The sequence below is a fragment of the Eschrichtius robustus genome, chromosome 19 (genome assembly GCF_028021215.1).
Source record: "Eschrichtius robustus isolate mEscRob2 chromosome 19, mEscRob2.pri, whole genome shotgun sequence".
Classification (NCBI taxonomy): domain Eukaryota; kingdom Metazoa; phylum Chordata; class Mammalia; order Artiodactyla; family Eschrichtiidae; genus Eschrichtius; species Eschrichtius robustus.
In genome coordinates, this window is record NC_090842.1 from 16039679 (window position 1) to 16616394 (window position 576716).

General features: G+C 43.7%; 1 protein-coding gene, 1 long non-coding RNA gene and 1 pseudogene across 4 annotated transcripts; 1 reads left to right on the forward strand and 2 right to left on the reverse strand.

Annotated features, from left to right (window-relative positions):
- Positions 1–170636: 170636 nt before the first annotated feature.
- LOC137752786 (uncharacterized) lies at positions 170637–177315 on the forward strand. The gene is made up of 4 exons (XR_011071287.1): positions 170637–170794; positions 172832–173019; positions 173338–173534; positions 177208–177315. It is a non-coding gene; the product is annotated as an uncharacterized lncRNA (long non-coding RNA).
- On the reverse strand, positions 172762–450659 carry ZFHX3 (zinc finger homeobox 3). Of its 3 annotated transcripts, none has more exons than XM_068527603.1 (10): positions 450600–450659; positions 336021–338800; positions 330134–330630; positions 275289–275520; positions 222021–222128; positions 195309–195442; positions 194957–195157; positions 185247–185349; positions 178540–183963; positions 172762–174469 (listed from the first exon to the last, which is right to left on the reverse strand). In XM_068527603.1, the coding sequence occupies exons 2-10, from the start codon at positions 338752–338754 to the stop codon at positions 172833–172835; spliced, it is 11070 nt and encodes a 3689-aa protein (XP_068383704.1). In that variant the 5' UTR covers positions 338755–338800; positions 450600–450659; the 3' UTR covers positions 172762–172832. The 3 variants fall into 3 exon arrangements, with proteins under 3 accessions (XP_068383704.1, XP_068383703.1, XP_068383705.1); XM_068527602.1 differs by lacking the exon at positions 450600–450659 and adding an exon at positions 425211–425273; XM_068527604.1 differs by lacking the exon at positions 450600–450659 and having other exon boundaries at positions 222021–222125; positions 336021–336360.
- Positions 450660–521678: 71019 nt separating this feature from the next.
- Positions 521679–521793, reverse strand: LOC137754020 (U6 spliceosomal RNA; annotated as a pseudogene).
- Positions 521794–576716: the final 54923 nt, after the last annotated feature.

The window sequence follows — 576716 nt, forward strand, 5'->3', positions numbered from 1 at the left end:
GAGAAAAAGAGAATGAAAAGTGCCTTACACAATGTCTGATCCATTGGAGATTAGCATTAATGGTAGTTGTTATTATTAATTAAATATTATTTGACTTTTCTACCTTTATGCAATTTTGTGAATATCACATGAGAAAACATGAAGTCTTTTGGAAATTTGCAAGGTGGTATATAGATATACGTTTGGCAACTGATTATAGATCCCTTCTCTTTTCTGAACTAATTTTCACTATCATATAAATAAAAGTTTGATGATAGATACTTCCTTGCATCTTTCTCTATTTTGTGGGGGTTAATCTCATCTCCCAAACAAGAATGTGTATACTGCTTTACGATAGCTAGTATTTCATAGCTCATGTTTCTCTTCTGTCTCCTACATCTAGCACAGTTCTGTGTTCTTTAGTAAAATACTCAGTAAACATTTGTTTACTTTTAGTAATCAGTGATTTCTAAGTAGGCCCTTAAGGATATCATGATTGCAATTAGAATTAAGTCACTTGGAACATGTGATTGCTGCTACACTCTTGAGAATTCCCATTAGTCAAAGGTGACCTTCCTATATATCCCAACAGATGCAGACCTGACAGAAGTGATTCATACCTCTCCAAACCACAACACAGATCTTTGCAGTCTGCCCTGCTTTCCAAGCCACTCTAAAACTAAAGCTACAGAAATAAATAAAGCATATTACTTATTTAGTGAGGCTGTTACTTACCAAATAGAAAACACTATTACCAGGCCTGTTGGTAGAGTTGGCTTAATATTTGTTCTCATGTACAATCTTAGATAATGCTTCCTAGAAAAAACTTTTTATCTGAATACAAATTTCAGGAGATTAGCACAGTACATACCCCAAAATATGTTGTCAGTAATTTTTTGTGGAATTATATTGATAAAAGAACGTTGAGTCAGTAGCTCAAGAGATACTGTATCTAAGAGTCTAACTTTGAAGTAAAAATGTTTTGAATTCTCAACTATGCCATTTATTAGCTATGTGACTGTGGGTAATGTGATTTAAGTATATGAGACAAAATTTCCTTTTCTGTTAAATGGGCATTACAATAGCTAGCTCATAGGTTTATTGTATTAAATGAGATAATCCAGGTATAGCACTTAGCATAATACTAGATACCTAGTAAGTACACATTTCAGAGTAATTTCAACTGCAATAAAAAAAATTTTAAACCTCAAAATTACTCAAAATTTTCTAAAATGTATTCTGAAGTAAGAAGTTTCAAGATAAGATAGCTCCCAGGTTGGTTATTTCAGCTCCTCAGTGGCATCATCAGGATCCAAATCTTCTCCATTGTTTCACTCTGGTATCCTCAAAGTGTTAGCCCTTGTCTACAGACTAGGTTTCCTCGTGGTCAGAAGATGACCACTGCAGCTTCTTTCTAATCAAGTCAAAACAGAGTTCGCCAAAAGAAAAAACACCATCTCTTCATCTGTGTTTCTTTTTAAAAACAACAAAATCTTTCTCCAAAACTTTCCAGCACACTTGCCTCCATGACTCATTGGCTGGGCTATATCCTCACCTCCTATGTGATCACTGGCAAGGAAAAAGGAATTATGAATTACCTAGGAACAGGCTTAGACAAATCAAGATTTATCCCCAAGTTTTTGATTCTGTCGCTTTTTTAAAGGGTGGATGCCTAAACAAAAATTGTTAACTAGGGGGAGATGGCTGTATACTATAGCTATTAGTCCGCATAATGGAATATTTGCCATTCTTTTTTTTAATCCTCACATGAAGGAGATTCGGGTATCTGAATCACTGCTCAGTTACTTGCCCTCATCATCCATCAGTTACATCACTCTCATCAGCATATTAGACAAACTAATGCCAATTTCATTCTTTTTTTAATCTTTTCATTCTGTTACATTGCTGCTGACAGAAGGTTACTGAAGTGTCACAGCTAAAAATGTCAAATGCCTAGGAATATCAGGTTTACCTGAAATAGATCATAAATATAAATTACATGCTAACTATAGCTACTTTCTTAGGGTGAATTTGATCTTAGGACAGAAGCAAATTTATGGCATTACTGTACGTGACTTATAAATACAAAATCTTGCTTTCCAAGCTAAGAAAAAAAAACGTTAAAAAGAATTTACTTCCCATTTATATTAGGTAATCTATTGTATTAGCACCAAGATGAGAACCAAATAAGAAATTATAACATGTTTGTGAAGGAAAACAAGGGATGGTCCACAAGCATTTTTCATTATACCAAGTGTTTATAAAAGGGAGGAGTATAATTACATAGAAGTATATACGGGAAATGCTTTAATTTCCATTTTCTTCCTCTATAACTTCACTTAAAAATCTGTTTGCTACTATGGACTTGGCTTGATATGTAAATAAATTTCAAAAGAAACAAGAAATTTACATAATCTGTCTTTTTACCCTCTATTTCCATAAAGTCTATAAATTGAAAAAATATAGCCCTTGGAAACAACTGGAGAAAAGAGTGAGACCTGATTTAGAAGACGAGGGTAAAAATTCATTAAGAAAAATCCCCCTACAAAACAAATCAATTATAAGAAATTTTCTTGGTTTTGTACCATCATCTTCCTTTTTTCATGGAGAAGTGCTACTGATAGTTTGTCTCATTGGAAGCATTTTTAAAACATCTGTAATATAGATAACTAATAGAACAGATATTAGTATGGATTTCTCTTGTATATAACCATGACATATGGTAAAATTAGAACTATCTGAAGAATGAGGCATCATATCTATAATGCAAATTTTCATATTAAAACCTTATATCTAGAAAGAGTTCTCCAGTGGGACGGTTAATATTTGTCAATATATTTTCTAAAAGCGGCAATTTAAAAAAATTTTTTATTGGAGTATAGTTGATTTACAATGTTGTGTTAGCTTCAGGTGTACAGCAAAGTCAATCTGTTATACATATATCTACTCTTTTTAAGATTCTTTTCCCATATAGGCCATTACAGAGTACTGAGTAGAGTTCCCTGTGCTATATAGTAGGTCCTTATCAGTTATCTGTTTTATATATAGTAATGTGTATATATCATTCCCAATCTTCCAGTTTATCCCTCTCCCACCCTTACCGCCTGGTAACCATAAGTTTGTTTTCTACATCTGTAACTATTTCTGTTTTGTAGATAAGTTCACTTGTACCCTTTTTTTAAATTCCGCATATAAGCCACATCCTATGATATTTGTCTTTGTCTGGCTTACTTCACTCAGTATGACAATGTCTAGGTCAGTCCATATTGCTGCAATGGCATTATTTCATTCTTTTTTATGGCTGAGTAGTAATATTCCATTGTGTATACGTACCACATCTTCTTTATCCATTCCTCTGTTGATGGATGTTTAGGTGGCTTCCATGTTCTGGCTATTGTAAATAGTGCTGCAATGAATATTGGGGTGCATGTATTTTTTCAAATTATGGTTTTCTCCGATATATGCCCAGGAGTGGGATTGCTGGATCATATAGTAGCTCTGTTTTTACTTTTTAAAGTAACCTCCATACTGTTCCTCATAGTAGCTGTACCAGTTTACATTCCCACCAACAGTGTAGGAGGGTTCCCTTTCCTCCACACCCTCTCCAGCATTTCTTGTTTGTAGATTTTTTGAAGATGGCCATTCTGACCTGTGTGAGGTGATACCTCATTGCAGTTTTGGTTTGCATTTCTCTAATAATTAGTGATGTTGACCATCTTTTCATGTGATTTTTGGCCATCTGTATGTCTTCTTTGGAAAAATGTCTATTTAGATCTTCTGCCCATTTTTTGATTGGGTTGTTTCTTTTTTTTGATATTGAGTTGCGTGAGGTGTTTGTGTATTTTGGAGATTAATTCCTTGTTGGTTGCTTCGTTTGCAAATATTTTCTCCCATTCTGAGGGTTGTCCTTTCATTTTATTTACGGTTTCCTCTGCTGTGCAAAAGCTTTTAAGTTTAATTAGGTCCCATTTGTTTATTTTTGTTTTTATTTCCAGTACTCTAGGAGGTGGATAAAAATATATCTTGCTGCAATTTATGTCAAAGAGTGTCCTGCCTATGTTTTCCTTTAAGAGTTTTATAGTATCTGGCCTTATATTTAGTTCTTTAATCTATTTTGAGTTTATTTTCTCCACACCCTCTCCAGCATTTGTTGTTTGTAGATTTTCTGATGATGCCCATTCTAACAGGAGTGAGGTGATACCTCATTTTAGTTTTGATTTGCATTTCTCTAATAATTAGTGATGTTGAGCATCTTTTCATGTGCTTCGTGGCCGTCTGTATGTCTTCTTTGGAGAAATGTCTATTTAGGTCTTCTGCCCATTTTTGGATTGGGGTGTTTGTTTCTTTAATATTGAGCTGAATGAGCTGTTTATATATTTTGGAGATTAATCTTTTGTCTGTTGATTCATTTGCAAATATTTTCTCCCATTCTGAGGGTTGTCTTTTGGTCTTCTTTATGGTTTCCTTTGCTGTGCAAAAGCTTTTAAGTTTCATTAGGTTCCATTTGTTTATTTTAGTTTTTATTTCCATTTCTCTAGGAGGTGGGTCAAAAAGGATCTTGCCGTCATTTATGTCACAGAGTGTTCTGCCTATGTTTTTCTCTAAGAGTTTTATAGTGTCTGGCCTTACATTTAGGTCTTTAATCCATTTTGAGTTTATTTTTGTGTATGGTGTTAGGGAGTGTTCTAATTTCATTCTTTAACATGTAGGTGTTCAGTTTTCCCAATACCACTTATTTAAGAGGCTGTCTTTTCTCCATTGGATATTCTTGCTTCCTTTGTCATAGATTAGGTGACATAGGTTTGTGGGTTCACCTCTGGACTTTCTTATCCTGTTCCATTGATCTATATTTCTGTTTTTGTGCCAGTACCCTACTGTTTTGGTGACTGTAACTTTGCAATATAGTCTGGAGTCGGGGAGCCTGATTCCTCCAGCTCCATTCTTCTTTCTCAAGATTGCTTTGGCTATTCAGGGTCTTTCGTGTTTCCATACAAATTGTAAATGTTTTTGTTCTAATTCTATGAAAAATGCCATTGGTAATTTGATAGGGATTGCATTGAATCTGTAGATTGCTTTGGGTAGTACAATCATTCTCTCAATACTGATTCTTCCAATCCAAGGATATGGTAGATCTCTCTCCATCTGTTTGTGTCACCTTTTATTTCTTTCGTAAGTATCTTATAGTTTTCTGAGTACAGGTCTTTTGCCTTTTTAGGTAGGTTTATTCCTAGGTATTTTATTCTTTTTGATGCGATGGTAAATGGGGTTGTTTCCTGGATTTCTCGTTCTGATCTTTCATTGTTAACGTATAGGAATGCAAGAAATTTCTGTGTATTAATTTTGTATCCTGCAACATTACCAAATTCATTGATGAGCTCTAGTAGTTTTTTCGGTAGCGTCTTTAGGATTCTCTATGTATAGTATCATGTCATGTGCCAACAGTGACAGTTTTACTTCTTCTTTTCCAATTTGTATTCCTTTTATTTCTTTTTCTTCTCTGATTGCCATGGCTAGGACTTCCAGGACTATGTTGAATAATAGTGGTGAGAGTGGACATTCTTGTCTCGTTCCTGATCTTAGAGGAAATGCTTTCAGTTTTTCACCATTGAGAATGATTTTTGCTGTGCATTTGTCATATATGGCCTTTATTATCTTAAGGTAGGTTCCCTCTTTGCCCACTTTCTGGAGAGTTTTTCTCATAAATGGGTGTTGAATTTTGTCAAAAGGTTTTTCTGCATCTATTGAGATGATCATATGGTTTTTCTTCTTCAATTTGTTGATGTGGTGTATTACAAAGATTGATTTGCGGATATTGAAGAATCCTTGCATCCCTGGGAAAAATCCCACTTGATCATGGTGTATGATCCTTTTAATGTGTTGTTGGATTTGGTTTGCTAGTATTTTGTTGAGGGTTTTTGCGTATTTGTTCATCAGTGATATTGGCATGGAATATTCTTTTTTTGTGTGATATCTTTGTCTGGTTTGGTATCAGGGTCATTGTGGCCTTGTAGAATGAGCTTTGGAGTGTTCCTTCATCTGCAAGTTTTGGGGATAGTTTCAGAAGGGAAGGTGTTAACTCTTGTCTAAATGTTTGGTAGATTTCGCCTGTGAAGCCATCTGGTCCTGGGCTTTTGTTTGTTGGAAGATTTTTAATCACAGTTTCAATTTCAGTACTTGTGGTTGGTCTGTTCACTTTTTTTTATTTCTTCCTGTTTCAGTCTTAGAAGGTTGTACCTTACCAAGAATTTGTCCATTTCTTCTAGGTTGTCCATTTTACTGGCATATAGTTGCTTGTAGCACTCTCTTATGATCCTGTGTATTTTTGTGTGCCCATTGTAACTTCTCCTTTTTCATTTCTAATTTCATCGATTTGAGTCCTCTCCTTTTTTTTTCTTGATGAGTCTGGCTAAAGGTTTATGAATTTTGTTTATCTTTTCAAAGAGCCAGCTTTTGGTTCCATTGATCTTTCCTATTGTTTTCTTCATCTCTATTTCATTTATTTGTGCTCTGATCTTTATGATTTCTTTCTTTCTACTAACTTTGGGTTTTGTTTATTCTTCTTTCTCTAGTTGCTTTAGGTGTAAGGATAGGTTGTTTATTTTAAATTTTTCTTGTTTCTTGAGGTAAGGTTGTATTGCTATGAACTTCCCTCTTAGAACTGCTTTTGCTACGTCCCATAGGTTTTGGATCATCGTGTTTTCCTTGTCCTTTGTCTCTAGGTGCTTTTTGATATCCTCTTTGATTTCGTCAGTGATCCATTGATTATTTAGTAACACATTGTTTAGCCTCCATGTGTTAGTGTTTTTAACAGTTTTTTTCCTGTAATTGATTTCTAATCTCAGCATTGTGGTCAGAAAAGATGCTTGATATGATTTCAATTTACTTAAATTTACCAAGGATTGATTTTTGGCTTAAGATGTCATCTATCCTGTAGAATGTTCTGTGTGCACTTGAGAAGAAAGTGTGTTTTGCTGCTTTTGGATGGAATGTCCACTAAATATCAATGAAGGCTGTCTGGTCTAATTTGTCATTTAAGGCTTGTGTTTCCTTATTAATTTTCTGTCTGAATGATCTGTCCTTTGGTGTAAGTGGGGTGTTAAAGTCCCCCACTATTATTGTGTTACTGTCGATTTCCCCTTTAATGGCTGTTAGCATTTGCCTTATGTATTGAGGTGTTCTTATGTTGGGTTCATATATATTTACAATTGTTATATCTTCTTCTTGGATTGATCCCTTGATCATTATATAGTGTCCTTCCTTGTCTCTTGTAACAGTCTTTATTTTAAAGTCTATTTTATCTGATATGAATATTGCTACTCCAGCCTTCTTTTGATTTCCATTTGCATGGAATATCTTTTTCCATCCCCACACTTTCAGTCTCTGTGGGTCACTAGGTCTGATTTGGGTCTCTAATAGATAGCATATATATGGGTCTTGTTTTTATATCCATTCAGCTGGCCTGTCTCTTGGTTGGAGCATTTAATCCATTTACATTTAAGGTAATTATCAATATGTATGTTCCTATTGCCATTTTTCTTAATGTTTTGGGTTCGTTTTTATAGGTCTTCTTTCTCCCTTTCTCTTTTGTTCTCTTTTCTTGTGTTTCCCACCTAGAGAAGTTCCTTTAGCATTTGTTGTAAAGCTGGTCTGGTGGTGCTGGATTCTTTTAGCTTGTGCTTGTCTGTAAAGCTTTTGATTTCTCCATCGAATCTGAATGAGAGCCTCGCTGTGTAGAGTATTCTTGGTTGTAGGTTCTTCCCCTTTGATCACTTTAAATATATCATTCCACTCCTTGCTGGCTTGCAGAGTTTTTGCTGAAAAGTCAGCTGAGATCCTTACGGGAGTTTTCTTGTATGTTATTTGTTGCTTTTCCCTTGCTGCTTTTAATATTATTTCTTTGTCTTTAATTTTTGTCATTTGATTTCTATGTGTCTTTGCTTGCTTTTTCTTGGGTTTATCCTGCCTGGGACTCTCTGCACTTCCTGGACTTGGGGGAATGTTTTCTTTCCCATGTTAGGGAAGTTGCCAGCTATTGTTTCTTCAAATATATTCTCAGTCCCTTTCTCTGTCTTTTCTCCTTCTGGGACCAGTAATGCAAATATTGGTGTGTTTAATGTTGTCCCAGAAGTCTCTTAGGCTGACCTCATTTCTTTTCATTCTTTTTTCTTTATTCTGTTCTGTGGCAGTGATTTCCACCACTGTATCTTCCAGCTCACTTATTCATTCTTTTGCCTCAGTTACTCTGCTATTGATTCCTTCTAGCGTATTATTTATTTCAGTTTTTCTATCGTTCATCTCTGTTCTTTCTTTAGTTCTTTTATGTCTTTGATAATCATTTCTTGTATCTTCTCAATCTGTTCCTCCATTGTTTTTCCAAGATCTTGGATCATCTTTACTATCATTACTGTGAATTCTTTTAAAGGTAGATTGCCTATTTCAACTTCACTTAGTTGTTCTTCTGTGGTTTTATCTTGTTCCTTCATCTTGGGTATATTCCTCTGCCATCTCATTTTGTCTAACTTTCTGTGATTGCGGTTTCTGTTCCTTAGGCTGCAGGGTTGTAGTTCCTCTTGCTTTTGCTGTCGGCGCCTTGGTGGATGACGTTGTCTAAGAGACTTGTGCAGGTTTTCTGGTGGGAGGGACTGTTACCTACCAACTGGTGGGTGGAGCTGGGGCTTGTCCTCTGGTGGACAGGGCTGTGTCAGGGGGTGTATTTGTCTGGCGGCTGTTTACTCAGGAAGACTTTACGCAGCTTTTCTGCTAATGGTTGGTGCTGTGCTCCTGCCCTGTTGATTGTTTGCCTTGAAGCATCTTAGCACTGGCGCCTACAGGCTGTTGGATGGTGCCAGGTCTTGGTAAGAAAATTGTGGTCTCCAAGAGGGCTCATGCCAGTGGGTACTCCCCAGAACTGCCACCACCAGTGTCCTTGTCTCTGCAGTGAGCCACAGCTGCCCCCCACCCCCTGCCTCTGCAGGAGACCTCTATTACTAGCAGTTTATTCTGGCCCAGTCTCTTATGATGTCACCACTTTTTTCCCCTGGGTCCTGGTGCACTTGAGACGCTTTGTGTGCCCTGCAAGCATCGAGTCGCTGTTTCCCTTGGTCCTGTGGAATTCCTACGATTAAACCCCACTGGCCTTCAAAGTCAGATTCTCTGGGGGCTCCTCCTCCAGTTGCCAGACCCTCAGGCTACCAAGCCTTATGTTGGGCTCAGAACTTTCACTCCTTTGGGAGAACTTCTGTGGTATAATTATTTTCCAGTTTGTGGGTTACCCACCCGGCATGCTTGGGATTTGCTTCTATCGCGATTATGCCCCTCCTACCATCTTGCTGTGGCCTCCTCTCCGTCCCTGAATGTAGTGTATCTTTTTTGGTAGGTTCCAGCATTTCTTCATTGGTGGTTGTTCAGCATTTAGTCGTGACCCTAGTATTTCCATCAGAAGAGGTAAGCTCATGTCCTTCTACTCCACAATCCTATCTCGATCCTCAGTCATACTTTCTTGTGTTGTTATTGTATTGGCCACTTTAGAGATTACAGTATATCAACACGTACAGGCATACCTTGTTTTATCACACTTAGTTTTATTGCACTTTACAGATACTGTGTTTTTTACAAATTGAAGTTTTTTGGCAACCCTGCATTGTCAGATGATGGTTAGCATTTTTTAGCAATAAAGTATTTTTAAATTAAGGTATGTATGTACATTTTTTTATACACAATGCTCTTACACAATTGGTGGACTACACTATAGTGTACAGTAAGTCCCCTACATACGAACCTTCAAGTTGCAAACTTTCAAAGATGCGAATGTGCATTCCATTGTTGTCAGGCGTGAGTGAAATTGCAGCTTGCCCTCCATCTCCCGTTGCTGATGATTCTTCAGCTCTACCATCTCCCACCTACTCTCCCTCCTCCAGTCAGTAACTCTTATTGCCTGTTCACTCGATGCCAGCCCTTGTATGCTAGCTATTGTACTGTCCTACTGTACTGTACTTTTTGAGGTACTGTACAGTAAAATTATAAATATTTTCTTTACTTTTTGTGTTTATTTTTTATGTATTATTTTTGTGAAAAGCATTATAAACCTATTACAGTACCATATAGTCGATTGTGTTAGTCAGCTAACTTTATTGGACTTACAAACAAATAGGACTTACGAATGCGCTCCAAGAATGGAACTCATTCGTATGTAGGGGACTTACTGTAAACATAACTTTTGTATGCACTGGGAAACAAAAAAATTCATGCGACTTGCTTTATTGCCATAGTCTCCTTATTTTTGGTGGTCTGGAACTGAACCTGTAATATCTCCAAAGTATGCCTGTACTTAAGTTGTAATAGCCTACCTCAAATTAATACACTACTTCACTCACAAGGTAAGAACCTTACAGGGGTGTAATACTATTTACTTCCCTCCCATCCTTTGTACTATTTTCTCTTGTATTTTACATCTACACATTATAAACTCCACAATATATTATTATTTTTGCTTTAAGCAGTTGCTCGACTTTAAAAGATTTTGGTAAAAGAACAGAAAATTTATCAACTTCACCATTTTTAAGTGTACAGATCAGCGTTAAGTACATTTGCATTGTTGTACAGCTATTCTCTAGAGCTCTTTTCATCTTGCAATAGTGGAACTCTATGCCTAGTAAATAACGACTTTCCAGTCCCTTTCCCTCAAGTCCCTGGCCACCACCATTCTGCTTTCTGTCTCTATGAATTTGATTGCTTTAAACACCTCATATAAGTGGAATCATAATTGTATTTGTCATTTTGTGACTGGCTTATATCATTTAGTATAATGTTCTCAAGGTTAATCCATGTTGTAATGTGTGTGAGGATTTCCTTTCTAGGACTGCTGTTTCTATTTGTTTGTTTTTGTCATAGTAGCTATCCTAGTGGATATGATGTGCCATCTCATTGTGGTTTTGATTTGTATGTCCCTAATGATAAGTGATGTTGAGCCTCTTTTCATGTGCTCATCGGCCATTTGTATATCTTCTTTGGAAAAATGTATTTTCAAGTACTTTGCCCATTTTTATTCAGGATATTTGGTTTTTGTTGTTAAGTTGTCGAAGTTTTTTTATATATTCTGAATATTAACTCTTTATTAGGTATATGATTTGCAAATATTTTCTTGGATTCCGTATATTGCCTTTTCAGTCACTTGATTGTGTCCTTTCGTGTGCGCATGTTTTAAATTTTGATATAATCCAATTTATCTGTTTTTACTTTTGTTATCTGTACTTTTGTGTCATACCAAAGAAATTGTTGTCAAATACAATATCGTGAAGGTTTCCACTGTGTTTTCTTCTAAAAGAGTTATAGTTTTAGCTCTTATGTTTAAGTCTTTGAGCCATTTTGAGCTAATTTTTATATGTAGTGTAAGGTAAGTGTCCAACTTCGGTCTTTTGCATGTGAATATACATTTTTTCCCAACACCATTTGTTAAAAGGTCAATTGACTTTTAAAGAATTTAAGAAAAGTAAGAAAGAGCGTTTTATATTTACCATGTATTTACTATTCTACTACTTTTTATTCTTCCTGTAGGTCTGAATTTTAATATAGTATTCCCTTTAGCATTTTTTGTCTGTTGACAATGTATTATCTCATTATTCATTTATCAGCAAATATCTATTTCACCTTCATTTTTGAAGGATATTTTCACTGACAATAGAATTTTAGGCTGATATTTTTTTTCTTCATCATTTTAAAGATGTGGTTCTATTGTCTTGTGTAATCTGTAATGAGAAGTCAATCACCATTTTTATCATTGTTACCCTGGATAGACTCCCCCATCCCACCCACCTCTGGCTACTAAAAATTTTTTTTTTCTTTATCTTTGGTTTTAAGCAGTTTGACTGTGATATGCCTAGTTGTGGTTTTATGTTTATGTATTCTGCCTGGGGTTTGCTGTGCATCTTGGATCTATAGGCTTATGTTTTAATCAGTTTTGGAAAGTTTGTCCAATATTTTATCAGATATTTTTTCTGCACTTTTCTCGTTCTCCTTTCCCTCTGGGACTCCAATTATAAGCATGCTAGATTGTTTAATTTTGAACACACACATTATTGATGATCTGCTATTTTTTTTCATACTTTTTTTCTCTCTGTGCTTCAGTTTAGATTATTTCTATTGAGTTGTCTTCAAGGTCATTGAGCCTTTCTTCTGCACTATCCAATCTGCCATTCCATTCAGTGATTTTCTTTAATCATTTCAGATATTATATTTTTCAGTTCTAGTATTTCCATTTGATTTTTATTTTTGGTTTTCCTATATCTACTGGAATTCTTCATGTTTTTACTTATTATATCCTGTTTTTCCAGTACATTCTTTAACATATATCATAACTACCTTAAAATATTTGTCTGTTAATCCCAATATCTGGGTTGTTAGTGAGTCCATTTCTGTTGACTTTTTTCTTTTGACTATGGGTTGTATTTTCCCAAGTTCTCTCTTAGCTTGTGATTTTTTTGATAGTATGTTACCATTGTGGGTAATACGTTTAACAACTTGATTATGTTATCTTCCTCTGAAGAGTGTTTTGAATATTGTTCTAGAAGGTGGTTAAATTACTGGTAGAATTTATTGATTCTGTGGAGGCTTGGTTTTAGACTTGGTTCAAATTTATCTATTTCAGTTTTTCTCCTAGTCTTAGGCATGGACCTTACTTTTAAATTCTGCCCCTTCTGGGGTTTCGAGAAAGTCTGAGGTGTTTACCAAGACCCTCTACCTTTAGGAATTCACTTTCCAAACTCTGACTCATCATCACTTGTAAACTGCTGAAATTTCTGCTTAGTTGTTTTAGTCTTTTAGCTGTTGCTTTCTTCTAGGTTTCTTGGCTATCACTTTGTACATGCATAGTTCAGGAGTCAGCCAAGCATTTGAGGAGAGGTATTATACAGATTTTGGAGCTACCCTTCCCCCTCACTCAATCCCCAGTGGCTTCCCTTTTTTGGAGACTTCCTCTTTCAACTTCCAGGTGCACCAGCAGCCTCAAACTCTAACTTCTTATTCCTCAGCCCCCCAAACTGCTGCTTTCTGATTAAGCTCTGTTCCACATGCACCATGCAGAGAAGGAAATAATCTTACCAGAAAAATCAGAAAAATGTAGATATTATTTTATTGGCTTCCTTTCTTTCAAGGGTCATATCCCCTTCAGCTTCTACCTGCTATTGATTGCTCCACAGTGCCTTCAAATAGTTGTTTTCTTTTAGTCGGAATTTATAATTGTCATTGTCAGGAGAGTTATCTAGTTTAAGATACTTAACTACTTATGAGTGCCAGAAATCATTAAAGCAGTATTTTTAAATGGAAAAACAAAAGTATGGTTTCTAAGAAATTGTTGGTTATTGTATTATATGCAGCTATATTTAGAGAAGTAAAAAGATACCTCCTAGAATGGGGAAGGAATTAGGTAATATTATTTCAAAAATAATTTCTGGTGTTTTAATAAGACTGTGTAAAATTATCGACTGCAGTGGCCATGAAAATGTACTACTTCGACCTCCTGCTGTAGGGAACATAATTGATTGATGGCTGCAGGTGCTGCTGTCTTTTAGAACCCATTCCCAAGTTCATGCCAAGGCCATGATTCCCAAGTGATCCTTCCAGGCCATGAGCCCATATGGTGGAGGTTGTAATCCAGGTTCTTTTCTATGAGATATAGGACTCCTTTAATGGAATATTTTTGCAAAGGACTCCCAATTGACTGGGCCAAAACCTTCTTAGAACTGTGTTGCAGTCTGAGATTCTTCCTACCCAGTCTTCCATCCTTCCATTTTTCCATCACAGGTATCCTAAGGCTTTCTTGCCTTCCCTTGCTCCCACTTTGTTGTCTTTCAAAAGTAAGTCTCCTGCATGTTTAATACCATCTTTGCATCTGCTTTTTGGGAAACCCAAACTAATACACAGACCCAAGCTATTGACAGAAAATAGACCAAAATTGACTTTTAAAAACAGAATATTTTTAGAGAAAAATTCCAAATAGCATATGTAGATACTCCCTTCTCTAGGAGGTAGAACTTAATTTCCCTCTGCTTGGATGTAGGCTGGGCTTAGTAACTTGATTCCAGTGAATAGAGAAGAATCTGATAGAGAAGAATCTGTTACTCCTTTTTTTTCTTCTTCTTTTTTTATCACCCCCCGCCATCAAACACACACACAGACACACACATGAGCCTTTTTAGACATTTTTGCTTAACACCCTCCCCCACACTCCTGATGAAATTTTTAATACCACAAATATACTTTATATCTGTTTATGTGTTATATGTATATCCATGTTTTATGCATGAAAAAGTAAATTTTCCCCCCCAAGAAGTTTTATTCCTTTGGGAGCATTATAATAACCCTCACAGAGAATGCATGGGACAGAGTGTGGATAGGGAAATTTTCTAACTTTGGAGGAAGCTGGCAGACACCACCTTAAACAAGTGATCAAAGTTAACATCACCAGTGATGATAAGTCATGTTAATGCCATATACCCCCAGTATGATGAAATGTAAAGGGTATTTAGCCTCTGTGATAGTCTACCCAAAAAGTTGTAACCCCAGTCTTATCGTGAGACAACATTAGACAAACCGAAAATGAGGGACATTCTATAAAATATCTGACCAGCACTCCTCAGAAGTGTCAAGGTAATGAAAAACAAGGAAAGACTGAGAAATTGTCACAGATCATTGAGACTAAGGAGACATGACCACTAATTGCAATGTGGTGTCCTAGATCGTATAAGGGAGCTCACTCTGCTATCTTTGTAACTTTTTTGTAAGTCTAAAATTATTCCAAAATTAAAAGTTAAAGAGTGTTAAAAAATTAAAAATCATTGTGTCATTTGTAGTCATTACATGAAAGTAATGGTGCAAATATTAAAAGAGAAATAAATATGTAGAGATTGCTAGAATATAAACATTGAGCTAGTAGTCTGAGAATGTGAGTTTTCTATATATAATATTAGTAAATGAAAAAATACCATAGATATAGTATTTATGAAATTTCATGAGCCTATGATGCAGTATCTCATGACATCTATGCACAATTAACTCAGATGGTCCTGGATATAAGCAGAGTCACATGTATTCAAAACTGGCTGGAGAACCATAAAAAATATTGATAAACCATAAGTGGAAAATGTATCAAATTGGGGAATATGTCTAGGTGCTGCAGAGATCAGTGTTTTGTCCTATCTTATATAGCTGCTGCATTAATGATGTAGAATAGGGAGTAAAATGAATGTTAATGGAATCCACAGATGATATTAAATTGGGAGGTGATGCAAACAACAGTAAGGGCAGCAAAGCAATATAAAGGTACCCAGAGAGCTTAGAAATATGGAATGAAAACAACAAAATGAGATTCTGCCTCTTCAAAATAGAAACTACAAGTGCTTTAGGAGAAGGACAATAAAAATAGGTATTCAAAGGGAGCGAAATCTGAAAGTCGTCAAATGGTCAAAAAGACCTAAGGGTGAAAATGAATAACAAAGTAGATATGAATTTATGACATAGTGATTTTGAAGATTATGACTGCATATACTGCATGCCACAGAGAAAGAATAAAATAGTCCGTTCTTCATACGTCCAGTAAAATGACATCAGGTAGACAGAACTCATTTTGTGTCAAGTTGGTACTTAACTGCTGTTGACAAAGTAGAAGTAGTAATAAAAATGATTAAGCCTTAGAACACTGCAGACAAGTATATTGATCTTCAGCAAATTGTACTGAGCTATTTTACTAGTCTTTCCATTGATAACTGCTGATCTACTTCATGTCCCATATAGGTGACACTTCCTTCCTCAGATATATAACTTACACTAAGCCTCAGAGCAGCTTCCCTAACTCTTTTTAATCTTCCTCCTTCTCTCCCAAATTAAATTTACAAATTGCTTCTTTCTAATATGTTCTTATTTTAATTTATATTAAATTATGTATAGGCTTCCTTGATTGCTTGTCAAAACTGACTTCTGCCTCGGTCACATCTACACCTCAATGCTGCAAGCCTTATTTGCAAATACATGCTTGTACCCCCACCAGCAGCCATAGAACAAAGAGCATAAGCAAGAGTAACATCTGAGGAGAGTATTGGAATTGATATCTGAGTAAATAACAACCAAAATAAATAAACTACAGATCAGAATTCCATTAGCAAGGCAATATTCTAATGGTCACTGCATAAATCAGGTAGCCCCAAGATGTTATCACCCATTGGCAAGGAGTCTTTCAGAATAATAAATAAAGAAATCTCTTTTTCAGGATGACTACATATGCTTATTAAGTGTTGTAAAATAGATGCTTTTATTAAAAAATGTGTTATCTTTTTAAAACATTTTTATTCGAGTATAGTTGATTTACAATGTTGTATTAGTTTCAGGTGTACAGCAAAGTGAATCAGTTACACATACACATATATATATATATATATATATATATATATATATATATATATATATATATATGTATGTATGTATCTATCTCCACTGTTTTTAAGATTCTTTTCCCATATAGGCCATTACAGAGTATTGAGTATAGTTCCCTGTGTTATGCAGTAGGTCCTTGTTGATTATCTGTTTTATATATAGTCGTGTGTATATGTTAATCCCAAACTCCTAATTTATCCCTCCCCACCCCCCACCTTTTCCCTTTGATAACCGTAAGTTTCTTTTTGAAGTCTCTGAGTCTGTTTCTGTTCTGTACATAAATTCATTTGTATCATTTTTTAAGATTCCACATATGAATGATATCATATGATATTTGTCTTTCTCTGTCTGACTTCACTTAGCATGATAATCTCTAGGTCCATCCATGTTGCTGCAAATGGCATTATTTCATTCTTTTTTAAGGCTGAGTAATATTCCCTTGTATACATTTACCACATCTTCTTTATCCATTCCTCTGTAGATGGACATTTAGGTTGCTTTCATGTCTTGTCTACTGTAAGCAGCACTGCAATGAACTTTGGGGTGTGTGTATCCTTTCGAACCATGTTTTTTTCCCAGATATATGCCCAGGAGTGGGTTTGCTGGGTCATGTGGTAGCTCTATTTTTAGGTTCTTAAGGAACCTCCATACTGTTCTGTATAGTGGCTGTACCAATTTACATTCCCACCAACAGTGTAGGAGGGTTCCCTTTTCTCCACACCCTCTCCAGCATTTATTTTTTGTAGACTTCTTGATGATGGCCATTCTGACCAATGTGAGGTGATACCTCATTGTAGTTTTGATTTGCATTTCTCTAATAATTAGTGATGTTGAGTATCTTTTCATGAGTCTCTTGGGCATCTGTATGTCTTCTTTGGGGAGATGTCTATTTAGATCTGCCCATTTTTTGATTGGGTCGTTTGGGTTTTTTTGAAATAGAGCTGCAGGAGCTGTTTGTATATTTTGGAGATTAATCCCTTGTCGGTCGCTTCATATGCAAATATTTTTCTCCCATTCTGTGGGTTGTCTTTCCATTTTCTTTATGGTATGCTTTGCTGTGCAGAAGCTTTTAAGTTTAATTAGATCCCATTTGTTTATTTTTGTTTTTATTTTCATTACCCAAGGAGGTGGATACAGAACGATATTGCTGTGATTTATGTCAAAGAGTGTTTTGCCTATGTTTTCCTCTAAGAATTTTATAGTATCCAGTCTTACATTTAGGTATTTAATCCATTTTGAGTTTATTTTTGTGTATGGTGTTAGAGAATGTTCTAATTTCTTTCATTTACATGTAGCTGTGCAGTTTTCCCAGCACCACTTACTGAAGAGACTGTCTCTTCTCCATTGTATATTCTTGCCTCCTTTGTTGTATGTTAATTGACTGTAGGTGTGTGGTTTTATTTCTGGGCTTTCTATCCCTTTCCATTGATCTATATTTCTGTTATTGTGCCAGCACCATACTGTTTTAATGACTAGCTTTGTAGTATAGTCTGAAGTCAGGGAGTCTGATTCCTCCATCTCCTTTTTTTCTTTCTCAGGATTGCTTTGGCTATTTGGGGTCTTTTGTGTTTCCACACAAACTGTAAAATTTTTTGTTCTAATTCTGTGAAAAATGCCACTGGTAATTTGATAGGGATTGCGTTCAATCTGTAGATTGCCTTGGGTAGTCATTTTCACAATATTGATTCTTCCAATCCAAGAACATGGTATACCTCCATCTGTTTGTGTTATCTTTTATTTCTTTCATCAGTGTCTTGTATTTTTCTGAGTCCACGTCTTTTGCCTTTTTAGCTAGGTTTATTCCTCAGTATTTTATTCCTTTTGATGTGATGGTAAATGGGATTTTTTTCTTAATTTCTTTTTCTGATCTTTTGTTCGTGTATAAGAATGCAAGAGATTTCTGTGTGTAAATTTTGTATCCTGCAACTTTACCAAATTCATTGATGAGCTCTAGTAGCTTTTTGGTAGCATCTTTAGGATTTTCTATGTATAGAATCATGTCAAGTGCCAACAGTGACAGTTTTACTTCTTCTTTTCCAATTTGGATACCCTTTATTTCTTTTTCTTCTCTGATTGCCATGGCTAGGACTTCCAAAACTATGTTGAATAATAGTGGCGAGTGTGGACATCCTTGTTCCTGATCTTAGAGGAAATGCTTTTAGTTTTTCACTATTGAGAATGATTTTTACTCTGTGTTTGTCATACGTGGCCTTTATTGAGGTAGGTTCCTTCTATGCCCACTTTCTGGAGAGTTTTTCTCATAAATGGGTGTTGAATTTTGTCAGAAGGTTTTTCTGCATCTATTGGGATGATCATATGGTTTTTCTTCTTCAATTTGTTGATGTGGTGTATCACACTGATTGATTGGCAGATATTGAAAAACCCTTGCATCCCTGGGATAAATCCCACTTGATCATAGTGTATGATCCTTTTAATGTGTTGTTCGATTTGGTTTGCTAGTCTTTTGTTGAGGATTTTTTTGTCTATGTTCATCAGTGATATTGGCCTGTAATTTTCTTTTTTTTGGTATCAGGGTGATGGTGACCTCCTAGAATGAGCTTTGGAGTGTCCCTTCCTGTGCAGTTTTTTGGAATAGTTTCAGAAGTGTAGGTGTTAACTCGTCTCTGAATGTTTGATAGATTTCACCTGTGAGGCCATCTGGTCCTGGGCTTTTGTTTGTTGGAAGACTTTTAATCACAGTTTCAATTTCAGTACTTGTGATTGGTCTGTTCACTTTTTTTATTTCTACCTGGTTCAGTCTTGGAAGGTTGTACCTTTCTAAGAATTTGTCCATTTCTTCTAGGTTGTCCATTTTATTGGCATATAGTTGCTTGTAGCAATCTCTTATGACCTTTTGTATTTTTGTTGTGTCCATTATAACTTCTTTTTCATTTCTAATTTTATTGATTTGAGTCCTCTCCCTTCTTTTCTTGATGAGTCTGGCTAAAGTTTTATCAATTTTGTTTATCTTTTCAAAGAACCAGCTTTTAGTTTGATTGATATTTGCTAGTGTCTTCTTTGTCTCTCTTTCATTTATTTCTGCTCTGATCTTTATGATTTCTTTCTTCCTACTAACTTTGTGTTTTGTTTGTTCTTCTTTGTGTAGTTGCTTTAGTTGTAAAGTTAGGTTGTTTATTTGAGGTTTTTCTTGTTTCCTGAGGTAAGATTGTATTGCTATAAACTTCCCTCTTAGAACTGCTTTTGCTGTGTCCCATAGGTTTTGGATTGTCATGTTTTTCTTGTCAGTTGTCTCTAGGTATTTTTTGATGTCTTCTTTGATTTCTTGAGTGAGCCATTGGTTATTTAGTAACATATTGTTTAGCTACCATGTGTTTGTGTTTTTTACAGTTTTTTTTTTTCTCTGTAATTGATTTCTAATCTCATACCGTTGTGGTCGGAAAAGATGCTTGATATGTTTTCAATTTTCTAAAATTTACCGAGGCTTGATTTTTGACCTAAGATGTGATCTATCCTGAAGAAAGTTCATTTGCACCTGAGTAAAAAGTATATTCTGTTGCTTTTGGATGGAGTGTCTTATAAATGTCAATGAAGTCTATCTGGTCTAATGTGTCATTTAAGGCTTGTGTTTCCTTTTTAATTTTCTGTTTGAATGATCTGTCCATTGATGAAAGTGGGGTGTTAAAGTCCCCCACTATTATTGTATTACTGTCAATTTCCCCTTTTATGACTGTTGGCATTTGCCTTATATATTGTGGTGCTTCTATATTGGGTGCATATGTATATACAATTGTTATATCTTCTTGGATTTATCCCTTGTGTAGTGTCCTTCCTTGTCTCTTGTAACAGTCTTTATTTTAAAGTCTGTTTTGTCTGATATGAGTATTGCTACTCTCGCTTTCTTTTGATTTCCATTTGCATGGAATATCTTTTTTCATCCCGTAACTTTTAGTCTGTATGTGTCCCTAGATCTTAAGTGGGTTTTTTGTAGACAGAATGTATATGAGTCTTGTTTTTGTATCCATTCAGCCATTCTATGTCTTTTGGTTGGAGCATTTAATGCATTTACATTTAAGGTAATTATCGATACGTATGTACCTATTGCCATTTACGTAATTGTTTTAGGCTTGTTTTTATAGGTCTTTTTTCTTCCCTTCCTCTTTTGTTCTCTTCTCTTGTGGTTTGATGACCATCTTTAGTTTTGTGTTTGGGTTGCTTTTTCTTTTTTTTGTGTGTATCTATTGTAGTTTTTTGGTTTGCATTTCCTATGAGGTTTTGATAAAGCAGTCTGTGTACAAGGTTGTTTTAAGTTGCTGGTCTCTTATTTTCAAATGCATTTTCCATTTCCTGCATTTGTTCTCTCCTCATCTCATGGTTGCTGGTTTTGTTATCATATTTGTGTATGGATGATTTCCTTCTTTTGCTATATCTTTGCCTTTATGCATGAGCTTTCCCACTTGTGATTTACTTGTTCCTAGTTGTGGCCTCCTTATGTTTTTTTCCCTTGCCTAGAGAAGTTCCTTTAGTATTTGTTGAAAAGCAGGTTTGGTGGTGCTGAGTTCTCTTAGCTTTTGCTTATCTGTAAAGCTTTTGATTTCTGCATCGAATATGAATGAGAGCCTTGCTGGGTAGGGTGTTCTTGGTTGTAGGTTTTTCCCTTTTATCACTTTAAATATATCATGCCACTCCTTTCTGGCATGCAGAGTTTCTGCTGAAAAATTAGCTAATGACTTTATGGGGATTCTCTTGTATGTTATTTGCTGCTTTTCCCTTGTTGCTTTTAATATATTTTTTTGTATTTAATTTTTGTTAGTTTGAGTAATATGTGTCTTGGCGTGTTCCTCCTTGGGTTTATCCTGTATGGGACTCTCTGCACTTCCTGGATTTAGGTGAATATTTTTTTCCCCATGTTAGGGAATTTTTTCACTATAATCTCTTCAAATATTTTCTCAGGCCCTTTCCCTTTTTCTTCTTCTTCTAGGACCTGTATAATTCGATTGTTTGTGCTTATAATGTTGTCCCAGAGATCTTTGAGAGTGTCCTCATTTCTTTCCATTCTTTTTTCTTTATTCAGTTCCACAGCAGTGATTTCCACCATGCTGTCTTCCAGCTCACTTATCCGTTCCTCTGCCTCAGTTATTCTGCTATTGATTCCTTCTAGTGTATTTTTCATTTCAGTTATTGTAGTGTTCATCTCTGTTTCTTTGTTCTTTAGTTTTTCTGTGTTTTTTTTTAAACACTTCTTGTATCTTCTCAATTCGTGCCTCTATTCTCTTTCTGAGACCTTGAATCATCTTTACTGTCATTACTCTGAATTCTTTTTCAGGTAGGTTGCCTATATCCTCTCTTTATTTTTAAATTTATTTATTTATTTATTTATTTTTGGTTGTGTTGGGTCTTTGTTGCTGTGCGCGGGCTTCCTCTAGTTGCAGCGAGCAGGGGTTACTATTCGTTGTGGTGCACAGGCTCCTCATTGCAGTGGCTTCTCTTGTTGCGGAGCATGGGCTTTAGGTGTGCGGGCTTCAGCAGTTGTGGCTCACGGACTGTAGAGTGCAGCTCAGTAGTTGTGGCACACCAGCTTAGTTGCTCCGTGGCATGTGGAATCTTCCCAGACCAGAGCTTGAACCCATGTCCCCTGCATTGGCAGGCGGATTCTTAACCACTGTGCCACCAGGGAAGCCCCCCATATCATCCTTAATTTAGTAATTCTTGAAGGTTTTTATCTTTTTCCTTTGTCTGCAACATATTGCTTTGTCATCTCATTTTGTTTAACTTACTGTGTTTTTGGTCTCCTTTCTACAGGCTGCAGGATTGTAGTTCCTCTTTCTTCTGGTGTCTGCACCCTGGTGGGTGAGGTTGGTCCAGAGGCTTGTGCCATTACACCTTTGATAGGGGGTTTGACTGATGTTTTGGTGACCAGAGCCTACCCTGGATATTGAGCAGGGCACACCCTTTGCTCTGTGGTTGTCACTGCCCTGTCAGGGGCAGGGTCTGTTCTCTAGTTGTTGGAGTAGAGGCCCCATATCTGTTTCTTAGCTTTCTTTCTTATCTGCAGTGCAAGGTAGGCGGGATTGGAGCACTCCCACTGGGAGAGAAACCACTGGGTATTCCTCCTTTGGAGCTCTTCACTTGTGAATGTGCTCTGTTGTGTCCCCTTTCACCCATTGTGTGGGCTTACAAAGTACACTGTTGTTGACAAAGCTCTCAGTCCCACCGTATCTGTGGGTATGCTGGCAGTTGGCCCTGGTGACTCTCAGGCATTGTTTTCACCAAGCCACCAGTGCATATCCACTGAGGTCAGGTCCCAGGACTGCAGTAGTTGTGCACCTGGACCCACAGTGGGAACTATGGAGACAGCTCAGACTCTGGCTTTCCCAAACCTCTGTGTGTTCATGCCCACAAAGCCCACAGCTGCTAAAGCCAGACCTGTCCCAGCTGCAGGAGCACTTGTTGTCCTTTTGGATGTTTCACAGGTGATGAATTTAGGCGACTGTCTGCGGAGGTGTAACTCTGTGGTTTGTGCAGCTGTAAGGAGAGATTTCAGCTCTTCTTCCTTAGTCACAGGGCCCCTGGGGCTCAGCTCTGATTTCAGCCCCACCTCTGCCTGTATTCCTTGCACTGGAGTCTGCTCCAGAGGTTGCCGGAGCACAGGAGCCCATCAGGCAGGAAACAGCCAAGGAAGCAATTGGGGTGAGTGGGCCACCCGGGCTGGAAGGTGCTAAGGTAGCGATTGGTAATGCATGAGCCCATCAGGCGGCAGTCGGGGTGAATGGACCGCCCAGGCAGGATGGTGCTGGGATAGCGAGCGGTGGGGGAGAGGGGGGGGTGCAGAGGAGGCGATGCCAGTGGCATGCGAGCCGACTACTGTGGGAGCCCTCCCTGGTTGCCCATGGAGGCAGGGGCCAGCATGTGAGGAGAGAAGCTGCAGTGGCCACCCCCCTCTTTGCACATCACTCAACAATGGCACTTCGCTTCTGTGGCCATCTGGGCTTCCTCCACGAGCATTTCCAGTTGCAGAACTCCTCACTCCCATCCCCTTAGGCTGTCTCCTCACAGCCAACAGTGGTCCCCTCCCTGGGTCTGCTCTCCAAGCCCCATGTTCCAGCACCCCGCCCCTGTGTGCACTGGCAGACACCCTTCTCAGGCTGGGGTGTGCAGGGCTGTGGCACTAACCATCTGTGTAAGTCTCAGTCTGTCCTGTCTGCCACAGGCCGGTTGCTGGTCTCCTCCGAGTCTCTGAAACTCCCCTTCTGTCCCCGCTGATCTCCCCGCCAGGGAGGGAGCTTCCTGAGATGCGGGAACCTCTGCTCACTTCCAGCTCCCCTCCAGGGGTGCAAGTCCTGTCCCGTTTCCTCTCCTCTTCCTCTTCTCTTCTTCTTTCTTTCATCCTACCCAGTTACGTGGGGATCTTTCTTGTCTTTTTAGGTTTCCTCTGCTGGCATTCAACAGGTGCTCTGTTAGAATTGTTCCGTGTGTAGATGTATTCTTGATGCGTTTGTGGGAAGAGATGAACTCCACGTCCTCCTCCTCCTCCACCATCTTGGAAAGTCTTGATGCTTTTTAAAAGTTTGCTCAACATGAAAAAGTCTGTATGAGCCTTCATTTTTTATGGTTTTAGAATAAGAATACTTCTTTAACTTTTTCACTTAAAAATATTCATAATCATGAGAGCACACATAATGTTTAAGCTCAGTAAGTTCCAGGTGGCAGCAAATATATGAGAATCAATGAGTGTAAAGGAATATTTGAGATCTTGTCTCAAACTCCTCCTTTTATACCTAACATCGTGGACAGCACAGAGTTGAAGGAAAGACCACCCCCACGTGGTTGGTGAAAGGGTGTTAGACCATAAAATAAATTGATTTTTTGGTTTTTGAGAAACTGAGGAGAATCCTACACTGGATGGAAGACTGGACCAAATCATTTCTAAGGTCCCTTCTCATGCTTTGAGGATATTTTGTGTTAATCGTTTGGCTACTTGAATACCTGTAAATACAAACACAATTTGGTTGTTCTGAAATCTTTACAAAACAAAATAGAATATCACCCATTCACTTCTTTCAATAAACCTCCCCACTGTTAGAGAACAGCTCTTCAAAATAAAATATAGCAAATATCACATATAATATACAGCAAGAATATATAAAGTACAATAAGAACTCCCTTAATTTGGGCTCTAGTTGCCTAGGTGGTATGCTTGGTATTACATTATTCATTATTAGAAAGCCTAATCTTAACTCTCATTAAATTCAGAACTCCAAATACCAGAAGGATGGAGAGGTTAAAAGGTTAGACATAAGCACCTTTATCATTAATTCTTTGAAAAACTTCATGATAAGAAATAAAAAAGGGGCATGATGCTTTTATACCTGAACAGTTCATACTGTTCATTATTGTCTTAGATAGTTTTATAGCAAACTCCAAGAACATACCTTCTTTATATTCCTGAGGTAACTCTATGATAATTTTATTCTCACCCATCTGTCAGAGGCATAGCTGTCATTTCTACAGTCACTTCAACAACAGAGAGTAAACTGATCATGTCCACCAATTTAAAGCATAGAAGAATCTGGTTTACTAATTTTGCTCATCTGGAATGTAATTAGTTTCTTTAGAAAGCTTCATATTCCTCAATATCCTTGTCATCCTAGATGCCATTAGTTACTATTTTAAAATTTTTATTTAGTCTTAACATCTGTATCGCTTCCTTAGAAACTAAGACTATTCCCTTGACCATGAGTTCTTTGCTGCCTAGCATGTCTTTTTATCTTGAAATCTTTCACCATGTTATAGTCAAAATATTAGGAGCCATTTTGACTACTTATTGTTGAGAAGGGCTCCTGATCTTAGGTAGGGTCAATTATCTTTCATTTTAATCATTTCCCTAATATTCTTCATTAAAATGACAGCTGTGAATTCCGGACTTTACCAGCTTCCTGTATTTCCATCAAATAATTTTTATGATGGATTGTAAAACAGAAAAACTGAGCAGCAAGATGTTTGTTACAATTGAAAGCAAACTTGGTTAAACAGTAGTGAAATTAAATTGTTGAACTGTTTCCTTTGCTTTTTACAGGAGCAAGAGTTTATTAGTCCATTTCATTTTGCAAATTTCCAGATTTCTCTGGATTTTCCTTTAATCTTTGTATCATGGTAGGTGATAGATTTCTCTTATTTGTCCCACCACCTGGAAGCACCTTTGAAAAGAAGTATTGAGTAGCCTTCCTGACTCTTCAGATTTCATCCTAAGACCCATTTAGCCTATGACTTTTGATCCTCTCCGTAATAAACCCATCAAAATCTATATCCACCCTCTAAGAAGTCTTAAGATTTCTCTGTGTGTTTCATTCACTCTGAAGCTTAGCTATCATTGTCCGTTTTCATCATCCTTCTTGCTTTACTCGAGCTGTCATCACCTGTGATGTATTGATCTTTATATAGGCATGGATTGAGATAATCTCATGTAACTCTGGCATCTTTAAATAAACTCTATATTGTTAAAATGTATTTTATATTTGTAAACTTCAAGATAGGTTTTGGTTAAATGTAGAATATGTTTATTTCCAACATCCTTACTACTGCCAAGTATAACACAAGCTCTGGATTCTTTATAATGTGTACAAAGATGAGAAATACTCTCTTTTTTGCTACTACAGTAATTCTGAAGTTGTAAAACTTCAGTCCTGACAACAGTTAAAATACACAAACACTTGTATGTACATCTCTGATTTAGAAATAAAGACCTAAGGGGAAAAGGAGTTGGTATGATATAGGTCAAGAAATTTGCTGCTAGACCTGGATTTTTTGCATTCTGATGTTGGTTTTTCATGTAGATTTTGGTAGAATATGTTCCAACATTCCATTCTGAATATAATCAATATAGTCATAATGTATAAACAGGCTTTATGATATAAGTATAACATGAGACTTGCCATACTTTGTCATACCTATAGCTGAACCAGCATGGTACTCAGTTTCCAGAAGTAATGCCAGAGTATATTTGTGGGAGTCACTAGTTGTTCACCACCCTTCAAATCTCAGAAAGTTAGAGATTTCTAGGAGCCCTAATAACTTACTATGGATCTGACGTTCATGATATGTGTAAATTTTTTTTCTAATTTATCAGGTTCTACTACTGCTTTTGGGTAATGAATTAAGTTTAGGAACCATAGTCATTACATAAACTTACATTACCTTACTATATGGGTTTGTCCTAGATTCTGAAAAGTATTTTTAGGGAACATTTGGAAGATGATGGGGGATATTTTCTTGCTACTTCTATGAAAATTAAGATTAGAATTACTGATTGCCTCATTTTGTCTAGTTATTTCAGAAATTCATCATTTTAAAGATATGATTACTATTTCACTTTAACAAATAGGTAATTTGTTTTTGAGTCTGGCTCTTCCATTTTTGTCTTCATCTTTTATGTTACTCAGTTGTTCTGTCTCTTCAGAGAATCTCCCTAAGAATTTTTTCCTAACTACAGTTTATTGCTGCTTATTTTTCATACTTTTATTTAGAGCCAAATATTAAAATAATTATGGAATTGTCCTAATTATGACATTAGATTTCCATTCTATTATTATTGTCATTCACATATTCTAATCGTGAAATGAGATCTCTACACTCTTTCTTGTATTATTGTAATCCACTTCCTATACTATGTAGAAAAAAAGCAAGCAAGTATTCCAAACTTTGAGTTACAAAGTGTAACACCATTTAGATCATTTGGAAAACTTCATCTAGTGTTTATCTTCTAATCTTTTCATCATAATTTGAATTCACTGAGTTATTGTTACTTTCCTTTGTAGGGATGTTGACATTTATTAAAGGTATTCACAATAGAATCTATAATATCTTTCAAATTGGTGTCCCCATTTAGATTTCTGAAGCATCCCTGAGTTCTACAAATATCTCTAAATGCCAGTTTAAAATGTTTTCTTTTTCCTTCCCTACTCATTTCCTCCCGTACTACTCTATCTTTTCCACAAAATTTTGATAAGAAATTTCAAAAGAGTCGCATCTTTTCCTTGTGCGTAAAATCTAGGAGTAGGATATGTGTTCCATTAACTTAAAAAAAAAGAGTCAATGCTTAGTTTAGACACTGATAAAAAGGGAAAGTAATGTAGGGTTTAACTCCATTTCTCATAGTTTTTCTATTATTATTCCTTTCACCGTAGATGACTATTCTTTATTCCTGGCTTATTAATCAAACTCTAACATACGGTATGATGAGCTTTTAGTTCACTTTCTTTTGCACTCAGTTCATTACAACTGCATGTAATCAGGCAATATGTGACCAAAATGAAATACTGGGACTTCAGTGTCACCTTTACAGACTCTGTCATATAGAAATGAGCCCATGATACTTTTATTTTCTTGGAATCTATTCATTATCACAAGTTTTTAAAATAAGTCAGTATTGCAAAATGCCTCATGATATCCAAATATTCTTGCTCTCTCCATTCTAAATTGTCATTAAGTAAATTCCAAGTTTTATGAAAATCCTATGTGGTTTATTTGATAAGGATTATTTAGGAAAAATTTGGGTTGCTAGTAATCAATTAGTCATCTTTCTCTTCACTCTTTACATATGAATTAGCAGTGAGTTTATAGTTTTCATGGAACTTATGCCAGGCTATGTAACACAAGGTTTCAAATTCTGTTATCTTGAGAATGTGGAAGTAGAATCTTTTTGTCTGTCTGTTTTTTGTTTGTCCTTTGATAATGGGTTTAACACTGGACTCCAAGATTAATTATGGGTGTCCCATAGTTTCATTCTTGAGACTACTTCATGCAAAACTGTAGATTTAAATATAATTACATAAATTGTTCTTTATAATCTCCTTATTAACCCTTTAGGTTTATAGTTTTTTTCAACTTTTGGGTGCAATTGCTGGTGTCTTGTATAATGTTCTTAATTTTCTTATTATTAACATTTTTACAGGAAGTTAAGCAAAAGAGCTATTTAACATTCCTGCCAGATCTCACTTTTTGTGCTTTGTAGTGTCCTATCCCACTCTCTTCTGAATCTATTTTTAATCCCTTTTGATTTCCTTTAACTGCCATATTGAGCATTATTTTGTTTTGGTTTTTTGTCTCCTATTTTAAGTCTGCTTTCCTTGATGATTAGCATATTATGTCCTTTCATTCTCCCCTTTTCTACTTCCTATACAGTTTTTAAAATTCATTTCTCATTTATTCATTTCATTTATAATATTCTTCATTTTAACTGTATGCTTTTCAAAAAGCATACAGTTGTAACTGCAACCCTCCTTTACATCATAAATTTGATTAATTTGTGACTACAACCCCCAAGTTTTTTCCTGCCTTTAAATACGCTTTCATTTATCTTTAGAGGTTAAAACTCAAGATTAAAGACAAGCCATGGGCAACTGATAAAAGGGAATTTATGCCAATTTGGGAGTGGCGGAAATTGGGCTAGCATTATGGTTCTTCCTAGAGCTGCTTGGTGGACTTCGTTAACCCAAACAGTTATTCAGTGTATCACTTATACTGGCACTTATATCTGTGTGTGCCTTTTATCACAACTCTCGCTCTTAAAACGGAGTTACTTTGACTTGGAGGCTCATTGTATATTCCTCCATAAGCATGTCTCAACTCCTAAAGATTGCTTAAAAGGAGGAAGGACTGGAGGTACCCTAGTCATGACAAGTAGTTCAGATCTGAAAGATACACACAATTTGAAATGCTTCACTTTCTTTCTGAAACACATTTATGATCTCATTAGAAGTGGTTTCACTGAAGCAAAAATGCTTAGGTTTGCATCCCTCCATTGTTTAAGGCTAACTCTATAGACTTGGTATCACATTATCAGTGTTCTGTCCTTGAACCATAGCAGATTGTGCTCCAGAGTCACCTAGCAATATGTTCAGCTTCTTAGCTGTTCACGTCTCCTCTTATCCTACAGTTTATTTTGGGTGGGCTATATCATTTAACAGGTCTTGTTTATTATTACTTTATAGGTTCACTTTCAATTTTCAATTACAAAATAAACATTTTTGTTTACAAAAAATGTATTTACCCAGATATTTAAAACCATACTGATAATTGGGGTTTATTTTTCCAAAGAGTAAGAATTCTTGAATAAAATCTTGAGAGAATGAAAACTGAAATTCTACAATTCTGTATTTATATAATACCACTCTCATGGACAAACAGAAAAGTGGAGAGAGAGAGAGAAAAAATAGCAGTTTTTAAAAGAATAAATGAGAAGAGTAAAGTCTGAAGAAAAGACAGAAATCAAGAACAGTGATTTCCATCACAGTTAATCTAAAGCCTTGTAAATAAAACTGAGGACAGTTGATAGATTAGAAGAATGAAGAACAGAAATAATATTTTACAGTAGGATTAGTTCACTTGGAGGGTACCTAGTGCTTGTGGAAAGTGTAAAGGAGGTGGAGGAGAGAAGGCATAGAGAAAACACTAAATTATCTTTCAGCATTTTAAATTATTTCTGCAGATCCTATTATAGTAGAGGGTTGAAAAAAGGCCACAGAACAAATCATAAGAATTCCTGTATCCAGCTGTCCACCAATCACTAAAGAAAACTGGGAGAGGCAATAAAAGATGTATTCATGTCCCAGTCATCACTATGTCACCATCAGATGCAGATGATGTTTAGCAACACTGCAGAGCTAAAATTTGATACAAATTAACATGTACTTCCGGATTTCTGATATTTTCCCTTCCACCAATTCAGAATAACTTAGCCTTTTCCTCTTATTTTCCTAAGGAAAACATCATCTGATTCATTTTCTTTCAGACAAATTTTCAAAATGTAGGAGTGAGTTTTTGTTCTTGCACCAGAGTTAATATTGAGTTTGTGGTATAATTTTTGAAAGGCAACACCTGTTCTTCTATTCCATTGCTTCCTCTAGCTTTAGTAATAAAATGTCACAACTTCTTGGACATGTTCTTTAAACTGCCCTACTTTCATTCTTAGTATTTTGGGGGGACCAAGCAGAAAACAATAAACTAATGGCAGAATTGAGTGTAAGCTTCAGTATAAAGTATGTAAGGTGTGTGTGTGTGTGTGTGTGTGTGTGTGTGTGTGTGTTTTGAACCAGAGACTGAACCATAAGCAGGAGTCATCAGATGATGAGTATAAATGTCAAAGTTGAATAAGAACCCCATACCCAAATAACAAGTTGAGTTACTAAGCAAGAGCTATTTGGGATAGTCTAATGGGTAAGGATAGAATTATCTATGTACCAATTTTCCCATTCAATTCAATAATCTTGCTTTCATATTTACAAAACTAAAATTTGAAATGACATTTTTGCTAAATGAATGCTTTTCCCTTATTATCCAAGGAATGCTCAAAGCAAAATTTTGAGAGAAGAGGTCAGAAGAATGTCATTGATATAGTCTCACTCATCACATGGTTAAGGCAACAATAACTTCATTGCTTGTACTTCAAAAACAGTTTTTATAGAGCCCTTGAATTACTTTATCAGTAAGTGGTTTCTCTCTCATTTTTGTAATAAGTTCTATTCCAAAAGCACAGAGTAGGAAAAATAATTTAAATATATTATACTAAAGAACATGCCATAAAATTAACATTTTCTGAAACATGTCCGTGATCTCCTGGAAGAAAACCTATGATAAGTGTATTAGTTCATCAATTTTTTTTTCTAATTTTATTCCTTGTTGGCTTCTTCCTTTTATCCCCATTTCAATCTTTATTCTGTCTGGTAGGAGTATGGATGCCTATCAAAACTTTAATTCTCAATCTTACCTTTTATCACTTTTTTTTATTATCTTTTGGTTAGTAATCTGTAGTGTCAAAGTATCTTATGCCACAAGGAGATTGTCATATCCAGTATTATGGCAGTAAGGAATATGGGAGTCACAAAGATCGAAGCATTAATTGTATTTATTGGTTGGTCATTGCTCCTATGGAAAAGCAGAAATGTTTAAAGGCTTGCAGATTTCTAAAATACATCTGTGAGCTCGTTAAATACAATGATTTCCGTATTTGGAATGCTCCATGTAAAATCCCTTTGAAAATACCATGCCAAGCTAAATGTTTACTATACCATGAAAATTCGATGATTTGATAATTTACATAAAATGGGCCACTTAAAGCAGATCTTGTATTTCAAGGATAGGAGGGATTGTTTTTATTACTATTGAGAAATAATTGACATATAACATTAGTTTTAGCTGTACAACATAATGATTTGACATTTGTATATATTGCAAAATGGTCACTATGATAAGTTTAGTTAACAACCATCACCACACATAGTATTTTTTTTGTGTGATGAAAAATCTTAAAATCTACTCTCTTAACAACTTTCAAATATACAATAGAATATTATTAGCTATAGTCACCATGCTGTATATTACATCCCCAGGACTTATTTATTTTATATCTGGAAATTTGTACCTTTTGACCTCCTTCACCCATTTTGCCCCCCACCCCATTTTCCCCAAATCTGGCGACTACCAATCTGTTCTCTGTATCTATGAGTTTTTTTTTTTTTAAAGATTCTTTGTATAAGTTGAAATACATTGTATTTGTCTTTCTCTGTCTGAATTACTTCACTTAGCTTAACGCCCTCAATGTCCATCCATATTGTTGTAAATGTCAATATTTCCTAATTTTTTATGGCTGAATAATGTCTATGTATATATTATATATGTATCACATTTTCTTTATCCTTTCATCTGATGATGAAACACTTAGGTTCTTTCCACATCTTTGCTATTGTAAATAATGCTTCAGTGAACACTGGGGTGCGCATATCCATTTGAGTTAGTGTTTTCATTTCCTTTAGATGTATACCCAGAAGAGTAATCACTAGATTATATCATATTTCTATTATTTGTTTTTTGAGGAATATCCACACTCTTTTCCAGAGTGGCTGCACCAATCTAAATTCCCACCAACAGTGAACAAGTGTTCCCTTGTCTCTGCATCCGTTCCAACACTTGTTATTTGTCGTTTTGATGATAGCTATTCTAATGGGTATGAGGTTATATCTCCTTGTGGTTTTGATTTGCATTTCCCTGATGGTTAGTGATGTTGAGCATCCTTTCATGTACCTGTTGGCCATCTGTATATCTTCTTTGGAAAAATGTCTATTCAGATCCTCTATCCATTTTTCAATCATATTGTTTATTTTTGTGATTGAGTTGTATGAGTTTTTTATATATTTTGAATATTAAACCGTTATCAGATATATGATTTAAATATTTTCTCCCATTCAGTAGGTTGCCTTGCATGGGAGGTTTAGAAAGTGCTGTATGCTTTCATTAGTGTGTCATTCTATATGCTGTCCCAAAATATTGAACACAATATCCAGGATATTTTAAAAAAGACTGAATAGAAGAAACATGCAACTGTGAGATATGTAGGCTAATGCAATAAATCAGGTTATTCACAAGTATAAAGTGAATAAAGTTGGTAGGACAAATTTTCTGAGCCTTGAGTTTCCTACCTGCTTCTACCTTATTTATTTATGTGAAAAGAGACATTTCTAAAACAAGATTCTGACTTCCAATCCTGACAATTTGGTGGATATGTTAACCTGAAAACTGCTATCAGATATTTCTGGGTAAACTATTTTAAAAATCCTTTTGAATGCATAAATGGGTTAATATGAAAGTAAGAAAAATTATATTCCAGGGACCCAAAACAAAGATTATAAAGAAATTGAGTAAGCGTGAGCCAACATGTAGCTGCCTGGAGCAGTTTGCCAGTCTCAGTACCCAAGGGTTTAAAGTTTTAAGTGCCATGTAGGACTTGGAGCTGTGAACGGCACAGAATTGTAGCTAAGAGTACCATATATAAAAGTGAAATCCTCTAAGACATCTCAGGCGAGAGGGAGAACATTAAAAAAAATCTTCTTTTGGGGACAGTAAGAGCCGAAGAAAAGTTGTCCAACTAGCCCTGGGCTCTGGATTAAGAGGATGGGGAGAGAGAGAAAGAAACAGAGAAAATAAATATCTAGTTTCTCCTTAGTATCCATTGCCACAGACCTACCCTCATTTTGATTTGGGATCAAATTTACATTGCTTGCATCGTTCAGGAATTCCCAGACTAAGAAACTGTCATAAGAAGTCAACCTAGGCTGGAAAGATCCCTGTAGCACCTATAAAAATCAAAAGCAAAAATTTTGGAGAGACATACGCTCATCCAGGGATTCCCAAAAACAGAACCCCACTAAAAATGAGCGCGTAACCCAAAATTAGAAAATAAAGAAAGTAGTCCATCTTAAGAATCAACAGACACAACATAGCAGTAGCAGATGCTCAAGAATTTCCAATAATAGCATTATTAGAGAATATAAAATAACTGTTCTAAATACTTAATAATGGAACTAATTCCAGAAATAATGGAAAACATGAGAAAAGAACAGATAGTATCAGGGCTTCCCGGGTGGCGCAGTAGTTGAAAATCTGCCTGCCAATGCAGGGGACACGGGTTCGAGCCCTGGTCTGGGAAGATCCCACATGCCGCGGAGCAACTAGGCCCGTGAGCCACAACTACTGAGCCTGCGCGTCTGGAGCCTGTGCCCCGCAACAGGAGAGGCCGGGACAGTGAAAGGCCCGCGCACCGCGATGAGAGTGGTCCCTGCTTGCCGCAACTAGAGAAAAGCCCTCGCACAGAAAAAAAACGAAGACCCAACACAGCCAAAAGTAAATAAATAAATAAATAAATAATAAATAAGGTCATATTATTAAAAAAAAAAAGATAGTATCAAATATCCAGGCAGATTTTTAAAAAAAGAACTTATAGAGATAAAAAATTAAACTGATTTTTTAAAAGATTAAGTTCATTGAAATCAAAAGATTTATGTTCAAATACAGAGTCTGAAACGTCCTAAGAGACAAAAATAACTTCCTTCTGTGTTGAACAGTGAGATTCCTTACAGACACTTTTTTTTTTACTCAAACCACATGCCATTTTGCCAATGACTTATGGATCTTATCTATGTGACTCTTATAACCTCTGAGAGCTAGCTTACTGAGTTCTAGCAAATCCCAAGCCGGCATGCCTTGTGTTAGTTACACTGAATAGCCTCTTCAAAGTAAACCACACAACAGTGACGTTGATCCTGTTAGATTAAGACAAATTAAAAATCTAATACATAGTTTTGCTGTCAGGTCCTAAAGGTCAGAGGTCAATATAGTATATTGCAATAAGGCTATAGGTTACCCATGCCCCAATATTGTATCATAATAAACCAAATAGGGATGAAACATCCAGCAGTAGCCCATAAATCTATTAGCAGTGAACTGTCAATGTCCTATATACCAGGGTAATTTGTTAATTCAGAGCTGGGTCTCTTTTTTCACTAGACCTTGTAAACTCCTTTCTGAAATATCAATAAACCATCTGCTTTGACTTGTTAATCAAATGACTTTATTCAGTCCAAAGCAATTTTTTCCTAATAAAAACAGAGTATTTATCTCCATGGCTATAAAAGAGGATTGTTTTCAACTGTTCACTTATAGTTAAGAAGCACATTTAGTTTGGATTGATTTCCAATGCTTCAGTCATATCTTGTCACTTTCCATTTCTTACACACAACATCTCAGTTTAGCCATTTAGGAAAGGAAAAACAGTCAAATTCTGAATGTGGTACAGGGCCAGTGCACAAAAACTGGGGAATAAGTTGAGAGAGAAAAGAATTCATCCGAAATAATTGTAGATCAACGTTTTAATATCACCATTTCCTTCTGTTTGCAAATTTCCTTATCATTCTAGATAGAGTATTTACACTAGCCACTGTTTCTGCCTTAACTGAGGTTCCAGATGTTTGCCTTTTAGTTAGTGTTGCTCTGTTCTGAGTCACAGGGCAGATAATGTTTATCTATAATAGAAACTTTTTATCCTCTCTTAAGCTTTATTGTGCTAGTGTAAAATAAAGTCAGTTTCAGTGAGATGGGATCATAGCATGTGAAGATCTGCAAAGCTACCCCAGAAAATTGACCCCCTTTTCTCCCAGCCCACCAAACTGAGATAAAATGAGTATTTCTGAGGTATCCGTGGGGATATTCTCAGTGCTCTGTGAATGAGCATCTTGAGGAATCGTCACGCTTCTTGCACCCTCTGTCCTTGGAGCTTACTGCCAGCTGGCAAATGGAGCAAAGTCTATGACCTCTGACCTTGAATCAGCTCCTCTTGGACTGTTAAAAATGATGTCTGGGGAGAGGTCTGGGTGCTTGAGTTATTACTGGATTCTGCCCTCTTAAAAAACAAAGAAGAAACTCAAAGGTGTTCTTAATGAGCAGAGGCCTCAAAGGTAGCACAAATCATGGTGCATACTGAGAATTCTTTCTCAGGGGCACAGCTTCCTTTCCCACTGCAAGTCCCTGAAAAAAGGAAAAAATATACAGCAAACAAAAAGTGCAATTAAAATGCCTCAAGTGTTTTACAGACTTGTTTTGATTCTTTTTATTTAAATATTCCTTGGTGAGCCACCATCTCGTTTTTTATGTTGGAGGTGGCATCATAGAGGCAAGGGAGGACACAGTCCTATTCCTCTCAACCTCCTTTATCTCCTCATTTTTACAGAGTGGAGAAAAGAAAAATATCTAAGCCCTTAATTCAAGTCTTAGGCTCTTTTCTGAGCCTAAGAAAGGAAATGTGAGGGACATATGAAATTTTATGGCCATAGCAATGGGTTTCTAACCTGGCAAGTTTTCTCAACATTTTAATTTCATTGATTTTGACATTATTCCCATGAGATTTTTCTCTTAATACTATTTCCATGAAAAATGTGAACCAAATCCATTAAAATTAACTTCCCCTCAGGCATGAAATTTTACCAAAGTAAATATTAACTAATTTTTACTTAATAATAATGATTTCATTTATTGTCTCCTAGCCTTCACCCCAGCATTGTCTTCTTACCTAATTCACATCGTAACTAGGAAAGATTATTCTGTTAATGTTCTCTGCACTGTAGTGTTCTCCCCACTGTAGGTTATTTTCATGAGGACAAGTAGAGACTATTACTGGAAATCTTGGTAAATACAGTCCTTCACGTATGGTTGAGTGACACAGTCTTTGTCTGTATGAGAGGAAATGATAGATTCCCTGACTTTAATATTGAGAAACATAAATTGGGCTGGAATGAGAATGGGAGTACCAGGAAGTACAAGAAAATTGAGCACATAAATTAAAATGTGTTAAGCAACACAATTTTTTTTTTAAACCCACATTGTAATTCTCAAACTCAATGTTGTAGATGCCCAGAAGCTTCTTATTGAGGATTAATTTATGGACTCAAGAGTAGTATTTGGGGGATAGAGAGCAGGTCATGCATGATACAATTATATGTAGAATTCAGAATCAAATAAACAGCCAATTCATACAATTCATCCCAAAGCAAAATACGCTTGGCCTGAATAACTTGAATTGACCATCAGGTAGTTGGGTTGTTCTCTTTTAATCTTATTGGCTTTCTGTTTTTCCCTAGTAACACAATAGTTTGGATTTAGTGTTTGTAAAATGTTTCATAGGAAGTTTTATAAAGAGGGCAGTTACAGAGCGGGAAGAAAAAACACATTGGTTTAAAGAGGCAGAATCCCATGAGGATTGGGCAGCGCAATTGAAAGTCATCTTTTTTTTTTTTTTTTACCAGAGATGAAGATTCTGAGAGGATGAATAGAGTGCTGGGAAGTGTTACGGTTAGACTGGGTTAAAAGATCAAAGACTGTGCAGAACTTTTATGAAAATGACTAAGTAATAGGTAGAAACAAATATTAGGGAAATAAAATTGATTAAAATGTTCCCTACCTGGTAAAGTAGTAATTATATGAAAAATTATATGGCATATAACTGGAAGGAATATAGTTATGTGCTTCTATTTCTTTCAGCATGACTATACAAGAAAACTGTTGCATTTTGAAGATTTTAATAAAGGAAATTAATGAAACTATATTTTCAGACATTGAAGAGTTAAAAGAAACTAATATTTCAGTCAGGTTTAATACAAGTTACTGTGTAAGGCTTGGCTAAGCAAAAGCTAAATGAGAACTGGCCATAAACATTTAAAATTTCAAGAAGAAATATAAGGTGTCTAACATGCCACTGGGGGTTATATATGTAAGAGAATAAAATTGTTTATCATTTCTTCCTAAACATTAAATTTTAAGCTCACCATTAGGAAATTTTAACTGAGATTCATTAGGCTAAGTTTTAAATATGTTCTATAATGTTTACCCTTACCATTTATCTTCATCTTATAATTCTTTGATCTCACAATTCACTGAATAAAAAGCCCTAATTAGTACAGAAAAGATAAAATGGTTTCTGTTATTGGATAGTTTCTCATTATAACATATCTTTATCTTATTAATGAGGTGAGATTGTCTTGATTTGTATCTTTACATTTCATATTTTACACATAGAGATACAGATCTCCTAATCATGTTTTAAAATAACAGTTTACATTTAAATAAAAGATCATAAAGGTAACATTTTTTTTATGTGCAAAGTTTGCCACTAAGAAAGATCATTTTGAAACTATGGAAGTTTGCTTCGTATTTCTCCTTACTTTTACCTAATAACATTTTAAAGATGCAAATTATACTGGTAACTTTTGTTTAGAAGACAAATACTTCCCTTAACTCTTCTGTTAAGTAGTAGTTACTTAATGACTAGCTGGTCAATTATCATTGTATAAATAAAGGTATCTCTCCAGTTATTCATTTTTAATATACATATATTCAGTAGGTACCCAGTGAACTGGGATGCTATTTAAAAGTGCATTTCTGACTCAGCTAAATTAGAGAGAGAATTCAGGAATTTACATTTTAAACCAGCATCATAGATGATACTTATATAAATGATCTGCAGACCAGTTTGTGAAAATTTACTTTGACAGTTAAATATGCTTTTAAAAAGTAAGGTATGGAGTTTGGCTTCTAGTAATAATGGTAGACCAAGTAGTTTGGACCATCTCCCCTACTGAGAACAATTAGAAAAGCTGGGTGAAATCGAAACAAAAAATCTGTTTGAGACCTTGTAATGCTAACAATATAGTGGAAACCTATGAGACCAACTCAGAGTTCATTCAGGAGAGATGAATCTGGCATTTAGAAGTGCTTTTCCCCCAGAGGTGTCTGCCATTTCCTGCAGACCCAAATATCTGTCATTTCTAATAAAGATGGCTAAAAGGCTGAGAAGCTAAGTAGAGATACTCAGAATCATGAAGCCTGTGGGAAAACCTGGAGTTCAAGCCTACATAGAGGGGATAATACCTGATTAGATCTAAGAGGAAGGATGAACCTGAAATAGCCCAGCCTACCCAGGGACTGAAAGCAGGCTTCACATTATTTCAAATCTTGATCTGATTTAGATGGCACAAAATTGCTAGTGCCCTTACCCACTCCAAGATATAAAGTTAAATCTTTTATAGTGGAAGATAAAATTATCCTAGTCTGCCAACTGTCTCTCTGCAATTGTTTATATACACTTATTGGTGCTCAGTCAACATAAAAAACAGGCACAGGAAAAGGTAAAACCACCTGATAGAAAATCAAGAGAAACAACACCTAATAGAAAGAGACTTATACAGATGAGTCAGATAATAGTTTTTAGACAGAGATTTCATAATGAATATGCTTAATAAGGAGCTTTCTATGTATTCCAATATTAATCCCTTATTAGATATGTGATTTCCAAATATTTTATCCTTTTCTGTAGGCTGCATTTTTACTCTGTTGATAGTATCCATTGATACACAAAAGTTTTAAATTTTCATGAAGTCCAGCTTGTTTATTTATAATTTTATTGCCTGTACCTGTTGTGTCATATACAAGAAATCAGTGCCAAATCCAGGGTCATAACACTTTTGTCCTATATTTCTTGTAAGAGTGTTATAGTTTTAGCTCTTATGTTTCAGTCTTTGATCCATTTTGAACTCAAAATTTTTGGATATGGTGTTAGGTAAGGGTCTAACTTCATTATTTTGCATGTGGATATACAGTTTTCCTAGCACTGTTTGTTGAAAAGATTGTCCTTTTCTCCCACTGAATGGTCTTGGCATCCTTGACCATTGTATTAGTGAGCTCGGGATGCCATGACAAAACACCATAGACTGAGTGGCTTAAACAACAGAAATTTTCTCAGAGTTCTGGGGGCTGGAAGTCCAAGATCAGGGTGTAGCCTGGTTGGGTTCTGGTGAGAGCTTTTTTCCAGGCTTGCAAGTGGCTATATTCTTGCTGTGTCCTCATATGATAGAGACTTGTAATGTTTCTTCTTATAAGGCACTAAGTCTGTCAGATCAGGGCTCTACCCTTACGGCTTCATTTAACCTAAGTCACTCCTTAAAGCCCTATGTCCAACACAGTCACATGAGAAGTTAGGGCTTCAACATATGAATTTCAGGGGCATACAGTTCAGTCCATAGCAAGCATATATGTGAGGGTTTACTTCTGTGCCCTCTACTTTATTCCGTTGGTCTATATGTCTGTCTTTTAGCCTGTACTACTCTGTTAGGATTACTGTAGCTTTAGTAAGTTTTGAAATCATTAGTGTGAGTCCTCCAACTTTGTTCTTTTTCAAGATTGTTTTGGATATTAGGGGTCCCATGAGATTCCATATGAATTTTAGCATGGATTTTTCTATTTCTACAGAAAACAGCATTGGAATTTTGATAGGTATTACATTGAATCTGTAGATCACTGTGGGTAGTGTTGACATCTTAATGATATTAAGTAGCCAGTCCATGAACATGGGATGCCTTTCTTTTTACTTATGTAGTTTTTGATTTCTTTCAGGAGTGTTTTGTGTTTTTGCTTTTACAAATCTTTCACCTCCTTGGTTAAAATTCATAAGCATTTTGGATGGTATTGCCAACGAAATTATCTTAAATCCCTTTTCAGGTTGTTCACCGTTAGTGTATAGAAGTGCCACTAATGTTTGTTTGTTGATTTTGTATCCGGCTATTTTGCTCAATTTGTTTATTCTATCTTTTTTTTTTGTGGAATCTCTAGGATTTTCTACATTTAAGAGCATATCTGCAAACAGATAAATTTACTTCTCTGTTTCCATTTCTTTATCTTGCCTAATTGCTTTGACTAGAACTTCCAGTATTATGTTGAATAGAACTGGCTAAAACAGGCATGCTAGCCTTGCTCCTGGTCTTAGAGGAAAAGCTAATAGTCTTTCACCATTGAGGATAAGGTTAGCTGTGGGTTTTTCATATATGGCTTTGATTACATTGAGGTAGTTTCCTTCTATTCCTAGTTTATTGAGTGTTTGTTTTTTTTTTTTTATCATGAAAGGATATTGAATTTTGTCAAATGCTTTTTTGGAATCAATCGAGATGGTCATGTGGGTTTTTTCCCCTTTATTCTGTTAACATCATATATCAATAGTATATTCTGTCAATTTTTTCCTTTGAATGGGCCATACTTTCCTATTTCTTTGTATTCCTTGTGATTTGTTGTTGCTGAAAACTGGACAAAAACTGAATCCTATAATGTAGTAACTCTGGAAGTTAAATTCCCCCTCTTCCCCAGGGTTTGCTGTTTGTTTTTTTTGTTGTTGTAGGCTGATTCTGTGTTGGGGTCAGACTGAGATGTAAACTTAAGGTCTTCTTCTTAGGGCTTTTCCCCTGCACCTTTCTCTGGGCCTATGCCATGACTTTCTAAATTCTGTATATATAGTTTGTTTTGAATTTCCTACTCCTTAAATATGTGGCTTCCAAAGGGAGAAAAATACAGAAATGAAGGGGGAGAAAAGTATGTGAGCCCTTTAAATCACTGGCAGTCAATTCACATGGAGGTAGAGGGGCTTACAGCAATGGCTGCCTGAATCTGCATCTGTCCTTCCACTGTCAAGAGCAGCAATCAGAGCCCATGTCCCCAGTATTTGGAGGACAGGTTCCTTATTGCCCACCATGACTCTCACAAACTACATACAAGCTGCTCTCTGGAACATGTGCAAGGCTGCTTGCCATGGGACTGGGGAGTGGGGGATGGGTACTGCAACTGTAATAAGACCTGGCCAAAATTAACTGCTGTTTATTGTTCAAGCATTCATTTGGAAGTTACAAGCCTTCAAATAGATTCCATAGTTCCAAAATAGTTACATCAGACATATTCTGTCACTGCAGTTGTTACCTAGGTGGAGAGAAAGATTCCTGGTAGAGTATTTTTAACTCACTATCTTCCCAGAATCCTCTTGCCACAGAAGTCTTTTTTTAAGACCTTATATATTTTAGAACAGTTTTAGGTTCCTAGCAAAATTGAGAGGAAGGTACAGAGATTTCTCATATGCCCCCCTCCCCACGTGTATAACCCTACCCCATTATCACTATCCCCTGCCAGAGTGGTACATTTGTTACATCTGATGAACCTACATTGCTACAGCATTATCACAAAGTCCATAGTTTACACTAGGGTTCACTCTTGCTGTTGTCTATTTTATGGGTTTGGTCAAAAGTATAATGATGTGTATCCACCATTATAGTGTCATACAGAGTATTTTCACTGCCCTAAAAATCCTCTGTGTTCCACCTATTCATTCCTCCCTCTCCTTCCCCTGGCAACCTCTGATCTTTTTACTGTCTCTGTAGTTTTGCCTCTTCTAGAATATCATATAATTGGAATCATGCAGCGTGTGGAAAGCCTTTTCAGATTGACTTCTTTCATTTAGTGATTATCCATTTGAGGTTCTCCATATCTTTTCATGGCTTGACAGCTCATTTCTTTTTAACACTGAATAATATTCCATTGTCTGGCTGTACCACACTTTATCTATTTGCCAGAGAATGGCTCTTGGTTACTCCAAGTTTTGGTAATTATGAATAAAGCTGCTATAAGCATCTGTATTACAAATTTTTCTGTAGACATGAGTTTTCAACTCCTTTGAGTAAATACCAGTGAATACAATTGAGGGGTTATATGATAAGAGTGTGTTTAGTTTTGTAAGAGTCTGCCAAACTGCCTTCCAAGGTGGCTGTACCATTTTGCATTCCCACTAGCAATTAATGAGAATTCCTGTTGCTCCACATTCTTCCCAGCATTTGGTGTTGTCACTATTCTGGATTTTTGTCATTCTAATAGGTGTGTAGTGGTATCCAGAAGTCTTTTTACACCTCAGTATATAGTAATTCCTTTTATTTCAGGATGGCAGCATTTCTACTGATTCATCTCTCTCAAAAACTGCCTGGGATTTCATATTAGATTCTGATCAACTCTATATTTGAAAAACAACACCCAATATTCTTTTTAAAAAAAATTTCTTGGATTATAGATGATTTACAATGTTGAGTTAGTTTCAGGCGTACAGCAAAGTGATTCAGTAATACATATATTCATTCTTTTTCAGATTCTTTTTTCATGTAGGTTATAACAGAATATTGAGTAGAGTTCCTTGTGCTATACAGTAGGTTATTGTTGGTTATCTATCTTGTATATAGTAGTGTGTGTACGTTAATCCCAAACTCCTGATTTATCCCTCCCTGCCACGTTTCTTCTTGATAACCATAAGTTAGTTTTCGATATCTGTGAGTCTGTTTCTCTTTTGAAAATAAGTCCATTTGTATCATTTTTTAACTTAGTTTCCACATATGAATGATATCATATGATATTTGTCTTTCTCTGTCTGACTTCACTTAGTATGATAATCTCTAGGTTCATCCATGTTGCTGCAAATGGCATTATTTCATCCTTTTTTTATGGCTGAGTAATATTCCATTGTATATAAGTACCACATCTTCTTTGTTCATTCCCCTGAAGATGGACATTTAGGTTGCTTTCATGTCTTGGCTATTATAAATAGTTCTGCACTGAACATTGGGGTGCATGTATCTTTTTGAATTATGCTTTTCTCTAGATATATGCCCTGGAGTGGGATTGCTGGATCATAAGGTAGTTCTACTTTAAATTTTTAAGGAGCCTCCATACTGTTCTCCATAGTGGTTGTATGAATTTACATTCCCACCAACAGTCTAGGAGGGTTCCCTTTTCTCCATGCCCTCTCCAGCATTTACTATTTGTAGACTTTTTGATGATAGCCATTTGGACCGGTGTGAGATGGTACCTCATTGTAGTTTTGATTTGCATATCTCTGATAATTAGTTATGTTGAGCATCTTTTCATCTGCTTTTTGGCCATCTGTATGTCTTCTTTGGGGAAATGTCTTTTTAGATCTTCTGCCCATTTTTTGATTGGGTTGTTTTTTTGACATAGAGCTGTATGAGCTGTTTGTATATTTTGGAGATTAATCCCTTGTTGGTTACTTCATTTGCAAATATTTTCTCCCATTCTGAGGTTGTCTTTCGTTTTGTTTATGGTTTCTTTAGCTGTGCAGAAGCTTTTAAGTTTAATTAGGTCACATTTGTTTATATTTGTTTTCATTTTCATTACTCTAAGAGGTGGATCAAAAAAGATGTTGCTGAATTTATGTCAATGAGTGTTCTGCCTGTGTTTTCCTGTAAGAGTTTTATAGTGTCTGGCCTTACATTCAGGTCTTTGGTCCGTTTTGAGTTTATTTTTGTGTATTGTGTTAGAGAATGTTCTAATTTCGTTCTTTTACATGTAGCTATTCAGTTTTCCCAGCACCACTTACTGAAGAGACTGTCTTTTCTCCATTGTATATTCTTGCCTCCTTTATCATAGATTAATTGACTGTAGGTGTGTGGGTTTATCTCTGGGCTTTCTATCCTGTTCCATTGATCTATATTTCTATTTTTGTGCTGGTAGCATACTGTTTTAATGACTGTAGCTTTGTAGTATAGTCTGAAGCCAGGGAGCCTGATTCCTCCAGCTCTGTTTTTTCTTTCTTTCTTTCTTTCTTTTAATATTTATATATTTATTTATTTGGCTGCTCTGGATCTTAGTTGCAGCACGTGGGATCTTCGTTGCCGCATGCAGCATCTTCATTGCGGTATGTGGGCTCTTTAGTTGTGGCATGCAGGACCTTTTAGTTGTGGCATGTGGGATCCTTTAGTTGCAGCACATGGTATCTTTAGTTGTGGCATGTGAACTCTTAGTTGCAGCATGTGGATCTAGTTCCCTGACCAGGGATTGAACCTGGGCCCCCTGCATTGTCTTAGCCCCTGGACACCAGGGAAGTCCCAACTCTGTTTTTCTTTCTCAGGATTGCTTTGGCTATTTAGGGTGTTCTGTGTTTCCATACAAATTTTAAAATTTTTTGTTCTAGTTCTGTGAAAAATGCCATTGGTAATTTGATAGGGATTGCATTCAATCTTTAGATTGCATTGGGTAGTATACTCATTTTGACAATATTGATTCTTCCCATCCAAGAACATGGTATATCTTTTCATCTGTTTGTGTCATCTTTGATTTCTTTCATCAGTGTCTTATACTCCTCAGAGTACAGGTCTTTTGCCTTTTTAGGTAAGTTTATTCCTAGGTATTTTATTCTTTTTGATGTGATGGCAAATGGGATTGTTTCCTTAATTTCTCTTTCTGATCTTTCGTTGTTAGTGTATAGGAATACAAGAGATTTCTGTATATTAATTTTGTATCCTGCAGCCTTCCCAAATTCTTTGATGAGCTCTAGTAGTTTTCTGGTAGCATCTTTAGGATTTTCTATGTATAGTATCATGTCATCTGCAGTCAGTGGTAGTTTTACTTCTTTTCCAATTTGGATTCCTTTTATTTCTTTTCTTCACTGATTGCCATGGCTAGGACTTCCAAAACTATGTTGAATAAAAGTACTGAGAGTGGACATCCTTGTCTTGTTTCTGACCTTAAAGGGAATGCTTTCAGCTTTTTACCTTTGAGAATGATGTTAGCTGTGAGTTTGTCATATATGGCCTTTACTTTTTGAGGTAGGTTCCCTCTTTGCCCACTTTCTGGAGAGTTTTTATGATAAATGGGTGTTGAATTTTGTCAAAAGCTTTTTCTGCATCTATTGAGATGGTCATATGGTTTTTCTTCTTCAGTTTGTTAACGTGGTATGTCACACTGATTGATTTGAGTATATTGAAGAATCCTTGCATCCCTGGGATAAATCCCACTTGATCATGGTGTATGATCCTTTTAATGTATTGTTGGATTTGGCTTGCTAATATTTTTTTGAGTATTTTTGCATCCATTTTCATCAGTGATATTGGCCTGTAATTTTCTTTTTTTGTGGTATCTTTGCCTGGTTTGGTATCAGAGTGTTGGTGGCCTCATAGAAAGAGCTTGGGAGTGTTCCTTCTTCTGCAGTTTTGGTGGTACTTTTTTTTTTTTTTTCTTTTTGGTAAGATTGTTTTGATGTGGACCATTTTTAAAGTCTTTATTGAATTTGTTACAATATTGCTTCTGTTTTACGTTTTGGTTTTTTGGCCCCGAGGCACGTGGGATCTTAGCTCCCCAAACAGGGATCAAACCCGCACCCCCTGCATTGGAAGGCGAAGTCTTAACCACTGGAACACCAGGGAAGGCCCTTCTTCTGCAATTTTTTGGAAACGTTTCTGAAGGATAGGTGTTAACTCTTCTCTAAATGTTTGATAGAATTCACCTGTGAAGTCATCTGGTCCTGGACTTCTGTTTGGTGGAAGTTTTTAAATCACTGTTTCAATTTCAGTAATTGTGAAATCGTTCACATTTTCTGTTTCTTCCTTGTTCAGTCTTGGAAGGTTGTACCTTTCTAGGAATTTGTCCATTTTTTTCTAGATTGTCCATTTTATTGGCATATAGTTGTTTGTAGTAGTCACTTATGATCCTTTGTATTTCTGTGGTGACCATTGTAACTTCTTTTTTATTTCTGATTTTACTGATTTGAGTCCTCTCCCTTTTTTTCTTGATTAGTCTGGCTAAAGGTTTATCAAGATTGTTTATCTTCTCAGAAAACTAGATTTTAGTTCCATTGATCTTTTCTAATGTTTTCTTCGTCTCTGTCTCATTTATTTCTGCTCTGATCTTTATGATTTCTTTCAAAGTGTTAGGGTTAGAGTTAGGGTTTTAGGGTTAGTTTTCTTTTAACTTTGGGTTTTGTTTGTTCTTTTTCCTCTAGTTGCTTTAAATGTAAGGTTAGGTTATTTGAGATTTTTCTTGTTTCCCGTGGTAAGATTGTATTGCTATAAACTTCCCTCTTAGAACTGCTTTTGCTGTGTCCCATAGGTTTCAGACCATCGTATTTTCATTGTCATTTGTCTCTAGGTGTTTTTTTATTTCCTCTTTGATTTCTTGAGTTATCCATCGGTTGTTTAGTAGCATGTTGTTTAGCCTCCAGGTGTCTGTGCTTTTTCCAGTTTTTTTCCTTGTAATTGATATCTAAATTCATGCAGTGTGGTCCGGAAAGATGCTTGATATGATTTCAGTTTTCTTAAATTTATCGAGGCTTGCTTTGTGGTGCAGCATGTGATCAGTCCTGGAGAATGTTCCATGTGCACTTGAGAAGAAAGTGTATTCTGCTTTTGAATGGAATGCTCTTATAAATATCAATTAAGTCCATCTGGTCTAATGTGTCACTTAAGGCCTGTGTTTTCTTATTGATTTTCTCTCTGGATGATCTCTCTGTTGATGAAAGTGGGGTGTTAATGTCCCCCACTATTACTGTGTTACTGTCGATTTCTCCCTTTATGGCTGTTAGTATTTGCCTTATATATTGAGGTGCTGCCATGTTGGGTGCATAAATATTTACAATTGTTATATCTTCTTCTTGGATTGATCCCTTGATCATTATGTAGTGTCCTTCTTTGTCTCTTATAACAGTCTTTATTTTAAAGTCTATTTTGTCTGATATGAGTATTGTTGCTCCAGGTTCTTTTGATTTCCATATGCATGGATTAATACCCTTTTCCATCTCCTCACTTTCATTCTGTATGTGTCCCTAGATCTGAAGTGGGTCTCTTATACATAGCATATATACAGGTCTTGTTTTTGTATCCATTCAGCCATTCTATATCTTTTGGTTGGAGAGTTTAATCCATTTACATTTAAGGTAATTATCGATATGAATATTCTTTTCTCAAATTTTTTATTCTTTTTCAAATTGTTTTCTTACTCACGTTATTATAGAATAATGAACAGAGTTCCCTGTGCTATACAGTAGGTCCTTGTTGGTTATGTGTTTTAAATATAGCAGTATGTACATGTCAATTGCAAGCTCCCAATCCTTCCCTGTCCCCCACCCTTCCCCCGTGGTAATCATAAGTCCATTACAAATATTCTTATTGCCATTTTGTTAATTGTTTTGGATTTGTTTTTGAAGGTCTTTTTTCTTCCTCTTTTGTTCTCTTCTCTTGTGATTTGATGTCTACCTTTAGTATTGTGTTTGGATTGCTTTTTCTTTTTTGCGTGTGTATCCAGTGTAGATTTTTAGTTTGTGATTTCCATGAGATTTTGATATAGCTGGCTATATATGTAAAGATTGTTTCAAGCTTCTGGTCTCCTATTTTCAAATGCGTTTCCAATATCTTGCATTTGTACTCTCCTCACGATCGCTGGTTTTGATATCATATTTGTGTGTCGATGATTTCCTACCTTTACTTTATGTTTGCCTTTACTGGTGTGCTTTCCCATTCATAATTTTCTTGATTCTAGTTGTGCCAAATCCCTTAGGATTTGAAGTAAAGGCGGTTTGGTGGTGCTGAATTTTCTTAGCTTTTGTTTGTCTATAAATCTTGTGATGTCTCCGTTGAATCTGAATGAAAGCTTTGCTAGGTAGAGTGTTGTAAGTTTTTCCCTTTCATCACTTTAAATATATTGTGCCACTCTCTTCTGGCCTGCATAGTTTTTGCTGAAAAATCAGCTGGTAACCTTATGGGGATTCCCTTGTATGTTATGTGTTGCTTTTCCCTTGCTCCTTTTTATATTTTTTCTGTGTCTTGGATTTTTGTCAGTTTGATTAATACATTTCTCAGCATGTTTATCCCTGGATTTATCTTGTTTGGGACTTCCTGGACTTGAGCAAGTGTTTCTTTTCTTATGTTAGGGAAGTTTTCCACTATAATCTCTTCAAATATTTTATCAGGATCTTTCTATCTCTCTTCTCCCCCTGGGACCTCTGTTATGTGAATGTTGGTGCATTTAATGTTGTCCCATAGGTCTCTTATACTGTTGTTATTTCTTTTCGTTCTTTTTTTCTTTATTCTGTTTTGCAGCTGTGATTTCCACGATTCTGTCTTCCAGCTCACTTATCTATTCTTCTGCCTCAGTCATTCTGCTATTAATTCATTCTAAAGTATTTTTCACAACAGTTGTTGTGAATTGTTCATCTCTGTTTGTTTGTTCTTTAAATCTTCTAGCTTTTTGTTAAACATCTCTTGTAATTCTCGATCTGTGCCTGTGTTCTTTTTCCAAGATCTTGGATCATCTTTACTATCATTACTCTGAACTCTTTTTCAGGTAGGTTGCCTATTTCCACTTCATTTAGTTGTTCTAGTGGGTTTTTATCTTGTTCCTTCGTCTGGAATATATTTCTCTGCTGTCTCATTTTGTCTCACTTTCTGTGTTGTGGTCTCCTTTCCACTGGCTCTTGGATCATCTCCCCTCTTGCTTCTGGTGTCTGCCCTCTGCTGGGTCAGGTAGTCCTGAGGCTTGTGAAGGCTTCCTGGTGGGAGGGACTGATGCCTGCCCACTTGTGGATAGAAATGGGGTTGTCCCTCTGGTGGGCAGGCCTGTGTCACGGGGTGTGTTTAGAGGTGGCTGTGAACTCCGTATGGCTTTAGGCACCCTGCCTGCTGGTGGGTGGGGCTGTGTTCCTATCCTGCTGGTTGTTTGGCCTGAGGCATTCTAGCACTGGAGTCTGTAGGCTCTTTGGTCTGGCAACATCTTGATGCCAAAATGATGACCTCTGGGAGAGCTCACACTGATCAATATTCTCTGGGGCCTCTGCCACCAGTGTTCTTGCCCCCACAGTGAGCCATGGCTGACCTCTGCCTCCCCAGGAGACCCTTCAAGATTCATAGGGAAGTCCAGCCCTGGCTCCTATGGAATTATTGGTTTGTGCTGAGTCCCAGTGTACATGAAACCTTGTGTGTGCCCTCCAAGAGTGGAGTCCCTGTTTTCCCCAGTCCTGTGGAGCTTCTACACTCAAGCCCTACTGGCCTTCAAATCCAATTGCTCTGTGGGTTCCTCCTCTCCATGCCAGATCCTCATGCTGAGGCCTGATGTGGGGCTCAGGACTCTCTCTTGTGGGATAATCTCTGCAATATAATTATTTCCTCGTTTGTGGGTCACCCACCTGGTGGTTTTAGGATTGATTATGTTGTGAAAGAACCCCTCTTACTCTCTCCCTGTGGCTTCTTTTTTGTCTTTGAATGTAAAATATGTTTTTTGGTAGGTTCCAGTCTTTTTTTTTTTTTTTTAATTTATTTATGGCTGTGTTGGGTCTTCGTTGCTGCGCGTGGGCTTTCTCTAGTTGCAACGAGCAGGGGCTACTCTTCGTTGCAGTGCACGGGCTTCTCATTGCGATGGCTTCTCTTGTTGCAGAGCACGGGCTCTAGGTGTGCGGGCTTCAGTAGTTGTGGCACACGGGCTCAGTAGTTGTGGCTCGCGGGCTCCAGAGCACAGGCTCAGTAGTTGTGGCTCATGGGCTTAGTTGCTCCTCAGCATGTGGGATCTTCCCAGACCAGGGCTTGAACCCGTGTCCCCTGCATTGGCAAGCAGATTCTTAACCACTGTGCCACGACGGAAGTCCAGTTCCAGTCTTTTTTGTTGATGGCTATTCAGCAGTTAGTTGTGATTTTGGTGTTTTTGTGAGAGGAGGTGAGCTCAAATCCTTCTGTTCAACCACGTCTTCTGGAATTGAGGGGCTCCTTTTAGTTTGGACACTTTCTGCCTCTTTCCTCAGTGTGTGCTGGCCGTTATCCCCTTGAGTGGTGCAGACATGCACGATGTACATAGTGGTGCGTGATAAAATGGATTGTTTTAATACTGACATAGTACTGTAATTTTGTGAATGTCTTATAATTTCAGGGAATAGTTTAAATAGAATTTCAGCTTTGGGTGCTAGCGGTGAAGTTTAGGGCTTCTTCCTTGAGTCTTAGGGAAGTGTGTCGTTCTCCTTTTTTGGTTTACAAGACCAGGGTAATGTGTTATATTACAAAGTCTCTTCATTTTGGGGACTTGTTTTCAATAATGCTAGTTACTGGCATTAGCACTAAAATTGAAAGAAAGTATAAAATAGATGCAGGTTGTCCGATGATGATGAACAAGTGTACGGGGCGCGCAGGTACAGTGGCCCTTGTGCACACCTGGGACAGCAGGGGCAGCGCTTGACACCTGCTCGTGGGTCTTGTAGCGGTGGCCTGTGCCTACTCCTGGAGCCCATGATGGTGGCAGCAAGTCACACCTGCCCCCGGTGCTGCTTTGGGTGGTATTGTTGCCTGAGAATGCTCACAGGGAAAGAAGCTCTTATGGTGGTCTCTCCTCTCCTCATGTGCCCCACAGTAATGGTGCCTTGCCTCTCTGGTGGGTACACCCTCAGTTGCCACAGTCCAGCCTCTTCAGGCTGTCTCTGTGCAGCCATCTCCAGTCCTCTCTGTGCACTGGGATAGGACCCAGCCCCTAACCCTACCGACAAACGAGTGTGTCAGGCTGGGGAGTGCAGGGCAGTGGTGCTGACCTTCTGTGCAGGTTACTCTCCATTTTTCCTTCCACAGACGAGTTGCTGCACTCTACTTCTAGGCTCCAAAGCACCCCTCCGTCCAGGTTGATCTTCCCGCAGATTAGGAGACTTCCCTGGGTGCGGGAACCATTCCTCCTTTACAGCTCCCTCCCTGGGGTGCAGGCCCTGTCCCAGTTCCTTCTTTTTCTTTTTCCTCTTGTTGTATCCAGTTATGTGGAGGTTTTTTTGCCTTTTTGGAAGTCTGAGGTCTTCCTTCAGTGTTCTGTAGATGTTCTGTGTGAACTGTTCCACTTGTAGATGTATTTTTTAAAATTTATTTATTTATTTATTTATTTATTTTTGGCTGTGTTGGGTCTTCATTGCTGCACACAGGCTTTCTCTAGTTGTGGTGAGCGGAGGCTACTCTTCGTTGTGGTGCACGAGCTTCTCATTGCAGTGACTTCTCTTGTTGCAGAACACGGGCTCTAGGTGCCCAGGCTTCAGTAGTTGTGGCTCGTGGGCTCTAGAGTGCAGGCTCAGTAGTTGTGGCACACGGGCTTAGTTGCTCCGCGGCATGTGGGATCTTCCCGGACCAGGGATCGAACCCGTGTCCCCGGCATTGGCAGGCAGAGTCTGATCCACTGCGCCACCAGGGAAGCCCTGTAGGTGTATTTTTAATGTTTTTGTGGGAGAATGTGAGCTCCATGTCCTACTGCTTTGCCATCTTGATCCTCTCCCACCCCCACAATTCTTTTTGAGACATGTTCTTCTCTCCACACTTGAATTACAGATACTTGGGTGTGCATCACATTCTTGTGAGACTATGCTTTTTATATTTCTGAAAGTCACCTTTTTCCTCCCATAGAGATGATTTGCAGGGCACCTCTTCAGTTCTTCCAGAGGTCTTAACAAAAAGTCTAATAGCCATGCCCTTGATTTACTCTTTACTTGATACCCTGGGTTTGGTATTCTCCCTGAAGCTGTTTCTTAATGGCTACAGCTTTTATTTGATAAGAAAGTTCTATTTTCCAATCCTGAAATGTCTGGGCAATTTGTAGTCTCTTTAATTCTGCTTGCAAACAGACCACTTTTTTTCTGAAGTAATCTCTTTCTTGTATAATCTGACCAGGTACAGCTAGAAACAAACATTTTGTACATTTAACATTTTCCCTCAAATTCTACTCCCCCAACCTTTTATTAGCTCCCCCAAGTTTATTAAATAATTTTTTGTCAGATAATCCCATGCAACAGTTTTACAAAATGTTTTGCCATTACATGAGTCATTATTTTCCTAGTCTTCCTTAATGATTTCCTTGCCGTTTTTACAGCGTCTTATTGCAGTTTCCTCACTACCTGCTTCCTGGTTCCAAATCTACTCGTATATATTTTAGGGTTTTACTACTGGAGCACCCCACTTATATCTTAACCATCTTCTATATCTGTTCACTTTTGCCACAATAATGTCCCTGATTCAGTGGCTTAAAACAAAAATAATTTATTTCTTCTCAGACATCTTGGGAGGAGTTGATAGGCTTAGCTTGGCTCCAAACTGGAATTTGAGTAAAGATCAGGTTTTCTTCCTTGGACCACCAGTATAGTCAGGGCATATTCTTAGGATGATGGTAGAAGCATGGGAAAGTTAAACTGAACAAGCACATTTTAAGTCTTTGTATGCAGTATAGCTACTAACATCTCAAGGCCAAAAAGAGTCCTATGACTGAGCCCAAAGGCAAAGTTCAGGGAGGTACTCTGCCTCTAGTGGAAGGAAGAGCAGTCACATGACAAAGGATGTAGATACTGGAAGGGGTGAAGAACTAGGGTCAGTAATACAGTGTACCAAATAATTTAAACACTAATCCAAAGAAATATGTGAATGCTATATTAAGATCATATAAAGTCATTTAAAAATATTGTTGTTAGTTATAAACAGTGACATTTGTTGACAAAATACTTAATTCACCTGGAAGCTAAAATAATTCTAAATAGGTATGTACCTAATAACATAGCCTCAAAATATAGAACACAAAAATTTATAAGACAGAAGGAGAAATATGGAAATTCATTATCACAGTGGGAGATTTTTTTTTTTTCTTTACAGTGGGAGATTTTAACACACCATTCTCAATGACTTTTAGAATACGCAGACAAAAATTAATAGAAGGAAAATTTGAACAACTCAGTTAACAAACTTGATTTATTTATCTTGTATGTAAAACTTCAGAATGCGTATGACAGCTACATAATACCCATTATTAAATATTTTTTTATTGAAGTATAGTTGATTCACAATGTTTTATTAGTTTCAGGTATATAGCAAAGTGACTCAGATATATATAGATATATATTCTTTTTCAGATACTTTTCTATCATAGGTTATTACAAGATACTGAATATTAGTTTCCTGTGCTATACAGTAGGTCCTTGTTGTTTATCTATTTTATGTATAGTAGTGTCTATCTGTTAATTCCAAACTCGTAATTTATCCCTCTCCCTCCCTTTCCCCTTTGGTAACCATAAGTTTGTTTTCTATTTCTGTGAGTCTATTTCTGTTTTGTAAATAAGTTCATTTGTATATTTTTTTAGATTCTACATATAAGTGATATCATATGATATTTGTATTCCTCTGTCTGACTTATAATACCCATTATTTTTAAGTGCACACAGAATAATTTGTAGTCCTGCCACACAGATATTATCAAAAAATGTCAAAATATTGAAACAGTACAGTATTTTCTCAGATCACTATGGAATTAGACTAGAAAAGAATATCATAAAGGTAATTAGAAAAATCTCATATATTTGGAGATTTTAAAATATACTGTTAAATATCCCATGTCTCAAGGGGAAAAAATCACAATGGAAAAATAGAGAATATTTTAAAATAAATAATAATGAAAATATTACATATCAAAACTTGTAAGAGTATAGCTAAAGCATTCTTAGAGGGAAAATTTTGGCTTTAGATGCATATATTAGAAAAGAAGAAAAACTGAAAACTCATGATCTAAGTATCCATCTGAAGAAGGTAAAAACAAGAACAAATTAAAACCAAAAGAAGCTAGAAGAAAAAAAATAATGAACAAACATTCAACAAATCAACAAAGGCAAAAGTTGTTTCTTGATATAATTAAAATTGATGTTTATTCCCAGGCAAGACTCATCATAAACTCATCGTTTTTTTTTAAAAAGGCATAACTAACCAAATTCAGGAATTAAAAAATGAGGAACCTTACTATATATCCTAATTCACTGTTTGGCAACCTATAGTAATATTAACAGTGTTCTGCTTGTGACATCACTTTTCATTGCATAAGTAATCTATAATGCTCATGTATATAATTTAGAAAAAAAGATACCAAAATAAAATATAGTCCACCACTTAGGAAAAAGTGTTTTCAATCCTAGATGCACACTGGAATCACCTAGAATGCATAATTTAAATATCAACACCTGGGCCCCTTAGAGGACCAATTAAATCAGAATTTCTAATTGTGTCCCTACATCAGTTTATTTTTTAAATTCCCCTGTTGATTTTAATATGCAGTCACATTTGTGAACAACTGATATAGAAAATGATAACATTTTGATGTTGTCCTCTCAGTCTTTTTGCTTACATAGACATACACTATGGAATTTTTATATAAATAGGTTCTTACTAAGCATGCAACTTTGAAACCTTTTAAAGTTTAAAATCTATATCATTTAGATTTACCAACATGTCATAAATTTCTTTCCATACCAGTGAATATATTTCTACCACTGCATTTTTAATAGTTACATAGTATTCCATTATATGGATTTATTATCACTTATGTAACTAAGCCACAATTATTGGGCACTTAAATATTCAATAGTATAAACACAGTGCTAAGAGAATATCCTTATAAAAGTACTTTTCACACATCTATAAAAAGCACTCATTAAAAAATCATTTATTCAAATACTTTCGTACCAGTATAATGCAAATAGTTTGTGACAGTTGGTAACTAAATTTTCATCTTAGATGCTCACCCAGGCATCATGTAGGTTATTTACGTTGAAAGAGATGTAGTAATATCTTTATCTAACTATATCATCCGTAACCCAGTGCCTGATATACAGGAGGCACACAAAAATATTTGTTGAACAATCTGAATAAATTTAATTGCTTGGAATTACCTTGAATTCCCAGAGTATGTGGACCGGTCACATTCAAAAGAAAGATAACTTGGGAGCAAATCCAGTATGCAATGCCAAACTTGGAATCTGTGACCTAAAATCTTTTACTTTCTAATTAATAATTAAGAAACAAAATAGTTATTGAGATCTTTGCTTAGTTAGCCATGACACTTTAAATACGGCCATTTCAGCATGTACATTTTAAGCTACCATTTATTGAATGTTTTATATCCATTATCTTATTAAATCTTCCCAACCACCCTGTATAGTGAATACTATTATGATCTTCATTTGAAAGGCGAGGTTCAGAGAGTTGAGATGATATGCTTAAGGTCACAGAACCAGCAAAATTCAGAATGAGGAATTCATCTCTGGTTTGTCTGGCAGGAAAAAAAAGTACTCTTCTTTTTAACCACTGTACCTCCTAGGTATTTTGGCTTTCTGATGCGTTGGAGTATAATAATTTTTGGTGTTGCAATAAAAAATAACGTCCTTACAACACTAATATGTGATGACGGAGAAATATTAGAAAACTCAGATAAGCAAAAAGAATACAAATTATACCTAAACTAATTCTGTTATCCTTTGGGGGAGCAGTACTTTTTATCAATCTGAAAGAAGTACTTCATACTTCTGAAATTATTACATTCCGCATCATTCATTTTTGTTCACTGTCTATACTCTTGCTTTGAAATTTGGGTACTTGACATGCATGGAAGAAGCAGGACAGCATATATATTTTAAACTGACCATTGGCTATTTCTTCCCCAAGCATTCATTCATTGATAATTCAATCATAGATTTTTATTACACTCCTGTTTTGTTCCATACATTCTGCTACCTTTTGAGAATACAACAGTGATCAAAAACAGACATGGTCCCTGCTCTCATGGAACTCTCAGTGGATATGAAGTGTGTGACGTGAATTAAAAATGACATAAATAAAAGTAAACCTGCAACTGTAATAAGCACTATGCAAGAGAAGGATGTGAGTTTGTAAGAAGAGAATTTGACCTAGTCAGAAAAGGCTTTCTTGATGAAATAAGTAAGCTGATATTTGAAGGAAAGGTAAAGTAAGGAAGGAGGAGCCTTCCAAGGAAAGGTAATAATATTTGCAAAGTCCTGAGATAAAGGAGACCTGGAAAATGAGGAATATAGAAAGAAAACTGGCATGGCTAAGGATACAGAAAGCAGCTGGAGACGGTTATATAAGATGTGGCTGGAGAGGAAGGTAGGACCTTCTAAGCTATGCAGAAGTCCTGAGGCAGGATCATACCTGGTATACTGAAGGATCAGCAAGGATTCCAGCAAGGCTAGGGTAGTGTAAACAAGGATGGTAGAAAATGAGACTAGAGAGTCAACAAGGTGCCACATAGTCTTGTAATGCTGCTCAATAGCAGTTTCTGCAGTGATAGAAATGTTCTGTATCTGCTGTCCACTGATAGCCACTATTCACTTGAAATTGAGCACTCAAAATATAGCTAGTACAATTGAGGAACTCAGTGCTTAGTTTAATTTAATTTTAATTTTAATAGCCTCTAGCTGCAATTGTGTCCAGTATAGTGGCTGTTGAACACTGGAAGTGTGGCTAATGTAGCTGGAGAACTTAATTTTAAATTAAATTAAATTAAATTAAATTGAAATAGTCATGTATGGCTACCATATTGTATAGTGCAGCTAAAGCCTTCTGGCCTTTGGCTCTTACTCTGAAATAAATTTAAATTGCCAGAGGCCTATAGCCAAATTTGTATTTTGTTTTACTTTTAAGCAAAGTAATGAAGTTTTCTTTTTTGATAGGATAAATGAGAAGTGAAGGTATATGAAAACCTAAAGAAATACATCATTTCCTTGACTCTCATTTTAAATTGATATCTTGAGATGTATTGTACCTCAGAAGGTGAAATGTACGAAATTAGAGCATATCTAACTTTTTCTTTCCTGCCTCAGCTTAAATGTCTCATTTTCATTAAAGCCATCCCTGACCCCCACCGATGAGGTAGGTCCTCCCAGTTAACATTCTCATAGAGCACTGCTCTTCCTCTTCATATCTTGCCATATGTTAATCTATGTAGATATTTATATAACTATTTAATATCTTTACCACAACCCCTAACCACATATAAGATTATTATTTAGGGCAGGAACCGTGTCTTACTCACACTGATTCCACAGCACATAGAATCATAGTAGGCCGTTAATGAATATTTGATAACTGAATAAATGAATAAAGAAATGGATAACTATTCAGCAGTCTCTTCTCTATTAAACTGATCCATCTGCTTATTTATCCATACTATCACCCCCCACCTCTGGCCGTGTAGTGTTAGGGACTCCCCTTAACTGTTTATTCATTCCATTTGCTTAAAACTATCAGTAAGTGTAAGTCTCAATACTATCCTAATCCATTAAGCAGTCTTTATTGAGAGACCTTTTCCTACCCAATAATAAGGAATTTAACCATCTTAGAGTAAGACCCAAAAGAATTTGTAAAAAGGTAGCTTGGTGACCTCTGTAGCTCAGAACTGAATTACTCTACAGTAATAACCCACTGTCTGTCCCTCAGCTTTCATATAAGTGATAAGAGTCTACTTTATTTTAAATGAATTGCCCATTTTGAGACAGAGTAGTAATGTATATGACGAATGGCATTTTGCTTAGCTAGCTTTACACAATTCCATCATCGTTAGGTTACTTAAGGATGTATATGCCCTTATGTTGAGTTTGTCTTTGGGATTCAGTCTTACCAAGAACCCTCAGTTCTAGTTCTGCAGCACCTGACACTGACTTTCAGTTACTTTGGTCCACAGTGGGACTGTTTTCTCTACTATATAAGAGAGTTGGAGGACTGTCGGAACATCTTAGTATAACTTCTGAATTGTACTAAGAAATAGAAACTTACCGCTGAGCTCATGAAACATACAGTGATACTTAGGCCTGAAGTGAGCATCCAGTGACCTGGGTTTCACTCTTAGCCTGCCTCCAGCTCAGTGTGTCACCTTCAATGTACTTAATCACTCTGTTCTTTAACCTAGAACCTGCAAAGAGAATCTGTCCTAATCCCTACCTTTTTCACAGTGATATTAGAAATAATAAAATAATTCACCTCTGTGAAGCACACTAAAATCCTACAAAACCAATTCTATGCAAAGATTGTTAAATGTGTATGTATAGGATTGCTGGTGTTTCGAGCCAGGAAAAACAGTAGCACCTACTCAGGTCACCACCACAGGAGGCCTCTTAAAAACAGGTTGACTCAGCTATGTGATGGCTTATGATTTTTATTGATACATAGTTCTCTTTTACTGCCAAAAGAAAAACTGTGAGTCTGGAAGGAAGAATTAAAAGTAGTAGCTTCTTAGGAAATTAGTGCTGCAATGAACTATGTCAGTTTGTTCTTTAAGCAGGTCTGGCAATTACCTTGGAATTCTAGGCCTTCATATTTTTTCCAAGTGTTTTTCTTTATGCTTCATCATTCCTGATGAAAGAAATGAAATAGTTAAGAGAAAAGCTACAGGTTGTTCTGAAAAGACACCAAGTTTCTCAGAGAAGTGGTTATCTTTGGTGATGCTCTGACCAACAGTGCTCAGAGCTACACTGGTCCAGTGAGTAAAGCATGGCTTTTTTGAGTCATAATACGCTGTACCTTTTCTATTCCCATTGCTGCTTCCAGGATTTCTTATCTCCTGTCCTGGCAAATCATAACACACACACACGCACACGCGCACACACACACGCGCACACACACACACACACACACACACACACCATCCCTGTCCAGTGCACCCAGTGGTGGGGGGAGGGGGCAAAAAAGACAAAGTCATTTATATAATGTGTCTCCCTGCTGAGCCCTTAATGGCCGAAGCTTTTGTTCTGCATTCAGTGGCTGCGTGTGATGGGCAGGAAGCTGCAGTCTCCCTTTGTTCCATGGCCTTATTCAGCAATTTAGATCCATCATAAAAATCAAATATGCATGTTGCAATCGCCTTGCCTACAGCAGCTTCAATTTTCACCTTTCTTTAATTTGAACTCCACAGGGGAAAAAAGAGGAGAAAGGGAGAATGGGGGGGGGGAATTGTTCTGTGTTTTTGCTTAGTGGACTGTGAAAATAGGCAGTAATGAAAAAATATATTTTTAATCTCATAGATGCATCCCATTCAAAACAGCACATACCACCAAACCAGACTGGTAGAATCCCTTCTGAAAATGCCCTCAAACCATACCAGTTAGCTAAGGCTCCAAAACTGGATGTGAAATGATGGGAAAAGAGAAAAGCATGAGAGTATTACAAAAGAGTAGAAACAGGCAGACTGTCTTTCAGGCTTGAGGAGTCATCCTTTTCAGAGAGGTGACACTACACCACTTCTAATTATGGCCAAAAAGAATGTTTTATGTTCAGCTGACAGTCATGAGTTTCTTTTGTAAAAGAAATGATTTGGGGAAAGGGTTCGTACAGGGAGTGAGAAAGAGATTACATTTAAAGATATTATTTCCTCTCCAAATAAAAATGAACACATTGACAGAGATGTTTTTGTCCACTTATTGATTTGCACACTATATTTAAAAATTTCCCAGAACTTCAAAGGATGTGCTCCCTGGGGTTCAAATAAATTTGCATCAGCAGCTTTGATATTGATTATTCAGAAAAATACAGAAACCCTTTACCTATTTCATTATTAGACTTAAGCAGTGGCTTTACAGAGGGGTTCGTGCCCTAATATAAACAATATGGCCAATATTTATTCGATTTATTAAAAAAATGAAAGATCTGAAGAACTGTGCCTCTTTATGCCTGGTTTCACTTACAATATAGATTTTGAAGGCTCAAGCTAAAGTTGAAGCCGACCAGTTTGAAGATTCTTTGCCTGTTCTTATAAATGGAGCTTTTTAAGGGTAATTCCAGGGAGATTTGCTGGAGGCAACATTACACAGACACTGAACATAATATAGCATGGATGCACACTAAAACAGTGATGTTGGGGATCATTCAAGGTTGAAAAGCCTTTGATTGTCTTGAGTGGAGCTTCTTCTGGAAGAGGTACTGAATGAGTCTGGGATCAAAACCAATTTCACAAGTTTGATCCAGTTGTAATATGGAAATCTACCAGATTCTGCTATGACTAATTAGAGATGTGTAAAGAGGGTTTCTCTTTCCCAACATTATTGATTTTCCTTTCAAACCCCCTAGTTTCACAGAGAAAACCTCTGGCATTTAAAAGTGTTCAATTTACTACAGTTCACTGATGCATGTAATCTTTGCTAACTGCATCCCATTTTCTCTGAACTTGGTTTTTCAGGCCCTCTTATGTTCTTGGTGTGTTTTAGATTTACTTTAGGTTTTGAGTGAAATCAAAGATGCACCCAGGACACATGAGCACTGAGAGGATAAATTTAATACTAAATTTTTTTTTAGTTGTAATTTTTCCCTTCCCTCCATTGGAAATATGGGGAATTATCCATGCCCATAAAAAAGTGTAATTTTAAAAAGTGGATTCTACACAATTTAAGCTTACGTATGAGTCAAGGGATTTATGTCTTCAATCTTATCTGTCCTGGAAAAAGTGAAAAAGTTAAGATGGCTAATAGTACTTGGAATTTAAAACATTGGAGAAAATCTGTGATTGAATAGCATAACTCAGGCAAAAGCTATGGCTCTATGCCACCTCAACTCCTCTCTCCCCACCCCATCTTTTAACACTGCCCCATATCTTTTAGAATACTGTGAACAGATATCATACCCTGTAACTTTTCATTGAAGTCCGGGTCATATGCTGGCATTTTATGTTTTCAACTTCTCTCATGAGGAAAGATGCTAGATAGATGTATCAGATGATAAACATTGCATATTGGAGAGTGAAGCCTTTTCTCTTTGAATTTAAGATAATTTAATATATAAGGTATATCTTTAATTGAACATTTTCCTCTCTTTCACATGGGAACTTTTTTTGGTCCTTAGCTCTCTCTCCTTAAGAAATAAATTGTAGAAGGCACAGAGGTAAAAATTGTTTGACTATTTTCTTGACCAGTCTTCCTTTTCAGGGCACCTGGTTTACATTTCAGTCATTCCAACTACGAACATTATTCTTACCTATGCTTTACACATAAATGTTAAATTTCTTTTCCCTCAAGATTTGAGAGTACTCAGAGTGCCTCTTTCCCCTCGGTATTAAATCCATGTTGAACTAATGACAAGTCTCAATATATACAGTCTGTATATATATATATATATATATATATATAGAGAGAGAGAGAGAGAGAGAGAGAGAGAGAGAGAGAGAGAGATTTTATATATATAGCCTGTATATAGAGCCTGTCTCTATATATACAGTCATGTAGAAGTTGAGGGTACAGCCTCCAGAATTATACATTCTCTGTTCCAATTCTTTTCCATCCTTGACCAGCTCTATGACCTTGGGAAATTTAGGCCTTAGTGTCTTCATTTGTAAAATGAGTATACGAAGATAATAGCACCTGATTCATAGGATGGTGAGAATTAAAAGAGATTCTGTAAAATGTTGTTTCAGGTTGGGTTCCTAGGGAAGCAAACTCTCAGGTCAAACTTAACATTCAGGATGTTTATTATTTATTAGGAAGTGCATTTTGGATCAACACCTGTGGGAAATGAGCTGTACTGCATCCCAACAAAGACCTCAGCCAACCCCACAGGTAAGTTTTTTCAGTGAGAGCTGACAGTTGAGGGCTGTCTTCTTTTAGGACTCCCATCAACTGGTGAAATAAGTCCTTCATTCCTGAGGGGGATCTGGGTGGCATGTTACAATGTCTACCAGAAGTATTTAGTAAGTGTTCAAGAAATATTAGTTATATAGTAGTAACAGTGTATATTTACCTACTAGACCATTCTTATTTTTCATGATCCCAAACAGTTGCTCCCATTATATATTTTAATTACAAGAGGCAGTATAATGTTGGGGGAAGAGCACAGCTCTGGGGCTGGACTTCTGGGTTTGAGTCCCATTTCCCCAACTCTTTGAATAGTGCCAGGCATGTGATATACTCTCTTGTGCTTATTGTTATTACTATTTTCTTTCTTCTCTTAAGTTAGACATGTAGGTACTTTGGAATCAGAGAATTCTTGGTAAAAAACCCAGCTCTATCACTTACCAGCTCTTTTGATCATGGGCATGTTATTTAATGTGATACTCAGTTTTCACATCTATAAAATAGAAATAATGATGTCCTTCATAGAACACACCAAGAATATGAAGGAATTATGAGCCTGTGTTTTAGTTCCTTATCTGAAATACGGGAATATCTTACCCTTGGGATATTGTGAAGATTATGTGAGCTCATATATGGAAAGCATGTAGAATGATGCCTGACACGAGGTACACATTCAGTTAAGTGTTAGCTATACGACAATTGTATAAAGCCCTCTACATAGTACCTTGCATATGATAAGCACTCAGATATTATTTTTGAAGTCTGTCAAGGATGTTTTCTTTCTTCTCTCCTTTTAGCCTTTATTTCCTATTTCATCTGGCCTGCTGTTCCTTTCTTTTTGATTATTCCTTTCCTCTTCCCTCACTTCCTTCAGGTTTTTGGATGTTATATGTGGGTCAACATTAAACCATATCCTCTAACAACTTTAAAAAAGTTAATTTTTTTTGGTTCTTGAGACAATAAAGCTGATGAGTGATTAAGCATTATCTTCAGGTACAGGAAGGCTCTTGTTACAGAAAGGATGGTTGCCCGTTCTTGTGCATCTTCAGGACAGAAAAAGAGAAATAGACTTAAATGTTGCATAAATACAATATGGATAACCAAAGAGAATGATAGAATCTCCAAGCCTAAGAGAGGCTAGACACAAAGAATATTCTTAATTTACCTAGAATAGCTGTGTACATGTGTTCCCAAAGAAAAGAGAAGATTCTTTGTTTTCCTATGCATAATGAAAAGGTTATTTTTTTAATTTTTAATTTAATTTTTATTTCTTATTGGAGTATAGTTGATTTCCAATGTTGTGTTAGTTACTGGTGTACAGCAAAGTGATTCAGTTATACATATACATATATACATTCTTTTTCAGATTCTTTTCCCATGTAAGTTATTACAGAATATTGAGTAGAGTTCCCTGTGCTATACAGTAGGTCCTTGTAGATGATCTGTTTTATATATAGTCGTGTGTATATGTTAATCCCAAGCTCCTAATTTATCCCTCCTCCCCCAACCTTTCCCCTTTGGTAACCATAAGTTTGTTTTTGAAGTCTGTGAGTCTGTTCTGTAAATTCCTTTGTATCATTTTTTAAGATTCCACATATAAGTGATATCATATGTTATTTGTCTTTCTCTGTCTGACTTCACTTAGTATGATAATCTCTAGGTCCATCCATGTTGCTGCAAATGGCATTATTTCATTCTTTTTTTATGGCTGAGTAATATTCCCTTGTATATATTTACCACATCTTCTTTATCCATTACTCTGTAGATGAACATTTAGGTTGCTTTCATGTCTTGGCTATTGTAAACAGCACTGCAGTGAACATTGGGGTGCATATATCCTTTTGAACCATGTTTTTTTTCCAAACATATGCCCAGGAGTGGGATTGCTGGGTCATATGGTAGCTCTATTCTTAGTTTCTTAAGGAACCTCCATACTGTTCTGCATAGTGGCTGTACCAGTTTACATTCCCACCAACAATGTAGGAGGGTTCCCTCTTCTCCACACCCTCTCAGTACACGTGAAATCTTGTGCGCACCCTGGAGTCTCTGTTTTCCCCAGTCCTATGCAGCTCTTGCACTCGAGCCCTACTGGCCTCAAAGGCAAATGCTCTGGGGACTCCTCTTCTCAATGCCAGACCCCCAGGCTGGGTAGCCTCACATGGGTCTCAGAACTCTCAGTCTTGTGGGAGATCCTCTGTGATATAATTATTTTCCAGTTTGTGGGTCGCCCAGCTGGCAGGTATGGGTTTTGATTATATTGTGAAAGCACCGCTCCTACCATCTTGTTGTGGCTTCTTCTTTGTCTTTAGATGTAGCATATGTTTTTATGGTAGGTTCCAGTCTTTTTTTGTCAATGGTTCTTCAGCAGGTAGTTGTGATTTTGGTGTTTTTGTGAGAGGAGGTGAGCTCAAGTCCTTGTACTCTGCCATCTTGTCTCTCACCCCTTGGGAAGATTCTAATGAATCCCCTTCTAGCCCCATGATCCTCTGATTCTGTTTTTCCCAAACATTTTAACTATAAATATTACCTGCTAGTGTGTACCTTGCTTGGGCTATATTCTTCTCTTGTCATACTGTCCTTCCTGGTTTCATAATAGCTGATGCCCTTTATAAACATGTCAGAAAGGATCTTAGTTTGGCACAGCCATCTGCTATTTCTAACAACTTATAAACGTTTTCTCTTTACAGTAGTGTGTGATAGTAAATAATAAGGTAGCCATAACTTTCTTTTGCACTCCAGCGGAAATAAATAGCCTGAATAAATTCACCTTATTCATACACAGAGTTTTTTTGTTTTTTTGTTTTTAATAGCTACTCTATTTATTTTTATTTATTTTTGGCTGTGTTGGGTCTTCGTTTCATGCGAGGGCTTTCTCTAGTTGCAGCAAACGGGGGCTACTCTTCATCGTGGTGCAGGGGCCGCTCTTCATCGTGGTGCGCGGGCCTTTCACTATCGCGGCCCCTCCCGTTGCGGGGCACAGGCTCCAGACGCGCAGGCTCAGCAGTTGTGGCTCACGGGACCAGTTGCTCCGCGGCATGTGGGATCTTCCCAGACCAGGGCTCGAACCCGTGTCCCCTGCATTAGCAGGCAGATTCTCAACCACTGCGCCACCAGGGAAGCCCCTAGAGTTTTCTTTTTTATTATTATGTTTTAGATTTAAACACTGCCAAGTGTTAACATTTTACATTAAATTGTTATTTTGACAGGAATTTGATAGTATAATTATGGCCTTTATAATCAATCATGTAGAAAATCATCTTAATTAAATAAATGAAAACTTAAGGAAAAGGATCATTTTGCTTGAGTTTATTCCGTAGGAATAAGAGGAAGAATGGCACAAAATAGAAGCAGACATCTGTGGAAATAAAGGAGACAAATCTGCAGTTCTCAATGTCCTAGACTTCTCTTTTGAGGATATTATCATGTAAAGATCTAGGAAATACACAGCTTCAAACATACCCATATATATATATATGGGTATATATATATATATAAAAGCTGTATTTTGATGGCAAAGCTATCATCTTCATCATACTTTGAACTACTGTAGCATCTCCTACCCAAGAATCTCAAATTCCCAGAAATTCTATACATAATAGTTATTACACGTTAAAATACATGAATCATAGACCTTTTCTTCATGCAAGTCCCTGGGAGTGTATGAATTATATCTCATTGTTTTTATAACTTTTTCTTTGGGTTCCTCCTGATTATCTCCACTGAAGAGAGACCTGTGCCCTGTTGGTAAGTTTTTTAGAGACTTCATGGCACAGGAATATTCTCAATTATATTTCGTCATTAAGACATCATTCCTCAAGAATTTGAGGAGGCTAGATGGATTGTGAATGTGAGTGTGTGTGTGTAACCCACTAGAAGTTTTTTTTTTTTGTATTTTCATATCTCTTGTGCTTGGCATGTAGTTGGTGCTCAATAAATAATAATAGTTGAGTGACTCCATAAAAATATGTTGTTTTTTTACAGTTATTCTTTTGGGATGCTGTATTTTTATTACATCAGTGTCCAAAACAGTTCTGGAATTGCCTTCAGAGCCTGCAGTACAGTCTTTTGAATACACTCATCTTTTCATATCAGTTAACATGTACTGACTGCCTATGGGGTGTGTGTGTGTGTGTGTGTGTGTGTGTGTGTGTGTGTGTGTGTGTGTGTGTTTATTTATTTATTTATTAATTTATTTATCATCATGATTTCACCCTTCAGTAGTTCATTTATTTTTAATTATAGCAATTGCCTGCCAATCTTCCATCTGTTAGTAACTGAGTGCTGAAAGGGGACAGTGAAAAATAAGAAATGGTTCCACTCCTCCAAGAGTTATAATTTAGCAATGTATGTACAAATTAAAATGTATGTACAAATTCTATTTGTAGAAGAAGTATCTGAGTGAGTTCCACGGAAGAGATAGCATCTCAGATGGAACTTGATGGATGTGGACAGCAGGCACAGAGAAAATTGTAACCAAGACCCAAAAGCAGAAAAGCATTTGGTTTGGTCAGAGAATGATGAATAGTAGTTAAGCTAGGAAAAAAAACAGGGAGATAGATCTCTGGAGCCAGAATCCCTGGGTAAAAATCTTTGTAGTGAAACATATTATCTGCGTTCTTTGACAGGTGATTTGAACTCTGTGTCTTGGTTCCTCATCTGTAAAATGGGGATAATACTTTTACCTACCTTACAGGGTTGATTTGAAGAATAATATGTGTAACCACCTAGAATAATGCTGGGCACATAGCAAGTACTATGTAAGTGTTAGAAGGTGAGAGAGTGGAGAATCTTCCCTGGAAGCCACTGAAAGTTTTTGAGCAAGAGGGCAAAAAGATAGGAGTTATGCTTTGAGAAGATGATCTTGGTGGTACTGTGCATAATTGATCATCAGAAAGACATTAGTTAAAAGAGAGAGGTCTTGGAAGGAGAAATGAGGGCTTGGACTGGGACATTGACTGAGGGAATGAAAAAGAAAAGATGGATGCAAGAGATATCATAAGGTCCCTAATGACACATGCATACTAACTTCTAAAGCTTTTGAATTGAGAGTATCTTTGTTTTTGAAACAATCAAGAGTCATTTGGAAATAAATCTAGTGACAAAGGTGGGAGATTTTTAGTTATATAACAAAAAAGATGAATTTTAATAGTAGTTAGGTGGATTTTGTCTGTGGCTTCTGAAACTGATACTCAAGGCAATTCCAGAAGAAATTTGCTAGAAAACAAAAAATGTATATAGTACATTTATCAGTGGAATAGATATGTAATTTTCCCCACTGTAAGGGAAAATCCTCACTTGGTTGTATGAATGTTAGTGTACTTATTTTAATCATCAGTAATATTGTACATACTAACTTTTTAATGAAAACATTTAATAAAGTTTAAAAATAAGTCATAATTTATAATGATAATTTCTTGCATACATTCTTATAGAATGAGGATAAAAATACTTAAAGGATAAGGACCATAATTTGGCCTTTTATTCATTTTACTTACCATTTTCTGCTAATATATGTACCTCTTGGATGTTACCACATCTTGTTGATATTCTTTCTTTCTGTTAATATTTGTTTTTATATTCTATTAAAAAAATACCAGCTACTTAAAACAAAAAGGAAGGGAGGGTGGCAAGCCAGGATTTGTCAACTTTAGTAACGACGGAAGCTGGAGATGAGACTTCTGTTACACTTGGGTGATCTGAAAGGCTTTGCATAGCTGTTCAAAGATGCATTCTTGTACTGCCATTTTCTATATTCTATTGCAGTCCTGATAACGTTGGGTTTATTAAGGGTCTCTTTACCATATTGTTTGCCTTTGTGTAGTTCACTAAATGTTGTCCTCTGTGCTGATTCTATCAGCTTTCTCACTTTACACCTGTCCTGGAATGATGATAAAGGACTGAAAGTTTCCCTGAAAGAATTTCATATGAAACATTGAACACTATGTTTTACTTAAGACATCCTTTTCAGGTAAATGAACCACAATGCAAGTTTTTAAAGTTAAATTGCTACAAATGTTTCCTAGATAAACATACAACTTATAAATCTTTAAAAATTATCAATTAATGAATACATAATGGGATATACATTTGCACAATAATCCACAAAATACAATGATTAGTAATGAGCAGTCAGTTAGGAAGGGCTCTTGTGACTGGAGACTACACCAAGAGCGGGGTTCTTTTCCACCAGATATGTCCAAGGAACTCGACATCTGTTTTCATTTCCCATAGTGAAAAAAGGTTTGAAACAATGTGTGATATCCTAAAAATGAAACAGAACTCCTTGATGAATTAAGAGCAGAAATCTGGATGGAAGTCATTGTGAACTGTAGTCTCTGCCTCTGGTTGAAAAGAAAAGACAGTAGGAAAATCCTTCAGTCATCAATTTAACCAAAAACGTCAAGACTGCCATTGGAGATACTGGAAGGAACTGGGTTCTCTTTGTCAATTCCAACATAGGACTTTCTTATTGATATTTGTTACCTAAGCCTTATTTTGTAAATGAAAACATACAAAAAAATCATTTGGCAGCAAAAATGCCAGTAATTATTTTTGAAACATAGTTGCTTCTCAGCTTAAGGTTAACCATTTGCTACCTGTATCTTCTGCCAAATCCAAAGATAATGGGTTTGCCAAGCCCAGTAGTGGGAGATTGAGCGGCAAGAGACAGATTCAGGCTGCTAATTCTTCAGTATAACATCAGGCCAGTGAAACTGGAATGGGATGGAACCCATGATGGGCACGTTCCAAATTCCTAGATAAATCAACAAAGGAAACATATGAACACCCAAGAGTGTGAGATTGAATTCTCAGCCCTGGATGCCATTCTCCCCTTGAGTACTCAGAAAATTCAAAATTAACTCTTGGTTATAAACAAAAAAAATTACCTGCTCTAACCGGCTGGTTTTCATTTGTTAGCTATGGTGTCTTAGTCTGTTTGGGCTGTTAAAACAAAACAGCATACACTAGGTGGCTTATAAACAACAGAAATTTATTTCTCACAGTTCTAGAGACTGGGAAGTCCAAGGTCAAGTTATCAGCAGATTTGGTGTCTGGTGAGAACCTGCTTCTTGGCTCAGATGGCTGTCTTTTCTCGGTCTTCACGTGGGCAAGAGGTGTGAGGGATTTTTCTGGGGTTTCCTTTATAAGGGTACTAATCCCATTCATGAGAGCTCTGCCCTCATGACCTAAACATCTCCCAAAGGCCCCAGCTTCTAACACTACCACATTGAGGGAATAGGTTTCAGCATACAAATTTTGGGGGAACACAAATATTCAGTCTCTAGCACATGATGTTATCTTGTAGCTATTCAGGGCAGCAAATTTGTACTAGTCCGAAAAGCAGAAATAAAAACTTCACTTTTTTCAGGGACATTTCTGGCAAATGAAAGCAAGAACTTTACTGTCTGTTGGAAATGGCAATAAAAACTCCAAAACTCTTTGAAATAACACATTTTGTTACTCTTCTACATTCTACTGACTGTCCTTCTTACCAGTGCTTTGAAAGGAATTTGAGCAGTAACTGGGCACACAACCATGCCAAGAATTTAAATTGAGCTGAGGGCCTTCAAGCAAATAAGACTTCTGATAGCAAACAGAATTCCCTGGTTTATAGGTTTTTTAATATAACTAGTTGTTATGCAGAATAACCTCCTGTGGGATATTGATTACTGAAGTATGTGTAAGCAGTTGCTACATTGTGAAGCATCACCAAACGTATCTCCTTTAGGATTGTCCCCTTCCCATTGATGGATATAGTGGTCATTCATTCACTCAACAAATGTTTACCAAGTGCACACTATGTGCCAACTACTTTTTATAAGTACTAGAAAAATAGTAATGACTAAAACATAAAATTTTATGCATAAATATGTAAATAAAACAAAAATGCATAACAAAAATGAATTAATAAAGAACTTCAGAAAGTGTTAAGTGCTGTGAAGAGAAAAAAGCAGGCTATTGAAATAGAGTGTGAGGAAGATTGTGAGTTGTGGGCAGGGAACAAGGAGAAACATTTTAAATAGGTTAGTCAGGAAAGGTCAATCTGAGGATCTGATAGCTGAACCAGAGCCATGCGTGTTGAGAAGTCTGCCATAAATTCCAGGTGGAGGGAACAAGCATTGTGAAGACTCTGTGACAGGAACACACTTGGCTTATTCAAGGAATGACAAGAAGGCCAAGTCATATAGTAAGTAAAGATCCTTGGAACTTGTAATCTTATAGCCACAGCATGACAAATGAATGAGAGAAGATAAGAAATGCTAAAATCTCTTTACTTATAAATTTTTATTTTTGCATGTGTCCTTTCATAGTTAAAAAGACAAGATGAACCATTTTAAAGAACAGAATTATCTTGACTGTTTTACCACTTTCTCTTAGTGTCCTTAGAAATGTTTACCTTCGAATACCATGCCTCCATTCCTCCTTCTTTGACTATTCAGAAATATTCTCCCCAATGCTTACTTTTTGATAAAATTTACAAAGGAAATAGAGATTATTTCTTTTATGCCTTTTCATTATAATCTTATCAAAGAAAATGGTGGAGAGGAAAATGCTGAAGAAATACATACTATAGTAATTATATCTTTTGAAACAAATTCTGCCTTTGTTATAATAGATTCAGGCCATTATGTTCCATTAGGTCAATGTCACATGTGAATTTGGGCAGGTTATGTAACCTCTCTTGAACCCCAGTTTCCTCATCTATAACGTGTGGAGGTTGATCTCAGGGTTGTAAGGATTACATGAGATCGTGCACACAGCGTGTTTAGCATAGTAGTAGGCACATAGAATAGATCATGTTTATGGAGCACTTACTGTTATCATGAACATCTTCATTCCTTCCAGTCACCTCCCAGTAAACCTTTTCTGCAAACTTTTCAAGGAGCCCCAATAAAGCTTTATGTTGGCTTTTCCCTCAGCTCATGCCACTGATCAAATATCTTTCTCTTCAGTGTCCAGCTGAAAGAAATTGTATATTTATGAGACCATCTTTTGGTAACAAAAATGCCAGGAGCCAGTGGTCTACTAAAAACCTAGTATTAATTCAGGCTCCTGTCAAGCTCCTGACAAAACCTATACACACGGTGTAGCTATGCCAAGGATTCCAGAGCATAGGTGAAAATGTGTGAGTATGTAGCCCTTGATCTCCTGAGCTGCATTTGGCAAGTCTCTGGTCATTCATTTCTGTCTAATTAATGACATTCCTGGCATATGGGGATCATATAACACAGAATGTGTTCATACTCTGCCTGCAGAAACCCACTTTGTTCTCTACCTGAAAAAAAAAAATTGGCAACCTCTGCTTTTTGTTTCTTTATTGTGTAATTTTGAGCACAGTTGCTCTCTCTTTCTCTTCTTTCCCTCCCTCTCCCTTTTTCTTTTTTCCCCCTCCCTCCTCTCTTCCCACCTCTTCCATCCTTCCCTGTCCTTTTCTCCCTTCCTCCCTCCCTCCCTTTTCTCTCTTTCTCTCTCTCTTGCTTTTCTAGTAAAGGGAGAATAGAAGAACCTTTGTGGGGTTGGAGGTGGTCATATAATAGGAGGAAACTAACATCATCATCTGAACTGATTCTAGAAGTTTTCTTGAAACTCAAGAATAAGTTTGTTTCAGTAATGCTAACGTTATCATGGTCCTCTGAGAAGACCATGATCATTCCCACTGTCACATTTTAGCATCTGCTATTTTCCTTGCCTAAATGCTTTTTTCTCTTCTTTCATCCTTCAAGACCAATCTTAAACCTCACCCCTTCCAGTAAATCTTACTAACTCTGGACTTGGTTGATCTTTGTTCTTCCCCCCACTATGCTGTTAGATACTTTTTGCTATTTAATTCATATTATTGAGCCTTGCATATAAGTTTAAAGGCTTGTTTTCCCAGTTTAAGTTTTTTTTAGAGCAGTGACCATATCATAGACATTTTTAGTTTCTCATTGTTTCCATTTCTCCCCACCCAACAGTGATCGTGCTTTTTTTTTTTTTTTTTTTTAGTTTATTTTTGGCTGTGTTGGGTCTTCATTGCTGCATGCGGGCTTTCTCTAGTTGCAGCGAGCGGGGGCTACTCTTCATTGCGGTGCGCGGCCTTTTCAGAGCAGTGGCTTCTCTCGTTTTGGAGCACGGGCTCCAGGCACTTGGGCTTCAGCAGCTGTGGCACGCAGGCTCAGTAGTTGTGGCGCACAGGCTTAGTTGCTCCGCAGCATGTAGGATCTTCCCAAACCAGGGCTCCAACCCATGTCCCCTGCATTGGCAGGTGGATTCTTAACTACTGCGCCACCAAGGAAGTGTCCCAATCATGCTTTTTAAAACACCTGAACATTCCTCCTTCCAAGGAAAAGGCCATGTTAGCAAAGTTTTAGACCTTTTGAACTGAATCAAAGACAACTGTATATTTTATAGCATCATAGATACTACACAAGGCAAAATTTAGCTGTTCTTGTAAGAAGCCTATCTATAATACAATAACAGACTGAGTTCAGTTAGAATGCCTCAGGGCATACCGCTATACCCTGTTTCACCGCAGATTTCCAAGTGAGTTTAGAACATCTGAGTCAGAGCATCTCCAGAGTCAGTCGTCTCTGGAGAAGTCATGCCAACCCCCAAATAAGTTAAAAATCCTTGAAGAAAAACTAGTTTTTCTTGTTTCTCCTATTATATGTGTTTGATCCATTTAGCTTCTCATTTATACCACCACCAGAAGCTAAAGAATGAACACCAGAAGCTAAAGAATGAACACCAGTCATTCACGTTTTAAATTTTTTGTTGATAGGTTTAGCGATTTGGCTAGAGAAGATAGGGAAAAGTCTGGAGTAAGAAGAAATTTAGAGACTTTGATTTTCATTTATCCACTCCTTCATTTCATCAGTTAATGACAAACCATAAAAACAGATTAACACTTAAAAGGAAGATCACTGTATATCTTCAGAAGGAAATAATACTTGTTGAAGTTAAAAAATATGGGAGATTTCAAAATAAAGAGGATGGTAGCTAGTAAGCTTTATTAGATAAACCAAAGAATATCATTGAAATCCTGAATAAACAGACCATCTAACAGAGGAAGATATCTCTACTTGGTAACTGCATCCTGCTGTGTAAGTTTAAAAAGGAAGAAGAGAAGACAGTGCTGAGTGAGGTGCCATGTATACCTGGATGTGCGCTATTAAAAGAGGTGCTTGATTGCTCAGTAATTGCAGGGCTAGGATCTTGGGGAGGCCTTTGTCATCCCTCCTTGGCTGACACCAGACGATAGTGTGGCTCTGTGATAAGAAACAGAAGACTAGTGTCTCCATGGTAACTAACTGAGCTCTATATATTACACCTCATTACAAATGAGGATGGATAGTAAAAAAAAATAATATATTAACACAAAGAGGGAATATATATGTGTGTGTGTGTGTGTGTGTGTGTGTATGCATGTATTCTGTCTTCTATCTAGAAAATGAATAAAATGAAATAAAAATGTGATCTTATTGAAGGGACAAGGTTGATAGGCCTTTTTCCCCATTGCTGCAGGTAAATATTTCGTTTTTCAGTTCCTCTGATGGTTTTGTTCTGAACCCACCAGCTGTAGCTTGAAAGATTAATGATGGGCAGCAAAAGAACCTGAGAAGAGGCAGAGAGTGAATAGAAACCAGCACCAGAGAAGAAAGAGTACTGCCTGGCCTTTGGGACAAATAAATAAGGATTTACTCAAGTCTGCTAGTTTCATCCCCATAGCAGGAAAACCTGGAACCCATTAGAATGGAAACCTGGAGACTTTTATAATATAATGGTTCTTAGAGTTCCAGCCTTGTACGGACTAGTGACAGGAAAAAAGAAAAACAAGAGGAAAGGAAAACCAGCAGTTTCTTTCTAATTTTCTCTTCTGTAGGTATTGATTTTACTTTAACACAACTAACTTTACTGTGTCTCTCCTCACATAAGACCATTACACCTATGTGTAGATCTTTATAAGGTTAAACACATCTCCTGAAAGCTCAGCCTGTCTGTGTCATGAAAAAGACCAAATTAAAGAAGTCATCAGTGAGTAAACCATTAACACGAGAAATTAAAAGTTTTGATTCAAGACACAGAATGCAAATATTTGATCAGAGAACAAAGACCCAGGAGCTTTTTGCAACTATTATATTAGCTTTGATGTATTAGTCCATCTGCCTTTAAATGAATGGCTTTAAACTCTGAAAGAAGGATCTTTGGTAGCCCAGCAGGGATTTTTGCTGATCCTTAAGGTTAGTTCCTTCCCTGCCTGTGTCTCTTTCTCAACCACTTTAATTTCTGAACAGGTATTTGGGTCATTGCTAGAAACGGAATAAATGTATTTTTGAAACAGAATAGCTATTTCATTTAATCTAAGTAACAGTTTTCTGCCTTTCAGTCCTTCCTACTGATTTCTTGCTCTTGTACAAGGCTTGTGAAAACTCTTCATTAGAGTCTTCCAAGATAGGGGTGACAAAAAAAGGGGGGTGGGGGTTGGTATATACCCGAGAGGAATCAAAATATATGTCCACACAAACACTTCTACACAAATGTTCATAGCCAAAAAGTGGAAACAGCCTAAACGTCTGTCAACTGATGAATAAATGACTATATGTGGTATATCCATACAGTGGAATATTATTCAGCACTGAGAAGGAATGAAGTACTGATACATGCTACAACATGGAACGTTGAAAACATTATACCAAGTGAAATAAGCAAGTCATAAAAGACCACCTATCATATGATTCCATTTCTAGAAAATTTCAAGAACAGGCAGATCTATAGAGACAGAAATGAGAAGAGTAGTTGCTTAGGGTTTGGGAAGGGGCATGGGGAGGTGAGAGTGACTGCTAAAGGTTACAGGGTTCCTTTCAGGGATGATGAAAATGTTCTAAAATTGTGATGGTCATAAAACTTTCTGAATATACTCTAAGAAAACATTGCACTGGACATTTAAAATAGGTGAATTGCATGATATATGAAATATGTCTCCATAAAATTGTTACAGAAATAAAGGATCTAGGTGGAGATGAAGATAGTGATCTATAACTAGGATGACCATGTGTCCTGATTTGCCCAGAATTGTCCCAGTTTTTGCCAGTTGGGCCAATGAATTATTAACAGCCCTGCTTTTCCTTTCAAAACTGTCCTGTTTAGATGGTAAATTATATGGTCATCCCATATATAAAACCAGAAGTACTATGACTTTCTTCAGTGTGTCCTAAAGTTACCTAATGAAAATATCACTTGGGGTTCCTATTAAAAGTAAAGATTCCTGGGTCCCTCTCATGGATTCTAATTCAGTAGGTCAGAGGTGGAAACTGATGTTTCTAATAATTATCTAGTGCTGCTTATAAATTTTTGGCATTCACTTTTCTACTTTTTATTAAAAAAAGAAAAAGAGCTGACCTAATTACCTTTGGGGGCAAATAGAATTCCAGGGAGGTATGAGAAGGCTCTGCAGGAAACTTGCCGGTCACAGAAGGGTAGAAATGAACTCTGACTGTGATGAAGATCAAGAGAGCAAAGGGAATAACATACAGCACAAGTGATACTTATAAGAAATATCCTTCTCCTCTTCCTTTTATTTTTAAAAGAAAATATATGTAACATCTATTATTCTGTAAGAATGAGTGAGGACAAAACTAGTAATGGTCCACCTGGAAGTTTGATCTCCAAAGTGGCCAAAGGTAGAGGAAGGTGGGTTCCAGGAAGGATATCCCTGGGTACTGCTGTCCTACCTCAGAACCTGATATCCACTGCCTTCAGTCAGACCCTTCTGGCTGGTTCCATTCTACAGCCCCTGACTCAGAATTGTATTGCTGTGAACGCTTTAGCACCAGGCTCAGAGGCAAAAAGAAGAACCCTCAGGAGAGGCAGAGGTCTCAGAAACATAGGAAAATGCAAGAAACTTGAGCTTCAGGACAATTGTTTTTAATTGCCATAGACTGAAGGTTTAGGGCCCCCCAAAATTCATGTGCTGGAACTTAATCCCCAGTGTGGTGGTATTTGGAGATGAGACCTTTGGGAGGTGATTAGTAATGAGGGTAGAGCCCTCATGAATGGGATTAGTGCTCTTATAATTGAGACCCCAGAGAGATTCCTTATCTCTTCTGCCACGTGAGGACATAGTAAAAAGACGGCTGTCTGTGAGTCAGGAATTGGGGTCCTCACCAGACACCAAATCTTCTGGTGCCTTCATCTTGGACTTCTCAGCCTTCAGAATTGTGAGAAATAAATTTCTGTTGTTTATAAGCCACCTTGTCTATGGTATTTTGTTATATCAGACTGTGCAAACTAAGACAACAAAGAGGAACAAAGGAAATTGGCAATAGTCTTTTTTGAATCAATATGAGCACTGGGGTATATAGCACAATATGAACCAAACTTTGATAAAAAGCAGTGTGATAATATGCATGTATATAAATGTATATTATTGAATATTTGAAATTATTTGTGATTTATCATAATACAGCATTAACTTCTGTTTAAAATATTTAGTCTTCATTGCATGTTCTTCATATGGAAGAACTCTTCACAGATTCAAATTCTGAAATGAAGATTGTGCTGAAGAAGCCAGTGTATTCCCACATGTGCGAAATAGTCATAAAATGTCTTAAGGAGGAGGAAAAAGTCATTATGAACCTGTTCTCTCATTTGGCCAGATTGCTTTAATTCTCAGCCGTTTTTGCTTCTTTAATCAATCAAGAAAAAGCTCTCCTGCAGATTCAGAACTTAGAGGAACACTCCTCCTTGCTCCTGTCCATGTCCAAGCCTCTTGATCTCCAGGGAAGAGGTTGACATCTGGGGAGATTTCTTTGTTTCACTTTGTTCCAGCAGACTGAAATATTCAGGCCTTTTACTGGAATTTGAGAGTCTTCTTTCTCTCTTAGGTGCTATCTAAAATTTTTCAGCAGTTTAAAAAGTATTCTTAAAATGTTTTAAAAGGGATTCCTAAGTAGTTGAGGGACCTCCAGGGTGAATATTACTATTATTAAATAACACAAAGTAAGCTTCTATAGTTTCTAAGCTACTGCTTTTTAATGGAACATTTCATGTGTGCCTTTTAGGCTCCAGTGTGACATTGATAAGATGTGTTAACTCATCAGATCAATGTGGCGATATTAATTATCACAGGAATATTTAGATGCCCAGGTTTGGTGCTTCTGTATGATTGGACATACATAGACTGGAAAGGAAAGCAGAAGTTTAACATTGTCCGAATGACAAATATTTGGAAAGTTTTAAGAAGTTTTGACCACAAGGATTACAAATTTTAGGATTTCAGTGATGCAGATTTCCTGGATCCTGATAAGCAACAGAAATGAATTAAAAATTTTTTTTATTTTATACTGGACTATAGTTGATTTACAATGTTGTGTTACTTTCAGGTGTATGGCAAAGGGATTCAGTCATACGTATACATATATCTATTTTTCTCAAATTCTTTTCCTATTTAGGTTATTACAGAATGTTGAGCAGAGTTCCCTGTGCTATACAGTAGGTCCTTATTAGTTATCTATTTTATATATAGTAATGTGTATATATCAATCCCAATCTCCCAATTTATCCTCCCCTCTCTCCCCCTGTAACCGTTAAGTTCGTTCTCTAAGTCTGTGAGTCTGTTTCTGTTTTGTAAATAAGTTCACTTGTATCATTTTTTTTTTTAGATTCCACATAAAAGCAGTATCATATGATATTTCTCTTTCACTGAAATACTTCACTTAGTATAGTAATCTCCAGGTCCATCCATGTTGCTGCAAATGGCATTATTTTATTCTTTTTAATGGCTGAGTAATATTCCATTGTATATATGTACCACATCTTCTTTATTCATTCCTCTGTAGATGGACATTTAGGTTTCTTCCATGTCTTGGCTATTGTAAACAGCGCAATGAACATTGGGGTGCATGTATCCTTTTGAAACATGTTTTCTTTGTATATATGCCCTAGAGGGGGATTGCTGGATCATATGGTAGCTCTATTTTTAGTTTTCTAAGGAACGTTCATACTTTTCTCCATTGTGGCTGTACCAATTTACATTGGCAAACCAACAGTGTAGGAAAGTTCCCTTTTCTCCACTCCCTCCAGCAATTATTGTTCGTAGACTTTTTGAAGATGGCCATTCTGACTGGTGTGAGGTGATACCTCATTGTAGTTTTGACTTGCATTTCTCTAATAATTAGTGATGTTGAGCATACTTTCATATGCCTCTTGGCCATCTGTATGTCTTCTTTGGAGTAATGTCTATTTAGATCTTCTGACCATTTTTTGACTGGGTTGTTTGTTCTTTTGATATTGAGGTGCATGAGCTGTTTGTAAATTTTGGAGATTAATTTCTTCTTGGTCGCTTCATTTACAAATATTTTCTCCCATTCTGTGGCTTCTCTTTTCATTTTGCTTATGGTTTCCTTTCCTGTGCAGAAATTTGAGTTAAGTTAGGTCCCATTTGTTTATTTTTGTTTGTATTTCCATTACTCTAGGAGATGGATCGAAAGAGATCTTTCTGCGATTTATGTCAAAGAGAGTTTTGCCTGTGTTTTCCTCAAAGAGTTTTATAGTATCCAGTTTTACATTTAGGTCTTTAATCCATCTTGATTTTATTTTTGTGTATGGTGTTAAAGAATGTTCTAATTATATTTTTTACATGTAGCTGTCCAGTTTTCCCAGCACCATATATTGAAGAGACTGTCTTTTCTCCGTTGCATTGTCCTGCCACCTTTGTCATTGATTAATTGACCATAGGTTTGTGGGTTTACTTCTGGCTTTCTATCCTGTTGCATTGATCTATATTTCTGTTTTTGAGCCAGTACCATACTGTTTTGATGACTGAAGCTTTGTAGTACAGTCTGAAGTCAGGGAGACTCATTCCTCCAGCTTTGTTTTTCTTTCTTAAGACTGCATTGGCTATTTAGTGTCTTTTGTGTTTCCATAGGAATTATAAAATTTTTTGTTCTAATTCTGTGAAAAATGCCACTGTTAATTTCATAGGTATTGGATTGAATCTGTAGATTGCTTTGGTTGTAGTCATTCTGACACTATTGATTCTTCCAATCCAAGAACACGGTGTATCTCTCCATCTGTTTGTGTCACCTTTGATTTCTTACATTGGCGTCTTATAGTGTTCTGAGTACAGGTCTTTTGCCTCCTTAGGAGGTTTATTCCTAGTATTTTATTCTTTTTGATGCAGTGGTAAATGGTATTGTTTCCTTGATTTCTTTTCTTGATCTTTCGTTGTTAGTTTATAGGAATGCAAGAGATTTCTGTGTATTAATTTTGTATCCTGCAACTTTAACAAATTCATTGATGAGCTGTAATAGTATTCTGGTAGCGTCTTATGACTTCCTATGTGTAGTATCATGCCATCTGCAAACAGTGATAATTTTACTTATACTTTTCCAATTTGGATTCCTTCTATTTCTTTTTCTTCTCTGAATGCCATGGCTAGAACTTCCAAAATTATATTGAATAAAAGTGCCGAGAGTGGGACTTCCCTGGTGGCGCAGTGGTTGAGAGTCTGCCTGCCAATGCAGGGGACACGGGTTCGAGCCCTGGTCTGGGAGGATCCCACATGCCACGGAGCAACTAGGCCCGTGAGCCACAATTACTGAGCCTGCGCGTCTGGAGCCTGTGCTCCGCAACAAGAGAGGCCGCGACAGTGAGAGGCCTGCGCACCGCGATGAAGAGTGGCCCCCGCTCGCCACAACTAGGGAAAGTCCTCGCACGGAAACGAAGACCCAACACAGCCAAAAATAAATAATAAATAAATAAATAATAAATATACTCTGATATAAAAAATAAATTAAAAAAAAAAAGTGCTGGGAGTGGACATACTTGTCTTGTTCCTGATCTTACAGGAAACGCTTTCAGTTTTTCACCATCGAGAATTATGTTAGCTGTGGTTTGTCGTATATGGCCTTTATTATGTTGAGGTAGGTTCCCTCTATCCCACTTTCTGGGAAGTTTTTTTTTTTTATCATAAATGGGTGTTAAATTTTGTCAAAAGCTTTTTCTGCATCTATTGAAATAATTATATGGTTTTTCTTCTTCAGTTTGTTAATGTAGTGTGTCACATTGATTGATTTGCAGATATTGAAGAATCCTTGCATCCCTGGGATAAATCTCACTTGATCATGGTGTATGATTCTTTTAATGTGTTGTTCGATTTGGTTGCTAGTATTTTGTTGAGGGTTTTTGCATATTTGTTCATCAGTGATATTGGCCTGTAATCTTTTTGTGATATTTTTGTCTGGTTTTGATATCAGGGTGATGGTGGCCTCACAGAGTGAGTTTGGGAGTGTTCCTTTCTCTGCAATTTTTTGGAAGAGTTTGAGAAGGATTGGTGTTAGCTCTTCTCTAAATGTTTGATGGAATTCGCCTGTGAAACCATCTGGTCCTGGACTTTTTGTTTGGTGGAAGTTTTTTAATCACTGCTTCAGTTTCAGTGCTTGTGATTGGTCTCTTCATATTTTCTATTTCTTCCGAGTTCAGTCTTGGGAGGTTGTATCTTTCTAAGAATTTGTCCATTTCTTCAATTTTCATTGATCTTTTCTATGTATTCTTCATCTCTATTTCATTTATTTTTTAAATTTTAATTGGGGTGTAGTTGTTTTACAATGTTATGTTAGTTTATACCGTACAGCAAAGTGCAGTTCCCTGTGCTATGCAGCAGGTTCTCATTAGTTATCTATTTTATACATATTAATATATACATGTCAATTGCAATCTCCCAATTCATCCCACCACCCCCTTCCCCACTTGGTGTCAATGTGTTTGTTCTCTACATCTGTGTCTCTATTTCTGCCTTGCAAACCAGTTCATCTGTACCATTTTTCTAGATTCCACAATATATGCATTAATATACAATATTTATTTTTCTCTTTCTGACTTACCTCACTCTGTATGACAGTGTCTAGGTACATCCATGTCTCTAAAAATGACCCAATTTCATTCCTTTTTCTGGCTGAGTAATACTCCATTGTATATATGTACCACATCTTCTTTATCAGTTCCTCTGTAGATGGACATTTAGGTTTCTTCCATGTCTTGGCTATTGTAAACAGTGCTGCAGAGAACATTGGGGTGCATGTGTCTTTTTGAATTATGGTTTTCTCTGGGTATATGCCCAGTAGTGGGATTACTGGGTCATTTGGTAGTTCTATTTTTAGTTTTTTAAGGAATCTCCATACTGTTCTCCATAGTGTCTGTATCAATTTACATTCCCAGAAACAGTGCAAAAGGGTTCCCTTTTCTCCACACCCTCTCCAGCATTTATTGTTTGTATATTTTTTAATGATGGCCATTTTGACCAGTGTGAGGTAAAACCTCATTGTAGTTTTGATTTGCATTTCTCTAATTATTAGTGATGTTGAGCATCTTTTCATGTGTCTCTTAGCCATCTGTATGTCTTCTGTGGAGAAATGTCTATTTAGGTCTTCTGCCCATTTTTTGATTGGTTTGTTTGTTTTTTTGATATTGAGCTCCATGAGCTGTTTGTGTATTTTGGAAATTAATCCTTTGTCCATTGATTTGTTTGCAGATATTTTCTCCCATTCTGAGGGTTGTCTTTTCGTCTTGTTTACGGTTTCTTTGCTGTGCAGAAGCTTTTAAGTTTAATTAAGTCCCACTTGTTTAGTTTTGTTTTTATTTCCATTACTTTGGGAGGTGGGTCAAAAAAGATCTTGCTGTGATTTATGTCAGAGAGTGTTTTGCCTACGATATCCTCTAAGAGTTTTATAGTGTCCAATCTTACATTTAGATCTTTAATCCATTTTGAGTGTATTTTGTTTATGGTGTTACGGAGTGTTCTAATTTCATTGTTTTACATGTAGCTGTCTATTTTTCCCAGCAGCACTTATTGAAGAGACTGTCTTTCCTCCATTGTATATCCTTGCCTCCTTTTTCATAGATTAGTTGACCGTAGGTGCGTGGATTTATTTCTGGGGTTTTTATCCTGTTCCATTGATCTGTATTTCTGTTTTTGTGCCAGTACCATACTGTCTTGATTACTGCAGCTTTGTAGTATAGTCTGAAGTCAGGGAGTCTGATTCCTCCAGCTCCACTTTTTTCTCTCAAGATTGCTTTGGCTCTTAGGCGTCTCTTGTGCCTCCATACAAGTTTTTAGATTTTTTGTTCTAGTTCTGTGAAAAATGCCATTGGTAATGTGATAGCGATTGCATTGAATCTGTAGATTGCTTTCGGTAGTATAGTCGTTTTCACAATATTGATTCTTCCAATCCAAGAACATGGTATATTTCTCCATCTATTTATGTCATCTTTGATTTCTTTCATCAGTGCTTTATAGTTTTCTGAGTACAGGTCTTTTACTTCCTTAGGTAGGTTTATTCCTAGGTATTTTATTCTTTTTGTTGCAATGGTGAATGGGATTGTTTCTTTAATTGCTCTTTCTGATCTTTTGTTGTTAGTGTATAGGAATGCAAGAGATTTCTGTGCATTAATTTTGTATCCTGTAACTTTACCAAGGTCATTCTTTTCCAATTTGTATTACTTTTATTTCTTTTTCTTCTCTCATTGCCATGGCTAGGACTTCCAAAACTATCTTGAATAATAGTGGCGAGAGTGGACATCCTGGTCTTATTCCTGATCTTAGAGGAAATGCTCTCATTTTTTCACCATTGAGTATGATGGTTGCTGTGGGTTTGTCATATATGGCCTTTATTATGTAGAGGTAGGTTCCCTTCCCTCTATGCCCCCTTTGTGGAGCGTTTTTTATCATAAATGGGTGTTGAATTTTGTCAAAATTTTTTCTGCATCTATTGAGATGATCATATGGTTTTTATTCATCAATTTATTAATATGGTGTATCACATTGGTTGATATGTGTATATTGAAGAATCCTTGCATCCCTGGGATAAATCCCACTTGATCATGGTATATGATCCTTTTAATGGGTTGTTGGATTCTGTTTGCTTGTATTTTGTTCAGGGTTTTTGAATCTATATTCATCAGTGATATTCGTCTGTAATTTTCTTTTTTTGTAATATCTTTGCCTGGTTTTGGTATCAGGGTGATGCTGGCCTCGTAGAATGAGTTTGAGAGTGTTCCTTCCTCTGCAATTTTGGAAGAGTTTGAGAAGGATAGGTGTTAGCTCTTCTCTAAATGTTTGATAGAATTCACCTGTGAAGCCATCTAGTCCTGGACTATTGTTGTTGCAAGATTTTTAATCATAGTTTCAATTTCATTACTTGTGATAGGTCTGTTCATATTTTCTATTTATTCTTGGTTCAGTCTTGGAAAGTTATACCTTTCTAAGAATTTGGCCATTTCTTTCAGGTTCTCCATTTTATTGGCATATTGTTGCATGTAGTAGTCTCTTAATGACACTTTGTATTTCTCAGGTGTCAGTTGTAACTTACAGGTTTTTCATTTCTAATTTTATTGCTTTGAGTCTTCTCCCTTTTTTTCTTGATAAGTCTGGCTAAAGGTTTATCAATTTTGTTTATCTTCTCAAAGAATCAGCTTTTAGTTTTATTGATCTATGCTGTTGTTTTCTTTGTTTCTATTTAATTTGCTTCTGCTCTGATCTTTATGATTTCTTTTCTTCTACTAACTTTGGGTTTTCTTTTTTCTTTTGCTAGTTGTTCTGAGTGTAAGGTTAGGTTGTTTATTTGAGATTTTTCTTGTTTCTTGAGGTAGGATTGTATTGGTATGAAATTCTGTCTTAAAACTGCTTTTGCTGCATCCCATAATTTTTGGGTCATTGTGTTTTTATTGTCATTTGTCTCTAGGTGTTTTTTGTTTCTTCTTTGGTTTCTTCAGTGATCTCTTGGTTATTTAGTAGCGTATTGTTTAGCCTCCATGTGTTTGTGTTTTTTACAGTTTTTTTCCTGTAATTGATTTCTAATCTCATAGAGTTGTGGTCAGAAAAGATGCTTGATACGATTTCAGTTTTCTTAAATTTTCCAAGGCTTGATTTGTGACCCAAGGTGTAATCTATCTTGGAGAATGTTTTGTGTGCACTTGAGAAGAAAGTGTAATCTGCTGTTTTCAGATAGAATTTCCTATAAATATAATTAAATCTATCTGGTCTGTTGTGTCATTTAAAGCTTGTATTTCATTATTAATTTTCTGTGTGGATGATCTGTTCTTTGGTGTAAGTGAGGTGTTAAAGTCCCCCACTATTATTGTGTCTGTCTATTTCCCCTTTTATAGCTGTTAGCATTTGCCTTATGTATTGTATCTGTTCTTTGGTGTAAGTGAGGTGTTAAAGTCCCCCACTATTATTGTGTCTGTCTATTTCCCCTTTTATAGCTGTTAGCATTTGCCTTATGTATTGAGGTGCTCTTATGTTTGGTGCATATATATATTTATAATTATTATATCTTCTTCTTGGATTGATCCCTTGATCATTATTTAGTGTCCTTCCTTGTCTCTTGTAACATTCTTTATTTCAAAGTCTATTTTACCTTATATGCCTATTGCTACTCCAGTTTTCTTTTGATTTCCACTTGCAGGGAATATCTTTTTCCATCCCCTCACCTTCAGTCTGTATGTGTCCCTAAGGCTGAAGTGGGTCTCTTGTAGACAGCATATGTATGGTCTTGTTTTTCTGTCTATTCAGCCAGTCTCTGTCTTTTGGTTGGAGCATTTAATCCAGTCACATTTAAGGTAATTCTTGATATGTATGCTCCTATTACCATTTTCTTAATTGTTTTTGGGTTTTTTTCTTGTATGTCCTTTTCTTCTCCTGTGTTTCCTACTAGAGAAGTTCCTTTAACATTTGTATTGAGCTGGTTTGGTGGTGCTGAATTCTCTTAGCTTTTGCTTGTCTGTAGAGTTTTTGATTTCTCTATCAAATCTGAATGAGATCCTTGCTGGGTAGAGTAATCTCGGTTGTAGGTTTTTTCCTTTCATCATTGTAAATATATCATGCCACTTGCTTCTGGCCTGCAGTGTTTCTGCTGAAGAATCAGCTAATAACCTTATGGGGATTCCCTTGAATGTCATTTGTTGCTTTTCCCTTGCTGCTTTTAATATTTTTTCTTTGAATTTAATTTTTAATAGTTTGATTAGTATGTGTCTCGGAGTATTTCTCCTTGGGTTTATCCTGTATGGGACTCTCTCCACTTCCCAAACTTGATTGACTCTTTCCTTTCCCGTGTTAGGGAAGTTATCAACTCTAATGTCTTCAAATATTTCCTCAGACCCTTTCTGTTTCTCTTCTTCTTCTGGGACCTCTATAATTCGAATGTTGGTGTGTTTAATGTGTCACAGAGGTCTCTGAGACTGTCCTCAATTTTTTTCATTCTCTTTTCTTTATTCTGCTCCTCAGCAGTTATTTCCACCATTCTATCTTCCAGCACACTTATCCATTCTTCTGCCTCAGTTATTCTGCTATTGATTCCTTCTAGAGTGTTCTTAATTTCAGTTATTGTGCTGTTCATCACTGTTTGTTTGCTCTTTAGTTCTTCTAGGTCCATGCTAAACGTTTCTTTTCTCCATTCTATTTCCGAGGTTTTGGATCATCCTTAGTATCATTACTCTGAATTCTTTTTCAGGTAGACTGCCTATTACCTGTTCATTTGTTTGGTGTTGTGGGTTTTTACCTTGCTCCTTCATCTGCAGCGTATTTCCCTGTCTTCTCATTTTGTTTAACTTACTGTGTTTGGGGTCTCCTTTCCGCAGGCTGTAGGTTCGTAGTCCCTCTTACTTCTGGTGTCTGCCCCTGATGGGTGAGGTTGGTCCACTGGCTTGTGTAGACTTCCTGGTGGGGGGAGTTCTGGTGGGTGGAGCTTGGTTTCATCCCTCTGGTGGGCAGGGCTGTGACAAGGGATGTGTTTTGGGGTCTCTGTGAGCTTAGTACGACCTTAGGCAGCCTGTCTGCTAATGGGTGGTGTTGTGTTCCTGTCTTGCTAGTTTTTTGGCATGAGGCGTCCAGCACTGGAGCTTGCTGGCCTTTGGGTGGAGCTGGGTGTTAGTGTTGAAATGGAGCCGTCTGGGACAGCTCTTGCTGATTAATATTCCCTGGGGCTGCGAGTTCTCTGGTGGTCCAATGTCCTGGACTCGGCTCTCCCACCTCAGAGGCTCAGGCCCAACCCCTGGCCAGAGCACCAAGACCCTGCAAGGTGCATGGCACAGCAGAAAACGAAAGTAAAGAAAAGAAAATGAACATACAAGATCCCAAGACAAATGATAAAAGCAAAACTAAACAGACAAAAACACAAAGAAACACACACACTCACAAAAAGAAAAGAAAAAAAATTGGAAAACAAGAAGAGAGCAACGAAACCAATAAACAAACCCCAAAATGAAAACAAACACTAAAAACTAGACTAACATAAACAAAAAAACAAAAACAAATCAAACAGAGAAAGCATACTAAAAAAAGGTAAAGAAAGCATACAAGAAACACACAAAAATGATTAAAAGTCAAAATGAAAGTTGAAAACCAAAGGGAAAAATACAAAACAAAGAAGTAAAGTAAAAATAGAAAAATGGAAAATATAGTTAAAAAGATAAAAATAAAGCAAAAGAAAGGAAAAGAACAAAAAGGAGAAAATGCAATATAAAAAAAGTACAGTACAGATAGAAAAAAATAAAATAAAAAATGTATTAAAAATAAAAGCATACAAAGAAAAGTAAATAAAAATAAAAGAATAATAGAAGAGCACACAGAAGATGGTGCTGCGGGAAGATGCTGAGTTCTCGTCTCCCCACAACTAGAGCGCCTGCAGGCCACTGGTGGGGACCCAGATGCCCAAGGAGACGGGAGGAACCCCCAGGTGAACCGCCGCCCCACGCCGCTTGAGGGATCTTGGTGCACAAGCTGGGGGTCGGGCCGAAGTTCTGGCCTTTGGAGCTCTGAGTCCGAACCACTAGACTAACAGAGAACCTCAGACCCCAGGGACTAGTCATTGGAGTGTGGTCTCATGGAGGTCCTCATCTCAGCACCAAGACCCAGCTTTACCCAGCAGCCTGCAAACTCCAGTGTTGTAAACCTTGGGCCAACAACCAGTAAGACAGGAACACAATCCCACTCATAAAAAAAGAAAAAAAAATGACACTGCAAAAACATATGTCACAGATGAAGGAGCAAGGTAAAAACCTACAAAACCATATAAATGAAGAGGAAATAGGCAATCTACCTGAAAAATAATTCAGAGTAATGATAGTAAAGATGATCCAGAGTCTCGGAAATACAATGGAGGCATGGATTGAGAAAATACAAGAAATGTTTAACAGAGATCTAGAAGAAATAAAGAACGAACAGAGATGAACAGCACAATAACTAAAATGAAAAATACACTAGAAGGAATCAATAACAGAATAACTGAGGCAGAAGAATTAATAAGTGAGCTGGAAGACAAAATGGTGGAAAAAACTGCCAAGGAGCAGAATAAAGAAAGAACAATGAAAAAAATTGAGGACAGCCTCAGAGTCCTCTGGGACAACACTAAACGCAGCAACATTCGAATTATAGGGGTCCCAGAAGAAGAAGAGAAACAGAAAGGGTCTGAGAAAATATTTGAAGAGATTACATTCGAAAACTTACCTCACATGGGAAAGGAAAGAGTCAATCAAGTCCAGGAAGCAGAGAGAGTCCCATACAGGATAAACCCAAGGAGAAACACTCTGAGACACATATTAATCAAACTATTAAAAATTAAATACAAAGAAACAGTATTAAAAGCAGCAATGGAAAAGCAACAAATGACATACAAGGGAATCACCATAAGGTTATTAGCTGATTCTTCAGCAGAAATTCTGCAGGCAAGAAGAGAGTGGCAGGATATACTTAAAGTGATGAAAGAGAAAAACCTACAACCAAGATTACTCTACCCAGCAAGGATCTCATTCAGATTCGACAGAGAAATCAAAAGCTTTTCAGACAAGAAAAAGCTAAGAGAATTCAGCACCACCAAACCAGCTTTACAACAAATGCAAAAGAATCTTCGCTCGGTGGGAAACACAAGAAAAGAAAAAGATCCACGAGAACAATTAAGAAAATGGTAATAGGAACATACATGTCGATTTTAACCTTGAATGTAAATGGATTAAATGCCCCAACCAAAAGACACAGACTGGCTGAATGTATACAAAAACAAGACCCATATATATGCTGTCTACAAGACCTAGGAACATGTACAAACTGAAAGTGAAGGGATGGAAAAAGATATTCCTTGCAAAGGGAAATCAAAAGAAAGCTGGATTAGCAGTTCTCGTATCAGATAAAATAGACTTTAAAGTGGGACAGGGCTTCCCTGGTGGCGCAGTGGTTGAGAATCCGCCTGCCAATGCAGGGGACACGGGATCAAGCCCTGGTCTGGGAAGATCCCACATGCCGCGGAGCAACTGGGCCCGTGAGCCACGATTACTGAGCCTGCGCGTCGGAAGCCTGTGCTCCGCAACAAGAGAGACCGCGACAGTGAGAGGCCCGCGCACCGCGATGAAGAGTGGCCCCCGCTTGCCGCAACTAGAGAAAGCCCTCGCACAGAAACGAAGACCCAACACAGCCATAAATAAATAAATAAATAAATAAATAATTTTAAAAAAATAAATAAATAAAGTGGGACAGTACATAATGATCAAAGGATCAATCCAAAAAGAAGATATAACAATTATAAATATTTATGCACCCACCATAGGAGCACCTCAGTGCATAAGGCAGATGCTAACAACCATGAAAGGAGAAATTGACAGTAACACAATAATAGTAGGGGACTTTAACACCCCACTTACACCAGTGGACAGATTATCCAAAATGAAAATAAATAAGGAAAAACAAGATTTAAATGAGACAATAGACCATATAGATATAATTGTTATTTATAAAACATCCCACCCAAAAGTGGCAGAATACAGTTTCTTCTGAAGTGCACATGGAACATTCTTCAGGATAGATCTCATCTTGGGTCACAAATGAAGCCTCGGAAAATTTTAGAAAATTGAAATCGTATCAAGCATCTTTTCTGTCCACAACGCTATGAGATTGGAAATCAATTACAGGAAGAAAAAACTGCGAAAAATACAAATACATGGAGGCTAAACAGTGCACTACTAAATAACCAAGAGAACACTAAGGAAATCATAGAAGAAATTAAAAAATACATAGAAACAAATGACAATGAAAGCACGACGATCCAAAACCTATGGGACACAGCAAAAGCAGTTCTAAGAGGGAAGTTTACAGCAATTCAATCTCACTTCAAGAAACAAGAAAAATCTCAAACAATCTATCCCTACACTTAGAACAACTATCGAAAGAACAAAGAAAACCCAAAGTCAGTAGAAGGAAAGAAATCATAAATATCAGAGCAGAAATAAATGAAATAGAAACAAAGAAAACAATAGCAAAGATCAATAAAACTAAAAGCTGGTTCTTTGAGAAGATAAACAAAATTGATAAACCCTTAGCCAGACTCTTCAAGAAAAAAAGAGAGAGGACACAAATCAATAAAATTAGAAATGAAAAAGGAGAAATCACAACTGACACTGCAGAAATGCAAAGGATTATAAGAGACTACTACAAACAACTATATGCCAATAAAATGGACAACCACGAAGAAATGGACAAATTCTTGGAAAGGTACAATTTTCCAAGACTGAACCAGGAAGAATTAGCAAATATAAACAGACCCATCACAAGTAATGAAATTGAAACCGTAATTAAAAATCTTCCAACAAACAAATCCAGGACCAGATGGCTTCACAGGCAAATTCTATCAAACATTTAGAGAAGAGATAACACCGGTCCTTCTCAAACTCTTCCAAAAACTTGCAGAGGGAGAAACACTCCCAAATTTATTCTACGAAGCCACCATCACCCTGATACCAAAATCTGCAAAAGACATCACAAAAAAAGAAAATTATAGACCAATATCAGTGATGAACATAGATGCAAAAGTCCTGAACAAAATACTAGCAAACACAATCTGACAACACATTAAAAGCATCATACACCATGATTAAGTGGGATTTATCCTAGGGATGCAAGGATTCTTCAATATATGCAAATCAATCAATGTGATACACCACATTAAGAAATTAAGGAATAAAAACCATGATCATCTGCATAGATGCAGAAAAAGCTTTTGACAAAATTCAACACCCATTTATGATAAAAACTCTCCAGAAAGTGGGCACAGAGGGAACTTACCTCAACATAATAAAGGCCATATATGACAAACCCACAGCAAGCATCATACACAATGGTGAAAAATTGAAAGCATTTCCACTAAGATCAGAATAAAGACAAGAATGTCCACTCTCTCCACTATTATTTGACATAGTGTTGGAAGTCCTAGCCACAGCAGTCAGAGAAGAAAAAGAAATAAAAAGAATACAAATTGGAAAAGAAGAAGTAAAACTGTCACTGTTTGCAGATGACATGATACTATACATAGAAAATCCTAAAGATGCCACCAGAAAACTACTAGAGCTAAACAGTGACTTTGCTAAAGTTACAGGGTACAAAATTAATGCACAGAAATCTCTTGCATTCCTATACACTAACAACAAAAGATCAGAAAGAGCAATTAACAAAACAATCCCATTTACCATTACAACAAAAAGAATAAAATACCTAGCAATAAACCTACCTAAGGAAGTAAAAGACCTGTACTCAGAAAACTATAAAACACCGATGAAAGAAATCAAAGATGACATAAATAGATGGAGAAATATACCACATTCTTGGATTGGAAGAATCAATACTGTGAAAATGACTATAATACCGAAAGCAGTCTGCAGATTCGGTGCAATCCCTATCAAATTACCAATGGCATATTCCACAGAACTAGAACAAAAAATCTTAAAACTTGTATGGAGACACAAAAGACCCTGAATAGCCAAAGCAATCTTGAGAAAGAAAAGCGGAGTTGGAGGAATCAGTCTCCTCAACTTCAAACTCTACCAGAAAGCTGCAGTATTCAAAACAGTATGGTACTGGCACAAAAGCAGAAATGTAGATCAGTGGTACAGGATAGAATGCCCAGAGATAAACCCATGCACATATGGTCACCTAATTTACAACAGAGGAGGCAAGAACATACAATGGAGAATAGACAGCCTCTTCAATAAATGGTGCTGGGAAAACTGGACAGGTACATGTAAAAGAATGAAATTAGAACACTACCTAACACCGTACACAAAAATAAACTCCAAATGCATTAAAGACCTAAATATAAGACTGGACACTATAAAACTCTTAGAGGATAACATAGGGAAAACACTCTTTGACATAAACCACAGCAGGAGCTTTTTTGACCCACCTCCTAGAGTAACGGAAATAGAAAAATAAACAAATCGGACTTAATTAAACTTAAAAGCTTTTGCACAACAAAGTAAACCATAAAGAAGACAAAAAAGACAAAACTCAAAATGGGAGAAAATATTTGCAAATGAAACAACAGATAAAGGATTAGTCTCTAAAATATACAAACAGCTCTTGGAGCTCAATGTCAAAAAAAGCAACAATCTAATTAAAAAATAGGTGGAAGACCTAAATAGACATTTCACCAAGGAAGACATACAGATGGCCAAGAGGCACATGAAAAGATGCTCAACATCACTGATTATTAGAGAAATGCAAATCAGAACTACAATGAGGTATAACCTCACGCCTGTCAGAATGGCCATATCAAAAAATCTAGAAACAAAAAATGCTGGAAAGGGTGTGGTGAAAAGGGAACCCTCCTGCACTGTTGGTGGGAATGTAAATTGATACAACCACTATGGAAAACAGTATGGAGGTTTCTTAAAAAACTAAAAATAGAACTACCGTATGACCCAACAATCCCACTACTGGGCATATACCCTGAGAAAACCATAATTCAAAAAGAGACGTGTACCACAATGTTCATTGCAGCACTATTCACAATAGCCAGGGCATGGAACCAACCTAAATGTCCATCGACAGATGAATGGACAATGAAGATGTTGCACATATATACAATGGAATATTACTCAGCCATAAAAAGAAATGAAATTGAGTTATTTGTAGTGAGATGGATGGGCCTAGAGTGTGTCATACAGAGTGAAGTAAGTCAGAAAGAGAAAAACGAATACCGTATGCTAACACATATATATGGAATCTAAAAAAAAAAAAAAATGATACTGATGAACCTAGCTGCAGGGCAGGGATAAAGATGTAGACATAGAGAATGGACTTGAGGACACGGGGTGGGAAGGGGAAGCTGGCGTGAAGTGAGAGTATCATGAACATAAATACACTACTGAATGTAAAATAGGTAGTGGGAAGCAGCATCATAGTACAGGGAGATCAGCTCGGTGCTTTTCGATGACCTAGAGGGGTGGGATAGGGAGGATGGGAGGGAGGCTCAAGAGGGAGGGGATATGAGGACATATGTATACATATGGCTGATTCACTTTGGTGTACAAGAGAAACTAATACAGTATTCTGAAGCAATTATACTCCAATAAAGATGTATTAAAAAGAAAGAATAATAAAAAAAAGACAGCAACAGAAAAAAATGAAAAAAGAATAGTAGTAGTAATAATGTTTTCCTGTGGCCTCAGCTGTCAGTGTCCTTGCCCCCACAGGGAGCCACAGCCAATCCCTGCCTCGCCAGGAAATCCTCCAGTACTTCTCGGCAAGTCCCTGGAGCTGCTGTGGGCAGTCTGCGGCCAGCTCAGACTCTGACCTGGCCTTACTGCAGCATGTACTTGCCTCCAAAGTCCACAGCCTCAGTTGTGGGAACACTCATTGTCCATTCAGATATTTCACAGATGCAGGGTTTACCAAGCCGATTGTAGATTTAATAGGCTGCTCCTGAGGCTCCACAGAGAGATTTCTCTTTCTCCTCTTTGTTTGCACTGCCCCTGGAGCTCAGCTTCGGTTTTGGCCCCGCTTCTGTGCTTTAGGTGGAAGGTTACGTTGTTTATTTGAGATTTTTCTTGGTTCCCGAGGTAGGATTGTATTGCTGTCAATGTGCCTCTTAGAACTGCTTTTGCTGTCTCCCATAGGTTTTGGACCATTGTGTTTTTGTTGTCACTTGTATCTAGGTATTTTTCAATTTCCTCTTTGATTTCTTCAGCGATCCATTGACTATTTAGTAACATACTGTTTAGCCTGTACGTGTTTGTGTTTTTTACAGTTTGTTTTCTTGTAGTTGATTTCTAATCTAGTAGCGTTGATGTTGGAAAAGATGCTTGATATGATTTCAATTTTCTTACATTTACCGAGGCTTGTTTTGAGACCCCAGATGTAATCTGTCCTGGGGAATGTTCCATGTGCACTTGAGAAGAAAGTGTATTCTGCTGCTTTCGGATGGAATGCCCTATAAATATCAAGTCCATCTCTTCTAATGTGTCATTTAAGGCCTGTGTTTCCTTATTGATTTTCTGTCTGGATGACCTGTCCATTGGTGTAAGTGGGGTGTTAAAATCCCCCACCGTTATTGTCCCCCCACTGTCGATTTCCCCTCTTATGGCTGTTAGCATTTGCCTTATATATTGAAGTGCTCTTATGTTGGGTGCATATATATTTACAATTGTTATATCTTCTTCTTGGATTGATCCAAGTGTCCTTCCTCATCTCTTGTTACAGTCTTTATTTTAAAGTCTATCTTGTCTGATATAAGTATTGCTACTCTAGCTTTCTTTTGATTTCCATTTGCATGGAATATCTTTTTCTCTCCCCTCACTTTCAGTCTGTATGTGTCCCTGAGTCTGAAGTGGGTCTCTTGTAGATAACATATATACAGGTCTTGTTTTTGTATTCATGCACTCAGTCTCTGGCTTTTGTTTGGAGCATTTAATTCATTTACATTCTAGGTAAGTATTGATATGTATGTTCCTGTTGCCATTTTCTTAATTGTTTTGGATGAGTTTTTTCCGGTCTTTTTTTTTCTTCCCTTCTTCTTTTGTTCTGTTATGGTTTGACTCTCTTTAGGGTTGTGTCTGAGTTGCTTTTTCTTTTTTGTTTGTGTATCTATTTAAGTTTTTGGTTTGCAGTTCCCTTGAGTTTAGATATAGCAGTCTGTATATGTACAATGTTGTTTTAAGTTGCTGTTCTTTTAAGTTCAAATGCAGTTGCCATTTCCTGCATTTGTACTCTCCTATTCTTATGGTTGCCTCTTTTGATATCATATTTGTGTGTGGATTATTTCCTCCTTTTACTGTATGTTTGCCTCTACCAGTGAGCTTTCCCCACCTAGAGAAGTTCCTTTAACATTTGTTGTAAGACTGGTTTGGTGGTGCTGAAGTCTCTTAGCTTTTGCTTGTCTGTAAAGCTTCTGATTTCTTCTTCAAATCTGAATGATAGCCTTGCTGGGTAGAGTAGTCTTGGTTGTAGGTTTTTCCCTTTCACACTTTAAATATATTGTGTCACTCCCTTCTGGCTTGCAGAGTTTCTGCTCAAAAATCAGCTGATAACCTTATGGGGATTCCTCTATATATTATTTGTTGCTTTTCCCTTGTTGCTTTTAATATTTTTTTTTGTATTAATTTTTTTAGTTATGTGTCTCAGCATGTTCCTCCTTGGGTTTATCGTGTATGGGACTCCCTGTGCTTCCTGGACTTGGATGACTCTTTCCTTTCCCATGTTAGGGAAGTTTTTGGCTTAATCTCTTCAAATAGTTTCTCAGGCCCTTTCCCTTTCTCTTCTTCTTCCGCGACCCCTATGATGCGAATGCTGGTGCGTTTAATGTCCCTAAGATCTCTTAAACTGTCCTCATTTCCTTTCATTCTTTTTTCTTTTTTCTGCTCTGTGGGGATGATTTCCACAAATATGTCTTCCAGCTCACTTATTCGTTCTTCTAGCTCAGTTATTGTTATTGATTCCTTCTAGTGTGTTTTTCATTTCGGTTATTTTGTTGGTCATCTCTGTTTGTTTGTTATTTAAATCTTCTAGCTCTTTGTTAAACATCTCTTATATCTTCTCGGTCTATTCCTCCATTCCTTTTCTGAGATCTTGGATCATCTTTACTATTATTACTCTGAATTGTTTTTCAGGTAGATTGCTTATCTCCTCTTCATTTAGTTGTTCTTGTGTGTTTTTATCTTGTTTCTTCATCTGTAACATATTTCTCTGTCCTCTCATTTTATCTAACTTTCTGTGTTTGTGGTCTCCTTTCCACAGGCTGCAGGATCATAGTTCCTCTTGCTTCTAGTGTCTCCCTCTTGGTGGGTGAGGTTGGTCCAGGGGATTGTGCAGTCTTCCTGGCGGGAGGCACTGGTGCTTGCCCTCTGGTGGGTGGAGCTGGGTCTTGTGCCTCTGGTGGGCAGGGCTGTGCCAAGGGGTGTGTTTTGAGGTGACTGTGAGCTCAGTATGACTTTTGGCAGCCTGTCTGCTGTTGGATGGGACTGCACTCCTATCATGTTGGTTGTTTGGCCTGAAGCGTTCCAGCACTAGAACCTGCAGGCTGTTGGGTGGGTCTGGGTCTTGGTGCCAAAATTAGGACCTATGGGAGAGCTGATGCCAATCAGTATTCCCTGGAGCCTCTCCTACCAGTGTCCTTGCCCCCACAGTGAGCTGTAACTGACCCTCGCTTCCCCAGGAAACCCTCCAAGACCCCTAGGTAGGTCTAGCCCAGTTTCCTATGGAGATACTGCTTTGTGGTGGGTCTTTGTGCACATGAGACCTTGTGTGCGTCCTTCAAGAGTGGAGTCTCTGTTTCCCCAAGCCCTGTGGAGCTCCTGCACTCCAGCCCTGCTGGCCTTCAAGGCTAAATGCTATGGAGGTTCTTCCTCTCAATGCCAGACACTCAGACTGTCTTGGAGGGCTATTTTTATTTGAGAACATTCCTGTGTAGCTTGCATGGGTTTAATATTTTTTGGTGCAAGGGCTGTTTTTAGTATGGATATCTGCCACTTCTTTTCTCAGTGTATGCTGGCCATTATCCCCTTGATAGGGGGTGTGACATGTTGTGGTGTCCAGAGCCTGCACTGGATATTGAGCAGTGCCTCCCATTTGCTCTGTGGTTGTCACTGACCTGTCAGGGGCAGGGTGTGCTCCCTAGTTGTTGGAGTAGAAGCCCCCAGATCTGTTTCTTAGTTGTGTTTCTGATCTGCAGTACAAGGTAGGTGGGATTGGAGCCCTCCCACTGGGAGAGAAGCCACTGAGTATTCTTCCTCTGGAGGTATTTACCTGTAAGTGTGCTCTGTTGTGTCATCTTTCACCCATTGTTTGAGCTCTCAGATTACACTGTTGTTGGTGCTGCTGTCAGCCCCATCTTAACTGTGAATATGCCTGCAGTTGGCCGTGGCGTCTCTCCGGCATAGTTTTCAACAGTCTACCAGCGTAGATCCACTGAAGTCAGGTCCCAGGATTGCAATAATCATGGATCTGGACCTGCTATGGGCACTTTGGAGGCAGCTCAGACTCTGGCCTGGCCCAACCCCCACGTGTACATGCCCACAAAGTCCACAGCTGCTAAAGCTAGATCCGTCTCGGCCGTGGGAGCACTCGTCCATTCAGATGTTCTGTAGACGCTGAGTTTACAAAGCCAGTCTTGGGGGTGTAAATCTGCAGTTCACTCAGGCACAAGAGAGATTTCAGTCCTTCTTTCTTAGTTGCACTGCCCCTGGGGCTCAGCTGTGGCTTCAGTCCCACATGTGCTTGTGGGCCAGCCACAGGCGTCTGCTCCCGAGGGTGCTCCAGAGTGCATGAGCCTGCCTGAACAGGAGTGGGCAGAGTAGGTGGTGGCTGGGGGCACGCAAGCCTGCCCTCGCAGGGTGGGGGTGGAGAAGGCGGTAGCTGGGGGCTTGTGAGTGCCCCTGCCCCGACGGAAGCCCTTCCTAATGCCCACATAGGCAGGGGCTGGCACGTGGGGAGAGAGGCTGCAGTGGTGGCCTCGCCCTTTGCGCGTCTCTCAACAATGGTGCTTCACTTCTATGGCAGTCCAGGCTTCCTCCACGAGCATTCCCAGTTGTGGAGCTCCTCAGTCCTGTCCTGTCATGCTGTCTCTTTGCAGCCAACAGCAGTCCTCTCCCTGAGACTGCTGTCCAAATCCCACGTTCCAGCACCTAGCTCCCATCTGCGATGGTGGACACACGTCTCAGACTGGGGCATGCAGAGCTGTGGCACAGACCCTCTGTGTGGGTCTCACTCTGTCCTGCTTGCCACAGACTGGTTGCTGTACTCTCGTCTGAGCCCCTGAAGCTCCCATTTTCCCCCAGCTGATCTCCCTGCTGGTGATGGGACTCCCCTGGGTGTGGGAACCTCTCCTTCAGCTCCCCGCCAGGGGCACAGATCCTGTCCTGCTTCCTGTCTCTCTTTTCCCTTCTTTCTTTCATCCTACCCAGTTACACGGGGATCTTTCTTGTCCTTTTAGGTGTCTGAGGTCCTCTGTTAGTGTTCAGCAGGTACTCTGTGAGAATTGTTCCATTTGTAGATGTATTCCTGATGCATTTGTGGGGAGAAGTGAATTCCGTGTCCTCCTACACCTCCACCATCTTGACTCTAGAAATGAATTTTCTAGAAGAAAAAAACTATGATGAATTCCAGGTAACTGATTTCAGATGAGATCCTTAAGTAATAAAATACCGTTAGGTTTAGTAGACTCACAAATATGAGACTACAAAGGACTCTGAGATAATAGGCAGATGACATCAGAAACAGAAATACTAGGCAAGACCATGGCCTTGAATTTTGGTTAGGGGAAGAAGATGAGGACATTCTGGACACTGAGGGCTACAACCAAGACAAATAGTAGCAAGACAAAACAGTTTTAAAAAATAATTCTGATGTGTATTGGGAGGGACGATATTGAACTTATTAACATCAGGAAATAACAACTTCTAAGATCTTATTTGTTGCTTCTGATCTTGATCCAGTACTTGAGTTCTACGCTTCTGTTAAGGTGCTTATTAGTAAACCCCCACAATCAACCAAGGGCCAGGCTATGATAAGGGTTTCCATTTTAAACAGATTCAAGTAACATTGAACCAGAAAAAGAAATAAAGTTCATTTAAGGCACTGCTGTGTTTTTAGAAGGACCTGGGTTATGGTGGAAGAGCAGAGTAGCAGTAAAGAACAAAGGCTCAGATATCAAATAGACATCATTTCCTCCGCTTCCTTACTATGTGACTTTGGCTGGGGCTATGACTTCACCGATATGACCTTTGATAGGCCTACAGTTAGCTTTAGTAGATATCACCAGTTTTCGAAAGCCGTTTTACTATCCTCTACCCCCACCAGCAATGTCTTAGAGTTCCAGTTCCTCCACACCCTCACCAGCATTCTGGTGAGTCTGTTTTTTCCTTTATATTTAGCACTTTCTGTGTCCTCTTTAAGAAATCTTTTATAACTCAGTGGCTTCATTTTAAAGTTTTTATCTTTTATTCACCAAAAATTTATTTTAATAAGACATATGAGGTAAGGATCCGAGTCAGTTTTTTCCCAAATGCTCTTTCACTTGTCCAAAAATGTTTCTTAAAAGCTTCCTATTTTAAATGCCACCTTTAGGGAATTTCCAGTCACAATGACCTATTAAGTCTACGATATGAAACTCTCCAACACTTGGCGATGTTCAATAAAATATTAAAGCATCAAAAGACAGAGGTAAACTTCGAAACAAATCAATATCTCTGTGGACCAAACATAGAAAAGCAAAATGGTAAGTGGAGCTGAAGTCAGTGTCCTTCTGTGTTGTGGGTTTAAAAAACAAAAGAGCAGTATTTGCCATGAGTGTAGCTCCTGTGAGATAAGGAGCACTTCAGGTGCTCCATCTGAACCAGGGGTGTGAATCCCGGATCACAACATGAATTGAGGGGCTGGAGTAAGCGATCTTTGCATGAAAGAAGTCTGGGGGAAAAAGTTTCTGGTCACTATGTTGGGCTGTGCCTTTCAGGATAACTCAGGATACATTTGGGGGAAGATAAATTCTCATAACCAGAGCAGAACCAAGCTTCCTGTGAGCTTTGTGACAGCATCAGGGATATTCCCCATATCAACTTCCTGGGGCAGGAATCCTAATATGCCATTATCAGACACCATTCTCAACTGGGGGATCAGGATTTGGGTGGAGGTAAACATAAGCCTGCCTGATTAGGGATTGGATTGAACACTGAAGGAAGAGAGGTGGGGTGGAAATAAACCTCAAAATAGCTAAAAATTCCAAACAGAGGAACAAGTTTACTCATCTGAAAGAAACCAACCAAATTAACAATCACAATATGAATTCACTCTAAACAGAATTGATTTCTTAAGGTAAATATATTTAAGGTGCTCAAGGAGGTAAATAAGGAATAATTTCAATAAAAAACAAAAGATGAAGAATGAAGAAATCACTTCTAGAATGAAGACCACAAAGCATAAATGCAAGAATGCAGTGAAGTGATTGTGAAACAACAGAAGGAAATAAAATATTGGTTATAATTAAAGAAGTAGAAGAAAAGAACTGGATGAAGATAACATTGAAAGGAACACAGAGTGAGTTAGCATTCATAAAAGCAAATAGAAGATAGAAATGAGAAGATTGAACATTAAATAAAAATGAAGAATTAGTTTAAAAGAGTTTGAAGGAGAAAGAGAGAGATACAAGACAAAGGAGTTCTAACACATGTATGACTGTAGTCCCAGATAAGAAATCAAAAAGAAAATAGAACAAATATTTAAAGATATAATTTAAGAAACACTCCCAAAATGAAAGTTCTTAATCTAGTTCATATTGAAAGGGCCACACTCTTTATGTTGGACAAAATTGACCCAAAATGAATTTTATCCTAGTAAAGTTATAAGATTCCAAAAAATAATGAATGCATCCTTCAGATAGTTAGGCAAAAAATTTATGTCACTTATAAGGAGAAAAAAATATCAGGCTTACATCAATGACTTAGTTTGTGTTCCCTGAGAAGCAGTTGCTAAGATGGAGTTAGGAGTGCAAATAACACCTTTGAAAGGAAGAGGAAGAAGCTCAGCTGGGCAGGGAGAGAGAGGGCATTAGTCTATCATATTGACCTGACTGAGTCTTTGTCAGCCCTATGAGGGGCTCCAGAGCAAAGATCCCCTATTAGAGGAGTCCTGCATTTGTCAGGCGTTGGCTAGGCACTGGTACCACCACCTAGTCCAGTCATTGCTGGGAGTGCCCTGAGAAGAATATGCCTTCAGCTACTGCTGCTTTACTCAGTCATTCCCCAGGCACTGCACTGGGAAAAGCATGACCTTGATTCAAAAGCTGAAGCAGACCCTGCTGAAACTAACAGCTGGCAGTTGTCAGCTGACTTCACTGGGCAGCAGATTCTTTCATAAACAAGAATCTGAGCAGTGCATCTCCATGCCCGCCACGGTTCACCTTTTGTATTATGCCCATGAATAATACAAAGCAGCTCCTCCAGGGCTCCGGTGGGCCTCTATTCCTGAGGGGAAACTTCGAATAGGGAAATCAGCAGGATGAACTACAACCTCACTGTTGCAAGTTGGTCTCAGTTTTACAACGGGTACACATTGTCTCCAAATTCCACTTTCATTCTAAGTTCCTTTCACCATCAGCTACCAGCTCTGCTTGTCTCACTGACTTGCTTGGTAGGGTGACCTCAAACAAATCCTCATTGCTGAGGGGCCTGGGTCCTTGCTAACCATACTCATCTCAGGCTAAGGATTGCCCTTGACAATTAAGTCACATTTGGGCAAGAAAATATCAAGAGATGCCCAGTTGTGTCACCTGAATTTCACACATGTTCCTTTTTGCCCCACTGTTTAGCAGACACCCTATTTTCTTCTGTTGTTCAAGGGGTCATTATCCCCTGACAAGGTGGTGACTCCTCTTACAAGGAGCCTAAAGTACTCATGTTGCAGCTGTAGTCTGTAGCTCCAGAATACCAATTTGAAGGAATTCTTGCTATATCTCCTGGTGAGAGTGTTCCCTCTTTGAGGACCAGGACCTCTAACTCTGTGGAGCCCAGATTTGTGGAGCTGGGAAACACAAGATCCCCTGGATTCGTGAAAAGTGATGGTATGTGGGAGCCCCTCCTGCTTCCACTCTTTGTCTCCTGGATGCTGTGTCCTACTGAGGACACAGGCACCACATAAAGGTCTCTGATTCAGTGTGTATACCATGATCTAGAGGATGGCTCCACATCCTTGAAGGGTATTGCCTTTGAGGTGTTGCTTTAGCTTTACCATTCAGCAGTCTTTTCCAATGGTTATTAGGTTGGCAGCTTCTAGATGGTACAATGAATGATACAACAGGTGGATCCCAGGGACCTACTTCTACACTCCCTTTATTATAAAGTGGCTTCCCTGGTTGGATGCTATGTTGTGTGGGATTCCATGCCTATGGAATAAGTATTCCTTAAGCCCTTAGATAATAGTGCTGGCTGAGGCCCTGAGAGAAGGAAAGGCAAACCCACATGTGGAATAGGTATCATCAATTCCTATGAGAAAAAACAAAAACAAAAACCAGCTGGCCCTTCCAGGATGAAATGTAATCAACATTACATCCAGTGGCTGGTCACCATGTTGAAGGCTCAGTATTGGTGTCTGTTGCTGGAAACTTGCACATTTAGAGACAACAGTAGCTATATCAGTCTTGGTTAGAGTCTGGGATGCTGACCCCATGAATAGCCTCCATCTCTGCCACTCTGGTAACTTTATTCATAGGCCCATTGAACTGCATGGCCTATGACAAAAATGGAGTAATATTAACTCACCAAGTCATTTTGTTTACTTGGTGGTTTAATGCTCTTTCCATGATTGATGCTTCCTGGTGAATGCTACTGTGTGATACAAAGATCTTTACACTTCATGTCTACTCTCATAGGCCTATCCATATGCCTTGTCCTAGGGCTCCTTGTCTTTCAGTCTTAGCTTTCAGATCCCTGACCAATAGGCCAGGCCATTTGTCACTGCCCATTAGTCCATACATATTCTTACCACAAGCCACTTCTTCTGTACAGAGTGGATGACCACTGCCTGAAGCTCTGACCATTGGGAAGATTGTCTCTCTCCACTGTCTTTAAAGGTTGCCCTTGAATGAGGCTGTAATGCAACTACCATCCATTTTGGGCTTGAGTCTAACCATTAATTACCTCAAAGTTCAGGCTTTATCCACCTCCTTCACATGCTTTACATAGGTGTATTGTATATGGATGTATTGTACATGGGTTGTACATAGGCCATAGATGTGAGCAAGGGAGGGCTCTGGTGAACTATAGTGGATGATATGGGGGTCTGGTCTACCTGCTCATGCAACTTAAGTGTATCCTTTGGTACTGCTCGTGATTATCCTTTATGTCCTATTTATATCTTATAATGGATTACTGGTAGGCCAACTTAACTTTATGACTTGGGTTCAGCAGTTCTGGATATACAGTCACTAGGTATCCTGTGGTCAAATATTCGATCTGTCAGGTTCCAGTATCATGCCAGAAGGTGTTATTTAAAAATCATGTAATTTTATGCTACAGCAGTCATGGCTGCTCTAGGACCTCAGGGTCTACGTTGTGATTCTTCCCCTAGAGCTTGCTACAAACACACTGCAGCCTTTATCACAACTGATACCTATAACACCCTATGGTCTACTGGATTGTATGACTCAAGTGGCTGAGCCACTTGCACCACAGCCTGTACCTTCTACAGAGCTCTTTCGTGTTCCTGGACTCATTCAAACCTGGCAGCCTTCTTTATTACCTAATATGTGGGCCAGAGCACTATTTCTAGTCATGGAATATGTTACCTATAGAACCTGAAAAGGTCTAATAGGCATTGTACTTCCTACAAATAATGACAGCTTTTCCTTTTCCTTTCCTGCTTTTAAGACCTATTTCTTTCTCTCACCTAATTGCATCAGCTACTCTATAATACTGCAAAATAATAGTGGTGAAAAGTGAACTACTGAAAACTTCTTGGCTTGGTACATTTTGAGGGGGAAGAGTGGCTCTTTGATAATTAAAACAATGTTTTCTTTTCCTATGGTACTTAATCCACTTAGATTTGCTCTCTCCTCTGGAGGTACATTTTCATGATTTTTTCCTAAAAATTCATCCATTTCAATAATATTTTCAAATATATAGAGTTAAACAAGGTAATTTGTTGTAATTTGTTTTATATTTCCTCTGAATCTGTTTCCCCATTGTTGTTCTTTCAGTTTTATTGAGATACAATTGACATACAGTACTGCATATTTTAAGGTGTATAGCATAATGACTAGTATTTATTATAAAATGTTATTTCCCCATCCTAATTTTTATATTTATGATTTCTACCTTTTTTCTTGTTTAGACAACTTATTAGCTAAATGGTTTGTTGGTGCCCGCTAATTTCTTTTTTTTTTTTTTTTTTAAACATCTTTATTGAAGTATAATTGCCTTACAATGCTGTGTTAGCTTCTGCTTTATAACAAAGTGAATCAGTTATACATATACAATATGTTCCCATTTCTCTTCCCTCTTGCATCTCCCTCCCTCCCACCCTCCCCATCCCACCCCTCTAGGTGGTCACAAAGCACCGAGCTGATCTCCCTGTGCTATGCGGCTGCTTCCCACTAGTTATCTATTTTACATTTGGTAGTGTATATATGTCCATGACACTCTCTTACCCTGTCACATCTCACCCCACCCCCTCCCTATATCCTCAAGTCCATTCTCTAGTAGGTCTGTGTCTTTATTCCTGTCTTGCCACTAGGTTCTTCATGGCCTTTTTTTTTTTTTTTTTTTTTCCCCTTAGATTCCGTATATATGTGTTAGCATACTGTATTTGTTTTTCTCTTTCTGACTTACTTCACTCTGTATGACAGACTCTAACTCCATCCACCTCATTACAAATACCTCCATTTCATTTCTTTTTATGGCTGAGTAATATTCCATTGTATATATGTGCCACATCTTCTTTATCCATTCATCTGTCGATGGACATTTAGGTTGCTTCCATGTCCTGGCTATTGTAAATAGAGCTGCAATGAACATTTTGGTACATGACTCTTTTTGACCTATGGTTTTCTCAGGGTATATGCCCAGTATTGGGATTGCTGGGTCGTATGGTAGTTCTATTTGTAGTTTTTTAAGGAACCTCCATACTGTTCTCCATAGTGGCTGTATCAATTTACATTCCCACCAACAGTGCAAGAGTGTTCCCTTTCCTCCACACCCTCTCCAGCATTTATTGTTTCTAGATTTTTTGATGATGGCCATTCTGACTGGTGTGAGATGATATCTCATTGTAGTTTTGATTTGCATTTCTCTAATGATTAATGATGTTGAGCATTCTTTCATGTGTCTGTAGGCCATCTGTATATCTTCTTTGGAGAAATGTCTATTTAGGTCTTCTGCCCATTTTTGGATTGGGTTGTTGGTTTTTTTGTTATTGAGCTGCATGAGCTGCTTGTAAATCTTGGAGATTAATCCTTTGTCAGTTGCTTCATTTGCAAATATTTTCTCCCATTCTGATGGTTGTCTTTTGGTCTTGTTTATGGTTTCCTTTGCTGTGCAAAAGCTTTTAAGTTTCATTAGGTCCCATTTGTTTATTTGTGTTCTTATTTCCATTTCTCTGGGAGCTGGGTCAAAAAGAATCTTGCTGTGATGTATGTCATAGAGTGTTCTGCCTATGTTTTCCTCTAAGAGTTTGATAGTGTCTGCCCTTACACTTAGGTCTTTAATCCATTTTGAGTTTATTTTTGTGCATGGTGTCAGGGAGTGTTCTAATTTCATACTTTTACATGTACCTGTCCAATTTTCCCAGCACCACTTATTGAAGAGGCTGTCTTTTCTCCACTGTATATTCTTGCCTCCTTTATCAAAGATAAGGTGACCATATGTGTGTGGGTTTATCTCTGGGCTTTCTATCCTGTTCCGTTGATCTATATTTCTGTTTTTGTGCCAGTACCAAACTGTCTTGATTACTGAAGCTTTGTAATATAGTCTGAGGTCAGGAAGCCTGATTCCCCCAGCTCCATTTTTCGTTCTCAAGATTGCTTTGGCTATTCAGGGTCTTTTGTGTTTCCATACAAATTGTGAAATTTTTTGTTCTAGTTCTGTGAAAAATGCCAGTGGTAGTTTGATAGGGATTGCATTGAATCTGTAGATTGCTTTGGGTAGTAGAGTCATTTTCACAATGTTGATTCTTCCAATCCAGGAACATGGTATATCTCTCCATCTATTTGTATCATCTTTAATTTCTTTCATCAGTGTCTTATAATTTTCTGCATACAGGTCTTTTGTCTCCTTAGGTAGGTTTATTCCTAGATATTTTATTCTTTTTGTTGCAGTGGTAAATGGGAGTGTTTTCTTAATTTCACTTTCAGATTTTTCGTCATTAGTGTATAGAAATGCAAGAGATTTCTGTGCATTAATTTTGTATCCTGCTACTTTACCAAATTCATTGATTAGCTCTAGGAGTTTTCTGGTAGCATCTTTAGGATTCTCTATGTATAGTATCATGTCATCTGCAAATAGTGACAGCTTTACTTCTTCTTTTCCGATTTGGATTCCTTTTATTTCTTTGTCTTCTCTGATTGCTGTGGCTAACACTTCCAAAACTATGTTGAATAATAGTGGTGAGAGTGGGCAACCTTGTCTTGTTCCTGATCTTAGTGGAAATGGTTTCAGTTTTTCACCATTGAGGACAATGTTGGCTGTGGGTTTGTCATATATGGCCTTTATTATGTTGAGATAAGTTCCCTCTATGCCTACTTTCTGCAGGGCTTTTATCATAAATGGGTGTTGAATTTTGTCGAAAGCTTTCTCTGCATCTATTGAGATGATCATATGGTTTTTCTCCTTCAATTTGTTAATATGGTGTATCACATTGATTGATTTGCGTATATTGAAGAATCCTTGCATCCCTGGGATAAATCCCACTTGATCGTGGTGTATGATCCTTTTAATGTGTTGTTGGATTCTGTTTGCTAGTATTTTGTTGAGGATTTTTGCATCTATATTCATCAGTGATATTGGTCTGTAATTTTCTTTTTTTGTAGTGTCTTTGTCTGGTTTTGGTATCAGGGTGATGGTGGCCTCGTAGAATGAGTTTGGGAGTGTTCCTCCCTCTGCAATATTTTGGAAGAGTTTGAGAAGGATAGGTGTTAGCTCGTCTCTAAATGTTTGATAGAATTCACCTGTGAAGCCATCTGGTCCTGGGCTTTTGTTTGTTGGAAGGTTTTTAATCACAGTTTCAATTTCAGTGCTTGTGATTGGTCTGTTCATATTTTCTATTTCTTCCTGGTTCAGTCTCGGCAGTTTGTGCATTTCTAAGAATCTGTCCATTTCTTCCAGGTTGTCCATTTTATTGGCATAGAGTTGCTTGTAGTAATCTCTCATGATCTTTTGTATTTCTGCAGTGTCAGTGGTTACTTCTCCTTTTTCATTTCTAATTCTATTGATCTGAGTCTTCTCCCGTTTTCTCTTGATGAGTCTGGCTAATGGTTTATCAATTTTGTTTATCTTCTCAAAGAACCAGCTTTTAGTTTCATTGATTTTTGCTATTGTTTCCTTCATTTCTTTTTCATTTATTTCTGACCTGATCTTTATAATTTCTTTCCTTCTGCTGGCTTTGGGGTTTTTTTGTTCTTCTTTCTCTAATTGCTTCAGGTGCAAGGTTAGGTTGTTTATTCGAGATGTTTCCTGTTTCTTGAGGTAGGCTTGTATTGCTATAAACTTCCCTCTTAGCACTACTTTTGCTGCGTCCCATAGGTTTTGGGTCGTCGTATCTCCATTGTCATTTGTTTCTAGGTATTTTTTGATTTCCCCTTTGATTTCTTCAGTAATCACTTCGTTATTAAGTAGTGTATTGTGTAGCCTCCATGTGTTTGTATTTTTTACAGATCTTTTCCTGTAATTGATATCTAGTCTCATAGCGTTGTGGTCGGAAAAGATACTTGATATGATTTCAATTTTCTTAAATTTACCAAGGCTTGATTTATGACCCAAGATATGATCTATCCTGGAGAATGTTCCATGAGCACTTGAGAAAAATGTGTGTTCTGTTGTTTTTGGGTAGAATGTCCTATAAATATCAATTAAGTCCATCTTGTTTAATGTATCATTTAAAGCTTGTGTTTCCTTACTTATTTTCATTTTGGATGATCTGTCCATTGGTGAAAGTGGGGTGTTAAAGTCCCCTACTATGATTGTGTTGCTGTCGATTTCCCCTTTTATGGCTGTTAGTATTTGCCTTATGTATTGAGGTGCTCCTATGTTGGGTGCATAAATATTTACAATTGGTATAGCTTCCTCTTGGATCGATCCCTTGATCATTATATAGTGTCCTTCTTTGTCTCTTGTAATAGTCTTTATTTTAAAGTCTATTTTGTCTGATATGAGAATTGCTACTCCAGCTTTCTTTTGATTTCCATTTGCATGGAATATCTTTTTCCATCCCCTCACTTTCAGTCTGTATGTGTCTCTAGGTCTGAAGTGGGTCTCTTGTAGACAGCATATATATGGGTCTTGTTTTTGTATCCATTCAGCCAGCCTGTGTCTTTTGGTGGGAGCATTTAATCCATTTACATTCAAGGTAATTATCGATATGTATGTTCCTATTCCCATTTTCTTAAATGTTTTGGGTTTGTTATTGTAGGTGTTTTCCTTCTCTTGTGTTTCTTGCCTAGAGAAGTTCCTTTAGCATTTGTTGTAAAGCTGGTTTGGTGGTGCTGAACTCTCTCAGCTTTTGCTTGTCTGTAAAGGTTTTAATTTCTCCATCGAATCTGAATGAGATCCTTGCTGGGTAGAGTAATCTTGGTAGTAGGCTTTTCTCCTTCATCACTTTAAGTATATCCTGCCACTCCCTTCTGGCTTGCAGAGTTTCTGCTGAAAGATCAGCTGTTAACCTTATGGGGATTCCCTTGTGTGTTATTTGTTTTTTTTCCCTTGCTGCCTTTAATATGTTTTCCTTATATTTAATTTTTGACAGTTTGATTAATATGTGTCTTGGCGTGTTTCTCCTTGGGTTTATCCTGTATGGGACTCTCTGTGCTTCCAGGACTTGATTAACTATTTCCTTTCCCATATTAGGGAAGTTTTCAACTATAATCTCTTCAAATATTTTCTCAGTCCCTTTCTTTTTCTCTTCTTCTTCTGGGACCCCTATAATTCGAATGTTGGTGCGTTTAATGTTGTCCCAGAGGTCTCTGAGACTGTCCTCAGTTCTTTTCATTCTTTTTTCTTTATCCTGCTCTGTAGTAGTTATTTCCACCATTTTATCTTCCAGATCACTTATCCTTTCTTCTGCCTCAGTTATTCTGCTATTGATCCCATCTAGAGTATTTTTAATTTCATTTATTGTGTTTTTCATCATTGCTTGGTTCCTCTTTAGTTCTTCTAGGTCCTTGTTAAATGTTTCTTGCATTTTGTCTATTCTATTTCCAAGATTTTGGATCATCCTTACTATCATTATTCTGAATTCTTTTTCAGGTAGACTACCTATTTCCTCTTCATTTGTTAAGTCTGGTGTGTTTTGACCCTGCTCCTTCATCTGCTGTGTGTTTTTCTGTCGTCTCATTTTGCTTATCTTACTGTGTTTGGGGTCTCCTTTTCACAGACTGCAGGTTTGTAGTTCCCGTTGTTTTTGGTATCTGTCCCCAGTGGCTAAGGTTGGTTCAGTGGGTTGTGTAGGCTTCCTGGTGTAGGGAACTAGTGCCTGAGCTCTGGTGGATGAGGCTGGATCTTGTCTTTCTGGTGGGCACATCCACGTCTGGTGGTGTATTTTGGGGTGTCTGTGGCCTTATTATGATTTTAGGCAGCCTCTCTGCTAATGGATGGGGCTGTGTTCCTGTCTTGCTAGTTGTTTGGCATAGGGTGTTCAGCACTGTAGCTTGCTGGTCATTGAGTGATGCTGGGTCTTGATGTTGAGATGGAGATCTCTGAGAGATTTTTACCGTTTGATATTACGTGGAGCTGGGAGGTCTCTTGTGGACCAGCGTTCTGAAGTTGGCTCTCCCACCTCAGAGGCACGGCCCTGATGCCTGGCTGGAGCACCAAGAGCCTTTCGTCCACACGGCTCAGAGTAAAAGGGAGAAAAAATAGAAAGAAAGAAAGAAAGAAAGAAAGAGGCTATAATATAGTGAAGTAAAATAAAGCTATTGTAAAGCAAAGCTATACAGACAAAATCTCACCCAGAAGCATATACATATACACTCACAAAAAAAAGGAACAGGGGAAAAATTAATATATCCTGCTCCCAAAGTCCACCTCCTGAATTTGGGATGATTTGTTGTCTATTCAGGTATTCAACAGATGCAGGCACATCAAGTTGTTTGTGGAGTTTTAATCCGCTGCTTCTGAGGCTGCTGGGAGAGATTTCCCCTTCTCTTCCCTGTTCACACAGCTCCTGGGGTTCAGCTTTGGATTTGGACCCGCCTCTGCGTGTAGGTCGCCTGAGGGCGTCTATTCCCCGCCCAGACAGAACGGGGTTAAAGGAGCAGCTGCTTCGGGGGCGCTGGCTCACTCAGGCCGCGGGGAGGGAGGGGTACGGAGGAGGCGGGGCGAGCCTGCGGCAGCAGAGGCCGGCGTGACGTTGCACCAGCCTGAGGCGCGCAGTGCGTTCTCCCGGGGAATTTGTCCGGGGATCACGGGACCCTGGCAGTGGTGGGCTGCACCGGCTCCCGGGAGGGGCGGTGTGGAGAGTGACCTGTGCTCACACACAGGCTTTTTGGAGGCGGCAGCAGCAGCCCCAGCGTCTCACGCCCATCTCTGGGGTCCGCGCTGATCGCCGCGGCTCGCGCCCTTCTCTGGAGTTCGTTTAGGCGGCGCTCTGAATCCCCTCTCCTTGCGCGCAGCGAAACAAAGAGGCAAGAAGAAGTCTCTTGCCTCTTCGGCAGCTGCAGACCTTTTCCCGGTCTCCCTCCCAGCCAGCTGTGGTGCGCTAACCCCTTCAGGCTGTGTTCACGCCGCCAGCCCCAGTCCTCTCCCTGCGATCCGACCGAAGCCGAACCTCAGCTCCCAGCCCCGCCTGCCCCGGCGGGGGAGCAGTCAAGCCTCTCGGGCTGGTGAGCGCTGCTCGGCGCCGAGCCTCTGTGCAGGAGTCTCTCCGCTTTTTCCTCTGCGCCCCTGTTGCTGTGGGATCCGCGCTGTTAGCTGCGGCTCGCGCCCGTCTCTGAAGTTCGTTTAGGCGGCGCTCTGAATCCCCTCTCCTCGCACACCAGGAAACAAAGAGGGAAGAAAAAGTCTCTTGCCTCTTCGGCAGCTGCAGACTTTTTCTCGGACTCTCTCCTGGCTAGCTGTGGTGCGCTAACCCCTTCAGGCTGTGTTCACGCCGCCAATCCCAGTCCTCTCCTTGCGATCCGACCAAAGCCCGAGCCTCAGCTCCCAGCCCCCGCCCGCCCCGGCGGGGGAGCAGACAAGCCTCTAGGGCTGGTGAGTGCTGGTCGGCACCGCTCCTCCGTGCGGGAGCCTCTCCGCTTTGCCCTCCGCACCCCTGTGGCTGCGCTCTCCTCCGTGGCTCCGAAGCTTCCCCCCTCTGCCACCCGCAGTCTCTGCCCGCGAAGGGGCTTCCTAGTGCGTGGAAATCTTTCCTCCTTCACAGCTCCCTCCCACTGGTGCAGGTGCCGTCCCTATTCTTTTGTCTCTGTTATTTCTTTTTTCTTTTGCCCTACCCAAGTACGGGGGGAGTTTCTTGCCTTTTTGGAGGTCGGACGTTTTCTGCCAGCGTTCAGTGGGTGTTCTGTAGGAGCAGTTCCACGTGTAGATGTATTTCTACTTTATCTGTGGGAAGGAAGGTGATCTCCGCGTCTTACTCTTCCGCCATCTTCTCTCCTCCCCGCTAATTTCTTGAATTGGGAACTTAAATTTTATTCTTCTTTGAATAACTTATAAATTAACATAAATATTTAAGGTTACATATTTTTTTCTGAGCTCTGTGGTTATCTATCCTATATGAACTGATATGTGCTCTTTTGTTATTTTTAAGAAAGAAATTGTGTAATTTTGGTTTTGATTTCCTTTTTGTTCCAAGAGTTGTTAAGAAAGTTGTAAAAATATTCTAGGGTGTTTTTCCCCTTTTGATCAGAGAATTTTATCTGTATTATTTCTATAACTTGGGATTTGTTGATTTTTGTTTTTTTTTTGAGGGCTTAATAACTTTTGTGAATGTTCAAGATTCTTAAAAAGACAGTATAGTCACCTGAAACTTATATAATATTGTAAATAAACTATCCCTTAAGAAAAAAAGAAAAAAGACTTTATTATGTATGTATATATGTAGTATAAATATAATATGTATATTGAATACACATTGAACATAAATATTACTGATTGTTAGATCTTCATTATGGGTGTATTAGTTATCTATTGCTATATAACAAATTACCACCAAATTTAACAGTATTAAACAACAAACATTTATTATTTCACAGTTTCTCTGGATCAGGAATCTTGGCACAGTTTGAGTCCTCTGGGTCAGGGTCTCTCACAAGACTGCAGTTAAGGTGTCAACCAAGACTGCAGTGATCTTAAGTCTCAACTGTGAGAGATCAGCTTCCAGCCTTACTTACCTGGCTGTTATGAGAACTCAGGTCCTCACTGGCTATTGGCTAGAAATATCAGTGCCTTGCCACATGTGCCTCTCTACAGGACAAATTACAACATGGTAGTAGGTGTCCTTAGGGTGAGTGAGGGAAAAAGCAAGAGAGAGAATGACCAAGGTGGAAGCAAGAGTTCTTTTGTAGCTTAATCTCAGATGACATCATCACTTTGCCACATTCTTTTGGTTAGAAGAGGGTCACTAGCTACAGCCTACAATCAAAGGGAGGGGGATTACACAAGGGCATAAATATTACAAAGCAGGGATCATTGGGGACCATTTTAGAGGCTGTTTATTATAGTCTTCCTTATGTCCAGTGACTCCTGTCCTTCGCACATTCAAAATATATTCATCCCCACTCCCAGATCCCCCAAAGTCTCATCGAGTTACAGCATCAGCTCATAGTTCAGAACCTCATCATCAAGTCACACCCTGTTGTAGACGAGGCTCTTCAGGCATATTTCTTTCTTTTTTTTTTTTTAACATCTTTATTGGAGTATAATTGCTTTACAATGTTGTGTTAGTTTCTGCTGTATAACAAAGTGAATCAGCTATACATATACATATATCCCCATATCTCCTCCCTCTTGCGTCTCCCTCCCACCCTCCCTATCCCACCCCTCTAGGTGGTCACAAAGCACCGAGCTGATCTCCCTGTGCTATGCGGCTGCTTCCCACTAGCTATCTGTTTTACATTTGGTAGTGTATATATGTCCATGCCACTCTCTCACTTCGTCCCAGCTTACCCTTCCCCCTCCCCGTGTCCTCAAGTCCATTCTCTACATCTGCATCTTTATTCCTGTCCTGCCCCCTAGGTTCTTCAGAACCATTTTTTTTTTTAATCTTCCATATATATGTGTTAGCATATGGTATTTGTTTTTCTCTTTGTGACTTACTTCACTCTGTATGACACACTCTAGGTCCATCCACCTCACTACAAATAACTCAATTTTGTTTCTTTTTATGGCTGAGTGGTATCCCATTATATATATGTGCCACATCTTCTTTATCCATTTGTCTGTCGATGGACACTTCGGTTGCTTCCATGTCCTGGCTATTGTAAATAGAACTGCAATGAACATTGTGGTACATGACTCTTTTTGAATTATGGTTTTCTCAAGGTATATGCCCAGTAGTGGGATTGCTGGGTCATATGGTAGTTCTATTTTTAGTTTTCTAAGGAACCTCCATACTGTTCTCCATAGTGGCTGTATCAATTTACATTCCCACCAACAGTCAGGCATATTTCTTAAGTACAACTCTTACAGTTCCTCTCAATCTGTAAAGTTCCTTCCCATCCACATGACACAATAGTGAGGCAGGCATAGGAAAACCACTATGGACATTTTTTGTTCAAAAAAGAGGGATATGGGAGACACAGAAGAGTCTCTGGTCCATTGCAATTTTGAGATCCAGTTAGACCAATGTTGGAAGTTCCTTGATTAGGTCTCAAGACCTAATGATTCTCCATAGGTTTTGACTTTGCTCTCTGAGCTTCTTGGTTTCACCCTGAGAGTTATCCTTCCTTTTTCAAGAAAAGTACCACTGGTTACAGTAAAGAAGTTGTTTCAGTCTGCTTTTCATGCCAGTAGAGTTTGGTGGGGGGGGGGGGGGGGGGGAAGGGTGGGTCTAATGGTCTCTTTTTTATTTTTTACTGTACTTTTCATTTGGTCCCTTTCAGATCAAGCTGGCCGAGTTCTTGCTGGTAATAATTCTTGAAAAAAAGTGTGGGGCCCCTGTGAATGTCATTAGGGTTCACTTCATTAAACAAAAGTCACAACCAGAAAACTCTTCTAGATTAGCCCTTCTTTATCTCCTAGGAATCTGTAGGACAAAGCTCTTCAGCTTCCTAGAGATCCTATTGTTTGAGAGGATCCGTGAAGCACACCCTTAATCTTCTTAAAAAGGCCCTTTGTGTGACTCTTCATAGTCCTCTGAAGGTACCACCTTTTATCTTTCACAGCCTAACAAAGGTTTTTACATTCACACCTTGGTGTCACCTTTAGGCCAGGGCTCTCCTTGCAGTGCTACAGTATGAACTTTTCTTGGAGGCTATTTCTTAATGTTAGTTTCTTTTAAATCTGGGGAGGCTACAATTTTCAAAACCATCAAGTTCTGATTCCTTAAAAAAAGTTTTGTTTTTTTTTTTATGTGGGATCTTCCCGGACCAGGGCTCGAACCCGTGTCCCCTGCATTAGCAGGTGGGTTCTTAACCACTGCGCCACCAGGGAAGCCCAAAAAAAGTTTTTTTAATTGTGGTAAGACACACTTAACAAAATACTATAGACTTGGTGGCTTAAAAAATAGAGATTTATTTTCTCACAGTTTTGGAGGATGGAACTCCAAGATCAGGGTGCCCACATAGTCAGGTTCTGGTGAGAGCTCTCTTCCTGGCTTTCAGATCCCAGCCTTCTTGCTGTGCCCTCACGTGGAAGAGAGAGTGCTCTGGTATCTCTTCCTCTTCTTTTAAGGGTACCAGTTCTATCTGATTAGGACTCCACATTTATGACCTCATTTAACCTTAGTCACCCCTTTAGAGGCCCTATTTCCAATTCATTTATATGAAAGGGTAGGGCTTCAACATATGAATTTGGGAAGGGGACACAATCCAGTCTATGACAGCCATATATGTGAGGGTTTATTTCTGGGCTCTCTATTCTATTCCTTTGGTCTATATGTATGTCTTTATTTCTGTACCACAGTATTTTGATTACTACAGCTTTGCAGTAAATTTTGAAATCATAAGCGTGAGTCCTTCAACTTTATTGTACTGTTTCAAGACTTTTTTTAGCTAGTCTGAGTCCCATGAGATTCCATATGAATTTTAGGTTTCTTTTTCTCCAAAAAATCTTTGGGATTTTGATCAAATCTGTAAATCACTTTGACATCTTAACAACATTGTCTTCCAATCCATGAGCTTGGGATGTGTTTCCATTTATTTATGTCTTCTTTAATTTCTATTTTTTTCTAGATATAAGTGACATATAACATTGTGTAAATTCAAGGTATATACGCAATGACTTGATATATGTATATATTGCAAAGTGATTACCACAATAAGGTAGTTAACACACCCATCACCCCACCTAGTTACCACTGTGTGTATGCGTGTGTACTGAGAACTTCTAAGATTTACTCTCTTAGCAGTTTTCAAGTATATGGTATTGTGAACTATAGTCACCATGCCGTACTAGCTCCCCAGAACTTTTAAATGGAAGTTTGTACCTTTTACAACCTTCAATCATTTTCCCTGCCCCTGGAAACCACCAATCTGTTCTCTGTTTCTACAAGTTTGGTTCCTGTAGATTCTATACATGAGTGAGATCATGCAGTGTCTTTCTTTGTCTGACTTTTTTCACCTAGCATAATGCCCTCACATGGTAGGATTTCCTTCTTTTTTTTTTTTTTTTTAATAAATTTATTTATTTATTTATTTTTGGCTGCATTGGGTCATCGTTGCTGTGCGCGGGCTTTCTCTAGTTGTGGCGAGCGGGGGCTACTCTTCATTGTGGTGCATGGGCTTCTCATTGTGGTGGCTTCTCTTGTTGTGGAGCATGGGCTCTAGGTGAATAGGCTTCAGTAGTTGTGGCTCACGGGCTCTAGAGCACAGGCTCAGTAGTTGTGGTGCACAGGCTTAGTTGCTCCACAGTGTGTGGGATCTTCCTAGACCAGGGATTGAACCCGTGTACCCTGCATTGGCAGGCGGATTTTTAACCACTGCACCACCAGGGATGTCCCTCCTTCTTTTTTATGACTGAATAATATTCCATTGTGTGTGTGTATCACATTTTCTTTATCCATCCATCTGTTGATGGACACAGGTTATTTCCATATCTTGCCTATTGTAAAAAATACTGCAGTGAACATGGGGGTGCAAAATATCTCTTTGAAATAGTGATTATATTTCCTTCAGATAAATACCCAGAAGCAGAATTGCTGGATCATATAGTAGTCCTATTTTCAATTTTTTGAGCAACCTCCATACTTTTTTCCCATAGTTTCTGCACCAATTTACATTACCACCAACAGTGTACAAGGGTTCCCTTTTCTCCACATCCTCGCCAACACTTATTTCCTGTCTTTTTGATAGTAGCCATTTTAAAGGTGTGAGGTGATATCTCCTTGTGGTTTTGAGTTCCGTTTCCCTCATGATTAGTGATGCTGAGAATCTTTTGATGTACCTGTTGTCCACCTGTATATCTTCTTTTGAAAAATGTCTATTCAGGTTCTTTGCCCATTTTTAATCAGATTATTTGTTTCTTTGCTATTGAATTGTATGAGTTCTTTGTATATTTTGGATATTATCTTCTTATCAGATATATGGTTTGTAAATCTTTCCTCCCATTCTGTAGGTTTCCTTTTCATTTTGTTATTTCTTTTGCTGCACAAAGCCTTTTATTTTGATGTAGTCTCACTTGTTTAGTTTTGCTTTTGTTGCTTTTGCTTTTGGTGTTATGTCCAAAACGTGATTGCCAAGACCAATGCTGAGGAACTTTTCCTCTGTGTTTTCTTCCAGGTGTTTTATGGTTTCAGGTCTTACATTTATGTCTTTAATCCATTGTGAGTTAATTTTTGTGAGCTCTATAAGATATGAGTCAAAGTTCTTTTATGTGTGAATATTCAGTTTTCCCAATATATTTACTGAAGGGGTTATCCTTTCCCCATTGAATATTCTTGGTTCCCTTGTCAAACATTAGTTGACCATATATACATGGGTTTATTTCTGGGCTCTCAGTTCTGTCTCATTGGTCTATGTGTCTGTCTTTTTGCCAGTGCCATGCTGTTTTGATTGCTGTAGTTTTGTAATATAGTTGGAAATCAGGAAGTATGATGCCACCAGCTTTGTTCTTAAGATTGCTTCAGCTATTTAGGATCTTTTGTAGTTCTGTATGAGTTTTAGGATTGGTTTTTCTATTTCTATGAAAAATGTCATTAGAATTTTCATAGGGATTGCATTGAATCTATAAATGGCTTTGGGTAGTTTGGATATTTAAAAAATATTAATTCTTCCTCTTCATGAACATGGAGTATCTTTTCATTTATTTATGTCTACTTCAATTGCTTTCCGCAGTGTCTCATAGTTTTCAGGAAATTCTTTACTTTCAGCACCATTTTGTAGTTTTCATTGTACAAGTGTTTAACCTCCTTGGTTAAGTTAATTGCACGGTATTTTATTCTTTATGATGCTATTGTAAATGGAATTGTTTTCTTAATTTCCATTTCAAATTCTTCACTGTTAGACTGTGGAAACACAACTGGTTTTTGAGTATTGATTTTGTATCCTTCTATTTTGCTGAATTTGTTTATTACTTCTAACAGTTTTTTTGGTGGAATATTTTGGGCTTTCTACATATATGATTATGTCTCCTGTGAACAGAGATACTTTTACTTCTGCCTTTTAAATCTGGATAGCTCTTATTTCTTTTTCTTGTTTAATTGCTCTGGCTAGAACTTTCAGTACTATATTTAATAGAAGTGCCCAAAGCAAGCATTTTTGCTTTGTTCCCGATTTTAGAGGAAAATCTTTGTCTTCCATGATTGAGTATAATGTATGCTTTGGGTTTTTCATGTATGACTTTTATTATGTTGAGGTAGTTTCTTTCTATTGCTAGTTTGCTGAATTTTTTTTAACATTAAAAGGTGTTGAATTTTGTCAGATGTTTTTTCTGTATCAATTGAGATTATCATGTGGGTTTTTTCCCTTTATTCTGTTAATGTGGTATATTACATTAATCAGTTTTCATAGTAAATTAGATTCCAGGAATAATTTCCACTTGGTCATGGGGTATATGCTGAATTAATATGCTGAATTAGGTTTGCTGGTATTTTGTTGAGGATTTTGCATCAGTGTTCATAGGGAGCATTAGTTTTTAGTTTTCTTTAAGTGCCTTTGTTTGGCTTTGGTATCAGGGCAATGCTGGCCTCTTAGAATGTGTTAGGACATGTTCCTTCCTCTTCCATTTTTTGTAAAAGTTTGAGAAGGATTGTATTAGATCTTTTTTAAATGTGTGGATGAATTCACTGGTGAAGTAATCAGATACAGGGCTTTTCTTCCTCTGGAGGTTTTGATTACTGATTGAATCTCCTTAATAGTTATAGGTCTATTCAGATATTCTATTTATTCATGACTTATTCTTGATAGGTTGTGTGTTTTTAAGAATTTGTCCTTTTCATTTACGTTATCCAATATGTTGACATCCAGTTGTTCATAGTATTCTCTTATAATCCTTTTTCTTTCTGTAGAATAGGTAGTAATATCCCCACGTACATATCTGAGTTTAGTCATTTGAGTCTTCTCTCTCTCTTTATTACTCTGTCTAGCTAAAGGTTGGTCTATTTTGTTAGTCTCTTCAAAGGACCAACTTTTCAATGATTTTCTCTATTGTTTTTCTATTCTGTTTTGTTTATCTCTGTACTAATCTTTATTATTTCCCTCCTTCTGCTAGCTTTGGGTTTACTTTGTTCTTCTTTTTGTTCTCATTTAAGCTATAAAGTTAAGTTGTTGATCTGAGATCTTCTTTTTTAATTTAAGTATTTATAGCTATCAATTACCTCCTTTAGCATTGCTTTCACCGTGTGACATAAATTTTAGTATGTTGTATTTGGGTTTTCATTCATTTCTAAGTATTTTATAATTTCCCTTGTAATTTCTTTTTTGACCCATTGGTTGTTTAAGAGTGTGTTGTTTAGTTTCCACAAATTTGTGAATTTTCTAGTTTTCCTTTTCCTACTGATTTCTAAATCTTCCTGTTGTGGTTAGAGAAGATACTTTCTATGATATCCATCTTCTGTCATTTTGTTATCAGTATGCCTTACAGGTATGTCATTCTTCATTTCCTCCATTACTGTCTTCTTTTGTGTATTTTTTTAAGTAAAATTTCCTTCTCATTTCTTTCTGTATTCTATAGCTGTTTTCTTTGTGGTTACCGTGGGAGTTACATTTAACATCCTTAAGTTATAACACTCTAATTTGAATTTATACCAGCCTAACTTCAATAACATACAAAAACTGTAGTCCTGTACAGCTTTGTCCACACTCCCTTTCACTTCCCGGCATTACAGTATTATATGTTTATACATTCTTTGAAAACATAGGCTAATAATTTATCATGCATTAGTTTCTTAAGCTGTGTAGAAGACAAAAAGTGGAGTTACAAACCAAAATTACAATAATGCTAACTTTTAGACTAGTAACTGTTTTCTTAAAATAGGTGAACTATTTTTGTCCTTTGTTTGTTTTAAATTAATTGAATAAAAAATTTAAAAATTAATATAAAAAGTATCAGTCTCTTAAATTACATAGAAAATAAAAAAAGTGGAATTTCAAACCAAAGTTAAAATGATGCTAGATTTTGTAATTGCCTGTGTATTCACCATTATAGAGATATTTATTTCTTCATACTGCTTCATGTTTCTGTCTAGTGTCATTTCATTTAAAACTGAAAGAGTCCCTTTAGCATTTCTTGTAGGGCAGATTTAGTGGTAATAAACTCCCTATTGTTTATTTAGGAATGTCTTAATTTCTCTCTCACTTTTGAAGGACAGTTTTGCTGGACGTAGGGTTCTTGGTTGACAGTTTTTTTTCTTACAGACCTTTGAATATATCAGTCCTCTGGCCTCCAAAGTTTCTGATGATAAGTGTGCTTATAATCTTACTGAAGATCCTTTATGTGTGATGAGTTGCTTCTTTCTTGCTGCTTTCAAGATTTTCTCTTAGTCTTTGGATTTTAACAATTTGATTACATTGTGTCTTGTTCTGATCGTCTTTGAGTTTTTCCTACTTGGAGTTAGTTGAGCCTTTTGGATGTTTATATTCATTTCTTTCATCAAATTTGGGACATTTTCAACGATAAATTCTTCAAATACTCTCTCTGCCCCTTTCTCTGTCTTTTTTCCTTCTGGCACTCCTATCATGTGTATGTTTTTCCACTTAATGGTGTCCCACAGGTACCTTAAGCCATGTTCACTTTTCTTCAGCCATTTTTCTTTCTGTTCCTCATAGTCAATAATTTCAGCTGTCCTATCTTCAAGCTCACTGATTTCTGTGTTCTGCCTGTTCAGATCTGCTTTTGAATCCTTCTAGCGTATTCTTCATTTCAGTTATTGTACTTTGAAGCCCAGAGTTTCTTTTTCATTTCTTTTACATTTTCTTTCTCTTCGTTGATAGTTCCGCTTTGTTCATACATCATTTTCTTGACTTTAAAATCTTTGTCTGGTTAACCTGTCATTTGATCTTTGTCAGAGACAGTTTCTGTTGATTCAGTGGACAGTCTGTTGATTTAATTAAAAAGAGTCTTTCTGTTTCCCAGGGTTTGCTTTTTTTGTTTTTTAAATTATAGCCTACCTCTGTGTCAGCAGTCAGCCTGAATTATAAACTTCATAAAGTCCTCTCAAGGCTTTTCTGAGTCTGTACCTTTCCTTTGGTATGTACAGTGACTTTCTAAATTCCCCTTTATATGTGGTTGCTTCTGAATATTCTAGTCTTTAACTGTCTGGCTCCACAAGGCGGGGAGAGACAAAAATGAAAGGGGGGAAATGGACCCACCCTTTAAATCTCCTAGAAGCCACTTCAGCTGAAAGGGATGGGCTTGCAGCAGTGGTGGTGAGGGTTGCAACAATGGCTACCCATCTCTTTATCTATACCTTTGCAATCAGAAGCAGAAATCAGCAATCAGAGCATAGATCCTTGATACTGGAGGACAGGGTTTTTATTACCTACATTGGCTCTGGCAAGTTACCTGCAAGCTGTTCCTTGAACATGTACATGGCTGCCTGCCACTGGTTTAGGGGGTGGGCAATGGGTAGCTGCTACTGAGCTAAGAGTTGAAATTGGCCTAAATTATTGTAATTTACTGTCCAAGTCTTCCCATGGAAGCTGCAAGCCTTTTAATTGACTCCAGAGTTCCAAAAGTTATATCAAGCAGATTCTTCCAGGACAAATGTTGTCTAGGTATGGAGATGAATTCCTGGTGCTTCCTACTCCGCCATCTTACCATAACTCTCCAGTTCTGATTCATTTTTGTTTAACCATTCTTCTTTCCATATATCTTTCTGTTCTCTCATCTTTATTATAGACAGCAAGAAAAAATTAAGTAGTAATCTCAGCAGATTGTTTGGGAATCTCAGGTAGGTCACCCAGTTCACTCAACACATATCCTGCTTTCCATGTTAATGAAGACAACAGTGTTGCTAAGCTTTCTGCCACTCATTAACAAGGATCCCTCTTTTTCTATATAACCACTAACATGTTCTTCACTTCTTTTGTGCCCTTAATGGCAGCATCCTCAAAGTCCATATTTCTACTAAGAGTCTATTCAAGGCAATTTAAGCTTTCGCTAACATGCTCATCAAAATCTTTCCAGCCTCTGCCCACTGTCTGCTTCCAAAGCCAAGGAAGCACCCCAGTTCCACAGTTATGAAAATCTGTATTAGTTACCTATTACTATGTAACAGATTGTCCCAAAGCTGTATCTCTTTGACAATCATTTATCATCTTACAGTTTTTGTGGGTGAGTAATCTGGTGTGGCTGAGCTAACTCCTCAGGCTCAGAAACTCTCATAAGGCTGCAATCAAATTGTTGGCTGCTGCTGCAGTCATCTTAAGGCTCAAATGTGGGAAGATCCACTTCCAAACTCACTCACATGCTGTTGGCAGGCTTCAGGTTCTCTCACTGGCTATTGGCTAGAAATAATCAGCTCCTTGCCATGTGGGCCTCTGCAAAAAGCAGCTTACAATGCAGCAGTTGGTATCCCTCAGAGTGAGTGAGGGAGAAAGCAAGAGAGTGAATAAGATGGAAGTTAGAATTATTTGTAATTAGATCTTGGAAATAATATCTCATCACTTTTGCCATATTCTTTTGGTTAGAAGAGAGTCACTAGGTCCAGCACACACTTAAGTGGAGAGGACTACACAGGGACATCAATACCAGGAAGCAGGGATCATTGGGAGCTATTTTAATCCTTTAATCCTTTTTGCTCCGAGTGCTAACAAGACCCACGACCTTCACCAATAAGGTGTATAAGCAACTTTGGATGTAATATGTCAAGTTTTTATTTTAATTTCTTTTAGGAGAGGTTGTGCATATTTCCTGTAGCATACTACTAATGAATAAATTCCATTAGTAATTTATTTTTTCTGTTCATATCTTTGGGTAATTTTCTCTTGTGTTATTGTTTTTTAGATTGTTTTATTATTATTATTATTATTATTGTTATTATTGTTATTGTTATTATTATCATATGAGGAAATTAGCCCCTTGTCTGTCATACGTGTGGTTAATATCTTTCTCACTTTGTCATTCATCTTTTGATTTTGTTCATGATGTTGGTGCCAAGTAGATTTTTTTTAAAGTATAGTTGATTTACAATGTTGTGACAGTCTCTGTTGTACAGCACAGTGACTCAGTTATACACATATATACCTTTTTTTTTTAACATATTCTTTTCTATTATGGTTTATTTCAGGAGAATGGATATAGTTCCATGTGCTGTACAGTAGGACCTTGTTGTTTATCCATTCTAAACGTAATAGTTTGCATCTACTAACCCCAAACTCCCAGTCCATTCCTCTCCCTCTCCCACTCCCCCTTGGCAACCACAACTGTGTTCTCTATGTCTGTGAGTCTGTTTCTGTTTTGTAGATAGGTTCATTTGTGCCATATTTTAGATTCCGCATATAAGTGATATCATATGGTATTTGTTTTTCTCTTTCTGATTTACTTCACTTAATATGATAATCTCTAGTTGCATCCATGTTGCTGCAAATGGCATTATTTTGTTTTTTTTATGGCTGAGTAGTATTCCATTGTATATATGTACCATATCTTCTTTATCCATTCATCTGTCGATGGACATTTAGGTTGTTTCCATGTCTTGGCTATTGTGAATAGTGCTGCTATGAACATAGGGGTGCACATACCTTTTTGAATTATAGTTTGTCTAGGTATATGCCAAGGAATGGGATTGCTGGATCATATGGTAGTTCTATTTTTAGTTTTCTATACTGTTTTTCATAGTGGCTGCACCAACTTACATTCCCGCCAACAGTATAAGAGGGTTCCTTTTTCTCCACACCCTCTCCAGCATTTGTTATTTGTAGACTTTATAATGATGGCTATTCTGACCAGTGTGAGGTGGTACCTCATTGTAGTTTTGATTTGCATTTCTCTAATAATTAGTGTTGTTGAGCATCTTTTCATGTGGCTCCTGGCCATCTGTATGTCTTCTCTGGAGAAATGTCTATTTAGGTCTTCTGCCCATTTTTTGATTGGGTTGTTTGTGTTTTTTTTGTTGAGTTGTATGAGCTATTTGTATATTTTGGAGATTAAGCCCTTGTCTGTGACATCGTTTGCAAATACTTTCTCCCATCCTGTAGGTTGTATTTTCGGGGTTTTTTTTGTTTGTACATTTGGTTTGTTTTTTATGGTTTGCTTTGCTGTGCAAAAGCTTGTAAGTTTGATTAAGTCCCATTTGTTTATTTTTGTTTTTATTTCTATTGCCTTGGGAGACTGACCTAAGAAAACGTTGCTTCAATTTATGTCACAGAGAATGTTTTGCCTGTGTTCTCCTCTAGGAATTTTATGGTGTCATGTCTTATGTTTAAGTCTTTAAGCCATTTTGACTTTATTTTTGTGTATGGTGTGAGGGTGTGTTCTAACTTCACTGATTTACATGCAGCTGTCCAATTTTCCTAGCACCACTTGCTGAAGAGACTGTCTTTTTCCCATTTTATATTCTTACCTCCTTTGTTGAAGATTAATTGACCGTAGGTGTGTGGGGTTATTTCTGGGCTCTCTATTGTTTTCTGTTGATCTGTATGTCTGTTTTTGTGCCAATACCATAATGTTTTGATTACTGTAGCTTTGTAGTATTGTCTGAAGTCTGGGAGAGTTATGCCTCCTGCTTTGTTTTTTTCCCCCTCAGTATTGCTTTGGCAATTCTGGGTCTTTTATGGTTCCATATAAATTTTTGGATTATTTGTTCTAGTTTTGTGAAAAATGTCATGGGTAATTTGATAGGGATTGCATTAAACCTGTAGATCGCTTTGGGTAGTATTTCTATTTTAACAATATTAATTCTTCTAATCCAAGAGCATGGGATATCTTTCCATTTATTTGAATCCTCTTTAATTTCATGTATTAATGTTTTATAGTTCTCAATGTATAAGTCTTTCACCTCCTTGGTCAGGTTTATTCCTAAGTATTTTGTTGTTGTTGTTGCAATTTTAAAAGGTATGGTTTTTTTTACATTCGCTTTCTGATATTTCTTTGTTAGTGTAAAGAAATGCATCTGATTTCTGAATGTTAATCTTATATCCTGCTACTTTGATAAATTCATTTATTATATCTAGTAGTTTTTGTGTGGAGTCCTTAGGGTTTTCTGTATATAGTATTATGTCATTTGCATATAGTGACAGTTTTACCTCTTCTCTTCCAATTTGGATACCTTTTCCTGTCTAATTTCCTTTTCTTGCCTAATTGCTGTGGCTAGAACCTCCAATACTATGTTGAATAGACGTGGTGAGAGTGGGCATTCTTGTCTTGTTCCAGATTTTAGCGAGAAGGCTTTCAGCTTTTCACCATTGAGTATTATATTGGCTGTGGGTTTGTCATAAATGGCTTTTATTATATTGAGATATGTTCCCTCTATACCCACTTTGGTAAGAGTTTTTGTCATGAATGGATGTTGAATTTTGTCAAATGCTTTTTCTGCATCTATTAAGATGGTCATGTGATTTTTGACTTTTCTTTTGTTGATGTGGTGTATTACATTGATTGATTTGTGTACATTGAACCATCCTTATGAACTTGAGATGAATCCCACTTGGTCATGGTGTATGATCTTTTTAATGTGTTGTTGGATTTGGTTTGCTTATATTTTCTTGAGAATTTTTGCATCTATAGTCTTCAAAGATATTGGCCTGTAATTTTCTTTTTTGGTGGTATCTTTGTCTGGTTTTGGTATCAGGATGATAGTGGTTTTATAGAATGTCTTTGGGAGTGTTCCTTCCTCTTTGATCTTTTGGAAGAGGTTGAAAAGGATTGGTATAAGTTCTTCTTTGTATATTTGGTAGAATTTGCCTGTGAAGCCATCTGGTCCTGGATTTTTATTTGTAGGGAGTTATTTTTTTATTTTTTTAATTACAGATTCTATTTCATTTCTAGTGATTGATCTGTTCAAATTATCTATTTCTTCTTGATTCAATTTTGGTGGGCTTATGTTTATAGAAAGTTGTCCATTTCTTCAAGGTTATCAAATTTGTTGGCATATAATTGTTCATAGTATCCTCTTATGATTTTTTAAAATTTCTATGGTATCAGTTGAGATTTCTCCTTTTTCATTTCTTATTTTGTTTATTTGGGTTGTCTCTCTATTCTTGGTGACCTTGGCCAGAGGTTTGTCAAATTCATTTACCCTTTCAAAGAACCAGCTCTTGGTTTTATTGATTTTATTTCTATTTTTTAAAATCTCTTTGTAATTTTTTTCCTCCCTGATTTTTATTATTTCCTTCTTTCTGCTGACTTTAGGTTTTGTTTGTTCTTCTTTTTCTAATTCTTTTTAAAATATAATTCAATGGTTTTTACTTTATTTATAGAATTGGCCAAAAGCTAAATTTTATTTTATTTTTTTAAAGTTTTTACTTAATATTGGAGTATAGTTGATTAACAGTGTTGTATTAGTTTCAGACACACAGCAAAGTGATTCAGCCACACATACACATGTATCCACTCCTTTTCAAACTGCCCTCCCATTTAGGTCATCACAAAATATTGAGCAGAGTTCCCTGTGTTATACAGTAGGTCCCCATTGGTTATCCACCTTAAACATAGCAGTATGTACATGTCAATCCCAAACTCCCTGACTATCTAATTCTTTTAGGTGGTATGTTAGGTTGTTTATTTGAGATTTTTCTTGTTTTTTGAGGAAGGCCTGTATTGCTGTGAACTTCCCTCTTAAGAACTGCTTTTGCTGCATCCCATAGATTTTGTATGGTTGCGTTATCATTGTCTGTTGTTCCAAGGTATTTTAAAATTTCCTTTTTGATTTCCTTGTTGACTTACTGGGTTTTTTAGTAGCATGTTGTTTAGTCTCCATGTAATCGTTTTTTTTCTCATTTCTTTTTGTATGGTTGATTTCTACTTTCATGCCACTGTGGTCAGAGAAGATGCTTGAATAATTTCTACTCTGTTAAATTTGTTGAGGTTAGTTTTGTGCCCTAGGATGTGATCAATCCTAGAGAATGTTCCATGAAAAGAATGTGTATTCTGGTTTTTTTTTTTGGATGTAATGTCCTGAAAATATACAATTCTATTGTATCACTTAGGATCTCTGTTGCCTTATTGATTTTCAGTCTAGAAAATCTGTCGATTGATGTGAGTGGGGTGTTAATGTCTCCTACTATTATTGTATTCCCATCAGTTTCTCCCTTTATGTCTGTTAGTATTTGTTTTATGTATTTGGGTTCTCTAATGTTAGGTGCATATATGTTTACAAGTGTAAAATAGTCTTCTTGTATTGATTCTTTTACCATTATATAGTGTCCTTCTTTATCTTTCTTTAAGGCCTTTGTCTTATTTTATTTTTTTGATTCAGTATTTGTCATTTTTATTTTTTTAATTTTTAAATTTTTTAAAACTTTTTATTTTATATTGGAGTATAGCTGATTAACAATGTTGTGATAGTTTCAGGTGCACAGCAAAGTGACTCAGCCATACATATACATGTATCCATTCTCCCCCAGACTCCCCTTCCCATCCAGGCTGCCACATAACATTGATCAGAGTTCCCTGTGCTATACAGTAGTTCCTTGTTGGTTATCCTTTTTAACTCTAGCAGTGTGTACATGTCAATCCCAAACTCCCTAACTATCCCTTCCATTCACCCTTCCCCACCCCCGCCGGTAACCATAAGTTCATTCTCTAATTCTGTGTGTCCATTTCTGTTTTGTAAATACGTTCATTTGTATAATTTCTTTTTGGATTCTACATATAAGTGATGTCATACAACATGTCTCTTTCTCTGTCTGACTTACTTCACTCAGTATGACAATCTCTAGGTCCATCCATGTTGCTGCAAATGGCATTATTTCATTCTTTTTTATGGCTGAGTAATATTCCCTTGTATATATTTACCACATCTTTCTGCATTCCTCTGTAGATGGGCATTTAGGTTGCTTTCATGTCTTGGTTATTGTAAACAGCACTGCAATGAACTTTGGGGTGCATGTATCCTTTTGGACCATGTTTTTCTCTGGATATATGCCCAGGAGTGGGATTGTAGGGCCATATGATAGCTCTATTTTTAGTTTTTAAAGGAACCTCCATACTGTTCTCCATAGTGGCTGTACCAATTTACATTCCCACCAACAGTGTAGGAGGATTCCCTTCTCTCCACACCCTCTCCAGCATTTATTGTTTGTGGATTTTTTGATGATAGCTATTTTGACTGGTGTGACGTGTTATCTCACCGTAGTTTTGATTTGCATTTCACTAATCATTAGTGATGTTGAGCATCTTTTCATGAGCTTCTTGGCCATCTGTATGTCTTTGAAGAAATGTCTATTTAGGTCTTCTGCCAATTTTTCGATTGGGCTTTTTGTTTTGATGATATTAAGCCGCATGAGCTGTTTGTAAATTTTGGAGACTAATCCCTTGTTGGTCACATCATTTGCAAATATTTTCTCCCAATCTCTGGGTTGTCTTTTCCTTTTATTTATAGTTTCCTTTGCTGTGCAAAAGCTTTTGAGTTTAATTAGGTCCCATTTGTTTATTTTTGTTTTTATTTCCATTACTCTGGGAGATGGATCAGAAAAGATATGGCTGTGATTTATGTCAGAGAGTGTTCTGCCTATGTTTTCCTCTAGGAGTTTTATAGTGTCCAGTCTCTCATTTAGGTCTTTAACCCATCTTGACCTTATTTTTGTGTATGGTGTTAAAGATGGTCTAATTTCATTTTTTTTTTACATGTAGCTGTCCAGTTTCTGAGCACCATTTGTTGAAGAGACTGTCTTTTCACCATTGTATAGTCTTGCCTCCTTTGTCATAGATTAATTGACCGTAGGTGCGTGAGTTTATTTCTGGGCTTTCTATCCTTTTCCATTGATCTATAGTTCTCTTTTTGTGTGAGCACCATACGATTTTGATGACTGTAGCTTTGTAGTATAGTCTGAGGTCAGGGAGCCTGATTACTCCAGCTCCATTTTTCTTTCTCAAGATTGCTTTGGCTATTCGGGGTCTTTTGAGTCTCCATACAATTTTAAGATTTTTTGTTCTAGTTCTGTGAAAAATGCCATTGGTAATTTTATAGGGATTGCATTTAATCTGTAGATTGCCTTGGGTAGTATACTCAGTTTGACCATATTGATTCTTCCAGTCCAGGAACATGGTATATCTTTCCATCTGTTTGTGTCATCTTCAGTTTCTTCCATTAGCATCTTATACTTTTCTGAGTATAGTTCTTTTGTCTCCGTAGGTAGGTTTATTCCTAGGCATTTTAATCTTTTTTGATGCAGTGGTAAATGGGATTGTTTCTTTAACTTCTCTTTCTGATCTTTCATTGTTAGTGTATAGAAATGCAACAGATTTCTGTGTATTAATTTTGTAGCCTGAAACTTTACCAGATTCATTGATGAGCTCTAGTAGTTTTCTGGTAGCATCTTTAGGATTTTCTATGTATAGTATCATGTCATCTGCAAACAGTGACAGTTTAACTTCTTCTTTTCCAATTCCTTTTCATTCTTTTTCTCTTCTAATTGCCATAGCTAGGACTTCCAAAACTATGTTGAATAAAAGTGGTGATAGTGGGCATCCTTGTCTTATTCCTGATCTTAGAGGAAATGCTTTCAGCTTTTCACCATTGAATATGAAGCTAACTGTAGGTTTGTCATATATGGCCTTTATTATGTTGAGGTAGATTCCCTCTATGCCCACTTTCTGGAGAGTTTTTATTATAAATGGGTGTTGAATTTTGTCAAAAGCTTTTTCTGCATCTATTGAGATGATTATATGGTTTTTCTTCTTCAGTTTGTTCATGTGGTTTATCACACTGATTGATTTGAGGATACTGAAAAACCCTTGCATCCTTGGGATAAGCCCCACTTGATCATGGTGTATGATCCTTTTAATGTATTGTTGGATTCAAATTGCTAGTATCTTGTTGAGGACTTTTGCATCTATGTTCATCGGTGATATTGGTCTGTAATTTTCTTTTTTTGTAATATCTTTGTCTGTGGTGTCTGTGGTGTCTGTGGTGTCTATGGTATGGTATGATATCTATGGTACCAGGGTGATCATGGCCTCATAGAGTGAGTTTGGGAGTTTTCCTTCCTCTGCAATTTTTTGAAACAGTTTCAGAAGAATAGCTGTTAGCTCTTCTCTGTTTGATAGAATTCGCCTGTGAAGCCATCAGGTCCTGGAGTTTTGTTTGTTGGGAGTTTTTAAATTACAGTTTCAATTTCAGTGCTTGTGATTGGTCTATTCATATTTTCTAATTCTTCCTGGTTCAGTCTTGGGAGACTACTTTTCTAAGAATTTGTCCATTTCTTCCAGTTTGTCCATTTTATTGGCATATCGTTGCATATAGTAGTCTCTTATGATCCTTTGTATTTCTGTGGTGTCAGTTATAACTTCTCCTTTTTCATTTCTAATTTTATTGATTTGAGTCCCTTACCTTTTTTTCTTGTTGAGTCTGGCTAAAGGTTTATCAATTTCGTTTATCTTTTCAAAGAACCAGGTTTTAGTTTGATTGATCTTTGCCATTGTCTTCTTTGTCTCTATTTCATTTATTTCTGCCCTGATCTTTATGACTTCTTTCCTTTTACTAACTTTGGGTTTTGTTTGTTCTTCTTTCTCTAGTTGGTTTAGGTGTAAGGTTAGGTTGTTTATTTGAGATTTTTATTTCCTGGTGTAAAATTGTATTGCTGTAAACTTCCCTCTTAGAACTGCTTTTGTTGTATCCCATAGGTGCTTTCATTTTCATTTGTGTCTAGGAACTTTTTGATTTCCTCTTTGATTTCTTCAGTGATCCATTGGTTGTTTAGTAGCATATTGTTTAGCTTCCACTTCTTTGTATTTTTTATAGTTTTTTTTTCCTTGTAGTTTATTTCTAATCTCATCAAATTGTGTTTGGAAAAGATGCTTGATACTTCAATTTTCTTAAATTTACTGAGGCTCACTTTGTGGCCCAGGATGTGGTCAATCTTGGAGAATATTCCATGTGCTGTTGAGAAAAATGTGTATTCTTCTGCTTTTGGATGCAGTGCTCTATAAATATCAATTAAGTCCATCTGGTCGAATGTGTCATTTAAGGCCAGTGTTTCCTTACTGATTTTCTATCTGGATGGTCTGTCCATTGATGCAAATGGGGTGTTAAGGTCCGACACTATTATTGTGTTACTGTCGATTTCTCCCTTTATGGCTGTTAGTATTTGCCTTACATATTGAGGTGCTCCCAGTTTGGGTGCATATATGTTTACAATTGTTATATCGTCTTCTTGAATTGATCCTTTGATCATTATGTAGTATCCTTCTTAGTCTCTTGTAACAGTCTTTATTTTTAAGTCAATTTTGTCTGATATGAGTTTGCTACTCCAGCTTTCTTTTAATTTCCATTTGCATGGAATACCTTCTTCTGTCCCCTCACTTTCAGTCTGTATGTGTTCCTAGGTCTGTGGTGGGTCCCTTGTAGACAGCATATATACAGGTCTTGTTTTCGTGAACATTCAGCCATTCTATGTCTTCTGGTTGGTGCATTTAATCCATTTACATTTAAGGTAATTATTGATATGTGTGTTCCTATTACCATTTTCTTAATTGTTTTGGGTTTGTTTTTCTAGGTCTTTTTTCTTTCCTTCCTCTTTTGTTCTCTTGTGGTTTGATGACCATTGTTAGTGTTGTGTTTGGTTTGCTTTTTCTTTTTGTGTGTATCTATTGTAGTTTTTGGGTTTGCTGTTCCCATGAGGCTTTTATTTTTTAACATCTTTATTAGAGTATAATTGCTTTACAATGGTGTGTTAGTTTCTGCTGTATAACAAAGTGAATCAGCTATACATATACATATATCCCCATATCTCCTCCCTCTTGTATCTCCCTCGCATCCTCCCTATCCCACCCCTTTAGGAGGACAGTAACCACTGAGCTGACCTCCCTGTGCTATGCGGCTGCTTCCCACTAGCTGTTATACATTTGGTAGTGTATATATGTCCATGCCACTCTCTCACTTCGACCCAGCTTACCCTTCCCCCTCCCCATGTCCTCAAGTCCATTCTCCACATCTGCATCTTTATTCCTGTCCTGCCCCTAGGTCTTCAGAGCCATTTTTTTTTATTCCATAAATATGTGTTAGCATACGGTATTTGTTTTTCTCTTTCTGATATACTTCACTCTGTATAACAGTTTCTAGGTCCATCCACCTCACTACAAATAACTCAATTTTGTTTCTTTTCATGGCTGAGTAATATTCCATTGTATATATGTGCCACATCTTCTTTATCCATTCATCTGTCGATGGACACTTCGGTTGCTTCCATGTCCTGGTTATTGTAAATAGAGCTGCAGTGAACATTGTTGTACATGACTCTTTTTGAATTATGGTTTTCTCAGGGTATATGCCGGGTAGTGGGATTGCTGGGTCGTATGGTAGTTCTATTTATAGTTTTTTAAGGAACCTCCATACTGTTCTCCATAGTGGCTGTATCAATTTACATTCCCACCAACAGTGCAAGATGGTTCCCTTTTCTCCACACCCTTTCCAGGATTTCTTGTTTGTAGATTTTTTGATGATGGCCATTCTGACTGGTGTGAAGTGATACCTCATTGTACTTTTGATTTGCATTTCTCTAATGATTAATGATGTTGAACATTCTTTCATGTGTTTGTTGGCAATCTGTATATCTTCTTTGGAGAAATGTCTATTTAGGTCTTCTGCCCATTTTTGGATTGGGTTGTTTGTTTTTTTGATATTGAGCTGCATGAGCTGCTTGTATGTTTTGGAGATTAATCCTTTGTCAGTTGCTTCATTTGCAAATATTTTCTCCCATTCTGAGGGTTGTCTTTTTGTCTTGTTTATGGTTTCCTTTGCTGTTCAAAAGCTTTTGAGTTCGTTAGGTCCCATTTTTTAATTTTTGTTTTTATTTCCATTTCTCTAGGAGGTGGGTCAAAAAGGATCTTGCTGTGATTTATGTCACAGAGTGTTCTGCCTATGTTTTCCTCTGAGAGTTTGATAGTGTCTGGCCTTACATTTAAGTCTCTAATCCATTTCGAGTTTATTTTTGTGTATGGTGTTAGGCAGTGTTCTAATTGCATTCTTTTACATGTAGCTGTCCAGTTTTCACAGCACCACTTATGGAAGAGGCTGTCCTTTCTCCTTTGTGTATTCTTCCCTCCTTTATGAAGGATAAGGTGACTATATGTGTGTAGGTTTATCTCTGGGCTTTCTATCCTGTTCCATTTCATTAACCTATATTTCTGTTTTTGTGCCAGTACCATACTGTCTTGATGACTATAGCTTTGTATTATAGTCTGAAGTCCAGGAGCCTGATTCCTCCAGCTCCGTTTTTCTTTCTCAAGATTGCTTTGGCTATTCAGTGTCTTTTGTGTTTCCATACCAATTGTGAAATTTTTTGTTCTAGTTCTGTGAAAAATGCCACTGGTAGTTTGTTAGGGATTGCACTAAATCTGTAGATCACTTTGGATAGTACAGTCATTTTCACAATGTTGATTTTGCCAGTCCAAGAACATGGCATATCTCTCCATCTCTTCGTATCATCTTTAATTTCTTTCATCAGTGTCTTATAGTTTTCTGCATACAGGACTTTTGTCTTCTTAGGTAGATTTATTCCTAGGTATTTTATTCTTTTTGTTGCACTGGTAAATGAGAGTCTTTCCTTAATTTCTCTTTCAGATTGTTCATCATTAGCATATAGGAATGCAAGAGATTACTGTGCATTAATTTTGTTTCCTGCTACTTTACCAAATTCATTGACTAGCTCTAGTAGTTTTCTGGTAACATCTTTAGGATTCTCTATGTATAGTATCATGTCATCTGCAAATAGTGACAGCTTTACTTCTTCTTTTCCGATTTGGATTCCTTTTATTTCTTTGTCTTCTCTGATTGCTGTGGCTAAAACTTCCAAAACTATGTTGAATAATAGTGGTGAGAGTGGGCAAGCTTGTCTTGTTCCTGATCTTAGTGGAAATGGTTTCAGTTTTTCACCATTGAGAACGATGTTGGCTGTGGGTTTGTCATATATGGCCTTTATTATGTTGAAGTAAGTTTCCTCTATGCCTACTTCCTGGAGGTTTTTTATCATAAATGGATGTTGAATTTTTTCAAAAACTTTTTCTGCATCTGTTGACATGATCATATATATGGTTTTTATCCTTCAATTTGTTAATATGGTGTATCACATTGGTTGATTTGCATACATTAAGAATCCTTGCATTCCTGGGATAAAACCCACTTGATGATGGTGTATGATCCTTTTAATGTGCTGTTGGATTCTGTTGGCTATTATTTTGTTGAGGATTTTTGCATCTATGTTCATTAGTGATATTGGTCTGTAGTTTTCTTTTTTTGTGACATCTTTGTCTGGTTTCGGTATCAGGGTGATGGTGGCCTCGTAGAATGAGTTTGGCAGTGTTCCTCCCTCTGCTATATTTTGGAAGAGTTTGAGAAAGATAGGTGTTAGCTCTTCTCTAAATGTTTGATAGAATTCGCCTGTGAAGCCATCTGGTCCTGGGCTTTTGTGTGTTGGAAGATATTTAATCACAGTTTCAATTTCAGTGCTTGTGATTGGTCCGTTTATGTTTTCTATTTCTTCCTGGTCCAGTCTCGGAAGGTTATGCTTTTCTAAGAATTTGTCCATTTCTTCCAGCTTTTCCATTTTATTGGTATATAGTTGCTTGTAGTAATCTCTCATGATCCTTTGTATTTCTGCAATGTCAGTTGTTACTTCTCCTTTTTCATTTCTAATTCTACTGATTTGAGTCTTCTCTCTTTCTTTCTTGATGAGTCTGGCTAATGGTTTATCAATTTTGTTTATTGATCTTTGCTATCGTTTCCTTCATTTCTTTTTCATTTATTTCTGATCTTATCTGTATGATTTCTTTCCTTCTGCTAACTTTGTGGGTTTTTTGTTCTTCTTTCTCTAATTGCTTTAGGTGTAAGGTTAGGTTGTTTATTTGAGATGTTTTTGGTTTCTTGACATAGGATTTTATTGCTATAAACTTCCATCTTAGAACTGCTTTTGCTGCATCCCACAGGTTTTGGGTCATCATGTTTTCATTGTTATTTATTTCCAGATATATTTTGCTTTCCTGTTTGATTTTTTCAGTGATCTCTTGGTTATTTAGTAGTGTATTGTTTACCCTCCATGTTTTTGTATTGTTTATAGTTTTTTTCCTGTAATTGATATCTAGTCTCATAGCATTGTGGTCAGAAAAGATACTTGATACAAGTTCAATTTTCTTAAATTTACCAAGGTTTGATTTGTGACCCAAGATACGATCTATTCTGGAGAATGTTCCATGAGTACTTGAGAAGAAAGTGTATTCTGGTTTTTTTTGGATGGAATGTCCTATAAATATCAATTAAGTCCATCTTGTCTAATGTATCATTTAAAGCTTGTGTTTCCTTATTTCATTTTGGTTGATCTGTCCATTGGTGAAAGTGGTGTGTTAAAGTCCCCTACTATGATTGTGTTACTGTCGATTTCCCCTTTTATGGCTGTTAGCATTTTGCCTTATATACTGAGGTGTTCCTATGTTGGGTGCATAAATATTTACAATTGTTATATCTTCTTCTTGGATTGATCCCTTGATCATTATGTGGTGTCCTTCTTTGTCTCTTGTAATAGTCTTTATTTTAAAGTCTATTTTGTCTGATATGAGAAATGCTACTCCAGCTTTCTTTTGATTTCCATTTGCATGGAATATCTTTTTCCATCCCCTCACTTTCAGTCTGTATATGTCCGTAGGTTTGACGTGGGTCTGTTGTAGACAGCATAGATACGGGTCTTGTTTTTGTATCCATTCAGACAGTTTATGTCTTTTGGTTGGAGCATTTAATCCAGTTACATTTAAGGTAATTATTGATATATATGTTCCTATTACCATTTTCTTAATTGTTTTGGGTTTTTTATTGTAGGCCTTTTCCTTCTCTTGTGTTTCATGGCTAGTGAAGTTCCTTTGGCATTTGTTGAAAAGCTGGTTTGGTTGTGCTGAACTCTGTTAGCTTTTGCTTGTCTGTGAAGGTTTTAATTTCTCCATTAAATCTGAATGAGATCCTTGCTGGGTATCGTAATCTCGGTTGTAGATTTTTCCCTTTCATCACTTTAAAAATGTCCTGCCACACCCTTCTGGCTTGCAGAGTTTCTGCTGACAAATCAGCTGTTAATCTTATGGGGATTCCCTTGTATGTTATTTGTTGCTTTTCCCTTGCTGCTTTTAATATTTTTCTTTGTATTTAATTTTTGATAGTTTGATTAATATGTGTCTTGGCGTGTTTCTCCTTGTATTTATCTGGTATGGGATTCTCTGTGCTTCCTGCACTTGATTGACTATTTCCTTTCCCATAATAGGGAAGTTCTCAACTATAATCTCTTCAAGTATTTTCTCAGTCCCTTTCTTTTTCTCTTCTTCTTCTGGGAACCCTATAATTCGAATGTTGGTGCGTTTAATGTTGTCCCAGAGGTCTCTGAGACTGTCCTCAATTCTTTTTTTTTTTTTTTTTAACATCTTTAGTGGAGTATAATTGCTTTGAATGGTGCGTTAGTTTCTACTGTGTAACAAAGTGATTCAGCTATACATATACATATATCACTATATCTCCTCCCTCTAGCGTCTCCCTCCCACCCTCCCTATACCAACCCTCTATGTGGTCACAAAGCACCGAGCTGATATCTGTGTGCTATGTGGCTGCTTCCCCCTAACTATTTATTTTACATTTGGTAGTGTATATATGTCCATGCCACTCTCTCACTTAGTCCCAGCTTTCCCTTACCCCTCTCCGTATCCTCAAGTCCGTTCTCTACATCTGCATCTTTATTCCTGTCCTGCCCCTATGTTCTTCAGAACCATTTTTTTTTATTCCATATATATGTGTTAGCATATGGTATTAGTTTTTCTCTTTCTGAAACTGTGCCATTTACCATTGCAAAAAAAAGAATAAAATACCTAGGAATAAACCTACCTAAGGAGACTATAGACCTGTATGCAGAAAACTGTAAGACACTGATTAAAGAAACTAAAGATGATACAAACAAATGGAGAGATACAGCATGTTCTTGGATTGGAAGAATCAGCATTGTGAAAATGACTATACTACCCAAAGCAATCTACAGATTCACTGCAATCCCTATCAAAGTACCAATGGCATTTTTTACGGAACTAGGACAAAAAATTTCCACATTTGCATGGAAACTCAATTCTTTTCATTCTTTTTTCTTTATTCTGCTCTGCGGTATTATTTCCACTATTTTATCTTCCAGGTCACTTATCCGTTCTTCTGCCTCAGTTATTCTGCTATTGATTCCTTCTAGAAAATTTTAAATTTCATTTATTGTGTTGTTCATCATTGTTTGTTTACTCTTTAATTCTTCTAAGTCCTTGTTAAACGTTTCTTGTATTTTCTCCATTCTATTTCCAAGATTTTGGATCATCTTTACTATCATTACTCTGAATTCTTTTTCAGGTAGACTGCCTGTTTCCTCTTCATTTGTTTGGTCTGGTGGGTTTTTACCTTGCTCCTTCATCTGCTGTGTGTTTCCCTGTCTTATCATTTTGCTTAACTTACTGCATTTGGGGTCTCCTTTTCGCAGGCTGCAGTTTCGTAGTTCCCGTTATTTTTGGTGTCTGCCCCCAGGGGGTAAGGTTGGTTCAGTAGGTTGTGTAGGCTTCTTGGTGGAGGGGACTGATGTCTGTGTTCTGGTGGCTGAGGCTGGAACTTGTCTTTCTTGTGGGCCGGACCACTTCCAGTGGTGTGTTTTGGGGAGTCTGTGAACTTATTATGATTTTAGGCAGCCTCTCTGCTAATGGGCAGGGTTGTGTTCCTGTATTGCTTGTTGTTTGTTATGGGGTGTCCAGCACTGTAGCTCTCTGGTCGTTGAGTGGAGCTGGGTCTTAGCATTGAGATGGAGATCTCTGGGAGAGCTTTTGCCATTTGCTATTATGTCGGGCCGGGAGGTATCTGGTGGTCCAGTGTCCTGAACTCGGCTTTCCCACCTAAGAGGCTCAGGCCTGACACCCGGTTTGAGCACCAAGACCCTGTCAGCCACACGGCTGTGTTTTATGCCTGGATGGACATTGAGATTTTTACTGCTGTGGGTGTTGGGTTTCCTTTTTATTCCTAAACCTTTATGTCTTCTGGTCCCTTGCAGGCTGAAGCATAAGGAGGGGGTGAATTTCCTAAAGCAGAGGCTGGTGGAGGCTATTTGGGCTGAGCAGGAGCTGGAGCTGGAGGAGGAGCAGGAGTGGGAGCTGGAGCTGGAGCCCGGACGGGAGCTTTAGCCAGGGTCAGAATATCTGCTTCTGGTGTTGCGGCGGCCCCACAAGGTCACCGAATTTCCCAAGAGGTTTTGATATAGCAGTCTATATATGTACAAGGTTGTTTTAAGTTGCTAATCTCTTTCCTGCTTAGAGGAGTTCCTTTAGCATTTGTTGCAAAGCTGGTCTGGTGGTGGTGAATTCTCTTAGCTTTTGCTTGTCTGGAAAGCGTTTGATTTCTCTGTCAAATCCGAATGGGATTCTTGCTGGGTAGAGTATTGTTGGTTGTAAGTTCTTCCCTTTCATCACTTTAAATATATCGTGCCACTCCCTTCTGACTTACAGAGTTTCTGCTGAGAAATCAGCTCTTAACCTTATGGGAGTTCCCTTGTATGTTATTTGTCGTTTTTCCCTTGTCGCTTTTAATAATTTTTCTTTGTCTTTAATTTTTGTCAATTTGATTACTTTGTGTCTTGGCGTGTTTCTCCTTGGGTTTATCCTGCCTGGGACTCTGCACTTCCTGGACTTGGGTGGCTATTTCCTTTCCCATGTCAGGGAAGTTTTCGACTATAATGTCTTCAAATATTTTCTCAGGTCGGTCCTTTCTCTCTCTTCTCCTTCTGGGACCCCTATAATGCGAATGTTGGTGCGTTTAATGTTGTCCTAGAGGCCTCTTAGGCTGTCTTCATTTCTTTTCATTTTTTTTTCTTTATTCTGTTCCATGGCAGTGATTTCCACTATTCTGTCTTCCAGGTTACTTATCCGTTCTTCTGCCTCAGTTATTCTGGTATTGATTCCTTCTAGTGTATTTTTCATTGCAGTTATTGTATTGTTCATCTCTGTTTGTTCTTAATTCTTCGAGGTCTTTGTTAAACATTTCTTGCATCTTTTTGATCCTTGCCTCCATTCTTTTTCCAAGGTCCTGGATCATCTTCACTATCATTATTCTAAATTCTTTTTCTGGAAGGTTTCCTATTTCCACTTCATTTAGTTGGTTTTCTGCAGTTTTATCTTGTTACTTCATCTGGGACATAATCCTCTGCCTTTTCATTTTGTCTATCTTTCTGTGATTGTGGTTTTCGTTCTGCAGGCTGCAGGATTGTAGTTCTTCTTGCTTCTGCTGTCTGCCCTATGGTGGATGAGGCTAAATAAGAGGCTTGTGCAAGTTTCCTGATGGGAGTCACTGGTGGTGGGTAGAGCTGGGTGTTCCTTTGGTGGGCAGAGCTCAGTAAAACTTTAATCTGCTTGTCTGCTGATGGGTTGGGCCGTGTTCCCTCCCTGTTGGTTGTTTGGCCTGAGCCAACCCAGCACTGGAGCCTACAGGCTCTTTGGTGGGGCTAATTCCAGACTCCGGGAGGGCTCATGCCAATGAGTACTTCCCAGAACTTCTGCTGCCAGTGTGCTTGTCCTCACGGTGAGGCACAGCCATCCCCCGCCTCTGCAGGAGATCCTCCAACACTAGCAGATCCTCCAACACCCCATCTCCTATGGGGTCAGTGCTCTTTCCCACTGGATCCTTGTGCACACAAGACTTTTTGTGTGTCCTCTAAAAGTGAAGTCTCTGTTTCCCCCAGTCCTGTTGAAGTCCTGCAATCAAATCCCACTGGCCTTCAAAGTCCGATTTTCTGGGGATTCCTCCTCCTGTTGCTGGATCCCAGATTGGGAAGCCTGACGTGGGGCTCAGAACCTTCACTCCAGTGGGTGGACTTCTGTGGTATAGTTGCTCTCCAGTTTGTGAGTCGCCCACCCAGTGGTTATGGGATTTGATTTCATCATGATTGCGCCCCTCCTACCATCTCATTGTGGCTTCTCCTTTGTCTGTGGATGTGGGGTATCTTATTTGGTGAGTTCCAGGGTTTTCCTGTTGATGATTGTTCAGCAGTTCGTTGTGATTCCGGTGCCCTTGCAAGAAGGAGAAGCCCTTCATTTTAAAGTCTATTTTGTCTGATATGAGCATTGCAACTCCCACTTTCTTGTCATTTCCGTTTGCATGAGATATCTTTTTCCATCCCCTCACTTTGAATCTGTGTGTGTCCTAGGATTTTGTTTTTTAATCCAATCTGCCACTCTATGTCGTTTGACTGGAACATTCTGTCCATTGACATTTAAGGTAATTATTGATGCATCTGTATTTACTGCCATTTAAACGTTTTTCTAGTTGATTCTATGTTTCTTCTTTGTTCCTTTTCCTTTTTGCTTTTCTTTTTGTGGTTTGATGATTTTCTTTTATTTGATGCTTGTGTTGTCTTCTTTTTGGTTTTTGTGGATCTGTTGTATGTTTTTGATTTGTGGTTTCTCTGTTTTTCAAGTATATTAACCCCTTCCTATATCTGCTTGCTTTGGACTGATAGGGTCAAACACATTCTTAAAAAATAACAAAGGAATCTACAGTTTCTTACTCTCCTTCCCCATATTTTATGATTTTCATGTCCTTTCACATCTTCATGTTTATCCTTTTGCAGTTCTTTGTGTTCTTCATCGCTTTCACAAATAGGTTTTTTTTTTCTTTTTGATCTGTATACTGGCTAATTTAAGTGATTTACTTTCCAGTCGTGATTTCCTCCTTCCTATATCTTCTTGCTTCTTTTCTATTTATTTATTTATTTATTATTATTATTTTTAATATTTCTTTTTGGCTGTGTTGGGTCTTCGTTTCTGTGAGAGAGCTTCCTCCAGCTGCGGCAAGCGGGGGCCACTCTTCATCACGGTGCGCGGGCCTCTTCACTATCGCGGCCTCTCCCGTTGCGGAGCACAGGCTCCAGACGCGCAGGCTCAGTAGTTGTGGCTCACGGGCCCAGTTGCTCCGCGGCATGTGGGATCTTCCCATACCAGGGCTCGAACCCGTGTCCCCTGCATTAGCAGGCAGATTCTCAACCACTGTGCCACCAGGGAAGCCTGCTTCTTTTCTGTTTAGAGGAGACCTTTCAATATTTCTTTTAGGGTAGTTTAGTATTGCTGTATTCTTTTATTTTTTTCTTGTCTGAGAAATTCTTTATTTCTCCTTCTATTCTAAATGATAATCTTGCTTGGTAGAGTATTCTGTGTTGCAGATTTTTCCCTTTCAAGACTTAGAATACGTTTTGCCACTCCCTTCTGGCCTGCAGCACTTCTGTAGAGAAATCAGATGACAGCCTTATGGGGTGTTCCCTTGTAATTAACTCTTTGTTTTTCTCTTGCTGCTTTTAGAATCCTCTCTTTAACTTTTGCCATTTTTATTATAATATGTCTTGTTATAGTTCTGTTTGGCTTCACCTTGTTGGGGACACTCTGTGCTTCCTGTATCTGGATATCTGTTTCCTTCTTTAGGTTTGGGAAGTTTTCAGCCATAATTTCTTCAAATATATTTTCAATCCCCTTTTCTCTTTCTTCTCCTTCTGCAACCCCTATTATGTGTATATTGGCATGCTTTATATTACCCCATAGGTCTCTTACATTGGTTTCATTTTATTTTCTGTCTGCTTTTTTGATTGGGTAATTTCCATTATTGTATCTTCCATATCACTTATACTTTCTTCTGTATTATTCATTCTGCTATTTATTGCCTTTAGCTCAGCTTTCGTCTTGGCAAATGAATTTTCTAAGTTTTCTTGGCTCCTCATAGTTTCTAGTTCCTTTTTACACTAATCTGCATTTCTTTCAATAGCCTTTCTTAATTCCTTCAGTATCTTCATTACCTCCTTTTTGAACTTTGGTGTTTATTAGACTGAAGAGGTCTGTTTCACTGTTTGTTCTTTCAGTGGAATTCTCTTGGTCTTTTTTTTTTTTTTTTTTTTTGGCTGTGTTGGGTCTTTGTTGTTGCACGCAGTCTCTGTACTTGCAGTGAGCTGGGGCTTCCCTTCGTTGTGGTGCGCAGGCTTCTCCTTGCAGTGGCTTCTGTTGTTGCGGAGCACGGGCTCTAGGTGCACGGGCTTCAGTAGTTGTGGTGCGTGGGCTCAGTAGTTGTGGCGCACCAGCTTAGTTGCTCCACAGCATGTGGGATCTCCTGGACCAGGGCTTGAACCCATGTCCCCTGCATTGGCCGGCGGATTCTTAACCACTGCACCACCAGGGAAGTCCCTTTCTTGTTCTTTTAATTGGGAGTGCTTCCTTTGCTTCTTCATTTTGGTTTTATTTCTCTTACTCTGTGAGTTTAGGAGAAACAATTATCTACTGTAGTTTTGGAGGGCTATTTATACGTGAGAATGTCTCTGCGTAGCTTGTGTGGGTTTAGTATTTTTTTGGTTTGTGAGCTGTTTTTGGTTTGGATGCTTGCCATCTCTTTCCTCAGCTTATGCTGGCTGTTATCCTCTTGATAGGGGGTGAGCAGGTGCACGGCCCATGCATGCTCCTGGGGAGGCAGGGGCAGTGGTTGCCACCTGGTCACAGGACCCTTGGTGGTGGCGGCGTTCTGCACCCACCTGTGGAGTCTGAGATGGCATTAGTGCCTCATGACTGCCCCTGGGGCTCATGTAGGCGGTGCCCTGCTGCCTGAGAGAGGGCACAGAGAAAGAAGCTCCTATGGTGGTCCCGCTCCTCTCCTCCCACGACCCCCCACAGTGGCGCCTTGCCTCTCTGGTGGGCCCAGGCTCTTCCCTTACTCCCTCAGTTGTGCCGCACCTCACCCTTGCCCCCTCAGGCTGTCTCCAGGCAACCAACCCCAGTCCTCTCGCTGGGTCTGACCTCCGAATCCCGAGCCTCAGTACCCAGCCCCCGCCCGCGCCAGCCAAGGAGCGTCTCAGGCTGGGGAGTGCCAGGCAGCAGCACCAACCATCTGTGCAGGTCTTTCTCTGCTTTGCCCTCTGCAGACTGGTTGCTGTGCTCTCCTCTGAGGCTCCGAAGCTCCCCCTCTGTCCTGGTTGATTTCCCTGCCAGTGAGGGGACTTCCCAGGGTGTGGAAAGATTTCCTCTTTCATAGCTCCCTCCCAGGGGCGTAGGGGCGTAGGTCCCATCCCGATTCCTCTCTTTTTTTTACTTTTTTCTTTTGTCCTACCCAGTTACGTGGAGATTTCCTTACCCTTTTGGAAATCTGAGGTCTTGTGCCAGCGTTCAGTAGATGCTCCTTGAGAATCGATCCACGTGTCGATGTATTTTTGATGTATTTGTGGGAGAAGGTTAGCTCCACGTCTTACTCCTCTGCCATCTTGATCTGATCTATTCGCCAAGTAGATTTTTAAAAATTTTTTCATGTAATCAAATTGATAAAGTAACTCTTTTTTAGTAGAATCATACCCTTGAAAGTGAAATCTATTCATGTTATTTCTTGGTAATTTATCTTTGGTATTTCACTATCGTCTTTTACTGGATAAATTTGAATCTTCTTATTCTGACATATAAGATTTTTTAATTATCCCATTCCTACTTAACTTTTTTCCTTTTGTCTGCTGAACAAACTCCTTTTGAAAGTCCCCCTGAAGTTCCATGTTCATGCACATCGGCATTTTTGTCTGACTGCTTTACCTGGGAAGATACATAAAGGCAAGTCCTCTGTTAAAGGCAATTTTGTAAGCCCAGAGTCTTGTACAGTATCTGGCATGCTTACTTTGTTGATTGAATAAATGACTGAGGTGATCAGAGAACAGTAGTTCAAAAACAAGCAAAACATAACCATCATACTATTACCTGTTCTTTTCTTCTAATTTTCACGTTTTCCAAGAAGACAGCATAGTTGTGCTAGTACAGTTTATAACTTTCACAATTTCACAATGCCCATAGTTATCTGAAACAAAATGCTAAGCAGGTTTCTGTGGCAAAGAAAACCAACAGCTGAAGAATTCATGTCCCAATCTCCCTGGCAGCTAAGTGTGGCCAGGTGGTTAGGTTCTGGACAGTAGAATATAAGAAGTAGTAAGTACAACTTAATACTTTTAAAATGGAAGGAGCATGCCCTCCCCTCACTTTTCTCCTTTCCTGCTGTGAGGACAGGAACTGGAGAAGCAATCCTACACTATATGATGGAAGCTGTGTGTTGAGAATAAGAAAGCAACAGGAGAGAAGGAGTCAGGGTATCTGAGACAATGGCGCCACCTTTTCAGCCCCACTGCTGCTCATGCTTGGACTGTTACATGACACAAAAAGTAACTGCTACCTTGTTTAAACCATTGTTATTTTGGCCTTTTTTACAGACGTCATATTTGTATCCTAGGTAATACAGTGCCCTTGGGTATCACATCCCATCCCTGGGATCATTCCCTGCTAATCTTCTGTGACAAGTTGGTATCAGACGGTTAGGGAATTAGAAAGGTGGAAAATTTGGATCAAGGAAATGGTAAGGATATAATAAAATTGAAGGAGGAAGAGGAGGAGAGAGAGGGAACAATAGATGAATGTCAGCTGAGTTCATTTTTGAAAAGCCACTTGTGATGAGCTAAGCCTGCTCTCCATGACTATGGTATAGAGTCACTCAGGAACCTTTGGGGGACCAGACACGGATACTTGGCAAATGAACATCCCAGAAGAAGAAAATGAAATAATACAAGGAAACACACACTGAAAGAGCAGGCTGAGCTCTAGTCTGTGGCAGTAATTTAATGAGGCCGAAAGCCTATGATTGTTCAAATAAAACAGTCAAAAATACCAATGCAGGGGGGAAAGGGCAAAAGATACAGTCCTGGCAAAATGGGCCCTGGGCTCCCATTTCAGGCACCTGGTTCCCATTAATCTCTTATCCCAGCAGACTCTTACAGAGCCTCCTGCCTCTCCCTAACCTTGCCTGAGCCAGTATGTAAATTAAACCAACAGCTTTAATCTTTATAACATTATAGCAGAAGGAATGAAGATAGTAAAAGTCTAGGATGGAGCCAGAGTCCATAGGATCCAAATATGTAGTAGCAGAATGCCCCAAGTAGGGAACTGGGACGAAAGAAAGAACTACCATAAAACCAGATTTTATTTCTTCTTTGAACCCCTATCTTCCCTTTACCCCTTTCCAAAATATGCATACATAGGTCACGTTAAGAAAACCCTTTCCAGTTGGCCTTTTTCCAAGACAAGGGTACAGCTGGGCCGAAGGGCCACATGTTGAAGTTATTAATATGCCTATGCCCTTCTCCCCCACCGAGTTTACTGATCAAAGGCCCTGCCAGAGCAGCAATGGATAGCCTCGAATAATGGGAACTGAAATTCTGCTGAAGAAACCAGCTTTGCCAAAACACACTACCTTTTAAAGTGAAACATTCCATGCACATATTAACCTGATTACAGAAAGGAAGGGGGATCTTTTTTCCTTCTGTACCCTGCTAATAATTTTCTGTCAAGTCTGATTTGGCTTTAGCTGCACTCCAAGTTCTTGTGATGTGCCCCGATCACCAGTAAACTAAAAACAGAAGGTGCTGCACTAACTCTGAGACAGGATACTCTGTCCATGAATTCAGACGCTGCAGAATTCAGTTCCTTGCCAACAAGGAAGGCCAGTGACTTTTGCAGTCTCTGACAACCAGCAGCCTGCCTCTGATTCATACAGTCAGCAAAGGAAACACATGGAGAAAATGGTGGAAATAATTAAGGGTTCTTAGAGTTAACAGAAGCATCAACTCATTACATGGGGCCCCTGCCTCCAAAGGGAGTAAACCATTGTGCTTATTAGAAAAAACAACCAGTAACACAGCGTTTTAAAGTCTCAATCACTTCCACCTCCAGGTTAAAGAACTGGTTAGGTAACAGAAAAGGGAAACAAACCAGATTTTAACAAAGCAATATCATTTTTCTGCCCGATAGACAAAAAGAAATGTTTTATGTTTTATTTCACTGTATTCCAGGATAACCTGGTACCTGCACAGCTGAGAACATTTTGTCCCCAGACAGGGTATCAGAGATCTCGATATTATGCAGCTGTCCAAATAGAGAGCCAGTCCATGAAGAGTCTGCCCATGATGGTCACCTTTCTTTCAGACACATCAGAGGACAGTTCTTGTTGGAGGATAGTCAGATGCACTACATGGCTTCTTTGGGAGCCTTAAGTACTAGAATGTGGCAGATTGCAAACTCTGTTTCATGTTATACAATCTCTCAAATTCCAAGCTCCTTTGCATACAGTTATAAACATAAAGAAACACAGACTTCTCTGGGAAGAAATATGTCTTACAAGGAGAATCTCCTCTGTTGCTCTAGTCCTCATCTTTGCACAAACTAGAAGGTGTGGAGCAGTTGCTGTATCCTGGAGAGGGTCCAGAAATGCCCCAGGCAAATAAGAAGTAAATAAAGGGCAGCAATGGTCTAAGCTAGTCATTTTCCGTTTGTATTTGGCAACTATGAAAATTTTTTGCTAATAAAGACCAAGGAAGATCCTTTTCAGTGATGTCCTGCAAGATTTCAGGCAGGTGTCCTGTCAAAACACATTAAAAACTCAAGGAGGTTTTATCTGAAGGGGCCACTGGAGAAGCAAAGCTCTCCTGTAATTAGACATGATATTCCATTGTCCCTAGTATATCTGCTGGTTTCCTTTTCTTTTTCTTTTTCTGATATGTTCTCCTATTGTGAAAGCTAAGAGATTAACCCAGAGTGGATGTCCTAGATGTCTTGCCTGGGTTTGGTGCTCCTATTGACAGCCCTCTGGCTATTTCCTAGAGTCCTGAAAGATCTGTTGTTTTATAGATTAGAATATCATATTAGCACTGGGGTTTACATTTTCTTCTTCTTGGGCAATCAGAGGAGGCCATATTCTAGATTGACAATGTTCATAATTTCTTATGGTTAGGGTAGAAAAGACAAGAACATGGTGGTTACTTAAAAAATTTACACTTGACCTTTGAATCTCACTTGTATCTAAACAAGGAATGGCCTTTGATGGAATTCACAACCACATGAGTCAAGAATCTGCAGTGATTCACTTCTCGGCATTCAGTAAATAAGAACATGGCTTTAAAGTGCTGAGTCCAAACCTAAAACTGAATAAATTGGGATGCTTTGATCTTGAGTGCTTACCTTTATAAATTTTAGCTGTAATGGTTATAATTAGATACCAAAATGTAGGAAATCATTTGTAAATTCTTGCTAGAGAATCACAGTTGCTTCTATGTTAATATAGGCAGTCTTTATATCTAATGGACCTTTAAATTAAAAAAAAACAAACTAGGACATAAATTACTCTTTAAAAAGAAAGTTAAGAAGTGAAGTTTCAGAAAATATTTCATTTCCTTCAGTAGATTTATTTCATTTATCGTTATCACACTATGCTATGGTATGTTTTACCAAAAGAACGTCTACCAAAAGTCTTGAGCAGCATGACTACCTTACTTGAACTTTTAACTGTAAAAATATATAGAAGAAGAAAAGTGTATTCCTCAGTGTATTGTAAGGAAGGGTATTTATAACCAGTCACTGGAAATGGGATCCCAAACCACATACATGGAAGGAAGGGAGGAAGGAAAGAAGGAAGAAAGGGAGGGAGGGAGAGAAAGAGAAGATGGAGGGGGGCAGGGGAGAGAGGGAGGGGAGAGGAGAAGAAAAGAAAAAAACAAGCAAGCAAGCTGAGGAATGTGTACGTGTAGTCCTCATCATAAGAGGATTTGATACAGCAAGCTGAGGAGTAGGCAAGAGATTGGAACTGGATGAAAACAAAAGATATCATAATGGGCCTTTAGGAAAGAGGATTAAGTGAAGTATTCTCAGCTATATCGGTTTTAACTATTGTATAAAATTTTCTTTCCTTCATATTCCTAGCATTAAAACATTACTGAAATTATTAAGTTTTACTAAATTACTAAACATATTACTGAATAGGAGCTTCCTTCTTATTGTCTCAATTTTTCCTCCTATGAGTATTGCCATCCAGAAAAGTTTTTCTGAGTGTTTTTTAAAAAACACATTGTAAGTCACTTATAGCAATCTGAAAGAACAGAATACTTTAAGGAAACTCTTGGAACTGTTTTTAAGTTCTATAAGTGTGCCAGCCACCTCATAATTCTGGGCACTTGTTAGTGGATTTACTTTGCCATTATATCCAAGTGATATGGGTGGGAGTAAATTGTCAGGTTTACGGGAGAGAGATGCCTTCATCACCAATAAACATCAAGATCAAACCCAAAGTAGGTCAGTGACACACTTTTAAGCCTCATCAAGTCACCTGTTTAGGTTCTGTTTTTCCCAGAACCATAGTGACTTTTTCATCACTAGTTTGTGATGAAACTCATTATGGTGTCACTGTACCAAAATACTTAAAACCAGGGATGTGAGCTGGTACCAAGCATCCCAAAGAGGTAAACAGTGGCTACAAAAGAAGCAGCATTTGCATCTGAATCTCTTCTTCACTGGAGTAAACCTGAGATGAACCCACTTTCTTGGCCCACTGTAATATAAGGCTCATTTAGTATAAGATGTAATTTTTCTTTTGTTGTTTGTTATGTTTTAAATAACATTTAAAACACATTTTGTAAAAGTAATATACTTGGTATAAAATTCAAACAGTAAAAAGGAAATAAAATGAAAATTAAGTCTCTCCCATCTTTGACCCCCCAGTTCCTCAAAAGCAACCACTGTTTCTATTCTCTTTTGAATCCGTCAGAGATACTCATTGCGCACACACACACTCTTATACATTTATATGTATAAAATAAATATATTTGTTATTTATTTCTATATATAAACTCTAGTTTATTATGCAACCTGTATTGCATCTTATATATGTAAAAATCCATTTTACTGTGGAAAACATACACATATACAGAGAAGGGCTTAAAATACTTAAAAGCACAGTTTAACCGAATCATATAAAGGAAAAACTTATCACCCAGGTTAAGAAATAGAACCCCAGAACTCCAGAAACACCTTCCTGTTTCCACATGCCCCTTTCTCATCACCACCTTTAGAGTAGAGGTAACCACTGTCCTGGCTTTCATGGAAATTACATTCTTGCTTTTCTTTAAAGTTTTACTTTGTAAGTCTTGACCGATGAATAAAAGAGTTTCCGGTACGGGATCTTCACAAAAAGGGCTGCTAGAATAATGTTTTTGTACTGCAAGCAAGTACCTGTTGGTGAGTTTCTTTAGGGTATACAGATAGGAGTGGAATTGCTGTGTCATATGTCATGCATATCTCTGTCTTTACTCTATAATGCCAGAGTGTTGTCCAATTTACATGCCCACATTAGTTTTTAAGAGTTTTCAAAATCAATAGCAACACTTGGTATTGTCAGACTTTTAGCTAATTTTGTGGATATGTAATAGTATCACGTTGTGCTTTTAATCTGTATTCCCCTGATTACTGATGAGATTATCTTTTCAGATGTTAATCGGCCTTTTGAATTTCTTCTTTTGTGAAGTGCCTGTTGAGGTTTTTTGCCCATTTATCCACTTGTCTGTTGTTTTCTTAATGACTTTAGTAGGAGTTCTTTGTATATGGGAATACTAGTACTTTGTTTAGTTATACATGTTGCAAATGCCTTCTCCTCCTCTGTGGCTTACATTTCATATTCTATCTAGTGTCTTTTGATATGCTGAAGAAGTTCTTAATACAGTCAAATTTATCAGCATCTCCCTTTCTCATAAATGATTTTTTAAAAAGAAATCTCCACCCTACCCCAAGTTCATGAAAATATTCTTCTATATTATCCTCTAAAAATTTTGTATTGTTTTGCTGAAAGAGATTTTAGGTCTATAATCCATCTGTAGAAAATGATGCTACAGAGGGGTCCAGTTTCATATTTTTTCACCCATGGATACCCAGTTTTTCTAGTACCTTTTATTGAAAGGACCATTGTTACCCTACTGCTCTGAATGTTGTCATAAGTTAAGTATCCATATATGTGTGGGTCTATTTCTGGGCTCTCTGTTCTATGTTCTGTTTGTCCATCTATGCATCTATTCACACTGTTTTAATTACTATAGCTCTATTACAAGCCTTTATATCTGATAGAACAAGATATTCTACATGTTTATTCTTCAAGAGTGTTATGGTTCTTTTTGGTCTTTTGTATTTCCATGTCTTAGTCTGTTCAGACTGCTATAACAAAATACCACAGACTGGGTAGCTTACAAACAGAAATTTATTTCTCCCAGTTCTAGATGCTAGAAGTCCAAGATCAGGAGGCCACCACGGTCAGGTGAGGGCCCTCTTCCAGGTTGCAGACTTCTTGTTGTATCCACATGTGGCAAATGAGTGAACTAGCCCTCTGGGGCCTCTTTTATAAGGGTACTAATCCGATTCATGAGGGCTCTGCTCTTATGACCTAATCACTTCCCAAAGACCCCCACTGGCTACTACCACCACCTTGGACATTAGGTTTTCCACTTATGAATTTTGGGGGGAGACAAAGATTTAGACCATAACACAATATAAATTTTAGAATTAGGTTATTGAAATGACTACAATACAGCCTATTGAGTTTTTGATGGGTATGATACTGAATCATATACATCAAATTAGAGGGAATTGACAATTTTGAAAAAGAAGAACAAAGCTAGAGGACTTACAGTACCTGATCTCAAGACTTACTAAGACGCTATAGTAATCAAGACAATGCAGTGTCGATTTGGATAGACATAGAGATCAATGATACAGAATAGAGTCCAGAAATAGTACCACACATATATGGTCAATTGATTTTCAACAAAGATGCAAAGGTAATTCAATGGAGGAATGATAGTCTTTCCAACAAATGGTACTGGAACAATTAGACATCTATATGCAAAAAAAAAAAAAAATATAGAACCCCAAAACCCATGCTTCACATACTATACAAAAGTAATAACTCAGAATGAATCATAGATTTAAATGTAAAATCTAAAATTCTAAGACTTCTAGAAGAAGATGTAGGAGAAAGTCTTTAAAAGGCTAAAGTGACCTTAGATTAGCACAGATTTCTTGGATCACAGAAAGTACATACCACAGAAGAAAAACTGACAAATTGTCTTGAAATTTAAAGCTCTGGTCTTCAAAATACAATGTTAGTAAAATAAAAAGATGGATGGCAAATAAGCGCATGAATAGACAGTCCAAGTTATTAGTCATAAGGGAAGCACAAAATTGCAGTGAGATACCAGTTCACACATTTTAGAATGGTTGTAATTTAGAAAAACTGACACTACCAAGTACTAGTGGGTGTGCAAAGTAAGTGGAACTCCCATTGCTGATGGGAATGTAAATTGGTATTATCATTTTAGAAAACCGGCAGTGTATTAATTATCAATTGCCACATAAATTATGTACACTTAGCTGTTTAAAACAACACATGTGTGATATCAGAGTTTCTATGACTCAAGATTCTGGGCTGAGCTTTACTGAGTCCTCTGTTTAGGGTCTCTAACAAGACTGCAGTCAAGGTGTCATTCATGCTTGGAGTCTCATCTGAGGCTCAAATGGGGAAAGATCTGATTTCAAGCTCATGTGGTTGTTGGCAGGATTTTAGTTCCTTATGGGCCATCAGATTGAGAGCCTCAGTTCATTGTTGGCTGTTGGTTGCCCTCAGTTTCTTGCTAATGGGCTAATTCATATGACATCTTACTTCATCAGAACCAAGAAGAAAGAGAATAAATAGAGGAAGTCTGCTAGCAAGACGAAAGTTGAAATTTTATGTAATATAATCATGGAAGTGACATCCTATCACTTTTGCCGTATTCTATTGGTTAGAAGCAGGTCCCACCTACACTCAAGGGAATCGTATTACACAGGGCATAAATACTAGGAGGCTGGGATAATTGCGGGTATCTTAGAGTCTGTCTACCAGAGGTATCTTCTTATAAAGTTATATTTTACATTTATCATATAACCCAGCAATCCCATGCCTAGGTATTTACTCAAGAGAAAATAAAACATACGTCCATACAAAGATCTGCACATGAATGTTTATTGCAGCTTTATTAAAAATTGTCCCAAACTGGAAAAGACCCAAATATCCACCAGCTGGTGAATGGGTAACTAAATCATGGTATAGCCACAGAGTGGAACACTATTCCATGAAAAAAAAGGAACTGTTGACACATTTAACAACATAGATGGATCTCCAGAGCCTTATCCTTTAGTGAAAGAAACCAGACACAAAAGGCTACCTACTGTATACTTCTGTTTATATTATATTCTTCTATAAAAGGTAAAGCTATAGGGAAAGAAAACAGATCAGTGGTGCTTGAGATGGGGATTGGGAGAGGACTGACAACAAAGGAGGGAACTTTTCAGGGGTAATGGAAATATCCTATATGTTGATTTTGGTGGTGGTGATCCAACATATACATTTGTCAAAACTCATAAAACTGTACACCTAAAAAGGATGATTTTTACTGTGTGTAGATTATACCTCAGTAGATCTGACTTAAAAATAAGTCTGTAGTACTCAAGGATTTTTCTTTAGAAGACACTAGAGTTTGAGGTTTGGCTAGTGGGTGTATTTTATTTTGCTAACGAAGTTATGAAAATTAAAAACTTAAATGTTTGTTTCTCTTTCTGAATGCTGATTTCTCCTCTATGGCAAGAATGCCTTCTCAATTTATAGACTATTTATTGAACTGATTGAACATTCAGCTCTTCCTGTGCCATATTTTGAATATTGACTACAAATGCATAAATACATGAAACTTAAAAAAAGAAATTAAAACCGAGGGGGATTAACCAAGATGGCGGAGTAGAAGGACGTGCTCTCACTCCCTCTTGCGAGAACACCAGAATCACAACTGGCTGCTGGACAATCATCGACAGGAAGACACTGGACTTCACCAAGGAGGATACCCAACGTCCAAGGACAGAGGAGAAGCCACAGTGAGACGGTAGGAGGGGCGCAATCAGAAAAAAATCAAATCCCATAACTGCTGGGTGGGTGACTCACAGACTGGCGAACATTTATACCACAGAAGTCCACACACTGGAGTGAAGTTTCTGAGCCCCACGTCAGGCTTCCCAACCTGGGGATCCGGCAACGGGAGGAGGAATTCATAGAGAATCAGACTTTGAAGCCTAGTGGGAATTGATTGCAGGACTGCGACAAGACTGGGGGAAACAGAGACCCCACTCTTGGAGGGCGCACACGGAATAGTGTGCGCATCGGGACCCAGGGGAAGGAGCAGTAACCCCATAGGAGACTGAACCAGACCTACCTGCTAGTGTTGGAGGGTCTTCTGCAGAGGCGGGCTTCTGGCTCTGTTTCACCATGGGGACAAGGACACTGGCAGCGGAGGTTCTGGGAAGTACTCCTTGCCGTGAGCCCTCCCAGAGTCTGTCATTAGCCCCACCAAAGAGCCCAGGTAGGCTCCAGTGTTGGGTTGCCTCAGGCAAAACAACCAACAGGGAGGGAACCCAGCCCCACCCATCAACAGTCAAGTGGATTAAAGTTTTACGGAGCTCTGACCGCCACAGCAACAGTCAGCTCTACCCACCACCAGAGCCTCCCATCAAGCCTCTTAGATAGCCTCAACCACCAGAGGGCAGACAGCAGAAGCAAGAAAAACTACAACCCTGCAGCCTGTGGAACAAAAACCACATTTACAGAAAGATAGACAAGATGAAAAGGCAGAGGGCTATATACCAGATGGAGGAACAAGAAAAAACCCCAGAAAAACAACTAAATGAAGTGGAGATAGGCAACCTTCCAGAAAAAGAATTCAGAATAATGATAGTGAAGATGATCCAGGACCTCAGAATAAGAATGGAGGCAAAGATTGAGAAGATGCAAGTAAATGATTAACAAAGACCTAGAAGAATTAAAGAACAAACAAACAGAGATGACCAATACAATAATTGAAATGAAAACTACACTAGAAGGAATCAATAGCAGAATAACTTAGGCAGAAGAACGGATAAGTGACCTGGAAGACAGAATGGTGGAATTCACTGCTGCGGAACAGACTAAAGGAAAAAGAATGAAAAGAAATGAAGACAGCCTAAGAGACCTCTGGGACAATATTAAACGCAACAACATTCGCATTATAGGGGTCCCAGAAGGAGAAGAGAGAGAGAAAGGACCAGAGAAAATATTTGAAGAGATTATAGTCGAAAACTTCCCTAACATGGGAAAGGAAATAGGCAACCAAGTCCAGGAAGCGCAGAGAGTCCCATACAGGATAAACCCAAGGAGAAACGCCGAGACACATAGTAATCACATTGGCAAAAATTAAAGACAAAGAAAAATTATTGAAAGCAGCAAGGGGAAAACAACAAATAACATAAAAGGGAACTCCCATAAGGTTAATAGCTGATTTCTCAGCAGAAACTCTACAAGCCAGAAGGGAGTGGCATGATATACTTAAAGTGATGAAAGGGAAGAACCTACAACCAAGATTACTCTACCCGGCAAGGATCTCATTTAGATTTGATGGAGAAATCAAAAGCTTTACAGACAAGCAAAAGCTAAGAGAATTCAGCACCACCAAACCAGCTCTACAACAAATGCTAAAGGAACTTCTCTAAGTGGGAAACACAAGAGAAGAAAAGGAACTACAAAAACAAACCCAAAACAATTAAGAAAATGGTCATAGGAACATACATATTGATAATTACCTTAAACGTGAATGGATTAAATGCTCCAACCAAAAGACACAGGCTTGCTGAATGGATGCAAAAACAAGACCCATATATATGCTGTCTACAAGAGACCCACTTTAGACCTAGGGACACATACAGACTGAAAGTGAGGGGATGGAAAAAGATATTCCATGCAAATGGAAATCAAAAGAAAGCCGGAGTAGCTATACTCATATCAGATAAAATAGACTTTAAAATAAAGAATGTTACAAGAGAAAGGAAGGACACTACATAATGATCAAGGGATCAATCCAAGAAGAAGATACAACAATTATAAATATATATGCACCCAACATAGGAGCACCTCAATGCATAAGGCAACTGCTAACAGCTAAAAAAGAGGAAATCGACAGTAACACAATCATAGTGGGGGACTTTAACACCTCACTTACACCAATGGACAGATCATCCAAAATGAAAATAAATAAGGAAACAGAAGCTTTAAATGACACAATAGACCAGATAGATTTAATTGATATTTATAGGACATTCCATCCAAAAACAGCGGATTACACGTTCTTCTCAAGTGCGCACAGAACATTCTCCAGGATACATCACATCTTGGGTCACAAATCAAGCCTCAGTAAATTTAAGAAAATTGAAATCATATCAAGCATCTTTTCTGACCACAACGCAATGAGATTAGAAATGAATTACAGGGAAAAAAACGTAAAAAAGACAAACACATGGAGGCTAAACAATACGTTACTAAATAACCAAGAGATCACTGAAGAAATCAAAGAGGAAATCAAAAAACACCTAGAGACAAATGACAATGAAAACACGACGACCCCAAACCTATGGGATGCAGCAAAAGCAGTTCTAAGAGGGAAGTTTATAGCTATACAAGCCTACCTAAAGAGACAAGAAAAATCTCAAGTAAACAGTCTAACCTTACACCTAAAGAAACTAGAGAAAGAAGAACAAACAAAACGTAAAGTTAGCAGAAGGAAAGGAATCATAAAGATCAGAGCGGAAATAAATGAAATAGAAACAAAGAAAACAGTAGTAAAGATCAATAAAACTAAAAGCTGGTTCTTTGAGAAGATAAACAAAATTGATAAGCCATTAGCCAGACTCATCAAGAAAAAGAGGGAGAGGACTCAAATCAATAAAATCGGAAATGAAAAAGGAGAAGTTACAACAGACACCGCAGAAATACGAAGCATCCTAAGAGACTACTACAAGCAACTTTATGCCAATAAAATGGACAACCTGGAAGAAATGGACAAATTCTTAGAAAGGTATAACCTTCCAAGACTGAACCAGGAAGAAACAGAAAATATGAACAGACCAATCACAAGTAATGAAATTGAAACTGTGATTAAAAATCTTCCAACAAACAAAAGTCCAGGACCAGATGGCTTCACAGGTGAATTCTATCAAACATTTAGAGAAGAGCTAACACCTATCCTTCTCAAACTCTTCCAAAAAATTGCAGAGGAAGGAACACTCCCAAGCTTATTCTGTGAGGCCACCATCACCCTGATACCAAAACCAGACAAAGACACTACAAAAAAAGAAAATTACAGACCAATATCACTGATGAATATAGATGCAAAAATCCTCAACAAAATACTAGCAAACAGAATCCAACAACACATTAAAAGGATCATACACCACGATCAAGTGGGATTTGTCCCAGGGATGCAAGGATTCTTCAATATACACAAATCAATCAATGTGATACACCATGTTAACAAATTGAAGAATAAAAACCATATGATCATCTCAATAGATGCAGAAAAAGCTTTTGACAAAATTCAACACCCATTTATGATAAAAACTCTCCAGAAAGTGGGCATAGAGGGAACCTACCTCAACATAATAAAGGCCATATATGACAAACCCACAGCAAACATCATTCTCAATGGTGAAAAACTGAAAGCATTTCCTCTAAGATCAGGAACGAGACAAGAATGTCCACTCTCACCACTATTATTCAACATAGTCCTGGAAGTCCTAGCCATGGCAATCAGAGAAGAAAAAGAAATAAAAGGAATACAAATTGGAAAAGAAGAAGTAAAACTGTCACTGTTTGCAGATGACATGATACTCTACATAGAGAATCCTAAAACTGCCACCAGAAAACTGCTAGAGCTAATTAATGAATATGGTAAAGTTGCAGGATAATGCACAGAAAATTAATGCACAGAAATCTCTTGCATTCCTATACACTAATGATGAAAAATCTGAAAGAGAAATTATGGAAACACTCCCATTTACCATTTCAACAAAAAGAATAAAATACCTAGGAATAAACCTACCTAGGGAGACAAAAGACCTGTATGCAGAAAACTATAAGACACTGATGAAAGAAATTAAAGATGATACCAACAGATGGAGAGATATACCATGTTCTTGGATTGGAAGAATCAACATTGTGAAAATGACTGTACTACCCAAAGCAATCTACAGATTCAATGCATTCCCTATCAAATTACCAATGGCATTTTTTACGGAGCTAGAACAAATCATCTTAAAATTTGTATGGAGACACAAAAGACCCCGAATAGCCAAAGCAGTCTTGAGGGAAAGAAACGGAGCTGGAGGAATCAGACTCCCTGACTTCAGACTATACTACAAAGCTACAGTAATCAAGACAATATGGTACTGGCACAAAAACAGAAACATAGATCAATGGAACAAGATAGAAAGCCCAGAGATAAACCCACACACCTATGGTCAACTAATCTATGACAAAGGAGGCAAAGATATACAATGGAGAAAAGACAGTCTCTTCAATAAGTGGTGCTGGGAAAACTGGACAGCTACATGTAAAAGAATGAAATTAGAATACTCCCTAACACCATACACAAAAATAAACTCAAAATGGATTAGATACCTAAATGTAAGACTGGACACTATAAAACTCTTAGAGGAAAACATAGGAAGAACACTCTTTGACATAAATCACAGCAAGATCTTTTTTGATCCACCTCCTAGAGTAATGGAAATAAAAACAAAAATAAACAAATGGGACCTAATGAAACTTCAAAGCTTTTGCACAGCAAAGGAAACCATAAACAAGACGAAAAGCAACCCTCAGAATGGGAGAGAATATTTGCAAACGAATCAACGGACAAAGGATTAATCTCCAAAATATATAAACAGCTCATTCAGCTCAATATTAAAGAAACAAACACCCCAATCCAAAAATGGGCAGAAGATCTAAATAGACATTTTTCCAAAGAAGACATACAGATGGCCACGAAGCACATGAAAAGATGCTCAACATCACTAATTATTAGAGAAATGCAAATTAAAACTACAATGAGGTATCACCTCACACCAGTTAGAATGGGCATCATCAGAAAATCTACAAACAACAAATGCTGGAGAGGGTGTGGAGAAAAGGGGCCCCTCTTGCACTGTTGGTGGGAATGTAAATTGATACAGCTACTATGGAGAACAATATGGAGGTTCCTTAAAAAACTAAAAATAGAATTACCATATGACCCAGCAATCCCACTACTGGGCATATACTCAGAGAAAACCGTAATTCAAAAAGACACATGCGCCCGAATGTTCATTGCAGCACTATTTACAATAGCCAGGTCATGCAAGCGACCTAAATGCCCATCAACAGACGAATGGATAAAGAAGTTGTGGTACATATATACAATGGACTATTACTCAGCCATAAAAAGGAACAAAATTGAGTCATTTGTTGAGACGTGGATGGATCTAGAGACTGTCATACAGAGTGAAGTAAGTCAGAAAGAGAAAAACAAATATCGTATATTAACGCATGTATGTGGAACCTAGAGAAGTGGTACAGATGAGCCGGTTTGCAGGGCAGAAGTTGAGACACAGATGTAGAGAACAGACATATGGACACCAAGGGGGGAAAACTGCAGTGGGGTGGGGATGGTGGTGTGCTGAATTGGGCGATTGGGATTGACATGTATACACTGATGTGTATAAAATTGATGACTAATAAGAACCTGCAGTATAAACAAACAAACAAGCAAAACAACTAATACTAAACTTTCATTGGGTTATTTGTATGGAAATATGTTAATATAAATGTTTCAGACATTACATGAAATTTCTAAAAATCTTATATGTTCTGGTATAATGTTATAAGTCATAATCCTAGTTATTACTTTAAAATGTATATCTCAGAAATAACGAATTTTCTTGTCAACTGCATTATTATGAACTTTCATCAAATCTTCAACCATGGTCATTTTTAAGTCTTTTGTCATTTACAGACAGTTCTGGGTGTACTCTGATGCTTTTGCAAATATGTTCCTATAAAAGGGTTTCATCTTCAAGAAATTCATGGAAAAGACTGTGACAAGTACAGGTTTCAGGTAACTGACTGTACTGCTGAACTGAATGAATAAGCATTTTCAGAACTCTAATGAAAAACTGATGAACTCATAAAAGTGCTAACAAAAGATCAAGATAAAAAAAAAATTAATTACATGGGACTGAGTGAACTGATGAGGATGAGTATAATTTTTGTGACTTTCTGTTTGAATTAAAAAAAAAATCCCACAAGGACTCAGAGGCAAAGAATATACACATCAATTTTCACTGCAAAGTAAAGGAGCTGTTACAGTGGAGGATTACTGGACTGAATGTCAATATTATGACATAGTATGAGTGTGTTTCATGTTTGGTAATTGCAATCATTGTTGCTTTTGTTGTGGTCATCCATATACAATGCTTGGTGTCAGTCTATTTATCTCTTGTAAAAATAAAATACAGTGTGTGTGTGTGGGAAAAAAAAAAATTAAAACCATCATTCTTAACACACAAAAGCCTAATGGGGATCAGTACTTTCACTTGCTTCATGGGCAATACAAGAAGTATAAAGGATTTTAACTCCATTTACCCTCTTCTGACCTAAGTGCTACTGTTGTGTATTTAAATTCTATGTATTTTAAAAACCTACACAGCTATTTTTTATACGATCAGTATTCATTTATTTATTATTATTATTAAGAAGTAATTGACATGTAACATTGTTAGTTTTAGGTGTGCAACATAATGATTTCATATATGGGTATATTGCAGAATGACTGCCAAGGTAAGTTTAGTTAAAATCCATTACCACGCATTGTTACAGTTTTTTGTCTTGTGTAAGAACTTTTAAGATCTACTATCTTAGTAATTTTAAAATTTACAATACAGTATTGTTAACAGAACTATAGTCACCATGCTATACATTACACCCCTGGGACTTAATTGTCTTCTAACTGGAAGATTGTACCTTTTGACCACCTTCACTCATTCCACCCACTCCCCCAGCCTCTAGCAACCACCAATCTGTTTGCTATATCTTTAAGTTTGGTTTTTTGATTCCACATATAAGTAGGATCTTATGATATTTGTCCTTCTTTTACTTATTTTACTTAGTATAATGCCCTAAAGGTTACCATCCATGTTGTTGCAAATAGCAGGATTTCCTACTTTCTTATAGCTGAATAATATTCCATCATATATATACATAACATTTTCGCTATCCATTCATCCGTTGATGGACATTTAGATTGTTTTCATGTCTTGGCTATTGTAAATAATGTTGCAGTGAATATGGGGTGCAGATATCTTTTTGAGATAGTGATTTCACTTCCTTTGGATAAATACCTAGAACTGGAATTGCTGAATCATATGGTAGTTATATTTTTTATTTTTTGAGGAACTTCTATACTGTTTTCCATAGTGGCTGCACCAATTTTTAAAAAAATTTTATTGGAGTATAGTTGATTTACAATGTGTGTTAGTTTCAGGTGTAAGGCAAAGTGATTCAGTTATACATATACACATTCTTTTTCAGATTCTTTTCTCATATAGGTTATCACAGAATATTGAGTAGGGTTCCCTGTGATATACAGTAAGTCCTGTTGATTATCTGTCTTATATATAGTAGTGTGTGTGTGTTAATCCCAAACTCCTGATTTTACCCTCCACCCACATTTCCCCTTTGGTAACTTTGTTTTCGATATCTGAAAGTCTGTTTCTGTTTCGTAAATAAGTTCATTTGTATCATTTTTAAAAATTAGATTCCACATATGAGTGATGTCCTATGATATTTGTCTTTCTCTGTCTGACTTACTTAGCATGATAACCTCTAGGTCCAATCATGTTGCTACGAATGGCATTCTTTCATTCTTTTTTATGGCTGAGTAATATTCCATTGTATATATGTACCACATCTTCTTTATCCATTCCTCTGTCGATGGACATTTAGGTTGCTTCCATGTCTTGGCTATTGTAAATAATGCTGCAATAAGCATTGAGGTGCATATATCATTTCTACTTATAGTTTTCTCCAGATATATGCCCAGGAGTGGGATTGCTGGATCATATGGTAGTTCTATTTTTAGGTTTTTAAGGAACCTCCATACTTTTCTCCATAATGGTTGTACCAATTTACATTCTCACTAACAATATAGGAAGGTTCCCTTTTCTCCACACCCTCTCCAGCATTTATTGTTTGTAGACTTCTTGATGATGGCCACTCTGACCAGTGTGAGGTGATACCTCTTTGTAGTTTTGATTTGCATTTCTCTGATACTGATGTTGAGCATCTTTTCATGTGCTTTTTGGCCATCCGTATGTCTTCTTTGGAGAAATGTCTATTTAGAGCTTCTGCCCATTTTCTGTTTAGGTTGTTTGGTTTTTTGACATAGAGCTGTGTGAGCTATTTGTATATTTTGGAAATAAATCCCTTGTCAGTCACTTCATCTGCAAATATTTTCTAACATTCTGTGTCTTGTCTTCTCGTTTGCTTATGGCTTCTTTCACTGTGCAGAACCTTTTAAGTTTAATTAGGTCCCTTTTGTTTATTTTGGTTTTATTTTCATCACTCTAGGAAGTGGGTCAGAAAAGATCTTGCTGCGATTTATGTCAGAGTGTTCTACCTATGTTTTCCTCTAAGAGTTTTATAGTGTCCAATTTACATTTAGGTCTTTAATCCACTTTGAGTTTATTATTGTGTATGGTGTTAGAGAATGTTCTAGTTTCATTCTTTTACATGTAGCTGTCCAGTTTCCCCAGCACCACTTATTGAAGAGACTGTCTTTTCTCCATTGTACATTCTGGCCTCCTTTGTAATAGATTAATTGACCATAGGTGTGTGGTTTTATTTCTGGGCTTTTTATCCTGTTCCATTGATGTATATTTCTGTTTTTGTGCCAGTACCATACTGTTTTGATGACTGTAGCTTTGTAGTATAGTCTGAAGTCAGGGAGCCTGATTCCTCCAGCTGTATTTTTCTTTCTCAAGATTGCTTTGGCTATTCGAGATCTTTTGTGTTTCCATACAAATTTTAAAATTCTTTTGTTTGGTTCTGTGAAAAATGCCATTGGTAATTTAATAAAGATTGCATTGAATCTGTAGATTGCCTTGAGTAGTATAGTCATTTTGACAGTATTGATTCTTGCAATTCAAGAACATGGTATATCTCTTCATCTTTTGGTGTCATCCATTTCTTATCTTATAGTTTTCAGAGTACAGGTCTTTTGCCTCCTTAGGTAGGTTTATTCCTAGGTATTTTATTCTTTTTGATGAGATGGTAAATGGGATTGTTTCCTTAATTTGTCTTTATGATCTTTTGTTGTTGGTGTATAGTGAGGCAAGAGATATCTGTGTATTAATTTTGTATCCTGCAACCTTACCGAATTCATTGATGAGCTCTAGTAGTTTCTGGTAGCATCTTTAGGATTTTCTATATAGTATAGTGTTATGTCATCTGCCAACAATGACAGTTTTACTTCTTCTTTTCCAGTTTGGATTCCTTCTATTTCATTTTCTTCTCTGATTGCCATGGCAAGGACTTCCAAAACTATGTTGAATGAAAGTGGCAAGCGTGTGCATCCCTGTCTTGTTCCTCATCTTTGAGGAAATGCTTTCAGCTTTTCGCTGTTGAGTATGATATTAGCTGTGGGTTTGTCATATATGGCCTTTATTATGTTGAGGTAGATTCTCTCTATACCCGCTTTCTGGAGAGTTTTTATCATAAATTGGTGTTGAATTTTGTCAAAAGCTTTTTCTGCATCTACTAAGATGATCATGTGGTTTTTCTTCTTCATTTTGTTAACGTGGTGTATCACACTGATTTGCAGATATTGAGGAGTCCTTGCATCCCTTGGGTAAATCCCACTTGATCATGGTGTATGATCCTTTTAATGTATTGTTGGATTCGGTTTGCTAGTATTTTGTTGAGGACTTTTGTGTGTATGTTCATCAGTGATATTGGCCTATAATTTTCTTTCTTTTTTTTTTGTGGTATCTTTGGTTTTGGTTATCAGGGTGATGGTGGCCTCATAGATTCAGTTTGGGAGTGTTCCTTCCTCTGCAATTTTTGGAAGAGTTTCAGAAGGATAGGTGTTAACTCTTCTCTAAATGTTTGATAGAATTCACCTGTGAAGCCATCGGGTCCTGGACCTTTTGTTTGTTGGGAGTTTTTTAATCACAGTTTCAATTTCAGTGCTTGTGAATGGTTTGTTCATATTTTCTATTTCTTCCTGGTTCAATCTTGGAAGATTGTACCTTTCTAAGAATTTGTCCATTTCTTCTAGGTTGTCCATTTTATTGGCATATAGTTGCTTGTAGCAGTCTCTTATGATCCTGTGTATTTCTGTGGTGTCCATTGTAATTTCTCCTTTTCCATTCTAATCTTATTGATCTGAGTCCTCTCCCTTCTTTTCTTGATGAGCCTGGCTAAAGGTTTATGAATTTTGTTTATCTTCTTAAAGAACCAGCTTTTACTTTCATTGATCTTTTCAGAAAAGGGACTGGACAGATGTGATGAGATAGATGTCATCTAGTGAATGACATTAGTTAAGGCTTCAAGTATAGAGGGAAAAGTACAGGGTGTGTTTGGAAGGTAGACTGGTGTTAGTGGAGCAGATTTTCTGCAGATAAGCATAGTGGGAAGGGTACCCTGGAACAAATCTTGAGAGTTTTGAAAGCAGGTAATGAGTTAACACTTAAGTTTTTCACTTATCATGGAGGTATTATTATATTACCAATTTAAGTAGGATCAAATTTCTGCCAAAATAATAAACATAACAAACAAATATAAGTTGACTTTCACAAGAATGACTAGTGTCTGCTGAGGCCAGATTTTTAGCATTCTTCTGTGTTAGTTATAAGGTAAGCCCTTTGAGTGCAATGAATTCATCTCAGAGTAAGAACCACACTTCCAAGTTAATGGATTTCCTTGAGCCACATTTAGTTAGCCTGAAAAATGATCTGTGTGAAGGATGTCATTGAAATAAAAGTGTTTTTTTTTTACTTGAATTACCTTTATGAATAGTGATAACCCTTATATCAAGGGGGAAGAGCTGAAATAGTGTTTTACTGTCAGTCATACCTCTGCTTCATGGGCTGACAACTTGAAAACCTAACAACTGGTTTTTCCACTCTATGTGGCATTATGGCAAGGCAAAAAGTGGCCAGAATTATGCATTTACCTACATTTCTTTCACTGCTCATCACTGTGATTAAGCAAAAGGATGAAGCAGTTTCAAACTTTGATCCTAAGAGTGAGTCAGCATCCGTCATGTTCAGGGAAGTCTGTTGGGGAAATCAGAGTCCTAAGTTAATTCACACCTTTTGGGAAATTTCATAAGCATAGGTAGCAACTTAGAAAGGTATGCAGGACTCTTACCATATATATCTAAAAACTATATTTGACTTCTACTTTCAGCTGAGATGGAGCAATAGAGACCAGATGTACCTTTCCCAGCTGAAACAACTAAAAAGACAAGACAAAATATATTAAAGAATGGTTCTTGAGACACTGGACACCACACAGTGAAGAACAGTGATCCCTGAGAGATGAGAAGCAAATAAGGTAAGCCCTTTGATTATCCCACCCTACTGCCTTAAAGAGAGTTTCCAGGTTACAACTTAGGGTGAGGAACCTAGGTGGAATCCAGCAGACTCCCTGAGCTGAGGAGATAAAGGTGAGTCTGGGGAAAGCAAGGCAGCTAGAATTTGCAGGACAGAGTACCAGAGAAGAGAGACCTCTGGAGATCTTCACAGGGTCCTCCATGATTATTCACAAAAGTGCTGACCAGTGCATGCATGTTAGGAAACTACTTGAGGCTGAGAAAGAACCAGCCCAAAAGGTAAGAGGGAACAGCGCCTGATGCACATGCAGGGTCAGAAAAAGTTCATGGAACATTTGAGTAGAGTTCTCAGAAGTTTCCTTCTTCAGTAATGGGGAACAATTAGCCCTTGGTTAGTGTGCTGGTCCTGCCCAACAAAACTTAAAAATAAGATATGAAGGGGTCAAACTGTTTTTAAGTAGCTTAAGCACATCCCAGAATAAACTGGAAATTTATAGGAATACAAAAATATCCAGCACTCAACAAGGTAAAATGCACAATAACTGGTATCCAATCAAAGATTACTAGACTTCTAAAGAGGCAAGAAAACACAATTCATAATGAGGAAAATAATCAAACCAACTTAGAACTTACATAGATTAGCAGAGGATGACAGTAAAGCAGTTATTTTAACTGTATGTGATATGTTCAAAAATTAAGTAGAGACATGGAAGGTCAAAAATGAAGCACATTCATTCCCCGTATGGGCTACCAAAAAAAAAAAAAAAAAAAAAGAAGCACACAGAGTAAAGAGTGCCCTGCCTCCAAAAAAGAAACTTCACCAAACCAGAGCATCAGTAAGCTGTGAGTTAACTTAAAATGGTCTAATACATATATAACTGGAATCCCTGAAGGTGAAGGGGAGAAGGAGTGAAGCAGACAGAAAAAGAAAAAAAAAAAAGATTTGAGGAAATAATGGTTGAAGAATTTCTGATTTTGACAAAAAGTAGTACCTCACAGATCCATGAAGCTCCACAAATCCCAAACACAAGAAACATAAATGAAACTACACCAAGGCACATCATAACATGATGTGATAAAACTTGTGATAAAGAGAAAAAAATCTTAAAAGAGGAAAAAAGTACATTAAAAAATAAGGATGACAGCAGACTTCTTATTGGAAACAATTCGAATGAGAGAACAGTGCAGCAACATCTTTACCGTACTGAAAGAAACAAGTTTAGCTGAATACAAATCAGACTTTGAAAACTATTCAAACAACATCAAACTTAGAACCATATAACAAAGAAATCAAAGGCAGATGCTGTATGATAATATCCTATCTACAGGCAATATGCCAAAGCTTCATTTATATGTTATTATCCTCAGAGAAAAGGAAAAATGACTCACCAGTCATACTGCATAGCCTTTACCAGCCCTCTCATACCAGTATCAGCAATCTTATTGCCAGTACCATCACTGTTTCTGATTAAAAATGGAGAAAGTTCACAGAGCCATAGCTTCCTAAAGCCTGTGTCACTGATGGGTTCATACATGCAGAGGCTATACTCAAGCCTTTTCTCTGGGCTAATGTAGTTTTTACTCAGTTGTTCCCATGCCTCTTCCTGATGTTTATTTTGCAGGTTACTAGAATAATAGTATTTTTAAAAGCTCTTCCTGTGTTTTGGGGTAAAAAGATCCTCTTGCTGCATTCCTTTGGTGATTTCCTCTTTCAATTTTGTTTCATGTACAATTCATTCACTCTCACAGTCTCATTTTAGATACTGCTGCTCCCAACCTGTGTGTATTCAAACCACCTCAAAACAGGCAGTGGCAGTGAGCAGATTGTCACAAGCTATTCCATTTACTCTATTCTGTAAACCCAGACATTTAAGTGCTCACCTGCCAAGGCATGGTGAGGCAGGAATGTCTATTCTTGCAAACAAAAGCAAACTATAAGCCATCCTTTCCTCTGACCAAATTAATCACTAGAAGTTGGACATGAGAAGACTGAAGCACAGACTCAGTACAGTCCTCTTGTACAACTCATGAGCAGAAACACCCTGAAAAATCTCTACACCCTCTGAGATATGTACAGACAGGGAAACATCAGCTATAAACGTATTGCAAAGGCTTGATGGGACTGACTTATATAACTGCAGTCCCCAAACCCTCTGTGAAGTAAAGCAAGGGTTAGAAAGCTGTGATTCCTGGACTTCCCTGGTGGCGCAGTGGTTAAGAATCCGCCTACCAATGCAGGGGACACAGGTTTGAGCCCTGATCCGGGAAGATCCCACATGCTGCAGAGCAACTAAGCCCGTGCGCCACAACTACTGAGCCTGCACTCTGGAGCCCACAAGCCACAACTACTGAGCCCACGTGCCACAACTACTGAAGCCCGTGTGCCTAGAGCCCACGCTCCGTAACAAGAGAAGCCACTGCAATGAGAAGCCTGTGCACAACGAAGAGTAGCCCCCGCTCACCGCAACTAGAGAAAGCCCACGCGCAGCAACGAAGACCCAATGCAGCCAAAAAATAATTAATTAATTAAAAAGAAAAAAGCTGCAATTACAAGGGACCTACAGCAAAGAAGTGGAGAGTTAATACTGACAATAATAGGAGCAACAGGTATTCAGCACTCAGTATGTACCAGGCAGTGTTTGAAACATTTTACAGATATTAACTTATTTAATCTTTACAAGAAACCTATGAAGCAGGTACCCTTATCCTCATGTTACACTGGGAGTAATAATGCAATCCAAGTTACAGTGGTGGAGCCCCGTCAGTCTGACTCGAGCCCACTCTCTCGACCACTCTCCTAATGCTGTGTGGGGAGAAGGAACACTGGACAGAGGCTGAACGCATGGTCAGTGTCTTCTCCCCTCACTCATTACCTCACCCTCCTGACCACCTGGGATCAATGTCACCCACTCTGCCTACTTTATGGATCATTTTGAGCAGCAAGAAGTAATTTTACAAAACTTCACGAAATATTTTAAGTGTCAAGCCAATAGAAAGCATTACAGAGGGGGTCTATAAGACAGCAGCAATGCGTAAGGGGGCTTTTGGAAAGAGCAGTGTATTGAGCGTAGGAAGGCAAGGCAGAGTGAGTGTCCAAAGCAGCTCTTGGTGTTATGGAGGCAGAGAATGTCTGCTGATGCCTTTGTCACTTGCTACTCTTTGTTGTTTTCTTAGCACTCATTTCTCAGGCCAAGGGATCTTGCCCCAAGAGTAAAACAGTTCATCTGAAAGCTTTCATCCTTTTTTTTAAAAAATTTTATTTATTTATTTTATTTATGGCTGTGTTGGGTTTTCGTTTCTGTGCAAGGGCTTTCTCTAGTTGCGGCAGGCGGGGGCCACTCTTCATCGCGGTGCGCGGGCCTCTCACCATCGCAGCCTCTCTTGTTGCGGAGCACACGTTCCAGACGCGCAGGCTCAGTAGTTGTGGCTCACGGGCCTAGTTGCTCCGCGGCATGTGGGATCCTCCCAGACCAGGGCTCGAACCCGTGTCCCCTGCATTGGCAGGCAGATTCTCAACCACTGCGCCACCAGGGTAGCCCTTCATTCTTATATTAATAAGGGATCCCTAAATTGGATTAAACAGTCTCCTTGTTCCATATAGATAAGAAATTAAGCAATCATAAAGGATAAAGAACAAATTTATTTTTGCATCTGGAATTGCAAAACTCGAGAAGATAGCTTGAGAGGAATCTAAGCTAAATGATAAGACATTTAAAAAATATATGCCTCTAGTTAAGAAAAGAATGAAAGAGGGAAGGAAGAGAGGAAAGAAAGGAAGAAGGGAAGAAGGAAGGAAGGAAGGAAGGAAGGAAAGGAGGGAGGAGGGAATGGAGGGAGGAAGGGAAATACCCACCATCTTTGCTATGAAATAAAGGTAATGGAAAGCTTTGTCTATTTTAATGGCCCTGAGAGCACTAATTTTGCAAGTTTTGCTAGAGCCTTGGCTGGTCCACCCCCAGCAGAAACGTACAGAGACTGAGCAAGCACATCTGTCCTACTGTAATTAAGGCTGCAGAGCAGAGCAGCAGATGCAAACTTCTCATCCTTCAGCTTGACTCTTAAACTGCTTGTGCTCTTGTAACTTAAAGTCAAAACTTGTTAAAAGTGAGATTTGTAAGGTCATTAGTCTATAACAGGAGCTAGGCACTACAGACATTTCTTTAAATCGAAATTAGAAACAGCTACCCGACTAACACATATCAGCCAGCTGTACTAAGATGTTGCCGTTTCACATTTTCCAGGGGGGGAAGACTATTAATTCCAAGGAGACTAATATCCACATGAACATGGTATTGAAGCCAGACTGGAAGACTTCTTTCCCCTTTAGTATAAAGCTTTTTCAGTAACAGAAAGAGTCCCTTACCCAGCCCTCTCTCGATGTAATTTAGGTGCTTATTTTCTTGTTAAAAATTTACCTTAAGAAAAATTTGAATTGTAGTCACCTTCCTCCAAAGAGCTGAAGCAGCAAAACCTTGCTGCAAAACTAGTTCCATTTAAAACATTTCAGTGTGATCCTGCCAGACCCTAAAATAATTATAGCCTAGAAAGGCAGATGTGGCTTTGGGTCTGAACAATTTTTATCATACTGTACCTTTTCATGGGGTCAGAAGAAAGATCAGTGACATAACTGTGTGCCAAGAAAACACATTGAGGTAGAAGCCATCTGCTTCTGCAGGAACACCCAAAAGAAAGGTGCAATGCCTGGGGAAAGAGCAGGGTTTCATTAGGGACAGTGATATACTACTTGTTTGGCATAGAGGTTCCAGCTACCAGTGAGGGAACCAGCTTTTCCTTTCTGAGCTCTAGTAATGCCTGTACCAGTTGTAGAATTCTTTGAAATGTTGAGTTAATAGGGTCACTGCTGCTTCTTGAATGCCTGCTGCAGGAACTAAGAAAAAAGACTTGGTGGACAATGGCCGTCTAAGCCAATAGAAGAGGGTTTCAGAGCTCAACTCCTGGGGTAGAAAAGACCCCTGTTGGCTGAGGGCAGATGCTGCAGACCTCGCAAGAACACAGCTAGCTTGCAGTGCCATCCAGGCCTACTGCTAGAGTTGTGTAAATTATTTATGGGCTTTGGCTATAAATTAGAGATGAATGGAAGGCCTTTGGGCCTGATCTTGAATGTACTCCTATTAATGAATGTCATGCATTTTCTGCTGTAAGGGAGGGTTTTTGATAAGAGGACCAAGTTTCCTCTTGTATATAGGAATTACTAATGCTATTACTGTTTTGAAGACTGTTCTTATCTCAAATTCTGCTCTAACAGGGGTTTAAAAAATCCTTTGCTAGGAAAGGTAAATGTAGTCAATCATCCATTTAATTCAGCTCACCTTTCATATCCTTCCATCATAAACATTGGATCTAATTCCCATTTCAGAGAAGTTAAACTTACCTCTTTCCTCCTCATCAGCAAAACTTCCTTGCTTGTGGTTGTCCCAGGTATCTAAAATTCTCATATAAACATTTGAATTAAAAGTAGAAATGCTATTAGGGCTCTTTGGGGCCAAACATCATCCAAGCTCTCAGGCTTACCCTTCTCAAAGAAATAAGCTAGTCAGCACCATCACCAAAACTTCCTGCACTTTCATGAGTGCCAGGAGATACAAGGACACTTAGAATTACCAAAGAGCTTGTGTACCTCAGAATAAGTGTCCCTGGCCACACAACCTCAGGATACTGTTCAGACTTACACCTTGCCAGCCATCAACCTCTTTCTCACACATGCACAAACTCTGGTGACAGACAAGAACTTTTGCTCATATTTTTTTTAATGTATCACAATGAGCAGGAAACATACTTGATGAAATATTTTCAAAGGAGTATATTCAATTACCATCTACAATCAACTTAACTATGACAACAAAGTTTTTGTGACAAATTTTTTCAGTTTGAAAGTTCCATGTGGTTCTGTTAGTCTCCATGTATTTTGGTACAGTTCGAGATCAGCATTGTTACAGTAACAAAAAAGCTAACAAGACTACATTATAGAAAAACACCAAGAACATCATTTTTGGTTTCACTTGCTCTATTTTTTTTTTGTTTTTTTTTTTTTTTGTTGTTTTTTTGTTTTTTTGTACATTGCAAAGGCTGTTCATATACCTCTTCACCTCAGGGTCACGTTCATGTATGCTTCCTTTCCTACCCAAACTTGCCCCCCTCCCCTCCGAAGAAAGTAAACAAACAAACAAACTAGTCAAAGCTTTGTTTCACAGTGGGCAGTATCTCAGCGCCAACAAACAACCAACTCAATTTATGCTTCAATTTAAAATGTTTTAACTTAATTTATTATTTAAAAAAAAAATATGTCCATGAACATCAAGTGCACTGGCTTGGGTCTCTGCCTCTCTCTCCTGCAACTTCCTGCCATGCCTGATAAACTCAGGTTTAAACACGTGCTGTCTGTGTTACCTTATTTTCAATTGTGTAAAACTTTGGCCACATTCATCTCTTTAAATAGCTTTTAATTAAAAATAAAACTTCCTAGACTTAAACTTTTCCGTGTGTGTGTGTGCATGCATGTGTAGGTGTGTGTTATGTGTTTCCTTCTTAAGTTTCTTTTTGGAGGATGGAGGAAATAACTCCCATTCTGTGGGCCCATTTGGTGCTATGACTGAATGGTGTCTGGCACCAACCCACACTGGAGATTCAGAAAAAAAAACAACCAACCAAAAATATGAAGTATCAGTGGAGGTGAAGAACTAATTCAAAAAGTGATTTGAGATATCCTATTCAGCTGTGGACTATGCAGCAGACGGGGGTAAATTCTCCGAGCGGGACCGATCTAAACAGTTGAGCATTGTAGTGAATTCATGCTTTGTAAATGATACTGGTCACAGCCATGGTGGATGCCAGCCCACAGACATCTAACTAGCTCGTGTTTGACCTCTAAGCTTCACCATCACCGACTGCTTTGCTACTTCTAGGTTAATGCTGAGAAGAATTTTTTTTTTGAATGAACGTATATGTGGGCGGTATACTTGTAGAGGAAAGCATTAAGTGTGCAACCCACTCCAGGTTGAAACACTCACATAACCCCACTGAGGAACAGTGGTGGGTAGAAGCATGCTTAGTCAGTCTACCCAACCACCTTGCTATTGCCGAACACACCCACAGGTCGAGGCATGGCATAACAAAAACACTGACAGTCACTCTGCCTCACAGAGGGAGGATGGCATGGTAGCTCAAAAAAAAAAAAAAAGAAGGGAAAAAAGAAAAAAAACTTTGGGGAGGGGTGGCAAAATTACAAGGAAATGAACTTGAGGGGGGGAGGGAAAGGGATAGAAATTGCACTATTACCAAACAGTTACCATTTTTAAAAACAAAGTTTTCAGAAAAGACCTAGCAGAATTTGACAGGTAAAACTAGTGTTAAATTGTTAATTGATATCACATAGAGAACCAAAAACAAACAATTTTTTTCTATATGATACAGACACAGAGTAACATACAACAGTTAAATGGCAAAAAAATATATATATATATTTCATAGAGTTACAAACAAGATAAAATAATGGAAAACAAAAAACTGTACAACTTCAAAATTTAAAAATGTTCATCTCAAACACAGGGAGAAATACAAGAATTCTTGTTAAAAGAAATAGCTTGTTAAAACAGCAAATGTTTTGCGTACTTGTTTTTTGACACCTTATGCTACGACTGGATACTGGTATGAATAGTTAGATGGTATTCTTTAGTATTTCTACTTAAAAAAAAAAAAACAATTAAAAAAGGAATTTGCACTGTGCATCAGTCAGCCTAGTTAGAAATATATACAACAGTTCAGGATCTACTCTTTCATTAAACTGAAAACAAATTCATAAAAATAAAATAGTCCCGGCTAAAAAAGAAAAAGAGAAAAAAAAGAAATTCATTTTCAGATCTTGGAATGCTCCAGTCTTTTTGCAAAGTCGATGAGTGGCTTCAGCACTGGGGAAGAAGCCCGAAAGGTGACCAGATGGAACCTGCATTCACAGTCTTCAAAGTTCCCTTTTGAAACATAAGGAAGAGAATGAAGGGGAGAAGGATTTCACACTTCCGGGGTAAGGGGAGATTTTTTTCTGTTGATGTTTGGTTATGAAGGTGAAACAGCAAAGCATCTATTTGTCTCCAAAATCTATGTTATAGCAGCACAAAGGTTTCCTTTCAAAGTTCAGACCGCTTTTTTAGATGAGAAAGGGTGTATGTTGCGTTGTGTTGTGTGTTACAGGAATACGGATATTAACATAAACACAAGTGCCTCACACACAGTTCCTTTTTTGCTCTCTGTACGTACATTGCTATCTGCTTCTTTGTTGGCTGCGCTCTGGATCACTCGCTGCTCAGACTGCCTAACACAAGGACAAAACTTTGAAGTAAAAAGGTGTGTCTTTTGGTATATGGAATTGTCTTTAACAGCTGCCTCTCTGCTTGCAGAAGAAGCACATAACAACCTGGGAATCTTCTGTTTTACTCTTTTATTAAACTAAGTCTTGTTTATTTAAATCAGAAACAAATTCTCAAGTAACAAGAACCCTTTCCCTTTTTTCTGCCTCAGCAGTGAAAGGGTGTGTCTTTGGATTTTATTTAAAGCATGAAATTTCTTTTTCTGAGAGAGGAAAGAAAACAAAACAAAAACACAGAAACCAAACCCCTAACCAAAAACTTTTATAGAAGAGAAAAGCACACAGCCCAATTACACAAACCGAAACAAATGCTTTAGTTTAGGAAAAGAATATTTGAAGCATCTACCAAACAAGGAGGGGGAAAAAAAGGGTGAAAAGAAAAACCAAAGGAAGGATAAATAAAAAATAAATGTACAAGGCTAACAGACATAGGTAACTAGAATTATATGCCTTTAAAAAGTTTCAACTCCCCAACCAAAAATAATCTGTGAGGATCCTAATGACCCCTAGAACCCTTTGAAATTCTTTCTTTAGTTTTATAAAATAATTCTGCAGCTACCCTCTAAGAAACGAAGGCAGCTACCTTAAGTGGGAGATTATAGGGTGGGAGGAGGAAAGAGAAAGTGGAATTAAGGGACAAAGGGGGAGAAAAGCTTAGGTGAATCAACGGATTGCAATCTATCTGCTAGGAATGAACAAGACAACATCAAATGAGGAGCTGTCAGCTGGACCATACAAAAAGCTAAATGTACACAAAAGGTTTTTTTTTTTTTTCCTTTTAAATCTACCATACTGCTTCAGTTCATTTCCAATGCAACAATCTACTCAACACCAAAAATGGTCATATCTATCATAAATACAGAAAGTCAGTTTTTAAAACTTATTTTTTTAAGCTACAAGTCCTCAACACTCTGTGTGGGGTTTTTTTTTTTTTTTTTTCTGAAAGTGGGAGTGCTTAACTTTTCCCCTTGAAATTGGATTCAGCAGAAAAGCTATCCTTAAAATCCCCAGAAAGCTAAAGCAGTTCACATTGTTTTTCTCAAATACTTTCTGCCCGTTTTTAAATTAACAAAACAAAAAATCTTTTCTGGAACGAAAACAAAAACCAAAAAAAAAAAAACAAAAAAAAAAAAACCCAAAAAATAATATATATAAAACAATGATTCTGAAAACAGAACAAAGTGTGAGCCATTGACCTGAGAATAAAAAGACATTACATTTCTTTTTTTCTTTTAGCAAGCCATTGGTATCTGAATGCTAAGATAGCAAGAAATTTAAAACTGTAACAAGGTGGACTGCTTTCCCATACAGTGCATGCCGGGCTCCTCTGTGCTATCAACGTGGGGCATTTAGTGAAAAGGGGCAAATATACAAGGGGTTTAAGCTCCAAAGACATAGGGAGGCCCTGTGGACTTCTGTTTCCCAGACCAATAGTACCTTCAAAAGGACACAATGTAACAGGGTTAAGTTTTTTCTTTTTTTTTTAATATTAGAAAAGAAAAGACAAGAATGTAAAATCACCGGCATAGATAGGTATATGGGAAAACAACCCACGCTTTTTCTTTTTTTTCCTTTTTTTTTTTTTTTTTTTTTTTTGGTTAGAAGCTTTGGAATTGCAGTTAGTCTATTTTTGAAATTGGTTTGTTATTAATTTTTTTATTTAAATTCATTTGTTTGTATTGTTCATCTTCAAAGCTTACAATCTGAAGGTGTCCGTTCCTACACTGGTCAGACCACTGTCCTTGGGGCAGCTGGGGTCTTTGGGACCCTCCACCGGGCTCGCCGGTCCGTCGGACTTTTGGCTGAGATCCGTGTCAGACTCCTCCGAATAGTCGTCTGTTGGCATCGAGGGCTGAACCCCTGAGGTGCTGCATGAACTTGAGGTAACCGTTGAAGATGAGGAGAGAGGAGGAAAAGAAGGGGGCTTCGCGGCCGAAGCCCGGGAGACCACTTGCGGCCAAGACTTCCTGGAGGCGTGGGGGGAAGCGGAGGACGAGGAGGGGGCGGCGGCCGACAGGGGAGGGGGGCTGTCGTTTGAGTGAGCGGCAGACTGCGAGGTAGATGCGGTGCTAGGATCGGGGAAGCAGGCAGAGTGAGGTAATAAACTAGGGTGCTCTTTGGCGTTTCTTGCTGCTCTCGTGATTGTTCTGTGTTTGTGCAAGGCCGACTCGAGATGTTGACTCAGAGCTTCCTCCCCACAGAGCGCGCTCTCGCACGCCAGGCAGTGGTACGAGCCGCCGCCGCTGCCGCTGCCGCTGCCGCCGCCGCCCGTGGGGACGTGAAGCACCATCTCTTGCAGGTTCACCACAGACTGGCCGAAGAAGCAGAGGGACTTCAGGTGGCTCCTCGCCGCCTCCTCGTCACTGAAGCCCGCCTGGCACTTGCGGCAGACCAACTTGTACTGCACCTTTGGAACAATGAAGGGGTCGTAGAGGGAGTCCGCACTTTTGCTTTCTGCTTCTGGCTCTTCGGGGGGTTTCGGCAGGAGGGGGGACACCTCACGGGGTGCGTTTTTCTGCTCTTCTGGTCTGGGGGATTCTTTGGCAGGGTCTTTGTCTGGGGAAGCAGCCCCCTGGGGGACTGGGGTTTGGCTTGCTTTGGGCTGCTGCACTTTTTGCTGCTGCAGCTGCCGCTGCTGCTGCTGCTGGATGGCCTCCTGCAGACTCTGCTGGTATTGCTGGTACTGCTGCAGTAGGGAGCCCGGGGACAGCCCCATCAGGGCCTGCGACAGCGCAGGGCTGTAGGGGAACAGGCCTTCCATGCCGTACATAGGCTGCAGGTACCCGCTCTGCAGGGCGCCGGGGATCTGGGGGGCGTAATAAGGAGAGAAGCCTGGTACAAAGTAAGGGAGGAACTGGCTCGTGAGCAACGCTGTGGGGTCCGAAGTCAAGGCTGCCTGCAGGGCCTGCAGCTGCGCAGGGTCCACTGCATACTCCACGGCGGGCAGCGGTGCTGAGATCGTGGCTGTGGCCGCCGTGGGGGCCTCTCCTTTCTCCTTCTTGGGGACGGGCAGGGGTTCCCCTTTCCCTTTGTGTGCCTTTTCCTTCTCCTTTCCCTTCTCACCGTCTCTGTCCTTGCGTGGCTGTTGCTGCTGCTGCGGCGGGAGCTGCGGCGCGGGTGGCGGCTGGGCTGCTGGCGGCGGCGGCGGCTGCGCCTGCGGCGGCTGCGGTTGGGGGCTTGGCAGAGGGGCCGTCGCCGTGGGGGCCTGTGCTGGGGTGGGGGAGCTCAGCGACGCTGAGGGCGGTTTATTTGGTAATCCAGACGTGGGGAGGCCGGGGGAAGGAACTGTTGTGCTGGGCAGACCCATCAAGTTCGGTTTAGGAGACGTTAAAGCTGAAAGGAATGGAGACAGAGAAATCACGTGTCACTCTGGGGTGCTGAGGCTGGTGCCCAAGATGTTTCACCTGTGTCACTGGCACAGGGTCTAAGAGCTCAAGGTTTGAACTTGGAGGATCCTGTTGATCCAACGGCTTTCCCGCCAGGCCCAGGTTGGATAGCCGGTATTCTAATCCGGGCCCAGCCCTGGGTCAGCTCCCATACCTCCCATACCAGCTAAACAACTTCCAACACCTTCCTGCCCAACGTGCCACACCCATCCCACTCGGTCATGTTTTCTCTGCTGCGCTCCCAGCTGCCATTCACTCTGCCCAAGGCAATTAGTCTGGAGGCCCCCAGACTAGCTGCTGCCAGCCGGGACCCATCTGAACCAATGGCCTTCATCAAAAGCCCCACAGAGATAGTACGGTCAAGAGGCCCCACCAGAAGCTGTCTGGAGAAGAGAGCGAAAGCAAGAAACCCGGCCAGGCACCAAGACCACCTGAACAAACACAACAGGCTCTACACATGTGCCTCTCTGACCTCCACTGCTGCAGGTGAATGGATGTGTGAGGAGGGCACAGAGAGGAGGAGCAATGGGAAGAAATGAAAACAATCCATTCAAGGTCAACAGTGGCACTGCTTTGGCTCAGCTGATCTGCTTTAACAAATCTGCTGAAAAATGTAACCACCTAGGAATAGGGTTCTGGAGTCCACCGGAAAAATGAGCATTTTCTTCTCCTGCCCCTATTTGAATGACATACAGGAGGATTAGGACTGCAGATGCTCGAGAGAGCAGCCACAGGAAAAGGAGAAAAGCAATGTCAAAGTGCTGGCACCAGCAATTCCTAAGACATCACAGCCTACCCCAGGCACCACTGCTTGTGGGTGGCAGACCATGTCACCAGGCGCACGCAGGGCACAGCCCCATCCTCAGTCACACTCAGGCCTAATCTACCACTACCTGTAAAGCCTTCACCCAGTCCCAGAGCCTAACCTCCTCCCTGACCCATAACTATCTCCTGGGTTGAATCTTTTGTTTCAGGGTGATGGAGGGCTGCTGCTGGTTCATGAAGACTAACAAGGTGGCGGTGAAGGACAGCACTGACCACATCCAAGACCCTAGACGGTACGCATCCCTTCTCTTCAGAGGACACCAAAATGTAAAATCAGAAATCCCACAGCCCCTCACTACTTTATCTGGACCACCTTCGGCAAGAAAGCTGGGGTGGGGTTCCAAACAAGTCACTGTCTTCATGAGAAAAAACACTCTGAAGCCCAAGCCACGTGAAGACAATGTTGATTTCTGGCTCCAGTGGTGCGGTATTCCCTGGGCTATCACACTGCATTAAAAAACCCTCAGATTTTGGGTGAAGAGAACAAGGTTGCCTCAAGTTGCCAGTCCCAGAAAAAACAGGCATTAACTTTTGGATAGCCAAGTAGGATGCTTCCCTCAGCATCACATAACATCATTAATTTACTTACTCTTCCAAAATGGCAGAAAGGGACCACTGAAATTAAGTCATCCGATTTCCTGAATGCACTTAAGGGACTGAAATCGGAGGAGAAGATGTGTGTGACTTAGAAAAACTCAGTAAAGGCTTGTTGGTTAAAGTGGCACAAAGCAGATTATGAATTCCAACTTGGGACACGGCTTCGTCTATTTCTAGGCAACAGGCTTGCTCCAAGTTTTAGGTTGGAGCTGTAGCCAGAGCCAAATGATCAGTGGGGCAGAGAAGGAACCGCCTATTGATCTCCCCATCCCTCTGGCATCAGGCTTCCAGAGAAGAACTGACTTTCCCTATCTTGAACTGACAGTGCACAAAAGAGATTCAGTTTTAAGAAACATGTACTGAACCTCTGCTATTTACCAGGCTCTGCACTAGCCATGTGAGAGAAAGTAGCTCAATACATTCTCACAATAATTCTGTGGCTTTGGTTTTCTCATCCGTAAGATCAGAACCAAACAAGCCACTTCATCCCCCTGAGGCTGAGTCACGTACTCCTGGAGTCGGACTGACGAGGTATGGACCGTGGCTGACACACATCGCCGTGTGATATGGGGCCTATTAGTTGACTGCTTGGAACCTCAGCTTTCCACGGTAGATGGATGTAGGGATTAAATGGAAGCTCATATGGACAGAGCTTACCATTGGGCCTGACATATTAAACACAAGTTCTTTCCTTCCTAATTCCAGATGCAGTGCTCCTGGGAGCTGTGGTACAGTCAGACGGTGGTAACTGGGGCGTGCCTGGCTGCCTTGAATGATTAAGAGCATATCTATCCTCCTACCTGGAGTCCACTCTAAGTGGTCAGAACCTGAGTAGCACTAAACATATACCTGTTGACTGACTGGCTCATACTGGGTGCTGTGGAAGGAGTACAGAGCACTGGGAGCCCAGAGGCCTTCAAGGGAGTAATAGCACCGGGAGCCCGGCTCCTACCCTAGCTTGTTGAATGGTCTTGACCTCTCTGGGCCTCAGTTTTCTCATCTGTAAAACAAGGGGAATAGACCAGACATTTTGATTCTAATATTTTCACATTATTATGAAATGTTGTTGGGCCTTCCCAAGCCCCTCTTCCAAGGGTCCCGGGCTGCAAGGGAAGCTCAGTGCCCAGCCACCTTCCATAGTCGCTTTCTTGGCTTACGTCTAGCTGACTTTTACCATCATTCTGTGACATTACTTGCCAACACATGTAAGCAACGACTTCTAAATCTTAATGCTTTCTTTTCTTGTTCTTCTCTTTGGTTAAGAAACTGGGATCTGGAATGTGGTAGCCCCTCACGTTCTGTAAAACACTGCCAAAATTATAAAACTTGGATTTAACTCAACCAGAAACCAGGGCTGCTCTGGGAAGCAGCAGAACCACTTCAACCCCTGGGAACAGGGCCATGTTTTGAAGGTAAGGAGGCACTCTGAGGGGCTCTCCTTTGGTGAATGTGTACTGGTCAACACAGGCTGTGGAGGGACCCCGCTAACTTGTGCCTCAGTCTCACAGGATCCTGGAGGTGAAAGTCCAATTTAGGGAAGACAGCTGGATTCAGAGAAGACGGGTGAGGCCAGAGGAGGAGGAACAAGAGAGGTACACAGCAGGAAGGACCGCGGCACTCCCTACGGAGTGGAAAAAATAACTACCAGGTACGTGACTCTGAATTAGAAAGGGAAACGGGCAGAAGAAAACGAAGGTGTGTAATTACCATTAACATTTTTGTCTGTCTAGAGGACTATATAACATGTCATAATTCAGAACCACAGTGCCCAATACGAGTTCCTGGTCAGTGCATTCCAGTACAAAGGCAGTCTAATTAGAAACCAGGGACTACTTCCCTGACAGTCCAGGGGTTAGGACTCCGTGCTTCCACTGCAGGGGGCACAGGTTCGATCCCTGGTCGGAGGACTGAAATCCCACATGCCGCGTGGTGCAGCCCAAAATCAACCAACCAACAAACAAAAAACACTAACATAACACTCTATTTCTGACTGGAAGAGAACCCCAGGGGTAAGGCTGTACCGTATGAGAGCGTCTTCCTGGTAGCATCTCCCCTGCCAGAGCACGTCTCTGAAAAAGGAGGTGGGACCACAGAGGAAGGCAAAGAGTTGATTTAAATTCTCTTGAACCAATTTCCAGAAGGCACAATCCAGGATTAGCTAGACATTCAAATGTTTTATATTTTCAACAGACATCGAGATGGGATCTGCATTTCCACAAGGACTGAATGGAAGGGTCTATAATGGAAACTGCTGTCTTGAAAATACCCCAGGATCTAGTACGCCAGAACCCTGAAGTTCATGCCTATAACACACACCCTGGTGGTGTTACTGAACACCAGGCACGAGAATGGTTTCAGGAGCCTGTTCCGACCACAAGGTCCCCATCCTTGAACAGGCAAGTCAAAGAGTCACGTACACCATAGCTCTAGGGAGACTCAGTGGAAGGGACCTGAGGTTTTACACTGCCGTTAGAGAACTAGAAAAGGGAAGCTTCCTATCAGGCCAACGCTCGGAGGTTTTGTGTGGTAGCCATAGAACAAGCGCTAATTGGGCGGCTATTTAATACCGGGAGAGTCACCAAGAGCAGAACCCACCTGTGTTGGATGGAGTAAAGCCGGGCAAGGAGGGGCTGTTGAGGCCGGGGAGCAACACGGGCGGAATGCCCTGGATGGCCGGATATGCTGTCGGAAGGTTGAGAGCCTGAAGAGGGGCGTTGTCAAACATCCCTTGCTGCTGCGCTGCCAGTCCGAGGACCTCATTGGCCTTTTTGATCCGGTCCAACTCTTGTTGAGCCATCAGCTGACGTACAGTGGCTGGGTCAAAGTATTCTTTCTCCTTGTCCAACTGGCTTCCAATGGTGTCTTTAACTTTGGAGATATGCTGTTGGGAAAAGATATGGTCACGTACAGACAGCCGAGCGCTGTACTTGATGCCACACAAAGTGCACTCTGTTTTGGGTCCCTCGTAACTTGTTTGGTTTATACCAAAATGCTTGGCCATGCTTAACTTGGACTTCTTTTCTTTTGCCCGGGCATTCTGGAACCAGACCTGAACCACTCTCTTTGGCAGTCCAATGTCATTGCCCAGGACTTCACACTCTAGCATGGTGGGTGTCCTGTAGTCATTAAAGCATGACTTGAGGACCTTCAGCTGCAGATTGGTCATCTGAGTGCGAAAACGTTTCTGCCCGGGCCTATCCCCACTGTCTCCAGATTTGCCTGCTGACCCACTTGCACCAGGGCTTGGGGAGCAGGGGTCTGCAAGGCTCGAGGTTTCACTGTAGTCCACTGTACCTTCATTGTCATATTCCTTGCTGTAAAAGCTCGGGGCTGGGCTGACCAGACCGGATGACAACCGATCTTCATACTCGGACATTGCCATCATGGCCGCTTTGGTCAACCCTTCACTGGGCGCGGAAGAGGATTTGGTTTCAGTTGCTATTCCCGTCGCACTGTCGTTATCCGCATTGCCCTCGTCTCCAGTAGTGGTATCTGTGATCGCTGTGTTGACTGAGGAACAGTCGTCGTTGTCCAGCTTAGTTTGGTCAAAGTTTAGATTAACTGAGGACATGGAAGGGCTTTCAAAGTCTTCAATCCCTTCCACCTTGATGGAAGAAGGGCTAAGAAGAGTCCTAGGAGACAACTCCATGGTTTTGCTCACAGGTGAGAGGGGAACACCTTGGCCATCGCTACTGCTTGGGGGTAGGTGGGAAAAGCTAGTTCCATCAAAAATATCTCCTTTCATCTGGAGTCCCCCATCGCAGTCTAAGAGCATCGCAGACAGAGTTAGGTTGTAGCCAGCTCTCTTGGCTTCATGCCAATGACGGGACCGGATATGAGCCTCCAGGGCAGTCTTGGCTTTGAAGAGCGCTCTGCAAAAAGGGCATCTCCTGTGGGCCTGGGCTGGGCCCACAGCCCTGAACTGTCCTTTCCGTTCCCGGGCTCGGGTGTTCTGAAACCAGACTTGTACCACGCGTTTCTTCAAACCCACCTCATGCGCAATGTGATCCAACATCTTTCGAGTTGGATTGGAGTCCAAGAGATACTTTTGGTAGAGAATTTCTAGCTGTTCTGGTGTAATAGTTGTCCTCAAACGCTTGTCTCTCTGAGGTTCTTCTCCTCCCGTCCCACTGTCATTCTCTCCAGGGCTGGCACTGGCCTTTTCCTCCAGCTTCCTCTTCAGAGTGTTCATCGTGGAGGTGGGAGTTGAAGGGGAAGTGGCCGAGCTTGCCGGAATCTGAGGTATGGCCCCAGAGAGCAGCTGGCTTGCCAGCAGTGGGTTACTAGGGTCAAACAGCATGAAAGGCATATCCAGGGACCTGTCCAGAAACTGGGGGTGGAGGAACTGGTTCTGCGCGCTCAGGAAGTGAAGCTGCTGGTGCTCCTGCCAGTGCTCAAACGACGGAAACGCCAGCTTGCACTGCTCGCACTGGTAGGGGATTAGCTGAGGAGGTAGGCTGGCCAGCTGCTGAGGAGTTGACGTGTGGAGGGGCTTCAGGGGCAGGTGGGAGAGCTGGGAGGGACTGGGGCTCGACTGGGGTAAGGGGCACTGAGGGGGCGGCGCTTGCGGAGGAGGCTGGGGCAACGGAGCGGGGGACGTCAGCTGCGGGAGCTTTTGCTGGGCTGCATTTGTCTTCTGCTCGGGCTGCTCTTGCAGCTGCAGCTCTGCCTTTGGTTGTCCTTGCTTTTCTTGGGTCTGGTTTGGCTGGGCACTGGGAGGTTCAGCCTGCTTTGGTTTCTCATCACTCGCCTCTGGTTTTGAACTGAAGGTGGCCAGTTCGTCAGCCTCTGATGTAAGCTGCAAGAAAGCAGCGGAAGCTGTATTGGCCGTTGGTGCTGGGGTGCTGTAAGCCTGGGAGGGCATCGGGGTGCTGCACGAGGAGCTGGTGGGCGTCAGGATTTCCATGGCGTCCATGGAATCCTCGTTTTGGCTGTCATCCTGCCCCTCCTCATCCTCATCCTTGTAACACAGCTTCTTCTGGTGCTTGATGAGATCAAAGATGCGCTGAAACACCAGGCTACATTTTTTGCACTGGTAGTTCAAGTTGCTCGTTCGAATATACCTATCATTTGTAAGTTCCCGCCGCTCTCCGTCTTTGCCCTCTCCCTGATTCTCGTAATTTTTCCTGGCCTTCTGTCGGGCGTTTTGAAACCAGACCACTATGACTCGGGTTGGAAGGTTCAGTAAATTAGAGAGTTGCTCAAATTCATCGTCCTTGGGGTAAGCATTGGCATCAAAGAAGTCCTGCAGGACCCTCAGCTGGTAGTCAGTAAATCTTGTTCTTGAAGACCTCTTGCTCCCCCAGTACTCCTGCTTCTGAGGTTCTGGCGAAGGGGGCCGCGAGTCGATCTTGAGCTCCTCCAGGCTGGTGATGGGAGGGTTGCTGAAGTTGTAAGGGGAGTCCTTGTTACGCTGCCGCTCTTTGAAGAGAGTGTTTCTGAACCAGTGCTTGATCACTTTCTGGGGCAACCCGGACTTGTCTGCCATCTCTTTGATCTGCTCTTCACTGGGGGAGTTGTTAATGTCAAAATATTGCCGCAGGACTCGGAGCTGGTCATCCGTGATCCTGGTGCGAGGCCTCTTATTCTGCTGCTGGAGCAGACTTGGATTGAGCTGATGCTGGTAGAGCTGGGCCAGGTCCGCAGGCAGAGGCTCCACAGGTCCAAGCTGAGGGGGCAGCTGGGCCGGCAAGGTCTGCAGCGGCATCGTCTGCATCATCAGTGGCGAGAAGATGGGCAGCTCCATGGGCATGGAGAGCTGGGTGAGCGGCACGGACGGCTGGGCCGGCGCAATCGTGGGCGAGGTGATGGGTGGCGCTGACACGGGGATGGCTGGTGTGGAGGCCGGCTGGGGCGGCGCTGCCGGAAGCGGGGGTGGCGGCGGGGGCGGCGGCGGCGGCTCGGGGGTCTGAGGCCTCAAGGGGTACAGCTTGTCGTAGTGCTCTCGGTACTGTCTGGCAAACCTCTCCAGCTGTTTAAAGGGAAAGTAGTTCTGGTGAACATGCTCTTGATGACTCTTTAAAATCAAGATGTTCGAGAACAGCTTGCCACAGGAGTCGCACTCGAGCTTTTCCGGATTCTCCCCCTGCTCGGTCTTCCCGTTCTTCTTCTGTACCTTCTGCTTGTTCTCGTTGTACTGAATGACCAGCTCAAAGCCAAAGTTCTCCAGCAAGGCCTTGGTGGCGTTCCCTCTGGCGTCCGAGGCGATGCGTGGAGGGAGCATGGAAGGCTCACAACTACCCCCTGGGGCCAATTCTTTCTTCTCTTTGGCCTTCAAGGCATCTGGCAGTGATTCCTTTGGTCCCGAGTTGCCCTCTCCCCCCTCGGCACCGTCCCTCTCTCTCTGGCTTTCTTTTTCCTTTTCTTTGATGACCAACTTGTTTTTCTTCTCGATGTGCTGGCTGGGCTGTAGGAGGGCAGAGTGACTCTGGGGCAGAGAGAGCTGGCTCTGCTGCTGCTGCTGCTGCTGCTGCAGGACCTGCTGATGGCCCTGCTGCGGGACTTGCACCTGCGCCTTCAGCTCTTCCAGCAAGCCTGGGCCCGCCCCCGTCAGCGCCAGCGCCCCGCCCGTCACCGGCAGGCTCACCTCGGGGCTGAGCTGGAACTCGGCGCTGGGGATGTAGAAGGGGAAGAGGAGCTGCTGCTGCTGCTGCAGCTGCAGCAGGGTCTCCGTGGCCATGGGGAAGTGAGGAAGGAGGGTGGGGCTAAACAGCTGGGACTGGATCAGGGCCGCCTGCTGCTGCAGCTCCTGCTGCAGGTGAGCTTGAACTTGGGCCTGGGCCTGGGCCAGGGTCTGTGCTTGCTGCTGCTGCTGCTGCTGCTGCTGCCTGGATGTGATCATATCTGCCAGCTTCTTCCGATTGGCTTCCTTGGGCTCTGAAGGGGAAGCGGTGTTGGCACCGCTGGGATTCCCCAGGGGCGGCATTCCTCCGCTTTCAGTGGGCACTTGGCTCAGTAAGCTGGCGCTTGGAGCAATGCCAGCACTGCTTGGGTTGGTGGTGGTAAAGGTGTTACTGGTGCTCACAGGACTTGGGGCGGAGGAGCTCAGGGAGACGCTGCTGCTGTTCGCGGTGCCATTGCTGCTGCCACTTGCAGCCTCCAGCTTGGCTGCCCGGGCCTTGGTTTGATGCAACACAGACCTCATATGGATCTCCAGCGTGGAGCTCTGGCTATAGGCCACGTTACAAGTGTTACACTTGAAAGGTTTGTTGTCAGGGCTGCTGGTGGGTTCTGGCTGACCAGCTGCCGATTCCTGAAGGGCTCTCTTCAACTTATGCAGGTGGGAGACAGAATTGTAGTGCACTAGCAGGATGTTCTTCTGAGTGAAAGATTCCTTGCAGACGGTACACTTGTAAGGGCGAGAAGGGTCTAGAAATTTTTCCATGGTGAAGTTGGGGCCTTTTCTGAAAGGTAGAGCTCTCTTTGGCTCTGAACCCGAGTCTTCTTGTACCGACCCAGAGTCACTGCCCGTCGGGCTCTGTTTATCCTCCAAGTCACTCTCTTCTTCCTTGTCTTCCTCAACGATTATAGTATGGTCCTCGGCCAGGGTGGGGTCTCCCATTGCCAGGAGGTCTCCATTGGCCAGAAGGCCACCATAAAGCTGTTGGATGTCGGCCTCACTCAACTCCAGGTGGCTCGTCTCGAGGTGTTTTTTCAGAGCCTGGAAAGTTCGGAAACTGCGCTGACAGAGACAGCACATGGTGGCAGCTCTGATCACGTGGTACTGAGAGTGGAGCTGCAGCTTTTCCACGGTCTTGAAAGCCAGGCTGCACTGGTTGCAGCGGTACTTGTACACGTGGCGATCCGACACGGGCAGCTGAGGCCTCTTGGCGTGGACCTCACTGAAGTGCGCCTGGAGAGTGGCGGAAGTTTTGAAAACCTGGTTGCACCCCTTCTTCCAGCACAGGAAGCCTGAATCGTCTCTCACAGAGCCTGGGTCAGCAGGAGAGGGTTTCACATCGCCACTGTGTTCTGTGCCGGCAGAGGGCACGATGTTCTTTCCCAGATCATCTGAGGTTTCTGGAAAAAAAAAAAAAAATCAAGCCCAATGATAAAGAAGGCTTAGAGCTGTCTCCCCAGCAAGGCCTCATGAACACAGAGTCTCATGATGATGAGGGAAATACCCAGCCAACCTGCAGACACACACTCTCCACAGAGCCCCACACCGCTGAGAGCACGTGTTATATAAGCAGGTGCACAGGAATAGAGAAGAAGAAAAGGAAATACAAAAAGCCTCAACTGCTAGTAGGCCTATACCATAGCACAAATCTGTCTTTTAAACAATATTCATTTCAACTTCTCGAGAACTGGCTTGAAGGGATACCCCCTTTACATGGATCTGAATTATGGAATATGTGAATTAATGCTGTCCTAAGCTGTGGGGAATTTGCAAGAACCGCTATCCACTGTAATATAAGAAATTTGGGGACATGTATATATTTTTAGGCATTAAATAATTTCTTGTTATTACGTGACTTTTGACTGTCCTCTCTATTCAATAAGCAAAGAACATTCAAGTGGCCAATTATGAAAACACATTAAAACTTTTTTCTACAGTGAGATCATCACACCCATAAATATTCTGACCCTTTTTTGGGTCAGCTGTACACTGCCTAATATGGAAAAATCACAAGGGAGACACGGTGGGGCAGCAGTGTGGTGTAACTCTTCCCAACTTAAACCTTAGCTGCTGACAAGGTGTCAAGAGATGTAGGAGAGACTCATAAACAGAGGTCTAAGGCCCCGCCCAGCTAGGACCCACCGCGGGGCACCAGCAGCATCTATGCCTACAACAGTGTTCTTTCCAAATGCACCTCTCCGCTGCCCCCCATAAGGCACTCCTGGAAGTCTCAGAGAAGAGCTCTGTGCACAGATAGATAGCACCTAGAAAGACAACTAATCCAGTGCCCTGAGATCACCCATGTGCTCCACAGGTCCCTAATAATTAAGTCCTCGGAGAGGGAGTATTTGATGGCTTAGGGTGATAAGTCATGGGTCTACTGGCTGACTCTCTGGTTAGTCACTTCCTGGCTGTATAGGCTAAGGGGACACGTGTCCACCAAAACCCCACTGGTTCTCACCTGGTTTTTTTCTCACTTCAAACCATACGAAGTGTGTACACAAATACATGCCAAGAACCCGAGTATCAAGTAGCTGACAACGGTGCCCCTCATCCCTTGCAAAGTTACGTTCAGCTTTTAGGAGTATCGTAAAGAATTCTTGGCACTCTTGCTCCATGAAAATTTTGGCCCCAGGTTTCATTTTGTTTACTCTTCTCAGGGGTCAAGAATAATGACACTAACCAGGCTGCTTTCCTGCCTCCTCCAAACTGGAGTTCCCGTCCCGATCTGGAACAGCCGCTGGGAGGAACAGGCTGCTGGGCATCGCCATCTCGGGGGTAGTCACCTGAAGAGCAAGCGGTAGAGAAGCGAGGAGAGTCAAAGGGCGAGGAAAGAGACACAAAATAGGGAAATGTGTTAAAATTATTTAATAAGCAAAATTAGCCTTCACCAGTGTAAAGCTGGAGGTGTCACTTTTCATAGCTCACTGAAGATTCATGTTTATTAGACAAAGCTCACATCCGTCAAAAGCGCTTCTACGGTTACATTCTGGACATAATTAGCAGTGCACACTTGAAGAATCATCTTATTATTAATATTTTTCCTTTATGCAGAATTTTGACTTTGATCACTGACAATGTTTTGTCATGGGCTGTGAAACTTCTTGTGCAACCAATTAGGTAGATAAGTTGAAAGGCCCACCTTAAGCTGCTGAAAACATAATAAGGGCCCTAATTAAATCATACCTAGTAAAGTACACTGTAATCTTGAAGCAGGGAGCATTGTAGTACTGTTTTCAGAATGTATTCAGGCAAGAGGAGGAGGGGAATAAGAGCGAAGGAAAGGGTGAGAAGAAGAGAAGGGAACAAAGGGAAGGCTAAGGACACGCAGACACACTGGCAGGTTCTCCAGGAAACAACATTTTGTAACCCTTTACAAGCTGAGATCAAGTGCAGATGAGCATTTCTTATGACTCACTTCAGTCGGGATTTCTCCTGGGGTCTTTGCCTGAGGTACACAGCATCAGAGGGGACTTCTGGCCAGTGTCCCAGCCACAGAGGGTGCCCCGCACCCTACATTCTACAACAGGGCAGCCCCACCCTGGCCACGGCTGTTGTTTCCCAATACAGCGACTCCAGAATTAGCCTGGGTCAAAAGAGCTACAATTTAAGGTCAGATCTTTCGGCATTTATTTCTCCAGGCTTTCCTGCCATCTGGCCACAAGCTTGTCCAAACAAGTTATCATTTGCCCTCCATTAACGTGATAGGGGGCCCTCAATATCCAACGTAAGGCTAAAAGGTTCTTCATTTAAGAAGAAGCAATATCCCTTTGCCTACTATAGGATGGGAACGTAGTTGGCGATGATATTCCCAAATGAATTAGAAATCGTTCCCTGTTTGATGACAGCCTGAGAAGTAAACTGACCCTGAGGTTACAGGAACAGAAACTTACAGTCACCACTAACCTTTCTACATGGCGCCCAGCCCCACCTGGAGGCATTACTTTCCCATCGAACACAACTATTGAGATAGTATCTTCACTTGCTGTTACAAAGATTGGAACACCTAGATTACTGTTCAAAATTTAAAATATTTAAAATAAATGACTATTAATTTTTAATGGTTTGAGGATCCTGGCCTTGCTCAAAATCACTGCTGACATGTTCACTAGAATCATCCGTGGTAGGTTCCACTCCTAGAGGAAACTCAGACAGCTGTCCCCATAAATCCAAAAAGGTAACTCCTCAATACATTTCAGGGTATTAGGATAATCTCAGCAACCCGGATGCCCGTAGGTGCAAAAATTAAGCAACAGGCACTACGGAGAAGGGCTCTGAGAAACGCTGCGTTTACGAAGAGCAGGTGCATGGCAGGTGAATGTGACACAGAATCCCTGCTCTCACAGACATCTGCACCCTCACACAAAGCTCGCCAGCAGCTGCTTACGGCTAGCTGTGGATGAATCGTTAGGAATGGAGCGGAGATTGCCAAACTCATTCCGTCTATTTTCTTTTTAATAGAAAGCATTTCTGACCAGTGTGGTTGGGGAGTCCAGCGGGAATCCAAGAAGTGAAAGGTCACCGATTAATTTACAGTCCTCGACCGAGGGGGAGCACGAGGTTGGGGGCAAGAGGGGGAGAAAGGGAAAGGAAAAAAGACTCCCCCCACACCTCCTTTCTCGGCTGTAGCTGCGGGATCAGTCCTTTCCTGGGATCTTTAGGAATTATGAAAAATGAATCATGAGAAGTGGAAAAAAAAAAAAAAGCCCTACAGAGTAAAAAAGAATAAAATTATCTAACACCTCAGCTGCACATCATTATAGAAAACTGTGGGCTTTTTATACACATTACAGTAAGGCAGACATCCCCTCTAACAGACTCAGTACGATGGATCAGTAATTGTTTGCATACACTTTAATTAGAAAAACTCAGATGGCTATGAATAATAATGGAAAAGAGAGACTTTTGCACTTGAAAGGTTGAAGTCAATCAAGTGTGAATGACGGCAAAAAAGAAAGAAAAAAAAAAAGACACCAATTCATCAGCCCTCTGTTGTCTCGCCGCGACTTTAATCATAATTCCTGATTGGGATTCAAGAAGGCAGTAAGCAGCGGTTCTTTGTCTGCCTTCACCTTCCATCAATTAACTCTCCCCAAAATATAATCATCAACCTCACATGCTCCTCTGCATCTTAATCTGGGCCTCCAAACCTGTAAGTCTTGCCTCATACGTGTTTACATAATTACTTCTACCTACCTGCATCTTCTCATCTATAGTGTACCCAACCTCTCCTCTCCCTGAAAACAAACAAAAAAGGTTTGGTATATAAAATCTTAATGGGCAAGAAATTCCCAAAAGGCAAAGAAGAAGACCCCTAAAGAGGATCCTAAGGATCTAGAAATTCTGGTGGGGTCTGTCTGCGCATGGGTCTGAACAGAGAGGTTGCGATGGAAGCCTCTTGGCTGTGCAGGACGCTGGAGGGCCCCACGTCAGCTCTCGGACGCTAATGTTCCCGTGTCTGTGTCCACTCCTCCCTCTCCTACCAGCTTCTCAAGCTCATCACTCAAAGTTACCACGCTTTTTTGTAAAGAGCCAAAAATACGGTCCTGCCAATGGCTCACTGAGGAATTCTGCTCACGGAAGAAAATGAGAGTTGGCCAAAGGCTGAGTTCCTTCAATACTTGCCTTGGCACTCCTTGTTTCCCACTCATATCTGGCTGCCACACAGTGTGGAAGGTTGAGTCTATCCCAGCCAGCCTCTGATGGACGGCTGAAAGTCCGTGGGAAAGGCAGTCGCTCAACAGTGCTGGGCAGAGTTCTGTAAAGACCTTCCCTTTCACTAGGAGCGTCAGAGCATGCCAGTGTGTAAGAGGACAAAACCTGGCCACAGCGTCATAACCAAGCCACCGCAAACGTGCCCAAACCACAGAGACCCTCGGAGGACTAGATGCTGCCAGCAGCTCCCCTGCACAGACAGCGTACGCGGCATTACACATTCACTCTCTCTGCCCCAGCCCTCCCATCCACAGACTCAAAAGCCAAACAAAAAGTTTGAGGTTTGGCCAGACAATAGTACACAATCAGTCTAAACACCTATACTTCCTACACTGACATCCATGTAGATTGATTCTTCCAATAATCTTACACCCATAAACACTGAGTATGTTAGGTTACATTCCCCCATACTCTACTCATTAATGTATAGAGGGGACCTCAGACTATTAAAACAGACTTTTAACCAAAAGTCAAAGTTTTTCTGGTAAGAAAATTCAATTGCTTAGCGCCATTACTTCCTCAGAATGTGAGCCTCTCAAGATCGGTGGCCGTGACCACGCAAAGCAGCTCCGTGGTGATGATCTGGATACCACATGTGCTCCTCTCAGCCCTCTGAGCCAAGTCAAGCATGCAGAGTTGACGGGAACGTAGGAAGAAAATATCATCTGAACAGGCGCAGTACCTTCCTAACAAGTAAACAAGTCTCACATATAACTAGAGAAATGTGGAGTTCTGCTCTGATGCTGAAAATCTTCAAGTTCAAGCAATTCACACATATGACGATAGAAACAGAAGAGCTCCACACTGGTACTAAGAATCTTGACGCTTAAGCCATTCCAAAACAACTTAGTTGATGAGAAGGAAGGGCCTCAAATGACTCTGCTCATCCGTTCATTTGACCGTCATTCACTAAACTTTGTACAAGGTCCCCGTGCTGCACGCTTGTGAGACAGAGCAAGACCGGGTCCCTGTGTCCAAGAAGCTCCCGTCCAGAATAACTACCCTTCTAGAGATCATAAACTCATTAGAAAATCTGATGAAAGTTGCAGGCTCCTAGAGAAAATACTTTTAAAACAAACTACTGTAGATAATTTCAGGAAATCACAGGCTCCCTCGAGGGAAATTCCTGGATTCAAGTTAATTGCCCTTGAACTACTAGGAAAGGTGACGTGGGTTTGTAAATACCTAGTTCCTACCTCCTGTTCAGTTCACCATTATTTTGGATTATGACTTAACTAACGCCTTTCAAGTTTCTATGAGGTGAGTGGGCCTGAAAGCCCCAAGGACACACCTTATAAAACCCAGAGTCTTAGATGTGGGTCTGGTCCCCACTGTGACATCTGGGAGGGGCCACGGATGTTGACTCTTTTTCGACAGAAGAAGCTGGAATTATAAGGAGCCCTCCCCACTCCCTGCTTTCTCTGGGTCATGGATATGAAATGGCCAAATACCACAACTTGAGCAGCCAAGGGGTATATACACTTCGCTAAATTCTTAACGGGACTGTTCATGCAAATTGACCTCTCAAGGCCACCCTGTCTGAGGTTAGATCAATGCAACCAACAAGTTCCACATGCTGGAAAGCAAAGGTATTTTCTTAGAGCAAGTACTGAACTTGGTTTCTCTGAGACCCTCATCCCCACAGCCTTGGCACTGCTCGCCTGAGCAGAGCTTCTTTCTGAAAGACTCTCTATTCCAAGTGAAAGTATAGATTTGCCAAAACCTAGACTCCCAAGGAGACTCAAATCCTTCATATTTCAGTAAAAAAAAAATAGAATGAAGAACCTCAGATGGAGGGAAAGAAAGAGGGACAGCCTCAGACACAGGCCTTCCTGGCACAGACCTGGCCAGTCTCTACACCTTGTGAATGAGGCACTGGTCCTGTTTCAAAAAACTGAAGCATGGAGTTAAAAGCCAACCGCTTCCAGAACTGAGCGGTCTAGCTAGTGGGGGATCCAAAGTCGACGGCGCCAGGGAGGGTCTGGCTGCTCACTTCCTCCCCTGACCTCGATGGCTGCCAGCTGGTCTCTGCACATCTGCAGCCAGCAAGCCCAGCAACTCACGGCAGCAGAGAGAGCTGCAGAGGTTTCTCCCTCCTTTCCTTTACTACCTTCCAAATGTGCCAGGCTGGGCGCTGGACCACGGAGTCTAGAGGGCTGTTTCTCTCTTTGTCTTGTCTCCCTTCTAAAACGTCTTCTATGTCGTTGTCTATCTTTTTTTGTTTTTCTTAAACCTAAAACCCAAGAGGAAGAACTGTAGGGCCATATTAACAATTCATATGGGCCAGAAACAAATGCAGCCCTGAACCAGATTTTAAAATCTAAGAATGAGAAAGACTGAAAAAGGAGGTAGGTGGGAGAACAGGAAACATATGAACAGTTCACACACACATACACACACAGTGAGTGAGAGAGAAAAAAGAGCTGAGAAGGGGACTGAATTGGAGAGAAAAGCTTCATTAGACTCGGAGAGGCAAGCAGCGGCAGTATACCAAGGTCACTTTTAATTTAGACCATCTAATTGGCAAACAGGCTCCAAATGGCTATCATCTCACAGGGCTTGGAATTAATGAAGCCCGATTATTTTCATTACCTTCCTCTGAGATGGAGACAAAGTGAGAGCTGGTACCCAAGTGGGTGCCATAGCCTCAGGGCCGCTGGCCACCCGAGAGCCCCCAGTGCAGGGGGGCCAAGCAGCCAGCCTGATCTGGAGACTCGGATGCACAGGCACACGACGAGCAGAGATAGATGCTGACCGAAGACATCACAGGAGACAGACAGCTGGGGCGGGCTGGGGGTGGAGGGGACCTGCAGGCAGTGCAGGTCCAGGAGCAGCCAAGGGGAATCCGTGCATGTACAAAACGCACAGAATAAGTAAGGACTACCAGAGGGCGTGAAGACGAAGGGCTAGAGAAAAAGGTGTTCCTGGGCTGCTCCAGAGCCAACCCCCCTTTCTCTGCCATGAGGTCATACTTTGTTAAGTGATTGGGGAACAAAGACAGTTCCCCGGTATTAATGCTCCGGGATCCCAGTGGTGTGTCCTGCCACTCAGAAGGGCAGTGATCAATCAGAATAATTTAAGGCTACTGATATGCATTGTAGGTGGTCTCTCCCATTCTCATTTAGGGGCCAGAAACCTGTCCCCTATGCCCTCAACCCTCCTCCCCTAAAACCGTGAAAAAAAGGAGGGCACAAGCAGCAGCTCCCATATCCCCACCACCAATTTGGAATCTCGGACTTCTCTGTAAATAGGTGAGAATTCTCTATGGAACTGACACTGGGGGCGGGTCGCTCAGTTGGGTCTGGAGGGGCACCTGTCTCACCGCCTTAAGCTTTATAGATTTCCGTCTTACGTATGACGTGTGTTAAAGACACCCTTTGGAGCTCTGTTTCCAATAGGCCAAGCAGAATGAAGTGGTATGGGTGCAGTTTCCATAGCGGAGGGCCAGAGCTGCAATTGTTCCCAGTGGAGAGTATTTTTCAAGCCCCTTCATCGGTAAAAAGAAGGGGGCCCATGGAAGACACAGATATGAGATGCAGAGCATAAGCAAGCAGCTGTTACCATAGCAACAGACATATTAGACACTGCAGGTTCCTGAAAGCTGTCTGATAAGGTATTATTAAATGAAGCCTCCTCAAAACACTCTCCATTTACAACTGAACGGAAAGACATTGTATAGAAAGTAATCTATTTCCATTTATCAGGGTGGAATTTGCTTTTAGAGAGACTGAAACCCAATTCAAGCCAGATCCTGGGACCTTGGACCCAGACAGCAAAAAGTATTTACCAGAATTTATAGCTTTAGATACCTTGGACATACCCCATGTCTGCCAGGAGTTGTCTGTTTGGTGGATTTTGCCGGGCTTTCCTAGTTTGCAGCCAAAGGCAGTGAACTCAGTCAAACGATCTGGCAAGGAAGAAGATTCATTCCTCTCACTGCCATTCATCCTAGCCACTCAAGGATAAAGCAGACATAACTTTCTCCTCTTGGAGGATGAATGACTGAACACTGACCATTCCTTAATGATATGGTTTAGGAAATGGAGCTCTGATTTGAGGGGCATTTCTCAGAGTTTCCTGCTCTAGTTGGCCAGGAACAAACAGATATATCGTCAGAAAAGCCTAACCAATACTTTCCCTTGGCCAATTTTCTAATAAAATTGCTGTAAAATATCCTCCAGGGGCATGATTCTAACCACAGGTTCATTATAAACACTTAGTTGTAAAACAATTGCAAATTTCATATTAACACCAAACTTTTCAGAGGAAGGACAATGGCAACTATTTAATTTGTCAGGGTAGAGACCAAGATCAGCAGTCCAGTCCTCAAATAGGATGCTGGGTTCACCCCCATGGTATGGCCGCAAACTCCCCTCTAACCCTGGTTGCTCATCTTTTCCTGCTGATTCTGCTAAAGGATCGAGATGGAATTGCTTCATTTAGCTCAATGCAAACCATCCTCATGACTTGAGAAACCAATTCAATACTGACAGCCATGCAGTAACTACATCTTCTCATGCAAAGATAGGGTACCAAATCATCCTTATATACGCCTCTAAATCAAGTGTAAAACCCTTATGATTACATTTCCCACAACTTTCAACTTTATTTCTGAATCCATTAACTTTCTCTTGTTGCTAGCAAATGAACTTCCTATAGTCAGCACATTGCCCACAGTTTGCACGTTTTTTTCAGAAATATTTAGAAAACATCTCCATTGTCTGCTATGGGCAAATGAGGTAGGTACACAGGGGTTCCTGTACAAGGTGCCAAGCACAGCCCCTTTAGGGAGCGTGTTTCTCCTACATAATTATGTTCTTAGGGAGTCTTCTCAAATAGGGTTTATGAACCTGTTTCCATGGATGGATTTTAGGGTATCCTTATGCTCTCTGGCACTGTACACACAATTTTGTACGTGGAGAATATCTGAAAGAGTTCTTAATAGTAGTTGTCAAACTTTAGTGTGCACAGAATACCCAGTAAGGCTACTGAATCGTTTTCACCAGAGTCTCCAAAAAAAAAAGGTTGAGAATCACTGCTTGAGTGGGTAACACCCAAAAATATCTTAGGGGTTGGTACCCAAGCAGACACAGCAGTACCATCCTCCTCTCAAAGACTCTGCTGATTAATGAAGATTCATAATGACCACCAGACTTGCTACTTTGAATGTACCATACTGTTGCTGTTATAGAAGTAGGACACACAATGGATATTTGAAATATAATTTATATAGTAGTCCCTAGGGATGTATAAATGAAACTTACTGTCTAATGTAAACCAATCATACAGCTTACTACAGGCTCACATTTCCTAGACCAGACTGATATTAAACAGGAAAAATAATCACCAGAGCAGAAGAACGATGTATTGAAAATGCCACCCTCCCCACATCTCTTCCTGTTTCTTCCGGCTCCCATGGTTCCCGGCCATCTGTGGGAAGTATGATGAGGCCTGAGGAAAATCCCCCTTGTTATTTCCAAGGCTGGAGAGAATTCCAGGGAAACTTGTAACAGAAGCCCAGCCATCCACAAAAGGAAGTTTCCACTTACAGAGAACCTTTCAACACTGTTCACCAGCCTGTCTATTTGAAAATAGCCATGGGAAGTGAATTTAAACTTGACATGAAACGCGTGCTAGGTCACCTTAGCGCTTTGCCATTGGCTGCTAAGGTTCTCTTGGTGCGTCATCAAATGTATGCTCCTCACGACTGAACATCACTTACAATGTGATTAATCTTGCATAACCAAGTGGAATGGGAAATGCCTAGAGCTTATACGTCTGTGACCTGCACGGGAATCTTCACACGAGAAGGCAATCAAATTAACTTATTACTCCACTGTTGAAGGAAGTTAGAGGTGGGAATTTTTCTCTTTGCTGGTTTTTCCTCTAGTGATCAGGAAAAGGGCTTTCCAGCAGCCCAAGCATACACAGAATGCAGGATATTGGTATCGCCTGTAGAAGTTTGAAAAGTTTTCGCATCGCATTAGACTTAAATCCTTATACCAATCTTCTGGGCCATGTTTACAGTGGCCACTTAGAGCCATGCCCCGCAGGTGTAGCAACATCATGTTCAAAAAGCAAAGCCTTTGTTCATGACTCGCCATGTGCTACCCGACTGAGCATCTTCCTGCGTTGAGAATGAAAGCATCCACTTGAGAAACTCCCACGTCACAGGGCTACACTCTGTGAGTTGGAGAATGTGGGCTCACATCTCAACTTTGCCACTTGCAGGGGCATCAAGTCAGTTAACCTCTCTGAGCCTCAGTTTCCTCAGCCGTTAATGTAAACGTGTCAAACTTTTTAAATAAAACAGGGTGGCTGTGAGGATGAAATGAGACATAATGAATTTAAGAGCAACCTAGAAGATGACCTGCTCGGTAAAGGTTTGGAGAATCTGAATAACAACTTCTTCATGTAAATGGTTAGCTACTCTAGGCCTCTGCGTCCTGAGGGGAGAGAGGAATGATAAGGGACGTTGAGAAATGCATTATGTATTCAGCCCTTCGGGCCGCAGTCAGGCCAAGTCTAAGGTGAACAAAGGTCACAGGACTATCTTTGACATTTCCAACTCTGCACTGGCTCTCGCATCCAGCAACACAGTGTCCTGCCCATGTTGCTGCATCACCTTGGACCGCTGGGGAAAGAAAAGCCCCAAGGTCCTGCCCCCAGCTGCCTTACCGTCATGATGAGCTTCTCCACGCAGTCGGGCGCCACGCTGTGGAGGTGGGTGAGGTGCAACTGGAGGTGGATCTTGTTGTTGAGCATGTCCTGGCACAGGGGGCAGCGGAGCATGGGCTGCACCGAGTGCTGCGTCATGGCGTGCACCCGCAGCCGGTTGACATCGGCGTTGCTGTACTTGCAGTAGGGACACTGGTACATCTGTGGGGAACACACAGCCACCCCTCCGGCTGAATCTTCAGTTCCCACCGCAACTGTGTCCGCCCCAAGCCCGCCCACCCGAGACTCCACTCCCCCCTTCCCCCAGTTATCTGGAACGCTCCCCCACCAGCACAGCCGCTTCTGGCCTCACCTGCTCCGCTTTGGTCTCCTCTGATGTTTTTGGTCGCTTTGCAGAGAGAGGAGACTCTGAGCTACCTGGGAAGGAGATGCGTTTGGAGGTTGCAGGAGAATCTGTCAGCTCCTTCTCTGCTTGGCTTGATGATGCTGGAAGAAAAAGCAGAAGATGTAATACAGCAGCCAGACCAGGCCAGCTCCCAGAGGGTTTGCGTTGGGTGAAAATCAACATTCATTTATAGCACAGGATTTTCTTGAAACACCAAAATTAAAGTAGGATGAGCATCCGGACTGATTTATCAGGCATGCTAGAAAAGAAGCAAGCGTTTCTTTTTGTCCCCCATGAATTTCTGTCACTACACAACTTTAACAACTGAACACTAAGAAAAAAAGGTACAGAAATGGACTAAAAGGCTCTGAGTTGGATTAAGCTACATACAGTCTATTCTGACCTCCCCCAATCAAGGCACAATCTGCTGGCTTATGAGGGTGGGTGGGAAAGTCTCACCAATTGCTCTGCCAACCACGAGTCAACCCAAGTACCAGACACACTCTGCTTTCATGGATGTAATAAACGATGTGCTTCCAACTTTATTGTCACAGCTCTTGAAATCACAGCACAGCACAGCACAGCACAGCACAGCACAGCACAGGAGACATGATAAATGGGACGGACCCGAGAAAGGTTTACACGGATATCTGCATGCAAATACGTGCAAAAAAATCAAGTCTGGGTTCAGCTACTTGCTTCTGGGGAAGAAGTAACTGAAGAGTGGAACTAGATAGGGCGTGACTCCAACTTCTAATCGAGCCAGTGCTCCAGACATAAGAGTTTATTCAGAGTGGGTGGTTCAGAGGGAAAGTGTCCTCTCTGCTTGCCAGAAACATGCCCTCTGCACCCCACTCCACCAAAAAACACCAAAACACCAATGAGGAAGGAGAGTCGCATGAGACTGAAGCAGCAAACAGTGAGCATGGAAGTGTTGGCGGAAGGAGTTCTCTGAAGCATGGAAAGGGATCTGGAAGATTTTGATTAGAAAACAGCTGGGCTAAAAGGGTTTAACAAGGAAAAATAAGCAGGGCTCCTCCAGTATAAACACAAATCTCCAAATGGTCCAGATGTGGTCATTCCAAAACCTGGTCAATATCTTAAGGCTGGCTCTCTCACTTGTTTTGGACGGGAACTCCATTTTTCAGAATTTTGCTACAAGTGGTAAGAAGAAAAATCCTGAAAATGGTAGTGAGACAATACATACCCACTACCCTCCCTACCTCACTGAAAAAGCATTTGACTCAGCACTGAGGTCACTGGTTTAGAAAGCCTCATTTTTACTCTTTGGTCAAACTGCTTTCTGTCTCATCCAGCCTAGTTATCTAGCATGTGTTTCCAGCTTTGAAATCTGTTCTGACGTGGATACCCAAGATGCTGTCATTACAGATCAGTGCTTTAATAAACAGTTGTAAAAAATCAATTTTATTCATTAATATCATAAGGCCACACAATAATTTTGGGAAAAAAAACTGCGAGATGCAGGAAATATTCCAGGAAGTTGATGCTCTTCCCAGAATGCACATCTTCTGATCTTTAACCCCAGTATCTTGGTAACCTGGTCTACATAAGTTTGTAGAACATCTATTATTTAAAAAGTACAAGGACAAGCATATTACACACGGACCCCTCCTCCTCCCAACACACATTCATAACAGTACTTTAATCTGTCTCGAATCGACTTCAAACCCATTTTCTTCTTAATGGGAGTTATTCATTTTCACTTGAGAGGTAATACATGACGGCTGGATATTTAATGTGATGGACTGGCTGCCGATTAACTAGGTGCTGTAACATTCTAGTCTGGTTCCCCCATGGCCCACTTCCCGTCTCCCAGCCCCCGGCAGACCTGATCCCGCGAAACCTCGCGTGCAGGTTTTAGACCTCGGAGTGTGATGGGCCCCTGCCTGAACACTCCCACAATAGGAGTCTTTAATTAATGTTTTGGGGACGTAAGAGCTTCCAGCCCCCAGAAGGTTCCTTATTCTCCATCATTTTTCATTTCTGCTTACTGGTTTGTCTTCTATATGTTAGCTCTTCTATGGCTTTTCACAGGCATTCTAAAGATGGGGCGGGTGGAGACATTAGATGATACTTCAGATGCTTATTTGTTAGAGCCATCCTCCACCTTCCCCATTTCCACCTCCAATCTGTAGGATTAGGTTAGGTTCGGGGCTTACAGTTAGGAAAGAGCCGCTCTCCGCTCCTCCTTCCCCTAGGGGCAAGCCAAGATACAGATTCTATTCTAAACACCCATCCCCGTCTTTTTGTTAGTCTGCCTGACCTGAAACAACACTTGCTTTTACAGGACCATGACACTACCTTGTCAACGCCCTCAACCTGCCTGCTACACCACCCCCCCCCCCTTCTTCAGAATGATTTTCAGCCGTCCAGCTGCTCAGCAGTGTGGATGAACGAGCGCGGAGGCTGAGACCACCCGACTCATCCCGCTCCCTGCAAAGCAAACCCGGTGTAACCCAGTGCAGCATCAGCGTCCTCACAGGACCGGAGTCCACCCTCGTCCTTCAATGCTGAACGCGTGATCAATGGTGACGAGGTTGCAGAGGTGAGAATTCTCGTTTCAGAAGCCACTATTCTTTCCCCCTGCATGGAGAGGGGGACTTCTATTACCTTTTTTTTTTTTTTTTTTTTTCATACTCTCAAATTGCTCTGTAATTCTAAAGCTTCCTTTGTGAGCTCAAGCTAAGGAGCTGTTCTAAAGTGTTTTGAAAAATAAAATCAGCACTTGCTCACTCATTCCTCTTTCTCTGGAGTAACACAGCAGCTCTGCTATGATATGAAATACTGCATCCACTGGTGTAAAACCTTCCGGGGCTCATCTCCCTTCCATCTGGGGCAATCTGCATCTTTATTAGATCAGATCTGTCTAGAAGTGGACATTAGCCACCTGCAGCTCGCCAGGCTTCTTCTCTTTAAAGATAAGGCCGTGCCTTTCCTATATCGGAGTCTGTTAACACCCAGTTACAATCCCATTGTGCTTCCCTGGGTGATGTGAGGACTGCTCCAAAGAGTTTAGGTTAACGAGGCTGACAGGCCCCTCCTAGCTTGACCCCAGACATTAAAACGTCAATCCCCATCAAAACATGGTACCAGAGATTTTATAAAATTTCTGTAGATGGGTAAACAGTCGCACAAGTTCTCCATCAGCAGGCTGGAAGAGGGTTTACTACCGACAACGACGGTCTAGGGTTTTCTCAAGCTTCTTCTCTCTGAACAACTTCAAAAGGGCCAGAGTCCCAAAATCAATTTCTACTTTAGTTCTGTCACTGGCATACATTGTAGGCATAAGTAAATGAGGTTGTACGAATACCAAGAGGGAAAGTACTGTGGTTTTCTTTTTTGAAGACTTTTCGAAACTCTAACTTAAATTCCAAGAGTCATGTCACAGTGTAGAAAACATTATTACCTTTTAAAATTAATTACTGATCACTTTAAAGCCATTATGACGTCACAGTAGTGAAACACAAATAGATGCGCTCCAGGGACAAGCCATAGTTTAAACAGTGCCTGGAACCACTGGATTATACTGGTAACAACTTCAAGGGTAACTACCTGTAGTGGCTTTTACAGCAATGACAAAACGAGCTGGAAACAATCTAGATATTTTACAACAGGGCACGGTTAAGTAAACAATGGTACAGCCACTCTATTGAGTATTAGATGACATTACATATGATAGCAATGTGGAAAAATCCTTGAGAATGTTAATCAGAAAAAAAATAAGAATGTATGCATTATAACATGATACAGCTTTGTAAAAAATAGGTATTAGAAAAAAAGACTGGAAGAAAATGACTGCTATATTTAGGTGATGGCATCACGGACCATCTCCCCATTTTCTAAGTTTGTCATGTAGTTATATTACTTTTAATATCATAATTAAAGAGTTTAGCATTTAAATTCAACTGTCCATGAAAAGGTTGATATTTGGATCCATACTGTTCAAAACATCAGGTGGTTTTTTTACTTTGCTGGTTAAAGCAATCTTTCCTCATTTTGGCAGCTATGTCATATGAAAATATGTGTTAAATCGCAATGAATCTTCCACAGGCAACATGCTGGGCTCCTGGCACTTCAAAGGGTTTAAAAACGTGGCAAGGAATCATGCGAGTGCCATCGATTACACACCCTATAAAGCGAGGCAGGAGGGATACTGGGACAATATCGGGGAATGCAGGGTCAAACCCCAAGCACAGCCTGACAGGATGTTAGCTGCGGACTCCTCGCCACGCAAACTTTCTAAGGAGTGGACAAACACTTGCTCAACTTGTTAGAAGTTAAGGTTGCCCCACTGAACTCGCTGGTGAGGCAGGAAAAGGACTGGCATGTCCTGGTTATGGAGTACAGAAAATTCCAAGTCAACTTTCTGGGCCAAAAGCCACCATTCCACCTTAAACTGTGATGGGCTGGTCACTATATCTGACGAAGGCAAGTGCTGAGAGGCAGACCTGATTCATGACTCTCCATTTCATTCTCTTAGGTTCCTCTACATTCCAAGCAGAAGAATTCCATTTCAAAGGGAAAGACACAGTCGTCAGTGCATGGCTTCCTCAGGAAAAACAAAAATCACTTCTGTGACGTCAACTTCCAGATATCCTTTGTTTTTAACATATTTGCTTTGGGGTATTTAACCTCTAAAAATAATTGCTTAAAAATTTACCCCTCTTGTCATATTAATTAGAGGGAGTAGGGAAGAGAAGAGAGCCAATATGAATTCATGCAAGTTTTGTTTACAGTTTTCAAGAAGTGGTTTTATTATGTTCTAAGCATATAGAACAATTAAAACAAGCCTAGTAAGGTTTCAGGTAAGAGGTGACTAACTGTAAAGAATAGGTTAAGGGGGCTTCCCTGGTGGCGCAGTGGTTAAGAATCCGCCTGCCAGTGCAGGGGACACAGGTTCAATCCCTGGTCCAGGAAGATCCCACATGCCACAGATCAACTAAGCCCATGCGCCACAACTACTGAGCCTGCGCTCTACAGCCTGCGAGCCACAACTACTGAGCCCGCGTGCTGCAACTACTGAAGCCCGTGCGCCTAGAGACCGTGCTCCGCAACAAGAGAAGCCACCGCAATGAGAAGCCCGCGCACCACAACGAAGAGTAGCCCCCGCTCGCCGCAATTAGAGAAAGCCCGTGTGCAGCAACAGAGACCCAACACAGCCAAATATAAATAAATAAAAAGTAAATTAAAAAAGAGAAGAATAGGTAAGAAGAGTATAATTTAGGGGGCTTATCAAGTGGTCAAGTATGGTAGAAACACAGTCTCTTTAACTTCACCTGATAAAACCACTTTTCCTAGAACAAATTCTCACCCAGTCCTCATCCTCACTAATAAACTAAAATCTGAGTCACTGAAATTTTGCTGACAGAAAACTTGAGAGCTGTACTTGCAATACCATGTACTGCCAGCAGACTTAATGCCAACACGTGCCTCATTTCTCACCTAGTGATGCGGTCGTACAACTCTGAAGCACGGGAAGGCGGGGAGTTGCTGCCTCCTGAAAAAGAAACCTGAAGAAAAATTGGAAATGAAGTAGAAATGGAACCTTAAGGTACACAGTTTTTGGCTTTCCCTAATCATTTGCCAAGACGTCAACTTGCCCTCCATGGCAATCAAAAGTACTGGAAGTTTCAGTTCCATGAGCAAAACTGACCTTCTCATCAGTCAGCACACCACTGGTGCTGTTGGCATGGTGGACATTCTCTGCCACAGGCCCGCCTTTGGCCAGAGTCCTCCCGTGGGGAGATCCTGGGCATGCGCTGAGCTGCCCACGTTACTGGGGAAGTTTCTTCTGCGTTTCTTCTCTTCGTGGCATAGTGGCTCTCGGAAGTGGTGTTCACCAAGATGCTGACCCCCTTCCTTCTGGGGACCCCACGGTGAGCCCACTGAAGCCCTGGGATGCTGCCTGACATGTCATCCTTGTGGAGAGGCCAAAGGCAGCCTCCAGCCCCACTTCTCAACCATCAGACTCTGAGCTGAAGTACCACTGACAGCCCCTCCATCTAAACTTCCATCTCCCAAACCGGCAACATAATGGAGGAGCCAATTAAATGATTATTAATTCATGCTACTTTCCGTAAGCCAGAGGTTCTCATCGCCTTGTGTTCCGTAAACCAGCTTGCCACCTGCCCCAGAAATTTACAGCAATCTTTTATCTCCATTGACTAAGGAGAAAAAAAAAAAACATTCACACAGCTCCATACTCAGTGCTTGAGTTGGGACAACGACCCCAGCACGATAGTCACAGAAGCTTCACCAGATCGGAAAACGGTCCTTCAGCTCATAATGAAACGTTAATGAAAGGGGCAGTGAGCCCTCTCCATAGCCCCTTCCCCTCAGCTTCTCAGAGGCCCCCACACTCCCCTCTAGAAAGCAGACATGCCCAGTTTCCAGAGGGTCAATCTGTGCTTGGGACTTGTGATCCTCATACTGTCACTGAATGTGGAGCTGCTCTTGGCATCTGCTTGCAATTCCCTCCCCAGAGGAGAGGCTAGGATTTCGTACTCGCATCTCCTGCAGAGCTACTGCACTTGAGAGGTGACCAGAGAGCTGGCTAAATTCTCTCCCTCCCTAACACAGAGAGCAACAGTTCCTTTAAAGGGTCTGCTCGGCTGCCAACTTGGTCGCTAAACATGCACGGCTCTGCCTCCCACCAAGCACTTAAAGATGATTCAAAGAGGAATCGGGGAGTCTGTGCACGGCGAAGGCGCACCCATCGGGGTCTCTACACCCTTCCATGCCCAGAGTCCAGCCCCGTGAGGGTAAGAACCTTCTATTTAAAACACAGTCCTGGTTTCAGTTAAGTGCAGGCTAGACTGCTCCTGCGTGTCTCTTGAAAGCATTTTAGAGAAGTACTCAAAAAGGAGGAGAACATGCCTAGGTAGGGAGAGCGAGACACACAGGCCTCATCCACTTACCAGACATGTCTTCCTGTTTCCATGAAGGATTTCAAAGAAAACTTGAGTTATACTACAGATGGGTATTACTGCTACTCGGGGAATGGCTCATTATTTTTCTCCTCCAACTCAAAGATGAACCAGATAGGTCAGCACTTTGAAAAACCAGAAGCTCTTCGGTGTTGTTTCTGTTGTTGTTTTTAGTTTGCTTTTTATTTGGAAATACAGATTCACAGGAAATTGCAAGAATAGTACAGAGAGGTCCGTTTCCCCTTCACCCAGGTGTTTCTTTTTAACCAGGGTTCAGATAAAGAGTGCTGGGTTTCTCAGATGGAGAGATATGCCATGTTCTTGGATTGGAAGGATCAACATTGTGAAAATGACTATACTACCCAAAGCAATCTACAGATTCAATGCAATCCCTATCAAGCTACCAATGGCATTTTTCCCAGAACTAGAACAAAAAATTTCACAATTTGTATGGAAACACAAAAGACCCCGAATAGCCAAAGCTATCTCGAGAAAGAAAAACGGAGCCGGAGGAATCAGGCTCCTGGACTTCAGACCATACTACAAAGCTACAGTCATCAAGACAGTATGGCACTGGCACAAAAACAGAAATACAGATCAATGGAACAGGATAGAAAGCCCAGAGATAAACCCATGCACATATGGTCACCTTATTTTTGATAAAGGAGGCAAGAATATACAATGGAGAAAAGACAGCCTCTTCAATAAGTGATGCTGGGAAAACTGGACAGCTACATGTAAAAGAATGAAATTAGAACACTCCCTAACACCATACACAAAAAAACCCTCAAAATGGATTAAAGACCTAAATGTAAGGCCAAGACACACTACAAAACTCTTAGAGGAAAACATAGGCAGAACACTCTATGACATTAATCACAGCAAGATCTTTTTTGACCCACCTCCTAGAGAAATGGAAATGAAAACAAAAATAAACAAATGGAACCTAATGAAACTTAAAAGCTTTTGCACAGCAAAGGAAAACATAAACAAGACAAAAAGACAACCCTCAGAATGGGAGAAAATATTTGCAAACGAAGCAACAGACAAAGGATTAATCTCCAAAATATACAAGCAGCTCATGCAGCTCAATATCAAAAAAACAAACAGCCCAATCCAAAAATGGGCAGAAGACCTAAACAGACATTTCTCCAAAGAAGATATACAGACTGCCAACAAACACATGAAAGCATGCTCAACATCACTAATTATTAGAGAAATGCAAATCAAAACTACAATGAGGTATCACCTCACACCAGTCAGAATGGCCATCATCAAAAAATCTAGAAACAATAAATGCTGGAGAGGGTGTGGAGGAAAGGGAAACCTCTTGCACTGTCGGTGGGAATGTAAATTGATACAGCCACTATGGAGAACAGTATGGAGGCTCCTTAAAAAAACTAAAAATAGAACTACCATACGACCCAGCAATCCCACTACTGGGCCTATACCTTGAGAAAACCATAATTCAAAACGAGTCATGCACCACAATGTTCACTGCAGCTCTGTTTACAATAGCCAGGACATAGAAGCAACCTAAGCGTCCATCGACAGATGAATGGATAAAGAAGATGTGGCACATATATACAATGGAATATCACTCACCCGTGAAAAGAAACGAAACTGAGTTATCTGTAGTGAGGTGCATGGACCCAGACTCTGTCATACAGAGTGAAGTCAGTCACAAAGAGAAAAACAAATACCGTATGCTAACACATATATATGGAATCTAACAACAACCAAAAAATGGTTATGAAGGACCTAGGGGCAGGACAGGAATAGAGACGCAGATGTAGAGAATGGACTTGAGGACACGGGGAGGGGGAAGGGTAAGCTGGGACAAAGTGAGAGAGCGGCATGGACATATATACACTACCAAATGTAAAGCAGATAGCTAGTGGGAAGAAGCCACATAGCACAGGGAGATCAGTTTGGTGCTTTGTGACCATCTAGAGGGGTGGGATAGGGAGGATGGGAGGGAGATGCAAGAGGGAGGATATATGTATATGTATAGCTGATTCACTTTGTTATAAAGCAGAAACTAACACACCATTGTGAAGCAATTATACTCCAATAAAGATGTTTATAAAAAAAAAAAAAAAAAAAAGAATCCACCTTCCAATGCAGGAGATGCACGTTCGATCCCTGGTCAGGGAACTAAGATCCCACATGCCACAGGGCAACTAAGCCCGTGCGCTGCAACTAGAGAGAAGCCATCGCACCACAACTAGAGAGGAGCCTGCACGCCACAACAAAAGATCCCGCGTGCCGCAACTAAGACCCGATGCAGCCAAAAATAAATAAAATAAAATAAAATAAAATAAAATAAAATAAAATAAAACAGGGAGTTTCATACAAAGCAGAAGGACAAGGACCTCCAGAGAAGTGGAAAAATCTGGCAACAGGATCTCCATTCCTATGCAGTAGCCGTGGGCTGGAGCAGATGCCCCATGCCCTCTGGCTTGCCCCACCCTCCCCTGATACTGGGCATTCCTTCATTCCCTCTGCTAGCCTCTATGTGTGACACTTAATTTGGGAGATGGGACTTGAGGAGGAGACAGGAGCGAAAAGAAGAATCTTAGAAAGGGCAGACGGACTGAAAAGGAGGCTGAGGAAAAGGGAGTAGCGAGAAGGAGAGGGATCCACAGGGGGCCCCAGAGGCTGGAAGCTGATCCCAGGAAGGCTGCCCCAGGAGGAGGCAGGGGCTGTCATCCCAAGAAGCATCAGTAGCTGAACCTGGGAAAGGGAATCCTTGTTTCATTGCCTGAGTTCATTGTCTGCTCCCTGACACAGAGCCCCTAAATCCCTTGAAATTTCCTGGGTGACGGGAGTATCTTTTGTTCCAATGAGGTGACTCTGAGTGGGCTCCAGATAGCCTCAGGATGGGATTGGTCACCAGAAAAACCAAGCCATGATTAGAAGCTTGGGATCTTCAATCTCACCTCCCATCCTTCAGGAAGGGGAGGGGGTTGGAGACTGAGTTAATGATCCATCATCCCTACTTGATGAAGCCTCCATAAGAATCCCAAAAGTTTTAAAAATTCCAGGTTGGCACACCCGAGCTAAGTGGGGACAGAAACGCCTGCACTCAGGATCCTTCCAGACCTTGCCCTATGTATCTCTTCATCTGACTGTTCATCTGTATCTTTGATCATACCCTTCATTAAATCATAAGCTGGTAAAAAAAAAACAAAACAAAAAAAGATTGCTGGGTTTCTGATCACGCTTCATCATGACCACATGTCTCCTCCTCTCCCACTCCTGCGATCCGGGATTCCATCGGCCAAGACCAGGACTCGTGCCTTTTCTACACACTTCTGTCTTTTAGGAAAGCTCAGTTCCTTCCTCACGCGGCGGGGGCTCGTGGCCTTGCCATCCGGTTAAAGGAGACATAAGTCTCAAACTTCACGCATGTCACAGAGGTCAGAGCCCCAACATTCTCAAACTCAACTGTGAGTCAGAAATCCCCTGGAAGGCTTGCTAACACACAGAAGGCAGGCCCCACCCTCCTAGGATAGGTCTGATTCAGAGAATCTGCATTTCCAGTGAGTTCCCAGGTGATGCTGGTGGTCTGACCACACTTTGAGAACCGCTGTCAGAGCCAAAGCTTTCTGTAATTCGTAGGAACCATACCACCTTGTGACTGGACTAGAATTAAATAAGGGGGCCTGCAGGCGTGGGCGGATCTGGCCGTCCACTTTCAAATGACTCTTGCTGAAAATGCTATTCTCATCATCTACACTCGGGGACAAAAGCCAGGCCTGGTCTCAAAGCCCAATGTTTTCCCCCTCAGGCCAAAGGTGAAAGATTAAATATGGCTGTCCCTCAGGGAACCTGCCTGCTCTAAACCAACACAGACACATTTTCAAAGACAGAAATTCAGAAGGAATAACCTCTACGTGTTCTGTTAGCAGTGTAATCCAGAATAATGACAGACTGCCTTGCTTATGAAAGTCTCGGTCTTTCCACGTGTCCTGGAGAACCTCTGTGAAAAGGACAAACGCCTCTGGGCTCTTTCCACTTTGCAGGAAGAGGAAGCCTCTTTTTGGTGCTGGCTTCCCAGGTCTTGGCACCTGCAGGCCACACCAGCCCGAGGCCCCCTTTGCTTCAGCCCTGGGAAGGATGCAGAGACCCACACCGGCCCCTGTGTCCACGAGTCAGCACTCTGGGAATGGGGGGTGAGGCTATGCTTTCCCAGCGAGCGGCCAAGGTGCGACGGCGGGCCCGTGCTGCGTGCTGGCTGCTGCTGCTTGTCTGCATCTTCGGGGAAAAAAGTAGTGCTAAGTCCCACATCAGAGGCATCAATCTGTTGTACTAATTCCTTGTTGAAATATGCATAAGGCTGCTTAACTACACTGATTTGCGCTCCCAAAAGGCCATCCCGCAATTCAGTTTCAAGATACCTTACTCCCTCTGTGTCAGGTTTATGAATGAACCACCAGTCAAAACAGAGCCACCAGCCACCACTTCGTTTAGACCAACATCAGCTGTCGGAGTATTCATAACTTCTAAACGTTGGGCTGCCACCCTGAGCCCGGCTTGTGCCAGAAGCCAGGGACCAAAGGGGCCAAGACCCAATTCTTCACTTTGAGGTATCAAATCAGCCTGCCTGCCTGTGGCCTCTTATCAGCTTCCCCAGAGTGTCCTGTCTTCCCCTGCAGAGCCCCTGAGCTGTGCACAGATGCCATCTGCAGCTGTGGTCACAGTGCCCGGTGAGGATGGGGCACGGTCGGCGGGTACCTCGGGGTCTGCATTATCACTCTGCCCTCTGGCTTCATTACAGGATTGTGACAACCAAGGACTTGGAAAAAACTAGAACAGGGAGCACCTAAGAGACACCTGAACTAACAGAAGAAGTCCAGAGGTGCGAGATGTAGGTCAAAACGAGAGGTGATGTGGGTCCTGCTGGGACCAGGTCGCAGTTAATTAACAGAAGCTCATCCATCAAATCAAATATTAATTAGGTTAGTCAGAGCCTCTGAGCCCCAACACAGCACAGACTCCCAGAGACTAGACTAGAAGGATACTCTTCCAGTTTTTTTCTCCATTCCAAACCTATCTTCATAAGATACTTAACTAAATTTTAAGAGTGAAATGGAACTTGTGACAATAAAAACGTACAATCTGGGTCCAGCATGGTGACAGACACAAAGAGCCCTGCCCTTAACTTCTCCGCACCCTTACAAATCAACTTTTCCCCAGGACCCGCCGAGGATTTCTCTTCGCTCATTCAGGTTCAGCAGGAGCGTGAGAATCTGTAACGGGGGAGAAAAACGTCACTCAGGTCCCCAGAAGGGCTGGAAAACGGGAATGACTCTCCACTTTCCCCTGTAGGTTTCAAGTACCAAGCAGACTGGAAACGTCTCCTCTTGGAGTTCGGGAAGCACAGAGGGGGAGCCCCGCACCGAGTAACGTTTCCGTCAGCGTTTCTCTCACCACCACGCTCCGTTTGCTCACAGCCTCCAAAGGCCCAGGACTGCCGACGTGAGTGAAGGGGCGGGGGAGGCAGTTCGGGGGCACCACTCCTCCGTAACTCTTGTCTTTCCCTGGCCAAGTTCTCTTTACACAGAGGCATCGCACCCCCTCCCCCACGAAGGAACACAGCACATGGCTTGCAGGGCTGCCACAACCTGGCTCAAGTCCCGGCTGTGTGACCCTGAGCGTTTCAGTTGACTACACTGGACTTTCAGCTTCCATGTCTGTCAGCGGGAGGACCGCGTCTACTCACAGGGCTTCTGGGAGGCTGGCAAGAGAGATTACGCACATGAAGCCCACCAGAGTCAAGCACACAGTGAGAGCTCAAACATTTGTTGGCTATGGTTTAATATTTAGAAGTATCTCTGGGAAATAATACAGGTGCATGTGCGGCCACATAACCACAGAGTGAGGGGAGAGGCCTGGTTTCAAGGACACGCAAAGACACCCTGAATTCGCCTTTTCTGTAAGTCAACGTGGAAGAATTCTACTCACCCCATGGGTTTAATATCTAAAAAGCAGAAAGTTGAATAACTTGCACTTTGAAGTGTTTATGGTTATGCTATTTTACCGACTGATTGCTAATGAAACATCCAAACAGTATTAAGCACTTGCTAGATGCTAGCGATTACAAAAATGCATGAATGTGGGGTTGGGGAGAGATGCATCGGCAGAGCACAGAAGATTTTTAGGGCAATAAAAATACTCTGTATGATATTATAATGATGGTTCTATGTCATTATACATTTGTCCAGATCCACAGAATGTACATCAAGAGTGAATCGTAAGGTAAACTTTGGACTTTGGATGGTTAGGATGGACCAATGTAGGTTCATCATTGGTTTAAAAAAAAAAAAAAAGTACCATCCTGGTAAGTGATGTTGATAATGGGGGAGGCTATGCGTGTCGGGGGGTGGGGAGCAGGGCAGAGGGTGTACGGGAAATCCCTGTACCTCCCTCTCAAGTTCGTTGTAAACCTAAAACAGCTCTAAAAAAAACCAGTCTTTTAAAAAAACAAAAAACAAAAATGAATGAATGCCACATGGCCCTGACCATAAAGAGGTGACAATTCTGTTTGACAACTAGAGAAACAGGATTTTCAAGTCTTCTCCAATCTTCGTATAGTAAGAGAAAGCTACTAGGTTATGTGTTCTTCAGCTTTATAATCGGGGGAGTATATCCCTGAGCCAGAAGGCAAATTGCAGTTTGATCACAAATCTGACACCTAGGAGTTCCCCATCGATGAGTTTTAGTTCTCTAGAACTAAATAAAGATAATGCTGGACCCAGGAAGAATGTGAGAGCCTAAGAAAAGTGCTCTGATATCCCATGAGAAAGGCACCATGGTATTTTTTTTTAGAATCATGATCATGATTCTAATAACAGAGGTGCTTTCCCCAACAGCACAAAAGCTAAAACTGAAACAAAGCACGAAGATTAACATGGCCGTGTAGCAAGAATAATATGCAAATCTGTAAGTTATTTTCTACGATGAAAAATAATTTGCTCCTTAATCTACATTTTCACTGCTGTCTATCTATACCTTGATGATAATTCTCACTACACTGTTACCATAGTTATATGATTGCATATAACGTCCTTTCTAGAAAGTGAGTTCCAATTACTTTTTTTGTATTTCCCGTATCTGCATTAGGTATCTGCACAAAAAATATTTGCTCAACTGATGTGATGCCTATCTCTCTTGTGACTTAAATATAAATTCTCAAAGCCAAGACGGTTGAATTACTGGAATTCGGGCAAGTCCAGATACACGCCATACCCTGTATCTATTTTTGCTTCTCAACATAAAAATAGTTCAGATGGTTTGTTTTCAATTGTGAGACAGAATTCTGCCTGCAGTGACTTAAGCAGCCAAGTTATACTGAAAGTGGCCTGGAAAAAAAAAGAGCGTGGGGAGTGGAGGTGGGGGAAGGGAACAAGTGGACTCTGGAAAAGCCGACTTAGCCACACACTTCCCATCTGTGTGTGAAAACGTAAAACCAAAAATGGATTCCGTTGGCAAGAACGGGAACCACAAAGGGGACATGCAGGCCAGGCTCCCAGCATTCCCTCACACGTACCCTACTGCAAAGACAAATCTACTTTTGGGTGAGGTGAAGAGATGGAACCAAGTCCGAAAGGACACAGAATCAGGCCAAAATGATTTTCGTAGAGGCAGTGAGTGGCCTAGCTTCCAGCAAACGACGGGGCTGGGACATGGGGAGCCACTCAAAGACACCCTCGTGAGTCTCCAAAGAGTCTCCAAAGATTGATGTCCTCATCACCGGGCTCTGACAACTCAGTGAGATGGGCCCCAGTAACAGTGGACCAGGTGAGAGCTTCAGTGTTCTGATGCCCCACCAAGAAAGACCGTGTGGTACTATCTAACCTTCACGGAAGAAGGCTTGGGGGCCCATGGGAACTCTATCCAGGCTCCTGATCCACGCTCTCTCCACCAGCCAGAGACCAGGAAACATCCTTGCAAACTATGAGCGTTCTGACCTTAGAAATTAATGTTTTCCAAGATTCTACACTACTGTACAACTGTCCCTCCTCCAATCATATTTTTAATAAGTTCCAGAACTGCAAGAACCCATTTAGTCCAAACCTGCCACTTTACAGATTGTGAAACTGAGGTCCAGTGACCAAGTTCACGTGGCTTATCTCACTGGCAGGACTGGGCCCTGAGCCCTGGGCTTCTGCCTTCTCATAGTGCAGAGTGCTTCCTCTCAGCACATGCCTTGTCTTGTCTTTATGGACTCAGTCTTTTCAAAAAAGTATTGTTTCAGCCCCTTTCCTTTCTCTGCCACAGATTACATTTCAGGCACTTAGTTCCCCGTACAATGGCATCCCTATTTATACAAAGCTGTAAACAACAGGGAGAAGAGGGGGAGGGCTGGTAATAGATTTCCACCAGGATGTTCCTGACCTGCTTTTTTTCAACCTCAGTAATTAGAAAGGCAGTGGGTCTGCAGGAATTATTCATACGCAGCAAGAGCCATACACTATACATTTATGTTAAACATGTCAAATCCGATTGAAATCATGCCTGCCAGTACCATATTCCATAAACACACTTTTCCCTAACAGTCGCCCAGACCTTGCCAGCCCATTAAGGCCTCCTTTAATAGCAGTCTTCCAGAGACTCAAATCAGGGGTGCTCCGCTGCACTAATTGCTGTGTGTTAGGTGAGCATCATGGATTGAAAGAAATTAATAAAATAAAATCCCTTCAAGCTATTCCCCTTGAAAAGCAGTGCTCAAACTCCAATTCTAAACCAAAATTTTACAAAAATACAAACATGGACATCAGTTCGGGATTTCTGAAGCATTATCATGTTGTCATTTTAAGTTGGAGTGTTGCCCCATCTTTGTTTGTTTGTTTTTTAAAGTGCCAATATCCCCCAGGTCATCTTGTCTCAAATTAGCTTAACTAGACCCAGCCTAGTGCTCCGTGGCTAGAAACCATGGCGGCTACAGGATTTAAATAACCATCTTGCTATGATTATTTGCCAAGGGTTCAATTTTTTCCCCTAATTATTGGTGATAAAGCATTACATTAATTGTATATCACTTAATTTATAGCAATTAATGATTGATTGGATAATCACTGCATTAATTATTGTTCAGTTGCTGACACTGGGGGCTCTTCAATCTACAACACACACTTTCAAATCCACACTGCTAAAAGAGAACAAGCGACCGCCTTCACGTTTTAAAAGAGAAAACCACAAAGTTGGATGGTGGAAACGGCTGTGCATTAGGGAAGAGGCTTTGAATCAAAGACCCTTTCCGCACCCTCTGGTGGCCCACAGGAGCACTTTACACTTGCCTTGAGTAGACGTGACCCGAGGTGTCTACTAGGTACTTGTCCATGTGCCACCACGTCCCATCATGGAACCCAGGCTGCGGCTGGTGGGTGTCACTTGTCTGTGTTCCTAGGCTCCCAGAGGCCAAGGTCATGGGCTAAGTGGTGGGCTTCCTGACTCCAAATATAGAGAGTTCTTTCCACTTCACCAACCTGCTTTCAGACTGAGCACGACGCTGCCTTACTATGAGTCACGTTCGTGGCTGACAGCCCCACTCATTTCGAACATAAAGGTGGCAGTCGTGTTACTGTTTCCCACTGCACAACTTTAGGAGAGTGCTGTTCTCTACACTCAGAATGGGGGTGAAAACGGGATCAAATGATTAGACTGAAAAAGTCCATTCTTGGAGAGATGTATAACGAACTCCTAAGAGCTTGGGCTCTGTCCTAAGAGCACGTGGAAGAGCCAGTATGCAAAGCCGAACCTGCTCGTATGGCTTTCGGCAACTTGCTCGAGCTCTCCCGGGCTCCATTCACTGATCTGCAAAATGGTGGGAGGGGGGACAAGGGGGTGGTTCCTTCCAGTATCTACTTCACAGCATTGGGGGTGAGAATCAAATGAAATAATCGTATACAAAGCAGTGCTGCCCAACTCTTCTTCATATGGCAGCACACACAGAAAACCATAGCTAATTAGTATCAACAGATGAAGTTGCACTTGCCCCTGGCCTGAGCAGCCCCCGGCCTCCGCAGGCCAACCCAAGGGCTATGGAGATCGGTATCTGTGACCATTCATGGCACGTCGGCTGGGCAGGACAGGTGTAATCTGGCACGCAGTTACAGCTTAATGTAGCCTGAATAATAACTGGAAAGTACAATGAGAACTGCAGACACACTCTTTCAAAGTTGGTTTTGCTCCTTCTGAGTATCTCTACCTGCACTGGCCAATATGGTAGCTGCTAGCCACAGGCTACTGAAATTTAAATTCATTGAAATTTAAATTAAGTAAAATTAATTTTAAATTAAGTAAACTTTAAAATTGAGCTCCTCAGTGATGCTAGCTACATGGCAAGTACTGAATAGCCCTATGTGGCTCGTGGCTGCTGTACTGTACAGTGTAGATGCAGAACATTTTTATCGACACAGCACTGACCTATAGTAATACCGTTTGATGACTGTGGGTGTTCCTGAAATACCCAGTAGAGCTGTACGCTCCCTGAAGGCAAGGCCTGTAATCTCAAGGAACTTGTGATCAGTGGAACTCTGCCCACTGCCCCGCATGTGGCAGGGACCCAACCACTGACCGTGGGATTGATGCTCTCATGCATCAAATCACTATCCTGCTTGTCTTGCTGCCACTCAAGGTAAAAAGACCTGACTTCTAAATAAAAGAAGCCCAAAGAGGGTCCATTACAACAGACATAACAAAGGAAATCAGGATAACTAGGGCACCTGCCAGGCACCGGTGGGAGACCACGGACACCTAAGGGGATAGGAGGAATCCCCAGTGACCAGCTTGCGGGATCTTGGTTCCCAGGCTGGAGGTCGGGCCCGAGCTCCTGTGGTGGGAGCTCCGAGTCTAAACTGCTGGAATAACAGAGAACCTCAGACCCCAGGGAATATTAATCGGAGTGAGGGCTCCCAGCGGTCCTCATCTCAGCACCAAGACCCAGCTCTACCTAACTGCCTACAATCTCCAGTGCTGGACGCCTGAGGCCAACCAACCACTAAACAGGAATACAGCCCCACCCATCAAAAAATAAATAAATAAAACGACAAAAAAATATGTTACAGACAAAGGAGCAAGATAAAAACCTACAAGACCAAATAAATGAAGATGAAATAGACAAACTACCTGAAAAAGAATTCAGAGTAATGATAGTAAAGATGATCCAAAATCTTGGACAAAATGGAGAAAATACAAGAAATATTTAACAAGGATCTAGAAGAACTAAAGAGCAAACAAACAGTGATAAACAACACAATAACTAAAATTAAAAATACTCTAGAAGGAATCAATAGCAGAATAACTGAGGCAGAAGAAGGGATAAGTGAGCTGGAAGATAAAGTGGTAGAAATAACTGCCAGGGAGCAGAATAAAGAAAAAAAGACTGAAAAGAATTGAGGACAGTCTCAGAGCCCTCTGGGACAACATTAAACTCACCAACATTCGAATTACAGGTGTCCCAGAAAAAGAAGAGAAAAAGAAACGGCCTGAGAAAATATTTGAAGAGATTATAGCTGAAAACTTCCCTAACATGGGAAAGGAAATAGTCAAGTCTAGAGAGTCCCATACAGGATAAACCCAAAGAGAAACATGTCAAGACACATATTAATCAAACTATCAAAAATTAAATACTAAGAAAAAATATTAAAAGCAGCAAGGGAAAAGCAACAAGCAACATACAAGGGAATCCCCATAAAGTTAACAGCTGATCTTTCATCAGAAATTCAGCAAACCAGAAGGTAGTGACAGGACATATTTAAAGTGATGAAAGGGAGAAACCTACAACCAAGATTACTCTACCCAGCACGGATCTCACTCAGATTCGATGGATAAATTAAAACCTTTACAGACAAGCAAAAATTAAGAGAATTCAGCACCACCAAACCAGCTTTATAACAAATCCTAAAGGAACTTCTCTAGGCAGGAAACACAAGAGAAGGAAAGGACCTACAATAACAAACCCAAAACAATTAAGAAAACGGTAATAGGAACATACATATCAATAATTACCTTAAACGTAAATGGATTAAATGCTCCAACCCAAAGACATAGACTGGCTGGATGGATACAAAAACAAGACCCGTATACATGCTGTCTACAAGAGACCCACTTCGGACCTAGGGACACATACAGACTGAAAGTGAGGGGATGGAAAAAGATATACCATGCATATGGAAATCAGAAGAAAGTTGGAGTAGCAGTTTTCATATCAGACAAAGCAGGCTTTAAAATAAAGACTATTACAAGAGACAAAGAAGGACACTACAGAATGATCAAGGGATCAATCCAAGAAGAAGATATAACAATTGTAAATATATGTGCACCCAACATAGGTGTACCTCAATACATAAGGCAAATGCTAATAGCCATAAAAGGGGAAATCGACAGTAATACAATCATAGTAGGGGACTTTAACACCCCACTTTCACCAATGGACAGATCATCCAAAATGAAAATAAATAAGGAAACACAAGCTTTAAGTGACACATTAGACAAGATGGACATAATTGATATTTATAGGACATTCCATCCAAAAACAACAGAATACACTTTCTTCTCAAGTGCTCATGGAACATTCTCCAGGATAGACCATATCTTGGGTCACAAATCAAGCCTTGGTAAATTTAAGAAAACTGAAATCGTATCAAGTGTCTTTTCCGACCACAACACTGTAAGACTAGATAGCAATTACTGTAAAACATACAAACACATGGAGGCTAAACAATACACTACTAAATAACCAAGAGATCACTGAAGAAATCAAAGAGGAAATTAAACAATACCTAGAAACAAATGACAATGAAAACACGACAACCCAAAACCTATGGGATGCAGCAAAAGCAGTTCTAAGAGGGAAGTTTATAGCAATACAATCCTACCTCAAGAAACAAGAAACATCTCAAATAAACAACCTAACCTTACACCTAAAGCAATTAGAGAAAGAAGAAAAAAACCCCCAAGGTTAGCAGAACAAAAGAAATCATAAAGATCAGATCAGAAATAAATGAAATAGAAACCAAGAAAACAACAGCAAAGATCAATAAAACTAAAAGCTGGTTCTCTGAGAAGAGAAACAAAATGGATAGACCATTAGCCAGACTCATCAAGAAAAAAAGGGAGAAGACTCAAATCAATAGGATTAGAAATGAAAAAGGAGAAGTAACAACTGACACTGCAGAAATACAAAGGATCATGAGAGATTCCTACAAGCAACTATATGCCAATAAAATGGACAACCTGGAAGAAATGGACAAATTCTTAGAAAAGCACAACCTTCAAGACTGAACCAGGAAGAAATAGAAAATATAAACAGACCAACCACAAGCACTGAAATTGAAACTGTGATTAAAAATCTTGCAACAAACAAAAGCCCAGGACCAGATGGCTTCACAGGCGAATTCTATCAAACATTTAGAGACGAGCTAACACCTATCCTTCTCAGACTCTTCCAAAATACAGCAGACGGAGGTACACTCCCAAGCTCATTCTACGAGGCCACCATCACCCTGACACCGAAACCAGACAAAGATGTCACAAAAAGAGAAAACTACAGACCAATATCTCTGATGAACATAGATACAAAACTCCTCAACAAAATACTAGCAAACAGAATCCAACAGCACATTAAGAGGATAATACACCATGATCAAGTGGGGTTTATCCCAGGAATGTAAGGATTCTTCAATATACACAAATCAATCAATGTGATACACCATATTAACCAATTGAAAGATAAAAACCATATGATAATCTCAATAGATGCAGAAAAAGCTTTCGACAAAATTCAACACCCATTTATGATAAAAACTCCAGAAAGCAGGCATAGAGGGAACCTACCTCAACATAATCAAGGCCATATATGACAAACCCACAGCCAACATCGTTCTGAATGATGAAAACACTGGAACCATCTCCTCTAAGATCAGGAACAAGACAAGGTTGCCCACCCTCACCACTATTATTCAACATAGTTTTGGAAGTTTTAGCCACAGCAATCAGCGAAGAAAAAGAAATAAAAGGAATCCAGATCGGAAAAGAAGAAGTAACACTGTCACTGTTTGAGATGCCATGATACTAAACATGGAGAATCCTAAAGATGCTACCAGAAAACGACCAGAGCTAATCAGTGAATTTGGTAGAGTAGCAGGATACAAAATTAATGCAGAGATCTCTTGCATTCCTATACACTAATGATGAAAAATCTGAAAGAGAAATTAAGGAAACACTCCCATTTACCATTGCAACAAAAAGAATAAAATACCTAGGAGTAAACCTACCTAAGGAGACAAAAGACCTGTATGCAGAAAACTATAAGACACTGATGAAAGAAATTAAAGATGATACCAACAGATGGGGAGATATACCATGTTCTTGGATTGGAAGAATCAACATTGAGGAAATGACTAAACTACCCAAAGCAATCTACAGATTCAGTGCAATCCCTATCAAACTACCAATGGCATTTTTCGCAGAACTAGAACAAAAGAATTTCACAATTTGTATGGAAACACAAAAGACCCCGAATAGCCCAAGCAATCTTGAGAAAGAAAAACAGAGCTGGAGGAATCAGGCTCCCTAACTTCAGACTGTACTACAAAGCTACAGTCATCAAGACAGTATGGCACTGGCACAAAAACAGAAAATATAGGTCAATGGAACAGGATAGAAAGCCCAGAGATAAACCCATGCACATATGGTCACCTTATCTTTGATAAAGGAGGCAAGAGTATGCAATGGAGAAAAGACAGCCTCTTCAATAACTGGTGCATAGATGGACAGCTATATGTAAAAGAATGAAATTAGAACACTGCCTAACACCATACACAAAAATAAACTCAAAATGGATTAAAGACCTAAATGTAAGGCCAGACACTATAAAACTCTTAGAGGAAAACATAGGCAGAACACTCTGTGACATAAATGACGGCAAGATCCTTTTTGACCCACCTCCTAGAGAAATGGAAATAAAAACAAAAATAAACAAATGGAACCTAATGAAACTTAAAAGCTTTTGCACAGCAAAGGAAACCATAAAGAAGACCAAAAGACAACCCTCAGAATGGGAGAAAATATTTGCAAATGAAGCAACTGACAAAGGATTAATCTCCAAAATTTACAAGCAGCTCATGCAGCTCAATGTCAAAATAACAAACAGCCCAATCCAAAAATGGGCAGAAGACCTAAATAGACACTTCTCCAAAGAAGATATACAGATTGCCAACAAACACATGAAAGAATGCTCAACGTCATTAATCATTAGAGAAATGCAAATCAAAAGTACAATGAGATATCATCTCACACCAGTCAGAATGGCCATCATCAAAAAATCTACAAACAAGAAATGCTGGAGAGGGTGTGGAGAAAAGGGAACTCTCCCACACTGCCGGTGGGAATGTAAATTGATACAGCCACTATGGAGAATGGTATGAAGGTTGCTTAAAAAACTAAAAATAGAACTACCATATGACCCAGGAATCACACTACTGGGCATATACCCTGAGAAAACCATAATTCAAAAAGAGTCATGTACCACAGAGTTCACTGCAGCACTATTTACAATAGCCAGGACACGGAAGCAACCGAAGTGTCCATCGACAGAGGAATGGATAAAGAAGATGTGGCACATATGTACAATGGAATATTAGTCAGCCGTAAAAAGAAACGAAATTGAGTTATTTGTAGTGAGGTGGATGGACCTAGAGTCTGTCATACAGAGTGAAGGAAGTCACAAAGAGAAGAACAAATACCGTATGCTAACACATATATATGGAATCTAAAAAAAAATGGTTCTGATGAACCGAGGGGCAGGACAGGAATAAAGACGCAGACGTGCAGAATGGACTTGAGGACACGGGGAGGGGGAAGGGTAAGCTGGGAGGAAGTGAGAGAGAGCACTGACATATATACATTACCAAATGTAAAATAGATAGCTAGTGGGAAGCAGCCGCATAGCACAGGGAGATCAGCTCGGTGCTTTGTGACCACCTAGAGGGGTGAGATAGGGAGGGTGGGAGGGAGATGCAAGAGGGAGGGGATATGGGGATATATGTATGCATATAGCTGATTTACTTTGTTATACAGCAGAAACTAACATAACATTGTAAAGCAATTATACTCCAATAAAGATGTTAAAGAAAAGAATAAAATAAATGTTAGGAAGGAATGAATGAATGAATGAATAAATAAATAAATAAATAAATAAATAAATGGAAATCAGGAATCCCCTTCCAATGTAAAAATAAATAACAAAAAATATTTTAGTAAAGCTTATCCATTCCTGCACCAAACCCCAAACTACATAATCAATAGCTGAGAAAATGCCAATTATCCAGGTCCATTTGAAATATTATTAATCTGAATCCTGAGCAGCCACTAATCAACAGGACAAATTGTGAAATCACTATTTATTTATTTGCCGGGAGGAAGCACTCCCCAACACATTTAATCAGATAGGAACAGCTCAATTTAGGGAGTGAATGGAACAAACGCAGACATTTTTTATAAAATACTAAGGATCCCAAAGAAAGCTCAGGAGAGGTTGCTGGCACCTAAATCGATTCCAAGATCAAATCGGCCCAAGCACCTTAATAAAGCCCGTCATTACACACTCCAACAATATAGACAAAATTATGCTTCAGGTCAAAAGAGGATCGCTTGCGGAAGTCAGGGAAGAAATTTCCCCTCGCCCTTTACTACTGTGCAACTGGCAAGATGCATCCCTGAGTTATTCATTCCCCCTCTCTCTCTCATACGGATAAAGATTAAGTATGTTCCTTGAATGACTGAATGAGAAAGTGGAGCCTTATTAAAGACACTGGATTTTTTGGGTGCTCGTTTTAAGTCTTCATGTAGTCTCCTGACTGCCCAGCATGTCTGCCAGTGCTGTGAGGACACATCCCCACTGAATTATAAACACTTCGAATGAGATTTAATTGAACCACCCCCAACAAAGCTTGCTCTAACCTGGTGTAAGGATTAGAGTAACACATACAAAGTGCCCGGCACAGAGCCTGGCACACAGTAAGAGCTCTGCAGATGGCTGCTACTTCTTGTTGTTCTCTCAGTGTCCTTAGCACACAGAATGCAGGAAACATGCACCACATGGCATTTGCACCATCCCATGAAATCCTTCTATGTTGTTCCCCTCAGCTTCTCAAAAAACACTGCCTGGCAACAGTTTTGCATTCAAATGGGAGGACCTGAAGAGAAACTGCCATTAGGTTTCCTCATTTTATTTAACTAAACTGAAAATAAAACCAAAAACACCCTCCTGATACAGAGTTACTATATGCCAGGCACTGTTCCAAGCTTCCCATATTCAAATAACCCTCACAGCAATGCCATGGAAGTGGGGGCTTTTCTTAACGCCCATCTCATGGGAGAAAACTGAGGCACAGAAAGGTACCTGCAGTGAGGTCACAGAGCTAGTACATGGCAGGGGCAGGATTAGAAACCAGGCACCCGTGGGCTTCCCTGGTGGCGCAGTGGTTAAGAATCCGCCTGCCAGTGCAGGGGACACGGGTTCGAGCCCTGGTCCGGGAAGATCCCACATGCCGCGGAGCAACTAAGCCTGTGCGCCACAACTACTGAGCCTGCGCTCTAGAGCCTGTGAGCCACAACTACTGAGCCCTCATGCCACAATTACTGAAGCCTGCCCGCCTAGAGCCCGTGCTCCACAACAAGAGAAGCCACCGCAATGAGAAGCCCACGCACCACAACGAAGAGTAGCCCCCGCTCGCCACAACTAGAGAAAGCCCACGTGCAGCAACGAAGACCCAAAGCAGCCAAAAAATAAATAAATAAAATAAAAGGAAACCAGGCACCCAAATCGTGAAAACAAAGGACGGATTGGCCTGGAAGGTGACTCAGTCTTCAAACTGTGTCTGTGAAATCCTCTTCCCCAGCTCACTTCCTCCAGGCAGATGTGTATTAAACATTGCTGCCTGCAAAGTTTGTTTAGATCTCACCATCTTAATATTACAGCAAAGTCTGGGATCCTGATCCATGCAAAGCAACACAGGACAATCCTCCCCACACACTCAACGGCCTTCGAGCGCGGAAGGCCTCCATCCCCTACTCACTGGTCCCACCTTCCAGATCTTCCTAGGGAGCTGGCTCACTGTGGCCCTCAGTATTAGCTCAAGCAAAGGCCTCTGGACACCACAGAGCCCAGTTCAAATGGGGACCGTGAGCAGCAGCACAGATGGTAAAATTCGTCCAGTGTGCCCGTCCGGTCCCTCAGCTGCCAGGATGCCCAGGACATGCAGGACGGTGACACATCACCTGCGGGGCCGGGTCCCTACCAATACTTAGAAGCTGTTACACTCAAATTTCTCTTTTCTAGGCTGAACAGCCCCAATTTCTTTCAGCCTCTTCTTAGAGGCAATATTTCTCAGCCTTCAGTCACTTTCATTGCTCTCCCCTGGCCTCTCTCCAAGATTCTGTATCTTGTTTAAATAGTAAAGGCCAACAGTGAACATGATTTAAGAACAGTCATGCCTGGAAAAGTAACAAAGGCCCAACCAATCTGGACTCCAGAAGGTAAACATTTCCTCAAAAAAAAAAAAAAAAAAAGTATTACAATATTAATAATGGAAGGCAGTAAGAATTAGGTTGACCAAATAAAATAATTTCTGTTGCTTGTCATATCATTTCCTCTAATTATGGTGGTGGTTTCTGGGAGACTTCTCTGTCCCGATAAGTCTTCTCAGAAATGGCCTCGCTAGCACTGACATATATACACTACCAAATGTAAAATAGATAGCTAGTGGGAAGCAGCCGCATAGCACAGGGAGATCAGCTCAGTGCTTTGTGACCACCTAGAGCGGTGGGATAGGGAGGGTGGGAGGGAGACGCAAGAGGGAGGGGATATGGGGATATATGTATATGTATAGCTGATTCACTTTGTTATACAGCAGAAACTAACACACCATTGTAAAGCAATTATACTCCAATAAAGGTGTTAAAAAAAAAAAAAAAAGACTTTGCTCCTCCTCCAAAAAGACCTAAGCCCTTCTTCTCAGTCTCAGCAATTCTTTCCCTTGATACAGAAATCCTATCATCTTGCGAGAAGGTCATTCGCCCCTTCTCTCAACACCAGCTTTTCCAGAAATAGCACTTCCTTTCCTGACTTCTTCAATTTCTCCTGCTTTTGGTAAGACATCCTCCTGCCTTGGCTGTACTGCCTGCCTCCCCTCTGAGGCCCAGGTAGGACACCCTGAACGCGCAGAGCTGCCCAGGCCCCCACATGCAGGGTGAAGCCCACCCTGCACTGCTGACTCCTCCTTCGAGATTCAGGGGTGACACCGATCCAGTTCCACACAGCAAATCCCTCCACGGGGCTTGGGAGCAGGTGGGACAGGGCCCTGGACCCTCCACGGAGGAAGAATCACATCAAGGGCAAAACAACAACGGGGAGGAGGTGCCAAAGAAATGTGACCTCAAAGCAAAGCAGCCCCTAGGACAGGGCCAAACACCTGGCTGCTCGCTCGATAAACAAGCTGGTTTGGGGGCCATTTCAAACAACTTTAAGAATTCCTTAATATAACATAATAGGAGAAGGAAGGTGACTGCTGAAAAACAGCAAAAATAAAGTCCATGTCCCACCCACACAGAACCAGCCTCGCTGTTGTGGGTGGATCAAGGATGCGCCTGCCCCGGACCTGCTGGTCTCACTCGGCCAGGGGAGAAGCACCGGGGGCTGGAGGGCAGCCACACAGCCTACCTGCCCACTCGCTCTGGTCCTTCTCGCCTCCACTCTCCTGGTCTTTAGCAAGCTCCTCGGGGTCAGCAGCCGCTTCCCTGGGCCCTTCAACATCTTCAATGGCTTCTTCTGAAAGAGAAGAAAAACAAAATGTCAAGGATTAAAAGTAGACAGAAGATGAAGGACTCTTGCCTCCTACTGCAAAGAAGTGCCAACCACAAAACACAGGCAGCCAATGACTGTCCCGCCTCCCCTCCCAGTGGCCCCTGAGAGGCCGACCGCACTACGGACAATGCGAGGTCTGGGTAAGCGGCGGGGGCTTTCCTTCCCCACTCGTTGGCGTGAGACCACAACTTGCTCTAGACCTGCGGAAACTTGGTATTTCCAGATGGGTTCTGAATGCCTCATTTGAGCTTTTCTCATTGAAAAGCCAATCCTGTTGAGGAAATAACTCCATCTGATTATCTGAAATCGCATGCAAGTCTTTTACACTTGCAAACGCAAAAAAGGAGCCACAGGTTTGCTTCTTGCCTAGCTCCTACCACACTGCGAACTGGCATTGAACTAGACTAGACCCAATCTTTGATCCCTCATAAGGCCTCTCGGTGCCTGTGCACCTGCCAGACCGTGGCGGGACGTTTTTACAGTCATTCATATTCTGAAGAGTCACAGAATATCAGCGATATGATTTCATCAATGTGAAGAGGTCTAGAAAACAAACATCTGTGGGCACGCCAGGCATCCGTGGCGAGAAGCTAGAGTTGTAGAGAAAGAGAAAAAAGTTTATATCAGAATCGTACTCTTCCCTTTTGAAGTCATTCCATTCTTTACCCACCACTGGCTTAAAACGAACCAAGGAAATTCTCTCCAGCTCAACACACAATGCTTTAGTGAAGGGAGAAGAATGGTCATTTCCAACATTAGGTTACTCGTGAAGTAAAATGTCACTTACTTGCTGGACTGGGAATGAAGAGGATATGATTCTCTGGATGCTGAGGGAAAGGAAGTGAGACATTTCTCCCTTGATCTCCTGGCCCGCGGGATCATTATCTAAAACATTCATTAAGAATGGGCTGGGCTTCCCTGGTGGCCCAGTGGTTGAGAATCTGCCTGCCAATGCAGGGGACACGGGTTCGAGCCCTGGTCTGGGAAGATCCCACATGCCGCGGAGCAACTGGGCCCGTGAGCCACAACTACTGAGCCTGCGTGTCTGGAGCCTGTGCTCCGCAACAAGAGAGGCCGCGATAGTGAGAGGCCCGCGCACCGCGATGAAGAGTGGCCACCGCTCGCCGCAACCAGAGAAAGCCCTCGCACAGAAACGAAGACACGACACACCCAAAAAAATAAATAAATAAAAATTTTTTAGAAAGTTTAAAAAAAAAAAAAAAAAAGAAAGGGCTAAATGAATGAATAAGGCAGGCAAACCAAGGTGGGTTGATGATTAAATTATTAGGAGACTTTGAAGAGCACACCTTCCTGAGTGCGGAGACACTGAAACCCAGCCACCCACGTCTGTCACCCGAGGCCAGCGCTAGACCAGATCCACGGGACCAGAGGTGACGGTCCAATCTAGGTCCATGAACTTGGAGTTATTCCAACATCACCCTAGGTCCCTGTAGCCCCAACTCTACTTTTCAACATTTCAAGGTGTAGTACCCTCTGACCCTCCAGAAAACAGCTTCTAAATTTCATCTCACAAAGGAAGTAAAAAGAGTTCAAAATAAATTGACCTCAGAGGGTATATAAAACTCTTGAGGAAGAAAGTATCTATTTAGACCCAAATTTTCCTAACTCTTCCCAAAAAGACACTGGAAGACCAAGAGCTGGAAAATGGAACTAGGGATTAGGGAACATGTCTTCATTACCACCAAGAGGGGATGTATGAGGCAGTCATGGGGAACATGCGTGAGAGGAGATACTGCTTATTTTCCTCTCCAACTAAGAGGCTTGCACAAATAATTTCTATGTTGCCTTTCTGTCTCACTGCACAGTCAAGTTAACATCAAGTCTCCCCACGCCCACCCCTAGTTCAAACAGAGAAAAATCAGGCAACCTGGTTTGAAGTCAGTCAGATATACAGCACCATATTAACACGGTACATCCTTCAGTGGAGAAAAGAATACATACGAAGTGTTAGTTGAGCTATAATAAGCAAGTTACACAATGTGCTATATGTACCATCTTAATTATGTTCAGGCAGGATGTTCAATGCACATTTTTAGGCTTTTGTTAAAACTATTGAACACTGTAATTACAAAATCCATCTTTGAAAGGTTATACCAGCATTCAGTCAATCAATATCAAGTTGAGTCTACCCAAAGTAGCTAGCTCTCTTAAAACATACTCAACTGCCCCAATATATCCTACGATACAAAATATCTGTATTGTATCCATACATTAATCAAATGTGATTATACAAAGAGATGATTCAATAGGCCCTCCTCTCCAGGACACACACACATTATCACCCTAGATGGAGAGTCTGACACCTACAAAATAGGGAACACCCTGCTGTGATGAACAGTGTCTGAGGGCGCTGCTCTGCAGAGGAGGGAAAAAGCTTACCCACTGGGAGGCTAGCTCCAAGACCAGTGCCTCTCTCCTATGTATTATGTGGCTGCAGCCACCCAAGCAGAGAGTTAAGAACTCATGGTCATTCTGGCACTGACCTCAGTTCTTTGAACCTTCCTGAACAAATCTACCCAGAGACAGAGACTGAAGAATAAGCATATCATTCATGCAATGAGCAAGGAAACCGCATGGCCCTTTGTGACTATTCCCAGAGCCCTCGTTCTATGAGCCTAGTTGGGTCTTTGCTTTCTTCCCTCCCTGCCCTGCTGTAAGCAGAAAAGTGAAGGCAGCTGAGCTCCAGTGAGAGGGCAGATGATAGAGGTTAACTCAGGAACTTCTTTTGCTTCTTTTTCTCTTAAAGATTTAAAAACCAAGTCCTCTTCTCTTTAAGTTTTTAGATTTAATATTATCATTTCTGATATATTAAACACCAAAAAGCTGTTATATGCTTGGTGGAAGAAGAAATGATTAAGAAACTCCTGGACAAGCCAGCTTCCTTTACAAGCAGATCAGTATCCTCACCCCCAGCTAGAAAACCAGGTCCCATTCAGCCAAGCAGGTGCTCCCCTGCAGTTCCACATGTGACCTACAGGTGTCGCCCTCTGCATGGCGAGGCCTGGAAGGGCAGCTAGCTGCAGGAGGCAGACACCGTCTGGGCCGCCTAACCTGAGCATGCGGAAATAATACACGTCTTCAAGTGAACTGTCTGGTCCTGGGGAAATAAAATAGGACATTCATAAGCAGTTACACCATCTGTCTTGATACCATCATCATCAACAGCAAGAGGAAAAAATAGCTCTTTAAAACGCATGAAAGCCCAGGCTGACAGTAACCAGAAAACTGTGAGCTCTGAATACCAATAAAGGTAGAGATACGATTCAGAAACAGAGGTATAAACTATGAATTCGTCTGGACAGCTTGGGCCCACAGTGCTCTGTAGGTGGGGTATGTTTTATTGGTCCCCAAAGCCTCCAGCAACCTCACTAAGACCAGTGCCTTGGGCACCCATGGGCAGGGCCTGAGTCTCCCCACGCCAGAACACGTGGGAACCAGGGGCAGGATGACATCCAGCTCTGAAACACTCTGAGCTCCCGCGGCTGGTTAGGTGGCCCACGTTCCCTTTAGGAACATAGATTTGATACCCACTCGCTCGTAGAGCACAGAGCAGAGGGGAGGCTTTTTCCCCGCCGACCACAGAATGCATTTTCTCCCCCGTGAAGTCAGTGGCAACTGGCTGGGGTCATTACAGAAGTCTGGGGTTTTTTCCCCTATAATATCAGCTACCGACAGATGGTGGGAACAAGTGAAGACCTGATGGACGACAATCCGGTTTTATCTGGAAAATCCTGTCTTTCCCTCGGAAGACAAAGTTACTTTCCTTCCCCAAGACAGACAACAGCCACTGTGCCATTTTTAAGGCCAAAAAAAAAAAAAATCAAAACTCTCTTCTCCCCAAAGAATTGAACACTATTTCAGAACCCAACCGGAACACACCAGGAATGCTTTCTCAGGGGCGCAGCCAGGGCCAGGGTGAGGAGGTCATTTCGGATCCCCACGCCCGGCTGGGTCCAGCAGGAAGCAGCAGACCCCGCTCCGACCGAAGGTCTGTTCTTCAGGACACTCCAGACGAGGCGCCTCAAACCACCCCCACCACAGACGCCTGCTTCGTGGCTAAACCCCACAGTAGCCCTCAAACTCGGGCAGCCCTCCTGTTGGGCTATATTTTCATGTTAAAGGGTTAGGGAAATAGAAGCACATCTTGAATAATTGTGAAGTCTGGTGTCCCTCCTGCCTTCAACTTCCATGTAAAAGACCGGCTGAAGGCCTTTAAAAAATCTATTTCCATCACCACCTCTTTTTTACAACTGCTTCTCCCATACAGTGCTCACTAGCACTCACTCATGTCTCCTGGTTAAGGGCAGAGCCCTCAGGTGTAAGAATTTCAGCAGATAATACAATTCTAAAAGGGAAGGGTGCCTAGGACAGCTTAGGTTTTGGGGGTGATGATACCACAGCTCCAGAAAATGTCCCTTCAGTCAAGGTGGTTTTGCTTACCCCAAATGCAAACTGTTCTCTTCACATACCTTACACTTATCACGTTGGTGAAGGCGACTGCATGACTTCCCAATCTGTGGTGACGTCTGCTCCCGAAGGAGGTGTGTGTGCCAACTGGCAACCCCACGGGGATTTGCAACGATTTTATGAACAACCTGGAAATTGGTCTGTGGAAGGAGCACGAGGCAGAAGCAAAAACAGAGGTGGCATCAGCACAAAGTCAGCACCCGCCACCACCGCGCACACTCTGAGTGTGGCACCCAGGAAAAAAAGCACCAGTTGCTAAAAATGGATACTGTTCACCAAATAACTAGGGCTGAGGTCCGTGTCCGCTGGGCGTATTTCACAAGTCACTTAACAGACGCGAAGGAAGGGGAGTCCATCAATGACTGAGATTAGTCCTAACTGTTCCTAACTCTTAACAGGATAATGTGGACTAAGTCAAACCTCCCCCCAAACCTGACAAAGCCCCCCACCGGGCTTCCATGATAGAAATTTGGAAATTCTCCTAAGAACCAGGGTGTCCGTACCCAGGGCTCAGGCGACCGCGTTACTTAAATAATACGCTGGTCTGGGATCCCTGAAGAATGAAATTGTTCTTTCCCTTTTCTTTGCGGGGAGCAACGTTTGAGGGCGGGGGGGCGGTAAACTAAAGTGCGTTTGCCTGTTGGCAGGCTCAAGAGCTGAGAAACATTAGCTGTCATGAACCACAATCAAATCAGGTTTGAAATATTTAGCAGTGGCTTGGAAAATGCGGCAGTGCAGCTCTGACAGGCGAGATGTGCACAGACACCCACTTTCCATTATAATGGAAATATCAGGCCTGTTCTGAATATGTATAACCCAGAAAAATGTATTGATTTTTCATTCGGCATTAAAAAAAATGAAATAGCCTGCAGCTGTCAAAAGCCTTTTGTTAAAAGCTCATCTTTCCTGGAATGAGGTTTACCAGAAACAAGTTTTAATTGTGTATCGGACCTCTTCTTTGAAAAACAAAATAACCAATCTGCTTACTTTGAAGATAGGGTTAAAGCTCTTCCTTTCGCCATTTTCAACCTAATTAACCAAGGACAACCGCCGAAGTGGGCGGGAAAGGCCCGGCACACTCTGACCAGCAGGAGGGACACGAGGGTGGCGGCTACTTTTGCTGGAGCCTCCATGGTGGTGGCGGAGGGATTCCACGACCGTGTCTTGTCCCCTCGTTCCTGTAACTAGAGACTCACTGTAGGACACCTTGGCCTACATCGGCGGTCCTCTTGCAGCACCGACCGTAACAACTGGAGAATGAAGGCCGAGCCGTCCAGCTTGCCCAACCCTCTCGGCCTCTTGTTATCCACAGGAAACCTCTAATGGCCAGACGGACGTATTCTACAAAGTATGTACGCTTTACTTTGCAAATAGAGGTCAAATCAAATCCTACAATATGAAAGATGACAGCTAAGGTCTAGATCACTTATCTCGAATAAGATCCAGTGCATTAAAATTCTGCTACAAGAGTAACTTGTAACAGGATGTGATCTGCCATGGTGACAGAAGACGGCTCTGCTGCCCGCAGCTCGTCACCCTAGCTCTCCTTCCCTCTCCAGGCTGCAGAGGGAGAGGTGAATGGCCGCTAAGTGTGCTGGTCTCCCTCGTGACACTTTGGCAAGTGTGGTCTCACCGGATGGTGACCGCAGGTCCTATCAGTAGGTGACACTCCATGTGCTCTGGGCTATACCGCAAACACACAGTGACTCCCAGACTCAGGACGCAATCATCTACTCCGCAACATTCCCAAACACGCTTTCCAAATGTTAATGCCGTGGTTTTGCTCCACGGTGTCTTTCCAGCCCCGATGACGTGGCTGGAAACTGCCTGAGAGGTAGCTTCGAGCCATTAGGTTTTCTGAGTGACACTACCACAGCCCCAGAAATTCTCCCTTAAATCAAGGTACTTTTTGCCTACCACAAATGCAAACTGTTCTTTTAACACATCAGTCCTTAGACTTAGCATCTTGGTGGAGGTGACTGCATGTTCTCACCATGCACATAAAATAGGGAACTTATACACCTCCCTGGGAGTCCTTTACGGGTAATCCTCTGAATATTATTTTTAATTGCTGGCAAACACTGTCCATTCCGTTTCCTACCTCTTAACAGGGTATAGATTAATTGAAGAAAAAGTCAAATCACAAGATGAAGGGCCCAGGATCCGAGTCAACACTGGTGAGCGGAACACTATGAGATACAACTAACACAGTCCAGGCAGGAATCCTTGCAGGGGTGAAGGATGAGGGTAGGAAGGCGGAGCAGGCAGGGGCTCCAAGGCTGGGGCACTGCTTTATGCATCAGAAGTGTAATACTTTCCCACCTTCTCAGGATAAGATGCCATTTCTTCCCCAGCAGACATGAGAACTCCAGTGCACTAACAGAGTCCAAGGCATTCGGTGAACAGTATGCTCTCCAGGTGGATGACAGGCACTCTGACCTCCTGCACTCCCGCCTGCCCGGCCCCTCCAAACCCTCCCACAGGTCTGGGGCACAGAGCACGGGACAGGCAGAGGTGGGTCTCCCCCTCCAGGTCGCCCTTGTCTTCGGCGTTTCCCACTTCCTCACCCGTCTAAGCTCTCCACCAGGCCAGGCCGTCTTGCTGGGGACTCTTCTCCACCAGCTGGAGTGAAGGGTCAGGGGTCAGCCTGGTAGCCCCACAGGGATCTCCCCACCCCAGGGGATTTTTTTTTTGTTTTAAGTGTGACCAAAGTGCTAACCAGCTGTTTTAAACACAACTGCCCTCTCGAAGATGTCATGTATAAAGAATTTCAGTCCTCTGAGAGGCAAGAGGATGTGAGTGGGAGAGGAACAGGGGACTTGGAAAAGATCAGACCCACTCCCACCCTCCAGTGACATGTTCTTTTTTCACGTAGATCCCTTCAGTGACCATTTTACCACAAGAATTCTTTGCACCACTAGGTGTTCATTTACCGAATACACCTGGGGCCGCCGTGCCTGGAGTTTCTGGACAGAGCGTGCGAGGCGGTGGAGGGCCGCCAGCCTCGCTGGCACGGGGCCGAGGTGAAGCCTCTGCAGGCACACCGGGCAAAGCCAGGAAAGCCGGGGCGGTGCGGGGGTGGGGAAGCGGGCCCTCGCACCCGCCCTGCCCCTCTCTCCCGCCCCCATCCCACTGCCCCTGGCTTTGGCGCCAGGCTAAAAGAATCAACACTCTGAAGGCAAGGCCGGGTATTATTAAAATGACTAATTGGGGAATAGAGACCATTTACGCTTTTGTATATTTGAAGATCTTGGCCACTGTTGATAGAAACAAGAAAAATGGGGCTTGTGCAGCCTGAAGGGGCCTGGGAAACTGCAGCCGGTGTGCGCAGCCCTGCGGGAGAAAGAGAGGACCAGGAGGCACGCCTGGGAGAGCCTCTGCATCTGCCTGCCGCTCGGCCTCACCTCTAACATGAGCGTGGGCACGAGAGAGCGCTTTATGGGTCCACAGCGGCCTCGGCCCGCCTAGGCCTCCGGGAGAAAACCGCCCCACTCTGAGCTGTCCTCCCGTGTGCCGTTTCTCCTCTTCCGGGCAAAGCCACTGGGTCATTTGAACAGCTTGTCAAAACCGTGCTAGAATTAAGGGGGTGGGTGGGGTCACGAGAGGAGAAAAAGGGAGGAAACACCTAGAGCCGGTATTGCAACCGGTTCCATTTATCTGTGTTCTCAGCAAAAGCACCTGGGTTGCCCCCTGCAGAAGTGCAGAAAGGATGAAAGCCAATGTGCGGTGACAAAGCACAACGGAACGAAATATGTCGCTGACTCGCCTGGTGGCTATTCCCGGGAAGATTTTTTTTTTTTTTTTTAAATAACTGAAAGATGTGAGTTCCAGTTTGTAAAATACAAACCCAAGCCCTGAAATGGTTTCAGAATCCACACTAAACCAGAAATCCAGCTATGTCCCAGGAATCTGAAGAACACCGGGTTCAGGCGGGGATTAATTCCCTTGGATTTCTACAAAGCCGTGATTGCTGCTGCTACTTCCACACATGAAATGTAAAAAAGGCAAATTCCCCGAGCATGTTTGTAGCGGAGCGTGATGTGATTGTGTTGTCATTTATGGGAAATAATCGCAGGCCCATCTCTCCCCTTCCCCCCCCATTTTCCAGTCCAAATAACCATGAAAAATTACACTTCAATGTCAGGGCGACGACAAAGGAGGTGCGCTCTCTGGGAGCTCAGCGGATTTGCAGGGGTTTTTCCTTTCTTTGGACAAAAACTACCTTCAATTGTACTTCATTTAAAACGTGATCTAACAAATGCATTTTGACAAGTCCTTTTCTCTTTTTCTCCTTTCTTTCAAACAGTATTTTGCACAGTTTAACCTCACACCAAACTGGAATGTTCTGGAAAGAAGAGGCGAGCAAAATAGAAGGTCCTTGAAACCAAGAAGAGTGGCTCCCCACTCCCCCATCCGTTAAAAACAAAGTCATGGAGAAAAGTACTGATTCTAACTCGGCGTGCTACTGAGAAAGAGAGGCGGAGGGCAGAAAGTAAATGGTAACGTCTTAACGGCAGAATATCTGATGGGCAAAGGCGAGAAAAGCCAGGGTGAGCGAAGGAGGAGGGTCTCGATGGAGGAAGAATGGCCTCATAAGCCTGCTCATCAGAATAAACCATTTTGTGGATTTGAAAGCATCATCTAAGGTGTCTGGATGTATAGTCAGAACTAGGGGGTCATGACCACATGGGGGTGACGAAGGGAAGCCTCTCTGGTGGGGTACCACTTCGCCCCTCATCCCCCCTCCTCTACAGACAGGGACGTTTGTCAACCCAACAGATCTGCCTGAAAGCTTTTTAACATTCCAGGTGTGAGGACTGAGCAGTCCCTACAAGCAACCATCTTTCAATAACACCCGGTTTGAAATAAACACTGCCAGGCCTCCATGGTTAGAGGGGAGAAGACAAGAGACATAAACACACATGAGTGATAGAAAAAGTGTAAATTAAAAAAATTAACAGTTTCCATTAAAGAAGGCTGGTATCACCTTCTGAGTCAAAACTGACTGGGCTTGTCAGAGAGAGATCTTATGCTTAATGCAAAACAAAACAAAACAAAACCTATGAGGTGTTTCCTAATTTATTTATTTTTACTTGGAAAATGTTGGAAATACATAGATGAAAAAAAAAAGTCAAGGCAGGCCTATAAGTGTACTTAAGCATCTATACACAAATGAAGGTGTATGGGAAATGAACAGGATGTACCAGAAGTGATATTAGATGATGGTGATTAGAACCTAATGGGTATAAGTGAAACCTTGTGGGACGGCTCTGGTAACGGGAACGCCAATGCTGATGGACGCAGCCTATACGGGAATGATAGCAAGGAGGGGGGTAGGGGGTGGCCGTGCAGACCCGAGGTGTTACAATGCGGGGGAGACACGATATGACAGCGCCGGAGGGAAAGATGGAATATCTGGGGACAGGACATGCAAAAAAGCAAACTGAAAGAGAAACAGGTAAACATTTTGTAACAGGTAAACATTTCACCAAATGAATAGCACTCAACGGAGAAAGATAAAACCACGACACCAGGGGTTTGAGTCACATGACACACAAATGTGGGACTCGAGTTTCCAGTCCCTTTGTGGCCTCACTGAAGCCCACACCGTCCAAAGGGTCTCTAGCCTATTAAGAAAAGAGCTTTGCCCTGTGAAGCACAGGATGCATGCAGAAATATTAGTCTACTCCCATCCACGGACCGCAGTGTGACGGGCTGACTGTCAATGAGCTTCATTCTGCATGATCATAGGCCAGTTATATGCGCAGCTGGTAAAACCAGCTGATTCATAAAAACAAAGCACAAACAAAGGCTTACACTTTCCAAACCAAATCTGGGAAACAGACATCAGGCTGACTTCAGGCAATGCTGTACCCAGAAAAGCACTGGTTAACCCCTGCCCTCCCTTGGCCAGACCCAAGCTACACAAAGGTCACCGCAAACGTTAACAGCATCACACATCCCAGAATGCAGCGCTAGAAACGCACATGAACCTGGTGGTGGCCCAGAACAGTATTACACCTCCAAGCACGCTGGGGAGTCCTCAGGTGACTACCACGTGTTCACCACCTGGTACAAGCAGCAAAGAACCTGCCTCTGACTCGAGCTTTTACGGTCACACCCAAGACACTGAAGGATGCATCTTCACGTGGAGAGTCAAAAACTTGGCCAGTGCCCAAAACCATCAAGTCCCCAAATCGGCTTCAGTCTGAAACAACCGGGCAGCAGAAGCAACATGTTTTAGTTGACATTTCCTAGGAAACTGCAAAGAAAGTGAAGCAGGAAGCTGAGGTAAAGAGAAAATCCAAAGGCTCATGTTCAAGAGCTTTCCCGCATTAATGGGAGAAAAAGCAGATGGAACTGCTAAATTGTGGTCATTTTTAACATGCACCTTGTATAGCTCTTTTGTGCCCAAAGGGAGAAAGAAAATTCTTGGATCTTCTTCCTCCTTTTTAGAAACTTCCAAAGTTATGCCAATGGTTGACTATAAAGACTATATTTTAAAAATTTGGATCCTGTACAATGACATGGTCCTTTTCTACGGTTTAACAAAATGATGCCACCCCTCCCCGCCACCACACCTGCCCTCTCACAATGATTTTAGCTACAGCAGCCCATCCTCAAATCTGCCAGAGCTACTAACTGTATTTTAGTCTCAGCCTTAAGACCCTGTAAGCATCTATTCAGCTTTTCCTCCCATAAGGTGTTTCTTAGACCTAAGAACAGGCTGGTATCCTTTGAAAAGCAAAGCATCCATTACACACCCCCAAGTTTATCCTGCAATATATCTCAAGGCAAAAAAGAGAAAGAAAATGTTGCCATGAAATGAGAAAGTCATCGAGGATCTGGGCAGAAAGCGTGATTCTGAGACAAAGAGTTGGTTCTTGGGACAGGTAGGAATAAGGGAGATATACAAGTTTGTAGCCCACATTTATATTTTAAAGAAACAACTTTGGAGGTTTAAGTTCTTCTGTGTGCACACTGCAACTGAGGAGAAAGTACCAGAAACCTCTCACAGGGAAATCCTTAAGTTAGAATCCTCCTCAAACTTTCAAAAGTGGACAATTTTTTCTAAGTGAATATGGACCCTAAGTAGAGCAAATAAGGAAAGGAACCCTCACCAAGCAAAATTTTTTGCTTCATTTTGTAAGGCCAATATTTACAGCAAGAAAAGCAGTCAAATAAGCCAAAGGTGTGAATGAAAAGTAGCCAAAATGCAATGCAATATTAAAGATTAGATCGTCCAACGATTAGGAAGAAAAAGTGAATGATTCCTCACTTACGGAGCAACACCTTTAAACATAAAAAGGAGGAAGAGGGCTTCCCTGGTGGTGCAGTGGTTAAGAATCCGCCTGCCAATGCAGGGGATACGGGTTCGAGCCCTGGTCTGGGAAGAAGCCCTCAGACTGCGTAACAACTAAGCCCGTGTGCCACAACTACTGAGCCTGCACTCTAGAACCCGCGAGCCACAACTACTGAGCCCACACGCCACAACTACTGAAGCCTGCACGCCTAGAGCCCGTGCTCCGCAACAAGAGAAGCCACCACAATGAGAAGCCCGCGCACCACAATGAAGAGTAGCCCCTGCTCGCCGCAACTACAGAAAGCCCATGCGCAGCAACGAAGACCCAACACAGCCAAAAATAAATAAAATAAATAAATTTTTTTAAAAAAGGAGGAAGAGAAGGAGGAATAAAGAGGAGGATTTAGACAGTAACCAATGAGATACTTTCCAAAAAAAAAAAAAAAAAAAAAAAAACGTAGGTAAGAGTGTATCTTAAATACATATTATGGCAGAAAAAATTCAATTTTTGAAAAGAGTTAGTCTATGAACTGACTCAACCACTAAAAAACTTTGGTGACAGGTTGGAAAGAACAGGAATTGTTCTAGGAGAAACGAAATGACAGAAACTGGGCCTTAAAGAAAACGAAGTTGAAGAACGGAGACAAAAATGGGTCAATGGACTAAAAAATCGAGGTGTATAAAATTTAGCTTGATACAATTAAGGTAGTGAAATCAAAAATTTGTGTGCTTTAGAAATTCTAAAATGATATAAATGTAAATATATAAAATATAAAATAGGTAGGGTAGTCCAGACAAGGAGAAGGCATAAAAGCATGAACACGAGTAAAACAGATTTAGGAAAGAGAAACAATGGCTGTTTGCAGCAACCTGGTCATCAGAGGGATCTGCCTTTATTTTGAGAGATTTGGCGGAGCTGAAGCACCTCAATTCTACAAACTAGGAGACCAGAGCCTGGAGAAGGGAAGGGCTCCAAGACCACACAGTGAGCTGGCCCAAAGGAGGGTCTCCAAAGGCGGCCAAGGGGCACCAGCCATGGAGGGAACAAGTGGTCATGGTGACACTCACGCAGCCAGCCAAACACTGAAAGGTGAGGCCTGGCACCCTGCTCCCTGGACGCTGGCTCCTCGGGAATCTTCCTCAATTAAAGCTGTGATATTGAGGCAAATGGATTCTAATAGTGGTACCACAGTTGTTCAAAGCAACTTCTAGTTTTGCTTTATATTTTGAGATAAAAGGCACAGCATGGATAAAAATGGCCTCACCCAAACCAAAACGAACCAAAAACCAGCCCCTAAGAACACAGATATGCATGCTTCTAAGCAAATAGTACCCTGTTAACTTCCTGCCAGTGGCAACGTGGTACCCAAAGGAAAACCATCACGTTAAAGACAGGACAAGTCTGCCTCTCTCCCTCTCCCTCCCATTCTCTCCCTCTCTCTCTCCTCCCCCCGCCTCCACACTCTTTCTGGAAGAGGGGGATCCCAGAAGTACTGCCCCCAAATGGCTTGGGGTGGTGCCCATGAGAGATACTCTGGATCCAGGGTGAGGTCCAAGGGGCTGCTGCAGCCCTGAATCCCTGCCACAGAGAACTAGCAAAAGCCAAGTAATTGCTTTTTCCCCTTCCATTAATAAGCTTTTCAGCAGAGGAAGAATTCAGCTTCCTGTAGTCAACAGACCCTTTTTTCCCTGTCTCTCCTCACTCCAAATAATCTAAAGTGACTGCAATTTCAGTCCCAGCTCTCCAGCATTCAGCTCCACCGGCTGAGGTCAGAGGGTGTCAAGTGAGGGCTCTCCATTTCTCTCTGCTCTGCCTTCACGCCACCCGTGCTTCTTTGTAACTGAGGCAACCTGCCACCCCAGGCCAGCCATTATGCGAATCGCCAGCCCACTGCACACACTGACTTCAGTCAGGATTCCAGGAAATGTCTTTTAAGGCCCAGAAAACACTGGAGGAGAAGAAAAAAATCTCTTTGCTGTAAACAACTGATTAGTAATGACCAGCTTCAGATGCTCTGGTGACCTGAGCCACTAATTTCCTGGTATTGAGAAAATGCATTACAGTAGGACTTTTTGCGTGTGTGTGTGTGTGTGTGTGTGTGTGTGTGTGTGTGTGTTGGTTAAAATCATGTGGCTGGTTATGTGGTTTTCAGTGTAGTTTTATGCAAATGGCTTTGGTTCCTAAATTCTTTCTTAAGATCGTGCTATGTATTCGTGGAGCTGGTATCTTCAAGCCTGGTCTCGTGGAGAATCAGCTGCCGGTGGAAAACGGCTCCACCCCCTCCTCTGCCTCATTTCCCAGATGAATGAAATGCGATTTCAATTAAGAAGGGCAGCACCAGAGCTCCCCCTTCTCCGTCTTCATGGAGATCTAAGCACAGGGTGCAGACAGGACTGAAGGTGAACAAACAAACAGATGAAAGGAGATGGATTGAACAAGAGAAAGAACAGGTGTGCGAACAGGTGCACCACCCCCAGCCCCCAGCAGGTTCGCGTCCCTCAGGGGGATGAAAAGACTGCGCTGCGGAATGCAAGCGGCTCCAAGCAGGGGAAACAGAGGCAGGTCTGGAAGGATGCTGCTCACGGGGCCCGCAGCCAGTGCCCAGGAGGTTCTGGAAGGGAAGGAAGGCAGGGGAGGTGCACCCCGGCAAGAACACGAACACCTGGCCACCCACTCGCATGCACACACACACACGTGGACACTCACTTCTGGCTGCAGCCAGGCCTGTGATGGGAATTTATTTCCCTCAATTACGTGCTCTTGTCCCCAGTCTCAGTTCATCAGCACAGTGCAGCCAAGCCAATGAAAGGCTACCCGTAATGAAGCAATCACATGCGCGGGGACGGCCCGGCACCTGCCCACTGGGCTGGCGGGGCTGCAGCCACACCCGGCCCAGAATCGAGCTGACAGGGGCTCTCCAGCCTCCCGCGACCCTCCACCCCACCCCCACCTCCGTGAGCTCCCACATTCCACGTCAGGTCACCCTCATCCTGCCCCAGGAGCTTTCGGCCTGCGTGACATTTTCTTTGACATAATCACAAGTGCCCTGATTGGAAAGAGAAGAAGGAAGGGACCAGCAAAGTGGGACTGATCACAAAAATGCTGGCTACCTTCCTCTTCTCCTGCCTGGGTAAAATCCTTCACTGCAAAGAACCTTACCGTGAAAACCAACAACAGGCTCCTTGAAAGCCTCCATTTGCTTAAGTCATTATTATCTAATAATAATCATAATGGTAGTAGTACAGTCATCACTCAAGTGAAGCAGACACTATTATTACTCTCATGTCACAGATGAGGAAACGGAGGCTCAGAGAGGTTAAAGTACTGGCAGAGGCCACAGAGCTGATGCCAAGGCCCGTGCTCTTAACTGGCTCCCTTTAGAGCTGCCGTCGTGGGCGCCCCTGGAGAAGCTACACTTCTGCTTGTGCCGTCCGTGCACTCACCCGCCCGTCGCACGTCCACGGAGCACCTATTCTGGGCACGGAATACAGCTGTGAACGGGACAGGAGGAGGAAGAAGGTGGGGGGCAAGATAGACAAAAAGCAGCGAGACAAGTGGACATATTATGAGACGCTGATGAGGGAGGAGAAGCAAGCAGGGACAGGGGACAAAAGGAATCCCAGGGGTTATTTCATAGAGGAAGTTCAGAGAGGGAGACACTCAAACCCAGACCTGGAAGAAGTGAGGGTGTGAGCACAAGAGGCCTTCCAGGCTACGAGGAACAGCGAGTGCAGGGGCCCAAGGAGGGGGGCGGGCTGGGCTGCCGGAAGAATAGCAAGCGCAGAGGGGGGAGGGGCTCAGAGATGAGCTCAGCTGGGTCTTGGGGGCAAGTTCCTGCAGGCCTTATCTGCCATCCTTGGGCCAGAGGCACTGCTAACATGTAGGTACTTGTGTGAAAATCGGAACAAGGGCTCCCCTTCCTCACCCCTCCCTCTGGGCAGATATAGCCCCGGACTTGCCGCCCTGTTTGTTAGGTCAGATCTGGGGTGGCCTGGGTCCTCGCTCAACCCCTTCAGCAGAGCAGGGGTCTGTGCATGTGGGGACAACCTACACAGCTTGCGCAGTTGCCCTGGGAGCGCTTCCCAGGGGAAAGGCTACCGTATTTCTCTAAGTATGTGTACATGTAACACATAAATGCAGAGACAGATAAAATCTCCTTGAGCCTTTCCCTTTCCTGGGGGGTGGGGAGGAGCCGACCCTGAGGTGACGAAATGCCAAGAGGAGAAAGGGAACATGGGCCATCCTTTGATGCGGCAGCACGCAGACAGGCTTGACGGCCATACGCCAGAAGTACCCACCAGACCACCATGGTCCAAAGCACCTCCCTGTGAAGGTGAAGGGACAGCGCCAGGACGGGGTGAAGGACTCACGGCGCCGAAGGGCTGCAGCTCCAACCTAGAAATTCATCCACCAACCATTCTGCATGTCCCTTCTCTGAAACCGTAGTGCCCTTCCACACCGATGAATTTCAACACACTTTGCAAACTTAATAACCATCTAAAGTGACGTGACCTTGACAGGGCTGCTATCATAACGCTAGCTCTTCTTAGGACAAGATGAATTTGGCGGGGAGGGGTGCGGGTGGGAGCTGAGCTGTTGCGGAAAAAAGTCCGCTCTACTCGCCACTACCTAAGAGGCGTCTCCCCCTAGCGACCACCACCGGCACCACCACCCTCCACCGTCAGGGCTGGAGCCAGGTAGCCAGGCATCACCTGTCTCTTCAGGCTGCCTTTGGCCCCGATCCTCAGACCAGCCATCTCAAGGTACCCTGGGAGCATGAAGACAGAATCAGTGGTCAGGCTCTCAAGTGTTCTGGGCTTCGTTGTAAACATTAATGGGGGAATCCAGAGCAATTACAGGGTAGCTGGTCCACACACTGCTTCTGTGGCCAGGAGACAAGAGGAGCCAATCTGAGCCAGAGGGAGAAAGGGAGGAAAACAAAAGAAGCGAGCAGGGGGCAGGTGAGGGGGGCCACCTGGAGGAGCGCCTCCCAGGCCTGCTGGGGATCCACGGGAGCACCTGGGAATGGACCAGAAAGGCAAGACCTGATGCCAGAGCAGGACATGAAGGCACACAGCAGGGGAGGGTGAGTGATGGGCGAGGAGTCCGAAGCCAGAAACTGGGAGGTGAATGGAACAGGATGCAGAACGGGGCCAAACCCATCACAGCTTAAAGTGGACACGAGCTCGGGATCCCAGTGATGGGAAGCCTGCGGAGGAGGCTGGGTAAAGGGAGCTGTTGCCCTGTCCTCATTTCATTCCATTCAAGTCATCGGGAGAACCGTGTGCTGGGGAAGGGGCCAGAGTAATTACTGGAGCCTTAACTTGGCTGCGGCCTTCTACAGTACACTTCCCAGAATAAACTGCCCCAAGACTTCATCCATCACCAAAAAAGGCAACTATAAAAACACCCAGGGCCAGCCCTTGTCTCACACCAGCTCAGCCGTCCTCCCCTCTGCTGGGGACGGGGGTGGCCGGGGGGAGGCGGCTGGGGCCCCGTACTAATCGCTCTCGCTGACGCTGTGCGTTATGGGGGCCGTTCCCTGCGCTGAGCAGTTAGGAACTTCCCAAATCATTAACCTTTCTCGGAGTGCATTGTACTAGGAGGTGCTCCCTCTGCAGCCTACTCAGGAGCCCTATTGATCTGCCGCGCACACTTGGTGCCTTCAAAGTTGTTTATGATCAATATGCAAATTGCCCATGGCATTGATCTAGTATTAATTTTCAATTAGGGAACCCACAAGGGGTCTCTGAGGGTCAATACCTAACAATGCAAAGGAAACTCCGCTGAGGAGTATTGGGCCTGATGCTGATAAAAGCTTCTCTAAGCCTCCTTCTCAATAGCTCCCGGCCCTCGGGGCTGTCACCTCTGCTTCGGCTTATTCGGTTCCCTCCCAAGTCAGACCCCTTTGGCCACCACCCAGGCTGAATCTGCGGCTGCTGCCCTGCACACCCCCCTTCCCTGCCCCCACCCGGTGCCACAGGGACACTCCCTGGCCTGCCAGAGCGTCCCCGACACCCGCCCTCTTGATCGGGTGACCCGGACATGCCTCCACATCTCCCCACGCCACACCCAGCCCCGGGACCACTCTCTCCCCCCCAGCTCCCCAACCACACATACCTTCTTCCTCCCTCTCTCCCTCTCCCTCGTTTCTGCTTAGTCACTGAACGTCACCTTGGCACGCAGCCACGGCTGGAGCTGGCGAGCTGCACAGTCCCCAGAAATCTCAGGCAGTCAGGCAGAGCCGCCGGGCTGCCAGGTTATGCTTGGCAAACAACCCACTGATGTCATTTCAGAAAACCAGGGGGAAGGAAAAAGGCATGGCTTCAAATCATCTGTTTCTCCTTTCTTTCTTTCTTCTAGCAAAATGTTTCTTCCCGGTGAAACACGGAAGCAGGGGGCTGGGGCAAGGTGGGGGGGATGTGAGTTACTTCACCACTTGTTCACGGTTCCCAGAAGAGGCCACGGCCCACCCTCCAGGAGCTCAGGGCAGTGCGTGTGAGCCACTGATGGGGGCTGTCCCTGGGGAGAGCGTGCCCAGCTGGGACCGGAGTGACCCGGGGACTCATTCATTCCATCACGCCCCTAGGAGCCCCGAGAGACTCGCGTGGGAAAGCTTTGCAGCCAAAGGGGCTGGAAGAGAAAAGTGCGTCCCGCTCTCGTCCCAGCAGGTATGGGGGACGAGGCGGGCGCAGCTGCGCTCCAGCCTGGGGCCCAGCAAGGACTCCGCCGGCCTCCTCAGCCAGGGCTCTGCACGCTCCAGGTTCTCCTTCCTTGCTCCACTCAGAATAAACCCTCCGGAGTCTGAGGCTCTCTCACAGCCCATGATCCTGCTTGAAGGCCCCACTCCACCCCGAACGGGGTGGCTGCCCGGCCACTGCCGGTGCCGCCACTCACGGCGCAAACCAGCGCGACAGCTCGCCAGGCTAACTGGCTTATGGATAACATTAATTACCATGTTGCTCATTAATGGATGAAATCTTTATTGGTGCCATTGATCAGCAGACTTGTTAGCTGGCCTCCTAACCAATGGCGGATGTAACAAGCTCTCTTATTGGCATATCAATTAATGCAATCAATTCCTGGCCAGCGGCTGCCGTTGGCTCCCCGGGCTGCTCAGAGATAGGAGACAGAGCCACGCCAGGCGCCCCTTCACGCAGAGTTCCTGGTTCTCAACTCCCCTTCGGGTCGTCTCTCTGCCACTTGGGGCTCAACTATCAAGACAACAAACAAACAAACAAAAATCACACCTACCCCCCACCTCCACTTTCATTCGAAAATCACCTTTCCATGTTCTCTGGTGACAAGAGTGCCGCTCTCTGTCAGGATACATAAGCTAGAAGGACAGGTGTGAGGGGCTGCGGACAGTTACAGCAAACAGCAGGACTGCGGGCATCGGGAGAAGTTTCTAGACGAGGCACTGGGAGAGGCGATGACGGGACCAGCCTGAAAACACAAACCACCGTCATCCGCCCTCCGCACACCTGGGGGAGCCGCCCCAGACCCCCGGTCCACAATCACACCTGCCGACCACACCTGACGGCATCCACCTCACTCAGTGCCTCCAACGGACGGACTCTGTATGAAATCACTGCCTGCCCACCTTAAATCCCAAGCTCCAGTATGGAAAGGGCTTGTCACACAGGAGCCGTCGCCCCACCATCACCACCAGTAAATTGACACACACAAGTGGCATTCTGATGTTTGCTGAAACGTGCTCAATAAATCCTTCGAACAGCACTAGGATCATTGTCAAGTCACAGCTGGGGAAAAAAATTTCCCTGGGCAGCAACATGTCTTTAGGTAGGTTGTTTTAGAAAAGGCTCAGGGATAGGGTGTCAGGTGGTTCCAGAGCCATGGATTTAGAGCTGGACCCCACCGATGACTAGCGACCACCGGGGCATGTATGCCACTGCAAAGGGGATGAGCTGAAGTGCCTATGGCTTTGGGAGAGTACGTGGGGGATACTTGACCCCCCAAGACGTGCTTTAAAAGGATTAACTGGAGTTCGCCTCAAAAGGGAGCAGCCCGAAATATTCTTCCAGATTTGTTTCTGAAAGCCAAAATTAAATTAAAAAGGGGAAGCAAATCACTACTCCACTCAGCGGTGCTGGTGCTATTAATAAGCTTTGCAAGCACAAACATTTAACTCAAGGAGAGAGGGTACAAGCTACAAGAAGTGGTGAAAAGCAGATGGGGGGTGAGGAAGAAAGCAGCTCTGGGTAGAGCAGTGACAGAGCACAGGAGGCCAACGAGGCCACGCTGAGGGACATAATTCTCAGAGCTTGAAAGCACGGCTCGGGGCTTCTAGCATAAACAGTAGAAATATTTCCTCTCATTTATAAACGTAAAGTGACATTTTTCCACGTGGACCAGCAGTTCTTCCATATTCACAGCACAGAGGCGAGTCCTCAACAGACCAAGGCAGGGGCCGGAGAGAGACGCCCCGGCCGGGCGACATCCTCTCAGGATGGAGACTGACAAGAGAGCAGAGAGAGGAGGGGCCCCGAGGCCGCAGAGCGAAGGCCGAGACCTCTTCCACCTGCACAGCCACTCTCCACCTGGAACAGAAGGCTGCCTTCCACGTGGCAGCAGTCATCTGATTCAGGTGACACGGGGACACCCAGACGAGGGGCCCTTCATCAGCCATTCCACACCACGGTGATGTTTTTCAGCAAGAACAGCCTTAGGCTCTTCCAATGGCAAGAGTCCCAGTGTACTTCTAGGGTAGCTGTCCTGTAGTGCAACGGTGCCTGAACTGTTCTCTGGGGAACCTCATGATGCTGCAGGGGTTCTGCAAATTCTGAATCTAGTTCCATTTTAAGTTGGTTATTAAGCTACTGGTTATTATTTATTTTTTTATTGGAGTATAATTGCTTTGCAATGGTGTGTTCGTTTCTGCTGTACAGTGAAGTGAATCAGCTATATGTATACATATATCCCCTCCCTCGTGGACCTCCCTCCCCCTCCCCCCAATCCCACCCATTCAGGTCATCACAGAGCACTGAGCTGAGCTCCCTGTGCTATACAGCAGGTTCCCACTAGCTATCTCTTTTACACATGGTAGTGTATTTATGTCAAACCTAGTCTCGCAATTCATCCTACCCTCCCCTTCCCCCACCCCGTGTCCACATGTCTGTTCTCTACATCTGCGTTTCTACTCCTGCCCTGCTCAATATCAGAAAAACCAACAACCCAATCAAAAAATGGGCAGAAGACCTAAATAGACATTTCACCAAAGAAGACATACAGATGGCCAAGAGGCACATGAAAAGATGCTCAACATCGCTAATTATTAGAGAAATGCAAACCAAAACTACCACCTCACACTGGCCAGAATGGCCATTATCAAAAAAATCTACTGGTTATTATTAAACGCTGTTATAATAAACATACTCAAATGTGATATAGGCCAAAATTTAACACACTGGAGGCCAGGGCATTAACTTGTGTGGCTAAGTTAACTAGTTTTTGTGTAGACCTCCGAGTAAAACAACTTCTGACATTTAGATTACCAGGCACACTGCTGAAAACCATTACCATTTGGAACTACTCCTCCACATGAATGAAGACTTGTAAAATAAAGGAACCAAAACAAAATACATAAACAAAAAAGAAGCTTAGTCCAGACTATTTAACTACCTTCCATAACTCTTAATTTTGATCAAAATGTTGATCGGCTCTGCTTTATTCTTTTTTTTTTTTTTTTTGATGCACAAATATTACAAATCTAAACTCCTAAAATAACTATAGTTACAAAGCTTTTTAAAAAAACATTATTTAGTGGGTTCAAATTAGTTTTCATTTTTTAAGAAAGGGGGCTCCACTAATAAAAGTTTACAAACCACTGTTCCATCTTACATATAATACTAGATTCAACAGTGGAGGGCACACTTCAGAGAACCTCTCCGGGAAAGAACGTGGAAAACTTGAAGTTTCTAGTAAGAATTTAAAAACTCACAGCTCTGAGTTGATAACGCACTCTGATGTACATTTAACCCACTAGTCATACCACCCTGGCAGGAGAAAGATACTGCGGCAAAATGGAGCGAGCTACGCCTCGGTGTGAGATCATAGTTGACGTAAAAGTACTGTTTCATGTCGTGTATTTTCTTTGCAATAAAAACATAAAGGAGCAGAATGACCTCTTGATGACCTTCCATGGAAGCAAAAACCCAGTCCCTTTAAGAAAGGGCCATTTGCTTGGTCTGCAAGAGTGACCTGCTCAGAGAGGCAGCTGATAACCTCACCAGAAAGAAGCTTCCGTGGCAGTTTCCCCCCCCCCCACCACCACCACAAAAGACAAGGGCTTAGGAGCTCTCTCTCTAAGAGAAGAAGACTTGTCTGTTCATGTAGTTATTTGCCAAGTCATGAAACATATCCATTAGTTTGCAGCTAAGTCCCAGACACTGTGGATCCAACTGGACAAGGAGACATTCCTGCCCTCATGGAACTTACCCTCCAGCAGACCTGCCTTGGGTGACAGAGGATGGCTGTGTTATGCCCCACCTGGTCACTGAACCTTCATGTCAACAGGCACTCGGACAAGAAAATCACCTCTCTTTACTAAGGTTTCTGCTTGCTCGCCTGAGGGACGGCAAGGTTGGCCAAGACTGGTCTAACTGGCTCCCATGTTAGGGTCCCAAGTTGGCCATATTCAACACTCAGTGAACAGCCGGAAACTTGAAAGAATCAAGCCCCCCCTACTTCAAAAAGCCTCTTCGCTCCCAAGACTCTGACCCGCACTTTCCTGAATCTTCACCTGGGTGATTTTGTGTCAAGGTTCTTCCACACCAAACACAATAATAAATCAAATCTTATCAGAATTGAGCTATAAATCTGTGAAGACTCCAATAATTTCTAGCCAAGGGAATAACACCACAAAAGTACTTTTTAAACTAATTACTCAGATTCCAAAGTGCTGCCCTAATGAGCCTTCTTTCTGCCCAGAACTTACTAAGAGGAAAAACTACCTTCTGGTGCAGTAATTACTGCTTTCCCCTTCAAACTTCTAACTGGAGATCGATGCTGCATTTTAAGACCCATTGATTTACAATTAGCCTGGCTTTCCCCGCTAAAGTGTTTTTTAAGCAGAGTTTACTTTTATTTTATTTTGAAATCTCTGAGATCTGGTTCTTGGATTTTACATCCTCATGAGAGGGGACTGGAAATCTCAAAGAGGAAGATACACATCAGAAGAGAGAGGAGCAGACGGAGGCAAGTCAGGTTCAGGGGAGCGGAAAGGGGAAAGGGAAACTGGTTTGTTCACAGGATAAATCCAGAAGCAAAAATTTAAAAAAAAAAAATTTTTTTTAAAGCCAAAACTCAGACCGAATGGGAGGGAAAGAAGAAATCCAGAGAGAGGAAGCAGAAGGCAGGGTGGCAGGGAGAAAGAGCGAGGCACGCAGCCTAAGAAGCGTAGCTGCTGTCAGGGTGGCTGGAGCAGCTCTTTATTGCCTCTGCTGTTTATTAGCATCCTTGGGAAGAAAAAAGAAAGAAAGAAAGAAAAAGCTCTGTGCATCTCTGCAAAACAAAGCACTAGTTAAAAATAGTGTGTGCAGCAGGGACAGTGTGCTAACATGAGGGTCCTGGCAGCTCCGGCATTTGCACAATCTGTCCCATGAGGAGCGCAGAAGTAAGTGAAGCAATTAAGAATTTCATGCTGATTGCTTCAAGCATGTTTTTCTACGCCATAAAGATAATAGCATAAAGGCTATGGCCTTGCTTCTCTCCCCCTCCCCTGCCTGGAGACTTCTGCCTTCTGTCTTTTGGACTCTTTCTTTCCTCCACCTCCCACGGTTGAAGACTCAAGATGCTGGTTAGCTGGCCTGGCACCGCTGGATGGAGTCTGTCACTTCCGGGCCTAAAGAAACAGCGGTGTGCCTCTCCCAGTCCCTGACCCAGAGCAGACCCAGCAGCGGAGACATAAGCCGAGCTGCATTTATCAAAGTCCCAAAGACAGAAGCCGAAGAAATGCGGAAATTGCCTGTGAGGCCTGGAGATCAGGCTCTGTGGCCTCTGTGGGCCCTTCCTGCCACTCCATTCTGGGCTCTTCACTACTGCTAGGTCCCAAGAGTGGCTGGCAGAAGATGGTCCTGAGAGATGAAAGTGAAAAAGTAAAATTCCCAGCCACCATAAAAGGGGGGAAACAAAAGCTACTAACTTTTTGCTTTAAAAAACAATGTTATTTTATAGCAAGATTGTATAGGCCAATTTCAAAGACTAATACGAAAAAAAGTGCAATTAAATCCTTGAAAAACTGACAGATCAGCAAAACAAAACCACCCGGAGGAGAGCCCGATTGAGCCTCATTAAGAAAGAGTTCAGCCTGTTTTTAAAACCCTTCTTAACACTTAGCTGGGTACCTCCCAGCAGTGAGGGCTCCCAGTGCAGCTGGCATAATTAGTGTCAGAATGGAAAGGAAAGAGAAAAAAAAAAAAAAATCAACCTAGGAAATAGAAATTAAAACACAAATTTAAGGGGTAGGGGGAGGTCCAAACGGAAAAACCATCCCCAATTCCAACAACAAACTTCCATCAGTCCATCTGAGAGCAACAGGGAGATAGCAAAGTACTCCACCACACACAGAGATAAACATGTTCCAGTTAAAAAGAGAAAGAGCTGGGGCAGAGTGAGAAGATTTACGCTGCAAACCTCCATCTTCAACCTCTCTCTCTTCCCCCCAAAATACATTCTACATTGTGGTCACATCAACTCCAGGAGGCTGGGTTAATGGCAGACGGACGACAAATTGCACCGACCTCTACATCAATTATAAACCATCACGCCAGACAATGGGGAAAATGAGGTCTGGTGACAAATTTCTGCATCTTTAGCCATCAGGATCCCCCGAAGCTGGCGTGTGCACACATGTGTGACACGGTGCCTGCGTGAGAGTGCAAGGGAAAGCATTACATATGAAACCACTACCCTGTAATAAGGAGATACGGCGCTGAGATCCATTATAGAAGAGCAGGCCACTGCAGAAGGAATACTCTGGAGATGGCGAAGACGGCAGGGAGATGAAGCCATTTTATTAAATCAGGCAAATTCTAATTTATTCTGCAGAGATAGAGGAAAGAAAATGGATTCCTTCTCAGTATATCCTCTGAGCCAGCTCCTATCACCTCAGTGGGGGGGGGGGGGGGGGGAGGTGCCAAGATTCATCTGGAAATCAAGGGAAGGTTTCTCCTTTAAAGAGCAAACATGAAAATGTATCTGTTTCAACTCCTGCACCAGGAATACGGAAAATAATGCTTACGCCACAGAAACTTGGTGGTTTTTCTCTCTGGCTTTCTGATTATTCTAGCAGGTGAAGGGGCTTTCAAATTTGATTCACTGCAATATGAAATCAGAAAGGCAACCACAGCCGAGATAAGATGCTGACGAGGACGGACAAAAGGAACTGTGGACCGTCTCCCCCAGTGCCGAGAAACGCCACCTGCCAGCTCCCCACGGTGGGAACTTAAATGGCGATTTGCAAGTTGGAAAAAAAAGCGGGGGGGGGGGGGGGGGGGGGGGGAAGAAACGCCGTGCACAAAAGCACCAAGTACCGAGGTTGCCTTTCATTAACAAAAGGCACTTGTGTTTAGGCTGCAATTAGAAAACCAAGGTTTTAATTAAACAATTACATAAAGTTACTGTGGCTCCCCATATGGGCCAACACTTCCCCAGTGTCTTGGCGTTAGCTTGGCAGCAAGCATTTAGAGCTCCGGCTGTTATGAAGGGGAAGAAACTCATGACACAGTGTACGTGTGACTATAAAGCTAGACCCTGGACCTGTCTGCCTGTGGTTCCCTGCTTCGCTCTAGAACGAAGAAGCCGGTGAGACTGACACGAGCATCTGCGCTGGGCGGACGGACCGCAAGCCATCAGCAGCCTGGACGACCCCCGGCTGAACAGGTGAGATCACTCAAAGTGTCTGGGGGGCGCCATGGAGGCCTTCCGGTGCCCCCAAGTGAAGAAGCGCCTCTCCACCAAAGCACAGGACAGGTGCAGCTAGCTCACCAGGAGGCTCCTTCTAACTAGGAGGGATTCTCAGGGGCTTAGGAACCTTCAGACTCCCAAACCACTTCTGGGAGGGGAAAAACAGCAATCTACTTTTTCGCCCACCGCTTTTACACTACTGGGTCGTGGCTGCCCAGGGCAGAGGGAAGGTGCATGTGGGTCCCAGGGCCCAGATTCCCAGGGAAGACTGAGGTGTCGATGCTCCCTAAGCCCAGAGAAAAGTCCTCTGTGGCTCCCAGCCATCAACACTCTCCAAGGTCAAGAGCTGTGCGAACTAACCTAAAACTAGTTCTTCCAGCATCTGCAGGAGCCTTGAGAGAAAGAAGGCGGCCACCTTCTGCCGGGTCCTGTGAATGAACAGCTTGGGCCTGGCAAGGGAGATTTCGCCAAGTGCACGGGGCCTGGCTTAGAAGAACAGACGTGCAGACTGACCAGTGTTCACTCCCTGCTGGAGCAGCTGATACGGGAGCTCCACACTGGCACCTGCAGGCCAGGTCTCAGACCGCACCTCCCCGGGAGCTCAGTGCAGCCAATGTTCCAGAATTCCACCTTCCCCTGGCTTCCCAGCCTCCTTGAAACACTGTTTGGAAACGCTTCCTGCTCTGAAAATGGTCATGCCAGATGCTGAAGAATCCGAGATGGCCAGTCAGCTGACACTGATGGATGTCCTCAGATGTGCCCAGTGCGGGGCTATCTTCCAGGACTTTCTCATCAAGTCGTTGAAAGAAGCCTTAGTAACAGAGCCCATTATTGGCAAAATGCTCTACCCCATACAATACCCAAGGCTCACCGAATTACAGGGGAATCAATACGCTCTGGGTTTCAGAATCCACCAACACCATTTTGGTTTTTCAAGAACAGGAAAGTCTCCAGACTGCCTGCATAATGGAAAAATTAAAACAACAACAACTGTAACTAACCACACTTAATTTGAGGTTAAAACAAAAAGCTGAGGAGTTTTTTTTCCCCAGCTTTCGGCTACTGCCCTGCTAGGTTTGTAAAGAACGAGGAAATTTAGGATGACCCTCAAGACTGGGTAACTAACTCATTCCATCAAAGCTGAGAAGCCAAGTCGCCTTCCAGAATCCTTCATCTTCCAGACAAAGGAGGGTCTTTCTTGCTATTTCCATCACCTGATTGTGTGAACTGCCTAGGACAGCAAGGAAGGGGACCACAGCGCTTCAGCCTGAATGCAAGGCAGCCAATCAGAACTAACCTCTACCCTGGAAGTAAATTCTGCCTCTGTTCCCTGATCTGGTGCCCAGTAGGGCTCAGGCAGAGGGGGGTGGGCTCGCTTCCCTTTATCCCCACCCCAGCCTGTACCTCAAAAACGAACAGGGAACTTTCTGGGCAATGCCTTTCAACCCAATCAGCCACGGAAGAAATTATTTTAGAACAGTTCCAAAACTAAATCCAAAGCAACGAACTTCACTTTATGACTTATTTATTTATTTCTTCCTCCGCGAACAGAAGGTTAATATAAGAGCAACTCCTTGGCAAACCTTTAAGGGTAATTCAAGCGACACTGATGTGAATCAATGTTCCCTTTGTGAACACATTACTTGGCAGAAACTGGCCTTCTGTAACCCCCTTAAACCTAGCCGGCCAAACGAGAAGGGGAAAAAAATGTCCTTCAAACAAAAGGATGAGGTGAAAATAAAGAGAGAGTCGACTGCACTTTATTCGCTTTCATAGAAGCAAATGGATCTGGTGCTTTTATACATTAATCAATCAATATCACTGACTGTACATCAGCAGGGTAGCCAAGTTATGAATGACCTTTCTGGCAAAGAGGACACTTTTAATGCTCATAAGACTGCTCATAGCTTAGCAACTTTCCGAATTTATGCCTGCATGATTACCCCTTAGAGGCAAGTGGCCGTCAGTGCTGCACTAAATATGGCAAGGTTAGTCGTTTCCAATTTGTGCAGAGGAAAGGAGAGATGTGGCCACGCTGCCCCGTCTGGGCACCAGCTGCTGCAACCTGGGCGAGGTGCAGGGCAGAGGCACGGGCAGAACGGTCCCTGACTGGCAGGCAGGGCTGGCTCCGCTTCCAGAAAGCTGGACGGGCCTCCTGCTCAGCTCCAGGCCAATCCCAACAGGGCAGTTGCAGGGAGCTAATCTAGAAAGCTATGCCCAGCTCAGCTTCGGCCTCTGCCTGCTTCTCACACTCGGCTCCCGAGGCCACCTCACTGGCAGACAGGCAAGGCTGGCCACTCGGGGACATTCCCAGGCTACCCCCGCGCGCTCTCCCCGCTGGCTTCTACCTGCACCCCTGCAAGCCCTCCACGTGTTGACTGGATGCCTCCAACCAGGCAATATAACTTCACGTTTCCAAAAAGAGAACTAACTTGCACCTTAAGGTTGCTTAAAAAAAAAAAAAAAAAAAAAAGCAATCCACAGAAAGGCATTTCTACCAAAAAGATGATGCTGACTTACTCTCCCCAGAAATATCCAACTCAGATGAATAAACACAGTTGGACCAATCCTCTGTTTCTCCCTCTCACCAACTCAGCCATTCCCTCCACGTCCAGAAGGCAGGAGAGTTCTCTGCATTCCATTCCTTGTGGGTGGAAATGGGGCAAAGGCCTGTCTGTGGGTGTGGGTTTCCATGACAACCATCATCGTCTCAGTGAGGCCACATGGAGGCATGAGACGAAAGCCCACCGCCCATCACCACCTCAGCTGTCTTTCTGCAACTTCCCTTCTTCAGTTGTGGTGGGAATCTTTGGAAATCTGCTGGTCCATTAACAAGGTCCCACTTTTTTCTGTCTCCCATTGAGGGAAATATAGACACAGAGGGAAGTTAAAATATAGCTTTAACTTCACGTGAATTACAGCAGACAAGACCACAGGCTGAAGCTCCCCATCTTCACGAGAACACAGGCGGAGTCCAGGGCAGGAGTGAGTTTTACCGACACCATTCTGCAGTCTACAAAGAGTTGCCCGGCCACACAAGAACCCGCAGGATGCTGGTCAGGGACAGTCTGATTATGGCCACTTCTGGTCAGGGACATAAGAACACATCTGTCTGCCTGCTGCTTGTTCATGGTCCTGAAGTCAGGAGAGTTTATGTCAGGAGGACCCAACCCCAGAGGTGGTACCTGCTCCAAGGCCAGAGGTTCAGAGGCCGGTGTACAGAAATGGGTGACAAATGACAACACAAACAAGGAGGAGAGAAGCTTATTTCAAAGGCCCAAACCTGGGGGCTCTGACGGGCCAAGAGTTCTTACTTGCCCGCCTTTTCCACGTGACAGATGTCTGCAACCCCTCGCAGGGCAAGGGAAGAACTCTGTTCTCCGGCAGCCGAAGCACGGCATTCCTCCTCTCTTCAGACTGAGTCCTCCCTCTCAGCCTTCCCTACTTAGATAAATAATACTGGGCTCCCTTGTCCATTATTTTTAAGAGATTCAGATTCCCATCCAGAAAATCTACCTTCTGTTTAGAGCTGGGGGGAGATGTGGAGCCTGTCTGAGCGGGGCCCCCGGAGGGAGTGGGCTGGGATGGTGCTCGGGGAGCCCTTCCTGATTCATCAGGTACTAGTTTGAATGTCCCCGTTTTCCTGTGGGAAGTTGCAAATCCACATATTTAACAACTATTAAAAAAAACTTGCTAAGTTCACTCTTGTTTTCCCTTTTCATCACTTAATCAATATTAAAGACTTGTCCGTTTCCACCTCCTTCATAATTTATAAACTTTTAAGTCACCTTTGGAGCTGTCACCTTGTGGGTCTCCCTGCCCCCGTAGGACAGCCTTTGGCTAAACCCTCAGTCACCCTTGCTTTTCAGATCTTTACCCACGCCTGGCTATTCCTCTGACATCTCTCAAGTTGCCTTTACAGCCTCGCAGTGTTTTCCCAAGTTACAAACCCTGCTTTCACCACTTTTCTTCACCTTCTTCTTACCTGGCTAACAGCAACTAGCCAGTGTACACCTTGCTCTTCCCTTTCCCATTCAAACGACGCAAACCCACGTCCGGCTGGCAGACACCTACGTCCCCTGTGCTGTGAACATCCACACGGCTCTTCTGGAAGTGCCTTGGTACCTACTGGTCCCTACAGCTACAGGGCTGTCTTGTCACAGACTGTCCTACAGCACCTCCCCCTTCTCCATATTTAAATGTCTCTATAAAGAATAATAGCAGCAAAGATAAAGGGACGTTAGGTCTTTCCTCTAAGCATGTGGTGGAAACACTCACATTAGTAACGGAGCAAAGTGAACGTAAGCCCCAGGACCAGGGCAGGCAGCACCTCAGACGCAGACAGGCCCCCTCACTGTAGCTGAGCGCCAGCACGGCCGCGCGGGCTGCCCTGCAGCTCCAGACGAGAGGACGGGTCCCAAGTGGGACCTCACGTTAGTCCTCTGAGTCTGTAAAACAAGACCATTCCCTACTCACACACACATTTCCTTACACCAGTGAATCCTTACACTTCAGGAATTTCAGTCTCACGAAAGCAAGAGAACAACCTGACCCCCGTGAGGAAGCCCCAAATGCTTCCCTGCAAACCAGAGTCTGGGACTGGAAGATCACATCGGAGAAAAATCCTATCTGAAAAAAGTGAAGTCACCAAGGGGCGAAAGATGCAAGAACGCGAAAGTCCTTGTGTTTTAAAACTTTGGCACAAGAATAGGTGTAACTGGTTTCTGTCTAGTTTTCCGTCTTTCACTCCCTGAAACGGTATGTCCTCTATGAGGACAGGAATGTGTGACAAACCGCATACTAGGCAACCTACGGGGAAGTCCGATCATGTCAGGTGGATGACTGACCTCGCAAATGGCTCCAGTGTCACTGAGTCGCATTGGTGGTGGCCATTAGCACTACTAGTTCCAACAACTGTGGCCTAAATCAGATTCTGAATCAAGAATGAAAGCCATCGATCATCCACACGGCAAGCTTTTTGGAAATATCCAGACGCTACAGTTGAAGTCAGGGTCACCTTCCACCCATGACAAACGAGTGTTCCCACCGCCAGGGCCGGCTCTTCCCAATTCCACCAATGGCCCCGGTATCTCCATCCCTTGGTGGAGCCGTGTGCCCTGCGGGTCAAGGTCATAGTTATGCCATTCATGCTTGATTGAAGCATGAAATGTGGAGCAGGGCTTCCACTGCCCTCGAGGGTAAAGGAAACGCCACCATAAAGATTCTGCGTGACTCCAGAACAACGTTGAGTGGAAGAAACAGACACGGAGCTTCTCCGAGCTCAACCCCCTCCTACAGGAAAGAAATGGGTGTGTGAAAGCTGCAGACCAAAAAGATAATGCGACGCTTCCGGCCATGAGATGCCCTAAGAGGAGGGAGAAAAAAAGGAACAAAGAAATCATTGTGGACAGAAAAAAATGAAAATCTGGCAGGGCTCTATCCTAACAAATGATCCCCAAATGAAATGAGACTAACTTTACTGCCTTGGCAAATGTACTACAGGCCAAGGCACAGCCGTTTGGGGGAGAGAGGAGGAGAGTGAGAGTGAATGAGGGACCGAAAGAACGTGCATCAGCTCTGTGCCAGACTTCATGTTAAGGATGAAACTTTTAAGGATGTGTCTTCTCTCACTTAACTGTCATATGAGAATTACTGAGACAGACCCCAAATTGTGCATAAGTGCCCCTTTTACAGATAAAAGAACTGATGCTTTAGAGGTGTGCTATTGGGGGTCCCTGAAGTAAACACAAGGGATTTTTTGTATCCATGCATTTTTTGGGGGGTGAGGGACCATTTCGTGTATCAGATTACCTGGAAAGGTCAAGAATCCCCGGATTATGTAACTTGACCAAAGTCAGCCAGCACAGAAAAGCCAGGATCTAAACTACCATGTGACTTTTAAAAGGTCTCGAAACCAGGTCTGATCCTAAAGTCCCCCAAGGTTTGCTGCGAGAGAAAGGAAGAGAACCTAGATGTTTCCTTGGAGTTGAGGAGATGCAGAAGCAGAGGAGGTGGGCGCTGGGTCACAGCAGAAGGTCTGAGCACATTCACGGGGCTTTTTCAATCTAACCCAGAGGTTCTTCAAAGCGGTCTTAGCTCTTGGAAATGTTCAGTGTACAAGAGCGACCTTTCTTCGTGGAACCCCCCCCTGGTCCCCTCCTCCCTGTCTCCATCATTGATACAAGCACAGCCCCGCCAACCTGCAGCCCAGCTCTCCCTGAAGTCAGAAAATGACCTGGGGATGACAGGACAAACATTAAATATCCAGATTCCCTAAATTATAGTCTTTCTGGAAGGAAGTTCTGCAGAATATGAATCGCCATTGTCTTTGGGGAGGGGGAAGTCTCATCCTTATAGGCTGTGGGATTTCCCAACCCCTCATACACACATTGCAATTTTACAAATAGTAAGCATGTCTTGCTTTCCTTAGTTTGGAGGGTCTGGTGTCAAGTCTCACTAACCCAGCATAAGACTATCTGGTCGGCATCCTTAGCCCCAGCCCTGAATGTTCCAGAAACCTGTCATCTGTGACTCTGCTGAGAAAAGCACACCCTTAGTTCTACTCGACACAGCGAATGACAGCAGGGTAGCATGTTATGTGATAACCCTGAGTAGTTTCACTAAATTTAGAAAAACCAGAACTTCTTAAGCAGGGTCGGGGAAAGTCGAGAATAGCATCACCCAGATAAGAGAACAAAGGAAAGGTGCACTTTATCAAACGAGAGAGGTGCGTTCTGGGTCACCCTGAGTCGGGAGACATGTACTGGCTCTCAAGTGTGTCCCCCTTCTATCCAGAGGATGGAGAGACACACGGAAAACCTTTCGGAAGACAAAACATGCCCCACTCTGTGGGCCGTAAGGAGCAGCGCTGTAGCGCTGCTGTGAGCTAGTGCCCCCTTGGAGCCAGTGAGCAGGCAGCTCAGCTCTTCCTCCATTTGGTGCTGACAGCAGATTAAACCTGTAATCCACATTTGTTTTGGACGGACCATCTGTTTTTGCGCATGTAGTCATTTCCTGTCAAATTTCTAGCCAAGGTGAAAAGCAGCGGACCCAGGGAGAGTACGATCTTTCGCAGAAACGAAAGAGAAATGATGTTGTACATGACCACGCAGTACTTTTTTGTCAAGGTGGCAGCTTTCCTCTTCGGATGGTGCCCCCGGTCAGTGCACAAACCTGCTCAGGTCGTTCTTCTGGCGAGTTCTCACTAAAGATCGCAAGGGGGTGAAGGTTTAGAGACGCAGGAAAAAAAAAGCAGCAGTGGGGACGCAGCAGAGTAAGCGTGAGGGGCAGGGCAGGCTCAGAGCTGACCTCAGGACCCAGAGGGATCCAGCGAGAGGACACTGGCTGAGCTGCTCGCCAGCGGCCCAGATCCTGGACCGGGTGCCACGCCAGCAGCAGAAGACACGGTCCCTGCTCCACAGAGGTTTACAATTTTAGGGGTGAACAGTCAGCAGATATGAAATAATCAGCCGGACAAGGCTGTCAAATCTTTTCGGAACAATATGAGATAAACAGTACATAATTATAATTACGCGTAAGACGCTGTGGTACAGATTAAGCATTATATTCATTAAGAAACTGGGAGAGGAGGCCGATGAAGTGCTTTCAACGACAACTTCCCTTCCTACCCACACCGCCATCTTGATTTGCTCTCTCCTACTTAGAGCGCCGGCACCCACCTAGGGACCCACGCCAGACACCATACAATCATCCTTAGCTGCCTTCTCTCCATGTCTCCCAGACGGAGCCACCTAAACAGAACTGAGTATCTCACTCGTACCACCATCCGCCTTCCCCAGTTCCATTAGCGCAGATCCTCACCTGTCACCTCACGTGAGCTTCACCTTCAAACCCTTCCACCTTCCACCCAGGAGCCAGCACTGCTTGCCTAAAACAGGGTGAGGTCCCATGACTCTGCTAAATACAAGCATCTCATGGTTCCCGGTTCCGAGAGGGAAGTCCAAACCCCCTTTCTCCTGGAGAACATGGGCCATCCCAGCCCCACTGGGGACTTGCTTCCACCCTCTCCACCTGCTCACGCTTCACACACTGGCCACAGAGAACGGCCCGTGCCCTCTACACACTGGCACATCAGCAGTGTGCCGAGTCCATGTCAGTGGTCTTTTTAGGAGTCTTTTCCTGTTAGACAGCGAGCCCCCTTGGGCACAGAGCATGTCCCGTTCCCCTTCGGCTTCTCCGTCTCCTTTGCACCACCAAGGGCTCACTAGACCTCTGTTCACCTAAGGAGTCGGGGAGACAGGGCCCTACTGCACGTACAGCCTTGAAGATGAAGGGAGGAATAATCCCCTCCAGAAAGGAAGACAGGTAAGCATGGGGCAGGAATTCTAAGAATGGACAGGAGAAACAGCTGACCACAATTTGATGCAAGAAGAAGAAAAATGAGGAGGCCGTATCTCCACCAGAGCCAGTAAGAGGAAGGAGGCCGTGCCTTCCGAGCCATCCCCGGGCAGAGGGGCCTTCTCCCCGCGCCCCTCAAGACAGGGGAGAAGACGGAGAGGAGAGGAACAAGCACAGAGATCTGTATTCGATTTAGCAGAGAGGAAAGGAAAGCTCATCAAGTGCCCTCACTAGGGCTTACGGTAAAGTACTGCGGGACCGGAGGAGGGAACCAGACACGCGGCGCAGCAGGATGCCCACCAGAAGCCCACGTTCCCCTCTGCGCTCTGCACTCGGCTACCGACCCGCCCTGCTGGAGCTTTCCACAACCAGAGGCCCACTCACATCCGAGCACACCGACGGGATCAAGAGGTGCTTGTTTTCCAAAGATAATGGAATTAGAAATGAATTCAGATTTACCCTAGTCCCAACTTTCACATTCCTAAGACCCTGCTCTTCAGGCTCTGGCCAAGCTGACGCTTATCTTCCTTCTTACACTATAACCACTTCTTTGGTTCCTTTCAGTGTTCCTCATTCACTCTACCATCAGGGGCATTTTTGAAAATTCTTTTCACTCTTTCAATATTCTGGGTTGTCAAATTACTTAATCCTCTAGAAACTGGTAAATAATACATAAGCTTTAAAAATCAACTTTAATGACTATACTTCTTTCTTTTTGCCAAATATTTCTACCTATTGATTTTTTATTACCATACATTTTTCCAAATAATCCCATTTAAAAATTCAATTCCTTATTGAATATACTCAATGTATCCTTCCACTAGATTCTCATTAGTTACAAAGGGGAAAATAGTGACTTTACAATGGATAACTAATCATCATAGCTACTGACTCTTCACTAACATAACAAAGTAATCACTATCTGTCACCATATCTAACTGATCAAAGTTGACATCACCAATAAAGAGACATATCAATACGATGTCCCTTCTGATACAATGTACTAGGAAGAACAACATCACTTTTTGGGAATTTCTACCAAAATGCAAAGCCTGATTCTAATCATAAGGAAACATCAGACACACTCAAATTGAAGGACACTCTACAAATTAACTAACCTATACTCATCAAATATGTTGAGGCTGTAAAAGACAAAGGAAAGAATGAGAAACTGTTCTAGATTACAGGACTTTAAAAGAGATGGACATCCAAATACAACTTGTGATCTGGGATTTTTTTTCATATAAATGGTATAACTGGGAAAATCTGAAGAAGATCTGTAGATTACCTAGTAGTTTTGTATCAATGTTAATTTTTTGATTTTGACCATTTTTCTGTGGTTATGTAAGATAATGTCCTTGTTCTTAGGAAATACACACTAACATATTTGGAGATCAAATGGCACCATGTCTGAAATTTACTCTTAAATGGGCAGAAAAAATAAAAATGTGTATACCTCCGTGTGTGTGTGTGTGTGTGTGTGTGTGTGTGTATCCTACATAGGTATGTAGACAGTAAGTGTGTGTGAGAGAGCGAGAGAGCTTGAGAAAGCAAATGTGCTAAAATGTTAACATTTGGGGAATCTGGGTAAAGATATATGGGAATTCTTTTTACTCTTTACTTTTCTGTAAGTCTGCAATTACATCAAAATAAAAAAATTTAAAAAGTACAAATTGAGAGGCAGAGACAAGATGGCAGAGTAGGAGGACGTGAGCTCACCCCCTCTCACAAAAACACCAAAATCACAGCTAACTGCTGAACGACCATGGACCAAACAAACCTACAAATTGAAAATAAAATACAGTAAGATTCCTAACATCTCTAGTCCAATTATATATATTTTTGTGTTCTTAAGTATTGGCAATTACACACATTACTGCATAAATATTTTAGATTGTATGCAAATTTCATTTACTATTTGTTTTCAAGTTACTAATGCAAATGTTAAATAAAAACAAAACTTTCACCAGCATTTGCAGTTCCCCTCAACACATATAGCCCAGAAATCAATATATTATCCCTGCTCATTAGTCTTTCTTTTAGTCAGGGTTCAACACATGTAAACATTTCTCTTTAGGCTCAGAATTTGATAAGGAGGTTATGGAAAAGACAGTAGTTTTGATGTTATTTGTTTTTAATACACCGATGATATTCACACTTGCAATCCTATCTGCCTCTCAAAGGGGCAGACTGGCGTGGTGGAGGGGAGAGCGGAGGAAGCCAGATACAAATGATGGAAGGAAATGGGTCTACAGCCGGTGGTCCTTGCCCAGGGTCCTTTGTCTGGCTGAATGGCCTGGCTCCCTGGCCCCCGACCAAACTCCTGAACTCGCCCAGAACGCCAAGAATCTTACCCTACCAGGAGAACAGGTTCGCTTGCTTCTTGGAGCTTCCCTAGTCGTTCAACCCAAGAATTCCTCACACCTCAGAAGGCCCAGGACCTTCCACGGCCCTGCCCTACTATCTAGTGATTACCATGGGTCATCCTGAACTGTGTTAATCGTGCGTGCGTGCGTGTGTGTGTGAAATCCTCCCGAAAGACAATAGGCAGGGGTCATTTCTCCTAGTCTTTCATACTTTTCCGCAGAAACTAGTGTTTACACTAACAGGGGCTTAAACAACTGCAAAGCTCAACACGCCCCAGTATCTCCAGAGTAAAAATGGGGGAAAGAACGGCCCCTGAGTCACCTTGAAACGATGCTCGGAGAGGATGGTGAATGTTTCTGAAGTACATTTAAAGCCTCCAGAATATAAGTTTGCATTTGCACAATACAACTTCCCTTTGCAATGAGAATTGACATACATTATTTCCTTTTATCTTATTAGCATGATGGGATTTGCTCTTGATGAATCCATAGCACTACAGTTACTCATCATCATTCCATTATCACTACAGGTTTATAGATTTTCCCCTTTATTACTCATTTTATTTTTTCCATCAAGTATATTTCATATACAAGATAGTAATTACCAAGCTCTCTATTCCTTACACTTAAGGTTTGCCTTTTTTCCCCCGATCATAAAAGCAATAAGTGCCTACTGTTGAAAATCTTGAAAATACAAATAGTGTGAAGGAAGTAAAAATCGCCCATAATCAGTGATAACATCTCAATATGTTTATATATACTTTAAAGGAAACTAGGACAATTATATATGGTTTTGGGTCTTGCTTCCCTGTCTATTGAACTTTCTTCGATATCCTTAAATATTAATTAAGAACATTATTCCTAATGGCTACCCAGATTTCCACCACATTTTCGTAACACAGTTGACTTAATCCCCTCCTTATCTTTTAAAAGAAGTGTGGCAGAGGCTCCTATCTGCCTTCCTAATAACTGCTCTTCCTTGTGACAGAGCACTCATTTTACTCGGGGCAGCAATACCCCCAGTTAAGATCTGCATCTCCCAGTTTCTTCCCTGCCCAGAGAGTGTCATGTGACCAGTTCCAGCCAATGAGATGCAGGAGGAAGTAACTGGGTGATGCTTTGGGGAAAGCTCTTTGAAGAAGCGAATTCAGGTGGTACCTGTGCTTTCCCCTTCCTGCTTCCTCCCGCCCAGAGCACGGATGGAGCGGCCATCCTGAGAGGACGAGAACAGCTGTGTGGGAAGATGGAAGGAAGCTGGGTCCCTGCTGACCCTGTGCGGCCTCCACTCCTGCACTCGACTGCTCTCCTCCCAAGTCTGCTTATGTGAGGGAAAATGAAGCCCCTAATTCATGTAAGCACTCTTGGGGTGCCTCTGCAACTCACAGCTGAATGCTGTGAGATAAAAGAAGAGATGTATTTTTGCTTCCCCACCTTCTACTGTCTTCATAGTCTACACAGCTTTGAAAATATGGGACTAAGACCTCATATACAAACTAGAAATTCTGTGGAATAGCCAGGTCTCTCCTCCTCTCATGGAGGGCTGCCTAAACTGTGGGTAAGAGCCTGCAGGGAATGACATGGGCCTGCGTTTGTGCATTTCTACTGTTCACACAACCCCAGCTGACAGTGACCGAGAAAGCTGCCCCTCACTGGCTCAAGTCACTCTCATAAGACAATTCCAAAGTGACAGGCTGCTGCGCTGTCACTGGTATACTCTCCTGCCTGGACACAGCCTGCTGGGCACAACAGATGCCTGCAAACCTGGGACAGCCTCTGGCTCTGGCTTTCCTTCTCAGAAGACAGACTTGGTTTGGGAAGCCTTCCACCCAACACAGCTCCTCATGGAAGCCCCCAGACCCCAAGGGAACCTGTATGGAGCATGTGACCGCCCACACGGCCTGCCAGGGGCCAAGTCATTCACTCACGCTAGCGGCTGGGTCGAACCCTCCTCAGTGCAGTTTCTGCTTGATTCGAGGAATTGGAGTCTCAGCCGCCACTAGGAAAGCTGCTTCTCTACTGATGAACCCCCCCACCCAACAATGGCAGAGAAAGTACTGTAAAGCCTCAACGTATCCCAGAATTTCAAGACTGGTATGTATTAAGGTTAAGTGAGCTACCTGCTTAAGTCACGTTTAAGGAGATGACAATGCTTTCATCCCACTGCTTTAAAAAATGGCTGAAGTGCGCAAGTCCAATTTCCAGCCTCGATGAGAACACAGGCGTGAATACAGTGTCATCATTCCCAGGCCATGCGACATCCCACCTGGTGTAGGTGATGGGATTCCAAACAGTCATGCCTCCATGGGGTTTTCCAGCCACGGACGAGAGGGAAGACTGAGCTGAGGCCAGGGGGGACTCCAGTCCACACCCAGGTGATTCGGGACAATTCACTTTGAAACAAGCTTCTTTTACTGCCCTAAACGGAAAATGAGCCAACAGTCCCGTTCCTCTAGGATCCTACCTGCTCTGTTTCACCATCATGTACAGGACAGTTTTCCTACCCCAAACACTAAAGACTATTTTTATCCCAACTTTGCTGTTTCATAAAACATACACAACACCTCAGGGATTTTGACCTAAAGTTAAGTCTTCAGAATATCCAGGTTCCCACATTTCATTGTTATGATAAGGGGTAGAAGAATCTAAGCAAATTCTATTATTCTCTACAAATTTAGGCTTCTTTATAGCTAGAAATGGCTTGGGGATCCAGCCCGTTTGAGAACCATGATAGAGTAAGACAAGAGTTGAAGCTTCCTCTCTCTCTCTTTAATGAACACCAAGAGCTCCCCATGGCAAGTGTCTGCTGGAGGGGGCCGGGAAGCTTAGGAGATGCCGGCCACGTTTCAGGGTTGTCACGGCATGCCCCGGTCAGACCACTGTCCCCAGCCATCCAGCCACTTCCTCCCCATGTGGGCCCTCCCCTTAGAGAGTTTATTAACCAAGTGCTTGGGGGTTTGTGTATATTTATATTACCTCCTCTTCTCTCCCCTCTGTTCTACCAGGGCACGTTGGGGGAAAAAGTTATGATAAACTTCAATAAAAACAAAATTAAAATGATTAAACCTTTCATATCCGTTAGAGATAATCTCTCTTCTGCTGGCTGGTCAAATCTGGAAGAAAACAAATGCAAACCATAGCTTGCTGCTGCTCTCCAATCCCGGTCCCCACCTCCCTGCCCCAAAGAAACAGACAGAAAAGGCTGCCTGTGGCCAAATTTTTAAAATAAATTAGATCTGTCCTCACACACGGCAGCCAGGTGTAGCTGAAACATTCTTTCCAAATATCCATGATATATACCAACATCCTTCCCTCCAGGGCCCTTTCAATGCGAGCCTGACAATCCCAAAGGGACCAGGGCCGCGAGCGGGGAGGAGTGACCCCCGTTATTGAAAAAGAATCACTATTTCCCATTTTAAATGTACTCAGCCGTGTAATACTGACTCACAGAAGGGAATGAAGGCCCTGCACCTGCACACCATCTACTGGAAATACACACACGCATACACACACACCCCAGTCTGCATTCCTGATTAAAGCAAAGCCCAGAAAAAAACAGTAGAGTAGGGCACAAATCTTGCCGGTCTTATGTGTTCTAAGGGAGTCTTCAGATCTGCCTGGGGTCTGGACACATGTCCACGGAGAGAAAAAATGGCTGCAGAATTAGATCAGGCCTGTCTGTCAAAGGCTGGCTAGACAGGCAAGTCAGAGCGAGGTCATCAGCCTCCCAGAACGGGATAATGACCTCTGGACGCGCAGCACCAGGGACACCAAGAGAACACAGGTGGGGCTTCCCTGGTGGCGCAGTGGTTGAGAATCTGCCTGCTGATGCCGGGGACACGGGTTCGAGCCCTGGTCTGGGAAGATCCCACATGCCGCGGAGCAACTGGGCCCGTGAGCCACAACTACTGAGCCTGCGCGTCTGGAGCCTGTGCTCCGCAACAAGAGAGGCCGCGATAGTGGGAGGCCCGCGCACCGCGATGAAGAGTGGCCCCCGCTTGCCGCAACTAGAGGAAGCCCTCGCACAGAAACGAAGACCCAACACAGCCAAAAATAAATAAATAAATAAATAATAATTAAAAGGTGCTAATAATTAAAAAAAAAGAGAGAGAACACAGGTGTTAGGGCACTGAGCGCTTTCTGGATTACGATACTAAGTAGTGAAATGGAATTCTTGTCCAGGAAATACACATCACCCTCTGACACACCAAGATGCTGTGTGGAATGTGAACGCCCCTCAGAAGGTGGAGGGCAGGAGGAGACGGAAAGTTATTACTTCGCTCTAGTCATCCTAACACGTACCCTGCCCAGAGCCAGTTTCTCCTTCCTCACACACGGTGTTTACGCGGTAGTAGAGACAGCCCTTCCTCGAGTCTACAGGACACGAGTCTGTCCTGTGCTTCACACTTGTGTGATGACTCACCAGAAATGGATTTTGTTTTATGAAAAAACCGCTGACCCCTGGGCTAAACCTGAGAACTCCAAAGAGCTACGCTGATCCCAGAAAGTGGCTTCTAAGCGGTTCAAGGTCAACGTAGTCCCTTCTCCTTGCGGTCATCCTGGCTCACAAGCAGCCTGCAGAGACTGCACCCTGTGGTGCCCCCTCTCCTCCCTGCCTGAGGGGCTCCTTTACTTGGGGGTGACGGGGAGGGAGACAGCTCACATCTGTACAACAGTGGACATGCAAGTCAAGTTTCCATGGTAACCTGAACAGTGGAAGTCGCACTGCCACTCCCCTGCTTTGACCTTTCCCATCTTGATGGGAGCAAATTCCAAATCCCCCTGCATCCTGCCAGGGTCCACAGGACCGGGCTGCTTGGACCACAGCTCCCGGCTCGCCAGCCCTCTGCCCGCCTTCCCCGCTGCTCCTCCAACCAGCCGAGGGGCTGTGCACTTGCTGGGCCCTCTGCCAGGGCTGCTCCCACTCAGCTCCGATGTCACCTCCCCAGAGACCTTTCCGGAGCGCCTTATATAACACCCTGCCCCGCCTGGCTCTATATTTATAGCACCTTGCACACCTGACATCCTCTACTTGTTTATCTGGTGTCTGTCTCCCCCTTACTAGAGGGAAAAGTCCAGACTTTGCATTCTCTCCCTGCGGGCGGCTTTCCCAGAGCCTAGAGCGTGTGTGGCCACACTAAGGACACGCCCATGCGTGCAGGATTAAAGAGCTCCACTTCTGGCCTCAAACCAGTCACTGCTTCCCCTGCCGTGGTTCTCTTCTAAAAGAAGCAAGGCAAGTCAGACATTGTCTTCTCCCTACTTGTGCCTCATCTTCGCCTCTTCATTTCCAAACTCTTCAGCACTTGCCCATCCTCCTTATACCTTCTTTCCCTCCCTTTTTCAAAAATCACGGCCCCAATTTTGATTTTGTTCTAAATTTAACTGCCTGCACAGACTTCATTGCTTTGTTAATAATTCAAGACCCACCAACCCAAATTCCAGCTCACATCTACTACGAAATCAGCATGAAAATGTCTGGGGCAGACACACGCTCGCATGGCCGATGGCCGGCCGTATCCTCATCTCTTAAGCGCCTCACACGGTTCCCGGGGACGGGCCGGGAACCACTCCGTACAGACTCCTGCCCAAGCCCACCAGGGCAGGGCTGCCCCTTCCATTCTGTGTGGTTTCTCAGTCCTTCTTGGATTGACTCACACAAGAAAATCACAAAAGGGTTTTGAATATTAGGAAAACCGCGCACACCATTTCCAGTTCTCGGAGAAAACCGAGGCTTACGCTCTGCTGGCTGGAGAGTCACAAATAACTGCTGCCCCTTCTCTCACCTGTCTGACGGGTTTCTTCATCTCTACCCTGAGAGGATCCGGCAGTGGATTATACTCCTTTCTGGATGTGAAGAACCCTATCCCTGGGGCAAAGCGCTGCTTGTCCCTTGGCTGAGTTCGTCAGCCCACAGGAAGGAGGCAAGACACACCGGGAAGAGCGCTGCCTTGAGCCTCTGTCTACAGCAGCACCATCCGTGAGAACCTCCCGAAGGACATGCTTTCCTCTGTCTGCACCGTCTAATATGGCAGCTACCAGTCACACGTGGCACTGAGCACAAACAGTCTGGAACAGTGGGAACCTGGAGACTTGAGACCTATGATGGCTGAGAAGCAGTGAACACGCCTTGCTTTACACTCTTGAAGAGGAAGGCCCTTCTGGAGGTCGGGTGTGAAACCTGCACCCCAGATCCGCATCTGGGCAAGAGGAGGGCTGGGGAAGAGGATGCACCTGCCCTATGGACACGTGTGAGGGGTGGGCCCTAAATGAAACGGGTGAAAACTCACACACTGGGGCCTTCACCCTGGAGGATCTGACACAGATAAGGTAAAAACCACGTGGAGTCAAGAGTCCTGCACGTACTTCCGGCAACCGAAAAAATGCTTTGGATGGAAGCCCAGCCAAAAGACACCATATAGAATTCTCTACCAAAGCAGGTCACAGAAGGTGGCAAGGTCTAGGGGGCGGGGGTGGGCACTTACTCCAGCCAGGACGAAACCCAAACAGGGCCACTGAACACCATGCACAAATCCACAAGGGAGCCATGCTTGTCCTTGAAAGCACCCATGGGTAACAGGGAGGAGTCACTACTGCTATAGATACTCCCACAAGAGCCTCACACGTGACAGCCTACCGGAGAACCCTCGACAAGGGCAAGCTGTCCCGAGGCGCAGACTGCCAAGTTTCACAGGCATCAGACTATCCCTGCATGGCGCCGGCTGTGCCCTTGGGGCTCATCAGTGGAAGGTTTGAGCAGAGGCTGTGCCAGGACAGGCGAGAAAAGACTCCTGGTTCAACGAGCTCAGTGGGCACAGTGCTCTGACCCCTTTCCTGACCTAACGAGGGGACTCCTCTGGAGTCCCCTGCCAAGAAGCTTGCTCTGTTTCTTCACAGGCCAAGGCCCTCCTCGAGGACCAAGCGCCGGGAGCAGGAAGCTACGGAGGGACCAGCAGGTACTGACAATGCTGCAGGAGGGCTGCGTCCAGGGTCTCTCCACCGCCCTCCGCCTCTGCACCCACCTCCACCTCCTGCCCTCCTTCCACATCCAAAAGGACCACAGAAAAAGAAACAAGACACTGGCCTCAGATGTCAGATAGTCAACGTTACGGCCTGAAATGTGTTCCCCAAATTCATACGTTGAAGCTCTAACCCCCAACACCTCAGATGTGACTGTATTTGGAGGAAGACCTTTAAGGCTGTGATTAAGTTAAAAATGAGTGTTAGATTGGATTAGGGCTCACCCCGACTGATGTCCTTGTAAGAAGAGGAGATTATGACATACAGAGAGACACAGGGCTGAGCACAGAGCAAAGGCCATGGAAGAAGAGAAGCAGCCGTCTGTATGCCAAGGAAAGTGGCCTCAGGAGAAACAAAACCTGCCAACACCTTGGACTTCCAGCCTCCAGAACCGTGAGTAAATTAAGTTCTGTTGTTTAAGGCACTCGGCCTACGGTATTTTGTTATGGCAGCTCTAAGCAAACTAAGGCAGTCTGAAAGGACAAACTCTGTCCTAAGCAGAGGACTTTAAACCAAGGAAAATGGTGAGAGAAAAGCACATAGATTCTTTTTGTGTCTTCATGAGAGGACAACAGATCTGGATAAAACTGAGTTAAAACAACAGACAGGCCTGTTCCAAGGAAAATCACATACTGTCCAATTTTTAATATTCTAATTAGAGCAGAAGTCAAGGATCTTTTAAAAGCAATAAATAGCTCTTTTTATTAACAAACACACAAAAGGTCTCAAGATATAGTCTTGAGGTATAAAACTATAAAAAGTCCTTTAACAACCACTCTGAAGGATACATCTTTACAAAGTCCTTCCGAACTCCCTCAGAACTGCTAATGGATTAGGCTAAAGTGGCAAAACCAAAAGTAAATGCCTATTTGAAAACATATTTCTCCCATACTGAGAAAAACTGAGGGGAAAAAAAAAAAGCAAAAAGAGAAATGGGAAAGCAATAAAGAATACACCCTACACAGCCTGGCAGAAAGCAGGTGGCAGGTAGGCACCATATTCTTTAAAACGGAAGCCAAAGAGTTTTATGGAAAGTGCAGCCCAAACCCAGCCTGGACCTGCAGGATCCCAGCGAGGAACTCAGAGCCAGGGTAAGTGCGTCATGCGCCCTCACAGCCGGCCAGCGCTGTCCGTCAGAACCTTCTGAACTGTTCCAGAAATCTGTTCTGTCCACCAAGGTAGCCATGAACCACATGTGACTAAGAAGCACTTGAAATTTGGCTAGTATGACAAGAGAGACTGAACTTTAAATTTTTATTTAACCCTAATTAATTTAAGCTTAAACAGCCACGGGGGGGGCTTGCGGCTGCCGCGCAGAGCGGGCAGACAGAGAATCTGGAGGAGCCTCCGTGCTGCTCTCAAGGGGTCTAGAAACCCAACCACCAGGGGACTCTGGACAGCGCTTATGCTGATTTGGGAGGCCAGAAAACTTTCCGCTGCTAGTCAATGTTTGAAAAAAATCATGTGGGACTCTAATTCTCCTAATTGGGTCACAGTTTGAAGGGGCTTCTTCCTTAACATCTATAACTCTGAGAAGAAGGCTTTGAGCTATTTCTGTAAGCAAAGCGACAGATGCGTGTTCTACTTCCCTGGCCCCCTACCTAGGTCAGGAACAAGTTTAATATAACTAGCCCAAGAAATGGATTCTTTAGACATTCCTACAGGCAAAACAACTACAAATCTTCCTTTCTCTTGAAAAATTACATTTGGGCAGCACAGGAGGTGTGAAGTGCAGAGGCTGGGACGAGGATCTGCCCACGTGGTGTAGGACAGTAGATGGTGACCGCTCCATTCCGCTACCGCCATCCCCAACCCACATGAAATCCAGGTGCACAACCCTAACCCTAACCCCAACCCAGCGCAAACACCGACTCACGGGCTAGCTAGCCCTGTTCATCTGTCAAGCTGCAAACTTTCAGGCTCCTTGGATACCCCTTTCAAAGGTGACTTGGCAGAAAAGTTTCACTGAAGTGATACTTGGTGTGTCATGACATTCTCTGTCTCCCTTGGGGATCCCTGTGTTTCTGGGCTCTCTGACATGCTCACAACCCTAAACAGGAGACCCCTAACGCTCACCCTCAATACCCCCCCTCCAAAAGGACCCCCAGTCTCTCCTAATTCCAGTTACCATCAGCAGGCGCCTTTTTTTCTTTTATCTTTTTGCTGTGCCCCTTGGTATCACCCTCCCTGGAAGGGAGCAGCCAGTGTTGCTACCTCTCAGAGTGGGCAGGGCAGGGTGGCGATAAGGGCACACACCACTACCTACCCAAGGGGACAGCACGCAAGACAACTAGAGCCCCCAGCTGAGGACAGGGCTAAACGGGCAGGCAATGTCTAGCCATACATACAGCCCAATATATAGGCAACGTATGCTCCAGTGCTATATACTGAAATAAAACCCAAAAACCTCGACAGCTTTGACCCTCCCATAAAAATAAAGCAACTAGTAAATGGTGGATCCAGAATATCAAAGGGCGAATAAATGATAATCATTGCAACTCAGGTTACTGCAGCCAGATCTCAGATAATTTCTAAAAGGTGGAATGTCTTGGTGCAGATGCTCATCTCTTCTGGCGAAGACAGAGGGGAAACAGAGGAGGTGGGAGGTCGTAGACCCTGAACCCACTGCCCAAGGACTATCCTGGTGATGTCACATCGTCTCCAGAGGGACCCCTCTAGACCAGGAGCACGGGACAGCAGTGAACCAGCACTCTGCCCACGTCCACCTTCCAACACACCAGATCATTAGCATACTTTGCAGAGAGCAAGCAGAAGACTTTAATTGCCCTTAATTACCCAGTTCAAGAAAGCTCCTGGATAATGGCTCTCGGACTTCTTGCCTGGTATCCACGTGATTTCCCTGACTCTGGCTTCATTATATTCCTAGCTTAGAAGCAACAGCCTCTCCAAGATGCCTCTTCATAACAGACTCTGACGTTCCAGGGACGACAGTGCCATCACTACAAAGCTGTCTTGTATGAAGAGACAGAGCCTTAGCTTCTACACTGGCCTGGGGTGTGGGCGTCTGTGTGTGTATGTGCACATGCACGCCTGCGCATGCACACATATGTGTGGGAGGCGGGGAGGACACACTAGCATATACTTAGAGGAAGGACTAAAGACAAGGAATATGTAATCAGAAGCCATCACAATTACAAATGTAAATGAACAGGCAATTGGCGCTGACCTTTGTAGATTGTTAGAGGACTAATTAAGGCAAATCAGGAACTCTGTTCCAACAGAAAAACAAGACAGTACACACCCTAAGAAGTACTCCTGTCCTCTTCATGCAGATGCAAAATGCAAGCAAATCAGACAGTAATCAAACTACGTATACTTTATATTGGCAAACGGAAAACTATCTCCATGAACAAAAGACAACCAAGGTTCACCCCTTGGTTTCTTGTGAGCAATTTTGCTAATACCTCTGTCAATGAGCTCCACCACTATTTGAGCTCTTGCCATGTGCCTGACACTCTATTAGATCCCACCCATGAAACAGCCAGAAATGCCAATTACAAACTATGCTTAGAATGGTTAGTTTAACAGCTTTAAAAAAAATTAGAGTCAAACTATACGCTATTCTGTAAACTCCATTTTTCATTTAACAATATTATATTCTCTTTCCATGTCGCTACATAATGATGTCTCTTTATCCCTGCACTGAAAAGCAGCTTTCTAAAAAAGCACACTGAAATTCACAATCTTTGTCCAAACAGTCCTTCATCAGGGAATGGATGTAAAACAGATCAAGTCATACTTTCTCTACTCCTCCATGAGTGCTTAAATTTTCAGTCACCCCGATTTGTTCTGACGTTCTTTTTACATTTAACTTTTCTAGTTAGAAATACTTTACCCCTACTTTTTCCCAAACCCCATGGACGAGACACATAGTCAGAAGGAAAAAGGAAAGAGCATAACTGTTCTGGTTTTATGAAAACAGTTCTTCAGAACTGCAGAACCGGCCACAACATATTTTAGTGCTATAAGAAAAATTACACTGAAATTGCATATAATTTAGCCATTTACAAAAAAAAAAAAAATGCACTTCATATTCAGAGGGCAGCCTTATGCCAATTTTGAAAAATCAAAACAAAAACAAATGAGAAAGTGGAAAACAGTACATTTTCTTATTCTCTTAAACTGTACGAGTTAAGCAGAACTCCCTGGAAGTTGGTTCAAAAAAATAACCCATCAAGTGAAGCCGGTGAGTGTTCCAGTAAAGGCTGTCACCAAAACCACATCATCACCTGGCCAGCTGTGTCTGCCTCCCTGACCCCAGGAATTCACTACCCTTGAGCGCCAAAGATGTGTCAGTGAAGGAGGCCGCCGTCTTCCGCTCCAAGCAAAATATTCCCCCCTAAACTCTGAATGAGCGTGCCCTCTGTAAACTGAGCCACCGTCCAGTTGCCCCGGATGCCTGGGCTGGCATATTATGCAGTGTATCCACACCAAGAGCTGAAGGGAGAGCAGCAGCTGTGACCCCAACTCAAAGTCTTGCACATAGTAGGTGCTCAATGAAGAATCATTAAATTACTTCCGTGCAATGTTCGGAGGTCGACGTCTCCGTGAAAGAAGGAGTTAAGGCGAGGGTAAGAGAAACAGGAGGAGGAAAAGGAGAGGAAGGCCGAGGACAGAAACACAAAGCACCTCTTGTCTTCTGGAAGCCCAGGGCACTGATAGAGTGAAATTAACTACAGTTTCACCCGGGAGCCAGAAATGCCTTCTTAATAAGCAAACAGGGAAGCTGATCCTACACACGATTCACCTACGAGAGCTTTCCATCTTCCAAGAGCTTCTGGTCAACTAAGGGGAAGCAAACAGCCGAAGCCAGCAACTGGGAGATATAACCCAGGGTGTGGCCACAACAACAGGCTTTCTCTTCCTTTATCTGTGTGTGGGGATGAAACAGAAAAGCCAAGTCCCAACAAAGTCAGGAGAACACTTGCTCTTGCAGAAAATACACTCAAGCCACAAATGGAAAGACCAGGTCACACAGTAAAAATGTTGGGATGCAGTGAACCTCATCTAGTTTGGTTACTTTCTTTTCTCTGAGATGTATAATTCCAAGACTTTTTTTTTTAATGGGAAGGCCGTGTGTGTGTGTGCACGCGCGTGTGCGTGTGCGCATGTGTGTTTGTAGCATGGACAAAGACCATCACCCTCGGTTAAAGACAACATAATACAGGACTCAGGCTGCCCACTGATGCAAGGGTGAAGCTTGACCACAAGCAGGACCGTGTAGGGGAGGGTGGACTACTTATTAGCCCACGGTCAGCAACCAAGACTCAGTCCTTTGGTGCAGCAGGGCAGGACCTAGATGCTTTACGTCTGGTCATGAGGCCTCTCAAGGGGTTACAAGGCCTGTGGTGGGTGTAAATCCCGGCCACTGCCACAAAGTTCTGAAGGGCAGAGGAGACCTTCACAATTTCTCCTTCTCCACACTTCCATGTGGGTTGGCAGGCTACGTGGTCAGCCTGACTGATTGGAAAACACGTGGGCTTAAGTTAACAAATAAGATTTGAAGAAGTGATATTTCTGTCACCCACTGGGAAGAATCCACGGCGGAGTCCACTCCATCAGCCTCAGCAAGGGAAGCCCTGCCCCCTGCAGAAGGCGACAGGAGACTGGGGTCTGAGGTCCTGGGCTGACAGGAGGAAAGGAAGTTATTTCTCATGGCTTTTGTGTAAAACTTTCTTGTATGTGGACAAGAGAGGAGGAAAGAAAAGGAAGGAAAGGAGAGAGAACACCATCGTTTAACCAGACGATGACAGAATACCAGGAACGAAAACCCTAGACAGCGCCACCGTTTGTACGCAGCTTAGAGTCAGAATAGGCAGGGCTCCCGAAAGGTGCCCAAAGATTCCCTGAGGCCGCCCTATGCTACGTGAATGATGTTTCCAGCTGAAGATTAGTGTCCCAATCCTTACGTTCCAGAGGAGAAAACTGGGAATACAGGCATACCTCAGAGATATTGCAGGTTCGGCTCCAGAGCATTGCGATAAATCAAGTATTACAATAAAGCGAGTCACACGAATTTTGTGGTTTCTCAGGGTGTATAAAAGTTACATTTACACTATACTGTAGTCTATTAAGTGTTCAACAGCATTATGTCTAAAAAAATGTACATACCTTAATTAAAAAATACTTTATTGCTAGAAAATGTTAACCATCATCTGAGCCTTCAGGGGGTCGTAATATTTTTTGCTGGTGGAAGGTTTAAAATATTGCGAGAATTACCAAAATGTGACACAGAGACACAAAGTGAGCAAGTGCTGTCGGAAGAACGGGGCCCACAGACTTGCTCCATGCAGGGCGGCCACAAACCTTCTATTTGTAAAAGAATGAAGTATGTGGAGCACAGTGAAAGGAGGTATGCCTGTATTTTATAAAGTCTGTGTTTACAAAACTTGAAGCTGATGACCTTCAATGTATTAATTCTACTAGGCCCACAATGTCCCTTTTCTTGAAGACATTCTTCCAAGAAGTTTTTAAGAGTCAATTCCCGGCAGGAGGGAAAAGGATATATTTTAAGATGAGTTATCTTAAAGGAGTTTCTAAAACAGAACCGAGTTACTGTTAATGCCAATATGAGTATTATCTAATAATTTGTCCCTTTTGTCATTAGTAAAGAGTATAAATAAACGTAGCTAGAGCGTACGAGTGGGAGGGGTGCAGGGTTGGGAGGGAGGTGGGTGGAGAGCAAAAACATGACTCCAGGCCAAAGACAATACAAAAGGATTTTGAAATACAGAAAGGAAGTCTATCATCTAGACTAAAGTTGCTCATACACTTCGGGAGGAGGAAAAAAAAAAACCCTAATACGCATTAAATGAGAGAAACCCAGAAGGCAATGGTGTAAGAAAGCAATTCCAGAGCGACTGCATAAATAGGAGTATTACATTATAAAACAGGGAACTGTCTGTTCCAGTCCATAGACCCCGGGTGAAATGGCAGCTGTACACTATTTAGTTTGGGGCACCTCATTAATAAAAAGGGAATTCTGAGCAGACTGAAAGAAAGAATTGAGGGGCGAAAGGGACCAGCTTTTAGCGGAAGATTGAAACAATGATGTATGCAGAGCTCGCAAAAAAAAAGAAAAAAAAAATTTTAAACCCTGAAATAAATAGGTCTGAGTATATTGGCAGAGGAAGGAGAATCCTGTGAAATGACTTAATAGCAGAACAACAGGGAATGGCAGGCTCAAACAGGACAACATGCCCCAGTGGGGAGCAGGGATTCCCACAGCTGGATGGCACTGGCATGTCTGTGGGTGCTGGGCCCCGTCCCTGGCTCACATGCAGAGCCATGGGGTCAGACACGAAGCACAAGCCCCAGAGATTAAGACTGAACTTTAACCAAAAGAGGCATTTACAATACACATGGGAAGGCACAGTCAGTCTTGCAGTGACCTGGAGGTGACAAAAATCATCCTGGTACCCACACAGTACTTTCCCTAAGCAACAATTCAGACTGACTGCCGGGAGGACTGGCCCCTCCTCTGTGATAATCCTACTCTAGCAGGGGGGAAGCATTCTCGAATTTTGGTATATCCCATCACTGGAGAATCCGGTTTCATTTATACGGAAAAAGGGAGCAAAGCTACAGCCAGGTGATGGAGACAAGAGCCATGGGCAGAGGGGTCCATGAGGGCTCGGGAGGGATGTCTCCAGGAGGAAACAAAGCTAACAGATAAACTGATACAGCAGAGCCTTTGGAGATGAGAAAATATCTACTCTGGCAGAGAGTTAGCTATGAATTAATCATAGGTACCTAGAAAACCAGGGAAAACAAAAAAGTTGTACAAGAAGGTAAATGAAATTATAAAACTCTACATGGCTCAGCTGTGATTAATATTTAGAGTCAGAGTAATAAAAACACTGAATATTAATATGCCCCCAAATTATTAATCATAATGGAAGATGAAGGGAGGGGAAGATTGAGTGTGTAGGGCGCTGGGGTGTGTGGGTACCGTGTCTGTGTGTGTATGTGTAAGAGAGAGTGCATATGGATTATGGGGGGTATGTGTGTGAGTGGTATGAGTGTGTGAGCTTGCACAATGGCATACTAGTAAAATCCCCATCTTCTGGAGTAGAAAGCCAATAGATAATGTGTACAACTTACCAAAAAAAATTTTTTTTGATCAAGAAATAGTAGTAGAAGCTCGTTAAGAAATATGGAAACAAGTAACAAAAGGAACAATTAAACTTGAAAGGCGGTGCTCTGGGGAATGGGACTGGCGGGGGCTATGCCATTTTCACAGTAAGGTTTATATAACTTTTTGCCTTTAAAAACTTCATAAAAATGTGAATGACAACATTAGGATTAAAGTCCCCACATGGCCATGACATGTGAGAGGCTGAGAGGACGCGGTAGGCAATGGAGAGACCAAAAGGCCTGAGTCTGCAGCCCGGCTAGGTCATTCGACAGCATGCCCTCGGAAGGAGAAAGAGGTCTGCAGGGGAAGTTGTGAGCCCAGCGTGTATGAGGTGGCACCCATGAGAGGTCCAGGAAGCTGTGTGAAGGGCACGTGCCAACACCAGGAGACAAAGTTTCAAGAGGCTGGGAGCCGAGGGCCAGGCCTAGTGCCCGGGTGATGACGGCACGTAGGGCAGCCTGAGGACCACGAGCCGGGGTGTGGGGCGGGGGCTTGGGGGGTGGCGTGGAGGATAGTCCAGAGCAGCAGGAGGACAAGAGAGAAACACGTCCAGGGAAGGGCGCTTCCAGGAGGGAGTGGGCAGCAATTTCAAAGACCACAGAAAGGAAAAGGCTCAGCACGTAGCCACTGGGCTCGGAAAATCCGAAGTCAGTGGTGACCTTCTCAAGGATGGTTTGATGACGAGAGGAAACGGGCTGTGATAGGCTGACGTGTGAACAGGAGATGGACCGACACAGAGTGTTCTTTCAAGAATCTGAAGATGCTGTTGGAGAGAGAGTGGAACACAGGATTAAGGGAGGGCTTTAACCATAAATGGTTTTTAAAGAGACAGGTGACTGTCCTGTGTTCCCAACCAGAGAGAAAGGGACTGGAAGGGTGAAAAAATAAGAGAGAGGGGAGATTCTACCGAGTGAGGTCCCGGTGGGAGTGCGAGTCACACAGGGAAGGAAGGAGAAGGGGACGGCGGGTGAGAGGACACGGTGGAGGCGGAAGTGTGGGGTGAGCTCCCCTGGAAGGTCTCCCCCCCTTTGTGAAGTAACAGCCAGCACTGAGCCAGGAACAACTGGGTCGCTCTCAAATACAATCACAATGTTTATAACAAACACATGTTTCGATCTTCTCTGAAGTTCATTCTTACAGACCAGACTCGAGGTCACACACTGCCCATTCTCAACACTGAGCAAGACATCGTTTAGCGTTTGCTTTATGTCGATCTGAACCAAAACACTGAATCTAGAGCGCACCTCAGAAGAACGTGGGGAGAGGGGACAAAACATCGTCTGTTGGCTTGCTCCCTGGGCAGCGGCTTGTGACATCTGAAAAAAAGTGTGGTGCTAAGTTCCTTTAAAAAATGGGAAAAGCAACAATCCCTGCGTGTCCCCTTCAGAACACAGCGGTCACCTGTGAGGCTGGTAATGGACGTGAGGGCCAGCTGCACCAAGCCGCAGCCCTCAGGAGGCCACTGCCCGGGCGGCCCCAGGCCTCCCATGCCCGCGAGACTACTCACCGGGGTCGGTGGAGGGGCACCTCCGGATGGTGAAGATCTGCCCCAGGTCCTCGTCCTCCTCCGGAAGGCCCTTCTGCAGCCGCTGCAGCTTGCGCAGGCTCTCGCCGCGCTGATGCTTCATGGAGCGCACATGCTGGATGAGGTTGAGCTTGGCCTTGGTGGAGTACTTGCACAGGACGCAGTGGTAGTAGCAGCTCTCGCCCTCCACGCCGCTCTCGTGCTGCTGCAGGTGCTACAGGGGCGAAAAAGAGGGACACGCCTCGGGTTAGCCACTCCAAGCCCACCATGCCCTGGCAGCAGCCCAAGGACCCCTCATGGGGGTTGCTTGGTTTTCCCAGCGGGTCCTTCCCCAGCAGCTCTGGGGCCAACTTGCAGATAACAGAGTGAAGGGCTTCACCGGTACCAAGCTGGCTCTCGTTCCCGTCTCCCTCACACGCGTCAGCGTGCTGAAAACGCTGACGGATCCGACCCTCCCAGTATAAAACTGGTCTTCCTGGCACAATAATTAAAGGTTCCTCCTTCCACTCTCCAAAGTGTCCTGCTTTATTTAGAACAGGGGTCGGCAAGCTATGGCCCAAAGGCCAAATCCACCCTGCTGCCTATTTCTGTAAATAGGGTTTTATGGGAACACAGCCACATCTGTTAATTTGTGTATTGTCTATGGCTGCTCTCTAAACACCAGAGTTCCATAGTTGCAATAGAGACTGTTTGGGGCTTCCCTGGTGGCGCAGTGGTTGAGAATCTGCCTGCCAATGCAGGGGACACGGGTTCGAGCTCTGGTCTGGGAAGATCTCACATGCCGCGGAGCAACTGGGCCCGTGAGCCACGATTACTGAGCCTGCGCGTCTGGAGCCTGTGCTCTGCAACGGGAGAGGCCGCGACAGTGAGAGGCCCGCGCACCGCGATGAAGAGTGGCCCCCGCTTGCCGCAACTAGAGAAAGCCCTCGCACAGAAACTAAGACCCAACACAGCCATAGATAAATAAATAAACAAATTTTTAAAAAAAGAGAGACTGTTTGGCCTGCAAAGCCTAAAATCTTATTATCTGGCCCTTTACGGAAAAAGTGACCAGCCCCTGTTTTAGGGGATGGTCCACATAGTCACCTTACCTGTATAGACTCTTAGGTCAGTAACACAGAGCCAAAGCTGCTGTTTGGCTATTTCACAAGAAAGATGACTCAAGTTTTTGTATTTAGAACTACAGACTATTCGGAGAACCCAAAATTAGGTTTTCCCCTGGATTTAAAAAAAAAAAAAAGACAGAAAAATAAATTTCTCCAGACTAGTTTCCCTGTCAACATCTCAAGGTCATTTGGCTTAGTGCTCAGATGGTCAAAATAACACTCTGTGTTGTGTTTGTGTCAACACAGTACTCTGATTTCAGAACACAGAAGCCCCAGAGCTGCCAGAAAGCAGGCACACACAGGCATAAAGTCTGATGCACAAGACAGTGGAGGCCATGGAAACAGTTAGCCGACCCCAGACTTCTGCATTTAGGAGAAGGCTTAAAGATTATCCAAGCACAATGTTCACATCCTTTCGGGGCCTCTTTGAGAATACAGCTGAAAGCTATGGACCCTTTTTATTAGCAGTTAGGGAATTGACACGCTCCTGGTATAGGAAGGCCGCCTCCTTCATTTCAAATGGTTCATTTTAGGGGAAGAGGGAACTTTTCTATTGGGTGCACATAAAGCAGGAGAAACAATTCCAAAAAGTTTAAGTGGTTGACCCAAGGTAACCCAGCTAGTCAGTGGGAGAGAGAACTAGAAGCTGGGTCTCACATCCCCCAGCATCCTTTTGGAGGAGGAAGTTCAGATAACGTATTTTATGGGCTCATGTTTCCACCTGTCCGTCCCTCTTCCTCCTCACCCTCATCCCCACCTCTAGTCCCCAGAGCCTGGCCCAAGGGACCACACAGAGTACACGATAAATGCCTCGGCACTTCTTTGTCCGGCCCCTCTCATTTCTGACCACACTTGTTCTATTTGATGCCCATGCCTGATAACTGTTTCTGGTCCTGCTTGGATATCTTTCTTGTCCACACTATATGGTGACACACTCAGAAAGCACAGCAGTCAGAATGTCCTGCACTCTGCCTAATACTGAAAATACCAGAGTGGTCCTAGCAGTACTTCCTATTGGATGACACGGCTCTGAAGCTCACGTGCTCACATGCACACATCCTATGTTCACAGAAAAAGTGTGAACATTCCAGAAGCACGTTTGGACCTCGTTGGAAGAGGAAATACGAATGCAACAATAGAGTGCTGTAGAAAAACTACACTACTATAATAACTTTTGCTCTGGGGCCAACTTGCAGATAACAGAGTGAAGGGCTTCACCGGTACCAAGAGAGAACAATCCCTTCTGTCCTCGAAATGGGTGATTTAACACACTCAAGTGCAGAGCCTTGGAACAAAGCAATATCCTCCCTCCCTGCCCTGGCTCCGTACTAGCTGTCCTAGAACAATCACAACCAGAAGGAGTTTGAAGAACTAGCAAGCTCAGTGTTAACTGTCAAATTATAACAACTGAAAATATAAAGCTACTTTTCTTGAAATAAATTTGAGCTGATTTTTTTTTTAATCGTTTATCTTCAATTTGCTGCCTCTGACATAAGGCTCCTCACAGAGGATATTTCAGGAGTATGGAAAGCATCAAAGCAAAGTTTTCTGGAGGCTGCAACCCTGGGGAGAAGGAGAGTCTGAGGGGCTAGGTGGAAAGGAAAATGATGCGCTTGTCCATGCTCCTTCTCCCCGACTTCTCCACAGGGACCCCCGAAAGCCAAAAACTGCACCAGGATATTCCTGGGAGCAAGAGTTTGGCTTGGGATTGAGGAACAGGAAACTTGTACAGGAGCCAGAAACTGCTGTCTTGGATCACTAAGACCAAAAGAATGACATTTATTAAAGTTTCAACAAAAACTGACTGAATGAAAGATAACAGGGAAAACACCCATGGCATCTAAAGCAGTAAGCTCTGTCGAGGGATTTTGGTGGTATCATGAACTATGAAATCAGAGCAAGTACCATTAATGCCCTAACCCCAAATTCTCATTACTTTCCCATGAAACAGGACTTCCTTGCACTAAAGCTCTGAATCTTAAACATAAAATTTTAATATGGATGTGAGGGTTCTTTTCCAAACAGCTGGGGTTTCCAGTCTCTGAGCCAGAAGAGAGAATAACATGGCCAAAAAGTGTTGGATGGGAGTTGTCAGATGTCAGATGTATTTTGTCCTCAAATCCATGGGTTCCTGGGTGACAGGGCTGTATAAATCCTGAACTAAAATAAACATGATACTGGGGACTCCCGTTTAAAAAATAACTGTATAAGGATGATGTCCCCAAACCACTACACCTGACTCATGGTGGTCAGCGGCAATCTCTACTGCCACCAGAAATTCTTCTGTCTGCCACGTGAGAACCATTTTGGAAGGGAAATGGTTACATGCTACAAATGGTAGAGAAAAGAATAAAAGGAAATGCGAAAAACAGAGCCACAGCCTTTCCCACTGATCCCGGTGCAGGGAACATTTAGGGTCCTCTCTTAGAGACTTGCACAGAAGCATAATTCAAAATTCCAAGCTTGCTTTTGCACTCCAAGTTCATTCTTCAAGACATACACACAAAAATCCAGAATAAACAAACTATTTCTCCATCCTAGGAAACACCTGCTTATAAAGGTTATACCTAACCCAAACTTCCACTCACAACTGGAGTCTCTTGAGGTCTACCTGCATGTGACAGCTCCTGTTCTCACCACATCTTGTAAGCTCGGTAATTCTCAGGCTGTCCAATCTCCAGCAAACGGGGGCCCAAAGCGAGCAGCAGGGTCCTGGGTCCTGACTTCTATGACCTACTCCACAACATCTGGTCATTTCCGAGGCCTTGAGTGCGTCAATGCCCTGACCTGGTTGGCCAGGCACCTTCTCCTTCCCAAGATGCCCTGGCCCATCCCCAGAATTCCACCCTTGGAACCTGCCTAATAAGACGCAGCAGGAGGGGATGGGGCTGCAGAGGCCGATGAGGACTCCACGGGGTAAGCCAGTCAGCCAAGGACATGCTTTCCCTGCAGAAGAGAGTAGATGTTTTCATCTGGAGAAAGAGGGAGAATGATTTGTTCCTGTCCCAGCTAATTAGAATACCCTCAATTGGGATCACAATGTATTTAATTAAATTCACTGTAATATATGGAGAATCCACCAAGGCACAAATCCCAGTGGAACCCTCAGTGGGGGAGCTGCCTGCCTCCTTTCGGAGTTCTTGCTCTCCTCTGCAGGCAGGAAATTCTTCTCCCACGCAGATACTGGACTCCCCCAACACTCTCCCCCTCACAAAGGCTGCCCATCCTTGGGAAGCAGGACCCAGGTCTTGTTTGGCTTTTTCCATTTATTTCTTTACTCTGTGCTCAAGATTCTTAACTGCTCACCTCTGTTGGGTCAGGTGTGCAGTTGAAAAAAGAAAACAGAACAATAACTTCAACTGTGGTTAGTGTGCTACACGTGGACCCAAAGAAAACTGGCCACTGAGCCCATCAAGCAGGGTTTGGTTTTGGTTCAATTCTAAGCATCTACAACACATGAGACACTATGTAAACACATACACACACACACACACACACACACACACACACACACACACACACACACACACACACACACAGACTATGCCCTACCCTAGGGCATGACCCTGCAGGTAATAAGACAGTGATGGTGGTGACTTGGCAGACAAGCCAAGGGATATAAGGAGGGCACCCCTCTATTGTGAATACCATTGTGAGAATACACCCTCCAGCTGGACCGGTGAAAATCACTGGCTCACTCAAGAAAAATCAACATCTACCCACCAATGAATAATGAATAAGCAGGACCAACTAGTAAATCAAGAAAGGGAGATCTACCCAGTTAAAGAAGAGTGGCAACCGAGGTCCAACCAAACTCACTCGGTTCAGCCAGCCTCTCCTATAACCATGAACCCTGAACCGCCTAGGGTTTCCTTGTTTTCCCCCAATCTCACTGGCTGTTTTTTAAAGTGCCTGCAAAACACTGGGTTATATGAACTGGAAGTGTACTGTTGTTTCCACCGAAAGAAACTTCTACACGTGGCAAGATGATTTATTTCCTGAAAGCTCAGAGAAGTACAAGGACCCACAAGAAGGGAATAAGTATCCAGTGTGACTCATAAGTGGAAACAGAGAAAGAGCCCAACAAACTCCAACTTCTCCAACTGACCACCGTGCGGCAGAAAACAGACTGTCCTCACAGCAATCGAGTAGCAACTGGCTTCACACACACTAGGTGGGCAGCACCTGTGCTGGAAATGAGCAAGCGGGGCTCCCTCACACTGGTCAGGGACCCTTTCCTGTCCATCTGTCCGATCCTGTCGGAGCATTTATAATTTAAAATGCTCGTCCTGTCCTGGTTTAGCTGGCAGGCGACACTCCTGTGCGCCTGACACGGAAACATCCAATGTCCCACGTCTTCCCTTCTGGGTCTGGTTCCGAGGGAAGAACTTGGAAAAGAAAAGACCTCAATACAACAAGAGGCGCCTTGAATAATAGGCCTGGCACGTGAGGCCGAGTGCAAAAAGCAAATTAATAATTAAAAAAGAAAGGAAAGGAGCCAGCCCGCGTTATTTGTGGGATTCCACCCCATTAACATGTTGGGCTCGTCCACCCTGGCCAACGAATGAAAGTCCAAGAGACGAAAAGAGGGCTCTTGTTAGAAAATAATTCATCGTGAAAATCAAAAAAATGTGTTCCTGTTACTTGTTTCCCAGGAAAACTAACCAAGTTCTGTCAGAGGACATCGATTTCTATAAATCTGGAGGGGCCCCGGCTCCCTCCTCCTCCCCAACAATAGGAAACTTCTAACATCTGGTTCTTCATGCATGGAATGCAAAATATTGATCAGGTTTTGTCAAAGCCTCCCCTTTAAAGGAGAAATGGACAAAGTACACTCTCACACACACACACACACGCACACTCACAAATGAAAACACACGATTCACAAACGAAGGTTCCTCGGGGAATAATAACTGTTACAATGAACACACGAACGCCCACCCCGCTCACCACATCCTCCCATGGATACAACGCAACTGTACTCGGAGGGCAAAGCAAACAGCGAAGCTCCCTGACGGCGTAAAGCAGCTCCCAGGCAGCCCTCCGGGCAAGCGGCAGACCAGACACCTCCCGCATCACAGAGAGGAAGCCCCACGGCGGGCGTCCAAAAAGGCCCGACACACCTGTGGAGCTCGGAAGTGCAACCCGGCACAGGCAGGGAGAAGAGCCTCTCAATCCATAAAACTGAGGTCCCCAGTGCAACAGGCTGCTGTTGCATCAGGCCTCTGGAGGGAAAAAACTGTTAACCACAGCAAGCCCGGGGCTTGGGGTGAGGACTATGAAAGTCTCACCAACACTTCCAGTGAGAAGGAACAGGAAGATGAGGGTCCGGAGCGAAGCTGCTAATTACCCAGTAAGATGAAATAAGGAAGAAGGAAGCAGGTGTTAATTCACCATCATACCCGTGCATGGCATTTACTGCTGAGGAAGCACCTTCACACATTTAATTTTCTCATGACACCCTGACGTGGGCAGCATTTGGCTCCTGTCCTTGGAGAAACCCAAAGCTCCAAGAAGTCATGTGACTCCTTGCCCCCAAGGTCCCACAGAGCATGGAAGAAACAGGACAGGAACCCAGGGCTGGAGGCCAGGCCCACGGCTGCCCAGCTACACTGCAATGACCACGGGGTGCGTTCTGGAACACGGGACTCTCCAGACCCGGGTATTCACTTTGAATGCCTAAAAAAGAAATTGTTTCAGGTGTAATGCAATCCAGAATGGGGGTGGTTAATTTTTTTAATCAGGGGTTGTGTTACAGTTCCAAATTTAATGTCGCATTCTTAGGAAAGCTTCCGGAAGGTCAACCTAAATATATATGTATTCTCTGTTTCATGTTGGCTTTTCACCCACTCATGCCCTCATCCTCGGCACCTGTTAATTTAGTCCTATTTCACTGCAGGAGCCCAGCAGACAGCGTAAGATATAAGCCCCAACCACCATTTACAAGGGAACGTGAAAGGAAGTAAAAATATTCCCTTAGATCAATCCATTTGCGTTGCTCTGACCTATTTTCCAGTTTCTAGGCCAGTCTCCTCACGCCCTGGAACAAGCCATGACTGTTCGCTCTCAGCATCCAAGCTCCAAGGCCAGAGTCAAGACTTTCTAGCCCTGCATCTCCTCGCTTGCATGAATGATATTTCCTCATTCAAAAGTCTCAAGATGAATGTTCCTTGACAGAAGTATAGTTAAGTTCTAGGGAAAAAATAAGCATAAATCTGCAATCTATAGGTTATATCGGCCTTGGCTTTGAAATCTTTTCTAGAAAAATACAAGCATGGACTCTTGTGGAATGTTGATGCCATCCCTAACAGATTTCATTTCCCTCTGTTGGGAAAACTCCAGAAAGGAGTGTGGCGTAACTATACACAGAGAGGAAGCTGATAAGGTGTGTAGGAGTCCTCCCTAAGGAAAGGGCCCATCGGAGCCTGAGGTCTCGAGCAAAATAAGGGCTAGTTTCCACGACAGTCAAATGAGCATCCACATAAACTCGGAAGCCAACGGAGGTATGTGGTGGGGAAAACAATCAAGCAGGTCCCACAAGGCTAACATCAAACTGACTATCCTCCAGGAACTACCCAAAGCTCCCTGGATCTGAAGATCAGCCCTTCTCTAAGGGCACTGGTAACAGTGAGTTCATTAAGATGTGCTTCTTCCCTTACGCTACTTTCCAGCTCTCACAGGTATAAGTCCCTACACAAAACAAAGGCCGCCATATATATGCTACTCAAGCTGGTCCTCATTCAACTCCATGTCACACTGTTGTCATAACTGTGGTTTAAGGTGAACTCTGGATTAAGGCAGGCCAGGGAAAACCCTCCCTCTGTGCTCCCTTCAGCAAACTACACACACGGGGTGGGCCTCCGTTGCCTCATCTGCAATGTTGGAACAATAACAGAAGCTCCTCATAGCACCACTGGGAGAGGTCAACGGGATAACTCATACGAAGTGTGTAATACAGTGCCTGATGTACGGCTTGCCTTCAGAATCAACAAGGCTTGATCAAGTAATATCAAGTAATGATATTATTACTACCATTATCTTTCAAACTAGTTAAGCTTTGGGGATTAGGAATAGAAATGAATGTCTACTGAATTTACCTATTTGACATTTCCCTCCTTATGACCACAATCTATCCTGCCCCCTCCCTGGGAACCACCCCCCCCACACCACCCCCCAGGGCCAAAGAAGAATCCCTCGTTGACAATAAAGAAACTGCGATGCACAGAAATTATAAAATAGAGGGGAAATTGTACACACACGGGACCGACTTCTTCCTTACAAGAGGTGCTTAATTTTTATTTTAAGTCCCTTGCCCAAGTCGTGCAGCTGGTGCAGGCAGAGCCAGGATCACACCCCAGGTCCACGTCCTTGCCACAGAACCCCATCTGTTCTCTCTGGATCTCTCTGCCCGCGAGGTGTCAATATAATGAAAATCAGAACCCTTGCTCTTTTATCACATCTGCCAACATCCCAGGTGAGAACCAGGAAAGGAGAACTTTGCTGAAAGGGCTGCAGACATGGCGCCGATTCCCCAAATCCGCTCTGAAGGATTTGCTTATTTGTATCTCCAACCCCATGACAGTCAACACAGCAGGAAAAACATACTTGTCTGGTGGTCAAAACAGGTGCGTTACTTCATCTGTAAAATACAGATGTTTATACTTGCCCTGTCTTCCTTGGAGGCAATTTTAAAAACCACATGAGCAAACAAATGTGAAGATCACTCAGAAGGTGTGAAGGACTACCTGAATATCTGGCACAGGCATCATCTCTCTACCTTGAGACCAGATTTTGCTTCCTCACCTCTGATTGGCAGGTACACCGCCATTGGCTTGGTGGTTAATGATGCAGATGTGTTCCAGCTCAGCGGTCCTCTAACTGGAGCGTGCATCAGAAGCACCTGGGGGGGGGGGTGCGTCATGCCCCAGAGTGTCGGGCCCACCCCAGGGGTTTCTGATTCACCGGGTCTGGGGTAAGGATGGAGAATTTGCACTTCTAACAATCTTCCTGGCGGAATGCTGACGCTCCTGGTCTGGGATCACACTCTGAGAACAGCTGCTTTGGACAGCAACTGCCACAGAACAGAGACCTAAGTCAGAATACATGGAGACATTCCCCTGTACAAAGGAAAATTTCCAAGGCCTAACATTTCCGAGCTGCCCGCCTTTTCCCAAAGAGTATTTCAGATTCTAGCAAACTGCACTCGATACATCATGCAACGCCTGCACACAAGAATTTACCCCTTTAATGAAAAAGTCACTCGGAAGCAGCTGCCTGCTACTGGCCTGCTCCAGATACTTCATAAAAGTCGGAACTGGCTCTATTCATCTTCCTCTCCCCTTTCACACCTGCAGTCTAAAATTTCGTGGGGCTGTGGCTGAAGGCGTGACTCCTGATGGCGAGGCATGAGGCATCACTTCTTCCTTGCGAGCCCTGCACCCTGCTGAGCGCACCTATCCAGATGTCTCGCTGGAACCGAGCCCACGGGAGAGCTTCCACCAAATATGAGCAAAATAAAATGGTCTTTAAAATTCCCCCCGTGCTCTTGAACTTTCTCGCTGCTGCTGCTGAGAGCATGAACTTGGGGCTCCAACCTGGAGGTTTCTCTTGAGCTCCCACGAGCTCAAGCTCAAGCTCAAATACCCTCATCACCTTCATTATGAGAGAAGAACACGGGCCGCCAGCATGAGATGGGCAGGGGGCAAGCGGGCACGCACAGGGCTGATTTCTTCCTCGTAAGAGGGGCTTAATTTTTATTTCATTTCTTCCCTTGAAACAGAAAATGGGAAAGTGACCAGGCACGAGAGAAAAATTCCCTCTAAACTAATGCCTTTGATGTCGCTCATTCTGGCTGCTAAGACATTTCACCCTTTCTCCTTAAATTATCTGGATTTTGTTGAAGGTTGAGGAAGATAAGTTACACTTGTGGGAGGGGGACAAGGGACCGAGAGAGTAGAAAGAGAAAAATGCTTCTTTGAGGAAGTGGAGCCGAGAGACCAGGAGATGGCTGGCTGCAGAGTGGACGGCCACGTGGTGAGAGGGGACACAGTTTTGCGAAAGATGACACGGCTAGTTTCTCTGCCCTGCTTTCAGGTTTCCACTCCCCGCCCCCATAAATAACCCAGACAAACACCCTGTACACTAGGTTTTGCTCTCCTTCCCCCCCTTTTTAAGTCTCATTAAAAGCCGATACTGTTCAGCCTCAAGATGGAGAGCTCAGCATGGATTTTACTGAACGTTAAATCAACCAGCAAGCGTAGCCAGCAAACTCTGTGGCACTTTAACTTTAAATAATGCAATAATTATTGAATTTCCTTTTTATAACTGAAGTGCTGGAATGTAAACAATGGGGCTGTAATTGCAGGAAGGGGGGATCAATAGAGGCAATCGTTTTCAGCCATGTTAATTGTAAATACAATTGCTCCAAGATGTCAGACTTGTTCTTCTTGCTCCCAGAATCATCCTAACGGATGACAGAGTCCAACTTTCCCATTACAGCTGTTCGTTCCTTTAAGAGGTTCTCAATCAGGTCTGATCAATCTGTCAAGATAATGCATGGAGTAAGTAAGACTCTTCCAAACACAGGCTCCCAATCAATAGCCCGGACCAGCTTAATGAGGTGGGGCTAAGGCCCAGAGGGAGGTAACAGCCCCCTGCTTGCACCTAGGTTTGGCAGGCTGGCTTCCTCGCATGGCCCTGATAAACAGATCAGCCCTTAATGAGGACATTAGTTATGCATGCTTCAGCAAGCAGCAAGGCACCCGTCCCCGGGGACAGACGGACAGAAAACAAAATAGATTAACAGCAAACAATATGGTGCCAAATTAGGTCCAACTGAAGACTTTTCCCTCCTTCTCCTGCTTTCCTTAATTGTCCAGCAGAGTGGAGGACATCAATTAATCATTCCAATGGGTGTGAGCTCAAAGCACAGGAGCACCCGTTGAGCTGGGGGATCTCTGGGTGTCTGCTGGTTTCCCGTGGGCTGTCACTATTAGGGCCCTCATCCCCCCCACCCCGTTTCCAGAGTACAAGAGGGGCCTCTCACAGAAGGAGAGAAGGGAGACCAGGCTGAATCTTGGTTTCTGACAGCCACAATGGGGGGCCACGGACTGAAGCCGGACAAGAACAAATCTGCTCCTCTTCACAGGTGATGTCAGCTTTTGAGATCGAGTTTTGTTCCTGAGAATGGGTGAGCCCTCACAGACAAGGAGGAGGAAAGTCAAGAGTCTAGAATCCCAGGGCTTCCCTGGTGGCGCAGAAGTTAAGAATCCGCCTGCCAATGCAGGGGACACAGGTTCGAGCCCTGGCCTGGGAAGATCCCACATGCCGCGGAGCAACTAAGCCCGTGCGCCACAACTACTGAGCCTGAGCTCTGGAGCCCGCAAGCCACAACTACTGAGCCCACCCACCTAGAGCCCATGCTCCGCAACAAGAGAAGCCGCCGCAGTGAGAAGCCCGTGCTCCTCAACGAAGAGTAGCCCCTGCTCGCCACAACTAGAGAAAGCCTGTGCACAGCAACGAAGACCCAATGCATCCAAAGATTAAAAAATTAATTAAAAAACGAGTGTAGAATCCCACTTCACCTGTCCCAGCATCTTTGCAATTCACACAGGCTCTGCAGGAGTTTGAATTCCCACAAGGATAACCTGGAGGGCTCCTGGGGAGTCTGGAGAGCCATCTTTTCTCCCTTGGAGGGCACTGTGTGTCTGCACCCTTGTTCCTGCTGTGACTGGCTAGGAAGACAGCCCACTGGGGAAGTCCTTAAGAAAGGGCCATGTAAAGGAACATTCCACCAAGAATACAGCAGTGCCTTTTCCCAGTGGCTGCATGGCTTCGACAGAGCAGGGGTTCCCAAAGTGTGGGCCCTGGACCAACAGCGTCGGCACTTCCTAGGAACCCTTCAGACCCTGTCCAGGTCTACGGGAGCCTCGAGGGTGCAGGCCGAGCTCATTTGACACTTCCGACGCAAGCTCATTTGACAACCACCATCTTAGAGGATGAGTAAGTTAGCAAGTTGGTCCTTTCTGGATCAGAAACAGTTCAGTGCCCAAGATATATCTATAAAACCTCTATTTTCCCTGAGGTTTGCATCAGGGCCCACCACCCATCTGCTCCAGAATGCAAGACCTCTGGGAATAATGAAACCAAAGGAATGAGACCCATCTGAAAACTCTATTTTATTAGTTGGAAAAGATCACGGAGTGGGTCACGCTACTGAATTTCAAAAGTTAACAGTTGCATAATGTGAATGAAGTAAAATGAGAATAACAGTCTTTTTAAAGGTATGGGGATGAGCAGAATAAAAGAAAATAAATATACAGCTAGAGACATCAGATCCCTCCCTTGTGCAAAGTCCCAGCTCCCAGGCCACTCCTTCTCCGAAGCCCTTCCCAGCTCCCAGCTCCACCTCTCCCTCCTCTGGGCCGGCAAACCGCCAGGAGCAGGGTCCACACTGTACTCATCTCACTGTGGTTCAAACCGCCCCCTGCTCCTCCGCCACACTGTCGACAGCACCTCACAGGTGGGGACAACTTTCTATCTCGGTTCTGGGCAGAGCTCCCAACCCACAGCAGGTACTGAGCGATGGCCGGCTGAAAGTCTAAACAATCTCCTCTAATGCCCCACTGCTGCTCTCAGTCTTCAGCTGGCCACTCAAGACCTAGCTAATCGAGTCCAATTCCCTTCCTCCATCTCAGATTTCAACCCTCCACTCCACGCCATGCCCCACATATAACTAGACGGCTGGCAGTTGCCACCTCAACCACCAACCCTCGTCTTTCTGGTCTCGGCGCCTCTCCTGCCTGGAATCTCTCCCCAACACCCTCTCCACCTGCTAAAAGGCTGCACAACCAGCGGAGGAGGCAGATAGCGCCTCGGCCTGAAGTCTTTCCCCATCACCCCTGAGCCAGAACCCTGCCTCCTCGCCTCTGGGATGGCAGAGCACAGGTGATCCCACCCAAGCCCACCGTGAGTCATTCTTGTCAGGAAATGCTTCCCTGGACTTCCACACGGGGCTCTGCAGCCCTTGATGACCCAGATGGGACGCTGGGGCTGAGGGAATAAATACGTTTGCTAATATACGCCGCTCGTTTAAATAAGGGTTTTTGGCAGGAGATAATGACTATAGATGGCTGTATTTAGCGACTTCGTTATTTCAGTATATGGATCACAAAAGGGCCGTCCTCCCTCCAAATCAGCCAAGTGTCTCCCAGCCAGAGGCCAGCTTAGTCGGTCACTGTCGTTCTAGCCTCCATTTCGTCTACACCCCTTGCTGTATTTACATGGGTTTAACATCGCTATCCTCTTTTACGAGAGTTCTTTTACTATTAAACTGACAAATAGCTGCAAGACTTGGAGACACTGAGAAACAGCTAGAACACCTACGATCACAGAAGACGCGGGTGGAGAGCACACAGGGCAGATGCCTCGCAGGGGGAGTAACTCGGCCACGAGAACTCCGAGGACGAGCTCACAAGTGTCCACCGCGCCTCCGTAGATAAAAACAACTGAGTACATAGTTTAGTTCTAAACATAAGATCCTACGAGAGACAACGGAGTGACGTGACAGTGCTCGGACATCTGGGAGGAGGTGACTGAGTGGCACCCCCAGGATGCACGGCAGAGCAGCTGGACTGTCTCCAGATTTGAAGAATCAGGATTAGGACTTTTTTTTTTTTTTAAACAAACACACACACACATACATCTTTATGTTCTTCCCGAGTTTCCTGTCCTCCTATATGCTGAGAACTGCTGCTATCTGGACCCCAAGGAACTGGTTACGTCTTACACTTTCATCAATTTTCAAGTTCTGGGACCTGCGAGGAAGGAACCATTCTCCACACGGGCTCAGAAGCTGAACACCCAGCTGTGCCCCCCTCCCCTTCCGGTTTATGCCCAAGCTCTGGGCTCGCCAGCCTTCTGACTGGCTGGTCCCACTTACGACAGACCCTCCCCAGGGTCTTCCAAGACCCTGGACCCTTGGTCCAGGGATACCATCTCCCAGTTCTGCTCTCAACCTCCCAACAGAATGTGGCTGTGAGGGCCATCAGTGAGATATATTTTTTTAATCGTATTTTTAAATGGTGAAATACACGGAGGGTTTTCATCAGCCAGCCCACATTGACCAACACATCCTTTCCCCATTTTCATCCAAGCTCACTCTGGTCCAGCAGGTCCAAGAACCACTGTGAGGTGGGAAGGACCCACAGTAGAAGACCTGCTGGAGGCACAGTTTCATCCTGGACAGACTGATGGTTTACAAAACCTGCTGGAGAACCGTGAGGGATCTTCCTCAGTGAAATCCAAGTTTCAGAAAACCGCATCTATAAAACTGGAAACTGGGGAAATTTCTTTGAGCAGCATGATGGGGTTTAAGGCGGGTCTAGAGGATGCTGGAGAAAGGCAGGACTAGGGAGAGGATGGCTGAGATCCTGCCAGCCTTGGGGCACCAGGATGCTCTGGCACGCACTGCGCATGTTAGTAGGGACTGTGTGACGGGGGCACGGTGACATCTGGACACAAACCGGCCTGCAGTTGCCTCCTGGGGCCACAATATTAGGATACGGCCACTCATTCACACCTCAATTTGTTAGGTGGCATCTTTGTGGAATCTCAAATCCAGGAAGCTACTCTGTATTCATACAGACTAGAGATACTCTTTTTAGCAGGTGCTTTAAAGGCTGAGAGTATTAAAATACAAATTTTTCAATGACCTTTCCAGATTACTCTATAATAACATGAGGCCAGAGGAACCAACAGCCAGTCCGGTTTCTGGTGACACATATTTTTACAGCGGTCTTTCTTCCACCTTTGGACTCATTCATTTCCCGTTTGTCTATCCACGTTCCTGCTTCCTGTTTCCTTCACAACAATGAGAGAGATTACAAATCTTCTCTAAACACTGTTTCCATCATTCTCTGTAGGTGAGAAAGGTCCTCCACCAGGGCATCTTCTCACCCTCTCCTCCGCTGCACCACACCCACCTCCAGCCAGCTCGGCTGTCTACTGACTCAGTCCCTCAGTGGCTTCTCGGGCGCGTGTGCGCGTCTGTGTGCGTGTGCGTGTGATACCGGGTCACGCCACTGCCTCCCGTGCATACTTCCCTCCCAGCTCAGCCAAATCCTACTTCCCTTTCTGAGCATCACATCTCCGCCCCTATTTCTGTCCACGGTGATCCTTTCTCCTCTGAACTCAAAGCCTCCATCTCACGGCACGTCTGAAACCCTGAGCGACGGTTATCAGCTTTACGTACGTGGCACATTCCCCCACGAGACTGGAAGGCCCCCGAAGGCAGGGACCGTGCGCCCCGTACTGCGTGCCCAGCAGTCAGGTCATCGCGCAGCGAGAACACAGGCTTGGGAGTTGGGAGCCATGCGAGGGAGAGGGGGCTCTGACACCATGCCCCCTCCTCAAGTGTAACGTGGAATAAGGTTGCCACACGATGCGGGGCCGTGAGGATCCAGAGAGTAAATCAATTGTGAATGGACTTCATAAACGGTCAGGCAGAATTAAAAGAAAAAACGTTGGGTGATGAGAATCGGTTGGAGGGGGCACCTGAAGACTCAGCAAGCCTTCCCCACCATCTGATTTCACTGGGGTCCTAAGTCTAGACAACGACGAATTAATTACTGGATCACCCGTTCACTTACCTCGCTAATGAAATCATCGGTTCTGCCGGGGAGAAACCGGTCAGGAGGACTGGCTAGCCCCGGGTGTGAGTCCCACTGGTGTCAGCTGCATTCCCCAGCGCCAACATGACTCAGGAGATGACACGAATTGCCAGTGGGCTTTGTTATTATGTGACCTTCAGCGAGTCACCCTTTCCCGCTTCAGTGATAAAATCTGGATGGCAACACGAAGAACCTACTTCACAGCATTTCGGTGAGGAATGACGATGGCGCACAGCTTGTAATGCCTGGGAAGCACTCTCTCTTTGTGGAGAGCTATATTACTTACCATTTAGAATAATGCCCACTGTTTCAGGTTGAGAAAGCATTCAGATTTTAGCTAAACTGAAGGCTGAACATATCCGTTAATGAGCAGTGTCCTTCCCATAGAAACACTGAAAGCTACTCAGTCTACTGAATAAAATGACTAGCAGTACATTAGCAGGAAGCTGATGCAGGTTTAGTTACCATGAAACCAGGGTCATTGCATCCTGATAAGCAACTTCTTAAGATCACAGAAATACACCAGAGCCGACAGAGCTGACAACTGCATTTTTAAGGGTGGACTGGGGCGAGAATAATTTCTTAGTCCACAATTTCCCCAGAATTCATAAAAATACAACCTCTTAAAAGACATATTTCTATCATCTAGACCAGCTGTCAGCCAACTTTTTCTCTAAATATCTGGACAGTAAATATTTTAGGCTGAGGGCCATCTGGTCTGTCACCACTGCCTAACCCTGCCACCAGAGCACAAAAGCAATGATGGACTGTGTTCCAATAAAACTTTATTTATAAAAACAAATAACTGGCTGGATTTTTTCCATCTAGTAGCCATGTGCTAAGCCCTGATGTAAAACTTTGAGAAAAATTTACCCAATCATCCAGAATATCAGTGAAGAGGGGAGAACGAACACACACACACACACACACACAAACACACACACACACACACACACACACACTTTGTTAAGCAAAATAAGTTCCTTCCAACTTGTCAAAACTCAGTAAGAGCCAGACATGCAAACTTGTTATAAAAGTAAACTGTTTCAAACTGAAGGTCAGTAGTAATTCAAGTACCATTTAACTCGGAATTATGAAATCACTCCAGAACAGTTAAGCTTCATCCTTGTTTTCAGGCATTTGAACGTAAGAACTTGCGTGTAAATGTGCTCTGTAGTTGGCGGTACCCGTTCTCAAGTTCCACATCTCAGTCTACAACCACCGTGAACAATGCCGCATGAGTGAGAGTTAAGGTTATACATTTATTCAGAACTAAACAATACCTGTAACTGATTCAACTTTTAACCAAACTAATGACGGAATTGCTAATGACAATAAAAATGCAGGTGTCCTCTGTGCCCTCTAGCAGATGAAAATAATCCATGTTTAAAGAGCCAGGGAGGGCTTCCCTGGTGGCGCAGTGGTTGAGAATCTGCCTGCCAATGCAGGGGACACGGGTTCGAGTCCTGGCCTTGGAAGATCCCACATGCCGCGGAGCAACTAGGCCCGTGAGCCACAATTACTGAGCCTGCGCGTCTGGAGCCTGTGCTCTGCAACAAGGGAGGCCGCGATAGTGAGAGGCCCGCGCACCGCGATGAAGAGTAGCCCCCGCTTGCCGCAACTGGAGAAAGCCCTCGCACAGAAACGAAGACTCAACACAGCCAAAAATAAATAAATAAATAAATAAATAAATAAATAAATAAATAAAGGAGTTCCTTAAAAAAGAAAGAAAAAAAAAAAAAAAAAAGAACAACACGAAAAGGTGAAAAATCAGGTCATGATCGTTCCTGTGTATCATCCTGCACACCACGCTTCTCTTTCCTAAGCATCTCTTAAAAGGAGAATGCCAGCAATGATTCTGACATCCAACAATGAGTGATCAAGAAGTCTGGATTTAGGGAAATAAAATATTTAAACATTCTCTCAATAACACCATCTATGTTTATGTAGCCTTATAGAGACTTCAAAGGGTTTGGTCCTTCATTATTTCAACTGATTCTCACAACTAACCTTGTGAAATTAAGGGGATACAGATGCCTTTCTTCACTGTCTCGTGGACAGAGGAGAGAGTTACGCCGAAGATGACCAACTGGCAGCAACTGGGGAGACTGTGGGTATGAGCTGCAAAATTCTTGGAGTTTTAAAAAATTCTTGATTCATGACTAACGCTTTAAAATCTGTGACTTCCCCATGCAACTGAGATTTTCAGACCCTGTTTTACAGTTATCTGGATAAGATGGGGCAGGTGCTGTCCAAGCAGCACTAGCACCCATGTATGATGCCTGCGCAGCCCCCGTGGGCACCTGGGTTGGTCTCCACTGGGCTGTGCCATGTGTAAAAGAGAATGGGGCTTGTGAGTGGGGGCCGTGCAAGTCGACCCCGGGTCGTCTCATCCTGGATTGGCGTCGGTGACGCCACACTGTGCTACACTGTGAATAACCCGGTGCAAAGATCCCCCTGAAAACCAGCGCCTCTGCTGGAGCGGCAGACCACAAAACCGAAGGCGAAAAGCTGAGCTACAGCGCGCTCGGGCGATGAGGGTGTTCAGGATGAAGGTGGCTTCGTGAGGGAAGCCAACTTAGTTCTGCCACAGGAGTTAATGTTTGTTAATTGGTAGGAAAAGGTAAAATTAATGAGGACATTAACATAGCTATTTAAAAACAGCTCCATGTTCCTCCCATTGTAACACATGGAACTATCAGGAAGTAATTGAGGGAAAAGGACACTGTCAATTCTCAATTAACTGCATGAATGAAGCGCTCAGTGACACGGATAATCCAAGTCATTTACATGTGGATTTAGAAAGTAACATCTTTTTCCCTCGGAAAACTTACCTTCCTAATCACAGCTTGCCGAATGTGATGGAGAAATCAGTTTACCTTCTCCGTCAGAGAAGAAAGCTGCTTGGGAGGCTACAGAAACTGCCAGGAATTTCAGATCTGCCACAGATAACCGCAGGCCGATCAAAGAGTGGTGGTCCAATATGGTAGCCATTAGCCGCTTGTGATGACACCCATTTGAATTAATTTCAATAAAATTTAAAGTTCCGTTCCTCAGCCACGCAGGCCACGTTTCAAGTGCTCATAGCCACACGTGGCTAGTGGCTGCCACGTGAGAGAACATAGAGAACACTTCCAACGTCTTGGAAGGTTCCAGGGACAGCACTGAATTCTAGGTGGAGAATAACCTCTTCCTTCCTGGATTAAAGAGAAAGTTGGGGGCAGGGAGATGCTATGCTGGCACCTTCACAGAAACAAAAGGGAACTGTAATAGTTGACTCTCTCAGCTAGTTAATTTCAAGCCCCAGTAATGTAGACTCTTGTCTAGGGAATAACACACACAAAAATAAGCATTCCATTCTAAGTAAAATGAGGCTTTGTTTAATTAACAAGGCAGAAAAACGGGTGGATAAAAGGTGAGGCAGGAAAGCCTGGTTTTGAGCAAACATTTGCCATCTGTTCCTGCACCTAGTGTGGCCACGCAGCTAAAGGTAAACAAGAGGGAGATGGCCACCCCGTGGGGCCCGCCCGGGTAGGTGCCACCGGGAGCGGTGTCGGACCCAGTGTCACTTCACATCCTCATTAATTATCTTGAAAGGAGAGGGTTAGTAAACAGCAAGTTAATTAAATTCTCCGATGATGCTAATTTGGGAGGCTTTCGTAAGACGGGCAAGGGCAGAGGCAATATAAAAGGGACCTGGATGGGTTAGAAGTCTGAGTGGAAAATAAAATTAAGCGCTGGCTAAACAAACACTGCTTTAAATAAGTCTTATGGAAGAGCCAAAATGTGTCCAAAAAGGAATCTGGAAAATTGATGTACTAAAATGAAAACGTTTGGAAAACGTCTAAGGCATACAAGCAGAATAGGAGTAAAAGAAGGCTTTTTACGATGTTTAATACAAACGTTTATGTGCCCTTAGAAGGAGGTCTGGGAGGAACACCAACTGTTCACAGTTGCTGCCCTTGAGAGGCGTGGCCACAGAGAACAGGAGGCGGGGAAGGGCCTTCCATTTAACTTCACATTCTTTAAAACCGACGATTCATTTTTCAAACAAACACGTATGATGCGTTATTTAGTTGTTTTTGTTTGGTTTTTTAAAAAAACTTCTTAGTTTGAAATAATTTGAGATGGACAGAAGAGCAGGATAGTACAGAGTTCCCATGTGTCCGCACCCGGCTTCCCCTGTTGTTAACATCTGGCGTCTTAACATCCGGGACGTTTGTCAAAACCAAGAAATAGACGTTGGTACAATACTGTTTACTGAAGAATAGACTTTATGTATTTACATCGTTTTTCCACTCACGTCCTTTTTCTGTGCCAGGTTCCAAAGTAGGATCCCACACAGAGTTTAGATGTTAATCTCCAATCCGTGCCAGTTCCTTCATCTTTGGTGACCTGGTCACTTTTGAAGAGTGCTGGTCAGGTGTCTGTAGAGCATCCCTCAATTTTAATTTGTCAGATGTTTTCTCAAGATTTGATTGAGGTTACTGCATCGCATGGCGGGGGCGGGGGGGGCGGGGGAGGACATGACATCAACATGACTAATCACTGGTCAGGTTAACCTTCATCACTCAGAGGAGGTGATCCTGCCAGGCTCCTCCACTGGCAAGTTACTTTCTTTCCCTTTCCATACTTGATTCACCAGAAGTGGGTCACTAAGTCCAGCCCACAGTCAAGAGGAGGGGAATGAAGTGCCACCTTCCGGTTACTATGCTGTTAAATAAGATTAAAATATCCCTTAAAAGAGATAACCTTCTCTTTGTGCAAACAGAAGTATCTAAGGAAGATGTCTGTCTACAAGGTCAGAGTTGTCGTCTTTGTTTTCAATACGTGGATTCTCAACAACATAGATGAACAAATGCCCACAACTGCAGAGCCCTCACTCCATGCCAGGCAGCGTCCTGCCCACTTAGATATATTAACTCATTTAATCCTCGGAACAGCCTGATGAAAGTGAGGCTGCAACATTATACTGATCGACTCCAAACTACAAGTGGGGAAACGTGGCGCAAAGAGGGTCAATCGCTTGCTCGTGTTAACACAGTTATTAAATGATGGGGCAGGAGTCAAACTCTGGCCTCCTGGCTCTAGACATCACGCTGTCTAGAGAGCTCTCTGTGATCCTGCTTCTCAGTATACAACTCCAAAATTTCAGGACAGTCAAATGCAGCAGCAAAGTGTAATTCATGGAGAAGAGTGACTTGGGGCAAGATGTCAAGACCCAAATGGGGACTTCCCTGGTGGTATAGTGGTTAAGAATCCACCTCCCAATGCAGGGGACATGGGTTCAAGCCCTGGTCCGGGAAGACCCCAGATGCTGCAGAGCAACTAAGCCCGTGCACCACAACTACAGAGCCTGTGCGCCACAACTACTGAAGCCCGCACGCCTAGAGCCTGTGTTCCGCAATAAGAGAAGCCATCGCGACGAGAAGCACGCACACCGCAACAAAGAATAGCCCCCGCTCGCCGCAACTAGAGAAAGCCCGCGCGCAGCAACGAAGACCCAATGGAGCCAAAAATGAATGAATGAATGAATGAATGAATGAATGAATTTTAAAAAAAAAAAAAAAGACCCAAATGGGACAGAGGCTTCTCTGGAGAGAAGCACACCCACAGTGGCATTCCTAGGATCAACACTGCCGGGCTAAGTAGGCCCAACAAAACCAAGATGCTCTGGGGCGGGGGGTGGGGGCAGGGTTTCAACAGAAGACAGTCCTCCTTTACCTTTAGAGAGAGGCAGGGAATACAGGACACCTGAGCTCGTCAAAGGACCTCTGCGTCCACAGGCATAGAAGACGCTCAAAATCCATGGACCACAATGCTTACTGATATCCCAGCCCATGTGTCACAGAGACCAGCTTGGAAATCTCACCCCCAATAACAATGACTATTCCTATGCTTCTGAGGGTTCACTGTAACACCCTCAGAAGACACTTCTGGAGTCAGCAACAGAGCACAGAGGTCAAGGCTGGAACAAGTCTGTCTGGCTGGGGAGAGAGAGGATATAAGACAGAAAGAGACCAACCACCCAGACGGGGGAAGACACTTGGCCCGTGACCTGCCCGATCTGCAACGTGGGCTTGTTTAATCCCAACCATTAACTCTTTGATATACTGATATCAAAAAGAAACAAGGAAATGAGCTGTTTCTAGAAAAACAAGAAAGGAACCAGGAACATGTGGACAGCTGCCGCCTTCCCCAGTAGCCCACATTACTCAGTTCCCACACTGATCTTTACCATTATCTTTCGCCACAGAGAAAAACGACGAAGAAGCAAGCGGGGAGCAATAAACGTCCCTTTCCTGGATGTCCGCTCCACACCACTGTCTTCTCTAAATATCCCGTTCATTTCTCCTCCATTAACTCTTGCTTGTACTGTTCTCCAATTGTTTCTCCTGCAAAAATTTGCCTTTAAAATGCCACTAATACAGAACTATGTCAATTCTAACACCACCCCGATCCCATCTCACAAGTGGGCAGACAGCAGGTCTTCTGTCAATACCGAGAATTACAGAACAGGGAACAGAAGGTACAGCCTTTGGTGCTTGTCTCCAAGTAAGTTTCCCGGATCAGCGCAGTCGGCCTCTGTTTAAACACATCCATCGAGCTAGGTCTTAAGAGGAAAACAGAAACACCTTCTCTCAAGACGGAGTCTCAGTGTGCATTTTAAAAGCGCATAGACATATTTTATTAAGTGCAGAGGAGTGCTGGGACTTCCCTGGTGGCGCAGTGGATACGACTCCACGCTTCCAATGCAGGGGGCCTGGGTTCCGCCCCTGGTCAGGGAACTAGATCCCACGTGCCACAACTAAGGAGCCCGTGTGCCGCAACTAAGGAGCTGGCGAGCTGCAACTAAGGAGCCCGCCTGCTGCAACCGAGACCTGGTGCAACCAAATAAATAAATTAATAACACAAATGCAGAGGAGTGCTGTTAACAGCGGATATCTGAATGCTTACTATGTGCCAGGCATGGTTCTCAGGGCTGTTCAAAAAAGAAAAAAAACATTCATCACCGACCATCCTAGAGGTAACTGCGTAACATTTCAGTGTATTCCTTCTCATGCATTTCAAGGTTTTACCCCAGTCAGAAACAATAAAATAATATTCACGAGGGGCACATTTCCCAATTTTTCATGGCACCAAAGCCTGAAACTTATAGACTGGAGCATGATGTGTGGCAAAAACCTAAAATCACTTAAGCAGATATTTGTAAGTGCCTAGAAAAGTAATGAATCGCTAGAAGTAAACACACGTTCAACTGTATTTACAAAACAGAAGTGGACTCACGGACTTAGAGAATGATCTTATGGTTACCGGTGGGGGAAGGGTGGAGGGAAGGGATAGTTAGGGAGTTTGGGACTGACATGTACACACTGCTATATTTACAAAGGATAACCAACAGGACCTACTGTACAGCACAGGGAACTCTGCTCAATGTTACGTGGCAGCCTGGATGGGAGGGGAGTCTGGGGGGAGAACGGACACATGTATATGTACAGCTGAGTTGCTGTGCTGTGCACCTGAAACTATCACAACATTGTTAATCGGCTATACTCCAATATAAGATAAAAAGTTAAAAAATAAATTTAAAAAATAAACATACGTTCACCAAGTGCAGAACAAGAGGCTAATATCTTTCTTTCCTTAACTCTCCCCCTTATTTCCCCCCCAAATAACACCACTACTGCTCTTATTACTAATACTGAACTGGTTGGTCAGCAGATTATTAGAGATTAATGGCATCTGATTTTGTCTCTCATGATATCCTTGTGAATAATCGGGAAACAGGAGGATCTGATTCTAGTATGGTAGGGTGCCTCTTACCATACTGAAAGGACATGAATGCGGCTGAAAGGACACTGATCCTGAATGAAAGTCCACCTGGAGGAAAATGTCTACAGGAGATCACAACGATCTCACTGGACCTCTCTTGTCTAACAGTTCCAGTAAGGTGCGAATAGAGACAGAAGTCCTGCCTATCAAAAAGAACCCCACAACCATGAGTCTAAAAGTCATAAGAGAACAATGAACAGGTGAAATCTAAAACACTTTAAAAAGATGACTGATGAGAATCATAATACTTTAATACTAGGCAGTACGAAACTAAAGTAATTAAAACAGTCCTGTATGGGCCCAAGTTAAGGCAAATTAATGAAACAAGAGAAAAGTGTAGGAACGGATCCAAATAAGAATTTAGTGTGTGATATGGTGGCATGTGTAAGCGCTGCAGGAAAGGATGAGTGGGTTGCTTAGTAAGTGGGGCTGGGCAGGATAACTAATTGAGAAAAAAATAAACATGGAGGGATCCTTGCCTCACAACATATACCAAAATAAACTCCAGATGGATTATGGAGTTTAGTGTCAAAACATGAAACCATAGAAGAACTAACAGCGAACATAAGTGAACATGATCTTGGCAGGGGAAAGGGATTTCTAAGCTTAACAAAGGGGAAGGAAGCAGAAATGAAAAGACTTCACTACATAAAAATCTGTAACTTGGGAATCTCAAAACACATAAACAGTAAAAGATAATGATAAATGGACGGATGAAACTGTAACAGCGAACAAACACACGTTTAGCAGTTTTTATACAGAAAGAGCTCTTCTAATTTGTTTATTTACATGATATATTTACCAAAATATTATTTATAATAGTAAAATATTGGAAACAACATGAATGCTAAGTGGAGGGACAGCTAAATAAATCACGGCATCTTCATAGAGTGGTGCACTGTGCAGTTATTATCATGCGGTATAAACACATTTAGTGACATCAAAAAAAAAAAATCAAACATCGTAAAGTTAAAAGCCAGTTACAAGATATAGCATCGTTCAAATTCTAAAAAATAATAATATCCCATCTGTACAGAAAAGGCTAAAATTACATATGCCAAAATGTTTAAAATTAAAACCATCTTTGGGTGGTGAGATTAGGGATGATTTTCTCTTCTGTGCTTCTCTGCATTTCTAGAAGTTTTTTTTTTTAAAAAAACAATAGACAAGAAATACTTTTGAACTCAAAAATAAAAAATAAAAATAAATAAACGAAAATATATATATACACAGAAAGAGAGGACAACTTTACAGTCACATTTCCAGATATTATACACGTGGGACGGCGGCCAGCACTGAGACAACACAATCAACAGGATGAAGGAAAACAGCAATAAATGTCAAGTCCTGTCCTCAGGTTCAGGGGGCAGAGAGGCCTGGTTTAATTGTCAACTCCATGAAAACAAAAACCCTGCTCATTTCAGGGGACCACACGTTCCACAGAAGCCAAGGGTTTGATTTGGTTTCTTAATAAAAGAACAGAAAGTTAATGATTCGGTGTCTATATCAAGGAAGGAGAAAGGACTCTGTAACCAACCAGTGAGGTTCAACCAAGAAGACCACATCCCACAATAAGCATCGTCACCCAGGAGACGCCTCCACAGGCAAACACGTCAGAGGCAGGCGACAGGGATGATAAGGACCTTGGAAACCGTTTCATAGGAAAAATTAGAAACACCAGAGATGTGCACTCAGTTGAATGGAAAAGGGACACACACAGGGACAAGTGACAAAAAGAGGTGGGAGCACAAAGCTAAATAGAAACTACAGCACCTTCCTGCCAGGTTGCCCTGCGCAGCTACGAAAAATCAAGTGACAGAGAAATATTTAGGGGTATCAAAAAAGCACACATGGCAAAGTTTAAAGCAGCCTGTTACGAAATGCACACAGTATCACTTACGTTCTACAATGAATAACATCAGCAGGAAGATGCTCTTTTGGGAGTGGAACAAGAAACAACTGTCTCTACCCTTGCAGGCAACAAAGTAGACAGTATCTCAACAGAAAGAATTCTAACAATTAGGGGTGCCCCTAGACTCCTGTAGGTAAAGAAAGTGGAAACACTCAGAGAACTCGAAGACTACTGGTTAGAGGTATTTCTAGAGGATATTCCTTCATCAGGGTCAGTACTTCCTAAATGCCCTTCAAGGACCAGGAGCTTGTCAGAAACATAGATCCCGTGTATTTCCCCAGCCCACACTCAGGTCAAACTCATAGGCAAAACTCCAGAAACTGTACTTTAAAGGATTCACCAGCCGATTCTGATGCACAATCAGGTTCAGAAATCCTTGGAAAGGTGAAATCTTTAATAGGTTTTTAAGAAATATCTTTTTTTTTTTTTTTAAGGCAATATTGAAAGAAACAAAAGAAGAAAAAATCACCAAATTCTGTCACTAAGATGAACATTTCTGGCCAATATCCATCTTGACCATCTCTAATCTATATGCAGAATACATCACAATTTCACATAAATGGAATAATCTATATAGGTAACATTTTTATACTATGTTGAGACCATTTTTCCAACTAAAAGATACATATGCACCATCTTTTTTAACAGCTGCATAGTAATGCACAGCAAGAACTTGCAGTAATGATTTTATGCAGTCCAAATGACCAGTTTACCAACTTAAAAAAAAAAGAAAAGAAAAAAAAACCTTGAATTAAACAACGCTGTAATGAGGAGCATTTCAAACGTAACAACAACCATAAGTCGGAGTGCCTCATAAGAGACTAAGGCCACTTTACATTTGGATACGCATCGGCAGAAAATCACACTAAACTACAGGCTCACCAACAGGACACACTGGCCCCTGGATTCCCTCACAATTAGGAAGATGATAAACATTTAGGGGGAAAACTGCCAGTCTGTGTGGAACCTGCAGAGCAGTTTCTCCAAATGGAAGAAGACAACTTTCTTAAGTTTTAAAGCAATCCAACAAAGATCAGAAGAAAACCTCCTTGCAGAACGCACGGGCATTCTTTGCCTCTTAACTCCAGAGCCCAGTTCTGAAGTCCATACCCGGCCCTCTCCTCCTCCCCCCACACCCAGCACCGGGCTCCGACACAGGCAGGTAACAGGGCAACAACCAGCAGAGCCTCCAGGAGCTGCGGCTTCCAGGGACTTGGACGAGCCCATAACAGAAATGAGACCGGTTACTTCCCTCCAGGACTCCATGGCCCAAACGCATCCAGCTTCTCTTTCCTTCAGAAGGCACGAGGCATTGCTGGAGAAGCAGGAGATACAGGGGGCTCTTCCAAGAGACCGTGGGGCAGTAGACAGAGGGGGACAGAGAGCTGAGGGGGTTTGGGCTGCTCAGGTGTGACCTGAGAAAGGCCTTAGAAAAATCATCAGAGGGAACCTCACTGTCGTTTGGATTTAGGATTACCCCCACCCCCTGATCAAGGCATCTGAATACCAAGGTGACAGGCAAGACAGAGACAGCTGACGTGGCCTGGCTTCCCCTGAATGCTACCATGCTGCAAATGGCCACCATGTGCCAAAAGGAGGCAAGGCGTCTTGAAGAAAAGGGCCAAGGCAGAGAGAGGCCAGTGTATCTGGATTGGCTCTTGTGTGCTTGTGATTCATGCCGGTTCCAGGCCCCGGGAAGCTGGTAGGGCCTTGCCCTAAGGAAGAAGATAGGCCTCTGCCGGTTTCCTAGCAACCCTTGCAGGCAGCAGGCAGCATCCAGGGAAAAATTTAAATGGCCACAGGCACAGATGCAAAACTGAAGCAGGCCCAGCTCCCAGTTAGGCGTGGCAGGACCCAGGGCCCCTGGGAACTAGCCCCCAAACCAAGCTCCACCGAAAGGCATTTGGGGTACCAGCTACGGAGGAGGTCTCACTTCCTTCTCCTTGGCCCTGCAGCATGTGCAGAACACATTCACACCGGCGACCTCACACCCTGCCACCGTGGGATAGAAACAGCAGACTTCCTTTCCACGTTTCAGGGATGTGATAACCAGAAGGGCACACCCCACTGTCCTCAGAACTTTAATCCCAGGCAGTGATATCCAAGGCACCCACGTCTTGACTCTTCTCTTTGCAACCCAATTCTTCCCTCTGCAGTTAATTTGACAAGCCCGCTCCATTTGGCATCACCCTCTGCTAAACAGGCTTAGGTCCCCCTCATCTCCCAACCATGGCACCAGCTCGGGCCCACCTGTTCCAGACAAAGGACCTTCCCTTTGTGCACTGTCAACCGTTCCTTCTCTATCAGCCTAAGTTCACCACATTCTACTTAACCCATTATGCCAACGAAAGCCAAGTGGGAGGAGTGATGACTGACACGAGGACGTACCCTAACTCTACAGCACGTATAGGAAAGGGCCAACATCTAGGCCAGCCTTGGATGTCACAGCAAGGAGGTCCATCGGGTCGTCACCTTCAACAAAGGGGCTGGAGTAAAAGCTAGTGCCAGATAAGCATGGGTGCAGCCGAGCACATTTTATGGCACATATGGCCGTAGCACACTGTTACTCCAGGTGCTTTTCCATTACCTGGTTTTCATCTATGAAATTATCTTGTGTGATCAGATATTAATCATAAGAAATTTGCTTTCAATTGCTATGTGCTGTACTGTTTCTGGAACTCCTTCACATCTACCAGAATATCCAATCCTAGTAACTCTGGGAGGCAAACAGGTCCATTTTACAGATGCTATTAAGGTACCCGGGCAGGGTCCGAGGCTGGTACATGCCAGAGCTAGGAACAAACCAGAATCCCACTCCCCAATCTAGCTTCCTGCTCTGTCCATACCAAGTCCCTTAGGTATGAGTATTAAGCCCATCTATGGTAAAGACACTGTAAGGACGGATGAAATTAGGAGTATCTAAGGCACTATATCATACATAAAAATTACAGCAAATATATACACATATGTGCGTGTATTTATATGTATATCTATTTATACGTTACATACATATATGTAACTGGCATCCATTATCTATCCATCCATCTGTCCATCCATCTGGGTATCAGGGATAGAAGGGATATACTGTATCCTTGATACAGGCAAACTCCTCACTTCATTTATAAAATCAAGTATTATGTCAGTGATTTTTCTAGGGTCCCCATTTCCATGGCCCTGATTTAGGCCGGGCAGTCAGTCTCGGGCTGTTTTAGACACGCAAAGAAAAGAAGCACCAGCACACCCAGGAATTAACACTATCCCACAGCCAGCAACACTGCTGCCCAGATCTCTGTCCTGACCTCATCAATCTCAAGTCCCTTCTCCCTGGTAGTAGATGAAGTGGGAGCTAATGAAAAACCTAAGGAAATCAGCACCACTAAGAAAATGCCAATACTCATTCGAAATCAACATGAACAGCTGACCGTTTTTATCCTAGTTTGAATGGCGTTGTCCTTTCTGGAATGCCTCCCAGGCAGGATCATGTCTTTAGGTTCCATATAACGCCTGCTTCATGATGCTATTACTCATTAAGTGTCAAAATAATAATTATCCCAGATGGCGAATTCACAAGTGGGTTAGTCATCAGCGCTAACAGGGCTGGATCCCACTTGCCCCAGGCACTCAAGCTCAGCCATCAGAATGTTCTGAAACAGACTGTTCCTTCTTCTGGTTGGTTATTTATTTTGTAACATCAAGAGGCTCCCATTTTCTCTTTTAGAGTTGGATTCAATAGGTTAAACCTCTTGGAAGCCACACAAGACGATCTTCACTTTGCAGCTCATAACAAAAAACTGTTGATAGAATGACGTTAGATTTGACCGGGCTCTAAACTCAACTCTCCAACCCAAGGTGTCTCGTATGAAGGCATCTCCAAAGCAACACGACAGTAGCTTCCTAGGAGTGTTTCAAGAAAATTACCTCTGCTTTCCTACAAGGGTAGTCACTGCTGGGAAAACTACGGTGGAGGTAAGAACCAAAGAGCTCCTAACCAACACTTGTTTTATTCCTGACTCTTCTCGCTCCATGAGAAGCAAACAGTCGCAACGGCTGATGGGTTTTGCCATAAGTTGTTTCAAGTCAGCGGAAGGGATGTCGCTTCGGTTCCACCAAAGTTGCACTGGGTATTCTCAGGTAGACTGGGGGGTGGGGTGGGCACCGATGCAGCAGCCTGTGGGCTGCAGCCAGAGGGTGTAACTACAATGCCAGCCTTAAAAAGCCAACAGGCTGTTGAATGCCAAGCCTGCACTATTAATTTGCATATGACATCAATTTTGCTGTCAGTGTGTTAATGTGTGATTAATTCTGTCATGGGCTAGAGCAAGGAGAATTAGTTAATTGTCAGAAACCCTTCTCATTCACTCTCTCATTCATCCCCCGCCTCCCTCGAACGTCCCTCTTTTTTTTCTCTTCTTATTAAACTAACCTCCTGGGCTTTCTTCCTTGGGGTACTTCTTTCCTGCAGGATTTTAATCCCATCTCCTCCTACCCTTTCTATAAATGCATTTTCAGAAGTGAGATCGCAGATGGGTCGGGTACCGCCCTCCCCCCACCCCCCAGCAGGTCTGAACTCTGTCCAGGAAGTAGCGGGGGTGGTTTGGGAAGGTCTTACAACAGGGACACACAGATCCCATTCATGTTTGTGGTCCGTTGCCAATGCCGGCGATACCTGTATGCATTGTACAATCCGCTGTTTGTGTGCTACGCAAATAACCTGTGGGGCCGGGACAAGCTGGAATGTGGAGTGAACACAAAGCCATGGCTGTGCTATAGAAATGGGTCAGTCGCTGCCCATTTTCCCCAGCTGCCCAGCGGCTGGCCGGCTTCTTCCTTCTGAGCAAGCCTCGGCCACCATCAATGCAGCTCCGGGTTCAGCTTGGTCACTGCGAGTCCCGTGCATTTTTACTCATCAATTATTCCTTCAGCTAGCTAGCTAGACTTTAAAAAAAAAAAAAAAAGGCCAAAAAAAGAATCTCGGGGGACTTCCCTGGCGGTCCAGCGTTAAAGAATCCACCTTCCAATGCAGGGGACACAGGTTCAAGCCCTGGTCAGGGAACTAAGATCTCACATGCTGCGAGGCAACTAAGCCCGCGAGCCACAACTGCTGAGCTCGCACGCCTCAACGAGAGAGCCTGCGTGCCGCAAACTACAGAGCCCACGCGCTCTGGAGCCCGCGCACCACAACTAGAGACGAGCCCCCGCGCTGCAACAAAGAACCCGCGCACCACAACGAAAGATCCCGCGTGCTGCAACTAAGACCCAACGCAGCCAAAAGGAAATAAATAAATAAAATAAATATTTAAAGAAAGGAATCTCGGGGCCCCTCACTCTGTATAGGGCAAGAGAGCTCTAGAGCCCAGGGGTGTCAGAAAATTTCATGGGGTACGAGCATGTCGCAGGTCAGATTGAACAGCTCCAACCACAGTGCAATGTCGAGGACACACAGCGCTGGTGAAGGATGGAGGTTCTCAGGATGCCAGTCCCCACCTGTGCCAAAATACAGCCCACAACTCTTACCCGCTTCCTGGGTCCTTCTATTACCCTCCGCAACACCGTGAGTTGCCTTGATTTTTGAAGAACTAAGACTGAGGAAGAAGGAAGAAAGGAGCAAAAGCAAATTCACTGATACCCTCATCTGCAACTCTACCATCACCCAGGATTCTTCTCATTTACAGGCTGAGAAACCAACTGTCACCTTGTGGCCCAATCCATCCCAGACCAATTTTCTAGGGGGCTGGAATGGGCACCAGCCAAGGGCAGGCAGGGATCACAAGTTTTACATCTTCTGGAAGACAAGAATGAAATGAAAAGACGCACAGGCTCCCACTCCCAAGCAAGCTACAGAATACATGTCAGGTTATTGAAAAGGGCCCTAAATTCGTGTCTGAAAGCATGTTTCCAACTGTTACCATATAAACAGTTGACTAATATAGAGAAGGCAGGTAACCAAGACCTATGTACCTGTTGCAAGCAACATTTTATGATCTTTTCACAAAGCACAGGGCTCATTTTAAAGGCTGGAAGCCACTGTTCTGTTGTTGTTTTTTTTTTTTAATTTGGAAAAAAACATCAATTGGAACTTTTTGATTAGCAAGGAGTAATGTTCTTATGGGCCATGATGCTTATAATGTCTTGTCATTTTATTTCACATATACTCTTACAGCTAAACTCTAACTAGATGTTGGACAGGGACCAAGTATAATTTCTCATGATAAACAACTAAACAGTGCTTCTAAGCAGTCTCTTTCTCTCTCTCTCTCATACACACACGCACACACACGCACTCCCTCTTCCTGTCTCTCTCACTCCATCCCACCCTCTTACTCACTTCCTTCCCCAAGTAATAAAAGCCAGATAAATCCATGGAGGCGGCAAAAGAAGGGATCTCGGCAGCAACCCTACTTTCCAAACACTTGTTTGTGTTACAACTTTTGAAAAATGAATTAAGATCTAGAATCCATCCAAAAAAAAAAAACTTTTCCCAGCCCTCATGGAAGTTACTGGAGAAATCAATGAGTTGCAAGTGTCTGTGATCAACAGGAATTTGGGTCCTTTCTTCCTTTTCAGATTATGTGTAGCTCAAAGTGCTTTAATATGGGCATTATTCACACATGAAACTGGAATTACTCAGCACGTGGGAAATAGGTCCCGACCACCCATGGCCATTAAAGATCCCATGACATATTTGTAAGTCAGCCAAAATGCAACACAGACAGCAGGCCCAGCAGTTTTGCTGGATTCGGAGGAGGAATGATTTCATGCCCCTTGTGGACAAAGCAGAAACCAGCGTTCCTACTTCTGGTCCATCCCCTTAGAGTCTATCGATGATGTCATCCCGGCCAACCACCTCCAGGCACAACACATCCAATCTCAAAATGGCTAATTCTAACTTTTCTGAGCACTGACATTCTACAGACAAGGCATCGCCAAGAAGTCAGCGCCTCCGGGCTTATTAATTTTAAAGGAAATAAGGAGAGATCAGAAGCTGGAAAATAGGGTGTTAAGAACAGTGAGCTGGAGCAGAGTCCTAGCACAGGGTTTCTGGACTGTTCTCACTGGAAAACTGCCTCTTAAAACCTACTTCAATATTTCTTCCCTTAGTTTCACTTCTGGGAGCTGAACATTCAGAATCTTCCATTCCTTTCCCGCACAAATGGCGAGTCTTCCTCTTTCCTCTCTACATCTTAATCATCCTTACTCTACACCTTTCTTCTTCCTCAACTTCTCAACCTCCATCAATCATTTCCTTAAAAAGCCTTCTGGAATCATTTCTCCAGGGAAACACCTGCTGCGGGTAATGCTCCCTTGCCCTCCTGGCTTGCTCTCTTATCTAGAATGAGTCAGTTCTTCTCCAGGTGCTGGGGGTGGGGTGAGGTGACACGCTTCACAAAAGGCGGAGCAGAGCTGCACGGGAACTTTGGGGAGACGCTCAGCCATCAATGCGTGTGATAAAAATACCCTGTGATTTGGTACCACAGGCAGTGGTGGCCTTCCTGGTGCCCCGGAAGGCCAGCAGCATGGCGCTGGGGCTCCCAGCTGGGCCCGTGCACAGCCCGCCTGCCCTCCAAGCCGCCCGGGGTAGCTGTGAAAGGCTTCCCACGCCAGGCACACTCCCAGCACTGCGCGCTCCGCCGCGCTCTCTCCCCCACCAAAAACCCCGAGGCCTCCGGAGTGTACACTAACCACAAGCCTTTCAGTGGCTCATGTATTTACAAACTGAGGCATGTCGAAATCAAAGGGGATACCACATGGCATAATTCGCATTAAAATGTCAACAGGCTGACAATTTATAGAGTCAATCCACGGAAGGTGGGGAGGACTAAGACTTAGTAATTGTTTAATTCCTGCTGAAACCCACGGCTGCTGTGCCTTCGGGAAGCCGGGATGTGCTGGGGGCCTCGAGCCGGCCCGGCGCAGCGCCCCATGGGGCTGGCACCACGCCAAGGCCAGGGGACAGGTTTAACCATTTAGGGCGCTCCACGTTGAGAGAGAGACAGAGAGAGGGAAAGGAAAGGACTTCAGTGAAACGTGGCAGGAGAGGGCGTCGGAGGCACGAGAGTGTGTCCTTCCACAAAGGGGCTCAGGGTGGTCCCAAAGAGGGAAAGGTCCCCTCTGCTGTGCCCCCGCCCCCTTCACACCCCCTTTATTTCCCACGTGTCCAGAAGCTGGAGATCTGAATGCGTGCAAAAGGCCCACCAGCCTCGGTTTCCTGGCTGCCCTGAGGCAGCAACCTGCTCACCAAGCAGCTTGAAGAAAGCGGTGAGGGAGGGAGGGAGGGAAGGAGGGAGGGAGGGAGGGAGGGAAGGAGGGCGGCAGCCTCTGTACCTCGATTACACCAGCCTCCAACCTCCGGCGCCCCACCTCCCGAAGAAGCAACAGCCAAGTCATGACCCAGACCAGACCCCCGCTCATAGAAAATCACCCTGGAAGTTTCTTCCACCTCTTCCACCATCCCTACCAATGACACTGTTCTGACCCATAGCTCATAAAATACAAATTCTTAGTGCCTATTTCAGACTCTCAGCATTCCCCACTCACAGGTACGGTTGCTCTTGGACTTCTGAAAATGGTCTCACTTGAGTTACTTCAAATAAACTGACCGTTAGTGGGGAAGGGTCCACCTAGGGGCCTGGGGCTGGGGGATGGAACTTGGAGTTTAACGAAGCTTTTTGGCGGGGGCGTGGGTTTTGATCAATGCCCTCGACTGCACCCTGAGCTCTGAGACACCTTTTAACTTCTCATCACGACACACGAGAGACACACCGAGAAGAGAGAAGTAGTAAGAAGACTATCTGGCGAAGCTTATGGCTAATGATCATTATCTTTAGCCACAAAAAAAACATGTTCCCAAAAGGTGGCTTCGCTCTGTGGGACCGGCCCCTGAGGACGCCCAGGGCCACGTGGGCTGCAGCAGGGCTCTCCACACAAGCTCACTGTCTGTGTATAAACAGTGACACCTTGTTCTCTCTTCTACCTCATTAGCTGAAACACATTAAAACAAGTGTGCACTGGGAGCAGAAAATGAGACTGTTAAACCGAGCTGATATAATCCTCATCAGCTGTGGGAAATGAGACCGCATCAATTATGCTGAATCAACTGCAGTCACAGGGATGTGCTGGGCTCCGAGACCCCCAGCATGAAGAGGGGGAGAAGAGGAAAAGGAAGCGTCACTTAAAATATATATCTATACACATATATGTTCTATAACATACTTCACACCTACTCCCCTTACAGACACAGCTTCCTGTCCACTCTTCATATTATTCCATGAGAGAGGCGTGGTCTCTGTAAGATTCTTCTTAAAAATCTTTGCCAAACTATTTAGAATTGGAGGAAAACAAAGGAAAACAAAAGTAAATTTATTTTTTAAATTGGGGGTGGGGTGGGGAGGGTAATGAACTCTGTGTGATCTACTCTTACAGACAGGCTTTCTCAGTCCAAAGTATATCTGGAAGCCAACATAAGTCCTAACACCCAAAAGGACCAGGACACAAGGAGCAAAAGTCCTAATGCCCAAAATGACCAGGACACGCTTCAAAACTGAAATAGCTAGGAAGACAACAGTAATTCAAGCTGTCCAGCCACAAAACCAAACTAGCGTTTGCCTTCACCTGCCACTGTCAACTGGGAAAAACTGCTCAGAGTCGATAACATTTAGAAATACCCATAAAACCTACTAGGGAGGAAAACAAAGATAATGCCTGTACGTTTCCAAAATAAGGAAGGTTATGATTATACTGAAGATAAATGACAGAATCATTACCTACATCCGAGCGTGTAAGAAATGCAAAAGACTCTCATACGATAGTTATAAAATGTAAAATTTCACCCAAGGAGTAATAATTGTGTGGCATAATGACGCCCCACATCCTGCGTATTAGGATATCATAGTTAGTAGTAATAATCACATGTGAAGTGAGTGTTGCTATGCAAAACTTCCTTTTGCATTTCCTCATTTGTGTCCAAATTTGCAACCTTAGCATGTTACTGCCGTTGATTTGCATTTCATTTCGTAGGTGTTCCCAAACGTCAGCCGTGGATACATTCCTTACAGGCCTCTGGACACCAGCGTGAAACGTACATTGCCCAAACGCAGTCCTCAGGAGTAGCCATAAAATTCACCATTCAAATGACAAAAAGCTGCTCTGTTTCCCAAGTATACTTGCCAGATCCGCTCATGCTGATCTAATCATCAGGCAGGCAATGAACTTGGTGAGATTTTTTCTGTTGCACATACTTTGCACATCGTTTCAGATGTTAAAGATTGTTTCACATTAAGTCTTGTTTCTTTCAAATCAAGGAGGGAGGCCTCTCTTCCCACTTACTGACTCAGAGCTGTAATCAGAGATCCCAAGTTTAGCCATTTAGTTCATAAAACCAAAAAAAAAAAAAAAAAAATCAGCTTTCAAAAGAGGTGGGGTAGGGAGAAAACATCCATAACTTGAGTAGCCAAGGAGATTAACTTCCAATGTACAAATAAAGGAAGAGGAGGAATGCACAGTTTAAAGAAAAAAAAGTTTCAGCTGAAGAAAAATTTTGGGATATTGTAAATTAATGGATAACCAACAGTTGCCATGGAAACGTTTTATGTACTTGACTGCAGGTGTTCGCTACAGTGAATGGAGGCTGGGGTGGTACAGCCACAAGCAGGGACACAAAGGTAAACACTGAAAGAAGAGTCCTAAGGCAATGTTAAGCCATCCATGCCACCAACACTGTGGTTTTCAACATAAATGAACTCACTTAGGCAAGGTGGGTAAGGCAGCTTTGCAGCTCTGGCTAATACTTCATTTGTGTTCAGAGGCTGTTCCCCCTTTACGATAGTCTGTGGTATTGCCAAGGTTACAAAATGTAAACAGGCACAAATACAAGACATTAAAGAGACGCCAAGGCCAAATACATTCCCGTTTAACCAGAATGTAACCTTCACTTTTCAATCTTTGCCCTCCATGCTGTGCATTTCTGGATTATAATTTCTTTAGAGTGAATCTGCATTACCTTTAATCAGAAAATAATGTATATAAGGGAAGGGGAAAAACAGAGACTACAGTTCTGAGTGTGCCGTGTACTCTGAACCAGTTTCCAAGCCTCAATTCTTACTTGCACCTAGTTTTGGTCATGCAAGGGAAATATGGGTGTATTGGGGCTTGCGGGGTAGGCCTATTTAAAAAAATCAAATTCTGAAGTCCCCAAGGTCCCCCAGGTTAGGCAGGACAACATTATAAAATTATGTCGGTAAAAGTAACTTCACTGCTCTTTCCTCTCCCAGCTGAAGACCTGTTAGGCACGTCTCAGAGAAGGAGTCGAAGAAGGAGTAGCCAAAATAAAGCTGGACTTGGATCACTTTCTAACTTTCCTAAGTACTTCACTAGATCACTTCTCGCTGCATTACATAGAAGAGACTGATGTATTCCTTTAAAAAAAAAAAAAAAAAAAAATCCTGCAGACACACACTCTTAGTGTTGAAAGGGAACTCAGTGGTCCCTCCCAGCCCCTCATTCTTCCGATGGGACCACAGCTGACTGACCGAGGTTAAATTACTTGCCCAAAGTCTTCACTACACATTGGTCACATCTCTCAAGGGAAATTCTTTCTCCCTCCTGCAAACCAAAAAACCCCACCAGCCTTTCTGTCCCCCAAACAAAAAGCACGCCAAGTTCAAAACTAATGAAAACCAAATTATAAAATAACTTCAATTATTTGGTCTACATAAGACAACGGAAAATCTAACGCAGGAAAGTGGCACTGTTAGAGAAGAGCAAATTGTTTTGTGCCGTGTGCCGACTACACTGCAGGCACGTCCCACGTAGGATCACATTTAACTCGCTCAATAGTCCTACCAGGCAGGTCGTTTCAGGAGCCCGTTTCACAGTGGAAGAACACAGAGGGATTAAGTTTCACGTCCGAAGCCACACATCTGTGAAGGGCAGGAGCTAAGATTCAAACCCAGGCAGCCTGACACCAGGGAGCCCCTCTCTCTTTAAAACCCCAAGAGCTACCCGGCTTTCCCCTCAGACACGTGGGCAGCCTATCTGGAAGTTTTCTAGCGCCTGGCATCTAGTGAGCATCTGAAACTTCTGGAATGACCAAGAGCCTGTTCAATTCCCACTGCCTCTCCTGCAGTGGTTTGAGACCTCTCAGTTGGGAGGGTTTCTGCCTCCAGCGAAATATATGTGCTTGCCTGAAAAAGAGAGAAATACCTGAGCCCTACCTTCAGAGACACAACAGAACATCTGCGTGGGAAGGCAGAGGGGAGGACAGTGCGGGTGGAGAAGAGACCTCACAGTGAACCTGCAGCCTCCACGTGTGGACTTCAGAGTAGAAATACCACTTAACCATCAGGTTTTAGTATTCTACACTCATGTTGTATTATGAAAATTTTCAGTAATAGAGAAGAGTTGAAAAAAAATCATATACTAGACACTTATCACCCAGATGCTAAAACTAATACTTTGCTGTATATATATATATATATATATATATATATACACACACACACACATTAGTTTGTATATGTGTATATATATTAGTTTGTATATGTATATGTACATATATATGTGTATATATATATTAGTTTGCTCTATATATTTATAAATATAATATCCTTTTATCCATTTATCAATGAAGCTTCCATTTTTGATGCATTTCAAAGTCAACTGCAGACAAATACACTTTACACCTGCCCCCCCGGCCCCCGCAAATACTTTAGCACACATGGTGTTAACTATAGTTCAATATTTGTTTATGCGGTACTTTTTAAAAATATTTTTTATTATTTTAACAGATTATCTGAGCAGACTTCCTTACTAATACAATACTGAAGAGGCCCCAATTCCAGTGTGTTACTAGTAGGAAATGTTTGGCTCACACTGATTTTTTTGGGGGAAGTTATAGTGACCACCACACTGCATGAAAGGAAGGACTAGTTACAAAAATCAGTTTAGAATTACGGCCTCGGGTTTAGTATGTAGAAGAGATGAATCTGCCTTTGTCCTCTGTCCAGCTTGCCCGTCTATGTGATCATTCCCTCTTCAAAGCTTGCCCAAACAAACTCCAGCTTCCCTCCTTCCAGGAGGTCTGTTCTGATCTAACCAATTGGCTGTGATTTCTCTCTCCCTCTAACTCCTTCCAGACTTGGATAACTTTGGTGTACACATCTGCCAGCACCGATCAACTCTTCTTTGTGTCCTGCATGACAATGTTTTTCAAACTGCAGTTCCTGATCCTTCAGTGCAGTGGTTCTGAACCTGGAGCTATTAGAAACCCCCCCCCCCCGTCTACGAAATCAGAATCTCTGAGGGTTGGGCCAGGCAGGCCTCTCCTCCCTGGGTAGAGAGTCATTGCATTAGTGAATCATAAAATCCATGCCATGAATACAACCAGCATTTGTGTAAAAAAAAAAAAAAAAAAAAAAAAGGAATAGGATAGAAAAGAAAGTATCAGAATGCAGCACATGTAGTAAGGATAAAATTATTTTGTAAAACTTTTGTTTCAGCTATATATATAAAATATCTCTCTATATGTATGTGCTGGGTCACCAATTAAAATGCATCTCTTTTTGTATTCTAGTCAACAAAGTTTACAAAGTTTAAGACCACAGCCCTAAAGAAGCCAGTACGTTATCCTGCTCCTTAAAGGTGTTCAAAGATGTGCAGCTTGAACGTGGGGCAGGAGGAGAGAAGGAGACTGGAGTTCCTCTCTTACTGGGAATACATTCTGCCACGTGGTTCTCCTGGAGAAAACCAGATATGGGGCTAACCAGCATCATTTAGACACAAAGAGTTGGAGAGTGAACAGAGCAGATTCTAAGGAAACAGAAGGAGAAGGAGTAGCCTTTTCAGGACTGAACCTAATCTTTAGTTTCTATATTTAAGATTTTTGTCTTTGGTATCAAATCTTCAATTGACACTGACTGACTGACTATCTAATACCTGCAGGACTGGGAAGGATACAAAGTTGGGTAAGAATAAACAAATCCTGCTGTAAAGGGTCTTGTAATTGAGTAGAGGAGAAAGACCACTATAAAAATAGACTATAATATGAAGTAGGAGGAAAGTGCCATCACTTTTTCTACCTCAACATCAATCTCTATGACTGCTGAGTGAAAAGAGGTGTGATCCTGGCTGGTAGAATTTGGGGACACAGAGCCAAGGCCAGCTGCATGTGGGAATTTTCAAAACACTTGGACACAAGCTGCACAATAGTCCCAGGACTGTTTCCCAGTGGGTCAATACAGAAAAAAGCTGCACAAAATTGATGGTAAGTAACATGGTTATAAACAGCTCTGGAAAGCTCTGGTCCACACATGACATCCAGTTTACTCTGACATGTGCTTTTGGACTCTCAATTATGTAAAGCCAAGTGTTCAGACTCCACCGCTATACTAGATCCTAGAGCAGAGGAGAAACCATGGGCACGTTCTGCTAGTACTTTTGTCATTCAATGAGTATTTACTGAGCTGGTGTCAGACACTGTTCTAAATGCCAGGGATATAGCCATTAATAAGACAACCGAGGTAGCCGATCTTTTGGTAGACAAATAAATAAATGAATGAATAAGAAAAATAGATAGTAACTGTCAATGCAGAGAAGTATAAACTCAGATGGAGCTACTCTCAGTCACTAGTTGAGAGTGGGTGGTCAGGGGAAGCCTCTCTGAGGACTAGAGCTGGATGTCGAGGTCAAGGAAGCACATTCCAGGCAGTGGAACCCCAAGTGCAAAGGCCCAGCAGGAGGTACCAGCTTGGCCCGCTGAAGGAACAGTGAGAAGGCCAGTGTGGCTGAAGTGTCATGGGAAGGGGAGGGGGTGTTATAAGATGAGGTTGGTATGGCGGGTGGAGTCCAGGTCACAAGGAGGTTTGTTAGCCAGGGTAGAAAGGTTGGCTTCTATTTTAAGTGGGACGGAAAGCCACTGTTGGGTCTTTGCAGGGGAGTGACATGACCTGATTTTCCTCTTCATGAAATCACTGCATGGAGAGTGGATTGTAAGGGGCAAGAGTAGCGGCCAGGACAGAGCTGACACAGTGAGAGACAACGGGGAAGGTGGTGGAAACATATTTTGAAGGTGGGGTCAGCAGGACGTAGTGATGATTTGGCTACAGGGGAGTGAAAGAAGGAGGTGGCCACGATAACCCCCGGCTGTCAGGCTTGAGCAAATGGTAGACTGGCATTGGCCCTGACCAAGGGAGCCCAGGGGAGAAAGGGGCTTGGGAGTTACATGGTCAGCAAAACTTCTCTTCAGGCCATGCTAAGTCTGAGGAGTCAACTATCAGACATTCACCGGAAGGGCCCAGTACAGAGGCAGATAGAAGGAGAGCCCAGGCTTCGAGACCGTGATTCCAGTGTCACCAGAAGGGAGATGTTGTTTAAAAGCTGAGCATGACACTTAGGGAGAATTACAAACAGAAAAAAGAAGAGGGCCTGAGCCAAGCCCTGGGGACTCTAGCATTTACTGTAAATAACAGAAGCCAGCAAGGGGACCAAGGAGACGGGCCAGAGAGGGACAAGACAAACCAGAAGACTGGTGTCACAGAAGCCAGGAGGGGACACTGTGACTTCACTCACAGGCGGGCATGACCAAGGGAGGCCAAGGGGACGTTAGCAAACAGAACTCAGTCATCACGGCCTCGGGCGGGTGGCAATACTCCACTAGGAACTAGTCAGCTTCTGCAGGCACAGGCTGCCAGCCTGCGGCCCAGGACCACCAGCGATGGCGCACAGCGCCCCCAGGCCGCCTGCAGAAAGCAGAGCCTTGCATCCTGTCTGTTCCACTCACATCACTGAGCAGGGAGGGAACAAAATCACCACCTCCCTCCTGCTTCCTGACACCCCTCCCCCACCTCCAAGAACCCTTTGGCTGTTCCATCTGTGAGCTTTTCGATTTCACTAACCAAATCACAGGTGTTCTATGCTTCTTCACCATCTGATATTTCAAACGCTCTTCAGCTGCATTCATCACAAACAAACTTGCTTGCAGGAAAGACAAGGAAGCAAAGGGAAAGAAACTGGTGACCATCTCTGGGTGTCTGCTTGTCTTGTGTCGTGGTGCATTCTCGAGAGATAAACACTGGTTAAGGCAGCTGACATTCTGAAGAGGTTCACAAACCAGTTGGAGAAACAAACTAACAGCATGAGACAAGAGACAAGCCTGGTGGCAAACAAACGGTGTGACATGCACTCAGGGCAGAGACACCATCTGTGGCTGCAGTAGTGGGGGAGAGCTTTCTGGAAAACCAGGGATGTGTCACAAGAGCATAAAGGCGAGGCCGGAAAAATGCTATTCCTTAAAAAGTCTGATAAAAAGGACATTTCCAGCGGGGCCCAAAGCCTATCTCGGCGATGTAGATCCAAATTACAAAGAAACGAGCATTTACAGTGACATCTGTTGGATTAATTAGCTGTGTAATTAGTCTCCCCTCAGTGGAGCTGGGCTTTGTCGCTGCTGTCTGAGACCTCCCCAGGTGAGATTTTATTCCAAATGCCATGTACCAAGAGGAATAAAGAGTAGACCAGGCAAGGGAGAAAAGCATGTGACAGTGTTTGTGGGAGGCACTGAGAATGCAGAAGGAGTGTCTTGGTGACTTTTGGGGTCCTCTGGGTGCTGGAACATCAGAGAGGAAAAAGTCAGAGAGGAAGAATGACTCAAGAACTCGCCACCTCAGAACAAACCCACAGATGCCCCGAGCCTGAACTCTGGATAAACTCAAAGTGGCGAAGGCCCAGAAATGCAAACGATCGCAGCAAGATGATGGAGATGGAGAGGTGGGATACGGATTCAAAGTTGGACACGACGAGACTGGACTTGACTTTACAGAACTCTTGTCCCTGGAGAAATGGTTTGGTCTTCCCACACTGGCAGCTGTGGCCATCACTAACAGAAACCCAGACTGGACAAAAAAAATAATAATAATGAAAAATGCTTGGATCCTAATCTGAAAACCAGAAGTGAAAGAAACACACACAAGCAGATGCCTCCAGCCAAATCGCTCCCCACAGCGCTTCCTAAAGCACAGCCGGCTGCAGGGTCGCACTCACTGACTCACGTCTAGGACACTGAGGACATCACGGTCCCGGGACGCGCGCCTCCTGGCCCGGCTGCCTGGAAGAACCTAGGAACGCTCCCCAGGCTCCATCTACCTTTAATGATTTTAGAAAGCGAGAGAGCTGGTGGGAGAAGGGAAATCCAGAAACGGGAAGGCCCAGCAGAGGGGGGCAGATCACCCTGAAAACCACCCTGGCATGGGGGTGACCATTTGGGGTGACCCTTTATCCCCCCTACACGTACGCGGAGTGCAGGAGAAACACGTGATGCTGCTCAGAGAACCTTCCTGGCCCACGACAGTCAAAGGTTCACAAGGAGTCAGGAACTCAAATGAGTCCTATTTTAAATCAGCAAAACGTGTTCCAAAGAGAGACGGGGTCATGCCACCAGGACAGTCTCTGCCGTAAATAAAATCAAAGCCTCTCCTAGATCTCCAGGAGCTCCGACATCCACATCTCATCGGCAGGTTCTCCGCAGTGACCCAGCCCTCCCTCCTAAGGGCCAAAGGGAACCCGGGAGCAAACAAATCCCGACATGACTGTTCCCACTGTCCCAAAGGCCCTAAGATACATCAACATAAAAGCCAAAAAAAGGAACTGAGTACAATCCACATGTGTGCACGGGACCATAAGACCAACCCCCGGCCTGGGGACACCGGTGCTCCTCCAACAGTTAAGTGGGACAGAATCCTGCTGGAAAAGCCTTGAGGTCACTCAGGATTCTGTCCTCCCTACTTGTCACAGGAGGGCAGGTATCAGCAAGGCTGTGGTTGGTTGTGGGATCTTTCCAGCTTTTTGGCTGGAAGAAGAGAGAAAGGAAGTAAAGGTAGACCAGAAAAAAGTTCCAGCCCCACACAGGTACGACTTGTGTGCCCCAGGTTTTTGGAAAGTGATCTTCTCCTAACTCAGAACTACACCTGGTGTCTGCTCATGGTCTAAGGACGAAGATTCAGAAGCAAGAGCAACGTGAAAGGCAAACAGACAGATGCAGGGACTGGGGTCCCCATCACAGAGCACGGACGCTGGAGGTAAAACACACTCCCAGCGCGTGCCACTCGCCATGAGCTCCCTACACAAAAGAGGTTTTTAAATAACATGTTACAAGATTTATTAGCCCGAGTCAAAAATCCTACTTCAGGGCTCAGCACAAAATCAGACTCAATACATGTTGCTGACCCAGAGGGAGAAATCCCCTTCCCATTTATTGGTGTCCCATAGACAAAACCAGGGAATGGTGTCCTAACCTAAGTGCTGGGGTCCAAACCAGCAGCAGGAGAGCAAATCAGGGTGACAGGTGCAGGGACACTGCCATCCCAGAACCAGGGGCCCCAGGGCCCTGTCTTCTGTAGGAAAAGAAGGACAACCTGGTGTGATACGTCACCCAGGGAAGTCCAGAGGTTGGCTCAGAAGCGGCTACAAGGGCCCAACAATCCTCAAGAAGGAGTCTGTGGTCAGAGAGAGAAAGAGAAAGAGAAAGACTCAACAGAGACAGCAAGGACACGAGAAATTCTCCCCGCCATTCCAACACACAGGCTGACCCAGCAAACGAAATGGTGGTTAAAACTGTTGACCTAAGAGACCAGATATGCTTTGGAGGCCCTCGTCCTGGGACTGGGAACCTGCCCTGCTAATTAACATGTTACAAATCAAATACTATCGGTAGATAAACATTTCTAACCTTCTAACTAGTTTGCCTCTTACAAAATGAGGATACAGACCCTAGAGAAGGTTCCTTAATCATTCTTGATGATTAGTCCCGATTCAAACCCACTTTCAGCGTCTCCTCGGAGAGTCCTGCCTGTGGGAGGGCACAAGTACAACAGCCGATGCTCAAGGGCTGTGAATTTCTACCACTTACATACAAATAACAATGCAGAAAGAGGCCCAAGGAGTCAAGCGTGAGCAAGGACAGTGGAAGCCTCTGGCAAGACTGCAACGAACTGAACTGGGCATCCTGCCGTCCGTCTCGCTGTGCAACATGAAAGCACTTCAAATAAAAGGAAATAATGAAAAAATTACTGAAAAGCAGATCTTAACAAGTAGCTCTGGAGAAAATTTCAGATTTCATTACAGGAAAAGCACTTTATTTAATGTAGAAAATGTGAAAATCTGATATGAGTTTTCTATAAATAACAAAAATTGGAAATCATCACTACAGGCCTTTGTAATTTTCCTCTTTTGTTGGGACCCATTTTAAAAAAAAACAGAGGCTTTACCAACAAGGAAGCCACTTATCTCTCTTTACGCTCCCACCGGGCCAGTTGGTAGGACACTAGGAAAGAATTTCTTCATCATCCAGAGGAAGAGTTACCAGAGAAAACACAGGATGCCCAGGTAAACGTGAATTTCAGATAAGTAAATATAATTATATTTTATGGTGCATACTTATAACAAAAAATTATTTGTTGTCTGTCTGAAATTTACATTTGACTGGGTATTTCACATTTTTATTTGCTACATTTGGCAACTTGACCCCAAGGTCCCTGCTGTGGTCTTTTCAATGCTCCTCAGGGTCACCAGCCTGATGTTGCTGGTTTCAATAACCTCCAACATCTCTGTGAGCAACAGACTTTTTCTGTCGTTAACATTTTTAACGTTCACCCTACAACCTGGCTGCTTAAAAAAAAAAAAAAAAAAGTGCTGGAAACCTAATTTTATTAAATATTAAAGTATTAAATGACTCAGTGCTACCGAAAGGGTTTTCACAGCAACAGCCTTTCCCACCCTACACTTAAATAGCATTTAGAGTTTCAAGTTATGTTGAAAAAGGAATAAAGACTATGGTTCAGGTGTATTATGTAATTCTTTAAAAACTCTTGCCTTCTGACAATGTTCCTGACCATGCTTAATTGTTCCCTTACAATTTCCCTTTCAAAACAAAAAACCAGAAACACCTGTTGGGATTAAATGTATGCAAATTTGTCCTTTTAAGTCCAAGTCCTGAGCAAGTTGAAAGGACTCAAAATTGGGTTTAGGTCTTTGCCCCCTGCTAGCTGGCACCACTTTCCTCCAGACGGGGTTTACCTGGGGCAACTGTAACACACAGGATTATTCTGGAATGTGGAGGCAATGGAATATTTGCAGCAAAATTCTTAGGGTTACAGACCACCCTAAGACAGCAGGTGGCATTCGTGCAAAGAACTCCACAAGTAGTATGGCTTATTCCTCTCCACGGGGCTGGGCTGGAGGGGATGGATAGTTTGAGATTTTTCTTTCCCAAGAAGGCCTAGGGCTTTGAGCGCAAGGATTTGTGGGGCGGGGGAGACTAGACGTGGGAGGGTTTCAAGTATTTCGACAAAGCGGTAGTTACTGGATTTTCTGAAATTAGACGACCCCGCTCCTCAGCCTGAGTCGGGGCCACGGCACACCTTCCCTGGAATCCAAAAGGAGACTTGTCACCAGTAGCTGAAAACAGCTGCTCCTGGAAATAAGCAGACACAGCCACACTATCCCCATGCTATCCGAGTAAGAACTTCAGAAAAGGGAAATTCTCAGACTTTCAGTATTTGTTCCCTGTCTTATTTATAAAAAAAAAAAAAAAGAAAAGGAAAAAGAAGGTGAGACACACAGTCTCCATTAAGAAACAATAAAAAATTTGGTCCCTCTCTCAAGCCCCCTTTTCTCCTGGAGACTCTCTCATCCCGGTGTATTTGAGATGAAGGTAATTAATCCAAGAAATTTCACCCTGGGGAATGCACCAGAGAGGAAGAGGAAAAGGAGAGAGGAAGAAATCTCATCCACAGGGCTTTACATGCCTGGAAAAGAGAACCACCTGTGTGTTCCCTCTTCTTGTGTCTCAGTGCTTTCGACAAGCAATACTCCGGAAATACGCATGGACTGACCCAAATCTGCGAAGTATTCGGGAGGTGCTCTGTAAGATCTACAGACGGGGGATGATACACAGGGCTTTTCACATCAGCAAGGAAAGAATGGCTATTTAAGAATCTGTTGGGGCTTCCCTGGTGGCGCAGTGGTTGAGAATCTGCCTGCCAGTGCAGGGGACACGGGTTCGAGCCCTAGGTCTGGGAGGATCCCACATGCCGCGGAGCGACTGGGCCCATGAGCCACAATTGCTGGGCCTGCGCATCTGGAGTCTGTGCTCCGCAACAGGAGGGGCCGCGATGGTGGGAGGCCCGCGCACCGCGATGAGGAGTGGCCCCCACTTGCCGCAGCTGGGGAAAGCCCTCGCACAGAAACGGAGATCCAACACAGCCATAAATAAATAACTAAATAAATAAATAAATAAAATTAAAAAAAAAAAAAAAAAGAATCTGTTGGACAACCAACCATCCAATTTGAAAGAAAACATGGTCCTGAATCACACAACACACAAAAACAGAGTCCTACAATGTACCATATACAAAATACATTCCTCATAAATTAAAGTCTTAAACAGGGGGAGAAAGTATTGAAGAAACTATCAATCAAGCGGTGCCCACCTGCCTGGGTTTGAAGACCCACTCCAACAACACTCACTAGCTGGTGACTTGTAACGCCCTCTGCCTCGGGTTCCCCCATTTGAAAACAGTTGGGTTAACAGAAGAGTAAATCAATTAATCCTGTAAAGCAGGTATGACAGTACCTGCTTGCGATAAGTGTCGTATAGGAGCTAGCTATTACTGTTATTATTTTATAACGTTAGCAGTGAGAGAGAGCCTCCCTGGAAAAAGAGAAGAGTTAGAAGGATAAAGAAACAGAGATGCAGATTGGACAACATACAAACAAAAAAGTTTCTGTAGGCTGAAGCACATCATTAAGCTAAGTGAAAGATGAGTAAAAGACTCGGAAAAATTTCTGCAGCATCCACAGCACAGTAGGGACCGTTGGCCCTGATAAACCAAGAGCTCTTGCAAACCAATCAGAAAAAAGACCAAACCCCCAAAATGAAAGAATGAACTGAATGAATGAATGAATGAATGAATACAGGGCAAAGGCTATGAAAAGGAAAGCCACTAAAGAAATTCAAACAGCCAAGGGACTTTGCTGGTGGTCCAGCAGTTAAGACTCCACGCTCCCAATGCAAGGGGCCCAGGTTAGATCCCTGGTCAGGGAACTAGATCCCACGTGCCGCAACTAAAGATCCTGCATGCCGCAACGAAGATCCCACGTGCCACAACTAAGACCCGGCGCAGCAAAATAAATAAATATTCTTTAAAAATTCAGGACGGGCTTCCCTGGTGGCGCAGTGGTTAAGAATCCGCCTGCCAAGGCAGGGGACACGGGTTCGAGCCCTGGTCCAGGAAGATCCCCCATGCCGCGGAGCAACTAAGCCCGTGCACCACAACTACTGTGCCTGCACTCTACAGCCCGCGAGCCACAACTACTGAGCCCACGCACCTAGAGCCCGTACTTCACAACAAGAGAAGCCACCGCAATGAGAAGCCCGTGCACCGCAACGCAGAGTAGCCCTCGCTCGCCTCAACTAGAGAAAGCCCGCGGGCAGCAACGAAGACCCAACGCAGCCAAAAATAAATAAATAAATAAAATATTAAAAGGAAAAAATTCAAACAGCCAATAAATGCACGAAAAAACGTTCACCCTATCTAACAATTAAAGAGACCCACATTGGAACAAATTTGCCAATCTGATGAAAACAAAAAAAAATAACGTAGTGTCGGTCACCATGCGGGGGTTTGAGCATCACCTAATATAGGGAGGGGATGAAATGTTCTTAATAAAACTTGAAATGTTTAAAATAGTTAAAATACTTAAAACTTAATAATATTTAAAATGTTCTTAACAATGTGAATAATATTCTGACAGGGTCTTCTTTCTGAAGGGCCATTAGAAAGTACTCTATCTACAGGCATGACACCCTGGAACCCAGCAGGCCCACTTCTTGGAACAGCTCAAGTGTAGAGAGACGTATGAACACAGCTGTTCCCTACGCCTCACTGTCTGTAAGATCAAAACTGCAGGTAACATAAATGTACATCAGTGAGGACCTGGTCAGTAAATGGAAATCTATGTAGCCACTAAAAAGAGTGAGCTAGATCAGTATGTAATAACCTGAAATGATTTTCAGGATAAACAGTTATATGAGAAAAGCTAGCCGAAAGCACAGCATGTGTCTATGAAGATCTCTTAAGTGAACAGTATGTATGTGTACACACAGGCACACACATTTCTATCAGTATAAGCATAGGAAAAAAAAAAACCAAAAGGAGATCATCTAAATAACAGTGATTTGTTTCTGGAGAGCAGAGCCGGAGAGTAGAAAAAGGACTTCCATTTTAAAAAGTACTGAAAAATACTTAAAGATATAAGGGCTGAGGTATAATACTGTATACATGCAGCATAATTCCAATTTTGTAAGATGACTTATGCATCTTGTTATATGCAAAAAGAAAGAAACAAAAATATGTTGTCATATGATGGGGTTTAGGCTGATGATTATTTTCTCTTATACTTCCCTGGATTTTTCAAATTTTCCACAGTGAACACACATTACTCACACTAATCATTTCTACCATAAAAATAAGGAATCCACATTTTATTATTAGCTTACACTTGAGGTAAACACGGGATGCCAGTCTTGAAGAAATAATTAAGAATACAATAATAATCTAAAGGGGTCTGATCAGTTCTTTACCATCCACAAAAAGGATGCAGGGGAAAAAAGAGAGAAAATAAAAATACTAAAAGCATCTGGAAAAAAGGGGAAAGTGTTATGGTTAATGGTTATGAAACTGGTTTTTCAACAGGTAGCATATTTACTGCTGGACTTTTAAAAAAACGGGCACACCTAATAAGATTTCAATTCCATTATTTGGCATCTAAAGCGTGGAGCCAAAACGTAACAATGACCCAACCTCCTTGACATGAAGGTGTGTATAACGCAGTAACCAGAGGGATCTAGGCAAAGCTTGTGCTTAAAGCCAATCAGCTGAATGAATGTGTTGAATGAGATGGCACCCACTAGAGGGATTCAGATGAAGGTGGGTGGGATGGTTTTGGAGGGAGGGCAGGACTGCACTGAGGTGCCGATCTTTCACACTGCACCCACTGGCCATGCGTTGGCCACACGTTCCTATATCATATGTTGGCCATAATTTCTACAGCAGTGAAGGATTAAATCTGTCCCAACACGAGCCCTGCCTCCAAAAGAGATTTGATTTTTCAACCTTCCTAGAGTCCCCTTGAAGCTATCGTGTGGCCAGAAACACCGCCAGAGCCCCCCCGGGCTCTCCAGTGGTGACCATGGGGCCCATGTGCATGCAGTCTCCCAGCCCAGCCCCAGAAGCCCCCCCATCCCGCGAGCCCAGCCATCAAGTGAGGGAAATGAACTTCAGACCCCCAGCTGCTCCGGGAGATGGAAGGCATGAAGGCGAAACGTGTTCCAATTTACCAAAACATCTGGCCCTTCACACCTTCTACATCAACCACAGGAAAACATTCCCTGCCTTTCATTTTTGGTTGAAAGCACCAAGGTATGGAGAGAAGAAGGCATAAGTATGCACTTAAAAAAAATAGTCGACCTAATGAGAAAGCAAGGTTTGAGGAAACTGGTTCCAGAGTGACAAAGGAAACCAGATGGCACCTGTACCAGGGCTTCAAACATGAAGCCACACCAGGGTGGAGAGGACGAGGAGGGAGGAGGGAGGAAGGACAGCTTTTTGCTTTCCAAGCAAGACAAAGGCTGCCGGTCACCATCTGTGGGCATGAAGCGTGCCGATGTGTGCCTAAGACCCCCACCCCGTGCACCCATAAGGGAGCATGAAGAATGCAAATTGCAAACCAAACCTCCGTCTGACTTGTTGGTACATCTTCCAATCTGTCCATCCATCCTATGGTGAATTTACTGCCCTGCTGGGAGAGTGAACCCCGTCAGGGAAAGAACTGAGAAGATGGATTCTGAAGTAATGCAGAGTCTGACAGAGGGTTTCTTCCTTCATTCTACCTCGAATAATCCCAATAGGATGGCAAGCATCAAAGCCCACTATGTGGAGAATTTGGGTAAGTACTGTTCAGTCAGTTGGTGCCATACTCTACCTCCTACTTGAAACCGAATAGATCTGGCGTCTCCCCCTCGGTTTGCCTAGCTGGCCCGATGCAGCTCACATGGGGCCCAGACTCAACCCTGTGGTAGACAACCTTCTTTGTGTATAATTTAAGATTAATATGAAACGTTTGGGCTGGGCCCAATCAAAGAAAACTCAGCTGGGAACTGTTTGAGTAATAGATTCTGGTGGGGTCTTAATCTCTCTGCTCAAGTTGATGGATTTCCATCCCAATGACTCTCAGGTGAAGAAAAACATCAAAGTGAAAAACAGATTCTAATAGTTGGCAGGTGTGCACTGATCTCCAACTGCCCTTTCTGCACCCTCCTCCCCCAAGCGGAAAACACTACAAATTTCAGAGAGCTCACCAGGGAAGCCACACAGCAGGCAAGTCCAGATAAACACAGAAGAGCTCCCACTAGCTCTGAACCCACAAACTGGACTCAGGATCTGCGCTAGCATGGAGGAGAGTGGAGGGCAGTCGCTATCAGCACCTGCTGCCCCCCTATTTAAGACAAGCAAGAACACCCCGCATCTCTGTGGGGGGAAGGAGTGGGAGACAGGGGCCTGGGAGCAGGTCCTCTAGGAGAAGAGTGAAACATCTATGTGGGAAAGCAGTAAGGTGAGGAATTCCCGTTCTGGAGCTCAAGCCCTAATGAGAGACAAGTACCTTTCCCACAACACACTTCCATTCCGGCTCAGATGAATCACTATAGGCAAAAAACCAAGAGCTCAGCCTCTAAGCCTGACTGGGGCCCCTGGCCTTCCCGCTGCATCTCTGTGTCAATCTATCACAGTGCCCATAACGGCAGCTGTGAGGGCCTGGACATACGACCACTGGGGGCTGGACCAGAGCCACCGCTATTTAAGACCCAAAAAAAAGACTCAAGGAATTTAATCACGAGCACTTCAGAAAAGTAACCTGGGAGCAAAGAGAAAAGGAAACAGCTTCCATCTGATGCCTGGGGCTCCCCAGCTGACCCCCACTTCCCTTCACTTCCAGGAGGCAGGGAGGAAGAATTCGATGAACGTTAATCTCGATTTAAAAATTGCTCTCACACAATAATCCAAACTAGACAATTCCAGCCAGGCAAGAGAGAGAGAGTATCGCCAGTTTCTCCTTTTTGCAGATTAGCCCAACCCTCTCGTGTCCAGATTAGGAATTATCTCATGCTTTCAGACAGATCAGTCCTAATCCAGCAACGTACATGCCAGGATTTATGACACCAAGAGAAATGACTCTGGACCAGTGTGTCCAAGGACAGACCGGAAAGCTACACTTCTGCCTGCATCTCCCGAGACCGCTGCTCTGTCGCCTTCAGCATGCCAGAGGAAGAGGAGGGGAAAGAGGTTGGGAGACCGACGAGGAAGTCGGATGCATCACGACCACTTGAGCAGATGCAACAGAAAGCAAGTGTGGGTATCTCGCCGACCGATCATGAGTAATTTGCCAGGGGACCAAGATGGGGTGGGGTGGCGTGGGAGCGGGCCGGGGGTCAGGGTAGGCCTTGGGGAAGGGGTTAGTGAAGAGGGCCGTGTGTGAGAAGCCGGGTGCCCTCCCCGGGTCAGCAGCATCTGGAGCTGTTTCTCTAGCAGACAGTAAAGAACTCGATTATATCCAGTTAACTGTGCTCTAAACTGATTATGCATGTGCTGGGCTAATGGATTACATTAGCAAGAGGAAAAATAACATGCAATCAATCTCCATTTACCACAGGCCACACCAGGGCCTAGAGAAAAACTGACTCTCAAACACCTCCAAGCCCCACCCCAAATCCGAGGACTCACAAGACCCTGTGAGAGGGACCCCCCTCGGGGACAAGAGGAGTTTATCTCAGTCACGCTGTACGACAGAAAGGCCCGGGGCAGGCACTGAGATGCGAAGTTTCTGGGTCACATCCAGGAGCGGGTGGGAGAACTCCCCACCCCCACAGCGGAGTCACGGGGACACTCGTTACCCAATGAGACCAGACTGACGACCTTCGGCTCCTGACACAGGGGATTCTGCCCCGAATGTGGGTGGAGGTCACCCCTAAGATGTGCCAGCCAAACGCACTGCCTGGGCACCTCCCCTTCTAAGCGTTGGTTCCCACATTCTACCCTGCATCCCAATACTTACGCTTCTGCTATGCTGCCTTTTTGGAGCAGGAGTTTCCTCCATCTTCAAAAACACACACAAATATATATACATACATAAAATGAGAAAACTAAGGCAGGGGATGAGCATCCAGAGCTAGTTCAGCAAAGCGCAAACGGAAACACTCAAACTGCTTCCCTCACATCCGCCCTGGAAACCACCACAGCCCGACCCTCTAGGTGTGACCAGTGCACGAGGTCCGGGGACCAAAAAGGTATGTACTTAGCGAATCCTCCAGGTTCCAGGCCCTTCAGAAGCGAATCCAAGGGCTGGTCCACTCTCACTGGAGGCCATAGCATGAAGAGTTAATCACCACCCCACGCATTTTATAATCTACAAGGCAATGTTTTTCCTCAGATGGAAGAGGCCAGCTTCGTGACACCTCTAAACAACCTCCATCAAAGCTGCATACAGCCTTCCAGGGCCACACCGGGTCCTCTGTACTAATTTCACTCAGTCGGGTCCTTTAGAAACTCTTTTTTCCACCGGTTTCTCCATCAGGTTTTCGTGACCACACCGGCACCACCCTGTGGCCAATGAAAACCTCCGATTTAAACTGATGGCAAGGAGCCTTTCCTTCCAAGGGTGGCACACGGTGAAGCCATCCAGGGAGGGTCCTGCTCACAGAGGACAAGGGGTGAGGGTGACTGTTTGGTGCCCAGACCCTCCCCTCTACAATGCTTGAGCCCATCCGTGCCAGAGTCAGCAGTCAATTCCAGAACATTCTATTCCCACTACCTCATGCCTGCTTTCTCCTCCTTTCCCTAAAATGGTTTCTCATCCATGTTACACAGGTCTCTTGACAAGCTGAGAACGAGCAATGGTAAAATGAATCACACGTCTCAATCTCGGCAGAGGCCGATATGGGGAGAGGATGAGAGTCTTCCTTATTTGGAGTCTCCGTTTAAAATCACCATAAGCAGAAAGGGGATGAAGGGAGCTCAGGGTGAGGGGAAACCTGGCGCTCGCTGGCCCAGAGATGTGGGAAACGCTGTGAAAGGAAAGAAGAGAGGCTGACAATAACAGGGAGGGAAATGGAAAGAGAGGGAGAGGGTGTGGAAGGGACGTAGAGGGAGGCTGGGCAGATTTATGGCGATTGGTACCTGATTGTTCATACTAAAGCCATTATGAGATGATTAGAGAAAAAGGTGAGGCTTTAAGTCCAGTGAAAATCAATAGAAGCGTCTGGAGCAATTCTGCCATGCCAGTGAAAGGACTATTTACAGTATCCGAGCACCTCCTCCTTGTTACCGTCTGCGGACTGAGAGGAAGGATGAAGGGGGCAGGGAGGGGTGAGGAAGGAGGGATGGGGTGAGGAAGGAGGAATGGGGTGAGGAAGGAGGGATGGGAAGGAAGGAGAAGCAGGGAGGACAGAGTAAGAGGAGGACGATGGGAGAAGCCCGGCAAGAAGAAGGAAAATTTAAACATGAGGAAGAGAAAGGAGGCATAGAACACGGGAAGCAGAGCGAAAAAGAACACAGGGGCCCCTCACCTGACCCTATTTTTCCCCACAGCATTTACTACCTTCTAGCCTACCATCTAATTTATCCATTGTGTTTCTCATCCATCCCTCCACCCCCCAAAAGAATGGAAGCTCTAGGAGGAAAGGGACTTTTTGTCTACCTTGTGCATGGATGTAGGCCCAGAACAGGGCCTGGTACATGGTTGGGGCTTAATGTGTGCCTGTTGAATAAATGAATGAATGAACAAACATAAACAAAGAACCCCAGGGGGCATCCGGGGAGAAGAGACTGAAAAACGGGGAATAACCAGATGGAAAAGGAGAACAGAAAGCCTGCAGGAGAGAGGGGAAACACAGGAGACCAAAGGCAAAGCCAGAACTAGGGAAATGGCAAATGTGAGGTAGGAGGAAAGCCAGTTCTAAAGACAGTGGGAGGGTAAAGGAAACAATGTACAGTATCGGGCTGCTGGAAACACAACCTGCCCCCCAAATGAGGCACCCCACACACAGACCCTGCAGTTCCCGGCTGAAGCCCACCGCCAGGTTGCCAGCTCCCCTCCCAACGCCAGGGTGCCAGCCAGCCACCAGCCCCTCTGTGTCTGTCCACCCCCAGCCCTCCCCGTCACCCAGGGATCCAATGAACTCCCTTCCAGAGACAGCCTGGGCCTTACCTTGTACAGCTTCAGGCTGGCCTCGTGCCTGGAGTTGACCGTGTGCAGCCGCAGCTTCTCCAAGCTATTGGTGTAATAGTCGCAGGCGTTGCACTTGAGGTGGACAGGGTTGCCGGTGGCCACGCACTTGAGCCGCCACTCGTTGGCTTTGCCGCCCTCCTTGATGTGGGCCACCAGCTGGTACTTCTGCACGTGCTTGTCTGTCTTGCAGTGCAGCTGGAAGTTGGCCTTGAGCTGCGTGTTGTAGCGGCAGAGCTTGCACTGGTACGAGTCCCCCAGCACGGCCTTCCACTCGTCCTCAGGGAGGCTGCGCTCCACGTTCATGTGCAGCCCCAGCAGGTCCAGGGTGTCCGTGGTGAACTTGTTGCAGACGGCACACTGGAAGAGCTTCAGCGACGGGTCGTTGGTCTGGATGAAGCTCTCGCCCAGGTTCATCAGCTCCTCTGACACCAGCTGCCCGCCCCCGAGCCGCATGTCTAGGGGGATCTCACCGCCCACTGCAGGGAAGGAGAGGGGCAGAGAATCAGAGGCCAGGCTCACAGCGGCAGCCCTAACTGAGGCACCACCGGCCCTCCCCCACCCTCAACCCAGGTTCCAGCAGAAAAGAGATCCCATTTCAAGCACTGCAAGGTGCTACTAACTGGGAAAAACTGCAACAAAAATCAACTTGATGTGTTCGCATCTTTCCTACGGACATTCTGAAACGTGTGGAAGGCTGTATGTTTGTTTGTTTGTTTCTTCTTTTGGAAAAGAACGCCTAGAAGAACGCAGGAACCACTTAATCTCTTGAATATTTCAATTCAGCTCCTCGCTCAGACCCAAGAAAAGACAGAAACAAAAGCATCATTCACAGGACATAATAGAATCTGAAACTCCAGTCCCTGAAACGTTGAAGACACCACGCCTTCATGGTGAATCAGAAGCGGGCCCAGAATTTACCTCAAGCGGTGCTATCTAACAGGAACTTCCTGCGAAGATGGAAACATTTTGTATCTGCACTGTCCAGTGTGGAAATCACTAGTCACGTGTGGCTACTGGACAACTGAAATATGGCTAAGGTATAACTGAAGAACTGAATTTTTAGTTTTATTTATTTTTAATTCATTTACATTTAGGTTAGTGGCTACTGTATTGGACAGCACAGCTCTAAATCTGAGATTTCGGGAATGATCTCCCTATTCCTCATCACACCCCACTGGTCAACAGCCTACCTGCCTGTCAGTGGCACTGGCTCCTCCCACACCTCCCCAAGAGTACGATCATTTCCCCTCCATGAGCCCCCTACACTGCGTGGAATGTAGGTCTACTATGGGACATGTCACATTCTCCTTTGGCATATTTCAGACACATACAGAGCCTCATGCTGGCCGGTGTCCCCATCAGGGTGTAGCCTCTTTAGGACGAGGGTCTAGTCTTCTCCTTGCTGAACCTCTAGAGGGTACATAGGCCCCTGCTCAGAGGCTCAAACGTCTGATGTGCCAGACAAGGTAAAAAGCAGCCAAAATGTTACAGGTTTGGGAAGTTGGATTAAGATGGACAGTGAAAGGCAAAGGTCAGCTCACAGCCCTGAAAAAAAGGGTCTGAGAAAGCTCAGCTCCTCCCTCTCCACCCCTGCTCTTTCTCAGTCCATCACTGCCCTGCGTAAACCAGGGACCGGCTCTCATTCACCGGCGGTAAATTAATACTTTGAGCTCTTAGTTATAGCACGGGAAAGGCCTGGAAAGAGCAGCCTTCCCTCCATTACCTAGAAGCGAACAGTCAAGCAGAATGCTGAGCTTCGGCTTCTGTTTTTTGCCTCTCCCCTAAACATACGCACGCTTGAGCTATTACGTCTGCCCCTGTCACTCCCCAACTGATATTTAAACTTGACCTTTTACATGTGGTTGGGCTGAGGTTATTTTTTTTTTTTTTAATGACTGATTAGAATCCAAGTTAGTGGCTAATCAAGGAAAAGACGTTATTATTTAAAAAAAAAAAAAAAAAAAAAAGGTTTTCTTATTTATGCTACACAAGGCACTTGGAGCGAGCAGCTCAGTACAGGCTTGACTGAGCAGAGTGGCTCCATTTGAAGCCTGTGGACAGTCTAGCAAGACACAGGAGTCTTTTGCGCACGCATGTCAGAAGACTGGGGAAGCTTTCTGCTTGTCTTCTCTCTTGCCATCTCCCCTGGTGAGAGGAGCCATAACTGTGACATTCTTTTTAGGACAAGAGAGAAAAAGAGATAGGGGAAAAAAGCCTAAAAGCTCCATCCCTTGATGGGGACGAAGGCCAGGCAGCATCCACGAAACATATGCGGTGTTCAGTGAAAGCAGAAACTGCCCGGAGGGTAAGACAAGGAGCAAACACATATTTGTTTCTGATGCCGACCACCTGAAACATCAGATCTTTTTCACTTTTTAAATTTAACCTCAGCACATCAATATTGCTCTAAAGAGAAATTCAGCTGTCACTTGCTGGATGCCTGAGTGAAAATGAGAAGTCCTCGGAACACGCAGAGGAAATAGGTCCCTATTGCCATCCCAAGCTCTTAACATGAAATGCAAATCAAAGACAGAAGCAGAGAAGCAGTGAAATGTGGGCGACAGGCAAGCCAAAACTCCCTTGAGAACTATACCCTGGAGAAACACCCCTAGGGCTTGGAATCCTACAAATCCATAGGGCTGCAAGGAACTAATTCAGCCCCCAAGAAATAGAGGAACCTCACCCAATTCACAGGCAGGCGGGAGGAGAGCGTCCACATTGAGAACTTAGCGGGTGCCCACTCTTGAATCATGCCGGACAGATGGTCTTGGAGAGGAGTGGGCCCCATCTCCCCACACACCTGACTTTAAGGCTGGAAGCTGACACCCTGGTACCTGAGTCCCGCCCATGAGCACACCCTCAGAGAGGCAGAGGGATTAAAAGACACCTTCTACAATCAAAAGCAGAATCAGAGGAGCTCTTAAAGCTCATGTAGGTGTCCTGTGGCTGGCTGGCTGCTCGGGAAACACGTAGACGCCTTGGCAAGCTACCCATTTTTCGGCGCTGTGCTCAACTGTAGTCCAAAGGAATGTCTGGAAGGATGTTCGTCTGGCCTCAAGCCTAATATCTGGTCTACAAATGGAGGCAAATTCAACCAGACCAGACCAAGGGTGCCGAACTTTTCCCTGAAGGCCTCTGGGAAGAAAGCATCCCCAGGATCAGCATCTGTTTGATAACAGGAAGGAGAAGTTTCTGTCAAAGGCAGTATGAGAACATGAACTGTGTAAGCAAGGGTGTAGTTCACACACACTACCTTCCCCCTGTAGAGCCCAGTAATACCTAATAACGCCCACAGCCTTCTCATAAACGGCCTGAGGAAGAATCAGTTGAGCTGCAGACAGAACTGAAAGTTACGCTCTTTTCATTTGCATACGTTGGCTTCTACAGAGGTCGTGCGACTTAAATTGTGGGTCCAAGTGGACACGCCGGCTTCCGGCATAAAGTATTTGTCGCCCTCACTCCACCTCGATGGCTCTTGTGGCTTAAGGCAGGCACAGGAGGTCTCCAGAGACTCACATCGGCTGACAAGCAGCGACACTGGGAATTCAGGGCCCTCCTTGGCTACCTGGATAAGGTCTTCAGAAGGAAGCGCTCTATCACTCTATTCTCTTTAAGAAATGAAGTCTGGATCCTCTCTGTACGTGCATCTGCCATCTGCCCGGAACGCATGATGCCCCGCAGACTCACAGACAGCAGGTGTTAAAAGCAAACTATTTCTCTACCACTCAATGCAAGCCTTAGTCAGAATTACTGGTTTTCAAGGTAATTAAAAAGTCTTCATTGTGACCCAGTATGAACCCATCCATTTTCTGTGTCTTCATTCCACTTACATTATCTTTGATTTACTCCAAGATCCGCCTCCCCAAGATTTTAAATCTCCAGACGAGAAAACCCCAATTCCCATAGGCTTTAAAAAGTGAAAAGTCTTCGAGTACTGATGCCACTCCCAGGGGTGCATCCCCTGTGGTTCACTCTGGGGACGAACAAGATGACTGATCCCTATGCATCCATGATTATCCAGTGGGTAAAACATCTTCAAATTGTTTGGTAAGAAAAGATCAACAGGTCAATGTTCCAAAACAGAAAACAAGATTAAAGTAGCAAGGATTCAAATTTAAATGCATGGTAGGAACAACAAATTAAATGCTGTGAAATATAACTCATCAGCAGCAATTAGCACTGCAACACCACACGAATAAAGACGTGCCTACTGGGGAGGTTTAGCCCTCTGGCATGAACCTAAGCCATCCTAGGATAAAGGCACTTGCTCACGCTTTGTTGCCGAGAACAACTCACTCCCATGTCAGGAAGGGTATCCTGTTTCATTCAGGACATCACTGCTGGTCTCAGGAGGTTAGCGGGATCAGGGAATGAAGACCAGGCAGTGTGTGTCCGAGGCACGCGTAGTTGGGGCAGGAGGGGCCCAACCATCACACTGGTCCTCACGAAACTGGTTTGTACATTTTCTTGCTACAGAAGCTCTCCCCCAGAAATGGTCATGATTCTTTGTACATAAAGAGTCATGGCTTCTGCAGCAACATGGATGGACCTAGAGACGGTCATACTGAGTGAAGTAAGTCAGACACAGAAAGACAAATATCATATGGTATCGCCTATATGTGGAATCTAAGAAAAAGGTACAAATGAACTTATTTACAAAACAGAAGTAGAGTCACGGATGTAGACAACAAACTTACGGTTACCAGGGGGTGTGGGGGGTGGGAAGGGATAAATTGGGAGACTGGGATTGACATATACACACTACTATATATAAAATAGATAACTAATAAAGACCTAGTATATAGCACAGGGAACTCTACTCAATACTCTGTCAATGGGAGAAGAATCTTCAAAAAAAAAAAAAAAGAGTGAACATATGTATATGTATAACTGATTCACTTTGCTGTACACCTGAAACTAACACAACACTGTAAATCAACTATACTCCAATCAAATACTTTTTTAAAAATTAAACAAAAAAAGAGTCATGGCTTTTGGCATTCAAATCCTATCCTCTTGGTCCCGCTCTAGCTCTATTAAGCCAATGGTAAAACAGCCAACCCACGTCTTCTAACATGGAGCCATGTTCTCCACGGCAACAAAGGCTCCGTTAACCGGGATCTGATATTAAAACTGGGCTTTCTTTAATTTACAATTTTAGAATTTAGTCATCTCTCATCTATCACACCACTCCTCACGGTGCCCCAGGGTCATCTAATTCCCAACTATACTGATCACTGGCAACTCATGCAAAGTAAGAAAGAGAAAGAACCCGTCTCTTTCATCAAGGTCCTGGTGAAAACACTGGAGAGCTTTCAGAAACGTATCTGGGTGGCTCCCAGTCAGCTCAGAAGCAGCCTTGGCTTATTTAAATAAGACACACTACGGTTTCCCGTTCCTCTTCCGGAGATGACTGTCCCTATTTAAAACTCCAGCTACCGTTTCCTGTACATTTCAATAAATATTTAATGGAACCCCAAAGTTTAGGGGAATTGTGGCAATTTTTCAAATCGAGAAAGGGACAGAGAAAGGGGGAATGGGAACAGAAGGGAAAGTTGACCCGAAGCCAAAAACTAGAGGAAACACTTGTATTTTAATCCCGGCCCACGGAGCCGGAGTGCAATCACGTCTCTGCTGAACGCAAGTCACCTTCCACAGGCTCACACAGAGTTCAAGGGATTCTTGAGAAAAAGACGTGAGGGCTGGACGCTCAAGTCGAGCACAAAACAACTCTCAAGGAAATAAAGATCCCCCAAATCCACAGGACTCGACAGAATCCACCAAGTCAACACGATCTCGGCCCGCTCTCAGCTTCCCCCGGTTTAACTCCCATCCTCAGAACAGACACACACGGAGTCAGCCTCACCTAGAGCGGGCGTCATGGCGGCCACGGGCCCGGCAGGGTCCAGCTGGAATCCGCCCATCACGAACTGGGCGTCTGGGGCCGCGCTGTCCACCTTCAGGTTGGGCAGGTTCACGTTCTGGGCCAGGTAGTACTGGTAGAGCTCGGCCTCCGCGGGCGAGGGCAGGCTGCCGAGGCCCAGGTGGCGGTTATGTTGGATCTGGGTCATGTTCTGCTGCAGCAGCAGCATGTTGTGCATGTGCTTCTCGCTCGTCATGTGGATGCGGAGGTTCCTGGCCACGTTGGTCTCGTAATCGCACACCTCGCACCGCCAGGTGGGTTTGGTTTTTGGTTTGGTGGGCGAGGGGGCCCCACAGGAGCTGCCGATACTGGCCGCAGCCGCCGCCGCCGCGGCCGCCGCCGCCGCCCCAGCCGTGTGGCTGAAGACCTGCTCGCCCCCTCCGTTCTGCAGGTTCTGCATGTTGTTGAGATGCTTGTCGGACTGCATATGAATGCTGAGGTTGCCTTTGGTAGTTGTGGAGTAGTTACACACCTCACAGCGGAAAGGCTTGTAACCACACGTGTAGCTCTCGCCTCGGGCCAGCCGAGGGTGGGGCTGCCCGCTCTTGCAGTAGACGCAGGAGCCCCCCGGCTCCGGGTGCTTCTCCTTCATGTGCGCCTCCAGCGTCTGCTGGTACTTGTAGTGCCAGTTGCACTTGGGGCACTTGAGTGTCTTGCACGAGTTGCGAGAATGCATCATAGTCATGTGGCCGCCCAGCGAGCGGGAGGAGCCCAGGACCGTGTCGCATTTGGGGCACTCCACGCCACTCCCCGAGGGGCACTCCCCCACCCCAAGCTCGCAGAGGGAGCCAGCATGCTGGTGATGGGGGACGAAGCCCCCATCGTCCCCCTCTGTGCTTTCATTTGGTTCTGGTGCTGTGGCATTGTCTTTATTGGCACTTTCATCAGCAAAGTCCAGCCTCCTGCCGCCCTCTGCCACGTTGGCCCTGACGCCCTCACTGTTAAAGCTTAAACGATTCCTCCTGTTCGCACCATCAAAGACAACAAAGGAAGAAGCGGAATTAGAACTAGTAGAAGCTGCGCCCCTCGACAGGGTCTGGAGCACATTAGGCATTAAGGGGGAGTTAGAAATGCTTTGGTTTGAGAGAGCAAGGTCCTTTTTGCTGCTACTACCTGCTGCGGCCCCAGACTCCTCGGGGGGCCTGTCCTCCAGCTCGTCGTCCAACTCGCTTGGAAAGAGTCCTTTGCAGCCCTCGTCCTCCTCCTCCTCCTCGTCCTCCTCCTCCTCCTCGTCCTCCTCCTCCTCCACCTCCTCCTCCTCCTCCTCCTCCTCGTCCTCCTCCTCCTCGGCCTCCTCCTCGGCCGGCTCTGCTTTCTCGGAGAAGCAATCCACATCGCCCACTTCTTGCTTCTCTCCTTCTGCTGCCCCAGAGTCCTTGCCCTCTGAGGATTTGGTAGGACTGGAGGCCAGAGGCCCCAGGGGGACTGAGGTAATGGGGGTCTTCAGGACTGAGCTGGTGAGCCCGCCAAGGTTCAAGAGGGTGCTGGGGGTCAAGATACCAGCCTGGGGCTGCTCGGGGCCGGCGGCAGGGCCGGCTGGGAGAGCCTCCTCCCCTTCCATTCGAATGCCACTAAATTTACCATAAAAACTGTGTCCGGGGCCTATGAGGTTAGCGGTGGAAACTAAAGGGAGTTGAAAGTTTTTGTTTTTTGGTTCCAGAAAACTTACAAGGGGTTCCTTGTCTTTGCCGATCCCTTGGATGATAGCGGAGATGTTCTTATTGCTAAGAAGTTTCCGCTCGTCTTCACTCAGGGTCATTCGATGGTCGTGCACCGCATGGGTCACAAACGAACGGACGTACCCGAAGGAGAGTTTGCACAAGAAACACATCAGGATGGGCTTCCTCTTGCCGTAGAGCACGAAGCCATCAAATCTGGACAGGTCCACATTGTTGGGAACATCTTTGGATACGCAGGAGCTTTTGGCAGAGCCGTCACTGTTCAGGTAATCCTTGTTGCTTTTGTGTCGCACGTCAAATACGCGGAAGCTGTGCAGGACGGGGCTGAGCCCCGTCAGGGCTGAGGTATTCGGGAAAGCCTGGTCTGGGCCCTCAAACCATTTCCCGAAGGATGAGGCTATGTGGAAAGTGTTGATGATCTGTGGGTAGACGGGCGCAGCGCAGGAAGGGTCCCCCTGCTTGCCCGCCGAGGCGGGGAGAGAGTTCAGGAAGAGCGACGGGAGGGGCCCGCTGCCGCCCCCGCCCCCGCCCCCGCCCCCGCCCGGGGTCAGCTGGCTCAGGCTCTCGACGATGTAGGCCGAGCCGTCCGGCTGGTACACGATCTCCCCGGCCAGGTTCTCCACGTCACTCTCCTCGTCGCCCTCCTCGCTGCTGCCGCCCCCGCTCTCCTCCCGCAGGGGCGGCGGGGGGCGCGCGCCGGGGCAGCAATGCTCCATGTAGGTCTGGAGGCTGGCGAAGGAGGCGGAGCACTCGTTGCAGCTGACCTCCTTGCCGGCGGGCTCGGCCGCGGGGCCGGCCGGGACGGTGCCCTCCGCGAGGCGCTCATTGAAGGGGGCCCTCAGGCCGTCCAGGGGCCCGTGGCTCTCGCTTGCGGACTGCTCCATGCTGCTGGGTTTGTCGGGGAGGTGGGCGCTGTTGGGTTCAGTCCATTGCTGGTGCTGAGGGATACCGCCCCCATTGTCCTTCCCCGAGACGACAGGCGAGTCACAGCCTTCCATGGTAAGGCCTGCGTGGAGCTTTCATTGCACCCAGTACGGATCGGACCTGAAGGGCGGAGGCAAGGGGGAGAGGAGGGAGAGAGGGGGAAGAGAGAGAGAAAGGAAAGAGGTTAGGAGGGCCGAGGCTAAGGTCCCACACAGAGCGCTCTAACAGGCTTCTGTCCACACCCACAACAGAGACCGCAGGGCAGTGGGGACCCCGGCCGTCGCCCCACCCCGTCGAGGCGCAGGGGGGTGGGCGGCGCCCCTGGGTGTCACGGCCGGGGTGCGTGGCAGGAGCGGGGGTGGAGGTGCGGGGAAAGGGGCATCAGGAGAACCCCTCTTTGTCTTCAGACTGTCGGCAGCTCTACCCCTGGAGACGGGTTCGAATCTGTGTTCTTTGCAAGCACAGCGTCAGAGCCGGGGCCGGGCGATGAGCCACGGGGGAGGAGGAGGACCGCATCAACTCGCCAGGCCCCGCCGAGGACGCAGAACAGCGGCCCCGCCGCACATAGATCGCAGCACAAAGCCACCCCGGCTGCCCGCACTGTCTGGGGGCCCGGGGGACGCCGGGGACAGACAGACAGGAGGAGGAAGACTTCGCAGCCCTCGAGGAAGGATCATGAACCTGGGAGGGGATACGCCATTTGATTTAGAGGCGAAGCTGTGCCGTTGCTCTTACTGACCAGATTTCTAGTTTGACAAGCTCACGGAAAAGCGTTGAGGACTACGGGGCTCAAGGGCAAGCGTGCAGGCCTGGACGAGCTCTGCGAAGCCCCCAAAAGGGCCCACGGCTGCATTCATCCTCTCCGAGTCTGGGAGACATTGTCCCGTTTTACAAGCAGTAAAACTGAGGGCCTAAATCTAAAAACGAGGCCAATGCCATCCGGGCGCTGAGGAAGGCGGATCTCCCAATTCCCACCCCCTCCCTACAACCCACAGAACACCCTTGCTTGTGACTCAGCTGGTTTCCGACTCAAAATATGTAAGCGCAAAACGTGAGCTTGATGTTTCTAAGAAGAACCGCCCAGACTCTCAACGGGCCGACTCCCCGCCAGCAGAGAGGATCTCGCCCTGTCTGGGTGAGCCTGTCTGTTCACCACTGGCTGGGTGGTTTCTGCTGTCAAGGATCTTCGCGGCGAGCCGAGATGGCAGCTGGGCTCCGCCAGCCCCCGCTCCACACCTGCCTCTTAGTTATTAGTCGCTACCCAAAGCAGCTGTCCTTCAGCCCTGGGGCTTTTCCGTTTCCGACTCCAAAGTGCCACTAAGCTGAATTTGCCCTCTGAGACCTTGCGTCCCTGGGGAGGGAGACATCAGATCACCCGCCACCGCTCTGCTCCTGTGGCAACAACATCACAGGAGTATTTCTTCCGTCCGGCCCCACTCCAGCAGGCAACTCAGCGCCTCGCACGGCCCTGAACATTCGCTGTAAATCCCAGGCCACCCTCCCGCCACACCTCCTTCCAGGAGAACACTTGGCTGCTTCTCCACTCACCATCTCATTCACACACAGTGGATGAAGGTTTTGGCTGGGTTTGGTCTCCCTCCCCACCAACCCCCATCTTCCCACTCGTTTTTCATTGCTTGATTCTCGCCTGCACAGTGAGCCAATAGCTCCCCCTCGGGAAAAGACGGGGGAGGCAGGTTTACCAGAAGTCTCAGGAGAAACAACTTTTTGGAAGAACAGGTCACGTTTTGTTTAAAACACACACACACACACACACACACCACCTCTCAGCATATAACCTCAAACTCCATTACAACAAGGTTCCGTGTGCCTTAGAAAAGACATATTGACTTTAAACAAAGATAACCTCACCAAACCAAACAGCAAATGCAATGAGACTTCCTCGCAAGGCTCAGCTGGGATACAGGTGAGAATCCAGGGTGGCTCTTCCTAAGGACACACATAATTGGCTGGATGACATCTGATTGACAGCTCAGGCCAAAAAGGTTGGCAGGCCTGAAGGGGCGGGAGGGTTAACAGCCCGATTGTAAAATCAATGTCATAAATGCTTGGTAAGTTACAGGAACATGCGGGAAGGGGAGGCCACGACTGATAAAGGAGAACAGCTTTGATGCTTCGCCAGGGACTTATGTATCGACAGCAAAGCCAATCTCCTCTCCAGCCTGGACTGGGCAAAGAAACCTGCAAGCATTTACCAATTAATTGGTGGGCTTTTCTTGCTCTGCTCTCTTCTTCTTCCTCCTCCACAAATCATCCAGCTAAGGGACTGGGACTTCTAAAAACTCACCTAACTTTGTTTTCTATTCCTCAGCAAAAGGTGTCAAGAAAAGATGACCTTATAGGCAAAGACAGATGCGCCCGTCACGGTGACGCTAGCCCCATGCGAGGGGACCACTCATTCGCAGGGGCGACAGCCCAATGAGATGCTGGTGGGAAAGAAGGATCCCACTCTGGACCTCAGGCACCAGTTCTGGGCTTCCTTTCAATGCTTGCTGGCCAGGGCAATCAGAAGCTCTTACAACTCTGCTAAGTCACGTGTGGTCCAGGGCCAGTGAGCACACCAGTGAGCCTGTGAGAAACGCAGACTCTCAGATCAGAATCTGCATTTTTAATACAAATGCCCAGGGGATGTGCATTATTAAAGCTTGAGTGAGACACGCTCTATTTTACAACATCTTCACCAGACCACCAGCTCCTCCATGCCTGGGACCTGCACTGCTAGGTAACCAGGCAGGGTCAGTCTTGGGCCCGCCCACCAGTCCCTGGGAAGCGCAGGGATGCGGGTGGCCAAGAGGGGACCAGAGCACAGAGATGAAGAAATCTCTTAGCCCTGCCCCATCCTTCAGCTCCAGGACCTCAGGCCCTCTACCACTCTCCTACCCGGCCGGCAGTTCCTTTCACTCTGTTTATCAGCCAGTCAATAAGAAAAAGATAGTTCTTACTTAAGGAGGCAGAAGTCAACTCAGCAGGTCGATCGGCACTCTGTCTGTAAACACGGTTTCCCGTAAAATCAATGATCTTCAGTTACGGAGGGCAGCCTGGGAATCCAGCGGGTCCCCGTGCTCTCACAGCCCCCATACCCGCGGCTCTGCACCCCTCCTCATCCTCCAGTACTGCCAGGGCCAGCTCACACACCACAAACCCGCAACCCCTCCTGCAGCCTGCTTCCCTCCAGCCATTTACACCCCAAAATCCCCTTCAAACACAGACGTGCTCTACTCATGACCACCAGTGTTGTACTCAGCAAGGGTTTTTGTGTGTGTGTGTGGTTTTAAGAATTCAGTTAGATTTCAATTGAGCACATCTCTCCAGTCAGAGAGTTAAAGGGAAGAGACAGGAGGGATCTAGCCTCGCACTCTCTGCTGGGCACCTCCCTCTGCCGTGTGAGAAGTCATCTTGCACAGAAAAGTTCTAACGTCTTCTCTCACAAGTTATAGCTTCCTTGGAACCTACCTGTAAAGCCCCTGCATCTTTGCCAATATCGGTCTTTATTTTTCAAAGATGGTTTAAAATTATAAAACTCCACCCTGTCATCCTGGGCGCCACCACCCCCCCATCTCCCTCTTTCAACTGAGAAGATGTGATGTGACAGCTTTATCCCATTCCCTTAAGGAGACAGAACTGGGCTCCACGCAACAGTTACAGGGAAGCCGGGGTGGGAGGTGCAGTCACTCGGAAGGGGAGGGGGCTCCACTGCTGCGCCAGCTCCTGGAGAATTAAACATGAACAGTCGCACTGTGTAATTTTAAATTGTTAATTAGCACAGGGTTAATTAGGCGGTCCTTTCATAAGAGGCAGTTTGGCAGAAAACCAAGAAAGGAAACAAAGGGTAAGAAAAGGAAAACAAAGAAGAGCAGAGACAGCGAGAAACTGTTGCCCCCCCGCCTCGTGAATAAGCCATGCAGCATCGCCAGAGAGAAGTAAACCGGAGGGCTCCCGGGGACTCCCTGGTCTGCTGGAGGGGGATTCGACGAGCACCGGCTTCCTGAAGGCGATTTGGCAGTGGGTATCAAAAGCCTCAAAAATGCACATGCCCTTTGACTCAGCAATTCCCCCATTCCAGGAAACAATCCAAGATATGCATAGAGATATAAGATTATTCATCACAATGTTCATAACAAAAAAAAAGAGATGGAAATAATCTGGGGAAACAAGGTACTCTCTAAATAAATTACAGTGCATAGCGTTCCATAGGATGTTAAAAAATAGCATTTTTAAAAGAAACTAGTTACGGGCATGGGAAAATGATCACACAGGATGCTGAGTGAACAAAGCCTATATAGGTCTGCATATGGAAATACATGAGATTTATATCAAAAAATTTTACAACGGTAATTGCTAAGGGATGAGGTTATGGGCTACTTCATTTCCTCCTTTGCGCCTTTATTTCCCAAGGCTTTTTAAAATGAAAATCATCTTAAGGGAAGTCATCGCTTCCTGTGTGTGGCATCATGGTAAGGCCTGTGGGTTCAATGCCACCTCGATGCTCATAACATTCCATGAGATGGGTGCTATTTTTTTTTTAATTTTTTTTTTTTTTTGATGTGGACCATTGTTAGTCTTTATGGAATTTGTTACAATATTGCTTCTGTTTTACGTTTTGGCTTTTTGGCTGTGAGGCATGTGGGATCTTAGCTCCCCGACCAGGGATTGAACCTGCACCCCCTGCATTGGAAAGCGAAGTCTTAACCACTGGACCACCAGAGAAGTCCTGAGTGAGATGGGTGCTATTTTTATCCCCATTTTGAAGAAGGGAAAACTGAGGTTGCTCAAGTTATGCAGCCTAAATGACAAAACCGTAGTCTGGCTGTGGAGTCTGTGTTCTTTGCCACTCTACTATGTTTTTCTTTAGTGTCTGTTTCTCAAGAACTTCAGAACATCTGACATTCACATTCAATCTTTAGGTACCAGGGACTGTTCTAAGATCATGGGCTATCAGGATTGCTATGTAATGGAACACTGCCAGTTCATACACACGCCCTTATTTTTTTTTTGCTTGGGAGTGGAGGGGGAGGAGAGTTCAAAATGGACTCTCTTACTTGGATATCTTCATAGAGGAGAGAAGGGAATAAAAGTTCTTTGCTGTTGCAAAGAACTGTATGGTAGGCCCATTATCCTGACTTCTTTCAAGAAAAAAAAAAGGCAGATTCCAGAAACTATAAATCTAGAAATGTATTTATTCATTCATTCATTCATTAACTCAACATTTACTGCACACCTATTATGTGCCAGATGCTAGGGAATCAACAATAGACAGGTCTCAGCTTACATTCTTGTGGGGAAAAGACTGCAAACAAATAAATACAATGTTAAATGTGAAAAAGCACTCAGAAGTAATGTAAAACAAGAGAAGGGGAAGGAGTGATGTGTATCATCATTTTGGATAAAGTAAATATAAATATATATATTTGATTTAAAAGGATACGTTACAGATTATATACTGCAAGTTCCTCACAGTTTTAGAACAGAGTCGACAGTTGCTGAATAGCATCTGGGGAGAAAAAGGTCCTGAGGAATTAGCAATTAGCTGCAGGTTCAGTAAGAAAATCCACATAAAATAAACTGAAAAACAGCTTCACTTAGATTCAATGATCTGAGAAATGCAGTAGAGGGTACTTTTTGATTTTAATAACGTATCCCAAAGTTTATCATTTCTTTGTATCTAGGGTAGCAAAATGTCTTTCAAATAATAAAGTCTGCCTGATTTTAAAGCTGGAGGATGCCGTTACCTAAAGTACCCACTCAGGGAATTCCCTGGTAGTCCAGTGGTTAAGACTCTGCACTCCCACTACAGGGGGCACAAGGTTCGATCCCTGGTTGGGGTAAGATGTTGCATGCCATGCAGCATGGGGTGGCGGGGGGGGGGGGGGGGGGGAGGAGGATATACAGTACCCACTCAAAGGTCAGTGTGCCTGGGGACATGCCTTAATTCCTGCCTTATCCCTGGTTCCCTTCACTTAAATCAACAACCTGAGGGGCAGACAAGACCAAGCACATACACCAATTTGCAAAGTAAATAAAGTCGAGAGGACTAACTAATATGCTAATTAGTGGAATCAGGACTTAAAAAAAAAAAATCTCAATAAGTTGGAACAACAGGCTGAAACAAACAAGATGAAATTTTGAAAGGATAAATAGGAAGCCTTGTATTTCAGTTCAGGCAAGCAGTAAAACCAACAGAGAACGGAAGAGACTTGGATTAACAGTAGTTCATGCAAAGAAACCCTGGAGGTGTTACTTCACTACAAATTCAGTGGCAGCCCAAAGCTGACATGGTGACCAAAGACGTAAATGTGGCCTCTGGGCTACAGGGGGTGTCTCTACCTGTTCAAACTCAGCAGGATCACAGCCCCATCCTTTTCTCTGCCTGCATGAAGAATGTTATGGAGCCACACGGGGAAATCTCGTAAGGGGGGTACTGACAAATGAATGGCTTGACCACGATCAGCTCAAGAGCAAAGAAAAGAGGGGTCCCCACTGCAGGGCAAGACAACTATCCTCAGCCACGCGAAGGCCTGCCTGCCACGTACACTGAGGATTAGTTCCGCGTCTTCTACTTAGCTTCAGGGTTTAACTAGGAGTAATGAGGGGGAATTTATAAAAAATTAGAGTTCAACTCAATATAAATGAAAATCTTTCTCTAGATTATCAAAGCTCCCAAATGGAATGCTGACTCTGGTTTCATGAATGGAGAAAAAAGACATCTTGCCATGGCCGGAGGTTCCATCAGGCAGCCTCTGGGGTCCTTTGAAATGCGAAGATTCTATTCATTCCTAGTGATCCATCGGGTTGCTCAGTCAGCTTTATCAGCTTTAACCTCCTCCTCTGTGATCCCATAGTGTTTTGCATATGGCGATACATTGCAATTCTGGGGTTATCGCACTGCTGTAATTATATGTTGACTGGTCTATTTCTGCCACTAGGCTGAAAGCAGCTTGAGAGTAGGTTCCATGTCTCATTCACCTCTGTACTGTCCACATCCAAGATGTAATAGATGCTTAAAAAAACCATGGGGAAAATTAAGACAGTAGGAGAAATGATAACACTTTGAGAGGGAAGAAAAAAAGATGATCCCTGTACACATTCTTTCTTTTCCTCTTAGTTGAAGAAATGTGTGGTGTAACCATTCTCCTCTAAATGGAACCAGGTCTCCTTGTAGAACTGGCCGGTTCTTGGGCTGGGGCAGGGAGAGCGCAGGATGAGCGTGGGGCATCTTTCTGAGCCAGAACATAAGGAAGTGCTCTAAGAATGAAGAGAGTGTGACCAAAGAACCCAGGAGCAGGCTGCAGGGGCTCTCACTGCCTGAACCTGGGACAATGTGAGCAAGAAAGTTACATGCGAGTAAAGAACTGTCACCCAATACATAACATAAGAATCCATGATTCCATACTTTTATAAATTAAAAAAAAAAAAAGTGGGAGAAGGGAGAGTTCTTGCTTAGGGTGGAAATCCAACTAACATATGCAGAGGCAATTACGGATTTAGAAAAACACCATTTGGTAACCATCATCATAATAACCCATTCAGGAAAGAATCAATGGATACTAAAACTGGTGGATGAAAGTTTGAGTAGTTACAGAATATTTACACAGTCTCAAAGTATCTCCCCACAAGACACTTATTAACTACAGAAGAAGAAACAGTAACTCTACAGTGGAGAAACCTGGCAGACATCACCTTCCTTCACCATGTGATCAAAGTTAGGATCACCAGGAATGAGACAAATAACCATCCTGTGCCTCCTGAGAGGATACACTGAGAAGAACACAACATCCCTTCCCTGACATGCCTGCCAAAAATGCAAAGCCTGAGTCTAATCATGGAGGGAGCATCAGGCAAATCCAAACTGGGGACAGTCTACAAAATGTCCTAGGCTCCTACTGAGCCCGCGTGCCACAACTACTGAAGCCCGCGCGCCTAGAGCCCGTGCTCTGCAACATGGGAAGTCAACGCAATGAGAAGCACGAGGAGTAGCCCCCGCTCGCCACAAGTAGAGAAAGCCCGCACGCAGCACCAAAGACCCAACGCAGCCATAAATAAATAAGTAAAAATAAATAGAAAAAAACATGTCCTAGGCTCTTCAGAAATGTCAGTCAGGAGACAGAAAGACAGATTAAAGGGGACTAAAGAGATGTGACCAAAGAACATAACAAAGAATCTGGATTCTCTTTCCCTATAAAGGGTACAATTGGGACAACTTGCAAAATCTGATAAAGATCTGTAGATTGGGTAATAGTAGTAGATGAATGTTCATTTCCTAATTTTGATAACTGCAGTATGGTTATATAAGAGAATATCTTTGTTTTTAAGACATAGACACTGATACATTTAGAGGTGAAGGGGCATGATGTCTTGATTTTCAAACTGCTTAGTAAAAAACGTGTGAGAGTGTGCGTCTGTACAGACCTGCATAAATACAAACATACAAACAGAACTTAGAAAATGCTAACTTGGGTGGGGGGCTCTGGAGGAAAGGTATGTTAGAATTCTTTGTCCTATTATTATAACTTTCTTGTACATCTGAAATTATATCAAAAGAAAAAGAAAAAAGAAATTGTCCAGTGCAGGAATTCTACATGTTGAACCTCCCAAAATACCTACGAACAGCCAACCCAGCCTGATCCCCTAGCCTTATCTTCCTCTGAAATCCATTCCTGGCACAGCTTCATGAAAGGAGGGAGGCTGCGAGGCTGGACGGGGAGGTGCAGACAGACAGAGAAAACTGGTCTTCCCTTCCTTCAGCCGAGAGGTCCTAGATAGAGCCCCCTGGTTGGAGGAGACAAACGGCCATTCTAAGTCAGGCGGAATTTCAAGTAACACACACTCTATTTACTAAGACACCCATGATCCTGATTCAGGACAGATTTCCCTAACTTGGTGAAAAGCAATTCTAAATGTAATGGCAGGAGCAGCCACCGCAGAAAAGAACCGCAGCAACCTACAGAGGGTGGGCGTTGCTTAACCTAGACTAAAACACATTAGCTAAATACACAACAATGAATAAACTATCCCCTTGGCCTCAAAAAAAAAAAAAAAAAAAAAATAGCCAAGGGCAACCTAGATTCTGAGATAAGTAGAAACCTCATTCAAGGGGCAAAGAAATAATACCTTCATCTGTTTAGCTTGGAAGCCACTGAAGAACCATATCCAATTCCATTCTGTGCTTTATACAATAACTGTATTTGTATATTGCTGCTGCGTATAAGTCAGTAAGTGTTAAACCATAAATCGGTGAGATTCCATCCTCTTGGTAGCAATTTCCCAGTAGCCTTAAGAATTATTCTGTAACTATGGCGAGGTCAGAAAACACACACATGCTGGAACAGGTCTCTTGTGTTGCAGGAGGACCACTGCCCGGAAGGCCCAGAGAATTGTCCAGGCCCTGGGCTTTGTGTTTGCTAATAAGTGCATCTGTGCTCTTTCCAGCGTGAACATAAATCAGCCTGGAAGTGAAAACTGCTAGCTCAGTCCATTCTGCAGGGAATCCACAACTACCATGATTATTCTGGCTCCAGTGGAGCCGTGAGATCATAAGCAGAGCCAGGTCTAGGAGCCCAGGCTGCGGGTGCTGGGAGAGATGAGCTGGTATTTAGGGGAAGAGAATTTGTTACTATACACACGGACACACTCACAGTTCAAAAACACCAAACCCAGGAATACAGTAACAAAAAGTGAAATGACTCAGCTATTACTTAATTCTCTGTGTTTTTCTTAAAAAAAAAAAAAAAAAAAAAAAAAGGATTTGGGGCAATTTAACCAGCTATCCCAACACTTAGGTACTTACTTCAGTGTCTACCCTGAGACCTCTCTACCATATCCTGAGGACTACAGGCCAGCATCCTTTGTCCACCTCTGGCCTGAATGGTTCTCTCCTGACCTGGATTTATGCACCATAACACATGGATTCCCCCCACCTCCCAGATGTGAAGCAGCCCCTCCTTCCACCAAATGCAGCCCCTTTAACTTCCCTCTTGCATCAACTGCCCCTCCTACCTGACAGGTGCGTACCTCCGCCTCTCCGTCCTCGCCCATCCCTCAGTGCTTTCCCCACTGAACTGGATACCTTCCCCCACTGAGTGTACTACTTCAGTGCCTTCTTTTGCCAGCACCCAAAACTTTTCATCTCTGATTTCCTAAAAATCCCTCTTAAAAGATCCCATTTCTGATCTCTCTGTTTTTCCTACTGGGCTGTGGAGCAAAAGCTAGGAAATGATGTAAAATGTACCATCTGGCCCGTTACAGTTTCATTCTGGCATCTCATGATGTTAGACTTATTTTAAATAATTTCTTCTTACTAAAGGAGTATGAACTTGGTATTTTAAAAATTTGGGGGTATGTGCAGAAAAGCTCAATAGCTGAAATAAAAATCACCTATAATCCCACCAGCCAGAGAGCCACTGGGAGGTTGAAAATTTTTAGGTTTTTTTCTTCTATGTATCGATAGTTAACACATCTTTACCAACCTCAGATCACACTGCTCCTTAAGTGGACTGCCCCTTTAACTTAATTTAGACATTAAACTGTTCCCATGACATGAAACATTCTTCGTAACTTAGAATTAATGCGTGCATACATACTGCATCCTATGGTCATAGCATAATTTCACTAAGCTCTATTACTGGACATTTAGGCAATCCCTAATATTTTGCTGTTAACGCTGCAATAAACTCTCATAAATCTTTGTGCATATATAATAACAAAATAATAAAAATAAGTAGCAGCTCTATTACTACCCTCTTAGTAGGGCCAGGCATGGTTCTAAGCACTTTTTAAATAGACATCATTTCATTCGATCCTTTCAACAGCCCATTTTACAGATGAGGAAATTGAGGGTTAGAGGGTTAAATGCCTTATACAAGTCACATACTAGCTAAGTCAGCCTTCAAAAGCAGGTAAGCCTTCCTTCCTACTTTAAAACCTAGGCTTTCACCCATAACATTCCATCTCTATTTTCTTAGGACGTATTTCTGGAAGTGTAACTGCCGGCTCAAAAGCTAGGAATATTTCAGGCTCCCCGGCACAGGCCAAATGGCCCTCTAGGAAAGCCTTTCCAACTCATGCTCATTGGCACACGAGCCTCAATTTTCCTGCACCCTCATCAATAGTGGGTATTATTTTGTTAAAAAAGAAATGTAAATTTGGCAGGCAAGAAACGGCATCTCATTTTAACATACATCTTTTGCTAGTAAGGGAGAACCCATCTGCAGATACTTATTGGCAATTTCTATTTCTTTTGTTAATTGCCTGTTACTTCTACAGCAGGGGTGTGTTGCCCTTTCCATGATGATTAATATAAGAGGGCTTCATAGGGTTTTACTGGCCACCCGTCCCACTTGACTGGCCACCATATTCCACTCCCACGTGAGCTCCTGAATGGAAGCCTGACCACTCACACCGCCAGGCACACAATGCTGCTCTGTCCTTCCCTTGGATCTCAGCTCCTTTAAGCGAGAGGACTGTGCCCATGGCTTCACTTCCCTGACTCTAATCTTCTAAAGCCAGCTGGCTCCTCCGGCTCTGTGTGCGTAGCGGGAGCTGGACCGCCTCACGGCAACAGTTCTCAAGCTTTGCTGTGCAGCACACCCAACCACAGAGCTGAGCGGAGATACACAGAGACACTGGGCCCCACCCCAGAATACAGGCTCAGGCTCTCCGGAGGGGGCGCTGGACACTGCTTCAGGGGGGTCAGAAGGCCCCATGTCTCCAAGATTCGGCCCTCTCTCCAAGGTCACCAATGCCCTTCTTGGGGTAACCAATAGTTGTTCCTCTTTTCCTCTCTTCAATACTCTTCAATCTCCCCTGCATTCAAAACTGCTGACTGTCCCCTTGAAATCTGCTCCCCCCTTCACTTCTCTGACATGGTTTTCTGGCTCTCCTCCTACCTCTCCAACCTCTACCCTGCCTGCCCCTCTTCCCATCCCTTCAGCCCTCCATGGATGCACTTTTCCAGTTATTCGATAAAATTCCCTCTTTCATTAACCCACAGAAGTCTCTCCTCTCTGTTCTATAGTATTTAACCACCATCATTCTTTCTTCCCCCTTGGCTCTCTGCTCTTATCTCTGTACCTCAACTACCTTAACTACTTCTGTGGTTTCAATTACTGAAATTATGAGTTGACTCCCAAAACAAAAATTTCCATTCCTGACTTATCGCTTGAATATGCATCTCATACTTTCAGCAGACCGCAAGATGTCTGCAAGCGGCTAGCCTTCCATCACTCCACACTCAGCGTGGCTCGACATGTCCAAGTGGAACTGCCCCTCACTGAACGCCCTGGGCTCCCCAGATGGAACTCTCGGTACCATCTTTGATTCCAGAAAACAGAAAGGGAAGATCACTCTGGCCTTCCCGCCGTCATATTCGCCCAGTGCCCGTCCCAGGCAAGAGACAGCTGATACTCATATTCAAACTGATGCTCTCCAGACTGGTTTTAAAACACTCTAAAATCGACCACCACAATATTAATCAATCAGCTCTCTCACTTCCCCAACAGCAGGGTCTCCTCCCCATCGTCACATTCTTGCCTCTGTTTCTGCAGCCCCAGGCCCTGTGGACGTTCTCTCTCTTCCTCAACATTTATCCAAACCTTGGACGTCCTTTAAGAAGCACAAGCTCCAGTTCCACGGAGGCAATAAACTCCCCTCCTGTCACTCAAACCCACAAAACTCTCTCCTCTCTGAACTCGGACAGTAATCACCACCACACTGACACTAAAACGTTCCCTCCTTGCTGCAGCTTGGGTACTTTTATCTCTACAAATGGACGATAAGCTGCTTGAAGGCAAACATCAGCTTATAATTCTGTTCATCTCCTAGCACAGTGCTAAAAGCATGCAGGATGGATAAAAAACTTGATTGAGTTTTAACTTAATTAAAACATGATTAGCTTGATTAGAAAGAGCACTCCCTCTTTCTAGGATACATCTTAAATAACGTTAGTGGGAGCGTGTTGATTTGAACGTTACATATAATTGATCACCAAAGACCCATTCATCCTAATTCTGAGGCTCAGGTACGACACCTGAGTACCTCAGTATTTTGTGATTTATTATGTCCTATTCCAAATATCCGAAAGCTCTGAAGTCTACAGAGGCGGCCCTCATTCCAGCCACCTTAAATAGACGGTCAACGAAACAGAAATCCAGGAAGCCAAGCAAGTCCCTAAATATAATTCTGGGTTTCAAAAGGGGAGAGTGAGGGGAATCAGGTATGGACAAGGTTTCTGCCTCATGGAAAGAGCTATCAGCGCTAGGCTCACTAGGGTAAGAGGTTCCTATGAAGTAGTTCTTGGTCAGCAGAACATTTAATTTGAATAGCAGGAGAAACTGTGGGGGTTCAAGCTGCACAGACCCACTAGAAACTGAGTTGAGCACATTCTTTGTTTGCACCTGCTATTTCCAGGATGCAGGTAGAAGCAGCCACGGGCCTTAAGCTTTCTTTTGTATAGATCAGATCTATGCAAGAACAAATGAATAACCTGTTAGCTGCTTTTCTCTGGTCCCGTGGCAGCACCTGGGAAACCCCATCCAACCTTCCCGGATAGAGGAACTCCTGCTCTCCGCTAACTCTGCCACCTGTCGTTCAGGGATGATCGGGAAGCCTGGGAAGGGTGAGGGGAGAGGTGGCCTTGGGGAAGGAAAGTCTCCCTCAGCGCGCATCTCCAAAGTGACTCTGAAAAAGGAGTGTGTTTTCCTCCCGGCAGGAAGAACGCCACATGGCGGGCTCGCCATCAGCAGCGCACTCTGGCACAAGGCTCCGGAGTTGGCACCATGACAAGACAAACAAGGGTTGCCCTTCGAAGGCTCATTAATGGGGCAACACACACACACAGGGCCTCTCACCAGTGCAGGCACAGCGAGGTCTTCAGATCTTCCCTGGCTCGTTAGCATAAACAGCTTTTCAAGCAGCAGGGAGCAAGAGGCACCACTAAATAAAGCAGGAATGGAGGCTGTACAGCCCAGCCAATGGCAAGTGCACCAAGGGGGGTGGAAAGCCAGTGCACGGGGTCTTCCCCAGGCCTCAGGAAGGGGGCGCCTTGGCTGATACCCTCTAGGTGGTGTGCGGCCGGCATCTCCCTAGCTCCCTATTTGGAAAGTACACTGTAGATGGCAATTCCATCACAGAATTTCCTCCTCAACAGCTTCACTGTACTCAACTGAAGGTGTGAGAAGCACATTTCCTGTTGGGTAGTCCTTAAATCCTAGAGGCCTAAGGAGTTATTTTACATTTCAGTTCCCTTCCTTATGGCAAAGTGGAAGAGCAATCATGGTGACCTTGGAGGACTTCAAGACGGACTAAAGAGGGTACAGCTTCTGTTCGCCCTCTGAGTGTGTTTGAAGGACTTCCAAATTCCAAAGCTTAAAAAGCCAACTAGGTGTTGGGTGGGTGGGTGTGCGGGTTGCAGACGTGCGGGGAGTGAAACTTAATTACGTGTCCTACTCTTCACAGCCCCTTCTCCATCCCACGTGGCAACTAGGAAGCCAATTCTTTGCACCGTTACTTTTAATCAAGAAAAACACATTGAGACATATTTACCACTGGCCACTTCAAAGAGTGGCCCTGGGAATTAGGCAAAACAACAAAGGAAAATTTCTTCTTCAAGTGTAAGGATCCGAGCGTTTGCACTTCCTCAACCCTCCAGAAGCCACCCGAAGGGCCAAGTGACTGAGGGTAACAATGCCACCCTCACAAACTCAGCACAAATGGCCCAGGCGGTCTTTCTCCTCTTGCTGCTCCAAATGCTGCTTTTGGGTCAATAGCTGCTGTGAAGAACCACCAAGGCCACGTTAAATAGGACTTGAATTAATTATGCTTGAAAGTCTCTTACCCAAGCACTGCTAAGACCGAACAATTGAGTTTGGGAATGAGTGTGGTTATATATTGTTCCTTAATGGCTTCCTGAACACCCTGGTTAGGTCTGATCCCTGGCGGGGGGAGGGAATTGCCAGTTCAAGTCATAAAAAGTGATCAATGTAGATCAAGACCCTGTGCTAAGTGTCTAAGATCAGAGAACAGAAACGTATCGGTGCAAACACACAAACATCATTTTCACACAAAATGAAAACTGCACGTTAACATTGAGAACTTCAGCTTCCTTCTGAAGTGGCACCCTCTCTCCTCTCACCCCTACAGTTCGGCTCTTCCCACCAAAACTTCCAGCCCGCAGCCCTAATCCTGGACAGCGCCAGAACAACAGCAAGCTGGCGGAAACTGTTTCTGCAGCTCCGAAAGATCGCAGCGTTAAGCCACGCTGAGATTGGGGGAATCCAACCTGGCTGGTTAACAGAGCCAATTTCTTAGGCCGCAATAATAAAGAGGCTACTGGGGTTCTGGCCCCGTTGGTCTTAGCTCTAAATTCCTGTGAATCATGCTTAGCCAGAAACTCACTGGCTGCTCTAATGATTTTTATCCATTCACACAACAGATGTTCATTGAGTGCCTACAATATACACAGCATCCCTCCTATCAATACAGACTCCTAACTAGCTTGCTCTCACTAGAGTTCAGACATGCAAAGTAAGAACCTGGACGCCGGCGACCATCCAGGGCAGGGTGCTAGCAGGGAGAGACACAGAGCTTCACGTGCTGCTGGATTCACGGTATCAACAGTTATCCAGGTTACCACTCCCCCCATTCCAGAGCCCTCCTGCTCTAAGGCCAGAATCTGTCCTTCTGTTAACCAGATGTGGCCAGTAAGGACCTCTGATGTCCACTGCATTTAGAAACATGGCTCAACTACTGCAACTCATGGTTTGGCGAGTTGTGCCATTACCCTGAGCCCCTATGGTGCTGGGGACACCACAGTGCTCACACCTGGGTCCACCCCTACCACAACCCCCAGCCGTGCTCATCCCTCTCAAGGGTCTCACCTTCAACCTGCATGAGAGTCAGTGGTCCATGTCTGAGATGGACCATTTCCTGATGGCCCAGAATGAAGGCATGCTGTCCCCCAAATAACTTATGAAAAAATGCCAGAACCACTGAACCGGCCTTCACGTAAGCATTTCTTCTCCTTGGACGTTGACAAGACATGGTGCGATTTCACTTCCACTGGCTCCTCTCAGGTGATCCAACAGGTTCCCTCATCGTCACCTGCCCTGAGCATCCCCCCACCCTGGTGTCTCTGGCCTCAGTTCCCCTTTAGGCTGGAGCCAGTGACCTGAGAGGCTCCGCACACACACACACACACACACACACACACACACACACACACGTAGCCGAACATTTCAGAGGCAGCCGTTCACCCTCCCCCAGCCCTTTCCGGAGGTGCTGGAGCGGGCCTGTCCCCACGCTCCAGCTTCCACACAACCAAACATCGCCCTCCGATAGAGCCTCCCCGTGTTCACGACATGGTCCTCAAAGTTCCAGGGAATAACGCAGGGGCGGGGGAGGTCTGGTTCTTAGTGGGCTGATAATTGAAGCCTAAGGTCTACGAACTAAAATGAACCAGCTCTGAGAAGCCTGTTTACCAACTTCAACTCGGATTCGAGTTGTTCCCCCCACCCCCAACCATCTGGTTTCCTATCACAGGTCAGTGGAAGAAGCTGAAATTTCTGTATTTCCTTTGGTGCCTGTCTGGGGTGGGGCGGGTGGGGAGAGAGAAAAGCAAAAGCCACCCTCATGTGTGCCCATCACGGAGCAATTCTACTGACCTCACACCAAGGACAGGGGAAACCTGCGCAGTTTTAAACCATCCCCACCCAAAGGGTCGGGAGAGAGTTCAGGGCAAGGAGGGAAAAAGAAGGGAGAAGAAAAAGACCGGGAATTTTTCTTTTCTTTTTTTTTTAAAGGGAATCTTTCCTAAGCATTCACTCCCCAGCCCTTCTGCCTCTGGGATGGAAAGTGTTACTCAGCTGCAAGGCCTCTTGCTAATTGCTGGTTTTTATTTTTATTTCCTATTACCCTCTCGCACGCCTGATGAGATTATTTTACCGGAACTGACACAGCTGGAAGCAGCAGGCATACGTGGAGCCTCTGAGGAGGTGATGCAATTTCATTTTCATTGATCAGAAATCAGCAGGGCAGTAAGTGATGGGAAATTCCATTAGAAGAAAACTTGCAAGCCATGGGCCTCAACTTCCTCGCCACACCCAGGACCCCCCAGGGGTCCTGCCTTCCTCTGGACTAGGTCTGCACAGAGCAGAGGCTCGGAAGCGCCCTCCTCCACGTGGGAATGAAAGCATCAGGGCCGCGCTACCGGCCTGAGAGGGTGTCTGGCTGGGAGAGGAACATTGGCAGGACTCCTTCCACCAACAAGGGCACCGCAGTTCTCTGCGGATGAGAGAGAAGTCATCCAGGGACCCAGAAGAGGAGCCCTCAAAACCACGCCCCACAGCCCCTCAAAACCAATGCTTAACGGCTCCCTTTCCAAGTGTCACAAACAAGAAAAGAGGAGGCCACTAGCAATGGTTGTAAATATGTCTCCCAACCACTCGTAGAGATGCTCCTGAAGGCACTGACCATGTATTTATTGAGCGCCTACTGTGTGCCAGGGGCTCAACAAGCACAGACACAGACCCTCCCCTAATGCTGCTGGAGGAACATCCTTCTCTCTCCTGGACAGTCAAGGAAGCAGAGGTCCTGGGAGGTAAGGGAGAGAGCCAGCTGGGACCAATGACTTACTGAGTATTAGCACAGCCTCCCTGACAGCAAAGGCAGGCTGCGTGAGAGCCAACGAGAGAACTCGCCCACTAGAGAACTCGCCCACTCACGCGTGAGTCTTAGGATGAAGCACATCTGATTGCCTGGTCTGCTTTTTGCCAGGTAGAGCAGACGACTGACTGATACACCCACCTCTGTCACCCTACACATCTCAACAACAGCGATCCTCGCGTCCAAGGCTGGAACCAGAGGTGAACTCTTCAGAATGCGTAGAATGGCTACTGTTTTAGCAGTTAACACCCCCTCCCCCAACTGTTTGCCCAGCAAATACTGCTTCACTCACCAAGGGGAAAAAATAGCAAGGGGCTACTCAAAAAGACAAGTTCTACCAACAAAACAGAACAATCATCAGCCAGGTGGCTCACCAGACCTCCTCCTTTGGCCATTCTGCCACATAAAATGTGAATCAGAGAAGGACCAGGCCACACTCACAAAATTAATACTGTTCCAAACAACTGTTCACCACTAAAATGGAAAAAAAAAAAAAAATGGAAATGCGTAAGTGAGGACAATATGTCAAATCAAAATCTATCAGTAAGTTTTTACTGAGCACCTAAAGCTGTGGCTCTACAAAGCAGAGACTACATAAGACAGGGACCCTGGGTGAATGAGCTTGCAGAGAGGTCAGAGTCACGTGAGAATACCCAGCACACAGTCATTTATTCACACTGCTTACAAGAATACACAATACAACATGACAGCATAAATTGAGGCCAGGGCAAGAGAAGAAACAAAAAACAACAGTGGAGGAAACTTGAGCCAAAAATGAAGCTTAAAATGCATACAATAATAACCAACACATTGAGCCATAAATGTGGCTCTAAGCTTTCTTAAAGTCCAGAAGGAAAACATAATAGCCTTGTTTAACGTACACTATTCACAATGTCCAAGAGAAAAAGAACAAGTCCATCGCTCAGGATTATTTAGCACCAACAATTTCTCAATTACAAAAATTGGGATAAGGACTAGGTAGCAAGCAGTACCTTCGAGGAGGTCATAAATAAGAAGGCTTCGGTTTGAGGCCATTCAGTCTCACTGCCTCCTCTGATGGACGAGAATAATGACCCCAGAGAGTGCTGGTGGTTTATCCAAGGTCAGACAGCTGGTCAGTGGCAGAGCTAGAAATAGGACCTGGGTTTCTTCACACCACACTGACAGTGCCCTTGCTACCTACCACACGTAGCTACTCCCCATCATCCTTCAAAATCCATGGGCTGGTTTTGGGGGCACATATGGAGGAGGCTACAGTTGGGGGCGAGGGGGCTGAATTAGATTAAGAGATCTAAGAACCAAACACCTAAATGTACTAGGTAGACCTCATTTGGATACCCATTCTAACCAACCAAGTGTAAAAAGCCATTCTGGGGACAATCAGGTAAGTTTGAACAACAATTTGGGATTTGATGATGTTAAGAATGTGTTAATTTTGTTATGTTGACACAATATTATTATCACCTAAGAAAATAATGAAGCATCATGATATCTTTCATTAGCTCTAAAATCAAAGCCAATGAACAAAAAGGTTAAACAAATCCAACAAAAAGTGAATTGTTGTCAAGTCTAAGTGATGGGGTTCATCATATTATTTTCTTGTTTATACAATACACTTTTTTTTTTTCCTTTTAAAAAAGAAAGTTCTGTCTTTACCCAGTTCAGGAGCACCTTCTGAAAAAAGAACTGCACTGGCCAGAGCCAAGCGTCTCAGCCTTGAGTTGACATATTCATGGCAAGCTAAGCCTTTTTTCAAGGAAATAGGAATTCTTCTTTCTTTAGAAGAGCTAAAGGACTTCCAAAGAAGTACTTTAGGCCCCAGCTTCCTCTAAATCTTGTTCAAAACTCACCATTTGCTGACCCCACCCTTACTCCTACCCTTAGAAGGTACGAGGCACCACCCTGCCACTAATACACGAAGAGATGATATGCATCATGCTCTGGGCACAGTCCCTGACACTTTATACATGGCAACTATCACTATCATTACTGGGCAAAAATGAGCCCAATGTAACAGCCTAAGATTACATAAGAGCTTGATTTAGAGCATGGAGTCAAACTCTGATTAAGAAAAACACATCCGCTGATAAGTTAAAAGCCTCCACTGGTTGATTTAGAGGGTTAAAAAGTAATTTTAAACACTTCCAGTGCATTTACAAAATGAGGCGATGTTTACCAACCATAGTTTTTGAGCTCACTGTCTTTCATCTCAGTATGAATGTTTTATATAAGTCACCTTAATTGCTTTGTAAAGTCTGAACTGAGCTGGTTCCCACTGGGCTGGTTCTCTTGTGCTCATCTTCAAGTAGGATGACCCAATGATAAGTGGGCTTCTTGCCATATGTGGGCCCACACACATCTATCACCATGCTACAGCTTCCTGGGAAATACTCTTTGCAAAAAACTTTTTCACAGTAGCATTAGCATTTGACCAAGAACATAGTCACACCCAGCACCAACTTCCCCAGGAACAAATAACAATGCTTCTTTGATTTATATGGTGGTTTATACATTTTCAAACACTCTTATATTCATTTCTCATTTGACCACCAACAATCTTGTCTTGTTAAGTAGACAGACTAGGAACCACAATTCAGATTTTACAGGCTTAAAAAGATTCTAAAACATGAGAGCAACTACTATGAGGCATTCTTTCCCAAGGTCACCAACTGGTTAGTAGCAAATCAGGAACCAGGATCCATTCTCCAGTTTCTACTCCAGTGTTCTTTTCTCTATGAAGACATCATTTCTCGAAAAAGAATCGTCTTTCCAAACCCTTGAAAGATCACATTTCATCTTCTAAATGAGAAAAAAATCTGAGTACACCAAAGACCCAGAAAAAGATATGTCACTGCTCTGCTCACACCTAAAAAGCAGAGTTATAAATAACACCAAATACTGGGTTGCTCCACACAGCCAAGAACCTTGATGCAAGACATTAAGTCTTAAAATTTTACACAGAATGTGACTCCCTCTAAAACATTCTCTACCACATAGACAATATTACTGCCGTAAAGTCTGACCACATGGCTCAAAGAGCTATTTGTGAAAAGAGCAAAGTAAAAAGCTGTCAACATCTAGGAGCTCCTCATGAATGAAGTCAAACTTAGAAGAGCTAGTATCAATGCAGAGTTCGAGTTAAGACCAGTGGGGTAATGCAAAGGGTGGTTTGGGCCACAGTATTACTGCATTATAACCCAATCAAAGTGCACAAATCTACATAAAACTAAAAATGGGGGTTTCATCCCCATCATGAATGTTGCTTACTCTATAGGTAAGGGCCATCTGGTCTACCCTCTGCCTCTGTCACAGTGGAGCCCTTTGAGCTACAGTCCCTATCATAATGGAAAGCAGTGGAACTTTGGTCAACTTAACCACTGCCCACCCTCTAAGCCTAACTGATCTGACATTTTAGGAAGAACATTATGCTTAAAATAAAACTTTCCAACTTGTGCAACCAAGGTAGTCTGGGCAAAGAGAGATTGAGGACAGAAGTGGGTGGGTCCAGAATACAAGACAGTGATGGGGATCCCTTGACATCCCAATTGGAGAGAGGGTGACCTGGTAGGGTGGGGTCAGGAGGGAAAGCTTGCTTAAGCTATGGCCCTGGGTAGACTCTTCAACTTTGTCAGGAGGACTACTCCCACCAACTTCCCACCATTACTCTCTGGGGCCATTCTCTCACCTGCACAGGCCTATCTACTCACTGCCATCTGTGGGCTCAGCCCTGCTCATCAAGCCTGTGGCTGGATACCACAGTCATGTCTTGCTATTACTACCCTGGGCCTCACCAGACAGAGTCTACAGCCTTACATCTTGCTGCCCAGACTCTATAGTCTGGCTTCCTGACCCTCTCTCATGTGGACTCTTTTCTGCTTGGGACTTGAATCTCATGACCTGGAATCCCATACACCTGCAACCCTCTTGTCTATACCTACCTACACTTCTCCAAGCTCAGTCCGCAGCCCTTGCCTTCATCACATACCTACTGGCCTCCTCCCCATCTTCACATACCTACTGGCCTCCTCCCCATCTGATAAACTTCCATTCCTGGATCCTCTTGGGTAACCATGAGGGATAAGGAAGCCAGAGGCTGCAGCCTGGCGAGAAGGGCAGGAAGGTGACAGCTGCCAAAGCAATTCGCCCTCCCCCTGGTCCAACTATTACCACCTCATCCTCCTCCACTCCCCAGAGACTCCATGAAACTCACCAACTTTTAAAACTGACTCCTAGGTATAGTACCTGGCTTCTCACTAGAGGTCAATGTCACTCAGGTTGAACAGCACCTGTGTTGTTTGGTCTATAAAGACCCCCATGACAGCTTGCATTAAAATTGGGCCAAAGGGGTTAAGTTGCTGGATATGGTGTGCAAGCTCACCTCCCTCCCAGCTTCATTTATACTCATTTTATATATGAATACATATATACATACATGCATATATATCATATATACAGACACATACATATGCATACACATATATACGTATTTCTCATTTAAAGCAAAACAAAATATAGCAGTTACAAGACAAAAACGACTTAGAAAGTCAACACACACACAAACCACCATCACCCCCACTGCTGCTACCAAGATCTTGTCCTGAAAGTGTCTGGGTGACTGTCACTTACCACTACCTAACCCTTAACTACAGGCTGGGTCTGGGGACTCCATCCCAGTTGCTCCCTAGAGCTAAAAGTATCCTTGTTGCGTTTGTTTCGTCAGGAGAAAAGGGAGATGTAAACATGAACCAGACCAGAGACAGGAGATAGCCAGTGAGAGTGACATAATCTAAAGTGGCACCAAAATCCATCTCCAGCATTCTGTCATCTTATGATCAACCATTTCACTTCAGACACTCATTGGTCCGGAGGAACCTGAATCCTAGAACTAGATGTCCCCAAGTAAGCGGTTTCTCTCTAAAAGTAAAATGTGGTACACAAAGCAAAGTGCTCGAAGCGTCCCAGGAATGCCTGTTACATAAGGGCGTCAGCACTGCAGTCCTCAGTTCCATCGTGGGAAGGGTGGGGTGGAGTAGAGAGGACCACTAGACATAGCCAAGGCACGGAAGAATCAGGATTTTAGCTCTTAACACTCAAAAATTCCCGAGTCACAGTTGAAACCCCACTGCTATAATTGTTTTATACACTGTCTACACACACACACACACACACACACACACACACACAAAATGCCTTTTAAAAGTTGCATTAGTTTCCCTGTTTAAAACCCTTCCTTCTGTTGGGCACCTTGAGATAAAAGCTGTGTATGACTCCCTGGCAGGCCTTCAAATTCTGGCACTTGCTTGGGCTGGAACCAGAACAGTCTTCCATCCAACCAGGGAAGGCACAGGCCCTGCCGGCAGAGCAGGGGTTAATGGAAGCTGACCGCAGCACAGTTGTTAAGGTAATCAATACCACTGAGATACTAAAGCAGCATAAGCCACAGTATTGATTGCCAAGCAGATGATAAAACTGTTTATTATGATAATTGCAGGGTCCCTGCAAGATGCTCCCAGTGCTTCCTAAAGCTGTTTACAAAACTAATAAAGATTTGCCGTTTCAAGATCTTCCATTTTAAGCACCCCTCCTCCCCCAAACTTCCACCCCTGGCCCATCACCAAAAAGCAGACCTCACCCCCAGGCTATGAATATGTTCCTCCCTGGGACAGCACCAGAGCCTGTCCTGGGTGTGTCATGACTCTCAGGGGCCTCTGAGGAAAGGGCTCACCTTCCACACCCTCACCCTGCCCCCAACTTCAGGAAAGGGAGGCCGGAAGCACAGCCGACTAGACACTCAGGGCGTTAAGATTTCCTCCTCAAAGCCCGCCATGCGATAGTTATGGGGCTTCACTGATGGAGGGGGCTGCTCAGGGCTTCTTGAGCTAACATCCATTTGTTACAGCACGTTTAAGAAACCACATCACCTTGGTTTGTAATTAAAACTTCTCTGGAGAACCTGGTGGCCACGGAACCAACTGAACACAGTCAAATGCTGATTCTAGAATGCCCTTCTGCCAACACAACTCAGGGGTGACTTTGGCTACTACACTGGGCTCATGTCTCGAGTTCTATTCATGCCCAGTGCAACAGCTCCGTTTTATTAACAGTGGAATTAACACCTTGGTTATAAACACAGCTATCTGCCTTGAGACCCAAGTCTTTGGATTAATAGCACTGTTGATGATGACTGTGATAGTATTTTCACATGCTGTGATATTATTTTCAAGATGAACTAGATGAATGTGGAAATGTTTCTCAACAGAAGTAAGCATCTCACAGACAGCATTAATGCTCTTCAAATTGTTCTAGGGAAAACTCACTGGGTCCTGAGAGTAAGTATGGCAGCTTCAGGATGCAAAGCTTGCAAATATACTAAAAGTGTGTTTTCAGAGTGTGCAAGAAGAAAAAAAGGAACCCAAGTTTTGAGAAGAAGCCAATAGTTATGCCATTAGCAAAAGAAGCCCCCATTTCTCACTCAGCCCTGAATAACGCTGGCTCAGGCCATAGTGACCATCAGGATTTTACCCTTAACAGAATTTGCCTGGACTTGGCCTTCAAAACCACATTTGCAACTTAGGGGCACTGCTCTGAGAGTTGATGAGCCAAAGAAAGATGATTTGGAGGCAGCTTCTTTCTTTTCAATCAAAGCATGGAGAAATCGTTAACCAATGCTCCTGTCTTGACCTTGCACCACGACCTCAGCTTAGGCACTGAAGCCCTGACCCTCCTGATTCTCTCCCGAGTCAGCTGCCCCCAGCAGCTCTGGGAGATCACTGCCCACGGAGCATGCCTGTGTGCGCACACACGCACGGTTTAATTCTGTGGACCAGTAGAGACATGCAGCTCCTTTGTAGACACCTGTCTGCTCCGCCTACTCACAATCACACAGAAATCAGGAGACTGGAGCCAGTTCTATGTAGAGTATAATCCCCTTGCCAAAGACCTTGCCATGAACTCACAGATACCACAGCATGGCTGGAAGGGATGCACCGAGATTCGTTTAACCTGGTTACCCGCTCTTACAGGAACTGCTTGGCAACCAGAAATGGCAGGAGGAAATCTGAGGCTTCCCTCTTACTGAGTTTCATGAATGATACACTCCTAGGCAAAGCGGCAGAGGACAAACGGTCATCAACTACTAACTCCCAGCTAGATGCCCTGCTCACGCACCAAATGCCCATGGGGCCCGTGTTCACAAACACATCCCTGGTTCTGATACCAAGAGAAAGTTGAATATTAAGTGTGACTAATTCTGCTGTTACCTTTTAACCTCACTCACACACATAAGTTGTACTCTCAACAAAAACTTCAACAAAAAATACACCCTCGGAACGATACGGTCCACACTTGGAAACCCGCCCACAACGGCCAGCCAAGCCCTCCTAAGTGCTAAGAACCATTTAGGAGCATTGTAAACCATCAGGGCCATTAGTTCTAATTTGACCTCAACAAAATAAATCAACCCACTAGGAACAAATTTAGAAGCTTTCCAGAGTCAAGTTCTCAAACCCTGAAAGGCTCACAAGCACCATCCATGGAAGGGAACAAACGGCTAGCCTCCGGGCTACTCTCCCCACTCCCACCTCCCCTGTAAGGGAACAAACGGCTAGCCTCCGGGCTACTCTCCCCACTCCCACCTCCCCTGTAGCTCACCTGGGACCGGGACTCTGGATCCTCCTCAACCCACTGGATCAGAAAGCTGTGACTACTGATGTTTAAGGGATTCACTCTTTTCCTTCCTTTGAGTTCACATCAGATATGATTTTCCATCTGTGCTGCACTAAATGTCCTCTTTCAAGGCATGTGAACATTCAGATTTATTTTCAAGATATCCTGATTGGCTTTCAACTATGCTGATTCTCAGCTCTGGGTCAGAGTTCACCCAGCCTTTTTATCTTTCAGTAGGCAGGTATCACGTATATTAAGAACTGTGATTTCCCCCCCCACACACATTAATACGTGTCAACACAATAAGTAATTTCTCAAAAAAAACTTATAACCATCAGCATACACTCTAAATTTAAATTACAAAACCGTCCTAATTTTTCATCTTTATTCTTCCCTGGTAATTACTTACTGCATTTTTTTTTTTAATACTGATGGCACTGCCTTCACGAAGAAACGGGAAGTAAAACTATGGTACCACTGAACTCCACTAGCCGATGGGAGAAGAAAGTTAAGAACATGTTTGCTCGAGAGGCAGGCAGTCCACAACTCTTCAGCTGTTAAAATATTAAGAGTGAGCGAGGACGCCACGGACGGCCTTTGCCTGCCCGGGAGCTCGGCGGCTCCGGCATCCTGCGCTCCGGGGGTCCCGGGTCCCGGGTCCCGGAGGGCCTGATAAGGGTTGCGACACGCGCGCCGGGAGGCGGGAGGCGGCGCAGGGCCCCTGACCTCCGCCCTCCGAACAAGGCGCACACTTTTGGCACCGCTGGTAGTCAGGCCTCGGCGAGGAGCGCGCTCGGGGAGCGGCTGCCGGCCCCCTGCCCTGTGGCTCAGGTGCCGCCCTAGGCCAGGCCTGCGTTCCCGGCCCCGATCCCCTCGCTCGCACCGCAAGCGAAGGGGGAAAGGCCCCCTGACCCCGGCCGGAGGGAATGAAGCGTCACCCACGCGGGTCTGGCTCGCTGACCACGGCTCCCCACTGCCAAAGGTCTGTTGGCGGCACTTTGGGGCCAAATTTTCATGCTACCAGTGTTTTATCAGTAGTTCATTGTAGTATTGTAAGAAAAAGCAATGACGAAAAATTGTTAAGCGAGATCTGCAGAATGTTGGTTTCTCTTGCTGTGATCTCAGTGGTGCCTTCATGGAATAATTGGGGCTGCTGTAGACAGGCCTGAGAGAAGACATAATTAAGATCTTCATGGAAGCTTGCAGCCCAGAAAACCCTTTTCTACCTGCCCCCAACATGTCTTAGGCAACAGTGACACTTTCTTGTTCTGACCGTGTCTCAGATGCAAATAAAAGTCACTAGTCTTCTTTTCAAAAACAAAAAAAAAACACAAAAAACACTGTATCATCATTTCCACTCATCTTCACAGGACAGAAGGAAGGATTAATAGCAAGGATATTGGCAAAACAAGTCAGCAGTAACAGCAGAACCAGGACGCAGCACCTGCGCTGTATAAACCAAGAGTCTGGATTGCTAAAAGCTGAGTAATTCTTTCCAGCTCCACCCAGCATGAGTTTCCAGGTATCAAATTACATGTTAATTACACAAATGTGAAGTTATATGAGGGGAAGTGGTGTTAGTCAGCACCCAGCGGGTGGAAGTTCGGTAAAACAGTTTTGTAAGGCATGTTTCACACGCAGGCCGGGGGCTCCCCGGGCCCAGGAAGAGAAGAGGAATCACGTGGCAGAGGCCTAGGTTCCACCTGCAAACCTTCAGCTGACAGAGCTTCCAGAGCCCATTCAATACCCCCGACAGGAGAACTTTCCTAACTTACAAAATACCCAGGGTTCTTTTCCTCTTTGCACATTTGTTATACAAATCAAAACATGCTGGGCCTCCTGCTCCGGGAAGATCCCACATGCCGCAGAGCAACTAAGCCCGTGCGCCACAACTACTGAGCCTGAGGTCTAGAGCCCGCGAGCCACAACTACTGAGCCCACGTGCCACAACTACTGAAGCCTGCACGCCTAGAGCCCGTGCTCCGCAACAAGAGAAGCCACCGCAATGAGAAGCCTGCGCACCGCAACGAAGAGTAGCCCCCGCTTGCTGCAACTAGGGAAAGCCCGCGTGCAGCAACGAAGACCCAACGCAGCCAAAAATAAATACATAAATAAATAAATTATTTTTAAAAAAGACTTTGGGAATAAAAGAAGGAATAATAAAATTATTTAAAAAAACAAAACAAAACATGCTAGGGCTCATTTCACACTCAGCCAATCCAAAGAGGGGCATACAGCCCTGACCACAATAGTGTAGGGGGCAGCAGTGCCACTCAAGGTGATGGAGGGGCCCACGTGACACCTCCCAGCACCCACCGTCCTTCGACTATTTCGGAGGGTCAGGATGGCACAGTGTCCTCCAGGGTCCTGGCAGTGCCACAGCCTCTGGTGCTGGGGAGACACCGCGTACCTGCAGTGAGACTGAACACAGAGTTCTGAAACTGCTCCGAAGCCCAGGGCTCGGGCTGCAAGCCCTTTATCAACATAACGCATCGTACCCCTGCCTGCCGGGTGCCCACCAACTGCGTACTGATCTGGCCCTGATGTGAAGCGGGGGAGCTACGGTGAAGTCCAGGCCTGTCCCAACCAGTGAAGGGCTGAACAGACGACCGGAATGGAGCACTAAGGACCGTGCCACAGCTGCTGAGGAAATTTAGAGATCCACCCATGAGGAGCTGAACACTCTAATCTTTCCACTTCTCACGTCAAATGATTTTTATCTAATGCTACACCCCACAGGCAGCTATCAGAGGGGCTCTAAACTAACACCTTGAAGTGGGTCAATGACAAATAAATAAATAAATAAAAATCCCTATACATAGTGTAGTACAGTACAGTATAGTATACAACAGGCTACAAGCATATGCCCTGAGCTGGCATTCCAGCACAGAGGCCATTGAGAAGCTGCAAATTCTTAACCTACTTTGGGTTCATCATACCTATAATGGGTGTAGAGATCATATTTGCCCCATATGGTTGTAAGGATTAATAAGACACTTAAGTATTTAGCACAGTAAATGCTTAATATGTTTCAGTTATTAACCTTTATACACACACACACACACACACAGAGTGTGCATAAAATTGTTTCATTCGCATAAAATCTAAGAGAGACTGCATCCTCATTTTTAAGGTTCAGAAAAGCAGGGAGACTCACCCATAGTTTCACATCTCATGAGAAAGCAATGCTGGCCTGGAAAACAAACACTCACACTTCTGGACTGGTGTCTTTCACACCATTATTTTCCAGCATGTCCTACAAGCACCACTGGCCATAGGCTAGGTGATGCGTGAGTGAACATTTTAAATTTGAATCGCCACCTATTTAATGTTTATTTGAGCCAATACAACTAGCCCAAACTTGTGATTCTTCTGATATCACTGCTTGGGATGATGCTAGAGCAGGTATTTATGGTTTTAATAGGGGAATCCACGAGAAGAAGAATTTCTAAGCAAATAATGTACTACAGGTAGTAAAAAGACATAACAAAAAGGACACTCCACATTTGGGGAGCACTCTCTTAGGCCCTACTTCCCCTCTTAGAGGCTGTGTGTGGCTGAACCAATCTCTCTAACAGAGTCAAGCATTGAAAGTCAGCGGCGGGCACATCCTGGTTTCCCCTGTGTATCTACCTTGCCCTCTCTAAAGCACAGCCTCTCAATGAAAGGGCCGCACCTTCCTCCAGGCCCTCTGAGGAAGGCTGTGAGAAGGGTTACCAGCCTCCGTGACCCCTTTACTCAGCCATGGCTCTTCTCCCTCTCCCATTCCCCCCCACCCCAGCAAGGACCCTGCAGCCTGGAGCTGGTCCCCAGTCTTCCCCCTTAATGCCTTTTTCCTTGTACAGCTATCACAAGAGGGCTGTTTAGCGAGAGGACCTCAGGCTGACCTTTGCTGACAGGCTCCAAGCTCCCTCTGTAAACTGATCTAATGTGAGGCCGGGTAATTAGCTACCAAGTAGTAATTGCAGCTTCTAACTATGCTGGACCAAGACTGCAAAAATTCCCCCAGGGCGATGGGGTGGGGGGCTGCTGGGGACCCCAATCCACACAGAGGCATCTGCTCACAGCCAAAAGGAGGGACTCAGCAACATTTCTGAGGGAGGCCAGCACTTTTCCAGGTTTTAATTAAAAGTGGGGCCCGGGGAAAGAGACAGCTACAAAAGGAAATCAGTAAATAAAGAAGAGGGGTGAAGAAAGAAATCCATGGCCTGCCTGGAAGAGCCCATTCAGGAAAGCACCAGCTCTGGAGGCAGATGGCCCTGCACAAGAAACTTTCATTTCAGCCACAGAAGGATCACAGCAAGTAGCCTTAACGAGGTAGCAAAAAGAAATGCAGACAGGCAGGATGCACAAGGGCAGCTCCACAGCTGGCTTGCACGCACTCACTCCCAAAAGCGCACCCCTCAAACTTAAGAATCTTTAGGTGCCCCCCTCAAACTTAAGAATATTCAAGGTGCCAGGCTGGTAGCCTGCCCTAAGGGTTCTGCATGATCATGTGCTCAGATCTGGTAATTCAACCAGACCTGTCCAACGGGCCGACCCCACTAGCAGCCTGCAAGTGTATGTAACGTGTTTCACAGTAGCGTGCAGAGTCCCCACCGAGAACTCAAGAGGCAGCATGTCCATGGACAGCGGACGGCCCTTACTGTGACTCTAAAAATAAACCTAACTGCACAAAAGATACCATGGTCAGAAAGACTGAAAAAGTGTCCCTCCTTCCTATACAGCAGGACAGTAGGACACCCGACAGCACAAAAATAAAGGAAACCCTTTACTTTCCAACTCCACCCCATCCCCATTTCCTCTATCTGCTCTGTACCAAAAAAGCCACATCACTGAACTGCTGTTGCCCGTGATAACTCCTGGACCTCTTTCCTCAGCAGAGGCAGCGACTTCACGGGGCACCGCAGCTCTTCCGTGTGGACTAGACTTTCTGCCGGATCTGAGTTACGTCACAGGCTTCTGCAAACTTCATTTCCTCTGACCCTGCACCGCCTCACCCCCCAGTAGATTCAAGGCGGTATAGACTCTCCGAGTTGAAACCAGTGACAAAAACCAAGGTAGCAGCAGCCAACTGCACCAATTCACTCTCCATTTCCTTCTCCAAACAATTAATACGCTTAATAACTCCGACCCCAGCGACAGACTCAGACACCCCTCTATTAACCCCTCCCCGCGCCAAGGAGTGGGTCTCCACCACAATTCTGCTGTTCCCTATGACTTAACCATTCTTCAATCCACAACAAGGACTTCTCGCCACACTGTGGTTTTGTTCTCTTAATCTTTTATGAGGAACCTTATCAAAAGCTTTTAGAAAATACCAGTGAATTTTGCCTACCAGGTCATCTTTATTATTTTAAAATTCCTTATGAAGAAATTACAAACCTTAACGTCGTAAATGAATATTTAAGACAGCACGCACTTAGGCACGCAAGTCGGACTCAGGTTACATTTAAGTCGCTGTATTACCTCCCTTTTTAGAAAGATTCTTGTCTGGCTGTTAGTAAGGAAAGATGCCCCTCCCCAACTGCCAGGTGTGGGATTCCCCCATAGACCTTCTGGACCTGCTGAAACGGAGTATATACTGAGAACCAAAAGGATATATAGGGGCTTCCCTGGTGGCGCAGTGGTTGAGAGTCTGCCTGCCAATGCAGGGGACACGGGTTCGAGCCCTGGTCTGGGAAGATCCCACATGCCGCAGAGCGGCTAGGCCCGTGAGCCACAACTACTGAGCCTGCGCGTCTGGAGCCTGTGCTCCGCAACAAGAGAGGCCGCGACAGTGAGAGGCCCGCGCACCGCGATGAAGAGTGGACCCCGCTCGCTGGAACTGGAGAAAGCCCTTGCAGAGAAACGAAGACCCAACACACCCAAAAATAAATAAATAAATTAAAAAAAAAAAAAGGATATATAGTGCAGAACACAACTTCAAACCAAGAAATAAAATGCACTGAGTGGAGGAAGGCCTGGATGCGGCAGCCCATCCACCTCCACCGTCCCTACCTTTCCCCAGGTGCACGGAGGCAAGCAGCACGGTTCTCTGCATCACAGCCGGTCCACAAAGGGAGCCAGCGGCAGCTTCTAGATGTTGACACCATTTATGCTCCCTCCTAACACCTGTTTGTTGTTGCTATTATTCCTGATTAGCACTCTGCCCACAAACTCAGCCCTGAATGTAGGGGCAGCTTTCCCCATGGTGGAGCAGTTATAGATGCACAAGGGCCGAGGGGTGTTTCCTGGTCACCACAAATTATTTTCTTGGCAAGTGTAAAGGTAAATCATCTAGTCAAATACACATCTCTTCAAGAGTTGCCTTTGAGCAGGGTTCAAAAGCTGTAGTGCGATTCCGGAATCCCTGTCGGAAACCCTTTTCCGTCGAGTAACAGAGAGAGCGCTAAGGTAATCCACACTTACGCCGCCTCGTGTTCCTGATCACCAGGGAAATCCTCAGCCTTACTGCACACACATCAGCTTCTAACATCACATCTAATCACCAAAAATGTAGGCAAGGTCCTATGGCCAGATGAGACAGGCCTCCCTCTTCTCCATAACATAATGGTGAAATGGACAAGTCCAGAAAGTAGCCTATAGAGTCCAGAGTGCCGGGTAATTCTTTATCCTTGAGGAAGACCACCAATGTCAGTCAAGTCATAACTGGATGTCTAGTGAAAGGGTTGGGCTGCCCCGACTCTCCTCCAACCTCAGCCTGTCCTCGCCAACGTGGGGCCCCCAGAGGACGGAATGGGAACTGCAGGTCCAGGCACTCCATTACAGCAAGGCGCAGTTCAGCCTGGACTTAATGAGCTCTTGCAAGGAAACAGGAAGTCTATAAAGTAATTTAAATAACTTCCAGTCCTGAAATAAAGGAAATTAAACCACTGGCACAAACCTCTCTGATGGACACCTTTTCTGACCCTCCGATCGCACTCACAAATACAGCTGTCATATTCTTCTCCCCGAGGCCAGCCCCCATATTCCTCTCATGTGAAACGCACAGAGGCGACCAGTCAGCCTTCGGAGCTCTCCAAAATTCTGCGGAAACTGTAGGCGAGGGATGTGGCGTGGTGTGCAGCAAAAACCCAAGAATCAGCCCCAGCCCCACGCGGAGTCCTGATGCTCCCGGGCTGCACGACCTTGGGTGAATCACATAACTTCACAGGGGCCTCGGCAGCTCACCAGCAAATACCAGGAATGTCTTGGTCAGAGTAAGCGGCCTCCGAGATTGTTAAGAGGGTCAATGGGCTCATCTGAGAACAGTGCAAACTGAAAACGCAAATAAACACTGATATTATGCCGGCCACCAGAGCCCTAGGCTCCGGAATTTCTCAGTTTTCTGTTCAAGAGGCACTGTGCTATCCTTGCCTCCCTCTTCACTATGCATATTTATTCACAGGTTCTTCTGCTTCTCCTGTGCCCTTCACTGTACGTAATACTTTGTGTGGATAATTATTAGTCCAACTAGACATGGTTTCCTGGCAGGCAGGGACTGTGGCTTTTTACCTTCTGCAAACAGTGTGTGCAGACCACCAGCCAGCACCACACAGGTTCTCAACAAAGGTAGGAATCGACAGCCCACACGGTTACCCATTCATTCTCAAGCACCAATATGCTAACAACTATCCGTAGACTCTCTATGAAAAGAGACCAACCCAGTGAAAGACTCGGAACTGGCTGTGCGTCTACAAGAGGGGTGTGGGTTTTGGTCCCCCCTCTCTGAGCAGAAATGGCCCCGACTTCTCACTTTTACAGGCACCGCCCTCCGTGAAATGCAAACCTCAGTCACTATGGCAGCTTCACCGGGTAAATCTAAGCTGCCGGATGCTAGAAACTTTTTCTGGCCACAGAGTTAAGTTTACTTTATTGATAATAATCAGCCAGATACAGACTGGTTTGACCAGTACTCTGGATGCAGGATCACAAGAAAGACAAACTTAAAAGCAGCTTAAGGTCAATCTCGTTTTGCGAGCCCTCTAGATATTACTACTGACAACTGGGATGGTGAACCCTTGACCCCTCAGCTGGTAAAAGCCAATAGCGAGGCTGGACATTCCTTGTCAGCGAGAAAGCCTTCCGGGCTCCCTCCACGCAGGAGGTCAAGACCTGGTGCTCCAGAAAGAGAACTGTTGGGCCCTGCTCCAGAAGGGACCCTCCCCAACCCTGCTGAGAAAGGAAATCGCCAACAGGAATCTAGCTTTGCTTTATATAGAGGCACAACGTCACAAACAGGCTGTATGTGGAACTGCTCTGGGACTCCCGTCCATGACTGTGGGGTAAGATCTTAATACCACCGAAGAATTAATCGGTGCTGTCTTGCCCGTGGGCCTGTGTAAACTGGAACGATTGGATTCAGAGGGTCCAGAGGTTCGTTTGAGCAATGGTGTCTTCCCTTAAAGGTCTCACCGTTGAGCAAGAGCTCTGCACCCTGGAGGGCTGCTCCAGCTCTTGAGTAATCACCCTCCCCCGCCTCCCCGAGGGCTTGCCACGGCTAAGGCCCACACAGCCTCTGCGCATCTCATGGCACTCAGGCCTCCCCAGGTACTTGGGGCGACTCGTTCTCCCGGCCACAGCATCTGTCTCATCCCTTCACAGTCCGACCACAGCCAGGAGAACACAGTCTAAACCAATTTCTGACTAGGACGGGTTCACCCCAAAAGCAAACACAGATCGTCTCCCGTGGCGTTAGTCACAGTACTCTCAGCTGAAGCCAGACTTGACTTTCCCCAAAGTTCACTGACCAAGAACCAAAACCAGCATATCTCTGGGTCTCCCTTGTTTAGCCATCCTTCATCTAAATCCCTCATCTAGAACAAAGACACAGACCTACTAGAGAATGGACTTGAGGATATGGGGAGGGGGAAGGGTAAGCTGGGACAAAGTGAGAGAGTGGCATGGACATATATACACTACCAAACGTAAAATAGATAGCTAGTGGGAAGCAGCCGCATAGCACAGGGAGATCAGCTCGGTGCTTTGTGACCACCTAGAGGGGTGGGATAGGGAGGGTGCGAGGGAGGGAGATGCAAGAGGGAAGAGATATGGGAACATATGTGTATGTATAACTGATTCACTTTGTTATACAGCAAAAACTAACACACCATTGTAAAGCAATTATACTCCAATAAAGATGTTAAAAAAAAAAAATCCCTCATCCTAAAATGGGAGCCGCATATGTAATTTTAAATTTCCTAGTAGCCATGTTAAAAAAAGGGGAAAAAACAAACAAGTAAAATTAACTGAAATATGTCTTATTTAATACCAGTATGAGTAAAATATCATTTCCAGGGACCTCCCTGGCGGTCTAGTGGTTAGGACTCTGCGATTCCACTGCAGGGGGCACGGGTTCAATCCCTGGTTGGGGAACTAAGCTCCCGCATGCCGTGTGGCGCAGTCAAAAATAAACAAATAAAATAAAATAAAATAAAATAAAATATTTCCAATGCAATCCATCTACATGTTACTAAGCTATCTCCCCCCTTGTTCTCATACGAAGCCTTGCGAACCTGTGCGTGTTCACTTACAGCACAGCTCAACGCAGACCAGCCACATCTCAAGTGCCCAGTGGTCACACGTGGCTGGCGGCTACCATACTGCAGGAATCTCAAAAGCATCGCCATCCTCTGCTGATGAGAACCTAAAACACAACTCTAATCTGGCCTCACTGTAATAATTCATACTTGTTTTTCCCAGTCACAGACTTCACAGAACTCAGCCCTACTCAAGATTCTTTCCCACGGCATTTACAATTACATTTGGGTGACATGTCAAGAAGTTGAAGCTGGCTGGGACTGGAGTGAACTGATTTTCAAGGAATCGTGTACTACTTATCTGGTCAATCAGATCTTCTCTCCAGGGCTTGTCCACCATTCAAGTAAACCCCCTGGGGTTCCCTAATTTAAAATCCTTGTAACCCTGTAACTTGCAAATCCACCATCTTCCCGGTGACGTGTATTTAACTCTTTGGTGCCCATATAGATGGCTCCTTGTTGATGTGTTATCCGCTAGGACAGACCCCACTTCTAACTCAAGATCACACTGAATTATTTCTGCCCTGGTTGCACAAGATGTGTATACACCATAGATACAAAATTATGCAGAATAATCGACTGAGGGCACGTCTGTGGAATCCTAAGGCATAAATAGGCACAGGACAAATCCACGGGTTTGGGAATTGCCTGTAAACAGAAGGAAAATTTTCCACAGAAGATAAAAATGTTGAGGCCGTGCTCTCAGCAACTGTTAACCAGAAAACTTGGTAACAGATCTGTGCAGTCCAGATCTGTGCAGGAGTGGCACAGAGCTACTTTAAGTACCACAGCTCAGAGGTGACGCGTCTGTCCTGAGCGCTGCGCCCCAACAGGGCGCCCAGCCTGCGTGGAGTCTCATCACGATGCAAGTCAGGTCTGGGCCAGCACACCTCCCAGTGCCAGGGCTGGAACGGAGGGTGGGGAGGGGGTCCAACTGAGCCACCAGACGCACTGCCCCCGCAGCGACTCCCAAATCAGCCCCTTAAGGCACTGGCAGTGCAACGGTAGAATTCTCGTCTCCCAGATCAGCCCCCTTCCCTGCACTTACATCCGCCCTATCCAGAGGAGTAGAGGGTTTGATCTAGAAAGCTCTACTAGAAAGCTAAAGACGTTCTGCAGGCTCATCCATCCAGATTCAGCTCCCAGACCAGGAGCACCAGAAGAAAACTGAAACGTACAGAAAACTGTTCACTTCTGGCTCGCTGCTCTGGCTTCGGGCAAGAGAAGGTGCACATGAAGCTTGGGAGGGAGGACTGGAACTTCAGAGGCCGGGACTTGTTCCAGGAGCCCCCAGGGGACGAGCCTGGCTCCTGAACCTGGAAACGCAGAGGGCTGCTCTCCAACAGGTGGAGGGCTCCCCCTCTAAGCCCGGCGGGAGGAAAGAGGGGAAGGCTCTCTGTCAACCCTGCTCTTGGCATCCTCCCATCCCCGAGGGTCTCTCAACCTGTCCCCAAGGCCCTGGGAAGAGGAGCAGGGGACGAGCACGCGGGGAGAGGAAGGAAGGAGGCGGCTCTTCTTGGCGAGCTGATGGGTGTGAGTGGTGAGCATTAATTAAAAAGCCATCCGGGAACAATGGTCTTTTCATATTTGGAGCCTGTTCCGCACAAAGCTCAGCTTGTTCTAGGGGGAGGTCTCTGCTTTGGATTTTTTTTTCTTACTCATTTCCTAGGGCTGTGGCAATGTCTGGCACCCAAGCTCAACCCACTGGAGTGTCCCTTACCCAGAGGGGGTGCCAGGCAGACCTCCTCGACTCCAGAGGTGGTGGCATTCAGACACAAAAAGGGGCAGCCTCGGAGGGCTGTTCTGTTTTGACCCACGGGCTCCCAGAGAGCTCCCGGGCGTTCCCCCAAATAGCTGCCTAACCCACGGAAACACACACTGGACTTTTCATCGGCCAAACACTCATTTCCCTCTCAAATTACGCTAGACATGCCACAACCAGCAGACGTGGGATGAGGAGTCATGGGTCTAACAGACTGGCCAACAGACACTTCAAGGCTTCAGTGTAAGAAGACGGTGAACAGACATTAGATCGTGTAATGAGACTACCCGCCCCATTTTAACCTACTCCACTCAACCTCACAGACTATCCTTAAGAAAAGCAGTTCTTAAACAAGGGTTAGGGATGGGAGTAGGAGCTAATTCTGAGCGCCTAAGACGTCCTGACACTTTAAAAGACCACCTCCACTCTCAGTCCTTACAACTCCGGGTGGGCAGGCCCCTCTGATCTCACCTCCTGGTATTCACAGCCTTGTGTAGCCCCCTCCCCTTCCGTGTGGGCTGTGCACAGTGACGCTCCTCTAACCAACAGGCTACCAAGAGGTCACTTCCAGAATGAGGTTACGAAGACACTGTAGCTTCTGTCTTCCGTACACTCCATGCTCTCCCTAACAGAAGCCAAGTGCCATGTTGTGTGCTGCTCTAAGGAGAGGCCCACGTGGCCAGAAACTGAGGGCATCCCCTAGCCAACAAGAATAGAGGCCCCCAATCCAACAGCCCACGAGAAACTGAATCCTGTCAACAAACACATGAATGAGCTCAGACACAGGTCCTTCCCCAGCCAAGCCTTCAGATGAGAGTGTAGCCCCGGTGGACATTTTCACAGCAGCCTCACAAGAGATCTGGAGGCACAGGGTCCAGCTAAGCCACACCCAGATTTCTGAGCCACAGAAACGGTGAGATAATAACTGTTTGTTGTTTTAAGCCACTAAGTTCAGGGGTAATTTGTTATGCAGCAGTAGATGACAAATACATCCTCCATGCTACAAATGAAAAGGAGAAAGTTTTGGCCAGTATGTGGCAGAGCTGGGATTCTCACTTAGGCTAGACTGATCCTTTATAGGCACTTTCCCCTCACCACGCAGCTTCAGCTATCAAGCTCATTTTTGGGCCCACAGAGCTAGGAAATGACAATACTCACTGGGCCTCTCCATCACCACAGATGACACATACATACCTAAAATACATGCTTTAATATAAAAAGACACAGGATTCCTTCAGAATGCAGATCTGAAAGCACAGTGAAGAGAGGAGCTAATGTAACCTTCTCCTTTTACAGATAAAGAAACTGAGACTCACAGTCATAAAGCAGCAGAGATGGAACTCGAATGCTGGCCAAGATGGCATGTGACTCTTAGGGATCTGGGAAACTTCAGCCCAAACATACTGAACATACTTCTGATTTGCTGGCTAGGAAAAGTCATCAGGAGCCCTGGTCTTCTCTTTTTGGCACCACTGTTAACATTCTGTGGCAGCTGGTCCCCACTTGACATGTCCCCTCTAACCTGGCAGCTTCTCCTATGCATATCCCCCAAAGTCCTTCCACACAGTGATGGGTCACAACAGGTAGACCGTTTGCCCCTTGGTTAACGTGGGAGTTGAAAATCCTCATCCTCGGCTCACACTGAAGTGCAATCTAAGTGTACTCTGAAATTCTGTGACACGTCAGGAAGACAACGCAACATTTCCGTCAAGAAAGCTGAATAGGCAGAGGTGTTCTTGCATCTCCAGGAGGACTCCACAAGCTTGCACATCACTGACTAAGACTTCCACTATTTTTACAAACACATACTCTAGACACTTACAGTTAAGATCATAAATAATTAAGACAAAGTAGCCTAAGGACATTTTGTGAAGCACTATTGCTGACTTTTTAAAAATTAGGCTTTTGCTAATTCGCAAGATTGAATAATCTCCAAAATATTTCTAGACATAGCCATAGACCAGTAGAATTCAAGTGATCCTACATTCTCACTAACTTTTAGACATATGTATTTTTTATTATGAAAGTAACAGATATTCACTACTCAGGGTACAGAAAACCAAGGATTAAAAGTAGCCTGTACTTCTACCACCTAGCTGTAACCACTCAAGTTAATATTCTGTTATAGGTATCCTTCAATCTCTCCCTTATGCATATTTTTTAAATTAAATTGAAGTCCTATAGTACACACAGCCTCCTTTCATGTAATTTAACATCACTGTTTTCCCACATTCCTAACCATGAGACAGGAGCTTTAAAAAACCACATAAGAATCTACCATATGGATGCACCACAGTTTAAAATCAATCCCCTGTGAGAGATATAGATGGTTGCTATTTTTCAATATTATAAATGTGTGTAATGAAAATCTTTATTTATAAATTCCTCTTGCACAATTGGTGATTTCTTTATTACACATGAAGGTACTGGATCACCAGTCCTATTCTAGACATTAGGGATAAATCTGTGAAAAAACAAAGATCTCTGCTTCTTGTGAAGCTTATATTCTAGCAGGGGAGACAACCAAGGGTAATAAACTTAAACATTATTTTAAGTTTTAAAAATTATTTAAGTTTAATTTAGAAAATTATTTTAATAATACTAAACAGTACTATTTAGTATTTTATTAGGCAAAATAGGCTATGGTAGAAAAGATAGAACAGAGTAAGAAGAATCAGTAATTCATGGTGAGACAAGCTACAAATTTAAATAAATCTTATTTTAAAGCTTTTTGACATACACTACCAAACTACCCTCCAGAAAGGGTGCACCGATTTTTCCACTCCCTCACCATAACGGGGTATTTGCTCTATAAAAAAATCTTGGTTGAAAAAAACAAGAAAGCTCAATCTTGCTAGTAAACAAATAAGTTAAACCAATGAGCTATCATTTGGTTCTTCAAATGGGCAATCTGAATACATTCTTTATATAAGTTGTCCATTTGTACTCTTTGCTCATTTTGTATTCTTTGCTCATTTTTCTCTTATCTTTTTCTATCATTGATTTTAAGAGCTCTTCATATATTAAGGATATTTAGGACAAACTTTGTCAATTACATGTCATCAATATCTTTTCCCAGTTTGTCATATGCCTTTAAATATTACTATTAGTGACCAGCATAAAGAATTTTTTTTAATGTAGTAAATCAGTTTTTTCCGTTATGATTTCTTTACCAGAAGAGTCAGGCCTAATATCCCTCCCTGCCCCACATTCAGATTAATATTCACCTATACTTTCTTCCAGCTCTTTTGTGATTTTAGTTTTACTTATACCTCTCTAATTCATGCAGAATGTATGGTAACATACACTATGAAGAATGGCTCCAACTTAAGTTTTCCCTATTTGTTTATCTAACTGTCCTATAATTATTTACTGCATAATTGCATAATACTAGAGACAGTAAAGCACAGTGATGAAGGTCACTGGTTTTGTTGCCAATCAGATCAGTGTTCAAGTCTGCGTGACTGGGTAAGCTACTTCAACTCTCTGAACCTCAGCTTCCTCATCTATGAAAAGGAACTATATGTAGTGTCCACCTCATACTATTCTTGTGAAGATTAAATGAGATGAGTTCACGTAAAAGTGTTTAACATAACACCTGGCACTTAGAAGTACTGGAAAATGTGAGCTGTTATTATCTTAATTCCTCTCACTTATTTGAAATGCTACCTTTCCCAGACACACTTCTATCTGATTCCATTCCACTGAGTGGTCTCTAATATTTTCCAAGTGAGTTTTCCTGGTATACGAGAAAGCTAATGATTTTTGAAATTTTACTTTGTAACTGAACTCTGTACTTAATTCCATGTGAATGTGTCCTGGGTTATTTTAGGAAGACAGTAACACCTGCAAATAATTTACATTGTTTCTTTTTAAACATTATTTGACTTTGGTTTGTATATCCTGGCCAATGCAACAAGGCAAGAAAAAGAAATGAGTACAATGGCCAATCTTTGTTTTATCCCCAATTTCATTATGCTGCCTCTTTTGGTTCACCATTAAGTCTCCAACTGTTGGAGCTGCTGGTTTCTTCATTGAATTAATGCAATCTCTTTGTTGCGAAGTTTTTTAAAAAATTTCTCAGCAAACTAGAAATAAGAATAGAGAACCACCAAATGCCTTTTTGGATATATGTTTTTCTTCTTTTTCTACTTACACCATGTATTTGGAGAATAGACATCCTAATCTTAAGCCCCTCTTACATTTCTGGGATAAACCCTATGTGGTCATGATTCTTTTAAAAAACTGTGGAATTCAAGCTGTGACTGTTTTAGTTGGCATTTTTTGCATCTGTACTTGTGCCTGAGCTCAATCTTCAGTCTTATTTTTGTGTAATCTTCGCAGTGATGTTGGTTCCCGGAGTTGTGCTAGCTTTGTAAAATCAACTGGGATGCTTTACTTCTTTTTCTATGGTCTGAAACAGTTTATTGAGCAATTAACTATTTTGTCCCCCAAAGTTTAAAAGAATTCATCCATTAAACTGCATGCATCCAGAGCCCTCTTCGGAAGTATCATTTTTTTTTAATGCTTAGTTTCTTCCCTAGTTCCTAGTTTAAAGACTCAGACTTCTGATTCATCTGGAACAGACATGTCAACTGAGATTTTCAAAGTTGCTGTATTTTAAGCTACTATATTTTATTTTTATATTATAAAATAATTATTTCAAATATAACTTCTAATTTGTTACTTTTTTCTATCGCGTCAACTCATTTTTAGTTTTGTTTATTTTGTTTATTTTCTCTCTTCTTAGACATGATAGTGGTTTAGTCTATTTCCTTGACTTTTCCCCAAATAAATAGCTCTTGGATTGATCACTTCAATGTTTTCTTCGTTGTCTAACTCACTGACATCACTTCCATCTTATTGGGCTCGTTTTATTCTTTCCAACTTTAAGTTGAATACATAATTCATTTATTTTCATTTTCTCTTATTTATTAATGAAAGGATTTAAAGCTATGAATGCATCCCTGAATAAAACTTTGGTAACAACCCATACATTTAGATACACAGAGTTCTCAGTATTTCCTGACGATTCGGTAACAGTACTTCCTCTTTGACTCAGGTGATTCAGGAGAATATTTCTTAATTTTCAAGTAACTGGATTTCATTAATATTTTTAATATTAAGTATTCTATAGAGGATAAAAACATCTCTGAAAGAATATGAAGAAACTCTGGCAAGGGGGAAGAAAACTCTTAAGCAGAAAACACTACTTAATGCTTAGTTAAAAAAAAAAAAAAACTACTTATATAAAGCTGTGATGGTTGTATCCAAGTATATGTGTTACAGAAGGGATATAACAGCAGGTGATTCTGGGGAACTGAGTGACTGAGGGGCAGGCAGCACGGGAAGAGAGGGAAAAGGAACTCTCTTCTGTACCTTCTGAAAATATTATGAGCATGTACTGCCTCTTTAAAAATTAATTTAAAAAGCAAAGCCATCTCTCAATAAATGGAATGAAACCATCCCAGATATACTAAGTATATAACCAAGTAAATTTCTGTACTTTGATGAAATTTAGAGATTGGTTTTATTAAGCAAGACTTGGCTCCAAGATGATAAACATCTGGGGCTAGAAAAGGGAAGAGAAAAAAATGATCTCTAATTCTGAAATCTCCAAGTTCAGAAGAATTAAGAGCTTCAAGGAAAGAAAGTACAAAAAAAAAAAAAAGAAAAAACGTTCAGCCAGGTTTCAATCAGGCTACCATTTTGAAACCTGAAATTCCTGAATGTACAGCTAAGAAGATAGCAGACTTCCCAGTTTCCTCTACCTCCTCACCACGGCTTTCCCATTTTAGGAATGCCCCATATTGTGCATCTTGGTTGTTGCAGTCTTATTACTTAAAATGAATTTAAATCCCAAATTAATTCAATTAAGTGATGATTTTAAGCATTATGCCACTGTCAACTCGTTTCCCACAAACTTCGCAATACCAAGTTAAAAAAAAGAAAGAAAAAAGAAAAGAAAATAACCCAACTCTGTAAATCAGTTTTCCAATTTATGTTGAAGAAATCTGTTTTCCACTTTCTAATTTCTGCAACTGGGAAATTCTGTATATTATGTTACCATATAATGAAGGATGCCAGTAAATAGAAAGCCCACACGCCTGCACACACAACAGATTACACTGTGTGTAACTGCAAACACTACCACGTTATGTACTCCTGGGAGTATTATTACTGAGATGTTGTTATTTAATGCCTCATCTATTTAAAAAAAATTCATTCCATATGGATGAAAAATGAGTATACTAGCCTGAATATGGGAAAAAAAATAAAATGTAATCATAGATCACTTAAAATCTATACCATTTTATACAAGCATAAGATGGTACAAGCAAGACTTAGGAATTCAGAGTGTCTCAAATTACAAGGTATGAGCTCATTGCTGGCTACTAAGATCTCCACCCTGGCAGTGGAACTAGAGGAGGCCAGCAGCAGAGGTCACAGCCATCCTCTGTACTCTCCTGGGCCCTTTAAGAAATTCATAAAAGGACGCAGCACCTTGGGACTTCCACCGACAGCACCCATGGAGGCGCAGCCCCGTGGGAAGCACTGGGCAAGGCCCTCTGACAGCTAAGAGGCTCTCCCTCCTGGGGACAAGCCAACCAGACAGACACCCGCGGAGCCTGGTGAAGAACACCCAACTCCAGGGAAGGAAAGAGCCCCACCTCCATCGACCGCCCCGGTACCAAAACGGAGTTCAGGACTTTGCACGGCGCCCCATTCACACTCCCTTTTGACTTGGTGAGCGCAGGAGCTTCAGCAGCCATTGCTGCTAAAACAAAAGACAGATGACAGGAAAACCTACTGCCCTTTGGCCGCTCCGAGCACAGGGCAAGTGTACAAGTGCATAGGGGGACAGCAGGCCAGCTGCACTAATCCCTTTTTGTCCAGCAGTAATTAATAGTATAATCCACATTTAAGATGCATTAAAGCGAAAATGCTGCGTTATCAGACTGCCCGCGCGTCGCCCCGAAGCAGGACCTCCCCTGCTGACCTGCGGAGCCCGGTTACCTCATCTCGGCCTCCTCCTCTCGGGGGAACTGACTCTAGGCACCTCATAAAAGGACGGAGCTGGCAGCCAGAAGTCTCAACTTGGCCGAACACTCCATGTCCGTCTTTGGAAACCACGCCCTCCACGGGCAGGCTGTCTGGCACACGGGCTCCACGCAAAATAAGGAGTCATTAAAATCAAGTCATAGACCCTCTGGCTAACACACAGCATTTCAATGTCACAAGTCCCCCTGATGGAGTTTTAAGATTTAAGCTAACCCCCCCCCCAAAATAATGCTGGGATGATACGAGGAGAATTAAGACGCCCTTCAACTCGATTTGGTGGGATGCCCTTTCTGGGTGTTCCTTGGGTGTTTCGCACCAATTCCAGCGGCACCAGGTAAGATTCTATCAAGGAGCAGAAGCCAGCGGCTGCTGTCCAGGCCTGAGGAGCGTGCCTCTTCCACCACGACTGAAATACCATCTTCAGAGAGAGGCATGCTATTAGCTCATCAAGCACATTCAAGCTACAATCAGACGTCACCGCCACTTAAAACTAGAGGCGCCTGAAGGAGCAGTCCTCTCAACTACGCTTTGAAGCCACCGCCGACTGACAACTCGACCTCAGTTCTCCAGCACCACCCATCTGGTGGAACAGGTACAACCAACAGTAGGCGGAGAGCCCTGAACTCCCGTTTAACCCCACGATGCACTGGTTGAGTCACCATCTCAGCTCCATCCACCTCCGTACCGGGTCACGGCCCAAGCCCACGGCAGGTGTCTGACAGTGGCCACGTGCTAGGGCAGCAACTGGCCTCCATCCCGTAAGTCCTCCTTGGAGCTCGGTTGAAGCCACTTATTTCTTAATCTTGGCAATTGGATATTAAAAAGAGGAATGTCATAGAAATCATTCTGACCTCAAGTTTTTGAGATCCTGGCATGTATGACATGATCTGGGCACTAATTACCTACACCTGTTTCAAAATTGCTCCTTTAAGATCTTTACCTAGAACCTAACACCTTCCTCCATAGTGATATTTAATCACGCTAACGTAATACAAAAAAGAGCAATTCCACATAGTTCAAACTAATACCACCAGGGGCTGGCCAAGGAATGAAGTGCCTTTTGCACTATCACTTCTAGCAGAAAATGTATCCATGGTGGTTCTAGAAACATGTCCCCATTCTATGAACATGCTTCCTTCTGAGGCTGCCAAAAAAGCCATGGTCCGGTGACTAGGCCCACCACCCGAGCACACAGGAACAACATGCCACAGACCTGGCGCTCATGTAGGGGAGGCACCCAGCCTGAGGAGCTGCGCAAGAAACACAGTGGGGTGGGAGCCCTCCAGCCCACCCATCCCCGCTGCCTACTGCACCCTACGACTGACCTCGCAGTGTTGCTGGGCTCCCCTGAACCTCTGCTCTTAATCGTACATCTCTAGGATTCTTCCTCAAGAACCCTCTGTAAACTCTCTCTCAAATACTACTCTTGGCGCCTCACCACAATCTAACAAAACAATATCACATTATTTGGCGAGGAGAGAAGCTAACAGATTTCACCACCAAGCCTCCCACTCATTCCCAAGGGAACCTCCTTTGCCAGAACAGGCATCCTTTGCTTCAGTTTCCACAGGGATACTTGGTTGAGCTTTGCCATCTAACTCCATCCGGGTCCATGTGGGCCTTTCCTTCTTTGCTGACTGCACCGATTCCTCCAAGAACCCCTGTGGTGGGCTGCCTAACAGCACCACCAAGACGTCTCTGTCCTCATACCTGGAACCTGTGAATGTGTTACCCTAAATGGCAAATAAGACTTTGTAGACGGGATCAAGATCATCCTGGATGATGGGGGGTGGCGCATGTAATAACAGGGGTCCCTATAACAAGGATGCAGGAGAAGTTCAGAGTCAGACTGAAGTAGATGTGATGATGGAAGCAACAGGTGGTGTGATGTGAGGAAAGGGTCATGAGCCAAGGACAGGGGCAGCTTCCAGAATCTAGAAAATGCAAGGAAACAGGTTCTCTACTCAGAGCCTCCAGATGAAACCAGCCTTGCCAACACCTTGACTTTAGCTCACTGAAACTGATTTTGGACTCTGGACTCCAGGACAGTAAGACGATCAACTGATGTTGTTTTAAGCCATGAAGTTTGGGGTACCAATAATTTGCAGTGACATCAATAGGAAACTGATACGACCCTTCCGGAGAAAGGGGGCTGTGACAATAAACACACAGAACCAAGAACGCCCTTGAACTTCAAGGATGAGTCAACCTCACTGGGATCCACGAAACCTTCCTCTCTGGACTTGAAGAGCCAGCTGAATCCTCTCCTTCTCCATCACCAAAAATGAGACCCAAAGGCCCCCGATGCCGTAAGCCAGGGTTAGGACTTGAGGGTAGTGCTCAGTGGAACATCTTAGCATTAGACGGAAAAGACTCCCATCCTAGCCTACTGTGTTTGAGATTCATAAATACCCACAATAAACCATGAGAACAATAGAAGACCAGTAGTTAAAACAAGACTATATGTGTACGATATTTTGATTTTATCTAATAGAAGATACTGGACTAAAAAAAAAAAAAAATCTACAGGCAAGAATCCCCAGATCCAAAGTTCCTTTTATCAAACGGACAGAAGCCGGGCCAAGCCAACCTCGTCCAACGGATCCCACAAGTGGGCCGGCCTGAAGTCCCACCTCGATGCCAGGCAGCCAGCTTGAAGCCTTGGAAAGCCCAAGCCCAGGCCCATGCCCATTGGGCTCATGCAGACAAAGAGAGGAGGAAGGCTCGGGAAGGTGGTGGCATCCTGCCCACCTCAGTGGTAGCCTGGGGCCACTGGATCTCGCCATCTCGTCAGCACCTGAGAGGCGTGAGCCAGGCAGCCAAACACGTCAGAAGCTGGCTGCTGGCCGGCCCCAGTTGCCCAACACCTCTGCAGGAGCCAGCTTTCCAGGACTGGGTTTCACACGCTACACAGGTACAGGCCACTGTTGACCAAATCGAGGCCTGGCGCCTTGAACGTGCCACACAAAGACCGGCCACACGTGGAGAGTGGTGGCTATCCTGCCGCAGAGCAATGAAATGCATCTGCGCTCCACCTTGGCCTCCACGCAAAGTGCATTCTTCTCACTGACTGTGCAAAGCAGGATCCCACCAGGGTCTTCCTACTCCAGTCTACCTGGGCTTGCTTTCAATCACAAGTTAGACCTTCCTTCCACTTAACCCTCCACACCCATATACTACTTAATTCTCCCAATCCTCCAAGTTGTTTACTCTCTCCCAGTCTGGCCCATTTCCTTTTTGTTTAACAGGTAACATGAAGTACTGTGTTACAATGTTTAGGATCAGGGTAACTAGGCTTCCTCAGTAGGATTTAAACATGCGATTTCAGTGCACATGTACAAGGAGCTACTTGAAACAAGGTGAAGTAGTCAAAAAAAAAAAAAATTCACCCATCTTCCACAAAGGATTCTCATTCAGCCTCTGCTTAACAAAGATGCAGCTTCGAATATTCAAAGTCCAAGAGAAGGTGAATTCTGGGAAAACTGGCGTCTAATTTGCCCAAGATTCAAAATCTTTATGCTACTTGACCAGTTTCTCTTTCTTTATCTACTGCTTCTTCTTATGCCCCCCTCAAAATAAACCAGCCCTAGAAATAGAATCCCATCTTCCTTAGCTCTTACGACTAATTTATGGCCTTCTTTTAAAGCCCTTGCACCAGAGCTCTGATTCCAGTAATTTCCTCTTCTTCTATACGAATGTCCATTTACAGCCACTCTGTAACCTCTACGTGAACCGAGCATGTTCTCTGTGCCGCCCACGGATGTGGGATCACGCCCTGGTGAGGGCAGGGTGGCTCTGGGGCGGAATCTCTCCACTACAATATGAGCTCACTTGGGACCCTACCCAATTTCAACTCCCCAGAGAGTTAGATGAATACTTCTTTTGCTCTAAAGCGCCTTTAAAAATGACAAAGGAATACCAAAGGCTGGATGGGCAACTAGCTGTGATCTCAAGACATGGTGTGGGTTCTTTTACGCTCGGATTAACGGGAGTGGGGGTGGGCGTCTTGATTTTGTTTTTATTCAGGGAGGCGGGTATGAGAAGATGTCCCAGAAGACATCCTCCACTGGCCACAGGAATACTTAGAAGGAGTATCTGAAAGTGCTCCAAATCGTTTCCAGTCCCCATCCCAAAGGTTCCCCTCGCCAAGCCCCCAAGGCTTTGCTGATACTTTTCTCCACTGCGCTTCCCTGGGCTCCCCACCTGTGGCTCGGCTGCCCTCATCTCTCAAGACTGCCTTCTCTTCTGTTCAACACACTAGCCTGAGGCTCTCTGATCTGCAGCTGACTTCTTTGACTCCAGGGTGCTAGAAATCGTGGTCCCGCACAAGGAGCCTTTCCAGCTTAGCACCCCCCAGTCGGAGCCTGTCTAGGGAGCGGCCCACCCACGCACTCAAATATCCGAGTGGCTCCGGTGTGCCAGGGACTGACTGTCCTATGGGCTGCGGATGAGGTGGGCCATGAGCCCACCAGGCCAAGACTCCTGCTGCCAGCACAGAGCTCCCATCCAGGTCTTCGGACCCTCCTTTTGCCCCTACTTTTACTTCCTTCTTTTCTGGGAAGGATTTCCCCAATTTAGCCAGAAAATTCTGGGTTTTTTAAAGGGGGTTGGGGAGGGAAGACCTATGTTTTCATGAGTTTTAATCTTATTTTAAAAACTGACTTTAGGCAATAAATGATGAGAATTTTCTTTAATTGAAGTTCTTAGGGGCTCCTGAGCTAAATCAACCCACGCTTGGTGTGTGCTGCCACATTCTCAATCTGAAGCCGCTCTTTCCCTTGAAGACAGAAGCCAGTCTCCGTAAATTCTAAGCGCTGAACTCCCCAATCCTCCTCTGCCACGATTTTATCCCCAAAGCTACAATTCTTCTCATTCAAAGGTTATCCTCCTCAAGCCAAGCCCAAACTAACTCGGCATCCAGCTTTGCTTGTGCCCTACTGCTGGTGCCCAAGTTTCTGGCTCCACGAAGACTCTGACCGAGCTTTCCAGGAACACGCGCCCAGGAGACCTAGCGCTCCACGTGATCAGACGCATCACCCAAGGGTCCTGAACACCGTCACTGGACGTGAGAGCAACACAGTAATACATCTGGCACTTTCTCAGCCTGTCTCCAGTCAGAGCTGGGATTCAATCCGCTTGTGACTTTACAAAGCGACCCCTATGAGGCAAGGATCTTGTGGCCAGTTGATCTTGGGAAGTGGCCCAATGCAGCCGGTAAATGTCTGCCTCACTCCCACTTGATCTTTAAAGACCCAGGAAAGTGGCCCTCAGGCACAACACTAAGCCCCAGAGGGGCCTTGGAATCTTCAATCAGCACCAGCGTGTGTGTGTGTGTGTGTGTGTGTGTGTGTGTGTGTGTGTGTGTGTGTGTGTGTGTGTGTGTGTGTGTGTGTGTGTGTGTGTGTGTGTGTGTGTGTGTGTGTGTGTGTCCATGAGCTGTGTGGTTGATCGGCCACTGCCACCCTCCCACCACATCTAAACACACACCTATCCTTCCCCACCTCTGCCCAGACCCCCACCCCCACCCCGGGCCCCTCCCAGCCTCACTGCAGCATGGAGGGAGCAGCACTTTCCTGTCCAAACCTGAACTGACCCCGGGCGACTGCGCCACACCGCCTGCATCTGCACCCTCAGGTTAACATTTTCCTTGTGTAGACCTTCCTGCTCTAAAGGGCATGAACCTGGAGAGTGTGAGTCATCACTACGAGCAGGAAGCAACTGCTCCATCCAAGGCTTGACCCAGTTCCTAGAGAGATTTCTCTGCCCCCGCCCCCGCGCCCCGCGCCCCGGTTCTCATAACACGCTCAGGCTCACCCACCCCATCCCCTCTCTCTACAGCCTTTTCAAGATCTCTCCCTCCATCTACCCACAACTGGGACTGCTTATTTGCTTAGTCCGCTGGTAAGAAAAATGAGAGGGCTGTCTGCCATTCCTGGCAGGGCATAAACACTTTTAAAAAAATGTACGCTCCAACTCTGCTTGGGTCGGAAACCGACCTCTTTAACCTTTCGAAAGAGCTGCGGACGTTCCATGGGAATTGACTATCACCACTCCTTATCATCACTGAAAGACAAAATCCACTTTACCCTGCAACATCTCACACGGACCCTTCACATTCTTGGTCTGGGAGCTGAGCATGTAAGAGAAAGAAAGAGGACACCCCAGAAACGTGGGAAAGGCCACTGTCACCAGTACGAGAGGCACCAACACCCCGATTACTCTACAAAGATGTCAGGATACTTTATTTTAAAATTTGTTTAAATAAATATAATGACCCACATACAAAAACTTTACATTGGAAGAACATTTCCCTGGTGATCGAGACCAAATTTCAGATCAGATCAAAGGGAGACTGCCCAGGGAAACCATAAAGAGGCCCAACATTGCTATCGTTCTATGAAAAAATAAAGATATAGTTCTGATTTCTTACAAGGAGTTTCAAAACAGAAGGTCTCCATCTTAAATTTGGAAAGAAAAACATTCCCCACACAGCCCGAAGGGCCAGGAATGGCCTCACGGTATGGGACAGCTTCTGAAACACACAGAAAGTGGGAAACGTAGAGCACATGGAATAAACCACTGAGAAACCAGCCGCCCAGGCCAGACCCACCGTGCTGACTTCGGCAGCGCTTGTCAACCAGGACTCGGCAATAATGTTATCGAAACTGAAATCAAGTGGCACTGATCAGTTCAGACCTCCAATGCTGGGTTCGACTCAGTGATTGTCCTACGTGGGCTAGACATTTTTCCATTCAAATGTTGACTAGTTTAAGGGTAAGGTTAGGGAGTCACAGGCATGGTCAATGGTCCTTTTCTTTCTTATTTTATCTAGCTAAAAGTGGGGACAACATTACAAAGCATGAAGTGTAACTGCACAATTAACACCTATAGCTTTATGCACCAGGAAGTACAGTAAACATTCTAGCTGCACACTTGGTTTCATTCTCCTGACAACCTGTGAGATGGGTACTAGCACCGATTCTATTTTGCCCACAAGGAAATCGAGGCCCAGGGAGTCCAAGTAACTTTCCCAAGGTCACACAGTTAGGTAAAAGCAGAGCACGAATCCAGTCCCTGGTTTCTCAAACACCAGAGCCTTTGAGAGCACAAGACATTCTCCTGGTAGGGTTGCCTGTATACCAGCCAACAAACCAATCGTGAGAACTGCCTGCAGCATGTCTGGTTCCTACATGAAATAGTTTCCGGCCAGAAGCTCATCTTGATCTGTCGTTCTTCTCTACACACTCTGCCAACTATGGAAAAGCCCGCTCATCTGAAGAGGAGGAGTACAGCTCGTGCTTCCCTTCCTCATACAGGCCCTCAGAGGCCGAGTCCCCATCATGCACTCAGGTGGTTCTGAGGCCTCCCTCTGTCTGGATTCTGAGCCATCCTGGGGTGAGGCGGGGGGCAGGGAGCAGAGACCGTCTCCCCATTATCCACCCCCACTCCATCCCCCCAACACTCTTCCACTTGATGCCCTGCCTGCCCACTGGAGTTCAAAGTCAGATCTGAACCAACTGCTAGGTGATCCTCTTAAGACACTTAGCCTCTCGGTTTTTCCAGAAAAGATGACGTGTCCCCACCCTGCATACCTTACAGAACAACTGTGCGGATTAGTGGAATGGACACAGGCTCCAGGGCTTTGAAAAATGAAGCCTCTTAAATTCCTTTCCCGTTTTCCTCAGACAGATGTGACACCTCTCCCTTCTATTTAGACTTTATTTAGAATTAAACAGTTTAATACTTGAGTGGCTAACTCAGGGGCCTAAACAGTGACGCCGAGTGCACATGTAGTAGCTCAATAAAACATCGATGGGGCTTAGAGCCACGAGGAAAGATGCAACCCCACGGGTGGGGCTAGCGGCTCCGGAGCGAGGGGCCCGGCCAAGCTCACAGCCATCCTTCCGGTCACTCAAGGCATCCCTGACTCCTCCACCTTCTCTCCTGCCCCACACCCCACCTTCAACATACATTCAAAGGGTGACCGCTTATAGTGTCTCTCAAAATTTCATGTCCACCCAGAACCTCAGAATGTGTCCTTATTTAGAAATCGGCTCTTTGCAGGTATGATTAAGTAGAGGTCATACTGGATGAGGGTGGGTCCCAAATCCAATGACTGGTGCCCTCAGAATGGAAGAGGACACACAGGGAAGAAGGCCACGTGAAGACCGAGGCAGAAATTAGAGGGATTCAGCTACAAGCCAAGGAATGCCAAGGACTGCTGGCATCCGATGGAAGCTAGGAAGGACCCTTGGCTAAGCCTTCAGAGGGACCACGGCCCTGCTGACACCTTCATCTCAGACTTGGAGCCTCCAGAACCGTGAGAAAACAAACTTCTGCTGTTGTAAGCCACTCGGCTTATGAGCCTTCGCTCTGGCAGCCACAGGACACTAACTCACCACTTCTCACCCCTGCACCGCGAGGGCCCTGGCCAGAGCCGCCTCTTGCCCAGCTGGCTGCAATTATCTCCCTCTGGCCTCCGTGCTCCCACCCTCCGCCCAGCACAGCTGCCAGAAGGAGCCTGTCCAGTGCCAGCCTGGTCACGTCACTCCTGCGGACGAATCCCCCCGAAACGGCCACCTGGCTCAGAGCAGAGCGGAAAGCCTCACGTGGCCTCCGAGGCCCTACAGGATGTACCCCGTCCCCTTCCCACACCCACTCCAGCCACGCGGGCCTCCCTGCTGCTCCTCAGACACGCCAGGCGCGCTCCACGCAGGATCTCTGAAGGAGCTTCTCCCCGTCCAGAACTCTCTCCATCACTTACTCGCTCCAGCCTCTGCTCTCACGTCGTCCCCTCCCGAGGCCCTCCTCACCCGCAAACCACTGTCCTCCAGGGCACTCCCTCTTCCCCTGCTCGGCTTTTTCTCCATAGCATTTAACCTCTTTTAAAACACTGCATTTTTCTTACTAATTACGTATACTGAGGGAGCATAAGCTCCATGAAGACAAGGATGGTTCCCTCCCCCCCACTGCAGGAGTGCCAGCGCCTAGAACAGTGGAGACGACCTCAAACATCTGATGAAAAAGTGGACAAAAGGTCAAGGGCAGGCAGGAGCCTGAGGCCAGAGGCGGCAGCAACGTGGAGCGCAGCCCCGACCCTGGAAGCTTCAGTGGGGCAAGCAGGCCGAGCGGGAGGGGCTGGCCCCACGGCCACAGGGCTCCCAAGTCCTTGCAGGCGGGTGGAAAATGCTAGGCATCGAGGAGCCACTGTGGGCTCCTGATCAGGAGAACGAGACGAAGAAAAGAGGGCAGGGTCTCTTGACCTTGGCACTACTGACGCCTTGGGCTGAACAGTTCTTATGGGGGTGGGAGGCTATCCTGCCCACTGCAGGAGGCTTAGCCGCACCCCTGGCCTCCACCCACCAGATCCCGGTAGCATCTCCCCCCAAGTTATGATAATCGCAAGTGTCTCCAGACATTGTCACATGTCCCCCTGGGACAAGGGGAAGGGAAAATCGGCCCCTTTGAGAACCACCGCAACAGAGTTTCTGTGGTAATGTGTACACAGAGTGACCCCAGAAAGCACATACCTACAAGGACCAGCAGGGAACATAGGTGAGCGAGCTGGCCAGGTGTAAGGTACACCTGTGACAGGGACCTACCCTGGCGACCTAAAAAGCACACGTCCTTTCTAAGAGGGGCAGTCACTGCTCTAGCTGGCTTTTGCCCTCAAGGTCCGAGAAGTACCAAATCCCCCCAGTTCTCTTCCAGGAGAAGGTTCCAATCCAGATTTTTATGTTGAAATATGTCTATTTTTAAAATACCATAGGTGCTGCACAAAACTCGTCTCTAGGCCAGGTTTTGCCTGCAGGCCACGACTTTGAAATCTCCAGATAGAGGCTGCCTGGAGGCAGAGGATGTACGGTAGACTGGAGATTCCTCAGAGCCTGCAGGAGTTCAGCCACAAAGGGATGGGGCCTGTGAGAAGGAGGCTGAAGAAAAGGGCCAAGTCCCAGAAACTTACGTTGAAATGACATAAGCACACCAGGACAACTCCCCAGATGTTACTAAAACACAGGTCTTCACGGCAGGTGTCAGAGTAATAGCTGCAGACTTTGGAGAGTCTCTTGAAGATGAAAATGAATGCACAAAGTCCCACCCTTAATTCCAGAAGGCGTGTGAGCCTGCACCTACCTGATCCTAAGCCTTAAACCCGTCCTGGACAAAGCCAAGGCCTCCCCATCTTCACACTGGTCAGGAACCAGCATGGCCACCTGCGTGGACCTTCCCCTGCCGTTCAATCCACCCAGACCACCAGCCGAGGAACAGCCAGATGGAGATCAACCTCCCCCAGGAATTGGGGCAACGTCGCCGTGCTGACGAGAACGCTTCCTGCCGCCCCTGCCAGGTCCAGGCACCTTCCGGACTCCCTCCCATGGTAATCTGGACTGAGAAGGACCCCTAAGGCATCCTTCAAGACGGTCCCTTTGTGTTAAGGAAAGCAGGGCTTCGGCAAGGGTTAAAGAGAGCATCTGAAGTTTGGTGGAATCACAGATCAGGTCCACAACCTCAAAACCACCAGGCGCACTTCGTGTTGCTTTGCCCCCACCTACGCTGATCCCGGAGCCTGGAGCAACCAGAAGGTCACTCTGACAACAGACACCATCGTGTCGGTCCAAGGCAATGTGACTTCATCTCTGCTAGGCGGTGACAGAAAGCAGAAGAGCTCTGAGTGACACATCCACTTCTGGACAGGCCCAAGGTTGGGGGGCGTGGGGAACGACACCAGCTTTCTGTAAACGGGGTAGAAGGACCTCCTTTAAGTGCTGTCACCTTCTGGGAGGAAGTTATCCTATAACAAAGCATTATCGTAATTAAACAGCATCGTCCCCGCCATGGTGCATCACCAAGAGCAGAGGCACAGGCTGCCTTGATCGGCATCCGACGCGGGGTCTGATCCAGGTCACTGGAGAAAAGGTAAAACAGTCAGAGGCCCCTAATCTCACTTCCACGCTGCTCTGCTTTGCTTGAGGTGAATGAAATACCTGAGTCTTTGGCAGACGAAGGAGGAGGCCGGGTGAGCAGGGAAAGGTAGGAGAAGGGAGGGACACGGAAGGAGTGAGGCAGGGCAATCTCCCACAGGCGGTACCTTCCACGTGAAGGCAGCAGACTCCAGGGAGTTACTGGCCGGTCTCCACGGAGCCTCACGATATCCCACAGGCCTGGGCCTCCTCCCCCTGCTTTCCCTCCCCCACCCACAGGCAACAGCACCATCCACGGTGACCGTGATAGGGTTTGAGATTCTCCAGCCATCACAACGCAAGCCTCATTCTCCCTTCACCCACCCAGCAGGACGTGGCTGCAGAGAGATCCACGTAAGACACACTAGAAAAGAAATCTCTGGACTGGGCCCCGAGGCGCGGGGACACAGAGACAGAACTCAGTGGTATTGGCGTTCAGTGAAGCCAGAACAGCCAATGGGAGCCGTGGGCTGGTCACCCCCAAATGCCTCCCAGAATCCAGTTGCCCTGATTTGAAAGCTGACTATTGGGAGAAGAATCTGGGGTCTGAAGGCATCTAAATGACGTGGCCGTGTAAAAACACTACATCAAGCAGCGGTACGCTTTGCAGACACACCCCACACGACTAGTTACAGAAGGAACGGAGTGTCCAGCTGTGCCCGATCCCAGCAGCTCTGGAGTCACATGCCCCCCTCCCCAGCCCCCCCACCAAGCCCCTGGGCACAGGGAGGCCCAGCCCCCTGCCCCGGGTACCACGGGGTCTCTCTACTCCCCAACGCAGCACCCTCCTGGCCTTCCCCCAGATGCCCGCCCATCTCCTAAAGACACTGCTCGGCCCTCTCCCTCATATGATTTCCTCACGTATCCATTTTAAGGAACCAACTTTTTTGTGAAGAAGAGGAGGAGACAGTTCCCACGTGTAGAAAACTCACACCCCAGGGAGGAATGAAGAGGGGGCCACTGAGCACTTGTTGAAAGAAGACGCGGACAAGAGCGATTAGGAGGAGAAGAAAACGTCTTGTCAGCTCTGAAAGTTAAACAGGAGCATTCCCCCATCGCTCCCCCGCCGGGCCCCCAAGGTGGGAGGGCCCCGGGAATAAGCCGGAGCTCCATTGTCGTTTGCGGGAGCTCCACCTCTGGGAATGGATTTGATGTCAAGTGTCAGCAAGTAAATTGCTATTGGCTTCTCAATAAGCAGCAGCAGTGAGCTAAGTGTTTCCCCGTATTGTGCGGGCTCTCACAGACTCAATACGGCAGTATTGACAGCACGATCACACAGTAATCCAGGCTCCACTAATACCTACACTTCCTCAATGAAAATACACTTTCCACTTGGACATCAGCCCATTAGCCTTGGGCTGGAATCTCCGGCCTGCCCCGTCCCCCAACCACCCCTGGGCCCTGGAACTGGCATCTCGCCCCCGAATGCCCCGGCCAATGCGAACAACCCAGCCAGCATATTGTCAGGGCCCAACCTAAAAGATAAACAGCCAGAGACCTACAGGAAAAGGCCTGCTCTCTCCATCTATAAATCACCGGTGGGAAGGAAAGAAAAGTGATCCAACTCTTTAAGGATAAAAATCTCAGCAGTCGCTGAGGAAAACTGATGTTCCCTTGCAAAGCAAAAGATGTTCACTCTGGGAAGCTGCATGTCTTCAAGTTTTCAGAGAGACAAAGAAACTCAAACTTCACCCAACACAACGCAGGGATGAGACAAGCTCTAACTATCACGCCAGGTACTAGGTTTCAACGAGGCAAGTCTCCACATCCTAGCAGTCTTAGATAGATTTACATGCTGAAGGGTCTGCTAATTTAATAATAAATACCGTGCAAACACAAGCTATTTTTCAAACGCATCTCTCACCAATTTTCATTTGACTTTCAGAACACCCTGGAGTAGGCAAGAGACAAGATTTTATTACAGAGACCAATGAAACAGAGAAGTTAAGTGACTTACCTAAGGTCACACAGCTAGTTAGCAGTGGATTTGATATTAGAGGCTAGACTAGAGATTGGCAAACTTTTTTCCGTAAAGAGCTAGGTAATAAGTATTTTCGGCTTTGTGGGCCATTCAGTCTCTGCTGCAACTGCTCAGCTCTGTCACTGTAGCATGAAAGCCACTACAGACAACACGTAAACGAACAAGCTTGGCTGTTTTCCAAATGTTATTTATGGACACAAGTACAATTTTTGCGTAATTTCATGTGTCATGAAATAACATTCTTTTTTGGACTCCCCCCACCATTTAAAAAGGTAAAAACCATTCTTAGCTCGCAGACCATACAAAAACAGGCGTTGGGTCACATCTGGCCTGCAGGCTTATAGTTTGCCGATCCCAGCCCACTGGGAGACTTGTAAATATCTAGAACACCACAGGCAAAAAGGGCAAATCATTCTCAGGCTCATTACAATTGTAATAGTCTCGTCCAGTGAGACTGCTTGACCATCCGACACCAAACACAAACTCCAGCCCCCAAGTGTCCAACATCAATACAGCTGTGCACCCATAACACGCTGGCCGAGTCTTAAGACTTCTGTAGAAGCACTGCCTTTTAATGGCAATTTTTGCACAAATTTCAAAGTTAAGAAACTTTCCATAAACGCACAGGGCACGCCCAAGCCAGTGCGGGAGTAACGTGCTAACTGCAGAAGGCATTTATGTCCAAAACCAGCACACGTATATTTAACAGTGTCGTTAAATACAGTGTTGGGGTGAGTGGACCCCCCAGCTCCCAGAAGGAGTTTCTGTCTCTCTGTGTTCAGTAAGAAGAAATGTGGCCAGAAAGGGGTTAAGGCCCTTCCAGGCTGCGATCTGATAAATGGCTGTGCAGAAAGCAGGTTCCCTCACTTTGAGATATGATGTCACTAACCTTTATTGATCCACTATCAGAGAACTTTGCTTATCTCTCTCCTGTGATATACTGCCCCTCCTGTGCTCAACTAGTGTTTAATACACTGCCGGCTGCCCCGCACTCCTCATCGCTCAACAGCGTGGCGAGAGGCTGCCACGGGGGCCAATATTTTACAGCCAGGCCTCACCAGCACAAAAGACTCCCTGCCACGGTGGGGAAGGCACACCTGCCTCCCACCTCCTTCCCGGCTGCCAGGCCCTAGGTGCTCCCTGACAGTGGGCCAGGGGAGGACAGGATAGAGTAGGAACCCTCTGAGCATCTCCCTTTTGCCTTTTTTAGAAGCACAACTCCAATCCCTTCAAGCTCCAGCTTCTTTTCCTCCACTGTGAAAACACAACTGTCAGCCCACCATGGTCATGAGGCAGAAACCTCTAAGAAAACCTCCCATAAGAGAAATGCGCTTCCTGTTTTTCCCTTTCCACAGTCAAGACCTCAGTCTACCAGGAGCTGGAAAACACTGCCCATCGAGGTATGCGACAGTCATTCAAGAGGAATCACGCCAGGACCAAAGCCAGAGAACATCCCCAGATGTGGCCAGGCAGGCTCAGGTTCTGAAAGATAACAGGGGTTCCACAGCCCAGGACAGCAGGATGCCGGAGCCGCCACACGTGAGGTTTGGGGTCCTCCCTCCCTCCTCCCGACCCACAGGAGGACTGGGCATGATGCACAGGTGGTGCCACACCCGAGGGTGGGAGTGGGAGAGCCAGCAAGTGCCGACAGACAGGAGAAGACTGTTACACGGAAGGGCTGGCATCAACCTGCTCGCTCCCCCGCCACCAACCTCAGACGCCTCGGAAGGACTGCGCAGCCTCAGCCAAGGCCCCACCTGTCGCCCCCGGAGGAGCCCGCGGCCAAGACTTTGCGTCTCCCGCCCCATCCCTGCCAACAGGGGCCGTGGGCAGCCAGGGAGAGCCAGCATGCCCTTCCACTGCCCTGGGGCACCCAGAATTTGCCTAATTGAACATTAACAAGTTGCTACAATAAAGTTCCTCTATCGTGAGCTAGAAACAACAACAGAAGTCTTGTTACAAACCGCTCTCAAAGCCAGGCCTCAGCCTCGACAGGTGTGAACAAGATTTAAACACCTCCTACAATACAATGCAATCCAAACAAAGGGGAAAGTCAATCCCAACCTCCTGGGGTTTCTCCTTGTCTAACATCTTCTTCACTCACTCAGCCCAAGGGAGCCAAGGGAACGCATGGAGAGGCTGTCTCCAGGCCAGGGCGCGGAGACCTAACCAGCCCTGAAGCAGGATCCTTTGCCGCCCCCCGCGGGCCACCAATCCAGTCACCCTCTGGCAGAAGGGGAGGCCATTAACGCCTCACACCCAGTTCCTGGGTCCCCAGGACCCCCGGGCACACCTTCCATCCATCCCTAACTCAGCCAGCGGATGGACCAAGCTTCCCACACTACCTGACCCTAGCTCAGCACTCAAATCTCCCATGTGAGAGGTAAGCAGAGGAAGAAGGCAGAGGGAAGACCCCCAGGCCCCAGGGTCTGAGCTGTTCTTTCTCCTAAAGGGGATCCAGGCACCTCCTCATGCGTCCTCCTGAAGAATGCTGGGGAAGAGATGGGACTCCAGGACTGGATTTATCATTGAAATTTTTTTGAGCGCCGCTCGGGGCAGAAACACATGAGAAGTGTGTGCTGGACAAGGAGAAATTATCCCGCCCATTGATTTTTTGCTCTGGAGTATTAGAGAGAACACAGCATTTACCTGGAGATTTCCTCCCGAAGTCAACCACATAAACAGGACTTGAAAGAGCTTATCAGACAAATGATCTGCTCCCACCGCCATCGTGGAAAGTGGGCACCCCAGGAGGGAACTGGACGAGCCCCACTGTTCCAGGGTGACTTCTTGAAGCAGTTGTTATTGTTACTTGACTTCAAACGAGTGAGTGAGAAGGCAGAAAGGGGAGTGGCAGAGGGGACACCATGGGTAAGAGTGACAATGGACAAAGAAGGGAATTCCCTCTCCCCTGGGCCTCTGCTCCAATGAGAACGCAAAACGGCTACAGAACAAAACCCAAAAAAGCAGCAAGCACGTACGTGGGCCTCCAGCCATTCCTATTTTGGGCACCCCTCCTCTGTTCTTTTCCAAACTCTTGGGCATTTTTTAGAAGTGACAAACACTAATAATCCAGCTTTTGATCCTAACTCTCCTTCTCTCTCAGTGCAAGAGGAAAGCTGTCGGCACGTTTTTCAAGTGAGAGCGAGCCAGGAAACATGCCAGGGAGACCCCCAATACCAGCTACTCTCAAGTTTCTCTACCTCCAAACTTGGGGCAAAGTCAAGGCTAAGAGTGACCTGCAGACTTGCGATAAAATGTTCGTGACCACCATGATGGAATTTGTTTTCCAGAAATCTTTACTAATGAACCTTGTAGCATGAAAACCGATCCCAGGCAAGGAGTTAAGTTGGCTCATTTTCCGCCATGCTCCCCCTTCTCCCACCTGATAAGCAGGCAAGCGCCCCCAGGCCCGTGGAAGGACAGCGGCCTGCTCGCAACAACAACAAATAAAGGTTCAAAGGCTCAAGTCCCCTTTCCAGGTAGCTGGGAGGATGTAATTGGTGAGGCAGGAGATTAGAAATATCGGCAGCCTCTAAGTAAGACTTTAATTTACTGGCAGATCAATAGAGCCGGGGTTATATTGGCAAAGTGTCTACAGCTCTATTGACTCACGCAATGCCTCTTATCAATTTATCAGAAATCTGGAAGTCAGAAGATATTGTTTGAAGGGGAAAGAAGAAAAAAAGAGAGAGAGAGAGAGAGAGACAGGGAGTGACAAGAGCCTGAGCAGTTAGAAACTGGGGTCCCCAGTGACGAACTTGGTACCAAGAGTTTTTACATCAACCTGTCTCCTGGAATGGAAGCCAGGATGATGTGATTTAGAGTTAACTTGACCCCCTAGATGGCCCCTCAGCCTTCTCACATGATTCCATTTTCCATGAACCTTGGATTCTGGGGGGCGGGAATCCTACCAAAGCAGAGGCCATTTGTCTATTTTGTTTGTCTCAGCAAGGAGCTACTCCTCCCTTTGGGGTCAATGATTCTTGCCCAAGTTGCAGGCAATTCACACGCACCTGTTTTCTTTTCATTCTAGTGCCTCTCCGGCTCCGCCTCAGCCAGAATTCTTCATTTTAGCTTCTTTTTCACCAATCTATAAAAAAGATTTTCTTACGTAAAAGGGATATCTATCCCAGCATCCCAACCCTCTCAAGGGGTCGCGAAGTAGCTATCAGACTAACAATGGCACTTGGTCTCAAGAAGCATAAAGAAAACAGACTCAAGTTCCATCAACCAGCACACAAGGATATGCAAGTTTTCACGAATAATAATCCTCATTGGAAAGGGTTTTGAAATATCCCAGGTAGTGGACAAAAAGGCCAGGGAGGAAAAAGGTAAACATTAACACTTCACCAAACCTAACTATCTACACCAACGAAGGCAGGACACAGGAAGACACGACGTTCTGGAGTATTTCTATCAGATAACTCCAGGGGGCAGGTCTTGAAGAAAGAGAGGACTTGGAGCATTCCGGTTATCAGGATGCCAAAGGGAAGAGCGATTTTTACTTGGTCTGGAGGAACCACGACCTGCTTTTGACAATCCATTTTGGCTCCTGCCTCATACAACAAATTTCTGCTTAATTGCTGTTTTGCATTTCGTTGAGACATCAAGTAAACAGTACTTAAGTGTTTCCAGACAAAAACAATAACTCACTAATGACTAAGGCACAACTAATTAAAATGCCCCTGTGATGGCGTGACTGGACTCAGAGCCACCACAGGAACAGAACTGCCCGGGCCTTGAACACATGAACCAGAACGCAAACGTACGAGGCGGGGGTGGGGGGGGACGTTCTGCTCCTTCCTCTGCGGGTCATGACGGCCCTCTGGTTGCAAAGAAGGGAGCCCCTCATTGGAGCTGGGTGGGGCAGGGGGAGTAGAGTGGGAGAAGTCAGGAGTGGGGGAGTGAGGGTGCTGGGATTTCAGAAGGAATGCCAGCTCCCTAACAGAGTGTATATTCTAGAACCTTGTGAGTAAAGTGACCTGGCATGACCCTCAAGACTTTGAGTTCCCATGATCTCCTGAAGAAAACAGAAATGTTACGTGTCCCACCCCAGTAGGGGAGAAAATAAGATGTGTTAAACCCACCCGAAAGATCCTTCCCTAGAGACCACCCTTCTTACAGGGAGGAGTGTCCAAAAGCCTAAGTTCCCAACTAGGCTTTCAATAAGAAGAAAGATTCAGAAAGAATGAAACAAAGATATACGATACCACCTGATTGGTGCAAAAGTATTACTTTAACCAAAGAGTCAACATTCACAAGTGCTTTTGACAAAGTAAGGGGAACACAGAAAACTTCTCTTCCTCCCCAAATAAAGAGATCAAAATAACTACAGACTTCCCCTTAACAGAAGCCCTTCTCTCTGCTCTCTTCAACATTTAGTCCTACAGATGGAGGCCTCCCAAAACCACTTTTTAAATCTCAGCATTCAAAACCAAAAAGAAAAGAAGAAGGAGGCGCCCGGAGCCCTGGGCTTTGCCGAGGACCTTATCTTCCTCTGGGCAGGTTAAAGACCTGCTAGTTAGCAAGGGAGCGGGTGGGGACAGTCATTGAAACCGCAGGGGCCTAATACCCATTTGTATTCACACTCAGACCCTTTAGGGATATAAAATCGGAGAGGTTGAACTGTTTACATTCACCTAATGCTCGAGTAAACAGATCAGGGCCCGAGTGCTGTGACCAGACCCCCTTCTGTGCGGGGCAGCAGGATGGGGGGAGGGGGGAGGGGAAGAAGGCTGCCGCGGCACTTCTGTCACTTCTCCTGGACTGAAGACCGGTGGAGGCCAGGCTCCCCTTCCCACCCCACCACCCCTGCTCCTCCCCACCCGCAAGCCCGCGCCTTCCTTGACCCCGTGCGGCCCCATTTTGATTCCACCCACTGAGGCCATAGAAGCTTCCAGAAAAGTACAGAGCACCCCTTGCTCAGGACTGCCAATGGGCACAGAGGAGGAGGAGGCTGGCCGACTAGCCCCAGTCGGGCCCAGCAGAGCATTCTAAACCACAAGGCCAAGACAGGGAGCAGCCCCTCCCTGGAGAGGGGACCGTGGCCACCAGACGTCACCTTGCCTCCCCCCTCCCCCCTCCCCCAGGCCTGCCAGCGCCTCCACACCACCCACAGTGGCCTTGGAGGGAGGAGGTCGGAAAAGGAAAGGCCTTGCCAAGAGCACATGGGGAAAGGGGTTAAACACCCAGCGTCAGACCAAGGAACAAGCTTCCGACTCCCCCAGGCGCCCAGTCGGGGGTGGTGTCCCTCAAGAATTGTTGTTACCCAAGAACGACATCTTACAAAAGACCCTCCCACACACACACACAGCTTCCCGCATCAGCGGGTTGTGGCACAAGGGAACCAGGAGCTGTCTGATGTCCGGCCGCGAGGCCTGACCATATCCTCTAAAACACAAACAGTTTCAACTTGACTGGGGGTAAAAGTCGGGGGAGGTCCTGGCACTCCTTTTAAATGCAGATTTGAACTTTTCACCCAGGGTCAGACCGCTGCACTCCTCCAGCCCCAGCAGAGGCCGGCGCCGGGGCCAGGCAACCTCACACTTTCACAGGCTTTTTCCTGCCTGCACAGGAGGCCGGCCCGTTGAGGGAATTAGATACCTCCTTCCCTAAAACCCCAAACCCACACCCGCCTCTCAGCTTATCAGGGGCACACCTCCCACTGTCCTCCTGGAGGAGGGCCTCGGATTGGCCGAGGCTGGCTGTGTGCCCTGGGCACAGGGATGGTGAAGGAAGATTGTTCTTATCACACGCATCGACTAAGGAACGCTGAGATCAATAGTGAGAAAACCCCAGCACTTAACCGCCACTGAGCAAGAAGGCACATCCTCTGTGGGACAGGTTTACAGCTGCTCTCTCCGCCAGCAGAAGCCAGGCGAGAGCCATCCTTGCTGTTTTACTCATCGGGGCTGTAATGTCAGTAGGACTTAAATCCTCTAACTTTGAGAAGAAGTCCCTTCAGGAGCGAACAAGAGAAACGTATGAACAGCCTTAAAAAAAAATAAAAAGTCTAGGGTGGGACTTCTTGCCTCTGTCATATCCCTTCCCTTATCCTCATGTGCAAGGCGGTTTCTGATTTTTCCTTATCACCCTTTCCCTCCCTCTTTCTCCACCTCCAACTAGAGAAGACCACTGGCCCTGGACAGTGAAAGAGGGCTCCGCTGTGTGGCATCAAGATAATGTGAAAAATCAGAAATTCGAATAAACACTAAGGGAAGAAGAGAAGGGGTCTTTTGTTGGGATTGGAGACCAGCAACAGCAGCGCCTAGGCAGCATGGGAGCTTCCAAAAGACAGGCCCCTCCAAGCAACACACCACATCGGCCCAGGTCAACCAACCAGGAAGCCTGTGTGGTGTCAGAGAGGACAGTGCACTGATCACCCACACGTCCACGGTCCCCGTCCCACCACAGACTAGTAAGCCACCACGGACAGGGTGAAACGGATGGTTTCCAGAAGCTCCCTGCAGCCACGCCACTCTGAGGGCACAAAAAAGCAAGGGGTGACGCATAAAGCAATAAGACTGTTGTAATAAACCCACCAGAACTCACACATACAAAGGCTGTCCTGCCCTCTCCCACAGGGTTGGGACCACCTTGCTGCCACTGCTGCTGTTCTTTGTTTGGAATGGCCTTCAAAGCCAGGTGGGTACTTCCTCCACCCATCTGCGTGTCAGGAAACAGGTTAAAAAACACTTGCACAGCAACATCACATTTTTTGCCTCCTAACAATCCCATAAGGATGTCAGCAGACTTGGGCGATTTTTACAGAAGAAACTGTGTAGATAGATGCAGCCTGTACCCCTGAACCCCAGTTAAGTGGAAGCAGCTGGTCACAAGAGATGGCGGCTGACTCAGCTCCATCAATCGAATGCCTCAGACGAGCCCAGGGCAGCATCCTGAAATGCCAGCCCTGCCCTGTCGACAGGCAGCCACTAGCCCCCCAGGGATACTGAGCCGAGGAAAGGGGGCTAGTCCGAAATGAGATATGCTCTAAGTATAAAATACACGTGGGATTTTTTTTAAGGATGCAAAATGTCTCATTCATAGTTTTCTTTATATTGATTACACGTTAAAATGATAACATTTCAGATATAGTGGGCTACAGAAAATATAAATAAAATTAATGTCACCGGTTTCCTTCTAGTATTTTTAATGTGTACACTAGAAAATTTTAAATTATATATGTAACTCCTGTACTGTACTTCTATTGGATGGTGCTAGTCTAGAAACTCAGTCTGTCTTTCAACTTCAGACTCAGCCATGAGTTAAGTGTTCTTGAATAGGACTGAGACAGAATTTTCTTGTCGATTTTGAACATCCCCGCCTAAAGCTACAACGTACGGACTCCCAAGTGATACCTCTAATTGTGCTGAAAAAATCTTAGTATCCAAATCACTTACACTTGCCATTTGGCAATGGGTTGGGGGAGGGGGAGGTAGAAGGTCAGATGTGCATCAGAAGCTAGACAAGGCCAGTGGAGTGACACACCCTCTTTCAAAATGTTATCAATCACGTCCGAGACCAATCTTCTTCTTTGAAAAATAGTAAAAAGTTGTTTATTGTGCTGTAATACAAGGACTGCCCATTACAAGGCTTGCCTCCTCCTCCAGCTGCATTTCTCACTATGGAGAGCAGAGTTCTCTCTTTTAACTGCCCTTCCCATAAAATATGCCCAGCAGGAGGCTGGTACCCAGCCGCACCCCACCCTCACATACACACGCTATAAAATGGGAAGGGAAGGGGAGCAAGGGGCAGAGCACACAGACGTGGCCCCTCTCCTATGAGACAGTGCCCATCCTACCACGAGGGATCACAGGCCAGTCTCATTTCTCCATGTAAATGAACTTTTTAGCCACCTCCTCAAAGAAGAAAAGCTGCACAGATGCGGAAGGCCCATCCTGGGGCACACAATTACAGCCATTTGCATTCCTCCAGCAGCAGGATTAGCACAGGAATGTGCTTTGCAGCTTTGTGGGGGGAAAAGGAGTTTAGGAAGAAAGGAATGGGGGGGGGAGCTGTTTCTCCCCAGTCTGTCCATCCAAAGCTCTGTGACACACTTCCACTCCTCTGAGAGTCAGAAAGTGGAAATAACTGCTGCTCAGGCTTTCTAAAGAGGGGGAAGGTTGAAACGCCCAGGGAGGGGGAGTGAGAAGAGGGGGGACGGCGTGTATTAGAACTGCCCCTCCTGGTGCTTTGATCCCCTCGGTCGCTAGGAGAAACCAACTTTTCTCCTTGGGTTAATCAAAACCAAATTACTCAGGAATGTGGCAGGACAGGTCTGAGCTTCCAGGTCCCTTTGTCTTTGAGGATTTAAAATGAAAAAATAAAAATTTTAAAGCAGATGGCAGTGGCTTACGGGACTGGTAACATGAAAAGTCTGAAGGAACCTTAGACCGCATCACCCACCCTCAGAAAAAAAAAAAAAGTTATCCACAAACCTACTCCAATCTACCAATCAAGAGGTTATTTTTGTAGATAGGTCCAAAACTCAGAAGAACTTCCTATTTTATCCTTACCGCCCCTCAGGAAAGAACCCCCCCAAAGAAACCTGTACCTAGTCAAAGTGCAAATAAGAAATAAGCAAGATTTTGTTGCAAATGCTGCAACCCGATGATAAAATGCATCATGGGGAGCAGAGTCCCCACGAGCTCAAGATCATACATTTTCCAAGAACAAAGCTTGGGAGCAGTTTGCAAGGTCCTTGCTTGGGATACTGGGCTAGGAAGGAGAGCATCCAGTCGTGGGGACTTCGTAAACTTTGGGATCTCTTTAAGTTCTAAGAAAGGGAGCGTTGAGGAAATGGCTCAGTGCAGGGATCCCATCGGGTGTCGGAAGATACCCCTGGAGCACCTGCTGTCCAGTAACAGCCAGGAACTCGCCACCCAAAGCCGCCCTGTTCACTAGCAAAGCGTGCCGGGTGTGCCGGCCGGCCCAGTGACGCCGGCCCAGTGCCTCTAGAGGCAACAGGAAAAGGCTGACTGACCTCAGAGATGAAAGAAACCTGGGGCTCGGGGCTATATTAAAGACTCCACACCTCCTGCCCTGGTCACATCTTTGGCAAGCTTGTGTCACCGTGCAAGGGGTGGGCCTGCACTCCGGGCTACTGGAAACTCTACAGTGCAACGCCCAGTGGACATTATTATTAGGGACAGCAAGGAGTGACACGTCCCAAAGCACCCAGGGGCAGAAATATGAACGGCTCTCTGTGCATTATAAAATGCCACTAAGCTTCACTGCAAAACCTGACCAGCCCCCACTGCCCTCCCCCCTCCAAAAAAAGATAAAATAAACAAACAGAGCACCACCAGTTAAGCTACAGAGCCTGGACTCAAAAGATAAAATGAGGCCAAGACACAGGCCTGACTACCAGCTCGCCATAAATTGTAACTGGCCTCCCGCCTATGGTTATCTGGGAGGTTGCACTAAAGTAACTTTTAAAATACTCTTCACCTTATCTTTAAGCCCAGTCAAACACACACATACATCACCCGTCTCAGATCTCTGCCATTAGTGTTCCATTTAGACTTTCCGAAACAAGGTCATCCCAGTAGGCCCTTCCCCTGTTTCCGGTCACAGCTGCGGACTTTCACCCCCTTCTCCAACAAAAGGGACCTTGTACACAAAATTAACCCGAACCATTCGTTTGTGCGGTGTGAGAGAGGACACTGAGCCCTCGGAATTATTTATCCTCCTCCCAGGCCCGGCCCAGGGTGCTCCCCCACGGAGGCCGGGGGAGCTTCCCGAGAGATTAGAGGCCCCGCTGCCCCGGCCTCCGCACCACACAGCTGCATCTGTGCAGCCAAGGCCCTACGCTGCACAGAATAAACACAAAGCCTTTTTTTTTTTAAGGAAAGAAAAAAACTTTCTCCCAGACTCAGGAACTGTAGAAAATGGTTTGATCCCACAGCTGGAAAGGGCATGAATCATCCTAGATATTGTTGAGCTGTCCAACATGGCGGCAACCACCAGAATGATCCCAGATAGGGCTGATCTGTCCAGTATGGTGGCCACTGCCCATACACTGCTCCTGAGCTCTGGAAACGGGGTGAGTCCCAACTGCTGAGCTGAGAATGTTGTGGGGATGTTGTGGGTTGTGCAAAAAAAGACATTTTAAACTTCATTCCGCCTGTATCTTTTTACTTTTTATTAACGTGATGCCTGGAAAGTGTACAATTACATATGGGTTCTATTTCTATGGGCTGGCCCTCCAGGGGACGAAAATGTTACAACCTCAAACACCAGCCCATGACCATGCCCTAAAAGGAAAGAGTTAATTTTTAGATGCTAAAAAGACCATAAAATTAAGCAAACGGCAACATCTGATATCAGCTATGTCAAATCACTATCTCAGAGGATGCCTGACAAGTATGTCTAACTTGGAGGTGGGAGGAAGCTGCCCTCTTTTTATCCAAGAGAAGCAAATGCAATGTCTATCCCAGTGGTTCTCAACTGGGGGGGAGGGGCAATTCTTCCTCCCCAGGAGACAGTGGCAATTCCGGGAGACATTTTTGATTGGGAGTTGGGGGGCAGGGGGGCACTGCTGGCATCTGACCTGAAGAAGTGAGGGACACCCCCCCCCAACAAAAAATTATCAAACCCAAATGTCAACCATGCCCACACACAACCGGGCAAGGACTAGATGAGGTCCACGAAACCACACCTTTAATACTCAGATTTCCAGGGGTGGGGGGCTGGAGGGGGGGGCATCCCTTTGCAAAATGGCTTCTCTGCAGGGCTCAGGATTGGGTACAGGTCTCAGTGGTATTCACGATGTGGGAAAATGAAAGTAATGATAATAACGTTAAAACTATATTCATTTTCTCACCAGACTGAGAACTGAGTTTCAAGGGCTGAAAGGTCTGGGCAGCTGTGTTTCAGGCTACTCGGTAGAAAATGGGGTTTAAAAGCTCCGTGCAACGTGAGCCTGACCCCGCACCGCATGCAGAGTGACGCCTCTCGCGGAGGCTCCGAATTGGGCAAGCCACTGGCATGCCCAGTTCCCCAGCCCAGACCACAGAGGTTCCTTGCGCCGGGCGGCAGAGCAGCGAGGCAGCTGTGAGCGGGCCTGCAGGGACAGGAAGGGGACAGGGCAGCGGACGGAGGAGGCCAAGACAGGAAGAGCTCCAGGATGAATGTGAACAGCCCCTTTCGCGGAGCCCGGCTGGGAAGCTGTGCAGGAAGGCAGCGGGGGGGGGGGGGGGGGGGGGGCAAATGATAATTAACTCAGCAAGTTGATAGTATTTGCATATAAATGCCTCCACAAATCACGACAAACAAGCCAGGACAAGTCAGGCCTATTAGCATATACAAGCCAGCCCGGGAAGGCCTCTCTAGGTGGGTCTTTGAGTGGGCTGCTCACTTCGAAGGCCGCCTGCCAGCTTGGGGGGTGGGGGGAGGGCGGCGAGGGGGGGCACATGAGGGGAGGGCTGGGGAGGATGGGGACACTGTGTCAATTTCAGACCCTTTTCACTCCTGATCGCAGTTGCAGGATGTCAAAAAGAGTTGGCTGTATTCCCAGCCCCTAAGGGAAGAACAGAAGAAACACTGGACCTTTTAGTTTCTTTCTTCCAGGGTGCTGGGAAACAAGGGAGCCAGGGCCGTCGGCGGGGACAAAAGAAACATAAAGGAAAGGACATGCGGATGGGAACTAACATTTGTAGAGAGGCTACCGAATATGCACCGGGAAGACTTGTTTTCTATTTCATTTACATTCCCACTCTTAGGTGTGAGGTGTGCATTATGCCCATTTTACAGAGAAAGGAAGTAACAAGGCTCAGAGAGGTTGCATGGTGGGTCCACAGTCACACCGTCAGGCTGGAACAGAGCCAGGCCCTACGCCTACGACCCCAGCAGAGGGGTCCCAGACTAGAGCAGAGTGGAGAACAGAATTCCCAAAAAGCAGGCTCATTTGATTCATCCCTGCTTCTCCCAGGACAACAGAGTGTGGACACCAGCACCCCCATTTCAAGGGCTGACTCATAAGCAGCACTCTGATCCTGACCTGAACCCTACCCTGTTGTATTTTGTAATTATCTCATTTCTTTCACCAATGAGCAAGATCGCACCTCCTCCAATTAGACACTTAGGAGTTTGCACCAGGATTTCCTTTATCAGACAATATCTCCAATGTCTGGACAAACACTAGATTCCCCAGCAAGCGAGAAATAAACTGACAGTCCTTTCCCAAAAGGTGTAAAAGTTCTCTGCTTTCCCCAAAGATACCTCTACCTCTGGTTTCATACCTGTTGCAGGAAGAACCAGCTTCACCTCCTCTTTGAAAAAGCGGGGGAACCCCCAGAATTTTCACCCCTGCCATTCTTTACCTGCAACTACATTTTAAGAGCAGTTTGAAAGCAGCTGCTTTTGCAGTGACATCAGCCTTCTAACACACACTGAATCCACGGGCCTCTTCTTTAAGCATCCACAAGTTGACTTGACGCTTTAGCAACGACACAGATGTTCCACGGGGAAACGCGGCAATGTTACAAGGAAAGCAAAAACCACTCCCCCTACCAGCCAAATGCACATTAAGAACCAAGGCCCCGAGCCAAAGAGCATTTTAGGAAGAGGGCCTGAAATGGTGGAAGAGGCTTACATTGTTTGAGCAGTTAAGAAAAACTGTTTAAAAGAAAAGAAAAAAAAAAAAAAAGACAGGAAAGTTGCTGAGGAGGAGAAAAAAGGCACACACATGTTCTTTAGCATATTTTCACTGGACAAACATGTCGGGAAGAGAAAAGCTGTCCAAAATAGGCCGCTCCGAAACCCTAAGTGTGGAAACCAAGTAAGCTGACGGCTACACATATGTACTTTTTATAGGCTTACAGGAGCTTAAACTCTTGAAAAGAGCTTTTTATATACTGGATCGAGACTTCATATCTGAACAGGGATCTATATAACTTTGGGGGGGGGGGCAGATGAGGCCTGAACTCAAGTATCGAATTAAGCCCCCCTGTCTTCATTCAGCTCATCTGACTCTGACTCTGGTCTCTCCACTAAGGAGACTCAAAGAAGACAGAGAGCCGGCTGTGAACTGGAATTTTCATATGGAAATGCAGAGCCTACAACAGAGATGTGCACGAGCAACAGTTCTCATTCAAAATCTAGCTCAACCAATAGACTCCCAGAAGAATTTTTCTCCAGTCACATTCCCGGATAAAATCAGGCACAACCAAGAACCCAGCAAAATTGCTTTTTCGCCCACCACCAAAGACCCACAAGTAGTTCAGCCCTTCTCTTTAGCTAACTCACCCCCCACCACACACACACACACACACACACACACACACACACACACACACTCACTCACTCACACACTCACACACACAAAGAGTAGGAGGTCTGAGCAGCCACCAACTCCTGCCTCCAGAAGCACACGAGGGGGGGCAAGTTTCACTCTCAGATCAAAGGTTTGTGGCCGAAATCACTTTCAGGACAGTGCGTGAAATCGGCAGCAGATGAAAATTCCACCATCTTTTCACAGCGTCCGATGGAGCCAGTTTTCCCAGTTCAGAGTCTGCCTACAGATGACAGAAGATACTCCACAAACTCCCAACTGTTGCCCCAAAAGACCCACTTAAAATTAAAGACAAGATAATCATGTAAGAAAGCCTTCAAGGCCATTATGTGATTAGCAGAATAGGAGGAGAGAGGGCTCGGGGGTTTCCCCATCTTCACGAGGAGCAGCCTGCAAGGGGGGTTTGATGGCTTCAGTCCCAAACCTGCAGCAGCCAGAAGGGGCAGCGGGTGGGAAGGGAGCACATGTTTTGCATACCCCACTCCTCCCTTCCTTGGAAGCCTCAGACTGACTTCAGGGAGGGAAGAGGATGGAAAAATCTTGGAGGCGGCACATGTGTTAATACCAAAATTCAAAGAATAAGCAGCTGAATCACCTAAGACACCCCCCCACCCCCAGGAGGCCAGCTAAGGCCTCTCTGGAGGGGTACACATCAAAACCTCCCGTGCATTAATCCCCATGTTGACAAGACTGCATGGTGACCCTCCTGTGGGAAGGGAGAAGGGCTCACCCAAAAGGCAGATTAAGCCCAGGCATTCTGCTAAGAGGCCCTGTCTGGGATTAAAACCAAGAGCACAGAAGTCTTATTCTGAAATGAAGTCAAATTTGCCACTTAGCAAACTTTCTATGTCTCTTTCCCTATTTTTATTCACACCCTTATCCTTGCAAAAGCAAGAAATTCCAGGAATTAAGGGTGAAAGAAGGGCGGAAACATCTAACGAAAAATCACCTTTAAAAGTGACAAGTAAGCCAAGCCACCTTCCTTAGGCAAAGAATTCTCTAGAAACACACCCGTCACTGCTAGGCCACTCACTGCCTTGTCCTCACCATCTTGTCCCCTGCCCCGAAGAATGAAAACCAGAAAAAAGCATTCAAGTTGCCTCACTGCTTCTGAAGCTTTAGCACAATACTGCTGTCAATTCCCCAGTTCCTGTTCATATGAGTCATTTACTTTATTAGCTAAAAACAAAACAAAACAAAACAAAACAACCCTCTAACATCTGACTGTCAGTTCGCACATGTTCAAAGAGAACAATCTGGCAGCCAACTTTAAATCATATAGAAAAGAAATCTGACAGTTGTTGATTTTGTAGTTTTCCTCCTTAATCTGGATTTTGAGAGTGGCTTGCCAGTGAGCCAAGATTTTTGCCTGGGTCTCTCCCTGGGGGCAGTCTGACTCAATCTTAGCTTCTGTGTGTTTGTTCCTCAATTTGAGCAGTCTAAGGACTCAGGACACTGCTTTGGACAGAACAGGCACCTTTTAATATTTGATTGAGATTAGCTCCTGCAAAGGAATTCCCTTATCTGGATTCTATTAAAACTAGGTCTCCATTTCCCTGACCACAGTTTCAAACCCAGGCAGAGGACGGTAGTTCTGCGCTCTGCTGTGATTTCTAACAGCCACCATTACAACCAAAATCTCATACCAGAACATTTCGATAGCCCTCTGAAGTTCACTGTAATGGAATCTGCCTTCACGTTGTATTTTTACAGTAACGCCCCTATCCTGGTGAATTACACCAGCCTTGGGAACCAGAGAAGGCCAACAGGCCCAAGCACTACAGAAATGGGCCAGGCTAAGAGCAAGCAACCATTTTAATAACAAATGCAAGTATAAACCACAACACATACTGTATTTCTTGAGGTTACTAACGTTCAGCATCAGGTGCATTATCTTTGTAATACAGGGAAGTGTGAGATGGAGCTTGCAAGTTTCTTCAGGCCAGAATCACCACTGCCTCCCCTGTAAGAGGAGGAGACAAACCCTAAGCTACTCTAAAAAGTGGGTGTGAAGACAGTTCACTTTCTTTCCCTTAGAGCAAGCCCCTACCCCTTTTATTAAATGTGGCTTAGTCACTTAAATATTTACTTTTTAACATGAGACTGTTGCAACCCTGCAATAAAAATTATTTCTTAGATAAAGATATGCTTTGGGCCCTGGAATATTTCTAGCCTCTCACTCTGAACACTTCAGAAGCAAGACAAAAAACAAAAAAAAAAGCCCAACGTGCAAAAGGAACAACAGCACACAGTGAAAATAAGGACATGCTCTCTGGACACCACTTGTGACTAGAACTGAAGGAACCAAGCTAAATCATCACCAGTCCCAGATAAGACTTTACTAGTAGTCTGCAATCACAGATTTATTCTAATGAACTAACAACCTTTGGGTCACCCAAGGTGAGCCAGTACTGTCCTGGGAGTGTCTACTAATCATCAGTTAAAGTCATAATGATGAAAACTGAAATCTTGCTTAGTTTAGCGCCTTGCCACTGGGCAGTCCAGTTGGCACAGAGCTGATACAGCAGTTAAATCCAACCCCAAAACAGCAAGAAGGCAGGCACGGCATTGTCCTGTTGGGAAGAGCCAAACAGAGGCCTGCTGAGAATACTGTTTTATTTGGGTCCTTTCCACTCTCCCTGAGTATTCATTTGTGCAAATAAAAGATGGAAGGGAAAAACCAAAATTAAAGTTTCAGGTGGCTGGGGAAGCAGCTCAGATTTTTTTCTATTTTGGAAGAGTTAGCAAGTGTTTCTCAATAGTCCCCTGTCAATCAAAACTGTTCTCCAGAGAACTGGAAAATAGCAGCTCTATCCAATAGAAAATGCAGCCATTTCAAAAGAGAGCTGGCAAAGGGAGGTGACCCATGTCATCAAGACAGAAGGTCTCCAAGTCACTTAATTCCTTGTGATTCCAAAAGGACTGATTTTAAAGTGTAAAAGTGCTTGCTTCTGCATCTGCCCCATGTTGTTAAATAATACTTGTGTAATTAAATAAAAGAACAAAGTGTGACCCTAGCCCATTCTGAGAGGCACTTACACGCTCTCTGAAAACATGCTGGAAACTAAACGCAGACAATCTCCTTAGTCCCGTAATTTAGGGAAAGGGGAGAGGAAAAGTTTCTCTTGGCCTTCATAGCCACATGCCTCTGAAAGGGGGCCTTCGGGGTCTCCACAAAAGAGAATGAACACAAATACAGGTGTGCAAACATCCAGGTATGTACCTCTCTCCAATGACCCTATTCTTGAAACCCTTAAATTATTCAGAACCCCAGTCTCCTGACTTCCCTCACATTCCACTACCTCTGTCCCCTAATTGCTTTTTGCGTTGGGTAACAAGAAGGAATCAGAATCTCATGCCGCTAGTGGCTCTTCTGATAACAAGGAACAGGCCCGTGTTCCTGGCCTCGGCCTTTCTTGATCAGGTTACCCTGGAAGGTGTATGTTTTCCTCTCCGATGTAGTCTCTGCCCTCTCACTCAGGCCTCCCTCTCCAGCCCAGCCTACTGGAGCTCGTGATTTTTAGGGTTTCCCCTTGAAACCTATCCAGAAACCACAGCCATTAAAAGAACATGAAGGTTTGACACCTCCTGAATTTAGGAATGAGGGGACTCCAGGGGCCAACTCTACAAACACACCTGCTGCTCGATGGCAAAGCAACGAAGTTCCTCAGCTAGCATGAGCTCTAAATTATACTCTATTTATTTAGTGACCTTTCCCCAAGGATCTCAAAGCATGGGAATGAAATAAGATGACGCGTAACTTTCTCACTATCTACCTTCAAGGCTTAAGGTTGTTTTCCTTGCTTTGCCTTGATGCATTCCACCATGCAGGCCCCAGCCTGAGGGAGAGGCCTTCTCCCTGTGTCCAAGTGGGGCCATCTGTCCTCTCTGAGGTTATCTGTCAGTGGCTTTTAGAGTCCTCAAGGCCAGTTAAAGGACACAAATGTAGGGCGGGGAGAGGGGGGAGGACCCTCTTGGATTCACCTGCTAGCCAGTTTCATTTAAACCAGTTTATATACTGTGCACCACTGTGCCAGGCAATGCACTCTTGGACTACACCAGGCATGGGCTGTGATCTTTGCCCTCTAGGCATTTTCCCATCACTATAACACAGGTATATCCAAAGCAAAAAGGACCATTTTCCAGAAAGTTCTTTTCCCTCTAGACTGCCATGATTACTTTTTTTTCTGCTACTGACCTAACTTGGGCCTTCCTCTTCTTTTAACAGGACAAACGTCTCAGCTCTCCCTCTTGCCCACCCGCCTCCCCACGGAAATGAACGCTGCTCTGTTTTTCCAGAGTGCCAACAGACTCAAAGTTGAGGGTGGACAAATCGATCTCCAAAGGTGTTTTCCAGCTCCCAAACTCTGATTCTCCCTTTAATTACTCCCCAATAAGCCCGTTCTTCACATTGTTTCCAACTGGCCAGTGACTTCTCTCGCGATGAAAAGGGTGCATTTTTAGGCGGAGGAACTCAAACTTCTAAATGACACCAGCACCGCAAATATTCAGAAGGCAGGAACTAATCCAAAAGCAAAATAAGGAAGGCCGGAGGAGGGGGAGGGGGGGAGGAAAGATGGAAGGGGGGGAGGGAAGGAGGAAGGTCTGTACTCTGTGCCCAGCAGAATTCAGAGGCTCTCGCCCCAGGTCGGTTCCAATTGGAGTCCTAGTAGTTCAGGTGCATCCAGCCTGCCCTTCCCCCACACGCCCCAAGAGAATGGGAAGTTCAGCCAAGACTCGCTACACCTGCCCGCAGCTCCAGGCCGGCTGCGCGGACCCGGAGGGCGGGCGGGGGAGGGAGGCTGCACTCACCTGGCACACAAAGGCTCCGCACACCTCCGGAGGGAGGAGGCACTCGCGGGTCCGGGGGCCGAGGCAGGCGCGACAATGGGAAACTCCAGCGGCACCCGAGCCCCGAACTTACCCACCCCAGGCGGCCTTTTCCCCACCTCCCGCTGCCCCCGGGGCTCCGAGGTGGCTCTGGCTGGGTGCGGGGGGGCCCGGGGCAGGGGAGCGGGGCTCATGGTGGCGGCCGGGGCTGGCAGCCGCCCCTCCCCGGGAGGGAGGGTCCCCGAGCGCGCGGCGGAGATTCACCCACGGGGCGCGGCGCTCGCGTCCCGGTCGCCGGCCTGCCCGCTGCCGGCTCGGCCGCCCGCCCGCCCGGAATCGCTTTATGTAAATGAAGCTCAACTCGCAGTTTGCAGCGCGCACCGCCCGGGGAAGGGGGGCGGGCGGGGCGGGGGGCCTTCGGGGATCCACATTACACAGCAACAAAGCGGAAGGTTAATTTGAAACTCACAGCCCCGCCGCCGCTCGGCTCCCCGGGCAAAGCCTGACATCTACAGTCGTGCCGGGCGCAGGCCGGGTGCTCGGCGGCGGCCGCGCCCGCGGGAACACGGGGACACACACGGGCGCGCGAGGCCCGAGCACTCGGCCGCGCTCCGAGCACGGGCCTCCGGGCAGGCCGAACCTCGCGCCCGGGGACCGGAGCCCCGGGCGGCTCGGCCTGCGCGGCGCGGAGAACCGGCCCGGCGGGAACAAAGCACGGTCCTCCCCAGGGGCTGACCCCTCACTCATCAAAAGTCAGGGGCCGGCCTAGAAAACGGCGAGAAGAAAGGGACATGCCCTCGGCCACAAGAAGGAGCCTGGGGCCTCCGAACAGAAGCCATCGGTCTCTGGGCCCCAGCCACGTCACTGCCAGGCCACTCTAGCATGGGGACATTAGCCAATGTGGACAGGAATTTATTTGAAACACACACCCATCCTATTAACTGCTTTACAAAGCACTTCTGTTTTTCAGCTGCAGAAACTTATAAAAACATCCCCTGCTCTCCACTGAGAGTTTAAGGATAGAGTTTTTCATGGGAGAAAAAGGAAAAAAGAGACATAAAGAGAGGAAGAAAAGTCGCAGTCTGCAGTTAACCTTAGGGTCTTAAACAAGATGCCTTAAGAAGCCACAGATAAGGGCACAGATCATGCCCTGCGTAGGAAGATTCTACCCCCCCGGGTCAAATTTAATGCGGCTACCCCAGGTGGTCAAAGTAATCGCTGGACACTTTTGTATCTCCCCAGGTTCACCTTCTCCATTCCGATATGAAAAGGCAGCGCCACAGAAATCTCACCGGAAGTCCCCTGTCCTCCCTGCCAGAATCCCACGCTCGGTCTGAATTTACTCCCGATTCTCAGCACAGAAAGGCACCTGCTTTTACCCTTTCTGAAAGCCACCCACCCAGGCTGGCCCCAGAGCCTTGAGAGTCCTTTCTGACTGCACAATAATGAACCGTGCAAGTGTTAGAAATATAATAAGCTCACGAGGCGAAGAGCTGTATGTATGGAATCGTATTAGCATTAAGCACAGACTGATGCAGGAGAAAAGGATGGTAAAAACTAGGAGGCATTTTGCACAATATAATTCGGGTTCAGATTAACGTAACTATCTTACCTGTTGGGGAAGGACAACCCCTCTCTACATTTTAGTCCAAAAAAGAGACTCCAAAAAAATTTTTTTTTCCAGCTAGGGCCTGGGGAGAAAAGACTGCCTCTAGGGAATCATGTCCGATTAGGGACAAAGGAGAGCACAAGCCAAATTCTGTCACACATGAGAGAGTGACGGGGTGGGGGGGGTGGGGGGGAGTGAAGATAGGAAAAGGAAAGTGGAGGATGATTTTGTAAACCAGAGTATGGCCACTGCAGAGCTGTTTCCAGACCGCCTGACTTCAGGCCCAAGAACAGGTGGTGTTTTCAAAACACACTATTATTTATGTTAGCCACATGAGTTGAGAACACCTTAAAGAAAACTAATGAATAATTGAATTGAAAAAGTGACTATGAATAATACATGTAGATGATGATGCTAGCGATAAGGCAAGTAACGCGGCGCACACAACTCAGAGATGTCTCTGGAAACGTCTTCAGGAGAATGAAGACTCTAGGCCCCCATTCTTGCCTGGAAGCAACCCACGGCCCAGCAGATAAATTAACGACAATACGAAAATGTTTATACTCCCAGAAAATCGAATTTTGCTGCTCTGTCTTAACTTTTGTTAACAGGGGAAAACCTAATCTGGTGACATCATGAACCTGGTGGGCCAACAGATAAATATTTTCAATACAGTGAAAGCTAGAAAGCCCAAAGAACCAGCTACAAAGCAACCTGGAAGTATGTGGAGGTTCTGGGCAGAAGGCCCTGAGGGGGCCTGTCCTGAAACCGCCTGTCCCAAGTGGCAGACACTTGCATCTGCCTGCTGCACCTCAGAGTCCTGACACGTAGAGCTGAGAGTGACCCTGAGTCCCTTTCCTTTATCTTAATCCGACACCAGCTACAGACACAGTGAGGCCTGGTCAGGCTTGCCTTTGTTACAGACACAAATTTAACAGGTAATCCACAGGCCAGTAATCTATGGCCTCTGGATCATCAGGAATATAAAGGATCACACGAAAGCGGGTGTGTTACCTCGACCAAAACTTATTTCCATCGCTAATCAAAACAATGCCTTTTCAGAGGGAATTTGCAACTTTTGCACTTCCATATGGAATCAACAGTTTCTCTGACATACATGTTACAAATTCTGTCCCCCAGCTCTGAAAGGCCCCAGCTCTTCCCAGGGCAGCTGCCTGACGTGACACCTACGGCCTACCCAGCAGTGACAGCCCGGCGCTCTCCGTCCTGAAAACTGTTGACAAATAAATAAACCCACTCTCAGAAAAGGCAATTCTTTCCTTCCAGCTCTCCATAACTAGTCTCGTCTCATCTGGAAAGCGTAACTGGCAACAGCCAAAAGGATAAATATTTAAAAATAAATCAGGCAATGCTAACCCTTCCCTCACTCCTCCCCTTAGCCACTCTCCAAGCCAGAGGCCAGCCCCCTAATGCTTACTTAGCTGGCTGGTAAATTACAAAGATCCCATCCAAGCCAAACTGGTTGTCTCTTTCTCTCTCTCTCTCTCTCTCTCTCTCTCTCTCTCACTCACTCACTCCACATATACACTCACTCGCCAATGCTGTTCCTTTCACTTCAGCAAAGGTAAATATGATCTCTGAGCTAAGAGACAGCGAATGTCAGCCTGCTGACTTCTAGCTAAACCTGGACTCTATCTTCACAGCACAACTGGGTTGAGGCGGATTTGTGTATTCTTTCAGATCCTTCTATTTTTATTAAATTATACATACACGTTGATTTTAAAACTAGTGCTTAAATAACCCTGAGGCTTTAACAAAGAAAAAGCCAGAAGAGGGCACAAAACAAAACAAAACAAAAACAAAAGTCCCTGAAATAAGCAAGGATCCATTTGGAGCTGAACTGCACTGCATGCCCTGAATTCACCCCATCCTTTCTAGGCAGTTATACTTAGGAGCCTGGTACCCACTGCGTGGCCAGGCCCTCCTGGGTATGGTACAGAATGCAGGCCTTCCTCAGAACAGCCCACACTCACCTTCAGAACCGCTGGAGGCTGGTGTGCCAAGGCCTAACATGTTTTGATTCACATTTCTCTGTCACAAACCTCAAGGTCTCCATCTCTCGCTACAATGCTAATTCCCTAGATTAATTTTTACCCCCCAAATCGTAGGTGGAAACTTATCTGGTTCACTTCCCCACCCTCCTCAGCTCAGACCCTAAAGCTGTCAATGACACATCTAGAAAAGACACAAATGAGGAACCATTTTTTTAAAACTGTGATAGAGAAGAGCTTTCCTCAATTTTAAGTTACAAAGGCCAAGTTTTCAGAAAGCAAAAACCAAGACTTTGCCTTAAAACAGCTTCAAGACATCAGGTAAAGAGCTTGCGCTCTTTTTTTTTTTTTTTTTAAACAAAAATATTATTTCTGAAAGGGCAAAGAGAATTTGCCATGCAAGACTTTTATACCCAGGGGGATTCTTATATTTGTGTTTCTAAACCTTGAAATTGAGAATTTTAATAAAAAAGGCAGACAGATGCTTAAGGACAACACTGCAATCAGGGCCCATACATTACAGGAGAGAGGTGCTTTGTTCGGGGCCAGGGAAGAGAGGTGGACTCCTATTCTGTTCACAGGCCATCCCCACGGTCTGACACATCCCTCTGCCCTCAGCCTGATGCAAACCACTGCATTCTTGGAGGGGAAGCGGGTTGGAGGGAGAAGAAAGGAAAAAGGAAACGGGAGAGGAAAGAAAAGGGGGGAGGGGATATGGCCTCTCTATATCAATCGCAGTTTCAAAAAAAAATTCTCAACACAGCATCATCAATCCCACAGTGCGTACCAGCAGTCCCCACACTGGTTCAGTGCTTTAAAACCAACACTGAAACGACACACCAATAGCACAACGACCAGAATCAGATCTTTTTTTAAATGAAGAATTGCATTTGGATTTGCAATTCCTTCCCATCAAGCGACCACTTCTTGGGGCAGGATCCTAAGAGATAAACAAAAGGTGACCCTTTTCACACTTCCCCTAAATGATTCCAGCATCCCATTGTCTTATCTTTTCCTTTTAGTGCATTTTTGTTCGAAATCTGTGCTAATCTCACTTAAGAGCCCCAAGCTGAAATTTCACATCTCCTCCAAGTCAGCCAGTGTTTTAAGAATCTGGATTTCTATTGAGGCCCTTCCAATTGCCAGTGAGGCCTATGGTAAAATGCGCTTGCTTCATGCTGTTCCGTTTGTCTCTCTGCAGACAAATAGAAACTGTGAAATTTAAAGAATGGATTAAAAAAAAAAATCTAAAACAAAGAGGTTAAAAAAATAGGACAAATGTTTTTGCTTTTGTGTCTCCCTGGAGCAATTGTTTGGGGGAGTCTGCATTGACAATTACCATGAGAAGGCCATCTAAAGGCGATGCGCACACAAGGGGACTCCTTGCCTGCTGCCTTTGGTCTGGGAGAAAAAGCACCTTAGCTCCGTTCTCCAGGAACAAAAGGCCAGGGCAACGGAAGGGGGGAGAGGTTACTGGGGCTTTCACATGGAGCCAAGTGTCAATGCAGGTTCATTTTTCACCCGTCTTAGTTGGAAAGCAGCTCAGTGAACTTCCTAATGACTGCTTTTCCCTCTCCCCCTATTACTTCTAAACCTAAAAGAACAAAACAATAATATTTTTTTTAACCTAAAACCCATCATCCTATTAGAGGAAAGCCTTGGGGGTCTACACACTCAGTTTTTCCTCCTTCCTCTCCCCACCCTCTTTTTTTTTTTTTTTTTTTTTTTGAGGAGGGGGTATTCCGATTGTGGATCACATGGAAATAAGAGACACTGGTCATTACGGTCATTTTTAGTAACACCAGAATAGCCTTTACGTCTATGAAAAGGCAGGGAACAGAAAAATGCAAAAGGAGAAAAAAAAAACTGAACAGGGATAGAAGGTGCGGGGTTGCAGCGAGACTGTGGGGCAACGCCTGGAAACGTTTTCTTTTTTTCACAGCATGAAGTCCCTAAAGCCAGCTTCAGATTTGCAACTGAATCAAAGTCATCATTACGAGATTAGGTGGTGGTTTTTTTTTTGGGGGGGGGGGGCGTTGCATGGAGATGTGGGCAATAAGGATGTCCTAAAGACATAGACAAGGTGTGTGTGTGTGGGTGTGTGTGTGTGTGCACGCGCGCGCGGGGCGGGGGGGTGCTTCAAAGAAAGGAAGCTGAGGTGAATCACTGCATGCCATGAAAATACCAGGGCAAGTGGATGTCGGAGTGCTTAACCAGATTCGAAGCTAGAAACATCTTCCCCAGCGGCCGAACCCTAGGACGACACAGTGACACGCAACCCTCAGCCTTTGAACCCAGACCTGGCAGCTTAGGAACGCATTCCCCCTTCCCCAGGCGGCCACAGACTCTGGCTGAAAAGCAAGGTGGGGGTAGGGATGAGAGGGCCCTGCGAAGAAGCACAATAAACAACTCAAATATGAACGGAAATGACATCAGCAAAGTGAAGGGCCTGTTTATTGCAGATCAAAACAAAACAAACTTCCAAACCTTTTGTGTATACAAGATAACTCTATAAAAAGCCCTCCTAAAATGTCACCAAGGTCGACACATCAGCATCCCAAGAAAACAGATGACAGTTACCAAGGCCCAGGGTCGGAGGGGCGGGCGGAGGGGGGATGACGAAGGGAAGATGGGAAGGGATATAAAACCAGAAGGGGCCAAAAACCCAGCTGACTATTTCCCCCCTCTGCTGACCCTTAATATTTATTGGTGTTTATAATCTAAAAGCCATGCTCTGTGTTTCACTTAATACAAGGCCAGGCAGTGCTGTCTAATGAGGCAGCATTACAATCAGCTTGTAATACTGAATTTTTAATGCTGCCAAGGATTCTGTTACATAATAATATGAAAAACAGAAGCTGAAAGTGGGCTCACAGTGACAGGACACTGGAGATTCCAGGCAGGCAAGCGCCACAAGCCTGCCTTCCCTCCACTCTGGCCACCCCACCTCACGATCTGCAATCCGCCCTCCATCCCTCTACAAGAGATGGGTATGAAAACCAAGAGGATTTCTTAGGAAATCCACTTTTTAAATTATTATTACTATACTCCCTGATCCAAAGTCATATTTCAAGAGTTTCAATTCCACCTTACCTTGGGTCAGAAGTCTGAAATAAAAGTATTTTGTGGGGGAGGATGAAGAGAAAAGGAATATAGGAGGGGGGATGGTTCTTTTAAGCAAACTGAACAATTTAAAAAAAAATCACAGAGGGAAAAAGAACGAAGATGCTTGGGGGTGGAGGAGGGATGAAGTCTGCCGACCATATTCACAGCTGCTGTACTCAGTTTACATTGGTGTAATTTAAAAGCATACATATAGCCGCCTTGCTCTTCTCTGTAATACCCCAAGACTGTAAATCTATAACCACTGCAATGATTTAGTGATTAAAAACATGATAACATATTGTGTAACTGCAAACCACAGAACCCCTGCCAACTCTCCTCTAAGATAAAGGAAAAAAAAATACAGAAAATGTGTTGCTTGCAGCGATCTTCCTAAACCCAAAGATTTTAATAAAAGAACCTATACAGTAGACAAATCGGAAAAGGGTGAGTGAATTCTGTGTGAAGCCAGCAAAGGGAGGGGGGAAAACGGCAGCTTTATGTGGGATTCTTTTCCTTGTACTAACAAATTACGACCTAAACATGCCTCTTCTTTTCTCTCTCTCTTTTTTTAATAGTTTGTTGTAACTGGAATAACAGGTCCTGTGTGCTGTCTTGCATATTCAGAGCTGCTTTGTAATCGGATCTGGAGACCCAACCTTATTTGCCTGAACTCAATAGGGGTGTTTTTCCTCCCCCTCCTTCCTCTGTTTTGTTTTGGATTTGGTATCGTGGGTTTTCTGTTCTTGCTGGAAGCAGACATCTAAGCAGGCAGAGGCTCTGGTGCCTTTAAGCTACAGAGCAAACACCTGAGAGGGGGAGGCCCAATTTGTAACATGGCAGGAAGAGCCTAAAATATACACAAAAAAATAAAATCAAAGCAGCCGTAGGGGTTTTGGCCTCTGAGCAGCTGACCTGACCCCATTCTATATATTCTTTTATTTCCCCATTGCAGGATTCCTGCACCTTAGGTCAGATTCGAACTCAACGTGACCCTGAGGAGAAGGCAGTCACCGAGCCCTGGAAAACTGCTCCATATTTAATGGGGGGCGGGGGGGAGGTGCTGTAAGTGCATATGCATTCAGACCCCCCCAGGGTAGACCCCCCCCCCCGCACAGTACCTACCTGTACACACGTACACGTACACACACACACACACACACACAGGCATCTGTCAGAACTGCCAGGCCTTGGGGCCAGCTCCAGCCCAGAGGAGCCTGAACTCTCCTTGCAGCCCCCCAAAATCTTCACGTCTACAACTCTACCCATAAACGCACACGTGCACAGACCAACCCTCCTCCAGAGACTTTGTATGTTTAAAAAGTCCACAGATCTGAATTGCCTCCTCTCTGGACCTGAGCAGGGCAGTTTATCCAGAGAAATCAATAGGAAAGAGCATTTGCAAATATTTATATAAGCCCTGTGCGTTTCAGCATTAAGTAATTAAAAACTAGAACTCAGGGAGGGGGAAGGGAAGAGACACACAGACAGAGGAAGGCTGCTGGCCTAGAGTGGGTTTTCCTGCCCACACCTCATCTCCCCGAACGGCAATCCTTTCAAAACTGACTCCGTACACACTTTTTACGAAATCCTGTTCATGCACCATTTGCTAGACTATTTCAAAATCATCTCCAAATATGGATTCACCTACCACCAAGCTTTCAAGCCTGACTATAAGATAAGTGTCTGTAGTATCTCTCTCTCTCTCTCTCTCTCTCTCTCTCTCCCTCACTCTCTCTCTCTCTCCCTCCCTCTCTCTCCCCCTCTCTCTCTCTCATGCACACACACAGCAATCCTTACTTTTCACACTGCTTCAGTCTCTGGTGTATTACTCTCTCATATTCCTCACTCTAAATTCCTTGCACTTGTTAAAGATATTTCACATTATAAGATAAGCAGAGGACCCCCGAAGTGGTGATTCAATTAAGTGAATTCCCATCTCCTAACCCCCCTTCCAATACTTTCCACTCCCAACCTATAGGATACCTACACTTTGGGGGTTCAGTACCCGAAACCCTCACATGTAAACAGATTCACCAAAAAAAAATGTACAGTACTATGAAGGAGGTTTAAAATGAGCCACAATCCAGTAGCCTTCCCCTATATTATTCCGGAGGGCTGGCAGTAAATTCTGCTTGTACTGCCTCTAAATCTGCTCCAAGAAGCCGAGCAAGGCACTGGAGCACCCACGCTGCAGATACTGTAGAAATTTACAGTAAATGTAGGTACAAGATTGCAGCAGGCTGCCCTATCGATTATGCAGATTGTGATCAATCTTCTCCCCTCTCCCATTTCCCAAGCCTCTTTCCATAGACCTCCAAATAAGTTGGTCTGGAACTAGCCATTCTCCCAACTAGGGAGAAAAAAGTAATTTTTTAAAAAACATAATAAATCCTCAAGTGTCCCCACTGAAAGGGCTCGAGTCTTTTTTTTTAATTCCAAAGTGAATTTATGTTCTGTAATTTGCATTACAGCCAAGCGATCACCGTATGTCATATTCTTCAAAGGTACTTAACAGACACCCTTTTAAAAGTCACTAGAACTGGAGGCCAGAAAAAGGCAATCAGCCTCCTTCTTCCATATAGTCCATAGATCAAGTTTCAATAATTGAGACCAATAAAAATTGTCATATTTACCCTACTTCAAAGCAACAAGGGGGAAAAGTTAAGAGTGGGTGATTTTTGCAAGCACTTGTAATCAAAGAATTTGCCACAGTCGAAGGAACTGCACAACATTTTGCAAAAGTCAGAGTCTGAGCAACAGATTAATTTGCAAAGTAAAATGTATTTTTTCAACAGCTCCACAAGGAGCCTACTGAGTCCATACACAATTTAAATACCCGGCATAAAATACACTTAGCTCTACTCTGCAATAGATATGCAAAAAGATGTACATGAAAATGCATAATGCAAAATTCAGGAACGTGATTTTTGCATCTAATGGGGAAAATACATGGAGAAGAAGAGTGGAACAGGACGAGGGTGAAAGTGGGGAACGGAACGTAAACAATCCCAGATTCGCGTGAGCAAAAAAAAAAAAAAAGAAAGAAAGAAAGAAAAGGGAAAAAAGAAGAAAAAGAAAGAAAGAAAAAGAAAAGGAAAGAAACAAAAAACAAGGGAGGGGGAAAAAAATAGAAGAAGGAATCCTCTGATGTCTCTCAACTCAGCTGGCCAAGGAGAGGCCGGCCAGGCGAGGTCTGGTACCGGCCGGCGGCGCAGCCCCGAGCCCCCGGGAGCCCCTAGTGTCCAGCGCAGAGGCCCCTCAGGGCGCTCGCGGCGCTGCCAGTGGGGCAGGGCGGAGAGCGCGCAGGTAGAGAAGGTCCGGCTGCCGCCTCGCCCCCTCGCCCGCTCTCGGACCCCGGGGCTCCGGCCCGGCGGCCGCGTTCCCGGCAAGTGGAGCCCTGGCGCGGAAGGCGCCCGGCCGGCCGGCCAGCTGCGGCAGCCGCAGCGACGGCTCCGGGCCGGGTGCGCGCCCCGCGCCGCGGCTCAGCCCGGGGCCCCGGCGCCTCCCGGGGTGGGGCAAAGTTGGGGGCCGAGGGCGGGGGAGCTCGGCACCGCGGACCCACCCCCCCCCCGCCGACCGCCGCCTTTGTCTCGGCGCCCGGACCCCGGCCGCCCTCCCGCCCTCGGCCCGCGCCCCGGCCGGCCCTGCCCGGCGGCGCCTCCAAACTCGCCGCGCGGGCCTCGCCCCGGGCGCCTCCACCCTCCCGGGGGTCGCCGGCGGCGGCGGCGCGGGGGCCGGGAGGAGGGGGCGGCCCGAGCTCGGCGGCGGCGGCGGCGGCGGCGGGAGGAGGAGGAAGAAGAAGAGAAAGAGAAAGTTTGGCGCAGGGGGAAGGCGAGCGGGACGCAGCGAGCGAGCAGGGCGCGGGCGCGGGGAGCGCGGGCGGCGGCGGCCGGGCGCGGGAGCCGGGAGGGGGCAGGACGAGCCCCATGCAAAGCAGCCCGGGCGCCCCGAGGAGCCCCGCGTCCGGGCGGTGGCGGCGGGAGGAGGAGGAGCAGGCGGCGGCGGCGGCGGCGGGGAAAAAAAAAAAAAGAGGGAAAAGTTGCCACTTACGCGGTTGCTTCTCCGGCGGCGGCGGCTGCAGAGGCGCTGCTGGCGGCGGCGTTGGCGGCGGGAGCTGGCGGCGCTTTTAATCCCGAAAAGAGGCGCTCGGGCCGCGGAGCCCATCAAGGCAGCAGCGGCGGCTGGCGGGGGTCGGCGGCGGCGGAGGACGCGCTGCTGGCGGCGGCGGCGGCGGCGGCGGCGGCGGAGCTGGAGCGCGCTCGGCGGAGCCCGGGGCGGGAGGCGGCCGCAGCCGGGGAGCCGGAGCCGCCGCCGCCGCTGCCGCCGAGCAGCATGGTTGGCGGGGAGTTTACAGCCCCCGGAGCGGGCAGGGGCCACGGAGGAGAAGCGGCGGCGGCGGCGGCAGCGGCTCTAGGCTGTAATTGGGATGCAAAGCAGGCGGTGGCGGCGGCGGCTGCGGCCGGGAGGAGGAGGAGGAGGAGGCGGCGGCGGCGGCTGCAGCGGTCGGAGGGGACGCGCTGGAAGTGGGAGCTGATGAGTGAAAAGAAAAAAAAGTCTTTGGATCTTTATTCTGCTAATTAGTTTCCTGCAAAAAATGGCTGTGATTAATTCAGTGCGCATGTGCTTCATTACCCAGGCACGACGGGAAGGGCTAATTAGCCACCTTCTGGATCAATAAGATTCAGCAAAAAAGAAAAGGAGGAGGTGGAGGGAGGCAGAGGGGAGGAAGGGAGGGAAAAAAAAAAAAAAAAAAAAAAAAACCAGGGGAAAGTGATGAGCAGGGCGAGGAGAGCAGGAAGAGAGGATGGGAGAAGAGCCCAGGAAGAGGGAGAGAGGCACCAAAAGTTTATGCATGTATTAAAAACACACACACACGCGCGCGCGCACACACCACACACACACACACACACACACACACACACACACACCGAGAAGAGAAATGCAGAGAAGCAACAATAGGAACCTGGCTAAGATTTTTTTAAAGATTTTTTTTCTTTCTCTTTTTTCTCTCTTTTCTTTCTTTCTTGTTTTTTCTTTCCCCCTTTCTTTTTTTCTTTCTTTTTTAGGCAAACGCAGCAATGTTTAAATTAAACAGGAAGAGAGCATCTTCAAAGAAGAGTAAGGGGGGGGGGCAATAATGGAGTGGGACAGCTTAAAGCAAAGATTTAAGTGAAAGAGCAGAGAAGCAGCAGAGACTTAGAATAGAGGCCACTTTAAATTGCAAATCGGAGATTTTTTTAAAAAGGAGGAAAATTACCCCCCCCAAATCAGAGGACAAATGGAGAAAACTTTAACCGTACCATAGACTAGACGAAAAAAGATATAATATGTTAATTTTGTCCTCTGAAATAAGACGCAATCAATCTTCTCTGGTTCTTTAGGAGAGGGGAAGGGGGGAGTGATGATTAGAAGTAAAAGGGGGAAAGTGAATCAGAACTGAAAGGGGGTAACTCAAGGAAAGACAAGAAAAGGAAAAGTTGCACTTGGAAACAAGTCCAACTTTCTACCTTTCTGGACTTAAGAGAAAAGTAAAATCAATTTTCTCGTGTAAAACCTGGAAAGCAGATGTTTTCAAAACACAGGAAGCTATTTTGCCATCAAAAGCAGGGATGTAATAAAGGCGGTGAAAAATAATTTCAGACTAAATTCGTAAGAAAGAAAGCCAATATATTTAAATAGCGAGGAAAGGTCTAGAATGGGGGGGGGGGATTACATACCCCTTCCCTAAATGCCAAAAAAAAAAAAAAGAAAAAGAAAAAAACAGTCTCATAGCTACCTCCAAGAGTTTGGAGCAGAGTCTCGAAGCCAAAGGGCTTGAAATGAGAGGATGGATTTCAGATAAAGACTAGGAGCGGTACATCCCACCAGAGCCCAAAGGAGATCCCTAGAATCAAAGACAGCAACCAGGGACCCTGCTACTGTGCCGATTCCCAGTACATCAAAGCCATCACTTAGGCGGGTGTATGATACCTCCAAAAAGCAAGCAAACAAACGCAGGAAGAACAGGACTCTCTCTCTCTCTCTCTCTCTCTCTCTCTCTCTCCCTTTTTTCTCCCCCCCTTTCAAATCCTAGCCTTACCATCACTGCTACTGCAATAGATTTTTTTTAAATGACAAGTATGTATTTATGTAAGTTCTAAATATGAACTAGTACCATTGAAATTACAATGTCTGGAATAAAATAAAATGCAATTTGCACTTTAAGTGATCTGCACACAAACGTAAAAACAACATTTATGTTTTTGAAGGCATTATTCGTGAACTCTAAACATCAGGTAGAGAGAGAATACGCACTAAAACATATTTTTTAGAGAAAAAAAATTTTTTGTCCCAGCCTAGCTGGATTATTTATTTTAGAAGGAATTGGGGAATTAATCGGGAAATCTGTTTGACTACAAGGGAATTCTTCATTTTGAGAGATTTTCCAGTGCTCTTAAGTGCATGCAGCTTCTTAGTCAAGACTAAGAGGAGAAAACCGGTTTAGGATTTTGCAGGGTTACCTCATCTAATCCTTCTGAATTCACTCTGGGAATAATGCTGTTTTATTTAGGAAAAAAATACATTTAGAAAAATCGGGGGTTTCCTCTCTATGAGCCAAATCTGGATTGCCATTCAAACTTTTCCTGGCTGCTTTCCACGCGGGACAGTAGATCAATAAAGCCAAGTCCAGCCTGGCTTGCTACAGGTTTCACCAGTCAGTGCTTGCAAAACCTTTGTCATTTTCTAAAAATAAAAAAGCTAAAAGTTATTGTAGAAGAAGGGGCTTTTTTTTGTCCCCTGCACAATGTGTCTTTTGTGAGGTTAATGCCATTCTGGGCTCTCGATAGCCCTGGACAATGGGAACTCTCCAGGAGTCTGCAAAGACTCTGGCTTTTTTCTTTCTTGATTTTTTTTTTTTTTTTTTAAGGGAAGGATGAAACATTCCTACAGCCCAAACACAACTTCTACTTTGATTAAATAAATATTTATCTTTATCATAGCCATTGTATATTTTTACCTTCAGTTTGTCCAGTTTCTGATTATTATTTTAAAATTTTCATTGGCAACAGTTAATCTTTTTTTTTTTTTTTCCCTTTCAGTCCAAAGTGCAGGTCAGTGTAAAGTGTAGCTGACTGAAAGAAGACTGGTAAATTCTGAATTTTTCCATTATACGTCAGGTAAGGAAAATTGTTCAGACCCTCAGGAGTATATTTGCTTCCTATTTATCTGTCTTCATGAATCTTCATAAATCTGTTAGTTTATTTTTTGAAGATGTACCAGAATTCAATTTCTCCTTGTAGATGCTGAAATCTCACTTAAATGCTATGTATTTATATTCTTTTAAAAATGTAACTAGTACTAGAAGCGAACTTGTAGCTTGTATCATATACAAAACGGCATGGAGGAAATCAGTCTCTCCAGTGGTATAGGCGATTTGAGGGAAATTCTGGATATAAATGTATTTCGTGTTGCAATATAGGAAAATGTCAGCTTAATCTGGTAAATACTTATGCTAATTTTACTGAGTGAATTCGTTATAAGGAGGAGAGGTACCAAGCTCATATGATTGAATAATGCTCAGGCGATAATCCAGCATCTATATGGATTATTTATGTACAAAATGAAAAAAGGAACCAAGAAATTCAGAATCTAAATCCTTCATTAAGCTGGCAAGAGGACAGAAAATTTTAGACCAATCTGTTTTTAAGACATTTACAGTAGGGAGGGAAAGTGGAATGTAGGCTAAATATTGCATTGATATGTATATTTCCCTGGCTCTCACTCAAATGAATGGATGTATACATGACCACAAAGATATATGCATAAATGAGTACATAAATATACATTTGAATGACTTTAGATGTCTTTGCCTCTGTGTGCACATGAATCTATGTGCACACAAATATACAAGGTGTACATAAATGCAGGTACTGTACAGAGCTGTGCTCTCCGGCTGAGGGTTTCTGTTTCCAGATCTGTTTGAAGCTACTTTTTTGCAACTATAACATAGAAATGTTGGTTTAATGATGAAGATATGGATGGCAAATTTGATTAAGAATCTGCTCCCCTGCAATTTTCAGAGTCAGTTTTCAATGTGAGCAGCTATTATTTGCTCCAAGGGCTAAAACATGCGATGGGCCAGTCTTTTTTTAAGGGAGAAGGGAGATGGACTTGATCTTAGCAGATCTCACTCCCAAAGAGCCTAGCTTCTGGGCCCTGGGTTCTCTTCTGCTGGGGGACTGGGGACACAAAAACAAAAAAGGGAGGAGGAAGGAAAAAGAAAACCCCGTGTGGAGGCAGGGGAGGTTGAAAGGCTGCCTCTCCGTACAACTCCAGAGCTAGATCTAAGAGAAGGGTTGCAGGGTGAAGAATGTGCGGTCCCTTTTTGAATGTATATTGTTATTCTAAGTCTATTGTATGTACGTGTTGCTGTCCTCTCATTTGCCACGACAACATATGGATTCCATAAATGCAGACATGCCGAAGTGCATCTGTCTGGGTAGTTAACACGATCCAAACATCCCTCTTCGTTCCGCTAACTCCGGCTTTTCCTCCGGCTCCCCGGCAGCGCTCTGGGCCGCCCGGCCCGTGCCCCAGGCTTGCAGCGCCCCGCAGTCTCGCCCTTTTGTGGTCTCCTAGTGGGATCCAAGGTGCCGCGCGGAGGAGGCGGGCTGCACCGCAGTGCCGAGGTCAGAGGCGCCGCTGCCGTCGGCCCCTGAGCGCGCGGGGACGAAAGGGTTAAGCTGCTCGAGCCCGGGGAAGGGGCTGCGCTCATCCCGGAGCGAGGTGCAGCCACCAGCAGCTGTGATTTAGGGGTCAAGTCCGAGATCACCTTTCTCCTGCCTCTGGAAATGGCAGAAGATGAGGTAGGGAGGGAGAAACAGGAGAGAGAGGCAGCCCGGCACTTGGCGCTCCATACATCCGTTCCCTCCCCGCGCCCCCCAGCCCACCTCCTGACCCCCAGACAAATCGAACAGTTCCCCCCTTTCTCCTAGGGGTGCAGGGCGAGGTGCTTCTGAGCGTCCAGAATTGCTCCACCCGCAACTCTGTCCTACGGTGAAACCACGGTGCCCTGAGCCTCAACCACCAAATCAGAAAGTTTGCTCTTAATGCACCAGATGGTGAGCAGCTAGGTCTGGGTAGAAAATGCTCTCTGCTTGTAGAAATCAGGGGTGCTCTTGGCAGAATGGGGGACTTTGGATGCTGGCACCAGTCCCTCAGACTCGGGTTGCACTCCTCACAGTCAAGAGCGGATGTACACAGTGGTGTCCATTACTTGCAGCTTCTTGCTTTGTGCCCGTATTCTTGGTCAAAAGCTTTCCCCCCCCCCACCCCGCATCTAAGGCAGCCTGAAGAATACTTTTGTGAAAATATATTTCATGCCTGCAAGATAACCAAAAACCAAATTCAGATTTGTTTCTGAGGCGTTTCACTGGAAAAGAGAAAAGCGACTGAAGTCCCCTTTTGTTTTGGCGCTGGGCCGGGTGAGCCAAGTTGTGGGTCTCAGTGCCCAGGTGATGTCCTAGGGACTGTAGGGGCATGTACACGGTGCCCAGAGAAGGAGCTTTAATTGAGAAAGGGCTTCCCAAATCCACCCCCACAGGGTTGGACTTCAGGACAACGACAGCTCTTTTGGAAAGTTACTCCAAGAAAAAGGAGTTTCTGGTGGGAAAAGAACTGGCTCGAAATGACAGAAAGGGGAACTAGATCCCTAGGGGACAGTAGGCAGGTGGGGGGTGCCGAGAGTAGATAGGGAGAGGAGGGAGCTAGGAGGTCCACATACAAGGGCACGGCCCGGGAGGCTCAGCGTCGCGCTCCCCAGACGCTCTCTCCAGCTGCCAGGGCGAGGGTGAATCACCCCGATTTCAGCTTCTGCTTCCAGGGCCAAGAGCGGACCAGCTGGTCCAGAAGGCAGCTGAGGTCTGTCTTCCGAGCCCCGCCGCCCTTTACCCCACCAGAGCCTCCAAACCGCGGAAATCAAACCAAATTGGCCGCTAGAATCTAGAGAGGTTTCATCCCTGGGGCAAGGGGGAGGGAACAGACTTTTTTTTTTTTCCTTTTGAACTCCCGATTCAAAAGAGACCACAACCTACTCTTGAGTGCCATCCCCAGTACATGGATTGTGGGTATATTTCATTCTTTCATTCTTTTCTCCTTATTTCTCAGAAGTAAAACCTTTAAAGAATTAGCCCCAAACTTGGAGCGCCCGGGTCCTTGAAAGAGTTCCAAATGATAAAGCCTGCCCTTCATTTCGAATACATGGCGCATTGTGAAAATGCAGGGCAATTAGTCAGTTCCAGGGTTTGAGTCAGATTCCCAGTTTCCTCGGCTCCTTTACAATAGAAATCTGAATTCCAGCCTTGGGGCAGGAGGCGCCTCGGAGCTGGTGGCTCTCCTAGGTTCCGCACCGCCCACACCACTGACAAGCGCTGGCTCCCCTTTTGGTGACCTGGTACCAGAAGTTTGCACTACATCTAAAGCCTGGGGCGGGTGAAGCAGAGAGAGAACTAACCTCATCTTAACGTAACAAAGTGAACAACTCGAGGACAGGAGACCCTCGGTCAGGCTACATGCGCTTTAGGGAATTCCAAGGGCTACTTGGCGGGGAATGATCGAGGCTTCCGACTCGCCAGACGGAGGCAGAAAAAGGGATCCTTGAGAGGCACGGGCGGCGGGCTGGGGAGCAAGGCGGCGACCGCGTAACTGGGACCTAGCACCCATTTGCCCAGAGCCTGCTGGGGCCGGCGTGGGGAGTCGGTGCCCATGGTAGCACGTGCATTGTTGACACGCAGACACGCAAGCGTGCGCTAATGGAGGGATGCGAGGCTGAACATTCCCCCGATGCCTGCGTTTCTTGCAGGCATGGCTTGTTTAATAGCCAAGGAATTGAGTGCCTGATATCCACCCCCCCCTTTTTTTTTTTTTTTTGCTGAGAAATGTAAAAAGGGACCTATACCGTGTACATATCCTGAAGAAACATGTGCATTTTTTTTCTTGATAAATACCTAGCGCCATAATATTTCTGATTTAAGGAGTGAGGGAAATCTTTGAAGTGAGGGAAATCAGTGGGGGACGAACCATCTTTTCCTGATTTTTTTGTGCTTCTCCTCAAAGACAGTAATGGGATTTAAAATGAGAGAGTCCCAGTCCTCATCCCCCCTCCCATTGCATTTCACTCTCTTTGCCCCAGAAAACATCTGCAGCAACCGACTGCACGTCTAAGGGGACGGTTTAAAGAGAAACAAGGTTTGGGACGCACATCAACTTTCTTTTTTTTTCAAACGAAGCTGGAAAAAAAAAAAAATCCAAGGACAATTTAAGCACCAAACGACATCGAACAGATATTTTTCCAGAGCAAAAATTTTCCAATTCGTTTGTTTCCTATTCTTAGAAATAGAGAAAAAGGCAAACCCAATCTTCCTGCACACGGATGGCACGAAATTTGGAACCAGCGCTTGGTTAAGGCCGGCGGGCGGAGAACGCCGCGCGGCCCCACGGGCTTCGAAGAGTCCAGTGCACGCCAGGCCCGGGGGGCTCTGGCTATAGCTGGACTCCCCGCGGATGTCCTGCGGGCCCAGCCTGTGCCGGGGCAACGGGCAAGACAGCGGTCCCCTGTGGGCACAGCCACCTCCCTGTTTAATTCCAAGGCCCAGTGGGGCAGCAGGGACATTCGACGCCACCTTCCTCTGGCCCGGGCATAGGGCGCACGCTTTTCACCGCTGCTCTCCTTCCCCCGGGGCTCGGTAGAGACCTTGCGCTGTTCCCTCCTTCCCATGAACCACAACCTCAAGGATCCCGACAGTTTCCCGAGACACTGACCACACAGTTCACTGAGCCAGGGCTCGCGTCCCTAAAGTCTGGCACACCCAGCCCCATTTCGGGAAAGCTTTATTCTCCCGCCGGCTCCGAGCTCCCGACAGGAAGCCCGGGCGCTCAGGCCCCTGGAGAGGCCAGCTGGGGAACTTAAGCCGGCGCAGAACCGCTGCCCTGGGACCTGGGCAACCCTCACAGGTGCGCGCAAAGCACGGCGGCTGGCTCTGGGGGGGGGGGGGGGGGAATGACCCCCCGCGGAGCAACTGGAGCTACCCTGCGGGGCGCCCCCCTCCCCCCCCCCCCCCAGAAAACCACCTCGCCCGGCGCCGGCAGCCACCTGGGAAGGAGAGGGCGTGGCGGCGGCGGGCGCACCTCTTGCGCTTGGCCTGAGACGCCCAGGCCCAGCGCCTGTCCCCGTTGCATCCCACTCCCCATCCCGGGCCGCTCGACGGCATCCTTTCTCCACCGCCCACGCCAGACTTCCCAGCTTCTTTCAGGACACAGGTGCCCCAACCCCAACCTGCGGGCCACCAAGCTGGGGGCAGTTGGGGGCCCTGGATCCAGCTGCAGAGAGCAAGGGGCGGGGTTCCCAGGCAACACTCCCAGCGGAGGCTTGGGGGGCCAGAGGGTGGTTCTGAACCCCACAGCCCCAGGGGAGCTGGGAGTGGGGGACCCCCTAGACACTCAGGCCTGGAGAAACAAGACTGGCCAAGGGGATGGGACTGGATGTTTAGGGTTAGCGAGGGCCCGATTTGAGCAGTGCCTGTGTCTGCGTGTTTGGTTCCGCGTGTCTCCCTCCCTCTCGTTTTGTCTGGGAAGAAAAAGGAAAGCGGGTGGATTTCTGCCGACCCCTCTTCCCGCAGTCTGGGAACGCTGCAGCAGGAAGAATTGCTCATAACGACACTTAAGCTCCGACACTTGAATGCTAAAGGTTAAACTCACAGTCTTCAGGGAAGGGCTTTCTGCCAACTGGAACAGTGGTGCGGCTGCCATAGGCTCTCCTCCACCCTGCCCAGCCCGCACTCCAGGTACAGCCAAAGTCACTAGCTCTTGGCCTTTGTGCCCTTCAGGGAGAGGTGCCCCCGGGTGGTGGCTATTCCCATCCCACCCCCGCCTCCAGGGAACCTTCTTGCCTCCTCTCCCCATTATTTATACCTCAGTTTGCCCTCAGCATCCCTCACGTGCCGGTTCCACCTGGTTCACACAGGCGGATACTCTGGGAGAAACCACACTCATCCCTTTTCCCTTTGCTCTGGGTACTTGGTGGCCCCTGCAACTTGGCGCAGACAAAACCAGAGCTAATATATTGAACATAATGCCTAGCATTGGAGGGGTCTGCAGGGAGACCTTGGTTATAAGGGGGGCCGGCGTGGGGGGAAGACAGATCCTTCAGGCTGGGAAGATTTCCCAAAAGGAACAGCCACAGGGGTCTCTATCCCAGGGACCCTGTGCTGGTGTGCTGAGAGGCTGAGACCAAGAGCATTTCTTTGCTTCCCGCACCCACGCCCCCCAACAAAGGATGGTGAGACTCATTTCAGCAGCCTTAAAAAGGGCATTCCCGTGGGAGATCGATGGTGTAGTAAAGGAGATGGAAATTAGCTCTCAGGAACCTGGCAAACTGGCCCTTTCCTCTTCCTCCCTCCTCCCTCCCTGAAGGCCTGCCACTTATTGAGCACCTACTATGTGTGGGTCCCCTGGAAGGCACTTTATAGGTTACTGTATTCAATTCTGCCAGTGGCCTTGGGAAATGGGTATTATTAGTCCCATTTTATGGATGAGAAATATCAGACTCAGAGATGAAGATCGCACAGCTATTCAGGGCTGAGCTTGAATGTGAACCCAGCTCCATCTGGCTTTAAAGCTATTTCTATTATACCGTCTGCCTCTTGTTAAGACAGGAGAACCAGGGGCTCAAGAGAAAATAAAAGAGAGATACGAGGTGCCGTGGGCTGAGGGGAGGGAAAGAAAAATACTGTGGGATGGGTTCTTTGGTTTTGGTATGGATTCCGGACTGGATCCAAGGCGAGGAGACGGGCTACTGAAGGTCATGGAGGATGTTGTCTCAAGGCCAAAAGACAGAAATGACAATGAAACACAACAGCATGAACAAGCTCCCAGGAGGACGGCAACATGCTGTCACCCCAAAACAGCTGCCCAGTATACCCCTGGATTTGTAGGCCTACGTTGGCCATACCAGGAGAAGTTCATACCCGACCTTTTGTTTTTCTTTGTAAATTTTCTTACTGTGTCTGAAGCTCAGACAAATTTCTAACTTCTGTGAGTCAGCAGCCTAACAGGAAGGGATGATCAGATGACCAATTACTCATGAACAAATATGAGGAAATCCAGAAGACCGGGAAGAAGAGACGGCAGCGACATCCAAATGGCAGGCCTTTGGAGGGTCTCCTAGTCCCTTCAGGGCTGGCCCCAGGAGCTCACTTTTGCAGGCCTTGGTGGGGCGGGTGGAAGGGTAGGCACAGGGGAGGGTCTGTGCTGCAGCCAGCCTGCAGCTCCCTCCGAACAAGAATGCCTGCTGTGTGGATATTGAGGTTTGCCATGGGAGAGTCTTCCCCCAACTCTGGCCACCAGGCACTGAAACACTCTTTCTAGGGGCTCTACAGCATGGGGATACGGTGAGCAGGTCAGCAGCGAGGGCTGACGTCTCCTCACTGGGTTTCACTGGGCTGACCTGGGCTGAAACTGCACAAGAGTGAGTGTGCGTAATTGGGCAGGACTGGCCAGGCCCCCACGGAGGGGTTGCTGAAAGCCTTGTTAAGGAAGTCCTCCTGACCAGGGAATCCAGTTACATAATGCTGCAAAAATAACTCTGGGCTGGGAGTCTTGTCAGAGTGACGTATTTTGTTAACGGAGAGGGGTATCAAATATCTATCTTTCAACCCAAGGGCTGAAAGTACACTTGTAGCACTGATGGACCCCTCCTCCCCCTCCAATGAATGGGGGAAGCGGAAGGCAGGGAGGAAGCAGAAGCAGCAAGGATGAACGTTTTCTTCTCCCTTCCTTTTTCCAGGGGTAACTAAAGCCAACTGTTCACCTCAGCTGTATTCTGCCGGCTCCCAAGTCCAGGTACACAGTCACATACACGCTCAAATTCGTCTTGCAGGGGTCCCTGCTCTGAAAGGATCAAGAAGAGTTGAGGGGAAGGAATGATGGGGGAGAGAGGAAGAAATGAGTAGAAAAAGAGTGAGAAAGAGTTCTGTTTTGTTTGTTGGTGGAGCAGGGTGGGGACGAATTATTATTTCTATGTCCACTAGACTAGGCCTCCCACTACCATGACCAACTGATCCCACTTTGCCCAAGACTATCCTAGATTTAAAACTGCATCCCAGAAATGCCCTCAACCCTGGAAGACTGAGACAGTTGGCCACCCTCCCTCCCACAGGCTTTGGCCAAATTTCCACAAGGACGTAGAAAATTATGACCAAAATAAGGTAGCTCCTTTCAATTCAAAATTATTCAAAGAATGACCTAAATAAGCTATTGCAACATGATACAAAGGCCCTATTTCCAGGAATTTGAAGAAAGAGCCATGTTCTTCTCCCCACCCCTACCATTTTGGATTCTACAGCCTTCCAAGTGGAAAAATTACCTGTTCCATCCACTCTGCTTTTCAGATAAAGTTTCCAGACATGCTTTTGCCATTCTAAAATGCTCTGCCCTGTTTGGGTTGGGAACCATCATTTTGGGGAAAAAATCAACGACAACAACTCTGTTTGAAAGTCACAGTAACTTGTCTTTTTCACCTCATCTCTTTCATGGGGTCTCCATTCCTCCTGTGGCACCATGGTCACTACTGAGCTGTATCACACTCCTTTAATATATTCACCTTGAGTCTGTTAGCATTTTCTTTTTCCTAATCTTGATAATCACAGCATCTGATCCTTTCATTCTAAACTGCAGCCTTCCTATCCATCCTTCATCGAGACCCATCTGACCCTCTTCCAAAGGAGACAAATGAGGATAAGCAACCCACCCCCCAAGACACAGCATCTGAGCTTAAATTTATATTCACCCCACCTCTGTTCTTTTTTAAAATCAAAATGTCTCTTAACTCCTTGAGCTAATTATAAAAGCAAATAGCTTTCCCTCCCTGAGTCATGTTCCTTGGCTCGTAAAAATGCAATTCCACTCCGAGACCACCTTGTCACAAACATGAAAAAAACCGGCTTGTTCAGGACGCCACAGAGAGGAAAGGGTGAAGTGGCAGGGCCTCCCACCCTCCCCCAGAAGGCTCGGCCTTTATGGAGTCTATTTCCAGTCTGTTTACCTGGCAAGGACCATGTGACCAATCCAGAAGGAAATGCTGACATCATTGTCTTTCTCTCACACATGTGCAGCCTCCCTCCCTCCCAGCTCGGCCGCATTCCGGCATCCATTCTGCCCGCCTCTCTCCGCCACCGGCCTCCTCCCCCCACCACTCGCGCCTGCTCCCACTTATTTCTCTGTCTTTCTCGTGTCACACTTCCCTTTGTTTTCTTGTTCCTTGTAGGCTGTCTCCTAAGCTGTCTTGGACACACACACACAGACACTCTTCTGTAGGCCCTTTTCCTTTCCCTTCTTCCACAAGCCTTTCTTCCCCTTTCATTCTCTTTCAGATCTGTGGCTACTGAGTCTTCACTCTGTTTTAAAAATACACTTCCTCTTTCTCTATAGGTTGGAGATTGCTTAAAAAAAAAAAAAAGTCTGTAAGGCCTAGAAAACCTTCCAGACCAAGGACGGGGGAAGGGCAGAGCAAGGCTGCTCTGTCCAGCCACTCAATTTCCTGCTCCAGTGGGCTTAGAGATTTAGGTGTTGGGGGTTTGGTCAAACAGGCCTTCTTTCTTTCTTTCTTCTCTGCCTTTCCGCTCCCGCGTTTCCACCACTGCTGCAGGCAGGGGCGCCCTTCCCTCCCCACAGCCAGACCACAGGCCCCAGCAGCCTGTGCAGAGGCGGCACCTGTAACTGGGTCGTGGTCTCTTCTCGGCTGCTGTTCCTCATTTTGCCAGGGGCCCAGGAGGCTTCTCAGCGCCCTGGGTCCAGCCCAGGACCCAGGGAGTTCTGAAGACTCAGGAGTCAGGGAGGAAGGGCGGCGATCAGCGCAGGTGCCTCCTGCCTGCTCAAAGGGCTATTTAGACGAGGAACCGTGTGGCCGGGCTCTGGGGTTCGGCTGCTCCCAGAAAGCTTTCTTGGTTCATGTGGGCACACAGCCAAAGCATGCCGTTTAGAGGAAATGTTTAATAAAGACACGAGAGCCTCAAACTGTTTATTTATCCTTACAGAAAGGTGGAGATGTGATGTCCCTGGAAACTGCCTCAAAAGTAGACCACGAGGTGGTGAGGCCGGAGGGTAAAACAACCGGGGCGATCGCAGGGAACGGCTGGCCTGGCCAAGGGGCAGAATGCAGATTCTCACCTGCCCTTTTGCTCCCACCTTCCACCCCAGGCTGTTCTCTCCTGAGTTCATACACGTTAGAGTTCGGGATGGGGCAGTGAGGTAGAAGGGGGAATGGGACGGTCACGCAAAAGTGAAGTTATTAAGCAATCATTACCTAAGGTGAGAACTCATAATCCCCAACACGCATAAAGGTGGGACTCTAAGGGAGGACGTGCTTTCGTGGGCAAGTTTACCACCAGGTTATACGGAAAATCAGAAATACAACATCCTGTTGGAGGACCCTAGTAAAATCTAGAGAAGGGACTTTCGACGTTAAAAGAGTACTGGTCTTCAATGTTCAGATGCATTCCTGTTTCTTGAGAAACACTTCCAGTACTGTTAAACTGGCCCTGGCAGCCAGCAAGGAGAGCATTCAAGTATTATGACGTTACCTTTTGGAGGCCTTGTCACAGATCAGTGTACAATACTGGCAGAAGGGTCTGGTTCAGTAGGTCCGGTTATAGATGTGTCTCTTCAGGCACGTCAGGATCTAAATCCTCTTCAGACATGCTGGAAATCCAGGACTTTCGATATGTTGTAGAAGTTCTAATTTTAACTTCCAAATGTTATAGGCCAAGGACTTGCTGTCTTGAGTTGTCAATTAGGCAGATAGCTCTGTGGGTCAAGTCAATGATTTTTGTGGTTTTAGAACCTGCATAAAGTGGTGTTGAGAGTCTCAATGCCATTCTTATCATCTCCATGAATATTTATGGAGCCCGCCCTGCCTTAAAGTACAAAAGAATAAGATGGAGCACAGGTTCCCGGCCGTGGGCTGGAGAAGCCTGTGGCACGGACTTTACACTACCCAAGCGAAGCCCAAAGTGGTAGAGAGAGGTGACATAAGGCGATGGGAATTATGCAGAAAACATAAAAGTGTTCTCGATCTTTCAGTATGGCAACTTTCAACTTGGAGGGATCTGGGAAAGGATGTGTGGGAAGTCCTTTCCCCATCCTTGAGTCTAGCTCAGGCTCACCTCCTCACGTGGACCCCGCCCCCTGGCCCAGTGTTGAAGTCAACCTCATCTAGTTTCTCATATTCAGCTCTCTGGGTAGACTTCCTGGATTAGTTTATACAGGCGGCAAAACAGCATCCATAAGATCCATTTGTTTCACTACTCAATACCTGTGATGATGTGAAAATGCACATGCATTTATGAATAGATTTGTATTCTTGTTATGGGTCACCCCACCTGCTTCCCCCAAGGGTAGGCACCATATGGCGCTTACACTGTACACATCTCCATAAATGCCCACAGTGCTAATTGGTACTCAGTGATGTGCCCATGGTGAAGAGGAGAATAATGATAATGTTGATGATGACGACGATGAGGATGACAGAGATGACACTGAATTGCTAATGATTCCAGGATGAAAACAGTTCTGGGCATAGAGATATGCTTAACAAAGACAGAATGAATGAATAACGTTTAAGACTTCCACTGAGTGTTTTTCTGAGATCTGGTTCTTTATTTTTATTTAAAAAAATATTTACTCTAGTATTACTTATTAAAAGAAACAATCTCAACTGCTGAGCCTGTGGGCCGGGCCAAAATGGCATAACAATAACACAAAGTGGATTGACAGTCGCTTTTTATCATCAGCCTATTTTTAAAAACATGATTTAGTTACCTAATACTTCTCGCTCTTAAGGCAAATGACCACAGAACAGAAAGTACTTTGCTGGTACCTAAACCATAGATAGACTCTCTCCCCCTGGGTTAAATCTGTTAGTATTGGGAAATGAGGCAGAGATTAAGGTATACTATCAAGGACGAACTTTCTCCATATACAGGTATCTGATATACCCAATTCCGGCCATAAAGTTACTGAAATATGAGGAGCTCAAGCACCCACCAGACTTCCTCAGGTGGGGTGTTGGGAAGATTAGTAGTTAAAAAATGACACAAGTTAGGAAGGTACGTGGGTTCCCTGCAGCAGAGGGCATACGCACATCCGAGAAATAATCATCAGCCTAATATCCTCACCATTTCTAGCAACAGACTCTTTCCTAGGCTGGAATAGAATTTCCAGAAGTATCTTTCCCTTTTGGAATTACAGAGTCTGACAGATTTATTTCCACACATCTCACTTGCTTTCAGAGTTATTGTTTCCTCTTATTTTTTCCCCCTCCTCTTTGGTGACAGAGAAGCCTGAGAACCAGTTCTGTCAGGAAGTTCTTGGGGAATTTTCAGAAGGATGTACAAGCAGGATATATGAATGACTGTGAGCAGCCAGCATCCATTTTACTTGACAAAAACATATATATTCATAACTGATCTTCTGAGCATATCTACATAATCAAAACCATGAATGATGAACACATCAGATACATTTTTCAGGACTCAAAGGGTCCTTCTGGAGTAAGTTGCCATCATTTCTTCCTCTTAAAGCAGATCAGGTAACTTCTCCTCTGTTGCAGAGCCTCTCAAAAGGGACGTGCCATTAAATCCAGACCCCAGGATAGGTGCTCAGTTGCCCCCTGGACATCTAATGCAATCCCCAAATTTTCTGAATTTATCGACCAAGATGTTGGATGGAACAGGTTCAAGCATCTTGCTAAATAAAATATAGATTACATTTATCATTTCCCCTCAATCTACTAAAATCTTGGTACTCTTTCATGGAAGGAAATGAATCAGTTTGACAGGACTTATTCTGTCAAGTGATATAGGTTCCCAACACTGTATTCACTACAGATTATTCTAGAAATGATTTGGTGATTTTTTTTCAGGTAAAGTTCCAGATTAGGACATTATGAACTTCCCTTTTGCTTTGTAAAAATAGAGGCATTAATCCTGCTTCTTTTCAGTCCTGCCAAGTTTTTAAAAACAAAGTTACTCTCCCATGATTTTAGCCAATAATGAGATTCCCTTATAAAAAACGTCTGCCCTGCAAAGAATTTACTTAAAAAAAAAAAAAGAAGGTATTTCTACCAGCGTTTAAGGACTATTTAAAAGTTGACCATGAAAAAACAACGAGGAAGCAAATGGTCAAGGCTTAAGACCTCTACTTTGACAGGCCTGTTTTCAGTTTTCCCCCACGGATTTAGGTATTATCTGAAAAGATTTCTGAATTGAATGGGTTCAAGGCCAAAGACAGCTATGGTGAATTTCCAATTGTGTCAATCTTGCAAGCTTCAGGCAAGTCAAAGCCATTATTTTCCATAAGTATATTGCAAATCCACTAGGAAGTAAATGAGAAAAATAGAAGAAAACATATAAGAAGCCTCGTAGCTTACACCTCTTAACATAAATTACAGTGGCCATAGGGTCTGCACACTTCCTAAAATCTCAGGGCTTAGTAAAAGCCCACCATTTCTAGAACACACGCTGCATGATACCATCTCAAAGTCAGAACAGCCCCAGTTCTGTAAAGACCAAGATGGGAGCACAGAGGTGACATTCTTGAAATAAAATTCAAATATCTTGAGTACTTCTGAGTAAGTATCTCTAGAGTGTAGAGTTTCTACGTTTCGTGGAGGTAGATGCTTATTTATTCAGAGGCTCTGAAGAAGAAAACCCCATTGCCCTTGACAGGTCAAAGCTTGGTATTTACCAATTTTTGTGAGCCTGAAGTTTAAGTTGTTTTTTTTTTTTTTTTTTTTAATCATTTCTTGGGTCCACCAGGCCAGTTCCCAGCCCATGTTACCCCCAGCTGCCTGCTCTCTTCACTGAAGCCTTTGGATTGATCAACACTGCAGGAATGCAAAGAACTTGAGTTGAATGTACCCTGTTAAACGTTCTACAATGCAATAGCCAATCATGGATGGCTGCTGGCTCCTCAACGAATTCCACAAACCTGCTACTCCACACTTCTTCCACATTCCTCAAGCCCTCACCAACCCTACTCTTTCTTAACTCTGGACAACACATTTCAACCCCTTGTTTCTTGAAACCATAATTGGAGTGAACTTCAACTTGCCCATTGCATTACCCTAAGGTACCTTGCACGGCACCCCCTTTTCCACTATAAAATGCCTTTGGATCCTTAACCATTACATCCTTTCTTCTATTCTGCTTGCTTCCACTGCAAATCTTCCCTGGGCTCTAGAGCCCAACCCTTCTAGGTCCATCCAATCCCCTGCTTCTTCGTGTATTTATCTCTCTCTACTCCCATCCCCGCCATGTGCCTGCCCCCATCCCACTCCTAGCTTTCTTTAATCCATCCATTTTTATTTGGAAACCTAAACATGCTCTATTCTCTCCTGTTAAAAATGAAATAAAACAAACAAAACTTCCCTCGATCCTACCACCTATTCAACGTCCCACTCTTCCTTTTACCACCAACTTCCTAAAAGAATCATTTAAACATGTTCTCCAGTCCATGATTGAACACCTCTAGCCCTGTGCGCCTCTGCCTATTGGAGAAGGATGGTCACTATTTTGAGCCTAACTTGATTCCCCCGTAGCTCCTGCACACTGATTCTAGTGTCATTCTGTGAGGCCACACAGAGCAAATTTATGCAGATCACCTTTCTCCGGTTCTGTCCTCTTCTCTCTGGTCTTTCTAGGCACTGTCAGTTCCTTCAACAATTCTCTGCATCACCTGGTTCTGAGTCCCTCTGCCTCCCTGTTTCTAGTTTGATTCTCTTCTTCAAGGGTCATGGCCCAAGATTCAGTGTAAATTACTCACATCTGCTCTGCCTAGCCCAGTAGAGCAGGGTTCTCACCTCCTTTGTTCTCCTCATCACACTTTACTCAAAACCATTGCTGAATTCTCTTCCTATCAACTCAGACCTCCAAGACAGTGGTTTGCAAAGTGTGGCTTACAGAGCTTCTACCACAGAATGGCCTAGGAGCCTTAATAAATGCAGATTCTTGGGCTCTACCTCAAACTTGTTGAATCTGACCATCTGAGGGTGACACCTGGGAATCCACACTTTAAACAAGCATGCCAGATGATTCTTTTTTTTTTTTTAATATAAATTTATTTATTTATTTTTGGCTGCATTGGGTCCTCATTGCTGCGAGCAGGCTTTCTCTAGTTGCAGCGAGCAGGGGCTACTCTTCGTTGCAGTGCGCAGGCTTCTCTTGCTGCGGAGCACAGGCTCTAGGTGCGCGGGCTTCAGTAGTTGCGGCTCACGGGCTTAGTTGCTCCAAGGCATGTGGGTTCTTCTCGGACCAGGGCTCAAACCCGTGTCCCCTGCATTAACCACTGCGCCAGCAGGGAAGTCCCCCAGATGATTCTTAATGCACACAAAATCTGGGGGAAACATCTGTTGCCAAGCCTGGCCCCCTGCCCCTCTCTTCGTGCAGATGGGTTTTTGGATTCAAGACAAGCCCTTCTATTTTCTTGTTTTATGTTTTATCTTGTTAGATCTGCTGCATTGCCCCAACTTATCAAAATCTGTTGAGTTCTTCATCCTCAACATATGACTTTATGACAACCACACACGGATCGAGATGAAAAACCTTAAAGTCATAGCACAGGGAATCTCTCTTCACATTGACACCAATGACGACAGTCAACCAACTACTAACAAACTCATACTTTGTCTTCTTTCCCATGAGATAAATGGACAACTTGTCATTTGCCAAGTGCCTCAGGAAAGCCCAGCTATTTTTTGTCTTCCATATTTCCTTGATCCACCGGTCTATTCTAACCCTGTCCAAGAGGGAAATGAAACATTCTCACAGGCCATTTACATATGCATTTTAGAATCTGTGGCCAGGCAAAGGACGGCAGTGTGCAGAATCCACCTTCTTTTCCTATGACCTTGTTCTGAACACCTATGGCACTTAGGTTCTAGGACCCTTGACTTGTATTATGAATGTTCTTGTCCACATTTGACTCTACTACTAGACAAAGAGCTCTTGAACTCTGAAGTTGTGCCTTATGTGTCTCTAAATATCTCACAGTAACTAGCACAGCGTCCTACTTGGTAACTTTTCTTCGAGTGAATGAATGGATTTTACATTTTATTCCCACTGATTTACTTTCACTTTTTGTGCAAGATGAAAGCAGACTCTGCAGTGAATATTGGGAGACTACGCTTCTTAGGCGCAAAGGAAGTGGTGGGCCTGGACAGACCTCCACAGGCCCAGATGTTGCTCTTAGTCGCTACTCACTCAAATGAGCTTGTTAGAATAAAGGCTCTCTTTGAAATGAAGTGTGATGTAAACACTGAGAAATGATGACACAGTTTCTGAAACATCACAACTTTACTAGAATCTGTGGCAATGGCCAAATGAGACGCAGGAAACGGCGTTTCAAAAAACCCTTGGCTTAGTGGAACCACCAAAGTCAGCATAACAAGCAGATAAAGTTTCTTATGGGCTTTCTAACAAGACCTCTTGTGATGACAGAGACAAGTGTTTCCGTAGGACATGAGATGGCTGGACAAGGAAATCTAGCTTCTCCCTACATCACAACTGCTAACACATCTGAGTAATTCTCTGATACATAAGATAGTGAGGGTAAAAACTATAAATGAATGGTGGAAAATTTTGCAGTTTCCTTGGGTCAAGTGACTTCCCTCGTGGTCAGGTCTTGTCTTTCCTGTTTCTTAGAGGCCAGAGAAGATTCCACAAGTACTCCGGAACATTATTCCACTGGAAAAGCCACATAGCCCCACACAGCATGAGGTCTAGAGCAGTGATTCCCAACTCGGGGGTGTGTCTGCCTCCCTACCCCAGGGACATTTGGCAATGTCTGGAGACATTTCTGCTTGTCACAACTGAGGGACAGGTGCCACTGGCATCTAGTGGGTAGAGGCAGGGATGTGGCTAAATATCCTACAGTGAACAGGACAGTCTCTCTCTACCAACAAAGAATTATCTGGTTCAAAATGCCAAGAGCAATTATCTCAATAAAAATTTTCAGGATTGATATGTATACATTACTATATTTAAAATAGATAACCAACAAGGACCTACTGTATAGAACAGGTAACTCTGTTCAATATTCTCTAATAATCTAAATGGGAAAAGAATTTGAAAAAGAAGAGGTACTTGTATAGGTATAACTGAATCACTTTGCTGTACACCTGAAACTAACACAATGTTGTTAATCAACTGTACTCCAATATAAAATAAAAAATTTTTAAAAAGCATCAAGAATACCACTACTGAGAATCCCTGATCTATAGCTATGCCTCTAGGCCCAAGTCTGGAAAGACTGGTTCATTACAAAGGGTCATGTAATCACCTGTTGTGGGTCTGTGAAGTAACTCACAGGCGACAAACACTATAAGATACTTTGCAGTTCCATGGTGAGGTGAGGGTACCAAGGCTGGAAGCCCTACCTAGTGCACTGGTTTGGATGGCAGCCTGAATGGAAGTGGAGAGGTTCTAGAATGCTCCTGATAGCTATAGGTTTGACCTCAGAGTAGCTTACTGGAAAGAGCCTTGGTGAACCCCACTCAGAGGGCAACCTCCTTCTCTGCAGATGGAAGAATGAAGGCTCAGTAGAATCATGCAAGACGCATCAATGAGCCACGTTCATGGTCATAAAAGGGCTATGAACAACAGCTAATAAAGATGTAACTGGACAACGGAAGGCTCCAGGAATGTGAGGTGGACGTGAAGCAAATGCACCAACTGCAAAGTGTGCTGGGTTTTTTTGCTGACTGCAGGAAAGTCTCGGTTCTATAGGAATGAAAGGGGAACTCATTTTACCTGAAGCCCTTAGATGACAGATACATTTAGCCCAAATTCCTAGTATTTTTGATATGGCCAAGATTTTAAACCTCACCAGTTTTATAATCATAGGGAAGCTGGTAGATTTAATGAAGCCTCCAGGTGCCTCTTGAGAGATGATTACAGTTCTAATTAAAAATGGAGGATGACAGACAAGAACCCCACAGGACTCTATAAGCAAATGGCATTCATACACCTTCTTTCATGGACAAGATTACTTTGTTCATGTCAAAGTAATCTTTGGGCTCTTTCCAGTGGTAAGTGTCACCAAATTCTAATAACCTATGAGATTTAATGTGGTTCAAAGATCAGAAAATGTTTTAAATTGTAAGGGACAAGAAAGTTTATCGGCCAAGCCAGACTTCCATTTCTTTTATTTCATATACCTGTACTTACCATCTCCATTGATTACATATAGCCTGGAACACAAGAGGAGTCACCTGGATGACGTCTGTCTTAGTGTCAAGTCTAGGCATGGAGAAGCACAAGGGAGAAATGAGCGGGGCAAATGAGGATTAGGGCTCAGAGTAGGTTGTGGGACCACAAATCCAGGTAATCACACGAGATTTAAAACATTAACAAGGAGGTCTTGAAGTTCAAGGCCATCCAATGTATAGGCTCAGGAGATCAGGGATATTGAGACAACTGTTTCAGAAGATAGAACTGCTAATAGGAGCTTGTCTTATCACAAGAAGGGTGGTCTTCTAACCCCTAGTGTGCTGGCCACGTTGGCTAGTCATTGGAGAGTCTTGGCCCTGCATAGGTCCTGAAAGGGAGGTCATTCTACTTAATCTCTACGGGAGGGCTGTGGAGGAGGGGTGTAGGCAGAGAGAGCCGGAAGCAGAAGGGTGTGGCTCATGGGAAGGCTTAGGCTTGGGTCGGGCCTCTGCCTATGGATATAATACAGCCCCGGGCCTGGATCTCAGGAGCCTGCATAGCCATACACCTACTTCCAAAGGCAAAGGTGCTGTTTCATCTTTAGTACGCACTTGCATCTCTTCAATCAATGCATATCTTTTACCAAGGAGAAATCAAAAAGGAGAGAGTTAGGTCAACATGAAATCAACTATATCATTGAACAAAGGGTCTATCCAGAGAAAACCACAGTCTGAAAAGACACATGCACCCCAATGTTCATTGCAGCACTATTTACAATAGCCAAGACATGGAAGCTGCCTAAATGTCCATCGACAGAGGAATGGATAAAGAAGATGTAGTACGTATACACAATGGAATATTACTCAGCCACAAACAAGAATGAAATAATGCCACTTGCCGCAACGTGGATGGATCTAGAGATTATCATACTAAGTGAAGGAAGTCAGACAGAGAAAGACAAATATCATATGATATCACTCATATGTGGAATCTAATATAAAAAAAGATACAAATGAACTTATTTACAGACTTACAGATATTGAAAACAAACTTATGGTTACCAAAGGGGAGGGATAAATCAGGAGCTTGGGATGAACATACACATACTACTATATATAACATAGGTAATCAACAAGAACCTACTATATAGCAGAGGGAACTCCACTCAATATTCTGTGATAACCTATATGAGAAAAGAACCTAAAAAAGAATGAATATATGTATATGTATAACTGGATCACTTTGCTGTACATCTGAAACTAACACAACATTGTAAATCAACTACACTCCAATAAAACTAAAATTAAAAAAAATCAAAAGTGTAATGCAAGAAACATCAAGGACTCCACTGTGATTAAATCATGGATGTGGTGCCCACACTATCCATGGACCCTGCATTGACTGTACTGTTAGGAATCAGGGTACAGGTCTCAGAAGTCCTCTGACTCACGATTCATTCCTGGATAGGATGAGTGAACCAGGCAGAGCTCCCATCCTTACAGACACAGAGCCTGAGGCAGGATGTCACCCTGAGAGACTGAACTGCAGGCTTTAATAATGATCATCAGGTTTTTTTTTTTTTTTAACCAATGACTGGAAAGGTTTGGAGATTCTCCCCCACCAATGTCCAGGCCTGGGCAATTGTCTGCAGGGTGTAAGGATGAAGAAATATTCCTGAACCCAGGCTGTGGTTGCTTTGAGGCTGTGGATCCCTGAACTCATCTCCAGCCTCGATTCTTGCCTAAATCCCGGATGTGACCCACAAAATATCTACCCGTGATTTCTCAATAGACTGTGGTTCCTTTGCTGGGAATGCCTTCTCCCGCTCTGTCAATACCTACCCAAAACATCTCCTCTGAGACACCCTCTAGGCTGAGCTACTTTCTTCCTGCTCTGTGCTCTCCAAGTTCAGTGTACGTAACTCTATTTAAAATATATTGGTGATTATTTGTCTACTTGATTCTCTCACTCGTGAAGCAGAGAGTACTTTGAGCTCAGGGACCATTTGTTTAAGTACATGAGTACTGTGTGCCTTACCCAGTGCCTACCGTGTATAGTATATGTTCAGTCAATGCTGGTGGAGGGAAGGAAGGAAGGAGAGAAGGAGGTTAAAGAAGGAGTAAAGACCTCTAAGCAGGCAGACGGTAGTGTCAGGCTCTTCCAAAAGGGATTTTGGCCAGCCAGCCTGGGACAGACCATCTCGGGAGATCTACAGAGGAGTGGGCCATGGTTGTTAGTGGCTGCAGGGCTGTGATCCCCAGTGCAGCTACTGGCAGAACCCTGGGGAATCCCTCTTTCTTGGCCCAGCTAGTCACTTAGCTTCCTGAAAGGCCAGTGCACGGTTCTGTGCTGGCGACACTTCTGCAGAGCCAGCCAGCACCAGCCCGCGGCTGGCTATGCCAGAGGGCGCCTAGCACCCCAGAGGCTGGGCCTTGCTAAGTTCCGTCACTGTCCTACCAGCTTCCTCTGAGGCCTCCGATATGTGATATTATCGTTATTTGATCATTATTAATAATGAAAAATAGTTAACCTTAGTTTTGGTGAATTGCTTTTATCTGTTGCCTATTCCTCATCCAGCGAAAGAGTTTGCAGAGCTGGGTCCTCATTCAGAAATTCCTCAATATGCAGCTTTTGAAAGTGCTTCTTAATTCTCCAAATATTATCCGTTGGTGACAAAGAGTATTGTAGCTGACAACCCTGAGTGCAACTATGAGGATTTTTCAAGATCTCCGAACTTGACAACACAGATCTCTTCTACTTTCCACTCCTTGCCATTCGTTTCTGCAAACCACTAACTTCAGTGTTCACGAGATTCAATAGAACATTCAGCACACATCCTTCACTGCTCTTAGAAATCAGTTCTGTCGATGGATAAGCTATTCAGAGAAAGTGCTTTTAAGCTCGTCGTTGAACATGGTAATGTAATATCCTGCAATCGCAGAGTCAAAGTATGTTTGAACGAGAAGGGATCTTGTAGGTAGACTTGTCTGAACTGAGGACGCTAATGCCCGGCTGGAGAGGGTAAGTAAGTTGCCCAAGGACACACAGCGAGTGAATGGCCGAACCTGGCTTGAACGTAAACATGATGATCTTAAACCACCTTTCTGCCACTAAGTATTGATGGTATGTGTATATGTATGTTCATATATATGTACATATATATGGTAATATATATATATATATATACACACACACACACACACACACACACACACACACACAAACTAGAAGAAGCAAGTCTTGCATCACATAGACCAAATTGTCTACAGAAAGCGACAGCCCTGCTAAAACAATAACCCATTTAAATATAGGGCATCCTGGTCAGGAATAGGCCCAGAGCTTCACCAGCCCTGGGCCCTGATGGAAAACAGGGCATTGTTTCCATCCAAACCTTGCACTGAGAGGCAGTCTGTCAGCTGGCAATGACCTCGTGAGACAACTTTGGGGAGAGCAAAGGGCCGAGAAGAGAAAGGCCTCATTCTCGCTGCAAACAGGAAAAGGAAAGAGAAAAAGAAAGCTCTGTCTCCACACAAGGTTTGCTGGGCTGGCTATGAACTGTTCCAGTACGTTCCATCAAATAGACGCCTTCATAGAGTCAAGCCAAGCGCGAACAGCGGGTCTGGGACTCCCATTCCCCGGACACGGGCAGGCGGGCTCACACATGCTCCCGCTCTCTCGCACCCTGGGAGAGCACTCATATGGGCTTCATGAGGCTCAGTAAGAAACACTTTGTCTTCACCCTGCTATTTATGGGTTGCTTGGGGCACCCTGTGCTCTCCACTGCCCTTACCCGGACAGTCGGCTCCCGCAGACCCCGCATTTAATAAGGGACGACAGTAAATGCAAAAGGCTCTGTGTGACCCCACGCTCCTGTCTTCCCGGCCACCCATGCTAACTGCACAGAAAGGACAATCTGCATCCATCCGCCTATTCTCCAGGCTCCCCTCCTTGAGGTTAAATCCATTCTCCTCTTTCCTGCCTTGGAGACTCTTCACTAAGCCATCTCTCTAAGATATCTGTTTCTAGTTTACCACTGCCAGGGATTCTTTCATTCTTCAGCGATGGAACAACCATCTTGGAAAACAAGAGCCGCTCCGAAACCTGTAAACCACCGCCATCGCCTCCCGCGGGGGGCCGGGGTCGGGGGGGCAGTCTCTGGACGGCCTCGCACGCGCGGAGTGAAGGAGCCAGTTTCTCCTACCTGTGGCTGACCTCGAGGTGCACTTAGAAGCCTGGTGCTTCCCCTGCGCACGTGGTGTCGGGGCGGGTTGCAAAGGGGCGGGAGGCCCGCGTGAAAGCAAGAAGCGTGTCCGGGCCGACAGGCTGTGTGAAGGCTGCGGAGGAAGACGGCCGAGGTGTCCGCCGCATGCAGGACCAAGGCCCTTCACTTTGGGGGCCTCTTTCACTCCGCTCTTTTGGGGGTTTCAGGGCTCTCAAGGCTGATGGGTCCTGCATGAAGAGAGTCACGGCTGCATCCTGTCCGCCCGTGGGCCGTCACACTCGCCCCGAGCCCGGCCGCCTCTCGGCCTTGTCTTCATCTTGGGCTAACCCGTTGTATCCTGAAAACACACAAGACAGAGAAGGATGCGTTAACTCGCCTTCTCCCCACAGAACACAGTTCACCATTGCAGCACTGATTAAATACAGGACATTATCTCACCATAATGCCCTCCTGGCGGCGTTCCCAGGAAAATTCTAACTAATCATAAAAATAGAAAGAAAAACGCAACCTAAATTCCATTCCTCGTCTTAAATGAGTGATGTGTTCACTTTTATTTATTTTTCTGGAAGCGAGGCGGGAAAAGAAAATGAATTTTAGGGCTTAGGAAAACAAGCTACTAATAGTACTAAGTAGAGCAGGGCGGTGGTGCAGACAGTGGGGATGTAGCCGGCAGGGCATGGGCCAGTCCCGGCCCTACCCCTGGCTGTAAACTGCGAGTTTTAAACTGGAGCACCTGGCAGGGCAAAGCCAGGATGGGGCGAGGAAGTCGGGTGGTTGTGAGGCCATGTGTAGACACATACGCACACACAGACTCACACGCCCGCACAAACTAGGCGCTCGATAGCATTTTTAAGGCCCTGGCAGGCAAACGCGCTGCCAATACTCCTTTTACGCAGGGCCTGCGTGCTTCTCTAGCACCGTCCTTTCTGGAGACTCTGGCATGGTTTAGCTATTCCCTGCCTGGAAGAGTTTTTCCTGCAGGTTCCGCTAGCTAATTTCTACACAGCCTTTAGAGATCAGAGCAAATGGTATTTCCTTCAGGAAGCCTTCTCCCAAAACCTCTACCCTGACTCCAGCCCAGGTGCTGGAGCTCTAAGCCTGCCCTTCCTGGCAGTCACGTGGCTGTAATTAAGGCACTAATTGCATAGCTGGTTATTTAAGGGCTCTCCTCTCCCTTAGATCTAAGAACGTGTTGGTCTCATTAACCATGTTGCACGTGCCTGCCTGGTAGGCAGTAGTTGTTCAATAAATGCCCATGTTGGATGAGTGCTGATGGGTTGGCCCAGCCTGTGAATGGTCCCCTGTGTCACTGGCAGGTCCCAAGTTAAGCAGCAACAAGCAGATGTGGAACCAGATCATGGTTTGCAACACTAAGTACCATGCCCCTCCCAAGTGATTTCTGCTCTTTCCTGCTGGGAAGACTTCACGGGAGAGTTCAAAAGCCTGAAAACCAGCTTCGGAGATGCTTCTCATAATGGTGCCCTGAGTGAAAAGAAAATAAAGGACCCCCCCCCCCAACCCCTCCTGCCTCTACCTGCCCCCGCTCCTGGCATTAGAGTCCCAAAGCTGCCATTTCCCATCACGGCTAGTGCTGCAGTAATGGGCACTGCTACTTGATGGCAAAGTTCTAGCTGGGCTAATTAAGCATACTGAGCTAATAACCTTCCATTTTGGGACCGGTATTATTCATAATTTAATGTATTGCTGCTGAAACATTAACCTTTCGGCAACTGGCATGCTGCCCACAGCAGCCCAAGTGCTGACCATCTTTCAGTAAAATGAGTATTATTGTTAAAACAGGTATAAATCATTCATGGCTGCCGCTTTTGTGTCAGACCCTACGTGAAAATAAGCAGTAAGCTGGGTAATTTATTTACCTTTTGGTGATTATTTTTTATGATTTTATGATCATATTCAATGATTCATAAACATTGGCCCGGTGCCATTTTGTAATCATTTCACATTTTAAATACTGTGTGGCTGTTCTGCTTTTCATCTTTAAAGATTTCAGGATTGATACCAGGCAACTTAATCCAGACACAAATGCAATTTCATTTGAAAGAAACAGGGTGGGGAGGGGGGAGAGGAAAGAGTCCCAGGCCCATTCATTTGAACAAAACCATTTTCAACAGAGCTGATTGGAGCTTGCCCTTGCTGCAGCGTTGCACTTACTGTAGCAAACTTTCTTTGAAGTTTAACACACAGAGGGTGCCTTGAAATCTGGATAAAAGCACAGGAAAACAGTTAACAAGCTTCTGGTTGGAAAGATGATGGGAAGGAGCTCAAGGGTGGAGGGAAGCCTGGAAACTCTGGCCTCGGGCCAAGAAGGTTGGAAGCCACAAGCCTGCCTGCCAGCACCTGGTTGGAGAATGTGATTACATCCCCCGGGATCTGGAAACTTTACTGCCCGCCCGCCTGCTCCTGCTGCCCGTGCTGTGTTTGGGCTCCCGGAACGGTTCCAGAAATTAGCCTTTTCTCCTTCTGGCAACAAGTAGGAACTGGAGGCTGAGAGGCAGGCAGGTCTTTCATGGCCGGAGAGCTCAGGAGACCTCCCTACCTTCCACAGGCCGTCTCCCGGGAGCCCTTCATGGCTCTTCAACCAGTGAAAACACAGAATTCCCAGTAGGTAGGAGCTGAAGCCGATGTTCTGATGGTGGGAAGGAAGCGGGGCCAGGGGCAGGCAGAGAGCGTGACATCGTGTTACCACTGCTCCTCCAGAACGTCCAGGAGCAAGCTGGCTTCGGGAGCCTCATCTCACGCCAGGCGTGTTGGCACAGAGGAGCGTTCAGCCAGGGGAGACAGGCGCCGTCGCCCCAAACGTGGGAGATGAGGTCTGGAAAGGCGGCCACGGGTATGTGCTGTAAACAAATACCCACGTCCACAGGGAAGCCCAGGCAAGAGCAAGATAAGAGAGGTATTTCTTTCTGGGACAGCCTGAATTGTGTAGCTCTGAGATGGCGGCTTACTGTGTTTTCTTCCTTCAGTTTGCTTAATTTCCCGTGTACCGCTTTCATGGTTTTTTTTAAAAAAATCGATTGTCTGGTTTTAGATTTTACCTGTGGATATATATACATATATCTCCACAATAAAAAAGTTAAATAATTGTATGTTAATTAAATAATCTTTAACAATGCTGCTAGCTAGCCTAATGTCAGGAGGTTGTAAGCGTTAGAACCGTAGGGGCCCCATGACCATCTGAAGCGGGGCTTATTGTTTCCCTCCGTCTGTACTTAGAAGTTGAGAACACAACCCTCAACCTCCTGACGTTAGGAAAGCAGCTTTTTAAAAATATATATTAACTGAGTAATTATATATATAATTATTTAATTTCTCACTGTGGTAAAATATATATAGCATAAAATTTGCCATTGTATGGTTGTTTTTTTAGTGCACAATCCAGTGGTGTGAATCACTGGATTACATTCACAATGGTGCATATCTCTCACCAGTAACTATTTCCAAAATTTCTCATCACCCCCAAAAGAGACTCTGTACCCATTAAGCATCAACTCCCCACTCCCTCCTGCCCTCAGCCCTTGGAAACCTCGAATCTACTTTCTGTCTCTATGGAGTTGCCTATTCTGGATATTTCATACAGGTAGAATCACACAATATTTGTCCTTTTGTGTCTGGTTCATTTCACTGAGCATAACGCTTCCAAGGTTCATCTATGTTGTGGCATGTATGGGAACTTCATTCCTTTCTATGGCTGAATAATATTCCCCTGTATGGATATACCACATTTTGTTTATCCATTCATCTGTTCATGGCCATTTGGGTTGTTTCTAGCTTTTGTCTATGAGCATTGTTTCTGGCTTTTGGCTGTGAATTGGTCTATAACAAACTGAGTCCCTAGTATACAGGGACTAATATATTTTTTCATTAAAGGTCATTGCCCATTATATACACTGATCTACCTTCACCTTGAATGCTCTGCCTGTTAGCTTGGCAGAGCTGGCCTGGGCACACGTGGCAAAGCCATTCATGCCTGGTAATTACTCTCCAGCCATCCCGTCAGCACTGCCACCTAAGAGCACTTCTTGTAGTCACCTTCTGGCGTCACTGAGGCTGGTGCCAGTTGTGAATTCTGCACCAGTAGGTTCCATTCTCTATATTGGACTTGATAAAACACGCTGCTTCTCAAGTATGATAAAGAACAAATTAAGAAACAGAATAACCTGGCATGAGTGAAATTCCCCTTCAGTCATGTCAGCCAGAGCAGATGTTGTCATGAAATTTGATGTTATGGATTTACTTCCTAATATAAAGTCTAAGAGGGAAAACAGCATAAGAGCTGAAATGTGAATTGGACATGTCTACAGAGTGTGAATTGGATTCAAGACAAAATATTATGAATGGTTAATAGGGTCAGTCTAAGTATACTTGCAGAAATAATCTCTTGGATATGCAAATATTCTGAGAACTACACTGTCAAATATCTATTGTATCCTCTTATCTATGTGTTCACAGAACTGCTACATGTTATAACAAACAAAAAATGTGAATTTAAAAAATAATGTCACCCTAAAATAATACTTTACTTTGAATAGTAATTTTTGTTGTCAGGGTTTTTTTTTAACTTTTGTCACACACCAGCCAACCAGGTTCTTAAAGCGGCATTATTTGGAAATATTAAGAGGTGAGCTTTGTGCATCCTGTTCCCAGCGGAAACAGAAGTGGGGCTGGGGGTAGGGAGGGAGTGGGAACAGGTCACATGCTCAGCTTGATCTGGGTCCCTCAGTCTGCCGTTAGCACCTGCCATGCCTTGGTGTTACTGCAATGGACCTTTTGCTTCTACTATCTGGGGTCCCTTCAGTGGAATACCTTTTCCTGGGAACATTGTCTTGAGGACTTGAGATGTTAGCTACATGTTCACCATCTCACTATAATAATCAGCCCATTACACCTGAGGATGGGGGCAAGGAGAATTCGGACAAAGGACACTTGGAGAGAAGCCTTCGGTTTCACTGTTGGTAATTTCCAGGATTTCACCATCAAACTGCTCACTAAAACCCTTAGCGAGTAACCAAACTGTGAGCTTCATGTAGTTTCTTTCCCTCTCCTTTTCCTAATTTCTGCGAGTTGGGCTGGTGAGCAGGAAAAAAAAAATTAAAAAATGGTCAGCAGATGGATGGCCCTCACCTCCCCCCACCCCGAGTCATGTCCTACAGAAGTTCCCTCCCCCCTCCCCTCTTCTCCCTCCCCCACCAGTTTGCAGACACTTACTCATCCATGTTTCCCCAGCACTTTGAACTTCCCTCTGTGATAGATAGCAATTCTCATGTTGCATGACAGTTCATTTGTTTTTGTAGATGAACTCCTCAGGGTGGGGATTATGTCTCATAACTCTTTCTGTCCCAATCACACAGTACTTGGAAAATTCTAAGAGCTTGATGAACATTTTCTGGGTTTGATGAAATAACAACTTTTGTTTACAGAGGGGTTTTTTTTTTTTTTTTTTTTTTTTACATAAGATCATCTTTCTGGATCTGCGGACCAAACTAGGGTTGTTCTGGTGGATACTGTGAGAAAGACATAGAAACCAAGACCAGGAGTTTAGTGATTTGGCTAAAGTCCCAAGGTAACTGGGGGGGGGTCTCCTGATGTCTCTTGTCAAACCCCTTGTCTCATGGCTTCTCATGGAATATTTGGTGATGTGACCTCAAAGGAAGAACTGGCCAAGTCTCTTTGGCACAAAGTCAATTGATAGGGGAGATTATGAAAGACATCTGTCTCCACCTGGAGCATTAGGTGGGTCTCCAGAGGACAGCCACTGAAACTCTTTCCAAAATAATGGGGCAAAATGATGTGTTTAGTTTCCACACCTTGGAATTAGGTACTACCTATGGATTCAAATATGACCATTTGGGCAAATCTCTCAGTGAAGTGCTGAGGACATTTTCTTTTTGAGGGACTCTGGAAAAATGCTCACCAATTAAGGCAGGCTGACTTACAGTTCATAGACTTAGCTATATAGACAATGTAATATTACTCAGCCATAAAAAGGAACGAAATTGGGTCATTTGTAGAGATGTGGATGGACCTAGAGTCTGCCATACAGAGTAAAGTAAACCAGAAAGAGAAAAACAAATATCATATATTAATGCATATATGTGGAATCTAGAAAAATGGTACAGATGAACCTATTTGCAGGGCAGGAATAGAGATGTAGACGTAGAGAATGGACATGTGGACATAGGAGGGGGAAGGGGAGGGTGGGACAAATTGGAAGATTAGAATGGACGTATATACACTACCATGTGTAAAACAGATAGCTAGTGGGAACCTGCTATAAAGCACAGGAAGCTCAGCTCGGTGCTCTGTGACGACCTAGATGGGTGGGATCGGGGCGGGGGGGAGGGAGGTCCAAGAGGGAGGGAATATAGGTATACATAGAGCTGATTCACTGCATGTACAGCAGAAACTAACACAACATTGTAAAGCAATTATACTCCAATTAAAAAAAAAAATTAGTGGGAACAAACAGAGCATCCAGAGAACAGCCGCTTCTGGGCTGCAGCTGACTTGAGGTGTTGACCTGCTCTGCACTCTCTCCACCTGGCTAAGTCCCAGTCAACTTTCAACACATAGCTCAAGTCTCACTGGCTTTAGGAAGCCTTCCTTGGCCATCCCTTCAACCCTGCCCTCTGTTCCCCCAATGTGCTCCCACAGTGTTTCATGGTCATTTCCATCATTACACTGTGGAGTTTGTCCCTCACTTGACTGTGTGCTCCCTGAAGGCAGGGGCCTGTCCAACATGTCTGTCACTGGGCCATTCTGAGAGCACATGAGATGATGTAAGTGTCCTGCAGAGGGACCGTGACCACCAGATATCAGCTTACAATACCCAGCCATTCATTGTGCTTGGTGACACAAATTCTTACATAAATATATCCTCGGCCACTGTTGTTTTTTTTTGTTAACAATTTCTGTTTGCTAATTCTACGAAACAAAAACAAACAAACAAACAAAAACACTTCCCTGGTCTTGTAGGTCAAAATTTGTTCTCGTGGACTTCAAGACCTTTAAGATTGAGATTTCTTTGGATTCAGTCTACCCGCTGACTCCTCATCTCTCTCACTTCACCATGTACATGCTGACCTACCGTCTCCAACCTCTGTGCTTGTGCACACACAGTCCCCTCTGCCTAGAACACCAGCCCCAGAACCAGGAGAATCCCCTCCATCATCCAAAACCCAGATCACATGGCCCTCTGAAGTCTCCCCAGACCCCTTTCCCCAAGTCACGTTAGGCTTTTCTCCTCTTAGTTCCCTGAGCTTCTGCTACTGCCTGACCTTTCTCATCATGCTCTGATTATTTCTGTTTCCTTTAATTAGAGTGCAAGCTCTCTAAGGGCAAGGATCTTGTTCTTTTTTCCCGCACCCAGTGCCAGGGGCTAGATGGCTGGATGAAATTTTTTTTAATTAATTAATTATTTATTTTTAAATATTTATTTATTTATTTATTATTTAGTTTTGGCTGCGTTGGGTCTTCGCTGCTGCCCACAGGCTTTCACTAGTTGCAGCAAGCGGGGGCTACTCTTCATTGCGGTGCGCGGGCTTCTCATTGCGGTGGCTTCTCTTGTTGCAGAGCATAGGCTCTAGGCACGCAGGCTTCAGTAGTTGTGGCTCGCAGGCTCTAGAGTGCAGGCTCAGTCGTTGTGGCGCACGGGCTTAGTTGCTCCGCGGCACGTGGGATCTTCCCAGACCAGGGCTCGAACCCATGTCCCCTGTATTGGCAGGCGGGTTCTTAACCGCTGCGGAACCAGGGAAGCCCTGGATGAATGTTTGTGAAAGAAGAATCTGTATAATTTTCCATTTAATGAAGTTGAAGTTCTTTACCAGCTCTGCGAAGACTTTAAATGTACACTGGTTTTTGTATGGTGTCAGATTTTGGTTTCCAGGACTTTTGTTCTAACAAAAGGAGAGTGGGAACCCAGGAGTAAGCAAGTTGCAAATGTACAAACTCTCCTTCTCTAAGGGCCATAAAAGGTTGAGCACTGAGACGGCTGCCATCCTGCTGTCCAATTTCACCCTGTTTATTGTATTCTTGGGCCTAATCAAGATGGCCAATGTGACATTTGCAACTAGTTTTATGCAAGATGCAAAATCTTGTGCAACAATAACCAGAAAAACTGTTGCAATTCTACTCAAGTTGGAAAAACCTGGGGGCTGATTTGGCCTTTGCAGATGTGACTTCATTTCTTTGTCTCCATCATTCATCACAGAGGCCCTGCTTTGGAAACTTTAAGTAATTAAAACATCTATCAACTATCCATCGACAGCGATGGCGGTGTGCCTGTGCGTAGTCAGTCGGTTCCGTTCCAAGGGTGTTCTCATGTGATAATTATGTAACAACACACTTTGTCACTCTGTGGGTAATGAGAAATGGTCATGACACTGTTATCTTATCAGGCATTATTAAGTTTTGCTAATAGATGAGACTTTCTATCTCACTTTAGTTCTAACTTTCTATCTCACTGGTTGGCCAGTAGAGTCACTTGCAACACCAAAAAGCAAGTGTTTAAGTATATACTTTTAAATTAATTACTACTTAGTTTTATTTATTTATATCCAGCCTTACAAAGAAAGAAAAAGGGTTTAAGGAAGCTTCGAAGACACAGAGCGGTCCATGTTACAAGCGGGTGTCTAAATGGAGGCCCTTTAGGCAACCAACAGACGCTGTCACGACTACATACTATGAGATATCACTTTGCTGACACATTTGCCTTTCCTGACTCACCCAACAAGGGTGATAATTCCCGCCTCTGTACCAGCCCTGTGCCCTGAATAAACCTACCCTGTAGTGTAGCTCCTATCATATTGCAAGTCTTTATTCCCATGTCTGTGAGCGTCTTGGCGGCAGGACCCTGGCTTATTTACTTCTGTACCACATGTACCTAGCACAGCTCTTCGGTTAAGCAAGATGATGATGATGATGATGATGATGATGATGATGATGATGATGGATATTATTGGGCAGACTCAATTTTAGATGTGCCCTCTCCTCCCAGATTCCCTTTTCAGCCCATCCCTGAGCACACCCACCAGTACCTCTCTGGCTGTCCCTCCTACTTCCCCATCCATCTCTTCCCCATCAGGCCCTGTTCGCAAGGGGCACAGTCCTGCAGTGAGTCTAGTCGTCTCTGCTGTGGTTATAACAGGGTTAAAGTTGAGGTTTCTAATCGCTCCCATGGGGTCTTATTACCTGTTGATTAGGTCCTTTTGGGATCAGCATCAAACTGACAACAATAATAAACACTCCCTTCTTGGAACTCAGTAATGACCCTGCCTGCCCCACAGGCCCGGTGGCTGTGGGGAGGGGCACTGTGTGGGCCTGGAAGTGGCAGGCCATGCTAGGGGGCATTTCCTGGAGATTTGGTGGTGCAGGCGCAGAGGTGCAGCTAACAAGCCGATGGGCACCAGCTTGAGATTTTTGCCTGGCTGGAGGCACCTCTGTTGTTACAGCACAAGGTGCTCAGAGGACCCTCCACAGCCAGCCCAAGGACTTGAGGGATGGAGCTGGGTGGTTTTTCCACAGGACTTGAGGAATTTCTGGAGAATGGTCCTGTAACTGTTTCATGTGTATTTCGCCAAACTTTTTTTCTATGTGCATATAAATGTGAATGAGTGAGTGAGTGTGTGTGTGTGTGTGTGTGTGTGTGTGTGTGTAGTTTTAGTGTTCTTATTATAAAAATGCAATCATACTAAACATCTTGTTTGGCAAATTGCTTTTTTGTTCACCCAACAATCTCTCTTGGACACTTTTCCCTATCAGTGCTTAAAGTTTTGCCTCAGATAATGTGACCTACAAGGGCTTAATTTCCAAAAGACACAAACAGCTCGTACAATGCAATAACAACAACAAAAAACTCAATCCAAAAATGAGCAGAAGACCTAAATAGACACTTCTCCAAAGAAGACATACAGATGGCCAAAAGGCACGTGAAAAAATGCTGAACATCGCTAATTATTAGAGAAATGCAAGTCAAAACTACAGTGAGGTACCACCTCACACCAGTCAGAATGGCCATCATTAAAGGTCTACAAATAACAAATGCTGGAGAGGGTATGGAGAAAAGGAAACCCTCCTACACTGTTGGTGGGAATGTAAATTGGTGCCGCCACTATGGAAAACGGTTTGGAGGTTCCTCAAAAAACTAAAAATAGAGTTGTCATATGATCCTGCAATCCCACAACTGGGCATATATCTGGAGAAAACTGTAATTTGAAAAGATACAGCACCCCAATGCTCACTGCAGGACTATTTACAATAGCCAAGACATGGAAGCGACCTAAATGTCCATCAACAGATGAATGGATAAAGAAGATGTGGAATATATACACAGTGGAATACTACTCAGCCATAAAAAGGAATGAAATAATGCCATTTGCAGCAACATGGATGGACCTAGAGATTATCATACTAAATGAAGTAAGTCAGAAAGAGAAAGACAAATATCATATGATATCACTTTGTGTAGAATCTAAAATATGACACAAATGAACTTATCTACAAAACAGAAACAGACTCATAGACATAGAGAACAGACTTGTGGTTGTCAAGGGGGAGAGGGGGTGGGGGACGGATGGATGGGGAGTTTGGGATTAGTAGATGCAAACTATTATATATCAAATGGATAAACAACAAGGTTCTACTGTATAGCACAGGGAACTATATTCAATATCCTATGAAAAACCATAATGAAAAAGAATATGAAAAAGAACATATATATATGTATAACTGAATCACTTTGCTGATTAGAAAAGTGATTAGTAGAAATTAACACAACATTGTAAATTCAACTATACTTCAATAAATTTTAAAAAAGTTTTGCCTTAATGTGATAAAGAGCATTACAGTAATCCAGAATAAGAACAAAGCAAAATACCTTTAACCATTCTCTTGTTGTTGAACATTTCGACCATCTCCAATTTCTTGGTATTACAAATAAAGCTACAATGACATCCTTATACATGTTCTCATGTACTTGTGCAAGTGTATATTATGAATGGTTGTGCCTATTTACACACCTGACAGTAATGTCTAAGTGTGTCCTTTCTGTGGCTCCTGGTTAGTATAATTTTATTTATTTGTGACAATTTAATTGTAATAAAATATACCTCAGTGATATTTGAATTTGATTTTCTCTGACATTGCGTTTATTATGGAATTAAAAATATGTAATTCAAACCTAAATAAAAATTATAAGAATAATCCAAAGAATTTCCATGTACCCTTTATGCAAGTTCACCAATTCTTTATATTTTGTCCCATTTGTTTTAGTATATTTTTTCTCTTTCTATATCTGTGCCATCCAATATGGTAGCCACTAGCCACACGTAGCTATTTATATTTAAATGGAATAAAATTAATAATTCAGCTCTTCAGTTGCATTAGCCATATTTCAAGTGCTTGGTGGTCATGTGAAGCTCTTGGCTTCCATATTGTCAGAGCAGGTATAGAACATTTCCATCATCATGGAAAGCTTCACTGGAAAGCTCTGAGTTATATGAACGCGTATTTTTGAGCCATTTAAGAGTCAGTTGGAGAAATCATGTATATTTACCCCTAAACACTTCAATGTGTACTTTCTAAGAACATAAACATTTTTTTACACAACCACAGTACAATGATCTAAATCAGAAAATTTAACATCAATATGACATTAATCCACTGACCCCATTGGAATTTCATCAAATGTCCCAATTTTTTTCTTTATGGCCATTGTTTCTCCTGGTCCAGGATCAAATCCAGGATCAGACTTTGCATTTAGTTGTCATGTCTCTTTATGTCATTGCATTTTAAGAATTAAGTATTTAAGTATTCAGTCCACACTATGAAATCCTCTGGGGTATGTAGCAGGTCTCATTTATCTTTCCGTGCCCAGCATTTAGAGCAGGGCCTAGAATGAAATCAGTGATTGGAAAAATGAACGAATGAGTGAATTTCTGTACCACCTCTTACTTCATTCTAATTCTAATCATTCTAATCATCATACCTCCTCATTCCCTGAAATCAAAACAGAGGAGGGTAACATATCATTATTTTGGAAACATATTTTCAAAAACACACCTAAGAAAAGGTATTAATGTAGGGCTGTAGACTGGCACCACCATCTTTGGAAGACATTGTGGCAATCAATATTTAGAAGAAGATGTCTTCTTTGCCCTAGCAATTTCACTTCTCAGGACCTACACCAGAGAAATCCACGCATATGTGCACAACAAAACAAGCGTAAGGATGTTCACTGCAGTGTTGTTTGTAATAGGAAAAAAAGAAATAACCTAAAGTCAATCAGTAGGGCAATGGTTAAAAAATGCATGTGGTTATACCCATGTTAATTCATTTACACATTTAAGAAACAGTTGTAACTGTTAACATAGTAGTAAAACACCTATTATGTGACAGGTTATGTTAGAGGTTTAAGGGACAAAGAAATGAAGACAACATCTCTTACTGAGCCTATATTTTAGTAGAAGGATTATGGAATGCACAGCAGCAGGTAGAAAAATGAGATGGGGCTCTGCATAACGACAACAAAAGATCTCCAGAGCATTTTAAATAGTAAAGAAACAAACAGGCAAGTTGCAAAATAATGTCAGGATATATTTTATGTTTAAAATCACAAAATAAATCTAGACATTCCTGTATGTACACATATGCATGTGAATGAAAGTTTTTCCTTTTGGTCTGAACGGACACATGCCAAGCTGTTATCACCTCTGGGACTGAGTTTTGTTTTATCCTATCTTTCTTGATTTTGTTTTTTCTATGAGAATGCTTTCATGCATTGCTAGTGAAATTAAAAATAAATAAATAAGCACACTAATGGGAAGTCTAATCATCATGCCAGCTAAGGGAAAACAGCCACTATCTAAGCATTAAAGAATCGAATGCAGTTACTACAGCATAACCAGAATAAAAATTGACCTGTAGACTCTTGCCATTCATAGGAAACAGCACCAACCAGTACATGAAATGCTGTGCTCTCACCAGCTTCAACTACCAAGCTTTATTATTTATCCTAAGTCTTAGCAGTTTCAATATTCTCTGGGAGGAAAGAAGGAAATTAATACTCACTGTGTACTTAACACCTTCCAAACACTTGTCCTATTTACTATTTCATTCTGTGCCGGGAACTTCAGAAAGTATTACTATCCCTCCATTTTACAGATGGAAAAACCAAGGCTCAGAAGGTTTAACATGTTTGTGCAAAGTCTCGAATACACCAGCTAGCAGGTGATGGAGCCTAATTCAGATTCAGTCCTTCCCAACCCCCGAAGCTCACTGACTCTGCCTTTCAAGAATCCCTTAAGGATGGCTGGAGAGCAGGTTTGCAGCTTCAGGATCTCAGTGTCTGTCCTGGGTGTCTGTCTCCTTGTCCTTTTGCTCCATTTTTAGGAATGCTCTAGAACAAGCTTTGGGTAATGCCCTGGGCATGTTTGACACACTTCTCTCCAGAGTACCCCCATTTTTCTCTGTTCCCATCTGCCCATGGTATCCCATCTCAACAGAGGGAAATAAGGGACAGTGTCAACACAGAAGAGAGGATGAGATAGTCAGAGAAAGAGAGGCAGGAGACCACAGAGGAGTCGATAAATAGAAGACAGAGAAAATGAGCCAAGGGAGGGGAGAGGGGTTGGATCTGTGATACAGCGAACTATGGGAATCTTGGTCTCATGAATTACAAGGATGACAACAAAGCCACGCAGGAAGGATTAAAAAATAATAATAATAAACACTTTTCCTAATAGGATGGGAAGGGGGAGGTTAGTGAAGGGTGGAGAGGAGAGAAGCGCCCCAGACACCACCCACTTTCCTTCTGTGTCGAGGGGAACTGGTGGAGGGTCCCCAGACGCTGCCCTGGGGCCTGGCTGACCAGGAGGGAAGTCTGCAGCCCCTCCGGATTCGGGCGTGGCAGGTCCCCTCCACACCCTGGGAACATGTCCACACTTTAGGCCCAGACACCCACAGAAGCCCTGCACCTTGTATGTTACTGTCTTAGGGATTTTCAAAGTTTGCCCTTGGCCTGAATGTCTCTGGGCATCCATGCAAAATGATAAAACAAATTAAACAGTGCAGCAGCAAACCACGGGAGAAAGGGTGAGTGGAGAAGAGAGAGAGACAGAGACAGAGAGAGAGAGAAAGAAAAGCGGTTAGGACAAGAGACAAACTGGAAGGAGGGCAACGGGAGGGAAGAGGAAAGATGGCAGGAAAAAGAGACGATAAGAAACAAGGAGAGAGGGAGAGGAGCCGGCAGAAAGAAGGGAAGGGGAGGGGAGGGAGGAAGGAAGGTGTTTTATATTCCTAGGAAGGAATGTAGAATAATATGTAAGAATAATATACAAGAATATAAGAATAATAGAATACTGTTCCCCATATCCTGAAGGTCAGTAAATCTGGCTGGGAAATAAAGAACAAGTTCTAGTTGAGGGTTGGCAGAAGCCCCGAGGAAGTACGAGAACTTCTGCCAGCTTCCACAAAGCTGCCTCCTAGAAATTAACAACCCAGGGCCAGCCATTGTGCACACGGCCCACGTCTATCCACGTTCACGTCCACATTACAGCCTGGAGGTTGGGGCGTCATCCAAGGTGTTGCTTTAATGTGAGTAATTACAATTAAGCAAGAACTCCCGTGGGATATTATCACATACATCTACTATGTGAACCACTGGGGTGAGGTAAGGCGGCGAGTGCCACAAATACACAGGAAGGAATGTTCCAGAAGAGATAACAGGCAGTGGAATCAAACACGGATGGGAGGTCTTCATTCCTACAGATGGGTTCCATACACAGAAGCAGGGAGGCCAGAGGGTTCCCAGGAGATGAGATTGGAACATGGCAAAAATCCTGACCCACCCCATCCTAGGCTCTCCTAGCACATCCTGTTAAACAGTCTCTAAGAAAGGGGAGACTCACATGCTTTGTGAAATTGTACGTGGTAGCAGTCTAAGGGCTAGAAGAAATGATAAGACTCTCTCCATCCAAGGCTATTATTTTTATTTGCTTCAAAGCAGAGGCTAAAATGAAGGGGGAGGCCATTAGACTAGGCCTCAACTAAGGTAGTGCTTTCAAACTCTGGGTGTGACCCGTTAGCGGGGTGTAAAATCAATTTGGTGTTTTGTGACCAGCTTTTCTTTTCTTCCTTTCTGTATTCTTTCTTTCCTAATAGAATAGAAAATATCAGCAAGTACCTCATGTAGTGAGGGTAAATACTGTTGCAGGAAACTTTTGATCCGGCTATATATGCATACATATTAGTACACATACATGCATATTTATATACTGGGTTGTGAAGTAAAGTTCATTTCTTATCATGAGTTGTGGCCTAAAAGTTTTTGTTTTGTTTTGACCATGCCACGCGGCTTGTAGGATCTTAGTTCCCCAACCAGGGACTGAACCCGTGCCCTTGGCAGTGAAAGCACGGAGTCCTAACCATGGGACTGCCAGGGAATTCCCTATGGCCTAAAAGGTTGAAAGCCAGTCGTCTAGATGTACCAATGAAGCATAGAGGGTTTTGGCTAGAGAATAGAAATTTCCAGCTTTGAAATGCATGATCAAACAAAACCTCTGGCTGTGGATGCTGTCCAATGGAGTTGACCAGAAGCAAAAGATGGAAAGCCCACTAGCTTTTCTTGAGGTGTGTCTGCCACAGAAACCCCATGAATGGAGGACAGTAGTTTGCAATTGCTCAAATCTTAGGAAAACTTTAGGATAATCCCTAGTGCCCCAACTTGCACCAAGTGGTTGTGAACTGCTAAAGCAGTATCATTCCCAGAGAGCACATCCTTCCAGCTCCTTTCTCAGATAGGCTCATAGAGGACAAACGGAAAAAGGTGATCCTCCTTGGTCTATGCTGGGTACCAAGAATTCTTTCTACTGCCAAGAGTCTTAATTATTTCTGTTCTATAGGATATGCTATGCTCTTTTCCCTGTTTTTCCAAACGGAGTTTTTCTTGTCTACATCCTGTTCTTTATCCACTGTATTGGGTGCACTGGGGGTAGATAACTTATCATTTAACCACAGGTCACTGAACCACAAGGAGCTACCTCTGGATTTCAAGGAAAGAGATTTCACAGGATGCAGTTATATGAACCTTTGGGTTCTTTCCATTTGAGTTGCATGAACTTTTATGTGTTTTATGGGCATTTGGGAAAGTGTTTCTGTGGCAGATGGGCATGAATGGATGCTGAGTGGGCACCCAAAGGGGTGGACTGTAGTTGACATTTGTCAGTTGCTACCGGGCATCCATGCCCTCCTCTCCCAACTTAACAGCATCTAGATTCTCCTCTGGATAACTGCACTGGCATGCAGCCTATGGACTTTGTGGGCTGTTCCAGCTGTGAGCTCTAATGACTTGAGTCAGTCAGCACCTTTCATTTCCCTGATTACAGTTGTTCCTTCAGGGGTGGGCATAGTGTCCTGGGAGGGTCCCATCAGGTATATTTCAGGAATCCTACTTGGAATGATGGTATGAAACACTCTCTACCACTGACATAAATGAGGAGACATGGGGCTCCAAACTTGGCCGGCAGGCATCCTAAGACTCCAAGGGAAACAGGCTTTTTAGGACAAGGTCAACATTGTGGTTGACAGAGTAGAGGGGAAGAAGAGCTCTGGCCCTTCTTTATACTCTTGAGCACTTGAACCAACCAGCCACGTGGCCTGCCTTACCTCTGGATTGTTCCCTGTGAGCCAGTAAAACCCCTCACTGAAGTATGTTTGAGTTGACTTCTGCTGGTTGTAGGAAATACATACTTCCTCCACTCCATACTTTGTTTTGCCAAGCTCCATCATCTCAGATGTGGACTTGCCGAGCCTCTGTCCTAGGCTGTCAGGAGGGTGGTTTCCTTCACATTAGGGTTTAGTGGCCTCAGCCAGGGCCTACACCTGAGACTTCTCTCTGTGCTCAACTGCCCTCATATATTAAGTACATTCTTACGAAACACATGATCCTTGATTCTTTTGGAGCACTCAAGGCTCATTTGACTGTCTCTTGCCTCTTCCTCCACATCTGGCTGATTTCCCACCACTAGCCTTGCCCATTATGCCACAGTAATACTAAACTGCTCCGTCCAAACCCCATACGATTTTATATGCCTTTGCTGACACTGCGTTTTTTTTCCTGCCAAGAATGCCCAATCCCCTCCACTTTCTTTGCTTCTCATCTATTCATCCTTTTAGACCTGTGTTCTCCAATATGGTAGCCGCAAGTCACACACAGCTACTGAGTTCTTGAAATGTGGCTAGGGGAAGTGAAAAACTGAATTTTTAATTTTATGCCATTTAAATTAATTTAAATTAAAAAATATATATGGAACAATATAAAATATGTTTCTATTAAACACACCTTTATTGCTTTGATAGCACTACATTTTACTTTAACTGTTCAGAAGTTGGTGTCCAAATTGAGATGTTCTGTAACTATAAAATACACACTGTATTTCAAAGACTTTGTACAATAAAGAGAATGTAAAATATCTTATTAATAATTTTTATATTGATTAGGTTGTGAAATAGCAATATCTTGGATATATTGGTTTGAATAATACACGTTAAGATGATTTTCTCCTGTATATTTTCACTTTTTAAATGTGGTTACTGGAAAATTTTAAATTACATACATGGCTGGTAGTATACATCTACTGGGACAGCACTGGACTAGACCCTACCAGGTTTCATCTCCTTGAGAAACCCTTCCCTGGTCACCCAGGCTAGGTGCAGTGGCTTCCTGGCTTCTCATGACACCCTCTTACATAGTACTTATGTCATTAACCGATACGGTCGCTTCATGTGTCTGTCTCCCTCCCACCTATCCCCAGACTATACGTTTCTCAAGGGCAGGGACCATGTTTTATTTTCCAGGGCCTGCACAGTGCCTGGCACATAGTAGGTACTCAGTAAATACTTGTGAAATAAATTAATGAATGGCTAACCACATCAAGTTCATGATATGACAGGTATTTCAAAGTGAACTTTCACGTACAACTACTTTCTAGATTGATATGCTATCTTAGGGCTTCCTGGAGGTCCCGTCTTTTGGCTGAGTCTCTTGGTTACTGTGTGCAGTGCCCAACCTGGGGGGCTGTACAGAGCAGCCCTATAGGCTAACCTTTCAGCCTTTCCTAGAACCCTGATCCTGAGAGGGTACCAGATGGGTGCAGAGCAGGAATGAGCAGACAAGGATGAGCTCCAAGAGGAATGGAGGGAAAAAAAGAGGAAGTGAGGAATGCAGGAAGCAAGCCTTCTCCCTCTGCCTTCTGTGGCAAAGTGAGCTGAGCATTGCTGCCAAGCAAACAGTGGTGTGGAAGGCCGGGGAGGAGAAGCAGGGCTGGCTGTGGTATGCCACTGGGTGGAGTTAAAATTTATAACAAGGGAGAGGCAACTGAAGAAAAGAAAGATTCTTTTAAAAATTCTGCTGAAGCCTAATTAGAAAAAAATTCCATTCCCTCATGCTAAGTTTTAAGAGACTTCCCTTTCAGAATTATTTTCAGTCTGGTGGTAACAGGCAGGAAGAGTGTCAGATGTTCACCAAGCTATAAAGCGGATACTCCCCACCCCCTAAACACAGAACCTGCCCATATTGCTTTTCTGACTTGGGTTATGAGGATACAGGATATGAAGTTGTCAAGGCATAGATCTTTCCAGATAGGAGTGTCCCTTGTGGTAGATTGAAAACAGAATGGCTGAAGTATTCTGCAGCTGTTCCCGCCAAAGAAGTGGAGTAGATTTTGCCAGGCCTTGAATCTGGGTTATACCCATGGGACATTAGACAGCCTGATGCAAGCAGAGGCTTGAAAAGTGCTTGAACACTGAGACTTGCCCTCTTTTGCTCTTTTTGGAACCCAGCCACCATGTGAAGGAGTCTAGGTTAACCTGCTAGATACTGGGGACATGTAGCTGGTCACCCCTGTGGACACCCCCTACATGCTAGACCTGTATGTGACACCACCAGGGACCACCAGGCCTCAGAAAATCCTCCAGCTGACTGCACCATACAAGCAAAACTGGGCAAATCCAGCAGAAGAACTTCCCAGCTGAGCCCAGCCCAAATTGCCAACCCCCAGAAAGGTGGGCTAATAAATGATTGTCGTTTGAAGCCTCTAAGTTTTGGGGTGTTCTTTCATGTGGCAAAAGCAAACTCATACATTCTGACAAAGAGGTGTGGAAATCCATAGAGAAATAGCCACCTTACTTACACCTTATTATAACAGAGTGATTCAGAGCGATTCAGAGTATGGGCTTTGGAGCCAGGCAGATGTGGTTCCATCACTCGCATGATGTGCTCTGGGGCCTCTTTGGTAAAAATGACAGCACCTACTTCATAGGGTTGCAATGAGAACTGTGTCACCCAGCGTGGCACATTGGAATTAGGATAATTTGGGTATAGTTTATAGAGGAACAATTGTATTTACAAAGGTGTGGTCAGGGTTCAGGGACCCACAAGGGAGAGTGCAGTGCCCTGGGGCCATGTTATCACCGAAGGTGTGAGGAGACAAGGAGGTGACCAAGAGCTGGAGACACAGCAGGCAGGGTCCAGAGGGCCACCTGGCAGGAGCCATGACCTCGAGTTGAGAGAAGGAGCTGTTCCGCAGTGACACGTCTGAGAAGGAGCTGGAGGAATAAAAACTCGGACCTACACTTTTTCCTCCTTATTTCCTGCCGGGGTTCCTTGTTGGCCAAATCCAACTAGGAGCCACTGGACATACAGACCAGCCTCCTGTGGCGAAAAGTAAGGTGACGAAGGAGGGAGAGTAGATCTGGGGCGAATAATGTGCATCAAAGAACTGAGCATGTACCTGACACCCAGTAATTATGATGAAATATCATTCATCTATAAACAAGGGCTATAAGAGGCAGAAAAGGAAATCAGTATTTTTTGCTAGGGTGACCTAGAGAATATTCATGGACAAGGTATGCTTTGGAGGGGTTGGGAAAATAATAACAAAATGATAAGAGCAAATATTTATTTGGAATTTACTATGTGCAGGTACCATTCTTTATACCTTATGTACGTTAATTTATTTAATCTTCATAACTATCTTATGGGGTAAGTACTATTATTGTCCCTATTTCACAGGTGAGAAATTGAGGCAGAGAGAAGTTAGATAACCCAACTGAGGTCACACAGCTAATAAGTAAGGGAGCCAGGATTTGAACCCATTTCAAAGGCAGTGTGGGGCGTGACTTTCTTTTTTTTAGGCACAGAGCTAGAAAACTCTTATAGAGGAAGTAGGGAGTTATCCAGATGGAGTAGAGTGTGGGGTTTCTGCCAGAGGGTGGCAAGAGACAGTCTGGAGAGAGCGAGGTAAGGACCAGAGTACTGAAGACCAGAATGATAGGCTGAGGAATGTGCCTTTATTCTGATGGGCGATGGGAAGCCACCGAGGATGTCTGAGAGGAGAAAGGCAGTCACGGCAGAGTGCAAGGAAGATAAAGCTTTGTGCCGCATGAAATTAACGAAGCAGGGAACAACGGGAAGCCAGGCAACCAGCTAGAAGATACTGCAGTAGTCCAAGCACCAGGAGATGAGGGCTTGAATAAGATGACAACAACCGAGATGAAGGGCAGGATATTAGAACTGCACGCAAGGGAAGGCTCAACAGAACGCGGGGACTGATGAACTGGGTGTATCAAGTGTTGGGTGGTGCTGGAGAAAGAGAAACAGGACAAGAGGTTTGGGACCCAGGTGAACGGGTCACGATGGTATCAGATGGACCATTCAGCCACACTTAGTGTACAAGTTGGAAAAAAGTGTACATCATCCAGTCTTGTGTGTTTTCTAGTTATAACACAAATGCCATGAAGTTGTACCAACCCCTAATCAATTGCAAACTAATAACTGTTTTTGCAATATCAGCTCCTGGCAGATTCACTGGTGAGCCTGGAATAAGGATGGGGAGGAATTCAAGGACTTCCCCCTGTGGTGGTAAGAGACCAGGGTTGCAGGATATTGTGAGATTAGTTCTGGGGAAGCTGGAAGGATGCTTGGTTGCCCGGCGACAATGCTGTCCCCACGGCAGCCCTGGGTTTCCTGCAGTCCCGGATGCATCTTATTAAAAGGAAAGAGGGATGGCTGGCTGACACATTTCCCGAAGTGGCATTTTCAGTGTCCCAAGTCTTGGTATCTTGTTTATAAGTGGCACTTACAACACACAAGGGAAGGGGGAAAGAGGGGGGAGGAAGAAAGTTCTCCTAGGGTCTCGAGCACACGAGGAGTTGATCTTGACTCTATGACTTCAGCTCGTCTAACAGAGACGGTGTGCAGAGCCTCCTTGAAATCCACCTGAAATGAATTAGCCTGAAGTAAAAGTAGGTGTTTATCTCAAGTCATTGCCTCGAATAGCTGACTACCTGTTGGAAGAAGGTTCTGATCGATGCAGACCAGAGCAGCCGTGCGTGAGCTGTTACACAGCGGTTAGTATTGATCAGAGCTAAAGGCTGCCGATAGGAATGTGGAGTGAACTGACAGGCAGAGAAGAGGGAAGGTGGAAGCAGCCTTCGCTGGTGGCAGCCGTACAGAGGAAAGCCGATAAAAAGCCAATTCCACTTAACTGAATGGCTGCTAACTAAATATTTTGGGGGCTACAGCCTTCCCAGGTAGCAGCTGGAGTTCGGTTCCAGAACTGAGATATCAAGCAAGAGCTGGGCATCGACAGGTGAGATCACAGGGCCCTGGTGATGGATGGGGGAAGAAGAGAGGCCCCCGAACAGAGGGATGGGTGGCCCTGGTCTTGACTGAGCTGACTGGGTGCACTGGAGCACAGCCATGGACCATGGAATGCTGCTGATGGGAAGGAAAGGGACAAGCGCCAGGCTGGGATTTGTGAAACAGTCTCTGATTAATTAGTTCATTTAAAACCTTGATGCTTTTCTCTGCACTTAAGGGGTATTGAAACTAACTGCTGCAGTAAGAGAAAGTTGACCAAAGGCTGGGCCATTCACAGAGAGAGGCAGAATGGTGCAATGTTGAGCTGCTAAGAGACTGGCTTTGGGAGATTCGGTGCTCACTGATAACTTGTTTTCTGAACTTGCACGTGCTTAGGATTGCACTTCTCTTTCTTGAATTAGGTATGACTATGTAACTTGTTTGGGCCAGTGAAATGTGTGTCCCTTCTGGGTGGACATTTAATTGCTAGTGAACAACTTTCCTGCTCTTCGCTTGCCACTGTGATCATAGGTGCTTGTGTTCATATGGATAAGAGCAAAACCCCCTGGAATGTTAAGCTAACACATGGATAGTTGTCCAAAACTGCACTGGAGTTTGTGGGAGTGAGGAATAAACTTCGATTATGTCACACTGCTGAACTTTTGGGCCTGTTTGTTACCCAGCATAACCAAACCCTTTCTGACTGGTACAGGGGGATTGGTTTTTAGAATCCTGTGTCTACCAGTTGCTTGTAGTTGTGTGATTTGGCCCATTGCTTAATCCACCCATATCTTGGACTATGTATATAAAGCATATAAAAATAGTAACAACAATAAAAATTATGATATATTGAACGCTTACAAGGTATAAGCATAGCATAGGCTCTGCTTATATTAATTCGTGTAATTCTCAAAGCAGCCCTGCAGTAGGATCTATTATTATCCTCATTTTACAAATGTGGAACTCAAAGCTCAGAGAGGTTAAAAGGCTTTCCCATGGTCACACAGCTTGTAAATGACAGGCTGGAATTCAAGCCTAGGCAGATCACTCCAGAGCACTTTTTCTTAACCATTTTCCTACCCTGGATCTCAGCTTAGTTGCTTAATAAATAACAGGTCTCCCAGTATAGGCTTGGGAATAAATTCACCAGTTGGTTCACACTCAAGCATTCTATATGGGAGGAGAAGAGAAAAATGTGGCTAGTATTTCTTTTGCTCTCTCACTAGTCTGTCTACACCACCCCTTCCCACAAGCCTCTGTAAGGTCTGAGCCTGTCTGGAATAACCTTCTCCATTTGTTCCCTCAATCTTGGGTTTTTCTAAGGCTCCAGATCAATTCCCTACTCATTCATGATACAAACAAAGAAACTCCTTATCAGTGGAAGAGACTGAATGGACTTCTGTCAAAGGATGCCATTCTGAGGAGTTTCTCATGTATAAAATGGGGGTAATAACCCCCATCTCACTGGGTGGTTATACCATTTTTCATCTGTTTTTTAACATCATATTCTAGGTTCTAGACACTGTGTTATGTGATTTTATATGTGTGTGTTTGTATACACACATATAAAAGATCTGTCTGTCTGTCTGTCTGTCTGTCTGTCTATCTATCTATCTATCTACTTACCTACCTACCTACTTAACGATCTATCTTTTAATCTTCACATTAATCCTAGGAGGTAGATAATATGTCCATTTTACAGATGAGAAAACTGAGGCTCAGAGAATTTAAATACTTTCCCAGAAGTCACTCAGCTAGAATGAAGGATGGGGAGCCAGTTCAAATTATAATCCCCAAGCCTGGTCTTTTTTCTGTTAAACTCTAGTGCCTTTCTCCCACTTGTGGAGTTAAAATAGAATAAGACAGTTAAGATTCTCTTGGAGTACAGGGCCTGGCACATAATAGCAGCTCAATAATTGGTAGCATGAATTATGGTTCATTCATAAACATTTATTTATTTATTTACTTGTTATTTTACTTTCCTTTCTTTTTTTGCTGTGTGGCTTGTGCAATCTTAGTTCCCTGACCAGGGATTGAACCCAGGCCATGGCAGTGAAAGCAATGAGTCCTAACCACTGGACCACCAGGGAACTCCCCATAAACATTTATTGAGCAGCTTCTATGCACTAGGTAGTGTGCTCCAAGAAATTCCTAAAGGAATTTTTCAAGGAATTTGAAAACAAACATATAAGGAAATCATTTCTTGTCCCTACTGCCTTTCAAGACACTCTTGGGCTGCCCACAGCGTCAACTCCTTAGAAAGCACCGAACAGAGGGGATCCCAGGCCAAACAAGTGATGGGATACAGGGAGCGGCAGCAGCCCTCATCATGCTGGTGTGCTTTCTCAGTGGGTCTGGGTCCATAACCAGCCTGCAGGCCATCCGGGTAGCTGTGCAGGGGTGCGTGGAGTCTCTGGAGAGCGGAGCAGCCCAGAGCAGCTAAGACCCTGCTGCCCGCTGGGCACCTGCCATTCAGCATCGCAGTCACGCCTCACAACCACCCTTGGGATGGCGATGAGAGTTGTCTCATGTCCAAAGCAGGACCGAGCTTTACCCACGACACCACACTGCCCTTTCTTTATGACCTTAGGTGAGGAGAAAAGGATGGTGACGGAATACTCCTTGAGCATAGTTGGAATTTACCTGGATTGACCTGTAGATTCCAGCCAGCCCCAGGGGAGGAGAAAGAGTGCTCATATTTTATCAGCTGAACCACCATGAGATCCCCAGGAATAAGGGGCCTGACACTACGTACCTCCTGCCTTTGTGCCGGGGATCATGCCAGGTTATCTCCTTATACCTTCCCCACATCCTCCCATCAATCACTGACCCCACATGATTGATGAGAAACTGTCTCAAAGAGGTTAGGTGGTGCCTAGGATTGGTCCTTATTTTCTCCGTGCCCTTATGACAACATTTAATAATTTTTCTGAGTAACTGGCCCTTCTAAGTACCTTAATTAGGGAGGTCATCTTTGCTCTCCGCTTGTCAAACGTTAGTTACTTGAGAAATGCCTTCCATTTATTGATATATCAATGTATTGATGTGTGTGTGTGTGTGTGTGTGTGTGTGTGTGTGTGTGCGCGTGTGTGTTTGTGCGTGTATGTGTGCACGCGTGCCACCTCAACGCTTGGGTTCCTCTCGACCAATATTTTGGGTATATGCCGAGGGGAGTGTGCGCAAGCTATTTTTAGTTTCTGTACTTAACGCCTAGCAACTTTAATAAACTTCATTCCTTTAGGTAGTAGACTTAATATTTCAAGTATGGTTTTAATTACCATCCTTCTCATGTTGAAGGAAAAACCGGGAAAAGGGGGGCGAAAATCTAACCTATGAGCATTGCCAGTGATTCCATTCTTTGTGAGAACGAAGGCCAGAATTCCAGAACATAGAGGCTAGAGTCTCTCTAAATTGTTTCTTCAGGCATGGGCACATCATGCTTAACTCATTTTGAATTTCACTGGGTTCTATTCTTCCAGCACAGGCTGTAAACATTTATCTTTGGGCTTTCCCAGAAATGTGTCTTATGGAAGGGATTAGCTGTTTGCGCATTTAAAGTTCCGAAGGTGAACTCCTCTAACCTAACCCACATAATTAAAGTGGAAAATTTCTGGTGGAGAAAAAAAAAACATCAGGGAAAATACCATGTTTGGGAAGAGAGCTGGACTCCTACGGTCTCAAGAGATGGCTCTGCATTCTCGGGCACTTAATTATAACCCATCTTGCTGGGCGCTCTAGTTCTTTCCTCTGCTCTGTCTTATCTCTGCGTTGAGATGATCAGCAGCTTGAGGGCGTGGCATTGGAGTGGGGAGAGTGGTTGGTTTAATGGTATAATATTTAAAAACGACTCAATTTTTATTGTGGAGTATACAAGGAAGAAAAGATCAAGTAACAAAACAGAGCAATAGTTTTATTTTTCTGATAAATCCTGTTGGTATAAAACAAAACCAATGTGTGGAGCTGGGTTTGAAAACTCAAATAATACAGACAAAAAACAAAATGAACATGAAAAACCCTGCTCTCCTCACCCGAGTTTGGTTCTGCTCTACAATAACTATCACTGTTAACATTTTCTTGTGATTCCTTCCTTCAATTTAAAAAATATATTCATCGTATAATTTTAGCAGCACCCAGAAAGCCCTCGTTTCTACCTATTGTCTGTCCTCTTTGCTATAATGGCTGATATTTCACCGTTATAGATTCACTCCTTTCCATGTGTATGCTTAAGGTACTTCTTTTATTCAAAGATATTGTTATTTAAAAATTCAAGTGATAAGAAGCAATGTTAAAGGTTTGTGGAGATTGTGTCTGAATGGAGAGTGCTGGTTCTAGAGTTACACCGCTTAGATCAAATCCAGGGTCTAGCCCTTGCTGGCTCTATTTAACTTCTCTGTGTCTCAGTTTCTTCATCAGTAAGGCGGGGTAATAATAGTACTTGCTTCATAGGGTTGTCATGAGAAATGAATGAAAGAATACATGAAGAGTACTGAGAACAATGCAATACATGTCATTACATAGTAGGTCTTGAAAAACGCTAGCTATTATTCCTATTATATAAAATTAATAACTAAATATAAATGGTTTTAAAACAACTGCCCTTTTTGAGTGCCTAATACATGCTAGACACTGACCATAGTGCCTCAGGTACATGGCTCATACAATCCTCCATACAGCCATAAGAAGTAGGTACTAGTAATCACCCATTCTACAGAGAAGGAAACTCAAAAGCATAATGTAACTTGCCCAGGGTCACACAGCTAGGTCTCAAGGATGAGCTGGGCTTTGAGGGCACATCTGTATTTTCACTAAGCTAGCTAAAACCACAGGGAAATTTCAAAGGGGGGAGCACAGAGAGAGACTTCTGGAGATGCTAGTGAAAGCGTGGGTGACGCAGTGGGACAGCACAGAGTGGGAGGGACGCCTGGAAGAGAGGGGGAAGGCTGGTGAAGTGGATGGAGTTGACATCCAGGGAGCTGAGCCTGTCATGCGATTCTGCCTGGGGCCAGTGCAAGGTCTGATTTCCTTTGTGGTCTCCCATGGTGCCTGGAAGTTGCAGGAAGCCAAAGGATCCAAGTCTTAAATTCAGGTGTTCCATTTCCACCACGAGTTCCATGACCTTGGCAATTCACTTCACTTCCCCAGCAAGTTTCTTTTTCTGTAAAACGGGGATCACGAATCCTGGCTCACCTACCTACCTCATGGGGCTGTTGTGAGGCTCAAGTAGTGAGTCTGGGGACTTGTAAGTGTTTGGCTAACTGGAAGGCACTGCCCAGAGATGCTAGATATTGTTATTGACTTGATGATTACCGGTGAGTTAAAATGGGGGATGCATTTGGTCCTATAAAACTTAGATTTAGAGAGGACCCAAAAAAATGTACCTCCATGGGGAAGAGTTTATGGTACCAGGGATGCTGGTACTGTCTGTGTTCCATTCAAGAACAGGTAGGGAGCCTGGGAGCCTTGTGGATGAATAATATCATCATTATGTAGTTGCAGTGATAGCAGGTTCGAGGATCATACCATACTCAGCCTTCTCTTCTCTGTACTTCTCTGTACTTCCACTCCCAGCAATTTGGGGCAAGGTGGGGACTGGTGACATCCTCTGTGATGTGTTAGAACTTGTCCTGCTTTAAGGTCTGGTCAGCTGCACGGCCACATATCGCATGGAGACACAAAGCAATCGACAGCATCCTAGCCATTTCTTATGGATCCAGTATCTTGGGTCTAGGTTGTATTTCAGGCCAACTTTTAGTGAAGTAGATCAACGCTTGAAGCACATAATATAACATGATTCTTCAAGATTTGGATTAATTGTGTCACAGTCACAGTCTCAGTTCAGGTTCAACCTTTTAAAAGTTTTATTATTGTATAAAGTGATCAATCAGGAGGAAAGGAAAGACAAATGCTCGACTTTGGCCACATTTCTCCCTCTTCTTTGTCAGCAAATGTTCCTCTCCTAGTCAGTTCATCTGGACTGTGCTGGAGAGACTGGGGTTAAGGCAGATCCATGATGGAGCAAAATTTGAACCAAGGAAGAGGCAGTCAGGTGCTCTGAGTGGAAGGCAGACTGCCCCTGGGCTAATCAACCTTGGTTTTACATGAAAAGAACCTGGGGCACTTTAAGATGTTCAGAGTACTGAATCCCACCCACAGAGATTCTGGATGTCCTGGTCTAGGGTATGGTCTGAGCACCCCCTTGATTCTAATATGTAGCCAAGGATGAGAATTACCGGTCTGGTCAGAGTAGCTCTCGGTAAAACCATCAGGTGTGGCAAATTTACTTTGGGGGTCCTTGTTCCCCAACTTCTGTTTTCTCTGTCTCACTGTCTCCAGGACCCTCTCCTATATCTCATCCTGCTGGATCCTGCTTTCAAAGTGTTCCCCAGCAAGGTATTAGTCGATAAAAACTTAAGGGCTTAGACCTTCCAGAAGTACATGCATTTTCATATGGGATACTTAAAGTCAAAATGACCTGGAGTAATCTAGCTACAGAGGGGTGAGCAGGTGGCTGAGATGCATCTGAGCCAACAGCTTTCTAGTCGTCATCACTGTAGTAACAGTCACTATGTATTATGAGCAAAACACTGTTCTAAGTATTCTCTCTCCATATATGAATACATATCTTCACTCACTGAATCCTCCCAATAGCCTTATGAGACAGGTGGCTTACATTGGATAAACGAGACACAAGAGGGTTGAGCAATATATACAAGGTCCTACAGCCAAGAAATGGTAGAGCCAAGATTTGAACTCAGGAAGTCTGACTCCAGGTACCATCTTTTAACCACTCACTGGTCAAATGACCTCAATGGTCCCTACCAAGGGCAGAATGGAGTCTGAGGACTAGTTCTGTTTCTCCAACAGGAGATGTTGGGGAGCTTCCCCTTATTTTTCCCTTTCAAAGTCCCTGAGGCAGTACCCTCTATGGGAGATTTTCATTGTTCCTAAATGTTGCCCTTCCCTGTGAGAGGGTAATACTTCTCTTGCTTCGTCAACATCAGGCTTGGCCATGTGACTTGTTTTGGCCACCAATAAAATGTGAGAGGAAGTGATGTATGCTACTTCTGAGCAGAAGCCTTAAAAGCCATCATGTTGTTTCTTTTCTCCCTTCCAGCAGGATATTGTTTTGAAGCAAGGGAGGATCTGCTCCTTCAGCCCAGGACTCAGAATAAAGACAAAGTGGAGCAAAGATACAACCACGTAATTTAGATGAAATGGAGCAAGGTGAGACAGAGGGATTACTTTCATGTAATTTTGTACACGAAAAATGTATCTTCATTTTAAGTCACTAAGGCTTGGGGGTTGTTTGTTAATGCAGCATTACCTAGTAAAAACTGACTGATACACCTGCTGAATATCAATATTTTTAAGCTCAAGTGCCAGAAATGCTATAAGGATAATATCCTTAAATAACCAATAAAATACATTATAATTTATCCAAGAAATATTGCAAATAGGCTCAAAACAGATTTCCACCTTCTACGAATACTTTTTATGCACTGACCCATCCCCATCTCAGAATGCTAAGAGATCTGAAGCATTTGCCTAGCTCAGTACATCCAGAATTCATTCACCAGCCCAATACTTACAAAGAGAATCAGAAAGAAAGGATGAAGTAGATTGAGTTATTTTAGGTTTGAGGGCATTGGATAGCATGGGAGAGAAAAAGTATCTATTTTCCTTTATAGATGGGAATTAGCGGCAAGACTTGATAAAACTCTCCCTTATCTGAGACAGAAAATGAAAGAATCCTTAATATAAATTCTGTGTTCCATGCTTCAGAATCTGTTGCTCCTTTTAATTCCCAACTTCTCGCTTCCGTCTCATACAGTTTACAGACTTATGGCCCATGAGCTGAATGTGGCATGTTGAATCTTTTATTTGGTTCATATGTCGCGTGGGTATTTGTATCAGATTGATTGCCAACACTCAAAATTTGAGATATTTCAAGTAAAAAAAAATGGATATTTCCAGCTTCTCTTGAAAAATCAAAAATTCTGGTTACATTGGGCCTGGGAACCATGGGCTAGAGTTAAGCAGCAGCTGCCCTTAAGGCTGAGCGTGTTCTCCACAGTCCCCACCTCTCTTTATTGCCTTATACCATTCCCACTTCACTTATTTGTATTCTTTGCTTAATCCATGCAGCCACGAGAGTTTGCTTCTCTGGGGGTCAACTTCCTTCTTTATCTTTTCTCCCCTTCTCTCCCCTTCTCTCCCCTTCCCTCCCCTCCTCTCCCCTCCCCTCCTCTCCTTTTCTTTTTCTTTTCTTTTCGTTCTTACTTCTTCCACAGTAAGGAAGGAGATCTCTGGGAGCCCATTTTTTGCTGCCCTGAGGACACTACTCTCTGCCTTTTCTTAGAACCTGAAGTGACCCAAATTTGACAGTCCAGCTGTTTGGGTCCCAAAGAGAGTCACCTAAACTATCTAAGACCATTCTGGGGGTGGAGGGAATAGATGCTTCCCTCTGGATATCCTGACTATACTTATTCAATGGATTCTATAATATTTACTGATTTGCATACTTGTGTAGCTTGAAGGTCTTGGAGCAGCATAAACCTCCTGCCCACTAGATAATTCTGTTGCTTAACAAACCATAACAGCTCTGATTACATGCAGAATACTAGCAGTAAATGGTTTGAAAACGATTTTACTATTTTCTGTTATGGAAAACTCACATGTAGGAACATTACGGAACTGTTTTGAAATTTCTTTAGCCTTCCAAATGTAAAATCACTAGACTTTGATATTTTAGCAATTCCACGTTTAAAATATCAGAGTTAATGAGACCTGCACCTGCTTTATTGACACCTACACTGGAGAAAGTCATCAACACCATATGGATGAAGTAGTCAGTGGGTGGGCATTTCCAATCCTCTGGCACGCCCTTTTCTTTTTCTGCACCAAAGTGGTTGCTAGACCAACTTCTCATTGACTAAAACTTCACACCAAGGCTCAAGGATTATACACCTAGGACTTGGACTGTGCAGATTGTGATATGGGCTGTGGGCATCAAGATGTACACTGGGGTTCCCAGTAATAAAGTCATTCTGAGAGCTCTCACACCAGCACTCAGCTAGCTGTAACCTTCTCCTGCATGCCTTCTAAGGACATTAAGACTGGACATTTTATTTTGTTTCCGTTTTAGTTTATTTGAAGGTTTTATGATGTCTTATTTGATTGACTCGTGGGACTTCCAAATAAACATGCTGCTTTTAAAAATGGCAAGTTGTTTTTATTTATTTCTCTTAGGTGCCCAGTGACTTCGGGGTATATTAGGCAGCTTTAAATTATAAGTAAAATAATAACTGTGGACCTAAAACAATAATAGACATTGAATTATGCGAACACCAAATTAGGATGTTCAGAAAATCTGTCTGAAGGAAACCAGGGTAAGCATGGAATTAAAAATAGTTATCTTTGTGGCAATGTGACCAAAGGAAATTTCTCTCTAATAAGAGCCTTGTTATTATTTTTTTGCTTTGTTTTGCCTTCCTACAAGGCTACTCACATTTTTATTTTTTGTGTTTGCTGGACTTGGGGTGTGTGTAGGGGGTATCCAGTTCTTTTGGTGACCTTGTTATGATTTTACAGACAAGAGAAAATAATAAAACCTGCCTGTCATCTGAGAAAATCATTGTATTTTAACGATTTCTTGAAAATTTCTCAAGTCCATGGGCACAAGCAGTAGAAGCTGGCATTGTGCTTCACTGAATGCCAAATCCTCGAGCGCTTCTGAGTCCCTCTAAGACACACACATCTGCATTCCTCCATCTGTCATCTTAGCTCATCTTCCTCTCCCAACTGTTCTTAAATTAAATGACTACGTCTAAAGGGAGATTTTCTCGGGAAAGCTTATGAGAATTTGTCCAAAGGCAAATTAAAACATTGCAATGTAATCACCCAACTCAACTCACTGCTTGGCTGGTCTCAGTGCCTTTTCTTACCCAAAGGAGTTCATCAACCTTTGGGCCCCATATGGAGGAAAGCAGGAAGAAAGGGAAGTCAAGGGAAAATGGAATCCACTGGCTGATGGTCAGAGTGTCAGGAAATGAAGAGTGTGGCAGAGAGGGCTGTATCATGTGCAGTGGATCCAAAGGCCAGGGCAAGAGGCATAGGAGGTAAGAAGTAAAAGAAAGCAAGCATCTAGTTCTAGACCCTCCTGGCATGATGCTTAACCTCAGGGATATGAAAATTCACCTTCTCTCACCCCCATGTCCCCAGAGATGAATGGATAAGAGTTCCTGCAATCATCACAGGCCACTAGGAATGACAGGACTCTTCAGCTTGGCTGGTCATTGCCCTTTTATTCCCTCGATGCTCCACGTGAATTCTTTCTTAACACTGGGTTGAAGGGGACAGCTTTCCCAGAAATTACAACTTGTGGGAATTTATCCGAAGGAGACAACTGGAAAGACTCATCAAGCACAAGGATGTTCATTAGAGTATTGTTTAAGATAACATAACTATCCATCCGTAGGGGATTAGTTAAATAACTGACAGTACATCCAACACTGGAATGCAACACAGTCATTCAAAAGGAACATGCAAATCTGTAATTCACTGGTGTGGTACGTGTTTGGACAACATGTATAATATGATACCACTGACATAAAATAAGACAAATATATGTATACGTCTGAAGACCAGGCATCTGATAGGATGCCTTTCAGTTTAACAGTGTTTGCTTCTGGGTGGTAGAATTTTGGGTGATCTTAATTTTCTTTCTGCTTTGATCAACTGCTTGCACTTTAAAAAGAGATTATATATATGTTTTTTATAATCAGAAAAAAGCTTAATGTTAGGTGTATATTTGAGAGAAAAAAAGAGAGCAGCCTTGTTTAATGGCATGTGAGTATCTGTGCTGCTCCGCTAGTGTCCCCAAACCCCTCAAAAAGTCCCAAGGAACTGAATCTGGAGAAAGAGGTTTGGCTGGGTCATGATGGGAACAGGGGGTTGGCTGCCGCAGTGACGCTCCAACTCTTGATTCCCAGGCTACTACAGTCTAATCTGATCATCATTTCCATTGGAACTATGCTCCCCACTAAACACTCAAAGTGCTTCTTCAGATCAATGCTTTCAGTTCATCCCCAGATGACCTTTGTAAGGCAGAAGTGGGCAAGGAACATGAAGTTTCCTAATCTGGGGACCTGAGACACTAGTGCCTATGGGACTTGAGGGAAACCATGGCGCTGCTGAGATCAGCGTCCTGGTCCTTGATCTCTCCACTGAGTGCTTCTTTGCCTAACCCATAGCGCCGCACTTTTAGCAATGAAAGGGAAAAGGTTTGAAAGAATCTTTTTAGTAACTCAGGAGATGGAACGGAAACCTTCTGCCCTTTTGTGCATTGAGATGTTCAAGAACTGGATTATATCTGATGAGAGTGCCAGTTAGGAGAAATGTTCTTGGACCTTGGAAGGCTATCGGTGGTCCCGATTCATTCTGATGCTGCAGAGGACGCTTCCTCCTGGACGCTTGGAGCCTGGGATAACAGTCTTATCCTACTATGAACTACTGCAAACAAGGCAAGGGTTAACTTGCCTGGGTCTCAACGTTTTTGTACATAAAACGAAGGGGGAGAGTGGCATCAGTCTTACCTGCCCCAAGGCATTCTTTGAAGGGCCAAGTGATGTAACAGATATGAAAGTCCTCATCTCTTTGACTTCTCTCTGACCTTCTCTAGAAGAGTTGGTTGCCCCCACCCCTCGCCATATTCTTGTAATAGACTACCAGTTATGCTATGGGTCTTGATATCTCTGCCTCCCCAGCAAGGCTCTGAAGAACAAAGTCAAGAATGATTCTGATTCAATACAACCCCATCCCAAGATCTAGCACAGCGCTTAGCACGTGGTAGTTTTCAATTAACGTTTGTTGACCAGGTGAGTGGTACAAAACTCTGAAACGCTCTTCCAGTGGGAAGCATTAGGAATTGCCACTGTGAAACAGGTGGAACTGTCCTCTTACTGAACAACACACAATTTACTATCCATTTTTTTTTTAAAAGCCCCACACCTCCTCTCTAAGACTGTTAGAGCACGTGGAATAACAGTAACAACTGCTGACACGTGAGTGATGATTTGTGCCAGGCACCGCACGAAGCCCACTGGGTGAACTGCATCATCTCCTCCTACCGCCCTCACTTTGAGGTGGGTTCTGTTACCAGTTTTCCAGATAATGATGCTGAAGCTCGGAGGACGGTTTGCTTGGAACCCAGAGAGAAGCGGTCTGGAATCCATTTTCAAGCCCGAGCTCTTGACCACTTTTCCTGACTGTGTCTGAAACCAATTTGAACCAAAGATCAGGCTGGTTTAGTACCTGCTCATTTTCATTTTAACTTGGGATTTCTACAGAGTTAGCCTCTTTCAAATGCTCTTGCAACCAGTCCGTGTTCAGCAGGTAAAACTGAGCAAGGCCACAGGGGAGGCTTAGGTGGGCTGTGTCTCGTCCCCTTGCCTCTGACAACAGCTCACCTTCAGAGCCTCAGCTCAAATGTGGTCCTTTCCTTTGTTCCTTAAATGTTCCCATTTTCTTTCACTTCCCTCTCAGTTTCCTCTTAACCAGCTGAGTGACAGAAACTCAATGCTGACCACTTCATTAGTCGACGACCTCGTCCCCCTGGCCTCCTGCCCCGCTGGCTCTCCTGGGCAGGTTGCCTTACGTCATAAGTCCTTGCTAAGGGTCAGGACCTTGGAGCCATCAGCACTGGGCATGTTGTTTTAATACATATCTAGAGAAATCAGGCCTGTCGGATCACATTAGGCCCTATTTGTGCATCGTACGCCAATCCCCACGGTGGAGATGAACTGTTACCTTTGAAATACAATCATGGCTGGTTACCAGTGAGTACAGAGCACGGATTATATTCCATCAGGGAGGCCCTTCTAATCTGTCTCTCCCCTCATTGGCAGGGCTGCCCTTCTACCTGTACAGAGAATATCCTCATAAACAGCAGTGTTGGAAAGGAGCAAGGCTAAGAGATACAGCATGTTTCTAAAACCAGATGTGTTAATGAGCACACGAGGGTCAGTGTGGTATGTGATAGCTCAGCGTCGCGGGAGCCCAAGGTAAACGGGCAAGTTGTTGGTATGGCGCTAAAACTGTAAAGTTGGCAGCCACCATCGGTTGAGGGATTACCTTGTGGCAGGCATTGGATTAAGCATTTTATATGCATTAGCCCGTTTGGTCCTCATAAAAACCTGGAGGTCAATACTACCATTAAACCCATTTTATGGGTGAAGAAATTGAGGCTCAGAAAAGTCCAGTGCTTTGTCCCAAATTCACAAAGCAATTAAGTGATGGGGGGCAGGGGGTGGATTCCAAAGCTGCTTCCAACCACGAGGCCACCATGATTTTGCCCTGATAGTATGTGGTCTCTTCTTTGGGGTGGGATTTTAGGTGGTGTTTCCAGAGAACCATAATGAAATTCCCTTTTCTATTTAGGGAGGGGCCCCAAATATCTCACTTGACCCAACAGAAGATTTGTTTTAAAACGGAGTCTGGGACTAAGCCAACCTCCCTTTTTTTTTCTTTCTTCTCTGGGATTGGTTTTAAACTCATTCCTACATCCCGTGGGAGTCTGGCTGGACATATCCCTTGACAGGGGCTAGAAATAGCTCTCAAAGCCTATTTTTAAGGAAAATGTGATGTCAAAAAATGAGGCAGGAATGGACACCAAGAAGAGAAAAGAATACACCAGAATGGAGTTAAGGAGTGCTTAACCAGGAAATGCTCAGAGACAGGAAGAGTAGGAAGGCTGACAAAAAGATGAAAATTGGCAGAGATGCACTGGGGGGATGCGAGTGCTTTCCAACTTGGGCAGCGTATTTCTGTCATATTCCTGTGTTCTGCCCTTAGGAAGCTCAGCCAGGGAAGGTAAATGCCGTGGCTCTGCTACAAGCCCACTTTTCTATCTAGACAAACAGGGCCTGACAAAACACATGCAGAATTGCCCGCTTGCCTCTTTCCTGGAACCTCAAGGCACAATGCAGAGGTGTCTAGTTAACACTGCAATTTCCTTTGAACTGTTTGGTTTTGTTTGGTACCCTTGTCTGGTGGGTTAGTCTTTTTGACTGCGTTAACTCACCTGGTATAACATTTTCTTTCATTGAGAATCAAGAAGGCTGGAACTCACCTCTCTGACTCGGGCAAAGCTGGACATCATCCAATCACGCGCGGCTAGACTTCTGGAGGCTGTAAACGATATCTTCCGAGCTAAGGAAGAGAGGAAAGAACAAAAACACTGTTGGGGAGACAACTGGTGAACGTTTGTAGGCCAACTGGTGAATGAGAGACAGGATGAGCCCATCCTTCTTCACTTATTTTTCTTGGATAAAATTTGCATTTAAGGGGGGCGTTTATTAAAGTCACCCCCAACTAGGCCACTATCACCAGCAAATGACCCAGCTACCTGTGTTCATTCCATGTTGACAAAGCTGGAGAAAAGCACATTCTTTAACTGGAAAAGGAGTCTTTACAAATGCAACTCAGGGCGGCCGACCTCAAGACAGCATCTGATATTAATTAGAAATTATACAACGCTCTAAGTTGAACTAAAGAAATTTTGGTAGAAGGATCAGACGAGAATGAGGAAAATCCAAAGTGAAATCCTGTGCTGATTGAAAGAGACTGCAGCTCCCGCTTCTCTCCCCAGCCACCACGTTACTATATGTCTATCCCAGGGAAAGTGTTCCAATGGTGTTAGCTACTGAACACTTGCCTCTCTTTCCATTCCCCTTTCCCTGGGTAGCTGCGGTGAGTTGGCTGCCGAGATGTAGCCCTGAACCTATCCATCAAGTCTAGGGAAGAGAGAGTTAGAAAGGCAAACATTATCTGGGATCAATATCTTTACAAATCCGAAGGAAACCCCAGCTCCCAAAGGGTTAAGCCAGGGAAGGAAAAGCCATCAGGCTGTTTAGTGAGTTAATGTTTTTATTGATGGGGGGAGGCCTTTAATTCCGTAACAGGAAAAGTGGGGAAAGTGGCAGATTGTTTGGCTGGGGAGAAAGGAGAAGGGAAGAACATTATCTGTATATATGCACCATGCTCTCATTCCCCCTGCATTTAAACCCCTGAAATCCATGTAATGCACAAGACTTTCTGTAACCTTGAATACTATTCAGTACAAGGTGTTTTTCTTGCTCTTATCCCCCTCCCAAAGTGGAATCCACATCTTCCCCTAACAATTTTGCTATAATGCACATCTCAGACTAATGCTTGCATGGAAGAGCACGTCTTAATTTAACAACCGTGTTATAAAGCACATCTCAAGCTAACTTTCCTAGGATAATCCATATTTCAACCTAACTACCCTGGCATATCACTTCAACCTAATTCCCCTTCTGTAAAGTACATTGCAATCTAACACCCTCATATAATGTACATCTCAGTCCATTATTTTGTATTTTGTAAGCCATATTTTGATATGTCTTTTCCATTAAGGAGCAGAACCGTCTGGAGACAATGGCTATCCCTACGCTGAAAGCTTCCGTGGTTCTTACATCGTCCTTTGGTGACAGGCTGCTGATGGATATGCTTCTGAACTTTCACCTTTGCCATCTTGGGTTCAACTCTGGCTTGTTTCTGTACTTCAAGCCTTAAGCCTCCTGTTGGGAACAGGGGTGACCAGGGAGCCCTGCCTGGCCCTGATGGGCCTTCTCTCATGCTAACCAGCAGGGCGGGCCACCTCAAATGATCAGAGTCTACCTCAGGAGAGGGACGTCTGAGGCCAATGTCAGGGTCAGGGGTCAGGGTGTAGCTGCTGGCTAATAGAGTGTGAGCTAACACTGTTGTCAAATTGCTGGGCTGAACGACAATGCCTGCCTCCTGCTGATGACCTTACCCCAGGGGAGGGGGCTATTGGCTTTATTGGAAATCTGCCAGTCTCAGAGGTGATGGAAGTGGCTGATCACGGCTAAAGACTGTTTGGTTGTAGATGGAGAGCCAGTTCTGTGGTTGGTCCCCAACTGAAAGGCTTGCAGAGCTGCTTATTGATGGCTGAGTTTTCCACATGTGATGGATTTCTCTTCTGTTTCACAAGCAGCTGTGTTACCGTTCAGTTGTGGAGGTGGGCTACAGTGGCTCGCGGACATGGGATTTTCCGGAATCGAGAGCCACGAGAGGCGATGCTGTCACTGACTTCTGGGACGGCACCAATCTCCTATTGCTGGTTGAATGGGTCTGATTGGTTCTTGAGAGGAAACCAATCCAGAATGAATTGACAATAGATGTAAGAGGTCCTTCTGTTCCACGGCATTTTGGTGAACATGAAAGAAGACGACGAACATGTGCTCTAGAAGACATTTAGTATGCCAACCATCAACATCTCAGCCTCAAATTTTCAACCTATCCCATGCAAGAGGAAGACATTAGATTTACCTACTGGTGGTATATAACCAAGCTAGTAGTGCAATTAAATATTTGAGGAAAAGGAGTTACTGAGGACTCGTGAAGTATAGTATGAAATCAAGAGAGACAAGTACAGGAGGCAGAGAACAAAGTTTAGAGATAAAAAATGATCTTTATAAAACACATATGGATCGTGGAGGATCACCAGCTAATACAAACCCCCATTGCAGCCTGCTAAGATAGACAATAAAAGACTAGAAAGCATAAATGGGAGAACAGCTTATTGAAATTGCAAGGTTATTCTCCTCGTGTGTGATACCTTGGGAAAACTCATATAGATATGGTAGCACTAGTCTTTAAGTCTCTAACAGAGATGGTAAAGCATTTGGGGGGAGCAAAGTGAGGTTATGAAGTGAACTTGAAGGGTTTTTCCTAGAGAAGAATCAACTGAGGGTGATTTATCAATAACCTTCCAGTCTATTACATGACAGGACAAGCAATGTGACTTTAATCCAGGTCAACATGGTATAATCGCATAGAGTGAGACTTTGGCTTGACTCTCGTTACTATTTTCACATCTTCAAGTCTCAGTTTTCTTCTTTGTTGAGGGGAATCCTTCTCTTCACCCTCCACAGTTACAAGGAGGATTAATTCAGGTGTAGAACTATTAGCAGAGTACCTGACACAAAGTTCACATTCAGTACATGTTAGTTTTCTTTCCCTTAAACTGTGGCATGGGCTTTCTGATACTGGGCATTAATAAATATGGGGAACTTGGACAATAAACCTTGCCCTTATGAGTTAGCAAGACAACCGGTATTTAGAAAGTTTAGGTTCACTTGACCACAGGAGGATGAGCTAGATCAGAGGTTAGCAAATTATGGCCTACTGCCTACTTTTATAAATAAAGTTTTATTGGAACACAGCCATGCTCATTCATTTACATATTGTCCATGGCTGTTTTTGTACTACAGTAGCAGAACTGAGTTGTTGTAACAGAGATGGTGTAGCCTGCAAAGCCTAAAATATTTACCATCTGGCCCTTTACGGAAAACGTTTGCTGGCCCCAAACCTCTGACAGTGGAACACTCTTTCTCCCTTTTGTTTGAAAACAAAATGCCATGTTGAAATCCAATATGCCAAGCAGGTTCAAGCAGCAGATATTTCCCGAGGGAGCTAAACTCATCCCTGCTTGACACAAATACTTTATTGTTGGTGGAGCTTCTGAAGGTTCCGAGGTTCCATGGACCAGTTCGAAAACTACAGACTGGAAGCAATCCCAGGATATTTTTTAAGGTCCTGGAAACTCAGTGATCTCTTCAGAGACTAGAGAATGGCACAGTAAAAAAAAATAATAATAATTTTTTTTAACCTAAATATGTGATGTTGGGCAGGTTGCTTAACTTCTCTATGCCTCAACTTCCTCATTTAAAAAATGAGGAGGGCTTCCCTGGTGGCGCAGTGGTTAAGAATCTGCCTGCCAATGCAGGGGACACGGGTTCGAGCCCTGGTCTGGGAAGATCCCACATGCCGCGGAGCAGCTAAGTCCCGTGTGCCACAACTACTGAGCCTGAGCTCTAGAGCCCGTAAGCCACAACTACTGAGCCCGCGCGCCGCAACTACTGAAGTCCGCGTGCCTAGAGCCCGTGCTCTGCAACAAGAGAAGCCACTGCAGTGAGAAGCCTGCGCACCCAACGATGAGTAGCCCCCGCTCGACGCAACTAAAGAAAGCCCGCACGCAGCAACAAAGACCCAACGCAACCAAATAAATAAATTAATTAATTTAAAAAAAATGAGGATATTTGCCTCACAATTTGTGGTCAGGATTAAATGAGATAATATATTTAAAGCACTTGAAATAGGGCCTGGCTCATAGCTAGTGGTCAGCAAATGTTAATTACTGTTGCAATTGTTATTAATATCGGGTGCCTTCATTTGCCCCGTGGAGTCTATCTGCATATTGCTCTAAATAACCCTAGCGACATATTCTGCCTATTAGTTAATTCAGTTGCTTACTCGCTCAACACGTATTTTGTGTGCTGAAGTCACCATCGGTAATCAAACTCCAGTCCGTCCAATGCCAGCTGCACTTCCACCAGTCTCCTCTTGCTCGGTCTCTTTTGGCAGCTCACGTTGGTGTTTATTGCTCCACGTCTTCAACAGAGTTTCATAGTGACACCACCGCTCAAAACAACTTCCTAATCCTCCATCTCCGACGGCTCCACAATTAATTTTTCAACTAGCAGTTTGGTTTCAATGCCTACGAAGTAATTAGACCTTAAAGGCTCTTTACTGGAATTTTATCTTGTCAGCGAATGTGAAAGAAACAATAATTATTATTTAATATTTATCGAGTGTCTTCAGTGTGATATGTAGATTCACGGAGGTAACCTGCCTTATTGTTGAAGATGACAGCACAGTACAGTCAAGTGTGTCTTAGCAAGGTAGTCGGACAGTTCTAGAGACCCAAAACAGGAGGCCTGAATTCTCAAATCCTGCCATTTGTCATGCTACTCTATCAAATGGCACATCTTGGGGGTTGAGAGCTTCCTAATTTGTTATCCCTAGGTGCATCCTCTAAAGTTTGATTCCAAAATGGTGAATCCCAGAGAAGACGTCCAATGATTTCTGTACCAAGCAGAGGGAGCTCTTTGGGGGGGTAGGTTTTCCATCACTATCAAGAGAATAATGGAATGGACACAACTACGGATGCCATAGGATGAAGATTTGAGACTCTTTAACTTTATCCTTTATCCCCAGAGATTATGTCAGGTTGCCCAGACCGAAGTGCAGAGCTGCCTGCTGGGGTGGCAGGTGGACAATATCATCTACTGGCTGCTAAGAGTGCCCTCCATGCAGCTGGGGGCTAGTGTGGTCCAGAGACCACCCTTACCAGAAGAGTGACCTTCAGCAAGTTGCTTGATCACCCTGAGCCTCAGTTTCTCCATCAGCAAATGGAAATAACAGTAGTTACCTCACAGGATTGTTTTGCAGATCAAATAAAATAAATACACAGTAACTGGTAGTTGCTGTAGTTATCATTCATATTATTATAATAGAAAAGAAATAGAACCCATAGATCCTGTTTTGGGGTAGCTTACAGAATAGCATGGGTATGAACATAAAAACACAACTTGGAAAATATTAATATATTTACATCTAATTAATGTAAATTAAAATATTAGTTGAAAGCTAAAGGTATCAGGCTGACTCATGGACATGGTTTGCTCTCATGATTTGATGTACATAGATTGTAAACTCCTGAATGACAAGGGTTGCATCCAGTTATCTCTCTAGCCCCAGCATTTCATACCTGTTGAACTGAACTGAACCGGATTTCTTTGTAAGTTCAGTAGAATCCTACCAAAAATAATCACTGGAATGATTAAAGGGTGCGCAGATGGGAGATGTGAGGGCCACTCAATTCAGTAAAGTACTAAAATCAACATCACTAAAACAAAAACAGAACCCAAACTCTTATAACGAACGGGCAAAGACAATGGAATATTATTTGGCAATAAAAAGGAATGAGGGGAGGACTTCCCTGGTCACGCAGTGGTTAAGAATCCGCCTGCCAATGCAGGGGACACGGGTTCAAGGCCTGGTCCGGGAAGGTCCCACATGCCACGGAGCAACTAAGCCCTTGCGCCACAACTACTGAGCCTGCACTCTAGAGCCCGTGAGCCACAACTACTGAAGCCCATGTGCCTAGAGCCTGTGCTCCGCAACAAGAGAAGCCACCACAATGAGAAGCCTGCGCACCCAACGATGAGTAGCCCCCGCTCGATGCAACTAGAGAAAGCCGCGTGCAGCAAGGAAGACCCAGTGCAGCCAAAAATAAATAAATACATAAATTAATTAAAAAAAAAAAAGGAATGAGGGAATGCTACAATGCATGGATAAATCTTGAAAACATGCTAAGTGAAAGAAGCCATTCACAAAAGACCACATACTGAATGATTCCATTTATATGAAACGTCCACAACATGAAAATTCAGAGAGACAGGAAGTAGATTAGTGGTTGACAAGGGCTGAGGGGGTTTGGAGAAAAATGGGAGTATGAGTGACTGCCAGAGGGTGTGGGGGGCTCTCCTTGGTGTGGGGGTGACGAGAATGTTTTAACATTGAACGTGACGATGGTTGCACAACTTGTGAATATACCCCTAACCATTAAATTGTACACTTTGAGTGAATTGCTTGGTATGTAAATTGTATCTCAGTAAAACTGTTAAGAAAGTTTAAAAAGAATGGGCAAACATATTGAGATATCTTTGGAATACTGGAAATGTAGGTATATCCCCCAAGGTTATTCAATTATACATTTTAGGGTCTAAAAGTTTACAGACAGTGAAGTTTACAGACTTTTCAAGAGCGGACATAAAATACAAAACTCATATTTTTGTTTAAAATGCCTATAAAGTTCAGACGCACACTATATATACTCTTTTCTATGTATAATATATAGATATATGATCAGCTTATTAAGGTATAATTAATATATAAGAAATCATGAAATTCACCCACTTTAAGTATATGAATTTTTTTACAATAAAAAGAAGTATTTCATAAAAAGAGAAGCATATACGTCAATATGTACATCCTAATGGGATTATTAAGTCAATTTAATTTTCTAGTTTTTGGTATATTTTCTAAAATTTCTATAATGAGTTTATATTACTTTGGAAAGAGGTAAATGTGATTCAAATAAAGTATACAGCAAAAAGTGGTGAAGGGCATAGAGTCAGTTAACTGGGGCAGCCATCTTAGGGGGGAATGGAGGGTGTGTGGCCTGGAAAGTTTTCTGGATGGGAAAGAAATGTCACATGTGGAATATGGCAAGTGGCTGGTATAACAGGGGGCCTTAAGAGGGATGAACCTGGTGAAATGGTCAGAGGCTCGTTGGAAGAAGGCCTTGAAGAACTAGGTGAAGGCTCTGAGTCTGGTATAATTGGTTCTGAGTGGTCAATTGAGTCCTAGAAGATTATCCCAGCCACCCTACCTCCTGGCCCAAGTGACTGAGGGATGCTGAAGGAAATGCACAAGAGACAGACTTTCTGGGGCTCAGGAACAGGAATGGGGTAGCTCTTTCTGAGCAAAGGTTTCCAATGTGTCTCGTTAGTACTGGTGATTTTGGAAGTTACAGTGATCAAAGGGACCATGCCCTCTTTCTGGAATTGTTCCCCACACCGTGTCCCCATATAATCAAGAACAGGAATAGGAGCCAGCAGCAATGTACAAGGTAGGCTAAAGGGGAAAGCTAAAAGCCAGGAGATCAGCCAAGAGTCTCAGGGCCCAGCAGGAATGGCAAATGGCTTTCAACATGTGTCCCAAATTGGATCCACAGCAGGTAGCTTTGTGATGAGAAGGATATAGCGCCTGCCTCCTGGCTCAGTGGGAAAGGATGTTGTGATTGATGAGTGATGTCTGCCTCGGGTATAGGAGTGGTAAGTGACAGTATCCATGCCATGTTATTTTCCATCCCTGGAAGAGGGGTGCTTCTTGGATTCAGCCTAGCCTCATTTTGTAAGTCCCCAAGAAATCAAAACAAGTCTTAAGTGTCGAGGTCTGACAAAATAGACTTGGAGGTCTAATCTGAATTCCTTTAAATTCCCATGAAAATCTTCTAATCCCCATGTGCTCCTTGAATCAAATCCAGGAAGAATTCCCTTGATAACACTGGCCTTGCCTGGGGCCTACCCAGAGCAATGTAAACTTTCTATATCCAGCGCTATACCAGTTAATAGGCCGAAGAATGCAAAAATGGAAAGGATGGGTAAGAAGGGGCTGGAATCTGTTAGTGAGTAGCCTTTCTGTGAGTGATGGGTGCAGGTTGCTACCTCTGAGAGACAGCCTTCTCTCACTCCAATGGGAGAGATTTTTAGTACATCCTGGGCATGAAATAACTGTTCATATGTTCCGAGTGATGATGAATTCATTCAAACAACAAGTCAAGACCCTGGATATCACTCAACTCCAGTCAGTCATAACAGCTGACAAATATAAAATATAACACACACCCTGTTGGCCTTGCTTCTCTTTTTCTTCAATATGCATATTCAAGAATCTCATTCCATTCCTGGCTGTCAGAGACGGTGACAGTTGTAGGGGTTTTCTAGCTTTATCAAGGGAGATTATTTTTTAACCTAAATTATTTTCCATTGTAAATGTTTAAATCCATATTAAGTCCAGATTAATGCAGGAAGCAGCTTCAAAGGATATTGACTGGGGGAAAAATAATAATAAATGAAACTGTGAAGGAGGGGACCCATCACAAGGAATATTTCCAGTTTAGAAAAGAAAGTTGTTTGGATTTAAAAGATATCTAAAGAAAATATGTTTCCCAAGGATTGCTGGTCTTTTTTATAAACACTGAAACTTTGTATACAAACTAGGGCCTAGAGTACTTTTTTTTTCATGACTGGAATTAATAATGCAGATAAACCCTAAATAAATCAGGATTAGTGTTAACCACATCTTGAGGTTTAGGATGTTATAGGAAAATGAAAAGAGAGGAAAAAACATTGGTTGCATTAAAAAAAAACTGTCTGGGCTACTGGGTGAGGTGAAGGGGGCTTAGGGAGGGGACCTGGGAAATACAGAGAAGGGAGGACCAGCTGAGCTGAGTAACCAAAGACCCTCTAATCACCACAGCTCTGGAGATGTGTTCAAAGGCTCTTTCCTGACCACAGGCTGTGCAAGATCACAAGTGAAATGCAGTTGCCTGGAAGGGGGAGGGGTGTCTGGGATTTTTGGATGGCGCTGCTATCAGGCTTTGTTAAGAGGAGGTCAGCTGGACTCTCAGATTTTAGCATCTCCTCAGGAAGCAGGTTCAACTTTCTGGTTGTTTAGGGAGCGATCGGTCCCCCTTCTCCCACACCCCACTTGCCAAACCAGCAAAGAAGTGAACAAAGCAAGTCTGGATGTTTGTTCCAACCCAGGAAAACAAGCAGAAGCACCATTTCTCCCAGAGCTCTGAATTTGGGCATAGGGATCATTTTTAGACAAATAACTGAACCTTGGGATGAATTTTAATGAAACCATTTAGATTCTTTGACGTTTCTGCCTTGGGGGTCACTGAAAATGACCCCGACCCATTGATTCCAGACTCTGCTCTCTCCTTTCCCTTACATGAGCCCTAAAGGTTGTAGATGTAGAAGACTGAGTCCTTTTCCTCTGGCCATCATTACAGGCTTCATTCCTAGTAAATACCTGTCAGTTCTGAGTAAAGAAAGAAGTATTCTTAACCCCAAATCACATGGTTGCAGAGATTTCAGCCTTCAGTGAGGAGTTAGAATTGAGGCAGTCATTGCAAGAGCGGGAACCTGCACCCCACCTTTTGGCCCAAATTAACTCAGAATGGTCCAGCTTTCTCACTTCCCTTTGGTGCTGCTGCGCTGGGGCCAGTTGGATTTCGTATCCACGTGACACGACTCCCTGCTGCGCCTGCTTCAGCCTGCCTCTCTTCAGTAAATGCACAGACCTCACTTTGGTCCTAATCTTCAAGCAACCAGGCTGGTCTGAGGTTTTTCAGAATTTGGGGAGTTTTGAGAGATCACGTCTCCCATCTGTTTCCTGTTCCGTTTTTCACCACTTCCTCTTCTCTCTCCTGCACCACTGACCGGGCACACACAGCCGCTGGACAGTCTCTCCCTGTCTGTGAAATAACAAGAAGAGTCTGTACAGACGATTTTATTCTCCTCCAAGGTTTGCCATTCAATCTCCCCCAAGACACACTAAAATGGAAAGAAATGAATGACGTGGGGGTGGGCGGCTCCTTTCTCAGCCCTGGATGTAGTTGTTATGTAATCTCTATGGCCATTTGCGGTGACTTCGCCGTAGGCTGAGTACAGAAAAAGCAAATACATTTTTCGGACCTCTTGATAGTTACCATGGTAATTTGGGATTTTGGCAAATAGAAATATGTTCTGGGGAAAAGGTGTAGGTCAGATACAAAACGTTCAACCTTCAGAAAACCTTGTAATACTAAAGACAGGTGAAGAATGGAAGAGATATGGTTAGTGAAAGTCTTTAAAAAAAAAAAAAACTAAAAGGTAAGCTTGTGGAAATGAAGAAGGATGAATAGAATTCCAGCAAAAAAATAAAGAAGGACTTTTTTTTTTTCAGTTGGCACATATACCCTCAAAACAGTTCCACTTGCTCCAAAGCAAAAACAGCACACATTTAAGGGTAAATAATCCTTGGGGCTTTAGGTTTTAGTGGTCAGCACAAAGGATGTTATTCCTACACGAAATTGGGAGCATCTCCTAGACACAAGGACTCTGGTTTCCAAAGAGGAAGCTGGATGAAAATAAAGCTTTTACCCCAATCTCTCAACCTTCCATGTAAACAGAACTGCCAGTGGTGACAAGATGCAGCCCATTTCAAATGGATGCCGGTGATATAACGATACCCACACATATTTCAGATACACGTTGTTATGCCATCATACAGAGTATACATACATACACAAACGTTTATTTATTTATTTGTAACTTTCTTTCCTGGAATGCAAAAGTCAGGCTCATTTTATGAACTATTTGATAGGTAGGTGAGTAGATCCCACTTAAAGAAGTGATTTGGCTGTACCTATTTACATTACATAAATTGGTACAGTCACTATGGAGAATAGTATGGGGGTTCCTTAAAAAACTAAAAATAGAATTACCATATGACCCAGCAATCCCACTCCTGGGCATACATATATCAGGAAAAGATGAAAACTCCAATTCAAAAAGATACATGCACCCCAATGTTCATAGCAGCATTATTTACAATTGCCAAGACGTGGAAGCAACGTAAATGTCTACTGACAGATGAATGGATAAAGAAGATGTGGTATGGGCTTCCCAGGTGGCGCAGTGGTTAAGAACCCATCTGCCAATGCAGGGGACACGGGTTCGAGCCCTGGTCCGGGAAGATCCCACATGCCGCGGAGCAACTAAGCCCGTGCGTCACAACTACTGAGCCTGTGTGCCACAACTACTGAGCCTGTGCTCTAGAGCCCGCGAGCCACAACTACTGAGCCCACGTGCCACAACTACTGAAGCCCACACGCCTAGAGCCCGCGCTCCGCAACAAGAGAAGCCACTGCAATGAGAAGCCCACGCAGCACAACAAAGGGTAGCCCCCGCTTGCCACAACTAGAGACAGCCTGTGCTCAGCAACAAAGACCCAACAGAGCCAAAAATTAATTAATTAATTTTAAAAAAAGATGTGGTACATATTAATATATACAACGGAATATTAGCCATAAAAAGAATGAAATAATGCCATTTACAGCAACATGAATGGGCCTAGAGATTATCATACTAAGTGAAGTAAGTCAGAGAGAGCAAGACAAATATCATGATATCACTTACATGTGGAATCTACAAAAATGATACAAATGAACTTATTTACAAAACAGAAATAGACTCACAGACATAGAAAACAAACATGGTTACCAAAGGGGAAAGAGTGGGGAGGGATAAATTAGGAGTTTGGGATTAGCAGATACAAACTACTGTATATAAAATAGATAAACAACAAGGACCTACTGTTAGCACAGGGAACTATATTCAGTATCTTGTAATAAACTACAATGGAAAGGAATAGAATTGTATATATTACATACCTATATCTGAATATATATATATATATATATATATACACATACCTATATCTGAATATATGTATATATCTGAATATATACATATGTATCAGAATTACTTTTCTGTACACCTGAAACTAACACAATATTGTAAATCAACTATATACTTCAGTAAAAAAATATGAAAAAAAAAGTGATTTGGGACACTAAAAGAAAACCATTTTTTCTTTTTCAAAGATGATCATTGGAGGCAATGAACTAGATTGCAAAGCATACTGGAACGGATTTTCAGAGAACTGCTACCATGAGTCCATCATTCTTTCAAGCTGATATCTCCCCAGGAGGTAGGGCTCTCTTGAAGGAAGCCTTTGCTCGGGGCCCAGCCTTCCCAGCAGCTCTGTTTCTAAAGCATGGCCAGGAGTGCCTGACTCTAAAGTCTAGCCTTTCACAGTCAGGAGGACAAGTCACGAACAGGATCCTTTAGAAGCCCCTAAGGTGCTGCACCACCCATACCCTTTCCTCTCCCAACAGATGGTGCAGAAATAGCTCTAAGTTTGGGTTAATGGCAACTGCTAAGTCCTGGATTTCCCGTGCCAATTCTTACTTAAAATGCCCTCTGCCATTGTCAAAGCTTGCGTCAGCCGAGCTCTCAGACATGGACTTTTGCTCTGGAAAGGACAGTCTCTATGGCCAAATCAGACATCAGGGCTCAACACAGGTTAACTTCATTCTTGCTTGATGATAAATATGGAGAAACTGACCTGGGTGATTTAGGGAAGTTTAGTAAAGAAATGGCCAGTTAGCAATAGAAATTTTATCAGGAAGAGGTAACAATTATACCACTTTCCTGCTCTCTCTTAAAAAAGGAGTCAATTCACCAATTTTCAGCAGTAGTAGTTCATTATTTCCAATTTCACATAATTGAAAATTAGAAAGTTCTTAAAGTTTGAACAGTGGTAATTAAATTTGAATTGGATGTGATACTTGTAATTTTAAATGCTTGAATTCTGAGAGGAAAAACTGTGTAATGTTGTTGGCCAAATGACCCTAGTCATTAAGATTCCTATGGCATTATTTAGTTAGTTGGCTTTTTATAACACCATGAGGTTTGCTGTGGGGTGAAGAAGAAGCCACTGGCCTCATAAAGAGGAGAAGCATCTTAGAGAAGAACCCCGAGTGAGAGAAGCAGCCCCGAAGTTTCTACTAGTAGTTCGCTTTAGCATTTCTGGACTCCTTGAGATCAAGGAACTGAGAGATGAGTCGAGGAAAATGAACAGAAATAACTGTTTTTGTGAGGCCAATGGAAACCACGTTCAGATCCAGGAAAAGAAAAATGAGACAGGAAAGGGAGGGTCACATTTTTTAAGGAAATCATGCAGTATTTTAGTAATCTTTTGTTGATGAAAAAAAATAGCGCATTAATTATGTCCTGAGAATGGGGCGTGGCTGGTCTTCAGTCTTTCCAAAGCTGAGCCTGCAGTCTAAGCATTTACCACTGGAATGGAAACTTGGGCTTCTGCTCTCTGACAGGGTCCTGGACATACACCGCTGAGCACCTCCGCAGAGGCAGAAATCTGTCCCACGCAGGAGTTCAGGAGAGAGGAGGCTATTTTACAAGACAAGTGCTGACAGCCAAATAGTTTAGGGTCTTTATAAGACTGGTAGTGTTCGGCCAATGCAAAGTAATGAAATTGGATATGCCAACAAAGATATCTTTCTCTCTCCTTCCTCCTTTCTTTCTCACTTCCTCCCTTCCTCCCTCTCTTTCTTCCTTCCTTCTTTTCTTCCTTTCTTCCTTCCTTCATTCTTCTCTCTCTCCTCCGTTTGAAGACTTTTTTCATCAGTAGTATATATTTATGAATTTCTTTCACAGTAGTTTAAACATTCACGTTCAGACAAGTATAGCGTAAGCCCAACACCAACTCTTAGCTTTCCAGATCCTTTCAGCAGAATTAAGTAGAAAATTGCCACTTCCTTTAGAGGTGCAAGATATATTAGCCATACGTTGCTGTGGTAGTAAAAATGGTCACACACCCACCCCCGCCCCACCTCCTTTTACCTGTGCTCTTGAGCAGTGCCTCACAGATGTGGTCTGGCTGTGTGGCCTTCTTTGGCCAAAGGAACAATAGCAAATGTGACACAGCAGAGGCTTGAAAAATGCTTGTGCGTTAAGGCTGGTTCTCTTGCTGCCCTTTGAAACCCTGAGGCCACCGTGTGAAGAAGCTCGGGCTAGCCTGGTGAAGGGTGAGAACAGCACTTCAGTTGACAGCGAGCCTACTGCCAGCCATGAGAGTGAGGCCATTCTCGTTTGTCCATTTCAGTCAAACCAGCTCCAACCAGATGCACTGTCTGGCCAACCCACAGAATTGTGGGAAATGACTGACTGTCTTAAGCTACTAAATTTTGGGGTGGTCTGTTATATGGCAAAAGCCGTGTAACAAACGAAAACCAAGCTCGTTATTTTTCTCCTTTAAGCTCTGTTATTAGACATCTGTCCTTGAATGTAAGGCATTCTTTGGATATACGATTGTTAACTGCTACCCAATGACAACCCTCCCTTTCAGGTTAAGTATCTTATTAAGTTTTCCTGAGTTGTCATTGTGGTCATTTGTAAGGGTTGCTTCTAATGTGCTTGTGGGCTAATTTCATGGGAAGCACTGTTCCTTATCCTAGTGATCAGGGGCAAGGTCCTAAGGGTGAGAACTCCAGCAGGGCTCAGCGCATGTGCCTTGCCACCCCTCCTCTTCCTTAGCCCACAGGCATGTTTTCTAATCTCTGAGGCTGGTTAAATCCTTACTTCTATCTTCATGTCCCTTATTATTGTTATGGTCACCTCACTCCCTAATGGCCTCCTTCAAGTTGGCGTCTCTCTTACCATGAGTGTACAAAAGAAAGGATATTAGTGTTGCTTTTCCCTTCTAAGTAAAATAGGTATTAAGTAAAATGGGAATTCTGTCATGGCATGCTTATTCTTTTGGGGGGGCCGTGCTTATTCTGGTGTGGGGGGGCCAATCCTAGCCCCTCCAAATGGTTCTCTCATCCCTAGTCTCCCTTCTGTTCCAATCCATTCTGGATTCTACCTCCATCGTGCTATTGTTCCATTGTTTATGTGTCATTTCATTCCAAAAATGCTCCCAGCGACTTATTATTGGATTAATCCTTTCACAGCACTGACCTCAGAATGCCACTCTCCGTTCAAAAGTTCTAAGTGGGTACCCACACTCTGTGGGTAAAGTCCCAATCCCTTGGCCAAACCTTTAGGGCCTTCCAGAATTTGCCCTCACTCTACTTTACCAACTGGGCCTCTTTTTATTCCACATATAAGCACACTACAGCCAACTGCTCTGAGACAAATCTCCCTCATTGTCTGTTCCAGATTCTTATGTTTTCCTCTTTACAGTCACCGTTACCTTTTAAGGTTAGGCCTGAGGGACCCCTCTCTCCTCCATGACACTCTCCACCACCTGGGCCTATCGAGCGGTTCAGCTCTTCTGAGTCCTTCCAGCCCTTTGAGTGTCCGTCACTCATCGGTTATTGATGACACCCAGTGTGTACAGTCAGTTATCATGCTTGTGTCTTCTAAGCCTTCCAGACTTCATTATGTGTTCCTTGCGGGAGACACTATATGTCTACGTATCCCCTGAAGTGCCTAGACAGTGCTATGTTTAAGGCTGCTGCTTAATATACAGCCAGAAATGCACTGGTTTCCAACCTTTGAGAGCAGTATTTCACAAAGTGCTGCTCCTGCATTCTTGCACAGAGTGACTTTGGGTGCTTGTTAAATACTCCGTCTCCTGGGCTCCTCAGACCTATTGAATTTGCCTATCTGGGCTAAGGCCCAGGAATCTGCATAGTCAACAAACTTCCCCAGGGGATTTTTATGTTCATAAAAATTTGAGACTCCTCTTTTTTCTTAATTTTATTAAAAAAAAAAATTTTTTTTTTTTTTTTTTTTTTTTTTTGGCCATGCTGTGCAGCATGCAGGATCTTAGTTCCCTGACCAGGGATCTGACCCTGCAGTGGAAGTGCGGAGTCTCAACCACTGGACCATCAGGGAAGGCCCTGAGACTCCTTCTTTTACTGCAGGTCCTCAAGGGAGAAAATGCAATCCATATATGTACGGCCTGGTGGACCTCTGAACTTCTTTATGTAAAACTTAGGGATCCTGAACTTATTTAAACTTCTAGAATCCAGAACTGAGGTTTTCTGGGGGTGGTGTGCCCTTGGAGAGAAGGGTTTGAAAAGGCACGATGATAAGATGATAATATGATTTATATTGGGCAAAATCGCATTGTTCTTATGACATAAACTACAGAAAACTGGAGCATGACCAAATCATCTTGGTTGGTGTGCTGTGCAAAAAACTGCTGAGCTATAAGCTTTATGACTCTAGGACCTTATTTCTCCTATGTCCCTATGTCCAAGGTAATGTGCGGCACACAGCAGACCCTCAACACATAGTTCTTGACATTGAGTAATTCTTATAACTAACCGGCATTTATAAATGAAGGTTATGTATATACGTCCTTGATAAGTTCACTTAAACACTGTGGGTGATGGGAGTTCCCTGGTGGCTTAGTGTTTAGGATTCTGTGCTTTCACTGCTGTGGCCCGGGTTCAGTCCCTGGTCAGAGAACTGAGTTCCCAAAAGCCACGTGTGGTGTGGCCAAAGAAAAAGAAAAGAAAGAAAACCACAGTATGGATGTACGAACTTCACCAATAACTAATCTATTTTTAAAGTGTATCCCTACAACTTGCCTGGCGGTCCAGTGGTTACGACTCCGCGCTTCCAATGCAGGGGCCGTGGGTTCAATCCCTGGTCGGGGAACTAAGATCCCACGTGCCGCGTGGTGTGGCCGAAAGATATATATTTTGGTGTCGAATGCTTAAACTATAAACTTCTAGTTCATATCAAGGGAAAAGACGGTATATACTACAGATTATTTTTTGATAAGGATAAGTTAATTTACTTTTTTTAAGGAAATGTCTTTAAAAAATTAACAGCTTTATTGAGATATAATTTATATACCATAAAACTTACCCTTTTAAAGTGGCCTTAGTATTTCACAGAGTTGTGCAACAGTAACCATTGTCTATTTTTAGAACCTTTTCATCATCCCCCAAAGAAGCTCCATTCCTATTAACAGTCACTCCTCACCCTTCTCTACTCTGCACACCGCCCTCCCACCAGCTCCTGGCAACCACAAATCTACTTTCTGTCTCTATGTATTTGACTGTTCTAGACACTTCATATAAATGGAATCATAAAATATGCGGTCTTTGTGACTTGCTTCTTTCATTTAGCATAATCTTGTCAAGGTTCATCCATGTTGGAGCATGTGTCAGCACTTCACTGCTTTTTGTGGCTGAATAATATTCCATTGAGTGGACAGACCACATTGTGTGTATCCATTCAACAGTGGATGGACGTTGGGGTCATTTCCACTCTTTGGCTATTATAAATAATGCTGCTCTGAACATCTGTGTGCAAGTTTCTATGTGGACATAGTTTTTCATTTCTCTTGCGTATATGCTTCAGAGTGGAATTCCTTGGTCATATGTTTAAAGAATTATCTTTTATTTCTGTGACTTTGACTGCTACTACTGTTGCTATTACTGGATGTTAATAATTACTGGACATTTACTGTGTCCTGAGCCCTATACAAAGTTCTTCATATACCTGGACTCATTTAATCCTCACAAAATTCCTGTTTCACAGAAGGAAACATTGAGGCTTAAAGAGGTTAAGCGACATACTCAAAGGCTCATAGATTTGAATTAGGTATCACTCTAAGCCCTGCTGCTCTAAACCACTATTGTACTTGCCCCTGGAGTGTCATATTTCCACAAATAAAAATATTTATTTTCAGATGAATCTAAGTGGGAAACAACAGTGAAGTTATTCTAAACTCAAGAATAATAATAAGAATTGCCTCTAAAGAATGTCTTTGAGTTCATTTATAATTGTGTCCTTAGGAAAGACTCAGGCTACCCATGTTCCTGGCCTTCTACGGCATTACTTATGCACAGAGCTCAGATTCCAGGAACATGTGGTCTTCAGGTATTTTCCATAGGTTTTCCCTCAGGATTTGACAGTGATCAGTGGGCAACGTTTCTCCTACATTCATGTATTTGACGTGCAGATGGCCATCTCTCATTCTGTTAGGACTACGTGTCTTTTCTCCTGATTTAACTCTTCAGGGCATTTGGCCTGGCTTGGTTACCTAAGTTCATCTATTCACAAGAGATATATAATCTTCCCATGTGATAGTTTAATCTAACATGCATGCACTAAACCAGGTGCTGGGCTCGGAGAAGTGGGCAATAGGGCATTACAAACACCTAACAAAGACTCTTGCCCTTGAGTGATTCAATTATACATATACAGTATTTATTCTTTTTCAAATTCTTTTCCCATTTAGGTTGTTATATATTATTGAACAGGGTTCCCTGTGCTATACAGTAGGTCCTTGTTGGTTATCCTTTGATTAATTTTTACACCAACGTTTCCATTTCCTGAGTCTCCATGTCCTTAACTAATACCTGGCTGTGACAGGCTGAGTCATGGGTTGACTATCAGTTTTGATGTAAGGTTGTACTTAAATGCTGCCAAGTGAAGTACAAGCTGAAGACATAGATGTGCTCATCCCTCATCCCCTTGAGAGCCTGAACATCTTAGGTCTTTGAAGGCCCAGTTCATCTCAAACCAAAAACAGCTAAGGAGTAGTTGATACTCCTTAGAAAATCTGGAGTAGAGCCAACACTTATTGAGTGCTTGCCATGCGCCAAGCACTCTCATTAACCCTTTATGTGTTTAATCCTCACAGTGACCCCAAGAAGGAGGTACTATTATTCCCTATTATACAGATAAGGCAAATGAGTCATGAGGGTTAAGTTAACATGCTTGAGGTCAGACAGCTAATAAACGTCAGAGCTGGGATTTGAATCCAGGTGGTCAGGCTTCAGAGCTTACATTCTTATTCACTGTACTATTACATACCACCACTCACCAACAAGCATGGGGGTGTGTAATTTTGAATCATGCTCCAGAAGACAAACCAAAAACTGCTCTGCATAAACTTCAGGGGAAATGACCATTCTCTTCAACATGGCTATGGTCATATTTAGAAAGCTGTGAGCGCAGGCCTCAAAAGTTCCTAATAGGTTCTCAGGCCTACAGGTATGTCAGAGGGAAGATGGGAAGCACAGGAGAAATGTATGGTCCATGATGGAATTACCTCAGCCTGGAGGCAAAGTGTGACACCATCTCAGAGGAAAAATGGGGATACGTTCTTATTTGGGAACCAAAGTGAGAAAAAGCGCAAGTGCAGAAAGTTTTCAATAGGCCTCCAAGAACGACTGCACAACTACGCCAGAGCCCCTGCATTCTTCACTTACCACACTCAGCCCCATTGAAATCAGCTACGTGCAACTCAGCCTGGCGCCTAGTCTAAACTCACATGCGTCCTGGCCTGGCTTTTGCTTCTTTCTGGAGTTGTTACGGAAGAATCGGATATTGACAAAATAAAATGGCAGACTTGGGTCCGTGGAAAATGCAATCAGACGTGGTCAGAAAGCAGAACGCGCCCGCCTCTCTCAGAGCAGCCTGGGTCAGTCCTGTTAATTTCAAGTCACTGGACTGGACTCAGTGAGTGGCAACCCACTAGAGTCTTTTCTCTCCACTCCTCGTGACCAAAGTAAGAGCTCAGCTCTGGGGCAGGGCTTTGCATTTCATTACCTCTCTTGGGCAAATCTTATGAACTGAGCCTCCTAGAGAGGAAGGTTTGAGAATAGAAAGAACTGCCTAAGATATCAAGGAAAAAGTGAAAGCCATTTAAGAGAACAGGACAATTCCCAATAATGACATGGATAGTAGAGTCGAAGGTAATTATATTTTGTACCAGATCGGGGATAATAAAGAAGAGTATAGTACAATTCAGAATGCCTGGAAGACATTAAGGCTGTGGGCCTAGTAACAGGCTTATGTAATTTAATGAGCAGAACTATAAGTTATAAAACAAGGAAGATAAACTAAGAAACAGGAATATTCCTGAAGGGCTTGGGATGGGCTTTTGAACGATGAGGTAGATATTGCCCCAAATAGAGGGTTGTATGGAGCCTAAGTAAATTATTCTCACTCTTGTGCAGTGAATATCAAGGCTTTATCTCAACACTGCACTCAGTTTGAGCTACTTATTATAAAATAAAAATGGACATACGAAAATGGTCAGAAGCCCACTCTAGAAGTCAGCGCAACACGCAGATTTACAGGGCTTCCAAAGTTATGAACAGCCTTGACTGTAGCCCTCCAAAAGGAAAAGATTCAGAGTCGGAGACAAATCAGAAGGTAGCTGGGAATGATTGTAATGACATTTTCCCCAGTGACCGTATAAAGTAGAAAGAACTTGACCCTGGCAATGATTTGGAGAACATTTTTTGATACTTTAAAGAAGTTATATAAGGACAAAGCCACCAAGAAGGCAATCAACTCAGTGAAACCGATGAATAGAAAGATCTGGAACTGGGCAAGAGCTTTGGAGCAAATTCACCAGGAGGGAAGCTGGAAGGTGGCCTGTTGCCCGACTTTTAGGGTTAATCTCCCACAAGCTCCCTCCGATTTGGGGGAAACTCAAGGAGGATGTTTTCTCTTTCAAACATTTGAAAAAGCTATTTTCAGCTGCTTTTAGGAAGGGAGGAACAAGAGCATTCCTCTCTGAAACCACAAGAAACCTTCATGAATACGGCCAGAAATTGAAAGTAAATTTGTTATTATGCTGCTTACGTGATTCAGGCCTTTTCAGAGTCACCTGACGACCCTTCAGACGGGGAAAATCTGGACACAATAAAGGTCCCCTTAGAGTGAAGTACCTCCGAATGTTGCCTACCTTTATGTAACTGATGAAGCAATGCGATGCACAGCACCCGCATCATGGTTTTAGCATTTAAAATATAACACTGAATTAGATCAGTCTGATAAATTAGCTCGAAACTATAGCCACAGTCGCTTGCCCATTGGAAGAATTTCTAGTAGCTGTTCTGCTCTCTGCCTTATAAAGACTCTACTATGAGGGTCCAGGACTGCGGTAAGGGGAATGTTTTGTTGTTGTTCTTATTGCTAAATTGGGGAAAAGAAAAACTGGTTTTGTAACTGTACTGGCCTTCTGAATTACCTGATAAACAACTCTGAGTAGTGAGATTGGAAATTCTCTTAAAAATTTTTGCACATTATTTGGTTACAGTCTCCATATGGCAAAAAAGGCGAGGAGAGAAAACCTTCCATTCCACGTCTCCACCCGCCCCCCCCCCCCCCCACAACCACATATTTAATCCATGCGCTTATGTCAAACTTAATTACAGGACTTTTGGCATAAAATAACAGTCCACATCCTCAGAGAGAAGAACTTAAGCAGTTAATATGTGCGATTGAGTGAAATTGCTTTGCTGAATGTTTATGAGTAACCCAAGACCAGTGAAATGTGCTGATATTTTAACCATTTCAATGCTGAACTTGTGCCAAGAGGCTGTGGAATAGGAAAAAAAATAATAATTTCTCCTGATCTGCTGTATATCATATTTCCTGAAACTGAGAGCGTTAGGTAAGACCATTTTATGGCACTTTCACAAATAGGTTTGTGGAAGAAAAACAATAAAGCTAGAACAATGATGGAACTTGTCCTCATCTCAGGTAACTGCAGGAATTCAACAGAAGAGCACCAAGTTTAAACCCATGTCCATTTCTGCAGAAAATCCTCTAGAACATCACAGCTCCCTGCAAGAGGCAATTATTTTTGCCTTCAGGTTTTTTCCGACCCCCTTGAAGCTTTTCAGACATTTCCGTTTTGCATTCATCCCCTGTTTAATGTGAATGGCTTTAAAATGTAGAGATTTCCCGACCCTAAAACGACTTTCTGTTTCCCACTGCCATCGTTGATGAAATACACTACCTCTGTTTAAACTTTCTTTTGTCTAAATCGTTCACAGTAAGACTTGCCTCTTTTAGACTAGAGAAACCTCTTAAAATAAAATCATCTGCTTAGTTTTCTTCTTTATCCAATGTCCTTTCTTAAGCCAGTGAGATTTGGAGCTACTTCTGACTTCATACTTCTCCCATTACCATTGTTTCAGAACACAGCCCTATTACCTACCACCTGCACAGTAAATGCCAGCCTTTTAACATTCTCTTTTCTGAAGCTTCTCTGCACTTAAATGTTCCATGGAGCCTGAATTCTCTTATCTCCATTCTCTCCAAACCCAATTCCCCCACCCCTAAACTTTTTTAAAAAAATTAATTAATTAGTTTGTTTTTGTCTGTGTTGGGTCTTCGTTGCTGTGCGCAGGCTTTCTCTAGTTGCGGCGAGCGGGGGCCACTCTTCATTGCGGTGCGCGGGCTTCTCATTGTCGTGGCTTCTTTTGTTGCGGAGCACGGGCTCTAGGCACGTGGGCTCAGTAGTTGTGGCTCATGGGCTCTAGAGCGCAGGCTCAGTAGTTGTGGTGCACAGGCTTTGTTGCTCCGCAGCATGTGGGATCTTCCTGGGCTCGAACCTGTGTCCCCTGCATTGGCAGGCGGATTCTTAACCACTGAGCCACCAGGGAAGTCCCCCACCCCTAGACTTTTAGGGGCGTATCCAACACATGTCCCAAGGATGACAGGATGCAACTGCATCATCTTTGTCTACAAAACATTCTATGGGCTGTTAAAGGAGCTCCAGGTTTTAGCAATGCTGCCGACCATTTTGCCTCACACCTCCTCTCCCTCTAAAGCCTCTGTCTCATCCCACTTTTATGACTCTTTGGAGCATTTGTACCTTTTCATTTCATTGGCTTGCATCTTTGCTTGCTATTTCAAAATGCCCCTGGAAGTGCATTTGCTCCTTTATCTGCTTCTCCAAACTTCATTAGGGTTGTATTTTACACTTATTTTCAGAGCTCTTGTTTGGTTTGGCACATTAGAATCCCAGCCTTGAGATGGGTACAACAATGTTATGGTGTTGAAATTAGAGGATATTTGTGAAAGTACCTCGCACAGTGCCTGATCCACAGAAGACATCCTATAAAAGTTAATTCATTGGTTCATTGATTCCTTTATTCGTTCATTGTATACTGAGCACTTAATGCATAAAATACTACATGGTAATAATACTTTGAATCATGCTAGTTGCTGGGGATTCAGATATGAGAGACCCTACATTTGCTAAAATAGTTCCAGAGAGGTGAATGCCGTGCTCTGATTACTTTCTACATTTCAAGCCCTGCACTAGGAACTTCACACACAACTAACAACCTAGAAGTGAGGGATTATTACCCCTTGCGTTATTTTTGATGCAGGTTATCAATATGTAGGTTTGAAGGTCATACCTCCAGAACTCTTCTAGTCTCGAAGTGAAATATTTGAGTAATGCCTGAAGGTGATGCCCAACATGGTGGAGACTCGTGGACTCTATATAAATGGACTTCTTTGCCTACTTCCTATTCATCATTCAGGTCCTAGATTAACGTTGCTTTATTAGGGGGCTTTCCCTGACTCACCCAAATAGAAATTAGTCCTCCTTGTACTTTCTCCTACACTGTGTACTTTCCCTTTGCAGTACTCACTACAATCTGTAGTTATGGATTTATTGCGGGATTATCCCTTTCGTGTCTGTCTCCCTCGGGACACTGTAAGTAAGCTCCAAGAAGGCAGGGACCTTATCCATTTTGTTCAATACTCTATACACAATCTCTAGCACAGTGCCTGGCATGTAGTAAGTGTTCAGTAACATTTGTTGAATGATTATTAATGTCATAATAACAGTGATTACAAAAGTGCAGACAGTCCACGCATTGTTAATTTTTCACTTTGGAATCAGCCGCCTAACTTTTTGAGGCATCTTTCCCTTACTCGTGACTTCTATATGGCATATTATTGAACCATTTGGGGGTTCCAATGGCTGGCTGTGGAGAAGGGGACAGAAGCAGTTGGTTGCTTTTACCCCCAGGACAAAAGCTGATGGCAATGGGAGAAGAAAGGCTGAGCTAGGAAAGGTCAAATATCAGACAAGTCCGGGAGGTGGGGAAAGCTGGACATGGGAAGAGAGTGACCTTGGTGTCTTCCTGTCCTTACTTCCCGTCTCCCCAGGAAGTGTCAGTCAGAGATTTTCAGGAAAGGGTGTTGTCATGGTAACCTGAATTGGCTCTTCCCCTCCTGGCTGTATGGAGACAACTGCCCTCGTGTGCCCCGGCTGTCCCCATGCTGGGGGGAAGAGGGCAGTCACTTTGAGGTTTCAGATGCATCATGGAAAATCCAGAGCAGACAAGGTCTGTCACGACAGACCCAACTGCAGCGTGTGGCAAGGATTCAAGCCCAGGATGCAGTGGAGGCGGTTCGTGAACTAATTAAAAGTTAATCCACTAAAGCCATTTTCTTGACAATTTGGGAACCCTCTCTTGACTTTTGCGAGTTCCAAAGAGTCTCTAAAATAGAGGACGCTATGTTTTTTGCACCTTTCTCTCTGTGTATTAGATTTCAGACCCAAAAGAGCACTGCGGAAAGAGGGACTCTAGATAAAGTAATCGTAGAATTTATTATCCAAACTGGGACAACTTGGAGAGTGAAAAGCGCTATTAATAATCACACCGGGACAACAGCTACCAGCTGGGCTGTCCTGGGCAAGACGGGATGTGCGGTCAAGAAAACTCTAGGGTCAAGAACAGATTAAATGCATTCCCGGGGTCGCAAATCCTGGCAGTCAGGGCTATGTCTGTGTGACCCCCGGCCTCGGAGAGTGTTTGGTATACAGTAGGTGCTCAAACTTATTAACCGAATGAGTAGATCCAAAGTTGTCCTCGGTGTGCTTTCTGAACAGAAATTGCTATGGGGTCCACGAACCTAGGTCAAATAGACCCAGCAGTGACACTGCAAGGCGTGGTCTGTGCTCTCCCCAAAGTAGGCAGGTACGCCATGCATAAGTAGATGTGTATTCTGTGTTTACTCATCCCTAACTGTTAGCAGTTAATTGCCTTCTGTTGACACACCCTGAGGGGAAATGGGAAGCAGTTCTCGACATCTGCATGTGCATTGTCTGCCTACTTATTTTGCTAACACGCATGCATGGGTCCCCATTTCCTAAAATCCATGCGACTGTGCCCTGATTTTATAATATATATTTAACGGGCGCCATACTTTGGGGTCTGCTCCTCAAAAATGGGCTTCTCAGGATTCCCTTCTGGGTCAGCCGGAGATGCCGGTCGCTGCCTGGGGCCTGCCCAGACTTGCTTGGCCACTCTTGTTCCCACCCCTCCTCCACCAGCCTGCCCGGTTCTTCAGGAAGAGTGCAATGGTCCACCGACCTCTGGGGAGCAAAAGGGCATGTTCAGCTTTTTTTAAAGGTTATGGACACTCTGAATGACACCAGAGCCCATGCTTCCAATGGCAAGGCCAGCAGCCCTGGAGGACAGGGGCGAGGCCAGGACGTGCCTCCTTGCCCACTTTTAGCCTTGCCCTGGGACTGACCAGAATCGATGTCCTCCTTCCTCAAGGCCTGCCGAGCGCTTGTCTTCTTCCCATGTCTTGGGAGAGATCCGTCTCCTCTGACAAACTCAAGATTCCAGGCCGAACTTTCCCATGCCACCGTCCCTCAAAATAGCCCAAGCTGAGCTGTATTTATAGCCGTGTGAGACTCTAATGGGCCAATTTGTTTGAATTTCCACTGCTTTTGTGTTGAACATACCCCACACCCGTGGACGGTCTCTTTAGGCTTTTATTGATGGGGTGTGTTAGGGTAGAGGGGGCCGTGTTCAAGATGGTAGTTGTATAGAGCACGGGGGCTGTTTTGCATATTTACTGTTCTTTCAAGCCGGTTTTTGGAGAGAGAGAAAGAGACAGAGAAAGAGGTTTCTGTAAGTAGCCCGGACAATGAGAACAAGCCCGGCTGTATGCCAAGCACGGGATCCCGGCCAAAACACATATCATTAGCTTGGACCAGCTATAAGCAAGGAAATGAGAAACATATGTTGGAGAGCAAGGTTAGGAGTGAGAGACTATGGGTCAGTGACAGTCACCCTAAAACTTTTCCCTTGTTCTTCAGCTGTGGCCTGGCGGTGTCAAATGTCATTTCGACTGCCTTGATTTCTCATGGTGGGGCTGCCTGAGTTTTGTTTGGTTTGGTTTTTTTTTTTTTTTTTCTTCCTCCCCCTGCCGTTTCCTGATGGGAGCTCTTTTGGGGAGGGAAAAAGGGAGCAGGCGGGGAAGGGTTGGTGTGATAGTTTTTCTCAGTTCTGGGAAAATCACAACCTTGTTTCCCGTGATGCTCTCGGAAATTCCTCACTTTCTCTGAAATTACGGTGTCTCTCGGTTTGGGATTTGGACTCGGTTCGTGAGGGAAGAAAGAGGGGAGGGCTTTGAAAGCATTTCTTGCTGTTTCTTTCTTAAATATAATTAGACGCGCCTCATTACCTCACACTGAAGGACTTTTGTACTTTTTCCGAGCTGCGTTTCCTGAGATCTTCGATGGGCCGCGGCTTGTATCCTCTGTCATTTTATCATCTTAGCAGTTATTCCCCGCCCCCCACCCCCCACCCCACCCCCGCCGACACGTCTGTCCTCTCCTCTGGCTCTCCCTGAGCTATCTGGACTTGATTTGCTGGTCTGGAGGCCACGCCCGGGGAGTCTGATGGGGCCCCGTGCTGGGTGACAGGCCTGTATTCCTTCAGCCCTTCCTGGCTTCCCTGGCCTCCACCGCATTCGTTTTCCTTAAAGTTTTCCCCGGACAGTTTGCTAACAAGGCTGTGCTCTCTTCCATTCCAGGGTCAAGACCCCTGTTCTCTATAAAACCCAGATGAAGAACTGTATCACATGAAACTCAGAGGCGGTCTCTGGAGAACCGACTGTGGCTACTGCTCCGAAGCCAAGGACGGTTCCAGACGGCCGCCCGGAAAACTCACCAGGCTCCGACGCCCAGTTTTGGCTACAGTCACAAGACAGCCAGGGGTACACCCTACCCATCCCGCTAAGGAACTGTCGTGCAAGTGGGTGCGTGGGGCTGCTGCAGTGAGCTGGGGGGAAAGGCTCCCCGTAAATCCTCCCGGCCATTCTTTCTAACACTTGGGGAATGGTGTTGCGGTGGAAACCATTTCAAATAATTAAAACATTTGGTCCCTGTTTATCCTTTGCTTCCTTCTTCAGGCCTTGTTCTGAAAATAAACTTTGCTCTGAGTTTCCGGGCTCCTAAAATTCCCAAGTGTGTGAGTGTCCTGAAGGCCTTGGGCAGAGTTAATGATTGGCTTGAGGTTAGCTGGACCTGCTCTCCCCAGGTGAGCTGTCTTCACATCTCAGTCTTCTTCTTTTTTTTTTCCTCTCTCTCTCTTTTCCTGGGTAGCAGGTCTCTCTCCTCTGCATGGAGACAAGCCTTACTTGTTGACTGTTCCTAAGTGCTCAATGGATCAGGAGGGGTCCATGTAGGGGTGTGTGTGTCCATTTGACCAAAAAACAAGAGACGAATTAGGGCAGCCAAACCACAACATGCAGGCACTGGGTATTTAAGTCAGATTGACAGTGAGTCAGGATCCTGGTTAGGTGCCTGAAAATCTCCCAGTTTCCAGGTGTCTCCTTCTCAGCTCTCTCTCCCTTTCCTCTCCATCATGGTGGAGGGCAGCTGGTATGAGGTTTGAGTTCATGTGTTTTCTTTCTGTGTCCTTACTGTTTGGCCGCCTCTCAAATGTCAACACAGCAAGAACATGCCTCAAAGCTACGACTTCCCACCATCTCCTCTACCACCTGCCTGGCCCAACCACATCCATGCTTGCCTGGAACCCGAAGGCCTTCTGAATGGTCCCTCCATTTCCTCTTTTGCCCTGTTTTAGTCCACTCATCAATGAACAGCCAGAGGGATCATCAGAAAACCCAAATCAGATTAATCCCATTGCCCTGCTGAGAACCCTGCTGGGTGGGCCCTGCCTACTTCTCCAACTTGATACTGAGCCATCTCCCTTTGGTCCTTCATGTTCCAGACACGCTAGCCTCATTTTCCTCACCAATAAAGTAGGAACAACAACGATGTCTACTCAAAGGGTTGGGAGGAGTAAATGCTTTAACACATAAAGCACCTAAACCAGCGTCTGACTGTGATAGGGGCTCAATAAATGGAAGTGCCATTCCATTTACCTCTTTGAATTTGCCAAGAACTTCCCTGCTTCGAGGCCTTCACAAACACCCGCCATTCATCTTTTTATCTTTGTAAGGCTATTTCTTTCTTAGCCTTCAAGTTTAAGTTTAAATGTCAACTCCCCTAGAGATCTTCTCTAACCAGTCTATTCAAATAGGTTCCCATCCTTTTAACCCCCCACCCTATTATTTTCTCCTGTAATAGCCTATTTGTTTCCCTCATACCACTTTTTCCCACTTGTCATTACATATTATTTGTTTACCTGTGGGCAGGGTTAGGTCTGTATAATCTGATCTAGCACAAGAAACATTTGCTGAATCAGTGAGTAAAGGAATGAATCAGACTCCTAACCTTTCCTCTTCTAATACCAGAGCCACCCTCAAGCCACCTCGTCTCCTGGGCCACACTCTCCTCTCCAATTCCTATATTTATTTATTTATTCTCTCATCCTTTTGCCAGTATTGACGCTGGGCTCTTGGCGACGGAAATTCTCTGAATCCTCCAGGGGCTGCCACATCCCTCCCCCACCACTCCATCCTTTTCTCTTGCCTGTGGGCCAGTTTCTCCTGTGAAAGGCTCACACTTTCATTGATATGTAAATAATAAATAATAGAATATGCAATGCCCAGAGTGAGTTCTGTGACTAATAACTCCTCATCTGCCAAGTTAGAAGGGTTTGGGGATGAATTAACTCATCGTCTACCATTAAGAAATCAATGTCTATGCAATTACTCCACGAATACCCAAGATCAGGTATCTTACAGCCCCACCTGAAAGCCTAAAGTGATAGTAGGAAACGACAGTCCCCATTTTTGATGCTTCTCACCACTCATTATGGGTGTCCATTGTATTATATAGAAACTGTGTAACGTGAGCTAAGACGCAGTAACCTGACCTGTCCGCATGAATCTCGCTTTCTCTCTCATAGCCAAGAACACTAAGAAGGAAAATGTCCTCGCCTAAATTTTTTATTATTTATTGACTGATAGCCTGTCTTTTTTTGTTGTGGTTCTTAAGCCTCTGTGCACTTTACTGATTACTCCTCTGGAAATCTTTTTACTTTACCATTCACCAGATAGCTGCCACCTTTGGGAAAGAAGGTGGCAGTGTGATGGAATGGCTTGATACAAACTGAGCTTCCAGAAGAGTCTTCATATTGAAGTGCTGGTGCAGCCCCACCCTGCAACCTAATGCACTATGAAGGCAATGATGTAATCATGAGAAATAGCACAAGGCTTCCATCAGAGTCATTCTTTTCATCCAACAGAATAAGCCTGAGGACAACTGTCTTCATCATTTCATTCCTGGCCCCACCTGCATTTGCACCGTTGGTGTGACTCAGTCATGGAAACACGTCTACCGCCACATTTGAGAGACTCTGTTCCATTAATGTGATCTGAAGGTGAAATCTGTATATCCCCCAGACTAAACTATTCAGTGATTTGAGTTATTGAGAAAAGCCCAAATAGTTATTAATTCCCTTAAGAAGAGGAAAATAAAGATCTCTTCCCTTATATGCAAAAGAGATTTCCACTGGTTTATATTGGGTTGGCCGAAAAGTTCATTCGGGTTTTTCCGTAACACCTTACAGAAACACCCGAAGGAACTTTTTGGGCAACCCAACATATGTTTGGATGGGTAGCAGATAAAATGATTTTATTGAAATGAATTTTCTAGAATTTCATAGCGGGAACTTCGGGAACAAAAAAGAATTCTGATGGTAAAGAGGAAGAAGAAAATGTTTCTTTAGTGTGATATATGTCATTATAATGGCACCTTAAATTCAGAGACTACCACTATTTGAAAGAATATGAAACATTATATACACAGTATTGTAAACCTCAAGAATACAAGTATCCTCACTTTAAAGATGGGAAGAATGGATTCATAGATGAGTCTTCCCCCAAAACAGAACTTTGGAGAAAAGCCAACACGGCTACATTGCCATTCCAGAGCCCTCTGTGTTTCCACAGATCTAAGGCTAGACCAAACAATTTTTTTTTTGGTATTAGACTTGAATCAAAGAGGCAGACAGGTTGTAGTTAACTCAATAAATAAATGTTGATTAAGTGTCGACTATGTATAAAGAATATGAAAGGCACAGTCCTTGTTCTCAAGGAATTTGTAACTCAGTGAAGGAGACAGACGTATAAACTAGATGTAATGTAAAGCACTATTAAATTAAAGCACTGAGAAAGGAGTATTGACAGCTAGTTGTGGAGACATCATAGGGATGGAGCTGCTCCGGTTGGGGGCTGCTTATAACAATCAGAAAGAGAAAGACCCATTGGTAGAATCAGGCCACTTCCCTAGTAGGCACCAGGGAACCCTTCTGACTGGTGGAGATTTCCTCTTTGTTCTGAGCTGAAACCTACCTGTCTGTAGGTAGATAACTGTAGGTATCCACCATGTGCTTCTAGCTGTATCCTCTAAAGCAATGTAAATTATTGTAATCCCTCTCATATGTACCTGCCCTCACAATTCTAAATCTGGATGACATTTCTCTCCCCTTTCCCAGTGCGCCTTCCTTCCCAAAGACTCCTTTGCCTTCTATTTCTGATTAAATGTACCAATTTCTTCAACTCTTTCACCTAGGGCATGATTCCCAAATCTTTCACTATCCGGGCATTCTTCTCTTGACACTTTCTACTTTATTCATGTCCATCCTTAAAATTGGCATTGAAAACTGAACATAATACTTTAGATATGTGTTGACCAGTGGGTCACTTTCTTCCCTTGTTATCCATCCATCCCTCTGGTCATCCATCCATCCATCCATCCATCCATCCATCCATCCATCCATCCATCCATCTATCCAAATGACACTTAAATAAGCTTCTGTGATAGGAGACACTGTTCTAGTTACTATAGGGGATAAAAAGATGAAAAACTTCAATGAAAGTCAAGTCTGGTGAGATGATGATTGGAGGAAACCATATTCCTACCAACACAACCTAAGCTTTCATCAGTACTTTGGCAGCCATGGATCACACAGTTAGCATCTACTGAGCTTGTGGACCCCTAACCTTCTAACAAAGTCTCACAAAACTTACACTTAAACAGATTGCCCTTGTTCAGGGCATTGGCATTTGATTTTGGGGACCAAAGTTCAGAACGTTCCATTGATTTTGGCCTTTAAACTTTCAGCCCATTATTTCAGTTTATTGAGTTCTTTTGGGAATCTAGACCCTGTCCTCCAACATCAAGCCTTTCCTTTTAGTTCTAGTCAACCTACGAACACCGGTAGCTTAGTCCAGAACTCTGGAGCATATCAAGCCAGCTGTGAATCCACCCAGCTCTATGACTAGCAAGGCCTCATTTCTTTATCTTGGCTATCAAGGAGATCATTTTTGGTCAAATGTGATATTGAAATCAAAATACAGTGGGCCCAAGGAATTTTTTTTTTTTACCAATTTACTAGTATAAATACTAAATAAATAAATGCATTAATAAAAAGTAGAACTGAATACCAGGCCTTTTCCAACCCCATGTTTACAGAGAGATCAATCCACTAATGTGGAAATTGGCAGCTCCAGAAGGTTTGGGATAGAGGATCTCTCTGTTCAACTCAGAGATACTAAATCAGCGGATTAAGTCTCCAAACTGTCTCTGGGCCTAGAGAGGGTAACAGTGCTCTTTATACGCATCTTGGATTTCTACTTTAAAAATGAAATCCCCTGGGTCCTATCAGTCTGTGGTTTGTCTGCTCTGCTTTTTGCAAACTTGGGATGGGGTTGCATCGTGATTGGTTACAATATTCTGCTCTTTGGAAGGGGGAACCCACTGACCCCTGACTGCAGCCGGTCATATAGAGAGTGTCAGAGGCGGACCAATTACCTAAGAGGATGGAGAAAAATCAAACAGAGGCCGGGCACAATGAAGGGAAAAAACACACAGCAGGCCCAGCTTTAGTTCCACTTCTTGAATTACCACTATGTCAATAGAAGGTGATAAATCTAGGGAGATATTTACTGATTAAAATTACATACTCCTACGGGAAACTGTATAAACAGATTGAAGAACAAAGCCTTCAGGGACTGAGCTCACTTGAATCCATCCAGGCTTTGGCCAGTCGTTTCTGTCTCCAGCCAACTCTTGGACCCAGGGGTCATCGAGAGAGCAAGTTGCTCCATGAAATCAGACTTGCTATGCACAGATCCAAATATTTGTAGGGAAAATTTAAAGCCACGTTGGGAAGAGATTCAGGACTCAGATCCATTCACAAGGGATCCTCTTATTTCATTCTTTTTTTTTTTTTGCTTTTACTCTCAAGTCTGGTCTAGACTCACTAGTAGGATCCAGATACCTGGTCTCTGTGCCCTGCCGGCCAGCGGAGGTCATGAGGCCACAGATGCTGAAGGGAGGACATAGGAGACATGAGTGGGCGTGAAGCCCACTCCCACAGGGAGATTGGGGGTGGCAACTGTTGCTAATAAGTTTTTTTTTTTTTTTTAACATTTATTTATTTATTTGGCTGCACCAGGTCTTAGTTGTGGCATGCGGGTTCTAGTTCCCTGACCAGGGATGGAACCTGGGGCCCCTGCATTGGGAGCGTGGAGTCTTAACCACTGGACCACCGGGGAGTCCCAGCCAATAACATTTTTCTGCCGACCCGCCTCGTCCACCCTTTTGGGCATATTCATATTGGTGTTGCCAGGGCAACAAGAGCTCTGGTCTGCCATCCTGGTCTCCCCAGGTGCATTGCATGGTCAATGACATCCTGCTTCTTTATATGGGGATCTTCTTTAGTGAGAGAAGTGCCTGCGGGAATGTCTGGAGCAATTTGTGTAAGGAGGGCCTAAAGCGAGGTTGCAGTTTCGTTTTCAGAGCCATCTCTTTATGCCAGCTCTTCCTGTGCGAGGGAGACCGTCACCCCAAACCCCTCTGTTCTGATGGGGGCAGCACAGGTTTCCACCTGATGGATGGGGAAGCCCTCACGGGGCTGCTGAACATCACCACTGGCTCCATTATCTACGAGCAGTGTCGGGGTGAAATTCTGCCCTTCTAACCCAAGTTCCATTTCTTTCCTTTTGTGCCCTTGGCTGTGAATATGCAATTATCACTCAAAGGGAATTGGGCAAAACTGTTCTGGGATAAACAGGCTTTGATGATTGGGAGGAGGGAGGTGATCATCTATACAAGGTCAATATGTCACAGAAGTGTGTTGGAGGCACAATTCCTATTAGGGCCGCCATGCGTGGTTGGGTGTTTTGCGGGTTTTGTAAACGTGCCTGGCTGAGGGGACAATTGGGGGCTGAAACCAGCTGATGTTCTATCTGCCAAGCTGTCTCGCAGAGTGCCCGGACACGGGGCGGTGTCCAGACGGAAGGGCAGGTAACTTTATCTTCATACACAGGCAAAGTTGGTCCTCCAGGCATGCAGTGCACGGACTTTTGTCTACCCAGTGTGGCCACCTTTTCCTAACTGTCCCTCCAGAGGGAGTGCCTTTTCCTAAATGGCAGGAAGGTACAGAACACACTGGACAAGGCCCTGGTCCTTCTGGCCTTTTCCTTGGAGCTGGGAGGAAGAGGAGGTGAAGAAGATCCCAACTGCAGCATTTAGGAGTTCATACTTTGTCTTTTAAAAGGCAGTGGTGGCTAATAAAATGCCTGTATAATTACCCTGGCTCACTCTCTTGTTCTTTCCCAACTGGGTTACTGTAAAGTGAGGTGAGCGCCCCTTCGTTTTTTTCCTCCCTGAAGGGATTTGTCAGGCATTCCCTGTCCGCGTGAACCCTTTTCCTGGGGTGTCACTGAGCCCTTCTCTTTCTACCGGCCTCCAGAGATGGCTGGTGTTACAGCTCAGACATCACACACCGTCTTAACTTCTGGAAAACTCTGAGACGTCCTTTTGTTTTTTTTGAAAAGGAAGTTATGTTTACAGCGGCCGCGCTGCACTGCTCTGCCCCTTGGAGCCTCCTCTGAATGGTTTCCAGTGTGTTCGCTCATCTCCAAATGGAAGTACGTTTTGGAGATGGGGAGAAATTAATTACGATTTCCCAAGCTGAGGAGGTAAGTCGGCTGTCGCGAGCCATGGGGGCGCTCTGATCTCGTTCTTCTGCTCGGCTTGAAGAAAAATCTCTCTTTGCCCTGGAATATCATGGCCTGGAGGCCTTTAAATTAAAAACAGTTGTGAAACTGGCAGCAATTTAGAACTTATGCCAGCGCATGAATCCGTAAAGAGTAGGGCCTCAGGGATGCAGGTCATATGTCTATAAAGAGGCCTGCTTTGTATCCTTGGCTTTTACTAAGGCAAGCCTTTGGCCTACCACTTCTTTTCTCTCACAGGGGGAACGTTGGCTCTTTGGGGTTGTTTCCCACCCTCCCTTCCGACTTAACCTCCCGCCTGGTCCCCGTCCTGGGGTTCTAGGGTTTGCCCCATGCCTGGGGGGTGCCGTCAGGGCCTGGTGCTTCTCAACGTCTCCCAGGTCAGGGATAGAAGCGTACAGACGGTGGTTGACGCCTCCCAAGAACACAGGGTGACCAGGAGATGGCATGGCAAGGGCTAGAGAAGACAACACAGCTACAGAGGAAGCCCCCACGGACAACGTGAATCCAAGCCAGCAAAACCAAACACCGTTATATAGAAGATATTTCTGTCAACTCCCAGAGAAGGTAGCGGAAATGCCAGACAATAAAATAGCAAGTTGAGGATGGGCCAGTAAAATCCCTCCTTAGTGTTTACGGCCTGGCTGCTTTGAAGCCAGGAGGTAAGCTTGGTCAGAGGGAGGGGTGTGAGCCTGGAGGGTGGTGGACAGACAAAACCTTAACTCTTTTCCCCACAAAAATCTTCCCACTGACACTTTCTCTAGCATTCTGCCTCCTCCAGCGTGGTGTTCTTGTGCAGAGGATCCCAGAACACCCTAAGTTATATGGCATCTTTAATTAAAAAGTGAAATCCACCTATAAGGATAAAGAAGCCCAAGGACCCGATATCAGTTAATCCCATTTGGCAGAGAAAGAATTCACACTTAAATCTGAAAACATAATTGTTTCCTTAGTCACGTTCAGAGCTGCATTCAGCAGGTTATGCTGACAGTCACTGACTGACTGTCTCATATGTGTGGTAGCAGGGAATAGTTTGGTGGGGTCAGACATTACATACAAAGATAAGGGATCTGCATTTTTTCTTGTAGAGAATTGATTTTCTTTTCTTTTTTTAACATCTTTTGCTTTACAATGGTGTGTTAGTTTCTGCTTTATAACAAAGTGAATCAGCTATACATATACATATATCCCCATATCTCCTCCCTCTTGTGTCTCCCTCCCACCCTCCCTATCCCACCCCTCTAGGTGGTCACAAAGCACCGAGCTGATCTCCCTGTGCTATGCGGCTGCAAAAATATGGAACGCTTCACGAATTTGCGTGTCATCCTTGCTTCAAGTAGCAGGGGCCATGTTAATCTTCTCTGTATCGTTCCAATTTTAGTATACATGCTGCCGAAGCGAGCACGAGAATTGATGTTTTAAGGCAAAGGGATGCTTGAGCAGAGCTGCGCTTTAGAAGAGCCATAGTAGAATAATTTTGAAGATACAGGTAATAGCTAATATTTCTTGAACACGTACTGTGTGCCAGAAACCGGGTTATTTTATTACATGCGTTCTCCTCTTAAATCTCCATACAACCCTATGAAGTAGGTGTTACTCTTGTCCTCATTTTACAGCTAGGCAGCCTAAAGCTCAGGGAGGTCCAAGGTCACACAGCTTGCAAGTGGTGGAGCAAGGATGAGACCCAAGTCTCAGCAACTGCAGAGCGCACACTCCTAACTACTATAGATCAGGCCTAGTGTGTACATTGCTCATTGCATCAAGTGTCCAGAAAGACCTGTTTCATTCGTGTAGAAGAAGGGGCAAACCTCTAGATTTGGGATTTTGAGATGTAGATGTCAGGGGTGCCAGATTTAGCAAATAAAAATACAGAACACTTAGTTAAATTTGAAAAGTAGCTGTAGCAAGCTTTTGTAACTTATTAAAAGTAGCTGAATACAGGACATTTAAGGCACCCTGCATAAAGATGCAGGACAAAAGTCACTAAATGCTGGACACGGCCTGTACACAGAGGATGCTTTGCAAACCCACCAGGTGTGCACCTTGGGTCTGTCACGCCATTTCTCTGCCATCTTGGGCAAACCCACCCCTCTTCACCTCATTCTTCTCAGCTGAAAAATGTGGATAATAATATCTAAGTGAGATGATATAAAATGCCTGGTAGAGTGCCAGGCATAGAGTAGGTGCTCCATAAATGCTTTGTTGGTGAACTGGGCAACTGCCTAGTTTCCAGAAAAAGTTGTTGTTTTTTTCTTTCCATTCAGAAGAACACTTAACTCTTACTGAGTATTCTATTCATCAAAGACTTGGCCTTTTCTTCATGAAAAATATATCTTTTAATGGGGGTCATTTCTTGATGTTTCGTGTAGCCTGTATTTAAAAACACCAGCCATTTCCTCTAATAGGAAAGTTGCTACACAAGTGAAAAAAAAAATATAAGGCAACAGAAACAATGCCCATTATATTATCTTCAAGCCTTTATTATGTAGGTATTAAATTTGAACTCAGAGGTCGTCACACTCTGAAAGTGTTTCCATCTGGAGCGCTCCATTCTCCATTCTGTCGGTTCAATTAAGCCTGAGAATTTAAATTATCTCCCTAACTCTAAAAATATGTATAGATACTTCTGAAAGTGGAAACGATTCCAGGGCTTAGAAGAAATGCTGTGGAGTGAATGTGCTCACAGCTCTCAGGCCAGGAGGGTTGACCCTTCCAGATCTTTGAAAGGTTGTGGAAAGACCGTAAAAATCAAATCAAATCAAGTCAAAATAGACAGCCTTTCTCTCAAGAAGAGCGTTTGGAAAAGAGGTGGAGGGATGGAAGAGTCGTGTGTGAAAAAAACATACACACTCAGTGGGAAACATATTTGTCTAAAAACATTAAATTAAAAACTCTGAGTGACAGCATTTCTTCCTTTCTTTCTCTCATTTCCAGTTCATTCTTATCAGAATTCTGTCAGCTCTCAAACTGACATTTTCCTGTTCTGATCTTTTCTCAGATAGTAAAGAGGGATTTTTATTTTTTTATTTTTTTACGGGGCTGATGCAAACAGCAGATCCGTCTACAGAGAAACGTCAAGGACGGTTTGGAGTCCTAAACCCTGACCCTCCTGCCCTCTCCTAACTAGCTATTGACATTGAACTTAAAAAGAGCGGCAATGCTGAGATGAGATAATGCTTTAAAGTGGAAGAGAACAGGGCTATGGGGAGGAAGTGGGGGGTTGGCAAGTGAATTTGCTGCTGGGCCGAGCGTCAAACTTCAGGCTTTGAAAAGTTCAGTTTTGCTTCAAGTATCTGGGAAAGAAAATGGGCCTCATCCTTGAGAACAGGTATGGGGTTAGAGAGTCTCTTTGGAGGAAACTCCTATTCCAGGAAATGTAACGTGGTCCCGTTTTCAAGATCTTTGGGGTCGATGAGCTGTCACACTATTGGTTTTTTTTTAAAATTTTTATTTATTTCATTTATTTATCTTTGGCTGCGTTGGGTCTTTGTTGCTGCACGTGGGCTTTCTCTAGTTGTGGCGAGCGGGGGCTCTTCATTGTGGTACGTGGGCTTCTCGTTGCGGTGGCTTCTCTTGTTGCGGAGCACAGGCTCTAGGCGTGTGGGCTTCAGTAGTTGTGGCACACGGGCTCAGTAGTTGTGGCACGAGTGCTCAGTAGTTGTGGCGCATGGGCTTAGTTGCTCCGCGGCATGTGGGATCTTCCCAGACCAGGGCTCAAACCCGTGTCCCCTGCATTGGCAGGCGGATTCTTAACCACTGCGTCACCAGGGAAGTCCCTGTCACACCGTTTTTGCACTGGACCCGTGAATGACTCCCTTTGCTCGTGTCCTGTAACAGAGTTGGGCTTTACAATGCACGCATTTGGAATTTTTGATGTGAATATCTAAAGGGACTTTCTCCATCGTTTCAAAACGGAGGAGTAGAAAGAACACGGCTTGCATTCGATTCTGATCCCTTTGTTCTCTGGATTCTATTAGCTTTGGCTTCTGTTTACCCTCATTTAAAGAGTCTTCCACCTGAAATTGTGAATGTGACCTGCTTCCTCTCTAGCTGGGAACAGAGATAAAAAGAGAAGTGATTTCTCAGAAAAACCTTGACTGTGCTATTGTGAGCCATCTGTTCTTATTTTCATATCACTGGGTCCTGAATGTTCTAGAATAAAGCCCTGGCATCTCTGAAAATGTTTCCTCCATTTCACCACTGGTTGGAAATGCGGTTCAGTGAACCCATGACCGACCCAGAATAAAATTTGTAAGAGAGAAGCTTGGATTCCTTGGGGGTAGGGTTTATTTCATTTTAAAATGAGCCCTGGTACACCTGGATTCTCTTCTTGCCTTATGGCGATTTATTTAGAGAGGCTGGTGCCTTGATACTTCTGAAAGGCAGGGTGTTACTCTGCTTACACAGAAAGAAGTGAGGAGTTCTCTAAATGTCTCCACTTTCTAGAAGCTGCTGGTGTCTTCTAGGCCAAGCCCTGGGGAATCCAAACCCTCTCCAGGCATGCCAAAGGCCAGAGAGCAGCACAGAGAACTCTAATCACATGAGCATTGTTCACGGGCATGGGCAGACCCCACTGTCTCTGTCTCCTTTATGTTCATTGCTTGAGACACTTGAAATTAGGCCTGACACAGTGCTAACAAATGTACTACAGGGAATGAGCCTGCACTGGGCCCTAGGGAATGATCTAGAAGGCTTAATAGGTCTTTTCCATCTTTAATTTCCACAGTTCTAAATATGCTGGCTGCTTATAAAGCAGTAGATTGACTTTCGGGCAGACTGGTTAGTTTCGAAAGCACTTAGTGGAGAGGATTTGGCTTTATGTAGCCATACCCCTTGACCCTGACTTTAGTTTGGACCTGGATTCTGAGAGCAGCCCTGAAGTAGCTCCTTTCACCTCCCTTTGGCAGAGAGCAAGTGGGCAAGGGGTGGTCCTAGGCTCCCCCCTGAGCTCATTAACCAGCCGCTATCATCTCTGTGCACTGGGGACTACGTCTTGTCTCTCTGGTTATGTGTAAGCAAATCAGAGCATGGAAGTGGTGTTAGCCTGGCTCATCACCGCCTCACACCCCTCTGAAATAAGCCAAGTGTTCAGGTTTGATGGTAAGCCTTCCTAGGGAGAAGGCTTCTTGTGTCTTCTGAAGATGTGGTGAGTGCCACGATCACTCCTTGTCTAAGGTCAAGGGAACAAGACTCACCTTAATGTATTGATATCTTTCAAAGCAGGAAGCTGCTGAAATGTTGTGCGGTTGTGTGACTTCATATTACGACGCAGCTGGTGAATTCATTTTGGAAATGGCTGGTTTGTAGGGAAACTTGCTATTTTTCTTTTGGTAATTGTTCCCATTGGTTTACCCTACCCCCAGCCCCACCATGACGCAAGGAAGCAATTATAGGCAATAAAACAGACACAGCTAAGTCTAGGGAGAAGGGAGGGCCCTCGGAGTTTCCAAATTTTCTTTGAGCTCACACACAGATTGCCTTTTTCTGGACATGGGAAATAGGAACAATCTCAGTTTTTCCATCCATAAGACAGGGATCTTAATTATTGCTTGCATCACAGGAAATGTTATAAGGACTAACTAGCCAACATTTTTACAGTGATATGGAGATAAATATATATGAAGTGCACAGGATCTTTCCTGATGGCTAAAAGGGAGGGAGATGCAAGAGGGAAGAGAAATGGGAACATATTGTATATGTATAACTGATTCACTTTGTTATAAAGCAGAAGCTAACACACCATTGTAAGGCAATTATACTTCAATAAAGATGTTTAAAAAAAAAAAAAAAAGTGCTCTTAAGAAGGAAACCCAGGCATCCACTCCCTTTGCATTTTCCATTTCAGGGTGAAATATACAGCTGGAAAAGCTACTTGTGACTGACAAAATGCTGGGACTAATATCATGCTTTGAACTACTTTATCCAGAATTAAGGAGCCAGTTCCCAATTATTCCAACCTCAAGGTCACTCACTGAACCAGTACTTCAGGTAGAGGAGGATTACGTATGGGTGAGAGAAGAGAGGAGACGTGAGGACCGCAGGGCAGAGGAAGGGAAGGGACAAAGAGGAAGAACAGAAGAGTGAAGAGGGCTTGCACTATTTTTCTTGTAAACTATCTGAATTTGAAATAATCATGGGTCAGCCTTGGTCATGCAGAAACGTGCCAACTCCTAGAGTCCTCCTCTTTGGTGTGCCACCCCCTAAAAGAAGGAAGCAAAGCCTGGAAAGGATCTGGCCTGCCTTGTGCCTGCCTGGTAGCTCTACCCAGCCTAGAGGTCACATTCAGAGGCATGGAAGAGGCAAGTACCTCTTCTTCCACCAAGCGTTTCATCAGGATTCTGTAAGCTTCAGATGTAACCCCTCTTAAAAATCTGAAAATGAAACGAGACACATTTCTGAGGTTGTCAGCAGGTAGATCCACTGGCTTGTGGTAAGTAATCTCTCTGGGAGGAAGTCTTGGCTCTGATGTCTGTGTTGAATGTTCCGTGGCTCCCCCCGGCCGCCCCAGCGCAGGTTTATTCTCTGGGCGAGGAGGTGGTGATGATATTGCTTCTAACAACCAGACTGAAGCGTAGCCTCAGGCTGTCTTGCAAAGCCCCCTCCAAACAGCCTCTAATTAATTTTTATCCTGCCATCCCAATGAGTCCCAGGAGTGCAGCAACCCAACAAAAAACCCTCATCAAGTCATTTGGAGAAAGCTTTGACGTAACACTTCCCGATTTCAGATCTCTGAAAGAAAAACTGTGGCAGAAGAAACCCTCAACCCTTCCCTACACTCCTCCACCTTACTTGTTTCTTTTCTTTTCTTTTCTTTTCAGTTTCTCATCTTTTCTTTTACAGTGGCCATAAGTCAGACCTTTCTCTGGCTCCCTCCAACCCATAGTTCTTTCAGCGAGAACCCTCGAGATACACATTTCTCTTGCTGACGGAGGAGAAACCCCAATTCTCTGGGGCCTGGGGCTGGTTCTCCCTCTGGGCTGCCCCAGGGATCCCAGCCACCTTTGGAGGGGAGGCTTACAGCCTCTCTGGCTTGCAGGGGGGCCAGGTCTCCTCTGGGCTGTGAAAACAGTCTTCAGTAGACAGAATGCTGGAAACCGAGGGAAGGTTCCACAAAGAGGAATTTTACCCACTGAGCACATTAAAGACATGGCCTTCTACCCTCCCCCTTTGGAAGCGCTGCTGGCGGCAGCTCGGTGGCGCTGGCCGGCTGTCCGTGCCGGGGGTCCCTGCAAAACTCCCGAAGGCCCCTGTTCAGGCGGCCTGTTTCAGGGCTCAGAGACAGAAGGGCCCCTTCTGCCCTGGCACCGGCACGTGAGCCTCACTTGTTGCCCTCTATCCAGCTCAGAGTCCTTCCCAGTCACCTTCTCCCACCAGCCTTTCAAAGCCCTCCCGGCCCCTCTGTTCATTCAGGATGCTTCTCCTGGGAACTCGGAATGAATGAAAATTTAGGAAGAGTGGCTGTTTGAAATGATGCATTCAGAGGTGCTGAAACCCAAACCACCCGCCGTCTGGGCTTCCTGGGTTTTCAGGACAAAAAGGTTGAGTGACAGTTCCCTTCCTGAGGTCTCAGCAGAGGAGACTGATCTGTGCCAGCGGCTCTGGTGTTAATTTCATGATCCCTGGGTGCCAAAGAAATTTCCTCAGGACCCGCTTGACTCGACAGCCCCTGAGAAGTGGGGCCATTGTTTCTAATGAGCTTCAGCAGTCTGACTCCTTTAAAAGAGTTAATCACAGAATCACAGGCCTAGAAAGGACTTCTCCGATGGCTCCTCTGTGCCAGGTCCAAGTGGGTGAGAGCTGATCCTATTTTTGAAGATGCCCACGGAGCCCCACTCCAGTGACTAATCACTCGTAATTCTCCTCTTTAATTTTAACCTCATGGGCTACTGTTCGAGACAGATTTCCGTTTGTGCAGTCCTCGGAAAAGGTAAAAAGCATTGCTCATCATGCAAGTGGGGGCTGTTCATTTCCTACTCCTCTGTTCTTTCCTGTCTCCCTGGATGGTGGCACGGCCCAGCGGTGAAGAGCAAACACTGGGGAATCGGACATGCCTGGGTATGAAGCCTGGGTTTTGTAATTGACAAGCTGTGCTACTATGTCTCAGTTTCCCTGTCTGTGAAACTGAGGAAATAATAGCCACCTCACTGGGTTGTTTTGAGGATTAAATGAGATAGTGAAAGTAACGTGGTTGCCTTGGGTCAGGGTAGGGCTTACTCTGCGGCCACAAATAAAAAGGCTCCCACTGGAGCGGAGTTGAGTGCATGTGGATTCTTGCCTGTTTGGTTGTTCTGTTGAAGATGCCAAGGGATACCTATGGGCCAGGCAACAAAGAGCAATGGAGGGCTTCCCTGGTGTCGCAGTGGTTGAGAATCTGCCTGCCAATGCAGGGGACACGGGTTCGAGCCCTGGTCTGGGAAGATCCCACATGCTGCAGAGTGACTAGGCCCGTGAGCCACAATTGCTGAGCCTGCGCGTCTGGAGCCTGTGCTCCGCAACAAGAGAGGCCGCGACAGTGAGAGGCCCGCACACCACGATGAACAGTGGCTCCCACTTGCCTCGCACAGAAACAAAGACCCAACACAGCCATAAATAAAAAAAAAAAAAAAAAAAAAAAAAAAAAGAGCAATGGAAAGAGAACTGGACTGAGGGTCTGGAGACCTGGGCCCTAGACACAGCTCTGCTGTAGCTTAGGCCGTGACCACTCTGGGCCTCAGTTTTCTAGTCTGTGAAATGATCTCCACCTGTCTCCCTGGCAGGGGAGTGGGGAGGGGAGAGATGCGGCTATGGATTGTCAACTGGAAAGTGGTCTTCAAATGTGAGGCGCTAAGGGCCCTGAAGGCAGATGACTAATTGACTCCTTGGGCCCGTAGACCTGCCTGCTGCCCTCGGAGCCCTCTCTAGCACCAAGCATTGCCCTGGCATTTTGCTAGCCTTGCCCTGAATTGCTAGTATCCTGGGAACGTGGAGTAGGAAGAGGCAAGTTGAAGTTTATTTCCTCACTTCTTAGTGCTCACGTTTCCTTAGACTCTCAGTTCTATTTTGTTGTGAAAGGGACAGCCCCCGTCTGGGAGGACCCCTCAGTCAAGAGGCAGCATGCAGAGTGGCTAAGCACTGGTTAAGCCCAGGGACTACAGGGCCAGACCCTGGCTCTGTCTTAACTCTGCCACTTTCCCAACTTGTGTCCACGGGCAAGCTGCCTACCTGTCTGTGTTTCAGCATTCTCAGCTATAAAATGGGGATACGAGTAGTTTCCACCTGATAAGGTGAAATGTCTACACACAACGTGCTCACAACAGTGCTCTGGGACGTGGAAAACACTCAGTAAATATTAACGGTATTATCATTAACTGAAATTTTCTAGTCCATGCAGTAATGAAGCCTGACCAGGAGATTCCTGACTCAGTCACGGAAGACCTCACTCAGAGAAGACACTCAAGTCCAGTGGGTTCTTAAGCTGCTGGGGTAGGGGGGCACGTGACTTGTTTGAGGAAATGATAAATGTTGTGGGCTCCCTCCGCAGAAAAGTTAATATGAGTCCCAAATTTCACATATATTTTTCAGAGGATTCCACCACAACCAAACCATGGAATTACTGGGGTCCACAGACCCTTGGTTAGAAACGTCTGTTTTATTGCCTTCTTGTTTATGAGGTCATTAGGATTACCCAAGTACAGCTTTGTATGCAGTGAGGATGTTTATCTGATTCAAAAATTAAATTATGGGTAACATCAACTGGAGAACCAAAAAGAAAATAAAATGTATGATATAACTGAACTGGAGCTAGACTTTATACAATCTCTTTCTTGAGCAGTATGCTTGTGACGTATGCCATTGCAATTTTTGTCCAAGCCCGCACTGCTCTGAGAGAGCCTTGGAGAAATTCTCTCTCCCCTTCTTTCCCACCCTTTGGCAGCTGCAAAGAGCCAAGGGTCACTGTGTTAAGAATTTCCAGTTCTGGAGAAACGGAACGTCAAAGTTGTGAACCTCTTAGTTAACAATGAAAGTTTCCTTAATTCAAGGGAGATAAAGAACTCTCTTATGTATGGTGTTTATAGGCTAGAGTTTGGAAGAACTTAAATTAAAAAACAAATAATAGCAAATACGTCCTTCGATATGGTTATACCCTGGACGGCTCCATTGTAATTTGGTAGGAATTAAGGGTTGGACCCACAAGAGTTTAATTTTCAGATTCAACAGAAGTATATTTCATGTCTCCCCAAATACCTTCTTAAAAAACACCACCCTTGACATGGTTTTGATTTATTTCTCTACTTCTGTACCATTGGCTTTGCAAAATTAATTTGCTGCATAGAAATATCTTAAATCACTTTCCCACTAAACCATGGTTGTTCTAGGGGAAGAAAAGGGGGAATCCTCTGTTTTCACTATCAAGGCATGATAACCCACAGAAAAAAATTGACTGAAAGCTACACACAAAAATAAAAGTAATATCAATATTTTTCTTTCTTAGAGAAAGAAAGGCCTGATAAGGAAGAGAAATGCAAACTGCAAAATATATTTCAGTTTCTCCACAAATATGTGCTGTGAAATGGGCTAGAGGCAGAGAAAAAGGATGGCTGAAAGTAACAGTCCAGAATAATAGGAAATGCAGAAGAAAATACGAGACCATGACTGAACAGGGTGGGAGGGAAATGGTGGACGAAGAAGGGATATATTTGGGTAAGACAGTTGCACAAATGGTGGGGACAGGGAAGAGAAAGCCATAGTAACCACTAGTTACCTTCTTTGCACATGTATATCTTTCTATCTCCCCCATTGCCAGACGCATGCCTCTGCATATTAGGTACTCAATAAATAAAGAGAAACAAAGAGAACACGTAAAAAACCCAGAAGCTTTGAAATTAATATTGACTTAGATGTGCACTTTATCCAGGCTATGAATTTACCATTATTATCAATTGCCATCTGTTTCCCTTGCAATACTGATTTTTTTTGTGTGTGTATATGTATGTGTGTATGTGGTTTAAATGTTGTTCACAGATCATCAACTGCTTGCATCCTAGCCTTCAGAAGCTCTACTCCAAATGAGATAACTAGAGTTTCCTACTTATGATGGTGGGGCGGGTAGCATTATCCTTAGGACTAAAATAGGAGTAAGTAGAATCATATCACTATGAGGTTGGGGCCTCCTATGGATCTGGGTCAGCAGTTTCCCGTGCTGATTCTAGGGACTGTGGTACAGCCTGGTGATAACATATCTGTAGATTATAGACAACTGCTTAAATTTCTTCTTTGGAGAATAGTTTCTGAATTGGGGATTGAAAACATAAAGAGATGAGAAACAAAGGAAGAGAGAGATTAATGTTTTAGTCAACACTCAACAGAATATCAATCCTGGCAAGTAAAAAAGTATTGACATGGTTTGAGAGACTCAGGATTAAGCAGAACATTTGAATTGGCATACTGTGTAGCTATTGAATGAAAATGTTCTATATTTGGTTAATTGGCCTACACACCCCTTATAATTATCTCTAGCCCCAAATAATGGATTGATACGCTTAGGTGGCCCTTAAAAAATGTCATTCAGCAGAAAGAGGCTTAGAGAGGACTCTACCTCATTGTTTCAGTGGTGCTTGAAATAACTGCAAAGGGTGACACGTCATGAACGGTAGGCACTGAGCAACATTCCTTGAATAAACAGGGAGCCAAGAGCTCCTGGATGGTAGGCTCTCTGGAGAGCAATGGAGCCTGGACACTGGTATTAATATGGTGACCCCTAGTGTTTCATCGTGGTAGCACCACTTGGAATCATACCAGCACCCTGGCCTATGTGGGGCTTCTCCATAACCTTCCGATTGAAGGAGTTATTGCCCATCATAATTGTTTACGTCTTTAAAACCACCATGTTAAACAAAACCCTCTTCAACTTTAATGCATTTTCCTGCACAGTATCCATTTCCAACCCCTGCTGAATAGAGTTGTCTTGACATTGTTTTTTCTTAGAATGTGTGGCCTCTTGTCTAAGCATTTCAAAGATCAAGACATATCAATCCTTTACTGTGGTTGCAGTGTCATAAACAATGGATAATGGCATCAACGGATGAATTGTTGGAGGAGGTGGGTATTGCTCTGTCCATGGTGTGGAGCACGACCAGCCGGGATTTACTAGGAGTACAGCACGCAGTGGACGGACAAGCAAGCTGGGAGTGGTGAGTGGCACAAGTACTTGTCTGTTGTCTGTTGGATTTTTCACCTTGGTACTCTCACCCAGACATGGCAGAATATTATGGGTACAAAGAAAGCAATCTGATTCTGTATGTTCATGTAAGGAGAAGAGGAAAGTCAAACAACCCAAGCTACCTACATTGCTTCCTTATTATTTATCAGAAAGTGTTTCTCTGGACCTGATTTGTACAGATTTCTATTAAATGTGATATATGTCTTCATTTCCCATGCTACATAATACTAGGTAGACACAGCCTGAGAATAAAAAATAATAATTAAAACTAGTTCAGGGGACGGGTGGGTAAAGGGTGAAGGGGATCGATCACGACGGATGGTAACCAGACTTACGGTGATCACCACTTTGGGGTATATACACATGTTGAATTATAATGCTGTGTAACTGACATTTATATTAAAAAATTAGCTCATTAGTTATCAGGAAACATACCCGACATATCATAAATGGGCTGGGAATAGGCTGGCGGTTGGTTCACATCTCAATCCTTTTCACTCGATGGTTACTGCCCTGTTTCATCAGATATGAAAGATTCTGCTTGTCAGTGTTCCAAGTGTACTTGGGTGTCGGTAAAGGGAAAGGAGATAAGTAGAATATTTTATTTGGTGTTTTAAGACTCAAGTCACAATTCACCAAGACTACAAGTCTTTTAATTGTACAAACACTCATGGCTATTTTTTTCTCTTCCAGGCGGGTATCTTTTTTTTTTTTAAAGTTTCAACTCCCATAGCTAGAGTGACACCAGCTGACCCAAAATAGAGCTTGAGGACCAGTTTTCATTGTTCTATTGACAAACAAAGGACAGAAGCTACATAAACATACACACACACACACACACACACACACACACACACACACAAAGCAAATGTAATCCTGTCATTTCAATCAGTTCTTGGGTAACATCTTCATGGTTCCCTTTTTCTTGATCTAGACCTTGGGATTCAGTTGGTGCCTGGCTCATCTTTCTCTACAGATAGCTTCATTTATATACCAGATGGATATGTAAGGAGCAAGGGGCATTATCACCTTGGAAAGGGCAGAGATAAAAGGGGACCTTCATCTGTCAGCAGGAGGGAAACACGTTCTCCCAAGCAAAGTTGACTGCATCGGATCCCTCCCCCTACCTACTTCTTTGTGATACTCAAATATGCCACAATATCTTTTTTATAAAAATCAGTTCTACCATCTCAAAACAAATCATCAATATCAAAAATATCAACATGATTTCCTTTCAAATTTAAGAGGAAAGAAAAAGAAGCAGCAGATTTAATTATCAGCTCAGGAACTCTTAACCATACGAATGTTCCTTAGACTACAGAGCTCCAGCCTCCAGGCCGTATGTAACCAGAGTCATCTGTGAATGGGTGGGAACCCTTGGGAACTGACGTTCAGATTCAACCACACCATCACATTCTTGGGAAACATTGCTAACGTACAGTCAGAAAGGAAGAGGATGCTTTGCGGAGGCCATATGGATGGTCCCTTACAGAACGCAGGAAATTGGGTACACTTGGGTATCCAGGGGACAGAAAAATTGTGGTGGGGCAGACACACAAAATGGTGAAGAAAACGCCGTATTTACTGCTTAACTGCAATAATAAAATGCATGGTTGTCTAAAATAAAACCGTTGTACCAAGAAGTCCACAGTCCACTGTGTTTAGTGGCGTGTTGGAATGACCCTCTTGCCATCTATGCCAGTAGCCTCTTGTTTCCAAGGAAGCCTGTTTTATAGATACACATCAGAACATCTTCTTTTACCTTTTGACAAAATGAAACTGTGTCCTTGGGAGTTTCCCACCCATTGCTCTCTTGGCTACTTCACTCCAGTACTATTTCATTACTTATTGATTTTTCAATGCCTCTCTGCATGGCTGTAATTTACACAAGTCCTTATGGCCCTTAGCAATTCTTAACACCTCAAGGTAAGATCACCGACTCCACTAGAGAGAGACAGTCGGCTACTGTCTTTTCTGGAATGAGGAAAAATTGGTGAAACACATCGCTAAAACAAGTACCTTTGGGAGGCCTTGGTGGATGAAAAGGTAGCTTCACAAGAGTTCAGATGCACAATGAGAGCATGAACAATGCTAACTCCAAAGTGAATGTTGTCACATTCTTGATGTGCTGCTGAAGTCTATGCAAATTTTATTTCAGAAATGAGGTAGAGAGTGTTTTGTAGATTGGCAGTACTTAGTTAAAAGAAAAAAAAAGGTCTACGAAATAACCCTAAAGCTGATAAATGTGTATCTATTATGATTTTTAAAAAAGAAGAATCATTGCTCTTGTCAATTTGTGAAATAGATGTTTGCCTTTTATTGTAATCAATGTTCCACATGGAGGAGATGGAAATGAAAGGACATGTGTGCATGATGGAAAAAATAGAATAGAATAATAAATAACTTTGTGAGAGGCTTTGTTTGAGTAAAACACACCAGTGTTAGAAAGAGAGAAATAAACAAAAAAAAATTGTATTTTTTTTCCAGACAGGTAGAACTTAGGCTCATAGTAATAAATCAAATCAAATTGGTAGAATTTCTAGTCTCACATTTGGACTTTATTATTTGGCTTTTGAAAGTTTATAATTAAAAATTAATCAGCTATTTTATTACATATTTCTAGGGAATACTTTTTATTTTACCTGTAAAATTCCTTCATGAATTTCTACTTCATATATTTAGAGTTATGGTGAGAATGTGATTATAAATTTCAAGGAAAAATTTAATATTATTAAATAATCATACAAAAAATGGTGTGATATATTTTCACCCAAATACAGAGTTGAATTCTCTCTTCGTTTCTTTTACAAAGTGATATTAAATAAAAACATCCCCTGAAGGAGTACATCTTAGACTGGTCTTATAGGGAAGCCATCATCTGGAAAAGCCTGGTAAGTGTCAGACCATTTACACAGTATCATGTAGTTTACCTAGCTATGTGACCCGAAAGCCATTTCTAGATTGTTCCAAAACAATGAACTAATCAACTTAACCAATATATAGAATTATAGAATTTTTTTTTTTTTTAAGCTTAAAGTGAGCTTAGGAATCAACTGGGTCAATTATAGTTTAATTTCTTGAAGTCGGTGAAAGTACTCCGATCAAAGGAGCTATTTGGCATTTAAAGATTTAAAAACCCCAAATACTTGATGACATATTTTAGTTTTTAGTTGTCTTTTGCCACTTACATTATTATTGTTAATTTTTGGCTTTATGCCCTTCACCTGACTGTACCACCTGTTTTTCCAGTACACTAGAATTTACTGAGGCAATTGTAATGGACAATGGTTGCTGTTTGCTCTCTTCCCTTTCTGTTGGAACACGTACTCTAAATTTCTTTGCGGCGGGAGGTACCTCACTCTGCTCTCAGTCTATTTGGTTTGGGTAGGGTTGACCCAACCCCGGGTTCGAGGTTGACCCAAGCCTGGCAGTTGGATACCATACCAGTGTCCACAATTTTGGACCCAAGCTGAGACAACGAGAGCCCAATCCAGGACTTTGCTGGGGCCTTTGGCAGTGAGAGGCTCTCTCCCCTTGGAGTGGTAATGTTGGTAGATGTGAGCCTGGAGCTGCCAGGGACTACCACATGCAAATAGTCCCCTTGGAAATAAGGCAAACAGAACCTAGGTGGGTGTGGGAGCAGGGAGAGAAGGGAAGCGAGATCGATATTACTGTTTGAGCTGGTGAATCCGGCTGATCCTGAAGCCACCTACTCCAGGCATTTTGGCATATGAAGTAATACATTCCCATTTTTACTTGAGCTAATGTGAGTTTGGTTCCAGTTAGTTTCAACCTAAAGAGCCTTATTAATTAGGGCAATTTTGTCTATGAACAATCTGCATACTTCAAATGGATTTCCTTTTGTTCTGAAATAGGAACGTGTAGGCAGGTTCACTGAATTCAAAGGGGTTTAATGATTTTGGTGTCCATTTGAGAAGAAAATGTTGCTAAAACATCTTAGACTTGACCCTGCAAACTGCCTTGGTCTGAGAAAGACTCTTCTAGAGTAAGAGAAGAGTGTAAAAAAATCCTTAAAAATCATAAGAAAGAGGAAGATTTGCTATTTTTGCTTTGTTTTGTTTTAGGGAGTACTGAATTATACAAAATCTCCTTAAATGTACTGTGTTTCATTGACATCTACGACAGCGAACAAAGAGCTAGGTGCAAACTAGGCATTTTTTGGGCTAAATTTATTAGAAAAAAGTTCTGACAGTTATTAATGCTTACTATATATATTAAAAAAAGTGAAAGGCACTTATGGCATGCCAGTACTTCTGAGGAATTTAATGCAATCTAAAAATGATCAGGCTGTTCTCTGAAGATTGACAAAATTCCCAGAAAACACCAAGAACATAAATCAATAGGAAGAGCCTTCTTTTTCTGTGGTTCACATGATCATCTTTGAAAAAAAAAAAATTTAAATGCAAAGATTTAAGCTCACTATTATTCATTCTATGGCTGCTGTAGCCCATCACTCACTCCTTACCTCAGGATGATGTGTAAGAACGCAAACCTTGTTAGAATTCATAGACGTGGCCCAAATCTGGGCGAGACCCAATATTCCTGAGCCCTTGAAATTCTCTAGAATGTGTACTTTTAAAAGAATGCCTTCAGGGACTTCCCTGGTGGCACAGTGCTTAAGACTCTGCACTCCCAATGCAGTGGGTCCAGGTTGGATCCCTGGTCAGGGAACTAGATCCCGCATGCATGCCGCAACTAAAAAAGATTCCGCATCTGCAATGAAGATCCCGCGTGTCGCAACTAAGACCTGGTGAGGCCAAATAAATAAATAAATTTTTTTTTTTTAAAAAAAGAATGCTTTCATTTTGAACCAACTATCTCTTAGGCATTTATTTCCTAACCATCTTTTTCTGATGCTGTTGGCTGAAATGGGAGGCCAGTCAAAAGCCACATGGAAGAGAGATCTGAAGAAAATATAAACATTACTCAGGGCAAATGGCTCAAAGAGTTTCTGTACTAAGGCAGCCCAGCCATATGGCCAAGTTGGCCCAGAATCAAAATCAAAGTCATAAGACCATTGGTATGGCAGGGGAGGATGTTAGAGCTGCTGGAATCAGAATGACTATACTCTACCACCGAGACCTGGGCCAGCCAGATGGTGCTGAGGGAGCCAGACAGGAATTCCACAGGAGGAAGGTGGGCTTTGCCCCATTTTACCTTTCCAGACTCACCTCTCTTCCAGCTATGCCACCTGTTGGCCTTCTTTCACGTAATTCCCTCTTTGCATCTCTGTGCTTGTGATTATGCTGGTCCTTCTGTCTGGAATTGTTGCCTCCTTTGCTCCCCTCCTGCCCCGTTTAAAGACCTAACCATCCTGCCTACCTTGCTCTGCTTTCGTTCCCAGCCCGCCTGCATGTTCTGGACTGCCTGGGGTGCCATAACGCTCCAGCCCTTTTCTTGCTTCCGTGTCCTGATCTAGCTTCTTTCTCTTTTTCTTTCTTCTTTTCTGTCCTCTTCTTGACCTCCTCAAACTATCGTTCAAAATTTGCCTCAAGCATCACCTCTTCCTGAAAGCTTTCCCTGATCTCTCATTCCAGTTCAGAAGACTCTCCTCTGGGCTCCTCTAGTGCCTCCTAGAGCCTACTTTATGAGCACTTACTCCACTCTCCAATAGCCATTGGCCTACACCTGGTATCTCTTCCGTGGAATGACCCTGATAGCTGAGATCATGTGTTCACTGACTTCGCGGTCCTATCACTTAGTGCCTGGTGCTTGGTGGGAAGGGTGGAGAGATGGTTGGAAGGAAGGAAGGATAACTGAACCCTTAATCCCTCCCATCCTGTTGCACTTACACACGTACATAATGTTAAAAAATTCCCCCGTTTGACTTCCCTAACGAAAAGGCCCCACCCTCTCCTTCAACAGAGTATAAGGTCTTTGAGGTGAGGATTCAAAGCTTCTTCATTTTTGTATCCCTCAAGATGCCTTGTCCACAGGGTGTGCACATTTGTTTCTGTTCCATAAACATTTATGGAAAGTTATGTAGTATCACTAGGCCATAAAAATATGAAAGCCATTCAAACAAATCTCATACTGGACCAGAGAATCTTTCTAGCTTTGGACATTAAGAAAGCTGATCCAGCAAACGTAACTAGTCGGGTGGGATGGGAGCAGGGTAATACTTACATCAACAATACCAGCTAACACTTACTGAGCACTTACTATAGGACACGTGCTATTCTAAGAGCCTTATGTGTATAAAACCGCCACTCAGTAACGCTCCATGGTACGTGAGCGTGACCCCTGCCAGAAGCAGTGACAGCTGTGCATCTGTAACTCGGGAGAGAGTTGGATCCGGTGAGCTTCAGGCTTGTCTACGAAAGCTGAGATTATATGGATTGTCCTGAGAGTCAGCAGAGAGATTCATCAATTGCTCTCTGCCCACACTTGAGTATTTTAAGCCAAAATTATTTCAAATTCTGTTAAACTGTAATTTTGCAACTTGAATGGAAAAGATTCCTTTCTGAATTCCAAGATGTTTACAGTAAATAAACAGCAGGAAAGAAAGACAACCGTGGTGACGCTCTCTACTGTATAGTATCCTAATAATAATGAGTTACCACATAGCGTCATAATAATAATGAGTGTAGATCCTGTACTAGGAGTTCTATACAGAGACACCCTCCACCCCTGGCAAGGCTGTGGTACGGATTAATCACAGGAAGGAGTATAAATAGCTAGTCCCAGAAAACACTTAGACAGGGACCTGTTTCTACTTCAACACTAACAGCAACCCCCGAAGGACAGGCATCGTTTCCCTCACTTTCAGAAAGATGACAGTGTTTCAAGAGATGGTAGGCAACTCCAAAGTCACACCATTAATAAACGGATGAGGACTTCCCTAGTGGTGCAGTGGTTAAGCATCCACCTGCCAATGCAGGGGACACGGGTTCGAGCCCTGGTGCGGGAAGATCCCACATGCCGCGGAGCAACTAAGCCCGTGAGCCACAACTACTGAGCCTGCGCTCTAGAGCCCGCGAGCCACAACTACCGAAGCCCGCGCGCCTAGAGCCCGTGCTCCGCAACAAGAGAAGCCACCGCAATGAGAAGCCCGCGCCCTGCAACGAAGAGTAGCCCCCGCTCGCCGCAACTAGGGAAAGCCCGTGCACAGCAACCAAGACCCAACACAGCCAAAAATAAATAAATAAAATAAATTAAAAAAAAAAAACTTTGAACCAATTTCTATTTAAAAAATAAATAAATAAATAAATAAATGGCTGTCAGAATAAGAATCCAGGTTTGAGCCTGTGTTAATCATTAACTTACAAGGGAGCTTAATCCTACTACTACTAAATTGTTTTATGACCCCAGGAAAGTGATTTCCTCTCTGCATTTATTGTGGGGGAAGAAATTAATAAATGGAGTAATGAATTTGGGCCTGGTAGAGCTTCTGAGTCCTAGGACTCGAGGTGACCCTGATCAATGGTCTGGACCATACTCCTGACTTGAGGGCTGAGTCCCAAAATGTAGGTGTCTAATGAAATTTCAGAGGCCTTTTGAGAAAGGGTATATCTGACCCACCTTGTGATCTCACAGGGTTGTTACCAGGAATAACTAATAAAAAAGCCTAAGATGTGTCCAAGTGCCATAGTGACAGATGTGACTATACATAAATTAGTCTTGCAGAAAGTTACTTGCCTGGGGTCATCATAAATTTCCGATGGTGCAACACAAGACTGATTGTATTTACTTTTGCTCTCTGTCAGGTAGAGAAGTGTGATAGGCCAGTAAAACAATTTAGTTGGCTGGTAAATTATCTGCAAGACTGATTAAAAATAGGAAGCAAGCAATTGGTAAATTGTCAATGCACAGAAAAGAATACTCAATAACTAGATCCAGAGATCAAATTAATTTAACACAGGGGCACCATTTCAGGAGGATGTTTCATTGAACACTGAACTCTTCTGATATTGTTTGGACTGAAATTACTGTGTGTGTGTGTGTGTGTGTGTGTGTGTGTGTGTGTGTGTGTGTGTGAATGAAGCGGATGTGTAACATGGTGCTCGTCTTGGCTCTCAATTCAAGATTAGGAAAGCAGCAAAGATAACACACAAGGGACAGCCGTCCTTAGTGCTCATCATTCTAAAAGAGATCATTTGGTGGAAATTAGAAAGAAAACATCAGCCATGTAATAAATTACTCTGAGTATCCCAAGAATTGGAAGCTCCCTGCTATTGTTCCCTCTTCTCATAAATGATGTGCCTAGATTATACCATCACTCTAACATGATTACGTATGCAAATGATGCAGACAGTTATACAATTTACAATTTGGCTGGAATTGTTAGAGAACTGGCAAATGGACTTTGACAAATCACAATTTGAGGCTTTAAAAATGAACTTTTATCACAGAGCAAGAAAACAATGGATATTCAGCTGTGCTTATGTAAATTCCTTGAGCGACGTACAATAGAGACGCAACTGATGTACGCTCAACGACATTTAAAAACTAGCATCAACTCTTCCTTGTGGTTGGAAAATGGATGACTCAAAGATTGCTCTGGTCGAATAAAATATTGGATTAATAGGGAATTATCATCTATACCACACATGGATTACCAATTTTAATAGAATTAGACCACAACAAAATACATTTAATTTAATATTTCTTTGATGAGTCAGAGGGCACTTCGAGATCTTGCTCTGCCCTCAGGTCATCATTATGAACCACTATTGATACTGGTGAGGCCTGGGAGATAGTTAATAAAGAGATCTGGTCAACAGAACACAGGAAAACAGGGAGTCTGCTGTTTTTAGACATTTATGTCAGGGTGTTTCCCTTTCAATTTTGATCTCTTTATATCCCTAGGGAAGCTTACAGTTCACTATTGCCTTTCCTGTCTAGGCCATAGCTTGGTTACATCATAAATAGGGTTTCTCAAGGTTTTTCATTCAACGATTCTTATTGGCATCTGGAGTCCTCTCCTTTACTATCATATATTCAGTATTTTTTTTCTATTAAATATATTTACAACAATTTTGCTCCCCATTCTCCTTCTTTCCTCCCTACATGTGGCCGCAATCTCAAAATACAAACAAACAGAATGCTTAGAAAGGATCTATTTGTGCAGAATTATAAAAAGAGAACTAAACACGACCTTTGTCTATAGATATGTTGATACACATCCACAGAGAAAGGATGTTCAGGTCATTCAAGAGACTTCAAGCCAGAGGAAAGAGCCAGAAAGGTACTAGATGATATGCACTAGTTTCCCAGTTAAATAAGACCCATTTCAAGTTTACTCTTCTGTTACTGCCCTTATCTGAAGTATAAGTTACTCACTTTCCTCTTAAATGATAGGGCCTCAAATTAGACTGAAGTGGGGTTATTGACCAGTGCAGGGTCTAACGAGAAGGTTACTTGTGGTTTCAACATTTTATGTTTCTGGCCAGAGATATTTCTAACAGTGGCATTTGATTGGCATTAGTTCATTTGGTTAGCAAATAGGTAATAATGAAGCCGAAAGAATGAATTCAGAACCCTGCGGACCAGTTGGCTTTGCCCATTTTCTAACTACAGACTAGGGATATGAAAGATTGATTCTAGCGCTAGTCAGCCATCTTGAAAATAAAAGTAACTCATTGGAGAGGCACAGTCGGTGGCCAGCTAAGAATATTTGGAAAAACAATTTCTACACCATTAAAGATCAAAATCATGCAAATTAAAATAAGATAACATTTTTCCTGTTAAGTTCATTTGGAAAACATAGGAGAGCAGAGGGGAGGGGAGGGGAGGGGAGGGGAGGAGGGGAGAGGGAAGGATGAGTAAGAGACAAAGAGAGAAAACCCAGTTGTGGCATGGATAAGTAAAACAGCCTCTCCAACATGGCAGATGGAAATGGAAATTAGCACAACTTTTTGGAAAACAGTTTGGCAATAAAGAGCCAAATGTATGTTCAAGCTTTTTGGCCCAGTAGTTCTACTTCTAGGAATCTAGCCTACAGAATTAGGGAAGCTGCCCTTTTCTTCTAGAACATTCTCTCTACTATCCCCTGTGCTTTAACACTATTAGCGGCATACTTGTGTGACGAGCCTCTGAGTTGAAATGGGATGATTCCATTTTTGAGAAATGAGGTGAAAAGACCTCCAGTAGAGAAAAAGATGTTCACAGCAGCCTTATCTGTGCTTGCGAAAAAGTGCAAACAATAGAAAAAATAGTGGAATTGTTAATAACTAATGTTATATCCATATGATAAAATATTCTGTAAACCAACTATTTATGACAAGTTTTCCACTGATACAAAAAATGTTCATCATATGAAAAAAAGAATATAAAACTATGTAAACGATATGATATCAAGTGTGTAAAACATTATGTGTAAATACTGAAAAACACAAAAATCATAAGCCTGATTATTTTGGGTGATGACATGTAGAGTACTTTAATTCTTTACAATTTTCTATATTTTCAAAGATTAAAAAAGTTTGCATGTTAATTTTTCTAATCAGAAAACATATTTACCTTTTTAAATGAAGAGATTAAAATAAAATGGGAAATGTTTATATAATAGTGTTAAAAGTAGGCTTCAAGATCGAAAAATACATTACGCTCTTATTTAGATAAAAATATGCCTAGAAAACTGAGTGAAAGTAATATGTTGGTAAGAAAGTTCCACAGGAAGCTACCTCTGGATGATGAATTATGAATGCCCATTCTAGTACTTTTCTGTACTTCTACTAGGTCATGTATTATTTTTATAATCAAAGTTAATGAATAAAATACTTAGAAAAGAAAAAGTTATTTTACAAAAGGAACCTGGATAAGAGTGTGCAGATAAGGCAGTGAGCTCTTTTACCAGCATGGCCCAAACAACTCTGAAACGCCAAAGCAACTGTAACCCATCGGGTAGATTAATAATAATATCTTTTTACTAGGTTTACTACACGAAATAACCATTTTTGTAGGCAAATAACAGTAACATGCTGGCAATTTCATATGATTCAACCCTATATTAGGAACAGCACAACTGCTTACTTGTAAAGTTAATTATCAGAGTGTCTATTTTTATTTTTACTTCTGTCTGTTAGTATTGTTCAGAGAAAGCCCGAAATCTTATGAAGTAGCGATTCTCAAACTTTTTTGGTCTCAGGGCCTAATTACACTCTTAAAAATTATTAAGGATGCTAAAGAGCTTTTGTCTGTCTAGGTTATATCTATGGATATATTAGAGATTGATTCAAAGAGAAATTCAAAAAATATGTTTTAATTCATGTAAAAAATAAAATAAGAAACCCATTATACATTAGCATAAGTAACATTTTTATAAAAATAATTATATTTCCCAAACCAAAATGATTTAATGAGAAGAGTGCCACTGTGTCACATTTTTGTAAATCTCTAATGTCTAGTTTAAGAGAAGACAGCTGGATTCTCAGATCTGCCTCTACATTTAATCTGCTGCAATATAATATGTTGTGTGGCCTCTGGAAAACTCCACTGTATACTTGTGAGAGAGTGAGAGTGAAAAATAATGTCTTTGTATTCATATGTAAATCATTTGACCTCAGAGACCACAGGAAACCCAGGGGTTCCCAGACCATACTTTGAGAAATGCTGCTTTAGAGCTGATTCATGTCCTTTTCAGGGTCATGGTTCTTCCAAGAACCATGCATGTTCTCCCTTCTCCAAGAAAGGAGCATGCACACACATGTATACACACACACACACACACACACACACACACACACAGTAGTTTGTAAACAACTTTGGGGATTCCCTAGTACCCTGAAGTCTATGGGCACCCCAGATTAAGAATACTTGGCCTGAAAGGAAGGTAAGAATTACTCCAGCTACTTTTGCTTTTTAAATGCCCCAGTTCAAGACCACGCTCAGTTAAGTACGTGATAAATACTGTTGCACGAGAAGAAATAAAATTTTCTCAGTGAAGTTAGAGAAATATCTAAAATCACCCAAAGACTGAATGAAATTAAATGGTAAACAGCTAGTGGATCTGGTTAGCTGTGCTCTAACAATGAATCAGCAAAATGCCTCCCCATACAAATGGGAAGAAATAAATGCAAACTCCATCTCTCACCGCCCCTCCCCCCAACTTATCTTTTTCAAGAACTTAACTGGTTGCAATTCAAAGACATGTTGAAAAATATATATATTTGGGAAGGGGGGGGGGTAAAAAAATCCATTAAATTTTTTGATTGCATTGAGTTGCTTATCAAGGGTGTGTGAATAATGCCAGGAAAAGATACTTTTCTGAAAATCAATAAGTTGAAAGTGCTGTTTTAGGGTTGCTGTAGTTGTTGCTTGTGTTTCAGAGTTCTTCCTATTGACCTGAATTCAAAAACAAGGTATTGATTTATAAAGTACCTTTAGTAAATAAATGTACATTCTTTTGGCTAACCCTAATAACCTGTAGCATACAGAACGAGATTTCAACTCAGCTCAGTGGACTTGAGCTCACAGTGTCACAATCCTTTCTAAGAGTCACGAAGCTACTCCTGTGTGGGGTGTGCAGGAACAGCAGAGATGGCAGACAAGAAAGCTACGAAAAGAAGAAAGAGGTAGGAATATCTGGGCTTCTTTTTCAGAAAGATTGTTTTTCAAATATTATTTTGCTTTCCTGAACAGTTAGGAAGCAAAGGTAACAAAACAATAGCCCTCCAATGATTGAATGATGATTCACCCAATTCTTAGGGATCTACTCAGCTTTCCTCTTGCGAATGAATGATAAATACAAGCAGAAAGATATCTCTTTCGTTGACTGTTGGGTTCATTCTAGAGAAACAGAGGATGAAGTTTAGATTCGAAGTCCACGTAAGGGCAGTCTTGAGGCTGGATTCTGGTCTGTCTCACACTGCCATTATTTATCAGCCACAAATGTTGGTTGTTGGGGACCACACTGCATTAAAAAAGCAACAACCCAGTTTTCTTACTTTTTTATTATGTAAGTTTCAGAGGTACAGCATTATAATTTGACACGTGTCTACTCTACACAGTGATTACACAAATCTAGTTACCATTCGTCACCATACATTTGCCCTCCTTCGCCCATTTTGCCCAGCTCCCCATCCCCCTTCCCCTCTGGTAACCACTAATCTGATCTCTGTATCTGTAAGTTTAATTTTGTTTAACTTTCTTTGTTCATTTCTCTTGTTTAAGATTCCACATACGAGTGAAATCATACCGGCATTTGTCTTTCTCCATTTGACTTATTTCACTTAGCATAATACCTTCAAGGTCCACCCATGTTGTTGCAAAGATCAGGACTTCTTTGCGGCTGAGCAGTATTCTATTGTGTATATATACCTCATCTTCTTTATCCACTTATCCACTGATGGACACTTAGGTTGCTTCCATATCTTGGCTATTGTAAATAATGCTGCAGCGAACACAGGGGTGCATATATCTTTTCAAATCAGTGTAGCCGTGTTCTTTGGATAAACAACCCAGCTTTCTTTAAAAATCTTTTTTCTACCAATTGCAGTTGACTTGCCCCCTTATGGGGCAGGTAACTATGAAAGCAAGCTTAAACAAGGTGTGGGAGAGTAGAGTTTCTGGGCATTCAGCTTCTTTCTGGACTCTTCTTGAGGTTCAATGACACTTAAGGACAATATAGAAATGAGCAGAAATCAAACAGTAGAAGTCAAACTACAAAGAAGGGGATATTTACCTGTATCTGTGATAAAGGCATCATGTTGGATGCAAGGAGGCTACCACATGAATAAACCACCTCGTGACCCCCTCTTTAGTGCCCATAGAGCAGGATCTGGCAAAAGTCTATGCATTTAAATTTAAATTACAAAGAATCATTTTTTTAAACAATCAAGTTTTCTATTATTTTTCTCAATTATTATTATTTTGATTATATATATATATTTATTTATTCCTTCCAAGCATGTTTTTCAGGCTACCATGATTCTCCCGTAGTGGTCCAGGGCAGCATTTTGTGAACAAGGCCCACTTAAGAATTGGGGTGGTGGGGAAGGGGGCAGTAAGTGGGTGGTGGGCTCTGGGCCCGACATCTGGCTTCAATCAGAGAAGTTCTGTTTGATCTGCTTTTATATATTGAAGCTATGAGTTAGATTTTATTAGCAAAAGAAATCTGCTGCTAAAAACAATGACAGTGAAAGGTTGAAAGTCACTGGTCTGGGGAAACTACGTTTGGACTGAAATGGAACCTGAACATTAATAATTCTTCCGCAGGAATTCAACAGGTGACTTCTCTTTATAAAAAAAACTTTCAAGTCATCCGTGTTCATTATAGAAAAAGGATAGAGAAAACATACAAAGGAACAAAAAGCCGCCTATAAGCCCATTATCCTGAGATCACAACTGTAAACATCTGGTGACTATTCTATAAGCCTGTCTCTCTCCCCCCCCGCCCCCCCCCCCTCTCTGTAGATCAATCTATCTATCTACCTCCTTTTGGAAAAAATGAAAATGAGATCAAACTCTACATCCTGTTTTGCCACTTGATTTCTTTTTACGTAATATATCATGAACATTTCTCTTTGCCAGCAAATATACCTCTACATCAAACTTTGTAAAGGCTCCCCAGATGTTAGCATATGGACTTTATCCACTTCTGTTATGCATCTAGTCTATCCAAGGCATTTGTTCTGATATTGTAAACAACCCTGCTGTGAACATCCTGAGAGCTACAGAGAGCAGAACCTCCTGTCTGGTGTGCCACGGCACATGCGTATAGAGCAAATGGGCTCCAGTGTGGGCGATATGGAGCCACTCCGCCCACTTGCTGCTCTGTCCCCAACCCTATGCCTGTGGCTATGAGCTACCTCCAGGGTTTACCTCAACATACTCTATAAATGGGCTTTTCTCTGTGACCCACGACTCTAAAACCCTTAGAAAGCATCAAATAGAGAGTAGGAGTTACAAATATGCCCTCTCCAGCCAGACTAGCTGGCCTTGAACCTCAGTGCCGCCACTGACCAGGTGGGGGGATCTTGGGGAAGTGACTTTCTGTATCCCCCAATTCCCTCATTTCTTAAGTGGATGTAATAATAATACCGAGCTCATAGTTACTATGTTATTGAAATAAGTTAATACATGTAAACACTTAGAACAATGTCAAACAGATGGAAAGCAATCAAAATGTCAATTATCCTTGTATATACATCTGCACACTTTTTGACTACTTCAAAGCTGGAATGGTTTCTGATCAGAAAGATAGAATGTTACATTTGGGGTCTGGAAGCTCTAGTTCTCTGTATGGCCTAGGACAAAGCTTCCCAAACAGTATGACGAGATGGTGATTTTTTTGCCCTCAAGACAGTATGGCAATGCCTGAGGGATCAGAGCCCCTGAGCTGATAGCACCCAAGCTTTGATCGTTCCAGGGTGCTGAACAAATAGGATCATTTTTGTTGTGTGCAAAGACTTGAGAAAGGATGGGAAGCATGGTCACAAGCTTCATGTTTGTTTCATAATTCACTGTAAGACACCCTGCCTCTGCTCTGCAAATTTTGCTTTCTCCCTCTTTTCTCTCAACTCTAAGCACCAATTATTTGACAAACAATCACACTTAACCAGACTCTCAGCCTGACCTGTGTGTGCAAGGAGAAAGAGATTGTTTTTCAATAGTAGTTTTCTGATGCAACTTCAATAGCATATTGCAATATAATATGATAATTACCACTTTTTAGAGAAAGGAAAACAAGTTAATAATCCTTTACCTTCATATCATGTGACTCTTTTGTTTTCTAATACTTGGCTAGACCCTACACTTTGGGGACATTCAAGGGGTAAATATGTGATACTGAGAATTGTATCCTGCTAAAACCTGAAGGTATATTTAAAATCTTGCTGACATTTTTGTGAGCAACCTTTTTTCTGTCTTTAATTTTGGTCGCTATTTCTCCTAGTCTTTAGGTTTCGAAGTTTATAGTCCTCTCCTTTGTGGGCCTGGGTCCCATTTTTGCTCTCGTTGAGCACAGATACATGTATCAAATTCTGGCTGAAAATCAGCTGTCTTCTCGGTTTTCAGAAGATGGCTCTCCTATTCCTTCCATAAGCTCCTTTAGCCTTTGTTCTTTGGTCCAATCTGTAAGCCATCTGCATCCTTTATTATTAAGAACATATTTATTGAGATTTCACAACTGTTTAATAGATATGTATCTTATTACATGTTTGATACACCTCATTAAACATACTATTCAATTGGTATTTATTTAACATTCAGTAAACACTGAGACCCTTTAGCCTCTATGGGGGCGGCGGGGGGTGGGGGGGGGGGAAGGGGGTGGACCCCAGCTCGGCATCAATGCTTTCCTTTGTCCTGTAGGAGCTGCTCCTGCCGCAGTCTAGTTCTTCATCTTTAACCCTTCAACACTCCAGCTCAAATGGACTTGGGCAAAGAATCAAAGTCAGCTTTGAAGCCGAAACTGCAGCTTACAGCTCAAGCTACCACAGGGGCTACCAGTCTGGAAGCTGTCCACATTCCCCTGGTGCCATCTCAGCAACAACGCTGAATGTGAGCTATGGGGTATCCTGTCTTTCCAGATCTACAAGTGTGACTGTGATTTTTTTCAAAGTGACTTATGGTGTGGCCATGAGTACCACTCAACAGGAGGAGGATGCCAAAAAGCCTCGCAGCTGCTCTCCCAACCGGACCAGATGCGTCGGGAGCCCTACGGAATAAACTAGAAGCAGATCAGGATGCTTTCGGAGTCCATCGGGCTGCTTTGTCCTTCACTTGCTTCATCTCCAAGACCCTGGGTTCCCGGCACAGACCTCTCCTCACATATCCCAGCTCCTTGAGTTCACCTCTCATACACTCAACATTCCTTAGTTATTTTAGAAAAACAAAACAATACACCTGAGTACTGCATAGGGGGCGGCCGAAGACAGAAAATGTGACCCAACACAAGAGTCTTTCTTGAAATGGGACTTTTCTGGCATGACTTTCTCATCCCTGCCAGCTTCACTTTCTCCTAAAGCAGAGCTTTAGACACACATTACTCCATTTAAATATTTGAGGCTTTTTTTTTTTTTTTTCAGGGTTTCCAGGACTCACGTAGGAAGAAATCCGAAGAAGCTGCAGCCACTCCTCTGTGAGAAAAGTTTTCCTTTAAGAAGGCCACATGTCTTAGCCAAACAACTGATTACAAACTGTGGGACTGAAATGCTTTCTGGGAGGGGGGGCAGGAGGCAATTTAGTTCTTAGGTCTTTGCCATAAATAACGGATTAAAAAGCTTAGCTGATGCTATAAATTAAAAATGTGAAACTAATTATACCAGTGCCATAAAAGCATAACAATCAATTCATAACCCAAGTATGGGATGTGACAGCATCTACCGTGTACGACAGCTCAAGAGAAGCAGAGGGGACCCAGTAATCCTACAAGAATCTGTCCTCCAGTCCAGAACCACAGGCCCACTTCCATGTTGCAAAGTGAAACAGTAGTAGCTTTCTTGTTCTCTCTACCCGTTTTTCATGACAACAGTTTCATCCTTCTCTTCCCCGTCTCCACCCCTTCCATGCAGGCCCATTACTCAAAAGAAAGGCTCACCCATACCAACAAGCACAGCTGCAGTTTTGCCAATTCAAACCAGATGGGTCTGGAAGGCAGCTGCTGCCAAGACTATAATTCAACCAGGAATTCCTAAATGTTTCAACCAACCATTTAATAATGTTCTAGCTAGAGTTTTCTCCCTGTTCTGATTAGATGGGTGAGGCCAACTTGGTTGGACTATGCAGTTTCAGAAAACTTCTGTGTCGCTCAATGGATTGTTTCCTTCTGTTTTACATAGACCATACTCCACATAAGCTGCCTATGGTCTCTCCATAGGTGTAGTGGAGAGACCTGGTGTAGTGGAATGAATCGCTCTTCACAATTCTTCATGCCTTCTCTGTATTTGGATTATACATCTACACCCTTTGCCTTGTGACTGTGAGGTCCCTTCCACTAAAAGTGGAGTGTATTTCCTCATTGAATTAGTGTGTGACTCAACCATGTGAATTTATTTGACTGATGGAATGTGAGTGTGTGTACGTGTGCGCGTGCGCACGTGGGTGCTAGCCCTCGACTGAGGCCCAAGAGGCACTGCATTTTTCTGTTCCCACTCTTATGCTCTGTTGATGTGCTACAAGAACAATACGCCCTAAATAGTGACTGGTATCAGAATGACAAAACACTTGGTGCATGCGTCTGACTTGAATGCATCTTACAACCTGGAGCCAAGCTCAGCTGATCCCAGACAAGCATAGTGGAGACAAAGCTGACCTATAGGCATACAAGGGAAAAATAAATGTTTGCTGTTTTCAGACACTACGTTTTGGGAAAGGTTTGTAACACAGCAGTATAGTGGCAATAGCTGACTGATACACTTGCCACCTGAGTTACCTTTCTAAAACTGCCATGTTATTATGTTAGTCTCTTGCTTCATGGCTCCTTGCCATGTATAGGGTAAGTTCAAACTCTTTGCCGTGGCACTCAGAGCCTCTCCCAATCCAGCTTTAGTCTGAGTGTCAGTCTTTCTGCAAAGCCTTCCCAAACTGAATTGGTTCCCCTCCTGTGGGTTTCCAGAGTGGTCCCATGATCTGCTACAACCATAGTTGCCACACTGGATATCACTAGTTATTACCTCTATCTCCCTGGAAAGACTGTGAAACTTCAGAGTCAAGAGTCAGCCTGTTCATCTTTGTAGTCTCAGCACTAGCTTATGGTAAACAAACTGAATTTTTACTTTTACTCAGTAATGATTACAGCCTGCCTGACTTTGACAGGAAACATTGACAGACCATTTGCTTACAACAGACTCAAATGTCATCTGAACATTTTCTAAAAAGTAACTTCGACTCCACAGTTTCCTAGGTCAGGAGTCTAGGTTTACACAATGATCTGAGTTTCAGTAGGAGGTAGATAGTGGTGCAAATATCATTGAAGGTCATAAAGATATGTTCTGAAAGCAAGGCCATGGCCTACTTAAGTTCTCCCCTTGGGATTTCAGCCTGATCCTTGCTCTAATGTTGACCCATGGCCATTGCCCAAATAGAGGGAGCTGAAAGTGGGCTGGAGTTTGATTTTCCCAGTTGATTTGGTTGCAGTTTTGACTGTAATAATGTTGCTGTTTTCCCCGGGCTGACTGTTGCAGATGAGTCAGATGGAGCAGGGCTGTAGCCCTGGGATAGATCGATGTTATCGATCCTCAAGGATCCATGTCATTTCCAGGGGATTTGCTAAAGAAGCTACTTATGTTCCTTTTTCATTTTCCCTGACTCATTACCAGCTGCTGCTTCCTTCATACAACTCAGCAACACCTGGAGGAGTGGAACACGACCGTCCAGTTGGGGTTCAGACACCTTCCTTCAAAATTAAACACAAGACAACATGCGACCCACCAAAACCTGAGCCACATGAGGAAGTCAGGTCACACTGGCCCACAGGGGTTTGATATTTTTTGTTTTGTTTTAAAAAGGGCAGCCTGGCCCTACACTAAGCAATTGATCCCCCAGCTTAACTTTTAAATTAAGACCATTGTAAATTTGGGAACTTGAGAGGACATAGAGAGGACACCCATAATACTTTGCAAATGTCAAGTGCCTCTTGACGTTGGTTACTTTTCAAAGGTAGCTAGGTTACAATGTACCGTGGTAATGAAAAAACCCCGTCAGGCCCACTCTACAGGGTTTTAGTCAATATACATAATATTATTGGGCTTTGCAAGGATTAAAGGTTGTTTCTCTCACAGCCTCACAATAGGACTATTTTTCCTACTGAAGGCACAAAAGAAGCCTCCCTGTTTACAGAGGAGCCCAGGACATTTTGGGGCCCCAAAGCATCCTGACATCTCTTTATATACTTCCCCCTGCTGGTAGCTTTGTAGTTAACCTAAAAAAAAAAAAAAAATCCAATTTCTTTTAACCTATAGATGCCGGGACTTAAAAAAAAAATTGATTGGTGATTTATATTGTCCATGAGTCATTTCTAGAGTACAGAAGTGACTGTTGCCTCCAGTTTTCTTCTGGGAGTGAAAGCTTTTATGTCACTCCATCCTCTCCACCAATTCTCATGTCTTTTCAATTATCCTATATTTAGTATAGTTTTGGAATCACTCATCCTGCAAAATGGGGTACCCAGAATGGAGCATAATACAAGGTGTGGCCTTACTGAGATTTATACACATTAGGAGGCCAGAGACAGCTCACTAGAAAATTCTGTAATGTGTCATAACCATGCCTAAATAAGAAAAAGGAAACTGCTCAGTATGCTTTGGCCCACTCGGTTAAAAGGAATTCCAATCTTAAAACCTCACAACAGAGAGGCAGTGATTAACCTGTCCAAAGAAACTTTTTGGATGAGGATCACGGAGAATAATCCTGGGCTGGATCCAGGGCATTTCCCAACTAATACTTTTAAGCATCTCTACAATACCCAGAACCTTCTTAGAATTAGTTTGATTTTTTAAAAAAATGTGCTAAAAACACTTAACATAAAATTTATCATTCTAACCTTCTACAGTGTATAATCAGTGGCATTAAGTTATTCACAATGTTGTGCAACCATCACTACTAAGTCCACCACTTTTTCACCATCACAAACAGAAACCCTTGTACCTATTTGCAGTCACTCCCCATTCCCTCCTCACTCCAGCTCCTGGCAGCCAAAAATCTGTTTTCTATCTATCTATGTGTTTGCCTATTCTGGATATTTCATATAAATGGAATCAGCCAATATGTGGCCCTTCGTGTCTGGCTTCTTCTACTTAACATAACGTCATCAAGTTTCATTCATACTGTAGGTACAGTGGTCCCCAACCTTTTTGGCACTAGGGACCAGTTTCGTGGAAGGCAATTTTTCCATGGACGGGGTGGTGGGAGGGGGATGGATCAGGCAGTAATGTGAGCGATGGGGAGAGATGGGGAGCGGCAGATGAAGCTTTGCTCGCTTGCCTGCCACTCACTTCCTGCCGTGCGGCCCGGTTCCTAACAGGTCCATGGCCCGGGGGTTGGGGGCCCCTGCTGTAGCATGTATCAGCACTTCACTATCTTTTACGGTTGAATAATATTCCATTGTACAGATGTACCACATTCTGTTTATGCGTTCATCTGGTGATGGACATTTGGCTTCTTAGATCTGATTTTTGCTTCTCTTCGTGGTAACAGAAATTCAGAGAAACAACATACGGATCTACTGTTGTTGCAGTTTTTTTTTTTTTTTTCCTTAAGGTCTTCAGGTTATTTATTTATTTATTTATTAAATTAATTAATTAATTAATTAATTTATGGCTGTGTTGGGTCTTCGTTTCTGTGCGAGGGCTTTCTCTAGTTGCGCCAAGTGGGGGCCACTCTTCATCGCGGTGCGCAGGCCTCTCACTGTCGCGGGCCTCTCTTGTTGCGGAGCACAGGCTCCAGACGCGCAGGCTCAGTAGTTGTGGCTCACGGGCCTAGTCGCTCCGCGGCATGTGGGATCTTCCCAGACCAGGACTCGAACCCGTGTCCCCTGCATTGGCAGGCAGATTCTCAACCACTGCGCCACCAGGGAAGCCCGTTGCAGTTGTTTTTAACAAACCACGTTGTTAACATTTTACTCTCAGTCACCCGTCAACATGTACTGGCACTAGAGGCACTCAGTCAAGACTGCTTGATGAGTTCATGTCCTTGAAAGAATTATGCGAAATAATTAGTACAGGTGGTCTATGGATGTGTCAGACAGGAGGAGACCAGGTGAAATCTGCTGGCTAGGGCAGAACAGGTACCCAAGACGTGCCCTGTTGGACTGTGAGACCATTTGTCTGAAGGATATTGTAGTTTCCTATCACTGTTTGGACAAATGGTTGGTGGTAAGAGATCCTGAACTAAAGGGAATGGCCCATAAGACAGAGAGTAGAGAGAGCTGTGATGGCTTCTTCTGGACTGGCCCTATCCAGAGTTCAGGTGGGTGAGAGCTTGAAGGCTGCCTTCCCTGGTCAGTAGGGTCTCAGGAAACTGGGTAAGAGCTCCTCTGCAAAATATATTTGGGGGAAAGCTATGTGAACTGCAAACCATTAAAAAAAAAAAGAAAAAAAAGGAATGGGTTTCACTGACAAATAAGTCTGAGAAATATGGTCAGAGGTTAGGCTAAAGGAAGTCAAATAGATCTCGGTGTACAGGTCTTGGCAGAGCGTTTTAATACACGCATGTGCATTCTGAAACCCCAAGAGGCCAGACACAGCACTCAGTATTCTCTAAAATTCACTGACTGTGGAATCCCTGCGCGCTGAAAAGGACGTGCGCTGTGCTCCGCCTGCCAAACTAAGGGTCTGTGGGGCTGTGTTCAGCCAGAGGACTTGCGTTCTTGTTTGTCTTCCAAGAAAGGTCTCCCTTTTCTAACTTTCCTAAGTGTGCTCTGTAGGTAGCAGAGTCCCTGAACCCTTTTTGGTGGAGCACTGGGGATGGATGTGTGTGTGTGTGTGTGTGTGTGTGTGTGTGTGTGTGTGTGTGTGTGAGGGAGATGTATGCAGGGAACAAACAATTCTAGGGAATTGCTGGGCATATCCTAAACAGGGCAAGGCTGTAGCCCTGGGAAAGACCAGTTACTAAGAACAAGGCAATTTCTATAGACTGAATGCTTGTGTTCCCCACAAATTCACATGTTGAAACCTAACCCCAGTGTGATGATATTAGGAGATGGGGCCTTTGGGAGGTGTCAGGTCATGGGAGTAGAGTCCTTATGAATGGGATTAGAGCCTTCATGAAAGAGATCTTGGAGACCTCACTTCTCCCTTCCACCATGTGAGAACACAGTGAGAAGAGGGCCAGCTTTGAATAAGAAAGTTGGCCCTGACCAGACCCCAAATCTGCTGGCACCTTGATCTGAGACTTCCCAGCCTCCAGAACTGAGAAAAATAAACTCTTGTTGTTTATAAGCCACTTAGTGTATGGTATTTTTGTTATAGCAGCCTGAACAGGGAAAGACAGGACTCCAAGGGCTGATCCCTAGAGCCACTTCACCTTGGAATTCATTAGAGACAAGCAATCTCGGGAAGCATGGCAGAACCCTATTGTTGTAATTGAGCCACTATATCTGAGGTCCTAAACTTGATTTAATTCTGATCTCCCTGAAGACTGAACTTGAGGCTGTGCTTTCTTCTTTGGTCAGGATGAAGGTCTTAGGAAGTCCAGGATGAAGGTCTGGGAGACCAGAGGCAGGGAAGGAGCTGACAGAAAGCCCAAGGATGAGGTACATCCTCTAAAAGCCCCAGAAGTCAGAGAGGAAGCCATCAGTGGGATGCACAGGCCAGAAAGTCTTCAGGGAGAAGCTGAGCTGGGCACTGAACCGGACACAGCTATTAACTCTCACCTCTGTGCTTCCTCCCCTCAGAGGTCATTGATGTTCAAAATGAAAAGAATATTGGAGCACTAAGGGATTATGAGATTCCTTTTGAATCAACTCGGGATGATTAAATTATTTTTTATATTGCCTAGTTTCATGTATTTATATTCGAATTCTCTGAAAACTGGTACTCCATGTGGGATAGTTCTAAGAAGATTTGACTAATCACAACATCCCAACCCATGGCCATGATCATAATGGAAAACAGGGTTTACTAGATAAACATGCTTCTAGGATTACAAAATTGGTGGCATTAAAGCCAAATGGCTCATAAATAAAAGTAATTCTGTATGTCAGGCTGCTGTCTATTTCTTGCCTTGTAATAAATATATATACACACATTGTATATCATATGTTATTTTTTTCTGCTTATAAAAGATATGTGACCATTGTAGAAAATTTGGAAAATACAAAAAACACAAAGAAAATTAAAAAACCACTGTAATACCTTTGTTCACAGTTACAGTTTTGGTGTATACATTTTATACACCTTTATATATAAGCATGTATTTTATTTTTATAGATTGTTTACATATGACTATACATTGTATTTTAAAATTTTCATTTTAATAGATTTTAAAATAAAATTGGGATCTCCTATCTATGCTATTTTTAGTCTTTTAAAAAATCACTTATTAATGTATTATATATATTTTCCCTGTCTTTAAATATCACTTCACAACATGGCTTCACAGTATACCATTATATGGACAAGCTATATTTTATTTAATATACCCCCCACTGCTGAATATTTAGGTTGCTTTAAATTCTTCTCTTATACGTAACTCAGTGATGAACCCCTTTTTTTCCCACATCTCTGATTGTTTCCCAGAAGCCTCACATCTTTTTCTTATACTTCTATAACACTATAAACCCTACAGTCATCACTGCTGGTTATAATTATTTTCCAAAGATGAACAAGATACTTACGAGGTGTGAATAATCTCTCCTCATGTGAATGTCATATACGAAGATCAATAACACAAAATGGCATGTTGAAAGTACTCGGCTTTAAAGTATTACTTTCCCATGGGACTTCCCTGGTGGCGCAGTGGTTAAGAATCCGCCTGCCAATGCAGGGCACATGGGTTCGAGTCCTGGCCCAGGAAGATCTCACATGCCACGGAGCAACTAAGCCCATGAGCCACAACTACTGAGCCCACGCTCTAGAGCCCACAAGCCACAACTACTGAACCTGCGTGCCTATAGCCTGTGTTCCACAACAAGAGAAGCCACGGCAATGAGAAGCCCACACACCAGCAAAGAGTAGCCCCTGCTCGCTGCAACTAGAGAAAGCCCGTGCACAGCAATGAAGACCCAATGCAGCCAAACATAAATAAATAAATAAAATTTAAAATATTACTTTCCCTTATAACATAAGAAAATGCAAAATAAAAAGTGGATTTAGCAGCACAATATGTATATAAAATACTCAGAAAATTTTCTTCAATTTTCAAATCAGTCACATACTGAGCTTCTAGATCACTTCTCTGTGGTTCTGTCAAGTTTCTTGACATGGAACTTTCCCAGTACAGAGTCATGAGGAGCAGGCTGACCTCACCTAAGCAAGACAAGCCAAGTCAAATAAGCAATATTCCTAAAGTGCTATTTCTAAGTACCTTGCACCATATCTCTAGGTGTGACCTGTGCAGAAGAGCTTGTGCAGAACTGTGGCCAACAGAGTCTTATTTACAGGAAAAAGAACTCCATGTTGGCAGACTGATGAAAAGGCTGCACCAACCACCTAGAATTGTTTGCTTAAAAGAGGTCTCTCAGGTGTCTTGCTTCATGTAAACCTGTGAGTGGAAGCTCAAATGTTTCAATCAAATAGACAAAAACAGCAAGGCACAGAAAACTGACACAAAATCAAGAAGGTGAGTTGCTTCACGTGAGCATAACTACCTATGATTTCCAGAATCTTCTACTTGAAAAGTGAATAGTAGAGTGGCTGAACTGTAGAATTCTCAAACTTAGAGATATCCCTCAAAGCTTAAGCTGGCTTTCCTAAACTTCAGTCATTTGATTATCATCTTCATGATTCTGTCCTATTCCTACAACACCTCCACTGTGACTAAATATTTTTCTCTCAACGGACTTACAATATTACTGAAAGAGATTTAGCCTCATCCTAAGAGACAATATCTATGAAATCATGAGATTACGTGCTTATTATATTTTTATAGGTGCATAAATGTTAAAAAAAAATTGTTAGCATACCTCCAAACATGATTTTCCACATCACTGTGGCTATGCATCCCACACGTGAGGACATACTGGTTTAAGGAAAGCTCTTTCAGGACAAATGCAGAAAGCGCGACTGTCTATAATAGAGAGTAAACATCTGAGACTTGTTTTTCTGAAACCCTTATAGACTATAAATGAAGTCACTTTTTTTTTTTTAAATTTTTATTTATTATTTATTTATTATGCTTATTTTTGGCTGTGTTGGGTCTTCGCCTCTGTGCGAGGGCTCTCTCCAGTTGCGGCGAGTGGGGGCCACTCTTCATCGCAGTGCGCGGGCCTGTCACCATCGCGGCCTCTCTTGTTGCGGAGCAGAGGCTCCAGACGCTCAGGCTCCGTAGTTGTGGCCCACGGGCCCAGCCGCTCCGTGGCACGTGGGATCTTCCCAGACCAGGGCTCGAACCCGTGTCCCCCGCATTGGCAGGCAGACTCCCAACCACTGCGCCACCAGGGAAGCCCCAAAGTCACTTTTAAGAAGATTTAAATGAATGTCTAGAGGTCAGAGCCACAATGAGCTGTTCAATTAGAGGTATTAAAGACACTAACTTGACTCTCTGACGGCAGATGGACCCATTAACACTGTGTCCAACATCACATAATCCTAGAACAAACTAAATATTGGCCAACATGGATCTTTGTTCTGACCCAAAGTTACATTCTTTGTCTCTGGGCTCACCTTTCTGTTTATGAAACTCCTTAAGCATCACTCACTTCACTAACTAGCTGAAGTGACAGTCACTCTCCATGCCCTTTGGAAGTCCTGCTGACTGAGGCCCATGCACTCAGTGTGGTCCCAGGTAATGGTCTACACCCTGGAGCACCTGAGCAGTCCTGGCCCCACCAGCTGAGCTATATCCTTCCTAAGAGTTAGTTGTGTTTGTCCCCAAGCCTCTTTATGGAAGTTGTTCTTGTTCATGAAATTCATAACTGAATTAAATAAAGTATAAACCAGAGATACATGCGTGCAAAAAGAGTTGTTTCTATGACAGCTAAATTAACTCTGTGAAAACATTCAGCTGAGTTGCTGAAAATTGCCGTGTGGGTAGGAGAAGTGTTAACTGAAGGATTCTGCACTCTAAGGGCCTCTTGGGTGCCTTAAATTCTCCCTTTACTTCAAAGAGCGGAAGCTGTAGACAAGCAATATGGCGGTGGTTCATGCAAAAAGATGTATGTTGCTTTAAGTTTAAGATGCTTAAAGTACATGTGATCATATATACATTTATGTTTCCCTGCTTTAGACAAATTTTAAAATTAACCAACCAACTCCTGTTCCATTAGAGCCTTCCTAAGGGCATACACGACAGCTGTTCTCACTGCTGGGCCTGAAATACTGTATGTCGTATGTGTCTCAGCCTTGGCCTGTCTCATGAGATGTGAACTCTCCAAGGACAGGGCCTCTATCTTAACCATCTTTGCTGAGTATATGTAGCTAAGGCCTTGCAGCTACTGATCAATATTCTTAGAACTGAATACAATGTCTTTGTTCTCGTTAATTTGAATTCCTTCAAGTTGACTGTACTTCCCACCTTGATCCTGAGTCATTTTTCCTTATGGCCAAGTAACTCAGTGTGCCTGGGATGAAAAAATGCCTGTCACTGAGCTGTCCATTCTTCCAGGATTGGCTAGTAGGGGGAAAGCAGAGGAGGAGACTTCTGGCAGCCTGAGAATGACTGAGGTATGGCTTGGCCAATTAAGTACTTCATACTAGAATATTCCATGAATGCTATAGGATGGCGAAGTAATTCATCACATATATTTAAAGTTGAATTTACTGATATTTTATGGTATTGGATATTATTTCTATTAACATTTTATGCTGAAATTACAGAATGATTCGTGAGTACTGAATTTTTGATTGCTTTTACACTTGCTGGGACACTATTAAACTTGATTTACGTTAATAGCGCTGTAAGAAGATATTAACAATGAAATTTCCAAAAGCACTTAGCATCTCATAATTGGAGTTAAATGACAAAAAAAATGAGGGGATAATAAAGTAAAGAGAAAAGGAGAGAGAAAGTTTTGACAATATTCTTTTTAACCTGTGGTTCTTAATAAGATTTTTGCAGGATTGTTTTAGGTTAGGAAAGAATCAAATCTCCAACTGAGAGAGATGATGCTGATTTATTGGAGGAGTTTTATAATACAGAATAAAGACCTAGCTCCAGGTAGAGAGTACAGAATTTCAAACTTCTGGGAGAGAAAATTTCCTGATTTCCAGAATAAGGAGGACATTTCAATTAGCAACTTTTTCTTCTGTCTATGGTAACTAGAAGACAATCTAATTTTTTTAAATAAAAAAATTAATTTAGTCATGGCTGCTGAAATAAGGAGAGGTAGACATTTAAAACAAAGCCAAAACAATAATAATAATAACAATTATTATAACAAATTTCTTTGAGCCCTCGTTATGTGTAGGTTCTATGCTAAGCAATTTAAATATACAATATCATTTAATCTTGACAGCATTCCTATGCATTAAGCACTCTTATCTCTACTTTACAGTTAAGGAAAGTGAGATTGAGAGAAGTTAAATGACTTTAATAAGCGGTGGTGCCAGGATTTGAACCCAGGAAGTCTGACTCCTGAGCAGGTCCTTAACCACTGCACTCTTTTGAGCATAACTAAGTTATAAGCAGCTGGTTAGTGTCAAAGCCACATTCATTGGCTCTGGGTGCTTTTGCCTTCATGGGCTTCTTTCTCCCTGAAAAATTATTCAAACTTCTATTTTCTAATTGCATTGGCATTAGAATATATTAATACATATTAAAATTCTTTTGAGCAAAAAGTTCACCTTTTTGATGATTTTAAAAGAAATTAAAAGACTTTCTTGGCCCCCTTAAAGTGTGGTGGGCCCTAGGCACTGCGTCTATGGTTATCTCGCGAAGTCAGCCCTGGTTAGCATGACAAAAAAGCCAGGACTAGGACACGAGATCACGGAATCTCATCTCTGATTACAACCAAGTCCAGAAAGCTATGGTGATGGGACAAATGGAAATAACATGAGAAGAGGAGTGAGGAGCTTTTTATCTCCTTGTTTTCTTGGAGGACACGTGGCTTGCGTCCTTGCCGGTTCTTTGAGGATGGCAACTTCGGAACTGACGAGGTCTTTATGGGCTTTCCCTTAATCAATATACTATAGCTTAGTTAAAAAAAAAAAAAAAAAAAAAAGACAAAAAGAAAAACAAACTTGGATCCTTAATGGATAGTACTGCCTACACATTAATAAATATTAGAGATGGCCAGTGTTGTCAGAGACATGATCGACTGCTTGATTAGAATTCTGACCTGGGCCCCCGTCTGGGAAGCGATTCCCTAGAAACACAGAAAAAAGTCAGCCAAACTCCATAGTACTCATAGCAACAAACTGTAGTTTCTGTCCCCAGTGCAAATGAGATTCATCCACTGACATTTCCTCCCAACCCAGTAATGCTTCATGTTCTAAAGAGCTAATAAACTAGGGGTCACTCTGAGAAGGTGTTGACTCTCAAGTGTTGGCCCAAACTTGAATATATTCTGAACAAAAGTAATGAGGAAACAAAAAAATCTATTTTTAGTTCCCAAACTGCTACTCGACTCCCAGCCTGGATACAAGAAAGATTCAAACATGTATGACCACATAACCATGTAAGAGTTTAGTATCTGTTTTGCTTTATGATAAAAGTAATCTCAAGTTAGCTCTAGCTGAATTGGATCACTTCCATGAGGTCTCTCAGTGGTAGATTTAACAACCTGAATGAGATTTATGTGTAGACTTTATGTGAAATTCCCCTCTTTTAAAGCCATGATAAGTAAGAAAAATGTACCAAGAATCCAGGATAAAATATCTTCCTTGTAGTTTTTAACACATTTAAAACTGTATGATTTTACTGACTTACTTCTTTAGTTGACAAGGCTCTTTTAAACTAGAGAACAGATAACCAAGTACATGTACAGACTTCATTTGGAAACTGGGCATTATTTACCTTAAAAATGATTGAGAATGTGAATCTGGGATTCTGTTAAGATCATAGCTAACAAAAGGCACAAAGTAAAAAGGTAGCTGATAAGCAAATGATAGATGATTGAATGGCTAGATACATGAATAGATTAATGAATAGATAGAAAAACAGATAGATGGATAATACAGATGAATGAATTAATAGAGACACAAATGGATAGACAAGTAGATGACAGATAATAGAAAGATATTCATAGATCAATACATGGTTAGAAAATGGATAGCTAGATGCACATGGATGAAGAGATGACTGGGAAGTAGAATAAATAGTTGATACATAAATGAATATAGAGAGATGAATGGAGAGATAGATGCTAGAGATTGATGAATGGAAGGATAAATTTGGAATGAAACTGTAGATAGATGCAAGGGTACAACGATATCACAATTGTACCCAACTGGAATGGAATAACAATGAAGATACTGTCATTTCTCTCCATGGAGCTACTTTAAATAGTTTAACTCTTCTGGGGGAAGTATAGGCTGGAGGCAGGAAATTAGTCAGTGTCTAAGAGCTTTGAAGTTTCATAATAAATGTGTCAATGAGAGGGAGAAAATGCACAGGTGTTCCATGATTTAGCCGCTTCTGAATCCTCTGTAATGCTCGCTTGGCCTCTTGGATACACACTAGAACAATGGGAGATGCGCAGAGTGGAGGATGAACAAGGCAGCCTTCGTGCATCCTTGGTGATACACAAAAGTCATCACTTTTTGCCTCTTCTTTAATTCTGATATTCACATATACCTTTACTGGTAGATCTACTCGGGAAGGCTTGGCGCTGTAATTAATCTACGTCACAGGAAGATGTACTGTTGGCAGAATTTAAGAGTGGGTTTGAGCTGCTGTGATGAGTAGGGGCACCTCAGCCTGTGTGATATAAATTCCTCTGCTAATTGGATTGCTGGAGCTAATCAGAAGCCAGAAAGGGAATAAAAAAAAAATCCGTCTTCCCGCTGCTGCTGCTGGCTGATAAAGCGGACCGCTCCTTTCAGGACAGGGGGTGCCGGAATTGAGTCCTCATGTGGAGGTCTTACTCGAGATGGCTATCTCAAAGGAGGTGCATCCCTTCTGTTGCCAGGCCAGGAGGAGACAGCTAGAGCAGTGAGAGAAAAGAGTAGAATGATCCCAAAGAGATTTTACTACCGAATCACAGAAACAGAGTAAGTGGGGGAGAGGTGAAAGAATCGGAAATCAAAGACGGGGGGACCACCCAATGGCCTGAGAGAGCTAGAAGCTTTTTCTGACAAAAGGTGCTACTTCCTGGGACCCGTGAGCACGCCTGCCATCCACATGGGGGCATAACTTCAGAAGGCCTCATCTCTGCAGCCAGGACTCCGAGCACTCAGGAGAAAGTCACTCAAAGCTTGCGTTTAGGTTGACACTCCTGTACCCACTTTTCTGAAGGTGAAAAAGCCAAGCGGAGGATGAATTCCATTCAACACTAGGGCAAGTGCAATTCGGGAGACTCGGTTGAGCTGCTCAGGCCGTAGGGAAGAGGGGAAAAAAGACCAAGGTCTGAAATGTCTCGCCTGCTGGAAACGCTGCATCTGCTCCCATACTTTCCAGGTTTAGGATGAGGCAGAAAAAGCAAGTTTGTGTTCAACGTCCTGTGTACCTTTTCCACCAAAGATAAATAGTGCATTCCAGCTGTAAGAGTGACATGTGTATACCATAGGGCACTGGTTAGACCTTGGTGGTCTTTATATCTTCTTTGCTTTACTAAGGCGCTACCACTTCTCCATAGAGGAAAACGTATCCCTAATATTTGGTTCCACCAAGCTGAATCCCCTGCAGTTATCTTTCAATTCCTCTCTTCGCCTCTCCTCTATTCTTTTCTCTCTGTGATTACCACTTCTTTGCCGGTATTTCTTCTCGAGCCCTCTACATACGCTAAATCCTTAGCCATGATGAGTGCAGCGAGCCCCTCTTGCACACAACAAAGACTTCTATTTCTTTTTTTTTTTTTATCTTTTGGGCGACACGATAAAAAATAACCCTGTATTTATGCAAATTGCAAAGTAGCGTGTGATAATGAAAACAAAACAGTGCTGGCCCGCAGCCAAGGCATGGCACTGACGGGGGCTCCCGACCATTTGGCTCTTGATTCTTCGGGGAAAGCAGCTGTAGAGAAAGGGGAATACAGAACACCGGCGTCACCCGCGCACTCACACGCGCGCACCCTCGTTCGCACGCATTCCGGTACCGTCACCTCGGAGCCAGCCAGCCTTGGGATCCAAATCAAGTTCGGCTGCCTGCCGCCACCAGCACTTCAGCGTCGTCCCCCACAAGCCTCCCTGCCCCCTGCTCCTGATTCCCTTTCAGGAATTTACAAACATTTTCCACAGATCAATATCTGTATTGATTATTCATTGTGAGTGAGTCGTGCGTCTTTGGTGATCCAGCTCGCAGAGGTAGCAGCCAAAGCCTGCTGCAGGGGAAAAAAACAACAGAAGGCGAGAGGGACCCAGCTCTTGCTGGGTCTGCGGCTGTCGGCAACACAGAAAGGAAGAGAAAAAGAGGAACGTGCTGGGAAACGAAGGAATGGATGAGGGTGGAGGAGAAAGAGGGAGCAACAGCAAGAAAAACCAAGCGTTGGCTGCACATCTGGTTGCAGGGCTCCTGGTGGCTTGGAGGAAACCCCCATCTTGGGTCTGCTGTTCCGTGCATCCTGCCCTGGACTCCCTCTCCTCGGGGAGCCAGAAGTGACTCACAGTTTTGGTATCTCCTACGTAAGAGCTTTGGGGGGATTCCTTGGCTTGTTGACAGGAAAGGAAGAAAGCAGCAGCAGGGAGGTAAAACACGATTACTTCCAACTGCCTGGCGGAGGACATGCAGCCTCTTGGCTTGCCTGGAACAGCTTGCAGCTCTCCGATGGCAGGCGGAGGGAGAATAATTAAAAAGGCCAGCATCACTTACTAAGTGAGTAAATACAAAGCCGTTCCAAACGTGCTCTCCAGCTAATGAGAAGCTGTAATTTCTTAGACTTCAAGGCAAAACAAGACAGTGATGGGGCTCAGTGGACTGTGTGTTTGTGTGGAGATGGGGTGGGGGTGGGGTGGTGGTGGAGATAAATCGACTAATTGTTGGCCATGTTTAAAAAAGGGATTACTGGAAAAGACAGTGAAATGATGACAGGAAAACATCTTGGACCAGAGCCAAAAAAAAAAAAAAAAAAAAAATCCAGTCAAATCAAGTCTGCAGCTCAGAGAAAACACCCATCACTCCTGTTGGAGGCTCCCACAGGAACTGCCCAGTGTTCCTGAGCCGAAAATGGAATATTGTGTGGGCACCAGGGGACAGAGCCAGGGATCACCAGAACGTCCAGAGGAAAGAGCCATGGCATGCCAGGTGACACAGTTACGTCATTCTTTGAGAAAACAAAACAAAGCAAAATAATAAAGACCAACCTGTCCTTTTCTTTTAGTTGGAGCCCCTGCTTGCTCAAAATAGCTTCTGTCTATTGAAAGCGACCTCTAAATGTGCCTACTGATAACAGGAGCTGCTGATTCTCTGTTTGTCTCCAGGAAGCTGCTGCAATGTTACAGAAAGATGCTGGGAAAAGGAGGTTGAGGAAATTCAGTTTGCCCTTGACTGGGCTTCTGGCAAAACATGCCAGGTGATTGTCTTTGCCATCTGGACCATCATGTGGGAGCTAGTTTGGGCTTCGTCTTCTGTTGTCACACAGCTGTGACTTGGTGAGTCCAAAGCCAACCATGATGAATTAAGACTCTTAACACAGGGTTCCAAACACGCATGACAAAGTGGGGACCCCAAAGAATAAAATGAGCTGGATCTTCCTTCTTTCTGGGTGTTCAGTTAACTGAGCTATCTTGTTCCCCTACAGATGAGTGGAGCTGGGTTTTTTTTTGTTTGTTTGTTTGTTTTTAGGATTTCCAAGACTGGAAGGTCAATAGAAAGACATGCTCCTTCTCACAGGGGATTTACTCTTCATGTTGCTTCCTTATTTCAGACACCCCAGTACATTGCAAGTTTCCTGAGCACGAGAAATATATCCTGCAGAAGTGTGCCTTGGAGACTCAAAGGAGGAGGAATTAAGCCAGTTGTGGATGGCTCGGGCATCTTACACTGCATTTCTTCAGCATTCATAGAGACCTGTGTCTATAGGGTCTGTGTGTGTGTGTGTGTGTGTGTGTGTGTGTGTGTGCATGTGTTTGCTTGCGTGTGTATGGCTCTGTGTCTGCGTGTCTCTCGGAGAGGGAGGAAGAGAGTGAAGTCGGAGCAGACAGAATGTTTGGGCATTTATGTAATTCATGCAGAGAATGTTCAATGCTGCAAGGCAGACAGCCATCCATCCCTGGACTCTGCCACTCTGGAGGGCTTGTACAGACCTGATCTGAATGTTAAATGCAGAAGACGAAATTAGCATACTAACCAAGGATGTCAACCCCTCCTTGCAATCAGTAAATGGCCGTCTCCTCTCTTTAAAGCCGGCATCGCTATGCGCGAGCCACTTAACCATGTCCTCTGTCAGGTCCTTTTTTGTGTTTGTTTTTTTGTTTTTGTTTTTTGATGAAAGACTGGAAATTCATTAATGAGGAGGGAAGGAAGGGCTTCAAGGGGGCTGTAATGAAAACAAACGATCCTCTTTAAATCTCATGTCGGCCAAAGCTGGGGGTGGGGGTGGGTTGCTTTCTGTTCTGGTGCTGGAGAATAGGAAATTCCACAGCCAACAGACCCCTTGATGAGAGCGCAAGAATGCATTGCTTGGGAATTTCTTCTATGTGGCAAAGACCAGCCATGGCCAGTACGTCTGTGTTAATAAAACTTAGAATGAGCTTTATCTTCCGAACTGTAAAGTGTGGTCTACCAGATGTCTTTCCATGCCGTCACAGGTTATCAAAGTTTCTTGACCTTGTGAGGCTAGGGAGAGCCTTCTGGAATCTTTTGGCCAGTTGCCTCAGCTTTTGAAGTAATACAGATTTTTCTTTTGGGCTATGCTTTGGCCTTTCCCAAAGGAAGTAGTTGCTTTTATTTTAATCTCTATCATACAAAGAAGTACACAAAAGAAAAGATTTAACTTCCACTCCTATAGAGCCCCATACAAAAGCAGACAGAATGCTGCCTAAGAGCTAAGAATCAGGCACTCCACCCCAGGTATTTGGGCTTCCTTTTTCTTTATTTTAGCCACTGTATCATTAGAAACAAACTTCTCCCCTTCCATTGTGTTGTACTGGTTTGACTTTAAGCCAGGGGTCACATACTCTGAACTCTCCAGGGATCTGTGGGTACCAGCCTGAGGAGGCAATAGGGAGGAGTGGGGCTTGGGATGAACTGGAGACACAGCCACTCACTTTTATTTACGGGAATAAAGGCCCTGCCTTGTGTTGCCTGATCTTCCAATGTTCCAAGAGGTAATAGAAATTGGTATGTTTAAATATAAAAAATATCAATTTTGAAATATTGGCATAAAGTGTTATTTTAAAAAAATTCTACCCGTCAAATAAAGCATATTTGTGGGGACAGCCTTGGCCTATAGCATGCCAGTTTGCAGTCTTCATTTTAGTCTAAAATAACTACCACAGGTGTTTATGTTAATTTTGTAATGTTTTTAACGCTCAGTCTTTCTGTGAAATATTTTAATTAAAAAATATAGATATTAGCAACTGCACGGCAAATATCATGGGAGTGTGTGTTTTGTTGGACCAAGAGGGAAGTGCTAATTCAAAACAATCAAGAGGGGAAGGAAATGGATATCTGCATGGCCTGCTGGTCTGCTGGTCACTGGCATCTTAGCAGGCGGCGTCTAATGTTAGCTTTATCTAAGGTAGTGATTGAGCCACAAAGATTTTTCACAAAGGTTATAACTGGGAGGATTAACTATCTAGAAAGGAATATGTTTGAATATTTTTCATGTGTATCTCCATCAATTTTTAAGACAATTAGTGATTAGTAGTATTTTAACATTAAAAAAATTTAAAAACATTTTTCTTCTTATTTATCAACAGAACTCTTCATCTCAACTGAGTAGGAAAAAAAGATAGAAATCCCCAGGAAAGAGAGATCCTGCCTTTAGTTTGGAAGAAAGCTTTTCCACGGCCCCTGAAATAACTTCAACAGGAAAAAGCACCTCAGCAGATGGTGAAGGGCAGCAAGAGGGCCCATCTTCTCACACAATTGTACAGGGCTTTCCAATTTCCAGGGTGCTCTTCACACATATTATCCTGTTTAATTCGCACTACAACCAGGCAAGATAGTTAGTATTTAGCTTATTTTATAGATGAGGATCCTAGGCTCAGAGAGGTGATGAAATTGCCTGAGGTTGGAAGCTACTAAGAGGCATTCACGGGTCCTCTGAGTCTTCATCTGATACCATTTTATTATTTGTCATAGGTCTCATAAAAGAAAATGCTCTTCAGAACCCCTGACCCGATGCTTCCTGTATTCTTGATCCTCTATCATCCCCCCACCTCACTCCCTCACTATGAGGTTTGCATCTTGTAGTCTGTGTAATTTGTAGTCATGTGCAATTTGAAAATGCTCCCTGTACCCTGACAGCAATTAAGAACCACTACTAAGTTCCAACTGGCAGTGGCAGGAACCCTCCTTAACTTTCCACTCTCTGCTATTTGCTCCTATCTCTTTCCTGCCCCTGAAAATCTAGTTTAGCGAAAGGCTCGTCTACATGTGCCATGTCTTTACTTCTTCACCCCCTTTTGCATCTCTACACAGAGCTCTCTGTTTTCATGTCTACTTCCCCATTTAACTGCTCAGGTCATTAATGCCCAATTAAGCTGTGCTTTCCTTCCTGGCATGGTTGGATTCCACTGACCACTCCCTCCTCCATGGCACTCTTCTCCTCTGTCATTTCTGACACTATTCTATGCTAGATTTCCTCCTTCATTTATGGCGGTGTCACCTCAGACATCCTTCTTTTTAGTCCCTTAAATATTAGTGCTCCCAAAGAGGGTTTCTGTGGCTCTCTTCTCAACTGTACATACTTAGCTTTGTGCAAATGTAAGCCCCTGGCTTCAGTAGTCATCTATGAACTGGTCATCAAATTATAACCTCCAGCCCAAACCACTGTCCTGAACTCAGCCCCAGATATCTGGCTGTATGCTGACCTCTCCTTGGGTTGGTCCATGGTGCCCCCGACTCAGTACACCCTGAACTGAACTCATCACCATTCCCAAATCTGTTCCTCCTCTGCATCCCTTTTCCCTCTCCCCCTCCCCCCATTGTCAACTGCTCTTCAAGTTCTTTCAACTCTACTCTCCTAATTGCTTTCTAACCTCTCTCTTTCACTATATTCCTACTGCGGCTCTCTTGGCTTATTTCCCCAGTGGCTTTTCTAACACACAGTGCATTCTCTGTACTACTTCTAATTGATCTAGAGAAAGTGCAAATGGGATTATTTTGCTCACTTCTGTGAAATCCTTCAGTGGATTCCACTTTCCTAATTTGGCCTTCAAGGCTCCTCATGATCTGGGTCTTTCCTCTCCCAAGCCTTCTCTCTTGAACCTCTTCCATCTCCTGCTCTATGCTCTAGGTCATTCAATACCCATAGCTCTTTCATGCCTCTAGGGTTTCATACAATGTTCCTGCCTCCTGGAATGTTCAACTCTACTTTTTTCATTTGGCCAATTCCTTCTTCACCTTCAAGACTCTGTTCCAGGAAGAAGCATTACCCACCCTCCCAAGTCTCCCACTTTGTGTCATGTGCTGCCACAAGCCCCCTACCCTGCCTCCCTCTCTCATGGCATTTACCCCAGTTTTACAACGGTGAGTTTCTCCTATTTGACTGTGAGACACTTAAAGGCTGTATTCCCAGCATCCGGCACAGGTCCTGGTATACACTGTGTGCTTAATAAATTAATATTACTATTTTTATTCTCAGTATCATGAATAATATTTTTTTAGCTGTAAGGTTATAGGTCCCCAAAATAATCAAACTGAGGGAAATACAGCAACCATTTCCCATAGTGAAAAAAGGATTTCCTACGGTGCAATTCTCACTTACATCAGTTTTTTGACTTTTGTCAGGTGAGAAATGAACACTGGGGTGGTCTTTAGGTGTTTGTGGATGTGGTAGAAACTTTGGAGTTAATTAGAAGCTCTGGCCAAAGCTGAACTTCCTTTGCAGAGTTCCTGGGAGGAAACACTAAATTAACAGTTCAAGGTTACTATTAGAAAAATAGCCTGTTTCCTTTAGGCTATACCTCCGAGAGCTTGTTCTCTTCCCTGCCATTTCTAAGATGTTTCCACTTTCCTTTTGACCTGGCCGCATCTGCCACCTTAACCCTGGTCTTTCCAACAAAGGTAATCTTACCTAACCCTAACCCAGATGTCAGAGACTGCTAAACGCGTCTTTTGCATATCTTCCAGCAGCATTACATTCTGGAGCACTCAATTAATACCGGTTGAATTGAACAGTGAGAAAAGATGTGCACCACAGAATGAGGAATGAGGATGGTTTTGCAAGCCCCCATCTCCCATGAAGCAGAAAATGGCATGAAATCACTAGTACCATAGCCTCCTGGCAGTCCCCAGAAATATCTCAAGACATCGTCAGGAATTCCTAAATTTGCAAAGACGGTTGGTTCTTATTATTCTTGGTACTTATGTTCTATAAAGTCACCAAAGAATTTGAGTTAGCAAAAACTAAACCATTGTTCCTAGGGGAAATACGGGGTTAGGTTCCTTTGAGCCTCTGGTCACAGTATTCTTGTCAACTGGTCAATACATAACCTTGTTTTATGTGTATTATTGTTTAAAGACACCCTATTTAATATGTATCGTTAAATCATTAGCATTGAACTCATGTTCAATAGCACTGAAACTCATGCCTGATTGAAGCTGATCTAGTACATGCGTTTGCTCTCTAAGGCACATCACAGCCTTTTTGAGCTTAAGAACACAAGACAGCACTTCAGCACTCTGCTTGGGAGCCATTTTAAACAGTGAAACAAAAGCACAGTAAGTGAAAAACAGGACACTGAATAGACAGTGAAAAGAACACTAGTTTACAGTAGAGTTGAAACAAGGCAGAGTGTTACCTCATTCAGCCTTAGCTGGGATGTGCGTATTAGACGACTCAAAAATTTTGCCTCTCTGTACATGTCCACCAATTACTATAAAAGCGCTGCAAGTACTGATTTAGGATTTACAAATAAATTTAAGTGAGTAGGTGAATTTGCAAATACAGAATCTGTGAATAATGCAATTGACTGTACTACTAGTATATATTGATGAAACAGAAGAGTTTTGCTTATCTGCAAATAGAGATTAGGATGACCTTGTTCACAGCACAGTTCTGACTTTGGAGTCCATTCTTTAATTTGTGCAAAACTTCTTTCTGGCAAAGGATCACCTCACCTTCACTTTCTTGGAACCCTTCATATAAGTAATTGCCACTTGCTAGAAGTTGTCTGATTGTTGCGGATGGGGTGGTGCATTTTTTCTCAAAGAAACAAAACTGGTTTGCTGTGATGAGATGCAAAGGCTGGGAGAGAATTTAAACTCTGTCACCAGCTAGGAGAAGTCTCCCACTGCCACCTTCCGATGTTTATGATTCAAAGGTGGCCTCCCCAAAATTAAAATTGACTCATGTTAGGCATCTCTGTCCATCTGAAGAGGATTTTACATGACTGTCTCTCTCTCTTTTTTTTTTTAATAAATTTATTTATTTAATTTATTTATTTTTGGCTGCACTTTCTCTAGTTGTGGTGAGTAGGGGCTACTCTTCATTGTGGTGCGCGGGCTTCTCATTGTGGTGGCTTCTCTTGTTGCAGAGCATGGGCTCTAGGCATGCGGGCTTCCGTAGTTGTGGCTCCTGGGCTGTAGAGCACAGGCTCCGTAGTTGTAGCGCACAGGCTTAGTTGTACCACAGCATGTGGGATCTTCCCGGACCAGCGCTCGAACCCGTGTCCCCTGCATTGGCAGGCGGATTCTTTACCACTGCACCACCAGGGAAGCCCTGTCTCTCTTTTTTTAAACTTTTATTATTTTATTTTTATTTATTTATTTGTGGCTGCACTGGGTCTCTGTTGCTGCGCGTGGGCTTTCTCTAGTTGTGGCGAGCGGGGGCTACTCCTCGTTGCGGTGCGCAGGCTTCTCATTGTGGTGGCTTCTCTTGTTGCAGAGCACAGGCTCTAGGCATGTGGGCTTCAGCAGCTGTGGCACACGGGCTCAGTAGTTGTGGCTCGCGGGCTCTGGAGCACAGGCTCAGTAGTTGTGGCGCATGGGCTTTGTTGCTCTGCGGCATGTGGAATCTTCCCGGACCAGGGCTCAAACCCGTGTCCCCTGCACTGGCAGGCAGATTCTTAACCACTGCACCACCAGGGAAGTCCCTACATGACTGTCTTATAAAGCTATTCTTTTGAGCTAAATCTTGGCCTCTCTGGGTCATATCTTCATTTACATTTCATACTGCAAGCAACTGCTTAGAAATTTTTTTTGCTGTTTTCTTATTGATCCCCATCTTGGTGCAAAGAATGGATGCAGAACTCTATGCTAAAACTATGCTACTCTTTCACACAAGCCAAAGACACAGACATGCATTTGAGCAGCCAGGAAAGGGGATAAATTAAGAATTCAGAGTATAAAGAGAAGAGAAGCATGGCAAAATTTCAGATAATGGGAGTGATAAGAGAAGGGTCTGGAACCTCTTACTATGTCTTACTATGAGTAAGTGTGGAGTTGGTTCCAGCAGGATTGGAATCTCTGTTATTTATTATTATGATCCTAACAAAATTGGGTAACGGTGCTGAGAACTGTTCCCTCTTCTGTGAAATAAAGAGCATGATACCAACCTTCAGAAATGTCTGTGAGGATTAAATGAGGTCATGTATGTAAAGTGCTGAACTCAAAGTCCAGCAGAAAACACTGTGAAAATAGAAGTTGGTAATTGTTGCTTTTGTTACAGTTTTCTAGCTTCCTAACTAACCATCTGCTCTGACTTCTGGGTAATGCATATTCATGGTGTCATAGAAGATTGGAGTTGAAAAACCTCTCTAGGTCAACCACCTCATTGTATAGAGGAGAAAATCGGCTGAGTACGATTCAACCAGTACAGCATCACATAGCTAGTTGGGACAGAATCAAAAGGAGAACCCAGCTCTCTGGATCTCAGTTCACAACTATGCAGTCAAGTCCTGCATGCCCAGATTTCCCTTCTAGAACTTCTTTCCACAACTATCAACTGTCTACCACACCCACCTTTCTCACCCCAATAGCCCAGAAACCATTGCCCTGTGGGTTACTATCTTCTTTGGCAGAAAGACTCAGTGCTTGCCGTGCGTTAGCCAAGTAGAATATTTTAGAGCAGGAACTACTGAGCATGATTTCTTCATTTTTTTTTTTTTTTTTTACTACAAATATAAATAGCTATCAAGGAATAACATTCACTGCATATCAGTGTAAGACAAAGCAAAAAGGATCATAGAAGCTACAGAGGAATGCTCTTTTGAAAAAGGATCAAGTATTTCTGCAGTTCTATGCAGTAATTTGCAAGATGCTCTCTCGGAAAAGTCCACAGGGAAACGCTGCTGGATGTATAACCCCCAAAGCTTATAACTGATCATGCAATGATGGGACAAGAGAACTGTGCTGGACAAACTGTACGGGGCTGGTTAATTTCCACCAAGCCTGTCTTATTGAGTGGTGGCTCAAAGTGGGCTGTTCCAGGAGCCAGCAACCTTTCCATTGGTGTGGGGTGGGAGGTGAGACAGGGCAGTCCAGGGGAAGCCCTTGCAGGAACCGGGTGGCACCATGAAATGATGGGGATTTTGTGGCATTCAAGAGAGAAGTTGTATGCAGCAGGACAGCAGCATTAGCAAGACAAGGCATGATGTGTGCATGAGTTTAAAGGTGAAGCTGAGGTCAGAGTGTGGAGTGTGTGGTCAAATGAGAGAGGGTTCTACTACCGTTGAGCTCAGCTAAGGGAGCTGGGTGCCCCAAATAGCTACAGAAGCGCCAAGCTGAAGTCAGCATCATAGCACGGGCTGGGCCCACCTCTGCTCAGCTGAGTTGGGTTACACAAGCAGGTAGCAAGATTTGGAAGTGGTGAGGCAGGCCTGGTGAGAATTGGTGGATCCTCACCTATTTCATCACCTAAGAGATAAATCTTTGCTACACATGGCTGAGATTTATCCTTGAGCCAATAGTAACATTCCTTAGTGGGTAGGGAAGGTCTGTGGGGCAGATCCTCCTATTTTTCCATGGCTGTGTCCCACTCAGTCTTATTCCTCACCCATTTTTGTTCCCATTCTACTCATATCCAATTGAACTGATGAGCCACAAAAGCTGATATAAGATGTAACTTCATCAGAATATCCTCCTTGCAAAAGATCTGGAACTGTATTTAATCTGCCAAGGTAATAGGTTTAAGTGAAACACAGCTGACATATCCGGCCCACAAAGCTATTATATTTGCATTTTATATTGAACATGCCTGTAATATTCTCTTTGGTAGATGGAATTGACATTTCCATGTGATGGTAAATGCTAAATTGTGAATAGCTTTCATCAGGGTTCTGCTTCAGCAATTCCATCATTCTATAGGCCTAGAAAAAGATCACAATGGATACACAGAAGCATCTAACACAATGTGCTTTTCGGGTACAGTCTGTTCAGTGGTTTAATCTGGATTTATGCAACATCTCACTCATCCAGAATCCAACTGTTAGCAACTACCTTACTTATCTGGAATTAGTTAAAAAGAAAAGCCCTCTAGGAGCCAGAAAAGTCGTTGCTGAAGTGGCATGCACGGAAGCTCAGGATGTTAGAGTCCCTTAAGCACTCAGTCTCAGCTGGATGTGAAGCCCCCTCCCTTCAAGTACCAGGTTTGAATGCTACGCTCATGGCCAGGAGCTCTTAGAAGTAACTGCACCATGCAAGGCTGCCCTCCCTTGAAAGAAAGGGTGAGAAAGGATATGGGCTCTTAGATCATTTTCGGTGTGGGTCACTCATGAACGCTACCTTGCATGTGTTGGTCCCTGTGGGGAATGGGAAGTGGTACCATTGGTCCAATAAAAGTTGGTGCTTCTGGATCTGCAATTCTTCTTGGTTTCTGGGGACTCCCCATTATTAAGTTGCCGCTTCTTTAGAGGATATGTGAGAATATCTGAATTGATAAGTGAAGGAGCCCAAAGAATACCGGGAAACATTGTCTGTCACGTGAACAGAGCTCTACAACTTAAGAGCAGTATCCCACAGGGATTCCCACACTTCTGGGATGGAGAGCTGTGGAAAGCTGTGCTGGGAATATTTTTGAGTGGCAGACGAAGGAATCTGCTAGAAAAGTATTCGCCCCAAGGAGAGGGTCAGGCACATAAAGCTTGACTCAAGAAGAATGATGTGGTCATCAAAGGGGTGGGTAGATGACCCTTTGATTTAGGACATGGGATACCTCCCACTGTGAAGATGAGCCTTCTTTCCTCCTTCTTCCAGGCCAAAGCCCAGGACACAGGGCTAAGTCCTGGTGACAAGTGAAAGGTTCAAGAATGACTTTCACACAACTCCTTTTTGAGTGATAGGACACGGTAGCTAGGAGCATTTGGGATCAGGGTGATTAAGTGTGGAACAAAAGTGAAGGAAAGGGATTCTCCGTTGGCAATGTGGTTGTTTCCAGGTGATGGCAATGGCAAAGGGTAGAAATGGGAAGGTAGAACTGGGAAATTTCAACCTGAAGTAGGCCCGAGTTCTCATGGCCATATCAGCTCCAGTTTCAGGAGGTTCCCCTAGTGACTGGCACAGTGATGTGGGACATCGCCAGCTCGGGCTCAAGGGAGAAACTGGCAGACAGCAATGCCACCAGCTTTGGGAATGACAGGAGGCAGTACTTTTGCAGGGACAGCAGCCATGTGCGCTCACAGCAGCCTGGACAGTGGCAGGACGAGGCACACTCATAAGGAGCCATATGTGGCGGAGCACTCAGAGACCAGTGGAGGCTCAGAGGACTTATGTGAGCACATGTGGCATCCCCCTCCCTGGTTATTTCCCACCTGGGGGAAATTTTGAGTGAGTATGGAGGTCCTACAGTTGTAGGTAGAGGTCAAAGCCACCCACATCAACATGACCCTTGGTCCACACTGGTGTGACCTGGAGTAACTGGTTAGCTCAGCGATCTATCCCTGGAAACCTTGTGAAGAAAGGATGGGTGTCAGGAGCACGACACTGTGGGTAATCAAACGCTACTTGCGTGGACATGATAACCGATATAGAAGCTTCTGTCTCCACCTCCCCCAGAGCCAACAGCACTTGCCACTTTGTTCTCTAATTGTTGATTTACTCATCTGTCTCCTCCTGCGAGCTGTAAGCTCCTTGAGGGAAGGGAGTGTATGTAGTTCATCTTTAGATTCCTATTCTCAGCACTGTGTCAGGTAAGCAGCACGCACTTAACCTATGTTTCTTGGATGAATAGATAAATATGTGAATAAATCAAGAGATGTCACAAATGAAATGACCGTCTGAGATGAGGTTATGTCAATAAGCAAGGATGTGTTCAAGGACATTGCAGAGAAAGAGGTGGAAGACCCCATTCAGAACTCTTCCGGGGCAGAGGCAAGTTCGGGGGAATATGTACAGTCCAAAACTGGACCCTACATGGGCTCTTTCAGAAC

Coding starts and splice junctions, on each gene's coding strand:
- ZFHX3 (XM_068527603.1), bottom strand. CDS start 338,754: ATGGAAGGCTGTGACTCGCCTGTCGTCTCGGGGAAGGACAATGGGGGC. Junction 222,129..275,288: donor GTGCCCCTCCACCGACCCCG/GTGAGTAGTCTC, acceptor CTTCTCTTTCAG/AAGAAGCCATTGAAGATGTT. Junction 174,470..178,539: donor CTTTACTCCATCCAACACAG/GTGGGTTCTGCT, acceptor CATTCCTTTCAG/CTTTAACGTCTCCTAAACCG.